Raw genomic sequence first — 576,716 nt, 5'->3', positions numbered from 1 at the left:
CCAGTGAGTTCCGGAGGTATCCCCTGCGCTTTGGGCTAGCGCTTGCTGGCGGAGTCCCTCGAGGGACGGACAGGTCCTTTGTTCTTGGCGAAATTGTTCTTGCGTGGGCCCCCCCTCTTGAGGCCACTGGTCGAGGTTAGCGAGGTCTGGAGGTTGAGCTGGTTCGGGGGGGACGTCACGGTCGGTGGTTTCGGCGGGGGCGACCGGAGGCGGTGGCGCCGGCCATTCGAGTTCCTCTGGGCGGGTGTTGGCACGGGCGGTCATGGACCGGGTGGTGACGCACGCCCAGTCCGGGACGCCCAGCATCCCCAGGTGCTCTTTTCGTTCGACTGCTGCCCATGGAGAGCTTTCCAGGTCATTACCCAGGAGGCAGTCTACGGGGGCATCATCTCGGACCGTCACCTTCAACATGCCGGAGACCCCTCCCCATTCGAAGGGGACGCAGGCCATCCGACACAGACTTTCTGAGTTATCGGCTGAACGTACAGGGCAGAGAATGTTTGGTAAGTATTGTTCGGGGGTCACCAGGTGACAGCGGACGGCTGTTACACTGGCCCCAGTGTCACGAAGGGCTTCCGCCCGGCGTCCATTGATGCCCACCCATTGGCTGTACTTCTGGGTATTAGCGGGTAGGGGGACCCGCGGGACCATGTCTCTCCCCCCTAGGCAGGCGAGAGCCATGGCGGCTGGCTCCCATTCTTGGTGTTCCTGTTCATATTCTTCTTGTTCCTCTGAGATCCGTTCCTCCCCCAGAGCAGCAGCGGCTACTTGGCGGGGTCTTGGGCTCTGGTACTGGGGGCAGTTTGGGTCGTTTGCATAGTGTCCGACTCGTTGACATCGATGGCAGGTAACATTGGCTCGAGGTCCCGGTCGCGCTGGGGTGCTGCCCCGGTTGGACGGGGGGGTGGGGCTGATAGTGGGGGTGACCGGAGCGTTGCTTCTTCCGCGTCCTTGGCCTCCACCTCCTCGGGGACGGTGCTGACCATTGTTGTTCCGGTTCTGTTCGGAGGACCCATTTCGACTCACTCTGGTGATCTCCCACCGGTCAGCTTCGGCTGCGAGCTGCCGGGGATCCGTTAACTTGCTGTCGAGGAGGTGCTGGCGAAGTTCAATGAAGCAATTGTTCGACAGATGCTCCCATACCATAAGATTGAACAGTTGTTCGTAGGTTGTGACCTTGCTTCCTTTGATCCAGCCCTCGAAGGCTCGGCTAAAGTAATTGACATAGTCCACCCAAGTTGTACCTGGGATGCGGGTGCAGTCTCGGAAAATCTGACGGTACATCTCGGGTGTGAGGCCATAGCGGGTGAGGAGTGCCGCTTTCATATGGTCATAGGAGGTCATCTGCTGGTCCGGGAGTTGCAGCAGGGCGTCGCGGCCCTCATTGAGGAATCTCCCCCACAGACCGGCCCCCCAATCGCTTCTATCGATCCGGTGTGCAGTCATAGCGATTTCATAGGCCTTAAACCATTGCTGGATGTCGTCCTCTCGGAAGTATTCTCGAACGACATCCTTGGGGATGTGTACCTTCTTCTCTGTTGCCCCTGGAGTGTGGGGTTGCTCGGGCACCCCTGTTTCTTTATTCTGTTTGCGTAGGTCGATTTCAGCTAATTTCCGTTCATGTTCATATGCCAGTTTCTTTTCCTCGAGCTCCCTTTGTCTCTGTTTCTCCTCTCTTTCTTCTCGGAGACGCAGGTGCTCTAAGTTGATTTTCTGTTCGGCCAACTTTAGTTCAACGTCCATTTTGAGCCGGGCCATTTCCAGCTCGTGTAGTCGGGTTCTTTCTCGTTCCTGGATCTCGCCTGGCGAGAGACCCGTTCTTCGCTCTTCAGGGGCCATGGGGGTTTGTGCTGTGATGTCTTGATCGGGGGTTCCGGCAGCCCCGGTTTCTGCCCAAGATTCCAGGGCCTGCTTAAAGTCATCTTTGGTATTTAGTCCGGTGGTAGCGATACCTAATTCGATACAGAACTGTTTAAGTTCACGATGGCTGTACTCGCCCAATTTCTCCATCTGGAATTTCTCCGTTGATCCGCTTTCTTTAGTTGACATCGTGATTCGCCGTGGGGTGAGCTACTCTCTGTACGGTTTATGCGGTGATTCGGATCCCGTCGCTGGCCACCAATGTTAGACGGACCGGGAGGGTCGGCCGAGGATACGGGGAGAGGTCTCCGGGGAGAGCCGTCTCCAGTGAATCGTACAGACAAGGAACTTCCCCCCCACAGACGGACACCACACAATGATAAAGTTCAACGATACTTTATAGACAATTCTTCAAGTACGGTAGAATGGTACAAGGAGGTCTGGACTCAGGGGTCCCCTCTATTCTGGTCTCTGTTTGGGAAAAGGGTAGCGGGACAGTCTTGTTACCAAAACGATGGAAAATAGCTCTCAATCCTCGAGCTCGGTGGTGTAGATGAACGGGCCGCGGCGGAGCCAGCAGGTCCCGAGATGGATAAGGCAGACGACGGTCCGCGGCAGAGCCAGCAGGTCCCGATGAAGGTGGTGGTTACAAACGGTCCGCGGCTACGCCAGCAGGTCCCGACGATGATGAAGGATAGGGTGGTTCCCAAAGCCGCGGCAGCGCCAGCAGGCAAGACGAGGGTGCACAAGACAGAGCTACGGCAGCGCCAGTAGTCCGTCAAGGATGAGTTCTTCTTTGCGTCTCTCGACTCCAAGATACAACTCCCGTCCTGCTCTGGAGCTGCCCCAGTTATAGGGCTGGTGTGCTTTGATGTCCGGACCCTCGCACTTGGAGGTCGGGAGGTCCGGGATGAGGGGGTTCAGACACCCAGCAGGGGGGTGGAGCCAGCGTCCGGGGAGGCGATGGGCGAGCGGCACTTGGCGGGTGAGAGCCATCGACACCTCCTGCTCCCATTGACTGACCAAGTAGCCCGCTCACCTCCTGGGTGGATGTTGGTGCCGGAATGTCTGAGGCCTGGCCAGGCCCAGGGTTGAGGTCGATCGGGGGCCAGGCGGCCTCGTGGTGGAGTGTCCAAGATGGCGCCCAGGATGGGCGCGCAGGCCGGTAGTGGGTCGGCCTACGGGGTCAACAGGTTCGAGTGTAGGGGTCCCTGCGGGGACGGTGGACGTGCAATGGTGGTGTGTGGTACTTGCGTGGCTGGTTCGGGCCTGGTTGGGCCGGGGGAGAGCGGCCCTTCATGTGGCCTGTCCAACAATTTATTAAATTGAAATTGAATAATCTGAAAAGTTTATAAATGTACTCTTATTACATATTTCTAATTTAATAATCTTGTTGCAAAACTTTTCTTGGATTTTTTATAATTTTTCAAGTTGTTTTTAAACAAACTTTCATTGTTAATACGTTACTGTTTTTTAATTTTAAAATGATTAAAAATAATTAAAATAATACATGATTGCACTATGAAAATAGAATAAATATTCATTATTTATGTTGTATTAATTCATATTTATTTGTATATTTGTAAGTTATGTTTATTTACATTTTAATAATTCAATTAATAATAACATTTGTATTATTTATATTATTGAAATAATTTCTGTTGGATACTCTTCGTCAGCAAGATGGCGGCCGAGCGTTCGGTCGAGTGAGCTGGTGTGTATCGCCTGGATGAATCACCCCCTCTAAGCTTTTCCAGTTGCTAGGGACCCCCCCGCTGTTGGATTCGGGCTAGGCGAGCGGCCCGTGTGTCAATGCTCAGACTTTTGTTGTGTTCTCCGAGCGCTGTATTCGACAGCGCGTTCAGGGTTTGGCGTGCACTGGCTCAGTACTTACCGGCTTTTCCTCACTGCGCTGATCCCCTCTGTGCACACTGTCCTCGGAGGTGTTCCTGCGGTAACATGGCCCGAAACTTACAGCTAAGACAGCAGCTGCAAGGGCTCGATCTGCTGCCATCGCAGCTCGAGCCAACAGCCCAGTGGAATCGACGGAAGCAGCTAAAACCTCGCAGTCACCGCGCGAGGGGGAGAAGCTACCAGAGAGGGAGCCTCGGGCAGTAATCAGGCAGATTCCACGGCGAGCGGTAAGACCAAGCAGACCCTACCGGCATTTTTCAAAAACATGACTGTTAAGACTAAAATACCGGCTGGTTCTGGGTAAAGCAGGCAAGCACTTCTGAGCCCTTCACAATCTTCCAATGGTGTGAATTTAGCAGGAGATGCATTAGTCCTACCGCACTCTTCACGAGATGTTGATGTTTGTCTCATAAATGGGGGGCCTGCGCAGGTGTCTATGGCTGAGCAAGTTCATTCTCCGCAACCGGTGCTCATTACGGAATGCCCAGTGGTGGCTATCCATGAAGATGACTCTGTAAATAGAGCCTCGCAGACTATGTCTAGCCTCCCGGTGAATGGGATTATGGGAGTTGTAGTACAGCAAATGGAGAATAATTCAATCCTGGTGCACCCTCTCCCAGCTGTAAATATTCCTGAGAATAAGGCTATTGCTACTTGTACTGTCAATGGTTGTGGATCTTCCAAGGAGCTTGAAGGGGGGGACACATTTTTTTCTCTATTAGAACACACGTGGTCTTCAATGGATGAAGAGGACGATTAGGACAGGGAGTGGACTGATGATGGTAGTGACGTTGGAGATTGGCGGCTAAATGAAGTCCTCAGCGATGACATCTCACCTCGTGGCCCTCGCACAGTTCCCAAAGCTAATAGCTCAAAAGCTCAGGGTGCTTTAAGAGAGGTCGCAGGAGTATCTGGACTATCATCCTGTGATAGCTCTTTCTCTGCGCAACTCGACCCAGGGGGGAGTGTGTCAATAAAGGGCTTGAACATACCACTTAACCAGGCTGAGTTGCCACCCGGAGAGATTACACTTGCTGTTATCTACCAGACTATCACGGCGCATCGTGAGGAGTCTCGTCAGGAGAATGTTCGTACACAGGGGGTTTGTCGTAGAGTCCAAAACTCTATTCGCAGAGTTGCCAAAACCTGTACGGACATTGCAGCTAGAATTGGAGAGGCAGAGGAGAGGATCTCTAATTTGGAGGCTGCCCTAGCAACGCAGAAGGTCGCAACTGATACGATTGGTTCACAAAAAGATGACATTGTGTGGAAGCTGATCGACCTAGAAAATAGGGCTAGGAGGAACACTCTTAGGATCATAGGGATCCTGGAAGGTCGTGAAGGAGGAGACGCCATGCAATTTGTCGTCAACCTTTTTACTGAGGTATTGCCTAATGTAAAGCAGTGGGATTGGCAGCTTGAGGTGCAACGAGCGAATCGATTTCCTTTCAAGCAGAGACAGAAATCGGGATCATCAGGGGATAAACCTCGAGCAATTTTGATATGCCTTAATAATTTCCTGGCGAGGGAGAAGATTTATGATTTAGCTAGACCTGACAGAAAAAGACTAGGGAAAGATTGTGAGTTTTTCGTCCGGCCAGATTTCTGTCCAGCTACAGTTGAGCAGAGGCGGCAGCTCCGCCAGCTGATTTCTCCATTTCAGTCAAAGGGTGCCTAAGCTTTTTTACTCTTTCCCTCTAAATTGAAAATTATCCATATGGGACAGACTAGATTTTTCCTCTCTGAAATTCAGGCCAAGGAGTTTCTGGGCACTATATAGCTAAGATGGTGGTAGTTCTTTTGTTTCCACGTGGTTTCTTTCACGTTTTCAATCACTATCTTTAGGGGGTCCCAGGATTAGAGGTGGGACGAGTCGATTGCATGGGGTGTCTACCCCTACTTATTCTTTATTATCCTCCTTAGTTGTTTCAGGAAAGGAATCGTCTCTATCCCTTCGTCATAGTTATGAGGGGGTGAGGGGATCCAGGCGAGAACGGGCTACTGGCTCATCCCATCACAAGGACCTAGGTCCTGTTGCCACTTAAGTGGGTTGCAGGGGGTGGGCAGGCAAGGGTGGGGGGTTCTCTAGGGGGAAGGGGTGGGACATAGGAGGAGGCGGGTAGGGTTCACGTTCAATTTGGTTCTGGTGTCTATGGCAGTTGTGGCTTTAAATTTGATCAATGTTGTCTGGGGCAATGATATATCAGCTCATATGGTTAAAAATATGGAAAATGCACAGTGGGCTTACATTTTTTTTAGGTGCTGATGGGGTAGGGTAAACTTACTTTAAGTTCATGGAACATTTGGGGACTCAATGATGCTAAAAAACAAGCATTGTTTTCTAAAATCGTTCATACTATGCAATTAGATGTATTATGTATACAGGAGACTCATATACCCTGGGGGAGGCGTGAGTGTTTGAAGTTGCCTGGATATGACTTAATTGCTTGTTCTAAACAGACGTCTATGATAAGGGGCGTTGCCATCTTATTGAAGCGTGAAGTGGGGGTCTGTACTAAGGTCTGAGAGGACAGGATGGGCAGTTGGATCATAGCTGAAATTCTAGTCGATAACAGACCTGTAGGAACTGGGTTCACCAGATCCCCGGGGGTAGCCTGGCTCGAGCGGGTAGGCACCCGAAGCTTAGGTGTTAAGCGACTACACAGCACACACATCCACTGAGACAATAAGTGCACGCAAAGACTCAGGCCACACCAGTATGCTTGATTCAAATAAATAGTTTTATCTAAGATCAAGATCAGAGCAATCAAGCATCACAGTAATAGTAACTCATTACCTTTCCTTAAGAGCGGATATTCTTCATTGCTCGGCCATAAATACATAAATACGTAAATATTAAATAGTAAATAACTGTAGGCCTGTCATCACTTGGCGATGAACATTTCCTGGCTACAGGAATCAGCAGGACATTACATGAGAGAAAAACATTTCATTGATCAGGGTGAACCCTTGCAGCAACTACTTTGCATAAAACTGATCACCACCTTTTTAAGGGTAAACATCTCATCACAGGCCGGGCAATATCTCCTTAGGTAGGAAAAACCTTTCATTAAGTTTAGAACAGTTAATTAGCAGAGGGAAAAAACCTTCCATTAAGCGAAGGGAACCCAACATCAGGTACAAACATGTGCATTTCATTAAACATAGAAGCTGGGCTCAGGCTTATAGAACATTTCCTTGTGGCCACTAATACCCCTTCACTTAACCAGGCCACAGTAGCAACCTCTACTCCCCAATAAGGGGTTAACTCTTCTGATGGGGTAGTCACTAGAGCCTCCCCGGGGCTCTCCAGTCATTACAGGGCTCAGGCCCAGTCCTACGTACTCAGTGGGCTTCACGGGGGCCAACGGGGCCCAAGACAGTCATCCCCAGGGAAGGGGCAAACTCGGGGCTTCCTCCGGGCCTACCGCCCTCCTCCCAAGGGGGGGTTTTACCTGTTTTCTTCGGCTCCCACAGGAGCCCTTGCGTCGGTGTCCGGCGGGCTGGCAGAGGGGTAGGGCCTCGCTCTCACTCCTGAGCCCCCCTCACGGGTATTATCGGCCTTACCAGGGATCAGGATGATTCGGGGAGGCCCGCGCTGCTCCGGCGCTCTTCCGAGGCCTCCCCCCAGCCCCGATGTGGTTCTGGGCTTCCTTAGTGCGCCTCGCGGGCCCTGGGCCAATCAGGGTGCGGCCCTGTGGGGGTGTGGAGCCGGCCGCCAATGACAGCGCGGCCGGCTAGAGGCTCGATTTCCGGGCCAATGGCGGGCAGAACTGGCGGACACTGAGCCGCCGAGCCAATCTGAGGCTCGCTTGACGGGGGCTCGACCAATCAGTGTGCGGCAGGGGCGTGGCCCGGGACACGGCCGTCGGCCCCTGTCACGGGATGTGGATCGCGGCTTCCAGGCCTAGTCGGGCCTAGTACAGCCTGTCAGTGATTCTGGCGGCCCTCTCCTGTCACCGAGGGCCGCCGCGGGGGCACAGTCAATGGCGCTGGCGCCGCGGTCACGGGATTCAGCTCCCTCCGGCGCCTCAGGTGGTCGCGAGCAGCTCCGGGCTGGGGCGGTGAGTTTTCGCTAGCGCCTCAGCAGGGGCGTCGGCGCTTCGGGGCACAGCGCGCTTTGGGCCGGTCAGCGTTTGAGGCGCCTCAGGTGACACAGCGCTCAAGAGGCAGTTCAGGCAGACAGGCAATTCCGGGGATAGCGCTAGTAGATGAGAGCGCTTGGCAGGCAGTTCAGAGGCTAGCACTGGGGCAATGATAGCGCTTAGCTAGCAGTTCGGGTCAGACAGAGACGCCAAGATGATCAGGCAGGACAGCGCAGGGACCCAGGGACCCAGGTGAAGACAGAGTGGCACAGCCCAGTACCTGGTTGATCCTCAGTAGTCCTTGGGGGCACAGAAAAGGGGGTCTTCTCAGCGCTTGTTGGTTCCTTCGCCCTTGTGAAGTAGGTTCTAGGTTTCTTGAGGAGGGGGGGGTTGTGAGTTGAAGGCGTTCCTCAGCAGGTCACTTCAGGTGGTCCCTGGGTTCCCCTCCCGCCGGGCCAGATCAGTGGGCTCGTTCAGTGTTCCTTGCACAGCTTGGTGGGCAGCGCCTACACCCTGTCACCCCCAGTGGTATAGGTTCCTGACTAGGCCCTACCGCCTAAGTCTCCTGCGTAGGGTCCCCCAGGTCAGTGATGCTCCAATTGACTAGAAAGTTTCCCTCCCTTTTCTTTTATAGTGGCAGTTGGCAGTTGGTGACCACTCCCCTATTCTGGAAGGTTCCAGGAGCTTCCTCACTCTAGCTATGGGCAGGCTGGCAGGCTGGCATTGCTACAATGTTTAGGGGTTCCAGCCAGCTCCTGGCTACTAGAGTGCGTCTAAACAGACCACGCTGCAGTAGCAGGGGTCAGTGGCAGCCATGGTGGGGAAAGAGAGCACCTGCACCTCAGCATCGATTAGCAATGGGAAGGTGCCCAGAGACCTAAGGCCAACAAAAAGAAGGTGGGAAAAATGAGGCAAAGGTGAAAAAAATAGGGAAAGACCACCCAGACAGGTCTAACAAGACCGTTAACTATATGCATGATTTACGGGCCAAACTTAAGATGACCCGGATTTGTTTAAACATTTAAACATAGAATTACCACTTGGCCGTTTCCTCTCTTTATTTGTGGGGACATCAATATCAACTTGCCTAGCAATTTCAACTTGGCAGGTGATCACAAGTACTTTGATAGCAAACCCAGAGTGAGCCTAAAGCTGATGATGGGTTCACATACTACTCTGCCCCTCATAATAAAAAGGTCAGTTTGGACTATTTTTTTTATTTCTGATCAGGTGGCTGATAAAGCTTCTGTCTCCACTCCTCCTAGAATCTTATCGGATCATAATCCGTTGATTGTGGAATGCCCCTGGGCTCGCCTATGCAGAGCCCCTAGGGCTTGGACCATTGAAAGGAAACTCTTGTTGGATGGGGCTTATCAGGCTCATATGAAAAAGTGGTTAGTTGAATTCTTGAAGGTCAATAGGGGAACCGCATCCGATCACATGGTCTGGGATGCTTTAAAGGCTGCAGTTCGCGGTGAGACTAAGAGTTTTTCCTCCTTTCGTTGGAAACAGGACAAGAGTTGGTCAAGAGTCGTATTGAGGAGCTTAGTCTCACAGAACTAGAACTAACATCCCAAATTAAGAATGGCTCTAACATAGAAGAGTGTCAGCAGGAGTCTTTTGGGCAGGACCTTGCTACTAAGTATCTCCATACCGCACAATGATGTTGGAATATGGGGAGAATTCGGGCAGGGTATTGGCCACGAGGCTCCAACAGAAAGATTTGCAGAGTCGTATTGTCAAAATTCTGGATGAAAACGGGGTGGTTCAGGACACTCAGGAGGGAGTTGCCGATGTGTTGCAAAGGTTTTATGCTGCGCTCTATACTGTTGACACCAGGAGCACTCAGTGGGAGTCTGAGATTGGGGATTTTTTATTGGGGTTGGTTACCTCTAAGATCTCTCATGAGCAGAATGAATGGCTATCGGCCCCTATCTCATGGGAGAAGGTTGAGCTAGCTGTAAAAGCCTTAGCCAATAGGAAGGCCTCTGGCCCCGATACCCTGCTCTTGGAGTTTTATAGGACTTTCCTCGTGGAGGTCCGATGGGATCTTTAAAATGTTCTCAGGGCAGCGCAGAGAGGTATTATTTCTGATTCATAGTGCCAGACTACAATTGTTTTGTTTATTTTTTAGATTGGTCTCGGCACGACCACCAAGGGTATCCTGATGCAAGTCTTGGAGCTGAGTTACTTTAAGAAGACCAGGTTTAAGGTGGTCATTGCTATGTTTTTAATTTGGCTGAAAATTCGGTGGAAACTGTTTATTCCCAACGTCAATATTCATACTCCATTCAAAGCCGTTCGACTCCTACCCTCTATCTTCCAGGATCAGACTGTTTTTAGATGGCAGGCACTTGGTATTCATGTTATAGGGGACTTAGTGGGTGCCGGGCAAATACTTTCTTTCTCGTTTTTGAGGGATAAGTTTCAGTTGAACACGCATGATTTTTTTAAATACCTGCAGGTTAGAAGTTTCATTCATAAACGTCTTAGTGAAACCCCCTCAATGTTAGATAAGCTTGTCATATGTGAATTGATTCAAAAGAAAGCCAGAATAGGGACAGTGTATCAACGCTTTCTGTATAGTCTCCCGGATGATCTTGAGGCGCAAAATCTTAAGTGGGAGGGTAAATTTGGCAAGACTAGAGTTGATCTGAGGCCTGCCTTGGAGTTAGCCAGTGAGGTTTTGGTTTCTGGTAGTCTTCGGACTCAAAGTTACATGGCAGTGTTCGACCTTTACTATACGCCTGCAAAAATAGCGAAATGGGGCTGTAGAAAGGGTGATCACTGTACAATTTGTGGGCTGTATGCAGCTGATGCTATTAATATGTTTTATTCTTGCCCGAGCCTGCCTGGCTTCTTGTCCGATGTTGAGCGCTTTATTAACCTTACGGTCAATATTCCGCACCCGCTGTTCTCCGAGCTGGTGATAATGGGTTTCGGAGGCTCATTGGTGGCTTGAAATTCGTGGTACGTTTACGCATTTCTGTTTATAGCCATGTCTATAATTCGGCTGTGTATTACCTCACAATGGTTAAGCCCTGATGCACCTATATTTATTAATTGGAGAGCTAGGTTGCTTGCTATTTATAATCTGGAGTCTTCAGTATTTACATTAAAGGGTAGGCAGAGGCGGAAGTTGGCCTGTAAGATTTGGGCCCTTGTGGAGGAATGGTTAAAATAGCTTGTGTGTGCCCATTACATTTAAGTTGTCTACCTTTAAGTTGTTATAGCTCCATGAACTGTTTCTCTCTGATGTTTTTTTTTTCTGCCCTATCACACTGTTAACTCTGCTGCATTAATTTTCTGCTGTTTCTCGCTGTTTATAAAATTCGATGTATGTACTTGTTTTGATCGTCACGACCGCAATGTCTGATTTAAAAAAAAAAGTGAATACTTAAGTCATTAAAATTATAATAACAATTTCTGTTGTTGGGAGCATACATTCTCAAATGTATTCATTTAAATGTAATAGGGTGTATATTTAATGTATAATTATGCATTGTGTTTTATATGTTTTCAATGATTTTTAAATTTGGATTAAGTATTTATTTTTTGTTATGTTTCAGAAGGTAGGAATATTCATAAATTCTACAAAGATATTATTTTTAAATAGTTAGTGTTTCATTTTAGGGGGCGTGGCCAGCACCATGACTGGCTAGGACGTGACTCTCCGGAGCTCCGGCTAGCTGCCTCGATATCCGTCTTTCATACCGTCCCAAGTCACACCAAATTGACGCAGGAGCTGCCCCTGACCAGTCGGACCCCGAGGTGACCACTTTCCCGCAGAGCCAGCAGCGGATTGCACCACGGCGCCGATTTGAAGGCGAGCCCCCGGGAACCCTGTGGTCGACAAGATGGCGGCTGCCGAGGCGACGGTCCGTGATCGGCGCTGACCTGGGGCCACCCGATCCGCAGGAGTGAGTGGTGCTGTTGTCCGACCCAGATTCAAGTGCCCCTGTGGAGATTTGGGCCGTTTGGGAGCCGCTGGCAGGGTGTTTGGGAGCCCCATCGGGTCCGGCACCCTCCACCTACATGGCGGTGACCGCGGCGCTGAGGAGCTGAGGCCGTTCTGAGGCCGTTCTACAAGCCGCCCCCCACACGGACCAGCGGAGCACGGGGGTGAAGGTGAGGAGTGCCTGGAGGGCCCCGGGAGCAACAGAGACTGTAGGGAGGGCCATCTGATCCCCTCTCTGACCATCGGCGCCTTTACCAACATGGCGCCCGCTACCGCGAAGTAGTGCATGGTGCACCGCGGCTTGGATCCCGGCTGCCGCCCGTCTCTCGACACGCGAACGCCACCGGCGGCAGCACCCCCCCCCCCCGCCTGGCGCCTCCCTTGATGAGACTGGGACCGCTCGGGGGGAGAGTCACCCTGGACCGGTGTGTCCTGCGGGGGGGACGGCGACATCCATAAGGGGCACACCTGGGGACACGGGAGGAGATCGCCCTGTGACCTGTGAGGGGGTCTTCGGAGACTGTCGACATTCTGCCGAGGGGACCCAGCCGATGCGTGACTATATCCCTGGAGCTGCAGATCCGGACAACGCCGGGGGGTGTGGCAGACCCCGGGGGACACCGTTGTGATACGGTCGGTGCCGCGGGCCGCGAGAGTGAGTGACCCGCGTTCCGGCCTGTGACCCCCGGCGGCCCGGACGCTTGGTGGCGGCCCTGCCACACATGGACACTCTCCTGGTGGGACGCTCCGGCGAGGCTGTTCTCCATCGTGCGCCTGCCCACCTTGGCTGACACCTGGCCTGGATACAGGACCTGCCGCTCGTAGCCCCGGGGCCGGGGGGCCAGACTCCTGGAGGCAGCCAACAGAGAAGAGGAGACTGATTGATAGACCTCCCTGACACCGCCCGCCGGGGACCCGGTCTGCGAGACGAGTGAAAGGTGGACGACGGTGTCCTGTGCGACACGCGAAGTGAGGCTCCTACCCCGACACCCTTGGGAAGACGCGGAGTTGGTGGACCATCCTCCGGGTTGTGAGTGGTGCCAGGGGCCTAGGGTGACTCCCCGTTCGCCCAGAGCGCTCAACAAGCTGACCCAGCGAGCCCTGGGGAAGAGAGATCTACCACCAAAAGGGCCCAAACAGGGGACCATGGACAATTTTACTGCCCCGCGTACGGTGGCGGAGGGTCTCCATAACGCGTCAAGCGTGCGCTCGGACACCGAGTTGCTGATGGAGGCCATCCAGGCCTCACGAACAGATATTCAAGAGTCCAGAGCAGCCCTGGAGGTAAAGATAGGAGAAGTGTGCTCGGAGGTGACACTCCTGCGACAGGACTTCCGGAACCTATCCGACAGGGTTACCTCTGCAGAGACACGGATGGGCGAGGCAGAAGACTCAATCACTACCCTCCGCAAGGACATGGCAGAGCTCAAGGCATCCCATCGCCAACTCCTATGGAAGGTCGACGACGCCAAAAATAGAGCGCGACGTAACAACCTCCGCTTTGTTGGATTTAGGGAAGGAATTGAGAAGGCTGATATGGTATCGTTCCTATGCACGTGGCTCCTAGAAACTTTCCCAACGGCGCAATTCTCACCCTGCTTCATTATTGAGAGGGCGTACAGGGCCCTCCTGGCAAAACCTCCGGAGGGGGCAAGACCGCGACCAGTCATAGCGCGTTTTCTTAATTTCGCTGACAGAGACCTTATCCTGAGAGAGGCGAGGAAAATGGGTGAGATTCGTCTAGAAAATGCACATATCATGGTCTTTCTGGACTACAGTTAAGAGGTTCAGAAACAGCGCCGCGCCTTCGACTCCGTGAAGGCGAAACTCAGTGACTTAAGGATCTCATACATGCTCCTCTTCCCAGCGAAACTTAAGGTGATATACAAGGAGCAGTCGCTTTTCTTCACCCACCCGGAAGACGCGTGGCAATGGCTGGAGGAACGCCCGATCCTCAACAGCAAAGAAACTGTTGGCCGGGATCTTCTGGATAGATCCCTACGAAGTACGACCCAATGGGAACTACCGAAGGCACAAAGACTAAAATTAAGGAGGTCTAGGAGGCAAATCCCGACGACACCCTATCAAGGCAGGGGTGCCGGAAATACGCGGAAAGGGCGTTCGGCCTCCCCGACAGATGCTGCCGGGACGGGCTCAAGAATTGTTGACCAACGATCCACTGCTCGCTCAGAAGGCGAAGATGAGGAGGGCCTAAATGGCCGCACGTCTGGAGAGGAAGAAGTGGAAGAAGGAAGTCAATCCGCTCACCCGCTGGTGGAGGAGATTCGAGTGTTGGAACAGGACTTTTCTGGTCAACATAGTGCGCCCGAATCAGAGACTCAAGACTCCAAATCATGAACCGTGGAGATTCGGGCCACTGAGTATGCACTGTGAGGTGGAGATATCCTCACGCTGACACGATCTTTGAATGGTAGTGCACTTGGAAAATGGGAATGGCAGCCCGACAGAGGAGAGCACGCAAGTTGACAAGCTTCCCTGTTCTACACGTTTTACAGTTCTTTGGTTCTTTGAAGGGAGGGTTCAGTGGGTGGGCGACAGGCCTACTCTTACGGAAAGTTATGTCCTGTGTTGGGATGAGACTGGACGGAGAGGGAGGTGGGGAGGGGGGAGGGAGAGGGGAAGTTCAAGTTCCAGTTTATTCAAGTAGGGGAACGGGTGGGAACAGATGGGGAAGGGCGACGACAGATGTTACGATGCAGCAACGCGCACTAAGCCTCCACGTCACCTACACATGCCAAAGTCTAACCTTATACAACCTTCACATCTTCCAGTGGCGGGTACCATAGTAACCCCGCAGGAGGGGGATCGGAGACTGAGCGTCCTGACATGGAATGTCAATGGCCTAGGCTCTAAGATCAAGAGGGGCCTAGTGAACGCCTACATTAAAAGGGTAGCCCCAGACATCACTTTCCTGCAGGAAACACACCTCAAGGGTACTCAGTGTGCCTTCATCGCTAGGGGCCGATACAGGGTCCTGGCCCATGCGGGTTACACATCTGACTCCAGAGGGGTGGCGGTCATTGTTAGAAAGTCCTCACCATTTTGCATCACCCGCACCTGGGTTGACCCACAGGGGACATACGCGGGAGTACAGGGCACCTGGAGTAGATGCACCTATACGCTGATCTCGGTCTATGCACCACCCAAATTACAGTCTCGTACACTCACAGCTCTTGCTAACATACTTTTAGATACTTCAGACACTATACAGGTGGTGGGAGGCGATTTTAACGATGTCTTGAACATAAGGCTCGATAGATCTGGAGCACCAAACCGCACTATTCACTCAGATGTCCAATTTGGGACTTACAGATATATGGCGGTGGCTCCACCCGACTCAGCAAACCTACTCATACTACTCTGGGGCGCACAAGGTGTTCTCGCGTCTCAATTACATTTTCATGTCCCGCCAATATCTGAGGTCAGACGATATTGCGGAATATAGGGCCAGGGGCGTGTCAGATCACTCGCCACTGTATGTGCGGGTAGGACACGACCAGGGCAGGGGTAGGGGTTCCTGGCGACTGGCGGCCTAGGATCTCCATAATACCGCCATACTGAGAGGCATTCGAACAGACATTAAGGTGTATATCGCAGAAAATGAGGGTACGATAGACTTGTGTGTCACCCTTTGGGAAGCCCTAAAGCCAGTACTGCGAGACAGGATAAACTCCAGACTGGGAGAGGAAAGGAGGAGGCTCCAGCCCAAGGTAGCTACCCTAGAACAGGAAGTCCTGGGACGGGAGAGAGACTATCTGGCCCGAAAAGACAGCGAGACTCTCAGACGATTACTTGACGCCCAGAAACAGTATAGGGCACAAGCAACTGACGAGGCGAAGACACAATCCCTTGCCACCCTACACAGGCTATACGATGTGGGAGACAAGTCAGGGAAACTCTTGGCGTGGCTCAGCAAAAAGGAGCGGGCGGCCAGGTGGATAGACAGTATAGACACCGCGGATGGGATTACTGTTAGCACCGACACTGAGATAGCAGAAGCATTTGCCACGTACTATGAAACGTTCTATGCTGCCCGTGATCTTGCGACTCATGAAGAAGCTTTACAATATTTAGACACTATGGTCCTACCGGTGTTGCCCCCTGAGACTCTAGAGGCCCTGGAGGCGGACATAACGTCTGATGACATCACGGACGCCATAGCCAGGCTGAGACTGGGCAAGACCCCAGGCCCGAATGGTTTCCCCGCGGAGTTTTTCAAGCGTGCGTCGGACCTTCTGACCCGCCATCTTAAAGGCCTCTTTATCGGGGCCTTCAAAGAGGGGGAGCTCGCTCCGGTTCTTGCCATGGCCACAATCATCCCCATATATAAGGAGGGCAAACCACGAGAGAACTGTGCCTCATACCGGCCTATCTCCCTACTAAACACGGAGGTAAAACTGCTAGCGACCATATTGGGGGCCCGCTTGAGGGCAGTTATTACAGGCTTAGTTCATTTGGACCAATCAGGCTTCCTACCAGACAGAGCAACTAACCCATAACTGACTGCAGGAAGTGGGGGGGCGAAGCGAACCACATTGGTTCCTCTCCCTGGATGCCGAGAAGGCATTCAACGCGGTGCACTGGCCCTTCCTCTTTGCGGTGCTTCATAAGTTTGGTTTTGGACCCAATTTTATCAAGTGGGTCCAGCTTCTCTACACTGCCCCAAGGGCCAAGGTGAGGGTGAATGAGGAACTATCGCGTGAGTTCCAGATTCAGAGGGGCACTCGGGAGGGCTGCCCCCTGTCTCCCCTCCTCTTTACGCTAACCATCGAGGTGCTCGCAGCCAGGGTCCGGCAAAACAAGGACATTCATGGCTTCATGAGCGAAGACACAGACACGACATCGGAAAAGATATCGCTATATGCGGATGATGTCTTGCCCTACATTACTAAACCGGAGACCACCGTCCCGGAGCTCTTCCGAGAACTGGAGCAATATGGGGGGAAGGCGGGACACAAAATTAACTGGCATAAATCTGTGCTCTACGACCCTGGGGGACGCGACCGGTGGGGGAGGCTGCCGGACAAAACTCTTGACTACCGCGGAAGGTTTCCAATACCTCGGGATCTATGTAACTATGAGTGCGACCCTCTCGTTCCACAGAAATTTGGAACGGATCATAACTAATGCGGTGGCAGATATGGACCGATGGAGACAGCTCCCATTGACACTCCTGGTGTATAAAATGATCATTTTGCCGAAATTTCTCTATGCCCTACAAAACGAATACTACCACAGGATTCATGCGGACCTGCGGTCCTTCCTTTGGTTGGGCAAACAGGCCAGGGTGGCTCTGTCCACGCTTCAGAGACACCAGATCTCGCTCCCCAACCTGGAGGCCTATTATTGGGCTGAACATCTAACACCGATTAACGATTGGCTCCACGCCCCAGCGGACCACCCGACCTACGCCCTGGAGAGAAAAATAATGTCATCAAAAAACTTATTGTGTTACCTCTATGGGAGCCCTGGTAGGGCACACCTCCTCCCGGCTACGTCTATCACACTTGGTGCATGGACAAAGGCCGCGCGACGTATGGGTTGGGATAAGAGGCCAACGAAGCAGACACCGCTGTGGCACTGCCAATGGCTGGCGGAACTTAACAAACTACGGGGTTTCCAAAGGTGGGACGATATTGGCATTTCCACTATAAGAGATGTCATAGCCAAGGGGGAGCTGAAATCTTTTCAAGCTCTTAAGGCAGAGTTTGGACTGCACAATACACAGCAGTTCAAATATATCCAACTACGGCACGCCTGGAGAGCCCAAAATATCACACTCTCAGACATCCCAGAGTATGCACCACTAGAGGGGAGGCTCCTTCAAGAAAAACTCCCGGGAAAGGCGGTCTCCCTGACGTACAAAACATTGACTAATCATATGTTGGGAGATCTGGCAAAACTCAGGGCCACGTGGGAGGCTGAGGTGGGTGAGATGGAAGACCTGGACTGGGAAATAGTGCCGATGCATCCCCGGGAGGTGGCTATCAAGTCAAGACTACGGCTCATTCAATTTAATGTACTACATAGAACTTACTACGACAGACTCCGTCTGAGCAAAATGGGGAAGATAGAGGACTCACGCTGCCTTAGATGCCTCCGGGGAGAGGGTGACTTCTATCATACATTATGGACATGCGACATAATACTAACCTACTGGACACAGATATTTAGGGAATTAGAGGAGGTCCTAGAGGCTCCGATCCCGCAGGATCCCAAGGTGGCACTGTTAGGCATGACTAACGAGATAGACCTGACTCGCCCACTTCTTACATTCCTGGTCCTTGCGCTGGTTGTTGCGAAAAGGGACATCGCAAAGCACTGGGGAGCGCCGGAACCTCCGGATCTGGAGGAGTGGGGAAAGGGGTTAGATCTGTATATGGCAGCCAAGAGGGTAACATATAAGGCAACGGGATGCCCGAAAATGTCCAAATGGCGACACTACCATGGACTGGATGGAGGACTGTGAGGGGGGGCTTCTTGGGGTGGATCATGGGTCGGGACACAGGGACAATTGGGACGCCTATACGAATGGTATGTCGAACCCCACCGACCTTGCAGAGTGCCCTGAGACCCCGGCTACTTATGGCTCAGAAATGTGAAAGACTTGGCTGGCACTAGAGAGACGAGGGAGGAAATAGAAATGCAATTGCTGCTGTTTTTCGCATATGCAATGTTGGGGATAAGAAATTTATGTTTATTGTTTATTAGGGGGGTGGGGAGGGTCCAGCAACAGCATAAAGAAAAGGCGGATTCCCGGAATGCCCATTACATGCTTGCATTTTCATATAAGTTTGTACATATCGCGCTCTCCTGATACTTGCCGCCCAAACTCCGGGATGTGGGCTAAATGGCGTGTATCCCTTTATCGACGGTGAGATGCGCCAACTGCACTGAATAACTGGAATACCTGCTTAATTGCTCATGGCTTCCTGTGAATCTGCAATAAAAATAATTTTAAAAAAAAATGTTTCATTTTAAATATATAGGTTTTTAATTTGGGTTATTGTGTCCTCTAAGTACATTTTATTTTATTTAATACATGAAAAAGTATGTGTGATCACGGAGTATTGATTATATGTAAACTCTTTTGTGTCCAACACTTTCCCTAAAATGGTTTAGGTTGGAGTGGGAATAGTAAATGTAGAATGGGATACAGAAGAAAAGTAGATAATTCTAATGCTATATTTGGGTAGTGTGGGTGAGCGGTTAGGCTTATCAGAGGGTAGTGCTAAGCATTTGTTGTATTGACAGAGGCAATAAATGAGACACACACCCAAGAATAAATCCAAGAACGAATTAGAAAAATAACAATTCTTTCTAAGTGTGTTTTAAAACCAAGAGCGTAGTTCAAAGGTAAGTCTTGTTTTCGATAGAAATATTCACAGGCAAGTAAAACATTCAAACCTGTCCAGTTTTAGGCACAATGCAATCCTATGGGAGAAAAGTAAAAGATGCATAAAGGAAGGTACAGTCGGTTTCAGAGGTTCACCTTCAGGGTTCAGAGTTGTAGTGAGCCAAGCCAAGGTCCAAAGTACTATCAGCAGTTCTTCGGTAACCGCTCAGGTTCTGCTGGGAGCAGGGTGCTGGTGAGGCAAGTAGCTGGCATGCTATGGAGAAAGGGAGCCACCTGGAAAAGGCTGCACCGGGGACTTGCAGACAAGTATGCGAGCTCCCAAACAGTGGCTTAGGTCACAGGGGGTCGTGGAGCAAGGAGGCACAGTTGGTTAATCTGTACCCGGGCCGGCAGGCTTGGCTGCAAAGCGGTTTAGTCAGCTGGGCTGGGTGCGCAAAGATGCACCTTGCGGTCAGGGATAAACAGCTGGTAGGGGCAAAATCAAGGCAGCTGGGCCACTCTTGAAGTGGATCTGAGTGATGGTGATGTACCTTGATGGCTTCTTGGTCCAAGAGCAGTGAGAATGTGGGCTGGACTCTCGATGTTGGTGTTTGGTGCAGGGCGTCCGGTGCCCCAGGGGGTTAGTGCTGCACGGCTCCGGTTAGTCCTGCTGTCTTCACACTCAGTGGAGAGACAGATCTGACTTTCCAGAGCACATGTACCTTCTCATGGTTGTCTGTGGTGTCGGTCGGGCCAGGGAGTTGCAAGGCGGTGGACCGGACTCTGCTTGTTGGTAGATTACAGGGGAGTAGCTCCTCTACTCCAAGGGAGACCGCCGGAGATTGCTGAAGTGCTGTTACGCTACCCAAGGCTTTGGAAGTTATTCAGCTTGCGATTGTTGAGAGATGGCTGGGGATGGCCGGGTTGCACATCGAAGTCCTTCTGTTATACACTTTAGACCTGATTACAAGTATGGCGGTCCTGGGACTGTCGTATCCTAACCACGTTGGCGGTCCGATGGCATCACCATGCCCATTCCTACCTTCCTTTCCGCCGAGCTTTTCATGGCGGGGATACCGCCACACCAAAGTCCACAGGTCTGCTGCAGGTCTCGCCAGGCAGTAACTCTTCTTCATCCTTCTTCTCTTGATATGTCAAATCTGAGTTCTTGGGTTCAGGGGTGCCAACTAATACTCAATTTAGGGGGAAATAAAGGTAGTGACATAAACATATCACTCTCCCAAGGCTCGGTCCCCCCCAGCTGGAAAAGTGCAATCATTAAAGCACTTCTAAAGAAACCCCAACTTGACCCCACAGACATGGCGAACTACCGACCCATTTCACTCCTCCCCTGTATCAGCAAGGTGGCCGAGAAATTGGTCAATGGCCAACTGTCACGGTACTTAGAAGCCAATAACATCCTACGGCAGTCCCAGACGGGTTTCCGCCCAGGTCATGGCACGGACTCCGCCCTCCTCGCCGTCATCGAGGAGGCGAGATGCATCCTGGATTCAGGAGGATCAGTGGCAGTGATCCTCCTGGATTTAAGCGCAGCCTTCGACACAGTTAACCATCGTGTCCTTCTTCATCGGCTAGCTGCGGCAGGGATTGCAAGTTCGGCGCTCAATTGGATAGAGTCTTTCCTCTCAGGGCGCTCGTTCCAGGTGTGGGATGGCAACTTCCACTCTGCCACCCTCCCCCTCACGAGCGGGGTCCCCCAGGGGTCCTCATTAAGCCCAACTTTATTCAATGCTTACATGGCTCCCCTTGAAGATGTGGTCACCCCCTTCGGGATTAAAATAGTAAGCTACGCAGACGACACCCAACTAGTCGTCTCACTTTCCCAACTGGACAAACACCCTGACAATCTACAAAACTGCCTTAAAAATATTCACACCTGGATGTGTGAATCAGCACTAAAATTAAACGGGTCAAAGACCGAGGTCATGCTGCTGGGCAAGCAGTGGTCCACCATCCCTCCGTCGGTTTGGCCAGCCGTCTTCGGGGAAATCCCCACCCCGAAACAGGAAATTAAAACCCTAGGAGTATGGCTAGAGCCCGAGCTGTCGATGAAGTCTCAAGCTACCAAGACAGCGGGGACCTGCTTTGGTCTAATGCACTCCATCCGGAAGATCCTCCCACTACTCCCGCCCCTATCCAGGAAACTCCTAGTCCAGGGCCTGGTGCTCGCACGGCTGGACTATTGCAACATGATATACCTCGGAGCTCCAGAAGCTACCCTGTCCAAACTCCAGCGAACGCAGAATGCAGCCGCCCGGCTACTTTGGAATCTCCCCTCCAGAGTATCAGCCAGGCCAGCAATCCAGGCTCTTCACTGGCTTCCAATCCGCCAAAGGGTCGATTTCAAGACCCTCTGCACTGCGCACAAGCTGCTTAATGGTTCCGGCCCAAATATCCTAAGAGACCTGGTTACTCCTTACAAAGTCCCCAGGTCGCTCCGGTCGGAGAAGGAGAACCTGGCCATTGTCCCTAGATATAAGAAGACACGTACGGGAGGCCGCCGCTTCTCGATCAATGCATCCACGAGATGGAACGCTGTTCCCCGTACCCTTCGACTGGAATCTAATCACTTGATGTTCAGGAAGAAATTGAAAACGATGTTGTTCCCTAAATAAAAAAAATAAAAAAAATCCCCCCCTCTGCCCTCAGGTTCGCCTTCAAGATTACAGCGCGGGGATGCCCTCGGGTCACCAGGCGCTTTACAAATCGCTAAAATAAAATAAAATAAAAATAAGTGACAGTTAGTAGCCAATAAACTACCTACCTTTAGGGTGTCTACACCCTCTATATCACCACTTCTTGCGAGTGGGCCTAACCCTGAGCCTAGAATGCTCATTCCATCCAAAACAAGATGGGGGAACTTGAAAAGTGGGGTCGCGTCAGATGCCCTGCCCGAGGGGTGGTGCTGGCTGACTGTGGGCACACCTCCTAATCTTACTAATTTTCCCACCTGTCTTGCCACCAAAAAGTGGGAGCAGGTCAGGGGGATGGGCATCTCCACTATCTGGAGAGGCTTGGGTCACCTAACAAAGGCGGCAGGGCCTTTAAAGCTTCCCGCCCTGAATGCACATCCTGTGTGGAGGAGGTATGAACACCTCCGCCCAGTGCAGGCTTCGTTCCTGGCCTCTGAGAGCAAAGGCTCTCACCTCCTCAGATGGTCAGAAACCTGTCTAGGGTGGCTGGCTGGTCAAGACCCTAGTAGTCCATAGGGTTTCAGGGGGCCCCTCTGGGGTGATCTCTAGGTGCATCTATCAATAAATCGACCACTAGCATCAGTGTGGGTTTACCAAGACGAGATATTTGGTACCAAACACCTTAGGGTACAGGCGGCGGCGCTGGTGCTATTAGATCTGAGCGCCGCCTTTGACACCGTATCACACCCCATCCTTCTGCGTCGCTTAGAGGAGGCTGGTGTCACCGGCATCGCTCTCCAATAGTTCCGGTCTTTTTTAGCCAATCGGACCTTCAGCGTGACCGTCCCTCCGTACCAGTCCAAATACCATCTGTTGGATCTGGGGGTCCCCCAAGGCTCCTCGCTGAGTCCTACGTTGTTTAATCTATACGTAAGGCCGCTAGCTGAGGTTGTCCGGCAATGGGGTATGACAATGGTGTCATACGCCGATGATACCCAGCTAGCGGTCACGATCAGCGGGGATGCCGCTGTGGATGCACCCAGATTCCAACAAGGACTGCGGGCGGTCGCTGGCTGGATGACGTCCAACTGTCTCCAGTTGAACGCCAGTAAGACCGAGGTCATGATTTTTGGCAAACAACCGGAACTTTGGGGAGGGAGATGGTGGCCAGGGGATCTGGGTCCTACACCTACCCCAGTCTCTGAGCTTAAAAACCTCGGGGTATGGTTGGATCCTTCCCTTACGTTTGCCTGCCATACCAAACGTACGGCGGCCTGTTGTTTTGGCATTCTACGGGGGCTCCGTCCTGTGCTTAAGTTTTTTGATGCCGCCACCAGGCAACTCGTGATCCAAGCCACTGTCATCTCTAGGCTGGATTATGCGAGCTCCCTATTGGTTGGCCTGAACCAGGCAGAAATTGGACGCCTGCAGCGGATCCAGAATGCCACTGCGAGATCGGTGGTGGGCCTACCTAGATCATGCCCTACTTCCAGTACCCTGCGCTCGCTGCACTGGCTCCCGGTGGCTCAGCGGATTCAGTTCAAGGTCCTCTGTGTCGCCTATAAAATACTCAAGGGGTCTCCGGCCATGATTCTGTCCAAACTTCTGGTTCATTACACTCCAGCGCGAGCTTTAAGATCTGCTGATTTAGAACTGGCTGTTGTTCCTCGCTTTAAGCGCAGTAGAGCTGGCGGACGTTCCTTCCAAGTCTGTGCGGCGGTGCTTTGGAACTCCCTCCCCCCGGCGATTCGCGCCTCCAGGGACCTGCTTTCCTTTCGCCGTGCGGTGAAAACTTTCTTGTTCCCTTAGTTTTATTTTACTGTGTGTTGTCACGTTGTGTTGTGCTGCTACCTTGTCACGGCGCCAGGACGCTCCTTCGCTGGAGCATCTGTGCGCCTAATAAAAGCGCATAACATAACATAACATAACACAGGGTACCTGGGAACTCATAATCACGAGTGTCCGGCCCATGTACTCGTCATGGCTTCCCTGTGCACTCATGATATCCAAGGGTGAACTTAGAAAACACAGGGACACATCCACTCATGCAGATATGCCCACACATGGGTATGGGGCACCCAGCCTTTGGGCTGTTAGGCCTGCTGTAGGGGTGACTTACCTAAACCACATGCAGTGTTTTGATGGCTTGGCACAAAGAGGTGTGTGCCGTGTTGGTATCTCATTTTTCTCTGCACCAAGACAGACAGGCTGCAAAGGCAGTTTGCGTGGGCCATCTTCATTTCTAAAGCCCTAGACACATGGGGCACCACTTACTACGGACTTACACGGCTCTTAAAGTGGTGTCATTTGTGAAAAAGTGTACAGTTTTGGGAAAGAGCACTGTACTGGGGACCTGGTTAGCAGGAACACAGTACACTTTCAATCAAAGTTTCACCAGAAACCAGGCAAAACATGGGGGGGGTAACCATGTCAACAAGCATTGGCAATGCCAATAGGTCTCGCCGATGGGAGAACTATTATTGGCTTTGTCATTGGGGCGGGGTGGCTATAGGGGCTAACGAATGCATGTACATAACATGCGTACTGAGGCACTAGACATTTTAATTTACCAATTTAACATGGTGGGCAGCTATGTTAGATCAAGTAATACGAAAAGTAAACATAATGCACACAAATGTGAATAAATGAAGTGAACAGTCCAGCAGAAAGAAAGATGTGTGGGAGGAGTCAGCCCCACACGGAGAAGCCATGCACTGTATATATGTATTAACTTTGGTAATATATATATATATATACGTGCTGCTAGGCTCGACCTAAAAACAAACAGTATTGGTAGAAAGAGAGAGTGGAGGGAGGTGGGGAGAGGCTGAGGCAGACAAGTAGAGACAGAGATGATATAACTTTATATATATATGATTTCTTGCTAGAATTGAACTCCAGTGAGCAATGCATACCTAGCAATGCATTTATTATCTGTCCATATTATACAGAGCAGTGATTTCACTATGAAACAAATAATGCTGACGTGGGCAACAACGCATTCAGAAATCAACAGAGCTTACAAATGAGGGGAAGTCCTACATTTATAATGCTATTATTAAAATTAGTGAATCAATATGAACCAAATAACAGGCTGAAGACATTTTAGCTTCAGTGGGTGAACATCCTATCTCCGAACCCCTTATTTCTAAGCACACTTGTCGGTCCATTAAAGCCGTTACACCAAAATCAAATTGGCTGCCTCATCATACCTGAGGTGTGTGAGGATACAGTATGTCCGCAAAACGTGCAGTCTCGTGAAATGCATGGCATTTAATACATTTAAAAAAATGGAGAGAAAAAAATAAAACCAATACAATTTATAGTGTGGTTTCGATGGAGCGTACTGTTTCCGAGGGACATCGATGTCTCCCCAAACCGTTCATTAGCATGTTTCTAGACACAATTATCCGATTAACAATTCACAATGTCACTTTGTTGGTTCTCGACAACACATTTAAACAAGCGCGGCTGCTAAAGTGAAAGCGACTGCACTGCTGTTCGGTCGGAGTCCCGTTGTTTCCTATGGAAGCTTGTGTTCCGCCCGACCACACAGGCTCATATGGTGAAATGGGGTGTGTGGGTAAAAACCCTGCACCCTGTTGCAGGCACCCCATGGTGTCTGCCACACAGTGCAGGGTTTTATAGAGGGGTCCCTTAAGTACCCCCGCAGCCCCCAAAGTCACCTTCCTACCGACACAAATTCTTTGAGAGCCAGTCAGAACTGATTCGAAATGACCACGCAGTTTACGATCTGACCACGAACATCGTAATCGGTCGTGCGGATTGTAAACTGACCGAATTGGTTAGAAGGGTTCCAATACGGTCGAGGAGAGTCTGACTGTCTGGAGGAGGCTTTCCACCATTGTAATCGGTCCCTTAGTGTTAGATTTCTTGGCTATATTGTATTTCTATGTAGTCAGAGTAGTTTATGTTATTTAATTTATATAGTTGATGTTTAGAAAGATAATTAAAATAATAGTTGGTTGTATATTTGTAATAAATAACATTATTATATACATCTTTTCCTAGAATAAAGATATGTAATATATTTTTCACGTTTTCTTGAATGTATATATTGTTTTACATATTTAACACATATCCGTATATATATATATGTATATGTATATATATGTATATATTTTTATTCTTAAATAAACAATGTAAAATATTATTTTAATAGTGTTGTATGTTGTACATTTATCAGGTTTTAATTCAATTGTTTTACATTTTTAACAGTGAATTTATTTGTTTCATATACATGTTTGTAGCATAATTATTACGTACATTTTTTCAGCATATATTAAATAATTGTATATCTTTATACTATTATTTAATTTATACTTTACAATTTTCTTTACATACATGAACTTTATTTAACATGTTATACATGTTCAATAATTTAAAAATATATAAATAAACATTTTTAACTTATATTCTAATTCATTTCTATGGGAAGAAAGTCTTTTTATTTTTTTGCTTTCATTCCTCTACCTTCTATTTTGTAGTTAATTTGTCTTTTTTTAGTCTATTTACTGGGATCCAAGTCATGGGAAGACCGCCAAGCCCGTGGTGAACGCACCCGCCGCATTACGAGTTGAATCCAGGGCAGGCTGGTGACGTATAGGCGATGTGACTGTGGCGGGTATGTTTGGCTTGTAGGAGAGCCTAAACAGCGTACCACTGCCGTGACAGCGCCTACAGCACATTCGAGCACGGTGTGGCATTCACCATGTCGTACATGTCACATAGCACACCCACAAATGTGCAATATGAGGGGGGCACAACATGTGCCCCCCCCCCCTGCATGCACCCCTACGGGCAGATTTGCCTGGGGGCCCTGTTAGGGCCCTCTTACCTGCATTTCCACCACCGTTTTCATGGCAGGGTCCACTCCGTGATATGGGCGGTTGAAATGCAGGGCGTAATCTACCATCATAAAACGGCGGTCAGACCGCTGCGTTGGTGGCGGTTGGATCACCACTGCGAGTACAGCGACCGTAGTACTCGTAAAAGGCTCTATGCTATACTTTTTGAGGAGTTTCGTAGATTAATATTTATTTTACAGTATGCTTTTGGCTATTATTTATAAGTAATCCACTCCTTTGTTTCTCAAGAGTTTTACTCTAAATTGTAGCGTGTTGTACATTCTTTTGATTTGTTTGCAAATTTTAGGTGCAATTGGGGTTACTGATTGCTCCATTCATAGTTGTTGGTAGCTTTGCTCTGTTTGTAATGCTTCTAACATGTATAGAGCAGGGATTGGGTTCTGCCTAGTGTGGACTCGAAGGCCATGTGCCATTCTTCCACTGCAATGTTTGTTATGGGTTTCTGTGCTAAGGTGCTGTCACAGACATTCCAGCCTGACACTTGGAATTTGAGTTGGCATCTGTGTCTGGTGATTTGTCAAAATAATCCATTAAGGGGATTACTTTGGGCCTAATTATGAATATTGGAAGAACAGTGGCGCATCGGTGCAAATCACTGTGCCCCCGCTTTTCCGAATGTCAAGCCGTCTGCCCGCCAGATTATGACTTTTAACTAGTCTGGCAGGAGAGTGGCGTGGCGGGGCACATGGCGGTGCCTTTGAAATAGTCGCCGCAATGGGACCGTACAACAAGGTTCCTACACAGCATAGACTCGAAAGTCCCTGCCGCGCAGGAACCTATGTTCATGCACACAGGGAGGGGGGGGCACATATTATCCCCTCTGTTTGCATCCACATGCGGTGGAGGCACAGGGGGCCCTGTGAGGCCCACTTTTTTTCCTCTCAACCAGGGTTTTCATGGAGGTGGTACCGCTATGAAAACCCTGCAGGAGAGGAAACCCAAAATACGCTTGGCGGGAGCAAGGTGGTCCCGCCAAGCATATTAGAACCTCACGACCGCAGTGCCACCTCCAGGGAATGGTTGTTCTCTGCGGCGGCGGTCCCATGGTGGTCTAATCCCCCAAGTCATTATCGGGCAGTCAGACCGCCAGTGAGCTAGTGGCTGGACTGCTATGCCACGCAACCATGAGTCTGGCGGTACACTCACCACCAGACTCGTAATCAGGTCCTTTATGTTTGTTTTGTAGAAACGGCTTTCTGTTTGTAAATTGTAGTGGTTAACCTCTGTCACAGGGACATAGACTATTGCTATCATTTGATATTTCAAAGGCAAATTGACTATTTGTAGCATATTCCACACTTAGAACCTTATTACGAGTTCGGCAGTCTGACCGCAGAAGGACTATGTCCACGACTACTAGGAAACCTCTGTGCATGTTGCTATCCGACTGCTGTATTACGAGTTTCCCGAGGGGCCGGCGGTGTGGCTGCAGCAGTCTTGTGGTGGTGGACAATGTATTTCCATATATATTGATGCCTGTGTGTACATTCCAACTGTGTATGTGTTGAACGCACAAATATGCATGATATATGTGGAAAAAAACCACCTACCCATTGTCGGAGTTCAACCCATAGGTGGGCAGTCCCAGTAACGGGTACATGGAACCAAAGCACTTACATGTATTTAGCCAAAGACAGGGTTGTATTCATCAAGGTGAAGATGCTCGTGTGTAGGGGGGGCCTGGAGAAAGGGATCAACTTCGAAATCTGCTGGGAAGAACTGGGAAGGGGTGAGTATGCACCACAAATCCTTCGTTTTCTCTGCGTTGCGCCTCCGTAGCTCCCAATGGAGGCTGCCTTCACCCTACGGTGGTCGGCGGTGTTCCGGTGGTCCATCCACGGTCTCCCCAAAGCAAATCTGCCCAACTCGTAATACGGCGAATGGCTCACTGCTGTCGGACCGCCACCCCTGGAACAACGGTCCATAGACCACGGAACTTGTAATGAGGCCCCTAGTCCAGACTGTTGGATGTGCCTCCATACGCTTTGATCGAAATGGTAGTAACAGCCTTCAATGGCTGTGTGTGGGTGAACTTTTAAAATGGTTTGCGGTATAAAAGTTCATAGTAAGGCCTACTTGGTTCATTTGGTTGCAGGGCATATATGAAAGGGATATTTGAGTTTTGATAGTCGCCATGTTTGGTGTATACGTGAGTGAATGGTTTGGGGTACAATTTGAAGGTCTCATCCATCACCCAGGTTTGACCATGGCTTAGGTGAACATTCCTATCCCTCTCACCAACGCCTTTTTGTTCATGTCCAGATGCTATTGATTCGGCTGGAGTGGGCCGGCAAACAGCCAAGATTCTCATGGGAGGTCCTGACGCTACCATTCGAGCATGGAGAGCTGCATGCCCCTGATATTGAGCTATGCCACTAGTGCGCACATGAGCACTATTGGTTCCACCCTACACTATACCTGCCACACACTGCAGTCGATTCTGGCAATGCATCCCCAGGCCCCCTGGCTACCGTCCTCTGCTCCAAGCCGAAGTCCTGGGAGCCCGATAGATCTGGTGAGATGCACTGTTTGGGCATGAAACTGGCTACGCCAACAAGTTCGAGTGGACTGCCTGTGTGCAGCTAATTTACAGCTGACGCAAAACCCCATGCTCCCACTACCGAGGGTGCCGGGCCCGGCAATAACTGGTGGTTGGGTCTCCCCGAGCTGGGGGACCTCTACCAGTCTGGCACGTTCCTCACTCTGCAATTCCTGCAGTCTTGATCTGATTGGGCCCCGCTTGACACTTTATGATATCACTCCCTTGGCGCCGCCTGTAGAGCCCTGCATCCCACCTTCCCTTGTGAGCCCACGGCCTTACCTGCCCTGGAGAATGTACTGGCTTCTCCCCCTCCTAAACAACTAGTCGCCAGGCTGTACAGGACTATGCAGGACAGGGCGCCGGTGGGCATCGCTGGAGCCCCAACAGCGCTAAGGATGCCTGGCTTCACCTTGGGGGTGCCCAGGAGTGGACATTTCACAGGGAAAAGCCAGGAAGGGTTCCACAGCGGTATGCGTACAGCGCTAGGACACCCCAGTTGGGGTATAAGTGCGCTTTACAAGTACAAATTTCATTCATTCATTCATTCATCTTAAATCTGGCGCCTTAACTTGAGTCCTGCACTAACAGGTGAGCGCTGGAAGTATTGCTGCTCTTAGACAGGCGCATTTTTTCCTAACTACAGATTGCGGTTAATCCACGTCATGTTTCTGCACTGTATCTACCCTGCCCCGGTGGGGGTTTGCAAAATGGCCCAAAGGGCTCACACTTGGTGTACCCGGAGTGGGGGGGGCAGACGCTGGTTCCCTGCATCTGGCATGGAGATGTGACCGGGTGACCCAATTCTGGACCTCCATCTTTGACCGCGTTGATGGTGCGGGGACCGGAGAATCCCTCGAGTACCTCTGGTTGCTTGGTTGGGATATGTAAAGGGTACTCCGGCCGCCTCACGAAACGTATTGCTCTGATGCTGCTTCTGGCTAAGAGGCAGGTGGCGATCCACTGGAGCAGGCACCTGGCACCTCGGGAGAAAGACAGGCTGAGAGACCTGGTCCACTGCCAGGAGATGCTAGAGGAATATGAAGCTCTTAAGCCTGTTCGCTCCCGCCCTCTGGATAATTTGGGCCCTCTCGGGGCCTCATTTATGAGAAATTACGCATCGCTGCGTGAAAGCACTGATGCGTCAGTTCTCAGTGCGCCCTCCTTACGACATTCCTGATGCGTCATATTTAATGTATGACGCATCATGGCGCAAGGAGTTACAAATACGTCAGTATTTCTGACGTATCTGTAAGCGCAAAAGTGATGCATTGCTGGAGTGTGTCACAAAAGTGACGCAACTCCAGCAATGCGTCCTTTCACATGGGGCAAGCCCCATGTGAAAGGGCCTGCGTCAGTCTTACGCCTGCTGTGAGGCAGGCGCAAGATTTTGACGCAACGGTGTCCTAAAAGTGACGCAGTGAAATGTCATAGATTTCACCGCGTCACTTCTACGACCCTTCCTTGCGTCAGAACGCCCCCCTTGCATACATTATACCTGGCGCAGGTATAATGTGGCGCTGGGGTTTACAAACTGACGCATCTACCTAGATGCGTCACTTTGTAAATATGGCGCAACAAGGTGCATTTTTTATGCCACTGGTGCGTCACAAAAAGTGACGCACCGGCGGCGTAAAAGTGACGAAAGGGCTCATAAATGAGGCCCTCAGTGCCTACCTGGTCCTACGGGACAGCTGTGGTAATGAAGTTCCTGCGGTGTCGGAGGCTGGTGAAGACCCTCACTAGCCTCGTATTCGCCCATGTGAGTTCACTATCTAAGGTCACCATGCACGCATGGCGAGTTGATACTTTCACACGCAGAGTTGTGTCACTCATGCGAAACTCCAGCATAATTGTTTTGAACCTTGCTGTACTAACTCTTTTGTTGTATTTTTCCTTTTTCTTGAGCTGTCTGTTCTCAAAAGACTAATAATCACAATAAAAAACAATGTCTTAGTTTTAGTAAGTTATCTGCTGTAGAAAATATTAAGATTTGCCTATCATTGTTTAGGTCGGATGAACCCCTGACTGCCATCACCGCAGGATGGAGACCGACTGACAAGTAGTCGGTGGTCCCACCCTCCATATTACGATGAGACCGCAGTGTAGGCAGTTGGAAATTTGCTTTTTATGATTGCGGCTTGTGCTGTGGGTCTGAAAAGGGCCACAGCACAAGCTGCAGTAGTAAAAGGCCTGTTTTTAAACATCCATGCACTGTGTGTCAGGCATATGGAACATGTATGTTTAGGGGGGCACCACATGTGCCAACCATGGCCACATAGTGGTGGCCCACGGAGGACGGGGGCCCTGTCAGTGGCCCCTAAAGTCCCTTTCCGACAGCCTTTCATTGGAGGTGGGACCGCCATTAAAAGGCTGTGGGAAATGGACATCATAACCCTTACAGCGTTGCCTGCGCAGGCATCGCCTTCATTGTAGGGATTACTGTCCGATCGCTGCCCCAACGTCTCCTTGAGCCTGTCGGATGTGGTGGTCTTTCCCCCACCTGCTGTGGTCTGACCTCTGGCGGTCGGACCGTTGCCCTGGATGTCAGGCGGAACACCAGCGATGACCTGTCGGTGGTGGTCCACCTGACATCCTAATGAGGCCCTATGTGTGATTTTTAGGTGTTCAGGTATTTCAATATCTTGGTATGTTTTAGGTGTGGGAGTTGTATCACTGGGTGCTTTTTTAGTTTGTGCATGCAATTACACTTTTTAAAGTGGGTATAGGTGCTAGTTGGACTGGAATGTGTTTGGGGACTTTAGGGAGTATATCTTTAAGGATTTTGGTTGAGGGCTCGTAGAATCTATTGCTTGTCTCTCTTATATACTGCAATACCTCCATTACTTTTATTTCTGTAACGCTTCGGGCGTGGTTGTGTTCCCTTACATTAATTACAACACCATCTTTTAGAGTGGCCCTCCCATAGCATGCATCAGAGTAACATCAAGTGGGTCATTACTATGGCGGACGGACTTCAGTCCATCTGCCATCGTATCGGATTTGGGACCGGCCGCCTACGAGGCGGCCTACACACCATATGAATTATGATGCGACCGCCACCGTGGTGGTCGCATTACCTATATTTTGTATTGTGGCAGGGATGCGGTCAGCAGCCCCCGCCGCAATACAAAAAATAGGGTGCGGACATATACCTGCCCTAAGTGGCAGGCACCATGCTGTGCCTGCCAATGGTGCAGGGTTATGTAGGGGGGCACCATAGGTCAGCCATTTTGCGGCGGGTTGACTGCCACAGAACAACCGGGGAAAGGATATTATAATTCCTACGGCGGTATGCAATGCAGGGATTAGCAGTTGGTCCGACGGGTGGTCGGATTTGATCCGCCCGTCTGGACTGTGGCGGTCAGTCTTTCCAACCTCCACATGCCCCCGATTCCGAAATTTTCGGACATTAGCGGCCGCAATTTTTGTTGTTGCTGTTGTTCTCTTCGGTTGGCACTGTCGCCCGCACCGACCTGCCGACCTACCCGCACACAGACCTTCATCGGGTTTGCAACCTTTGTCCCTCTCCTGGCCACAACATAGAAAATTGTGAGGCCTGCCGATCTTTTTGATCGAAGGAAACATTGCAGGACCGTCAGGGTGTCGGAGAGCAAGCAGAGGACAGGCCTGTAATTTGTTCCGGGACACAGGACCCCCGCCCGGAAGAGCAGCACGAGGAACACCCCGAGGAACTTCGCCAAGCTCCAACATGGGGGTGCGTAGCGCTTTTCACTTTCTGTTCTTTGAAATAAAAGGCGTGATTTGACTTTGAAACACCGTCGCTTTAATAGACAGCAGGCTGTGGGGTCAGGGCAGAGGCACAGCAAATGACGTTACAGGCACCCCTCTGCAGGGCTTGAAATCTTTTCATAGGGCAGTAACGGGACTTCTCAATTGTGCTGCTATACCATTAATGAGCGCGAACAGATGACGCTTTACAACCAAACTCGTTGTTTACTTTTTTCGACCACAGGGAGACTGAATGATTTGTCCAGAAGCACACTGTATTGAGCCGAGGCCGGCATTCGGGCTTGATGTCCCTTATTCCACTGTCAGCAGCTCGTGGTTCCCCCGGTCCCTAGTTCAACTGAGATGTTGGCAAGATTTGCGGTAAGCGGAAACGGTTTCATCTTATGTAATATTTATAAACCGCATCAAATTCAGGGACATTGGAGACTACTATCATGAAACCTCAGAACATTTGGCCTTTCCTTGCCATAAAAAGTGTTAGCGCCTGAATGAATGATTGAATGAAAATTCGCAGTCAAAGCAGAAGGGTTGCCTTTTTTCACCATTGTGCTCTTACTTTATCCGGATGTGGGTTTATCCCAAAACACTCACCAGCATGTTTACAAATGTGCTCAATAGTCTTACGCAGAAAATAAATAAACGTTTGAAAAATAGGGTGCTCCGATTTCTTAAAGAAATGCGTGATAGTTGGTGGCGGGGTTCGGGCGAAGGAAATGATGATTGGCCAGCGAGCACAGGCTTTAGACAGCGCCAAAGTCAGCGCCTACGAGTACACGGATGCTGACTGAGAAGAGAATTGGCATAGTGTGCCCTGGCAACCGCAGCCCCCTTTCCCATTGCATTGGTATCATCCATCTCTCTCACCATCCATCGACGACGTGCATTAGGCTCTGCAGAATTTAAAGGGCCAGCAGGAGAACAGTAGCCTTGTAATTTAGAGATTGCAGACCACAGAGCAGACAGTCATTGGAAAACACTGATTATTAGTCGGTGTCCCAACCATATAATTCAAGTAGGGCCTGGCTGTACACGGGCTGACTGTTGCTGGCGTATATTATAGCTCATCACCCCCGCCTCCCCCTCTTTCCCACCCCACCGTCAGGGCATAATGGTAGTTCCCGGCAGTGGGTCTGCTAATAGTGACAGGAGATGCCCGTGGCCGGGTTAGACGCAGCCAGCGAGAGCTGATGGCAACATACTCCTCTCTGCCCAAGGCAGACCATCGAAAGAGTGGAAAATGGCCGTGGGGCTGGAGAGGACTGCCAAGCACTTCTACTTTCTGGCCGCAGAGAGGATGAAAGCGGTAAGCGGGTCAAGACTTCGCGGGGAACTGTTAGATGGTCCTCGCAGAGGGGCCTCCTGAGTGGCTAGTGTGGGCGGTGATCCTGTGAAGGGTGCTTGGGACCGAGTCCTGACATTGCAGGTACACGAGCAACCTCTGCTGTGTGACAGAGACAGCACCGTGGCTGGATGCCTCTTACCTTATGTCTCACCCTCCAAACATGAACCCTGGCTGTCCATCACCCCTAGAGCTGGCTCTTTTGGTTCTGGTTCATAGAAACACGTCCTTGCTGCGTTTTGAAATTCATAAAATATGGCCATCAGAAGGTAACATATCTTAGTGCATTAATGCACTTGTTTCAGAAAGGTGAAGGTCACCTGTGGTCACAGGTTCAATTCCCAGTTTGTCTGACACGCATGCTCATTAAAAAAAAGATGACGATCTGAAGGTATGATCTCATTTAGAAGTTGTCATAAGTGCTTTAAATGGGCCTATACTTTCAGGTATTCAGCTACCTGTTATGTTAAGTAGATTTGTACAGTGTACATCGTCTGGGAGGGTATCTTGGAGCTGAGCAGGTGTGATTCTAGCCACACCCAGGGCCTAATGGGACTACTTGAAAAGCAAGGTCTTCATCTTGCGGAATTCCTTGTGGAATCCCTGCTTGTGCCTCTGCTCCCTGCTTGTGCCTCTGTTCCCTGCATGTGATCCGGTTTTTGTGTTGCTCCCCTGCCCCCTCGTTGCTTGTGCTTGCTGGCCTGCCCCCCCCGTTGGTTGCGCTTGCTTGTGATCCATTTCTTTGCCTCTGTGCCCTGCTTGTGATCCGGTTTTTCGTGCCTCTGTTCCCTAGGGCGTTACTGGGTAGAGAGGTGTGTGTGGCTCTTGGTGTGTGTGTGTGGCTCTCGGTGTGTGTGTGTGGCTCTCGGTGTGTGTGTGTGGCTCTCGGTGTGGGTGGCTCTCGGTGTGTGTGGCTCTCGGGGTGTGTGTGGCTCTCGATGTGTGTGTGTGTGTGGCTCTCGGTGTGTGTGTGTGTGGCTCTCGGTGTGTGTGTGTGGCTCTCGGTGTGTGTGTGTGTGGCTCTCGGTGTGTGTGTGTGTGGCTCTCGGTGTGTGTGTGTGTGGCTCTCGGTGTGTGTGTGTGTGTGTATGGCTCTCGGTGTGTGTGTGGCTTTCGGTGTGTGTGTGTGGCTCTCGGTGTATGTATGTGGCTCTGGGTGTGTATTGCTCCCCTGCCCCCTGGCTGTGCTTGATCCCCTGCCCCCTGCCTGTGCTTGCTCCCCTGCCCCCTGCCTGTGCTTGCTCCCCTGCCCCCTGGCTGTGCTTGCTCCCCTGCCCCCTGGTTCTCCTGCCCCCTCGCTGTGTTTGTTCTCCTGCCTCCTGGCTGTGCTTGCTTCCCTGCCCCCTGGCTGTATTTGCTCCCCTGCCCTCTGGTTCTCCTGCCCCCTGGCTGTGCTTGCTCTCCTGCCCCCTCACTGTGCTTGCTCTCCTGTGTGTGTGTATGTGGCTCTGGGTGTGTGTGTGTGTGTGTGTGGCTCTGTGTGGGTGTGGCTCTGTGTGTGTGTGGCTCTGTGTGTGTGTGGCTCTGGCTCTGTGTGTGTGGCTCTGTGTGTGTGTGGCTCTGTGTGTGTGGCTCTGTGTGTGTGGCTCTGTGTGTGTGTGGGGGGGTCTCTGTGTGGATAGCTTTTTTTGTAGGTGTCTCTTTGTGTGGATAACTTTTTTTGTAGGTGGCTATATGTGTGGGTGGCTCTGTCTGTGTGTGGGTGGCTCTGTGTAGGTGGCTCTATGTGAATGACTGTGTGGGTGGCTTTGTGTGGGTGGCTCTATGTGTGTGTGGGTGGCTTTGTGTTTTTTATTTTATTTATTTATTTATTTATGCGTGTTTTTATATAGCACGGACCTTACCCGAAGGCGTCAGAGCGCTTCACAAAAGGAACAGAACTGATACATGAGGAGAACATTACACATGAACAGATTACAAAAGCAGACGTTAAGTTACATGAGGTAAAAGTGACAATTGTGAGTAAACAAAATACACGAGGTAACAAAAAGTGCACAGGATGAAAAAGTGACAAGTGTGCAGGTTACAAGAGAAAACAAAGTACAATTAGAGGTATAATACTGCAAAATATGCTAGACACTCAGGCACAAGAATAAACGTAATGTAGGCAATGGTGGCACTTGTGCAAGTATCAAAAGCAAACAAAATGTGAGAGGTAGCATACTGTGTATTACAAGGGAAAAGTGGTGTGTGCAAGTTACAAAAAAAAAGTACCAAACACAGGTGCAAGGATAAAACAGCAGTGAATGTTAAACACTCCAACCACAAGAACACACTGGGAAGGCACTTCCATAGTCAAGGAGAATAGAATTTTCAGTAAAGGGAGGTCTTCCTTCAGATAATAGAGTGGACGTGGATTACTTTTGGAGGTGTCTTTGGAGGAGGAGAACTTTGAGGTCCATTTTGAAGGCCTGGGAGGAGGCGGTGGTCCGGAGCTGCGGCGGAAGGGAGTTCCAGATTCTCACCGCGTTGCCTGAAAAGGATTGGGCCATCGTTCTTTCCATCTTGAAAGTGGGAGGTTCAAGCAGAAGATTTTCCACATTACGTGATTGTCTAGAGCCTCCAGAGAGTTTCAGTGTATTCGCCAGGTAGCGAGGAGAGGAGGAGTGCAAGGCTTTGTGGGTGATACAAGCAGTCTTGTAGATAGCTCTAGCCTCGATGGGAAGCCAGCGGAAGGTGGATAACATCGGTGTGATGTGATGTGGTCGCTTCTTTTGACCCCATAAATGAAACGAGCTGCTGAATGGAAAACAGATTTAAGGGGGGACAAGTGGGATTTGGGGAGGCCAGTAAGAAGAGAATTGCAGTAGTCCAGTCTGGAGAGGACCAGCGATTGCACCAGGGTTATGAGGTCCTGCTCCGGGAAGAAGCGACGGATTCCCCAAAGAAGGCGCAGGTGGTATCGAGCAGACTTTGCAATGGAATTGATGTGGGGGATTAGATTGAGTTTTTTGTCGAGTATGATACCAAGGGATTTTGCGCTGTCGGCAATGATGGGTTTAGTGTTAAGTAGATTCAACTGATCCATCCATGATTGCACCGGGGGAGGAGAGATTGAGGAGGTGAAGAGGAGGAATTCAGTTTTGGAGGGATTCAGAATCAGTTGATGAGTTGACATCCAGTTTTGAATGGAGTCGAGAGTAGAGCTTAGGAGAGAGAGATCGTGAGTGGAAGCAAGATTTGAGTGTCATCTGCATAGAGATGATAGTGTATCCTGGATTTACTTAGAAGATTTCCTAGTGGTTCTAAATAGAGATTGAACAATGTGGGTGCAAGTATAGAGCCTTGAGGAACACCTACCGCCACAGGAGATGAAAGACTGTTCGCTATTTTGACCATTTGGGATCTATCAGAGAGGAAGGAGGCAAACCATTTAAGCACGGTGCCCTCCATGCTCATTCTCTGTTGAAGAATGTTGAGGAGGGTGTTATGATTGACAGAGTCAAAGGCTGCAGAAAGATCAAGGAGAATTAGAAGACAGGACCCCCCGAGTCGAGTATCCTCATCGCGTCATCAACCACTTGCAGTAGGGCTGTTTCAGTGCTGCAGTTTTGAATGAAGCCGGACTGGAAATTGTCAAGAAGATCATTGTCCTTGATATGACGAGAGAGTTGTTTCGCTACACATCTTTCTGTAATCTTCGCAAGAAAGGGTAAGTTAGTGATGGGGCGGAAATTGTTAAGGTCAGACGCATCAGCAGTTGTTTTTTTAAGCAGCGGGGTGACCTGCCCAGTTTTGAAGGAGACTGGAAGGGAGCCTTGACAGAGAGAGAGGTTGACCAGAGTGGTCCAGTAGGTGAGGGAAAGGGTATAAAAGGCAATGGCAATGGCACTGGGGATGGGGTCCAGATGATGGTTGGAGGGCTTTGTTTCGCAGATGCACTTGAGAAGGGGCATCTTCAGATATGGGGTCAAAGTTCTGCCAAATGGCTGAGGATGTACGCTCCTCTGGAGGGGTAGGATGAGCGACCTGATCCACAAGTAATTTCACTTTTTCATCGAAGAATATAGTGAAATCCGCTGCTCTCTTTGCAGAATCCTTCAACTCGTAGGATGGGGGAGAGCAGTCAGGAATCTTGATGAGATCGAATAGTTTTTTGGGTCTATTTTTGGCTGAGTCCAGGAGGGTTTTGAAGTGCTCCGCTTTCCCAAGGTAGATGTGCTTGTGGTACTTGGATCTTGCGGAGCGAAGCGTGGACAAGTTATCGGTGGAGGGCACTTGCCTCCATTGTTTCTCCAGGAATCTTAGCTGCTTCCTTTCTTCATAGAGGGATTTGTTGAACCAAGGTGCTGAGGGAGTGGGCCTTATCCTTTTGGTTTTGAGTGGAGCGACGTTATTAATTTCAGCTGCAAGAACTGTGAGGCATTGGGAGGTGAGGTCGTCAACAGCTATGTTCGGGTCTAGCTTTGGGAGTGATAGCAAAGCTGATTCACAGAGGGGACCGACATCAATATTTTTGGCATCACGGAACCAGGAGATGGCCTTCTTGGGTTGGCCAAGAGTTATAGAGTGTGAGAGTTGAAGAGAGAATGGGATGAGGAGTTGGTCAGACCAGTCTACATGAATGGGGAAGAGGTAGAAAGCATGCCTGCTTTAGAAATAACAATGTCCAAGATTGAGCCCTTAGAGTGTGTTGATTCTGTGCAGTGTTGGATGAGATCGTTTGCATAGAGGAAGGTGGCCAGGGAGTTTGCGGAAGAGTCTTGTGGTAAGCCCCAGTGGAGATTGATTGGTCACTGATGAAGTCAGTGAGTTCCTCCAAAAACGAGGGGCCACTGCGAGGCAGGCAGTAAATTACATGGAATCTGAGGGGTGAACGGTGGTGCAATTGTAACTCAAGAGAAAGGCATTCAAAGGTGTGGGAAGAGCTGATAGGAAATGCCTTAAGTTGAAGGGAGTTTCTAAAGATGACTGCAACACCTCCCCCCGTGCTGTCAGTTCTGTCATTCCTAAGTATAGAATAGCCTGAAGGTAATAGGAGATCAACAATAGAGTGCGAGGTATCTTTGAACCAGGTCTCTGTGAGTTGTTGCAGAGTTTTTATATAGCGCGAACTAGACCCGAATCGAATCAGGTATCAGAGCGCTTTACATATTTTCCAGTTACGTTACATGAGGACACACTTTCATTTTTAGGCACGGGGAGATTAAGTGATTTGCCCAGAATCACAGGAGGTTTTGGCGTCGTTACCGAGACTCGAACCCAGATCCCCAGGTCCGAGGTCGAGCGCCCTAGAGCATGTGTGTGTGGCTCTGTGTGGGGGTAAATGCAATAGGTCATGCATTTGCGTGCGATTAAGCTATTGGCATTGTAAATGACAATGCCATTTATTTAACGATTAAGCTATTGGCAATGTAAATGACAATGCCATTTAATTATGATTTAGAAAAAAAAAAGTCATGAGCAATGCCAATAGCTCTACCTTTATTAATGCCGAGACCATAGCGTTGTAAATGCTTGTTATGTTATTAAGTCTGAAAGTAGTATAGTTGTATAAAGAATGACAATTCTAAAACGTTTATACATTTGTTATTTATATATAAAAGAATGCAACATCTTTATTTATTTATACACACATGTTTGTTATTTATAGATGTTTCACTCTTTTTTGCATCTTTTCCTTTGGGTGTATTGTAATATGGAGCAGATGCTTTCTTTTCTGTTGGTAGAAAAAAGAGCATCAGTTCTTTTTAAATGTTTGTATTGGTAGTTTGTTGGGGTTGAGGTCATTGGCTTTTGTTTTTTTCTGTTTTAGGGTGAGGTTCTGTTTTATTATAACTTACATCTTTTTTCTGTTTTGTGACCAGCGTTGTTTTTCGGTAGCTTAACCCGGTCTCAATGTTGCAGTATCTTCTTTTAGTAAGTACATGTAAAGAGATAGAAATTGTACAGTATTTTGGTAATGTACAATTTTCATTTAATTAAAAAAAGTTTTAAGTTTAAATATAAGTTGTTTTACATACTATGCAAGCTAGTTGTTGGTATATATTTATATGTACTTCTGTTTTCAGGTTCTGGTCAGGGAATCCGTCAGAATTTCTTCTTCTTGCAGCTTTTGTCATTTTTGTAGTATTAAGTTGATAAAAATATGTGTGCCTTTTATATTGTTGATTTATTTGTTTGTGGGATTTTATTGGTCATATTTGTTTGAATTTATTTTTATTTCTATAAATCTATTAATATATTGTTGTATAAATGTTTGTAATTTATGTAAAGAAAATCAACTAATGTAGTTATGTATTTAGGACTATTTTTATTTGGGGTTATTTGTAATTATCTTAGTGATATAATATATTTTATTTTAATGTCAAAACCAAGTTCTGGAACATTGACAAGAGTCCTTTCCTGGCAGTGGGCACAGCTAATGCCCTTGATGCCTACATCACGGAGACTGAATGGGTTAGCCACTTTGAGAAATGTTTAGGGTTCTTCCGGCCCAGTGTGCATCTTGTGGAGAGGGAGCAGATAAATCAGCCCTGACAGTCTCCGAGGGAGACCTCAGGGTGGGAATAGTTGGGCTGACGTTTAACAAGGCTCCGGGACCAGATGGAATCCCACCCGACCTTTAGCTCTCCAACCTGGAGTTTGGTGGCCCCGGTGCTCACCATTGTTATCAATGCGGCTGTTAGGTCTCGTCCCCCACCCGCATGGGCCATTTCCACCATTGTCCCAATTTTTTTAAAAGGGAACAGAGATAGTACGCACTACTATAGGCCCATCTCTTGTTGGACTCTGTGGTCAAAGTGGTTGGACGGTTTTATTGGATAGGCTAGCCAACTATAATAATATCCTGTCAGAAGACCAATATTGACTGTCAAGACAAAATCAACTACAAATCAAAACTTAAATCATATCAAAAAGCCATCCGCACGGCCCGTGCGGCTTTCTATGCTGACAAAATCAGCTCAAGTCCAAATCCGGCTAAAATAATTTTTAAACTAGTTCAAGAACTTCAGAGTTCTAGGTCACCTTCTCCCAATATTGCATCTGCTGAACAATGTGAACAACTCGCTACATATTTTGTAGAGAAAGTCCAAAATATCTACAAAACCTTTTCCCAGCACCCTTTCCATCCCATCAAACCCACCAATTTCACCTCCAATTTCACCCCTCTTACCCAAATCCCCGATTTATCTGCTGATGACCTAATCAAACTGTGCAGAAAGGTGAAGTCAGGCTCCCCTGCAGATCCTATGAGCACTACCCATTTCATGGACTCACTTGACTTCTTTCTATCCCCCATGATCGACATACTTAACCTCTCTTTTTCTTCTGCTACTGTACCGGCAGCCTGGAAACAGGCATGGGTGTCACCCATTATCAAAAAACCCTCCCTGGACCCATCGAAACCGGAAAACTTCCGACCAATATCCTTACTCCCTTGGCTGTCCAAAATTGCAGAGGCCCACGTTAATGGCATTCTCTCCAAACATGTGGACCTGAATGGCATCCTGGACCCATCCCAAAATGGCTTCAGACCAGGCCACAGCACGGAGTCTGCCCTTTTGGCCACCACCGAATACCTCCGGACGATCTTAGATTCCGGTCAAAGTGCTGCGCTGATCCTTCTTGATCTCAGCGCAGCCTTTGACACGGTATCCCATGGCATTCTTCTTAAGCGTCTGGAGATGACCGGTGTGTCTGGCCTCGCTCTGACCTGGTTCCGCTCCTTCCTTAAGGACAGATCCTTTTGGGTGTCATCCCCTCCTTTTCTTTCCAAACCCCATCCCATAACACAGGGAGTTCCTCAGGGCTCAGCGTTGAGCCCTTCCCTCTTCAACCTATACGTGCAGCCTCTTGCGGAGGTGGCCAAAGAGTGGGGGCTGACGCTGGTATCGTATGCCGACGACACCCAGTTGGTCATCACCCTCACGGAAAGCCCCTCTATTGCGGCCTCAAGGTTCAGAAATGGCCTGGCAGCAGTGGCAAAATGGATGACGGACAATTACCTCCAACTGAACGCCGGGAAAACCGAAGTGCTTCTCCTTGGCAAAAACACTAGCCTTTGGAACGAACACTGGTGGCCGTCATCCCTTAGTCCCATCCCACTCCCTAAACCCCTTGTAAAAAATCTTGGAATTTGGATGGACGCCACACTCAGCTTCCAGACACACACCAAAAAGGTGGCTGCCACCTGCATAGGTCTCTTGAGAAATCTCAGCTCTATACTTGGCTTTTTCGATCCGAAGGTCCGCCAGTTGATTGTCCAAGCAACTATCCTTTCTCGCTTGGACTACGCGAATGTCCACCTCTTGGGCGCAAACAAAACAGAAATTGCTAGACTTCAACGCGTGCAAAACGCGGCGGCGAGAACGCTGGTCGGCCTTCCCCGAAGATGCTCAGCCAGAGCTACCATCCGTAAACTTCACTGGTTGCCCGTTGGCTTCAGAATTCAATTTAAAGCTCTCATTACGATCTTTAAAATCTTCAAACAGGGAAGTCCCACTCTTCTACAAAATCTCATTAGCCCATACGTTCCTGGTCGTGATCTGCGCTCCTCTAACCAGCTCCTTTTGAGTGTTCCCCGTGCAAAGCTTTGCCGCACTGGAGGTCGCTCCTTCAGGGTCCTGGGACCCAAGCTATGGAATGCTCTGCCCCTTCACATCCGTTCCCTAAACAGCCTTCCTGCTTTTCGAAAAGCCATCAAGACCCTCCTATTTCCTTCCGGTTAGCTCTCCATTCCCCCCCCCCCCTTCCTCTTCCTGGTAGGGTCTGTAACTTCTCTCAGCGCCGGGACGCCCCTTTGCTGGGGCAGCTGTTGCGCTTTACCAAACCCAGAATAGAATATGGCTTCCGCCCCAGTCGCTCAATGATAGACCAGTGTCTGAATTTATTCATGATCTTAGATAAGTACACATTTGATGGCCTTGGTACCATCTACCTGGCATTTATGGACCTTTCCTCCTCTTTTGACCTTGCTATCCCTGGGGGTGGACCGGGACATTGTCCTCTTTTTACAAGATCTCCATAATTTTTACAAATGATCACAGGTAGCACTGTTTTTTATGTGCTTAGTTTTTTTTAATCTGCTGTCAGGCTTAGGTCTAGTAGTGACTAATTACTTTGTTTCTTACATATTACTCATGGCACTTTGCACTTTGTAATGTTTCGCTCACTTTTCTGCCTCTCAAATGCTTTTATCAGATGAGATTAACTATCGTCAACCTGAGCGATCCTTTTTTACCCGTACTGTATGTGGGATTTTGGTGTCACTCATACTTTGTTTTTTATATCCAGCCTAGGTCTTTATGTTAATTGGTATGTTCTACTAAGGAATATTTTACTACTTTAAATGTGAGCTTTTATGGTTTTATTACATGAAACCGAATAAAGATTATAAAGAAAGTAATGTCAAAATGTGTTTTTGTTGTATAATGTTTATTTTAATGTTTTGTTTTATGTAAACTAGTTATTTTCATGTTTATTAATGATAATGTCATTATTTTTGTGACTTTATTGTAGTTGACATTGCGTGAGGTGATATTTTTGACTGTGTGAGGCAATATTTTTGACTATTTTTCTGTTTATTTTATTGGTAACAATATGTTTGGGTCTGATATTCTTTTTTTCAATATTAGTATGAAACATTATTTTTAACAGTGATATTTGTGTTCTCCATATTTGTGATTTTATTAGTTAAGCATAGGAAGACAATATTTTTGTTACTGATATTTAATTTCCAATAATTTTGTATGTCTATAATGTCTGCATCGATATTGTGTCTTGAACCTCTGTGATGCTGGCCAATCACTGTGGGTTGAAATTGTGACCTATCTCATTAATATTCATGAGTTAGGCCGAAATGTGACCCACCAGGAATCTGTAATTTGCAAACTGACCCTTTGGTACATAGGTTGGTTCACAAATTACCACACTGGTCACAACCAGTTCTTAGATCTGGTCCTAAATCTAGCCCCTCACTGGCGTTATGCTATACATGAAGGCTCTTTTTAGCAAAGCCCCACCTCCTAAGAAAACCCCAATGGGAAGATTTTGCTTACTTCAAAAATAAGTTATTACATTTGATTAAAGGAATAGGGCGAGGAACGCGCCTAACACCCTATTCGGTGACTGTATTGTGATCCATTTCCAAAGGGCGGGCTTACTGCGAGAGCTGTATGACCTGATAAAATTGGGATATGACAATAATAGCATTATTCCAGCTGTACCCCTACATACTGTCATAGACGGATGTATGACGTTACAACGCATACTTTTACAACGCCTACCTTTACAACGCATTTTTTACACCGCAACATCCATTACAACGCACACCATTACAACGCATGCCAGTACAACAAATTCTTTGAAACTACCTTTACAACACATTCCACTACAACGCATACTACATTTACAACGCATACCATTACAACGCATTACATTACATTGCATGTAAGGTAAGTGTTGGATAGTGTAGGGGTAAAAATTACTATTCTAACTCCAGGGGGTGCAACAGTAGGGTAAGAGTTGGATAGTGTAGGGGTAAAAATTACTATTCTAACTCCAGGAGGTGCAACAGTAGGGTAAGTGTTGGATGGTAATGTTATGCGTTGTAATGGTATGCGTTGTAATGACTGAGTTGTAATGACATGTGTTGTAGTGGTGTGCGTTGTAGTGTCATGCGTTGTAATGACTGCGTTGTAAATGCATGCGTTGTAATGGATTTTGCGTTGTAAAAGTTTCATTGTAATGGTAGTGCGTTGTAAAAGTTGCGTTGTAAAGGTTGTTCACCGTCATAGACGCAGATGCAGAATAGCGATAGACAAAAAATAATTTTTTTTAAGTTACTGAAAATTAGGCAATCCTTATTCCAATTTACTTTAAATAATAGATGTCTCCCCTTTGGTTCCCTGGATTGCCCAGGACTAATATTCCAGTATCATCTGCTTTATAGTTTCTGTGATACACTAGCTATTAACTCACAGACTCAGCAGCACTAGGTATATCCAGGAGTTTTCTTGAAAGTTATGGAAGTATATTTAAGGGACACCGCAGTCCTTTTTATAAAATTCATCAATACTTATTGCATTGACTTTATAGAACAGTGTGAAATGATATTGTTGCAGGAAACCTGCACCATTACAGATTTCTATCTTGATAGATACATTGTATTCACAACAGGGGCGGCTCTAGGCTCATGGTGGCCCTGGGCAGGGAGCGTAGGTTGGGGGCCCCGGAAGAGGGGGTACGGGCGGGGCGGAGCCCCCCGGAGCTCAGGAAGGTGTTTTAATAAAACGTCCAGAAAAGGCGTTAGATGACCAGTAACTGTGGCTGCTCCTACACTTCCGAATTCGTCTCAGAACGATAACATTTAGGAGGAGGAGGGTATTGTGACACACGACGTGGCCAGCAGTGGGTAGGGAAAAAAAGAAGCCAATTAGGAACCAGAAGGAACGCAAGCGCGGAGGCCAGTGAAGAGGGGGGGGGGGGGTCAGGGTGTTTGGAAGTGGAACAGAGCCGGAGGACACCAAATCCCTGCCAGGGGCCGCCACGCAAATATGTATCCATCCTCAGAGGTTTCTTCTGTGAAATTATTCTTACACTGATTTGTTCTTGCTCATCTGTTCCATCCAATTTTCTTCAGTCATCAAACTTCTCTGAGGATTTGTTTTAGAAGGGGGCAGGTCACAAAGGGTCTAACCATGTATAGATTTGACTTTGGATTATAATGTAAAGTTGGGTAAGAAGGATGCCCGACGTTTCCTCCAGCACTGTCCCTTTTTACACTTTTAGGGCTGCTTATGCCGCATTCACAGGAAGGTTTATGTTTCAGGGAAAGCTTTCTATGATGTGTTATTAAGATGGAATCCAATAAGTGGTAATAGCAATTTTCTGTATCATAAGCTATTATTGCTAAACTGCTCTGTCTGATCTTTCTTGATAATATTTTGTCACAGGTGATAATATGAACAGCTTTTTAGATGACAGAGTTATAAGCAACACTTTTGGTGACCAAAAAGCTTTCAGTGACCACAATCCTATAAAGTTTTAGTATCGGCTACTAGATGCTAGTCCTAAAGTAACTATTCCTATTCCACAGGTAGAACCTACTACAGATGGTTGTTGAGTGTAAGGTGGGGTATTCCATAAACTGCAGGATATTTAGGATACCCATAATATTAATGATTGGGAGGAAATTTGAAGGAGTTATTTGACACATAAGTACATTGGGAGGAAATTGGGGGAAGCTTATTTGACATATGAGTACATAGAGAATATTTTACCTGAAGAAGTCCCATATGGGGACGAAACGCATTAGCTGCGTGTTGCTGTCTTTTGTTAATGTAGATGAAGAATAAAGATTGAAACTTCTTTTCAATCAACCGCCTGAGTCTCCTCTATGATTGGAGCTTGAACGCGGATATTACCTGAAGGATATGAACTTTGGGACTTTTGGTTGCCTTAGAATACATGGTTGACTGTTTATGAATAGAGGCAAACAAACGATTTCGGTGCTGCCCCTCATATGGTATTTTGCTTGGAGAGGGATGTTATCTTAATGATGTGTCTAATAGTCCCTCTCTGAACATGTTCACAAGGCTCTGCAAGACCCTGACAGTCTGCCCACCCGCATGGCTGTACCCTATCCCAAGAGGGTCATATATGGTCTCTGTGTCAGCGTCTGCAGCAGCCCCAGCTGTGTGGCTGGTGTCTGTGTGTGAGCACAAAGCTGGTGTGTTTAGTGTTAAAAAATATGCCCTGCACCTCCCTTAACTTTGCAAATTTTTCACTAAAGGTTTCCTGTGTCAACTAGGTTTAAAATGTCTTATGTGTAATTGAGCACAGTGAACTGCTAAAAAGTAAACACAGAGCATTACCTCAGAAGTGAAATGGGAGAGAGGAACAGCATCTATCTAGGAGCTGAATTACATGATGTGAAACCAGGAAACCTGTCATCAACCCAGGTTCCCTCTTAGCCAAGCTGTGTGACCCTGGGCAATTACTTTTTCATTGAGCCTCATTATCCGTTGTCACATATAGGAGACCCTTAAAATACATAATTTCAGGATACGCGCTGTAAAAAATACCAGTCTTCTGTTGCCATTTTAAATTGTCCTCAGGGTGACACCTTTGGGTGCCTGTTTGTCAGCACTGAGGTCAGAGTTTCTGTTCTGAATGTTGCCTCACAGAGGAGTAGAGACAGTCTTCAGCAGACATGCTCTACAAAAGAGAGCGCTTACAGAAGGAGGGAAGGTTTCACAGCTTCGTTTAGAGGCTGCACAAACAAGAAAAGAAAGCGGTTTGCTGGAAAGCTGTCTCTTTTTAACCGGGCGGCTGGTATAGGGAGGTGGGAGGTTCTCTTGTTCTATGGAAGTCTGCTCACTTCTACACAGACCCTGGGCACTGGGGAAAGACAGACTGCGCATGCGCAGGAGCAGGAGCACAGCTTACAGAGAGCTCAGCTGGACACACCCAAATGGTAATCATGACAGGGGAACAAAAGCACCACACTACCCCAGGCCAGAGTCTCTGTTCAGGGCTTGAGCTCTCATTCGCTTTTCTTTATCGCAAATCTATCTTCAGAATAATGTTTGACTTTTGCTAAACATTAAAAAGAGTTTTGGAATCACATTTCTAGATGGTTCCAACTCTGAGACAGCAGTATGAATATTTCATATTGCTTCACAGTGTTTCTCTGTGGGCCAGCCAGCCTTCCTACCGTGAAAAAAGCTTTTGGGGGTTAGTCACTGGAAGGACACGTCAACAATACATGTCCAACTTTTAAATACCATGCATCCTGCCTTGTGGGCTACAAGGCATATTTAGTAAGGAGTGACTTATTGAGATTGAAAAGGAAGGTTAAGATCTGTCGAAAGGGTTTATTTTGACAGGTCGAATTACAGTTTTTACACTTCTACAGGCAGTCTGCACTGGTAGGTCTGCAGCTATGTTTGCACTACAAGTGCACGGATGGCACAATATTTGCCGCAGTCCCAACTAATGACATTTAACATACAGACACTGGGTACATTTTGTACCACATATAAGGGACTTGTAGGCATGTTAACTATACCAATTAGGACTATGTTTGTTCAAGGACATCTAAGGGGGAGCAGATGCATTCTACTGCTGGTGTAGAGCAGGGGAACAGCTCACAGAGTGCTACAGGCAGCAAAAATAAGGCTCAGCAAAAGAGGACAAAATTCAGAGTGACCATACAGAAAAGGGAAATTTCGTAAAAGCACACCTTTGAGTTGTGTTTTGGATCCATGGAACCCCAGCTTTATTGAACAAGAGGTCCATCGAACACCAGTTCTGCTGGGTGTACCATACAATCGATCCATCAAACACCAGTTCTGCTGGGTGTACCATACAAGGGGTCCATCAAATACCTGTTCTGCTGGGTGTACCACACAAGGGGTCAATCGAACACCAGTTCTGCTGATTGTACCATACAAGGGGTCAATAGAACACCAGTTCTGCGGGGTGTACCATACAAGGGGTCCATCAAACACCAGTTCTGCTGGGTGTACCACACAAGGGGTCAATCGAACACCAAACGCTAGATCTGCTGAGTGTAATATACAAGGGGTCCATTGAACGCCAGTTCTGCTGGGTGTACCATACAAGGGGTCCATCGTACACCAGTTCTGCTGATTGTACCATACAAGGGGTCAATCGAACACCAGTTCTGCTGATTGTACCATACAAGGGGTCCATTGAACACCAGTTCTGCTGGGTGTACCATGCAAGGGGTCCATCGAACACCAGTTCTGCTGGGTGTACCATACAAGGGGTCCATCAAACACCAGTTCTGCTGGTTGTACCATACAAGGGGTCCATCGAACATCAGTTCTGCTGGTTGTACCATACAAGGGGTCCATCGAACACCAGTTCTGCTGGGTGTACCATACAAGGGGTCCATCGAACACCAGTTCTGCTGGGTGTACCATACAAGGGGTCCATCGAACACCAGTTCTGCTGGGTGTACCATACAAGGGGTCCATCAAACACCTGTTCTGCTGGGTGTACTATACAAGGGGTCCATCGAACACCATTTCTGCTGGGTGTACCATACAAGGGGTCCATCCAACACCAGTTCTGCTGGGTGTACCATACAAGGGGTCCATCGAACACCAGTTCTGCTGGGTGTACCATACAATCGATCCATCAAACACCAGTTCTGCTGGGTGTACCATACAAGGGGTCCATCGTACACCAGTTCTGCTGATTGTACCATACAAGGGGTCAATCGAACACCAGTTCTGCTGGGTGTACCATACAAGCGGTCAATCGAACATCAGTTCTGCTCATTCTACAATACAAGGGGTCCATCGAATACTGGCTCTGCTCATTCTACTATACAAGGGGTCCATCGAACACCAGTACTGCTGGTTATACCACACAAGGGGTCCATCAAGCACCAGTTCTGCTGGGTGTACCATACAAGGGGCCCATCAAACACCAGTTCTGCTGGGTGTACCATACAAGGGGTCCATCGAACACCAGTTCTGCTGGTTGTACCATACAAGGGGTCCATCGAACACCAGTTCTGCTGGGTGTACCATACAAGGGGTCCATCAAACACCTGTTCTGCTGGGTGTACCATACAAGGGGTCCATCGAACACCAGTTCTGCTGGTTGTACCATACAAGGGTTCCATCGAATACCAAACACCAGTTCTGCTGGGTGTACGAAGCAATGGGTTCATCGAACACCAGTTCTGCTCATTCTACTAAACAAGGAGTCCATCGAACACCGGTTCTGCTGGGTGTACTATACAAGGAGTCCATCAAACACCAGTTCTGCTGGTTGTACCATACAAGCCATCTAACACCGGTTCTGCTGGTTGTACCATACAAGGGGTCCATCGAACACCAGTTCTGCTGGGTGTACCATACAAGGGGTCCATCGAACACCAATTCCGCTGGTTGTACCATACAAAGGGTCCATCGAACACCAGTTCTGCTGGGTGTACCACACAAGGGGTCCATCGAACACCAGTTCTGCTGGGTGTACCATACAAGGGGTCCATCAAACACCAGTTCTGCTGGTTGTACCATACAAGGGATCCATCGAACACCAGTTCTGCTGGGTGTACCATACAAGGGGTCCATCAAACACCAGTTCTGCTGGTTGTACCATACAAGGGATCCATCGAACACCAGTTCTGCTAGTTGTGCCATACTTGGGCTTCATGAGACAATAGGCTGTCTGCTTGCACCCTACAAGGGGTTGAGGAGTACCAGCTCAACAAGGAGCTTGCTCCATGAACGAGGAGTTCATGGAGCAGCAAGCCTGCTGTTTGGGCCATAAAAGGAGTCCATGAAACACAGGGGGTGTTTATTGTGCTCTACAAGCACTTGTATGGAGCATCAGGCCTGCTGGCTGTGGCATCCTTGGGCTTCATGAGACACCAGGCCGTCTGCTTACACCCTACAAGGGTTTAAGGAGTACCAGCTGTGCTGCAAGTACCCAGCAAGGAGTTCAAGGAGCAGCAGGCCAGCTGGTTGAGTCATACAAGGGGTTCTTTAGGCTAGCAGCACTCAAGGGTGCAAGGAACTCTGCTAAATAAACCACACAAGAGTTCCCCTAGTTATAGCATACAAGGTGTTCATGTGAACAGGAGCCTTGTTGGTTTAACCATACAGGGGGTACAAGGAACACACGCTCTGTTGGCTGTACATACAAAGTGGCTCACGCAGGGCCAGATCTGCTGATTGCAGCATACAAGAGGTCCAGTCGCATCAGCCCTGCTGGTTGCACCATAGAAGGGATTGATGGGGGACAAGGTTTTCGGCAAGTACCATATAAGGATTTCAATGACCACCGGCTGCCCTGGTGGTGCCGTACGTCCACAAAAGATAGCCCAGGGCACGTGGATCCTTGGACCAGGCCATGCTGCAGCCAGTGCACACAAAACAGCGGATTACCGCACGCCCCACCTAACATGGAACCCTACTCGTCACTCTGGATGTAACTCTACTAAGCACATTGCTTATTGCACAAGCTCCAGCCTCTTCTTCCTTCACATGGCCCTTGATGATTTTACAACATGCACTTTATTGAGGAGCATAATTGCAGTCCAGGATGAATTGACTCTTTGTTTTCTTTCGAGTGGAGCCAGATAAGAGTATCGCTTATCAGAGATGAATACTGACAATCCTTGCTCAGCAATAGATAAAGGCGGCAGTATCGTGATTGTGTTTCGGTTTAAAGTAAACTGCCAGGTGTTTCGGCCCCTCCCAGGCATTTGACAATGTAGAAGGTACTGTAGAGTAAGACCAGAAGACCTGGTGCTGTATAAACCCAAAGTAGGGTAAGACCAGAAGACCTGGTGCTGTATAAACCCAAAGTAGGGTAAGACCAGAAGACCTGGTGCTGTATAAACCCAAAGTAGGGTAAGACCAGAAGACCTGGTGCTGTATGAACCCCTTGTTTGGTACAACCAGAAGACAAGGTGCTGTAACAACCCCTTGTAGGGTACAGCCAGAAGACCTGGTGCTGTATGAACCCCTTGTAGGGTAAGACCAGAAGACCTGGTGCTGTATGAACCCCTTGTAGGGTACGACCAGAAGACCTGGTGCTGTATGAACCCCTTGTTTGGTACAACCAGAAGACAAGGTGCTGTAACAACCCCTTGTAGGGTACAGCCAGAATACCTGGTGCTGTATGAACTCCTTGTAGGGTACAACCAGAAGACCTGGTGCTGTATGAACTCCTTGTAGGGTACAACAAGAAGACCTTGTTCTGTATAAACCCCTTGTAGGGTACAAGTAGTAGACCTGGTGCTGTATGAACCCCTTGTAGGGTACAGCCAGAAGACCTGGTGCTGTATGAACCCCTTGTAGGGTACAAGTAGTAGAGCTGGTGCTGTATGAACCCCTTGTAGGGTAAAACCAGATGACCTGGTTCTGTATAAACTCCTTGTAGGGTACAAGTAGTAGACCTGGTGCTGTATGAACCCCTTGTAGGGTACAACCAGAAGACCTGGTTCTGTATAAACTCCTTGTAGGGTAAGACCAGAAGGCCTGGTTCTGTATAAACTCCTTGTAGGGTACAAGTAGTAGACCTGGTGCTGTATGAACCCCTTGTAGGGTACAACCAGAAGACCTGGTGCTCTATGAACCCATTGTAGGGTACAGCCAGAAGACCTGGTGCGGTATGAACCCCTTGTAGGGTACAAGTAGTAGACCTGGTGCTGTATGAACCCCTTGTAGGGTACAAGTAGTAGACCTGGTGCTGTATAGACACCTTGTAGGGAAAGACCAGAAGACCTGGTGCTGTATAGACACCTTGTAGGGTACAACCAGAAGACCTGGTGCTGTATGAACCCCTTGTATGGTAAGACCAGAGACCTGGTGCTGTATAGACACCTTGTAGGGTACAACCAGAAGACCTGGTGCTGTATGAACCCCTTGTATGATAAGACCAGAAGACCTGGTTCTGTATAAACTCCTTGTAGGGTACAAGTAGTAGACCTGGTGCTGTATGAACCCCTTGTAGGGTACAGCCAGAAGACCTGGTGCTATATGAACCCCTTGTAGGGTACAACCAGAAGACCTGGTTCTGTATAAACTCCTTGTAGGGTACAAGTAGTAGACCTGGTGCTGTATGAACCCCTTGTATGGTACAACCAGAAGACCTGGTTCTGTATAAACTCCTTGTAGGGTAAGACCAGAAGACCTGGTTATGTATAAACCCCTTGTAGGGTTCAAATATTAGACCTGGTGCTGTATGAACCCCTTGTAGGGTACAGCCAGAAGACCTGGTGCTGTATGAACCCCTTGTAGGGTACAAGTAGTAGACCTGGTGCTGTAGGAACCCCTTGTAGGGTAAAACCAGATTACCTGGTTCTGTATAAACTCCTTGTAGGGTACAAGTAATAGACCTGGTGCTGTATGAACCCCTTGTAGGGTACAACCAGAAGACCTGGTTCTGTATAAACTCCTTGTAGGGTAAGACCAGAAGGCCTGGTTCTGTATAAACTCCTTGTAGGGTACAAGTAGTAGACCTGGTGCTGTATGAACCCCTTGTAGGGTACAACCAGAAGACCTGGTGCTGTATAGACACCTTGTAGGGTAAGACCAGAAGACCTGGTTCTGTATAAACCCCTTGTAGGGTACAGCCAGAAGACCTGGTGCTGTATGAACCCCTTGTAGGGTACAACCAGAAGACCTGGTGCTGTATGAACCCCTTGTAGGGTACAAGTAGTAGACCTGGTGCTGTATGAACCCCTTGTAGGGTACAACCAGAATACCTGGTTCTGTATAAACTCCTTGTAGGGTACAAGTAGTAGACCTGGTGCTGTATGAACCGCTTGTAGGTTACAACCAGAAGACCTGGTTCTGTATAAACTCCTTGTAGGGTACAAGTAGTAGACCTGGTGCTGTATGAACCCCTTGTATGGTAAGACCAGAAGACCTGGTGCTGTATGAACCCCTTGTAGGGTACAAGTAGTAGACCTGGTGCTGTATGAACCCCTTGTAGGGTACAACCAGAAGACCTGGTGCTGTATGAACCCCTTGTAGGGTACAACCAGAAGACCTGGTGCTGTATGAACCCCTTGTAGGGTACAACCAGAAGACCTGGTTCTGTATAAACTCCTTGTAGGGTACAAGTAGTAGACCTGGTGCTGTATGAACCGCATGTAGGTTACAACCAGAAGACCTGGTTCTGTATAAACTCCTTGTAGGGTACAAGTAGTAGACCTGGTGCTGTATGAACCCCTTGTAAGGTACAACCAGAAGACCTGGTTCTGTATAAACTCCTTGTAGGGTACAAGTAGTAGACCTGGTGCTGTATGAACCGCTTGTAGGTTACAACCAGAAGACCTGGTTCTGTATAAACTCCTTGTAGGGTACAAGTAGTAGACCTGGTGCTGTATGAACCCCTTGTATGGTAAGACCAGAAGACCTGGTTCTGTATAAACCGCTTGTGGGGTACAAGTAGTAGACCTGGTGCTGTATGAACCCCTTGTATGATACAACCAGAAGACCTGGTGCCGTATGAACCCCTTGTAGGGTACAGCCAGAAGACCTGGTGCTGTATGAACCCCTTGTAGGGTACAGCCAGAAGACCTGGCGCTGAATGAACCCCTTGTAGGGTACAACCAGAAGACCTGGTGCTGTATGAACCCCTTGTAGGGTACAACCAGAAGACCTGGTTCTGTATAAACCGCTTGTGGGGTACAAATAGTAGACCTGGTGCTGTATGAACCCCTTGTAGGGTACAACCAGAAGACCTGGTGCTGTATGAACCCCTTGTAGGGTACAACCAGAAGACCTGGTTCTGTATAAACCGCTTGTGGGGTAAAAGTAGTAGACCTGGTGCTGTATGAACCCCTTGTAGGGTACAACCAGAAGACCTGGTTCTGTATAAACCCCTTGTAGGGTACAAGTAGTAGACCTGGTGCTGTATGAACCCATTGTAGGGTACAACCAGAAGACCTGGTTCTGTATAAAATCCTTGTAGGGTACACGTAGTAGACCTGGTGCTGTATGAAGCCCTTGTATGGTAAGACCAGAAGACCTGGTGCTGTATAGACACCTTGTAGGGTAAGACCAGAAGACCTGGTGCTGTATAGACACCTTGTATGATACAACCAGAAGACCTGGTGCTGTATGAACCCCTTGTAGGGTACAACCAGAAGACCTGGTGCTGTATAGACACCTTGTAGGGTACAACCAGAAGACCTGGTGCTGTATGACCCCCTTTTATGGTAAGACCAGAAGACCTGGTGCTGTATAGACACCTTGTAGGGTACAACCAGAAGACCTGGTGCTGTATGAACCCCTTGTATGGTAAGACCAGAAGACCTGGTTCTGTATAAACTCCTTGTAGGGTACAAGTAGTAGACCTGGTGCTGTATGAACCCCTTGTAGGGTACAACCAGAAGACCTGGTTCTGTATAAACTCCTTGTAGGGTACAACCAGAAGACCTGGTTCTGTATAAACTCCTTGTAGGGTACAAGTAGTAGACCTGGTGCTGTATGAACCCCTTGTAGGGTACAACCAGAAGACCTGGTTCTGTATAAACTCCTTGTAGGGTAAGACCAGAAGACCTGGTTCTGTATAAACACCTTGTAGGGTACAAATATTAGACCTGGTGTTGTATGAACCCCTTGTAGGGTACAGCCAGAAGACCTGGTGCTGTATGAACCCCTTGTAGGGTACAAGTAGTAGACCTGGTGCTGTATGAACCCCTTGTAGGGTACAACCAGAAGACCTGGTTCTGTATAAACTCCTTGTAGGGTACAGCCAGAAGACCTGGTTCTGTATAAACTCCTTGTAGGGTACAAGTAGTAGACCTGGTGCTGTATGAACCCCTTGTAGGGTACAACCAGAAGACCTGGTTCTCTATAAACTCCTTGTAGGGTAAGACCAGAAGACCTGGTTCTGTATAAACTCCTTGTAGGGTACAAGTAGTAGACCTGGTGCTGTATGAACCCCTTGTAGGGTACAACCAGAAGACCTGGTGCTGTATAGACACCTTGTAGGGTAAGACCAGAAGACCTGGTTCTGTATAAACCCCTTGTAGGGTACAGCCAGAAGACCTGGTGCTGTATGAACCCCGTGTAGGGTACAAGTAGTAGACCTGGTGCTGTATTAACCCCTTTTAGGGTACAACCAGAAGACCTGGTGCTGTATGAACCCCTTGTAGGGTACAGCCAGAAGACCTGGTGCTGTATGAACCCCTTGTAGGGTACAAGTAGTAGACCTGGTGCTGTATGAACCCCTTGTAGGGTACAACCAGAAGACCTGGTTCTGTATAAACTCCTTGTAGGGTACAAGTAGTAGACCTGGTGCTGTATGAACCCCTTGTAGGGTACAACAAGAAGACCTGGTTCTGTATAAACTCCTTGTAGGGTACAAGTAGTAGACCTGGTGCTGTATGAACCCCTTGTAGGGTACAACCAGAAGACCTGGTTCTGTATAAACTCCTTGTAGGGTACAAGTAGTAGACCTGGTGCTGTATGAACCCCTTGTATGGTAAGACCAGAAGACCTGGTTCTGTATAAACCACTTGTGGGGTACAAGTAGTAGACCTGGTGCTGTATGAACCCCTTGTATGATACAACCAGAAGACCTGGTGCTGTATGAACCCCTTGTAGGGTCCAACCAGAAGACCTGGCTCTGTATAAACTCCTTGTAGGGTACAAGTAGTAGACCTGGTGCTGTATGAACCCCTTGTAGGGTACAACCAGAAGACCTGGTTCTGTATAAACTCCTTGTAGGGTAAGACCAGAGGACCTGGTTCTGTATAAACTCCTTGTAGGGTACAAGTAGTAGACCTGGTGCTGTATGAACCTCTTGTATGGTAAGACCAGAAGACCTGGTGCTGTATAGACACCTTGTAGGGTAAGACCAGAAGACCTGGTTCTGTATAAACCCCTTGTAGGGTACAGCAAGAAGACCTGGTGCTGTATGAACCCCTTGTAGGGTACAAGTAGTAGACCTGGTGCTGTATGAACCCCTTGTAGGGTACAACCAGAAGACCTGATGCTGTATGAACCCCTTGTAGGGTACAGCCAGAAGACATGGTGCTGTATAGACACCTTGTAGGGTAAGACCAGAAGACCTGGTGCTGTATAGACACCTTGTAGGGTAAGACCAGAAGACCTGGTGCTGTATGAACCCCTTGTAGGGTACAAGTAGTAGACCTGGTGCTGTATGAACCCCTTGTAGGGTACAACCAGAAGACCTGGTTCTGTATAAACTCCTTGTAGGGTACAAGTATTAGACCTGGTGCTGTATGAACCCCTTGTAGGGTAAGACCAGAAGACCTGGTGCTGTATGAACCCCTTGTAGGGTACACGTAGTAGACCTGGTGCTGTATGAACCCCTTGTAGGGTACAACCAGAAGACCTGGTTCTGTATAAACCGCTTGTGGGGTACAAGTAGTAGACCTGGTGCTGTATGAACCCCTTGTATGATACAACCAGAAGACCTGGTGCTGTATGAACGCCTTGTAGGGTACAGCCAGAAGACCTGGTGCTGTATAGACACCTTGTAGGGTACAACCAGAAGACCTGGTGCTGTATGAACCCCTTGTATGGTACAACCAGAAGACCTGGTTCTGTATAAACCGCTTGTGGGGTACAAGTAGTAGACCTGGTGCTGTATGAACCCCTTGTATGGTACAACCAGAAGACCTGGTTCTGTATAAACCGCTTGTGGGGTACAAGTAGTAGACCTGGTTCTGTATAAACCGCTTGTAGGGTACAGCCAGAAGACCTGGTGCTGTATGAACCCCTTGTAGGGTACAGCCAGAAGACCTGGTGCTGTATAGACACCTTGTAGGGTACAAGTAGTAGACCTGGTGCTGTATGAACCCCTTGTAGGGTACAACCAGAAGACCTGGTGCTGTATGAACCCCTTGTAGGGTAAGACCAGAAGACCTGGTGCTGTATGAACCCCTTGTAGGGTACAACCAGAAGACCTGGTTCTATATAAACTCCTTGTAGGGTACAAGTAGTAGACCTGGTGCTGTATGAACCCCTTGTATGGTAAGACCAGAAGACCTGGTGCTGTATAGACACCTTGTAGGGTAAGACCAGAAGACCTGGTTCTGTATAAACCGCTTGTGGGGTACAAGTAGTAGACCTGGTGCTGTATGAACCCCTTGTATGATACAACCAGAAGACCTGGTGCTGTATGAACCCCTTGTAGGGTACAACAAGAAGACCTGGTTCTGTATAAACTCCTTGTAGGGTACAGCCAGAAGACCTGGTGTTGTATGAACCCCTTGTATGGTAAGACCAGAAGACCTGGTTCTGTATAAACTCCTTGTAGGGTACACGTAGTAGACCTGGTGCTGTATGAACCCCTTGTAGGGTACAACCAGAAGACCTGGTTCTGTATAAACCGCTTGTGGGGTACAAGTAGTAGACCTGGTGCTGTATGAACCCCTTGTATGATACAACCAGAAGACCAGGTGCTGTATGAACCCCTTGTAGGGTACAACCAGAAGACCTGGTGCTGTATGAACCCCTTGTATGATACAACCAGAAGACCTGGTGCTGTATGAACCCCTTGTAGGGTACAGCCAGAAGACCTGGTGCTGTATAGACACCTTGTAGGGTACAAGTAGTAGACCTGGTGCTGTATGAACCCCTTGTAGGGTACAACCAGAAGACCTGGTGCTGTATGAACCCCTTGTAGGGTAAGACCAGAAGACCTGGTGCTGTATGAACCCCTTGTAGGGTACAACCAGAAGACCTGGTTCTATATAAACTCCTTGTAGGGTACAAGCAGTAGACCTGGTGCTGTATGAACCCCTTGTATGGTAAGACCAGAAGACCTGGTGCTGTATAGACACCTTGTAGGGTAAGACCAGAAGACCTGGTTCTGTATAAACCGCTTGTGGGGTACAAGTAGTAGACCTGGTGCTGTATGAACCCCTTGTAGGGTACAACCAGAAGACCTGGTTCTGTATAAACTCCTTGTAGGGTACAAGTAGTAGACCTGGTGCTGTATGAACCCCTTGTAGGGTAAGACCAGAAGACCTGGTGCTGTATGAACCCCTTGTAGGGTACAACCAGAAGACCTGGTGCTGTATGAACCCCTTGTAGGGTACAACAAGAAGACCTGGTTCTGTATAAACTCCTTGTAGGGTAAGACCAGAAGACCTGGTGCTGTATGAACCCCTTGTAGGGTACAACCAGAAGACTTGGTGCTGTATGAACCCCTTGTAGGGTAGAGCCAGAAGACCTGGTGCTGTATGAACCCCTTGTAGGGTACAAGTAGTAGACCTGGTGCTGTATGAACCCCTTGTAGGGTACAACCAGAAGACCTGGTTCTGTATAAACTCCTTGTAGGGTACAAGTAGTAGACCTGGTGCTGTATGAACCCCTTGTAGGGTACAACAAGAAGACCTGGTTCTGTATAAACTCCTTGTAGGGTACAAGTAGTAGACCTGGTGCTGTATGAACCCCTTGTAGGGTACAACCAGAAGACCTGGTTCTGTATAAACTCCTTGTAGGGTACAAGTAGTAGACCTGGTGCTGTATGAACCCCTTGTATGGTAAGACCAGAAGACCTGGTTCTGTATAAACCACTTGTGGGGTACAAGTAGTAGACCTGGTGCTGTATGAACCCCTTGTATGATACAACCAGAAGACCTGGTGCTGTATGAACCCCTTGTAGGGTCCAACCAGAAGACCTGGCTCTGTATAAACTCCTTGTAGGGTACAAGTAGTAGACCTGGTGCTGTATGAACCCCTTGTAGGGTACAACCAGAAGACCTGGTTCTGTATAAACTCCTTGTAGGGTAAGACCAGAGGACCTGGTTCTGTATAAACTCCTTGTAGGGTACAAGTAGTAGACCTGGTGCTGTATGAACCTCTTGTATGGTAAGACCAGAAGACCTGGTGCTGTATAGACACCTTGTAGGGTAAGACCAGAAGACCTGGTTCTGTATAAACCCCTTGTAGGGTACAGCAAGAAGACCTGGTGCTGTATGAACCCCTTGTAGGGTACAAGTAGTAGACCTGGTGCTGTATGAACCCCTTGTAGGGTACAACCAGAAGACCTGATGCTGTATGAACCCCTTGTAGGGTACAGCCAGAAGACATGGTGCTGTATAGACACCTTGTAGGGTAAGACCAGAAGACCTGGTGCTGTATAGACACCTTGTAGGGTAAGACCAGAAGACCTGGTGCTGTATGAACCCCTTGTAGGGTACAAGTAGTAGACCTGGTGCTGTATGAACCCCTTGTAGGGTACAACCAGAAGACCTGGTTCTGTATAAACTCCTTGTAGGGTACAAGTATTAGACCTGGTGCTGTATGAACCCCTTGTAGGGTAAGACCAGAAGACCTGGTGCTGTATGAACCCCTTGTAGGGTACACGTAGTAGACCTGGTGCTGTATGAACCCCTTGTAGGGTACAACCAGAAGACCTGGTTCTGTATAAACCGCTTGTGGGGTACAAGTAGTAGACCTGGTGCTGTATGAACCCCTTGTATGATACAACCAGAAGACCTGGTGCTGTATGAACGCCTTGTAGGGTACAGCCAGAAGACCTGGTGCTGTATAGACACCTTGTAGGGTACAACCAGAAGACCTGGTGCTGTATGAACCCCTTGTATGGTACAACCAGAAGACCTGGTTCTGTATAAACCGCTTGTGGGGTACAAGTAGTAGACCTGGTGCTGTATGAACCCCTTGTATGGTACAACCAGAAGACCTGGTTCTGTATAAACCGCTTGTGGGGTACAAGTAGTAGACCTGGTTCTGTATAAACCGCTTGTAGGGTACAGCCAGAAGACCTGGTGCTGTATGAACCCCTTGTAGGGTACAGCCAGAAGACCTGGTGCTGTATAGACACCTTGTAGGGTACAAGTAGTAGACCTGGTGCTGTATGAACCCCTTGTAGGGTACAACCAGAAGACCTGGTGCTGTATGAACCCCTTGTAGGGTAAGACCAGAAGACCTGGTGCTGTATGAACCCCTTGTAGGGTACAACCAGAAGACCTGGTTCTATATAAACTCCTTGTAGGGTACAAGTAGTAGACCTGGTGCTGTATGAACCCCTTGTATGGTAAGACCAGAAGACCTGGTGCTGTATAGACACCTTGTAGGGTAAGACCAGAAGACCTGGTTCTGTATAAACCGCTTGTGGGGTACAAGTAGTAGACCTGGTGCTGTATGAACCCCTTGTATGATACAACCAGAAGACCTGGTGCTGTATGAACCCCTTGTAGGGTACAACAAGAAGACCTGGTTCTGTATAAACTCCTTGTAGGGTACAGCCAGAAGACCTGGTGTTGTATGAACCCCTTGTATGGTAAGACCAGAAGACCTGGTTCTGTATAAACTCCTTGTAGGGTACACGTAGTAGACCTGGTGCTGTATGAACCCCTTGTAGGGTACAACCAGAAGACCTGGTTCTGTATAAACCGCTTGTGGGGTACAAGTAGTAGACCTGGTGCTGTATGAACCCCTTGTATGATACAACCAGAAGACCAGGTGCTGTATGAACCCCTTGTAGGGTACAACCAGAAGACCTGGTGCTGTATGAACCCCTTGTATGATACAACCAGAAGACCTGGTGCTGTATGAACCCCTTGTAGGGTACAGCCAGAAGACCTGGTGCTGTATAGACACCTTGTAGGGTACAAGTAGTAGACCTGGTGCTGTATGAACCCCTTGTAGGGTACAACCAGAAGACCTGGTGCTGTATGAACCCCTTGTAGGGTAAGACCAGAAGACCTGGTGCTGTATGAACCCCTTGTAGGGTACAACCAGAAGACCTGGTTCTATATAAACTCCTTGTAGGGTACAAGCAGTAGACCTGGTGCTGTATGAACCCCTTGTATGGTAAGACCAGAAGACCTGGTGCTGTATAGACACCTTGTAGGGTAAGACCAGAAGACCTGGTTCTGTATAAACCGCTTGTGGGGTACAAGTAGTAGACCTGGTGCTGTATGAACCCCTTGTAGGGTACAACCAGAAGACCTGGTTCTGTATAAACTCCTTGTAGGGTACAAGTAGTAGACCTGGTGCTGTATGAACCCCTTGTAGGGTAAGACCAGAAGACCTGGTGCTGTATGAACCCCTTGTAGGGTACAACCAGAAGACCTGGTGCTGTATGAACCCCTTGTAGGGTACAACAAGAAGACCTGGTTCTGTATAAACTCCTTGTAGGGTAAGACCAGAAGACCTGGTGCTGTATGAACCCCTTGTAGGGTACAACCAGAAGACTTGGTGCTGTATGAACCCCTTGTAGGGTAGAGCCAGAAGACCTGGTGCTGTATGAACCCCTTGTAGGGTAAGACCAGAAGACCTGGTGCTGTATGAACCCCTTGTAGGGTAAGACCAGAAGACCTGGTGCTGTATGAACCCCTTGTAGGGTACAACCAGAAGACCTGGTGCTGTATGAACCCCTTGTATGATACAACCAGAAGACCTGGCGCTGTATGAACCCCTTGTAGGGTACAGCCAGAAGACCTGGTGCTGTATGAACCCCTTGTAGGGTACAACCAGAAGACCTGGTGCTGTATGAACCCCTTGTAGGGTAAGACCAGAAGACCTGGTGCTGTATGAACCCCTTGTAGGGTAAGACCAGAAGACCTGGTTCTATATAAACTCCTTGTAGGGTACAAGTAGTAGACCTGGTGCTGTATGAACCCCTTGTAGGGTACAACCAGAAGACCTGGTTCTGTATAAACTCCTTGTAGGGTACAAGTAGTAGACCTGGTGCTGTATGAACCCCTTGTAGGGTAAGACCAGAAGACCTGGTGCTGTATGAACCCCTTGTAGGGTACAACCAGAAGACCTGGTGCTGTATGAACCCCTTGTAGGGTACAACAAGAAGACCTGGTTCTGTATAAACTCCTTGTAGGGTAAGACCAGAAGACCTGGTGCTGTATGAACCCCTTGTAGGGTACAACCAGAAGACCTGGTGCTGTATGAACCCCTTGTAGGGTAGAGCCAGAAGACCTGGTGCTGTATGAACCCCTTGTAGGGCAAGACCAGAAGACCTGCTGCTGTATGAACCCCTTGTAGGGTAAGACCAGAAGACCTGGTGCTGTATGAACCCCTTGTAGGGTACAACCAGAAGACCTGGTGCTGTATGAACCCCTTGTATGATACAACCAGAAGACCTGGTGCTGTATGAACCCCTTGTAGGGTACAGCCAGAAGACCTGGTGCTGTATGAACCCCTTGTAGGGTACAACCAGAAGACCTGGTGCTGTATGAACCCCTTGTAGGGTAAGACCAGAAGACCTGGTGCTGTATGAACCCCTTGTAGGGTACAACCAGAAGACCTGGTTCTATATAAACTCCTTGTAGGGTACAAGTAGTAGACCTGGTGCTGTATGAACCCCTTGTATGGTAAGACCAGAAGACCTGCTGCTGTATAGACACCTTGTAGGGTAAGACCAGAAGACCTGGTTCTGTATAAACCGCTTGTGGGGTACAAGTAGTAGACCTGGTGCTGTATGAACTCCTTGTAGGGTACAACCAGAAGACCTGGTTCTGTATAAACTCCTTGTAGGGTACAAGTAGTAGACCTGGTGCTGTAAGAACCCCTTGTAGGGTAAGACCAGAAGACCTGGTGCTGTATGAACCCCTTGTAGGGTACAACCAGAAGACCTGGTGCTGTATGAACCCCTTGTAGGGTAGAGCCAGAAGACCTGGTGCTGTATGAACCCCTTGTAGGGTAAGACCAGAAGACCTGGTGCTGTATGAACCCCTTGTAGGGTACAACCAGAAGACCTGGTTCTGTATAAACCGCTTGTGGGGTACAAGTAGTAGACCTGGTGCTGTATGAACCCCTTGTAGGGTACAACCAGAAAACCTGGTGCTGTATGAACCCCTTGTATAATACAACCAGAAGACCTGGTGCTGTATGAACCCCTTGTAGGGTACAGCCAGAAGACCTGGTGCTGTATAGACACCTTGTAGGGTACAAGTAGTAGACCTGGTGCTGTATTAACCCCTTGTAGGGTAAGACCAGAAGACCTGGTGCTGTATGAACCCCTTGTAGGGTAAGACCAGAAGACCTGGTGCTGTATGAACCCCTTGTAGGGTAAGACCAGAAGACCTGGTGCTGTATGAACCCCTTGTATGATACAACCAGAAGACCACGTGCTGTATGAACCCCTTGTAGGGTACAACCAGAAGACCTGGTGCTGTATGAACCCCTTGTATAATACAACCAGAAGACCTGGTGCTGTATGAACCCCTTGTAGGGTACAGCCAGAAGACCTGGTGCTGTATAGACACCTTGTAGGGTACAAGTAGTAGACCTGGTGCTGTATGAACCCCTTGTAGGGTACAACCAGAAGACCTGGTGCTGTATGAACCCCTTGTAGGGTAAGACCAGAAGACCTGGTGCTGTATGAACCCCTTGTAGGGTAAGACCAGAAGACCTGGTGCTGTATGAACCCCTTGTAGGGTACAACCAGAAGACCTGGTTCTATATAAACTCCTTGTAGGGTACAAGTAGTAGACCTGGTGCTGTATAGACACCTTGTAGGGTAAGACCAGAAGACCTGGTTCTGTATAAACCGCTTGTGGGGTACAAGTAGTAGACCTGGTGCTGTATGAACCCCTTGTAGGGTACAACCAGAAAACCTGGTGCTGTATGAACCCCTTGTATAATACAACCAGAAGACCTGGTGCTGTATGAACCCCTTGTAGGGTACAGCCAGAAGACCTGGTGCTGTATAGACACCTTGTAGGGTACAAGTAGTAGACCTGGTGCTGTATTAACCCCTTGTAGGGTAAGACCAGAAGACCTGGTGCTGTATGAACCCCTTGTAGGGTAAGACCAGAAGACCTGGTGCTGTATGAACCCCTTGTAGGGTAAGACCAGAAGACCTGGTGCTGTATGAACCCCTTGTATGATACAGCCAGAAGACCACGTGCTGTATGAACCCCTTGTAGGGTACAACCAGAAGACCTGGTGCTGTATGAACCCCTTTTATAATACAACCAGAAGACCTGGTGCTGTATGAACCCCTTGTAGGGTACAGCCAGAAGACCTGGTGCTGTATAGACACCTTGTAGGGTACAAGTAGTAGACCTGGTGCTGTATGAACCCCTTGTAGGGTACAACCAGAAGACCTGGTGCTGTATGAACCCCTTGTAGGGTAAGACCAGAAGACCTGGTGCTGTATGAACCCCTTGTAGGGTAAGACCAGAAGACCTGGTGCTGTATGAACCCCTTGTAGGGTACAACCAGAAGACCTGGTTCTATATAAACTCCTTGTAGGGTACAAGTAGTAGACCTGGTGCTGTATAGACACCTTGTAGGGTAAGACCAGAAAACCTGGTGCTGTATGAACCCCTTGTATAATACAACCAGAAGACCTGGTGCTGTATGAACCCCTTGTAGGGTACAGCCAGAAGACCTGGTGCTGTATAGACACCTTGTAGGGTACAAGTAGTAGACCTGGTGCTGTATGAACCCCTTGTAGGGTACAACCAGAAGACCTGGTGCTGTATGAACCCCTTGTAGGGTAGAGCCAGAAGACCTGGTGCTGTATGAACCCCTTGTAGGGTAAGACCAGAAGACCTGGTGCTGTATGAACCCCTTGTAGGGTACAACCAGAAGACCTGGTTCTGTATAAACCGCTTGTGGGGTACAAGTAGTAGACCTGGTGCTGTATGAACCCCTTGTAGGGTACAACCAGAAAACCTGGTGCTGTATGAACCCCTTGTATAATACAACCAGAAGACCTGGTGCTGTATGAACCCCTTGTAGGGTACAGCCAGAAGACCTGGTGCTGTATAGACACCTTGTAGGGTACAAGTAGTAGACCTGGTGCTGTATTAACCCCTTGTAGGGTAAGACCAGAAGACCTGGTGCTGTATGAACCCCTTGTAGGGTAAGACCAGAAGACCTGGTGCTGTATGAACCCCTTGTAGGGTAAGACCAGAAGACCTGGTGCTGTATGAACCCCTTGTATGATACAACCAGAAGACCACGTGCTGTATGAACCCCTTGTAGGGTACAACCAGAAGACCTGGTGCTGTATGAACCCCTTGTATAATACAACCAGAAGACCTGGTGCTGTATGAACCCCTTGTAGGGTACAGCCAGAAGACCTGGTGCTGTATAGACACCTTGTAGGGTACAAGTAGTAGACCTGGTGCTGTATGAACCCCTTGTAGGGTACAACCAGAAGACCTGGTGCTGTATGAACCCCTTGTAGGGTAAGACCAGAAGACCTGGTGCTGTATGAACCCCTTGTAGGGTAAGACCAGAAGACCTGGTGCTGTATGAACCCCTTGTAGGGTACAACCAGAAGACCTGGTTCTATATAAACTCCTTGTAGGGTACAAGTAGTAGACCTGGTGCTGTATAGACACCTTGTAGGGTAAGACCAGAAGACCTGGTTCTGTATAAACCGCTTGTGGGGTACAAGTAGTAGACCTGGTGCTGTATGAACCCCTTGTAGGGTACAACCAGAAGACCTGGTTCTGTATAAACTCCTTGTAGGGTACAAGTAGTAGACCTGGTGCTGTATGAACCCCTTGTAGGGTAAGACCAGAAGACCTGGTGCAGTATGAACCCCTTGTAGGGTACAACCAGAAGACCTGGTGCTGTATGAACCCCTTGTAGGGTACAACAAGAAGACCTGGTTCTGTATAAACTCCTTGTAGGGTAAGACCAGAAGTCCTGGTGCTGTATGAACCCCTTGTAGGGTACAACCAGAAGACCTGGTGCTGTATGAACCCCTTGTAGGGTAGAGCCAGAAGACCTGGTGCTGTATGAACCCCTTGTAGGGTAAGACCAGAAGACCTGGTGCTGTATGAACCTCTTGTAGGGTAAGACCAGAAGACCTGGTGCTGTATGAACCCCTTGTAGGGTACAACCAGAAGACCTGGTGCTGTATGAACCCCTTGTATGATACAACCAGAAGACCTGGTGCTGTATGAACCCCTTGTAGGGTACAGCCAGAAGGCCTGGTGCTGTATGAACCCCTTGTAGGGTACAACCAGAAGACCTGGTGCTGTATGAACCCCTTGTAGGGTAAGACCAGAAGACCTGGTGCTGTATGAACCCCTTGTAGGGTACAACCAGAAGACCTGGTGCTGAATGAACCCCTTGTAGGGTAAGACCAGAAGACCTGGTGCTGTATGAACCCCTTGTAGGTTACAACCAGAAGACCTGGTGCTGTATGAACCCCTTGTATGGTAAGACCAGAAGACCTGGTGCTGTATGAACCCCTTGTAGGGTACAAGTAGTAGACCTGGTGCTGTATAGACACCTTGTAGGGTACAGCCAGAAGACCTGGTGCTGTATGAAACCTGTGTATAGTACAGCCAGAAGACCTGGTGCTGTATGAACCCCTTGTAGGGTACAAGCAGAAGACCAGGTGCTGTATGAACCCCTTGTAGGGTACAAGCAGAAGACCAGGTGCTGTATGAACCCCTTGTAGGGTACAAGCAGAAGACCAGGTGCTGTATGAACCCCTTGTAGGGTACAAGCAGAAGACCTGGTGCTGTATGAACCCCTTGTAGGGTACAAGCAGAAGACCAGGTGCTGTATGAACCCCTTGTAGGGTACAAGCAGAAGACCAGGTGCTGTATGAACCCATTGTAGGGTACAAGCAGAAGACCAGGTGCTGTATGAACCCCTTGTAGGGTACAAGCAGAAGACCTGGTGCTGTATGAACCCCTTGTAGGGTACAAGCAGAAGACCAGGTGCTGTATGAACCCCTTGTAGGGTAGAGCCAGAAGACCTGGTGCTGTATGAACCCCTTGTATGGTAAGACCAGAAGACCTGGTGCTGTATGAACCCCTTGTAGGGTACAAGTAGTAGACCTGGTGCTGTATAGACACCTTGTAGGGTACAGCCAGAAGACCTGGTGCTGTATGAAACCTGTGTATAGTACAGCCAGAAGACCTGGTGCTGTATGAACCCCTTGTAGGGTACAAGCAGAAGACCAGGTGCTGTATGAACCCCTTGTAGGGTACAAGCAGAAGACCAGGTGCTGTATGAACCCCTTGTAGGGTACAAGCAGAAGACCAGGTGCTGTATGAACCCCTTGTAGGGTACAAGCAGAAGACCTGGTGCTGTATGAACCCCTTGTAGGGTACAAGCAGAAGACCAGGTGCTGTATGAACCCCTTGTAGGGTAGAGCCAGAAGACCTGGTGCTGTATGAACCCCTTGTATGGTAAGACCAGAAGACCTGGTGCTGTATGAACCCCTTGTAGGGTACAAGTAGTAGACCTGGTGCTGTATAGACACCTTGTAGGGTACAGCCAGAAGACCTGGTGCTGTATGAAACCTGTGTATAGTACAGCCAGAAGACCTGGTGCTGTATGAACCCCTTGTAGGGTACAAGCAGAAGACCAGGTGCTGTATGAACCCCTTGTAGGGTACAAGCAGAAGACCAGGTGCTGTATGAACCCCTTGTAGGGTACAAGCAGAAGACCAGGTGCTGTATGAACCCCTTGTAGGGTACAAGCAGAAGACCAGGTGCTGTATGAACCCCTTGTAGGGTACAAGCAGAAGACCTGGTGCTGTATGAACCCCTTGTAGGATACAAGCAGAAGACCAGGTGCTGTATGAACCCCTTGTAGGGTACAAGCAGAAGACCAGGTGCTGTATGAACCCCTTGTAGGGTACAAGCAGAAGACCAGGTGCTGTATGAACCCCTTGTAGGGTACAAGCAGAAGACCAGGTGCTGTATGATCCCCTTGTAGGGTACAAGCAGAAGACCTGGTGCTGTATGAACCCCTTGTAGGGTACAAGCAGAAGACCAGGTGCTGTATGAACCCCTTGTAGGGTAGATCCAGAAGACCTGGTGCTGTATGAACCCCTTGTATGGTAAGACCAGAAGACCTGGTGCTGTATGAACCCCTTGTAGGGTACAAGTAGTAGACCTGGTGCTGTATAGACACCTTGTAGGGTACAGCCAGAAGACCTGGTGCTGTATGAAACCTGTGTATAGTAGAGCCAGAAGACCTGGTGCTGTATGAACCCCTTGTAGGGTACAAGCAGAAGACCAGGTGCTGTATGAACCCCTTGTAGGGTACAACCAGAAGACCTGGTGCTGTATGAACCCCTTGTAGGGTACAAGCAGAAGACCAGGTGCTGTATGAACCCCTTGTAGGGTACAAGCAGAAGACCAGGTGCTGTATGAACCCCTTGTAGGGTACAAGCAGAAGACCAGGTGCTGTATGAACCCCTTGTAGGGTACAAGCAGAAGACCTGGTGCTGAATGAACCCCTTGCAGCAGCACACTCAGATCTGCCAGGCTAGAGCTGACCGCAGGGTCTGCCCATTGCGCCCTCCCGTGGGGGCGCATCAGTCCCTCTTTTCTTCAGGATTTAACACTTACCAGTCAATGCATACCAGTGATTTGTTTTAGTTAAGCACAGTGTTGTTTTTCTGACAATACAACTGATGCTTTAACATCCTCAGCCTATGTGCACTATGGCTACCTTGTAACGCCGAGAGAGGGCGCTGCCATCCAACTGGTGGTGAGAGGGAGAGCCATCTTACTCTCTTTGATTGTGGCCTTCTGCCCATCCTGCATGTCAAACCCTAGAGAGGTGAATTCTGGGACATGTTGTGAACATTGACCAAAACTCCCAGCATGCAAAGGGCTGTTGGCTCTAAAGCCAGTGAGAACAGGAGATGTCAAGCATGACGCATGGGGCTTCCTAGCAGCTAGGCTTTCCCCTCTCAAGCACTCCCCTTAGCAGTGCTCTCAGCAAGCAGTGCAGCCACTGCTAGCAGGCTCGCTAGAGCCAGCTGCTGCTACAATCGTGCCAGAAAACCTGTGCGCACACACCCTGTCACACAAATGTAATCAGGTCTCTGCTGAGTTTCATAGCAGCCCTGGCAGCCTTTCAGGACAGTGAGATCTGTAAGGCCCTCAGACACCCCTATCCCAGCAGCCCCCCTGCACTTCACAGTCTGGGGCTTCTTGTTATTCAGTGGCTATTAGAAGCCGGCAAAGTGTGTGAATAAAGTCAGGGTGGCTGAGGGTGTCACACAGAAGGGGGACATTTAGCAGCTGCGGAGGGGGCAACTTTTCAGCAGCTGTGAATGTGAATGGAGATCTAAGCCCCCAGCAGCAGCTCTTCACAGATCTGAGCCCCCAGCAGCAGCTCTTCACTGATCTGAGCCCCCAGCAGCAGCTCTTCACAGATCTGAGCCCCCAGCAGCAGCTCTTCACAGATCTGAGCCCCAGCAGCAGCTCTTCAGGGATCTCACAGGTCGGTGTCCCCAGCAGCAGCTCTTCACGGATCTGAGCCACCAGCAGCTCTTCATAGATCTGAGTCCCCAGCAGCTCTTCCCAGATCTGAGCCCCCAGCAGCAGCTCTTCAGAGATCTGAGCCCCCAGCAGCAGCTCTTCACGGATCTGAGCCCCCAGCAGCAGCTCTTCAGAGATCTGAGCCCCCAGCAGCAGCTCTTCACGGATCTGAGCCCCCAGCAGCAGCTCTTCAGAGATCTGAGCCCCCAGCAGCAGCTCTTCACGGATCTGAGCCCCCAGCAGCTCTTCACAGATCTGAGCCCCAGCAGCAGCTCTTCAGGGATCTGAACCCCCAGCAGCAGCTCCTCACAGGTCGGTACCCCCAGCAGCAGCTCTTCACGGATCTGAGCCACCAGCAGCTCTTCATAGATCTGAGCCCCCAGCAGCTCTTCCCAGATGTGAGCCCCCAGCAGCAGCTCTTCAGAGATCTGAGCCCCCAGCAGCAGCTCTTCACGGATCTGAGCCCCCAGCAGCAGCTCTTCAGAGATCTGAGCCCCCAGCAGCAGCTCTTCTCGGATCTGAGCCCCCAGCAGCTCTTCACAGATCTGAGCCCCAGCAGCAGCTCTTCAGGGATCTGAGCCCCCAGCAGCAGCTCTTCACAGATCTTAGCCTCCAACAGCAGCTCTTCACAGATCTTAGCCTCCAACAGCAGCTCTTCACAGATCTGAGCCCCAGCAGCTCTTCAGAGATCTGAGCCCCCAGCAGCAGCTCTTCACAGTTCTGAGCCCCTAGCAGAAGCTTTTACAGGTCTGAGCCCCCAGCAGCAGCTATTCACATGTCTGAGCCCCCAGCAGCAGCTCCCCACGGTCAGTTCTGAGCCCCCAGCAGCAGCTCTTCACGGATCTAAGCTCCCAGCAGCAGCTCTTCACGGATCTGATCCCCCAGCAGCACCTCTTCACGGATCTGATCCCCCAGCAGCAGCTCTTCACGGATCTGAGCCCCCAGCAGCAGCTCTTCAGGGATCTCACAGGTCGGTGTCCCCAGCAGCAGCTCTTCACGGATCTGAGCCACCAGCAGCTCTTCATAGATCTGAGCCCCCAGCAGCTCTTCCCAGATGTGAGCCCCCAGCAGCAGCTCTTCAGAGATCTGAGCCCCCAGCAGCAGCTCTTCACGGATCTGAGCCCCCAGCAGCAGCTCTTCAGAGATCTGAGCCCCCAGCAGCAGCTCTTCTCGGATCTGAGCCCCCAGCAGCTCTTCACAGATCTGAGCCCCAGCAGCAGCTCTTCAGGGATCTGAGCCCCCAACAGCAGCTCTTCACAGATCTTAGCCTCCAACAGCAGCTCTTCACAGATCTGAGCCCCAGCAGCTCTTCAGAGATCTGAGCCTCCAGCAGCAGCTCTTCACAGTTCTGAGCCCCTAGCAGAAGCTTTTACAGGTCTGAGCCCCCAGCAGCAGCTATTCACATGTCTGAGCCCCCAGCAGCAGCTCCCCACGGTCAGTTCTGAGCCCCCAGCAGCAGCTCTTCACGGATCTAAGCTCCCAGCAGCAGCTCTTCACGGATCTGATCCCCCAGCAGCACCTCTTCACTGATCTGAGCCCCCAGCACCAGCTCTTCACAGATCTGAGACCCCAGCACCAGCTCTTTGCCGATCTGAGCCTCTAGCAGGAGCTCTTTACTAATCCAAGCTCCGGTAGCAGCTCTTCACAGGACTGAGCCCCAAGCAGCACCTCTACGCAGATCTGAGCCCCCAGCAGTAGCTCTTCCCAGATCTGAGCCCCCAGCAGCAGGTCTTCACAGATCTGAGCCCCTAGCAGCTCTTCACAGGTCTGAGCCCCAGCAGAAGCTCTCACAGATCTGAGCCCCCAGCAGCAGCTCTTCACAGGTCTGCGCCCCCAGCAGCAGCTCTTCACAGATCTGAACCCCTAGCAGCAGCTCTTCACAGATCTTAGCCCCTAGCAGCAGTTCTTCGCAGATCTGAACCCCTAGCACCAGTTCTTCGCGGATGTGAGCCCCCAGCAGATTTTCACAGGTCTGAACCCCTAGCAGCTCTTCACAGGTCTGAGCCCCCAGCAGCAGCTCTTCGCTGATCTGAGCCACCAGCAGCAGCTCTTCACAGATCTGAGCCCCCAGCAGCAGCTCTTCACTGATCTGAGCCCCCAGCAGCAGCTCTTCACGGATCTGAGCCCCCAGCAGCAGCTCTTCACAGGTCTGAGTCCCCAGCAGCTCTTCACAGGTCTGAGCCCCCAGCAGCAGCTCTTCACAGATCTGAGCCCCCAGCAGCAGCTCTTCACAGATCTGAGCCCCCAGCAGCAGCCCATACTGCGCCATTATCCCCAAGGTAATGAGACGAACCTGGCCAGTCGCTCATGGGCAGGAGCCCCGTTATAATGGTCAGGCCCATACATTTACTGGCCCAGGGTCGTGCATGTGAGGATCCAGCGACACAGGGAAATCGAGGTGGTGCTGGTGTCATCGCTGGGCACCAGATAGCAGATAATACAAGCAGCTGGAATATTAAAGACGAATCCTCTACAACAACACGCATCAGTGAATCTGAGTGGTAATCAGGTAAGTGGACCCCCCCAGTGAACAATTTCAAGTCACGTAACACCTGTGTGTAGTGCATCATGGGCAAGGACAAGGCGGCCCGTGCTGCATCCACAAACACAATTATCCAACACATAACACTACGAGACCTCACTCAGAGAATCACAAGACAAACATGACTCAATGATGAAGGAGAGGTGGACGGACATGCGGGCCCTCCTGTAAGGACCTAATGGTGGTAATACAAGGCATCACAACAGCATTAGAGCATCAAATACAGACAGTGTTGATAGATTTCAATTTGTTGCAAGCTGATTTATGGAAAGTAGTGGACAAAGTAACGAAGGCGAAGGGCAACATTGCGGAACTACAGGGAGAGGTGGCTACCCTGAATCAGCAAATGCCACTTATATCAACGACCACGAAAGCCCTGTAGAGGCGAGTAGAGGACGCAGAGGGCAGGTCCCGATGCAGCAATATCCGTGTCCTGGGGTTCCCTGAACGGGTGGAGAAAGGATCGGCTGTAAAGTTCCTAGAGACCTGGATCCATACTTAATTTCTCCCTCAGGGTCTATACGAATTCTTTGTCATGGATAGAGAGCATAGGGCACTTGTGCCGCCGCCGGGGGCCCTGCCCTTAACTAGTCCAGATATCTGGACTATTCCAAGCAGGTGCAGGACCTCCGCAATTCCTTCCTTGGGGTTAAGCAGAAGCCGCTGGCTCTCCAGCTCAAGTATATGCTCCTGTGCCAAATCGGCGATGCAGCACGCAATGTAATTAGTTTTATTTATTTATTTCTTTACTCAACTCCGTTTGGCCCAATTCTGGAGTTTACTACCCCCCACCCTGCTCCACCCCCACCCCACCTCGCCGCCCCGCAGCACTCCCTCGAAGAGTCGCAACTGGTAGTTAGCATGCCTTAAGTTATGTGTATTCAGGGAAGACAGAGTGTGTGTGGAGAGTGGAAAGTGCTCCTTCATCCAAGAAAACTCCAGACAGGTAAGTGTCAATGGCTTCATTCCAGCTTCGGAAGAGCGAGAATCCAACTGCAACTACCTGAGCATTCCAGGCCAACATTCCACGAGGCAAGCACTATGGTTACGTAAACACGCTCTAGAATTATGAGGTACCCGAAAACATCTCTCCCTCATACACATCAAACAAAATAAACTATGTACATTACTCCTACCCAGTCAAGCCAAAAAGCCAAGCTCTAATTCTGTCTTGGGTAGATTATAGCAACGCCCTCTACTTAGGCGCCCCAAGCTCAGCTGTCATGAAACTACAGATCGTGCTTACTGGGACCCCCAACCAGTGTTCAGCAAAGCCTGCTCTGTGCGGTCTCCATTGGCTCCTGGTGCAAGAGAGAATCAATTTTATAGTCCTGTGTGTGGCCCCAAGTCTCTGGGAGGAAGTGGACCCCCTATTATCAAAAATCTGACATGCCCTCACAAAGCCAACAGAAGACTACGCTCAGATGAGCGCCACCTAGCAGTAATACCCAAGATCGAGAAGGCCAGAAGCGGGGGCGGCTGTTTTCTTTCAACGCCGCTAAACCTTGGAATGCCCTCCCAATGGACCTCTGTAGAGAATCCAGCCACCTCACATTCCGGAAACATCTGAAGACCTGGCTCTTCCTGTAGAGGCTCACTCCTTCTCTGGTCACTGTCCCAGCGATGGGATGCCTCCGGGTAGCCATGCGCTTTATAAAAACCCTTTTCATTTAATTTCATTTCACTTCATGGTGATAAAGAGATGGAAAGAAGGCAAGGAAATCGAAATAGATAAGGAAATAAAGGTAGAATAGATGTGAGGAAAGACCATCAGGTCAAGCATCCTATATCATCTCAGAACTTCACTGAAGGCCTCCTCTCAGACGCAGACCTCTCTAGAATAGACGGTGTCTCTTTATTCCACCATTTGCCATCATCAAGCAAGACCACAGCTCTCTCACTTTCCTACTCTCTTAAGATGTGAAAACTTGGTAATTATCACAGATAACTTAAGCATAACCAATCACCCACCTTAACCTGTGACCGATGTTTCGGTTTCCTCAGACTGGCATACTTCATTTGTGCCTTGTTACGTTTCTCTCCCACATACCTCCACCTCAAGGAACAATCACAGGGGGTGAACCTTCAAAGTTACTAACTTACCCTGAGCTCAATCCCTTGGTGGCTATGTCAAAGAGCAAATCCCAAAGTGAACGTAAAAAATAAAGACTAACATTTAATAATCAAAATGACAAAAATCCAATAAGAGGACAGGAGGAATGAATTTTTAAAGTTTTAGGTAGGAATAGCTCCAACAATCATAAATTGCTAATGACAGTCAATGGCTGCAGTAGGCTGGGACTAGGCATCACTTGAAGCTGCTCGCAACGGAGCATGGGTTGGGTACACCAATCAGGTTCATCCTGGTCAAAGATTTATCTTCTGACTCGAAGTCCCTATCCACCAATGGTGGGCACTTCTAAAGCCCCCAGCGTCCCTGAGGGTGCACTTAGAGACTCACAAGGTGTCAGGCAGAGGCCAAACAGAAGGGTACAGTCCAAGTCCAGCTGCCACTGGTCAGCTGGGAAGCTGCAGGAAAAAGTCTCTTGTAGCTTGTTGTGTCCCTGTAGCTTTGACATGAGGTCAGCCATATGACCCTTGAAGTCCACCACTTTGTCCTTGGTACAAGTGGGACAGCATTTCCACTCTACGAGGCTCTTCTCAGGACTCAGGCAGCAGGTTGAGTCCCCGTCAGATATTCCACAGGCCCAGGAGTGTTCTGGCGCGGGTGCCTGGAGGTGCCACGTTTATGCCTGGAATGAGCTAGTGGGTGGAAATCACTCCGAGGCATGTACTAACTAATGGGATAAAGGTGTCCGGGGCCAAACCTAACCAATTTGAGCATTTTGAAAATGGAACACTGAATTTTGGCTCTGAGGGCTGTGTGGGGGGGGGGCACTATGGTAATCCCAGCCCCCCCACCCCACCACACATCTAACACTAAAATCAATTTTGAGGCTGTCAATGTATTGCCAATAAACCCAAAGATTAAATTTGGTAAGATAGATAAGGTTTTTCTAGCAACAAGACAGCTTATATGCAATAATTGTTTTAGCATCCTGTTTTCCTGCCTTTCAAGTGTCCCCCCAGTGTTAAATGGAATCCCCAGCAGAGCTGGTAAGCAGGGTGAGACACTTCAGCAGGATTGAACACTTCGACACTGTCAAAGGCAGGCCCACTGTCATTGGAGCCTGCCTGGATGAGGAACAATGGAAGCACTCTTCCTGGGGGTCAGCTAACATCTACATGTGACCGGGGAGACCTCTTTGAAGTTAATCAGAACCCAGGCACAGCCCACTGGCCATCCTGTCCAGGGAACAACACCACCTCCCTGCATCCAGGGAAGCAGGTTTCACACCTATTAAAATATTATCTACTGGTTGGCAGAAGTGGGAGGACAAATGCAAATGGGTGTGCAGGGGCTTTAGGCAGGGAAAAGATAGCTTTCTAAAAGTACCTTTTTCATGATATTTATAAAAATGTAGACTTCACCGTTGACTTGGATTTGAATACCTATTAAAGATAGTTGTTTAAATATTTTTCTAGTTGTTGCCTAACCAAAGTTAGCACTATTAAATGTTATAATGTAACCCAGTGTTTTTCTATAGAACAACTCGCCTGGCTTCAGTGAAAATAGCTTTTGGTTCTTTTTTACTGCAAGGGCATGTTTAATCCTAAATCGTTATATGGCTTACTTTTAAATGCCATGCACCGTGCCATATACAAAATACGGTTTATAGAAGAGCGCCTTTCAAACATTTTAAAAGAAGGTTTTGACCTGTCAAAAGGGGTTATTTTACCAGGGAGGTTGAATATGCAGCTTCACACTTGAACATCCCGGATACAAACCGTAAGCATGCGATCATGTTTGCAATTTCATGGTTGTAGATAGTACAAGGAAAGCATCAAAGTTAAATTAATCTATAAACCGTCCAGTCCTGCTGAAGACTGCAGTGTATCACTACTAGGATCTATTGCTGCTGCTTGCTAGATACAGATAACTTCATAGCCTATGAAGAAATGAGTCTCCATGTTAAAGATACCGCTGCCATCGACGCCCACGAATTAATGACAGATTGCCACATGCTTTAAATTGTCTGAACAGTGATGGGGCCCACCCACTAAGATGAACACTCTACTGATCTCTTATTTGCTTGTTCACTCAATTTCAGACTGCCTTAGGACTCATCTGGTCCAATCACAGGGTGTCTTGTTTACTCAAGCCTCTCCGTCTAAAGACACCTGGACCACAACTGGCCCAACCAGCCCGTCCATGGTCAATGCTTAGTACTCAGCAGTTTGCCTCCATCCTGCAGATCTCTCCACTCAGATAGACAATGTTTGCACCAGTACTGAGAGCCCCTAATACTCATCTTGTCGGCTCTTTCCTGTACGTCTCATCGGGCGGTGCCTTCCACACCCTTGTGTACGGCAGTAACCAGAGCAGCAATAAAGGCAATACTATAACCTGGATTACCCAGCCCTCTGTAAAGCTGCATTATGCAAACACAACAAACAAGGCCAGAACCTGTCATTAAATGATGCAATCTAACAACTGCCTCTGTTCTGTTGCCAGTTGGATGGATTCCAACTCCTTCAAGCTGAGTTCAAGCAAGACAAAGGTCATTGCCTTTATGGATCCTTCAGCCTAAACTTGCAACTGATGGCCAAAGACACTCAGTCCCTCAGCCTCCTGCTCCTTCAGCGAGTAAATTCTCAATCAATCAGGGGTTTATAAAGCGCGCTACTCATCCGTGAGGGTCTCAAGGCGCTGGCGCTGGGGGTGAGGGGTGCAGCTTTGGATCAGTCAAAGAGCCAGGTCTTGAGGCTCTTCCTGAACGTGTGCAGAGTGGGGGAGCATCTGATGTTGACTGGGAGCTTGTCCCAGGCCTTTTCTGCGACATAGGAGAAGTCTCTTCCTCCTGCTCTAGTTCTGCGGATGCCTGGTGTCTCTGCCAGGGCGAGGTCGGTGGAACGGAGGAGGTTCCTTTTGGGTACGTGGAAGGAGACTTTTTCGTTGAGGTATTTGGGCCCGATGTTGTGGAGGGATTTGTAGGCATTTGTAAGTAGCTTTAAGGTTACTCTCTTCTCGATGGGGAGCCAGTGGAGGTCTGGTAGGTGCTGCGTCATGTGCTTTTGTCGTGGGGTTTTGAGGACGGACCACCGGACCGTGAGAGAGCTGCGACATCCCTACACATCGGGAGGCAGTACCTCGGACCCTCGCTGGATCTGCAACACAGGTCCTCAATAAGGTACTGTCCCTCCATCCCACCCCCCAGCCACGAGCAGATCTCGGAGGGCCAAGCCCATGCTCAATGCGCCCCCTAGCTGGCTACATGCAATAATCCGGGTCTTAAACATTATGATTTTGCTGATGATCGGTAAGGCAAGCAGGCTAACCATTATGATTTTGCTGCTGATTGGTTAAGCAAGCAGGTTCCACTACCATTTTGTGCCTGAACAGTTTACATTCATCATGGCAATCCTCATGAGCTAATCAAATGAAGGTCCACTCACTTCACCCCACCACATGGACATAGACAGAGGACTAACAGACACAGCATCAAAGGACCAAGCCCGATCTACCCTCACAGAAACAGAAAGAGGACTTAATCAAGGTAGTTTCTGATGAATAGACAAAGGACTTGGCCTTGATAGTTCAGAGGCATGGAAAGAGTAATAGGACTAATCACCAGAGCTATTCCTTCACTAGACAAACAAGCGGCCATCTTGGAATGACCAATACATTAGGCAATCACCCAGGAGCATAATCACTGATAAGTCAGTCCCCAGAACTACTATACCCCTAATGTGGTGATGTAACAAATAGTGAGGCCTATTATTTCTCATTCGCTCTGATTAGATCCCCTCCCACTCTAACCCGCTAACTATCTGACCTTCTCACCCCCCCTAGCAATTAGAACATATACTATGGAGCCCAAGGGCCAACACACCTACTCCATCAAATACCCTCCTATCTGCTAAAAAAAGGCCGCAAAAGGCTTCAAACATAACTTCCTAAAAGCACACCCAGAAGCCCCAATCTCTGACCCCTATTTCTCAAATAGCACAGGACACAAAACGAATGACATTATATTCTACACCAAAAGAAGAGCGCAATGGCGGAAAGCCTTTCTTACCCTATTCTCAACTGCATCTACTTAGAATACTGCACACAGTACTACACTATCCATCATTCCCTCTCCGTTCTACAACGCAACGGCCACAATTACCATTCATCATAATGGGATCATCCTCATGCAGGCATCAGACCATAACCTTAATCTACTGGATAATATCGTCCCAATCATCAAAGCGAAGGTTACAAGACCCTATCCTACCTCTCCTAATTCTCTGAGGGTCTCCCTACCTGATCCCCCTTCTAGACATTCTCCCTCGTTATCCCATAGCACAAATACACCCACAGGTTCAACTGTCACCCCATTGAATAATACTGATCTGCATTATACATGCTCCCCCCCAGCACCACCACTAATTCTACTATACCCACTTCGCCTCACACTCGCGTCACCTCATCCGTGGCCTTCCCACACACACCTTCACCCCCAACTACCACTCCCCATCTCCACACCCACTTCTTCATCCCCTCTTTGGATAGCTAACCCCCCCACCCCCCCATTAACTCTATTCCAGATTTTACCCCAATCTCTCTGTACACAACTAATCCGGTTATGACCGCAGTCCCACCCGCTCCCTGCAATCTGAATCTCAACATCCACCCCTCCCTTACCCATGGGACTCATCACTGTAAACCCACCACCCGTCGAACCAACACACGTCTTACCCCGGGACACCACACAAGCTACAACACCTCCCCACTTAACTACGGTCCGGACCATCAATATGACAACCCCTACACCTGACCCCAGACTAGACCTCTTCATGATCTGATCCGGCAACAACCCAAGCCCAAAGCGAAACCCATTCAGCAGCCTTGCTCTAGCCCCTCGCTTCAGGTGCCCCCCAAATGGAAAACAGTACCTTACCATAATACTTCATCCCGGCCGACCTGGGAAAGGAGAACACTATCACCAAAGGATCTCACTTCCCTACTTCACTCCTACGAACCTCCATCCCTACCTTGTGGACCTGTGCACTTAGATAATACACAGAAACGGTCCTTAATCCAACCCATCCATCCCGTTGCCTCAAGATGGACAAGACACACTCCCAGAGGTATTGTTGAAAACAACCTCACAAGAGTACCCATCTCCCATGACCAGAACACCACCTCGACCAAGGCCCAGTTAAAATGCATCCTATTAAATTGTAGATCGGCAGCACGTCATGCCACTCACATAGCTGACCTTATTATAACCAACGAACCCGACCTTATAATTTTAACGGAAACCTGGCTAACTGAGTCATCCACGCCCATTCTAGACCTATTAGTTCCCCCAAACTACTACATCACAAGACTAGATAGACCCGATAGGATAAGTGGTGGTATTGCCTGGATTCATAGGAACAACCTCTCTGTGAACCGCTCAAACACCCCGGTGTTCTCTTTCTGTGAATACCTTTGCCTACACATTATTAGAAATAGCAAGCCAATATGCTCACTACACTCTTTCTACCATCCTCCTGGTAACAATCTCACCTTCATCGAACACATGATGGATCTTCCTGGGGGACTTCAACCTCCACTGGAACGATCTTGACGACCCAGAGGTCAATAGCCTCAAAGCTTTCCTGTCCGACCTCAATTTGACCAAAATCTGTGACAGCCCCACTCACGAAAAAGGCTCAAACCTTGATCTAATAATTTCCAAATCAGACTCTACCCAGCTAGAATCAATTCTCCAGTGCGACTGGTCCGACCATCACATTATCACTTTCCATATCAAGGAAGTAGTTAAACTACTCTCTGTCCAACCCACGAGAACAAAAATCTGGAAGAGGAACCTAGAAAACATCAATCCGGTCGATCTCACATCCGCTAGTCACACCCTTGCGCCCCCACCTGATGGATCTAATGATGTTCAGGATTTGACAAATCACTACTTCCACTCTATGAACAGGGTACTTGACACCTTAGCCCCCCTACAATTAAAAAGAGTCACCACAAAGAACTCAAACCCTGGAATGATGGTTGACTAAATGAAGACAAGATCATTGAGAGCATTTGAAAGACAATGAAGAGCCGCCCCATCCACTGCCCACCTCAAATTACTACGAAGCACCAGAAATGCCTACTACAGAAGGATTAGACGATCAAAAGCGGATTACATACGCATACAACTAGACCAAGCTAAGAATCGCCCCAAAAAATTGTTCGAAATAATCAAATCTCAGTCTAAGGGTGTCCACGATTCCCCCCAAGCCAACCTGGATACACTCCCCAAGTGTGAGGATCTTGCCTCCTTTTTCACAACAAAGACTGAAAAACTAAAGACAGACCTACTTAACGAACTATTATCACTTACCAATACACACACAATCTACTCACGGACCACATCGGGGACCCTGCCGAACTGCTCCACAACACTCGACCTCAAGAACAATGCCTCCTGGACCACCTTCAACCTCCACAGCGAAGAAACTATCCTAAACACGCTCAGTACTCTGAATCCTTCAAATCATTTCACAGACCCGCTCCCTGCATCCCACCTAAAGACCTTCTAGCCACTGCTAGTGCCGCTATGGACAAGGATCATAAAGTCCTCCCTCATGCAAGGAGCCGACCCTGACATCCTCAAAGCTGGTCAGGTATCCCCCATCCTTAAGAAAGTATCAGCGGACCCATCAGACCTGAATGACTATCGCCCAATATCCAACATCTCGACCCTTGCCAAACTACTCGAAAAATGTGTCCACACGCAGCTTAGTATCCACATAGACCACTTCAACCTACTCGACCAATTCCAATCAGGATTTCGATCAGGACACAGTACCGAATCAGCCATGACCCACATAATTGATGACGCATTACAAATACTGGATCAAAACAAAGCCTGCTTGATAATCCTCCTTGACCTTTCCTCAACCTTCGATACAGTCAAACACGACAACCTACTGGACCTCCTGAATCATAGAATGGGGCTATCTGGAACAGTATTAAACTGGTTAACTTCTTTCCTCCAAAATAGAACACAAAGGGCCATATGTAGGTAGCCCAATACCGGTCGGTAATTTCGGCCGTTACCGACCGGTATTGGGCATTTGAGATGTAGGGGCCAAATTTAAGGATTCGGTAATTTGCCGAATCGGTAATTTAAGGAATTGGTACATTACCGAATCCTCAAAATACCAATTCGGTAAATTACCGAATCCGTAATGTAGGGAGCACTCAAGTGAGTGCATTTCTGAGTTAAGGATTCGGTATTTACCACCAACTAAAAGTTCGTGGTAAATATCCAAAACCTTTGAAAAAGCAAATTTGTGCTTTTCCAAAAGTGCCATGTGGCAGATATACATGCCCTTATGGCATGTATGTGTGCCATATGTGCACACATGCAAGATTTAAGGGTGCAACAGGGTGTCACTGTGACACCCTGCCACCCTTGAATATGCACCCCCTATTACCGATTCGCTATTTACCAAATCGGTAATAGAGAATGGCTTCCCATTCATTCCTATGGGCCTTCGAATGTTACCGATTGGGTACAATGTGTCCGAATCAATACCTACATACCATTTACCGATTCTGAAATACCGAATTGGTAAAATTTGGTATTTTAGATTCGGTAAATTTGGATTACCTACATATGGCCCAAAGATTCAAGATCAACCAATCATTATCTAACTCCACTCCACCCCTGTCACTTTGGGAGTACCCCAGGGATCTTCCGTCTCCTCAACACTCTTCAATCTGTTTATGGTACCACTCACAGAGCTTCTCAACTCCGTAAATATCCAATATCGCATGTACGCAGACGATACATAACTCTACATTAAGGTCCAATCTCTTGCAGACATCAAGGGCCAGATGTAGGTAATTCTATTTTACCACTTCTTAAATACCGAATCATACCGATTCGGTATTTAAGAAGTGGTAAAATAGAGGGGGGGGTGTAGGTAATACAGACTCGGTAAATACCGAATCGTTAAGATTCGGTATTTACCGATTCTGTAAATACCGATTCGGTATTTTACAGATTCGGTAAATTTACCGATTCGGTAAATTTACCGAATCTGTAAAATGATGCCCCTACATCTCAATCACCAAATACCGGTCGGAAACGGCCGAATTCGGCCGTTACCGACCGGTATTTGGGCTCCTACATCTGGCCCCAAGTCCCTTAACTCAACGCTCCAAGAAACACAGACCTGGCTAGCTAAGAAGCATTTAAAACTAAACACACTAAAAACAGAATTCCTCTTAATCTCCCCTCCCAACTAAACAACGATCATCCGCGAGTGAATGAAGTACTTAACGGCACTCGATGGTCAACCTCTCATTAATGATTCTGCTAAATCTCTAGGAATAACCCTGGATAATAAGCTAAACATGCTGAAGCACATCAGTGCTGCAACAAAAGGAGCACATTTTCAGATAAGTACACTAAGAAAATTGAAACGCTTCATACCCGTAAATGACTTCAAACATGAAGTTTAATCTCTAGTAATTCCCAGTGTTGACTATGGGAGTCTCGCGCTCTGTGGTCTACACAAATCAATGACCGCTCCTCTCAGAGCCTCAATCAATACAGCCGCCAGACTCGTCACAGGCACCAAACGAAACTGCCACATTTCCCCTGACCTTCATGCCCTCAACTGTCTATCTTTTGAGGCCAGAATCCAGTTAAAAATCGCCTGTATGAAACATAAGGCATTACAACACAAAACCCCGAGGTACCTAGCAGAGAAACTAGTACCATCAGGTGGTCACAGGTCTACCAGGAGCTCTAACAACCTTCTACTGAAACCACAACGTTTCTTCAAGAAAGAATATACAATTGTGCCTTCTCAGGAATGGGCCCCAGGATATGGATCGCCTTACCCCCAGAAACGAGACTTAATCCATCTGCGGCCTTTTTTAAAAAAGAAGTGAAATTGATTCTTATGTCCTAATTCACTTGAACTTGTCCTATACACTCCTGTAGTTATGCGCTAATCTCTAATTATTCGCAGTACTGTATTCACATAATTCACTGTATTTATATGTATATGTTTGTATATATGCCATTACCTATATTTGATCTGTAAAGCGCTTTGATGATACCCGCAAGGGTCTTGTTCGCGCTATACAAAACCGCCTAAATAAATAAATGAGTCTGGCTGCGGTGTCCTGGATGGTTAGGAGCTTGTGTAGTAGGGTTTTGTTGATTCCTGCGTAGAGGGCATTACCGTAGTCCAGTCTGCTGATTATGAGTGTGTGAGTGACAGTCTTTCTGTATTCGGGGGGATTCACTTGAAGGTCTTGTGGAGGATGTAGAGGGAGTTGAAGCAGGTGGAGGCGACAGCGTTGGTCTGGCGGGTCATGGTGAAGGAGGAGTCGACAATGGTGCCTAGGTTCTGGGCGTGGTCCATCGGGGTGGGTGGGTTTCCGAGCACAGGGGGCCACCAGGAGCTGTCTGTCATGATCCGCCAGACAGGGGGGATATGGGTCCCGTTTCTCGCCATTCCGACACAAAAAACTACAACTCCCGTCATGCTCGTGGGTGTTCCGCAAGGGACGCACAGGACGTGCGCAACGAGTCTTCAAATGGAGTAGAGAAGACGAAGCCGTCGCCGATAATTCTGATCTTTCCTGGCGAGCGTTTGGAGTGAAACTGATAAGGCGGTAAGAAAGTGGATTCTTCCCTTTTTTCGGGATTCTCTGTTCGTGGTGTCACAAAGACTTCGGTATTCCCGCAATTGCGTGTACCGCACAACTTGCATCGGTTTTCCCCTCGGCTGAATGGAAACATCACGGCTGGGTGTGAGAGCAGCACCCGGCATCCTTGTACTTTTGACTTTGGGTTCTTGGTGGCTGGCGTGCTCGGTGCCAGTGCGCTAACTTCGAATCATTACAAGCTCTGTTCTCTCGGAAGAGGGAAAGACATACCAAGACACTTGTATTCATCAAGCGAGGAGTTGTTATTGTCAGTAACTTGCCTCAAACAACAAAATAGGATTTCTAAAGTGCTTCTCCAAGAGAGCGAGGAAGCAACTTTTCACGCGCACAACAATATTCCACCCACGGTTGTGCGAACTTTAATAACACTAACATGGGGAAGAACCTGGTTTTGGTGTGCTTAATAACACCAGGTTATATGCAAATAGCCTTTTCAGTTGTTCTTTATCCTGCTATTGTTTTCATTTACATGTTCCTTGTTTCATATGTTTTGCATAGGTAGGAGACTCCAAGCGGGGTATAATCAGAGAGAACTAACTCCCCCTTTGAGGAAAGTAATTTGTGCACATTAGGTAGGTGTATCTGGTAGACCTGGGTGAGAACAGTGCTCTATGAGGTAGGGTCTTTTTCTGAAAACGTGTTTGTGCTTTGTCTTCCTTATAGATGGGTGGAGTGCCTGTTACCTCAGCCTTGAGAGTCTACTACTGAATTACGCATAATTTTCTTTCTTTACAGGTATGATCAGGAATTTAAGGTTCATGCCTGGGTGGTAAGAGAGTGTGAAAGAGTGGGAGAACTGGAAGTACCGGAGTAAGGGGGGGGTTTGTTTCAGCCAGTTGTTCTTTGTCGTTTCAGGTCTCCCTCCCTGCTGTTCCCTTCCTTTCCCTCCCCGGTTGGACACCCTTAGTAGTCTGTACATTATCCTTCAGACATTGAGGCGGTTCAGAAGAGGAGTGTAGTAAAGATGAAACGATGTGGGTAATTAGAATACTTTATTCATGAAGTAGAAACCTTCAGATGCCGTCAGCTTGTCATCAAGGAACTCGGCTGCTATGTCAACATTCCATAGCGAGCGCCGAGCTGTCAGAGAGGACTATACCAAGGTGTGGAGGAGGATAGGGGGGAACGGGAAAAAGGGCGAGGGGATCATTCCAAGTTGCAACACATCATCCTCCCTAAGGGAAAGGAAGGGATGGGGGGGGAGAAGAAAAAGGAGAAGGGAGAAACCGGACGGGCCGGGGCGGAGGTAAGAAAGAAAGACTTCCCCCCCCATGGTCCTGATCCACGGTCTTTCGCAGAAGACCCTCAGTGACTCCCAAATACTTTGTGCACACATTGCAGATCACTATCTCATTATGTATTGTTTGTGCCAATGAGGAGAGATCCTAGGTCTATCACTCTTCCTGTCTTGTCTGACCCCTCCATTGATGTCTCCACCCTCCAACCTTCTTGAGCCAGACCTAGATTCTTCCCCCCCTGCGGGCACCACCCGATCATGGCTCCATAATCTACCATCCTCCATGACCACTGTGTTTTTTTTGGCATTCTGATGGTATTGGGGGCATAAAACTTGTCACCCCCTTTTCTTAATCTCTCCGGTTTCCTGACGTAGACATTTTGTCCACGCTGGAATTCTCTCTCCTTAACTCCCCACTTCTTGTCGTACCATTCCTTGTATTTCCATTGATTGGTTTCAATCCTCCTCTTGATCTCTTTGGGATCGGTCTCTTCTATTTGTTTCCTTCCCATCCAATTGGGGGTCAGCTTCGTTCCAGCTTTCCTCCCTCTCAGTAACTCGAATGGCGTGCATCCTGTAGTAGACTTTGGCGTGGTGTGATATGCCCATAGCATGTCTCTTATGGCTTCCTCGATGTTCTCCCCAGCTTGATTGGCCAACTGCATGCACTCTTTCAACATACGGTTTACTCTTTCCACCTTGCCATTAGCTTTGGGGCAATACAGTGGCGTGCGGATATGGGCTATGGAGCAGTCTTTAAGAAATTCCTTCATCTCTTCAGAGATCAGCTGCACCCCATTGTACGTTACCAGTGTTAAAGGAATTCCTTCTTTCGAGAATACCTCTTTCAGGAACTCAATGATCGCCTTTGTGTTCACGTTGTGGACAATCTTGCAGGTTATCCAGCTTGAATAGTAATCCACCAGAACCAGTAGGTACCAATCCTGGGGCCCTTTGCCATGGATGGGTCCGGCTATGTCGAAGCCTAACTTGTCCCATGGAACCTCAGGAACTTCCACCGGTGACAATGGTGCTCGTCTAGTGACTTTAGACTTGTCACTCAAACTGCATGCGTAGCAGTCCCGCACTTTGTCCTCCATCTCACTGTCCATTGCTGGAAACCAGTAGTCCATACGTAGTCTAGCTTTGCTCAAACTTCGGCCCAGGTGTCCTTTGTGCGCTAGTTCCATGATCTGGCTTCTTAAAGCTTCCGGCGGGACCAGTTTCCCGGACTTGAGTATGAAATTTCCTTCAACTGATAGATCATCCCGCACGTTCCAGTACGGTTGGATCTCAATCTCCATATCCTTGCACTTCTTTGGCCATCCTGTGAGTATATGTCTCTTCACCTTCTTCAGTACTTCATCTTGTTCCATCTGGGTCACCCATGCATTCTTTTCCACCGCAGCTAAACTCAACTCCATGATTGAGTCACCCATCAACTCTTCGTCCTCCTCTCCTCCTGCTGGTGCTCTCGATAAAAAATCTGCAACCCTATTTTGTTGCCCTGGAATGTAAGACACTCTGAAATTATAGTCTTGCAGTCCCACAGCCCATTTAGCTATGCGGGGCGTCATGCTTTCCATGTCCTTCTTGGTGAAAAGTGAGACCAGAGGTTTATGGTCCGTCTGTACTTCAAATGGAATACCCCAGATGAAAAACTTGTAGTGACGGATGGCCCAATAGACCGCAAGTGCCTCTTTTTCGATGGTCGAATAGTTTTTTTCTGATGAAGTGAGGGTTCTTGATGCAAAAGCCACGACTTTGACTTTACTCCCCTCTCTTTGCGCCAATGTCACCCCAATTCCTCTGTTGCTGGCATCAGTCGAGATGATGGTGGCTCTATTCGGGTCGAACTTCCCAATAAACGGGGCTTCAATGATTGCCTTCTTTATGCTCTTCATGGACATCTCTTGTTCCTTCCCCCAAGCAAAGACACTGTCTTTTCTGATCAATTCTCTTAGCGGCTGTGACACCATGGCAAAGTCCTTGATGAATTTAGCCATGTATTCAGCAAGCCCTAAGAACGATAGTATGTCCTCTTTGCTATTGGGAGTGGGAGCGTCTCTCACTGCTCTGACCAAGTCGTACTTAGGCTTGATGCCTTCCTCCGATAAGGTGTGTCCAAGGTAGTCCATCGAGCTTACTCCTAGCTTGCACTTGCTAGGTTTGGTGGTGAACCCAACTTCTTTCAACTTCTCCAACACCTTCTTTGCCATCTCATTGTGTTCTCCCTCGCTACCACCATAGATCAGGATGTCATCTTGGAAACAGATCGTGTTCCTGCAGTCTTTCAGCACATGTTGCATGACTCTTTGGAAGGCCGCGGCCGCTGACGCCAAACCAAATGGCATTCGCTGAAATTTGAAGTTGCCAAAAGGGGTGGTGAATGCCGTTAGTATTTGTGAATCAGGATGAAGCTTGATTTGGTAATATGCAGAGGACAGGTCTAAAACACTAAAATACCTGGCCCCCCGGATCGTGCTTAACATTTCACCTATCCTGGGAAGGGGAAACCTGTCCACCAGGATATTTGCATTTAGATCTCTCAGGTCCACACAGAGTCTTATGCTGCTCCCTCCATCTTTTGCCGTGATCACAATTGGGGCCAACCATGCTGAACTCTCAATTTCAGTGATAACTCCTTGACTAACCAACCTTTGAAGTTCCTGCTGGAGGGGCTCTCTCATGCGCAATGGTATCAATCTAGTCTTGTGCACTACGGGTACTGCCCCTTCCTTTAGAATGATCCTGTGCATATAGTTCTTAAATACTCCCAACCTTTCACTAAATACCTCCTTAAACTCCTCGGTGAGGTCCCCCGCTATGCCTACCGGGTTGATAAGTAACACCAGTTCTTTGTTGTTCGGGTCTAGTTTCATCCCCAACTCCTTCTGGTGTTTCCAGCCCAATGGGGTCGAGCCACTAGTGGATACATACACTTTCCCCACTGTGTGCCTGTCCTTAAATGAGATTCTCATTGTCACCATGCCCTCTAAGGGGATTCTTCCTTTGTTGTACCCCTTGGGACTGATATCAGCTTGCATCATTTTGACAGGATGGTTTGCAAATTTATCCTCAAACACACTTTTATCTACCAATGTGTAGGGTGAACATGAATCAGCATACATACTGAACGTTACACCATCAAGTAAAACATCACATTTGGGATAGGTGTCATCATTATTTTCATCCTCATCCCCCACTTGGGAAATATAAGATTTCTCCCCTGCCTCTTCCTGGGGAGACTCCTCTATGGCATGTACCGCTTTGCTGGGAGCCTTACACACCTTGGAGTAGTGCCCCCACCTGTTACACTTCCTACATTGTACATTTCTCGCCGGGCACTTCCAATTGTTGGCCAAGTGATTGGGACTACCACATTTAAAACACACCATAGTACTGGTCTTACTGCGAATCATCTCCTTACTCTTATCCCCTACTTTACAAATGGTTTCTCCCTCAGTGTGGGACTTGTTTTCTGCTCTCTCCTTGTTTGTCCCCTCCTGTGATTTCATTTCTCTCATACATCGCGCGGTGTGTTCTAGGCCCTTAGCTATATTTATGGCTTCCTCTAAGTTAGGGTTCTTGGTGTGTAATTCCTCTTGTGTTTTGGTATCATTTGTGCATCTCACGAGTTGATCTCTAATCAACGAGTCTGTGAGTTGCCCAAATTCACATGTGGCTGATAAACCTCTCAACACTGCTATATAAGCACTCACCCTCTCCTCACTCTTCTGCACCCTCTTAAAAAACTTATGTCTTTCCATCACCACATTTATTTTTTCTTTGAAGTGAGACTCCAACTCCCTTAATGTGCTCTCATAGACATTGATACCTTCCCCAACTTCCTCTTGATCATCCTCCACCAACCTCTCTGTAATATCTTCATAGATTTTCCTCCCATGTGTGCCTAAATTGTGGAGTAGTATGTGTTGTTTCCGTATATTTGAATAATTGCTACCTCCTATGGCAATGAGATACGATTTAAATATACCTTCCCACCTCCTCCAGGGAATAACGGGTTCTCCTAACTCATTCAGGAAAGGTGGAGGCTGACTCATTCCTGCGCCTGCCATTGCCATAAATTACCTTAAAGTTCCTAATTCACCTTTCAAAGGAAAGGAAGAAGAGGGATGAATGGTGAAACTGAAGAGGTGTACTAAGAATAAAGTTTCCTCAGTGAACAAGCTAGTAATACAACATTTTTTTTTCAACAAAAGCACGATATCCTACATTACAAGGTGATTTCAGCAAGACCCAAAGTTGTTTCGAAAGTTCCCTTTCTTTTACCACTGAATGTAGTCAGAGTAACCAATGGAAGTGCAAGCCCCCTCCCCTTGCTGGCGGGAACTTCCTGTGGAGAAGTCTCTTTTGAAGAAGTTCCTGTCAGGACGGAGCTGCTTGAAGAAGGGATGAGCTGCTCTGGTAAATGCGTACTGCTGACTCCTAATTTCCTTCACACTAGAAAAGTTCAGCCTGGATCTCTGATGAAATGCCGTGGCTGCTCGGATTGGGGGAAATTTCGTCGGAGGAACCGCGATTCCTTCGCCTCGGACCCTGCTGGTTATCGCGCTTGCCCTGCGCCACTGTTTATACTAAGGTGAAGTGTCTCCCGAGCGAGCGCAGACAACAGATCTGCGCGTCGCGAGGTGACAGAAGCGCTGCGCGTGTAGAAAGTTTGTCAATGGGTCCGCAATCAGCACCTTTACTCGTCACTCAATTTTGCCAAAATAGCGCCGCAACAGTTCGTTTTTCACTGTTCCCACGACGTCACTCTCCAATAAACTACAGAATACCCCCTGTGCCCGACCTGACACGAGTGAATCTCCTTGCTCACAAAACCTTTGAGCTTGAACGCAGCTCCTCTCATGGACTCGCTTTCACACGAGTTAAACAGCACCCCATTTAAAACACATCATAAGGTTATAGGCCTAGCAACACAGCCCCGAAGAGGTCGGAAGGCAGAGCCTGACAGAATTATCGGCCCAAGAATTCTATCCGCTTCTTGGCTGTGTTGATCCCTAAGATGACGACTCTAGACGATGTGTTGGCAGCGTTAGCGCTGGTCCAGGCGGAATTAACCGCGTCCAATAGAAAAGTGGCCGCATCCCGAGCCGAAAACGCTCAACTAAGAGCACGCTTAGATAGGATGCCTAATGTCCCGGCGGCAGGGGGTGGGGGGAGCAACGGCCGCCACCTCTGTGGTGGTGGAGATGCCCGCTCAAATCCCTTTAGCCCCGCCCGAAAGATTCTATGGGGATAACAAAAAGGTGTAGGTGTTTATAACACAAGTATTAATGCACTTTATGTGCAAACCCAAGATGTTTGCCACTAACCAAGCCAGGGTAGCCTTCCTGATTTCATACTAAGGGGGTGAGGCTGCTCAGTGGGCAGTCCCTGTGGTTCAAAGAGACGACCCCCTTCTCTACGACTGGGACGAGTTCCGTGCAGAATTTGAAAAAACTTTTGACAGAAGAGCGGAAACGTTCACCGCGGATAGAGAGCTGTTGAAACTCAAGCAGGGAGACACAGACTTGGTTACGTATCTGAATCATTTTCGTCGGTTGGTGGCAGAAACCGACTGGCCCGAAGCTAAACAAACCGCCTTGTTCTATCAGGGATTGAACGGAGATCTCAAAGACGTCCTGGCTCAAATCGATCCGCAACCCCGGACGTGTAAGGCCCTTATAGAACTCACCTTAAGGCTAGATCATAGGATGAAGGAACGCAAGGGGGACCACAAGAAAAGAGACTGACCTGTTACGCCATATGAAAGTCCTACTTCAGGAGAGAAGGCTGTTCCTCAATCTGAATCTATGGAGATAGGAGCAGTGAGGGCTTCCCTCACAGCAGGAGAAAAAGACTATCGTCGCAAACAAGGGTTGTGCCTTTACTGTGGGAAAAATGGACATTTCCTTCGGGAATGTCCAGTAAAACCCATACCTGGGAAGATGAGACCTGGACAATCCTCTGCAGTACTCTCCGGAAAGGAGTCGGGAAACTCCAACGCTTGAAGGTGTGCGAGGGGGAACCGTCAAGCAAGTACACTATCCCTTCTGTAAACCCTGACGTGGACCAAGGAAAAACCCATTTATTCTTGACTATGACGCTGATGATGGGTGATAAGGAGAAAGAGGTGCACGCCATGGTGGATTCTGGGGCTACTGGGTGTTTTATGGACCGTATCGAAGCCCAGAGACTGGGAGTGCAACTCCTTAAGAAAGAAAAGCCTGAAATCGTGTTTGCAGTTGACGGGAAAGAACTCGAGGCCGGACCCATCACGCATCACACAGCAGAATATGGGCTCACACACGAAGGTGCTCATCGTGAAATCATGGCATTCAACATAATCCAGGCACCCCAATATGGCATAATCTTGGGTCTTCCGTGGTTGCAAAAACACGAACCGGTGATCCAGTGGAAGAACAGAACGGTACAGTTCTTATCTCCTTATTGCAAGGAGCACTGTCTGCCTGGGCCACACAATCCATCGCAAGCACTGGCCACGGCAGCACGGATAGCGACGGCTGCCGAAAAAGAAGTGTCTCTCCCACTATGCTATCAAGCATATGAAGCAGTATTCAGCGATAAAGAAGCGGAGTCGCTCCCTCCGCATAGGGCATATGATTGCCGTATCGACCTTGTTCCTGGGGCAGTCATACCCAACGGCCGGATATATGCTCTTACGTTACCTGAAAACGAAACCCTCCGGGCTTACTTGGACAAGTATCTTGCATTGGGGTTTATCCGCCCTTCCAGGTCACCGGCAGCTTCGCCACTATTTTTTATCCCGAAGGCGAACGGCAAGAAACGATGTTGCATCGATTATAGGGCGTTGAATACCATCACCGTCAAGAACCAGTATCCATTGCCGTTAATTCCTGTTCTACTGGAGCAAGTGAGATCCGCTGCAATTTACACCAAGTTGGACCTTCGAGGCGCCTATCACCTTGTTCGTATCAGGAAAGGAGACGAGTGGAAGACGGCCTTTAAGACGCGGTATGGGCTCTACGAATACCTGGTCATGCCCTTTGGGCTATGTAACGCCCCAGCCGCGTTCCAATACTTCCTTAATGAAGTATTGAGAGAATACCTTGACCGACACGTCGTTGTGTATATCGACGATATACTCATATATTCCGACTCCACAGAAGAACATGTACACCACGTGCGTTTGGTCCTACACGCTCTGCAAGTGCATCACTTGTACTGCAAAATCACAAAATGTGAGTTCCATGTAACAACGGTGGAGTTCCTAGGAGTGATGCTCACCCCCTCCGGTCAAGTGATGGCAGAAAGGAAGGTTCAAGCGATCAAAGACTGGCCTCGTCCGTGCAACATCAAAGACATTCAGAGCCTATTAGGGTTCGCTAACTTTTACAGGCGTTTTATTCAAGGATTTTCTGGAATGGTGGCTCCTTTGACCCGTCTCACGAGGAAGAATGTGCGTTTCCAGTGGACGGCGGATACACAATGTGCCTTCGACAACTTGAAGGCGGCTTTTTCGACAGCCCCAGTGCTTTCGCATGCCAACCCTGACTTACCATTCATCGTAGAAGCCGATGCTTCTGAAGCCGCTTTGGGAGCAGTACTGTCTCAAGCAGACGATGACACAGGCATGTTGCACCCCATCGCCTACATGTCGAGAAAACTCAGCCCGGCAGAGAACAACTATACCATAGCGGAGAAAGAACTGCTGGCCATCCGCGATGCCTTCTTGGAGTGGAGACATTGGCTGTTGGGGGCGATACATCAAGTCACCGTGTACACGGACCATAGAAATCTTCAATTCCTCCGAGCAGCAAAACATCTAACACCCCGACAGTTGAGGTGGATGTTGTTCTTTGAAGAGTATCGGTTCATAGTGACCTTCAGACCCGGCACACAAAACAGAAAAGCGGATGCTCTAACGAGACAGGAAAATCCTACCCTGCATGCCACAACACCAGTGCGTGCCATCATTGCACCCTCCAAGGTCAGAGGAGTAACCCACACGCAAGACTTCCTAACAAAGGTGAAAATTGGAAGCCAGACGTGTGTGTGGAGAACCTGGCTAAGACACCACCCTGAGTGGAAGTTGAAACAGGAAATCCCGATGCGAGGTGCACAGATTCTTGTCCCTACGATTTCTTTACGCCGAACCGTGTTCTCGTGGTGCCATGACATTCCCTGCGCTGGACACATGGGATTTATAAAGACTCTTGAGAAAGTCTTGAGACAGTTTTGGTGGCCTTCGGTTAGGCCAGATCTACATCAATGGGTTGCAGCATGCACGAAGTGCGCTCAGATGAAGGCGGATCGTCAACAACCACAGGGACTGCTACAACCATTGCCCACTCCGGAGCTTCCATGGGAAAGGTTTTCCGTTGATTTTATAGTGGGACTACCCAAAGATCAGGGGAAAACAGCTATAGTGGTGGTAGTCGATTACTTAACCAAAATGGGGCACTTCATTGCGTGTGCTCAGGTCCCATCGGCGGGCCAGTTGGCACACCTACTCCTTGTGAATTTTGTAAGGCTACACGGGCTCCCGAGGGACATAGTGTCTGATCGAGGAGCGCAATTCACAGCTAGATTTTGGAAAGCTTGGTGTTCTGCACTGCAGATTCAGTCCTCTTTGTCCACCAGTTTTCACCCTCAAACCGACGGACAAACGGAGAGGCTGAATCAAACGCTGAAACAATATCTTAGGTGTTACGTGCAGGAAAACACAGACTCGTGGGTGGATTGGCTCTGGGTGGCGGAAATAGCCTACAACAACTCCCAACATTCCTCTACGTTACATTCCCCGTTCCAGAGCTCTTATGGTTTTCACCCTCGATTCACTCCTATGTTGTCACCTAATGCTTATACCAAGGTGCCTGAAGTCAGGGAGAGGTTATTACGTGTCCGCAAGGTACTCCTGGCCACACGGAAAAACCTGACAAAAGCCAAAGCTCGCTACAAACACCAAGCAGACAAACACCGTAGGCCTGGCCCAGTGTATAGGAAGGGGGACTTGGTTTGGTTGTCCACCTAAAACACCTCATTCAAGAAACATAGCGTGTTCAATCCCCGATTTATAGGGCCATACAGGGTGGTGGGGCATGTGAACCCGGTGACGGTTCGGTTACGTTTGCCTGCTCACTTTAGAATACACCCTGTGTTTCATGTTTCTCTCCTGAAGCCCTCTCGCTGTCCTGTGCGTCGTACCCCCATGCCTGTCTGGGTACAACAGGACCGGGAGTTCGAGGTGCATCGGGTGCTTGATTCCAAGTGGGTGAGGGGTCGCCTGCATTACCTGCTTTCCTGGAAAGGCTATGGTCCGGAGGAGAACTCTTGGGAGCCGGCAGCGGTGGTTCATGCTCCTAAGTTGGTGGCCAGGTTCCATCGTTTATGTCCGGATCGTCCTATGGCCGGTTCCGTCCCTTTGTGAAGGGGGATGTACTGTCATGATCCGCCAGACAGGGGGGATATGGGTCCCGTTTCTCGCCATTCCGACACAAAAAACTACAACTCCCGTCATGCTCGTGGGTGTTCCGCAAGGGACGCACAGGACGTGCGCAACAAGTCTTCAAATGGAATAGAGAAGACGAAGCCGTCGCCGATAATTCTGATCTTTCCTGGCGAGCGTTTGGAGTGAAACTGATAAGGCGGTAAGAAAGCGGATTCTTCCCTTTTTTCGGGATTCTCTGTTCGTGGTGTCACAAAGAGTTCGGTATTCCCGCAATTGCGTGTACCGCACAACTTGCATCGGTTTTCCCCTCGGCTGAAGGGAAACATCACGGCTGGGTGTGAGAGCAACACCCTGCATCCTTGTACTTTTGACTTTGGGTTCTTGGTGGCTGGCGTGCTCGGTGCCAGTGCGCTAACTTCGAATCATTACAAGCTCTGTTCTCTCAGAAGAGGGAAAGACATACCAAGACACTTGTATTCATCAAGCGAGGAGTTGTTATCGTCAGTAACTTGCCTCAAACAACAAAATAGGATTTCTAAAGTGCTTCTCCAAGAGAGCGAGGAAGCAACTTTTCACGCGCACAACAATATTCCACCCACTGTTGTGCAAACTTTAATAACACTAACGTGGGGAATAACCTGGTTTTGGTGTGCTTAATAACACCAGGTTATATGCAAATAGCCTTTTCAGTTGTTCTTTATCCTGCTATTGTTTTCATTTACATGTTCCTTGTTTCATATGTTTTGCATAGGTAGGAGACTCCAAGCGGGGTATAATCAAAGAGAACTAACTCCCCCTTTGAGGAAAGTAATTCGTGCACATTAGGTAGGTGTATCTGGTAGACCTGGGTGAGAACAGTCTCTTTGAGGTAGGGTCTTTTCCTGAAAACGTGTTTGTGCTTTGTCTTCCTTATAGATGGGTGGAGTGCCTGTTACCTCAGCCTTGAGAGTCTACTACTGAATTACGCGTAACTTTCTTTCTTTACAGGTATGATCAGGAATTTAAGGTTCATGCCTGGGTGGTAAGAGAGTGTGAAAGAGTGGGAGAACTGGAAGTACCGGAGTAAGGGGGGGGTTTTGTTTCATCCAGTTGTTCTTTGTCGTTTCAGGTCTCCCTCCCTGCTGTTCCCTTCCTTTCCCTCCCCGGTTGGACACCCTTAGTAGTCTGTACATTATCCTTCAGACATTGAGGCGGTTCAGAAGGGGAGGTTATAGGCCTAGCAACACAGCCCCGAAGAGGTCGGAAGGCAGAGCCTGACACTGTCCCACGCTTTGGGGGAGGGTCTGAGGATAAGGACCTCAGTCTTCTCCGAGTTCAGTTTTAGGCAGCTTTCGCTCATCCAGGCTGCAACAACTTTCATACCTTCTTGAAAGCTAAGTCTGGTGTGTAAGGGGTTCTTCATGAGAGAGAGGATGAGCTGGGTGTCGTCGGCGTAAGATACTATGCTGAGCCCAAGCTGTCTGACGATGGCGGCGAGGGGGGCCATGTAGATGTTGAAGAGGGTGGGGCTGAGTGAGGATCCTTTGGGGTACTCAACGGTTGATCTCTGTAGGTTCGGAGAGGAAGGGGGGAGTCTGATCCTTTGGGTTCTGCCAGAGAGAAAGAAGCGGATCCAGTTGAGGGCGGTTCCTCGTATACCGGCGTCGTGGAGTCTGGCTGTGAGAGTGCGGTGTGAGATGGTGTCGATGGCTGCGGAGAGGTCTAGTAGGATGAAGGCCGCAGTGTGGCCCTGGTTGAGTAGCATGTGGACGTCATCGGTGGCGGCGAGGAGGGCGGTCTCGGTGCTGTGGTTGCTGCGGAATCCGTACTCGAGGAGTTGAAGATGGCATTCTCTTCGATGAAGGTGGTCAGTTGGGCGTTGATGAATCTCTTGGTGAATTCGGCTGTGAAGGGGAGGAGATAGATGGGCCGGTAGATTTTCAAGTCCGTCGGGTCGGCCGAGGGTTTCTTGAAGAGGGGTTTGACCTCTGCCCGCTTCCAGTCATCGGGGAAGATGCCGGATTCGAGGGAGGCGTTGATGGTCCTGCCTAGTTTGGGTGCTCTGGCGGCGGCGGCTCTGTGGTAGATGTGCAGCAGGCAGGGGTCCGTGGGGGCTCCTGAGTGGGTGTTCTTCATGGTCGTGGTGATGTCTTCGGTAGTAGCGGTTTTCCAGTTGATGATGTCGCTGGTTGTCGGTGGTGGGGAGGGGGGTGGTAACCGGAGTCTGTTCATTGAAGTTGTCATAGAGGTCCTTGATTTTCAGGTAGAAGAGTTGAGCTTGTTGCAGAGGTCCTGGGCAGGTGTGACTTCCGGCGCTTCGCTGGGGGGTTTGCTGAACTGCTGTATGACGTAGAAGAGTTGTGTACCATCTTTGATCGGCGCCTGTGTTTCGACGCCCCTATCACCAAACGCGCGCCCACCTGCTGCCTGTTGATGGAAGCCACCACCCCTCTCTCTGCCAGTACCACCAGGACAGCACCCAGAACCACTGGGTGCAGTTGGCTGTTTGTGGGTCTACCTGGTTAATCAATGACTGGGCTAGGGGGTCTCTCTACGCACCAACTCCTCTTTGCTGCACCAAGGACCCGCCAGATGTGCTGCTCCTGGAAAGAGACGAATACCCTCCCCTGATTCACGTCACTCAGTAGCAGGATGTCCAAGAGTTCAGATGAAACTTCAGCTGCAAGATGCGTTGCGCTGACTCCTCCCCATCAAAGTACCTTTGTGGGTCAAAAGTCCACCTGTGCCCATCCCTGTGGCAGAGGGCACTTCAGTTTCAAATGCTGCTTGACTGGTCAGCTGGGTTCACATATAAATCGTGGGGCACCCTTGAAAGGGGAGAGAATAGGATGCTAAGACATTCCTTGTAGATCCACTGTGTGGGGTTGCTGAAGGACTCTGCTGTTGTTCTTCCAGACGTCTGTCTCTGGGTTTACATGTAAACCTTTGGCGCACTCTTGAAAGGGGAGAGAATTGGATGCTAAGACTCTGCTTTTGTCCTACCAGATTCATGTTTTTGGGCTTAATGTTGGTACAGTGGTTGCCTCAAACTGGATTTTAGTGTTAGATGTGGGAGGAAACTACAATTTTCACAGTACACTCTCCATACTCTCCATTCTCCGCCCTTCTGAGCAAAGTCACTTCGGGATCCCCCATCGACTGCTGTCCCCCCAAGATCCAACGCGAGGCCTTCACTGCCTGCCCTGCCCCCCCCCCCTGGCACTCTTAAACAGCTCCCTCACTCTTGGCCTCGTCCCTAGTACTTTTAAGACAGCCGAGGTAGTGCCCATTTTAAAAAAAAACTACAGCCGACCCCACGATCATGAGCAACTTCCGCCCCATCTCCCTCCTCCCCTACCTCAGCAAGGTGCTCGAGTCCCACGTTACCAACATTTTGAGCTCATTTGTTGAGCAGTCTCAATTTCTGGACTCCCAGCAGGCCGGGTTCAGACCCGCCCACTACACAGAGATGGTCATACTCTCTGTTATGGACAAACTGCGCAGGGGAGCCGACTCCAACACCAGTCAGGCTCTGGTGCTCCTGGATCTGTCGGCCGCCTTTGACACGGTCGACCATGCCATCTTGGTCGACCGTGTCAGGCAGGCTGGGATTGGGGGCACTGCCCTTGACTGGGTCCGCTCGTTTCTTACCGGCCGCAAACAAGCGGTCCGGCTATCTCAGTTCTCCGCGGACAGGGTGGGGTTGACTTGCGGTGTGCCGCAGGGTTCTTCTTTATCCCCGCTCCTTTTCAACCTATATCTCACCCCTCTAATCAGCTCCCTCCGAGACAAGAATGTCACCGCTTTCAATTACGCGGATGACATCCAGTTAGTCTTTAATATCGACCCCTCGGACCAGTCAGTCTTTGATTTTCAAGCCACCCTCTGTCACATCAGCAACTGGATGGGGGCAAACCACCTGAAACTCAACCCCGACAAGACCAAACTGATTCTTGTCGGAGGGCCCTCCAATCCTTGGAATTCCAACTTCTGGCCGCTAGTATGGGCCTTCCCCCCCGTCCAGCTGACTCGGCCAAAAGTCTGGGGGTTATCATCAGCAAAGACCTTTTGATGAAACCCCAGATAAATGCCACTGTCTCTTCCTGCTTCTTCCAACTACGCAAAATTCGGAAAATTGCGCGTTTTCTGACAACCGAAGCTCTTACCTTGGCCCTTTTGGCATTAGTCGTCTCCAGAATCGACTATGCCAACTCCCTGTATACAGGCATCCCCAATTACCAACTCAAACGTTTGCAGCTTGTCCAAAACCAAGCGGCACGCCTCATTTTCCATCAGCCGAGGCACCATCACATCCGCCCATTGCTAAATTCCCTGCACTGGCTCCCGGTTTCTGAACGCTGTAAATTTAAGCTGGGTTGCCTTGTCTTTAAATCTCTTGCCGGCCTAGGTCCCACGTTCATCTCCTCCCTCATTCATCCTTATGTCCCCTCCCGTAACCTGCGTTCGGCCCACCTGGCTCTACTCAAAGTCCCTAGAGTCAGGTGTAAGAAATGGGGAGGCCTAGGATTCTCATTCCTGGCCCCATCCCTTTGGAACACCCTTCCCCTGGACATAAGGCTGGCTTCATCCTACACCCACTTTAGATCTCTCCTTAAGACTCGCCTATTTCGCGCAGCATACAATCAAAACTAACAACATCCTTCTCTTCCCTTCTCCTTTGCTCTTTTTTTTCTCCTGCCTCTCCCCCCTTCCAATGCAATCATCTCCCCTGCACTATCCAGGAAGTTGCCTACTGTCCTTTTGACTCAGCGCCAAGAAACTGTACAGTGTATGTTGCGCTTTATAAATACCTTTCACATCACATCACATCACATAGACACACTCAATCCTCAGAGCTCGAGCTTGGTGTGGCCGAAGATTTCTACCATCTTGAAAATGCCCAAAGTGGTTAGTTTTGGCACCTGGAACTTTTGCCCCTTTGGTTCGGATGTGTCCAGGAGTCATTCTCACCCTGTTGGCTAGTGTCAGGCATAAATGTGGCATTTCCAGGCACTCACTTCATAATACTTCCTAAACCCACAGAAGGTCAGAAGTGGACTGAACCCGCTGTTTGTGGCCTACAAGGAGTCAAGGACGGGGCCTGCTCTCTCTTGGACCCATGACAATGAGGAGGCCTCAAAAGGTCATAAAGCTGGCCTCCTTTTCAAGCTACAGGGATACAACAAGCTACAAGAAGCATTGTGGTGCTATTTCTACTTAAAACTTTAACCATTCATATCTCTGGTTCCCCTTATAGTTTTTTCTCATTTCTGTAATTTTATAAAATTGTACTCTATTTTTCTAATTCAATGTGGGATTTTTATTGTTTTGCGTTGTGACTTTACATCTTGCTATAGGTTTTTAACAATAACTGTTGCTTATTGTACCCAGGCGAAACTGTAGTGCATGGCTGTTTACATGTAATGATTTTAAATAATCGGACATGAATAAAAATGATCGATTGAATGCGATGAATCGGAGAGGTCAGGCACACCAACACCAAAATAATGGTCTTCCCTGACTATTCCTGGGAAGTCCAGAAACATCGGCGAACCGTGAACTCGAACTGCTCTTCCCACCGAAACTCCATATTACCATTCAGGGTAAATCATTATTCTTTCAGATGCCGGAGGAGGCATTGACCTGCAGAGAGGAACACCCTCCCCTGAGTCGCAGAAACGAATCAGGTGGGGCCAGGCCTGGACTGGCTGTTGCGGGCACCGGGCAAACCCCCGGTGCGCCGCAAGGGTGGGGGCCGTTTTTGGGCCCTGGGGGCCGTTTTTGTTACAGGGCCGTTTTTGCAAAATCGGCCCTGTAACAAAAACGGCCGAAAACCGGCCCCGGCAAAGAGCTCGGTCGCACCCCCAGGGGGCCGGCCGAGCACTTTGCCAGGGCCGGTTTTTGTTCTCAGTCCGGCCCTGGGTGGGGCCTCCCACTCAGGCACGCATATGGGCACTGGGCCACACCATGGAGAGAGAAAAAGAACCGCTGATCTGGCCCGATGAAGAAGAAACACGTGGATACATTCCCTTGACCAGAACGGCGCCCTGAGGAAGCGGCCTAAACCTCCTATGTAGAAGCCGGACTGCCGCAGACAACGAATAGGAAGAAACAACCCAGGGGCAGAGGATGAACTACCTCAGCCCCATTGGAACGGGAACATTCGGCAGAAACAGACAGCGACCAGGGCCTGACTGGCCATTGCGGGCACAGGGCAATCCCCCAGTGCGCCGCAAGGGTGGGGGCCGGTTTGGGGCCCTTGGGGGACGTTTTTGTTAGAGGGACGTTTTTGCGGCAGAGCTTCAAAATCGGCCCTGTAACAAAATCGGCTGAAAACCGGCCCCGGCAAAGAGCTCGGCGGCACCTACAACCTCCCCCCTGGGGTGCCGGCTGAGCACTTTGCCAGAGACGGTTTTGGTTCCCAGTCCGGCCCTAACAGCGACCACCAACTCTTACAAAAGATCACCTGCATGGAGAAACCAAGTTCAGACTCTGCTGCCCGGGGGCCTCCCCCACCAGACAGTACACGAGGGAGGGAAGGAAGGGTGAGATGCACTCGCCCATCGGACAGTAAGACGGCACAAGGTGCCCGTTGATACTTAATCATCACACCCAGTAGGGGTCTAGTTTTAGTGCTCAGTAAACACTTTTTTCTTTTTTGGGTTTCATCTAAGGAGAGGGTTTGGTGGGATACAGACCTTTCAGGCTTAACCTACAACACAGTTGTCATGTTGACTGTTGGGTAAAAGTGCGTGGGCAGTGGGAGAGAGTGGGGAGGAGAGGGTTGAAGGAGGGACCTGAGATTCAAGGCCAAGCAAGGGGGGAGTGTTCATTGTTTAACCCCTTCTATGCTGATGACGGCCTCTGGCCGTCATGCACTACGGTGGGCGTGTGCTGACGACGGCTGGGGACCGTCATGAACCCGCCCACTCATTAAAAGCGCCGCACAGGCGCAGAATCGCGGCCGCGCCCAAGGGGTTAAGGTTGAGTGAAAAGATAGTGGGATCAAATGCAGAGATGTAAGTCCTCATTTTCAGCACTATGCAGCCACGAGAAACCCAGGGAGCGTCATCACACCCACACGGTGAGGGGGATACTCCCTAATGACATGGAATGTCAACGGCCTCGGACACGCGATCAAAAGGGGGCTGGTTGCCAAATATCTTAGGAGATTGAAACCTGATATAGTCCTTCACCAAGAGACCCACCTCCGGGGCACACAATGCACAAGAGGTGCATACACAAGTCTCGCACATGCCAGATCCTCCTCGTGATCCAGAGGGGTTGTCATTCTCCATCCAAGAAGAAGGTGTCAAGTATTTGGCAGCCCAGAGTATAACAGATGCCTTTGTGAGATATTATGCAGATATCTATAAGTCTAGGAAACTAGCAGATAACTCCCAAATTCGCAACTACTTATGTACCGTTAATACCCCCACCTTCTCCTTAGATAATCGAGAACCCCTAGAAAAAGGGCGTACCCAGCAATAGGTATACAAAAATTGGGCAAAACCCCGGGCCCCAATGGACTGCTGGCAGAATTTTTTAAAGCAAACACCAGACTGTTGAGTCCATCTCTTTTGAAGATGTACCTGGTAGCGCAGGCAGAGGGAACACTCGCATTAGATTTCCATAATGCCACCGTGGTGGTTATTCACATACCAGGGAAACCCGCTACGGACTGTGGGTCTGACCGGCAGATTTTGCTACTAAATGTGGAGAGGAAAATATTGGCCTCTATCCTGGCCACATGGCTGCTGCCGATTACCTCCCTCATCCATCACGACCAGGCCAGATGCATGCCGAAGAGGTCGGCGAGATTTAATCTTCGTCGGCTAGCTAATTGGCTAGACACTGTAAAAGACAGTCGACCCACACATGTTTCTATCCCTTGATGCAGAGAAGGCATTTGATACTGTCCACTGTCCGTTTATGAGGCAAGCCCTACAGAAAACTGGGTTTGGACCTGTAAATGTAAATTGATACTTGTATAGCGCACTACTCACCCGCAAGGGTCTCAAGGCGCTTGTACGAATACTGCTGTGGAACCCATCCTGGCTTTCCCTGTGAGGTGTCCACTCCTGGGCACCCCCAAGGTGGAGGCCAGGCATCCTTAGCGTTGTGGGAGCCGTTGTGGAGGCCGTTGTGGAGATTAAGCAAGCTATTGCCCAGAGTTGCTGAGTGGGACTCCATGATTGGAATAGGCACCGAGGCGAGAATTATCCGAGGCGGGGAATTGAACTCTGGTCCCGGGCCAGACCTCTGCATCAGGGTCTGCCGCTCTAACCATTGAGCCACACGGCTCAAGACCTGTCTTCCTGGCATAGGTAGATGTACTGTGTATGAACCCGCTGGCTAGGGTGCGGGTAAACGGAGTGATGTTGGCAGAATTCCCCGTCGGATAGGACACCAGACAAGGAGGCCTGCTGTTTCCATTGTTATTTATCCTAATATTGGCACCGCTAGCATGCTTGGTCCGAGCACATCCAGATATAGGAGGCTTCAGGGATGACTGGGGGACACTTAGGGATGAACAGATCTCACTCTATGCCGGCGACATCCTCCAATATGTCACCAGCTCCAGCGTGGCACTTCCCATTATATTCATATAGAATTAACTGGGACAAATTGAGCCTGTATCTAAAAGGGGGGTGCCTAGATACACGAGACCCCCCAGACACCTCGGTATAGACAGAGAGTGGTACCTATACCTGGGACTATATGTAAGCACCAATACCACGGTGAGTCTCACCCATAACATCTGGAGGGCTTTGACAGAATCTCACAGACATGTTGAAAGGTGGAGACTGCAACCCCTGCCATTACTAGACTGAACCGTCATGTACAAATGAGTTACAGGCCAAGGGGCGTGACCCAGACACGTCACTAGGACCTGGGTAATGCGCGGTACAGGAAAAACTGGCCCCAGTGAGAACAACGTTAAGAAAAAAACACTGTAACATCACCTGTTAAATTAATTCCAAACAGTTTGCAGTAGATTCAACATATTTATTCATGTGAAACATGGAATCTCATGTTCACAGAGATCACATTAGTTATATACAATTTTAAGAAAAAAGTGCCCCTACGGGAAGGGAAGGGTAAGTGCAGCAATGTGCAAATGTTAGGGTAAGTGATAAAAGGAGGGCAGTAAACAACATATACATCTGAATAATGAAAAAAGCCTCTGACAATAATCCAGTCTATTTTATCACCATAATAATGGGACACATGAGGGACCAATCACTGTTGTCCACAATGGTGAACACAAAATCAAGCCTTCAACGTTTCGACCCTGGGGATGTGTGTAGATAATTGGAGATCTTACAGTAGGGTCTTCATCAGGACCATGTGTGGGGCACCTGTCCTGGAAGTAGGGGTAGCATTCCACCCTTCTAGAGGGAGAAGACATGTAGTTACTATTAAACCCGGTTGAAGTTAAACAGAGCCCCAGCATCACAAAATGGATGCTGCTGCCACAGACACGAGTCTGACCTCCTGCTGCTGGACGAAACTCCAGCAGGGGAGGCTTGGACAATAGGTTTTCTGTCCCAGACAGGCTTGTAGTGTATTGGGGCAGGGAGGGCTGCATTCAGTGAATGCTTTCCAGACACTGCCTGGGGCACACAAGGTGCTCCATGCATAGCCCGGTTCAAACCAGTTGCTGGGGCACTAAGCCCCAGCTCTGGCGCGAAACTAGACAAAGGGAAGGGGGTGTAACCACCCCCTGCCCAGGTCCACCCATAGGAGGGACCTTTTCAGGTAGTCCAGCCCACAAACTTAGTATAAGTATGGGAGCTGTGTCCCTAGGACTTTAGATTACCCTGGACGAATCTTTGAAAGACATATCCTGGACCTTCGACGTTCCATTCTGACTGGAAGACGGAAGACATCTCCCTTGTGGTCAAGGAGTGACCACCCTGTGCAAACCGGCACCAACAGCAACTTTGCTGGTCTGCATTTTTGAGGCTCCCACCATTTCACGAAGAATATGTGACATAGGACACAGACTTCCAGACATCTCTGACCCCGACCCACATCCACAGCAAAGCTGAGACATGTGGCAGACACGAGAGACGTGGGACCGGAACTCCTGGACAACCTGCATTTTGCTACCTGCACTCCTTTCCTGAAGCATCAGTAAGTTGTGCATTGGGGTACAAGAAGCCCCAGAACCGAGCACCATTTGTACTTAAGCTCAGGCTTCCACACTCCACGAATGTCCCTTGGGGCCCGCTCCTGCATTACAGCTTGACGCATCTTCCCGGTTCCTAGTTCGTTGGCTAGTGAGCCCCCTGAAGACTCCACTTTGAAACTAACTCGCTTTTCTCGGTGCTCCAGGCTTGCTCCAGCTTCTCTACAAAGGAGAAGCACCACAGACCTTGCTGGTCTGCACCGAAGCCATTCTCAACATCCTGCATGGGTTGCGTTTGCCAAGGCTTGTTGTGTCCAGTTCGGATACCGACACCGCAGTCAACTAGATCCTTTGTGGGACAGCTCGAATCCAGCTCCTGGTTGTCGTCGACACCTCCTGGTCCTCGTGGCTGAAGAGACAAACTTCAGTTCTTCACCTGAAGTCACCCGACATCGCCTGGTTCCTTCCTGGTCACTGGCTAGTGACCCAGACTCTGTCCCTTTTGCTTTCAGGTTCTTCAGATCTTCGATCCACCCTTGGATCCACCCGGACACTTTTTCTCTGGTCGCCTGCAGCACTTTTTTGCAGCTCTCCATTGAAAACGACGACGAAACCCGACACAAATAGACACCTATGCACCCGGCTTCCCTGGGTGAGGTAACACGAGTACTCCGGTGCTCCCGAGGGTCTGGATTCCCAAAGTGTCCTAGTTTAAAAGTGTTCCATCCTAGTCCATCCGAAAGTGTCCTGAAATTGTATATTTGTAACTTTTACGAACTCCATAGAAAGTCAATGGTAACCCGCGGCTGTGTTTAGGCACAGCACGTGTCTCCCATGGGCCTCCTACTTCCTAACCGTTGGTTGATTAGAGTAACCCCAGCGATTCCACAGGCCCCAGGCCTGCTTTCTAATTCTCTTGTGGTTCTTATACCATTATTTTAGTATATGGTTTGTGAGGCCCCTAGGGCAAAACGTATACTGTGCAACGTATCGTTTATTAATTGTGTGACTTGTATTGTATTTTTACCTCTTACCTCATAAAGAGTGCAGAGGGGTTGTGTTTAGATTAAATACATATATATTTGATATATACCTTGTGTTGTGTCCTTTCATTTGGTATTCAAGGGATTATATATGGTAAAACAGCTGGCTTCACATGCTCTCTGAAGTGTTAGCCTATGACTGCTGGTTCATGCTACCACTAGGATAGCTTTCTATAAGGTTTACTTTACAACCACCATCAATAAGGGTCGATTAGACTGGTGCAAGCTGCCCACTAGAACTAGTAGACATCATATGCCAGGCTAACTTCTCACAGGATCGCACTCCCGTACCTACGATCATATGACCGGGAAGCCCATTCGATTGTCATGAGTGAATGCTGACACCTACCGGTCGACCACTCAACGTATGCCCTGGAAAGGCTTCAACTCTAAACCCATACCTATCTCCACCTTATCTACGTGGGCGGGAGAATTAGATAATTACTGCTGGCGATCCAGAGGATGATAGAGGCTTGGAGGGAGGGGCTGAATGACAAATTAGGTGGGACAAGAGACTCACAAGATAAACCCCTGTGTGGGAGGGAACACGCCAACCAGAACAGGGGAAGCGGCAGGGATTCGGACCGTGGGAAGTATTCGGGTTATCTAGGTTGGCGACCATTTGAAGGAGGGATCCCTGATTTCCTTCAGCTCACTCCAGCATAACTACCAGCTGAGTGACACCAAAAGGTACAAATAATTGCAACTACAGCATGCATGGTGGGTGGTGAGAATAGACACCTCCGACATGCGTGTGGCGGATTGACAACAGTTCTATTTTTGGACCTGTGGAAGATTGACAACAGTTCTGTTTTTGTACCTTTGGCGGATTGACAACAGTTCAGTTTTTGTACCTGTGGCAAATTGACAACAATTCTGTTTTTGTACCTTTGGCGGATTGACAACAGTTCTGCTTTTGTACCTGTGGCGGATTAAAAACAGTTCTGTTTTTCTAACAGTAGCGGTTTGGCACCACTTCTGTTTTTGCACCTGTAGCAGATTGACAGCAGTTCTGTTTTTATACCAGTGGAAGATTGACAAAAGTTCTATTTTTGTAACAGTGGCGGATTGACCCCAGTTCTGTTTTTGCACCTGTGGCGATTGACCACAGTTATGTTTTTATACCTGTGGTAGATTGTCAACAGTTCTGTTTTTGTACCAGTGGCGATTGACCACAGTTATGTTTTTGTACCTGTGGCAGATTGACAACAGTTCTGTTTTTGTACCTGTGGCGATTGACCACAGTTATGTTTTTCTACCAGTAGCGGATTGACAACAGTTCTGTTTTTGTACCTGTGGCGGATTGACAACAGTTCTGTTTTTGTACCTGTGGCGGATTGACAACAGTTCTGTTTTTGTACCTGTGGCGGATTGACACCAGTTCTGTTTTTGCACCTGTGTGACGTATTGACACCAGTTCTGTTTTTGTACCTGTGTGGACGATTAACAACAGTGCTGTTTTTGTACCTGTGTGGACGATTAACAACAGTTCTGTTTTTGTACATGTGGCGGATTGACACCAGTTCTGTTTTTGTACCTGTGTGGACGATTAACAACAGTTCTGTTTTTGTACCTGTGGCGGATTGACACCAGTTCTGTTTTTGTACCTGTGGCGGATTGACACCAGTTCTGTTTTTGTACCTGTGTGGCCGATTAACAACAGTTCTGTTTTTGTACCTGTGGCGGATTGACACCAGTTCTGTTTTTGTACCTGTGGAGGATTGACACCAGTTCTGTTTTTGTACCTGTGGTGGATTGACACCAGTTCTGTTTTTGCACCTGTGGCGATTGACCACAGTTATGTTTTTGGACCTGTGGCAGATTGACAACAGTTCTGTTTTTTTACCTGTGGTGGATTGACCCCAATTCTGTTTTTGTACCTGTGTGGCGGATTAACAACAGTTCTGTTTTTGTACCTGTGGCGGATTGACACCAGTTCTGTTTTTCTACCAGTAGCGGATTGACACCAGTTCTGTTTTTGTACCAGTGGCGGATTGACACCAGTTCTGTTTTTGTACCTGTGTGGCGGATTAACAACCGTTCTGTTTTTGTACCTGTGGTGGATTGACACCAGTTCTATTTTTGTACCTGTGGAAGATTGACAACAGTTCTGTTTTTATACATGTGGTAGATTGATACAAGTTCTGTTTTTGTACCTGTGGCAGATTGACACCAGTTCTGTTTTTGTACCTGTGGCGGATTAACAACAGTTCTGTTTTTGTACCTGTGGCGGATTAAAAACAGTTCTGTTTGAGGACCTGTGGCAGATTGACAACAGTTCTGTTTTTGTACCTGTGGAGGATTGACAACAGTTCTGTTTTTGCACCTGTGGCGGATTGACACTAGTTATGTTTATGAACCTGTAGCAGATTGACAACAGTTCTATTTTTGTACCTGTGGTGGATTGACACCAGTTCTGTTTTTGCACCTGTGGCGATTGACCACAGTTATGTTTTTATACCTGTAGCGATTGACCACAGTTGTTTTTCTACCAGTAGCGGATTGACAACAGTTCTGTTTTTTCTACCAGAAGCGGATTGACACCAGTTCTGTTTTTATACCTGTGGCGGAGTGACACCAGTTCTGTTTTTGTACCTGTGTGGCGGATTAACAACAGTTCTGTTTTTGTACCTGTGGTGGATTGACACCAGTTCTGTTTTTGTACCTGTGGAAGATTTACAACAGTTCTGTTTTTATACATGTGGTAGATTGATACAAGTTCTGTTTTTGTACCTGTGGCAGATTGACAACAGTTCTGTTTTTGTACCTGTGGCGGATTAACAACAGTTCTGTTTTTGGACCTGTGGCGGATTAACAACAGTTCTGTTTTTGGACCTGTGGCAGATTGACAACAGTTCTGTTTTTGGACCTGTCGAAGATTGACAACAGTTCTGTTTTTATACATATGGTAGATTGACAACAGTTCTGGTTTTGTACCTGTGGCGGATTGACACCAGTTCTGTTTTTGTACCTGTGGCGGATTAACAACAGTTCTGTTTTTGTACCTGTGGCGGATTAACAACAGTTCTGTTTTTGGACCTGTGGCAGATTGACACCAGTTCTGTTTTTGTACCTGTGGCGGATTAACAACAGTTCTGTTTTTGTACCTGTGGTGGATTAACAACAGTTCTGTTTTTGGACCTGTGGCAGATTGACAACAGTTCTGTTTTTGTACCTGTGGAGGATTGACAACAGTTCTGTTTTTGTACCTGTGGCGGATTGACACCAGTTATGTTTATGAACCTGTAGCAGATTGACAACAGTTCTATTTTTGTACCTGTGGTGGATTGACACCAGTTCTGTTTTTGTACCTGTGGAAGATTGACAACAGTTCTGTTTTTATACATGTGGTAGATTGATACAAGTTCTGTTTTTGTACCTGTGGCAGATTGACAACAGTTCTGTTTTTGTACCTGTGGCGGATTAACAACAGTTCTGTTTTTGGACCTGTGGCGGATTAACAACAGTTCTGTTTTTGGACCTGTGGCAGATTGACAACAGTTCTGTTTTTGGACCTGTCGAAGATTGACAACAGTTCTGTTTTTATACATATGGTAGATTGACAACAGTTCTGTTTTTGTACCTGGTGCGGATTCAAAACAGTTCTGTTTTTCTAACAGTAGCGGTTTGGCACCACTTCTGTTTTTGCACCTGTGGCAAATTGACCTCAGTTCTGTTTTTGTACCTGTGGTAGATTGACAGCAGTTCTGTTTTTGCACCTTTGGCAGCTGACCACAGTTATGTTTTTGTACACGTGGCCGATTGATAAAAGTTATGTTTTAGTACCTGTGGCGGGTTGATAAAAGTTATGTTTTTATACCTGTGGCGATTGACCACAGTTGTTTTTCTACCAGTAGCGGATTGACAACAGTTCTGTTTTTTCTACCAGAAGCGGATTGACACCAGTTCTGTTTTTATACCTGTGGCGGATTGACACCAGTTCTGTTTTTGTACCTGTGTGGCGGATTAACAACAGTTCTGTTTTTGTACCTGTGGTGGATTGACACCAGTTCTGTTTTTTGCACCTGTGGCGATTGACCACAGTTATGTTTTTGGACCTGTGGCAGATTGACAACAGTTCTGTTTTTTTACCTGTGGTGGATTGACCCCAATTCTGTTTTTGTACCTGTGTGGCGGATTAACAACAGTTCTGTTTTTGTACCTGTGGCGGATTGACACCAGTTCTGTTTTTCTACCAGTAGCGTATTGACACCAGTTCTGTTTTTGTACCTGTGGCGGATTGACACCAGTTCTGTTTTTGTACCTGTGTGGCGGATTAACAACCGTTCTGTTTTTGTACCTGTGGTGGATTGACACCAGTTCTGTTTTTGTACCTGTGGAAGATTGACAACAGTTCTGTTTTTATACATGTGGTAGATTGATACAAGTTCTGTTTTTGTGCCTGTGGCAGATTGACACCAGTTCTGTTTTTGTACCTGTGGCGGATTAACAACAGTTCTGTTTTTGTACCTGTGGCGGATTAACAACAGTTCTGTTTTTGGACCTGTGGCAGATTGACAACAGTTCTGTTTTTGTACCTGTGGAGGATTGACAACAGTTCTGGTTTTGTACCTGTGGCGGATTGACACCAGTTATGTTTATGAACCTGTAGCAGATTGACAACAGTTCTATTTTTGTACCTGTGGTGGATTGACACCAGTTTTGTTTTTGCACCTGTGGCGATTGACCACAGTTATGTTTTTATACCTGTGGCGATTGACCACAGTTGTTTTTCTACCAGTAGCGGATTGACAACAGTTCTGTTTTTTCTACTAGAAGCGGATTGACACCAGTTCTGTTTTTATACCTGTGGCGGATTGACACCAGTTCTGTTTTTGTACCTGTGTGGCGGATTAACAACAGTTCTGTTTTTGTACCTGTGGTGGATTGACACCAGTTCTGTTTTTGTACCTGTGGAAGATTGACAACAGTTCTGTTTTATACATGTGGTAGATTGATGCAAGTTCTGTTTTTGTACCTGTGGCAGATTGACAACAGTTCTGTTTTTGTACCTGTGGCGGATTAACAACAGTTCTGTTTTTGGACCTGTGGCGGATTAACAACAGTTCTGTTTTTGGACCTGTGGCAGATTGACAACAGTTCTGTTTTTATACATATGGTAGATTGACAACAGTTCTGTTTTTGTACCTGTGGCGGATTGACACCAGTTCTGTTTTTGTACCTGTGGCGGATTTACAACAGTTCTGTTTTTGTACCTGTGGCGGATTAACAACAGTTCTGTTTTTGGACCTGTGGCAGATTGACACCAGTTCTGTTTTTGTACCTGTGGCGGATTAACAACAGTTCTGTTTTTGTACCTGTGGCGGATTAACAACAGTTCTGTTTTTGGACCTGTGGCAGATTGACAACAGTTCTGTTTTTGTACCTGTGGAGGATTGACAACAGTTCTGTTTTTGTACCTGTGGCGGATTGACACCAGTTATGTTTATGAACCTGTAGCAGATTGACAACAGTTCTATTTTTGTACCTGTGGTGGATTGACACCAGTTCTGTTTTTGCACCTGTGGCGATTGACCACAGTTATGTTTTTATACCTGTGGCGATTGACCAGAGTTGTTTTTCTACCAGTAGCGGATTGACAACAGTTCTGTTTTTTCTACCAGAAGCGGATTGACACCAGTTCTGTTTTTATACCTGTGGCGGATTGACACCAGTTCTGTTTTTGTACCTGTGTGGCGGATTAACAACAGTTCTGTTTTTGTACCTGTGGTGGATTGACACCAGTTCTGTTTTTGTACCTGAGGAAGATTGACAACAGTTCTGTTTTTATACATGTGGTAGATTGATACAAGTTCTGTTTTTGTACCTGTGGCAGATTGACAACAGTTCTGTTTTTGTACCTGTGGCGGATTAACAACAGTTCTGTTTTTGGACCTGTGGCAGATTGACAACAGTTCTGTTTTTGGACCTGTCGAAGATTGACAACAGTTCTGTTTTTATACATATGGTAGATTGACAACAGTTCTGTTTTTGTACCTGTGGCGGATTGACACCAGTTCTGTTTTTGTACCTGTGGCGGATTAACAACAGTTCTGTTTTTGTACCTGTGGCGGATTAACAACAGTTCTGTTTTTGGACCTGTGGCAGATTGACACCAGTTCTGTTTTTGTACCTGTGGCGGATTAACAACAGTTCTGTTTTTGTACCTGTGGTGGATTAACAACAGTTCTGTTTTTGGACCTGTGGCAGATTGACAACAGTTCTGTTTTTGTACCTGTGGAGGATTGACAACAGTTCTGTTTTTGTACCTGTGGCGGATTGACACCAGTTATGTTTATGAACCTGTAGCAGATTGACAACAGTTCTATTTTTGTACCTGTGGTGGATTGACACCAGTTCTGTTTTTGTACCTGTGGAAGATTGACAACAGTTCTGTTTTTATACATGTGGTAGATTGATACAAGTTCTGTTTTTGTACCTGTGGCAGATTGACAACAGTTCTGTTTTTGTACCTGTGGCGGATTAACAACAGTTCTGTTTTCGGACCTGTGGCGGATTAACAACAGTTCTGTTTTTGGACCTGTGGCAGATTGACAACAGTTCTGTTTTTGGACCTGTCGAAGATTGACAACAGTTCTGTTTTTATACATATGGTAGATTGACAACAGTTCTGTTTTTGTACCTGGTGCGGATTCAAAACAGTTCTGTTTTTCTAACAGTAGCGGTTTGGCACCACTTCTGTTTTTGCACCTGTGGCAAATTGACCTCAGTTCTGTTTTTGTACCTGTGGTAGATTGACAGCAGTTCTGTTTTTGCACCTTTGGCAGCTGACCACAGTTATGTTTTTGTACACGTGGCCGATTGATAAAAGTTATGTTTTAGTACCTGTGGCGGGTTGATAAAAGTTATGTTTTTATACCTGTGGCGATTGACCACAGTTGTTTTTCTACCAGTAGCGGATTGACAACAGTTCTGTTTTTTCTACCAGAAGCGGATTGACACCAGTTCTGTTTTTATACCTGTGGCGGATTGACACCAGTTCTGTTTTTGTACCTGTGTGGCGGATTAACAACAGTTCTGTTTTTGTACCTGTGGTGGATTGACACCAGTTCTGTTTTTTGCACCTGTGGCGATTGACCACAGTTATGTTTTTGGACCTGTGGCAGATTGACAACAGTTCTGTTTTTTTACCTGTGGTGGATTGACCCCAATTCTGTTTTTGTACCTGTGTGGCGGATTAACAACAGTTCTGTTTTTGTACCTGTGGCGGATTGACACCAGTTCTGTTTTTCTACCAGTAGCGTATTGACACCAGTTCTGTTTTTGTACCTGTGGCGGATTGACACCAGTTCTGTTTTTGTACCTGTGTGGCGGATTAACAACCGTTCTGTTTTTGTACCTGTGGTGGATTGACACCAGTTCTGTTTTTGTACCTGTGGAAGATTGACAACAGTTCTGTTTTTATACATGTGGTAGATTGATACAAGTTCTGTTTTTGTGCCTGTGGCAGATTGACACCAGTTCTGTTTTTGTACCTGTGGCGGATTAACAACAGTTCTGTTTTTGTACCTGTGGCGGATTAACAACAGTTCTGTTTTTGGACCTGTGGCAGATTGACAACAGTTCTGTTTTTGTACCTGTGGAGGATTGACAACAGTTCTGGTTTTGTACCTGTGGCGGATTGACACCAGTTATGTTTATGAACCTGTAGCAGATTGACAACAGTTCTATTTTTGTACCTGTGGTGGATTGACACCAGTTTTGTTTTTGCACCTGTGGCGATTGACCACAGTTATGTTTTTATACCTGTGGCGATTGACCACAGTTGTTTTTCTACCAGTAGCGGATTGACAACAGTTCTGTTTTTTCTACCAGAAGCGGATTGACACCAGTTCTGTTTTTATACCTGTGGCGGATTGACACCAGTTCTGTTTTTGTACCTGTGTGGCGGATTAACAACAGTTCTGTTTTTGTACCTGTGGTGGATTGACACCAGTTCTGTTTTTGTACCTGTGGAAGATTGACAACAGTTCTGTTTTATACATGTGGTAGATTGATGCAAGTTCTGTTTTTGTACCTGTGGCAGATTGACAACAGTTCTGTTTTTGTACCTGTGGCGGATTAACAACAGTTCTGTTTTTGGACCTGTGGCGGATTAACAACAGTTCTGTTTTTGGACCTGTGGCAGATTGACAACAGTTCTGTTTTTATACATATGGTAGATTGACAACAGTTCTGTTTTTGTACCTGTGGCGGATTGACACCAGTTCTGTTTTTGTACCTGTGGCGGATTTACAACAGTTCTGTTTTTGTACCTGTGGCGGATTAACAACAGTTCTGTTTTTGGACCTGTGGCAGATTGACACCAGTTCTGTTTTTGTACCTGTGGCGGATTAACAACAGTTCTGTTTTTGTACCTGTGGCGGATTAACAACAGTTCTGTTTTTGGACCTGTGGCAGATTGACAACAGTTCTGTTTTTGTACCTGTGGAGGATTGACAACAGTTCTGTTTTTGTACCTGTGGCGGATTGACACCAGTTATGTTTATGAACCTGTAGCAGATTGACAACAGTTCTATTTTTGTACCTGTGGTGGATTGACACCAGTTCTGTTTTTGCACCTGTGGCGATTGACCACAGTTATGTTTTTATACCTGTGGCGATTGACCAGAGTTGTTTTTCTACCAGTAGCGGATTGACAACAGTTCTGTTTTTTCTACCAGAAGCGGATTGACACCAGTTCTGTTTTTATACCTGTGGCGGATTGACACCAGTTCTGTTTTTGTACCTGTGTGGCGGATTAACAACAGTTCTGTTTTTGTACCTGTGGTGGATTGACACCAGTTCTGTTTTTGTACCTGTGGAAGATTGACAACAGTTCTGTTTTTATACATGTGGTAGATTGATACAAGTTCTGTTTTTGTACCTGTGGCAGATTGACAACAGTTCTGTTTTTGTACCTGTGGCGGATTAACAACAGTTCTGTTTTTGGACCTGTGGCGGATTAACAACAGTTCTGTTTTTGGACCTGTGGCAGATTGACAACAGTTCTGTTTTTGGACCTGTCGAAGATTGACAACAGTTCTGTTTTTATACATATGGTAGATTGACAACAGTTCTGTTTTTGTACCTGGTGCGGATTCAAAACAGTTCTGTTTTTCTAACAGTAGCGGTTTGGCACCACTTCTGTTTTTGCACCTGTGGCAAATTGACCTCAGTTCTGTTTTTGTACCTGTGGTAGATTGACAGCAGTTCTGTTTTTGCACCTTTGGCAGCTGACCACAGTTATGTTTTTGTACACGTGGCCGATTGATAAAAGTTATGTTTTAGTACCTGTGGCGGGTTGATAAAAGTTATGTTTTAGTACCTGTGGCGGATTGACCCCAGTTCTGTTTTTGCACCTGTGTGCCACTCCACCGGACTTCATTGGACCGACCACAGCTGCGTCCACTTCAGCTTCAGAAGAACTACGACCCACCACCACCCGCAACAGTTCCTCGCAGGAGCTGGAACAAGATCACCGCCGACCAGCTCACCACCTCCCTCAGCCAGAACCCTCCCGCCAGCACAACGGACCCCAACGAAGCAGCCGGCAACCTCACACAGTGGATCACCAACTGCGCTGACAACCTCACACCTCTGAAGACCCCTCCCAGCAGACCCGGCAGCAAGAAAGCCTCCTGGTTCACCGACGAACTCAAGAACTCCAAGAAGAACTGCCGTACCCTCGAGAAAGCCTGGAGCAACAACCAGACCACAGACAACATGACTGCCCTCAAGATCGCCACCCGAAAACACCACCAGCTGATCCGCACCACCAAGAAGACAGCATTCAAGGAACGACTGGTCAACAATGCCCACAACAGCAAGGAACTCTTCAGCATCGTCAAAGAGCTCTCCAACCCCGGCGCTGGAAACAACGACATCACTCCCTCGCAAGACCTCTGCGACTCACTCGCCTCGTTCTTTCACAGCAAGAGCGCCGACATTCACAACAGCTTCGGCGCACCAACCACGCACCCCACCACCGAACCAACGCCCCCAAACACCACCCTACGCGCCTGGACCCCGGTCAGCACCGAAGACACCACCCGCATGATGAACACCATTCACTCCGGATCACCAACCGACCCCTGCCCCCACCACGTCTTCAACAAATCCGACTCCATCATCGCACCCCAACTCCGGGATATCATCAACTCCTCCTTCAACACCGCCACCTTCCCGGAGAGCTGGAAGCACGCCGAGCTCAGGGCCCTCCTGAAGAAACCTACAGCAGACCCCACCGACCTCAAGAACTACCGTCCCATCTCGCTCCTCCCTTTTGCTGCCAAGGTCATCGAGAAGACAGTCAACAGACAGCTTGCCGCCTTCCTCGAGACAAACGGATCCCTCGACCACTCGCAGTCCGGCTTCCGAGCCAACCATAGCACCGAGACCGCCCTCATCGCAGCCACAGACGACATCAGATCCCTGCTCGACAACGGGGAAACAGCGGCCCTCATCCTCCTGGACCTCTCCGCAGCATTCGCCATGGTCTGCCACCGCACCCTAGTGCAGCGCCTCAACAACATCGGAATCCAAGAGAAGGCACTGGAGTGGATCATCTCGTTCCTCACCGGAAGAACCCAGAGGGTCTGCCTCCCCCCGTTCAGATCCGAGGCCACCGAAGTCATCTGCGGCATACCACAAGGATCATCACTCAGCCCCACCCTCTTCAATGTCTACATGAGCCCCCTCGCAGCCATCGCACGCCAACACAACCTCAACATCATCTCCTACGCCGACGACACCCAGCTGATCCTCTCCCTCACCAACGACCCTGCCACCGCCAGAACCAGCCTACACGAAGGGATGAAAGACGTCGCCGAGTGGATGAAGAACAGCCGCCTGAAACTGACCTCAGACAAGACGGAAGTCCTCATCCTGGGATCATCGCCCTCCGCCTGGGACGACTCCTGGTGGCCCCCTGCCCTGGGCACCTCTCCCAAGCCAACGGACCACGCACGCAACCTGGGCTTCATCCTGGACTCCTCCCTCTCGATGACCAGACAAGTCAACGCCGTCTCGTCGTCGTGCTTCAACACCCTGCGTATACTCCGAAAGATCTTCCGGTGGATCCCCACCGAAACCAGGAAGACGGTCACCCAGGCACTCGTCACCAGCCAACTGGACTTTGGAAACACCCTCTACACCGGAACCACAGTCAAACTTCAGAAAAGACTCCAACGCATCCAGAACGCCTCCGCACGACTCATCCTGGACATCCCCCGATACAGCCACATCTCCGGACACCTGAGAGACCTGCACTGGCTCCCCGTCAGCAAGAGGATCACGTTCAGACTCCTCACCCATGCACACAAGGCTCTCCACGACCTGGGCCCCAGGTACCTCAACAACCGCCTGACCTTCTACACTCCCACCCGCCAGCTACGATCCACCAGCCTCGCCCTCGCCGCCGTTCCATGTATCCGCAGAGCCACCACCAGAGGAAGGTCCTTCTCCTACCTGGCAGCCAAGACATGGAACTCCCTCCCCATCCACCTCCGGCTGACCCAGGACCATCTATCCTTCAGGAAGCAACTCAAGACCTGGCTCTTCGAGCAGTAGCAGATCCCCCCCCAGCGCCTTGAGACCCTTCCGGGTGAGTAGCGCGCTATACAAATGCTATGATTGATTGATTGATTGATTGATTGATTGATTGTGACGTATTGAAACCAGTTCTCGTTTTGCACCTGTGGCGATTGACCACCGTCATGTTTTTATACCTGTGGTAGATTGACCACAGTTATGTTTTTGTACCTGTGGCATTTGACCACAGTTCTGTTTTTCTACCAGTAGCGTATTGACACAAGTTCTGTTTTTATACCTGTGGTAGATTGACAACAGTTCTGTTTTTTTACCTGTGGTGGATTGACACCAGTTCTGTTTTTGTACCTGTGTGGCGGATTGACACCAATTCTGTTTTTGTACCTGTGTGGCGGATTGACACCAGTTCTGTTTTTGTACCTGTGTGGCGGATTAATAACAGTTCTGTTTTTGTACCTGGATTGACAACAGTTCTATTTTTGTGCCTGTGGAGGATTGACACCAGTTCTGTTTTTGTACCTGTGGCGATTGACCACAGTTATGTTTTTCTACCAGTAGCGGATTGACAACAGTTCTGTTTTTGTACCTGTGGAGTATTGACACCAGTTCTGTTTTTGTACCTGTGACGGATTGACACCAGTTCTGTGTTTGTACCTGTGTGGCGGATTAACAACAGTTCTGTTTTTGTACCTGTGGCGGATTGACACCTGTTCTGTTTTGTACCTGTGGCGGATTGACACCAGTTCCGTTTTTGTACCTGTGGTTGATTGACACCAGTTCTGTTTTTGTACCTATGGAGGATTGACAACAGTTCTCTTTTTTTACCTGTGGCGGATTGTCACCTGTTCTATTTTTGTACCTGTGGAGCATTGACAACAGTTCTGTTTTTGTACCTGTGGAGGATTGACACCAGTTCTGTTTTTGCACCTTTGGCGATTGACCACAGTTATGTTTTTGTACCCGTGGCCGATTGATAAAAGTTATGTTTTGGTACCTGTGGCAGATTGACACCAGTTCTGTTTATGCACCTGTGTGACGTATTGACACCAGTTCTCATTGTGAACCTGTGGTGATTGACCACAGTTATGTTTTTGTACCTGTGGTAGATTAACAACAGTTATGTTTTTCTACCAGTGGCGGATTGACAACAGTTATGTTTTTGTACCTGTGGCTGATTGACACCGGTTCTGTTTCTGTACCTGGATCGACAACAATTCTTTTTTAGTACCTGTCGCAGATTGACAACAGTTCTGTTTTTGTACCTGTGGCGGATTGACACCAGTTCTGTTTTTGTACCTGTGGCGGATTGACACCAGTAATGTTTTTGTTCCTGTGGCGATGACACCAGTTCCCTTTTTGTACCTGTGGTGGATTGACAACAGTTCTGTTTTTGTACATGTCTGGTGGATTGACAGCAGTTCTGTTTTTGTACCTGTGGCGGATTGACACCAGTAATGTTTTTGTTCCTGTGGCGATGACACCAGTTCCCTTTTTGTACCTGTGGTGGATTGACAGCTGTTCTCTTTTTGTACCTGTGGCTGATTGACAACAGTTCTTTTTCTGTACCTGGATCGACAACAATTCTTTTTTAGTACCTGTCGAAGATTGACAACAGTTCTGTTTTTCTACCTGTGGCGGATTTACACCAGTTCTGTTTTTGTACCTGTGGCGGATTGACACCAGTAATGTTTTTGTTCCTGTGGCGATGACACCAGTTCCCTTTTGGTACCTATGGTGGATTGACAACAGTTCTGTTTTTGTACATGTCTGGTGGATTGACACCCGCTTTGTTTTTTTACCTGTGGTGGATTGACAGCTGTTCTATTTTTGTACCTGTGGTGGATTGACAACAGTTCTTTTTAGTACCTGTGGCCACAGGTACTAAAAAAGAAAGACTGTCAATCCACCACAGGTACAAAAACAGAACTGGTGTCAATCCACCATAAGTGTAAAAACAGAACAGCGGTCAATCCGCCACAGGTACAAAAACAGAACTGGTGTCAATCTGCCACTGTTGGAAAAACAGAACTGGTGTCAATCTGCCACTGTTAGAAAAAAAGAACTGGTGTCAATCAGCCACACAGGTACAAAAACAGAACTGGTGTCAATCCACCACAGGTACTAAAAACAGAACAGCTGTAAATCCGCCACAGGTACAAAAAGAGAACTGGTGTCAATCCGCCACTATTAGAAAAAAAGAACTGGTGTCAATCAGCCACACAGGTACAAAAACAGAACTGTTGTCAATCTGCCACAGGTGCAAAAATAGAACTGTTGTCAATCGGCCACTGGTACAAAAACAGAACTGTTGTCAATCTACCACACGTACTAAAAACAGAACAGCTGTCAATCACCACCGGTGCAAAAACAGAACTGTTGTCAATCTGTCACACATACTAAAAACAGAACAGCTGTCAATCGCCACAGGTGCAAAAACAGAACTGTTGTCAATCTGTCACACGTACTAAAAAAAAACAGTTGTCAATCCGCCATACAGGTACAAAAAGAAAACTGGTGTCAATCCGTTACAGGTACAAAAAAAGAACTGGTGTCAATCAGCCACAGGTGTAAAAACAGAACTGGTGTCAATCTACCACAAGTACTAAAAACAGAAGAGCTGTAAATCCGCCACAGGTGCAAAAAGAGAACTGGTGTCAATCCGCCACTATTAGAAAAGAAGAACTGGTGTCAATCAGCCACACAGGTACAAAAACAGAACTTTTGTCACTCTGCCACAGGTGCAAAAATAGAACTGTTGTCAATCTACCACACGTACTAAAAACAGAACAGCTGTCAATCGCCACAGGTGCAAAAACAGAACTGGTGTCAATCTGTCACACGTACTAAAAAAAAACAGTTGTCAATCCACCATACAGGTACAAAAAGAAAACTGGTGTCAATCCGCCGCAGGTACAAAAAAAGAACTGGTGTCAATCAGCCACTGGTGCAAAAACAGAACTGGTGTCGATCCTCCACAGGTACAAACATAGACCCGTTGTCAATCCTCCACAGGTACAAAAATAACACTGTTGTCAATCTGCCACACAGGTACAAAAACAGAACTATTGTTTAATCTGCCACAGGTACAAAAATAACACTGTTGTCAATCTGCCACACAGGTACAAAAACAGAACTGTTGTCAATCTGCCACAGGTGACAAAACTGGTGTCAGTCCGCTACTGTCAGAAAACAGAACTGGTGTCAATCTGCCTCTGTTAGAAAAACAGAACTGTTGTCAATCAGCCACAAGTACTAAAAAAAAAGAACTGTTGTCAATCCTCCACAGGTACTAAAAAAGAACTGTGTTCAATCCGCCAGGGGTACAAAAAAAGAACTTGTGTCAATGCGCCATACAGGTAAAAAAACAGAACTGTTGTAAGTCCGCCACAGGTACAAAATCAGACCTGGTGTCAATACGCAACAGGTGTAAAAACAGAACTGTTGTCAATCCACCAAAGGTACAAAAACAGAACAGCTGTAAATCTGCCACAGGTGCAAAAAGAGAACTGGTGTCAATCCGCCACTATTAGAAAAAAAGAACTGGTGTCAATCAGCCACACAGGTACAAAAACAGAACTGTTGTCAATCTGCAACAGGTGCAAAAATAGAACTGTTGTCAATCGGCCACTGGTACAAAAACAGAACTGTTGTCAATCTACCACACATACTAAAAACAGAACAGCTGTCAATCGCCACAGGTGCAAAAACAGAACTGTTGTCAATCTGTCACACGTACTAAAAAAAAACAGTTGTCAATCCGCCATACAGGTACAAAAAGAAAACTGGTGTCAATCCGTTACAGGTACAAAAAAAGAACTGGTGTCAATCAGCCACAGGTGCAAAAACAGAACTGGTGTCAATCTGCCACTGTTAGAAAACCAGAACTGGTGTCAATCTGCCACTGTTAGAAAAAAAGAACTGGTGTCAATCAGCCACACAGGTACAAAAACAGAACTGGTGTCAATCTGCCACTGTTAGAAAAAAAGAACTGGTGTCAATCGGCCACTGGTACAAAAACAGAACTGTTGTCAATCTACCACACGTACTAAAAACAGAACAGCTGTCAATCGCCACAGGTGCAAAAACAGAACTGTTGTCAATCTGTCACACGTACTAAAAAAAAACAGTTGTCAATCCGCCATACAGGTACAAAAAGAAAACTGGTGTCAATCCGTTACAGGTACAAAAAAAGAACTGGTGTCAATCAGCCACAGGTGCAAAAACAGAACCGGTGTCAATCTGCCACTGTTAGAAAAAAAGAACTGGTGTCAATCAGCCACACAGGTACAAAAACAGAACTGGTGTCAATCCACCACAAGTACTAAAAACAGAACAGCTGTAAATCTGCCACAGGTGCAAAAAGAGAACTGGTGTCAATCCGCCACTATTAGAAAAGAAGAACTGGTGTCAATCAGCCACACAGGTACAAAAACAGAACTTTTGTCAATCTGCCACAGGTGCAAAAATAGAACTGTTGTCAATCTACCACACGTACTAAAAACAGAACAGCTGTCAATCGCCACAGGTGCAAAAACAGAACTGGTGTCAATCTGTCACACGTACTAAAAAAAAACAGTTGTCAATCCACCATACAGGTACAAAAAGAAAACTGGTGTCAATCCGCCGCAGGTACAAAAAAAGAACTGGTGTCAATCAGCCACTGGTGCAAAAACAGAACTGGTGTCAATCCTCCACAGGTACAAACATAGACCCATTGTCAATCCTCCACAGGTACAAAAATAACACTGTTGTCAATCTGCCTCACAGGTACAAAAACAGAACTATTGTTTAATCTGCCACAGGTACAAAAATAACACTGTTGTCAATCTGCCACACAGGTACAAAAACAGAACTGTTGTCAATCTGCCACAGGTGACAAAACTGGTGTCAGTCCGCTACTGTCAGAAAACAGAACTGGTGTCAATCTGCCTCTGTTAGAAAAACAGAACTGTTGTCAATCAGCCACAAGTACTAAAAAAAAAGAACTGTTGTCAATCCTCCACAGGTACTAAAAAAGAACTGTGTTCAATCCGCCAGGGGTACAAAAAAAGAACTTGTGTCAATGCGCCATACAGGTAAAAAAACAGAACTGTTGTAAGTCCGCCACAGGTACAAAATCAGAACTGGTGTCAATATGCAACAGGTGTAAAAACAGAACTTTTGTCAATCCACCAGAGGTACAAAAACAGAACTGGTGTCAATCCACCACAGGTGTAAAAACAGAACTGGTGTCAATCCGCCACAGGTGTAAAAACAGAACTGGTGTCAATCTGCCACTGTTAGAAAAACAGAACTGGTGTCAATCTGCCACTGTTAGAAAAAAAGAACTGGTGTCAATCAGCCACACAGGTACAAAAACAGAACTGGTGTCAATCCACCACAGGTACTAAAAACAGAACAGCTGTAAAGCCACCACAGGTGCAAAAAGAGAACTGGTGTCAATCCACCACTATTAGAAAAAAAGAACTGGTGTCAATCAGCCACACAGGTACAAAAACAGAACTGGTGTCAATCCACCACAGGTACTAAAAACAGAACAGCTGTAAATCCGCCACAGGTGCAAAAAGAGAACTGGTGTCAATCCGCCACTATTAGAAAAAAAGAACTGGTGTCAATCAGCCACACAGGTACAAAAACAGAACTTTTGTCAATCTGCCACAGGTGCAAAAACAGAACTGTTGTCAATCTACCACACGTACTAAAAACAGAACAGCTGTCAATCGCCACAGGTGCAAAAACAGAACTGTTGTCAATCTGTCACACGTACTAAAAAAAACAGTTGTCAATCCGCCATACAGGTACAAAAAGAAAACTGGTGTCAATCCGTTACAGGTACAAAAAAAGAACTGGTGTCAATCAGCCACAGGTGCAAAAACAGAACTGGTGTCAATCTGCCACTGTTAGAAAAAAAGAACTGGTGTCAATCAGCCACACAGGTACAAAAACAGAACTGGTGTCAATCCACCACAAGTACTAAAAACAGAACAGCTGTAAATCCGCCACAGGTGCAAAAAGAGAACTGGTGTCAATCTGTCACACGTACTAAAAAAAAACAGTTGTCAATCCACCATACAGGTACAAAAAGAAAACTGGTGTCAATCCGCCGCAGGTACAAAAAAAGAACTGGTGTCAATCAGCCACTGGTGCAAAAACAGAACTGGTGTCAATCCTCCACAGGTACAAACATAGACCCGTTGTCAATCCTCCACAGGTACAAAAATAACACTGTTGTCAATCTGCCACACAGGTACAAAAACAGAACTGTTGTCAATCTGCCACAGGTGACAAAACTGGTGTCAGTCCGCTACTGTCAGAAAACAGAACTGGTGTCAATCTGCCTCTGTTAGAAAAACAGAACTGTTGTCAATCAGCCACAAGTACTAAAAAAAAAGAACTGTTGTCAATCCTCCACAGGTACAAAAAAAGAACTGTGTTCAATCCGCCAGGGGTACAAAAAAAGAACTTGTGTCAATGCGCCATACAGGTAAAAAAACAGAACTGTTGTAAGTCCGCCACAGGTACAAAATCAGAACTGGTGTCAATACGCAACAGGTGTAAAAACAGAACTGTTGTCAATCCACCAGAGGTACAAAAACAGAACTGGTGTCAATCCACCACAGGTGTAAAAACAGAACTGGTGTCAATCCGCCACAGGTGTAAAAACAGAACTGGTATCAATCCACCACTGTTAGAAAAACAGAACTGTTGTCAATCCGCCACAGGTGTAAAAACAGAACTGTTGTCAACCTCCCCCAGGCACAAAATAGAACTGTTATCAATCCACCACAGGTACTAAAACAGAGCTGTTGTTAATCCACCACAGGTACAAAGACAGAATTGTGGTCAATCCACCACAGGTACAAAAACAGAACTGTTGTCAATCTCCCCGAGGCACAAAACAGAACTGTTATCAATCCACCACATGTACAAAAACAGAACTGTGGTCAATCGCCACAGGTACAAAAACAAAACTGTTGTCAATCTGCCACAGGTGACAAAACTGGTGTCAGTCCGCTACTGTCAGAAGACAGAACTGGTGTCAATCCGCCTCTGTTAGAAAAACAGAACTGTTGTCAATCCGCCGCAACTACTAAAAAAAAAAGAACTGTTGTCAATCCTCCACAGGTACTAAAAAAGAACTCTGGTCAATCCGCCAGAGGTACAAAAACAGAACTGGTGTCAATCCACCACAGGTGTAAAACAGAACTGGTGTCAATACGCAACAGGTGTAAAAACAGAACTGGTGTCAATCCACCACAGGTGTAAAAACAGAACTGGTGTCAATCCACCACAGGTGTAAAAACAGAACTGTTGTCAATCCGCCACAGGTGTAAAAACAGAACTTTGTCAATCCACCACTGTTATAAAAACGGAACTGTTGTCAATCCGCCATAGGTGTAAAAACAGAACTGTTGTCAATCCGCCACAGGTGTAAAAACAGAACTTTTGTCAATCTCCCCCAAGCACAAAACAGAACTGTTGTTAATCCGCCACAGGTTCAAAGACAGAATTGTGGCCAATCCGCCACAGGTACAAAACAGAACTAGTTTCAATCTGCCCCAGGTACAAAAACAGAACTGTTGTCAATCTCCCCCAGGCACAAAACAGAACTGTTGTTAATCCACCACAGGTGTAAAAACAGAACTGTTGTCAATCCGCCACAGGTGCAAAAACAGAACTTTTGTCAATCTCCCCCAAACACAAAACAGAACTGCTGTTAATCCGCCACAGGTACAAAGACAGAATTGTTGTCAATCTGCCACAGGTACAAAAACAGAACTAGTGTCAATCCACCACAGGTACTAAAAACTGTGGTCAATCGCCACAGGTACAAAAACAGAACTGTTGTCAATCCGCCACATGTGTAAAAACAGAACTGGTGTCAAGCCACCACAGGTACAAACACAGAATTGTTGTCAATCTCCCCCAGGTACAAAACAGGACTGTTGTCAATCCACCACAGGTACAAAAACAGAACTGTGGTCAATCGCCACAGGTACAAAAACAGAACTAGTGTCAATCCGCCACAGGTGCAAAAACAGAACTGTTATCAATCCGCCACAGGTGTAAAAACAGAACTGTTATCAATACGCCACAGGTACAAAGACAGAATTGTGGTCAATCCACCACAGGTACAAAAACAGAACTGTTGTCAATCCGCCAAAGGTACAAAAACAGAATTGTTGTCAATCTGCCACAGGTACAAAAACTGAACTGTTGTCAATTCGCCACTGTTAGAAAAACAGAACTGTTATCAATCTGCCCCTGCTAGAAAAACAGAACTGTTGTCAATCCACCACTGTTGGAAAAACAGAACTGTTGTCAATCCGTCACAGGTACTAAAAAATAACTGTTGTCAATTCTCCACAGGTACAAACACAGAACAGCTGTCAATCCGCCACAGGCACAAAAACAAACTGTTGTCAATCCGCCACTGTTAGAAAAACAGAACTGTTATCAATCCGCCACAGGTACAAAAATAGAACTGTTGTCAATCCGCCACTGGTAGAAAAATAGAACTGTGGTCAATCAACACAGGTACAAAAATAGAACAGTTGTCAATCCTTCACAAGTACAAAAACAGAACAGTTGTCAATCTGCCACAAGTACAAAAACAGAACTGGTGTCAATCCGCCACTGTCATAACTGGTGTCAATCCGTCACTGTTTTTAGAAAAACAGAACTGTTGTCAATCCGCTACAGGTACTGAAACAGAACTGTTCTGTAAGAGAGGAATCAATACCGCCGCCGCATATGTAAACATGAAATACTGCTGCCCACATCAGCCATAAGAGAGGAATCAATCCCACCGCCGCAGATGTAAACATGAAATATGGCTGCGACGCATCAGCCATAAGAGAGGAATCAATCCAGCCACCACAGATGTAAACACGAAGTACGGCTGCCCCGCATCAGCCATAAGAGTTGAATCAATCCCGATGCCATAGATGTAAACATGAAGTACGGCTGCCCCGCATCAGCCATAAGAGAGGAATCACTCCAGATGCTGCAGATGTAAACATGAAATACAGCTTCCCTGCATCAGCCATAAGAGAGGAGTCAATCCCGCCTCCGCAGATGTAAACATGAAATATGGCTGCTCCACATCAGCCGTAAGAGAGGAATCAATCCCGCCGCCCCAGATGTAAACATGAAGTACAGCTGCCCTGCATCAGCCATAAGAGAGGAATCAATCCCACATGGCATCAAAGATGCACTTAAATGAGATTCACTGATACAATATAGACGTCAAAAATATCAGTGTTCTAAATATAGAAAAAAAATATAGAATACAAACATATCAACTCCTATACCTAAACAGGTACAAAAATATTGAATCAAAAATCTTGAAGTAAAAAATATGGATGTAAAAAATATTGATTTAAATATATATATATAAAATAAAAAAATATATTAAAATATATTAAACATTATTAATAATTTTAACAAAATAAATAAAAAAAACACCCAAACATAACAATTTATATATATGACCAAGAGCCTGTGTGCTCGAAACGCGTCTTCTTTGTGCCCGAATAAAGAAATTCTGAAAAGTTACCCGGCTGGTGTGGCTTGTCATTCCTTCACGGTGCTGTGCAGGAGGTTCGGGAGAATACATATATATATATATATATATATATATATATTTACTTTAAAATAATTTATAAACTATTATCTTTAACTTATTTAAAAGTTTTAAAATTATATAAAAATAAAATGTATATATAAATATATAAAAAATGTTTGAAATATAATTAAAAAAATTCTAGAATAAATTAAAACATTAAACTATCAAAAAATATTGAAACTTAAATTGCCCAATGCAATAAGTGCAACAGTAGAGAAAGTGTTGGAAAGTAAAATAATTACATTTACTATTTCAACTCCAGGGAGTGTAACAGTAGGGAAAGTGTTGGATAGCAAATATGTAAAAAATTACTATTCCCACTCCAGAGAGTGCAACAGTAGGGAAAGTGTTGGATAGCGGAGGGGTAAAAATTACTATTCCCGCTCCAGTGAGAGCAACAGTAGGGAAAGTGTTGGATACCGAAAGGGAAAAAATTACTATTCCCACTCCAGTAAGTGCAACAGTAGGGAAAGTGTTGGATAGCGGAGGGATAAAAATTACTATTCCCACTCCAGTAAGAGCAACAGTAGGGAAAGTGTTGGATAGAAAACATGTAAAAATTACTCTTCCCACTCCAAAGAGTGCAACAGTAGGCAAAGTGTTGAATATCGGAGGGGTAAAAATTACTATTCCCACTTCAGTGAGAGCAACAGTAGGGAAAGTGTTGGATAGCGGAGCGTAAAAAAATACTATTCCCACTCCAGTAGGTGCAACAGTAGGGAAAGTGTTGGATAGCAGGGGGGTAAAAATGACTCTCCCACTCCGGTAGGTGCAACAGTAGGGAAAGTTTTGGACAGCGGAGGGATACAAATTACTATTCCCAGCTCCAGTAAGAGCAACAGTAGGGAAAGTGTTGGATAGAGAACATGTAAAAAGTACTATTCCCACTCCAAAGAGTGCAACAGTATGGAAAGTGTTGGATATCGGAGGGGTAAAAATTACTATTACCACTTCAGTGAGAGCAATAGTAGGGAAAGTGGTAGAGAGCACAGGGTAAACAAATACTATTCCCACTCCAGTAGGTGCAACAGTAGGGAAAGTGTTGGATAGCGGAAGGGTAAACATTACTATTCCCAATCCAGTGAGTGCAACAGTAGGGAAAGTGCTGGATGGCGCAGGGGTAAAAATTACTATTCCCACTCCAGTGAATGCAACAGTAGGGAAAGTGTTGGATAGCAGAGAAAAAAAAATACTATTCACTATCAAACACTTGACCAAAAAAATTAATACACAACACGACTAACAAAACACTTCAACATTTTTAATTAAATGTATTTACATAATTAACATAATTAATAATCAATTACAAATGTTATGAATAAAAAACTAATACACATTAATTAACTTCACAAACCTTATCACTATATTATCTACAATACACACCTAAATTAAACTATAAAATAATAAAACACAATTAAAACGTATTTTAAAATGTAAAACTATTACTATTGACAGCTAATAATTAAATATTAAAATGTAATTTAATAGCCATCCTTTACACTTTTAAAAGTAAAAACAACACACACACAAATAAACAATTACTCAAAACAAATATCAAATAATCAACATGAATTAACAAATATATATTAATTAATTAAACACAAATTACTTACTACCCTTTACTCCTATAAACACCACAACACACACCTAAAATTAATTGCAAAATGATCATAATTATCTAGCAATTAACTAATTAACAACCAATTATTAATTTACCCATTAAAAATAAGTTACTTGCCACCCTTTACACCTATAAACACCACACCACAACACATACCTAACATTATTTGCACAATTACCATAAATAATTACCAATTCATTAATTAAATGTAATGAACTACCAATTATTAATTAATTATTAATCATTTACTTTACACATTTAACACTATAACACCTAAATTAAACAAATATTAATAAATTAAATCAATACATAATAATAAATACAAATTATTCAATACATATATTATAATTAGAGTACTTCCCACCCTATTCCCCTATAAACCCACAACCCGCTACGGAACTAAAAACGCAAAATTCAAATAAAAATAAATGAATAACTTCAATACAATTAAATTACTTCCCACCCTATTCCTCTATAAACCCACAACCCGCTACGGAACTAAAAGCACAAAATTAAAAAAAAAAAAAAAATGACTACTAAAAATATAACATACATATTAAAAATACAAACAATTCTTATATAAAAAACACACACATCACATACATATAAAATATATACTAATATACATAACAATAATAAAAACGATATTTTTACCAGCTATATTTTTGCAAACGATATTAAAGACTTAGAAATTTTTAAAATTGATATTACTTACCTCAAATCGATATTTTTGACCACGATATTCTTGCTGTCAATAATTCTGACCCACAATATTTATACCTCGATATTTGTGCAACTGGATATTTATGACTCGATATTCTGTCTCTGCACTCTTAAATGAACCTTCTTCTTAAATATCCTGTACCAATATTCCTCTATACCCTCTCTTAGTGGAATCAGCTTATAGCACTCATAGAACATTTGACCCAAATCGGCAGGGCCAGTCCAGCACCGAGGGCTGTTATCATCTGCCTTTCGACCCCAATTGAACAGCTTAGCAGGAATTTAATATAGCCTATATATTGTTTTATAGTGATGAGATTTCAGACATGTAGTCAACAGCACTTTCATGGCGACCTCTATTGACATCTGAAGGTCAAAATCCTGAACCCCCAATTTCTCCGCCCACTTGTCCCCTCGTTGATCTGCATCATCCTCTGCCAGGTTATTCAAGAGTGTATAGGTCACCCAAATATATACCTCAGGACGTAATAGCAAATCGATAAAAGGTATTCTACCCAGCGACAGCAGATCACCTGGCAGCTTCAACATATAATATCTAATCCGCAAAAAAATGGAAAAAGGATCCCTTTTACAAGCCAAAATCCTGCTGCAAATCTGACAAAGAGCTGAGATGGACTTGAATACACAGAGCGCCGTCCGGACGATCCCTGCCTCTTCCCGGCTCCTGCAAGTCCCATCACGAAAAACTGTTGGAAAGAAGGGAGACTGCCGCAGTGGGGTGTAGCGATAAAATGTGGCAATTACCATCACCCTGTTAATCTTGTGCCAAATCTTCCCCACTACCCCAATTACCTTAAATTTCACCTTTTTATAGTAACTGGGCTCAATCTGTCTAAAAAAGCCCCCGCTGCTGCTCACCAAAGACCCAAACAACGCCAAAACCAACCTACACGAAGGAATGAAAGACGTAGCAGAGTGGATGAAGAACAGCCACCTAAAACTGAATTCAGACAAGACGGAAGTCCTCATCCTAGGATCATCCACCTCGGCCTGGGACGACTCATGGTGGCCACTGGCCCTAGGAAGTGCACCCACACCAACGGACCATGCTCGCAACCTGGGATTCATTATAGACTCCTCCCTCTCGATGACCAGACAAGTCAACGCCGTCTCCCCGTCGTCCTTCAACATCCTACGCATGCTACGCAAGATCTTCCGATGGATCCCCACCGAGACCAGGAAGACGGTCACCCAGGCCCTCGTCACCAGCCGACTGGACTACGGAAACACCCTCTACGCCGGAACCACAGCCAAATTGCAGAAAAGACTTCAACGCATTCAGAACGCCTCAGCCAGACTCATCCTAGACATACCCCGCCAGAATCACATATCCGGCCACCTGAGAGACCTTCACTGGCTCCCCGTCAACAAGAGAATCACGTTCCGTCTCCTCACTCACGCACACAAGGCCCTCCACGACCTAGGACCCAGATACCTCAACACTCGCCTGACCTTTTACACCCCCACCCACCAACTACGATCGTCCAACCAAGCCCTTGCCGCGATTCCACCCATCCGAAGAACCACCATGGGAGGAAGATCTTTCTCCTACTTAGCGGCCAAAACCTGGAAACCCCCTCCCCACCCACCTCCGTCTTACACAGAACCACCTCTCCTTCAGAAAACAACTCAAAACTTGGCTGTTTGATAAGTAGCGAACCCCTCTCCCTCAAGCGCCTTGAGACCCTCTGGGTGAGTAGTGCGCTATACAAATTCTTGACTTGACTTGACTTGGCCCAACGCCACCTCGTAGGGTGGGTGGCTTGACAAGCAATGTTTGCTAACCTGGCCTATGGCTATGAATAAAATTCCCACATGCTGCTGCAGTGCGGCCCAATAGTATATCCTAAAACAAGATAGAGCTCACCCCTCCCCAGCCTTTTGGGAGAACCATGTATTTCAGTGCCTGTCTGGCCACATGAAGTCAGTACACATTGAGTCCAATTTTTTGAGCCACTGTCCTTCAAGCTCCAAAGGGAGAGTCCTAACAGATACAAGATTGTAGGCAAGACCAACATTTTCAAAACATTAGACCTGTCAACCAAGGTCTACTGTCATCTGTCAATTCTCCTTAGATCCTGACTGATCTTCCTGAGCAAGGGCTCCATCTTTAATCTGTACTGGAATCCACTTGAGCAGTAATCTTCACTCTCAAATATGTGGCGTTATCTACCCTATGATTATTAACTAAGTCAATATTATTGGTACAAATCAACTGAGTTTCCCCCTATTAATGTGGTACCCTGAGAGTACCCTCAACTCCGCCACAAGATTTTCCACCTCCAAAAGAGCTGTCTGAGGTCAGGTGTTAATAACACAATATCATCCGTGTAACATAATATTTTAGTTTCATGTGCATTCCCCCTGGCTGGTTGCATCTTCTCATTATTTACTATTTTTCTTATTGAGGGGTGATATACAAAGGGAGCAGTGATAGCCCTGCCTTGTGCCCCCCAAAATCTGAATCCTTGTCGATTCTTGACCCATCATTTGAAGTTGAGTATAGGTGTAATATCAGAAAGCCTTAAGAGCCTTCAACGTACCAAACAGAAATCCCTTCTGCTCAAGAACCCTCCAGAGATCACCCCTGCCACTCGATCAAACGCCTTTGCGGAAGAATCATGGCCAAGAGGGTACATGTGTTTGCAGCAATATCAAATAAAGCTATAGCATGTCTTATATGATCTGCTGTCCCCGACCTGGAATGAACCCATGCTGCCAGGGTGAACCTAATCGTCTGATAACCTTCCCCAGACGCACCGCTAAAATATTTGAATATATTTTAGAATCTGCATTAAGTTGGTCGACACCTGTTTCTCTTGGGGTTTTCCTTTCTTCCTAAAAGCAATGATATTAGTCCCTTGCCAGGAGCAAGGTGGACCCCTTCTTTTTGAATCTCTCGGACCACGTCCAACTGGGATTTAGCAAGAACTGAAAAAGATGTTCTATTGAATTCTAGTGGAATTTGATCTGGACCTGCCGCTTTACCTGGGGCCAATTTCTTCAAGACTTCCCCTACCTCCTCTGTTGTGATAACAGTGTCTAGTATCTCTGCTTCCCCATCTTTTAAGATATCGCTCCCCCCGCCAAAAGAAGAATTAACAATTTGCCCTTCGAGGGATGTCTATCTTCGGTATATAGTTTTGTATAATATTCCTCAATGATCCTGACAATGCCATCCGATGTAGTAACCCCTATCCCATCATGCCCCTCAATCACTCCAATCACTCGATCTACCTCGCGATGTTGAGTACGGAAGGTCGGCATCTTCCCAACCGACTCACTCTACTCGTCGCTTCAGATTTATAAGCCTGGCATTTCTTTGCAAGAATTCTTGAATAGTGGTGATTGATCACAGCCTTCTTTATAATCGCCTGCTGATTCTCCTGGTCATCTTGTCCTGCCTGTAACAGGTCCACACGCTGCATTTATGGATCTGTCAGCTCTGTGGTTAATTCCCTGGTCTCTTTCTCCTGCTGCCTGTGAGTATCAGCAACAAAGCTAGTTGTCTCACCTCTCACTGCAGCCTTTCATGAATCCCATGCCACGCCTTTAGTAGCACTATCCACTTTCTCATATACTCTACATATTTCTCATCTAAAAGCAATTTGCTGTCAAATGTCCATTTGCTGACAAACTTACTCTTACCTACTCCCTTGAGCGGCAGGACGAAAGGATTGTGATCTGAAAAGACGTGTGGTAGCCTTCTAACTGCTGCTTTAGCCACCAACCCCACAGACACCAACAAAAAGTCCAAACTGACATATTTCTGATGAGGGAAGGAGAAAAAAGTATAACCTGGGTCAGAGGGGTTCTTCCTTCCCCAAATATCTATTAACCCATGGCTTTCCTTCAGTTGGATCAATGCTCGCATTACCTGTGGCTTTCTCCCCAGATATCCAGCAATTCTCTGGTCCAGCATGCCCGCTTCCAGGATGATATTAAAATCCCCATATACTATCAATTGGATTGGCCTCCCAGCTAGCTCAACTGTCAGTTCCTCCCATATTTTCGCCTCATTCAAAGATTAGCTCTCTCTGACTCACCCGTACACAGACTGTCACAGAGTCAGAGGCTGGAGTATGCTCCTGGTGGTGGCGGCTGGTGCGTTCCGAGGCAGCCGGCATGGAAGACGGGTCAGGTTGCTGGCCTCTGAAATTTTTTGTGAGTGTGGAAGCCCCTGACGAGCATTATTGTCAGGTATCTGTTGGAATCCCATCATTTTAAGGTAGAACGGATGGGGCCTAAGTCAGTCAGCGGGGGAGACGGCAGGAGTAAGTTGTCGACAGACACCCTGACTGTATCAACATCGGCCAGGTCAACCAGAAGGCAACCTGACGTTACGGCATCGAAGCAAGCCAACAGGAGAGGTCAGGTGTGATTGGAGGCAGGAAAAAAGAAGGCTTCAGGGGAGAGAGTAGACCCAGTGATTAAAAGCAAGAAAAAAGGCCTCAATCTGAAGTGGGGTTATGCTCATGTTATGCCACCCCTCATTTGGGAAGTAAAAAGAGACATGGGGTTCTCCCTACTATGAATTCTACAACTTTGGAGTTAATTCATGAAATGATCATAACGCATAGGGAGGAGATGTGCATGGATAATCAAAAAGCCAAATTTGCAACTCGCAGGCTTGAGAATGCAGTGCGGAAAATATTCAAAGTATGCTCTACAGTTGTGGATAAAATAAACAGTGTGCAAATGAGGACCACAACTTTTGAAACAGATATAGGTATAGCTAACAGCTTTACAAAAGAACATGAGTCACTACTGGTGGACAGTCAGTGGAAGATAGAGGATCAAGAAAATTGGCAGAGGAGAAACAATTTAAGGGTTCATGGGATTCCAGAGGGAACGAAGGGGGTGAACACAAGAGCTTTTCTGATTAATCTATTCCAGGGGCCTTTATGGAACTCCATGGATGGGTCTGGTCGCATGTGATGCAGAGGGCTTATTGTTTTCCTATGATTCTAAAACAAGCTTAACAGGACCCGGCAAAACCTAGAGCAATATTCGTTTTTTGGGCAATTTGTTGTTTCATTAGGCAGTTTTAAGAAATCACACCTGGATGCAAAAGGTACAGTGGATGACTGCTCCTTTGTGTGTGCCTGAATTTCTTCTACGCAACAGTAGAACGGAGGTGGTGCCTTAGTCAGTTGATAAACGCTTCCAGGACAAAGTGGCTCAGGCTTTCTTGAGTAATCCTGCAAAGCTTAAAATGAACTGGAATAGCAGGAGTTTGGTATTTACATCAGAGATAAAAGGCAAACAATGTTTTGGAGAGCAAGAGGTTGTAACTGCCACACATAGTGCATTTAGCTGGTGTAGCTTATGGGCGCTACGGTAGAAAAGTGAACTGAGCACTAAAAGTATTGTGTGGGGATGTTTTGCTGACACAAGTAATAAGGGTGATGATTGTATCACAATGTTGACATTATTATGTCTTATGAAATGTGCAAAGTGATTAAATAGAGATGTTCTGCTCTGTTGTTCTCAACCAACTACAAAGGACCCTGCTTGGTCCAGCTGTTTCACAGGGGGGGGGAGTGCGGACGGGGGTGGGGTTCAGAGCAGGGGGGGCTCAACCAACTACAATGGACCATACTTTGTCCGGCTGCTTAATAGGGGGGCTGGGACTAGGACAGGGCAGGGTGGGGGAGAGTGGATGTTAAGAGAGAGAGTATAACCACAATCATGTGCAGTGGAACGGCGATGCAGTTGGGCAGTGCCAGGATTGGTTTCCACAGACCTACTGTTCAGGTTGTGCTGGATTCGATTTTTTATGCCCAGGGATAGACTGAGTCTTTGTACAGTGCATGTCTGTGGGCTGAATGATAGGAACAAAAGGTTAAAAGTGGCAGAAATACCTGGAGTTTGGAGAGCAGATATAATCTGTGAGCAGGAGACTCACATTCCCCGGGCAAAGAGCGATCTCCTTCAGATTATGGGATGTTCCTGGCAGCGTGCACCTCTCAAAGTGTTGCTACTAGGAGGGCAGTAATATTAGTGAACAGAGGTTCGATTGTGGCGAAACCGGAGTTGGTGGATACATTTGGCCGATGGACAGTTGTTGAATGCCAGGTTGAGGCGTTGAGAGTCACTGTATGCTCAATCGAAGGCCCGTTGAGCGTTAGGTGCACAGATTTAGTGCAGTACTTCTGTTAAAGGCAGTGTCAGTTGTAGTGTGAAGTGCAGTGCACAGTGCTCAGTGCAGTGTCAGTTGTAGTGTGAAGTGCAGTGCACAGTGCTCTGTGCAGTGTCAGTTGTAGTGTGAAGTGCAGTGCACAGTGCTCTGTGCAGTGTCAGTTGTAGTGTGAAGTGCAGTGCACAGAGCTCAGTGCAGTGTCAGTTGTAGTGTGAAGTGCAGTGCACAGTGCTCAGTGCAGTGTCAGTTGTAGTGTGAAGTGCAGTGCACAGTGCTCTGTGCAGTGTCAGTTGTAGTGTGAAGTGCAGTGCACAGAGCTCAGTGCAGTGTCAGTTGTAGTGTGAAGTGCAGTGCACAGTGCTCTGTGCAGTGTCAGTGGTAGTGTGAAGTGCAGTGCACAGAGCTCAGTGCAGTGTCAGTTGTAGTGTGAAGTGCAGTGCACAGTGCTCTGTGCAGTGTCAGTTGCAGTGTGAAGTGCAGTGCACAGTGCTCTGTGCAGTGTCAGTTGTAGTGTGCAGTGCAGTGCACAGTGCTCTGTGCAGTGTCAGTTGTAGTGTTAGGAGCACATGTTCAGTGCTGCGCTGCGGTCAGGTGCAGTGTCAGTTCTAGTGCTAGAGGCACATGTTCAGTGCAGCGCTGCTGTCAGGTGCAGAGTCAGTTCTAGTGCTAGACGCACATGTTCAGTGCGGCACGGCTGTTGCTGCAGTGTCAGTTCTAGTGCTAGATGCACATGTTCAGTGCAGCACTGCTGTCAGGTGCAGTGTCAGTTCTAGTGGTAGAGGCACATGTTCAGTGCAGCACTGCTGTCAGGTGCAGTGTCAGTTCTAGTGCTAGATGCATGTACAGTGCTGCGCTGCTGCCAGGTGCAGTGTCAGTTCTGGTGCCAGATGCACATGTTCAGTGCAGCGCTGCTGCCAGGTGCAGTGTCAGTTCTAGTTCTAGATGCACATGTTCAGTGCTGCGCTGCTGCCAGGTGCAGTGTCAGTTCTGGTGCTAGATGCACATGTTCAGTGCAGCGCTGCTGCCAGGTGCAGTGTCAGTTCTAGTGTGAGGTGCACATGTTCCGTGCTGCGCTGCTGTCATGTGCAGTGTCAGTTCTAGTGTGAGGTGCACATGTTCAGTGCCGCGCTGCTGTCAGGTGCAGTGCCAGTTCTAGTGCTAGAGGCACATGTTCAGTGCCGCGCTGCTGTCAGGTGCAGTGCCAGTTCTAGTGCTAGAGGCACATGTTCAGTGCCGCGCTGCTGTCGGGTGCAGTGTCAGTTCTAGTGCTAGATGCACATGTTCAGTGCTGCGCTGCTGTCAGGTGCAGTGTCAGTTCTAGTGCTAGAGGCACATGTTCAGTGCCGTGCTGCTGTCAGGTGCAGTGTCATTTCTAGTGCTAGATGCATGTTCAGTGCAGCGCTGCTGTCAGGTGCAGTGTCAGTTCTAGTGCTAGATGCATGTTCAGTGCAGCGCTGCTGCCAGGTGCAGTGTCAGTTCTAGTGCTAGAGGCACATGTTCAGTGCAGCGCTGCTGTCAGTTGCAGTGTCAGTTCTAGTGCTAGAGGCACATGTTCAGTGCGGCGCTGCTGCCAGGTGCAGTGTCAGTTCTAGTGCTAGAGGCACATGTACAGTGCAGCGCTGCTGTCAGTTGCAGTGTCAGTTCTAGTGCTAGAGGCACATGTTCAGTGCAGCGCTGCTGTCAGTTGGAGTGTCAGTTCTAGTGCTAGATGCACATGTTCAGTGAAGCACGGCTGTCAGGTGCAGTGTCAGTTCTAGTGCTAGATGCACATGTTCAGTGCAGCGCTGCTGTCAGGTGCAGTGTCAGTTCTAGTGCTAGATGCACATGTTCAGTGCCGCGCTGCTGTCAGGTGCCGTGTCAGTTCTAGTGCTAGATGCATGTACAGTGCCGCGCTGCTGTCAGGTGCAGTGTCAGTTCTAGTGCTAGATGCATGTTCAGTGCCGCGCTGCTGTCAGGTGCAGTGTCAGTTCTAGTGCTAGATGCACATGTTCAGTGCAGCGCTGCTGTCAGGTGCAGTGTCAGTTCTAGTGCTAGATGCATGTTCCGTGCTGCGCTGCGGTCAGGTGCAGTGTCAGTTCTAGTGCTAGAGGCACATGTTCAGTGCAGCGCAGCTGTCAGGTGCAGTGTCAGTTCTAGTGCTAGAGGCACATGTTCAGTGCAGCGCAGCTGTCAGGTGCAGTGTCAGTTCTAGTGCTAGGTGCACATGTACAGTGTCGCGCTGCTGTCAGGTGCAGTGCCAGTTCTAGTGCGAGGTGCACATGTTCAGTGCAGCACGGCTGTCAGGTGCAGTGTCAGTTCTAGTGCTAGAGGCACATGTTCAGTGCAGCACGGCTGTCAGGTGCAGTGCCAGTTCTAGTGCTAGAGACACATGTACAGTGTCGCGCTGCTGTCAGGTGCAGTGTCAGTTCTAGTGCGAGGTGCACTTGTTCCGTGCCGTGCTGCTGCCATGTGCAGTGTCAGTTCTAGTGCTAGAGGCACATGTTCAGTGCAGCACGGCTGTCAGGTGCAGTGCCAGTTCTAGTGCTAGATGCACATGTTCAGTGCAGCACGGCTGTCAGGTGCAGTGTCAGTTCTAGTGCTAGATGCATGTACAGTGCCGCGCTGCTGTCGGGTGCAGTGTCAGTTCTAGTGCTAGATGCACATGTTCAGTGCTGCGCTGCGGTCAGGTGCAGTGTCAGTTCTAGTGCTAGAGGCACATGTTCAGTGCAGCGCAGCTGTCAGGTGCAGTGTCAGTTCTAGTGCTAGAGGCACATGTACAGTGTCGCGCTGCTGTCAGGTGCAGTGCCAGTTCTAGTGCGAGGTGCACATGTTCAGTGCAGCACGGCTGTCAGGTGCAGTGTCAGTTCTAGTGCTAGAGGCACATGTTCAGTGCAGCACGGCTGTCAGGTGCAGTGCCAGTTCTAGTGCTAGAGACACATGTACAGTGTCGCGCTGCTGTCAGGTGCAGTGCCAGTTCTAGTGCGAGGTGCACTTGTTCCGTGCCGTGCTGCTGCCATGTGCAGTGTCAGTTCTAGTGCTAGAGGCACATGTTCAGTGCAGCACGGCTGTCAGGTGCAGTGCCAGTTCTAGTGCTAGATGCACATGTTCAGTGCAGCACGGCTGTCAGGTGCAGTGTCAGTTCTAGTGGTAGAGGCACATGTTCAGTGCAGCGCTGCTGTCAGGTGCAGTGCCAGTTCTAGTGCTAGATGCACATGTTCAGTGCAGCACGGCTGTCAGGTGAAGTGTCAGTTCTAGTGCTAGATGCACATGTTCAGTGCAGCGCAGCTGTCAGGTGCAGTGTCAGTTCTAGTGCTAGGTGCACATGTACAGTGTCGCGCTGCTGTCAGGTGCAGTGCCAGTTCTAGTGCGAGGTGCACATGTTCAGTGCAGCACGGCTGTCAGGTGCAGTGTCAGTTCTAGTGCTAGAGGCACATGTTCAGTGCAGCACGGCTGTCAGGTGCAGTGCCAGTTCTAGTGCTAGAGACACATGTACAGTGTCGCGCTGCTGTCAGGTGCAGTGTCAGTTCTAGTGCGAGGTGCACTTGTTCCGTGCCGTGCTGCTGCCATGTGCAGTGTCAGTTCTAGTGCTAGAGGCACATGTTCAGTGCAGCACGGCTGTCAGGTGCAGTGCCAGTTCTAGTGCTAGATGCACATGTTCAGTGCAGCACGGCTGTCAGGTGCAGTGTCAGTTCTAGTGCTAGATGCATGTACAGTGCCGCGCTGCTGTCGGGTGCAGTGTCAGTTCTAGTGCTAGATGCACATGTTCAGTGCTGCGCTGCGGTCAGGTGCAGTGTCAGTTCTAGTGCTAGAGGCACATGTTCAGTGCAGCGCAGCTGTCAGGTGCAGTGTCAGTTCTAGTGCTAGAGGCACATGTACAGTGTCGCGCTGCTGTCAGGTGCAGTGCCAGTTCTAGTGCGAGGTGCACATGTTCAGTGCAGCACGGCTGTCAGGTGCAGTGTCAGTTCTAGTGCTAGAGGCACATGTTCAGTGCAGCACGGCTGTCAGGTGCAGTGCCAGTTCTAGTGCTAGAGACACATGTACAGTGTCGCGCTGCTGTCAGGTGCAGTGCCAGTTCTAGTGCGAGGTGCACTTGTTCCGTGCCGTGCTGCTGCCATGTGCAGTGTCAGTTCTAGTGCTAGAGGCACATGTTCAGTGCAGCACGGCTGTCAGGTGCAGTGCCAGTTCTAGTGCTAGATGCACATGTTCAGTGCAGCACGGCTGTCAGGTGCAGTGTCAGTTCTAGTGGTAGAGGCACATGTTCAGTGCAGCGCTGCTGTCAGGTGCAGTGCCAGTTCTAGTGCTAGATGCACATGTTCAGTGCAGCACTGCTGTCAGGTGAAGTGTCAGTTCTAGTGCTAGGTGCATATGTTCAGTGCAGCGCTGCTGCCAGGTGCAGTGTCAGTTCTAGTTCTAGATGCACATGTTCAGTGCTGCGCTGCTGCCAGGTGCAGTGTCAGTTCTGGTGCTAGATGCACATGTTCAGTGCAGCGCTGCTGCCAGGTGCAGTGTCAGTTCTAGTGTGAGGTGCACATGTTCCGTGCTGCGCTGCTGTCATGTGCAGTGTCAGTTCTAGTGTGAGGTGCACATGTTCAGTGCTGCGCTGCTGTCAGGTGCAGTGTCAGTTCTAGTGCTAGATGCATGTTCCATGCTGCGCTGCTGTCAGGTGCAGTGTCAGTTCTAGTGTGAGGTGCACATGTTCAGTGCAGCGCTGCTGTCAGGTGCAGTGTCAGTTCTAGTGCTAGATGCATGTTCAGTGCAGCGCTGCTGTCAGGTGCAGTGTCAGTTCTAGTGCTAGAGGCACATGTACAGTGCAGCGCTGCTGTCAGGTGCAGTGTCAGTTCTAGTGCTAGATGCAGATGTTTAGTGTCGCGCTGCTGCCAGGTGCAGTGTCAGATCTAGTGCTAGAGGCACATGTTCAGTGCCGCGCTGCTGTCAGGTGCAGTGTCAGTTCTAGTGCTAGAGGCACATGTTCAGTGCAGCGCTGCTGTCAGTTGCAGTGTCAGTTCTAGTGCTAGAGGCACATGTTCAGTGCGGCGCTGCTGCCAGGTGCAGTGTCAGTTCTAGTGCTAGAGGCACATGTTCAGTGCCGCGCTGCTGTCAGGTGCAGTGTCAGTTCTAGTGCTAGAGGCACATGTTCAGTGCAGCGCTGCTGTCAGGTGCAGTGTCAGTTCTAGTGCTAGATGCATGTTCAGTGCAGCGCTGCTGTCAGTTGCAGTGTCAGTTCTAGTGCTAGAGGCACATGTTCAGTGCAGCGCTCCTGTCAGGTGCAGTGTCAGTTCTAGTGCTAGATGCATGTTCAGTGCAGCGCTGCTGTCAGGTGCAGTGTCAGTTCTAGTGCTAGAGGCACATGTTCAGTGCCGCGCTGCTGTCAGGTGCAGTGTCAGTTCTAGTGCTAGATGCACATGTTCAGTGCAGCGCTGCTGTCAGGTGCAGTGTCAGTTCTAGTGCTAGATGCATGTTCAGTGCAGCGCTGCTGTCAGGTGCAGTGTCAGTTCTAGTGCTAGAGGCACATGTTCAGTGCAGCGCTGCTGTCAGGTGCAGTGTCAGTTCTAGTGCTAGATGCATGTTCAGTGCAGCGCTGCTGTCAGGTGCAGTGTCAGTTCTAGTGCTAGAGGCACATGTTCAGTGCCGCGCTGCTGTCAGGTGCAGTGTCAGTTCTAGTGCTAGATGCATGTACAGTGCCGCGCTGCTGTCAGGTGGAGTGTCAGTTCTAGTGCTAGATGCATGTTCAGTGCAGCGCTGCTGTCAGGTGCAGTGTCAGTTCTAGTGCTAGAGGCACATGTACAGTGCCGTGCTGCTGTCAGTTGCAGTGTCAGTTCTAGTGCTAGAGGCACATGTTCAGTGCCGCGCTGCTGTCAGGTGCAGTGTCAGTTCTAGTGCTAGATGCATGTTCAGTGCCGCGCTGCTGTCAGGTGCAGTGTCAGTTCTAGTGCTAGATGCATGTTCAGTGCAGCGCTGCTGTCAGGTGCAGTGTCAGTTCTAGTGCTAGAGGCACATGTACAGTGCCGCGCTGCTGTCAGGTGCAGTGTCAGTTCTAGTGCTAGATGCATGTTCCGTGCTGCGCTGCGGTCAGGTGCAGTGTCAGTTCTAGTGCTAGAGGCACATGTTCAGTGCAGCGCAGCTGTCAGGTGCAGTGTCAGTTCTAGTGCTAGGTGCACATGTACAGTGTCGCGCTGCTGTCAGGTGCAGTGCCAGTTCTAGTGCGAGGTGCACATGTTCAGTGCAGCACGGCTGTCAGGTGCAGTGTCAGTTCTAGTGCTAGATGCATGTTCAGTGCTGCGCTGCGGTCAGGTGCAGTGTCAGTTCTAGTGCTAGAGGCACATGTTCAGTGCACCGCAGCTGTCAGGTGCAGTGTCAGTTCTAGTGCTAGGTGCACATGTACAGTGTCGCGCTGCTGTCAGGTGCAGTGCCAGTTCTAGTGCGAGGTGCACATGTTCAGTGCAGCACGGCTGTCAGGTGCAGTGTCAGTTCTAGTGCTAGAGGCACATGTTCAGTGCAGCACGGCTGTCAGGTGCAGTGCCAGTTCTAGTGCTAGAGACACATGTACAGTGTCGCGCTGCTGTCAGGTGCAGTGTCAGTTCTAGTGCGAGGTGCACTTGTTCCGTGCCATGCTGCTGCCATGTGCAGTGTCAGTTCTAGTGGTAGAGGCACATGTTCAGTGCCGCGCTGCTGTCGGGTGCAGTGTCAGTTCTAGTGCTAGATGCACATGTTCAGTGCTGCGCTGCGGTCAGGTGCAGTGTCAGTTCTAGTGCTAGAGGCACATGTTCAGTGCAGCGCTGCTGTCAGGTGCAGTGTCAGTTCTAGTGCTAGGTGCACATGTACAGTGTCGCGCTGCTGTCAGGTGCAGTGCCAGTTCTAGTGCGAGGTGCACATGTTCAGTGCAGCACGGCTGTCAGGTGCAGTGTCAGTTCTAGTGCTAGAGGCACATGTTCAGTGCAGCACGGCTGTCAGGTGCAGTGCCAGTTCTAGTGCTAGAGACACATGTACAGTGTCGCGCTGCTGTCAGGTGCAGTGTCAGTTCTAGTGCTAGGTGCACTTGTTCCATGCCGTGCTGCTGCCATGTGCAGTGTCAGTTCTAGTGCTAGAGGCACATGTTCAGTGCAGCGCTGCTGCCAGGTGCAGTGTCAGTTCTAGTGCTAGAGGCACATGTTCAGTGCAGCACGGCTGTCAGGTGCAGTGCCAGTTCTAGTGCTAGATGCACATGTTCAGTGCAGCACGACTGTCAGGTGCAGTGTCAGTTCTAGTGCTAGAGGCACATGTACAGTGCCGTGCTGCTGTCAGTTGCAGTGTCAGTTCTAGTTCTAGAGGCACATGTTCAGTGCAGCGCTGCTGTCAGTTGCAGTGGCAGTTCTAGTGCTAGAGGCACATGTACAGTGCCGTGCTGCTGTCAGTTGCAGTGTCAGTTCTAGTGCTAGAGGCACATGTTCAGTGCAGCGCAGCTGTCAGGTGCAGTGTCAGTTCTAGTGCTAGAGGCACATGTACAGTGCCGCGCTGCTGTCGGGTGCAGTGTCAGTTCTAGTGCTAGATGCACATGTTCAGTGCTGCGCTGCGGTCAGGTGCAGTGTCAGTTCTAGTGCTAGAGGCACATGTTCAGTGCAGCGCAGCTGTCAGGTGCAGTGTCAGTTCTAGTGCTAGAGGCACATGTACAGTGTCGCGCTGCTGTCAGGTGCAGTGCCAGTTCTAGTGCGAGGTGCACATGTTCAGTGCAGCACGGCTGTCAGGTGCAGTGTCAGTTCTAGTGCTAGAGGCACATGTTCAGTGCAGCACGGCTGTCAGGTGCAGTGCCAGTTCTAGTGCTAGAGACACATGTACAGTGTCGCGCTGCTGTCAGTTGCAGTGCCAGTTCTAGTGCGAGGTGCACTTGTTCCGTGCCGTGCTGCTGCCATGTGCAGTGTCAGTTCTAGTGCTAGAGGCACATGTTCAGTGCAGCACGGCTGTCAGGTGCAGTGCCAGTTCTAGTGCTAGATGCACATGTTCAGTGCAGCACGGCTGTCAGGTGCAGTGCCAGTTCTAGTGCTAGATGCATGTTCAGTGCAGCACGGCTGTCAGGTGCAGTGCCAGTTCTAGTGCTAGATGCACATGTTCAGTGCAGCACGGCTGTCAGGTGCAGTGTCAGTTCTAGTGGTAGAGGCACATGTTCAGTGCCGCGCTGCTGTTGGGTGCAGTGTCAGTTCTAGTGCTAGATGCACATGTTCAGTGCCGCGCTGCTGTCAGGTGCAGTGCCAGTTCTAGTGCTAGATGCATGTACAGTGCCGCGCTGCTGTCAGGTGCAGTGCCAGTTCTAGTGCTAGATGCACATGTTCAGTGCAGCACGGCTGTCAGGTGCAGTGTCAGTTCTAGTGGTAGAGGCACATGTTCAGTGCCGCGCTGCTGTCGGGTGCAGTGTCAGTTCTAGTGCTAGATGCACATGTTCAGTGCTGCGCTGCGGTCAGGTGCAGTGTCAGTTCTAGTGCTAGAGGCACATGTTCAGTGCAGCGCAGCTGTCAGGTGCAGTGTCAGTTCTAGTGCTAGAGGCACATGTACAGTGTCGCGCTGCTGTCAGGTGCAGTGCCAGTTCTAGTGCGAGGTGCACATGTTCAGTGCAGCACGGCTGTCAGGTGCAGTGTCAGTTCTAGTGCTAGAGGCACATGTTCAGTGCAGCACGGCTGTCAGGTGCAGTGCCAGTTCTAGTGCTAGAGACACATGTACAGTGTCGCGCTGCTGTCAGGTGCAGTGCCAGTTCTAGTGCGAGGTGCACTTGTTCCGTGCCGTGCTGCTGCCATGTGCAGTGTCAGTTCTAGTGCTAGAGGCACATGTTCAGTGCAGCACGGCTGTCAGGTGCAGTGCCAGTTCTAGTGCTAGATGCACATGTTCAGTGCAGCACGGCTGTCAGGTGCAGTGCCAGTTCTAGTGCTAGATGCATGTTCAGTGCAGCACGGCTGTCAGGTGCAGTGCCAGTTCTAGTGCTAGATGCACATGTTCAGTGCAGCACGGCTGTCAGGTGCAGTGTCAGTTCTAGTGGTAGAGGCACATGTTCAGTGCCGCGCTGCTGTTGGGTGCAGTGTCAGTTCTAGTGCTAGATGCACATGTTCAGTGCCGCGCTGCTGTCAGGTGCAGTGCCAGTTCTAGTGCTAGATGCATGTACAGTGCCGCGCTGCTGTCAGGTGCAGTGCCAGTTCTAGTGCTAGATGCACATGTTCAGTGCAGCACGGCTGCCAGGTGCAGTGTCAGTTCTAGTGCTAGAGGCACATGTTCAGTGCCGCGCTGCTGTCAGGTGCAGTGTCATTTCTAGTGCTAGATGCATGTTCAGTGCAGCGCTGCTGCCAGGTGCAGTGTCATTTCTAGTGCTAGAGGCACATGTTCAGTGCCGTGCTGCTGTCAGGTGCAGTGTCAGTTCTAGTGCTAGAGGCACATGTTCAGTGCCGCGCTGCTGCCAGGTGCAGTGTCAGTTCTAGTGCTAGAGGCACATGTTCAGTGCCGCGCTGCTGTCAGGTGCAGTGTCAGTTCTAGTGCTAGAGGCACATGTTCAGTGCCGCGCTGCTGTCAGGTGCAGTGTCAGTTCAAGTGCGAGATGCACATGTTCAGTGCAGCACGGCTGTCAGGTGAAGTGTCAGTTCTAGTGCTAGGTGCACATGTTCAGTGCCGCGCTGCTGCCAGGTGCAGTGTCAGTTCTAGTGCTAGGTGCACATGTTCAGTGCCGCGCTGCTGTCAGGTGCAGTGTCATTTCTAGTGCTAGATGCATGTTCAGTGCCGCGCTGCTGCCAGGTGCAGTGTCAGTTCTAGTGTTAGGTGCACATGTTGATTGCAGTGCTATTGCTAGGTGTAGTGTCAGTTGAAGTGTTCAGTGCACAGGAACAGTGCAGTGTTACATTTTGTTGCGATGTTTTGTACAGTGCAGTCAGTTGTAGTGTTAGGTGCACATGTTTGATGCAATGCTATTGTTAGGTCAGGTGTCAGCTGTAATGTAAGGTGCACAGGTTCAGTGCAGTGCTTCTGTTGGGTGCTACGTTAGCTGTAGTGTTATGTGCAAAGCTCCGTGCAGTGCTTTTATTAGGTATAGTGCCAGCTGTAGTGTTATGTGCACAGTTCAGTGCAGTGCTTTGGTTGGTACAGTGTACAGTGGTGTTAGATGCAGTGTTATATGCACAGTTCAGTGCAGTGCTTAGGTTGGTATAGTGTTCAGTAGTGTTAGATGCAGTGTTAGGTGTACAGGTTGAGTGCAGTGCTACTGTTAGGTGCAGGGTTAGCTGTACTCTTTGGTGCAGATGTTCAGTGCAGTGCTATTGTTAGGTGCAGTGCCAGCTGTAATGTAAGGTGCACAGGTTCAGTGCATTGTTACTATTAGGTGTAGTGTTAGCTGTACTCTTTGGTGTGCATGCTCAGTGCAGTGCTAATGTTAATAGAAGTGCCAATTTACTATTATTTGCCACAGTGTGGTAAATAAATAAATAATACCTCTCTTTTTGAATGCATAAATGAATGACAGATAGCTCAATAAATAAGAGTCAAGATTCGAGGTAGTAGGAGTTTTTGCAGGTTTATTACAGCATAAAGGACAGGAGCGGGACAACCTGCATAGGAATAGGATGGCAGGGCCCAGCAGCTGCTGGGGCTGGATCTGGGATGAGCGCGCTAACATTTAATAACAATACACGATCATATATACTAAAACAGTTGCATTACAATACATACGATAGGCGTAGCAGTGGGTGGAGCAATAGGCGTGACGCGTAGCAGTCGCGAAAGATAAGGGTGAAAGTAGGTGTAACAGAGGCGTATACATAGACATGTGATGCAAACGTAACAGAATATGTCATGAATGGGGTGGAAACCATGGAGGGGGCTACCTAAGGAGCCGGGACCTCTAACCTGATGGTGCGCGCAAACTGGCAATGACGTGTTACTAGGAGAAGCTGGGGGCTATGAGCTCTGTGCTAGGAGCAGAGACTGAAGTCTGGAGAGTCAGGGCGACATGTACCTAAGCAGTATCTAGTATCTGATGTTTAGAGAACATGTTGATATAAACTATAAGTCAGGAGGGGAAAGGCTAACTTGATTCTAAGACTGGAGCATGCATTATTCTACATGTAGTGCGTGATGAAGAATATTAAATGACCATTAAATGCAGTATTTCTCTAAAGTGGAGACGTGAAGGCTAGACAATGACGGAAACTATTGATGCGATTCAGTAGCTTTAGGAATGCAGAGAAGGAGGACTGAACTGATAACTGGAATCATAACATACTCTTGGCAGACTCAGAGGCAGAGCTAGGCTGAGCCGGGCACTGCGAGGCAGGAAGTAAGTGAAGGGTCGAGGATACAGGTGGGGGCTGTATCGCTCCTCAGCGAGGCTTCAGGAGACAGGAGCTGAATCTGGTGTCCAGGCCCTTTTGAGGCCTAGAAACGGGGACTTTACAATGGAATAACGTGCACACTGAGAAACGTGGCAACGTAGCTTTACATAGGCCTGATATTCGTAGTATTCACGAGAACTGGAAACTGACATACTAAAGGTGGACACAACTATAATCGCGTCTTTAATCGAACATGGGGAATAACATATGCATATTAATCATGCACAGATAACATATGATGGATGACACGTAGGGACACAGAACATGGCAAAATTTACTTTTCCACATTCCCTCCTTGTCACTACGTTTCCATCAGGAAACATCAATATTCATGATACCATCTATCATTTCATACAGTATCATTTGCTCGTCTCGAATTTTCTTGGAACGGGTTTTAGAATGGGGCTTGGGACTAGGAATACAAGAGGTAGCACAAATGCCGCAAATCTCAGGGCCACATTGTATACAGAGGCAGCAGCTGAATATGATCGCTACTGCAATACCTAGAAAAGACAAGACTTTCCATCCCCAAGCGGAAATTATATTCCAGAACCAACCGGACCATGTCCAGGTGCCTGGATTTTGGTGTAACAGATGGGCAATTTTATGAAGTCTGGTTATAGCTGAATAAACAGACGGCGCGTTATTTGGAATGAAAATGCAGCAACTAGATCCGATGACTCTACAGGCCCCGCCCCTATCGGCCAATATGACGTCAAGGACGAGACGATTCTGGAGCACGACAATTCTCATAAAGGATTGTTCTTCGGTTAAATTACTTAGAGCAGAAGTAGTCTCAATTACTACTGCTTCAAGGGTTCTGGTTAACCTACGTATCAGTTTACTATTCACAACTGTACCTAAATAGGGGAAGACACCTTTATTGATATCTATATATTGTTCTAGAGCAGTTTCAGTATAATCGACAATCGGGAGGTTTCTCTTGTGTCTAGTATGTAGTAGGTGGGAATTCCTATGGTAGTCGGGTGGGGCTAGAAAAACCGGTGGCAGTAGGAAGGCAATGTAACAGGTTCCCTCCCAATCGAGGGGCAGACGAACATATGCGGTCTGACCACAAATAAAATAAGAATGACGTGAAGCTTTGAAAATAGATTTCCTACTGTCACTATACTTGACAATAGTAGTACAATCACTATGTCCTACGTGTGTAGAACCATTATGTCGGACACATAATTCGCCTTTGACTGGTAGTACTGAAATTGCAGGTAAGTCTGGAGTAGTATCAGACTGAACATTCAGGACCATGAAATTCGAAGAATAATTACCTAAATTATACACTTCATTTTCTAGATCTAACCCTGTTCTGTGGGGAAGACCTTGCTTGTCTGGAAAACATGTACTGTTAAGAAAAGACATATCTGTTGAGGATGACGTTAACGTGGACCATGCTCCACACGAACCATTATGTGAAAAAGGATAAGGAAAGAGTGGCAGAACTCCCTTCGGTGTCTGAAAAGGGGGGAGTCGACCACACACCCAACAATTAGTGGCATTGCTGGTCTGGTGTGAATAATGTAACATGCGGATGAAAGAATTATTTCGCATAGCGAGGCGGTAAGAGAGTTCATGAGGAGGCAGATCACTAAACGTGTGCTCTACTGTAACATTAGAAGACTTATTTACATGAGAGACTGGAAAATACAGATAAAATGCATAACTGGTGCAGGAAATCATAATGCTGAGAAATAATATGAAACTTAGAAAAACGATACATCGGATTGAGTTTTGACTAACTCTCTCACTATGGGGGTCTATTTTATACATGTCAGAAACAGTCTAACCGTTTCACCTAGGGGAGGACTTAGACAATCAAACTGGCTGACTTATTTTACTAGACCGGAGTTTCAACTTATACTCCTGCTGCGGAGTTTTCTCTAACGGGGAGGGTGCAGTATCATTGTTCTTTGCGGGACAGTCCTTAAGAATAGTACTTTGGTAATCCTTCAAATCCTGGGAAATGTTCTTTGAGACGGGTTTCAGTCCATAAAACTTCTTTATATGTGAAAGATGCACCCAGCCTTTGCGTCCCTCCAACTTCACGGCTGTACGGGTGGCCAGGAGGACCTGTCGGGGCTCCTTCCAGCGAGGCTCCAGCGGACTTGAGCGGTCAAAATTTCGCACCAGGACCATGGATCCTGGAACGATTTCATGCGGTGCCACCTCGGTATTGTCTGGAAATGCGGCGGCAACCTGTGAACGACAAGAGTTGAGGGCAGACATCAAGGAAGCTAGGTAATCTGTCAGCATATTACTTGAAACATCGGTAATACTTCGGGGTCTGGGTGTACCCCACATGTTAGGGGGGCGGCCGAAAACGACCTCGTACGGGGACAGACCTGATCTGGAATGTGCAACCATGCGCATATAGAACAAAGCGACTGGCAGAGCTACTAGCCAGTCCACACCTTTCTCTTTACATACTTTGGCGATGCGAATTTTCAGGGTCTGGTTATGTCTCTCTACGAGACCTGCTGCTTCAGGATGGCGTACACAATGGAACTTCCACTGGTACCCTAACAAAAGGGAAACATGCTTCATTAACTCTGAGGAGAATGGCTGGCCGTTATCAGAATATACGACCCTAGGGAGTCCATAACGGGGGAAGAACTCACGAACCAACTGCTTGGCAGTGGTCGCGGCTGTGTAATCTGGGACTGGATATGCTTCTGTCCACCTGGACAAAGCGCATACAACTACAAGGACATACTTGAAACCTCGACATCGCTCCATCTGAATGTAATCCATCTGGAGGACTTCAAAAGGGTGGTCAGGAGGTTGGAATCCACCTTGTTCCACCGGGACACTTTTACCTGGATTAAACTGACAACATATCATACAGGTACGGACTTTCTGCTTGGCTGCAGCTCGTAAATGCTTGTTGAACCAAATGTTCTGGATACTGTCTAACATAGCTTTTTCTCCTAAATGTGCTGGACTATGTGCGGTATTGATAATGACTTGAACCATAGAGTCGGGGAGAAACCAAGTGGCTTTTCCTTTCGTTAACCATCCTTGATCTGTCTGGACCCCTCCTTGTTCGGACCATTTCTTGATTTCTTCGGGAGTAGCATGTAACTGGATATCTATGACATCTTGAGTAGGGTCCTTAACTGTCATACATGTAGTCGGATCTAGGGCGTGTGTCATGTTAACTGGAATGTCTGGGGTCTGAGCTGTAAGCTTGGCTGTGCGATCTGCTAGATCATTACCTTGGGAAATAGTGTCAGTAACCTTCGTATGTGCTTTGCATTTCATGATAGCAATGGATGTCGGTAAATGTATTGCATCTAACAGAGCTTGAATAAGGAGACCATGCTGAATCTTGGTTCCATGAGAAGTCATGAAACCTCTCTCCTGCCAGAGCACTCCAAAGTCGTGTACGACTCCAAATGCGTAGCGTGAATCTGTGTAAACATTAACTTTCCGGTTCTTAGCGTGTATGCAGGCTTGTGTCAGAGCAACTAGCTCTGCTGCTTGAGCGGACAGGGTGTCAATACGGTGTGTCCTAATAACTTCGGTGTCGGTAGTCACTGCATACGCGGCGACTAGTTCTCCTGTACTTGTTCTCATACATGAACCATCCACATAAAGTGTCAGGTCGGGATCTGGTAACGGAATATCTGACAGATCTTGTCTTGGCTTTGTCGTAATATTAACTACTTCCACACAGTCGTGTGTGTCCGGACTTAAAGTAACTGATGGTAACAGTGTAGCAGGGTTCAGGATGTTGCAGCGTCTGATTTCTATGTGTGGCTGGAACAGTGTCAATTCATAACCTGTTAAACGTGCAATTGTCAAGTGCTGAGTTTGTGTTCGGTTTAAAAGAACTTCCACGGAGTGTGGAACTTGTACTGTCAGGGAGTGTCCTAATACTATGGAATCACTTTGTCTGATAGCTAGAGCTGTGGCTGCAACTGACTTGAGGCACGCAGGCAGAGCCTGGGCTACAGGATCTAATGTGCTCGAAAAATAAGCACAAGGCTTGTATTGTCCTGCTTGATCTTGTGTGAGAACAGATAATGCGGTACCTTCACGTTCTGTGACGAAAAGTGTAAAAGGCTTACTGTAGTTTGGTGTAGCTAGAACTGGAGCTTGACATAGGGCTTTCTTTAACTCATTGAAACTGAGTGTATGTTCAGATGTCCAAGGGAGGACAGTCGATACGGCTGTCTCCTGTGTCGTTAACTGTATCAGTGGCTTGGCTAGAAATGCATACTGAGGAATCCATTGTCGGCAGTAAGAAGTGAGGCCGATAAAAGCACGTACCTCCTTCTGGGTCTTGGGCTGAGGAAGACTCGCTATTAACTGGATACGGTCAGGTGTCAACTGCCTACCCCTCTTGGACAGTAAGTGTCCTAAGTATACCACTTGCTGGACACAGAATTGAAGCTTCGAAGGGGACACCTTGTGCCCCATCTCGGCTAGGAAATACAGAACTGTGAGGGATGCTCGCTCGCAAGCACGTTCAGAACGGGCTGTGATCAGTAGATCATCGACATACTGGAGCAGGGCAGTGTCAGTTGGCATGTGAATATTGTCTAGTTGTCTCTTAAGTGCTTGACTGTAAATACTAGGACTTTCTGTGAAACCTTGAGGAGCTCGTGTGAACATATAGCTCCTTCCATTTAAACAAAATCCGAAAAGGAACTGGCTGTCTGGATGAATGGGGACACTAAAAAATGCGTTCTTGAGGTCGATTACAGTAAAGAACGTGGCTTCGGAATCAATGGCTGTCAATAGGGAAGAGATATCTGGGACAACTGGGTACTGGGGAATAATACATTTATTAAGCTCTCGTAGGTCAATCACTAATCGATATACTGGGGGTGCATTTGGATCAGTCCGTTTCATGACTGGAATGATCGGAGAATTGCATACATTGGAGTCAGTTTCTACAACTACTCCTTGAGCGATGAGCTCGTCAATAATTTTGGATAAGGCTGCTACAGCCTCAGGTGGCAATCTGTACTGTCTGATTCGTGGTAACACTACACCTGGCTTGAGAGTCACACGATGGGGTGTGATTTGCATATAACCAACATCAGTTGGACCTTGCGCCCATAGATGCTGCGGAACATTGGACAATCTGGGATCAAAATCTCGTAATACATAGTGACCCTTAAAGTCACGCAGGAACAATCGTATTCCCTCTGGGGAACAGCATATAACTGCACCTAACTCTTTCAGTGTTTTAATGCCTAATAGATTTTCTGGACATGACTTAGTAAGTAACAGATCAGTAGTACGGGACAATGGACCTACTTCTAGAGTAACTGGCTTTGATATTTCATTTACGATAGGCTTTCCTGAAAATCCAAGGGAAACATTTCTTGAGCCTGAGAGCGGAGCCCCTGGAACTTCGGCGTGGCTAATTGTGGTCCTACTTGCCCCTGTATCAATCAAAAACTTTCTGTCTTTCCCTAATACTTGACTGTGAACATAGGGACCTTCTTGATCTACAGGTATCTCGATGAGAGGCAAGCCTACCTCCCTCTCTAGGCTGTTTCATGAATACTGCTGGTACTCTGGATACTCGGACTGTGCATACTGATACATCTGCTGTGTAACATGCTGTGTTGCAGCGATGGGCTGCGGTGCTGTAACTGTCTGTTGTGTATTCTGTGGCTGAGGAGTCTGTGAAACTTGTTCTTGTCTAGGCGGACGTGGTCTTTCTTTAGTCTTACCAGTAGCTATGTTGTGTTTCAGAACTGCACACTCGTTTATAAAATGACCTGGCTGTTTACAATAATTGCAGTTCCCTTTAACGGGAGCTGCAGGATGACTGGCTTGATTCGGACCCCTCTTCTGACTGTCTTGAGGAACAGATTGTGCAACTAGTACTTTCATTTTCGTGTCTTTCATACGTTTTCTCTCGTGTTCTTGCTCTTCTCTAATTCTATTCTGGTGGTATTGGAGCATCTGTAACATCTGGGACGGGGTATTAGCTTGCCAGGTACTTTCGACTTTCAAAACTCGATTCTTAATTTGTTGACTTGAATTCTCGACTAATTTAGTAACAAAAAGGTGAGGGTATGACTCGCTACTGGTCTTGAGGCCACTGTTGATGCTAAAACATTTCTCAAATCTAGAATAAAAATCACTAATGTCTTCGTCTTGTTTCTGTTTACAGGCTGAGATTGCATCCCAGTCTTCCTTTTTCGTTGTTAACAATCTGGGTAAAACTTGAATCAATAATTCAGGTAATTCTTTACATTTCGCTCCAAGACCGGTACCTGGTACTCGTGCCTTATCTTCAGCTTCTAGAACTGCCCAATCGATCTTTTTCTCTCCCACCTCCCATTCTTTTTCCTTGAGCTTTTCATACACCCCTGCGGGCAGCAGAACCTTTAACATTTTAATTATATCTGGGTACGTGTATTCTCCCATACGGAGCATGTCTTTTAATTCTCGATGGAACCCTGCTGGATCTTTATCATGACAGGGGATTAATTTTTTCATCTCTAAGAGTTCCATCTTTGTGATCGGGGTGTAAACAAACACTCGTTCTAGTTCGCCACCCGTTCCTCTAACTGGGTGGACTTCTCGTAACGGATTCTGTCTCTCTATGTAAAATGGTTTATTTTCTGGGGGTGAGACATGAACAAAATGCGGGTTCAAAAACGTTCTATATTTGTGACGCTGTTCTAGAATGACACTAATTAAATCGGTACCTAAACCTTTCCATCTATACTGGAGTAACTCGTTCAGGATATCATGTAACGGGCCTGGATCAGAGTGCTGACCCTCATACAATGTAATGAGGTGCTGAATCATATACATACCCGCCAGTCGTTGCTCGGCTGGGGGCATTTTCAGAAACATTTGTGCCACTATTTCGTCTGGAAAAGTGGTAGAATCAGTAGTCCATCGGACTGCTGATCGGGCTAGTTCTTGTTCATGCATAGTACTTAACTCACTGTAACCGATTCGTGATTTCAGAATGTGATCGGTAGCTTGAAACACTTGTTCTAGAGAACCTTGTTCTGGTGCTGGATGATGGAAAGTTGACTTGTGTTCTAGGCGTAAATGGCGATCTGGAAATCTAGATTTTCCTACATACGCTATTCTGGCGGGATTCTCGTCGTCTACCTCTTCAGTATCAGAGTTACTTTCTTTCTCGCTTACTTGTGCTGCTTTACGCTGTTCGTGTAACTTTATTATTTCTTTACGGATTTTCTTGTACATACTTTCCATAGCACTGATGGTCCTGTGCTTACCCTCGGCTATATTATCACTCCACTTTGTCAGGGTTCTCATTTCGGCTTGATCTTTGGACGGGTAATCTTGTTCTCTTATTAAACAATTAATCAAAAACTTTAGTATCATGAGCTGGATCTCGGCTTTCCTTTGAGACATGACTTCGCCAATGCTTTCTGGATCATCCCCTGTACGGATGAAACGATATATTCTGTCTAGATCTTCTTTCATATTCGGTAGGGTGACTAGATACTCGGCCACCTTTCTTACACGTAATGAATATAAAACCATATTATCCTCGCCTGGGACTGGATCATAGCCGCATTCATTAAGGGCTTTTCTTATTTCTGCTACAGACTGATGTCTGGGCGTACGCTGTGACGCTTGTGCATGTAATTCGGCTGACGTTAAACGCTTGTGTGGCGGCGGGGTTCCTGGAGGACCTCCCCCTGCGGCCCCTAAACTAGAGTCGTCTACTGATGCTCTTCGTCCTGGCAGAGTGGGAAATGGAAATGCAGGTTGGACTTGTATGGCGGGCTGGACCGGGGGGACCGTAACAGGTACTGCAAGGGGTACCCCGGTGTCTGGAGAAACGGGGAGTGCCTGATTTACAGGGACTGGCGGAGCGCGAACAGGATTTGCATATTCTGGGACTGTGTCGTCCAAATAGGACGAAATGAAAATATCAGCTGCGGTCTGTTTGTGACGTAGCTTGGTCGGAACTAATGGTGGCGGGAAATTACTGGATGCCTCCGGGGTCGCTTTTGGCAAGCCCTCGGCAAGAAGAGGATACATACCCTTAATAAGAGCATGCCTCTGTCTGTCTGACTGTTCGGTTTTAACTCGTTCACCAATCTCGATTAATTCCCTTTCTTGGGCTCGTTCCAAGGATTCTCTACTTAGTTCAGATTTTCTGATTTCTTTTTCGGTTCTTTTATGAGATTCTTTGCGCCATAACTCGATGGCATCTTTCTGTGACTGTCTGGCTTTCTTTTTCCATAATGCATCCCATGTGCCTGACACAGGCCATCTATACTTTTCCTCTAACTGTTTGGTATACTCGACCCATAAATCTAGATACAATATGGCGCTTATGCCATGCTTCTGATACATAAAATGACCTGGACTGTCCCTAGGCGGGACAGGAACTGCTGCTTCTAGCAGACCTTTTCTAGTTCTCAACTGACGCAGTTTTGAAAAGAGCGGCATGACTGAACTATAACCTGGACACAATACGATACACAATAAACACGATAACTACTTCACACTCATTCCACGACATCAAGATACATGAAGAACATTCAGAATAACAGTTCGAACAGAATACTACCTGGAATACGGAAAACAGAATACATGAATTTTCTCGAGAACAGAACTGACTAGAACAGAAACTAGATGCACTGCTGAAACAGTACGAAACTTACCGGTCTCATACAGAGACACGTCAGGACCCGCATCCACCGAAGTGGACACTTCGTTTGTGGGACTGTGTACCACCAACCCACGGACCAGAGTCAATTAGATTGACCCTGTCTAGATACTACCCCAGCAACGGTACTCACCGGGCAGTAAGAACGGAAGGCCTCAGACTGGACGGGACTGCTTGGACGCCGGACGGACGAACTTCGGGCTTCTGTTACGGGTGGGCCTCCGGATACCTCGGACCTTGGACTCTCGGCTTGGGCTCTGGTCGGGACTCGCCGCGTTCCTCCACCGTCTCGTCTGGATGCTGGACCGCCTCCTCCGTCTCCTCCGTGGGCCTGAGGGATACTTGAAGCAGAAATATCTGCCGGTGCGCAGAAGAGTTCCGTCACGACGGCAGAGGGTCAGGGGGTCGGCGTGGCTTCACCGACGCGTGGGGAAAGGGCAAGTCCCTGTTCGGGCGCCATTATGTGGTAAATAAATAAATAATACCTCTCTTTTTGAATGCATAAATGAATGACAGATAGCTCAATAAATAAGAGTCAAGATTCGAGGTAGTAGGAGTTTTTGCAGGTTTATTACAGCATAAAGGACAGGAGCGGGACAACCTGCATAGGAATAGGATGGCAGGGCCCAGCAGCTGCTGGGGCTGGATCTGGGATGAGCGCGCTAACATTTAATAACAATACACGATCATATATACTAAAACAGTTGCATTACAATACATACGATAGGCGTAGCAGTGGGTGGAGCAATAGGCGTGACGCGTAGCAGTCGCGAAAGATAAGGGTGAAAGTAGGTGTAACAGAGGCGTATACATAGACATGTGATGCAAACGTAACAGAATATGTCATGAATGGGGTGGAAACCATGGAGGGGGCTACCTAAGGAGCCGGGACCTCTAACCTGATGGTGCGCGCAAACTGGCAATGACGTGTTACTAGGAGAAGCTGGGGGCTATGAGCTCTGTGCTAGGAGCAGAGACTGAAGTCTGGAGAGTCAGGGCGACATGTACCTAAGCAGTATCTAGTATCTGATGTTTAGAGAACATGTTGATATAAACTATAAGTCAGGAGGGGAAAGGCTAACTTGATTCTAAGACTGGAGCATGCATTATTCTACATGTAGTGCGTGATGAAGAATATTAAATGACCATTAAATGCAGTATTTCTCTAAAGTGGAGACGTGAAGGCTAGACAATGACGGAAACTATTGATGCGATTCAGTAGCTTTAGGAATGCAGAGAAGGAGGACTGAACTGATAACTGGAATCATAACATACTCTTGGCAGACTCAGAGGCAGAGCTAGGCTGAGCCGGGCACTGCGAGGCAGGAAGTAAGTGAAGGGTCGAGGATACAGGTGGGGGCTGTATCGCTCCTCAGCGAGGCTTCAGGAGACAGGAGCTGAATCTGGTGTCCAGGCCCTTTTGAGGCCTAGAAACGGGGACTTTACAATGGAATAACGTGCACACTGAGAAACGTGGCAACGTAGCTTTACATAGGCCTGATATTCGTAGTATTCACGAGAACTGGAAACTGACATACTAAAGGTGGACACAACTATAATCGCGTCTTTAATCGAACATGGGGAATAACATATGCATATTAATCATGCACAGATAACATATGATGGATGACACGTAGGGACACAGAACATGGCAAAATTTACTTTTCCACAACAGTACTCAGTAGTGTCAGTTGTAGTGTTAGCTGCAAATGTTCAGAGCAGCACTATTGTTAGGTTCAGTGTCAACGGTAGTGTTAGGTGCCCAGGTTCAGCACAGTGCTATTGTTAGGTGCAGCGTTAGGTGACAAGTTCAGTGCAGTTCTTCTAATAGGTGCAGTGGTGACTGGTGTCAGTTGTAGTGCTAAGTACACAGGTTCAGTGTAGTGCTACTGGTAGGTGCAGTGCTTGGCACCGTGCAGTCAGTTGTTGTCTTATGGGTACAGGTTCAGTGCAGTACTTCTGTTAGGTGCAGTGCTCATTGCTGTCAGTTGTAGTGTTATGTCACAGGTTCCGTACAGTGCTTCTGTTGGTTGTAGTGCTCAGTGCAGTCAGTTGTAGTGTTAAGTCACAGGTTCATTGCATGGTCAGTGGTGTTAGCTATAGTGTTAAGTGCACAAGTTCAATGCAGTCCTACTGGTAGGTGCAGTGCTCAGTACAGTGCAGAGAGTTGTAGCGTCAGGTTGGAGGTTCCATGCAATGCTTCTGTTGGGTGCAGTGCTCAGTGCAGTGCAGTCAGTTGTAGTGTCAGGTCGGAGGTTCCGTGCAGTGCTTCCGTTGGGTGCAGTGCTCAGTGCAGTGCTGGCAGTTGTAGTGTCAGGTCGGAGGTTCCATGCAGTGCTTCCGTTGGCTGCAGTGCTCAGTGCAGTGCCGTCAGTTGTAGTGTCAGGTCGGAGGTTCTGTGCAGTGCTTCCTTTGGGTGCAGTGCTCAGTGCAGTGCCGTCAGTTGTAGTGTCAGGTCAGAGGTTCCATGCAGTGCTTCCATTGGGTGCAGTGCTTCTGTTGCGTGCAGCGCTCATTGCAGTGCCGTCAGTTGTAGTGTCTGGTCGGGGGTTCCGTGCAGTGAATCTGTTGGTGCAGTGCTCAGTGCAGTCAATTGTAGTGTAGGTCACACAGGTTCCGTGCAGGGCTTCTGTTGGGTGCAGTGCTCAGTGCAGTCATTTGAAGTGTCAGGTCGGAGGTTCCGTGCATTGCTTCTGCTGGGTGCATTGCTCAGTGCCGTCAGTTGTAGTGTCAGGTCGGAGGTTCCATGCAGTGCTTCCATTGGGTGCAGTGCGCAGTGCAGTGCAGTCAGTTGTAGAGTTGGTCGAAGGTTCCGTGCAGTGCTTCTGTTTGGTGCAGTGCAGTGCAGTGCTGCCAGTTATAGTGTTAGGTGCACAGGTTCTGTGCAATGCTTCTGTTGGCTGCAGTGCTTAGTGCAGTGCCGTCAGTTGTGGTGTCAGGTAGGAGGTTCCGTGCAGTGCATCTGTTGGTGCAGTGCTCAGTGCAGCCAGTTGTAGTGTTAGATTGCACAGGTTACATGCAGTGCTTCTGTTGGGTGCAGTGCTCAGTGCCGTCAGTGGTAGTGTCAGATCGGAGGTTCCGTGCAGTGCTTCAGTTTGGTGCAGTGTGCAGTGCAGTGCAGTCAGTTGTAGTGTTATGTGCACAGGTTCCGTGCAGTGCTTCTGTAGGCTGCAGTGCAGTGCAGTGCTGTCAGTTATGGTGTTAGGTGCACAGGTTCTGTGCAGTGCTTCCGTTGGGTGCAGTGCTCAGTGCAGTCAGTTGTAGTGTTAAGTCACAGGTTCCATGCAGTGCTTCTGTTGGGTTCAGTGCTCAGTGCAGTCAGTTGTAGTGTCAGGTCAGAGGTACCGCGCAGTGCTTCTATTGGGTGCAGTGCTCAGTGCAGTCAGTTGTAGTGTCAGGTCAGAGGTTCCGTGTAGTGCTTGCGTTGAATGCAGTGCTCAGTGCAATGCAGTGCCATCAGCTGTACTGGCAGGTCGGAGGTTCCGTGCAGTGCTTCTGTTGTGTGCAGTGCTCAGTTCAGTGCAGTGCCGTCAGTCGTAGTGTCAGGTCGGAGGTTCCGTGTAGTGCTTCCGTTGGGTGCAGTGCTCAGTGCAGTGCCGTCAGTGGTAGTGTCAGGTCGGAGGTTCCGTGCAGTGCTTCCGTTGGGTGCAGTGCTCAGTGCAGTGCAGTGCCATCAGTTGTAGTGTCAGGTCGGAGGTTCTGTGCAATGCTTCCGTTGGGTGCAGTGCTCAGTGCAGTGCAGTGCAGTCAGTTGTAGTGTTAGGTGCACAGGTTCCGTGCAGTGCTTCTGTTGGGTGCAGTGCTCAGTGCAGTGTAGTACAGTCGGTTGTAGCGTTAGGTGCACAGGTCCCGTGCAGTTCATCTGTTGGGTGCAGTGCTCAGTGCAGTCAGTTGTAGCATCAGGTTGGAGGTTCCATGCAGTGCTTCCGTTGGGTGCAGTGCAGTCAGGTTCCATGCAGTGCTTCGGTTGGGTGCAGTGCTCAGTGCAGTGCAGTGACATCAGTTGTAGTGTCAGGTCGGAGGTTCCGTGCAGTGATTCCGTTGGGTGCAGTGCTCAATGCAGTGCAGTGACATCAGTTGTAGTGTCATGTCGGAGGTTCCGTGCAGTGCTTCCATTGAGTGCAGTGCTCAGTGCAGTGCAGTGCAGTTAGTTGTAGTGTTAGGTGCACAGGCTCCGTGCAGTGCTACTGTTGGGTGCTGTTAGACGGAGACCTGGAGGGTCGGCCGAGCACAGTGATCGCACAGACAGGTAACTTCCCCCCCACAGATGGACACCACACAAAGCTTATAGTAACACCTTTTATAGGCACTTCGGGTAGTAGAGTGGTACGATACAGGGCGATCAGGACACGATGATCCTCTCAATTCTAGTCTCTAGTAAGGGAAGGGGGTAGCGGGACAGTCTTGGTACCCACGGGTACGGGTGTGTAACGGTGATAGCTCACAATCCTCGAGCTCGGTGTTCGGATGGGTCAGACCGCGGCAGCGCCGGCAGGTCCCGAAGAGGTCGTAGGTGGCACGGGCCGCGGCAGCGCCAGCAGGTCCCAACGAGGATGAAGGTTACAACGGGCCGTGGCAGCGCCAGCAGGTCCCACGAGAATGCAGGTTGCAACGGGCCGCGGCAGCGCCAGCAGGTCCCACGGGGATGAAGGTTACAACGGGCCGCGGCAGCGCCAGCAGGTCCCACGAGGATGAAGGTTGCAGAGGGCCGCGGCAGCGCCAGCAGGCAGGACAATAGTTCACAAGGCAGGGCTGTGGCAGCGCCAACAGTCCGTCAAGGATGAGTTCGTCGCGGTGTCTCTCGACTCCAGGATACAACTGCCTTCCTGTCCTGGGGCGGCCTCAGTTATAGGTCTGGCGCCCTTTGATGTCCGGACCCTCGCTCTTGGAGGTCGGGAGGTCTGGGATGAGGGAGTCCAGACACCCAGCAGGGGGGTGGAGCCAGCGCCCGAGGAGGCTGGGGGTGCTCGGGCACCTGGCGGGGGAGAGCCGTCGACACTTCGTACTCCCATTGACCTGCCAAGTGGGCCGTTCACCTCCTGGGTGGAGGGTGGTGCCGGGATGTCGGGGCCTGGCCAGGCCCAGGGTTGGGGTCGGGCTGAGGCCGCGCGGCCGCGTGGTGCCGTGTCCAAGATGGCGGCTGGGCCGGGCAATGGTGCTGACGGTGGCCCGGGCCCTGTCCTGCGGGGAGGGAGCGAGCCCTTCATGTGGCCTGTCCAACATGCGTCCCCCCCAGCTGAAGGCGGGGAGAGTCACCCATCTTCTTGGGGACTTTCCTCGTCGAGGCGGAAAAAGCGGGACAGGCCATCCGCGTTGGCGTGGTCTTGGCCGGGTCGATGTTCCACAGTGAAGTCCATCCCCTGCAGGGAGATGGACCAACGTAGTAGTTTCGGGTTTTCCCCCCGCATCTGCATGAGCCATTGCAGGGGTCGATGATCGGTCTGGACCCGGAAGTGGGTGCCGAAGAGATAAGGCCGGAGCTTTTTGAGGGCCCACACCACGGCGAAGGCCTCCCTCTCGATGGTGCTCCAGCGTCGTTCTCGGGCCAGGAGCCGTCTGCTGATGAAAGCCACTGGCTGGTCAAGTCCTTCGGGGTTCAGCTGGGAAAGGACTGCCCCAACGCCATGGTCGGAGGCATCTGTTTGGACGATAAATTCCCGACTGTAGTCGGGGGCCTGGAGCACCGGGGCGGAGCACATGGCGGCCTTCAGCTTCTCGAAGGCCGCTTGACAGTCTGGGGTCCAGTTGACCTTCTTTGGTTGGTTTTTGGAGGTGAGTTCCGTGAGGGGCCCTACGATGCTGCCATAGTCCCTCACGAACCGTCGGTAGTAGCCCGTGAGTCCCAAGAAGGCGCGGACCTCGGTCTGGGTGATGGGGGACTGCCACGACTGGATGGCCGCGATCTTGAGTTGCAGAGGGGCCACCAGACCGCTTCCCACCTGGTGCCCGAGATAGGTCACGGACCCCTGGCCAATTTGGCATTTGCTGGCCTTGATCGTGAGGCCAGCTCGTTGGAGGGCCTGTAGCACCTCTCGGAGGTGGTGGAGGTGGTCGGACCAGTGGTGGCTGTACACAGCGATATCGTCCAGGTAGGCGGCGCTGAATCCTTCGAGTCCTGCCAGGACCTGGTTTACTAGCCGCTGAAAGGTTGCTGGAGCATTCTTCATGCCGAATGGCATGACCTTGAAGTGATAGTGGCCATCCGGGGTAGAGAATGCAGATCGTTCTTGGGCCCGGGGTGTGAGACCGATCTGCCAGTAGCCCGCTGTCAGGTCGAAGATGCTGAGGTAGCGGGCAGCTCCCATGCGGTCGATTAGTTCATCTGCTCGGGGGATGGGGTGTGCGTCTGTTCTGGTGACCGCATTCAAGCCCCGGTAGTCGACGCAGAACCGGAGCTCCGGCGTGGCGCCGGGGGCGGCCGCTTTGGGGACCAGTACCACTGGGCTGGCCCAGGGGCTGTCTGAGGGCTCGATGATCCCGAGTGTGAGCATCTTGGCCACCTCCTCTTGGATGCAGGCCCGTACCCGATCTGGTACGCGGTAGGCCCGATGGCGGATAGGGGGACTGTCTCCCGTGTCCACGTCGTGTAAGCACCAGGGGGTGACCCCTGGGGTGAGGGAGAACAGGGTGGAGAACTGTAGCAGGAGGACTCGGCAGCCTTGGCGCTGTTCCAGGGTGAGGGCCTCCGAGAGTCGGACCCCGTCCACGGAGCGGTCCTTCTCCCGTGACCGTAGGAGGTCAGGGAGGGGTTCGGAGTCCTCCTCGGTTCCATTGTCGGTTGCCATCAGGAGGCTGAGTTCGGAGCGTACAAAGTGGGGTTTCAGTCTATTAGCGTGGAGGACCCGGAGAGGGTTTCGGGAAGATTCCATATCGATGAGATAGGTGACAGGGCTCTTGCGCTCGATTACTTTGAAGGGCCCCGTCCATTTGTCTTGCAGGGCGCATGGTTCGGTGGGGGACATTACCCACACTTGTTGACCGGGTTCAAATTCGATGGAGGATGCATTTCTATCGTACCACCTTTTCATGTCCTCCTGACTGGCCTCCAGGTTTGCTTTTGCCATCTCTCCGAACCTTCTGGTCTGGTTGCGGAGGGTTAGGAGGTACTTGAAAACTTCTGGAGGGTTCTTTAGAGGGGGCATTTCCCAGCCTTCTTTGACTAGGCTGAGCGGGCCTCGCACCGGGTGTCCATACAAGAGTTCGAAAGGGCTGAAGCCGAGGGACTTCTGGGGGACTTCTCGGTAGGCAAAGAGAAGGCACGGTAGTAGCACATCCCACTGGCGACGGAGGGGCTCTTCCAACCCCCCAATCATCCCTTTGAGCGTGCGGTTGAACCGCTCAACCAGTCCGTTCCCTTGAGGGTGATAGGGGGTCGTGAATCGGTAGGTGACCCCACACTGTTGCCAGAGGGACTTCATGTATTTTGAGATAAAGTTCGTACCCCTGTCGCTGACGACTTCTCGGGGGAAGCCCACTCGAGAGAAGATCCCCATCAAGGCTCGACCCACTACTGGGGCTGTTATCGTACGAAGGGGGACCGCCTCAGGATAGCGGGTAGCGTGATCCACCAGGACCAGGATGAAGCGATGTCCCTGTGCTGTTCGGGGGTCCAGGGGCCCCACAATGTCTATTCCCACCCTTTCGAACGGGGTGGTCACCACGGGGAATGGTTGTAGGGGTGCCTTGAGTTTGCGGCCGCTCTTCCCACTGGCCTGGCAGGTCGGGCAGGACCGGCAATGGTTGGATACGTCGTTCCTCATTTTGGGCCAAAAAAAGTGAGTCACCAGGCGGTGGTAGGTCTTGTCTTGGCCCAGGTGCCCGGCCAGGGGGACATCGTGGGCTAGGTTCAACAGGAAGTCTCTGAAGTGGAGGGGCACCACCAGCACTCGCCCGGCCCCCAGTTCTGCGATTTTCTGTTCGCTGTACAAGAGATCATTGTCCCAATAAACCCAGTGGGCCCCGGTGGTGTCTCCTTGGCTCTGGGCGAGCGCTTGCTGTCGCAATCCCTCGAGGGAGGGGCAGGTCTTTTGCTCCTGCCGGAATTGTTCCTGGCTGGGCCCCCCTTCTTGACGCCACTGAGCCAGGTCGGGAAGCTCGGGGGGCTGTGTGGACCCCTTTGGGGTGGGGTCCGGGTGGTCGGTCTGGAGGAAGTCTTCTTCTGGAGTGATCGAGGGCGGAGGCGCTGCCCATTCTGGTTCTTCTGGTCTAGGGATGGTGCGGGTGGCCATGGACCGGGTGGTTACGCATGCCCAGTCCGGGAGACCCAACATCCCCAGATGCTCTCTTCTTTCCACAGCGGCCCACGGGGAGCTCTCGAGATCGTTCCCCAGGAGGCAGTCTACGGGGGCATCGTCACGGACAGTTACTTTCAGCATGCCGGACACTCCTCCCCATTCGAAGGGGACGCAGGCCATCCGACACAGGCTCTCCGAGTTGTCTGCCGATCGGACGGGGCAAAGTACGTTTGGTAGGATTTGTTCTGGGGTCACCAGGTGACAGCGGACGGCCGTCACACTGGCCCCGGTGTCACGCAGGGCCTCGGCCTTGCGCCCATTGATGCTCACCCATTGGCTGTACTTCCGAGTGTTGGCGGGCAGGGGAGTCCGCGGGACCATGTCTCTTCCTCCCAGGCATGCCAGGGTCATGGCGGCGGGTTCCCACTCGAACTGCTCCGACTCATAGGTCTCCGTGTCTTCGGAGATTTGTTCTTCTCCCAGGGCGGCGGCCGCCATCTGGCGGGGCCCGGGGACCTGGTTCTTCGGGCAGGTCGGGTCACTGGCATAGTGGCCGACTCGCTGGCATCGATGACACGTCACGTTAGCTCGGAACCCCGGGCGCATCGGGGGGTTTCCCCGGCCTGCTGGAGCCGGGGTGGCGTTAGTGGGTGCGGCCGGGGCGGCGTCTCTGCCCCGGCCCGGGCCTCCTCCTCCTCCTCGGGGACGATGGTGCCCTTGGTTGGTTCTGTTCTGCTCATTCGGCCCACTCCGGGCCACTCGGGTGCTCTCCCACCGGTCAGCCTCGGTGGCGAGCTGCCGGGGTTCAGTCAATTTACTGTCGAGGAGGTGCTGCCTGAGCTCGACAAAGCAGTTGTTGGAGAGGTGCTCCCATACAATGAGATTGAAGAGTTGTTCGTAAGTGGTTACGTTGTTACCCTTGATCCACCCCTCGAAGGCTCGGCTGAAATAGTTCACGTATTCCAACCACGTCGTACCTGGGATCCGGGTGCAGTTGCGGAACCTCTGGCGGTACATTTCGGGTGTAAGTCCATATCGACTGAGGAGGGCGGCCTTCATATGGTCATAGGACGTCATTTGATGGTCCGGAAGCTGCAGCAGGGCATCACGACCCTCGTTGACGAATCTCCCCCATAGACCGGCTCCCCAGTCACTTCGAGCGACCCGGTGGGCGGTCATGGCAATCTCATAGGCTTTGAACCACTGCTGTATGTCGTCGTTCCGGTGATATTCTCGGACCACATCCTTGGGGATGTGGACCTTCTGCTCGGTAGGACCCGGGGAGTGCGGTTGCTCGGGCACCCCTAGGTTTTTGTTCAGTTTGCGTATTTCTATCTCCGCTAGTTTGCACTCGTGCTCGTATGCCAGTCTTTTTTCTTCGAGGTCTCTCTGTCTCTGTTTTTCCTCTCGCTCTTCTCTGAGCCGTAAGTGTTCTAAGTTTATTTTTTGTTCCGCCAGTTTCAATTCTCCGTCTAATCTGAGTCGTGCCAAGTCTAACTCGTGTAATCTATTTTTTTCCCGCTCCTGGATCTCTTCATGGGAGGGGCCTGGTCTCCGTTCCTCCGTCCGGGTGGTGTTGACTTCCAGGGCTGCGGGGTCCCGGGGGGTTGCGGTATTTGTTTCTGTCCAGGCCTCTAGGGCGTTTTTGAAGTCTTCTTTTGTGCTTAGCCCGGTGGTAGCAATGCCTAAGTCCATGCAAAATTGTTTAAGCTCTCGGTGGTTGTATTCTTCCAGCTTTTCCATCTGGAACTTCTCCGCCGATCCGCTCTCTTTGGTCGTCATTGTGGTTTTAGTCGTAGGGTGAGTTACTGTCTGTACGGTACGCGTTGGTTCGGATCGCACCGCTAGCCACCAATGTTAGACGGAGACCTGGAGGGTCGGCCGAGCACAGTGATCGCACAGACAGGTAACTTCCCCCCCACAGATGGACACCACACAAACCTTATAGTAACACCTTTTATAGGCACTTCGGGTAGTAGAGTGGTACGATACAGGGCGATCAGGACACGATGATCCTCTCAATTCTAGTCTCTAGTAAGGGAAGGGGGTAGCGGGACAGTCTTGGTACCCACGGGTACGGGTGTGTAACGGTGATAGCTCACAATCCTCGAGCTCGGTGTTCGGATGGGTCAGACCGCGGCAGCGCCGGCAGGTCCCGAAGAGGTCGTAGGTGGCACGGGCCGCGGCAGCGCCAGCAGGTCCCAACGAGGATGAAGGTTACAACGGGCCGCGGCAGCGCCAGCAGGTCCCACGAGAATGCAGGTTGCAACGGGCCGCGGCAGCGCCAGCAGGTCCCACGGGGATGAAGGTTACAACGGGCCGCGGCTGCGCCAGCAGGTCCCACGAGGATGAAGGTTGCAGAGGGCCGCGGCAGCGCCAGCAGGCAGGACAATAGTTCACAAGGCAGGGCTGTGGCAGCGCCAACAGTCCGTCAAGGATGAGTTCGTCGCGGTGTCTCTCGACTCCAGGATACAACTGCCTTCCTGTCCTGGGGCGGCCTCAGTTATAGGTCTGGCGCCCTTTGATGTCCGGACCCTCGCTCTTGGAGGTCGGGAGGTCTGGGATGAGGGAGTCCAGACACCCAGCAGGGGGGTGGAGCCAGCGCCCGAGGAGGCTGGGGGTGCTCGGCACCTGGCGGGGGAGAGCCGTCGACACTTCGTACTCCCATTGACCTGTCAAGTGGGCCGTTCACCTCCTGGGTGGAGGGTGGTGCCGGGATGTCGGGGCCTGGCCAGGCCCAGGGTTGGGGTCGGGCTGAGGCCGCGCGGCCGCGTGGTGCCGTGTCCAAGATGGCGGCTGGGCCGGGCAATGGTGCTGACGGTGGCCCGGGCCCTGTCCTGCGGGGAGGGAGCGAGCCCTTCATGTGGCCTGTCCAACAGGTGCCATGCTCTGTGCAGTCAGTTGCAGTGTCAGGTCGGAGGTTCCGTGCAGTGCTTCCGTTGGGTGCAGTGCTCAGTGCAGTGCCATCAGTCGTATTGTCAGGTCGGAGGTTCTGTGCAGTGCTTTCGTTGGGTGTAGTGCTCAGTGCAGTGCAGACATTTGTCGAGTTAGGTGCACAGGTTATGTGCAGTGCTTCCGTTGGGTGCAGTGCTCAGTGCAGTGCCGTCAGTGGTAGTGTCAGGTCGGAGGTTCCGTGCAGTGCTTCCGTTGAGTGCAGTGCTCAATGCAATGCAGTGACATAAGTTGTAGTGTCAGGTTGGAGGTTCCGTGCAGTGCTTCCGTTGAGTGCAGTGCTCAGTGCAGTGCAGTGCAGTCAGTTGTAGTGTTAGGTGCACAGGTTCCGTGCAGCGCTTCTGTTGGGTGCCATGCTCAGTGCAGTCAGTTGCAGTGTCAGGTCGGAGGTTCCGTGCAGTGCTTCTGCTGGGTGCAGTGCTCAGTGCAGTCAGTTGTAGTGTCAGGTCGGAGGTTCTGTGCAGTGCTTCCGTTTGGTGTAGTGCTCAGTGCAGTGCAGACATTTGTAGTGTTAGTTGCACAGGTTTTGTGCAGTGCTTCCGTTGGGTGCAGTGCTCAGTGCAGTGCCGTCAGTGGTAGTGTCAGGTCGGAGGTTCCGTGCAGTGCTTCCGTTGGGTGCAGTGCTCAGTGCAGTGCAGTGACATCAGTTGTAGTGTCAGGTCGGAGGTTCTGTGCAGTGCTTCCGTTGGGAGCAGTGCTCAGTGCAGTGCCGTCAGTTGTATTTTCAGGTCGGAGGTTCTGTGCAGTGCTTCCGTTGAGTGCAGTGCTCAGTGCAGTGCAGTCAGTTGTAGTGTTAGGTGCAAAGGTTCCATGCAGTGCTTCTGTTGGGTGTAGTGCTCAGTGCAGTGCCGTCAGTTGTAATTTCAGGTTGGAGGTTCTGTGCAGTGCTTCCGTTGGGTGCAGTGCTCAGTGCAGTGTCGTCAGTTGTATTTTCAGGTTGGAGGTTTTGTGCAGTGCTTCTGTTGGGTGCAGTGCTCAATGCAGTGCAGTCAGTTGTAGTGTTAGGTGCACAGGTTCCGTGCAGTGCTTCTGTTGGGTGTAGTGCAGTGTTCAGTGCAGTGCAGTACAGTCGGTTGTAGTGTTAGGTACACAGGTTCCGTGCAGTGCTTCCGTTGGGTGCAGTGCTCAGCGCAATGCAGTGCCGTCAGTTGTAGTGTCAGGTCAGAGGATCCGTGCAGTGCTTCCGTTGGGTGCAGTGCAGTCAGGTTCCGTGCAGTGCTTCTGTTGGGTGCTGTGCTCAGTGCAGTGCAGTCAGTTGTAGTGTCAGGTAGGAGGCTCCGTGCAGTGCAGTCAAGGTGCATGCTGTGCTTCTGCTGGGTGCTGTGCGCAGTGCAGTGCAGTCAGTTGTAGTGTCAGGTCGGAGGTTCCGTGCAGTGCTTCCATTGGGTGCAGTGCTCAATGCAGTGCAGTGACATCAGTTGTAGTGTCAGGTGGGAGGTTCCGTGCAGTGCTTCCGTTGAGTGCAGTGCTCAGTGCAGTGCAGTCAGTTGTAGTGTTAGGTGCACAGGTTCCGTGCAGTGCTTCTGTTGGGTGCCATGCTGAGTGCAGTCAGTTGCAGTGTCAGGTCGGAGGTTCCGTGCAGTGCTTCTGTTGGGTGCAGTGCTCAGTGCAGTCAGTTGTAGTGTCAGGTCGGAGGTTCCGTGCAGTGCTTCCGTTGGGTGCAGTGCTCAGTGCAGTGCCGTCAGTTGTATTGTCAGGTCGGAGGTTCTGTGCAGTGCTTCTGTTGGGTGTAGTGCTCAGTGCAGTGCAGACATTTGTAGTGTTAGGTGCACAGGTTATGTGCAGTGCTTCTGTTGGGTGCAGTGCTCAGTGCAGTGCCGTCAGTGGTAGTGTCAGGTCGGAGGTTCCGTGCAGTGCTTCCGTTGGGTGCAGTGCTCAGTGCAGTGCAGTGACATCAGTTGTAGTGTCAGGTCGGAGGTTCCGTGCAATGCTTCCGTTGGGTGCAGTGTTCAGTGCAGTGCCGTCAGTTGTATTTTCAGGTCAGAGGTTCTGTGCAGTGCTTCCGTTGAGTGCAGTTCTCAGTGCAGTGCAGTCAGTTGTAGTGTTAGGTGCACAGGTTCCATGCAGTGCTTCTGTTGGGTGTAGTGCAGTGCTCAGTGCAGTGCAGTGCGGTACAGTCGGATGTAGTAATGGGTCCACAGGTTCCGTGCAGTGCTTCCGTTGGGTGCAGTGCTCAGTGCAGTGCAGTGACATCAGTTGTAGTGTCAGGTCGGAGGTTCTGTGCAGTGCTTCCGTTGGGTGCAGTGCTCAGTGCAGTGCCGTCAGTTGTATTTTCAGGTTGGAGGTTCTGTGCAGTGCTTCCGTTGGGTGCAGTGCTCAATGCAGTGCAGTCAGTTGTAGTGTTAGGTGCACAGGTTCCGTGCAGTGCTTCTGTTGGGTGTAGTGAAGTGTTCAGTGCAGTGCAGTACAGTCGGTTGTAGTGTTAGGTGCACAGGTTCCGTGCAGTGCTTCCGTTGGGTGCAGTGCTCAGTGCAGTGCAGTGCCATCAGTTGTAGTGTCAGGTCGGAGGTTCTGTGCAATGCTTCCGTTGAGTGCAGTGCTCAGTGCAGTGCAGTTCAGTCAGTTGTAGTGTTAGGTGCACAGGTTCCGTGCAGTGCTTCTGTTGGGTGCAGTGCTCAGTGCAGTGTAGTACAGTCGGTTGTAGTGTTAGGTGCACAGGTCCCGTGCAGTTCATCTGTTGGGTGCAGTGCTCAGTGCAGTCAGTTGTAGCATCAGGTTGGAGGTTCCATGCAGTGCTTCCGTTGGGTGCAGTGCAGTCAGGTTCCATGCAGTGCTTCGGTTGGGTGCAGTGCTCAGTGCAGTGCAGTGACATCAGTTGTAGTGTCAGGTCGGAGGTTCCGTGCAGTGATTCCGTTGGGTGCAGTGCTCAATGCAGTGCAGTGACATCAGTTGTAGTGTCATGTCGGAGGTTCCTTGCAGTGCTTCCATTGAGTGCAGTGCTCAGTGCAGTGCAGTTAGTTGTAGTGTTAGGTGCACAGGCTCCGTGCAGTGCTTCTGTTGGGTGCCATGCTCTGTGCAGTCAGTTGCAGTGTCAGGTCGGAGGTTCCGTGCAGTGCTTCCGTTGGGTGCAGTGCTCAGTGCAGTGCCATCAGTCGTATTGTCAGGTCGGAGGTTCTGTGCAGTGCTTTCGTTGGGTGTAGTGCTCAGTGCAGTGCAGACATTTGTCGAGTTAGGTGCACAGGTTCCGTGCAGTGCTTCCGTTGGGCTCAGTGCAGTGCAGTGACATCAGTTGTAGTGTCAGGTCGGAGGTTCCGTGCAGTGCTTCCGTTGGGTGCAGTGTTCAGTGCAGTGCCGTCAGTTGTATTTTCAGGTCAGAGATTCTGTGCAGTGCTTCCGTTGAGTGCAGTTCTCAGTGCAGTGCAGTCAGTTGTAGTGTTAGGTGCACAGGTTCCATGCAGTGCTTCTGTTGGGTGTAGTGCAGTGCTCAGTGCAGTGCAGTGCAGTACAGTCGGATGTAGTAATGGGTCCACAGGTTCCGTGCAGTGCTTCCGTTGGGTGCAGTGCTCAGTGCAGTGACATCAGTTGTAGTGTCAGGTCGGAGGTTCTGTGCAGTGCTTCCGTTGGGTGCAGGGCTCAGTGCAGTGCCGTCAGTTGTATTTTCAGGTTGGAGGTTCTGTGCAGTGCTTCCGTTGGCTGCAGTGCTCAGTGCAGTGCAGTCAGTTGTAGTGTTAGGTGCACAGGTTCCGTGCAGTGCTTCCGTTGGGTGCAGTGCTCAGTGCAATGCAGTGCCGTCAGTTGTGGTGTCAGGTCGGAGGTTCCGTGCAGTGCTTCCGTTGGGTGCAGTGCTCAGTGCAGTGCCGACAGTTGTATTTTCAGGTTGGAGGTTCTGTGCAGTGCTTCCGTTGGGTGCAGTGCTCAGTGCAGTGCAGTCAGTTGCAGTGTCAGGTCGGAGGCTCTGTGCAGTGCAGTGCAGTCAGGTTCCGTGCAGTGCTTCTGTTGGGTGCAGTGCTTAGTGCAGTGCAGTGCCGTCAGTTGTAGTGTCAGGTCGGAGGATCCGTGCTGTGCTTCTGCTGGGTGCAGTGCTCAGTGCAGTCAGTTGCAGTGTCAGGTCGGAGGCTCCGTGCAGTGCAGTCAGGTTCCATGCAGTGCTTCTGTTGGGTGCAGTGCTTAGTGCAGTGCAGTGCAGTCAGTTGTAGTGTCAGGTCGGAGGATCCGTGCAGTGCTTCTGCTGGGTGCAGTGCAGTGCACAGGCTCCGTGCAGTGCTTCTGTTCCGTGCAGCGTCCAAACCTCCTCGTCTCCAGTTTCCCTTTGAAGAAGTTTGTCTCCAGCAGTGAAGTCTGGGATCAGACCAAGTGCTGGGGGAGTAGGGGGTGGAGTAAACGGGGTGGAGATTGGGAGCGGACCAAGTGCTGCCGGTGCAGGGGGGGTGGCAGGGGTGGAGGGTGGAGTCGGGGGCGAGGCGGCTGCGCCTCCCCGGATCAGGGTTTTGGAGTCCCCCTCCTGCTGGAGGTGGCACCCCCACCCCCCTTGCAGGGAGTGGTACAGTCCAGAGCTGCTGTGCCTGGAGCGCTGGAGAGTCCGAGGCAGACGGGGGGAGAGGCCTGAGAGTGTCGGGGCAGGAGGAGCGCACAGGCTGGGGAGAGAGTGCACGCACCCCGGGCAGAGAGGCCTGAGAGTGTCGGGGCAGGAGGAGCGCACACAGGCTGGGGAGAGAGTGCACGGACTCCGGGCAGAGAGGCCTGGGAGTGTCGGGGCAGGAGGAGCGCACACAGGCTGGGGAGAGAGTGCACGGACGAGGAGGGCACGGACTCCGGGCAGAGAGGCCTGAGAGTGTCGGGGCAGGAGGAGCGCACAAAGGCTGGGAAGAGAGTGCACGGACTCCGGGCAGAGAGGCCTGAGAGTGTCGGGGCAGGAGGAGCGCACACAGGCTGGGGGGAGAGTGCACGGACTCAGAGGGCACGGACTCAGAGGGCACGGACTCGGGGCAGACACTTCTCGGGGCACTGGGGAGAGTGCCGGGGTGAGACCTGCGTGGGAGGAGAGGAGGGGGCCTGAAGGAGGAGACAAGAGGGGATCGGACTCATCGGAGAGAGGAGTGACGGGCGAGAGTGCAGGGGCGCCTTGAAGCCTCGCTGGGCCACGGGACCTGCACCCCCAGCTCTCCCCGGACCCCCTCTCACCCCACTCCTGGGGACCCCCCCCCCTCCCTCCATGGATCGCTGCTTTGACCATCTTTGGAAACATGTGAACTCCGCGGGGAGCCTCTGACTTCAGGCCCCGCTGGGGTCCGCTGACCTTTGACCTTGGCTTGGATTGACCCCTGTTTGGACGCTGTGACCTCTGTCGGGATCCCGTGGCCTTTGACTTCATTTGGGATCTATCGGAATCTTGTGCCCTGACCTTTGACCCCAGATCTGCTGCTCCTCGAGGGGCCCGGACACCCCCTGCCATGGGGTCACCGGGGCCCCCCCACTGGCTGATGCTGGCCTCGCTGCTGTGGGTGACAGGTGAGCTGGGGTCCTTGCGCCGGGGGAGGGGGGTGACGGGGGGGTGGGGTCTGATTAAAGCCCCCACTGGGAGGGGGGGGGTCTCTTCCAGATTCAACCTCAGTCCTTTCTTGGTTTGTGGGCTCGTCTCCCCTTTACCTGGGGGTGGATCTGATCTGTTATTGGGGTATTTTTGCCTCAGTCTTTGAATGGGGGGGTCTAAGTCTGTGATTTGGGGTTTTAGTTTAAACTTTGGTTCGCCGGGGGGGGGGGGGGGTTAGGGTCATTCTGCTTTTTGTGTATTTTTGCCCCAGCCTTTGATTGGGGGCTCAGTCTCCGCTTTGGGGGTGTAGCCTCAGCTTTGGTCCCCTGGGGGGGGGGGGTCAGGCTCTGCCTGGGGGTGCTTTACTTCGTTGGTGAAAGTTGCCTCCTCGGCCTTTTGGGGGGGTGAGTACCCTCAAACTGTGATGGATAGCTCCACCCTTGGACTAGGGTATAGGGGTTCAAGTCGACCTCAGGGGCGGGGGTCGCTTTACCCTCACTCTGGGGGCGGGGAGGGGGGCTTCCTTTAGGTTTTGGTACTTTTAAGCATAGGGGGCGTTCCTCATGCCCTAGGGTGCCCCCTATTTCCTGGGGGTGACCCGCCATTCCCGGCTCCTTTCTAGCTCGGCGCGTGCCCAGTGGGGTGCGGGGGTGGGGTGGGGGGCTCTTCTGGACTCCCGGGGCCCAGGTTGGGCCCTCCTCAGTCCCAGGCCCCTCGCCCTCTTCTCCCTCGGGTGCCTGAAACTTGTAGATCTGCTCCCAAGCGCAGCTTTCGACTCCTCGAGGCTGCCCTAGAACCTGCCAGCTGGGGGCCCCGGAGGGGTCCTTTGTCCCCGGGTCAGGGACACACAGCGGGTTCCTGCACCTTGAAGTTTCCACCTCCTGCTCTTCCGGCCGCGTGCTCCTGCGGCGGGGGCCTCTCACTTCTTGTTGTATGTGAGGATACGGGGGCCCTGCACCTGTGCAGACCTGACTGGGCCCCCGTGGAGGGCTCCTATGGACACAGAGGGCTCCGGTGCCCTTCTCCAGAGGCACACAGGGGGTCCTGTGCTCTGTGTGTCCTGCTATAGAGGCACACAGGGGGTCCTGTGCACTGTGTCTTCTGCTCTAGAGGCACAAAGGGGGTCCTGTGCCCTGTGTCTCCTGCTCTAGAGGCACACAGAGGGTCCTGTGCCCTGTGTCTCCTGCTCTAGAGGCACACAGGGGGTCCTGTGCCCTGTGTGTCCTGCTCTAGAGGTATCCTGTGCCCTGTGTGTCCTGCTCTAGAGGTATCCTGTGCCCTGTGTGTCCTGCTCTAGAGGTACACAGAGGGTCCTGTGCTCTGTGTGTCCTGCTCTAGAGGTATCCTGTGCCCTGTGTGTCCTGCTATAGAGGTCTCCTGTGCCCTGTGTCTCCTGCTCTAGAGGTATCCTGTGCCCTGTGTCTCCTGCTCTAGAGGCATACAGGGGGTCCTGTGCCCTGTGTCTCCTGCTCTAGAGGTATCCTGTGCCCTGTGTCTCCTGCTCTAGAGGCACACAGGGGGTCCTGTGCCCTGTGTGTCCTGCTCTAGAGGTATCCTGTGCCCTGTGTGTCCTGCTATAGAGGTCTCCTGTGCCCTGTGTCTCCTGCTCTAGAGGTATCCTGTGCCCTGTGTCTCCTGCTCTAGAGGCATACAGGGGGTCCTGTGCCCTGTGTCTCCTGCTCTAGAGGTATCCTGTGCCCTGTGTCTCCTGCTCTAGAGGCACACAGGGGGTCCTGTGCCCTGTGTGTCCTGCTCTAGAGGTATCCTGTGCCCTGTGTGTCCTGCTATAGAGGTCTCCTGTGCCCTGTGTCTCCTGCTCTAGAGGCACACAGGGGGTCCTGTGCCCTGTGTGTCCTGCTATAGAGGTCTCCTGTGCCCTGTGTCTCCTGCTCTAGAGGCACACAGGGGGTCATGTGCCTTGTGAGTCCTGCTCTAGAGGGACACAGGGGGTCCTGTGCCCTGTGTGTCCTGCTCTAGAGGGACACAGGGGGTCCTGTGCCCTGTGTGTCCTGCTCTAGAGGTATCCTGTGCCCTGTGTGTCCTGCTCTAGAGGTATCCTGTGCCCTGTGTGTCCTGCTCTAGAGGTACACAGAGGGTCCTGTGCCCTGTGTGTCCTGCTCTAGAGGGACACAGGGGGTCCTGTGCCCTGTGTGTCCTGCTCTAGAGGGACACAGGGGGTCCTGTGCCCTGTGTGTCCTGCTCTAGAGGTATCCTGTGCCCTGTGTGTCCTGCTCTAGAGGTATCCTGTGCCCTGTGTGTCCTGCTCTAGAGGTACACAGAGGGTCCTGTGCCCTGTGTGTCCTTCTCTAGAGGTCTCCTGTGCCCTGTGTGTCCTGCTCTAGAGGTATCCTGTGCCCTGTGTGTCCTGCTCTAGAGGTACACAGAGGGTCCTGTGCCCTGTGTGTCCTGCTCTAGAGGTACACAGAGGGTCCTGTGCTCTGTGTGTCCTGCTCTAGAGGTATCCTGTGCCCTGTGTGTCCTGCTCTAGAGGTACACAGAGGGTCCTGTGCTCTGTGTGTCCTGCTCTAGAAGCACCCAGGGGGTCCTGTGCCCTGTGTCTCCTGCTCTAGAGGCACACAGGGGGTCCTGTGCCCTGTGTGTCCTTCTCTAGAGGTCTCCTGTGCCCTGTGTCTCCTGCTCTAAAAGTCTCCTGTGCCCTGTGTGTCCTGCTCTAGAGGCATACAGGGGGTCCTGTGCTCTGTGTCTCCTGCTCTAGAAGCACCCAGGGGGTCCTGTGCCCTGTGAGTCCTGATCTAGAGGCACACAGGGGGTCCTGTGCCCTGTGTGTCCTGCTCTAGAGGCACACAGGGGGTCCTGTGCCCTGTGTGTCCTGCTCTAGACGCACACAGAGGGTCCTGTGCCCTGTGTGTCCTGCTCTAGAGGCACACAGGGGCTCCTGTGCTCTGTGTGTCCTGCTCTAGAGGCACACAGAGGGTCCTGTGCTCTGTGTGTCCTGTTCTAGAGGCACACAGGGCGTTTTGTGCCCTGTGTGTCCTGCTCTAGAGGTCTCCTGTGCCCTGTGTGTCCTGCTCTAGAGGCTCACAGAGGGTCCTGTGCTCTGTGTGTCCTGCTCTAGAGGCACACAGAGGGTCCTGTGCTCTGTGTGTCCTGCTCTAGAGGCACACAGGGCGTTTTGTGCCCTGTGTGTCCTGCTCTAGAGGTACACAGAGGGTCCTGTGCTCTGTGTGTCCTGTTCTAGAGGCACACAGGGGGTCCTGTGCTCTGTGTGTCCTGCTCTAGAGGTCTCCTGTGCTCTGTGTCTCCTGCTCTAGAAGCACACAGGGGGCCCTGTGTCTCCTGCTCTAGAGGCATACAGGGGGTCCTGTGCCCTGTGTGTCCTGCTCTAGAGGGACACAGGGGGTCCTGTGCCCTGTGTGTCCTGCTCTAGAGGTCTCCTGTGCCCTGTGTGTCCTGCTCTAGAGGCACACAGGGGGTCCTGTGCCCTGTGTCTCCTGCTCTAGAGGCATACAGGGGGTCCTGTGCCCTGTGTGCCCTGCTCTAGAGGGACACAGGGGGTCCTGTGCCATGTGTGTCCTGCTCTAGAGGTCTCCTGTGCGCTGTGTGTCCTGCTCTAGAGGCACACATAGGGTCCTGTGCCCTGTGTCTTCTGCTCTAGAGGCACACAGGGGGTCCTGTGCCCTGTGTGTCCTGCTGTAGAGGCACACAGAGGGTCTTGTGTCCTGTGTGTCCTGCTCTCGAGGTCTCTTGTGCCCTGTGTGTCCTGCTCTAGAGGCACACATAGGGTCCTGTGCCCTGTGTCTTCTGCTCTAGAGGCACACAGGGGGTCCTGTACCCTGTGTGTCCTGCTCTGGAGGTCTCCTGTGCTCTGGGTCTCCTGCTCTAGAGGTCTCCTGTGCCCTGTGTGTCCTGCTCTAGAGGCACACATAGGGTCCTGTGCCCTGTGTCTTCTGCTCTAGAGGCACACAGGGGGTCCTGTGCTCTGTGTGTCCTGCTCTATAGGCACACAGGGGGTCCTGTGCCCTGTGTCTCCTGCTCTAGAGGCACACAGGGGGTCCTGTGCCCTGTGTGTCCTGCTCTAGAGGCACACAGAGGGTCTTGTGCCCTGTGTGTCCTGCTCTAGAGGTCTCTTGTGCCCTGTGTGTCCTGCTCTAGAGGCACACAGGGGGTCCTGTGCCCTGTGTCTTCTGCTCTAGAGGCACACAGGGGGTCCTGTGCCCTGTGTGTCCTGCTCTAGAGGCACACAGGGGGTCCTGTGCTCTGTGTCTCCTGCTCTAGAAGCACACAGGGGGTCCTGTGCCCTGTGTGTCCTGCTCTAGAAGCACACATAGGGTCCTGTGCTCTGTGTCTCCTGCTCTAGAGGCACAAAGGGGGTCCTGTGCCCTGTGTGTCCTGCTCTAGAGGCACACAGGGGGTCCTGTGCTCTGTGTGTCCTGCTCTAGAGGCACACATAGGGTCCTGTGCACTGTCTCTCCTGCTCTAGAGGCACACAGGGGGTCCTGTGCTCTGTGTGTCCTGCTCTAGAGGTCTCCTGTGCCCTGTGTCTCCTGCTCTAGAGGCACACAGGGGTCCTGTGCCCTGTGTCTCCTGCTCTAGAGGCACACAGGGGGTCCTGTGCCCTGTGTGTCCTTCTCTAGAGGTCTCCTGTGCCCTGTGTCTCCTGCTCTAGAGGCACACAGAGGGTCCTGTGCCCTGTGTCTCCTGCTCTAGAGGCACACAGGGGGTCCTGTGCCCTGTGTGTCCTGCTCTAGAGGCACACAGAGGGTCCTGTGCCCTGTGTGTCCTGCTCTGGAGGCTCACAGAGGGTCCTGTGCCCTGTGTCTCCTGCTCTAGAGGCACACAGGGGGTCCTGTGCCCTGTGTGTCCTGCTCTAGAAGTCTTCTGTGCCCTGTGTGTCCTGCTCTAGAGGCACACCAGTATCTCTTGCTCCAGAGGCACAGAGTTCATGCACCTGTCACAGCTCTCAGGCCTTGCTCTAGAGGCAGAGAGTTCATGCACCTGTTGCAGCTCTCATACCTTGCTCTAGAGCCAGAGAGTTTATGCACCTGTTGCAGCTCTGATGCCCTGCTCTAGAGGCAGAGAGTTCATGCACCTGTCACAGCTCTCACGCCCTGCTCCAGAGGCAGAGTTCATGCACCTGTTGCAGCTCTCATGCCTTGTTCCAGAGGCACAGAGTTCATGCACCTGTCACAGCTCTCAGGCCTTGCTCTAGAGGCAGAGAGTTCATGCACCTGTTGCAGCTCTCATACCTTGCTCTAGAGCCAGAGAGTTTATGCACCTGTTGCAGCTCTGATGCCCTGCTCTAGAGGCAGAGAGTTCATGCACCTGTCACAGCTCTCACGCCCTGCTCCAGAGGCAGAGTGCATGCACCTGTTGCAGCTCTCAGGCCCTGCTCTAGAGGCAGAGAGTTTATGCACCTGTTGCAGCTCTCAGGCCCTGCTCTAGAGGCAGAGAGTTCATGCACCTGTCACAGTTCTCATGTCTTGCTCTAGAGGCAGAGAGTTCATGCACCTGTTGCAGCTCTCATGCCTTTCTCTAGAGGCAGAGTTCATGCACCTGTTGCGGCTCTCACGCCCTGCTGTAGAGGCAGAGAGTTCATGCACCTGTTGCAGCTCTCATGCCCTGCTCTAGAGGCAGAGAGTTCATGCACCTGTTGCAGCTCTCACGCCCTGCTCCAGAGGCAGAGTTCATGCACCTGTCACTGCTCTCAGGCCCTGCTCTAGAGACAGAGAGCTCATGCACCAGTTGCAGCTCTCACGCCCTGCTCTAGAGGCAGAGAGTTCATGCACCTGTCGCTGCTCTCAGGCCCCGCTCTAGAGGCAGAGAGCTCATGCACCAGTTGCAGCTCTCACGCCCTGCTACAGAGGCAGAGTTCATGCACCTGTTGCAGCTCTCACGCCCTGCTCTAGAGCCAGAGAGTTCATGCACCTGTTGCTGCTCTCAAGCCCTGCTCTAGAGGCAGAGAGTTCATGCACCTGTTGCAGCTCTCACGCCCTGCTCTAGAGGCAGAGAGTTCATGCACCTGTTGCATCTCTCACGCCCTGCTCTAGAGGCAGAGAGTTCATGCACCTGTTGCAGCTCTCACGCCATGCTCTAGAGGCAGAGAGTGCATGCACCTGTTGCAGCTCTCACGCCCTGCTCTAGAGGCAGAGTTCATGCACCTGTTACAGCTCTCACGCCCTGCTCTAGAGGCAGAGAGTTCATGCACCTGTTGCAGCTCTCACGCCCTGCTCTAGAGGCAGAGAGTTCATGCACCTGTCGCTGCTCTCAAGCCCTGCTCTAGAGGCAGAGAGTTCATGCACCTGTTGCAGCTCTCATGCCCTGCTCCAGAGGCAGAGAGTTCATGCACCCGTTGCAGCTCTCACGCCCTGCTCTAGAGGCAGAGAGTTCATGCACCTGTCGCTGCTCTCAAGCCCTGCTCTAGAGGCAGAGAGTTCATGCACCTGTTGCAGCTCTCATGCCGTGCTCTAGAGCCAGAGAGTTCATGCACCTGTTGCATCTCTCATGCCTTTCTCTAGAGGCAGAGTTCATGCACCTGTTGCAGCTCTCACGCCCTGCTGTAGAGGCAGAGAGTTCATGCACCTGTTGCAGCTCTCATGCCCTGCTCTAGAGGCAGAGAGTTCATGCACCTGTTGCAGCTCTCACGCCCTGCTCCAGAGGCAGAGTTCATGCACCTGTCACTGCTCTCAGGCCCTGCTCTAGAGGCAGAGAGCTCATGCACCAGTTGCAGCTCGCACGCCATGCTCTAGAGGCAGAGAGTTCATGCACCTGTCGCTGCTCTCAGGCCCTGCTCTAGAGGCAGAGAGCTCATGCACCAGTTGCAGCTCTCACGCCCTGCTCTAGAGGCAGAGAGTTCATGCACCTGTTGCTGCTCTCAAGCCCTGCTCTAGAGGCAGAGAGTTCATGCACCTGTTGCAGCTCTCACGCCCTACTCTAGAGGCAGAGAGTTGATGCACCTGTCACAGCTCTCAAGCCCTGCTCTAGAGGCAGAGAGTTCATGCACCTGTTGCAGCTCTCATGCCGTGCTCTAGAGCCAGAGAGTTCATGCACCTGTCGCTACTCTCAAGCCCTGCTCTAGAGGCAGAGAGTTCATGCACCTGTTGCAGCTCTCACGCCCTACTCTAGAGGCAGAGAGTTGATGCACCTGTCACAGCTCTCATGCCTTGCTCTAGAGGCAGAGAGTTCATGCACCTGTCACAGCTCTCACACCCTGCTCCAGAGGCAGAGTTCATGCACCTGTCATTGCTCTCAGATCCTGCTCTAGAGGCAGAGAGTTCACGCACCTGTTGCAACTCTCACGTCCTGCTCTAGAGGCAGAGAGTTCATGCACCTGTCACAGCTCTCATGCCTTGCTCTAGAGGAAGAGAGTTCATGCACCTGTTGCAGCTCTCACACCCTGCTCCAGAGGCTCAGAGTTCATGCGCCTGTTGCAGCTCTCACGCCCTGCTCTAGAGGCAGAGAGTTCATGCACCTGTTGCAGCTCTCAGATCCTGCTCTAGAGGCAGAGAGTTCATGCACCTGTCACAGCTCTCATGCCTTGCTCTAGAGGCAGAGAGTTCATGCACCTGTTGCAGCTCTCATGCCTTGCTCTAGAGGCAGAGAGTTCATGCGCCTGTTGCAGCTCTCATGCCCTGCTCTAGAGGAAGAGAGCTCATGCACCTGTTGCAGCTCTCACGCCCTGCTCCAGAGGCAGAGTTCATGCACCTGTCACTGCTCTCAGATCCTGCTCTAGAGTAGAGAGTTCATGCACCTGTTGCAGCTCTCAAGCCCTGCTCTAGAGGCAGATAGTTCATGCACCTGTTGCAGCTCTCACGCCCTGCTCCAGAGGCTCAGAGTTCATGCACCTGTTGCAGCTCTCATGCCCTGCTCTAGAGGCAGAGAGTTCATGCACCTGTTGCAGCTCTCACCCCTCTGCTCTAGAGGCAGAGCGTTCATGCACCTGTTGCAGCTCTCATGCCCTGCTCTAGAGGCAGAGAGTTCATGCACCTGTTGCAGCTCTCACGCCCTGCTCCAGAGGCAGAGTTCATGCACCTGTCACTGCTCTCAGATCCTGCTCTAGAGGTAGAGAGTTCATGCACCTGTCACAGCTCTCACGCCTTGCTCCAGAGGCAGAGTTCATGAACCTGTTGCAGCACTCACGCCCTGCTCTAGAGGCAGAGAGTTCATGCACCTGTTGCAGCTCTCACGCCCTGCTCTCGAGGCAGAGAGTTCATGCACCTGTCACAGCTCTCAGGTCCTGCTCTAGAGGCAGAGAGTTCATGCACCTGTTGCAGCTCTCAGATACTGCTCTAGAGGTAGAGAGTTCATGCACCTGTCACAGTTCTCATGCCTTGCTCTAGAGGCAGAGAGTTCATGCACCTGTTGCAGCTCTCATGCCCTGCTCTCGAGGCAGAGAGTTCATGCACCTGTTGCAGCTCTCACGCCCTGCTCTAGAGGCAGAGAGTTCATGCACCTGTTGCAGCTCTCACATACTGCTCTAGAGGTAGAGAGTTCATGCACCTGTCACAGTTCTCATGCCTTGCTCTAGAGGCAGAGAGTTCATGCACCTGTCACTGCTCTCAGATCCTGCTCTCGAGGCAGAGAGTTCATGCACCTGTTGCAGCTCTCACGCCCTGCTCTAGAGGCAGAGAGTTCATGCGCCTGTTGCAGCTCTCATGTCTTGCTCTAGAGGCAGAGTTCATGCACCTGTTGCAGCTCTCAAGCCCTGCTCTAGAGGCAGAGAGTTCATGCACCTGTTGCCGCTCTCACGCCCTGCTCTAGAGGCAGAGAGTTCATGCACCTGTTGCCGCTCTCATGCCTTGCTCTAGAGGCAGAGAGTTCATGCACCTGTTGCAGCTCTCATGCCTTGCTCTAGAGGCAGAGAGTTCATGCACCTGTTGCCGCTCTCATGCCTTGCTCTAGAGGCAGAGAGTTCATGCGCCTGTTGCAGCTCTCATGTCTTGCTCTAGAGGCAGAGTTCATGCACCTGTTGCAGATCTCAAGCCCTGCTCTAGAGGCAGAGAGTTCATGCACCTGTTGCCGCTCTCACGCCCTGCTCTAGAGGCAGAGAGTTCATGCACCTGTTGCCGCTCTCATGCCTTGCTCTAGAGGCAGAGAGTTCATGCACCTGTTGCCGCTCTCATGCCTTGCTCTAGAGGCAGAGAGTTCATGCACCTGTTGCAGCTCTCACGCCCTGCTCTAGAGGCAGAGAGTTCATGCACCTGTAACAGCTCTCAGATCCTGCTCTAGAGGCAGAGAGTTCATGTACCTGTTGCTGCTCTCACGCCCTGCTCTAGAGGCAGAGAGTTCATGCACCTGTTGCTGCTCTCACGCCCTGCTCTAGAGGCAGAGAGTTCATGCACCTGTTGCAGCTCTCATGCCCTGCTCCAGAGGCAGAGAGTTCATGTGCCTGTCGCTGCTCTCAGATCCTGCTCTAGAGGCAGAGAGTTCATGCACCTGTTGCTGCTCTCACGCCCTGCTCTAGAGGCAGAGAGTTCATGCACCTGTTGCTGCTCTCACGCCCTGCTCTAGAGGCAGAGAGTTCATGCACCTGTTGCAGCTCTCATACCTTGCTCTAGAGGCAGAGAGTTCATGCACCTGTTGCTGCTCTCACGCCCTGCTCTAGAGGCAGGGAGTTCATGCACCTTTTGCAGCTCTCACGCCCTGCTCTAGAGGCAGAGAGTTCATGCACCTGTTGCAGCTCTCATACCTTTCTCTAGAGGCAGAGTTCATGCACCTGTTGCTGCTCTCACGCCCTGCTCTAGAGGCAGAGAGTTCATGCACCTATTGCAGCTCTCATACCGTGCTCTAGAGGCAGAGAGTTCATGCACCTGTTGCAGCTCTCACATCCTGCTCTAGAGGCAGAGAGTTCATGCACCTGTTGCTGCTCTCATGCCTTGCTCTAGAGGCCGAGAGTTCATGCACCTGTTGCAGCTCTTATGCCTTGCTCTAGAGGCAGAGTTCATGCACCTGTTGCAGCTCTCAAGCCCTGCTCTAGAGGCAGAGAGTTCATGCACCTGTCACAGCTCTCACACCCTGCTCTAGAGGCAGAGAGTTCATGCACATGTTACAGCTCTCACACCGTGCTCTAGAGCCAGAGAGTACATGCACCTGTTGCAGCTCTCATACCTTGCTCTAGAGGCAGAGAGTACATGCACATGTTGCAGCTCTCATGCCCTGCTCTAGAGGTAGAGAGTTCATGCACCTGTTGCTGCTCTCACGCCCTGCTCTAGAGGCAGAGAGTTCATGCACCTGTTGCTGCTCTCACGCCCTGCTCTAGAGGCAGAGAGTTCAATCACCTGTTGCAGCTCTCATGCCCTGCTCCAGAGGCAGAGAGTTCATGTGCCTGTCGCTGCTCTCAGATCCTGCTCTAGAGGCAGGGAGTTCATGCGCCTGTTGCCGCTCTCATGCCTTGCTCTAGAGGCAGAGAGTACATGCACCTGTTGCAGCTCTCATACCTTGCTCTAGAGGCACAGAGTGCATGCACCTGTTGCAGCTCTCATGCCCTGCTCTAGAGGTAGAGAGTTCATGCACCTGTTGCTGCTCTCACGCCCTGCTCTAGAGGCAGAGAGTTCATGCACCTGTTGCAGCTCTCACGCCCTGCTCTAGAGGCAGAGAGTTCATGCACCTGTTGCAGCTCTCATACCTTGCTCTAGAGGCAGAGAGTACATGCACCTGTTGCAGCTCTCATGCCCTGCTCTAGAGGTAGAGAGTTCATGCACCTGTTGCTGCTCTCACGCCCTGCTCTAGAGGCAGAGAGTTCATGCACCTGTTGCTGCTCTCACGCCCTGCTCTAGAGGCAGAGAGTTCATGCACCTGTTGCAGCTACCATACCTTGCTCTAGAGGTAGAGAGTTCATGCACCTGTTGCAGCTCTCACGCCCTGCTCTAGAGGCAGAGAGTTCATGCGCCTGTTGCAGCTCTCATACCTTGCTCTAGAGGCAGAGAGTTCATGCACCTGTTGCAGCTCTCACGCCTTGCTCTAGAGGCAGAGAGTTCATGCACCTGTCACGGTTCTCACGCCCTGCTCTAGAGGCAGAGAGTTCATGCACCTGTTGCCGCTCTCAAGCCCTGCTCTAGAGGCAGAGAGTTCATGCGCCTGTTGCAGCTCTCATACCTTGCTCTAGAGGCAGAGAGTTCATGCACCTGTTGCAGCTCTCACGCCTTGCTCTAGAGGCAGAGAGTTCATGCACCTGTCACGGTTCTCACGCCCTGCTCTAGAGGCAGAGAGTTCATGCACCTGTTGCAGCTCTCATACCTTGCTCTAGAGGCAGAGAGTTCATGCACCTGTTGCAGTTCTCACGCCCTGCTCTAGAGGGAGAGAGTTCATGCACCTGTTGCCGCTCTCAAGCCCTGCTCTAGAGGCAGAGAGTTCATGCGCCTGTTGCAGCTCTCATACCTTGCTCCAGAGGCAGAGAGTTCATGCACCTGTTGCTGCTCTCACGCCCTGCTCTAGAGGCAGAGAGTTCATGCGCCTGTTGCAGCTCTCATGTCTTGCTCTAGAGGCAGAGTTCATGCACCTGTTGCAGCTCTCAGATCCTGCTCTAGAGGCAGAGAGTTCATGCACCTGTTGCCGCTCTCACTCCCTGCTCTAGAGGCAGAGAGTTCATGCACCTGTTGCCGCTCTCATGCCTTGCTCTAGAGGCAGAGAGTTCATGCACCTGTTGCAGCTCTCACGCCCTGCTCTAGAGGCAGAGAGTTCATGCACCTGTTGCCGCTCTCATGCCTTGCTCTAGAGGCAGAGAGTTCATGCACCTGTTTCTGCTCTCACGCCCTGCTCTAGAGGCAGAGAGTTCATGCACCTGTTGCAGCTCTCATGCCCTACTCTAGAGGCAGAGAGTTGATGCACCTGTCACAGCTCTCACCCCTCTGCTCTAGAGGCAGAGAGTTCATGCACCTGTTTCTGCTCTCACGCCCTGCTATAGAGGCAGAGAGTTCATGCACCTGTTGCAGCTCTCACGCCCTGCTCTAGAGGCAGAGAGTTCATGCACCTGTTGCAGCTCTCATGCCTTTCTCTAGAGGCAGAGTTCATGCACCTGTTGCAGCTCTCAAGCCTTGCTCTAGAGGCAGAGAGTTCATGCACCTGTTGCAGCTCTCATACCTTGCTCTAGAGGCAGAGAGTTCATGCACCTGTTGCTGCTCTCACGTCCTGCTCTAGAGGCAGAGAGTTCATGCACCTGTTGCAGCTCTCATACCTTGCTCTAGAGGCAGAGAGTTCATGCACCTGTTGCTGCTCTCACGCCCTGCTCTAGAGGCGGAGAGTTCATGCACCTGTTGCAGCTCTCATGCACCTGTCACAGCTTTCATGCAGCAGTGCCAGCCCTTCTGCATGGGGATTCGTGCTCCAGTGCCAGCCTCGGCACATGGGTTTGTGCTCCATTGCCAGCCCTTGGCACGGGGGTCATTCAGCAGTGCCTACCCTTGGCACAGGGGTTCACGCAGCGGTACCAGCCCTCGGCATGGGGGTTCACGCAGCGGTACCAGCCCTCGGCACGGGGGTTCATGCTCCAGTGCCAGCTCTGGACACGGGGTTTCATGCAGCAGTGGTAGCCTTGGGGCACTGGGGTTTATGCAGCCGTGCCAGCCCTCGGCACAGGAGTTCACGCAACAGTACCAGCACTTGGCACGGGGATTCACACAGCTGTGCCAGCCTTGGGGCACAGGGTTAATTCAGCAGTGCCAGCCCTCATCATGGGGGTTCATGCAGCGGTGCCAGCCCTCGTCACGGGGGTTCGTGCTCCAGTGCCAGCCCTCATCACGGGGGTTCATGCAGCGGTGCCAAGCCTCGTCACAGGGGTTCATGCAGCGGTGCCAGCCCTCGTCACGGGGGTTCAGGCAGCGGTGCCAAGCCTCGTCACGGGGGTTCATGCAGCGGTGCCAGCCCTCATCACGGGGGTACATGCAGCGGTGCCAGCCCTCGTCACGGGGGTACATGCAGCGGTGCCAGCCCTCGTCACGGGGGTTCATGCAGCGGTGCCAAGCCTCGTCACGGGGGTTCGTGCTCCAGTGCCAGCCCTCATCACGGGGGTTCATGCAGCGGTGCCAACCCTCGGCACGTGGGTTCGTGCTCCAGTGCCAGCCCTCGTCACGGGGTTCATGCTCCAGTGCCATCCCTCGTCACGGGGTTCATGCTCCAGTGCCAGCCATCGTCACGGGGGTTCATGCAGCGGTGCCAAGCCTCGTCACGGGGGTTCATGCAGCGGTGCCAAGCCTCGTCACGGGGGTTCATGCAGCGGTGCCAGCCCTCGTCACGGGGTTCATGCTCCAGTGCCATCCCTCGTCACGGGGTTCATGCTCCAGTGCCAGCCCTCGTCACGGGGGTTCATGCAGCGGTGCCAGCCCTCGTCACGGGGGTTCATGCAGCGGTGCCAGCCCTCGTCACGGGGGTTCATGCAGCGGTGCCAGCCCTCGTCACGGGGGTTCATGCAGCGGTGCCAGCCCTCGTCACGGGGGTTCATGCAGCGGTGCCAAGCCTCGTCACAGGGGTTCATGCAGCGGTGCCAAGCCTCGTCACGGGGGTCATGCTCCAGTGCCAGCCCTCGTCACGGGGGGTTCATGCAGGGGTGCCAGCCCTTGTCACGGGGGTTCGTGCTCCAGTGCCAACCCTCATCACGGGGGTTCATGCAGCGGTGCCAGCCCTCGTCACGGGGGTTCACGCAGCAGCACCAGCCCTCGCCATGGGGGATCACGCAGCAGTGCCAACCTTTGGGCACGGGGTTCATGCAGCCTTGCCAGCCCTCAGCACGGGGGTTCAAGCAGCGGTGCCAGCCTTCGTCACGGGGATACATGCAGCGCGCCAGCCCTCGTCACGGGGGTTCATGCAGCGGTGCCAGCCCTCGTCACGGGGGTTCATGCAGCGGTGCCAGCCCTCGTCACGGGGGTTCATGCAGCGGTGCCAGCCCTCGTCACGGGGGTTCATGCAGCGGTGCCAGCCCTCGTCACGGGGGTTCATGCAGCGGTGCCAAGCCTCGTCACGGGGGTTCATGCAGCGGTGCCAAGCCTCGTCACGGGGGTCATGCAGCGGTGCCAAGCCTCGTCACAGGGGTTCATGCAGCGGTGCCAGCCCTCGGCCCAGGGGTTCAGGCAGCGGTGTCAGCCCTCGTCACGTGGGTTCATGCAGCGGTGCCAGCCCTCGTCACGGGGGTTCATGCAGCGGTGCCAGCCATCGACATGGGGGTTCACTCAACAGTGCCACCCCTCTGCACTGTGGTTCACGCAGCAGTGCCTGCTCTCACACCATGGACTGTATGAGGCACATGGTCACGCACTGAGGAGGATGTACCTTACCTGTGTGTGTAGTAAAAGTGCCAGATGGGGGGGTCATTTCTGATGAAAGGCCACGTGACTCCCTTCGGTGAGTGATGTCTTGCGGTTCACTGATAGAATATCGATGGCAAAAACATCGGTGGTGAAAATATCGAGAGAAAACAAAATAGATAGTAAAAATATCAACTCCCTATACTTAAACAGGTAAGTACAAAAATATTGAATCAAAAATATCGAAGTTAAGAATATAGATGTAAAGACTATCGACTAAAACATATAAATAAAATGATATATGTTAAAAATATAAAATATTAATATTATCTTTAACAAAATAAATTACATTTAATACACATTTTAACTAAATATAAAAATTGAACTTAATTAAAAAAATATACACACAATCATTCACACATATACATATATTTACTTAAAAATAATTTATCAACTATTAGCTTTAATTTTTAAACTTTTAAATTATATAAAAATAAATTCTATTCATATATCAATAATTTTAAATAAAACAATTCTCTAATTAATTGAACCGTTAAACTATTAAAACAAAGTGCATTTCGCAACACAGTAAATACAACAGTAGGGTAAATGTTGGATAGCGAAACAATTCAATTTGCTATTCTAACTGTAATAAGTGCAACAGTAGGGAAACTGTTGGATAGTGGAAGGGTAAAAATTACTATTCCCACTCCAGTGAGTGCAACAGTAGGGAAAGTATTGGATAGCAGAAAAACAAACATTTCTAATACCATTTAAAAAATCTTTAAAATACAAAACAATATTTAAAAAAAAATATACAATTAAATCTATTAAACGTATAAAAAGAATACATATTATAATGTTAATTACATATAAAAAAACTACAAATATGATATAAAAATACATTTATAAACAATGTTTATTTAAAAGGAACAAATATTCACAAACAAATTATTTAAAACATAAATATATTTATTTTATTTCCTACCCTATAACACCACACCAATAAAAATATATCAACATTTAAGAAAAAAAAATATTTCCATAATTAACATAATTAATAATGAATTTAAAATATATTAATACAAAAAGATAATAAACATTCATTAAGTAAACATTTTTTAACACTGCAATATCCACAACACACACCTAAAATTAATTACACAATTACAACTACAAATGTTTAATAATTCATCAATAGAAAATAAACTACTTCCCACCCTTTCCCCATTTACACTTGTAAACACCACAATAGACACCTACAATTAATTACACAATTACCATAATTAATTGCTAATTTAAATTAACAACTAATAAATAATTCATCAATAAAAAAATTACTTTCCACCCTTCACACCATTTACACCTATAAATACCACAAAACACACCTAAAATTAATTACACAATTACCCTAATTAATTACTAATTAGTTAACTTAAATTAATTAACAACGAATTATTAAACCATGTATTAATACATTAATTTACACATTTGACACTATAACATCACAATTAAACAAATATTAATAAATACAAATTATTCAATACATTTTATATAATTATATTACGTCCCGCCCTATTCCCCTATAAACGCACAACCCGTTATTGGAACTAAAAACTAAATTTCAAATAAAAAAATAATAACTACTATAAAAAAATCAATAAAATGTATATACTTAAATTACTTCCCACCCTATTTCACTGTAAACTGACAACCCTGCTACTGAAGTAAAAACTCAAGATTTGATTACATTTTTTTTAATAACTACTATAAGTTATCAATAAAATGTATATAATTAAATTACTTCGGATGAATGACGTTACAACGCATACTTTACATCGCATGCCTTTACAACGCGGTATTTACAACGAATACCTTTACAACGCATAGTGCTTTGGGGCGCTGGATAGTGAATAGTTTAATTTACTATTCCAACTCCAGTCCCCGTGGACACTAGGGAAGGTGTTGGACAGTAAATTAAACGTATTCCCTATCCTAGAGCGCTCCCCCAGCGCAATGCGTTGTAATGGTTTGCGTTGTAAAAGTTGCGTCGTAAAGGCACTGCGTGGTAAAAGTTGCGTTGTAAAGGATGTTTCCCAATTACTTCCCACCCAATTCCCCTATAAACCCGCAACCTGCTTCAGAACTAAAAACGCAAAGTTTAAATAAAAAAATAGCTACTATATAAAAATCAATAACATTTATATAATTACATTACTTTCCACTCTATTCCCCTATAAACCCACAACCTGCTACAGAACTAAAAACGCGAAATTACATTTCAAAAAAAGTATTAACTACTAAAATGTTGACACATATAATAAAAATACAAGCAATTCTTATAAAAAAACATCACACACATATAAAATATATACTAAAATACATAACATTAGCAAAAAATCGATAGTTTTAACAACTATATTTTTACAAATGATATTAAACACTTCGATAATTTTTAAACCGATATTACTTACCTAAAATCGTTATTCATGACCACGAGGATTTTACTGTCAATATTCCTGACCCACGATATTTTTACCACAATATATGTGCAATTTGATATTTTTACCTCGATATTCTGTCTCTGCACCATGTCTTGCCACTGAGAGAGCTTACCACATTCTCACGGTGACTGATGGCGCTGCTGACGAGCGCTATCATGTGGGTGGGGGTACCATGTTACATTCTCTCAGTGAATGACGTATTTTAAGAGATACCGTGATACATTCCTTCAGTAAGTGATCTTGTATCTTAAGAAATAAATTCCCTCAGTGAGTGATGTTGTATCTTAAGAGATACAGTGATATATTCCCTCAGTGAGTGATATTATATCTTAAGATGTACAGAGATACATTCCCTCAGTGAGTGGTCTTGTATTTTAAGAGATAGAGTGATACATTCCCCCACTGAGTTATCTTGTATTTTAAAAGATAGTGAAACATTCCCTCAGGGAGGGATATTGTATCTTAAGAGATAGAGTGATACATTCCCTCAGTGAGCGATGTTATATCTTAAGAGATGCAACGATACATTCCCTCAGTGAGCGGTTATATCTTAAGAGATAGAGTGATACATTCCCTCAGTGAGCGATGTTATATCTTAAGAGATAGAGTGATACATTCCCTCAGTGAGCGATGTTATATCTTAAGAGATAGAGTGATACATTCCCTCAGTGAGCGATGTTATATCTTAAGAGATAGAGTGATACATTCCCTCAGTGAGTGATATTATATCTCAAGAGGTACAGAGATACATTCCCACAGTGAGTGATGTTATATCTTAAGAGATACAGACATACATTCCCTCAGTGAGCGTTGTTATATCTTAAGAGATGCAACGATACATTCCCTCAGTGAGTGATATTATATCTCAAGAGGTACAGAGATACATTCCCACAGTGAGTGATGTTATATCTTAAGAGATACAGACATACATTCCCTCAGTGAGCGTTGTTATATCTTAAGAGATGCAACGATACATTCCCTCAGTGAGTGATATTATATCTCAAGAGGTACAGAGATACATACCCACAGTGAGTGATGTTATATCTTAAGAGATACAGTGATTCATTCCCTCGGTGAGCGATATTATATCTCAAGAGGTACAGAGATACATTCCCTCAGTGAGTGATGTTATATCTTAAGGGGTACAGAGATACATTCCCTCAGTGAGTGATGTTATATCTCAAGAGATAGAGTGATACATTCCCTCAGTGAGTGATGTTGTATCTTAAGAGATACAGTGATATATTCCCTCAGTGAGTGATATTATATCTTAAGATGTACAGAGATACATTCCCTCAGTGAGTGGTCTTGTATTTTAAGAGATAGAGTGATACATTCCCCCACTGAGTTATCTTGTATTTTAAAAGATAGTGAAACATTCCCTCAGGGAGGGATATTGTATCTTAAGAGATACAGCGATACATTCCCTCAGTGAGCGATGTTATATCTTAAGAGATAGAGTGATACATTCCCTCAGTGAGCGATGTTATATCTTAAGAGATGCCACGATACATTCCCTCAGTGAGCGATGTTATATCTTAAGAGATAGAGTGATACATTCCCTCAGTGAGCGATGTTATATCTTAAGAGATAGAGTGATACATTCCCTCAGTGAGCGATGTTATATCTTAAGAGATAGAGTGATACATTCCCTCAGTGAGTGATATTATATCTCAAGAGGTACAGAGATACATTCCCTCAGTGAGTGATGTTATATCTTAAGAGATACAGTGATACATTCCCACAGTGAGTGATGTTATATCTTAAGGGGTACAGGGATACATTCCCTCAGTGAGTGATGTTATATCTTAAGGGGTACAGTGATTCATTCCCTCAGTGAGTGATGTTATATCTTAAGAGATAGAGAGATACATTCCCACAGTGAGTGATATTATATCTCAAGAGATGCAATGATACATTCCCTCAGTGAGTGATGTTATATCTCAAGAGATACAGTGATACATTCCCTTAGTGAGTGATGTTATATCTTAAGGGGTACAGTGATTCATTCCCTCAGTGAGTGATGTTATATCTTAAGAGATAGAGAGATACATTCCCACAGTGAGTGATATTATATCTTAAGATGTACAGAGATACATTCCCTCAGTGAGTGATGTTATATCTTAAGGGGTACAGTGATTCATTCCCTCAGTGAGTGATGTTATATCTTAAGAGATAGAGAGATACATTCCCACAGTGAGTGATATTATATCTCAAGAGGTAGAGTGATACATTCCCACAGTGAGTGATATTATATCTTAAGAGATGCAACGATACATTCCCTCAGTGAGCGATGTTATATCTTAAGAGATACAGTGATACATTTCCACAGTGAGTGATGTTATATCTTAAGAGATAGAGAGATACATTCCCTCAGTGAGTGATGTTATATCTTAAGAGATAGAGAGATACATTCCCTCAGTGAGTGATGTTATATCTTAAGAGATAGAGTGATACATTCCCTCAGTGAGTGATGTTATATCTTAAGAGATAGAGAGATACATTCCCTCAGTGAGTGATGTTATATCTTAAGAGATAGAGAGATACATTCCCTCAGTGAGCGATGTTATATCTTAAGAGATGCAACGATACATTCCCTCAGTGAGCGGTTATATCTTAAGAGATAGAGTGATACATTCCCTCAGTGAGCGATGTTATATCTTAAGAGATAGAGTGATACATTCCCTCAGTGAGCGATGTTATATCTTAAGAGATAGAGTGATACATTCCCTCAGTGAGCGATGTTATATCTTAAGAGATAGAGTGATACATTCCCTCAGTGAGTGATATTATATCTCAAGAGGTACAGAGATACATTCCCACAGTGAGTGATGTTATATCTTAAGAGATACAGTGATTCATTCCCTCGGTGAGCGATATTATATCTCAAGAGGTACAGAGATACATTCCCTCAGTGAGTGATGTTATATCTTAAGGGGTACAGAGATATAACATCACTCACTGAGGGAATGTATCTCTGTACCCCTTAAGATATAACATCACTCACTGAGGGAATGTATCTCAAGAGATAGAGTGATACATTCCCTCAGTGAGTGATGTTGTATCTTAAGAGATACAGTGATATATTCCCTCAGTGAGTGATATTATATCTTAAGATGTACAGAGATACATTCCCTCAGTGAGTGGTCTTGTATTTTAAGAGATAGAGTGATACATTCCCCCACTGAGTTATCTTGTATTTTAAAAGATAGTGAAACATTCCCTCAGGGAGGGATATTGTATCTTAAGAGATACAGCGATACATTCCCTCAGTGAGCGATGTTATATCTTAAGAGATAGAGTGATACATTCCCTCAGTGAGCGATGTTATATCTTAAGAGATGCCACGATACATTCCCTCAGTGAGCGATGTTATATCTTAAGAGATAGAGTGATACATTCCCTCAGTGAGCGATGTTATATCTTAAGAGATAGAGTGATACATTCCCTCAGTGAGCGATGTTATATCTTAAGAGATAGAGTGATACATTCCCTCAGTGAGCGATGTTATATCTTAAGAGATAGAGTGATACATTCCCTCAGTGAGTGATATTATATCTCAAGAGGTACAGAGATACATTCCCTCAGTGAGTGATGTTATATCTTAAGAGATGCAACGATACATTCCCTCAGTGAGTGATATTATATCTCAAGAGGTACAGAGATACATTCCCACAGTGAGTGATGTTATATCTTAAGAGATACAGTGATTCATTCCCTCGGTGAGCGATATTATATCTCAAGAGGTACAGAGATACATTCCCTCAGTGAGCGATGTTATATCTTAAGAGATGCAACGATACATTCCCTCAGTGAGCGATGTTATATCTTAAGAGATAGAGTGATACATTCCCTCAGTGAGCGATGTTATATCTTAAGAGATGCAACGATACATTCCCTCAGTGAGTGATATTATATCTCAAGAGGTACAGAGATACATTCCCACAGTGAGTGATGTTATATCTTAAGGGGTACAGAGATACATTCCCTCAGTGAGTGATGTTATATCTTAAGTGATACAGTGATACATTCCCTCAGTGAGTGATGTTATATCTTAAGGGGTACAGAGATACATTCCCTCAGTGAGTGATGTTATATCTTAAGGGGTACAGTGATACATTCCCTCAGTGAGTGATGTTATATCTTAAGGGGTACAGAGATACATTCCCTCAGTGAGTGATGTTATATCTTTAGTGATACAGTGATACATTCCCTCAGTGAGTGATGTTATATCTTAAGGGGTACAGAGATACATTCCCTCAGTGAGTGATGTTATATCTTAAGTGATACAGTGATACATTCCCTCAGTGAGTGATGTTATATCTTAAGGGGTACAGAGATACATTCCCTCAGTGAGTGATGTTATATCTTAAGGGGTACAGAGATACATTCCCTCAGTGAGTGATGTTGTATCTTAAGAGGTACAGTGATACATTCCCTCAGTGAGTGATGTTATATCTCAAGAGGTACAGAGATACATTCCCTCGGTGAGTGATGTTATATCTTAAGAGATACAGTGATTCATTCCCTCGGTGAGTGATGTTATATCTTAAGTGATAGAGTGATACATTCCCTCAGTGAGTGATGTTATATCTTAAGTGATACAGTGATACATTCCCTCAGTGAGTGATGTTATATCTTAAGGGGTACAGTGATACATTCCCTCAGTGAGTGATGTTGTATCTTAAGAGGTACAGGGATACATTCCCTCAGTGAGTGATGTTATATCTTAAGGGGTACAGTGATTCATTCCCTCAGTGAGTGATGTTATATCTTAAGAGATAGAGAGATACATTCCCACAGTGAGTGATATTATATCTCAAGAGATGCAATGATACATTCCCTCAGTGAGTGATGTTATATCTCAAGAGATACAGAGATACATTCCCACAGTGAGTGATGTTATATCTTAAGAGATACAGTGATACATTCCCTCAGTGAGTGATGTTATATCTTAAGGGGTACAGTGATACATTCCCTCAGTGAGTGATGTTGTATCTTAAGAGGTACAGGGATACATTCCCTCAGTGAGTGATGTTATATCTTAAGGGGTACAGTGATTCATTCCCTCAGTGAGTGATGTTATATCTTAAGAGATAGAGAGATACATTCCCACAGTGAGTGATATTATATCTCAAGAGATGCAATGATACATTCCCTCAGTGAGTGATGTTATATCTCAAGAGATACAGTGATACATTCCCACAGTGAGTGATGTTATATCTTAAGAGATACAGTGATACATTCCCTCAGTGAGTGATGTTATATCTTAAGGGGTACAGTGATACATTCCCTCAGTGAGTGATGTTATATCTTAAGGGGTACAGTGATTCATTCCCTCAGTGAGTGATGTTATATCTTAAGGGGTACAGTGATTCATTCCCTCAGTGAGTGATGTTATATCTTAAGAGATAGAGAGATACATTCCCACAGTGAGTGATATTATATCTCAAGAGGTAGAGTGATACATTCCCACAGTGAGTGATATTATATCTCAAGAGGTAGAGTGATTCATTCCCACAGTGAGTGATATTATATCTCAAGAGGTAGAGTGATACATTCCCACAGTGAGTGATATTATATCTTAAGAGATGCAACGATACATTCCCTCAGTGAGCGATGTTATATCTTAAGAGATACAGTGATACATTTCCACAGTGAGTGATGTTATATCTTAAGAGATAGAGAGATACATTCCCTCAGTGAGTGATGTTATATCTTAAGAGATAGAGAGATACATTCCCTCAGTGAGTGATGTTATATCTTAAGAGATAGAGTGATACATTCCCTCAGTGAGTGATGTTATATCTTAAGAGATAGAGAGATACATTCCCTCAGTGAGTGATGTTATATCTTAAGAGATAGAGAGATACATTCCCACAGTGAGTGATATTATATCTCAAGAGGTAGAGTGATACATTCCCACAGTGAGTGATATTATATCTTAAGAGATACAGTGATACATTCCCACAGTGAGTGATGTTATATCTTAAGAGATACAGTGATACATTTCCACAGTGAGTGATGTTATATCTTAAGAGATAGAGAGATACATTCCCTCAGTGAGTGATGTTATATCTTAAGAGATAGAGAGATACATTCCCTCAGTGAGTGATGTTATATCTTAAGAGATAGAGTGATACATTCCCTCAGTGAGTGATGTTATATCTTAAGAGATGCAATGATACATTCCCTCAGTGAGTGATGTTGTATTTTAAGTGATAGTGATACATTCCCTCAGTGAGTGATATTATATCTTAAGAGATACAGTGATACATTTCCACAGTGAGTGATGTTATATCTTAAGAGATAGAGAGATACATTCCCTCAGTGAGTGATGTTATATCTTAAGAGATAGAGAGATACATTCCCTCAGTGAGTGATGTTATATCTTAAGAGATAGAGTGATACATTCCCTCAGTGAGTGATGTTATATCTTAAGAGATAGAGAGATACATTCCCTCAGTGAGTGATATTATATCTCAAGAGGTAGAGTGATACATTCCCACAGTGAGTGATGTTATATCTTAAGAGATACAGTGATACATTTCCACAGTGAGTGATGTTATATCTTAAGAGATAGAGAGATACATTCCCTCAGTGAGTGGTGTTATATCTTAAGAGATCGAGAGATACATTCCCTCAGTGAGTGATGTTATATCTTAAGAGATAGAGTGATACATTCCCTCAGTGAGTGATGTTATATCTTAAGAGATGCAATGATACATTCCCTCAGTGAGTGATGTATTTTAAGTGATAGTGATACATTCCCTCAGTGAGTGATATTATATCTTAAGAGGTACAGAGATACATTCCCTCAGTGAGTGCTGTTGTATCTTAAGAGGTACAGAGATACATTCCCTCAGTGAGTGATGTTACATCTTAAGAGATAGAGGGGTACTCTCCTTCAGTGAGTGATCCTGTATCTTCAGTTGTGTTGTATTTTAAGATACGACGATGGATTCCCTCGGGGGGGGGGCGGGGGGGGGAGATGTTCCCAGAGCAGCCGCCTCACAGCCCCCAGTGATGTGGTCTTGGGGTGAAGTAAGTGTGTCATCTGAACAAACTAGCGGCGCCTAGAAGCGTTTCGCTTGACACGAGCACTACACTACAGCCTGTCTGCATTGGTAAATATGACGGGGGGTTTCTGGTGGACACTATAGGTGACTGACGGGGGGGGGGAGCATACCCAGACACGCTGTCCCTGGGATCAGCTTTCACACCAGTCCTGGCGCGCTCTTGGCCGTTTTTAGGCGCCATAAAGCGCCTTGGCGCCCCCTGGTCTCCTCGGCGCCTCCTCGTAGACTCGCCGTCGTCAACTTGCTTCAGTCGGATTCTTGCTCCAGCGCCTTCGAACTTCGTACATTTGATTAGACGCTTTGGAATTGCGAGACATTAGGTAATACTGCTGTAAACATCTTGGCTGGTGTCGCACTTTTAAAGTGAGTTTCTTTTCTTTTAATGTGAGTTTCGTTTCTTTTTATGTGAGTTTCTTTTAATGTGTTTTCTTTTCTATTTTAATGTGAGTTTCTTTTGTTATTCTGGCACACACCGGCTTTATCTATGTTGTTAAATTGTATTGTCCATTTGATGTTTTGTGATTTTAGGTTTGTGGTATTGGAATACACTACTCTGATTTACTGTTAGGATTTTCCTGGAATACTTCCGCCCTGGCGTGGTGGACACTACAGCTCTGCACTTCCTGTCCGGGGTCTGGGTGTGGGGCCCGAATGTACTTTACACAGCCCTGGGCTCTGGTGCCTGGGGGTTGTACACACAGCTCCTCTGACCCTGGGGCCCGGATGTACTTTACACAGCACTGGGCTCCGGTGCTCGTGCCTAGCTGCAGTACACACAGCTCCTCTGCCCCTGGGGCCCGGATGTACTTTACGCAGCCCTGGGCTCAGGTGCCTGTGCCTCGCTGCAGTACACACAGCTCCGCTGACCCTGGGGCCCGGATGTACTTTACACAGCCCTGGGCTCAGGTGCTGGTGCCTAGCTGCAGTACACACAGCTCCTCTGACCCTGGGACCCGGATGTACTTTACACAGCCCTGGGCTCTGGTGCCTGGCTGCAGTACACACAGCTCCTCTGACCCTGGGGCCCGGATGTACTATACACAGCCCTGGGCTCAGGTGCTGGTGCCTAGCTGCAGTACACACAGCTCCTCTGACCCTGGGGCCCGGATGTACTTTACACAGCCCTGGGCTCAGGTGCTGGTGCCTAGCTGCAGTACACACAGCTCCTCTGACCCTGGGGCCCGGATGTACTTTACGCAGCCCAGAGCTCCGGTGCTGGTGCCTAGCTGCAGTACACACAGCTCCTCTGACCCTGGGGCCCGGATGTACTTTACACAGCCCTGGGCTCCGGTGCTTGTGCCTAGCTGCAGTACACACAGCTCCTCTGCCCCTGGGGCCCGGATGTACTTTACACAGCACTGGGCTCCGGTGCTCGTGCCTAGCTGCAGTACACACAGCTCCTCTGACCCTGGGGCCCGGATGTACTTTACACAGCCCTGGGCTCAGGTGCTGGTGCCTAGCTGCAGTACACACAGCTCCTCTGACCCTGGGGCCCGGATGTACTTTACACAGCCCTGGGCTCAGGTGCTGGTGCCTAGCTGCAGTACACACAGCTCCTCTGACCCTGGGGCCCGGATGTACTTTACGCAGCCCAGAGCTCCGGTGCTGGTGCCTAGCTGCAGTACACACAGCTCCTCTGACCCTGGGGCCCGGATGTACTTTACACAGCCCTGGGCTCCGGTGCTTGTGCCTAGCTGCAGTACACACAGCTCCTCTGCCCCTGGGGCCCGGATGTACTTTACTCAGCCGGGGGCTCCGGTGCTGGTGCCTAGCTGCAGTACACACAGCTCCTCTGCCCCGGGGCCCGGATGTACTTTACACAGCCCAGGGCTCCGGTGCTGGTGCCTGGCTGCAGTACACACAGCTCCTCTGCCCCTGGGGCCTGGATGTACTTTACACAGCCCAGGGCTCCGGTGCTCGTGCCTAGCTGCAGTACACACAGCTCCTCCGACCCTGGGGCCCGGATGTACTTTACACAGCCCAGGGCTCCGGTGCTCGTGCCTAGCTGCAGTACACACAGCTCCTCTGACCCTGGGGCCCGGATGTACTTTACACAGCCCTGGGCTCCGGTGCTTGTGCCTAGCTGCAGTACACACAGCTCCTCTGCCCCTGGGGCCCGGATGTACTTTACACAGCACTGGGCTCCGGTGCTCGTGCCTAGCTGCAGTACACACAGCTCCTCTGCCCCTGGGGCCCGGATGTACTTTACGCAGCCCTGGGCTCAGGTGCTGGTGCCTAGCTGCAGTACACACAGCTCCTCTGCCCCTGGGGCCCGGATGTACTTTACACAGCCCTGGGCTCAGGTGCTGGTACCTGGGGGTTGTACACACAGCTCCTCTGCCCCTGGGGCCCGGATGTACTTTACACAGCCCAGGGCTCCGGTGCTGGTGCCTCGCTGCAGTACACACAGCTCCTCTGCCCCTGGGGCCCGGATGTACTTTACACAGCCCTGGGCTCTGGTGCTGGTACCTGGGGGTTGTACACACAGCTCCTCTGACCCTGGGGCCCGGATGTACTTTACACAGCCCTGGGCTCTGGTGCTGGTACCTGGGCGTTGTACACACAGCTCCTCTGCCCCTGGGGCCCGGATGTACTTTACACAGCCCTGGGCTCAGGTGCTGGTGCCTGGGGGTTGTACACACAGCTCCTCTGCCCCTGGGGCCCGGATGTACTTTACACAGCCCTGGGCTCAGGTGCTGGTACCTGGGGGTTGTACACACAGCTCCTCTGCCCCTGGGGCCCGGATGTACTTTACACAGCCGGGGGCTCCGGTGCTTGTGCCTGGGGGTTGTACACACAGCTCCTCTGCCCCTGGGGCCCGGATGCACTTTACACAGCCCTGGGCTCAGGTGCTGGTGCCTAGCTGCAGTACACACAGCTCCTCTGACCCTGGGGCCCGGATGTACTTTACGCAGCCCTGGGCTCAGGTGCTGGTGCCTAGCTGCAGTACACACAGCTCCTCTGACCCTGGGGCCCGGATGTACTTTACACAGCCCTGGGCTCTGGTGCCTGGCTGCAGTACACACAGCTCCTCTGACCCTGGGGCCCGGATGTACTTTACACAGCCCTGGGCTCAGGTGCTGGTGCCTAGCTGCAGTACACACAGCTCCTCTGACCCTGGGGCCCGGATGTACTTTACACAGCCCTGGGCTCAGGTGCTGGTGCCTAGCTGCAGTACACACAGCTCCTCTGACCCTGGGGCCCGGATGTACTTTACGCAGCCCAGAGCTCCGGTGCTGGTGCCTAGCTGCAGTACACACAGCTCCTCTGACCCTGGGGCCCGGATGTACTTTACACAGCCCTGGGCTCCGGTGCTGGTGCCTAGCTGCAGTACACACAGCTCCTCTGCCCCTGGGGCCCGGATGTACTTTACACAGCCCTGGGCTCAGGTGCTGGTGCCTAGCTGCAGTACACACAGCTCCTCTGACCCTGGGGCCCGGATGTACTTTACACAGCCCTGGGCTCAGGTGCTGGTGCCTAGCTGCAGTACACACAGCTCCTCTGACCCTGGGGCCCGGATGTACTTTACACAGCCCAGGGCTCCGGTGCTGGTACCTGGGGGTTGTACACACAGCTCCTCTGACCCTGGGGCCCGGATGTACTTTACACAGCCCTGGGCTCCGGTGCTGGTACCTGGGGGTTGTACACACAGCTCCTCTGACCCTGGGGCCCGGATGTACTTTACACAGCCCTGGGCACTTCCTGTAAAGCTATGGCTTGTGATGGCACTTCCTGTAAAGCTGTGGCTTGTGATGCCACTTTCTATTATGTCAATTCCTGTGATGCCATGGTTTGTGATGGCACTTCCTGTAAAGCCATGGTTTGTGATGCCACTTCCTGTAAAGCCATGGTTTGTGATGCCACTTCCTGTAAAGTCGTGGTTTGTGATGGCACTTCCTGTAAAGCTGTGGCTTGTGATGGCACTTCCTGTAAAGCTGTGGCTTGTGATGCCACTTTCTATTATGTCAATTCCTGTGATGCCATGGTTTGTGATGCCACTTCCTGTAAAGCCATGGTTTGTGATGCCACTTCCTGTAAAGCCATGGTTTGTGATGCCACTTCCTGTAAAGCTGTGGCTTGTGATGCCACTTCCTTTAAAGCTGTGACTTGTGATGCTACTTCCTGTAAAGCTGTGGCTTGTGATGCCACTTCCTGTAAAGCCATGGTTTGTGATGCCACTTCCTGTAAAGCCATGGTTTGTGATGCCACTTCCTGTAAAGCTGTGGCTTGTGATGCCACTTCCTGTAAAGCCATGGTTTGTGATGCCACTTCCTGTAAAGCCATGGTTTGTGATGCCACTTCCTGTAAAGTCATGGTTTGTGATGCCACTTCCTGTAAAGTCGTGGTTTGTGATGGCACTTCCTGTAAAGCTATGGCTTGTGATGGCACTTCCTGTAAAGCTGTGGCTTGTGATGCCACTTTCTATTATGTCAATTCCTGTGATGCCATGGTTTGTGATGGCACTTTCTATAAAGCCATGGTTTGTGATGCCACTTCCTGTAAAGCCATGGTTTGTGATGCCACTTCCTGTAAAGTTGTGGTTTGTGATGGCACTTCCTGTAAAGCTGTGGCTTGTGATGCCACTTCCTGTAAAGCTGTGGCTTGTGATGCCACTTCCTGTAAAGCTGTGGTTTGTGATGGCACTTCCTGTAAAGCTGTGGCTTGTGACCGCACTTCCTGTAAAGCTGTGGCTTGTGATGCCACTTCCTGTAAAGCTATGGTTTGTGATGCCACTTCCTGTAAAGTCGTGGTTTGTGATGGCACTTCATGTAAAGCTATGGCTTGTGATGGCACTTCCTGTAAAGCTGTGGCTTGTGATGCCACTTTCTATTATGTCAATTCCTGTGATGCTATGGTTTGTGATGGCACTTCCTGTAAAGCCATGGTTTGTGATGCCACTTCCTGTAAAGCTGTGGCTTGTGATGCCACTTCCTGTAAAGCTGTGACTTGTGACGGCACTTCCTGTAAAGCTGTGGCTTGTGATGGCACTTCCTGTAAAGCTGTGGCTTGTGATGCCACTTCCTGTAAAGCTGTGACTTGTGATGCCACTTTCTATGATGTCAATTCCTGTGATGCCATGTGTGATGTCATGCGCCGTGATGTCACACGCTGTGAAGTCACTTGCATACTGCCTCACTAGGTTAGTCCCCCCACTTCTTTTTATAGGACTTGTTACCTGAGTGAAGGTGCTCTGGTTCCGGATCCCACCCCCCATCCCCCGCCCCCCAATAGCAAGGGCCTTCCAGTGGCAAGGGCCAGGGGCGGGAGTGACCCCTGGGTGGATTCCATCAGTGGGGGAGAGCCCAGCGCTTTCTTTCTCAGGGCTGTGAGCAGCTGTGTGCTCTGAGGCAGCCACTTCCTTACTACAACCCCTCTCGGAGCAGTAGGCGGTCCTCGCCGGTTACCATGGGAACAAGGATGGGATTCTGGCTTTAAGAGATGTTTCTTCTCTTTGTGTAAGATGTACTGCAGATCAGTGTGTGTTTTGGTAGCTGGCGGTGGGGGCTCTCTTTTGTGATGAGAACCACCCGAGCTATTGACTCTCCTACTGCAGGGGTGTCCACTTGGAGCCAGGAGGGCTGACTCCTTGTACAGTGCCAGGATAGCCATAAAAGATACAGCTGCAAACATTGAATTTAGTTTTCTAGTTCTGTGTCTACCCCCAAATTGAAGAATGGCTTTTAGCCATTCTTCAATTTGGGGGGTTTCGTCTGTTGGAGATGAGGAGTACTTCTGTTTTCTCTTGATTTAGTTTTAGTTGGTTAGTTGTGAGCCAGTGTTGAACCTGTTTGAGCGTGACATTTAGTCTATGAATGTCGTCAATGGAGGTGGTTTCCAGATATAGCTGTGTGTCATCCGCATAGAGGTGGAAGGGGATGTTAGAATTCCTGAGTAGTGTGGTAAGGGGTTCCAGGTAGATATTGAAAAGTTGGGGAGAGAGTACTGACCCTTGTGGGACACCTCTATTGACGGGGTGGGGGTCGGACTCAAAGTTTTTAATTGTTATTCTTTGCGAGCGGTTGTGAAGAAAGGAAGAGAACCGTGGAGGACTGTCATTTCAAGACCAGCTCTTTCTTGAAGGACTTTGAGGAGCAGAGTGTGATCGACTGTATCGAAAGCAGCCGATAAGTCTAGGAGGATAAGAAGGCAGCATTGGTCCGAGTCAAGTGACTTGTGTAGAAGATCGTCCATGACATTGAGGATTGCGGCTTCGGTGCCGCAGCCCTTTCTGAAGCCCGATTGATGGGGGTCTAGGAGCTTGATGTTATCCAGGTGTTGGGTCAGCTGCGGGAGTACACATCTTTCTAGGATTTTGGATAGAAGAGGTAAGTTCGATACAGGGCTAAAGTTGTTCATATCCTCAATATCTAGCCCTGTTTTTTTTAGTAGTGGCGTGACTTGGCCTTCTTTGAGGCCGTCCGGTACGATTCCAGAGCTCAGTGAGCTATTAATGATCTTGCACCATAGTGGGGCTAAGATGAGCTTCGGGTCTTTGACCAGGCTCAGGGGAAGCTGATCTAGGGCGTGGGATGAGGATTTAGCGTTGGAGACTAGATTGTCTATCTTTGTTTCCTGCATGGGGATGAAGGAGGACCAGTGTTTTGGGGGATTCATGTAGGCGCTATCCTTAGTTTCCGGTGCCTTGATCTCGGTGGGGGGGAGAGATTGGGGCCAAGAGAGAGATTGATCTTGGCGATTTTGTCATTGAAAAAGAAGGCGAAGGTGTCACATTGTTCTTTGGATGCTGATATTGAGGATGTCGTCGGTTTGGATCCTAATGATATTAAAGAGTTCTTCGGGTTGTTTTTTTTTGCGGTGTCTAAAGCGGAGCAGAAGAAAGCTGTCTTTTTGTTCTTAAAGTGCTTTTTGTAATTCTTGCGGGCTGCCCTGAGTTGATCACGGTGGAGGGAGGAGGGCTTGTTCCTCCAGATTCTTTTGGAGGCTCTAAGATGTCTTTTTTCTTCATTAATGTCGGTGGTGAACCATCACCTGGAGGGGGTGATCCTGGATTTTTTTAGTTTCAGGGGGGCAAGGTGGTCCAGGGTGAGCCTCATATTGGAGTGGTAGAGAGAGGTGAGTTCGGTGGATGAGAGGTGCTCCGTCGGCCCGCGGGATCTGAGCTGTGTTCCTGACACATTTGGGGGGGCCTGTTTGGGGGGTTGAGTTAGGAACGATTGGTTGATGTGGAAAAGAATGACGTGGTGGTCTGACCAGTCTATGGGAATGATATGGTCAATAGTGATTGTGTTGCTTTCGGAAATGATTGCGTCAAGGATCGCTCCTCTGTGGTGTGGTTCTTCTGAACAATGTCGGGTCAAATTATTTTCTAGAAGGAGGCTGTTAAGAGTTTGAATGAGCAGGTGTTTTGTTTCATTCTGTCTTATGTTGAGGTCGACGAGAATTATGCTGTTGGAGTTGCTGAGTGCGCAATAGGCAATCAGGTCGGAGAGGTGTTCCCCGAACTCGTTGGAGTTACCTGGTGGGTGGTACAGGAGATGGCAAAGTGGGGGTCTGTTAGTGCATGACTTGATGCTGGCTGAGAGGCACTCAAAGGAGCTATGCAGGCAGGATGTAATTTCCGTGATCGAGAAGTTATTTTTGTGAATAATTGCTATGCCTCCGCCTCGCTGCTCTTGTCGATTTTTGTTACGCATTGTAAACCGGGAGGGACCAGCACGTCCATGCCGGGGTAAGGCAGGTTGTGTAGCCAGGTCTCTGCGATGAAAGCTATATCGAAGTCACGGGAGAGGATGGCTCCTGCTAGTTCTGTTGCATGTTTCGAGGCCGATCTGCAGTTGATGACCGTGCATTTAATGGGGGGATCTTCTTCATTCCTAATCTTGATGGGTTGGGCTCCAGGTAGGGAGGTTAGGTGAGCTGGGGGTCTAGGGACTCTTGGGGGGGGGTTGTTCCCTTCCAACTCCTGTAATTACTTGGGGGAGGAGTCAGAGGGGGGCATGTGTTAAGCCAAGTAGTGTCGCTTCATGAGGGGGAAGTGTGGATTTTGCTGTTTTCGGTCTGTCTGATCGGATCTCCTTCCCTGGTGTAAGGGTCGATGGTGGTCGTGATCTGAGGGGGACAGAAGGTCCACTGGGGCGGAATTGTACTCCCTCTGGGCTGTGAGGGAATTGGAGGGGCGGCGGAGTGTTGAGTGGGCATTCGCGTCTCAGAGCTGGTGTAATATTTGTCTTTCTCTGTACGTAGTGTAATATGGGTCCTTCTTTAGGCATACTGCCATATGGGTCCTTTTCTAGACCTATAGTAGCATGTGCCCTTTTCTACATTTATTGCAACATGTGCCCTTTTCTACATTTATTGTAACATGTGCCCTTTTCTACATTTATTGTAACATGTGCCCTTTTCTACATTTATTCTAAAATGGGCCCTTTTCTACATTTATTGTAATTTGGGCCCTTCTCTACACTTAATAACATATGGGTCCATCTCTAGAGCTAGTATAATAGATCTAGGGGCCTTTGTGTAGGTTACGCAGCCCGCGCCTCAGATCCGGGGGCCTGCTGTAGTTTACGCAGCCCTGCGCCTCAGATCCGGGGGCCTGCTGTAGTTTACGCAGCCCTGCGCCTCAGATCCGGGGGCCTGTGTAGTTCACGCAGCCCTGCACCTCTCGTCCATGATACTTTGTGTAGTTTACTCCGCCCTGCACCTTCAAGGGCCCTTGCACAGCTCTGCGCCTCAGTTCCAGGGGCCCTTACACAGCTCTGCGCCTCAGTTCCAGGGGCCCTTACACAGCTCTGCGCCTCAGTTCCAGGGGCCCTTGCACAGCTCTGCGCCTCAGTTCCAGGGGCCCTTACACAGCTCTGCGCCTCAGTTCCAGGGGCCCTTGCATAGCTCTGCGCCTCAGTTCCAGGGGCCCTTGCACAGCTCTGCGCCTCAGTTCCAGGGGCCCTTGCACAGCTCTGCGCCTCAGTTCCAGGGGCCCTTACACAGCTCTGCGCCTCAGTTCCAGGGGCCCTTACACAGCTCTGCGCCTCAGTTTCAGAGGCCCTTGCATAGCTCTGCGCCTCAGTTCCAGGGGCCCTTGCACAGCTCTGCACCTCAGGTCTTGGGGCCCTTACACAGCTCTGCGCCTCAGTTCCAGGGGCCCTTACACAGCTCTGCGCCTCAGTTCCAGGGGCCCTTACACAGCTCTGCGCCTCAGTTCCAGGGGCCCTTGCACAGCTCGGCGCCTCAGTTCCAGGGGCCCTTGCACAGCTCTGCGCCTCAGTTCCAGGGGCCCTTACACAGCTCTGCGCCTCAGTTCCAGGGGCCCTTGCACAGCTCTGCGCCTCAGTTCCAGGGGCCCTTGCACAGCTCTGCGCCTCAGTTCCGGGGGCCCTTGCACAGCTCTGCACCTCAGGTCTTGGGGCCCTTACACAGCTCTGCGCCTCAGTTCCAGGGGCCCTTACACAGCTCTGCGCCTCAGTTCCAGGGGCCCTTGCACAGCTCTGCGCCTCAGTTCCAGGGGCCCTTGCACAGCTCTGCGCCTCAGTTCCAGGGGCCCTTGCACAGCTCTGCGCCTCAGTTCCAGGGGCCCTTACACAGCTCTGCGCCTCAGTTCCAGGGGCCCTTGCACAGCTCTGCGCCTCAGTTCCAGGGGCACTTGCACAGCTCTGCACCTCAGTTCCAGGGGCCCTTGCACAGCTCTGCGCCTCAGTTCCAGGGGCCCTTACACAGCTCTGCGCCTCAGTTCCAGGGGCCCTTGCACAGCTCTGCGCCTCAGTTCCAGGGGCCCCCCTTACACAGCTCTGCGCCTCAGTTCCAGGGGCCCTTACACAGCTCTGCGCCTCAGTTCCAGGGGCCCTTGCACAGCTCTGCGCCTCAGTTCCAGGGGCCCTTACACAGCTCTGCGCCTCAGTTCCAGGGGCCCTTGCACAGCTCTGCGCCTCAGTTCCAGGGGCCCTTGCACAGCTCTGCGCCTCAGTTCCAGGGGCCCTTGCACAGCTCTGCGCCTCAGTTCCAGGGGCCCTTGCACAGCTCTGCGCCTCAGTTCCAGGGGCCCTTGCACAGCTCTGCGCCTCAGTTCCAGGGGCCCTTACACAGCTCTGCGCCTCAGTTCCAGGGGCCCTTGCACAGCTCTGCGCCTCAGTTCCAGGGGCACTTGCACAACTCTGCACCTCAGTTCCAGGGGCCCTTGCACAGCTCTGCGCCTCAGTTCCAGGGGCCCTTACACAGCTCTGCGCCTCAGTTCCAGGGGCCCTTGCACAGCTCTGCGCCTCAGTTCCAGGGGCCCCCCTTACACAGCTCTGCGCCTCAGTTCCAGGGGCCCTTACACAGCTCTGCGCCTCAGTTCCAGGGGCCCTTGCACAGCTCTGCGCCTCAGTTCCAGGGGCCCTTGCACAGCTCTGCGCCTCAGTTCCAGGGGCCCTTACACAGCTCTGCGCCTCAGTTCCAGGGGCCCTTGCACAGCTCTGCGCCTCAGTTCCAGGGGCCCTTGCACAGCTCTGCGCCTCAGTTCCAGGGGCCCTTGCACAGCTCTGCGCCTCAGTTCCAGGGGCCCTTGCACAGCTCTGCGCCTCAGTTCCAGGGGCCCTTGCACAGCTCTGCGCCTCAGTTCCAGGGGCCCTTGCACAGCTCTGCGCCTCGGTTCCAGGGGCCCTTACACAGCTCTGCACCTCAGGTCTTGGGGCCCTTACACAGCTCTGCGCCTCAGTTCCAGGGGCCTTTACACAGCTCCGCGCCTCCTGCAGACTCCATCTTGGGAGCAGCAGGCGCCTGTGCGTCCTTCACACGCCCTTCACCTCCCCGGACCCGGGGCTCCCGCATTCTTGGCACGGCCGCGTGTGTGCACTGCACACAGCCCTCCCCGCCCCTCCCCCACCGCAGGTGGCGGCTGGCTCTCACACCCAGCCGCAGAGGTCGGTGTGGGTGTGGCCACCTGGCCTGCAGCAGGCCCGCACCTGGGCCCGCCCGCTCCGAGGCCGCCGCACCTCTGGGTGGGGGAGGGGCGGCTGCTGGCATGTGGGCGCAGCCCCCCCCCGCCCCCCCCCCGCCTTTGAGAGCCTCCTGCCCCCCCACCCCCCAGTCAGGGCTGTAACTGGAGCCCAGGGTGGCCGCCGCACCTGTGGCTTCAAAGGAGAGGCGCTGTGCGCCTGTAACCCACGAGGCCTCTGGGCGCTTTCATGTGCCTGGCGCCCCACCCTGGCCCTCTGGGCGCGGTGCGCCTTGTGAAAGACTTACACACACAGCAGCTGCCGAGGCAGCTCGGTGGGTGGGGCGCTCGCTGCAGCGTGGCCTCATGGATGAGCATGGGAGGCCCTCCCTTGAGTCCTCAGGCGCCCCCCCCCCCCCCCCTCCATCCCTGCTTCAAAGGGCCCTGAAACGCCATCTCCTCAACAACCAACCTCAACTGACCTGAACTCCAACATCCGAGCTGACTCCTCTCTCTCTTGACACTCAAGGATAGTTGGTGACAGAACTGTCTTAACCACCTTGTTTTTCATGCTGTGTTTTCTTATCTCTGGTTTGTTTCCTTACTGCCGGCCTACTATGTAATGTAATGTCCTTCTGTTTTTCACAGTGTGTATGTAAAGCGCTCTAATAGCTACAGGTCAGGCTAGCGCTATATAAAACTTTTAAAATAAATAAACAGATGGGTTTGGCCCTGCTTCCAGCCTCTCTCTGGGAGGCCGGGTGAAGGCCACCCCCCACCCCCCGCCCCCGGACCCCTCGAGCCCCGTGGGGTGCACTTTTTACTCTACGTGTGCATCACCGGGGTACTTAAAGAAAGGGCCATTTCTAAACCAGAGGAACAGCCCGGGGTGGTGGGGGTCGGCTGGTGTTTGTGAGGGGTGGGTGGTGTGTGTTTGTGCGCCTTGCGATCGTGGAGTTATTGTGGGCGCTGTGTAGGAACGGGGCCGGTTCCTGGGGTCTGTAAGGGTGTCCAGTTACAGGTGAGGTGTGTGAGGGCGGTGGTGTGTGCGCCTTGGGGTCTGTGAGGGGGTGTTCAGTTGCGGGGGGGGGGGGCAGGGGCCAGGAAGGCTGGTGGGTGGCTAGTGGATGGCACATGTTTTGTATGTGGTATCTATAGGGGCGAGGCATGAAATGCCCCCTCCCCGGGTTGCACAACACATTGGAGGGGTCTCTCTGCCCCAGCCCTAGCGGTAACAAACGCCCCCTGGCGGGGGGCTGAGGCAGTCAGTGGGGACCGCTGGGATTATGGGGCAGATTTCAGGGGTTCAAATGCGAACAACTACTTGTGCTTGGGGTGAAGGCGCTTGGTGACGTCCTCGCAAGATATGTGAATGACTTCCTGCACCGGACACAGCATCTGAATGACGTTCTTGTCTCACTGTAGTCAGAGAATGACTTCCTGTGTCTACAGATGCAGTCAGAGAATGACTTCCTGTGTCTACAGATGCAGTCAGAGAATGACTTCCTGTGTCTACAGATGCAGTCATAGAATGACTTCCTGTGTCTACAGATACAGTAAGAGAATGACTTCCTGTGTCTACAGATGCAGTCAGAGAATGACTTCCTGTGTCTACAGATGCAGTCAGAGAATGACTTCCTGTGTCTACAGATGCAGTCAGAGAATGACTTCCTGTGTCTACAGATGCAGTCATAGAATGACTTCCTGTGTCTACAGATACAGTAAGAGAATGACTTCCTGTGCCTACAGATGCAGTCAGAGAATGAGTTCCTGTGTCTACAGATGCAGTCAGAGAATGACTTCCTCTGCCTACAGATGCAGTCAGAGAATGAGTTCCTGTGTCTACAGATGCAGCCAGAGAATGACTTCCTGTGTCTACAGAAGCAGCCAGAGAATGACTTCCTGTGTCTACAGATGCAGTCAGAGAATGACTTCCTGTGTCTACAGATGCAGTCAGAGAATGACTTCCTGTGTCTACAGATGCAGTCAGAGAATGACTTCCTGTGTCTATAGATGCAGTCATAGAATGACTTCCTGTGTCTACAGATACAGTAAGAGAATGACTTCCTCTGCCTACAGATGCAGTCAGAGAATGAGTTCCTGTGTCTACAGATGCAGTCAGAGAATGACTTCCTCTGCCTACAGATGCAGTCAGAGAATGAGTTCCTGTGTCTACAGATGCAGCCAGAGAATGACTTCCTGTGTCTACAGAAGCAGCCAGAGAATGACTTCCTGTGTCTACAGATTCAGCCAGAGAATGACTTCCTGTGTCTACAGAAGCAGCCAGAGAATGACTTCCTGTGTCTACAGATGCAGTCAGAGAATGACTTCCTGTGTCTACAGATGCAGTCAGAGAATGACTTCCTGTGTCTATAGATGCAGTCATAGAATGACTTCCTGTGTCTACAGATACAGTAAGAGAATGACTTCCTCTGCCTACAGATGCAGTCAGAGAATGAGTTCCTGTGTCTACAGATGCAGTCAGAGAATGACTTCCTCTGCCTACAGATGCAGTCAGAGAATGAGTTCCTGTGTCTACAGATGCAGCCAGAGAATGACTTCCTGTGTTTACAGAAGCAGCCAGAGAATGAGTTCCTGTGTCTACAGATGCAGCCAGAGAATGACTTCCTGTGTCTACAGAAGCAGCCAGAGAATGACTTCCTGTGTCTACAGATGCAGTCAGAGAATGACTTCCTGTGTCTACAGATGCAGTCAGAGAATGACTTCCTGTGTCTACAGATGCAGTCAGAGAATGACTTCCTGTGTCTATAGATGCAGTCAGAGAATGACTTCCTGTGTCTACAGATGCAGTCAGAGAATGACTTCCTGTGTCTACAGATGCAGTCAGAGAATGACTTCCTGTGTCTACAGATGCAGTCAGAGAATGACTTCCTGTGACTACAGATACAGTAAGAGAATGACTTCCTGTGCCTACAGATGCTGTCAGAGAATGACTTCCTGTGACTACAGATGCAGTCATAGAATGACTTCCTGTGACTACAGATACAGTAAGAGAATGACTTCCTGTGCCTACAGATGCTGTCAGAGAATGACTTCCTGTGACTACAGATGCAGTCATAGAATGACTTCCTGTGACTACAGATACAGTAAGAGAATGACTTCCTGTGCCTACAGATGCTGTCAGAGAATGACTTCCTGTGACTACAGATACAGTCAGTGAATGACGTCCTGTGGCGGTAAATGCAGGGAGTGAATGACTTTCTGTGTCTGTAGATGCAGTCAGAGAATGACTTCCTGTGTCTACAGATGCAGTCATAGAATGACTTCCTGTGACTACAGATACAGTAAGAGAATGACTTCCTGTGTCTACAGATGCAGTCAGAGAATGACTTCCTGTGTCTACAGATGCAGTCAGAGAATGACTTCCTGTGTCTACAGATGCAGTCATAGAATGACTTGCTGTGTCTACAGATACAGTAAGAGAATGACTTCCTGTGCCTACAGATGCAGTTAGAGAATGAGTTCCTGTGTCTACAGATGCAGTCAGAGAATGACTTCCTCTGCCTACAGATGCAGTCAGAGAATGAGTTCCTGTGTCTACAGATGCAGCCAGAGAATGACTTCCTGTGTCTACAGAAGCAGCCAGAGAATGACTTCCTGTGTCTACAGATGCAGTCAGAGAATGACTTCCTGTGTCTACAGATGCAGTCAGAGAATGACTTCCTGTGTCTACAGATGCAGTCAGAGAATGACTTCCTGTGTCTACAGATGCAGTCAGAGAATGACTTCCTGTGTCTACAGATGCAGTCAGAGAATGACTTCCTGTGTCTACAGATGCAGTCATAGAATGACTTCCTGTGTCTACAGATACAGTAAGAGAATGACTTCCTGTGCCTACAGATGCAGTTAGAGAATGAGTTCCTGTGTCTACAGATGCAGTCAGAGAATGACTTCCTCTGCCTACAGATGCAGTCAGAGAATGACTTCCTGTGTCTACAGATGCAGCCAGAGAATGACTTCCTGTGTCTACAGAAGCAGCCAGAGAATGACTTCCTGTGTCTACAGATGCAGTCAGAGAATGACTTCCTGTGTCTACAGATGCAGTCAGAGAATGACTTCCTGTGTCTACAGATGCAGTCAGAGAATGACTTCCTGTGTCTACAGATGCAGTCAGAGAATGACTTCCTGTGTCTATAGATGCAGTCATAGAATGACTTCCTGTGTCTACAGATACAGTAAGAGAATGACTTCCTCTGCCTACAGATGCAGTCAGAGAATGAGTTCCTGTGTCTACAGATGCAGTCAGAGAATGACTTCCTCTGCCTACAGATGCAGTCAGAGAATGAGTTCCTGTGTCTACAGATGCAGCCAGAGAATGACTTCCTGTGTCTACAGAAGCAGCCAGAGAATGACTTCCTGTGTCTACAGATGCAGCCAGAGAATGACTTCCTGTGTCTACAGAAGCAGCCAGAGAATGACTTCCTGTGTCTACAGATGCAGTCAGAGAATGACTTCCTGTGTCTACAGATGCAGTCAGAGAATGACTTCCTGTGTCTATAGATGCAGTCATAGAATGACTTCCTGTGTCTACAGATACAGTAAGAGAATGACTTCCTCTGCCTACAGATGCAGTCAGAGAATGAGTTCCTGTGTCTACAGATGCAGTCAGAGAATGACTTCCTCTGCCTACAGATTCAGTCAGAGAATGAGTTCCTGTGTCTACAGATGCAGCCAGAGAATGACTTCCTGTGTCTACAGAAGCAGCCAGAGAATGATTTCCTGTGTCTACAGATGAAGCCAGAGAATGACTTCCTGTGTCTACAGAAGCAGCCAGAGAATGACTTCCTGTGTCTACAGATGCAGTCAGAGAATGACTTCCTGTGTCTACAGATGCAGTCAGAGAATGCCTTCCTGTGTCTACAGATGCAGTCAGAGAATGACTTCCTGTGTCTACAGATGCAGTCAGAGAATGACTTCCTGTGTCTACAGATGCAGTCAGAGAATGACTTCCTGTGTCTACAGATGCAGTCAGAGAATGCCTTCCTGTGTCTACAGATGCAGTCAGAGAATGACTTCCTGTGTCTACAGATGCAGTCAGAGAATGACTTCCTGTGTCTACAGATGCAGGGAGTGAATGACTTCCGATGTCTATAGATGCAGTCAGAGGATGACTTCCTGTGTCTATAGATGCAGGGAGTGAATGACTTCCGATGTCTATAGATGCAGGCAGAGAATGGCTTCCTGTGTCTATACAATTCACAATTCAGTTTTTATTTGTTATGGAACTCCAACGGAGGTCCTCAAAAACACACCAATACAATAAAAAAGACATATTTTAAATACAATACAAAAAATGATTCTTTAAAAAAATATATATACTAGTAGATTGAAAAGAGGAAAGAAGGAGAGACATACTTTGTATACAGTGCAAAATTCTTCAATTTCCAACTATCAGACAGTACAACATACCAACTAAACTTTAAAAATGTCCTAATAAATAGCCAGAAATGTTTTAAAAAATTGAAATATCCTATGGCAAACCATTTCATTTGGTGGGCACAGGACAAATGTTCGCGCCTCCTGAGCAGAGTGAATATTAAATTTGACAAATGATGATCTTAAAAACATACATCTGCCCCTTTTTCACCCCGAGTGTGCTGGGTATGCTCAGACGTGAGTCCCAGGCTCTCCGCACCACTGGAGTCAAGCTATCCAGGCTGATGAAGGCTGATAGCCAGAAACCGGTCCTTGGATGCTTGATTCCGGTCTGGGAAAGACATGGCTTGGTAGTTCGGGCTGGACTGTTCCCATGAGGCACAGGGTCAGAGCTGCTTTGCATATAGCCAGTGTCTAACCCAGGGTGGTGTGGAGTGCAAAAAAACGATGGATTTAGGCCTAGATCCTTGTACTGGGGTGAATGTATGACATTGTTCTACATTCTGGCCATCAACTGTGTTTTTTGCCCTTTGTAGTTCCGGGCACACAAATAGCACATGATTGAGACCCTGCATTTGTAAATAACACCATCCACAAATTCTCTCCTCTCTTGGAATTTTATCCCATATACCAGTAACTTCTCGTAAAGGCAACAGGTTTGTTCTCAAAAGAAGTGTCAGCCTTCTAATACCATGTGGAAGATTCCATGTTAAATAAGGCTGTGGCCTATTCCCCACAGAACTCCCACAGACCGCCTCATTGCTTAAAACTGTATCTCTTGCCATGCTAATCGAGCGTGCAGACTTCTTTAAAAATAACTTAGGGTGAATCACTATTTAAACTGAGCCCTAATGCAAGGATGCTGTCAGAGAATGACTTCCTGTGACTACAGATGCAGTCATAGAATGACTTCCTGTGACTACAGATACAGTAAGAGAATGACTTCCTGTGCCTACAGATGCTGTCAGAGAATGACTTCCTGTGACTACAGATACAGTCAGTGAATGACGTCCTGTGGCGGTAAATGCAGGGAGTGAATGACTTTCTGTGTCTGTAGATGCAGTCAGAGAATGACTTCCTGTGTCTACAGATGCATAGAATGACTTCCTGTGACTACAGATACAGTAAGAGAATGACTTCCTGTGTCTACAGATGCAGTCAGAGAATGACTTCCTGTGTCTACAGATGCAGTCAGAGAATGACTTCCTGTGTCTACAGATGCAGTCATAGAATGACTTGCTGTGTCTACAGATACAGTAAGAGAATGACTTCCTGTGCCTACAGATGCAGTTAGAGAATGAGTTCCTGTGTCTACAGATGCAGTCAGAGAATGACTTCCTCTGCCTACAGATGCAGTCAGAGAATGAGTTCCTGTGTCTACAGATGCAGCCAGAGAATGACTTCCTGTGTCTACAGAAGCAGCCAGAGAATGACTTCCTGTGTCTACAGATGCAGTCAGAGAATGACTTCCTGTGTCTACAGATGCAGTCAGAGAATGACTTCCTGTGTCTACAGATGCAGTCAGAGAATGACTTCCTGTGTCTACAGATGCAGTCAGAGAATGACTTCCTGTGTCTACAGATGCAGTCAGAGAATGACTTCCTGTGTCTACAGATGCAGTCATAGAATGACTTCCTGTGTCTACAGATACAGTAAGAGAATGACTTCCTGTGCCTACAGATGCAGTTAGAGAATGAGTTCCTGTGTCTACAGATGCAGTCAGAGAATGACTTCCTCTGCCTACAGATGCAGTCAGAGAATGACTTCCTGTGTCTACAGATGCAGCCAGAGAATGACTTCCTGTGTCTACAGAAGCAGCCAGAGAATGACTTCCTGTGTCTACAGATGCAGTCAGAGAATGACTTCCTGTGTCTACAGATGCAGTCAGAGAATGACTTCCTGTGTCTACAGATGCAGTCAGAGAATGACTTCCTGTGTCTATAGATGCAGTCATAGAATGACTTCCTGTGTCTACAGATACAGTAAGAGAATGACTTCCTCTGCCTACAGATGCAGTCAGAGAATGAGTTCCTGTGTCTACAGATGCAGTCAGAGAATGACTTCCTCTGCCTACAGATGCAGTCAGAGAATGAGTTCCTGTGTCTACAGATGCAGCCAGAGTGACTTCCTGTGTCTACAGAAGCAGCCAGAGAATGACTTCCTGTGTCTACAGATGCAGCCAGAGAATGACTTCCTGTGTCTACAGAAGCAGCCAGAGAATGACTTCCTGTGTCTACAGATGCAGTCAGAGAATGACTTCCTGTGTCTACAGATGCAGTCAGAGAATGACTTCCTGTGTCTATAGATGCAGTCATAGAATGACTTCCTGTGTCTACAGATACAGTAAGAGAATGACTTCCTCTGCCTACAGATGCAGTCAGAGAATGAGTTCCTGTGTCTACAGATGCAGTCAGAGAATGACTTCCTCTGCCTACAGATGCAGTCAGAGAATGAGTTCCTGTGTCTACAGATGCAGCCAGAGAATGACTTCCTGTGTCTACAGAAGCAGCCAGAGAATGATTTCCTGTGTCTACAGATGAAGCCAGAGAATGACTTCCTGTGTCTACAGAAGCAGCCAGAGAATGACTTCCTGTGTCTACAGATGCAGTCAGAGAATGACTTCCTGTGTCTACAGATGCAGTCAGAGAATGACTTCCTGTGTCTACAGATGCAGTCAGAGAATGACTTCCTGTGTCTACAGATGCAGTCAGAGAATGACTTCCTGTGCCTACAGATGCTGTCAGAGAATGACTTCCTGTGACTACAGATACAGTCAGTGAATGACGTCCTGTGGCGGTAAATGCAGGGAGTGAATGACTTTCTGTGTCTGTAGATGCAGTCAGAGAATGACTTCCTGTGTCTACAGATGCAGTCATAGAATGACTTCCTGTGACTACAGATACAGTAAGAGAATGACTTCCTGTGTCTACAGATGCAGTCAGAGAATGACTTCCTGTGTCTACAGATGCAGTCAGAGAATGACTTCCTGTGTCTACAGATGCAGTCATAGAATGACTTGCTGTGTCTACAGATACAGTAAGAGAATGACTTCCTGTGCCTACAGATGCAGTTAGAGAATGAGTTCCTGTGTCTACAGATGCAGTCAGAGAATGACTTCCTCTGCCTACAGATGCAGTCAGAGAATGAGTTCCTGTGTCTACAGATGCAGCCAGAGAATGACTTCCTGTGTCTACAGAAGCAGCCAGAGAATGACTTCCTGTGTCTACAGATGCAGTCAGAGAATGACTTCCTGTGTCTACAGATGCAGTCAGAGAATGACTTCCTGTGTCTACAGATGCAGTCATAGAATGACTTCCTGTGTCTACAGATACAGTAAGAGAATGACTTCCTGTGCCTACAGATGCAGTTAGAGAATGAGTTCCTGTGTCTACAGATGCAGTCAGAGAATGACTTCCTCTGCCTACAGATGCAGTCAGAGAATGACTTCCTGTGTCTACAGATGCAGCCAGAGAATGACTTCCTGTGTCTACAGAAGCAGCCAGAGAATGACTTCCTGTGTCTACAGATGCAGTCAGAGAATGACTTCCTGTGTCTACAGATGCAGTCAGAGAATGACTTCCTGTGTCTACAGATGCAGTCAGAGAATGACTTCCTGTGTCTATAGATGCAGTCATAGAATGACTTCCTGTGTCTACAGATACAGTAAGAGAATGACTTCCTCTGCCTACAGATGCAGTCAGAGAATGAGTTCCTGTGTCTACAGATGCAGTCAGAGAATGACTTCCTCTGCCTACAGATGCAGTCAGAGAATGAGTTCCTGTGTCTACAGATGCAGCCAGAGAATGACTTCCTGTGTCTACAGAAGCAGCCAGAGAATGACTTCCTGTGTCTACAGATGCAGCCAGAGAATGACTTCCTGTGTCTACAGAAGCAGCCAGAGAATGACTTCCTGTGTCTACAGATGCAGTCAGAGAATGACTTCCTGTGTCTACAGATGCAGTCAGAGAATGACTTCCTGTGTCTATAGATGCAGTCATAGAATGACTTCCTGTGTCTACAGATACAGTAAGAGAATGACTTCCTCTGCCTACAGATGCAGTCAGAGAATGAGTTCCTGTGTCTACAGATGCAGTCAGAGAATGACTTCCTCTGCCTACAGATGCAGTCAGAGAATGAGTTCCTGTGTCTACAGATGCAGCCAGAGAATGACTTCCTGTGTCTACAGAAGCAGCCAGAGAATGATTTCCTGTGTCTACAGATGAAGCCAGAGAATGACTTCCTGTGTCTACAGAAGCAGCCAGAGAATGACTTCCTGTGTCTACAGATGCAGTCAGAGAATGACTTCCTGTGTCTACAGATGCAGTCAGAGAATGACTTCCTGTGTCTACAGATGCAGTCAGAGAATGACTTCCTGTGTCTATAGATGCAGTCAGAGAATGCCTTCCTGTGTCTACAGATGCAGTCAGAGAATGACTTCCTGTGTCTACAGATGCAGTCAGAGAATGACTTCCTGTGTCTACAGATGCAGTCAGAGAATGACTTCCTGTGTCTACAGATGCAGTCAGAGAATGCCTTCCTGTGTCTACAGATGCAGTCAGAGAATGACTTCCTGTGTCTACAGATGCAGTCAGAGAATGACTTCCTGTGTCTACAGATGCAGGGAGTGAATGACTTCCGATGTCTATAGATGCAGTCAGAGGATGACTTCCTGTGTCTATAGATGCAGGGAGTGAATGACTTCCGATGTCTATAGATGCAGGCAGAGAATGGCTTCCTGTGTCTATACAATTCACAATTCAGTTTTTATTTGTTATGGAACTCCAACGGAGGTCCTCAAAAACACACCAATACAATAAAAAAGACATATTTTAAATACAATACAAAAAATGATTCTTTAAAAAAATATATATACTAGTAGATTGAAAAGAGGAAAGAAGGAGAGACATACTTTGTATACAGTGCAAAATTCTTCAATTTCCAACTATCAGACAGTACAACATACCAACTAAACTTTAAAAATGTCCTAATAAATAGCCAGAAATGTTTTAAAAAATTGAAATATCCTATGGCAAACCATTTCATTTGGTGGGCACAGGACAAATGTTCGCGCCTCCTGAGCAGAGTGAATATTAAATTTGACAAATGATGATCTTAAAAACATACATCTGCCCCTTTTTCACCCCGAGTGGGCTGGGTATGCTCAGACGTGAGTCCCAGGCTCTCCGCACCACTGGAGTCAAGCTATCCAGGCTGATGAAGGCTGATAGCCAGAAACCGGTCCTTGGATGCTTGATTCCGGTCTGGGAAAGACATGGCTTGGTAGTTCGGACTGGACTGTTCCCATGAGGCACAGGGTCAGAGCTGCTTTGCATATAGCCAGTGTCTAACCCAGGGTGGTGTGGAGTGCAAAAAAACGATGGATTTAGGCCCAGATCCTTGTACTGGGGTGAATGTATGACATTGTTCTACATTCTGGCCATCAACTGTGTTTTTTGCCCTTTGTAGTTCCGGGCACACAAATAGCACATGATTGAGACCCTGCATTTGTAAATAACACCATCCACAAATTCTCTCCTCTCTTGGAATTTTATCCCATATACCAGTAACTTCTCGTAAAGGCAACAGGTTTGTTCTCAAAAGAAGTGTCAGCCTTCTAATACCATGTGGAAGATTCCATGTTAAATAAGGCTGTGGCCTATTCCCCACAGAACTCCCACAGACCGCCTCATTGCTTAAAACTGTATCTCTTGCCATGCTAATCGAGCGTGCAGACTTCTTTAAAAATAACTTAGGGTGAATCACTATTTAAACTGAGCCCTAATGCAAGGATGCTGTCAGAGAATGACTTCCTGTGTCTACAGATGCTGTCAGAGAATGACTTCCTGTGTCTACAGATGCAGTCATAGAATGACTTCCTGTGACTACAGATACAGTAAGAGAATGACTTCCTGTGCCTACAGATGCAGCCAGAGAATGACTTCCTGTGTCTACAGAAGCAGCCAGAGAATGACTTCCTGTGTCTATAGATGCAGTCATAGAATGACTTCCTGTGTCTACAGATGCAGTCATAGAATGACTTCCTGTGTCTACAGATACAGTAAGAGAATGACTTCCTGTGCCTACAGATGCAGTTAGAGAATGAGTTCCTGTGTCTACAGATGCAGTCAGAGAATGACTTCCTCTGCCTACAGATGCAGTCAGAGAATGAGTTCCTGTGTCTACAGATGCAGCCAGAGAATGACTTCCTGTGTCTACAGAAGCAGCCAGAGAATGACTTCCTGTGTCTACAGATGCAGTCAGAGAATGACTTCCTGTGTCTACAGATGCAGTCAGAGAATGACTTCCTGTGTCTACAGATGCAGTCAGAGAATGACTTCCTGTGTCTACAGATGCAGTCAGAGAATGACTTCCTGTGTCTACAGATGCAGTCATAGAATGACTTCCTGTGTCTACAGATACAGTAAGAGAATGACTTCCTGTGCCTACAGATGCAGTTAGAGAATGAGTTCCTGTGTCTACAGATGCAGTCAGAGAATGAGTTCCTGTGTCTACAGATGCAGTCAGAGAATGACTTCCTCTGCCTACAGATGCAGTCAGAGAATGAGTTCCTGTGTCTACAGATGCAGCCAGAGAATGACTTCCTGTGTCTACAGATGCAGTCAGAGAATGACTTCCTGTGTCTACAGATGCAGTCAGAGAATGACTTCCTGTGTCTACAGATGCAGTCATAGAATGACTTCCTGTGTCTACAGATACAGTAAGAGAATGACTTCCTGTGCCTACAGATGCAGTTAGAGAATGAGTTCCTGTGTCTACAGATGCAGTCAGAGAATGACTTCCTCTGCCTACAGATGCAGTCAGAGAATGAGTTCCTGTGTCTACAGATGCAGTCAGAGAATGACTTCCTCTGCCTACAGATGCAGTCAGAGAATGACTTCCTGTGTCTACAGATGCAGTCATAGAATGACTTCCTGTGTCTACAGATACAGTAAGAGAATGACTTCCTGTGTCTACAGATGCTGTCAGAGAATGCCTTCCTGTGTCTACAGATGCAGTCATAGAATGACTTCCTGTGACTACAGATACAGTAAGAGAATGACTTCCTGTGCCTACAGATGCAGTCAGAGAATGACTTCCTCTGCCTACAGATGCAGTCAGAGAATGAGTTCCTGTGTCTACAGATGCAGCCAGAGAATGACTTCCTGTGTCTACAGAAGCAGCCAGAGAATGACTTCCTGTGTCTACAGATGCAGTCAGAGAATGACTTCCTGTGTCTACAGATGCTGTCAGAGAATGACTTCCTGTGTCTACAGATGCAGTCATAGAATGACTTCCTGTGACTACAGATACAGTAAGAGAATGACTTCCTGTGCCTACAGATGCAGCCAGAGAATGACTTCCTGTGTCTACAGAAGCAGCCAGAGAATGACTTCCTGTGTCTATAGATGCAGTCAGAGAATGACTTCCTGTGTCTACAGATACAGTAAGAGAATGACTTCCTGTGCCTACAGATGCAGTTAGAGAATGAGTTCCTGTGTCTACAGATGCAGTCAGAGAATGACTTCCTCTGCCTACAGATGCAGTCAGAGAATGAGTTCCTGTGTCTACAGATGCAGCCAGAGAATGACTTCCTGTGGCTACAGAAGCAGCCAGAGAATGACTTCCTGTGTCTACAGATGCAGTCAGAGAATGACTTCCTGTGTCTACAGATGCAGTCAGAGAATGGCTTCCTGTGTCTACAGATGCAGTCAGAGAATGACTTCCTGTGTCTACAGATGCAGTCAGAGAATGACTTCCTGTGTCTATAGATGCAGTCAGAGAATGACTTCCTGTGTCTACAGATGCAGTCATAGAATGACTTCCTGTGTCTACAGATACAGTAAGAGAATGACTTCCTGTGCCTACAGATGCAGTTAGAGAATGAGTTCCTGTGTCTACAGATGCAGTCAGAGAATGACTTCCTCTGCCTACAGATGCAGTCAGAGAATGAGTTCCTGTGTCTACAGATGCAGCCAGAGAATGACTTCCTGTGTCTACAGAAGCAGCCAGAGAATGACTTCCTGTGTCTACAGATGCAGTCAGAGAATGACTTCCTGTGTCTACAGATGCAGTCAGAGAATGACTTCCTGTGTCTACAGATGCAGTCATAGAATGACTTCCTGTGTCTACAGATACAGTAAGAGAATGACTTCCTGTGCCTACAGATGCAGTTAGAGAATGAGTTCCTGTGTCTACAGATGCAGTCAGAGAATGACTTCCTCTGCCTACAGATGCAGTCAGAGAATGAGTTCCTGTGTCTACAGATGCAGTCAGAGAATGACTTCCTCTGCCTACAGATGCAGTCAGAGAATGACTTCCTGTGTCTACAGATGCAGTCATAGAATGACTTCCTGTGTCTACAGATACAGTAAGAGAATGACTTCCTGTGTCTACAGATGCTGTCAGAGAATGCCTTCCTGTGTCTACAGATGCAGTCATAGAATGACTTCCTGTGACTACAGATACAGTAAGAGAATGACTTCCTGTGCCTACAGATGCAGTCAGAGAATGACTTCCTCTGCCTACAGATGCAGTCAGAGAATGAGTTCCTGTGTCTACAGATGCAGCCAGAGAATGACTTCCTGTGTCTACAGAAGCAGCCAGAGAATGACTTCCTGTGTCTACAGATGCAGTCAGAGAATGACTTCCTGTGTCTACAGATGCTGTCAGAGAATGCCTTCCTGTGTCTACAGATGCAGTCATAGAATGACTTCCTGTGACTACAGATACAGTAAGAGAATGACTTCCTGTGCCTACAGATGCAGCCAGAGAATGACTTCCTGTGTCTACAGAAGCAGCCAGAGAATGACTTCCTGTGTCTACAGATGCAGTCAGAGAATGACTTCCTGTGTCTACAGATACAGTAAGAGAATGACTTCCTGTGCCTACAGATGCAGTTAGAGAATGAGTTCCTGTGTCTACAGATGCAGTCAGAGAATGACTTCCTCTGCCTACAGATGCAGTCAGAGAATGAGTTCCTGTGTCTACAGATGCAGCCAGAGAATGACTTCCTGTGTCTACAGAAGCAGCCAGAGAATGACTTCCTGTGTCTACAGATGCAGTCAGAGAATGACTTCCTGTGTCTACAGATGCAGTCAGAGAATGACTTCCTGTGTCTACAGATGCAGTCAGAGAATGACTTCCTGTGTCTATAGATGCAGTCATAGAATGACTTCCTGTGTCTACAGATACAGTAAGAGAATGACTTCCTCTGCCTACAGATGCAGTCAGAGAATGAGTTCCTGTGTCTACAGATGCAGTCAGAGAATGACTTCCTCTGCCTACAGATGCAGTCAGAGAATGAGTTCCTGTGTCTACAGATGCAGCCAGAGAATGACTTCCTGTGTCTACAGAAGCAGCCAGAGAATGACTTCCTGTGTCTATAGATGCAGTCAGAGAATGACTTCCTGTGTCTACAGATGCAGTCAGAGAATGACTTCCTGTGTCTACAGATGCAGTCAGAGAATGACTTCCTGTGTCTATAGATGCAGTCAGAGAATGACTTCCTGTGTCTACAGATGCAGTCAGAGAATGACTTCCTGTGTCTATAGATGCAGTCAGAGAATTACTTCCTGTGTCTATAGATGCAGTCAAAGAATGACTTCCTGTGTCTATAGATACAGTCGGTGAATTACTTCCTGTGTCTATAGAGACAGTCGTGAATGACTTCCTGTGTCTATAGATGCAGTCAGAGAATTACTTCCTGTGTCTATAGATGCAATCAGAGAATTACTTCCTGTGTCTACAGATGCAGTCAGAGAATGACTTCCTGTGTCTATAGATGCAGACAAAGAATGACTTCCTGTGTCTATAGAGGCAGACAGAGAATGACTTCCTGTGTCGGTAAATGTGGTCAGTGCACAACTTCCTGGCTCCGTAGATGTGGTCAGTGCACGACTTCCTAGCTCTGTAGATGTTGTCAGTGCACAACTTCCTAGCTCTGTAGACGTGGTCAGTGCACGACTTCCTGGCTCCGTAGTAGTGGTCAGTGCACAACTTCCTGGCTCCGTAGATGTGGTCAGTGCACAACTTCCTGGCTCCGTAGATGTGGTCAGTGCACAACTTCCTAGCTCTGTAGATGTTGTCAGTGCACGACTTCCTGGTTCTGAAGATGTGGTCAGTGCACGACTTCCTAGCTCTGTAGATGTGGTCAGTGCACGGCTTCCTGGCTCTGTAGATGAGGTCAGTGCTCGACTTCCTGGCTGTGTAGATGTGGTCAGTGCTCGACTTCCTGGCTCTGTAGATGTGGTTAGTGCTCGACTTACTGGCTATGTAGATGTGGTCAGTGCACGACTTCCTGGCTCTGAAGATGTGGTCAGGGCTCGACTTCCTGGCTCGGTAACTGTGGTCAGTGCACGACTTCCTGGCTCGGTAACTGTGGTCAGTGCACAACTTCCTGGCTCTGAAGACGTGGTCAGTGTTTGACTTCCTGGCTCTGTAGATGTGGTCAGTGCATGACTTCCTGGCTCTGTAGATGTGGTCAGTGCATGACTTCCTGGCTCTGTAGATGTGGTCAGTGCACGACTTCCTGGCTCTGTAGACGTGGTCAGTGCATGACTTCCTGGCTCTGTAGATGTGGTCAGTGCACGACTTCCTGGCTCTGTAGACGTGGTCAGTGCACGACTTCCTGGCTCGTAACTGTGGTCAGTGCACAACTTCCTAGCTCGCCTCTGAAGATGTGGTCAGTGCACGACTTCCTGGCTCTGAAGATGTGGTCAGTGCTCAACTTCACTCACTGGAGGTTGCGGGACAGTGTGGTTTATTCACTCACTGGAGGTTGCGGGGACAGTGTGGTTTATTCACTCACTGGAGGTTGTGGGGACAGTGTGGTTTATTAACTCACTGGAGGTTGTGGGGACAGTGTGGTTTATTCACTGACTGGAGGTTGTGGGGACAGTGTGCTTTATTCACTCACTGGAGGTTGTGGGGACAGTGTGCTTTATTCACTCTCTGGAAGTTGCGGGACAGTGTGGTTTATTCACTCACTGGAGGTTGCGGGACAGTGTGGTTTATTCACTCACTGGAGGTTGCGGGGACAGTGTGGTTTATTCACTCTCTGGAGGTTGCGGGAACAGTGTTGTTTAATCACTCACTGAAGGTTGCGGGAACAGTGTTGTTTAATCACTCACAGGAGGTTGTGGGAACAGTGTGGTTTATTCACTCACTGGAGGTTGTGGGGACAGTGTGGTTTATTCACTCACTGGAGGTTCTGGGGACAGTGTGGTTTATTCACTCATTGGAGGTTGAGGGACAGTGTGGTTTATTCACTCACTGGAGGTTGTGGGGACAGTGTGGTTTATTCACTCACTGGAAGTTGCGGGAAAGTGTGGTTTATTCACTCACTGGAGGTTGTGGGGACATTGTGGTTTATTCACTCACTGGAGGTTGCGGGAACAGTGTGGTTTATTCACTCACTGGAGGTTGCGGGAACAGTGTTGTGTAATCACTCACAGGAGGTTGTGGGAACAGTGTGGTTTATTCACTCACTGGAGGTTGTGGGGACAGTGTGCTTTATTCACTCACTGGAAGTTGCGGGAAGTTTTGTTTATTCACTCACTGGAGGTTGCGGGACAGTGTGGTTTATTCACCCACTGGAGGTTGCGGGACAGTGTAGTTTATTCAATCACTGGAGGTTGTGGGGACAATGTGGTTTATTCACTCACTGGAGGTTGCAGACAGTTGTTCATTCACTCACTGGAGGTTGTGGACAGTGTTGTTTATTCACTCACTGGAGGTTGCGGGGACAGTGTGGTTTATTCACCCACTGGAGGTTGTGGGGACAGTGTGCTTTATTCACTCACTGGAAATTGCGGGAAGTGTTGGATATTCACTCACTGGAGGTTGCGGGAACAGTGTGGAGGTTGCTGGAACAGTGTGGTTTATTCACTCACTGGAGGTTGTGTGGACAGTGTGGTTTAATCACTCACAGGAGGTTGCGGGGACAGTGTGCTTTCTTCACTCACTGGAGGTTGTGGGGACAGTGTGCTTTATCCACTTACTGGAGGTTGCGGGAAGTGTTGTTTATTCACTCACTGGAGGTTGCGGGACAGTGTGGTTTATTCACTCACTGGAGGTTGCGGGACAGTGTGGTTTATTCACTCACTGGAGGTTGCGGACAGTTGTTTACTCACTCACTGGAGGTTGCGGGAACAGTGTAGAGGTTGCTAAAACAGTGTGGTTTATTCACTCACTGGAGGTTGTGGGGACAGTGTGCTTTATTCACTCACTGGAAGTTGCGGGAAGTGTTGGATATTCACTCACTGGAGGTTGCGGGAACAGTGTGGAGGTTGCTGGAACAGTGTGGTTTATTCACTCACTGGAGGTTGTGTGGACAGTGTGGTTTAATCACTCACAGGAGGTTGCGGGGACAGTGTGCTTTCTTCACTCACTGGAGGTTGTGGGGACAGTGTGCTTTATCCACTTACTGGAGGTTGCGGGAAGTGTTGTTTATTCACTCACTGGAGGTTGCGGGACAGTGTGGTTTATTCACTCACTGGAGGTTGCGGGACAGTGTGGTTTATTCACTCACTGGAGGTTGCGGACAGTTGTTTATTCACTCACTGGAGGTTGCGGGACAGTGTGGTTTATTCACTCACTGGAGGTTGTGGGGACAGTGTGGTTTAATCACTCACAGGAGGTTGCGGGGACAGTGTGCTTTCTTCACTCACTGGAGGTTGTGGGGACAGTGTACTTTATTCACTCACTGGAGGTTGTGGACAGTGTGCTTTATTCACTCACTGGAGGTTGCGGGACAGTGTGGTTTATTCACTCACTGGAGGTTGCGGGGACAGTGTGGTTTATTCACTCACTGGAGGTTGTGGGGACAGTGTGATTTATTCACTCACTGGAGGGTGCTGGAACAGTGTGGTTTATTCACTCACTGGAGGTTGCTGGAACAGTGTGGTTTATTCACTCACTGGAAGTTGCGGGAAGTGTTGTTTATTCACTCATTGAAGGTTGTGAACAGTTGTTTATTCTCTCACTGGAGGTTGTGGGGACAGTGTGGTTTAATCACTCACTGGAGGTTGTGGGGACAGTGTGCTTTATTCACTCACTGGAGGTTGCGGGAAGTGTTGTTTATTCACTCACTGGAGGCTGCGGGACAGTGTGGTTTATTCACTCACTGGAGGATGCGGGGACAGTGTGGTTTATTCATTCACTGGAGGTTGTGGGGACAGTGTGGTTTATTCACTCACTGGAAGTTGCGGACAGTTGTTTATTCACTCACTGGAGGTTGTGGACAATTGTTTATTCACTCACTGGAGGTTGTGGGGACAGTGTGGTTTATTCACTCACTGGAGGTTGTGGGGACAGTGTGGTTTATTCACTCACTGGAAGTTGTGGACAGTGTGGTTTATTCACTCACTGGAGGTTGTGGGGACAGTGTGGTTTATTCACTCACTGGAGGTTGTGGGGACAGTGTGCTTTATTCACTCACTGGAGGTTGTGGGGACAGTGTGCTTTATTCACTCACTGGAAGTTGCGGGACAGTGTGGTTTATTCACTCACTGGAGGTTGCGGGACAATGGTTTATTCACTCACTGGAGGTTGCGGGGACAGTGTGGTTTATTCACTCACTGGAGGTTGTGGGGACAGTGTGGTTTATTCACTCACTGGAAGTTGCGTGACAGTGTGGTTTATTCACCCACTGGAGGTTGCGGGGACAGTGTGGTTTATTCACTCACTGGAGGTTGTGGGGACAGTGTGGTTTATTCACTCACTGGAAGTTGCGGGACAGTGTGGTTTATTCACTCACTGGAGGTTGTAGGGACAGTGTAGTTTATTCACTCACTGGAAGTTGCGGGACAGTGTTGTTTATTCACTCCCTGGAGGTTGCGGGACAGTGTGGTTTATTCACTCACTGGAGGTTGTGGGGACAGTGTGGTTTATTCACTCACTGGAAGTTGCGGGAAAGTGTGGTTTATTCACTCACTGGAGGTTGTGGGGACAGTGTGGTTTATTCACTCATTGGAGGTTGCGGGAACAGTGTGGTTTATTCACTCACTGGAGGTTGCGGGAACAGTGTTGTTTAATCACTCACAGGTGGTTGTGGGAACAGTGTGGTTTATTCACTCACTGGAGGTTGTGGGGACAGTGTCGTTTATTCACTCACTGGAGGTTGTGGGGACAGTGTGGTATATTCACTCATTGGAGGTTGAGGGACAGTGTGGCTTATTCACTCACTGGAGGTTGTGGGGACAGTGTGGTTTATTCACTCACTGGAAGTTGCGGGAAAGTGTGGTTTATTTACTCACTGGAGGTTGTGGGGACATTGTGGTTTATTCACTCACTGGATGTTGTGGACAGTGTGGTTTATTCACTCACTGGAGGTTGCAGACAGTTGTTTATTCACTCACTGGAGGTTGTGGACAGTGTGGTTTATTCACTCACTGGAGGTTGCGGGACAGTTTGGTTTATTCACTCACTGGAGGTTACGGGAAAGTGTGGTTTATTCACTCACTGGAGGTTGCGGACAGTTGTTTATTCACTCACTGGAGGTTGTGGACAGTGTGCTTTATTCACTCACTGGAGGTTGTGGACAGTTTGCTTTATTCACTCATTGGAGGTTGCGGGGACAGTGTGCTTTATTCACTCACTGGAGGTTGTGGACAGTGTGCTTTATTCACTCACTGGAGGTTGCGGGGACAGTGTGCTTTATTCACTCACTGGAGGTTGTGGACAGTGTGCTTTATTCACTCACTGGAGGTTGCGGGGACAGTGTGGTTTATTCACTCACTGGAGGTTGTGGGGACAGTGTGCTTTATTCACTCACTGGAGGTTGCTGGAAGTGTTGTTTATTCACTCACTGGAGGCTGTGGGACAGTCTGGTTTATTCACTCACTGGAGGTTGCGACAGTTGTTTATTCACTCACAGGAGGTTGTGGACAGTGTGCTTTATTCACTCACTGGAGGTTGAGGGACAGTGTGGTTTATTAACTCCCTGTAGGTTGTGGGGACAGTGTGGTTTATTCACTCACTGGAAGTTGCGGGAAAGTGTGGTTTATTCACTCCATGGAGGTTGTGGGGACAGTGTGGTTTATTCACTCACTGGAGGTTGAGGGAACAGTGTGGTTTATTCACTCACTGGAGGTTGCGGGAACAGTGTTGTTTAATCACTCACAGGAGGTTGTGGGAACAGTGTTGTTTATTCACTCACTGGAGGTTGCGGGGACCGTGTGGTTTATTCACTCACTGGAGGTTGTGGGGACAGTGTGCTTTATTCACTCACTGGAAGTTGCGGGAAGTGTTGGATATTCACTCACTGGAGGTTGCGGGAACAGTGTGGAGGTTGCTGGAACAGTGTGGTTTAATCACTCACAGGAGGTTGCGGGGAGAGTGTGCTTTATTCACTCACTGGAGGTTGTGGAGACAGTGTGCTTTATTCACTCACTGGAGGTTGCGGGAAGTGTGGTTTATTCACTCACTGGAGGTTGCGGGGACAGTGTGGTTTATTCACTCACTGGAGGTTGCGGGGACAGTGTGGTTTATTCACTCACTGGAGGTTGCGGGACAGTGTGGTTTATTCACTCACTGGAGGTTGTGGGGACCGTGTGGTTTATTCACTCACTGGAGGTTGCGGGGACCGTGTGGTTTATTCACTCACTGGAGGTTGTGGGCACAGTGTGCTTTATTCACTCACTGGAAGTTGCGGGAAGTGTTGGATATTCACTCACTGGAGGTTGCGGGAACAGTGTGGAGGTTGCTGGAACAGTGTGGTTTATTCACTCACTGGAGGTTGTGGGGAGAGTGTGGTTTAATCACTCACAGGAGGTTGCGGGGAGAGTGTGCTTTATTCACTCACTGGAGGTTGTGGAGACAGTGTGCTTTATTCACTCACTGGAGGTTGCGGGAAGTGTTGTTTATTCACTCAGTGGAGGTTGTGGGGAGAGTGTGGTTTAATCACTCACAGGAGGTTCCGGGGAGAGTGTGGTTTATTCACTCACTGGAGGTTGTGGAGACAGTGTGCTTTATTCACTCACTGGAGGTTGCGGGAAGTGTTGTTTATTCACTCACTGGAGGTTGTGGGGACAGTGTGGTTTATTCACTCACTGGAGATTGCGGGACAGTGTGGTTTATTCACTCACTGGAGGTTGCGGACAGTTGTTTATTCCCTCACTAAAGGTTGTGGACAGTGTGCTTTATTCACTTACTGGAGGTTGTGGACAGTGTGCTTTATTCACTCACTGGAGGTTGCGGGACAGTGTGCTTTATTCACTCACTGGAGGTTGTGGGGACAGTGTGATTTATTCACTCAATGGAGGGTGCTGGAACAGTGTGGTTTATTCACTCACTGGAGGGTGCTGGAACAGTGTGGTTTATTCACTCACTGGAAGTTGCGGGAAGTGTTGTTTATTCACTCACTGGAGGTTGTGAACAGTTGTTTATTCACTCACTGGAAGTTGCGGGAAGTGTTGTTTATTCTCTCACTGGAGGTTGTGGGGACAGTGTGGTTTAATCACTCACTGGAGGTTGTGGGGACAGTGTGCTTTATTCACTCACTGGAGGTTGCGGGAAGTGTTGTTTATTCACTCACTGGAGGTTGCGGGACAGTGTGGTTTATTCACTCAATGGAGGTTGCGGGGACAGTGTGGTTTATTCACTCACTGGAGGTTGTGGGGACACTGTGGTTTATTCACTCACTGGAGGTTGCGGACAGTTGTTTATTCACTCACTGAAGGTTGTGGACAGTGAACTTTATTCACTCACTGGAGGTTGTGGACAGTGTGCTTTATTCACTCACTGGAGGTTGCGGGACAGTGTGGTTTATTCACTCACTGGAGGTTGCGGGGACAGTGTGGTTTATTCACTCACTGGAGGTTGTGGGGACAGTGTGATTTATTCACTCACTGGAGGGTGCTGGAACAGTGTGGGTTATTCACTCACTGGAGGTTGCTGGAACAGTGTGGTTTATTCACTCACTGGAAGTTGCGGGAAGTGTTGTTTATTCACTCACTGAAGGTTGTGAACAGTTGTTTATTCACTCACTGGAAGTTGCGGGAAGTGTTGTTTATTCTCTCACTGGAGGTTGTGGGGACAGTGTGGTTTAATCACTCACTGGAGGTTGTGGGGACAGTGTGCTTTATTCACTCACTGGAGGTTGCGGGAAGTGTTGTTTATTCACTCACTGGAGGTTGCGGGACAGTGTGGTTTATTCACTCACTGGAGGATGCGGGGACAGTGTGGTTTATTCACTCACTGGAGGTTGTGGGGACAGTGTGGTTTATTCACTCACTGGAAGTTGCGGACAGTTGTTTATTCACTCACTGGAGGTTGTGGACAGTTGTTTATTCACTCACTGGAGGTTGTGGGGACAGTGTGGTATATTCACTCACTGGAGGTTGTGGGGACAGTGTGGTTTATTCACTCACTGGAGGTTGTGGACAGTGTGGTTTATTCACTCACTAGAGGTTGTGGGGACAGTGTGGTTTATTCACTCACTGGAGGTTGTGGGGACAGTGTGCTTTATTCACTCACTGGAGGTTGTGGGGACAGTGTGCTTTATTCACTCACTGGAAGTTGCGGGACAGTGTGGTTTATTCACTCACTGGAGGTTGCGGGACAATGGTTTATTCACTCACTGGAGGTTGTGGGGACAGTGTGGTTTATTCACTCACTGGAAGTTGCGTGACAGTGTGGTTTATTCACCCACTGGAGGTTGCGGGGACAGTGTGGTTTATTCACTCCCTGGAGGTTGTGGGGACAGTGTGGTTTATTCACTCACTGGAAGTTGCGTGACAGTGTGGTTTATTCACTCACTGGAGGTTGTGGGGACAGTGTGCTTTATTCACTCACTGGAGGTTGCTGGAAGTGTTGTTTATTCACTCACTGGAGGCTGTGGGACAGTCTGGTTTATTCACTCACTGGAGGTTGCGACAGTTGTTTATTCACTCCCAGGAGGTTGTGGACAGTGTGCTTTATTCACTCACTGGAGGTTGAGGGACAGTGTGGTTTATTCACTCCCTGTAGGTTGTGGGGACAGTGTGGTTTATTCACTCACTGGAAGTTGCGGGAAAGTGTGGTTTATTCACTCCATGGAGGTTGTGGGGACAGTGTGGTTTATTCACTCACTGGAGGTTGAGGGAACAGTGTGGTTTATTCACTCACTGGAGGTTGCGGGAACAGTGTTGTTTAATCACTCACAGGAGGTTGTGGGAACAGTGTTGTTTATTCACTCACTGGAGGTTGCGGGGACCGTGTGGTTTATTCACTCACTGGAGGTTGTGGGGACAGTGTGCTTTATTCACTCACTGGAAGTTGCGGGAAGTGTTGGATATTCACTCACTGGAGGTTGCGGGAACAGTGTGGAGGTTGCTGGAACAGTGTGGTTTAATCACTCACAGGAGGTTGCGGGGAGAGTGTGCTTTATTCACTCACTGGAGGTTGTGGAGACAGTGTGCTTTATTCACTCACTGGAGGTTGCGGGAAGTGTGGTTTATTCACTCACTGGAGGTTGCGGGGACAGTGTGGTTTATTCACTCACTGGAGGTTGCGGGGACAGTGTGGTTTATTCACTCACTGGAGGTTGCGGGACAGTGTGGTTTATTCACTCACTGGAGGTTGCGGGGACCGTGTGGTTTATTCACTCACTGGAGGTTGCGGGGACCGTGTGGTTTATTCACTCACTGGAGGTTGTGGGCACAGTGTGCTTTATTCACTCACTGGAAGTTGCGGGAAGTGTTGGATATTCACTCACTGGAGGTTGCGGGAACAGTGTGGAGGTTGCTGGAACAGTGTGGTTTATTCACTCACTGGAGGTTGTGGGGAGAGTGTGGTTTAATCACTCACAGGAGGTTGCGGGGAGAGTGTGCTTTATTCACTCACTGGAGGTTGTGGAGACAGTGTGCTTTATTCACTCACTGGAGGTTGCGGGAAGTGTTGTTTATTCACTCAGTGGAGGTTGTGGGGAGAGTGTGGTTTAATCACTCACAGGAGGTTCCGGGGAGAGTGTGGTTTATTCACTCACTGGAGGTTGTGGAGACAGTGTGCTTTATTCACTCACTGGAGGTTGCGGGAAGTGTTGTTTATTCACTCACTGGAGGTTGTGGGGACAGTGTGGTTTATTCACTCACTGGAGATTGCGGGACAGTGTGGTTTATTCACTCACTGGAGGTTGCGGACAGTTGTTTATTCCCTCACTAAAGGTTGTGGACAGTGTGCTTTATTCACTTACTGGAGGTTGTGGACAGTGTGCTTTATTCACTCACTGGAGGTTGCGGGACAGTGTGCTTTATTCACTCACTGGAGGTTGTGGGGACAGTGTGATTTATTCACTCAATGGAGGGTGCTGGAACAGTGTGGTTTATTCACTCACTGGAGGGTGCTGGAACAGTGTGGTTTATTCACTCACTGGAAGTTGCGGGAAGTGTTGTTTATTCACTCACTGGAGGTTGCGGGACAGTGTGGTTTATTCACTCAATGGAGGTTGCGGGGACAGTGTGGTTTATTCACTCACTGGAGGTTGTGGGGACACTGTGGTTTATTCACTCACTGGAGGTTGCGGACAGTTGTTTATTCACTCACTGAAGGTTGTGGACAGTGAACTTTATTCACTCACTGGAGGTTGTGGACAGTGTGCTTTATTCACTCACTGGAGGTTGCGGGACAGTGTGGTTTATTCACTCACTGGAGGTTGCGGGGACAGTGTGGTTTATTCACTCACTGGAGGTTGTGGGGACAGTGTGATTTATTCACTCACTGGAGGGTGCTGGAACAGTGTGGGTTATTCACTCACTGGAGGTTGCTGGAACAGTGTGGTTTATTCACTCACTGGAAGTTGCGGGAAGTGTTGTTTATTCACTCACTGAAGGTTGTGAACAGTTGTTTATTCACTCACTGGAAGTTGCGGGAAGTGTTGTTTATTCTCTCACTGGAGGTTGTGGGGACAGTGTGGTTTAATCACTCACTGGAGGTTGTGGGGACAGTGTGCTTTATTCACTCACTGGAGGTTGCGGGAAGTGTTGTTTATTCACTCACTGGAGGTTGCGGGACAGTGTGGTTTATTCACTCACTGGAGGATGCGGGGACAGTGTGGTTTATTCACTCACTGGAGGTTGTGGGGACAGTGTGGTTTATTCACTCACTGGAAGTTGCGGACAGTTGTTTATTCACTCACTGGAGGTTGTGGACAGTTGTTTATTCACTCACTGGAGGTTGTGGGGACAGTGTGGTTTATTCACTCACTGGAGGTTGTGGGGACAGTGTGGTTTATTCACTCACTGGAGGTTGTGGACAGTGTGGTTTATTCACTCACTGGAGGTTGTGGGGACAGTGTGGTTTATTCACTCACTGGAGGTTGTGGGGACAGTGTGCTTTATTCACTCACTGGAGGTTGTGGGGACAGTGTGCTTTATTCACTCACTGGAAGTTGCGGGACAGTGTGGTTTATTCACTCACTGGAGGTTGCGGGACAATGGTTTATTCACTCACTGGAGGTTGTGGGGACAGTGTGGTTTATTCACTCACTGGAAGTTGCGTGACAGTGTGGTTTATTCACCCACTGGAGGTTGCGGGGACAGTGTGGTTTATTCACTCCCTGGGGGTTGTGGGGACAGTGTGGTTTATTCACTCACTGGAAGTTGCGTGACAGTGTGGTTTATTCACTCACTGGAGGTTGTGGGGACAGTGTGCTTTATTCACTCACTGGAGGTTGCTGGAAGTGTTGTTTATTCACTCACTGGAGGCTGTGGGACAGTCTGGTTTATTCACTCACTGGAGGTTGCGACAGTTGTTTATTCACTCACAGGAGGTTGTGGACAGTGTGCTTTATTCACTCACTGGAGGTTGAGGGACAGTGTGGTTTATTCACTCCCTGTAGGTTGTGGGGACAGTGTGGTTTATTCACTCACTGGAAGTTGCGGGAAAGTGTGGTTTATTCACTCCATGGAGGTTGTGGGGACAGTGTGGTTTATTCACTCACTGGAGGTTGAGGGAACAGTGTGGTTTATTCACTCACTGGAGGTTGCGGGAACAGTGTTGTTTAATCACTCACAGGAGGTTGTGGGAACAGTGTTGTTTATTCACTCACTGGAGGTTGCGGGGACCGTGTGGTTTATTCACTCACTGGAGGTTGTGGGGACAGTGTGCTTTATTCACTCACTGGAAGTTGCGGGAAGTGTTGGATATTCACTCACTGGAGGTTGCGGGAACAGTGTGGAGGTTGCTGGAACAGTGTGGTTTAATCACTCACAGGAGGTTGCGGGGAGAGTGTGCTTTATTCACTCACTGGAGGTTGTGGAGACAGTGTGCTTTATTCACTCACTGGAGGTTGCGGGAAGTGTGGTTTATTCACTCACTGGAGGTTGCGGGGACAGTGTGGTTTATTCACTCACTGGAGGTTGCGGGGACAGTGTGGTTTATTCACTCACTGGAGGTTGCGGGACAGTGTGGTTTATTCACTCACTGGAGGTTGCGGGGACCGTGTGGTTTATTCACTCACTGGAGGTTGCGGGGACCGTGTGGTTTATTCACTCACTGGAGGTTGTGGGCACAGTGTGCTTTATTCACTCACTGGAAGTTGCGGGAAGTGTTGGATATTCACTCACTGGAGGTTGCGGGAACAGTGTGGAGGTTGCTGGAACAGTGTGGTTTATTCACTCACTGGAGGTTGTGGGGAGAGTGTGGTTTAATCACTCACAGGAGGTTGCGGGGAGAGTGTGCTTTATTCACTCACTGGAGGTTGTGGAGACAGTGTGCTTTATTCACTCACTGGAGGTTGCGGGAAGTGTTGTTTATTCACTCAGTGGAGGTTGTGGGGAGAGTGTGGTTTAATCACTCACAGGAGGTTCCGGGGAGAGTGTGGTTTATTCACTCACTGGAGGTTGTGGAGACAGTGTGCTTTATTCACTCACTGGAGGTTGCGGGAAGTGTTGTTTATTCACTCACTGGAGGTTGTGGGGACAGTGTGGTTTATTCACTCACTGGAGATTGCGGGACAGTGTGGTTTATTCACTCACTGGAGGTTGCGGACAGTTGTTTATTCCCTCACTAAAGGTTGTGGACAGTGTGCTTTATTCACTTACTGGAGGTTGTGGACAGTGTGCTTTATTCACTCACTGGAGGTTGCGGGACAGTGTGCTTTATTCACTCACTGGAGGTTGTGGGGACAGTGTGATTTATTCACTCAATGGAGGGTGCTGGAACAGTGTGGTTTATTCACTCACTGGAGGGTGCTGGAACAGTGTGGTTTATTCACTCACTGGAAGTTGCGGGAAGTGTTGTTTATTCACTCACTGGAGGTTGTGAACAGTTGTTTATTCACTCACTGGAAGTTGCGGGAAGTGTTGTTTATTCTCTCACTGGAGGTTGTGGGGACAGTGTGGTTTAATCACTCACTGGAGGTTGTGGGGACAGTGTGCTTTATTCACTCACTGGAGGTTGCGGGAAGTGTTGTTTATTCACTCACTGGAGGTTGCGGGACAGTGTGGTTTATTCACTCAATGGAGGTTACGGGGACAGTGTGGTTTATTCACTCACTGGAGGTTGTGGGGACACTGTGGTTTATTCACTCACTGGAGGTTGCGGACAGTTGTTTATTCACTCACTGAAGGTTGTGGACAGTGAACTTTATTCACTCACTGGAGGTTGTGGACAGTGTGCTTTATTCACTCACTGGAGGTTGCGGGACAGTGTGGTTTATTCACTCACTGGAGGTTGCGGGGACAGTGTGGTTTATTCACTCACTGGAGGTTGTGGGGACAGTGTGATTTATTCACTCACTGGAGGGTGCTGGAACAGTGTGGGTTATTCACTCACTGGAGGTTGCTGGAACAGTGTGGTTTATTCACTCACTGGAAGTTGCGGGAAGTGTTGTTTATTCACTCACTGAAGGTTGTGAACAGTTGTTTATTCACTCACTGGAAGTTGCGGGAAGTGTTGTTTATTCTCTCACTGGAGGTTGTGGGGACAGTGTGGTTTAATCACTCACTGGAGGTTGTGGGGACAGTGTGCTTTATTCACTCACTGGAGGTTGCGGGAAGTGTTGTTTATTCACTCACTGGAGGTTGCGGGACAGTGTGGTTTATTCACTCACTGGAGGATGCGGGGACAGTGTGGTTTATTCACTCACTGGAGGTTGTGGGGACAGTGTGGTTTATTCACTCACTGGAAGTTGCGGACAGTTGTTTATTCACTCACTGGAGGTTGTGGACAGTTGTTTATTCACTCACTGGAGGTTGTGGGGACAGTGTGGTTTATTCACTCACTGGAGGTTGTGGGGACAGTGTGGTTTATTCACTCACTGGAGGTTGTGGACAGTGTTGTTTATTCACTCACTGGAGGTTGTGGGGACAGTGTGGTTTATTCACTCACTGGAGGTTGTGGGGACAGTGTGCTTTATTCACTCACTGGAGGTTGTGGGGACAGTGTGCTTTATTCACTCACTGGAAGTTGCGGGACAGTGTGGTTTATTCACTCACTGGAGGTTGCGGGACAATGGTTTATTCACTCACTGGAGGTTGTGGGGACAGTGTGGTTTATTCACTCACTGGAAGTTGCGTGACAGTGTGGTTTATTCACCCACTGGAGGTTGCGGGGACAGTGTGGTTTATTCACTCCCTGGAGGTTGTGGGGACAGTGTGGTTTATTCACTCACTGGAAGTTGCGTGACAGTGTGGTTTATTCACTCACTGGAGGTTGTGGGGACAGTGTAGTTTATTAACTCACTGGAAGTTGCGGGACAGTGTTGTTTATTCACTCCCTGGAGGTTGCGGGACAGTGTGGTTTATTCACTCACTGGAGGTTGTGGGGACAGTGTGGTTTATTCACTCACTGGAAGTTGCGGGAAAGTGTGGTTTATTCACTCACTGGAGGTTGTGGGGACAGTGTGGTTTATTCACTCATTGGAGGTTGCGGGAACAGTGTGGTTTATTCACTCACTGGAGGTTGCGGGAACAGTGTTGTTTAATCACTCACAGGTGGTTGTGGGAACAGTGTGGTTTATTCACTCACTGAAGGTTGTGGGGACAGTGTGGTTTATTCACTCACTGGAGGTTGTGGGGACAGTGTGGTTTATTCACTCATTGGAGGTTGAGGGACAGTGTGGCTTATTCACTCACTGGAGGTTGTGGGGACAGTGTGGTTTATTCACTCACTGGAAGTTGCGGGAAAGTGTGGTTTATTTACTCACTGGAGGTTGTGGGGACATTGTGGTTTATTCACTCACTGGATGTTGTGGACAGTGTGGTTTATTCACTCACTGGAGGTTGCAGACAGTTGTTTATTCACTCACTGGAGGTTGTGGACAGTGTGGTTTGTTCACTCACTGGAGGTTGTGGACAGTGTGGTTTATTCACTCACTGGAGGCTGCGGGGACAGAGTGGTTTATTCACTCACTGGAGGTTGTGGGGACAGTGTGCTTTATTAACTCACTGGAAATTGCGGGAAGTGTTGTTTACTCACTTACTGGAGGTTGCGGGACAGTGTGGTTTATTCACTCGCTGGAGGTTGCGGGACAGTGTGGTTTATTCACTCACTGGAGGTTGCGGGAAAGTGTGGTTTATTCACTCACTGGAGGTTGCGGACAGTTGTTTATTCACTCACTGGAGGTTGTGGACAGTGTGCTTTATTCACTCACTGGAGGTTGTGGACAGTTTGCTTTATTCACTCGTTGGAGGTTGCGGGGACAGTGTGCTTTATTCATTCACTGGAGGTTGTGGACAGTGTGCTTTATTCACTCACTGGAGGTTGCGGGGACAGTGTGGTTTATTCACTCACTGGAGGTTGTGGACAGTGTGCTTTATTCACTCACTGGAGGTTGCGGGTACAGTGTGGTTTATTCACTCACTGGAGGTTGTGGGGACAGTGTGCTTTATTCACTCACTGGAGGTTGCTGGAAGTGTTGTTTATTCACTCACTGGAGGCTGTGGGACAGTGTGGTTTATTCACTCACTGGAGGTTGCGACAGTTGTTTATTCACTCACAGGAGGTTGTGGACAGTGTGCTTTATTCACTCACTGGAGGTTGAGGGACAGTGTGGTTTATTCACTCCCTGTAGGTTGTGGGGACAGTGTGGTTTATTCACTCACTGGAAGTTGCGGGAAAGTGTGGTTTATTCACTCCATGGAGGTTGTGGGGACAGTGTGGTTTATTCACTCACTGGAGGTTGAGGGAACAGTGTGGTTTATTCACTCACTGGAGGTTGCGGGAACAGTGTTGTTTAATCACTCACAGGAGGTTGTGGGAACAGTGTGGTTTATTCACTCACTGGAGGTTGTGGGGACAGTGTGCTTTATTCACTCACTGAAATTTGCGGGAAGTGTTGTTTATTCACTCACTGGAGGTTGCGGGACAGTGTGGTTTATTCACCCACTGGAGGTTGTGGGACACTGTGGTTTATTCACTCACTGGAGGTTGCGGGACAGTGTGGTTTATTCACTCACTGGAGGTTGCGGACAGTTGTTTATTCACTCACTGGAGGTTGTGAACAGTGTTGTTTATTCACTCACTGGAGGTTGCGGGGACCGTGTGGTTTATTCACTCACTGGAGGTTGTGGGGACAGTGTGCTTTATTCACTCACTGGAAGTTGCGGGAAGTGTTGGATATTCACTCACTGGAGGTTGCGGGAACAGTGTGGAGGTTGCTGGAACAGTGTGGTTTATTCACTCACTGGAGGTTGTGGGGAGAGTGTGGTTTAATCACTCACAGGAGGTTGCGGGGAGAGTGTGCTTTATTCACTCACTGGAGGTTGTGGAGACAGTGTGCTTTATTCACTCACTGGAGGTTGCGGGAAGTGTTGTTTATTCACTCACTGGAGGTTGTGGGGAGAGTGTGGTTTAATCACTCACAGGAGGTTGCGGGGAGAGTGTGGTTTATTCACTCACTGGAGGTTGTGGAGACAGTGTGCTTTATTCACTCACTGGAGGTTGCGGGAAGTGTTGTTTATTCACTCACTGGAGGTTGCGGGACAGTGTGGTTTATTCACTCACTGGAGGTTGTGGGGACAGTGTGATTTATTCACTCACTGGAGGTTGCTGGAACAGTGTGGTTTATTCACTCACTGGAGGTTGCTGGAACAGTGTGGTTTATTCACTCACTGGAAGTTGCGGGAAGTGTTGTTTATTCACTCACTGGAGGTTGTGAACAGTTGTTTATTCACTCACTGGAAGTTGCGGGAAGTGTTGTTTATTCTCTCACTGGAGGTTGTGGGGACAGTGTGGTTTAATCACTCACTGGAGGTTGTGGGGACAGTGTGCTTTATTCACTCACTGGAGGTTGCGGGAAGTGTTGTTTATTCACTCACTGGAGGTTGCGGGACAGTGTGGTTTATTCACTCAATGGAGGTTGCGGGGACAGTGTGGTTTATTCACTCACTGGAGGTTGTGGGGACAGTGTGGTTTATTCACTCACTGGAAGTTGCGGACAGTTGTTTATTCACTCACTGGAGGTTGTGGACAGTTGTTTATTAACTCACTGGAGGTTGTGGACAGTGTGTTTTATTCACTCACTAGAGGTTGTGGGGATATTGTGGTTTATTCACTCACTGGAGGTTGTGGGGACAAAGTGAATTATTCACTCACTGGAGGGTGCTGGAACAGTGTGGTTTATTCACTCACTGGAGGTTGCTGGAACAGTGTGGTTTATTCACTCACTGGAGGTTGCGGGACAGTGTGGTTTATTCACTCACTGGAGGTTGTGGGGACAGTGTGGTTTATTCACTCACTGGAGGTTGCGGGACAGTGTGGTTTATTCACTCACTGGAGGTTGTGGACAATGTGCTTTATTCACTCACTGGAGGTTGCGGGACAGTGTGGTTTATTCACTCACTGGAGGTTGCGGGAACAGTGTTGTTTAATCACTCACAGGAGGTTGTGGGAACAGTGTGGTTTATTCACTCGCTGGAGGTTGTGGTGACAGTGTGGTTTATTCACTCACTGGAGGTTGTGGGGACAGTGTGGTTTATTCACTCACTGGGGGTTGCGGGACAGTGTGGTTTATTCACTCACTGGAGGTTGCGGACAGTTGTTCATTCACTCACTGGAGGTTGTGGAACAGTGTGGTTTATTGACTCACTGGAGGTTGTGGGGACAGTGTGCTTTATTCACTCACTGGAGGTTGCGGGAAGTGTTGTTTATTCACTCACTGGATGTTGCGGGGACAGTGTGGTTTATTCCCTCACTAGAGGTTGCGGGGACAGTGTGGTTTATTGACTCACTGGAGGTTGTGGGGACAGTGTGCTTTATTTACTCACTGGAGGTTGCGCAAAGTGTTGTTTATTCACTCACTGGATGTTGCGGGGACAGTGTGGTTTATTCACTCACTGGAGGTTGTGGGGACAGTGTGGTTTATTCACTCACTGGAAGTTGCTGGAAGTGTTGTTTATTCAGTCACTGGAGGTTGCGGGAAAGTGTGCTTTATTCACTCACTGGAGGTTGCGGGAAGTGTTGTTTATTCACTCACTGGAGGTTGTGGACAATGTGCTTGGAGGTTGTGGACAGTGTGGTTTATTCACTCACTGGAGGTTGTGGACAGTGTGGTTTATTCACTCACTGGAGGTTGCGGGGACAGTGTGGTTTATTCACTCACTGGAGGTTGTGGGGACAGTGTGGTTTATCCACTCACTGGAGGTTGCGGGGACAGTGTGGTTTATTCGCTCACTGGAGGTTGTGGGGACAGTGTGCTTTATTCACTCACTGGAGGTTGCGGTAAGTGTTGTTTAGTCACTCACTGGAGGTTGCGGTACAGTGTGGTTTATTCACTCATTGGAGGTTGCGGGACAGTGTGGTTTATTCACTCACTGGAGGTTGCGGGACAGTGTGGTTTATTCACTCACTGGAGGTTGCGGACAGTTGTTTATTCACTCACTGGAGGTTGTGGACAGTGTGGTTTATTCACTCACTGGAGGTTGCGGACAGTTGTTTATTCACTCACTGGAGGTTGTGGACAGTGTGGTTTGTTCACTCACTGGAGGTTGTGGACAGTGTGGTTTATTCACTCACTGGAGGTTGCCGGGACAGTGTGGTTTATTCACTCACTGGAGGTTGCGGGACAGTGTGGTTTATTCACTCACTGGAGGTTGCGGGACAGTGTGGTTTATTCACTCACTGGAGGTTGCGGACAGTTGTTTATTCACTCACTGGAGGTTGTGGACAGTGTGGTTTATTCACTCACTGGAGGTTGTGGGGACAGTGTGCTTTATTCACTCACTGGAGGTTGTGGGGACAGTGTGATGTATTCACTCACTGGAGGTTGCTGGAACAGTGTTATTCACTCACTGGAGGTTGCGGGACAGTGTGGTTTATTCACTCACTGGAGGTTGCTGGAACAGTGTGGTTTATTCACTCACTGGAGGTTGCGGGACAGTGTGGTTTATTCACTCACTGGAGGTTGTGGGGACAGTGTGATTTATTCACTCACTGGAGGTTGCGGGACAGTGTGCTTTATTCGCTCACTGGAGATTGTGGGGACAGTGTGGTTTATTCACTCACTGGAGATTGCGGGACAGTGTGCTTTATTCACTCACTGGAGGTTGCGGGGACAGTGTGGTTTATTCACTCACTGGAGGTTGCGGGACAGTGTGCTTTATTCACTCACTGGAGGTTGTTTGGACAGTGTGCTTTATTCACTCACTGGAGGTTGTGGACAGTGTGATTTATTCACTCACTGGAGGTTGCGGGACAGTGTCTTTTATTCACTCACTGGAGGTTGTGGGGACAGTGTGGTTTAATCACTCACAGGAGGTTGTGGACAGTGTGATTTATTCACTGACTGGAGGTTGTGGACAGTGTGATTTATTCACTCACTGGAGGTTGCGGGACAGTGTGTTTTATTCACTCACTGGAGGTTGTGGGGACAGTGTGGTTTATTCACTCACTGGAGGTTGTAGGGACAGTGTGCTTTATTCACTCACTGGAAGTTGCAGGGACAGTTTGCTTTATTCACTCTCTAGATGTTGTGGAGACAGTGTGGTTTATTCACTCACTGGAGGTTGTGGGGACAGTGTGCTTTATTCACTCACTGGAAGTTGCAGGGACAGTTTGCTTTATTCACTCTCTAGATGTTGTGGAGACAGTGTGGTTTATTCACTCACTGGAGGTTGTTGGGACAGTGTGCTTTATTCACTCACTGGAGGTTATGGACAGTGTGATTTATTCACTCACTGGAGGTTGCGGGACAGTGTGGTTTATTCACTCACTAGAGGTTGAGGGACAGTTTGGTTTATTCACTCACTGGAGGTTGTGGGGACAGTGTGGTTTATTCACTCACTGGAGGTTGTGGACAGTGTGATTTATTCACTCACTGGAGGTTGCGGGACAGTGTGGTTTATTCACTCACTGGAGGTTGTGGGGACAGTGTGGTTTATTCACTCACTGGAGGTTGTGGACAGTGTGATTTATTCACTCACTGGAGGTTGCGGGACAGTGTGGTTTATTCACTCACTGGAGGTTGCGGGACAGTGTGGTTTATTCACTCACTGGAAGTTGCAGGGACAGTTTGCTTTATTCACTCTCTAGATGTTGTGGAGACAGTGTGGTTTATTCACTCACTGGAAGTTGCAGGGACAGTTTGCTTTATTCACTCTCTAGATGTTGTGGAGACAGTGTGGTTTATTCACTCACTGGAGGTTGTTGGGACAGTGTGCTTTATTCACTCACTGGAGGTTATGGACAGTGTGATTTATTCACTCACTGGAGGTTGCGGGACAGTGTGGTTTATTCACTCACTAGAGGTTGCAGGAACAGTGTGGTTTATTCACTCACTGGAGGTTGTGTACAGTGTGGTTTATTCACTCACTGGAGGTTGTGGACAGTTGTTTATTAACTCACTGGAGGTTGTGGACAGTGTGTTTTATTCACTCACTAGAGGTTGTGGGGATATTGTGGTTTATTCACTCACTGGAGGTTGTGGGGACAAAGTGAATTATTCACTCACTGGAGGGTGCTGGAACAGTGTGGTTTATTCACTCACTGGAGGTTGCTGGAACAGTGTGGTTTATTCACTCACTGGAGGTTGCGGGACAGTGTGGTTTATTCACTCACTGGAGGTTGTGGGGACAGTGTGGTTTATTCACTCACTGGAGGTTGCGGGACAGTGTGGTTTATTTACTCACTGGAGGTTGTGGACAATGTGCTTTATTCACTCACTGGAGGTTGCGGGACAGTGTGGTTTATTCACTCACTGGAGGTTGCGGGAACAGTGTTGTTTAATCACTCACAGGAGGTTGTGGGAACAGTGTGGTTTATTCACTCGCTGGAGGTTGTGGTGACAGTGTGGTTTATTCACTCACTGGAGGTTGTGGGGACAGTGTGGTTTATTCACTCACTGGAGGTTGCGGGACAGTGTAGTTTATTCACTCACTGGAGGTTGCGGACAGTTGTTCATTCACTCACTGGAGGTTGTGGGACAGTGTGGTTTATTGACTCACTGGAGGTTGTGGGGACAGTGTGCTTTATTCACTCACTGGAGGTTGCAGGAAGTGTTGTTTATTCACTCACTGGATGTTGCGGGGACAGTGTGGTTTATTCACTCACTAGAGGTTGCGGGACAGTGTGGTTTATGGACTCACTGGAGGTTGTGGGGACAGTGTGCTTTATTTACTCACTGGAGGTTGCGCAAAGTGTTGTTTATTCACTCACTGGATGTTGCGGGGACAGTGTGGTTTATTCACTCACTGGAGGTTGTGGGGACAGTGTGGTTTATTCACTCACTGGAGGTTGCGGGAACAGTGTTGTTTAATCACTCACAGGAGGTTGTGGTGACAGTGTGGTTTATTCACTCACTGGAGGTTGTGGGGACAGTGTGGTTTATTCACTCACTGGAGGTTGCGGGACAGTGTGGGTTATTCACTCACTGGAGGTTGCGGACAGTTGTTCATTCACTCACTGGAGGTTGTGGGACAGTGTGGTTTATTGACTCACTGGAGGTTGTGGGGACAGTGTGCTTTATTCACTCACTGGAGGTTGCGGGAAGTGTTGTTTATTCACTCACTGGATGTTGCGGGGACAGTGTGGTTTATTCACTCACTGGAGGTTGCGGGGACAGTGTGGTTTATTGACTCACTGGAGGTTGTGGGGACAGTGTGCTTTATTCACTCACTGGAGGTTGCGCAAAGTGTTGTTTATTCACTCACTGGATGTTGCGGGGACAGTGTGGTTTATTCACTCACTGGAGGTTGTGGGGACAGTGTGGTTTATTCACTCACTGGAAGTTGCTGGAAGTGTTGTTTATTCAGTCACTGGAGGTTGCGGGAAAGTGTGCTTTATTCACTCACTGGAGGTTGCGGGAAGTGTTGTTTATTCACTCACTGGAGGTTGTGGACAATGTGCTTGGAGGTTGTGGACAGTGTGGTTTATTCACTCACTGGAGGTTGTGGACAGTGTGGTTTATTCACTCACTGGAGGTTGCGGGGACAGTGTGGTTTATTCACTCACTGGAGGTTGTGGGGACAGTGTGGTTTATCCACTTACTGGAGGTTGCGGGGACAGTGTGGTTTATTCGCTCACTGGAGGTTGTGGGGACAGTGTGCTTTATTCACTCACTGGAGGTTGCGGTAAGTGTTGTTTAGTCACTCACTGGAGGTTGCGGTACAGTGTGGTTTATTCACTCATTGGAGGTTGCGGGACAGTGTGGTTTATTCACTCACTGGAGGTTGCGGGACAGTGTGGTTTATTCACTCACTGGAGGTTGCGGACAGTTGTTTGTTCACTCACTGGAGGTTGTGGACAGTGTGGTTTATTCACTCACTGGAGGTTGCGGACAGTTGTTTATTCACTCACTGGAGGTTGTGGACAGTGTGGTTTGTTCACTCACTGGAGGTTGTGGACAGTGTGGTTTATTCACTCACTGGAGGTTGCCGGGACAGTGTGGTTTATTCACTCACTGGAGGTTGCGGGACAGTGTGGTTTATTCACTCACTGGAGGTTGCGGGACAGTGTGGTTTATTCACTCACTGGAGGTTGTGGGGACAGTGTGGTTTATTCACTCACTGGAGGTTGTGGACAGTGTGATTTATTCACTCACTGGAGGTTGCGGGACAGTGTGGTTTATTCACTCACTGGAGGTTGCGGGACAGTGTGGTTTATTCACTCACTGGAAGTTGCAGGGACAGTTTGCTTTATTCACTCTCTAGATGTTGTGGAGACAGTGTGGTTTATTCACTCACTGGAAGTTGCAGGGACAGTTTGCTTTATTCACTCTCTAGATGTTGTGGAGACAGTGTGGTTTATTCACTCACTGGAGGTTGTTGGGACAGTGTGCTTTATTCACTCACTGGAGGTTATGGACAGTGTGATTTATTCACTCACTGGAGGTTGCGGGACAGTGTGGTTTATTCACTCACTAGAGGTTGCAGGAACAGTGTGGTTTATTCACTCACTGGAGGTTGTGTACAGTGTGGTTTATTCACTCACTGGAGGTTGTGGACAGTTGTTTATTAACTCACTGGAGGTTGTGGACAGTGTGTTTTATTCACTCACTAGAGGTTGTGGGGATATTGTGGTTTATTCACTCACTGGAGGTTGTGGGGACAAAGTGAATTATTCACTCACTGGAGGGTGCTGGAACAGTGTGGTTTATTCACTCACTGGAGGTTGCTGGAACAGTGTGGTTTATTCACTCACTGGAGGTTGCGGGACAGTGTGGTTTATTCACTCACTGGAGGTTGTGGGGACAGTGTGGTTTATTCACTCACTGGAGGTTGCGGGACAGTGTGGTTTATTTACTCACTGGAGGTTGTGGACAATGTGCTTTATTCACTCACTGGAGGTTGCGGGACAGTGTGGTTTATTCACTCACTGGAGGTTGCGGGAACAGTGTTGTTTAATCACTCACAGGAGGTTGTGGGAACAGTGTGGTTTATTCACTCGCTGGAGGTTGTGGTGACAGTGTGGTTTATTCACTCACTGGAGGTTGTGGGGACAGTGTGGTTTATTCACTCACTGGAGGTTGCGGGACAGTGTGGTTTATTCACTCACTGGAGGTTGCGGACAGTTGTTCATTCACTCACTGGAGGTTGTGGGACAGTGTGGTTTATTGACTCACTGGAGGTTGTGGGGACAGTGTGCTTTATTCACTCACTGGAGGTTGCAGGAAGTGTTGTTTATTCACTCACTGGATGTTGCGGGGACAGTGTGGTTTATTCACTCACTAGAGGTTGCGGGGACAGTGTGGTTTATTGACTCACTGGAGGTTGTGGGGACAGTGTGCTTTATTTACTCACTGGAGGTTGCGCAAAGTGTTGTTTATTCACTCACTGGATGTTGCGGGGACAGTGTGGTTTATTCACTCACTGGAGGTTGTGGGGACAGTGTGGTTTATTCACTCACTGGAGGTTGCGGGAACAGTGTTGTTTAATCACTCACAGGAGGTTGTGGTGACAGTGTGGTTTATTCACTCACTGGAGGTTGTGGGGACAGTGTGGTTTATTCACTCACTGGAGGTTGCGGGACATTGTGGGTTATTCACTCACTGGAGGTTGCGGACAGTTGTTCATTCACTCACTGGAGGTTGTGGGACAGTGTGGTTTATTGACTCACTGGAGGTTGTGGGGACAGTGTGCTTTATTCACTCACTGGAGGTTGCGGGAAGTGTTGTTTATTCACTCACTGGATGTTGCGGGGACAGTGTGGTTTATTCACTCACTGGAGGTTGCGGGGACAGTGTGGTTTATTGACTCACTGGAGGTTGTGGGGACAGTGTGCTTTATTCACTCACTGGAGGTTGCGCAAAGTGTTGTTTATTCACTCACTGGATGTTGCGGGGACAGTGTGGTTTATTCACTCACTGGAGGTTGTGGGGACAGTGTGGTTTATTCACTCACTGGAAGTTGCTGGAAGTGTTGTTTATTCAGTCACTGGAGGTTGCGGGAAAGTGTGCTTTATTCACTCACTGGAGGTTGCGGGAAGTGTTGTTTATTCACTCACTGGAGGTTGTGGACAATGTGCTTGGAGGTTGTGGACAGTGTGGTTTATTCACTCACTGGAGGTTGTGGACAGTGTGGTTTATTCACTCACTGGAGGTTGCGGGGACAGTGTGGTTTATTCACTCACTGGAGGTTGTGGGGACAGTGTGGTTTATCCACTTACTGGAGGTTGCGGGGACAGTGTGGTTTATTCGCTCACTGGAGGTTGTGGGGACAGTGTGCTTTATTCACTCACTGGAGGTTGCGGTAAGTGTTGTTTAGTCACTCACTGGAGGTTGCGGTACAGTGTGGTTTATTCACTCATTGGAGGTTGCGGGACAGTGTGGTTTATTCACTCACTGGAGGTTGCGGGACAGTGTGGTTTATTCACTCACTGGAGGTTGCGGACAGTTGTTTGTTCACTCACTGGAGGTTGTGGACAGTGTGGTTTATTCACTCACTGGAGGTTGCGGACAGTTGTTTATTCACTCACTGGAGGTTGTGGACAGTGTGGTTTGTTCACTCACTGGAGGTTGTGGACAGTGTGGTTTATTCACTCACTGGAGGTTGCCGGGACAGTGTGGTTTATTCACTCACTGGAGGTTGCGGGACAGTGTGGTTTATTCACTCACTGGAGGTTGCGGGACAGTGTGGTTTATTCACTCACTGGAGGTTGCGGACAGTTGTTTATTCACTCACTGGAGGTTGTGGACAGTGTGGTTTATTCACTCACTGGAGGTTGTGGGGACAGTGTGCTTTATTCACTCACTGGAGGTTGTGGGGACAGTGTGATGTATTCACTCACTGGAGGTTGCTGGAACAGTGTTATTCACTCACTGGAGGTTGCGGGACAGTGTGGTTTATTCACTCACTGGAGGTTGCTGGAACAGTGTGGTTTATTCACTCACTGGAGGTTGCGGGACAGTGTGGTTTATTCACTCACTGGAGGTTGTGGGGACAGTGTGATTTATTCACTCACTGGAGGTTGCGGGACAGTGTGCTTTATTCGCTCACTGGAGATTGTGGGGACAGTGTGGTTTATTCACTCACTGGAGATTGCGGGACAGTGTGCTTTATTCACTCACTGGAGGTTGCGGGGACAGTGTGGTTTATTCACTCACTGGAGGTTGCGGGACAGTGTGCTTTATTCACTCACTGGAGGTTGTTTGGACAGTGTGCTTTATTCACTCACTGGAGGTTGTGGACAGTGTGATTTATTCACTCACTGGAGGTTGCGGGACAGTGTCTTTTATTCACTCACTGGAGGTTGTGGGGACAGTGTGGTTTAATCACTCACAGGAGGTTGTGGACAGTGTGATTTATTCACTGACTGGAGGTTGTGGACAGTGTGATTTATTCACTCACTGGAGGTTGCGGGACAGTGTGTTTTATTCACTCACTGGAGGTTGTGGGGACAGTGTGGTTTATTCACTCACTGGAGGTTGTAGGGACAGTGTGCTTTATTCACTCACTGGAAGTTGCAGGGACAGTTTGCTTTATTCACTCTCTAGATGTTGTGGAGACAGTGTGGTTTATTCACTCACTGGAGGTTGTGGGGACAGTGTGCTTTATTCACTCACTGGAAGTTGCAGGGACAGTTTGCTTTATTCACTCTCTAGATGTTGTGGAGACAGTGTGGTTTATTCACTCACTGGAGGTTGTTGGGACAGTGTGCTTTATTCACTCACTGGAGGTTATGGACAGTGTGATTTATTCACTCACTGGAGGTTGCGGGACAGTGTGGTTTATTCACTCACTAGAGGTTGCGGGACAGTGTGGTTTATTCACTCACTGGAGGTTGTGGGGACAGTGTGGTTTATTCACTCACTGGAGGTTGTGGACAGTGTGATTTATTCACTCACTGGAGGTTGCGGGACAGTGTGGTTTATTCACTCACTGGAGGTTGTGGGGACAGTGTGGTTTATTCACTCACTGGAGGTTGTGGACAGTGTGATTTATTCACTCACTGGAGGTTGCGGGACAGTGTGGTTTATTCACTCACTGGAGGTTGCGGGACAGTGTGGTTTATTCACTCACTAGAGGTTGCGGGACAGTGTGGTTTATTCACTCACTGGAGGTTGTGGGGACAGGGTGGTTTATTCACTCACTGGAGGTTGCGGGACAGTGTGGTTTATTCACTCACTGGAGGTTGCGGGACAGTGTGGTTTATTCACTCACTAGAGGTTGCGGGACAGTGTGGTTTATTCACTCACTGGAGGTTGTGGGGACAGTGTGGTTTATTCACTCACTGGAGGTTGCGGGACAGTGTGGTTTATTCACTCACTAGAGGTTGCGGGACAGTGTGCTTCATTCACTCACTGGAGGTTGTGGGGACAGTGTGGTTTATTCACTCACTGGAGGTTGTGGACAGTGTGATTTATTCACTCACTAGAGGTTGCGGGACAGTGTGGTTTATTCACTCACTGGAGGTTGTGGGGACAGTGTGGTTTATTCACTCACTGGAGGTTGTGGACAGTGTGATTTATTCACTCACTGGAGGTTGCGGGGACAGTGTGGTTTATTCACTCACTGGAGGTTGCGGAGACAGTGTGGTTTATTCACTCATTGGAGGTTGAGGAACAGTGTGGTTTATTCACTCACTGGAGGTTGCTGGGACAGTGTGGTTTATTCACTCACTGGAGGTTGCAGGAACAGTGTGGTTTATTCACTCACTGGAGGTTGCGGACAGTGTGGTTTATTCACTCACTGGAGGTTGCGGGGACAGTGTGGTTTATTCACTTACTGGAGGTTGCGGGGACAGTGTGGTTTATTCACTCATTGGAGGTTGAGGAACAGTGTGGTTTATTCACTCACTGGAGGTTGCGGGGACAGTGTGGTTTATTCACTCACTGGAGGTTGCGGGGACAGTGTGGTTTATTCACTCATTGGAGGTTGAGGAACAATGTGGTTTATTCACTCACTGGAGGTTGCGGGGACAGTGTGGTTTATTCACTCACTGGAGGTTGTGGGGACAGTGTGGTTTATTCACTCACTGGAGGTTGCAGGAACAGTGTGGTTTATTCACTCACTGGAGGTTGCGGACAGTTGTTTATTCACTCACTGGAGGTTGCGGACAGTTGTTTATTCACTCACTGAAGGTTGTGGGGACAGTGTGGTTTATTCACTCAATGGAGGTTGCGGACAGTGTGGTTTAGTCACTCACTGGAGGTTGCGGGGACAGTGTGGTTTATTCACTCAATGGAGGTTGCAGGAACAGTGTGGTTTATTCACTCACTGGAGGTTGCGGACAGTGTGGTTTATTCACTCACTGGAGGTTGCGGGGACAGTGTGGTTTATTCACTCATTGGAGGTTGAGGAACAGTGTGGTTTATTCACTCACTGGAGGTTGCGGGGACAGTGTGGTTTATTCACTCACTGGAGGTTGCGGGGACAGTGGTTTATTCACTCACTGGAGGTTGCAGGAACAGTGTGGTTTATTCACTCATTGGAGGTTGCGGGGACAGTGTGGTTTGTGTGGTTTATTCACTCACTGGAGGTTGCGGGGACAGTGTGGTTTATTCACTCATTGGAGGTTGAGGAACAGTGTGGTTTATTCACTCACTGGAGGTTGCGGGGACAGTGTGGTTTATTCACTCACTGGAGGTTGCGGGGACAGTGTGGTTTATTCACTCATTGGAGGTTGAGGAACAGTGTGGTTTATTCACTCACTGGAGGTTGCGGGGACAGTGTGGTTTATTCACTCACTGGAGGTTGCAGGAACAGTGTGGTTTATTCACTCACTGGAGGTTGCGGGACAGTGTGATTTATTCACTCACTGGAGGTTGCGGGGACAGTGTGGTTTATTCACTCACTGGAGGTTGCAGGAACAGTGTGGTTTATTCACTCACTGGAGGTTGCGGACAGTTGTTTATTCACTCACTGGAGGTTGTGGGGACAGTGTGGTTTATTCACTCACTGGAGTTTGCGGACAGTGTGGTTTATTCACTCACTGGAGGTTGTGGGGACAGTGTGGTTTATTCACTCACTGGAGGTTGCGGACAGTTGTTTATTCACTCACTGGAGGTTGCGGACAGTGTGGTTTATTCACTCACTGGAGGTTGCGGACAGTGTGGTTTATTCACTCACTGGAGGTTGCGGGGACAGTGTGGTTTATTCACTCACTGGAGGTTGCGGGGACAGTGTGGTTTATTCACTCATTGGAGGTTGAGGAACAGTGTGGTTTATTCACTCACTGGAGGTTGCGGGGACAGTGTGGTTTATTCACTCATTGGAGGTTGAGGAACAGTGTGGTTTATTCACTCACTGGAGGTTGCAGGGACAGTGTGGTTTATTCACTCACTGGAGGTTGCGGGGACAGTGTGGTTTATTCACTCACTGGAGGTTGCGGGACAGTGTGCTTTATTCGCTCACTGGAGATTGTGGGGACAGTGTGGTTTATTCACTCACTGGAGGTTGCGGGGACAGTGTGGTTTATTCACTCACTGGAGGTTGCGGGACAGTGTGCTTTATTCACTCACTGGAGGTTGTGGGGACAGTGTGGTTTATTCACTCACTGGAGGTTGCGGGACAGTGTTGTTTATTCACTCACTGGAGGTTGCGGACAGTTGTTTATTCACTCACTGGAGGTTGCGGGGACAGTGTGGTTTATTCACTCACTGGAGGTTGTGGGGACAGTGTGATGTATTCACTCACTGGAGGTTGCTGGAACAGTGTTATTCACTCACTAGAGGTTGCGGGACAGTGTGGTTTATTCACTCACTGGAGGTTGCGGGACAGTGTGGTTTATTCACTCACTGGAGGTTGCGGACAGTGTGGTTTATTCACTCACTGGAGGTTGCGGGACAGTGTGGTTTATTGACTCACTGGAGGTTGCGGGACAGTGTGGTTTATTCACTCACTGGAGGTTGCGGGACAATGGTTTATTCACTCACTGGAGGTTGCGGGGACAGTGTGGTTTATTCACTCACTGGAGGTTGTGGGGACAGTGTGGTTTATTCACTCACTGGAGGTTGCGGGACAGTGTGGTTTATTCACTCACTGGAGGTTGTGGGGACAGTGTGGTTTATTCAGTCACTGGAGGTTGCGGACAGTTGTTTATTCACTCACTATCGGTTGCGGGACAGTGTGGTTTATTCACTCACTGGAGGTTGTGGGGACAGTGTGATTTATTCACTCACTGGAGGTTGCGGACAGTGTGGTTTATTCACTCACTGGAGGTTGCGGACAGTGTGGTTTATTCACTCACTGGAGGTTGCGGGGACAGTGTGGTTTATTCACTCACTGGAGGTTGCGGGACAGTGTGCTTTATTCGCTCACTGGAGATTGTGGGGACAGTGTGGTTTATTCACTCACTGGAGGTTGCGGGGACAGTGTGGTTTATTCACTCACTGGAGGTTGCGGGACAGTGTGCTTTATTCACTCACTGGAGGTTGTGGGGACAGTGTGGTTTATTCACTCACTGGAGGTTGCGGGACAGTGTTGTTTATTCACTCACTGGAGGTTGCGGACAGTTGTTTATTCACTCACTGGAGGTTGCGGGGACAGTGTGGTTTATTCACTCACTGGAGGTTGTGGGGACAGTGTGATGTATTCACTCACTGGAGGTTGCTGGAACAGTGTTATTCACTCACTGGAGGTTGCGGGACAGTGTGGTTTATTCACTCACTGGAGGTTGCGGGACAGTGTGGTTTATTCACTCACTGGAGGTTGCGGACAGTGTGGTTTATTTACTCACTGGAGGTTGCGGGACAGTGTGGTTTATTCACTCACTGGAGGTTGCGGGACAGTGTGGTTTATTCACTCACTGGAGGTTGCGGGACAATGGTTTATTCACTCACTGGAGGTTGCGGGGACAGTGTGGTTTATTCACTCACTGGAGGTTGTGGGGACAGTGTGGTTTATTCACTCACTGGAGGTTGCGGGACAGTGTGGTTTATTCACTCACTGGAGGTTGTGGGGACAGTGTGGTTTATTCAGTCACTGGAGGTTGCGGACAGTTGTTTATTCACTCACTGGAGGTTGCGGGACAGTGTGGTTTATTCACTCACTGGAGGTTGTGGGGACACTGTGATTTATTCACTCACTGGAGGTTGCGGACAGTGTGGTTTATTCACTCACTGGAGGTTGCGGACAGTGTGGTTTATTCACTCACTGGAGGTTGCGGACAGTGTGGTTTATTCACTCACTGGAGGTTGTGGGGACAGTGTAGTTTATTCACTCACTGGAGGTTGCAGACAGTGTGGTTTATTCACTCACTGGAGGTTGTGGGGACAGTGTGGTTTATTCACTCACTGGAGGTTGCGGGGACAGTGTGGTTTATTCACTCACTGGAGGTTGTGGGGACAGTGTGGTTTATTCACTCACTGGAGGTTGTGGGGACAGTGTGGTTTATTCACTCACTGGAGGTTGCGGGGACAGTGTGGTTTATTCACTCACTGGAGGTTGTGGGGACAGTGTGGTTTATTCACTCACTGGAGGTTGCGGGGACAGTGTGGTTTATTCACTCACTGGAGGTTGCGGGACAGTGTAGTTTATTCACTCACTGGAGATTGTGGGGACAGTGTGGTTTATTCACTCACTGGAGGTTGCGGACAGTTGTTTATTCACTCACTGGAGGTTGCGGGACAGTGTGGTTTATTCACTCACTGGAGGTTGTGGGGACAGTGTGATTTATTCACTCACTGGAGGTTGCGGACAGTGTGGTTTATTCACTCACTGGAGGTTGCGGACAGTGTGGTTTATTCACTCACTGAGGTTGCGGACAGTGTGGTTTATTCACTCACTGGAGGTTGTGGGGACAGTGTGGTTTATTCTCTCACTGGAGGTTGCGGACAGTGTGGTTTATTCACTCACTGGAGGTTGTGGGGACAGTGTGGTTTATTCACTCACTGGAGGTTGCAGGAACAGTGTGGTTTATTCACTCACTGGAGGTTGTGGAGACAGTGTGGTTTATTCACTCACTGGAGGTTGCGGACAGTGTGGTTTATTCACTCACTGGAGGTTGTGGGGACAGTGTGGTTTATTCACTCACTGGAGGTTGCAGGAACAGTGTGGTTTATTCACTCACTGGAGGTTGTGGGGACAGTGTGGTTTATTCACTCACTGGAGGTTGCGGACAGTGTGGTTTATTCACTCACTGGAGGTTGCGGGGACAGTGTGGTTTATTCACTCACTGGAGGTTTCGGGACAGTGTGGTTTATTCACTCACTGGAGGTTGTGGGGACAGTGTGGTTTATTCACTCACTGGAGGTTGCGGGACAGTGGGGATTATTCACTCACTGGAGGTTGCGGGACAGTGTGGTTTATTCACTCACTGGAGGTTGCAGGAACAGTGTGGTTTATTCACTCATTGGAGGTTGTGGGGACAGTGTGGTTTATTCACTCACTGGAGGTTGTGGGGACAGTGTGGTTTATTCACTCACTGGAGGTTGCGGACTGTGTGGTTTATTCACTCACTGGAGGTTGCGGGGACAGTGTGGTTTATTCACTCACTGGAGGTTGCGGGACAGTGTGGTTTATTCACTCACTGGAGATTGTGGGGACAGTGTGGTTTATTCACTCACTGGAGGTTGCGGACAGTTGTTTATTCACTCACTGGAGGTTGTGGTGACAGTGTGCTTTATCGCTCACTGGAGATTGTGGGGACAGTGTGGTTTATTCACTCACTGGAGGTTGTGGGGACAGTGTGGTTTATTCACTCACTGGAGGTTGCGGGACAGTGTGCTTTATTCGCTCACTGGAGATTGTGGGGACAGTGTGGTTTATTCACTCACTGGAGGTTGCGGGGACAGTGTGGTTTATTCACTCACTGGAGGGTGTGGGGACAGTGTGGTTTATTCACTCACTGGAGGTTGCGGACAGTGTGGTTTATTCACTCACTGGAGGTTGCAGGAACAGTGTGGTTTATTCACTCACTGGAGGTTGCGGGGACAGTGTGGTTTATTCACTCACTGGAGGTTGAGGAACAGTGTGGTTTATTCACTCACTGGAGGTTGCGGGACAGTGTGGTTTATTCACTCACTGGAGATTGTGGGGACAGTGTGGTTTATTCACTCACTGGAGGTTGCGGACAGTTGTTTATTCACTCACTGGAGGTTGTGGTGACAGTGTGCTTTATCGCTCACTGGAGATTGTGGGGACAGTGTGGTTTATTCACTCACTGGAGGTTGTGGGGACAGTGTGGTTTATTCACTCACTGGAGGTTGCGGGACAGTGTGCTTTATTCGCTCACTGGAGATTGTGGGGACAGTGTGGTTTATTCACTCACTGGAGGTTGCGGGGACAGTGTGGTTTATTCACTCACTGGAGGTTGTGGGGACAGTGTGGTTTATTCACTCACTGGAGGTTGCGGACAGTGTGGTTTATTCACTCACTGGAGGTTGCAGGAACAGTGTGGTTTATTCACTCACTGGAGGTTGCGGGGACAGTGTGGTTTATTCACTCACTGGAGGTTGAGGAACAGTGTGGTTTATTCACTCACTGGAGGTTGCGGGGACAGTGTGGTTTATTCACTCACTGGAGGTTGTGGGGACAGTGTGGTTTATTCACTCACTGGAGGTTGTGGGGACAGTGTGCTTTATTCACTCACTGGAGGTTGTGGGGACAGTGTGGTTTATTCACTCACTGGAGGTTGCGGGAAGTGTTGTTTATTCACTCACTGGAGGCTGCGGGACAGTGTGGTTTATTCACTCACTGGAGGATGCGGGGACAGTGTGGTTTATTCACTCACTGGAAGTTGCGGACAGTTGTTTATTCACTCACTGGAGGTTGTGAACAGTGTGGTTTATTCACTCACTGGAGGTTGCGGGAAGTGTTGTTTATTCACTCACTGGAGGCTGCGGGACAGTGTGGTTTATTCACTCACTGGAGGATGCGGGGACAGTGTGGTTTATTCACTCACTGGAAGTTGCGGACAGTTGTTTATTCACTCACTGGAGGTTGTGAACAGTGTGGTTTATTCACTCACTGGAGGTTGCGCGAAGTGTGCTTTATTCACTCACTGGAGGTTGTGGGGACAGTGTGGTTTATTCACTCACTGGAGGTTGTGGACAGTGTGGTTTATTCACTCACTGGAAGTTGCGGGAACTTTGGTCTAAGTTTACCTTTGTGAATATTAAATTGTCGTACATTTACTCAAAAGTGTAAGTTCACCTTCCTGACTGGGCCGTAGACTTTATTCGTGTTTCATTTAAGGCAAGAATTGAAATCTCTTCAAATCCAATTATTCAGAACACATTCATTGTTGGTCATAATGTACTTGATACTGTTAACAATCATTGGCAAAGCCAAGAGGCTTGGCTTGCATTGGGCGTGGGTGTGTGTCTGGATTTAGTAAGGGGAACTTCACAGAGAAGGCCCCAGATGCGCACCCCATGTGAAGCAGAGGGTGTAAATTAACATGTTTCACGCTGTGTCCTTAAGCCACGCCTCTTGGAAATAATTTCTAGTTTCACTTCATATGCCACGCCCCTTGAATGACCCGCGCACCTTTGTAATGTAGAGGTACTTGTTAGCCCTGGTGAGCACAGACCCCGCACAGGAGGAGTGCACTGGGGCTCAGCCTGAAGGGCCACAGGGGGCGCTCTGCTCCCCCCCCCCCCTCGCCCCCCAGTCTTGGGAGGGCTGTGAGGGGGCTGTGGGTGGACAGGCCTGGTCAGCGCCAGGGTTCAGGGGGGGGTGGCCAGCACTGCATGGAGACAGGGCCCTCTCTTCCACCCCCACCTCGGAGGCCGGGAGCTGCTGCTGGAGACACAGCTCTGGAGCTGCGCTATATTCAGGGTAAATGACAGAGCTGCGCGCCCGGGTCTTCCCGAAGGAAGTCTTAAATTACACCGAAGCCTGGGGTGTAATCACAGAGCCCAAGATGTGGCTCCTGGCTTGGAAGAGGAGCACCGACCACTGAGAGGCCAGCACTCGGATCCGGTGAGGGGGGCGGGGGCCAAGCCACAGAGAGGCCTCGGAGCCTCCAGCCTCACTCATCTATGCGCTGAAAGGGTGCCAAGATCACACACTCGAGGAGTGCGCTGCTGGGAGGAGGAAGAGAGTGCGTCCTCACTCACTCATGCACTGAAAGGGTGCCAAGATCACACACTCGAGGAGTGCGCTGCTGGGAGGAGGAGGAGAGCGCGTCTCTCACTCATCTATGCACTGAAAGGGCGCCAAGATCACACACTCGAGGAGTGCGCTGCTGGGAGGAGGAAGAGAGTGCTCCTCTCACTCATCTATGCGCTGAAAGGGCGCCAAGATCACACACTCGAGGAGTGCGCTGCTCGGAGGAGGAAGAGCGCGTCTCTCACTCACTCATGCGCTGAAAGTGCGCCAAGATCACACACTCGAGGAGTGCGCTGCTGAGAGGAGGAAGAGCGCGTCTCTCACTCACTCATGCGCTGAAAGGGCGCCAAGATCACACACTCAAGGAGTGCGCTGCTGGGAGGAGGAAGAGAGTGCGCCTCTCACTCACTCATGCGCTGAAAGGGCGCCAAGATCACACACTCGAGGAGTGCGCTGCTGGGAGGAGGAAGAGAGCGCTCCTCTCACTCATTCATGCGCTGAAAGGGCGCCAAGATCACACACTCGAGGAGTGCGCTGCTGAGAGGAGGAAGAGAGTGCTCCTCTCACTCATCTATGCGCTGAAAGGGCGCCAAGATCACACACTCAAGGAGTGCTCTGCTGAGAGGAGGAAGAGAGTGCGCCTCTCACTCACTCATGCGCTGAAAGGGTGCCAAGATCACACACTCAAGGAGTGCGCTGCTGGGAGGAGGAAGGGAGCGCGTCTCTCACTCACTCATGCGCTGAAAGGGCGCCAAGATCACACACTCGAGGAGTGCGCTGCTGAGAGGAGGAAGAGAGCGCGTCTCTCACTCACTCATGCGCTGAAAGGGCGCCAAGATCACACACTCAAGGAGTGCTCTGCTGAGAGGAGGAAGAGAGTGCGCCTCTCACTCACTCATGCGCTGAAAGGGCGCCAAGATCACACACTCGAGGAGTGCGCTGCTGGGAGGAGGAAGAGAGCGCATCTCTCTCTCACTCATGCGCTGAAAGGGTGCCAAGATCACACACTCGAGGAGTGCGCTGCTGGGAGGAGGAAGGGAGCGCGTCTCTCACTCACTCATGCGCTGAAAGGGCGCCAAGATCACACACTCGAGGAGTGCGCTGCTGGGAGGAGGAAGGGAGCGCGTCTCTCACTCACTCATGCGCTGAAAGGGTGCCAAGATCACACACTCGAGGAGTGCGCTGCTCGGAGGAGGAAGAGAGTGCTCCTCTCACTCATTCATGCGCTGAAAGGGCGCCAAGATCACACACTCGAGGAGTGCGCTGCTGGGAGGAGGAAGGGAGCGCGTCTCTCACTCACTCATGCGCTGAAAGGGCGCCAAGATCACACACTCAAGGAGTGCGCTGCTGGGAGGAGGAAGGGAGCGCGTCTCTCACTCACTCATGCGCTGAAAGGGCGCCAAGATCACACACTCGAGGAGTGCGCTGCTGGGAGGAGGAAGAGAGTGCGTCTCTCACTCACTCATGCGCTGAAAGGGCGCCAAGATCACACACTCGAGGAGTGCGCTGCTGGGAGGAGGAAGAGAGTGCTCCTCTCACTCATTCATGCGCTGAAAGGGCGCCAAGATCACACACTCGAGGAGTGCGCTGCTGGGAGGAGGAAGAGAGTGCGTGCGCCTCTCACTCACTCATGCGCTGAAAGGGCGCCAAGATCACACACTCGAGGAGTGCGCTGCTGGGAGGAGGAAGAGAGTGCGCCTCTCACTCACTCATGCGCTGAAAGGGCGCCAAGATCACACACTCGAGGAGTGCGCTGCTGGGAGGAGGAAGGGAGCGCGTCTCTCACTCACTCATGCGCTGAAAGGGCGCCAAGATCACACACTCGAGGAGTGCGCTGCTGGGAGGAGGAAGAGAGTGCTCCTCTCACTCTTCATGCGCTGAAAGGGCGCCAAGATCACACACTCGAGGAGTGCGCTGCTGGGAGGAGGAAGGGAGCGCGTCTCTCACTCACTCATGCGCTGAAAGGGCGCCAAGATCACACACTCGAGGAGTGCGCTGCTGAGAGAAGGAAGAGAGCGCTCCTCTCACTCATTCATGCGCTGAAAGGGCGCCAAGATCACACACTCAAGGAGTGCGCTGCTGGGAGGAGGAAGGGAGCGCGTCTCTCACTCACTCATGCGCTGAAAGGGCGCCAAGATCACACACTCGAGGAGTGCGCTGCTGAGAGGAGGAAGAGAGCGCGTCTCTCACTCACTCATGCGCTGAAAGGGCGCCAAGATCACACACTCAAGGAGTGCTCTGCTGAGAGGAGGAAGAGAGTGCGCCTCTCACTCACTCATGCGCTGAAAGGGCGCCAAGATCACACACTCGAGGAGTGCGCTGCTGGGAGGAGGAAGAGAGCGCATCTCTCTCTCACTCATGCGCTGAAAGGGTGCCAAGATCACACACTCGAGGAGTGCGCTGCTGGGAGGAGGAAGGGAGCGCGTCTCTCACTCACTCATGCGCTGAAAGGGCGCCAAGATCACACACTCGAGGAGTGCGCTGCTGGGAGGAGGAAGGGAGCGCGTCTCTCACTCACTCATGCGCTGAAAGGGTGCCAAGATCACACACTCGAGGAGTGCGCTGCTCGGAGGAGGAAGAGAGTGCTCCTCTCACTCATTCATGCGCTGAAAGGGCGCCAAGATCACACACTCGAGGAGTGCGCTGCTGGGAGGAGGAAGGGAGCGCGTCTCTCACTCACTCATGCGCTGAAAGGGCGCCAAGATCACACACTCAAGGAGTGCGCTGCTGGGAGGAGGAAGGGAGCGCGTCTCTCACTCACTCATGCGCTGAAAGGGCGCCAAGATCACACACTCGAGGAGTGCGCTGCTGGGAGGAGGAAGAGAGTGCGTCTCTCACTCACTCATGCGCTGAAAGGGCGCCAAGATCACACACTCGAGGAGTGCGCTGCTGGGAGGAGGAAGAGAGTGCTCCTCTCACTCATTCATGCGCTGAAAGGGCGCCAAGATCACACACTCGAGGAGTGCGCTGCTGGGAGGAGGAAGAGAGTGCGTGCGCCTCTCACTCACTCATGCGCTGAAAGGGCGCCAAGATCACACACTCGAGGAGTGCGCTGCTGGGAGGAGGAAGAGAGTGCGCCTCTCACTCACTCATGCGCTGAAAGGGCGCCAAGATCACACACTCGAGGAGTGCGCTGCTGGGAGGAGGAAGGGAGCGCGTCTCTCACTCACTCATGCGCTGAAAGGGCGCCAAGATCACACACTCGAGGAGTGCGCTGCTGGGAGGAGGAAGAGAGTGCTCCTCTCACTCATTCATGCGCTGAAAGGGCGCCAAGATCACACACTCGAGGAGTGCGCTGCTGGGAGGAGGAAGGGAGCGCGTCTCTCACTCACTCATGCGCTGAAAGGGCGCCAAGATCACACACTCGAGGAGTGCGCTGCTGGGAGGAGGAAGAGAGTGCTCCTCTCACTCATTCATGCGCTGAAAGGGCGCCAAGATCACACACTCAAGGAGTGCGCTGCTGGGAGGAGGAAGGGAGCGCGTCTCTCACTCACTCATGCGCTGAAAGGGCGCCAAGATCACACACTTGAGGAGTGCGCTGCTGAGAGGAGGAAGAGAGCGCGTCTCTCACTCACTCATGCGCTGAAAGGGCGCCAAGATCACACACTCAAGGAGTGCTCTGCTGAGAGGAGGAAGAGAGTGCATCTCTCACTCACTCATGCGCTGAAAGGGTGCCAAGATCACACACTCGAGGAGTGCGCTGCTGGGAGGAGGAAGGGAGCGCGTCTCTCACTCACTCATGCGCTGAAAGGGCGCCAAGATCACACACTCGAGGAGTGCGCTGCTGGGAGGAGGAAGGGAGCGCGTCTCTCACTCACTCATGCGCTGAAAGGGCGCCAAGATCACACACTCGAGGAGTGCGCTGCTGGGAGGAGGAAGAGAGTGCTCCTCTCACTCATTCATGCGCTGAAAGGGCGCCAAGATCACACACTCGAGGAGTGCGCTGCTGGGAGGAGGAAGGGAGCGCGTCTCTCACTCACTCATGCGCTGAAAGGGCGCCAAGATCACACACTCGAGGAGTGCGCTGCTGGGAGGAGGAAGGGAGCGCGTCTCTCACTCACTCATGCGCTGAAAGGGCGCCAAGATCACACACTCAAGGAGTGCGCTGCTTGGAGGAGGAAGAGAGTGCGTCTCCCACTCACTCATGCGCTGAAAGGGTGCCAAGATCACACACTCGAGGAGTGCGCTGCTGGGAGGAGGAAGAGAGTGCGTCTCCCACTCACTCATGCGCTGAAAGGGCGCCAAGATCACACACTCGAGGAGTGCGCTGCTGGGAGGAGGAAGGGAGCGCGTCTCTCACTCACTCATGCGCTGAAAGGGCGCCAAGATCACACACTCAAGGAGTGCGCTGCTGGGAGGAGGGAGAGAGTGCACTGAGGGCGCCAAGATCACACACTCGAGGAGTGCGCTGCTGGGAGGAGGAAGAGAGTGCGTCTCCCACTCACTCATGCGCTGAAAGGGCGCCAAGATCACACACTCAAGGAGTGCGCTGCTGGGAGGAGGAAGAGAGTGCGTCTCCCACTCACTCATGCGCTGAAAGGGCGCCAAGATCACACACTCGAGGAGTGCGCTGCTCGGAGGAGGAAGAGAGTGCGCCTCTCACTCACTCATGCGCTGAAAGGGCGCCAAGATCACACACTCGAGGAGTGCGCTGCTGGGAGGAGGAAGAGAGTGCTCCTCTCACTCATTCATGCGCTGAAAGGGCGCCAAGATCACACACTCGAGGAGTGCGCTGCTGGGAGGAGGAAGAGAGTGCGTCTCCCACTCACTCATGCGCTGAAAGGGTGCCAAGATCACACACTCGAGGAGTGCGCTGCTGAGAGGAGGAAGAGAGCGCTCCTCTCACTCATTCATGCGCTGAAAGGGCGCCAAGATCACACACTCGAGGAGTGCGCTGCTGGGAGGAGGAAGAGAGTGCGTCTCCCACTCACTCATGCGCTGAAAGGGCGCCAAGATCACACACTCAAGGAGTGCGCTGCTCGGAGGAGGAAGAGAGTGCGCCTCTCACTCACTCATGCGCTGAAAGGGCGCCAAGATCACACACTCGAGGAGTGCGCTGCTCGGAGGAGGAAGAGAGTGCGCCTCTCACTCACTCATGCGCTGAAAGGGCGCCAAGATCACACACTCGAGGAGTGCGCTGCTGGGAGGAGGAAGAGAGTGCTCCTCTCACTCATTCATGCGCTGAAAGGGCGCCAAGATCACACACTCGAGGAGTGCGCTGCTGGGAGGAGGAAGAGAGTGCGTCTCCCACTCACTCATGCGCTGAAAGGGTGCCAAGATCACACACTCGAGGAGTGCGCTGCTGAGAGAAGGAAGAGAGCGCTCCTCTCACTCATTCATGCGCTGAAAGGGCGCCAAGATCACACACTCGAGGAGTGCGCTGCTGGGAGGAGGAAGAGAGTGCGTCTCTCACTCACTCATGCGTTGAAAGGGCGCCAAGATCACACACTCAAGGAGTGCGCTGCTGGGAGGAGGAAGGGAGCGCGTCTCTCACTCACTCATGCGCTGAAAGGGCGCCAAGATCACACACTTGAGGAGTGCGCTGCTGAGAGGAGGAAGAGAGCGCGTCTCTCACTCACTCATGCGCTGAAAGGGCGCCAAGATCACACACTCGAGGTGTGCGCTGCTGGGAGGAGGAAGAGCGCGCGTCTCTCACTCACTCATGCGCTGAAAGGGCGCCAAGATCACACACTCGAGGAGTGCGCTGCTGGGAGGAGGAAGAGAGTGCGTCTCTCACTCACTCATGCACTGAAAGGGCGCCAAGATCACACACTCAAGGAGTGCGCTGCTGGGAGGAGGAAGAGAGTGCGTCTCTCACTCACTCATGCACTGAAAGGGCGCCAAGATCACACACTCAAGGAGTGCGCTGCTGAGAGGAGGAAGAGAGCGCGCCTCTCACTCACTCATGCACTGAAAGGGCGCCAAGATCACACACTCGAGGAGTGCGCTGCTGAGAGGAGGAAGAGAGCGCGCCACTCACTCATGCGCTGAAAGGGCGCCAAGATCACACACTCAAGGAGTGCTCTGCTGAGAGGAGGAAGAGAGTGCATCTCTCACTCACTCATGCGCTGAAAGGGCGCCAAGATCACACACTCGAGGAGTGCGCTGCTGAGAGGAGGAAGAGAGCGCGCCTCTCACTCACTCATGCGCTGAAAGGGCGCCAAGATCACACACTCGAGGAGTGCGCTGCTGGGAGGAGGAAGAGAGTGCGCCTCTCACTCACTCATGCGCTGAAAGGGCGCCAAGATCACACACTCGAGGAGTGCGCTGCTCGGAGGAGGAAGAGAGTGCGCCTCTCACTCACTCATGCGCTCAAAGGGCGCCAAGATCACACACTCGAGGAGTGCGCTGCTGGGAGGAGGAAGAGAGTGCTCCTCTCACTCATTCATGCGCTGAAAGGGCGCCAAGATCACACACTCGAGGAGTGCGCTGCTGGGAGGAGGAAGAGAGTGCGTCTCCCACTCACTCATGCGCTGAAAGGGCGCCAAGATCACACACTCAAGGAGTGCTCTGCTGAGAGGAGGAAGAGAGTGCATCTCTCACTCACTCATGCGCTGAAAGGGCGCCAAGATCACACACTCGAGGAGTGCGCTGCTGGGAGGAGGAAGGGAGCGCGTCTCTCACTCACTCATGCGCTGAAAGGGCGCCAAGTTCACACACTCAAGGAGTGCGCTGCTGGGAGGAGGAAGAGAGTGCGTCTCTCACTCACTCATGCGCTGAAAGGGCGCCAAGATCACACACTCAAGGAGTGTGCTGCTGGGAGGAGGAAGAGAGTGCGTCCAGGCGCCTCATGGCTCTTGGGTGCAGTGTCTACAGTCCAGCCAGGATTGGAAGAGTGTGGTGCGTGGACACATCGTCGGCCGTGGACTATGCATGAGCGTAAAATCCGTCCGCTCGCGGATTTTGCGGATTTTCGGCAAATTCGCAATCCGCGAACTCTCGCGAACTTGCCGAAAATTCGTAAAATCCGTGCGAAGCGGATTTTTTGCTTGGTCGCACTTGCCAACTAGAATACTATACAATTTCGCGGGAGTAAACACTTGCGAACACGTAGATGCGGCGGGCAGCGACAATCTCGCAATTGCGAGATTGCAAAATTTGCAATTTCGCACAAGAAATCCACCAGCAGGCAGCATAAACCTTGAAAATTATGATTTTTATAAGAATAACTCCTCAGGTTGACATTTGCCTGCACTTTTTCTTTGCAAGGAGTCCATTTTGGGGGGGGGTGGGAGGAAGGGAGTGCCCCACAGTCTCCAACTTCCTGTTCCTGTCCAGCAGGCTCCTCCCAGTGCTTTCTTCATGTGCTGGTCACTTTGATTTGGATCTTGACCTGGAAGGATTACTTTTTGTGGATGCTGCTGGATATTTGGATTTTTGCAAAACTGAAAGCACTCAGCAGGTGCAAAAGTTAAATCTTATCATTAGTAACCATTCCCTGTAGTGCTTCCTGAGGGGCCCCTTCAGAGTTCATTTGCCTACTTGCAACTATTCTATGACCCTACTCTGACCCTCACAGCAGGCTCAGAGAATAGCTACAAGTATACAACAAAGGTCCTGTTAAAAAAATTACACTGCAACAGAAAGCAATTACAGACAAAACTGAAAGCACTCAGCAGGTGCAAAAGTTCAATCTTATCATTAGTAACCATTCCCTGTAGTGCTTCCTGAGGGGCCCCTTCAGAGTTCAGTTGCCTACTTGCAACTATTCTATGACCCTGCTCTGACCCTCACAGCAGGCTCAGAGAATAGCTACAAGTAGGCCACAAAGGTCCTGTGAAAAAAAATTGCACTGCAACAGAAAGCAAATTACAGATAAGGAAGCAGGTGCCAGCCAGACTGGAAGTTTAAATTCAGTGACACATTAATCAACCCCAAATTAATTCATGTCAGTTGAAGCAGGGCAGGTGTGCTTGCTTTTTTTCACCCCCATAATCTACAGTGATAAACCAACCAGAGGCAGTGATGTACCAGAGGGTGGCATGGGTGTACCAGAGGGTGGCAGTGGTGAAACAGAGGGTGCTGTGAACCTGTGATGATGAACCAGACGTAGAAACAACATAGTCGCGGCCGTTGCGAGCCGACAAGTAAGTTCGCAATTGCGAACTGGTACACAACCCTCGCGAACTGGCAGAATCCCTTGCGAACACAAAAAAAAAAAATTCGCGAGAGTTCGCGGATTTTGCGGATTGCGAATCCGTAAATACGCAAGTTCGCGGATTGCCAATTCGCAAAATCCGCCCATGCTTACCGTGGACACACTGGAGGCTGGGTTCATGAAGGTAAACTTACACTTCTGTGTAAGTTTACTACTTTTCGGCATTCACAAAGGTGCACTTAGACCAAAAGCCTAACTTTTCTACTAGTAACTTACCTTTGTGAATACCGAAAAGTGGTAAATTTAGACTTTTGATCGAAGTTTACCATTTTGAATTCTAAAAAGTAGTAAAGTTAGACTTTTGGTCTATGTTTAACTTTTTGAATACTGAAAACTGGTAAAGTTACACAAAAGTGTAAGCTGACCTTTGTGAATCGGGCCCACTGTGTGTAAACTTACATACGTGTGGAGATGTGAATGTGTGTCTTGCTCTATGTTTGCATGACACCACTGTGAGTTAAATCTTGTGTGGGACTGCAGTGTGTTGATACATGATTGATGTGTGTGCGTGTGTGCCTGTGTGTGTGTGTGTGTGAGCGCGAGCGTGCCTGTGTGTGTGCCTGTGTGTATGTGGATGTGTGTGTGAGCACGAGCATGCATGCGTGTGTGCCTGTGTGTGTGTGAGCACGAGCGTGCATGGGTGTGTGCCTGTGTGTGTGTGTGACTTGTGGTGGCGCCTTGATTGAACTGTGTGTGAATGCTTGCTTGAGTCTGACTTGGTGACGTGTGTGGTGTTTCAGCGCAGGCGTGGTCGCGGCCTGTGGCTAGTGATGTCAGCCGTGTGGCCCCTTTCACCGGCGCCTCTGGCCCAAGATGCTGTTGCCTCCAATGGGATGAAACTAGCCGGGGGGGGGGGGAGGTCTCCCCTGGTAGCGCCTCGAGGCGTCCGGACTCACTGTCGAGGCGCATCAGATGACCCACAGTGACCCCAGTGTCGGTCACTGCTGTCATTTAAAGGAAGACTTCAGGTCCCCCAAGCTCACCTCCCCCCCCTTCCACCTCCCTAGGAGAGGTGGCCCTGAACTCATAGAAGCGATTGACTCCTACTTCTGGGACATGGTATCAGTGCTGTGGAACTTGTCCCTTCAACAACAGAAACATATTGTTTGGGGACCCCCCCCACCCCACAGTCCACTGCAGCACAGGCCCTTAGACTGACTGTACCCCAGTGGGCCTCAGTGCGCGAGGAGTCAAGTCAAATATACTTGTATTGATTCGCGCTGTGCTTGTGGCGGAACCACTCCGTCACGAGCCGCGGGCGCGCTGTGCTTGTGGCGGAACCACTCCGTCACGAGCCGCGGGCGCGCTGTGCTTGTGGCGGAACCACTCCGTCACGAGCCGAGGGGCGCGCTGTGCTTGTGGCGGAACCACTCCGTCACGAGCCGCGGGCGCGCTGTGCTTGTGGCGGAACCACTCCGTCACGAGCCGCGGGCGCGCTGTGCTTGTGGCGGAACCACTCCGTCACAAGCCGTGGGCGCGCTGTGCTTGTGGCGGAACCACTCTGTCACGAGCCGCGGGCGCGCTGTGCCTGTGGCGGAACCACTCCGTCACGAGCCGCGGGCGCGCTGTGCTTGTGGCGGAACCACTCTGTCACGAGCCGCGGGCGCGCTGTGCCTGTGGCGAAACCACTCCGTCACGAGCCGCGGGCGCGCTGTGCTTGTGGCGGAACCACTCCGTCACGAGCCGCGGGCGCGCTGTGCTTGTGGCGGAGTGGCTCCTGTAGATGTGCCGACGCGTTTCGAATCGAGGGAACCAGTTCCTAGACTCTCATCTACAGGAGAGAACAGCAGCAATCTTTGCGTTGTTTAATTGGTCGCTTCCTAGTGATTCAATTCAGCCCCCCCCTTCCTTTTTTTGACTTTGTCGCTTTAAAAATCTCGGATATTGATTAATTCATTGTTTTCTAAATTGAGAATACATAAAGATAAGTTTTTGTTTGTTTGTATTTAGTATGTATATTTTTTGAATTTTGTCACAGTTTGTATGTTTCACGGTGCAATGTAAATATGTCTATGTAAGATAGGTGTATATAATTGTAAATATTGTTGATTGTATATGTGTTCTTTTTCAAACTTAAATGAAGAAAAAAAGTATATAAAATATAAACGGATATATGGTATAAATGAAAATACCAGGACATACTTTAATTGGTTTTTGGTTAGTCCTAAAGAAATTCTTACAATAAGGAGTGGACTTGGCATTTTTTGTTTGTGTTTAATATTGTAGCATCTTTAATGTTCAGGTCTTCCAAGTCTCACTTTTAGCAGGTGACCGCTAGAGCAACCTATGAGCTTTTTTCTCAGGATTTTGAAGGCAAATAACAGTTGTTTGGTTTTCGTGCCTCCTTGTTCCACGTGTTGCTTAAAGTTGAGCTTGCAATCCAGCTGGAAGCCGAGATATGTACAGGAAGCCACGCGGGCCGGTGATTGCTCGCCCAATTTCCAGAAGAAAGTGTGACTTTTCAATACTTTATTATGTTTGGAGAAACACGTGCTTTTGTCTTTTGATGATTAATCGTGAGTTGGTTCACGGTGGTGTAGGCTCCTAGTTCCCGAATCAATGTCTGCAAGCCAACGTGAGTGTGCGCTCGCTATCTGCATATTGGAGGCACGGTGTCAGTACTTTGCCCAATATTGGGGGGTCAGCTGGAATTAAGTGGCGGCACTTCTCAAAATAAGGAGTGCGTGCCGCTGAGGCACCCAGCCCCCCCTAGGATGCACCTAGCCCCCCCTAGGATGCACCTAGCCCCCCCTCTGATTCACCCAGCCCTCCCCCTCTGATGCACCTAGCCCCCCCCTCTGATGCACCTAGCCCCCCTCGGATGCACCCAGCCCCCCCCCCCCTAATTCACCCAGCCCTCCCCCTCTGATGCACCTAGCCCCCCTCGGATGCACCCAGCCCCCCCCCCCCTAATTCACCCAGCCCTCCCCCTCTGATGCACCTAGCCCCCCCCTCTGATTCACCCAGCCCTCCCCCTCTGATGCACCCAGCCCCCCCCCCCTCTGATGCACCCTGCCCCCCCTCCCCCCCTCTGATGCACTCTGCACCCACCTCTCCGCTTCTCTCCGGGGAGCTTGCTGAGAGGAAGGTGCCTAGAAGCGCCCAGGCCGCAGTGTGTGCTACACTCACCCTTTCCAATGCCCCTGCCAGTAATGCCCCACCCGAGCAGCCCCCCCCCCCAATCACTCCCCTTTACTGCTCGTGAATAGAGGGCGCGTGAGTCACGCGAGAGGCGGAGGCTTCTCAGCGCTGGGATTAAAGAGCTATTTCAGTTCTTAATGAGTGTGTGGGGGAGACTCACCGAAAGGATCATATTATTCATGGTTAATGTCGCCGTTGGCGTGAGTCGTGCGGCTGTCACAGCTGTTAGAAGTCTCAGTGTGAGACCAAAGCACTAGCCTCGGCGGTGGGCGGGGCATCCGGGCAATGGACTCTTCTTATTGGTTACACAGCTCATCAGTCCAATGTATGGACCTCAAGGCTGGTGTTGCGGTCACACTTCCGGGAACTTCCTGTTGACCCTACCCCCCTAGGCCTGACTGGACCCTACACCTGCTGTGCCGCCCTGCGGCTTGGTAGAGTAGGGGCCCTGTCTGTCCCTGCACCCCTGGGCCTCACTGGACCCTACACCCGCTGTGCCGCCCTGATGCTTGGTAGAGTAAGGCCCTGCCTGTGGCTGCACCCTTCACCGGTCGGAACCTACACCCGCCGTGCAGCCATGATGCTTGGTAGTGTAAGGGCCCTGTCCCTGCACCCCTGGGCCTGACTGGACCCTACACCGGCCGCACCCTACTCCTTGCAGTTATTATATGGGCACAGAAGGTTACAGTACCACTGCCAGTCAACAGGGGTCCTTGCCGTTATTAGATGGGCACACAAGGTTACAGTACCACTGCCAGTCAACAGGGGTCAGTGCCGTTATTACATGGGCACAGAAGGTTACAGTACCACTGCCAGTCAACAGGGGTCAGTGCCGTTATTACATGGGCACAGAAGGTTACAGTACCACTGCCAGTCAACAGGGGTCAGTGCCGTTATTACATGGGCTCAGAAGGTTACAGTACCACTGACAGTCAACAGGGGTCAGTGCCGTTATTACATGGGCTCAGAAGGTTACAGTACCACTGACAGTCAACAGGGGTCAGTGCCGTTATTACATGGGCTCAGAAGGTTACAGTACCACTGACAGTCAACAGGGGTCAGTGCCGTTATTACATGGGCTCAGAAGGTTACAGTACCACTGACAGTCAACAGGGGTCAGTGCCGTTATTACATGGGCTCAGAAGGTTTCAGTACCACTGACAGTCAACAGGGGTCCTTGCCGTTATTAGATGGGCACAGAAGGGTACAGTACCACTGCCAGTCAACAGGGGTCAGTGCCGTTATTACATGGGCACAGAAGGTTACAGTACCACTGCCAGTCAACAGGGGTCAGTGCCGTTATTACATGGGCACAGAAGGTTACAGTACCACTGCCAGTCAACAGGGGTCAGTGCCGTTATTACATGGGCTCAGAAGGTTACAGTACCACTGACAGTCAACAGGGGTCAGTGCCGTTATTACATGGGCTCAGAAGGTTACAGTACCACTGACAGTCAACAGGGGTCAGTGCCGTTATTACATGGGCTCAGAAGGTTTCAGTACCACTGACAGTCAACAGGGGTCCTTGCCGTTATTAGATGGGCACAGAAGGGTACAGTACCACTGCCAGTTAACAGGGGTCCTTGCCGTTATTACATGGGCGCAGAAGGATACAGTACCACTGCCAGTTAACAGGGGTCAGTGCCGTTATTACATGGGCGCAGAAGGATACAGTACCACTGCCAGTCAACAGGGGTCCTTGCTGTTATTACATGGGCGCAGAAGGATACAGTACCACTGACAGTTAACAGGGGTCCTTGCCGTTATTAGATGGGCACAGAAGGGTACAGTACCACTGCCAGTTAACAGGGGTCCTTGCCGTTATTACATGGGCACAGAAGGGTACAGTACCACTGCCAGTTAACAGGGGTCCTTGCCGTTATTACATGGGCACAGAAGGTTACAGTACCACTGCCAGTCAACAGGGGTCCTTGCTGTTATTACATGGGCGCAGAAGGATACAGTACCACTGACAGTTAACAGGGGTCCTTGCCGTTATTAGATGGGCACAGAAGGGTACAGTACCACTGCCAGTTAACAGGGGTCCTTGCCGTTATTACATGGGCACAGAAGGTTACAGTACCACTGCCAGTCAACAGGGGTCTGTGCCGTTATTACATGGGCACAGAAGGTTACAGTACCACTGCCAGTTAACAGGGGTCTTTGCGGTTAATACATAGGCGCAGAAGGATACAGTACCACTGCCAGTTAACAGGGGTCAGTGCCGTTATTACATGGGAACACATGGTTACAGTACCGCTGACAGTTAACAGGGGTCTGTGCGGTTATTACATGGGTACACAAGGTTACTGTATCACTTCCAGTTAACAGGGGTCAGTGCCGATATTACATGGAAACACAGGGCTACAGTACCGCAGACAGTTAACAGGGGTCTGTGCGGTTATTACATGGGCTCAGAAGGTTACAGTACCACTGCCAGTTAACAGGGGTCTGTGCGGTTATTACATGGGCACAGAAGGTTACAGTACCACTGCCAGTTAACAGGGGGTCTGTGCGGTTATTACTTGGGCACAGAAGGTTACAGTACCGCTGACAGTTAACAGGGGTCGGTGCGGTTATTACATGGGCTCAGAAGATTACAGTACCTCTGCCAGTTAACAGGGGTCTGTGCGGTTATTACATGGGCGCAGAAGGTTACAGTACCTCTGCCAGTTAACAGGGGTCCTTGCCGTTATTACATGGGCACAGAAGGTTACAGTACCTCTGCCAGTTAACAGGGGTCTGTGCGGTTATTACATGGGCACACAAGGTTACAGTACCACTGCTAGTCAACAGGGGTCTTTGCCGTTATTACATGGGCACACAATGTTACAGTACCACTGACAGTCAACAGGGGTCTTTGCGGTTATTACATGGGCGCAGAAGGATACAGCACCACTGCCAGTTAACAGGGGTCAGTGCCGTTATTACATGGGCACAGAAGGTTACAGTACCACTGACAGTTAACAGGGGTCCTTGCCGTTATTAGATGGGCACAGAAGGGTACAGTACCACTGCCAGTTAACAGGGGTCCTTGCCGTTATTACATGGGCACAGAAGGTTACAGTACCACTGCCAGTCAACAGGGGTCTGTGCCGTTATTACATGGGCACAGAAGGTTACAGTACCACTGCCAGTTAACAGGGGTCTTTGTGGTTATTACATGGGCGCAGAAGAATACAGTACCACTGCCAGTTAACAGGGGTCAGTGCCGTTATTACATGGGAACACAGGGTTACAGTACCGCTGACAGTTAACAGGGGTCTGTGCGGTTATTACATGGGCACACAAGGTTACTGTATCACTGCCAGTTAACAGGGGTCAGTGCCGATATTACATGGAAACACAGGGCTACAGTACCGCAGACAGTTAACAGGGGTCTGTGCGGTTATAAAATGGGCTCAGAAGGTTACAGTACCACTGCCAGTTAACAGGGGTCTGTGCGGTTATTACATGGGCACAGAAGGTTACAGTACCACTGCCAGTTACCAGGGGGTCTGTGCGGTTATTACTTGGGCACAGAAGGTTACAGTACCTCTGCCAGTTAACAGGGGTCTGTGCGGTTATTACATGGGCACAGAAGGTTACAGTACCACTGCCAGTTAACAGGGGGTCTGTGCGGTTATTACTTGGGCACAGAAGGTTACAGTACCGCTGACAGTTAACAGGGGTCTGTGCGGTTATTACATGGGCTCAGAAGGTTACAGTACCTCTGCCAGTTAACAGGGGTCTGTGCGGTTATTACATGGGCGCAGAAGGTTACAGTACCTCTGCCAGTTAACAGGGGTCCTTGCCGTTATTACATGGGCACAGATGGTTACAGTACCTCTGCCAGTTAACAGGGGTCTGTGCGGTTATTACATGGGCACACAAGGTTACAGTACCACTGCTAGTCAACAGGGGTCTTTGCCGTTATTACATGGGCACACAAGGTTACAGTACCACTGCTAGTCAACAGGGGTCTTTGCCGTTATTACATGGGCACACAAGGTTACAGTACCACTGCTAGTCAACAGGGGTCTTTGCCGTTATTACATGGGCACAGAAGGTTACAGTACCACTGCCAGTTAACAGGGGTCTGTGCGGTTATTACATGGGCACACAAGGTTACTGTATCACTGCCAGTTAACAGGGGTCAGTGCCGATATTACATGGAAACACAGGGCTACAGTACCGCAGACAGTTAACAGGGGTCTGTGCGGTTATAAAATGGGCTCAGAAGGTTACAGTACCACTGCCAGTTAACAGGGGTCTGTGCGGTTATTACATGGGCACAGAAGGTTACAGTACCACTGCCAGTTACCAGGGGGTCTGTGCGGTTATTACTTGGGCACAGAAGGTTACAGTACCTCTGCCAGTTAACAGGGGTCTGTGCGGTTATTACATGGGCACAGAAGGTTACAGTACCACTGCCAGTCAACAGGGGTCCTTGCTGTTATTACATGGGCGCAGAAGGTTACAGTACCACTGCCAGTTACCAGGGGGTCTGTGCGGTTATTACTTGGGCACAGAAGGTTACAGTACCTCTGCCAGTTAACAGGGGTCTGTGCGGTTATTACATGGGCACAGAAGGTTACAGTACCACTGCCAGTTAACAGGGGGTCTGTGCGGTTATTACTTGGGCACAGAAGGTTACAGTACCGCTGACAGTTAACAGGGGTCTGTGCGGTTATTACATGGGCTCAGAAGGTTACAGTACCTCTGCCAGTTAACAGGGGTCTGTGCGGTTATTACATGGGCGCAGAAGGTTACAGTACCTCTGCCAGTTAACAGGGGTCCTTGCCGTTATTACATGGGCACAGATGGTTACAGTACCTCTGCCAGTTAACAGGGGTCTGTGCGGTTATTACATGGGCACACAAGGTTACAGTACCACTGCTAGTCAACAGGGGCCTTTGCCGTTATTACATGGGCACACAAGGTTACAGTACCACTGCTAGTCAACAGGGGTCTTTGCCGTTATTACATGGGCACACAAGGTTACAGTACCACTGCTAGTCAACAGGGGTATTTGCCGTTATTACATGGGCACAGAAGGTTACAGTACCACTGCCAGTCAACAGGGGACCTTGCCGTTATTACATGGGTGCTGAAGGTTACAGTACCACTGACAGTCAACAGGGGCCAGTGCCGTTATTACATGGGCACATAAGGGTACAGTACCACTGCAAATTAACAGGAGTCCTTGCAGTTATTACATGGACACTCAAGGTTCCTGTACCAGTTACCAGGGGTCAGTGCAGTTATTATATGGACATACAATGGTTGCTGTACCGGTTAACAGGGGCCCTTGCTTGTCGTATACGGACACATAGGGTTTTAGTACCCGTACTAGGTAACGGGTGTCTTTGCTGTTATTCTACAGACCCTCAGAGTTGAGAGGCCCCTGCTTTGGGTCACCCACCCAGTGTCACCAGTGCTGAAGCCTGCAGTACCACCCTCAGACGAGGGATGGCGCGCCACAGGCTCCTGTCTGCAGACCGTGGCACCCCGAGTCCCGCACTGTAAAACGTGCCAACTCCTCGTCCATAGCGCCTCCGAGCGCCTTGTAGCGCTTGAGCCCTGCTGCCAGCTGCTGGAGGGTGTGTGGGGGGGGGGGGGGGAGAGGGGGGGGGATCGTCCTGCTTCCTGAGACTGGCGTCATCCACCCGGGGGCAGCTCACATTCCCTGCGTGTCTGAGGAGCTTTTCACACCTGTTGCAGTAATGACCCCGCGAGCAGGAGGGGAAGTGATTTGTCACTCAGCGCCCCCCCCCCCTCACCCCACGTGTCTTTTGGGATTGGATTCCCGCTGTGCCCCCGCAGTGAGCCCGGCCACCGTGCAAACAAGAATACGACGTGAGTCACTGGAATCCGTTGCAACAAGTCACCCTGTCTGTCCCTGTCTTTACCTTGCACGAGGCTTCACCCTGTTTGTCTCCTGTCTTTACCTTGCACGAGGCTTCACCCGGTTTGTCTCCTGTCTTTACATTGCACGAGGCTTCACCCTGTCTGTCCCTGTCTTTACCTTGCACGAGGCTTCACCCTGTCTGTCTCCTGTCTTTACATTGCACGAGGCTTCACCCTGTCTGTCCCTGTCTTTACCTTGCACGAGGCTTCACCTGTTTGTCCCTGTCTTTACCTTGCACGAGGCTTCACCCTGTTTGTCCCTGTCTTTACCTTGCACGAGGCTTCGCCCTGTTTGTCCCTGTCTTTACCTTGCACGAGGCTTCGCCCTGTTTGTCCCTGTCTTTACCTTGCACGAGGCTTCGCCCTGTTTGTCCCTGTCTTTACCTTGCACGAGGCTTCACCCTGTCTGTCTCTGTCTTTACCTTGCACGAGGCTTCACCCTGTTTGTCTCCTGTCTTTACCTTGCACGAGGCTTCACCCTGTTTGTCTCCTGTCTTTACCTTGCACGAGGCTTCACCCTGTTTGTCTCCTGTCTTTACCTTGCACGAGGCTTCACCCTGTTTGTCTCCTGTCTTTACCTTGCACGAGGCTTCACCCTGTTTGTCTCCTGTCTTTACCTTGCACGAGGCTTCACCCTGTTTGTCCCTGTCTTTACCTTGCACGAGGCTTCACCCTGTTTGTCCCTGTCTTTACCTTGCACGAGGCTTCACCCTGTTTGTCTCCTGTCTTTAACTTGCACGAGGCTTCACCCTGTTTGTCCCTGTCTTTACCTTGCACGAAACTTCACCCTGTTTGTCTCTGTCTTTACCTTGCACGAGGCTTCACCCTGTCTGTCTCTGTCTTTACCTTGCACGAGGCTTCACCCTGTTTGTCTCCTGTCTTTACCTTGCACGAGGCTTCACCCTGTTTGTCTCCTGTCTTTACCTTGCACGAGGCTTCACCCTGTTTGTCTCCTGTCTTTACCTTGCACGAGGCTTCACCCTGTTTGTCTCCTGTCTTTACCTTGCACGAGGCTTCACCCTGTTTGTCTCCTGTCTTTACCTTGCACGAGGCTTCACCCTGTTTGTCCCTGTCTTTACCTTGCACGAGGCTTCACCCTGTTTGTCCCTGTCTTTACCTTGCGCGAGGCTTCACCCTGTCTTTACCTTGCACGAGGCTCCACCCTGTTTGTCTCCTGTCTTTACCTTGCACGAGGCTTCACCCTGTTTGTCCCTGTCTTTACCTTGCACGAAACTTCACCCTGTTTGTCTCTGTCTTTACCTTGCACGAGGCTTCACCCTGTTTGTTTCCTGTCTTTACCTTGCACGAGGCTTCACCCTGTTTGTCTCCTGTCTTTACCTTGCACGAGGCTTCACCCTGTTTGTCTCCTGTCTTTACCTTGCACGAGGCTTCACCCTGTTTGTCTCCTGTCTTTACCTTGCACGAGGCTTCACCCTGTTTGTCCCTGTCTTTACCTTGCACGAGGCTTCACCCTGTTTGTCCCTGTCTTTACCTTGCGCGAGGCTTCACCCTGTCTTTACCTTGCACGAGGCTCCACCCTGTTTGTCTCCTGTCTTTACCTTGCACGAGGCTTCACCCTGTTTGTCCCTGTCTTTACCTTGCACAAAACTTCACCCTGTTTGTCTCTGTCTTTACCTTGCACGAGGCTTCACCCTGTTTGTCTCCTGTCTTTACCTTGCACGAGGCTTCACCCTGTTTGTCTCTGTCTTTACCTTGCACGAGGCTTCACCCTGTTTGTCCCTGTCTTTACCTTGCATGAGGCTTCACCCTGTTTGTCCCTGTCTTTACCTTGCACGAGGCTTCACCCTGTCTTTACCTTGCACGAGGCTCCACCCTGTTTGTCTCCTGTCTTTACCTTGCACGAGGCTTCACCCTGTTTGTCCCTGTCTTTACCTTGCACGAGGCTTCACCCTGTCTTTACCTTGCACGAGGCTCCACCCTGTTTGTCTCCTGTCTTTACCTTGCACGAGGCTTCACCCTGTTTGTCCCTGTCTTTGCCTTGCACAAGGCTTCACCCTGTCTTTACCTTGCACCAGGCTTCACCCTGTTTGTCCCTGTCTTTACCTTGCACGAGGCTTCACCCTGTCTTTACCTTGCACGTGGCTCCACCCTGTTTGTCTCCTGTCTTTACCTTGCACGAGGCTTCACCCTGTTTGTCCCTGTCTTTACCTTGCACAAAACTTCACCCTGTTTGTCTCTGTCTTTACCTTGCACGAGGCTTCACCCTGTTTGTCTCTGTCTTTACCTTGCACGAGGCTTCACCCTGTCTTTACCTTGCACGAGGCTCCACCCTGTTTGTCTCCTGTCTTTACCTTGCACGAGGCTTCACCCTGTTTGTCCCTGTCTTTACCTTGCACGAGGCTTCACCCTGTCTTTACCTTGCACGAGGCTCCACCCTGTTTGTCTCCTGTCTTTACCTTGCACGAGGCTCCACCCTGTTTGTCTCCTGTCTTTACCTTGCACAAGGCTTCACCCTGTTTGTCCCTGTCTTTACCTTGCATGAGGCTTCACCCTGTTTGTCCCTGTCTTTACCTTGCACGAGGCTTCACCCTGTCTTTACCTTGCACGAGGCTCCACCCTGTTTGTCTCCTGTCTTTACCTTGCACGAGGCTTCACCCTGTTTGTCCCTGTCTTTACCTTGCACGAGGCTTCACCCTGTCTTTACCTTGCACGAGGCTCCACCCTGTTTGTCTCCTGTCTTTACCTTGCACGAGGCTCCACCCTGTTTGTCTCCTGTCTTTACCTTGCACGAGGCTTCACCCTGTTTGTCCCTGTCTTTGCCTTGCACGAGGCTTCACCCTGTTTGTCGTATTCGTCTAATCCCACTATAGCTCCAGCCCCCCCCCCCCCCCTGGTTACTCCATTGTGAGGAAAGCCTGGGATGGAAGCAAGGGGGGCGGGATTGCTATTATTAGCAAAACAGCCATAGCTACCACTTTGCATCCCCTTGGATGATATTGAAGGGGCGTAGTGTTTATGTTTTCAGGCTACCCTGTCTCCCCATCGGTGCCTTGTGGGAGTCCTCTTGTATAGACCCCCAGGGCAGGCAGGAGTGTTTCTGAAGTCCATTGGTGATGTAATTGCTACGGTGGCCACCAGATTCATACACTTTCTCGTCTTAGGGGACTTTAACATACACATGGACCAACAGGACACCCCGGGGACGATCTCCTTGCTAGAATCTTTGGGTCGTTCAACATAGCCCCATGTGTATTTGCCGGATGTACGTCGTTATAACGCATGCTTTTACAATGCATGCCTTTACGACGCAAGTTTTACAACGCAAGTCGTTACAACGACTTGCGTTGTGGGGCGCTGGATAGTGAATAGTTTAATTTACTATTCCAACTCCAGTCCCCCTGGATAGTAGGGAAGGTGTTGGATAGTAAATTAAAACTATTCCCTATCCTAGAGCGCCCCCCAGCGCAAGTCGTTGTAAAAGTTGCGTTGTAATGGTTGCGTCGTAAAGGTACTTCGTTGTAAAAGTTGCATTGTAAACTCTGTTCCCCGTATTTGCCCCCACGCATGAGAAAGGTCATACCCTTGATCAGGTGTTCGCAAACTACATAATTAAGACGGAGCCTCCTACACCCTTACTTTGGTCAGACCATTATCTGGTCAGTTTTTTACCGGCGAAGATACGCGGTATGAAGATGTATTAGTACGCTGCAAGAGCTTATCGAGCCCGGCATTTGCCTGTGATAAGAGGCGCGCCAACAACAGCTAACATTTGAAGGATTTATATGCGGCTAACTATTTTAACCCGTTGGCTGCGTCGAACGTTCAGCTCCAGTGCTGAATGTTTGAAAAACGGGTGGGGCAGCGTCGGCCAACGGACGTAGTGCAAGGTATTGCTCGCAACGACCGTTGGCCAACAGCAGCAGCCAACGGGTTAAGAGCGCCATAGATATAAGAGCATTGATTAATTCCCGGGAATGACAGAATAAGAGAGTCACCCAATTCTTCTGGAGAGTCCGAGGTGTTGTTCCACAGAAAGGTTATTGTACTCCTTCGTGCACCTATATTGAGGCGTGCGCCCTTGTTAATATACAACCGGCTTTGAAGTATTAGACCTTCTTGATTTCAATACAAGCCAGGAGTCAAATAAAGATATACGTATTGAACTTAAGGAAGGAACAGTAGATATTCAAGTCCTGAAGAAGGTGGCATTATCAAGTTGGCCCTACCGAAACGCGTTGACGCTTTATATTTCTGTTAAATTCGAATTGGGACATGAAACACAAAGGTTAGATCTCACTGTCCTGTGCCAAGTTTACAACTATCTTGAATTAACCATTCAAAGGCACAGTTGATTTGCCTTCTCTATAATCCTTCCATGCCATTTTTTAAGATGTAATATATAGATGTTTTGTCCCGTGTAGGATATATGTATTGATATGTCTGTAAATAAAAGCAGAGAAATTCGTGACATCATCAAAAGCTTTTCTTCACCGAGGGCTGCGACTAGGCTTTCTTCCCCTTCTGGCGAGTGGATTGGTAATCTAGCTAACTTTCTCTACACGGAAATTGTAACTATACAATCTTAGTTTGACTGCCTAGGCATGAAAGTTGTGCCGTCCACTCCACAGACCACCTTTCAGTGCCAGGAAGACAGGGTTTCCCTTTCCATCTTCCCACCTATACCTTTAGTGACATCACTGGCAATAATGAAGGGTCAGATATCTGGCTCGCCGGTGGACCCATGCCCAGCCGAGTTTTTGGCATCTTTTGCAGAGATTTTGAATCCCACTGTAAAGTGCGTTTTGAACACGTCCCTCTTTAACCCCTTCTCTGCGGGAGGGTAATTCCCCCGCTGTGCTGGGGTGCGGGGGCGCGCAGCGCCCTGGTGCTGATGACGAGCTCTGCTGTTCTTCAGCCACGGTGCTCGTGTGCTGACGACGCTCGTCACGGCCACGCCTGTTTCCTTAGAACGCTCAGCACAGCAGGGGAATTATCCCCGCGTGTGAGCGTTCTAACGGCCATGACGAGCTCAGCTCGTCATGAGCACACGAGCACCGTGCCTGATGACGACCTGAGCTCGTCATCAGCATGGGAGGGGTTAATGGCCAGGTCCCAGCTGGTTAGAAGAGTGCAAAAATAATTCCATTATTAAAAACCCCTCGGCTGATCATACAGTGATCAGCAATTTCGCAGAGGTGAATAACCTGTTTCACTCTAGTCCGCCTGGCTTCAGGCCGAATCTCAGTACAGAGACGGCACTACTAGAAATATCTGAATCCATCAGAGACCTTGGATGCAGGTGGTGAAGCGGCCCTGGTCCTTTCAGACCTCTCTGCGGCTTTCGACACCGTGTCCCGCGGCCTCCTTCCGCAGAGGCTAAAGGAGTGCGGTTTTGAGGGCACGGTGTTGCAGTGGTTCGCCTCTTCCTTAGAGGGCAGACACCAGGAGGTCTGGTCACCTCCTTTCTCGGCCAGTATACCATCTTTAAGCGTAGATGTGCCGCAGGGCTCTATTTTGAGCCCTGTTCTTTTTAATCTGTACATGGCCCCCCCTGGTTACCCCGGCCGAAGAGAATGAGACCACATTCATATCATATGCTGATGACACTCAACTGCTGTCCAGTTGTAGGAAGGGAGAGGAATTTAATGGGGAGAAAATCAATAAATGCCTGAAAGAAACGTTTGCCTGGTTTAAAGGTAACCATCTGAAATGTAACTCAAACAAGTCCAAAATCATTTTTTCCGGCTCCCGCCACTGGGTGCCTGGAAACAACGGTGGCCTCAAGACACGTCTCCTCCCCAGGCCGCGGTCAGGACTGTAAAGAACCTATTCATTCTCTGTCTTGAGCCTTTTTTAGAACGTATTCGCTCCAATCCTAATATTACTGGCCTTAAGCTCTCCTCTACTGAAACTAAACTCTCTGCTTATGCAGATGATGTCCTGATATATATGTCCGATCCTGAATCTTCCCTTCCACACTTTTTGAATGAGGTGCGTTTGTATTCCTCTATATCAGGCTATAAATTAAATGTATCTAAAACGGAAGTTCTGCCCCTCAATTCGATCTGTTTCCAGTATATGTTTAACAATACGGATTTTACATGGTGTCCTTCCCAAATCAAATACCTGGGTATATGGTTTTCTTCATCCTTAACGAACACCCTTAAATTAACTTTTGACTCACTTATTAAGAAAATTCAATCCCTTCTTCAAATTTGGTCCCCTTTATTCCTTTCCTGGTGGGGCAGACTAGATACAATTAAAATGATGATTACTCCACATGTTCTTTATACTGTTTCCATGCTTCCTTTTAAAATTCCCAAATCCTATTTTTCACGTATTAACACTATTTGTACTAAATTTTTGTGGAACAACAAACACCCTCGAATTGCATTGCACAAGTTAATTCGACCTAAACCTGAGGGTGGCGTTCGATTTCCTGATTTTAAAACATACCTCTCTGCCTTTTTGATTAAACAGTCCTTTTCCTTGGCTTATGACTTCACAGATAACCCTGTACCTAAATGGGTTCTTTAAAAGACTTCTCATTCCAACATACTGTTTTCATGTCAAATTGTTCTTTTCTCTCCAAATATCCCATTTTGAAATACTCCCAATTATTATTACATACTGTTTTTTCTTCTACTTCATCTCCTCTTCAATGTTTTTTATCCTCCATTGTGTGGTACAACAAATTTCTTAGATATAAAGGCAAATCATTCTACTTTAAACACTGGAAGGAGAAGGATATTTGCTTTGTACATCAATTTTTTGATGGTTCATCTCTCCTTTCCTTTTCAGTTATGCAGAATTCATTCCATTTGTCTTTATCGTTTCTTACTGAATATACCATTATAACGTCTGCTATTCAGTCACATTTGTCTTCCCTCTCCCTGCCTGATGCCTTTCCTTCTTGCATCCCTACCACTCCATTATATTCCTTATTTTCTACTCAACAACCAAAGGCTGCCCTTGTTTATTCCATTTTGTTATCTAACGTTTCTGAACGTTCTAAATCAAATGTTGAGACTGCTTGGGAGACTGACCTTGATGCCTCCCTGCCTGTTGCATTGTGGGATCGTATATGGTCCAAACTTTTTAAAGTATCAATTGCTGCACGTATTACTCAATCTTTATTCTTTATTTATCATAGAGTTGTTCTTACCCCGGTTAGTATCCATAAGTTTTCCCAAACTTCCTCATCCTTATGTTGGTCATGCTCCAAGGACACTGGGACTCTTAAACATCAACTATACGAATGTTCATGTGTTTTATCATTTTGGAATGAAGTATGGAATATCTGCATGCCAATGTTTTCTTGTTCTGCCCCTTTATCCTTATTGAATGTTTTTGTAGGTTCTTTATCCGATGACATCGCTATTGTATCTTCTTCTGCTAAGTTATTGGACCTGTTTATTGCTCTTGCATTTAAAGTTATTTTATTGTGTTGGAAAGATAATTCTAAGCTCTCTATACATACCTGGTGGATTTTTATTTGTGATGAACACAGAATTTCTATCTCATCTTCCACCTCTGTCCCCTTGAAAATTAAATCTGATCTACTTTGGCTTCCTTTCTCCACTTATCTTTCTTCCAAATCTCCCGCTTCGTTTCTTACTACTAGTCCCACGTAGTTTATTTCTATCTTCTCTTTCTTTTATTCTCTTCCTTCTTTCTTTTTCTTTTCTCTTACCTCTATCTATTCTCTCTCTTGCTCCCTCTTACTTATGCATTTCTTTATGATTACACATGTCTTGTAATACTTATGCTTATGTACTTTTTCCCAATATTTATGACATGTCTTTTGTATTATCTTTCAAATGATACATAAAAATTTCCTAAACAAAAAAAAAAGGACTGTAAAGAACCTGAGAGTGAAAATGGATGCCACCCTCTCTATGGCATCTCAGGTTCAGTCGGTGGCTGGGATGGATGGATGACGTTACAACGCATACATTTACATTGCGGTACATAACATTGAGTTTTTTACAATGCAAGTCGTTCCAACGACTTGCGTTGGAGGGCGCTGGACTTAGGAATTGTATAATTTACTATTACTACTCCAGTCTACTTACAGTAGGGAAGGTGTTGGATAGTAAATAATACCATTCCTTGTCCTAGAGCGCCATCCTGCGCAAGTCGCTGTAAAAACTTGCGTTGTGAAAACCGCTATGTAATGGCATTGCGATGTAATGCTTGCGTTGTAAACGGTGTTTCCCAGCTGGGATCTGCTTCGGCCTCCTAAAAATGCTACGCAGGTTTTTGTTTTTATTACAGACCTCACATAGACCTCACAACCAGTAGCCCCTCCCCCCCCCTCACCCTCCACTTGTGGTCCCTTGACCTTCGCTTGTCTTTGGCCCTGTAGGCGCTGTGCTGCCTCCTGGCTCTGTAGGCGCTGTGCTGCCTCCTGGCTCTCTAGGCGATGTGCTGCCTCCTGGCTCTGTAGGCGCTGTGCTGCCTCCTGGCCCTCTAGGCGCTGTGCTGCCTCCTGGCTCTGTAGGCCCTGTGTTGCCTCCTGGCTCTGTAGGCGCTGTGCTGCCTCCTGGCTCTGTAGGCACTGTGCTGCCTCCTGGCTCTGTAGGCGCCGTGCTGCCTCCTGGCTCTGTAGGCGCTGTGCTGCCTCCTGGCTCTCTAGGCGATGTGCTGCCTCCTGGCTCTGTAGGCGCTGTGCTGCCTCTGATCCTGTAGGCGCTGTGCTGCATCCTGGCTCGGTATGCGCTGTGCTGCCTCTGACCCTGTAGGTGCTGTGCTGCCTCCTGGCTCTCTAGGCGATGTGCTGCCTCCTGGCTCTGTAGGCGCTGTGCTGCCTCTGATCCTGTAGGCGCTGTGCTGCATCCTGGCTCGGTATGCGCTGTGCTGCCTCTGACCCTGTAGGTGCTGTGCTGCCTCCTGGCTCTGTAGGCGCTGTGCCGCCTCTGACCCTCTAGGCGCTGTGCTGCCTCTGACCCTGTAGGCCCTGTGCTGCCTCTGACCCTGTAGGCCCTGTGCTGCCTCTGATCCTGTAGGCGCTGTGCTGCCTTCTGGCTCGGTATGCGCTGTGCTGCCTCTGACCCTCTAGGCGCTGTGCTGCCTCCTGGCTCTGTAGGCGCTGTGCTGCCTCTGACCCTGTAGGCGCTGTGCTGCCTCCTGGCTCTGTAGGCGCTGTGCTGCCTCCTGGCTCTGTAGGCCCTGTGCTGCCTCTGATCCTGTAGGCGCTGTGCTGCCTCCTGGCTCTGTAGGCGCTGTGCTGTCTCTGACCCTCTAGGCGCTGTGCTGCCTCCTGGCTCTGTAGGCGCTGTGCTGCCTCTGATCCTGTAGGCGCTGTGCTGCCTCCTGGCTCTGTAGGCGCTGTGCTGCCTCTGACCCTCTAGGCGCTGTGCTGCCTCCTGGCTCTGTAGGCGCTGTGCTGCCTCTGACCCTCTAGGCGCTGTGCTGCCTCCTGGCTCTGTAGGGGCTGTGCTGCCTCCTGGCTCTGTAGGCGCTGTGCTGCCTCTGACCCTCTAGGCGCTGTGCTGCCTCCTGGCTCTGTAGGCGTTGTGCTGCCTCTGACTCTCTAGGCGCTGTGCTGCCTCCTGGCTCCTTAGGCGCTGTGCTGCCTCTGACCCTCTAGGCGCTGTGCTGCCTCTGATCGTGTAGGTGCTGTGCTGCCTCCTGGCCCTCTAGGCGCTGTGCTGCCTCCTGGCTCTGTAGGCGCTGTGCTGCCTCCTGGCTCTGAAGGCGCTGTGCTGCCTCCTGGCTCTGTAGGCGCTGTGCTGCCTCTGACCCTGTAGGCCCTGTGCTGCCTCTGATCCTGAAGGCGCTGTGCTGCCTCCTGGCTCTGTAGGCGCTGTGCCACCTCTGACCCTCTAGGCGCTGTGCTGCCTCTGACCATGTAGGCCCTGTGCTGCCTCTGACCCTGTAGGTGCTGTGCTGCCTCCTGGCTCGGTATGCGCTGTGCTGCCTCTGACCCTCTAGGCGCTGTGCTGCCTCCTGGCTCTGTAGGTGCTGTGCTGCCTCTGACCCTGTAGGCCCTGTGCTGCCTCTGATCCTGTAGGCGCTGTGCTGCCTCCTGGCTCTGTAGGCGCTGTGCTGTCTCTGACCCTCTAGGCGCTGTGCTGCCTCCTGGCTCTGTAGGCGCTGTGCTGCCTCTGATCCTGTAGGCGCTGTGCTGCCTCCTGGCTCTGTAGGGGCTGTGCTGCCTCTGACCCGCTAGGCGCTGTGCTGCCTCCTGGCTCTGTAGGCGCTGTGCTGCCTTGCTCTGTAGGCGCTGTGCTGCCTCTGACCCTCTAGGCGCTGTGCTGCCTCCTGGCTCTGTAGGCGCTGTGCTGCCTCCTGGCTCTGTAGGCGCTGTGCTGCCTCTGACCCTCTAGGCGCTGTGCTGCCTCCTGGCTCTGTAGGCGCTGTGCTGCCTCCTGGCTCTGTAGGCGCTGTGCTGCCTCTGACCCTCTAGGCGCTGTGCTGCCTCCTGGCTCTGTAGGCGCTGTGCTGCCTCCTGGCTCTGTAGGCGCTGTGCTGCTTCTGACCCTCTAGGCGCTGTGCTGCCTCCTGGCTCTGTAGGCGCTGTGCTGCCTCCTGGCTCTGTAGGCGCTGTGCTGCCTCTGACCCTCTAGGCGCTGTGCTGCCTCTGACCCTCTAGGCGCTGTGCTGCCTCTGACCCTCTAGGCGCTGTGCTGCCTCTGACCCTGTAGGCGCTGTGCTGCCTCCTGGCTCTGTAGGCGCTGTGCTGCCTCCTGGCCCTCTAGGCGCTGTGCTGCCTCCTGGCTCTGTAGGCCCTGTGTTGCCTCCTGGCTCTGTAGGCGCTGTGCTGCCTCCTGGCTCTGTAGGCACTGTGCTGCCTCCTGGCTCTGTAGGCGCTGTGCTGCCTCCTGGATCTGTAGGCGCTGTGCTGCCTCCTGGCTCTGTAGGCGCTGTGCTGCCTCTTGCCTCTGTAGGCGCTGTGCTGCCTCCTGGCCCTCTAGGCGCTGTGCTGCCTCCTGGCTCTGTAGGCCCTGTGTTGCCTCCTGGCTCTGTAGGCGCTGTGCTGCCTCCTGGCTCTGTAGGCACTGTGCTGCCTCCTGGCTCTGTAGGCGCCGTGCTGCCTCCTGGCTCTGTAGGCGCTGTGCTGCCTCCTGGCTCTGTAGGCGCTGTGCTGCCTCCTGGCTCTGTAGGCGCTGTGCTGCCTCCTGGCTCTGTAGGCGCTGTGCTGCCTCCTGGCTCTGTTGTTGCTACACAGACACTCCCCACACGTGCACTCGTGGTAGTTGTGCTGTTGTGTATTTTCACACACACGAGCGAGGCAGCTAGCCTTGGGGCAGGATGCTGGGTGAGGGGGCAAAGGGGCAAAGGGGCAGACGCCTCCCGCGTCCTGCCCTCTAGACGTGGCCTCTCGGAGGTGAGTGTGGCATCAGCTCCCCGTTCTGCCCAGCCCCCCCCCCCCCCCCCCACTCCCCCACCCCGCCCAGCGCCTCTCCTTTTGAGAGGGCCTCAGAGTGTTGTGCTCTGATATACTGGCCTTGTTGCACACAGTGCTGGGGGTGCAGCGGATGGGAACTCTCTGCCCCTGTACCCCTCTGCCCCACCACCCCTCTGCCCCCCCCCCCACTCACCCTCTCCTATGTGAGTCCTGTGGTGTGTTGTGGTCTTATACTCTGGTCGTGTTGCACATTGTTTGCACCCAGAGCTGCGAGGTGCCTATTCTAGGGGTGCAGAAGGCTGGGAACTCTCTGCCCCCGTACCCCCTCACCCCTTTGCCCCCTCACCCCCTCCTTTGTGGGGTCCTGGCGGTGTGTTGTGGCCCTGCTGTATTTGTGCCTCGCCTCATGGGGCGGTTTTGTTGCCCTGCCCTGTGTTTGCCCACACAGCTGCCAGGCGGCCATTCTCGGGGGGCAGGGGCAGGGGACCCCCCTGCATCCTGTTTTCAGTGCCCTGCTTCCACAACAGCCTTTGAATCCCCCCCTCCCACCGGGCCTTTCTTCCTCCCAGGCCTGCCCCTTCCATGAATGGCCTCTCTTTCTCGGCCCCTCTCCCCCGCCGGGCATTGTGGGAGAATCCTCCTCTGCAGGGGATTGTGGGAACGGGCCCGGCCCTCGGTCCTCACAGGGGCCCACAGAAAGGGACCCCAGGGCTCCGGCGCCGCTCAAAGCCGGGGGGGCCCTGGGGGGCCCGGGCCCATTGAGGCGGCTCGGAGGCGCACAAAGGCTTCGAGGCGCCCGCTGCGCCGCCTCAATGGCCCCCAGGCCCGTCCATCTCGGGGCCCCCGCCGGCCCCAGGCCTGTTTGAAGCCTCAGTTCCCCCCAACAATACACCCCCCCCCCCCCAGGTTTCCACAGCAGCCGTGGTGGAGGGGGGGGGGGGCACCAGTGAGAGGGAGGGAGGGCCAGAGGCATGTGAGAGAGGAGGGAAGGAGGAGAGAGGAGGGAAGGAGGAGAGAGGGGGAAGGAGGAGAGAGGAGGGAAGGGGGAGAGAGGAGGGAAGGAGGAGAGAGGAGGGAAGAAGGAGAGAGGGGGAGGAGGAGAGAGGAGGGAAGGAGGAGAGAGGAGGGAAGGAGGAGAGAGGAGGGAAGGAGGAGAGAGGAGGGAAGAAGGAGAGAGGGGGAGGAGGAGAGAGGAGGGAAGGAGGAGAGAGGAGGGAAGGAGGAGAGAGGAGGAGAGAGGAGGGAAGGAGGAGAGAGGAGGAGAGAGGAAGGAAGGAGGAGAGAGGAGGGGAGGAGGAGAGAGGAGGGAAGGAGGAGAGAGGAGGGAAGGAGGAGAGAGGAGGGAAGAAGGAGAGAGGGGGAGGAGGAGAGAGGAGGGAAGGAGGAGAGAGGAGGGAAGGAGGAGAGAGGAGGAGAGAGGAGGGAAGGAGGAGAGAGGAGGAGAGAGGAAGGAAGGAGGAGAGAGGAGGGGAGGAGGAGAGAGGAGGGAAGGAGGAGAGAGGAGGAGAGAGGAAGGAAGGAGGAGAGAGGAGGGAAGGAGGAGAGAGGAGGGAAGGAGGAGAGAGGAGGGAAGGAGGAGAGAGGAGGAGAGAGGAAGGAAGGAGGAGAGAGGAGGGGAGGAGGAGAGAGGGGAGAAGGAGGAGAGAGGGAAGGAGGAGAGAGGAGAGAGGAGGGAAGGAGGAGAGAGGGGGGAAGGAGGAGAGAGAAGGGAAGGAGAGAGGAGGGAAGGAGGAGAGAGGGGAAGAAGGAGAGAGGAGGGAAGCAGGAGAGAGGAGAAGGGAGTGCAGATATGGGGTGCAGGAGACGGGTCTGGGAAGAGAGAGATGGAGACGAGGTGGGGGCACATAAGCATTAGCAAGTGGGGGGGTGATGGCAGGTGGAGAAGGGTTAGGTCATGGGGTGCGAAAGATCGGGCTGGGAGAGATATGGAGAAGGTGATATAAGAGAGGTGTGGGGTGAGAAGAGAGAAGAGATGAAAGAAGGAGCTGTGAGAGGGAAGAAGAAGATTAAAGGGAGAGGTGTGGGGTGAGAGGAGAGAAGAGATGTATGTATGTATTTTGATTTATATAGCGCACGAATCACCCAGGGGTCTCAAGGCGCTTGCTTAGGGAACCCGTCCTGGTATTCCCCTGTGAGATAACCCCGGCAGGGTATCCGCAAGGTGAAAGTCAGGCATCCCGCCGCGAGGGGCCGTTGTGGAGATTAAGCAAGCTATTGCCCAGAGTCGCAGAGTGTGACCCCGTGAGTCGAGTAGGCACCGGAGCGAGAATTGTCGAGTCCGTGGAATTTTGAGCCCGAGACCCGCCGAGGCGGGGAATCGAACCCTGGTCCATGGCCGATCTCAGCTTCCGGGTCTGCCGCCTCTAACCACTGAGCCACGCTTCTCCACAGCCACGCTTCTCCTGAAAGGAGGAGCTCTGAGGGTGACAGGGAGGAAGAGATGAAATGGAGAGGAGTGGGGTGAGAGGAGAGAAGAGATGAAAGGAGGAGCTCTGAGGGTGACAGGGAGGAAGAGATGAAATGGAGAGGAGTGGGGTGAGAGGAGAGAAGAGATGAAAGGAGGAGCTGTGAGGGTGAGAGGGAAGAAGAGATGAAAGGGAGAGGTGTGGGGTGAGAGGAGATGAAAGGAGGAGCTATGAGAGGGAAGAAGAGATGAAAGGGAGAGGTGTGGGGTGAGAGGAGAGAAGAGATGAGAGGAGGAGCTGTGAGGGTGAGAGGGAAGAAGAGATGAAAGGGAGAGGTGTGGGGTTAGAAGAGGTGAAAGGAAGAGCTGTGAGGCTGAGAGGGAAGAAGAGATGAAAGGGAGAGGTGTAGGGTGAGAGGAGAGTAGAGATGAAAGGAGGAGCTGTGAGGGTGAGAGGGAAGAAGAGATGAAAGGGAGAGGTGTGAGGTGTGGGGCGAGAAGAGAGAAGAGGTGAAAGGAAGAGCTGTGAGGGTGAGAGGGAAGAAGAGATGAAAGGGAGAGGTGTGGGGTGAGAGGAGAGAAGAGATGAAAGGAGTAGCTGTGAGAGGGAAGAAGAGATGAAAGGGAGGGGTGTGGGGTGAGAGGAGAGAAGTGATGAAAGGAGTAGCTGTGAGAGGGAAGAAGAGATGAAAGGGAGAGGTGTAGGGTGAGAGGAGAGTAGAGATGAAAGGAGGAGCTGTGAGGGTGAGAGGGAAGAAGAGATGAAAGGGAGAGGTGTGAGGTGTGGGGCGAGAAGAGAGAAGAGGTGAAAGGAGGAGCTGTGAGGGTGAGAGGGAAGAAGAGATGAAAGGGAGGGGTGTGGGGTGAGAGGAGAGAAGTGATGAAAGGAGTAGCTGTGAGAGGGAAGAAGAGATGAAAGGGAGGGGTGTGGGGTGAGAGGAGAGAAGAGATGAAAGGAGTAGCTGTGAGAGGGAAGAAGAGATGAAAGGGAGGGGTGTGGGGTGAGAGGAGAGAAGAGATGAAAGGGAGGGGTGTGGGGTGAGAGGGAAGAAGAGATGAAAGGGAGAGGTGTGGGGTGAGAGGAGAGAAGAGATGAAAGGAGTAGCTGTGAGAGGGAAGAAGAGATGAAAGGGAGGGGTGTGGGGTGAGAGGAGAGAAGTGATGAAAGGAGTAGCTGTGAGAGGGAAGAAGAGATGAAAGGGAGAGGTGTAGGGTGAGAGGAGAGTAGAGATGAAAGGAGGAGCTGTGAGGGTGAGAGGGAAGAAGAGATGAAAGGGAGAGGTGTGAGGTGTGGGGCGAGAAGAGAGAAGAGGTGAAAGGAGGAGCTGTGAGGGTGAGAGGGAAGAAGAGATGAAAGGGAGGGGTGTGGGGTGAGAGGAGAGAAGTGATGAAAGGAGTAGCTGTGAGAGGGAAGAAGAGATGAAAGGGAGGGGTGTGGGGTGAGAGGAGAGAAGAGATGAAAGGAGTAGCTGTGAGAGGGAAGAAGAGATGAAAGGGAGGGGTGTGGGGTGAGAGGAGAGAAGAGATGAAAGGGAGGGGTGTGGGGTGAGAGGAGAGAAGAGATGAAAGGAGTAGCTGTGAGAGGGAAGAAGAGATGAAAGGGAGGGGTGTGGGGTGAGAGGAGAGAAGAGATGAAAAGGGGCTGTGGGGTGAGAGGAGAGTACTTTTTCTTGCCGTTTTCTTCTGATGGAGAGCTCCTGGTGGGCTCCTGGTGGGCGTCTGGTGGGCTCCTGGTGGGCTCCTGGTGGGAGTCTGGTGGGCTCCTGGTGGGCTCCTGGTGGGCTCCTGGTGGGCTCCTGGTGGGCGCCTGGTGGGCTCCTGATGGGCGTCTGGTGGGCGTCTGGTGGGCGTCTGGTGGGCGTCTGGTGGGCGTCTGGTGGGTGTCTGGTGGGCGTCTGGTGGGCTCCTGGTGGGCTCCTGGTGGGCGTCTGGTGGGCTCCTGGTGGGCTCCTGGTGGGAGTCTGGTGGGCTCCTGGTGGGCTCCTGGTGGGCTCCTGGTGGGCTCCTGGTGGGCGCCTGGTGGGCTCCTGATGGGCGTCTGGTGGGCTCCTGGTGGGCTCCTGGTGGGCGTCTGGTGGGCTCCTGGTGGGCTCCTGGTGGGCGTCTGGTGGGCTCCTGGTGGGCTCCTGGTGGGCTTTGGTGGGCTCCTGGTGGGCTCCTGGTGGGCTCCTGGTGGGCTCCTGGTGGGCGCCTGGTGGGCTCCTGGTGGGCGCCTGGTGGGCGCCTGGTGGCTCCTGGTGGGCTCCTGGTGGGCTCCTGGTGGGCTCCTGGTGGGCTCCTGGTGGGCTCCTGGTGGGCTCCTGGTGGGCGCCTGGTGGGCTCCTGGTGGGCGCCTGGTGGGCGCCTGGTGGGCTCCTGGTGGGCTCCTGGTGGGCTCCTGGTGGGCGCCTGGTGGGCTCCTGGTGGGCTTTGGTGCCCAGATGCCCCTTGTGACATGTGGTGTGCCCGCTTTCCTGCCAGTTAAAACAACTTTGAACTTGTTTTTGTTGTTTGGTTGTTTGTGGAAAGCTGTTCCTGTGGTCCCCCACAGGCTCCGCCCAGATCCTGTGTCTTGCTCTGGTTTCCTGTGGGGGACAGGCTGGTCCAGGACGCGTGCCAGGCGCATGCTGGGGTCACGGGGTGGGTGGGCAGATTAAAACCAGCTTTAAAGGCCTGGCTTCAGCACAGTTTACACGTCCTACGTGCAAAGGCTGACCAGGGCATGGCTGTAACCCCCTCCTCCCCCCCCCCCCCCTGGCTGCAGCCTGAATGCATCAGATCCACATCACTAGGACAAATGGATTTTGCTGTTTGGGGGCTCCCTTCACGGGCAGCAAGGCTGCTTTGGAGGTCACTTGTTACAGTCTGATGCCTTCTAGTGGGGATTAGCAGCGGCTCCCCAAGGCAGCCCCCTCAGGGGCCTTTAGGGCAGCTTGTTAGGCCCCGCCCACTGGACTTCCTGTTTCCTGTCTGATGCCTCGGGAGGCACAGGATGTATGTTCACCTGAAAGCTGCCGGCTACTTCATTTTTTATCTTTTACAACCCCAGTAGGAATGTTTAAAAGGACGCACCACGTTTATTCAATCAATCGATCAGGATTTATGAAGAGCAGCTAATCACCCATGAGGGTCTCAAGGCGCTAGAGTTGATAACAGCTTTTTTTAATGAAAAGAGGAAAGCAAGGAAAAGGCACTCCAAAAACAGGGGGAAAGGAAGGAGAACACAGTGAAAACGAGAGAAAGAAACGCCAGTCCAGGGCTCAGGCATAGTTTGTTGTGTACATTGGCTGCGGAAACCCCCAAGGGTCCCTCCAGGTGGGGTTCAAGGCGCTGCCTTTTCAGCCCCTGTGACCTTCACACCCAGACATCTGCCTGCACTGTGCTAGACAAGGGGCTGCACAATCTTCTATTTTTTAAAGATGTATCTTTATTAATAGTTGTGCATCTTTCATCGTTATAAATCTGGGAAGTTATAAGAAGCAGTAAAAACCCAGGTCACAGAAAGATAAAATATAAAACGATTACACTCGATAACATATCATCATGTAGTATAAAAGAATAAACTGAAAAGAATATATCACATCTTACCCTAAGTTCATATTATATATTCTATGATTCTCTGGAGTTAAGGCGACGGGTGCTGTGCTCTTCGGGGCTGCAAGCACAGCACTATAAGACAAACTTCCATCTATATTTCACCCCAGAAAAAAATCTATAAAGGGGGGTTGGGGGGAAGGGGGGGCTGGGAAGAGGGGGTTAACTGCCCACGATGTCCATTTCACGCGGCGGATCCAGTTCACATGTTTGGTGCACGCCATGCATTAGATACATTAAGAGTGTGGATTTCTAAATTCTTAGGCAGTATATTTAATATTAATTTGGCTGTAGCTCCTCGAGTGATGGCGCTGGGGAGGATCTGGATTTGGGATTGATGGGAGGGGTCCTGGCTGTTCATGGCGATGGCGCGGTCTGGGTCTGCACCCATCATCGAACCCAAGCTTTGCTTCCACTTCTCATTCTGCTTCTCAGGATCATCTGTGCTCGTCTGCATAGCTGCTTATAGATTTCACTAATAGAGTTTTTCTACCCCAAGGAGAAGCTCTACGAGTGATATTCTCTTCAAACCCACCGGCCCCCAGTTTTTTGTTTAAAAAGCTGCGAATTTGCAGATATTTGAAAAACTCCTTTTGATTCAGATTGAATTTAATCCCATGTTCCTCAAATGAAGCCACCGTCGGATCTGGAAAGAGGTCTCAGTCTGCATGACCCCAGCATCCCCCATCCAGCCGAACGAGCACCCCGAAACATTCCGGGGATTGGGGGGTTCTTTGTATCAGGGTGCACCCATTCCACCTCCCGACTCCAAACCTTTTCCTCAGGTCGGCCCAGCTTCTCTAGGCTGCTCCCAGCACCTTGAACCTGGCTTTCTTGTAATATCTGGCTTCTAGCTGCCTTAGCGGGCATCCTTTAGCTACCGATCCCACTGTTGGCTCAAACATTGGTGGTGTTTCCTCTCTATTACTCAAAAGAACCCGCAGATATTGGAGTGCAGAAATAAGTGATAAGCTTTAAAGTTTGGGGGCACCCAGCCCCCCCTTCCTCTGGGTAAGGTCTAAATGTGGTTGCCTTCCTTGTTTTCCAGCAAGACCACACCAATCTGGACGCAAGCGTATCTAATGCTTTAAACCAAACATTATATGTATCAAAAAGAACTAGCTACTTGTGACTTGTATGTGGAACTCTGAAGAGTCATGTCCAGTTGGCACCGGTTGGGCGTCTTCATGAAGCCCTCACCCACCAACCTGGTTGGTGGCATGCTTTTTTTTTTTTTTTGCAGAGTTTTATATAGCGCAAACTAGATCAGGTATCAGCACGCTTCACATATTTTTCCAGTTACGTTACATTTTACGTTTTCCAGTTACTTTCATTTTAGGCACGGGGAGATTAAGTGATTTGCCCAGAATCACAGGAGGTTTTGGCGTCGTTACCGAGACTCGAACCCAGATCCCCAGGTCCGAGGCCGAGCGCCCTAGCCATTAGGCTAACTCCTCTCCCCTATTTCATCATCGGGCCCACCCAGTGACACCGAGTGTGTCCCGGGTGTGCTTCGACACCTGATTACAGCGGAGCAGGTATCTTACTGAGAGTGCAGTGTAGTGAGAATGGTGAAGTGAGATTAAAACGGCTTGGCAGGGGTCACAGTGCCCGAGGGTTAAATTACATTTTAATAAATGGGCTCCTGTCAGCGGTTAAAAACAAGGCAGGGTGGATGTGATGGTGGCGAATTACGACCTCCTTCATCCGGTGTGTCCAGTGCCTTCTGTTAATTCTGGCTTTCCTCAGGACCGTTTATAAGTGTGGGTGCATGTTTAAAATTACATAATTAAGTGAGTGTTGCAGGCTATGTGTCGCACTCACTGAGGTGCTATAGGTGTTAAAGGGGGGATTCCCTCCTCAAGCATACGCTGACGATTGCCCTGCGGTGCTTCCAGGAGTGGGTCGGCAAGGGGATTGACCAACAGTCTCGGTCAGGACCTGCAGGATACCTGTGTGCCGTCCTCGTAAACCAAACATTCCCAGACTCAACTGGAATGGATCTGAAAAGATATTAGATCCTTTTAATCTTAAACTCGAAGCCCATTCAGTCATCGTCCTGCTAAGTTTCAAGGTTTTGAGACTAAAGTCCCAGCCTACGCAGACGATATCTTAGTCGCATCAGTAGATTCAACGTCCACTCTGCTGATGGTGGACCAGGAGGCGATGGAATCTGGGCAAATCTCAGCTACTCCCTCAATCGACAGAAAGCGTATCTGGTAGCGAATCAGTTTGTAGATAGTCAGGATCCAAGGGTGGTGGGACAGGCGGTCGACTTAGGAATAAAGATAGGGGCGAAAGTAGATCAGCGGGTTACGAATACTATTGGACCAATGCTAGCCAAAGCAAAACAAGACATTGAGTGATGGCACAATCTTCATTTGTCTATTGGTGGTCGCAGATTTACTAACCTGTTTTAATATACACCCGCCCCTCAGGTCTACACACCCACTACAGCCCTCACACCCACATGCACCAACTGGCAGGAACAAAAGATCTCCGATAAAGAGCCCCTTCATGGGTGCCCGTCAGACATTGCAGCGCCAGTCTGACGAGGAGCAGAACCCAGACGATGAAGCACGACACCTAGCTTGCTGGGTGTGTAGGGTTATAGGGCCCGATGTAGGTAAATGGCATTTACCGATTGGTAAATAACGAATTTTACCGATTCGGTATTTACAAATCGGTAAATGCAATGTAGGTATATTTACCAAATTTTTTACCGAATCTGTAACATTCGGTAATTACCGAATTGGTATTTACCGATTCGGTAATTGCCATTGATTCCTATGGGCCATGAAGCCCATAGGAACCAATGTCAATTATCGAATCAGTAAATACCGATTCGTTAAAATTACCGAATTTACAAGTGGGACAGGGTATCACTTTGACACCCTGTTGCACCCCTGATTCAGGCTTGTGTGCCATGTATGTGAGGGCATGTATGTGTGTCACATGGCACAGGTGTACATGCACAGATGTGCATGTACACAGAAATTCGTTATTTACCATGAAATAGTATTACATGGTAAATAACGAAGTCTTAGGGGCCTGTGGCACTGTTTCCAGTGCCACCTACATATGGATTGACCCATTCGGTAAAATTACCGATTCGGTATTTTACAGAATCGTAAATTTACCGATTCGGTAAATTTACCGATTCTGTAAAATATATGCCCCCTACATCTCAATCACCAAATACCGGTCGGTAATGGCCGAAATCAGCCGTTACCGACCGGTATTTGGTGACCTACATCTGGCCCTTAGTTCCGAAAGGGGGATTCCCCCCGGACCCCTTTCCCACTTCACGTAGTTTGGTTCATTTATTCTTTTGACTATTATCCTAGGGGAACAGTGTATCATTTTTTGCTTACCTATTGTTGGTCGCAGTAATATTATAAAAATGCTGCTTCTACCAAAGATTTTCTATCTTTTCAGATCCATTCGGCTTGAGTTTGAGAATGTTTGGTTCCAAGTTGTAGATACTTTTGTGTCTAGAGTCTTATGGTTTTACAGGAAAACAAGGAGGGCAACTAAATATTTGACATTACCCAGAGAAGGGGGGGTGGGGGGTTGGGCTCTCCCAAATGTTGACGCTTCTCACTTAGCTGCTGCACTCTAATACAGCTGTAACCTTATACAAAAGGCTGCAGAATCTTTCATTCAAAGAAACCTTATCACTCCACCAGATTGCTTCCCTGCTTGGGGTGGCTCTTTTAAATTAACTTGTAAAAGTTTTTCTCACAGCAGAGGCCGCAGTTTGACTGCTTCATACCCGCACCCCCAAGAAGAACAAGCATTTGCAATGCACGAGGTCTCGCATTACTGATAGTTTGAGGTATTGGCGTTGCACATAATAATGCAACGCCAATGGCTCATGCTTTCAGTAATGTGAGACCAAGTGCACTGCAAATCCTTGCATAGTGAGCAAGGAACCAGCTTTGTATGGCTCAGTGCAGTACCGCAAGCTGCTCCTAGAGGTCCCTAGAGAGCAAGGCACCAGCACTGCATGTCTCAGTGCAGTACCGCAAGCTGCTCCTAGAGGTCCCTAGTGAGCAAGGCACCAGCACTGCATGTCTCGGTGCAGTACCACAAGCTGCTCCTAGAGGTCCCTAGTGAGCAAGGCACCAGCACTGCATGTCTCGGTGCAGTACCACAAGCTGCTCCTAGAGGTCCCTAGTGAGCAAGGCACCAGCACTGCATGTCTAGATGCAGTACCGCAAGCTGCTCCTAGAGGTCCCTAGTGAGCAGGGCACCAGCACTGTATGTCTAGGTGCAGTACCGCAAGCTGCTCCTAGAGGTCCCTAGTGAGCAAGCCACCAGCACTGCATGTCTCGGTGCAGTACCGCAAGCTGCTCCTAGAGGTCCCTAGTGAGCAAGGCACCAGTACTGCATGTCTAGGTGCAGTACCACAAGCTGCTCCTAGAGGTCCCTAGTGAGCAGGGCACCAGCACTGTATGTCTAGGTGCAGTACCGCAAGCTGCTCCTAGAGGTCCCTAGTGAGTAAGGCACCAGCACTGCATGTCTAGGTGCAGTACCACAAGCTGCTCCTAGAGGTCCCTAGTGAGCAAGGCACCAGCACTGCATGTCTAGGTGCAGTACCGCAAGCTGCTCCTAGAGGTCCCTAGTGAGCAAGCCACCAGCACTGCATGTCCCCTAGTGAGCAAGGCACCAGCACTGCATGTCTCAGTGCAGTACCACAAGCTGCTCCTAGAGGTCCCTAGTGAGCAAGACACCAGCACTGCATCTCTAGGTGCAGTACCACAAGCTGCTCCAAGAGGTCCCTAGGGAGCAAGGCACCAGCACTGCTTGTCTCGGTGCAGTACCACAAGCTGCTCCTAGAGGTCCCTAGTGAGCAGGGCACCAGCACTGCATGTCTAGGTGCAGTACCACAAGCTGCTCCTAGAGGTCCCTAGTGAGCAAGACACCAGCACTGCATGTCTAGGTGCAGTACCGCAAGCTGCTCCTAGAGGTCCCTAGTGAGCAAGGCACCAGCATTGTATGTCTAGGTGCAGTACCACAAGCTGCTCCTAGAGGCCCCTAGTGATCCAGGCACCAGCACTGCATGTCTAGGTGCAGTACTGCAAGCTGCTCCTAGAGGTCCCTAGTGAGCAAGGCACCAGCACTGCATGTCCAGGTGCAGTACCGCAAGCTCCTCCTAGAGGTCCCTAGTGAGCAGGGCACCAGCACTGCATGTCTCAGTGGAGTAGCGCAAGCTGCTCCTAGAGGTCCCTAGTGAGCAAGGCACCAGCACTGCATGTCTAGGTGCAGTACCGCAAGCTGCTCCTAGAGGTCCCTAGTGAGCAAGGCACCAGCACTGCATGTCTCGGTGCAGTACCGCAAGCTGCTCCTAGAGGTCCCTAGTGATCCAGGCACCAGCACTGCATGTCTGGGTGCAGTACCACAAGCTGCTCCTAGAGGTCTCTAGTGAGCAAGGCACCAGCACTGCATGTCTCGGTGCAGTACCACAAGCTGCTCCTAAAGGTCCCTAGTGAGCAAGGCACCAGCACTGCTTGTCTAGGTGCAGTACCACAAGCTGTTCCTAGAGGTCCCTAGTGAGCAAGGCACCAGCACTTCATGTCTCGGTGCAGTACCACAAGCTGCTCCTAGAGGTCCCTAGTGAGCAGGGCACCAGCACTGCATGTCTAGGTGAAGTACCACAAGCTGCTCCTAGAGGTCCCTAGTGAGCAAAGCACCAGCACTGCATGTCTAGGTGCAGCACCGCAAGCTGCTCCTAGAGGTCCCTAGTGAGCAAGGCACCAGCACTGCATGTCTAGGTGCAGTACCGCAAGCTGCTCCTAGAGGTCCCTAGTGAGCAAGGCACCAGCACTGCATGTCTAGGTGCAGTACCGCAAGCTGCTCCTAGAGGTCCCTAGTGAGCAAGGCACCAGCACTGCATGTCTAGGTGCAGTACCGCAAGCTGCTCCTAGAGGTCCCTAGTGAGCAAGGCACCAGCACTGCATGTCTATGTGCAGTACCGCAAGCTGCTCCTAGCGGTCCCCAATGAGCAAGGCACCAGCACTGCATGTCTAGGTGCAGTACCGCAAGCTGCTCCTAGAGGTCCCTAGTGAGCAAGGCACCAACACTGCATGTCTAGGTGCAGTACCACAAGCTGCTCCTAGAGGTCCCCAATGAGCAAGGCACCAGCACTGCATGTCTAGGTGCAGTACCGCAAGCAGCTCCTAGAGGTCTCTAGTGAGCAAGGCACAGCACTGCATGTCTAGGTGCAGTACCGCAAGCTGCTCCTAGAGGTCCCTAGTGAGCAAGGCACCAGCACTGCATGTCTAGGTGCAGTACCGCAAGCTGCTCCTAGAGGTCCCTAGTGAGCAAGGCACCAGCACTGCATGTCTCAGTGCAGTACCACAAGCTGCTCCTAAAGGTCCCTAGTGAGCAAGGCACCAGCTCTGCTTGTCTAGGTGCAGTACCACAAGCTGCTCCTAGAGGTCCCTAGGGAGCAAGGCACCAGCACTGCTTGCCTCTGTGCAGTACCGCAAGCTGCTCTAGAGGTCCCGAGTGAGCAAGGCACCAGCACTGCATGTCCAGGTGCAGTACCGCAAGCTGCTCCTAGAGGTCCCGAGTGAGCAAGGCACCAGCTCTGCATGTCTAGGTGCAGTACCACAAGCTGCTCCTAGAGGTCTCTAGTGAGCAAGGCACCAGCACTGCATGTCTAGGTGCAGTACCACAAGCTGCTCCTAGAGGTCTCTAGTGAGCAAGGCACCAGCTCTGCTTGTCTAGGTGCAGTACCCCAAGCTGTTCCTAGAGGTCCCTAGTGAGCAAGGCACCAGCACTGCATGTCTAGGTGCAGTACCGCAAGCTGCTCCTAGAGGTCCCTAGTGAGCAAGGCACCAGCACTGCATGTCTAGGTGCAGTACCGCAAGCTGCTCCTAGAGGTCCCTAGTGAGCAAGCCACCAGCACTGCATGTCTAGGTGCAGTACTGCAAGCTGCTCCTAGAGGTCCCTAGGGAGCAAGGCACCAGCACTGCATGTCTGGGTGAAGTACCGCAAGCTGCTCCTAGAGGTCCCTAGTGAGCAGGGCACCAGCACTGCACGTCTAGGTGCAGTACCACAAGCTGCTCCTAGAGGTCCCTAGTGAGCAAGGCACCAGCACTGCATATCTAGGTGCAGTACCGCAAGCTGCTCCTAGAGGTCCCTAGTGAGCAAGGCACCAGCACTGCATGTCTCGGTGCAGTACCGCAAGCTGCTCCTAGAGGTCCCTAGTGAGCAAGGCACCAGCACTGCATGTCTAGGTGCAGTACCACAAGCTGCTCCTAGAGGTCCCTAGTGAACAAGGCACCAGCACTGCATGTCTTGGTGCAGTACCGCAAGCTGCTCCTAGAGGTCCCTAGTGAGCAAGACACCAGCGCTGCATGTCTAGGTGCAGTACCACAAGCTGCTCCTAGAGGTCCCTAGTGAGCAAGGCACCAGCACTGCATGTCTCGGTGCAGTACCACAAGCTGCTCCTAGAGGTCCCTAGTGAGCGAGGCACCAGCGCTGCATGTCTAGGTGCAGTACCGCAAGCTGCTCCTAGAGGTCCCTAGTGAGCAAGGCACCAGCACTGCAGGTCTAGGTGCAGTACCGCAAGCTGCTCCTAGAGGTCCCGAGTGAGCAAGACACCAGCACTGCATGTCTAGGTGCGGTACCGCAAGCTGCTCCTAGAGGTCCCTAGTGAGCAAGACACCAGCACTGCATGTCTAGGTGCAGTACCGCCAGCTGCTCATAGAGGTCCCTGGTGAGCAAGGCACCAGCACTGCATGTCTAGGTGCAGTACCGCAAGCTGCTCCTAGAGGTCCCTAGTGAGCAAGGCACCAGCACTGCATGTCTAGGTGCAGTACCGCAAGCTGCTCCTAGAGGTCCCTAGTGAGCAAGGCACCAGCACTGCATGTCTAGGTGCAGTACCGCAAGCTGCTCCTAGAGGTCCCTAGTGAACAAGGCACCAGCACTGCATGTCTAGGTGCAGTACCGCAAGCTGCTCCTAGAGTCCCTAGTGAGCAAGACACCAGCACTGCATGTCTAGGTGCGGTACCGCAAGCTGCTCCTAGAGGTCCCTAGTGAGCAAGGCACCAGCACTGCATGTCTAGGTGCAGTACCGCAAGCTGCTCCTAGAGGTCCCTAGTGATCCAGGCACACGCACTGCATGTCTAGGTGCGGTACCGCAAGCTGCTCCTAGAGGTCCCTAGTGAGCGAGGCACCAGCACTGCTTGTCTAGGTGCAGTACCCCAAGCTGCTCCTAGAGGTCCCTAGTGAGCAAGGCACCAGCACTGCATGTCTAGGTGCAGTACCGCAAGCTGCTCCTAGAGGTCCCTAGTGAGCAAGGCACCAGCACTGCATGTCTAGGTGCAGTACCGCAAGCTGCTCCTAGAGGTCCCTAGTGTGCAAGGCACCAGCACTGCATGTCTAGGTGCAGTACCACAAGCTGCTCCTAGAGGTCCCTAGTGAGCAAGGCACCAGCACTGCATGTCTAGGTGCAGTACCGCAAGCTGCTGCTAGAGGTCCCTAGTGAGCAGGGCACCAGCACTGCCAGTACCGCAAGCTGCTCCTAGAGGTCCCTAGTGAGCAAGGCACCAGCACTGCATGTCTAGGTGCAGTACCGCAATCTGCTCCTAGAGGTCCCTAGTGAGCAAGGCACCAGCACTGCATGTCTAGGTGCAGTACCGCAATCTGCTCCTAGAGGTCCCTCGTGAGCAAGGCACCAGCACTGCATGTCTGGGTGCAGTACCACAAGCTGCTCTTAGAGGTCCCTAGTGAGCAAGGCTCCAGCCCTGCATGTCTAGGTGCAGTACCACAAGCTGCTTCTAGAGGTCCCTAGTGAGCAAGGCACCAGCACCGCATGTCTAGGTGCAGTACCACAAGCTGCTCCTAGAGGTCCCTAGTGAGCAAGGCACCAGCACTGCTTGTCTCCGTGCAGTACCACAAGCTGCTCCTAGAGGTCCCTAGTGAGCAAGGCACCAGCACCGCATGTCTAGGTGCAGTACCACAAGCTGCTCCTAGAGGTCCCTAGTGAGCAAGGCACCAGCACTGCATGTCTAGGTGCAGTACTGCAAGCTGCTCCTAGAGGTCTCTAGTGAGCAAGGCACCAACACTGCATGTCTAGGTGCAGTACCACAAGCTGCTCCTAGAGGTCCCTAGTGAGCAAGGCACCAGCACTGCATGTCTAGGTGCAGTACCGCCAGCTGCTCCTAGAGGTCCCAGGTGAGCAAGGCACCAGCACTGCATGTCTCCGTGCAGTACCGCCAGCTGCTCCTAGAGGTCCCAGGTGAGCAAGGCACCAGCACTGCATGTCTCGGTGCAGTACCGCAAGCTGCTCCTAGAGGTCCCTAGTGATCCAGGCACACGCACTGCATGTCTAGGTGCAGTACCGCAAGCTGCTCCTAGAGGTCCCTAGTGAGCAAGGCACCAGCACTGCATGTCTAGGTGCAGTACCACAAGCTGCTCCTAGAGGTCCCTAGTGAGCGAGGCACCAGCACTGCATGTCTGGGTGCAGTACCGCAAGCTGCTCCTAGAGGTCCCTAGTGAGCAAGGCACCAGCACTGCATGTCCAGGTGCAGTACCGCAAGCTGCTCCTAGAGGTCCCTAGTGAGCAAGGCACCAGCACTGCATGTCCAGGTGCAGTACCGCAAGCTGCTCCTAGAGGTCCCTAGTGAGCAAGGCACCAGCACTGCATGTCTAGGTGCAGTACCACAAGCTGCTCCTAGAGGTCCCTAGTGAGCAAGGCACCAGCACTGCATGTCTCGGTGCAGTACCACAAGCTGCTCCTAGAGGTCTCTAATGAGCAACGCACCAGCGCTGAATGTCTTGGTGCAGTACCACAAGCTGCTCCTAGAGGTCCCTAGTGAGCAGGGCACCAGCACTGCATGTCTAGGTGCAGTACCGCAAGCTGCTCCTAGAGGTCCTTAGTGAGCAAGGCACCAGCACTGCATGTCTAGGTGCAGTACCGCAAGCTGCTCCTAGAGGTCCCTAGTGAGCAAGGCACCAGCACTGCATGTCTAGGTGCAGTACCGCAAGCTGCTCCTAGAGGTCCTTAGTGAGCAAGGCACCAGCACTGCATGTCTCAGTGGAGTAGCGCAAGCTGCTCCTAGAGGTCCTTAGTGAGCAAGGCACCAGCACTGCATGTCTAGGTGCAGTACCGCAAGCTGCTCCTAGAGGTCCCTAGTGAGCAAGGCACCAGCACTGCATGTCTCGGTGCAGTACCACAAGCTGCTCCTAGAGGTCCCTAGTGAGCAAGGCACCAGCACTGCATGTCTCGGTGCAGTACCGCAAGCTGCTCCTAGAGGTCCCTAGTGAGCAGGGCACCAGCACTGCTTGTCTAGGTGCAGTACCGCAAATTACTCCTAGAGGCCCCTAGTGAGTAAAGCACCAAGCACTGCATGTCTAGGTGCAGTACGAGGCCCCTAGGGAGCAAGGCACCAGCACTGCATGTCTCGGTGCAGTACCGCAAGCTGCTCCTAGAGGTCCCTAGTGAGCAGGGCACCAGCACTGCATGTCTCAGTGCAGTACTGGAAGCTGCTCATAGAGGTCCCTAGTGAGCAAGGCACCAGCACTGCATGTCTAGGTGCAGTACCGCAAGCTGCTCCTAGAGGTCCCTAGTGAGCGAGGCACCAGCACTGCATGTCTCGGTGCAGTACCGCAAGCTGCTCCTAGAGGTCCCTAGTGAGCAGGGCACCAGCACTGCATGTCTCAGTGCAGTACTGGAAGCTGCTCATAGAGGTCCCTAGTGAGCAAGGCACCAGCTCTGCATGTCTAGATGCAGTACCGCAAGCTACTCCTAGAGGTCCCTAGTGAGCAAGGCACCAGCACTGCATGTCTAGGTGCAGTACCGCAAGCTACTCCTAGAGGTCCCTAGTGAGCAAGGCACCAGCACTGCATGTCTAGGTGCAGTACCGCAAGCTGCTCCTAGAGGTCCCTAGTGAGCAAGGCACCAGCACTGCATGTCTAGGTGCAGTACCGCAAGCTGCTCCTAGAGGTCCCTAGTGTGCAAGGCACCAGCACTGCATGTCTAGGTGCAGTACCACAAGCTGCTCCTAGAGGTCCCTAGTGAGCAAGGCACCAGCACTGCATGTCTAGGTGCAGTACCGCAAGCTGCTGCTAGAGGTCCCTAGTGAGCAGGGCACCAGCACTGCCAGTACCGCAAGCTGCTCCTAGAGGTCCCTAGTGAGCAAGGCACCAGCACTGCATGTCTAGGTGCAGTACCGCAATCTGCTCCTAGAGGTCCCTAGTGAGCAAGGCACCAGCACTGCATGTCTAGGTGCAGTACCGCAATCTGCTCCTAGAGGTCCCTCGTGAGCAAGGCACCAGCACTGCATGTCTGGGTGCAGTACCACAAGCTGCTCTTAGAGGTCCCTAGTGAGCAAGGCTCCAGCCCTGCATGTCTAGGTGCAGTACCACAAGCTGCTTCTAGAGGTCCCTAGTGAGCAAGGCACCAGCACCGCATGTCTAGGTGCAGTACCACAAGCTGCTCCTAGAGGTCCCTAGTGAGCAAGGCACCAGCACTGCTTGTCTCCGTGCAGTACCACAAGCTGCTCCTAGAGGTCCCTAGTGAGCAAGGCACCAGCACCGCATGTCTAGGTGCAGTACCACAAGCTGCTCCTAGAGGTCCCTAGTGAGCAAGGCACCAGCACTGCATGTCTAGGTGCAGTACTGCAAGCTGCTCCTAGAGGTCTCTAGTGAGCAAGGCACCAACACTGCATGTCTAGGTGCAGTACCACAAGCTGCTCCTAGAGGTCCCTAGTGAGCAAGGCACCAGCACTGCATGTCTAGGTGCAGTACCGCCAGCTGCTCCTAGAGGTCCCAGGTGAGCAAGGCACCAGCACTGCATGTCTCCGTGCAGTACCGCCAGCTGCTCCTAGAGGTCCCAGGTGAGCAAGGCACCAGCACTGCATGTCTCGGTGCAGTACCGCAAGCTGCTCCTAGAGGTCCCTAGTGATCCAGGCACACGCACTGCATGTCTAGGTGCAGTACCGCAAGCTGCTCCTAGAGGTCCCTAGTGAGCAAGGCACCAGCACTGCATGTCTAGGTGCAGTACCACAAGCTGCTCCTAGAGGTCCCTAGTGAGCGAGGCACCAGCACTGCATGTCTGGGTGCAGTACCGCAAGCTGCTCCTAGAGGTCCCTAGTGAGCAAGGCACCAGCACTGCATGTCCAGGTGCAGTACCGCAAGCTGCTCCTAGAGGTCCCTAGTGAGCAAGGCACCAGCACTGCATGTCCAGGTGCAGTACCGCAAGCTGCTCCTAGAGGTCCCTAGTGAGCAAGGCACCAGCACTGCATGTCTAGGTGCAGTACCACAAGCTGCTCCTAGAGGTCCCTAGTGAGCAAGGCACCAGCACTGCATGTCTCGGTGCAGTACCACAAGCTGCTCCTAGAGGTCTCTAATGAGCAACGCACCAGCGCTGAATGTCTTGGTGCAGTACCACAAGCTGCTCCTAGAGGTCCCTAGTGAGCAGGGCACCAGCACTGCATGTCTAGGTGCAGTACCGCAAGCTGCTCCTAGAGGTCCTTAGTGAGCAAGGCACCAGCACTGCATGTCTAGGTGCAGTACCGCAAGCTGCTCCTAGAGGTCCCTAGTGAGCAAGGCACCAGCACTGCATGTCTAGGTGCAGTACCGCAAGCTGCTCCTAGAGGTCCTTAGTGAGCAAGGCACCAGCACTGCATGTCTCAGTGGAGTAGCGCAAGCTGCTCCTAGAGGTCCTTAGTGAGCAAGGCACCAGCACTGCATGTCTAGGTGCAGTACCGCAAGCTGCTCCTAGAGGTCCCTAGTGAGCAAGGCACCAGCACTGCATGTCTCGGTGCAGTACCACAAGCTGCTCCTAGAGGTCCCTAGTGAGCAAGGCACCAGCACTGCATGTCTCGGTGCAGTACCGCAAGCTGCTCCTAGAGGTCCCTAGTGAGCAGGGCACCAGCACTGCATGTCTCAGTGCAGTACTGGAAGCTGCTCATAGAGGTCCCTAGTGAGCAAGGCACCAGCACTGCATGTCTAGGTGCAGTACCGCAAGCTGCTCCTAGAGGTCCCTAGTGAGCGAGGCACCAGCACTGCATGTCTCGGTGCAGTACCGCAAGCTGCTCCTAGAGGTCCCTAGTGAGCAGGGCACCAGCACTGCATGTCTCAGTGCAGTACTGGAAGCTGCTCATAGAGGTCCCTAGTGAGCAAGGCACCAGCTCTGCATGTCTAGATGCAGTACCGCAAGCTACTCCTAGAGGTCCCTAGTGAGCAAGGCACCAGCACTGCATGTCTAGGTGCAGTACCGCAAGCTACTCCTAGAGGTCCCTAGTGAGCAAGGCACCAGCACTGCATGTCTCGGTGCAGTACCGCAAGCTGCTGCTAGAGGTCCCTAGTGAGCAGGGCACCAGCACTGCATGTCTCGGTGCAGTACCGCAAGCTGCTCCTAGAGGTCCCTAGTGAGCAGGGCACCAGCACTGCATGTCTCGGTGCAGTACCGCAAGCTGCTCCTAGAGGTCCCTAGTGAGCAGGGCACCAGCACTGCATGTCTCGGTGCAGTACCGCAAGCTGCTCCTAGAGGTCCCTAGTGAGCATCATAACCTTTGAAGATATGGTAAATCCAGCCTACCCATAATGCATTGCATGCATGACACTACCATGAGTACATTCAAATGAAGGGAAATGTATTGAACGTATAATACAAATGTGATGAAAAGCCACCATTCACAAAGGAAAGGGACAGGAGTCAATTAAAAAGTTAGACGGAAAGTGGGCGGAGCTTTATCCACATATACTGAATACAGCACGTCTGGAAGAGACAGCGCAAGCGCTGCTCTAAGCGAGACCTAAAAACCATGATCTTTTTTCCTTTTTTTAAATCACCGTAACCAATTTTACCCGCAGTGAAAAGTGCAAATGCGCTAATCATGGTAAAATACATTTATTTAAGAAGCATGCTCCAAGGTGAATCATCCCTTCAAGTGAGGGTGTGCACGTGACTTACAACAGGTTAAAAAGCGGGAGTTCACATGACTCACAACAGGTTAAAACAAGCATTTGCAATGCAATAGGTCTCGTATTAGGAAAGTTTGAGCTATTGGTATTTTAAATGACACATTTTTTATTTATGTTTTGTTTTTGAAAATAGCGAAATTAATAGCTTTGTCATTTACAATGCCAATAGTTATAACTTTCGCAAATGTGACACCGATAGCATTTGTAATGCAATATGTGTTGTATTTACGTGACTTACATGTATTTATATTACAAATAACAATGGCTTTTAATTTTTCTAATTAATTAATACTTAAATAAAAGTTATTGTAATTTATAATGGCAATAGCTTAAACGTTTGTAATAACTTTTGTGAAGATTATGTTCAGTGTATTTTATTGTGACGAAAATCCAATAACAGAAGTGAAATATTAAATTTTTTTAGTGACATTTGTAATAAAGTTTGAAACATTGAGAGAACATATTTGAACTAGTTGTTGTTGAATAGTTGCACAGATTGATGCTGTGGTGGCGCTGAGTGATGTTGTGATGGCGAACGAGTGATGCTGTGGCCTTCATTGATGCTGTGGTAGCGCATAGTGATGTTGTGGTGCCCTTGAGTGATGCTGTGGTGGTGCTGAGTGATGCTATATGCTATGCTATGTTTTGTTTTGATTTCCTATGTTTTGTTTTGTTATGCTATGTTATGTTTTGCTATCCTATGCTTTTGATTTGTTATGCTATGCTATGCTGTGTTTTGTTATGCTATGCTATGTTTTGTTTTGTTATGCTATGCTATGTTTTGCTATTCTATGCTTTGCTATGCTATGTTGTGTTTTATTAAGCAATGCTGTGTTTTGCTATGCTATGTTGTGTTGTGTTCGGTATGCTATGCTTTGCTATGCTATTATATGTTTTGCTATGCTATGTTTTGTTATGTTTTGTTATGCTATGCTTTGTTGTGTTTGGTATGCTATGCTTTGCTATGCTATTATATGTTTTGCTATGCTATGTTTTGTTGTGTTTTGTTAAGCTATGCTATGTTTTGTTGTGTTTTGCTATGTTTTGTTATGCTGTGTTGTGTTTTGTTATGCTATGTTTTGTTATGCTATGCTATGTTAAGTTTTGCTATCCTATGCTTTGTTTTATTATGATATGCTATGTTAAGTTTTGCTATCCTATGCTTTGATTTGTTATGCTATGCTATGTTTTGTTGTGTTTTGTTATGCTATGTTTTGTTATGTTATGCTATGTTTTGTTATGTTATGCTATGTTTTGTTCTGCTATCCTATGCTTTGATTTGTTATGCTATGCTATGTTTTGTTATGCTATGCTATGCTATGCTTTGTTGTGTTTTGCTATGCTATGTTTTGTTTTGCTATCCTATGCTTTGTTTTGTTATCCTATGCTTTGTTTTGTTATGGTATGTTTTGCTATCCTGTGCTTTTTTGTTGTTATGCTAAGCTGTGTATTGTTAATGTATGCTTTGTTTTGTTATGCTATGCTGGTGAGGGTGTGTGAGGGTGAGTGAGAGTGAGGGTGAGTGAGAATGAGGGTGTGTGAGGGTGAGAGGGTTGTGAGGGGGTGTGAGGGTGAGTGAGGGTGTGTGTGGGTGTGTGAGGGTGAGGGGGTGTGAGGGGGTGTGAGGGTGAGAGGGTGTGAGGGTGAGGGTGTGTGAGGGTGAGTGAGGGTGTGTGAGGATGAGAGGGGGTGTGAGGGGGTGTGAGGGTGAGGGGGTGAGGGGGAGAAATACATGTTTGCAGGGCAGAGAAGGATTTGTAGCAGACCTCTTAATGGGAGAGAAAGAGGCCGAGCATTTGACCGGGTACCAGAGCAGCTGTCCGCCCTCAAACATGCATCTCTGGGGCTGGAAATGCTGCTGTCTCCGATTCAGACGTTCCCTGCAGATCGCCACTGTAATTGCGCATATATTTACTCAAATGGCTGTCCTATTTTAGCTGTTTTCCAAGGGTCAGCTCGCAAATGTAGTCTTTACGAATTACAGTTTAGGAGCCCACACAGCCCCCAATAACTATACAATTTTAACGCATGCCTATGGACATTTTAAATGTTAAAAATAGGGACGATGATGGCTTAAAGGGATACAAGCATATTAAGCCACAGATAAAATAAAGCACGGTCACTTGACACACATAGTAAAAGACCAGGGGAGCTGCCAGCCCAAAAATTGTTAGGGGAATCAAAGTCGGCGACTTGTTATTCACGGAGTCAGCAACCAAGCAGGAATTACAAGGTCACGGTAAATAATGGCCAACTAAAGTGGTGACGAAGCACGAAAAAAAGGATTTAAAATAACACAAGTAAAGTTCCAAAAGACCGCAAAAATGAGAACAAGGGAATGATCCAATGAGACCGCTGGGACGACGTTAGGTGCGGCGGGAGGGGGCGGGGGAGGGTGTGCTACGGAATGAGTCTTCGACTCGTGCTACAAAGGTGAGGTGAGAGGAATGCAATACTGAGGGAAGGCGTGTGCTGCGAACACTATATCCTAAACAGACCCCCCAGGATATAGCGGCATGGATTAGCAAATTTAGCGGCAGAAAAATTTAAATTTAGCGGCACAAATATGGAAATTTAGCGGCAATTTAGCGGCATTTTATTTGGTGGTTTTTCCTACAACAAACACAGATATCTTCTTTTTTTAGTTGTTTAACAACATGAAGCTATGTATTTTTGGTTTATTTACAATGTAGACACTATGTTTGGAGTCTCCAGATCAAAAATACTTTCTAGATCAAGGGAAAAAAGTCGGATCGTTTACATCTTAACTCACCTTAAACCATTTTGTTTTTGGAAGCAGAATATCGGTAGGTATAGAGTTCGACATTTTCATAGAAGTTAAGAGCTTTGCATATTAAGTATGTATTGACTGGTAGTTTTGGGAGTTTCATTAAAGTGATATTAGTACATAAATAATTGCATTAACCATTGACTGTGGTCACTAGAATTGTGTCTGGGCAGGACAGTGGTTTTTTGTATTTAAAAAAAAAGGTGCTAGGGCCCTTCTCAGAAAGCCACTGCAGCTTGCACCGCCCACTGCCACTAAAGCTCTGCCAGTTCCAATATAACTACAAACCATCACACTCTTCCAGGAGTGACAGTGTGTACTATCCCAGGCCACCCAAAGCTAAGAAAATGTCCGGGGCTAGTGGTGGTATAATTTTTTTTAATGTATATTGAATTATAAAATCCTGTTGATGTGCTCACCGTAGAAACAGCTAAACAGTGCCACCACGCGGTTTACTGTCATGTGTGCCATTATTGAGATTTAAGTGCCATTGTCACGCACCAGTGAACACCTGCTCAAATTAAGCACTGCATGGAGGATCAAATTATGTGCAGAACTGACTAAATTATGTAGCAGATAAGACAAATTATGCGGTGCAATGCTGCACAAATTGTGGCAGCATTCCTTCATGATTTTGTTCTTTTTACAAATTAACGTGGTCTGGGCAAAGGTTTGATATCCTGAGTGTCAGTTTAGCATGTAAATACAGCAATTAGCAACTGAAAGGTGACTCGGTAAGTTTAAGAGGCTTGCCACTGCACAGAAACCCTCATGGCAGTGTTTTTAGGTACTTTTGAATCTCTAGCTGAAAAGGGCACTCTCTCAGTATAATTTTAGGTTTGTGAATAGGTGAAAAACAAACCATCAAACAAACATATACATTCATGCTTAACCTATCTATTTAATGAAGGTAGTCAATCCACAACGAGCACAGACCCAACTAAAGCATTTTAACTGCTTGTTAATAAATCCTTTTCAATTTCGTACATTTTATAGTTTCGTTCTTTTTTTATGTTTCCCTCTTTTCAGAGTCGGGGAAGATAAGGCTCCAATAGATTTGTAAAACATCGACTGCCGTGATCGCCCGTGATTAATTATTCCAGCCCTAGGCAGAGGGGTCAAAGAAGGGGTGAACACACAAGCCTCATTAACAAGTGAAAGGTCTTAATGACCTGTGAAGTACTCGGGTGCGGCTGGCAGCTAAAAAACGGACTGTCTGTGTGTCCCCGGGAAGCTGCTGACACACACGAGCGGGGAGGGGCGCGCATGCATTGTTTGTTTTGCTGTCTCACGGTAGAGACACTTTTCTCTAAATTTCGCGGCCAATATGGTTAATATCGCGGCCATCGCGGTAGATTGCCGATTTCGCGATTTTTTCGTGAATCGCGAAATCGCGATAAACTGGAGGGTCTGCCTAAAGGAACCTGGCACTGTGACCAATGTCTGTTCGAAAATAGTTAAAGGAAAGCACGTGTATAACAGCAACAGTACCAACACATTAAACATTTTGATTTTCGTGGTTCGGGCTGTGGTAATGCTCTCCTTGTTAGTGAGGAGGATCAGAAGGCTTGGAGGGGCAGGGGGCGTGCTGGGGGCAGGCGGCGTGACAGCAAAGCTCTTAAGCTGTCAGCATTCGAGGGGGGCCACTGCCGGGAGAAGTGTTTATCCAGCGTGAACTTTGTACTGGCATGCAGCAGGTTAGATTAAAGCCCGAGGGTCGCCGCAGGAAATGGGGTGAACTCTTAAAGGAAAACAAGCAGGGGGCAGGGGAAGAGAGTTCCGCGCGTGATGGAGCCTGGCTAGAGGAGGTCGGTTAAACATGAGATTTACTTTCTCATCCGAAAGAAAGACAGGTGAGGAACACATGATGTGAGGAAACAAACACGGAGGTGTGAAACTTCCGATGTTTGTCCTGAGACGCACACAGCCGTGTGAAGTGCAGTCTGTGCCTTTGAAGCAGATTTACCTTTGAAGCAGATTTACAGTCAAGTGTGCAACCCGAAGCCTGGCTTTCATGTGCATGCGCTTTTTATGTCAATGCGCTTGTGCATTGAGCTTGCTTTTCACGGGCACTGCATGGAATCGCCCGATGGTTAAGCTCTGAATGAGCCCCTATATTCTCGCAAGCTCAATGCGCAAGCGCATTGACAGGCGAGACCTAAAGAGAGGGAGTGCACGCGACTTACAACACTTTAAAAAGAGAGGGAGTTCACGCGACCCACCACAGGTTAAATAGAGAGGGAGTGCGCGTGACTTACAACAGGTTAAAAAGCGGGAGTTCACGCGACTCACAACAAAAATGAGAGGGACTGCACGTGACTTACAACAGGTTAAAAAGAAAGGGAGGCCACGTGACTTACAATAGGTTAAAAAGAGGGGGTGTTGACGTGACTTAGAACAGGTTAAAAAGAGGGGGAGTGCACGTGACTTAGAACAGGTTAAAAAGAGGGGGAGTGCACGTGACTTAGAACAGGTTAAAAAGAGGGGGAGTGCACGTGACTTAGAACAGGTTAAAAAGAGGGGGTGTGCACGTGACTCATAACAGGTTGGCAGTGACGCTCAAACGTTCGTTCCACGTTTACTCTGGTACTTTTATTTATGCGCCCTTCTTCCAGGGGCTGCTTCGGAGCGCTACTCTAGATGTATGAATGCGAGGGTTCCCCCCCCCTTCGAGCCCCCCCCCCCCCCGTCTTACATGTTTTCTGTGCCCCTGAGTTTGTCATTTATTACTCGTTGTAAGGTGGATGTGTGCCCTGACAGCTGTGGATAGCTGGGAGCGGTTTATTACTTGTGTTTTACCCTACACTTTATATTTTTATGTGAATATTTAACATACCCTAGACGGCTGTTTCTTAAACCTCTTTTAAAAGAAATGAACTTTAGGCATGCTGGCGTCGCCCTCCTCTATCTCCAGCCCTTGCCCGGCCCCACACGCTTCTTTGTGTTGTGAACTTTTCAAGAGCTGCTCTAAAGTGAGGCATTCTAGAGGTGACTAAGTATGTAAGTAAAGTGTCTGTACACCCTACGCTACAAGGACCCCGAAGAGTCTGTGTAGGTTTTAACAGGGTCTTTCTGTGCTCTAATTGTGTGAACAGCTGCAGCGCTTGTGTTTTTACAATATATTAGGTTATTTAATTGGTGGCGAAGTGATTCATGTTTACATCGACCATTTGCGAATTGTGCACATGTTTTGTGCCGTCAATAAGTGAACCTCCTGCTGTGGTTTTATTTTCCTTTTAATGTCGCCTCTTTGATGGCTGCGACCCATGCCGAATGCAGATTAGTATGAGTATACCTTGTGTTGTAAGGTGCGTGTGGGCCCCGCAGCCTTGCAGGGGCCCCTGGCCTCTCTCTGCCGCAGGACCCTCCCCGGCCCCCTGGCTTGGTTTGTGCTCTGGTTTCGAGCGCCGAGAAACTCCTCCGGGAGGGATCCGGGCGCTACATCAAATGTCAAATCAAATCTGAATCAAATGTCAAAGCGGAGCCGGTGTTGGGCACACGGTTTGTTTTTGGATTTGTTTAGAGATGTATATAGCGCGAAGTAGACCCTAGACTTCCGGTGTCTGGGCGCTTTCCATAGCACTGGTTGTGTTACACGAGGCACCTTCATGTCTGTGAGGCGCGGGGAGATGAAGTGATTTGCCCAGGATCACAGGGTGTTCAGCGTCGCCGCCGAGGCTCGAATCCGGCTCCCCAGGGTCGAGGTCACCGCTCAAGCCTCTGTGGCCCCGGCTTGAAGTCCCCGTTTGGGGGTTCGGCTTCAGCCGTGGTCAGACCCTTCGGACCCCCGCCTCTACCCCTACCTCCTGCCTGGCACGGTCCCCAGCTGCTGTGCTTGAGCTGGTTCCGGTGGGGGCTGCTGGGGCGGGGGTGGGGGGGGCAGCGCTGCATTCCTGCCTGGCGTGTGTAAGGCGCTATTTCTGCTGCGCTCTATTTATAGGACTGTAGTCAGGAGGGGTCTGACCCCCCCTCACATTCCCTGGCCCTGGGGAGGGGGGGCCTGTCCTCAGGTACCTTCAGCCCAGGGTCACACTCGGGCCAGGTGGTCCCGAGGTGACCCGAGGCACATGGAACCCCCGTGACCCGGAAACACCGGTATGTGTGGACCTGACTCGGACAGACACTAACAGACACGGAGCAAACACACAGGGCCTCATTTATGAGAAGTGACGCATCGCTGCGTGAAAGCACTGCGCCCTCCTTGCGACATGATTGATGCATCATATTTATGGCATGACGCATCATGTTACAAGGAGTTCTGTAGGCGCAAAATGGCACATTGCTGGAGTGTGTCACAAAAGTGATGCCACTCCAGCAATGTGTCCTTTCGGATGGGGCAAGCCCCATGTGAAAGGGCCTGCGTCAGTCTTACGCCTGCTGTGAGGCAGACGTAAGATATTGACGCATTTGTGTCCTAGAAGTGATGCGGTGAAATCTCATAGATTTCACTGCGTCCCTTCTACGAGGCTTTCTTGTGTCGGAACGCCGCCCCCTGCATACATTATACCTGGCGCAGGTATAATGTGGCGCACGGGTTTTACAAAGTGACGCATCTACCTAGATGCGTCACTTTGTAAATATGGTGCATCAAGGCAGTTTTTTTACGCCACTGGTGCATCACAAAAACTGACGCACCGGCGGCGTAAAAGTAACGCACGGCCTCATAAATGAGGCCCACAGTACCTACACACACGGGACCGACACCAGAACTAACAAAAGTGAAACCATTAAGCTCAACACTATCACAAGCAGACACTGAACTGGCACCAAAAGTAACAAAACGGACACAAACAAACACATAACTGACACCAGAACCAACACCAGCACACCAAGAACTGACACCGAACTAACACCACAACATAGAATGGACACAATATCCTGTGTCACCTGTACCAGCCCCACAGGACTGACACCAGAACCCTCAACACGCACAACTCAGAGATGGGCACCGGAACCACCAACACGGGCACGAAAACCAGCACAAACAGAATCGGTGCCACAGCCAACACCGACTGAGCTGCCTCGGAGGCACCAGAGCCGACAGCAGCACAGAGAAACGACAAACAACACCACACCACCCGTGCACTGACAAGAAGCCCGGCAACCACTAACCAGCCAACAGAACAGACATCAGCAGTGACCACAGGTCCCTCAGAACTGACCCCGGTCACATGGAGCAGACACCAGATCACACAAAACAGACACCAGAAAGCACAACAGACACCACTAGCTCCCGCAGAACAGACACCGGGTCACACACACAACAGACACCAGCACTCAAAGAACAGACATCAGCTCACACACAACAGACACCAGAGCACACACAACAAACACCACCAGCTCCTGCAGAACAGACACCAGCTCTCAAAGAACAGACACCAGCTCACACACAACAGATACCAGCTCCCGCAGAACAGACATCAGGTCACACACAACAGGCACCAGCACTCAAAGAACAGTCATCAGCTCACACACAACAGACACCAGCTCCCGCAGAACAGACATCAGGTCACACACAACAGGCACCAGCACTCAAAGAACAGTCATCAGCTCACACACAACAGACACCAGCTCCCGCAGAACAGACACCAGGTCACACACAACAGGCACCACCAGCTCCCGCAGAACAGACACCAGGTCACACACAACAGGCACCACCAGCTCCCGCAGAACAGACGCCAGGTCACACACAACAGACACCAGCACTCAAAGAACAGTCATCAGCTCACACACAACAAACACCAGCTCCCGCAGAACAGACATCAGGTCACACACAACAGACACCACCAGCTCCCGCAGAACAGACACCAGGTCACACACAACAGACACCAGCTCCCGCACAACAGACACCAGCACTCAAAGAACAGTCATCAGCTCACACACAACAAACACCAGCTCCCGCAGAACAGACATCAGGTCACACACAACAGACACCACCAGCTCCCGCAGAACAGACACCAGATCACACACAACAGACACCAGCTCCCGCACAACAGACACCAGCACTCAAAGAACAGTCATCAGCTCACACACAACAAACACCAGCTCCCGCAGAACAGACATCAGGTCACACACAACAGACACCACCAGCTCCCGCAGAACAGACACCAGATCACACACAACAAACACCAGCTCCCGCACAACAGACACCAGATCACACACAACAGACACCACCAGCTCCCGCAGAACAGACACCAGTTCTCAAAGAACAGACATCAGCTCACACACAACAGACACCAGCTCCCGCAGAACAGACACCAGTTCTCAAAGAAGAGACATTACTGACCCGGCCCCCACAGGGGAAGACCACTCATCACACTGAACTGGTTGCATAGACTCCTGCAGAACAGACACCGGCGCTCAGAGTAGAGACAGACTCGCCCCTAGGTCCACACACAGTAGAACTCACCACATCTCCCTTGGGGCAGACGCCTGGGGTCATTGTACAGAGCACAGCAGACCCGGCATTCGCTCAGATAGCGCCCTGGGCGAAACCAGCCCAGGGGGGACCGTGCGCCTTACAAATACATAGGTTATGTTGTGATCCTCCCCTCTGCTCCCCGCCCGGTTCTAGTGGGTGGGCCGGGTGGGCCAGGCCCACCCAAAGATGAGCCTTGGCCTTCTCAGTGAATCTGCCACCCATCTACAACAATAAAAAATGTTCGATAACTGGTGATTTATGATCCTGCTATATGCTATTATGGCAGTTTTTAAATGCAGATAAAGTGAGTTTATGTGGATAGCTCAGTGGGTTACTGCCTTTGTCACAGAGATCCTTGTGTTACTTGCAGTTCAGAAGTTACAATCCCAAGATAGGACAGTGACCTATGAACTGTCATCAAAGTGCTGCACACAAACGTTGCTTTTTTTGTGTTGTGATATAGTTCGAACTTCCCCGGTCAGTCATTATTCTAATGCTGCTAAAAAGAGTTTGTTTGGGCAGTTACACATTTTTATCAGTAAAGCAAACCCCCAACCACTGAGTGCTCTTTAAATCCGGAGTTTGTGCCTCTCCAGACCAAACCCTCGTAAAATATCCCGCCCACCAGCCTTGGTGACGTGATTCCTACACCCTGTAATCCTCATTGGCTTATGCGACATTCCCCGTCGGTTGATTCATGGCCTCTGTATAATGTGTGTGTGATGTAAAGTGCTGTGACACCCTACACTGATATGAGTGGCGCAATATTACTAATGAAGTGCGTATGAGAGAGCGGCTTCGGAGAGATGAGGGGCACTGGTGGAGGGTGGCAGTGAGGGAGTCTGAGGAGGAGGTCATGAGAGGGAGGGGTCATGGAGAGATGAGGGGCACTGGCGGAGGGTGGCAGTGAGGGAGTCTGAGGAGGAGGAGGTCATGAGGGGGAGGGGTCATGGAGAGATGAGGGGCACTGGTGGAGGGTGGTAGTGAGGGAATCAAAGGAGGAGGTCATGAGAGGGAGGGGCTATGGAGAGATGAGGGGCACTGGTGGAGGGTGGCAGTGAGGGAATCAAAGGAGGAGGTCATGAGAGGGAGGGGCTTCGGAGAGATGAGGGGCACTGGTGGAGGGTGGCAGTGAGGGAATCAAAGGAGGAGGTCATGAGGGGGAGGGGCTACAGAGAGATGAGGGGCACTGGTGGAGGGTGGCAGTGAGGGAATCAAAGGAGGAGGTCATGAGAGGGAGGGGTCATGGAGAGATGAGGGGCACTGGTGGAGGGTGGCAGTGAGGGAGTCTGAGGAGGAGGAGGTCATGAGGGGGAGGGGTCATGGAGAGATGAGGGGCACTGGTGGAGGGTGGTAGTGAGGGAATCAAAGGAGGAGGTCATGAGAGGGAGGGGCTTCGGAGAGATGAGGGGCACTGGTGGAGGGTGGTAGTGAGGGAATCAAAGGAGGAGGTCATGAGAGGGAGGGGCTTCGAAGAGATGAGGAGCACTGGTGGAGGGTGGCAGTGAGGGAATCAAAGGAGGAGGTCATGAGAGGGAGGGGCTTCGGAGAGATGAGGGGCACTGGTGGAGGGTGGCAGTGAGGGAATCAAAGGAGGAGGTCATGAGAGGGAGGGGCTTCGGAGAGATGAGGGGCACTGGTGGAGGGTGGCAGTGAGGGAGTCTGAGGAGGAGGTCATGAGAGGGAGGGGTTATGGAGAGATGAGGGGCACGGGAGGAGGGTGGCAGTGAGGGAGTCTGAGGAGGAGGTCATGAGAGGGAGGGGTTATAGAGAGATGAGGGGCACGGGAGGAGGGTGGCAGTGAGGGAGTCTGAGGAGGAGGTCATGAGGGGGAGGGGCTTCGGAGAGATGAGGGGCACTGGTGGAAAGTGGCAGTGAGGGAGTCTGAGGAGGAGGTCATGAGAGGGAGGGGTTATAGAGAGATGAGGGGCACTGGTGGAGGGTGGCAGTGAGGGAGTCTGAGGAGGAGGTCATGAGAGGGAGGGGTTATAGAGAGATGAGGGGCACTGGTGGAGGGTGGCAGTGAGGGAGTCTGAGGAGGAGGTCATGAGAGGGAGGGGTTATAGAGAGATGAGGGGCACGGGAGGAGGGTGGCAGTGAGGGAGTCTGAGGAGGAGGTCATGAGGGGGAGGGGCTCCGGAGAGATGAGGGGCGCTGGTGGAGGGTGGCAGTGAGGGAGTCCGAGGAGGAGGAGGTCATGAGAGGGAGGGGTTGTGGAGAGATGAGGGGCGCTGGTGGAGGGTGGCAGTGAAGGTATCTACGGAGACGCCAAACAAGACTTTTGCATCAGTGATAAAGCCGGCCCTGTCACAGCCTTTCTGTTTTTGATTATTTAATTAACAATCAGGTCATTAGGGCTGCTGTGGAACATACTTTAAAGTACAATCTCATTACATGTGCTGGTATATTCAATGTTTCAAGTTTGGAGGTGATTTTACTAATGTTTTTTTCTGGGAAGAATGAAAGTGGAGCCCGATGGTGGCTGATATGGGGCTGGGGCCCAAGGTCAGCTGTGAGATAAGGTGCACTGGAGAGGAGTAGTGGATATTCAAGACTGTAAGAGAGTGCGTTGCAGAGTCCGGGGTCAGGTGGAGGTAGATATGAAGATGGATTCTCCCTGAAGGCGGCTCAGACAGAGGGAGCCCGAGAAGTGTCACTTGCCTGATACTCCCACCTCAGAAACCTCCTCTTCCCATCAAAGGGACATTAAATGGACACTTTTTGAGAGTGATAAGATTTAGAAAGAGATTTGGAAAAGTGCGTTTTACTGGGCCTTGTAGGACTAAGAAGAGATAAAGGGGGGCCCTGAAGCAGGCCGCCCCAGACATATATGCCACAAATCGAGCCCCAGTGGCCCACCCAAATGCACCCGTGGCCCACCCAAATCAAAGCCCTGGAGCCGGGCCTGCTCTGCTCCCACCTCGCCTCTTCAGGGTGCTGTGTGGGGGTTGGTAGTTAATAGGGTTGAGCGCTGCTGCGCTGCACTTTTCTCTGATAGTGGTGTAAGTGTGACGTGGATATGGGCTGTTGCTGTGCTGGCTGCTGCTAGGGTTATGCTGATCACTGGTGCAAGGACACGCCCCCTGCACCAGGAGGGCGTGCTGGGGTGCTCACGCTCCAGCTATGCCCACTGTGGGGCCCCCCTTTTGTGTTCATGCAGGTGGGTGCCTCAGAGCAGACACTTGTCCCAGCCGCCACTCACCTGCATAGCTCACGCCCCTGTCCACACGTGAGAGCCCGGGGGTGAAGGAAAGGAGGCCAGAGGGAGGCCGAGAGGGGGCTGCAGACGCTGGTGGCATTAGAAGGGGTTTCTTTGGGCGCCCTGGGCCTGGGCACAGGGCGGCCGCCCCACCCCAGCAGCGCCCCCTGCTCTTGAAGGCCAGACTGCATTCATTGTGTAGCGCTTAGAAGCCACTGACTCCTGACCCTGCCTCTCTCTCTCCACAGGTGTGAGCTGCGGCACCGAGTGTGCGTGCGGGCGCAGTCACTTCACGTGCGCCGTGAGCGCCTTCGGCGAGTGCACGTGTATCCCGGCGCAGTGGCAGTGCGACGGCGACAACGACTGCGGCGACCACAGCGACGAGGACGGCTGCAGTAAGTGGGGGTCTGTGGGGGGGGTCTGTGGTGGTTGGGGCTGTGGGGGGTGGGGGGCTGTGGTGGGGGGCAGTGGTGGTTGAGTCTGTGGAGTGTGGTCTGTAGGGGGCGGGTGGTTACCTCCGTCCTGGGTCTGTGGGGTGTGGTGTTTAGGGGAGGGTGGTTACCTCTGTGCTGGGTGTGTGGGGTCTGTGGTTGGGGCTGTGAGGAGTGGGTCTGTGTAGTGTGGTCTGTAGGGGGTGATTACCTCTGTCTTGGGTGTGGGGGGTCTCTGGATGGCGGGTCTGTGGAGGTGGGTCTGTGGAGGGTGGGTCTGTGGAGGGCGGGTCTGTGGAGGGTGGATCTGGAGGTGGGTCTGTGGAGGGCGGGTCTGTGGAGGGTGGGTCTGTGGAGGGCGGGTCTGTGGAGGGCGGGTCTGTGGAGGGCGGGTCTGTGAAGGGCGGGTCTGTGAAGTGCGGGTCTGTGGAGGGCGGGTCTGTGGAGGGTGGGTCTGTGGAGGGCGGGTCTGTGGAGGGCGGGTCTGTGGAGGGCGGGTCTGTGGAGGGCGGGTCTCTGGAGGGCGGGTCTGTGGAGGGCGGGTCTCTGGAGGGCGGGTCTCTGGAGGGCGGGTCTGTGGAGGGCGGGTCTGTGGAGGGCGGGTCTGTGGAGGGCGGGTCTGTGGAGGGTGGGTCTGTGGAGGGCGGGTCTGTGGAGGGCGGGTCTGTGGAGGGCGGGTCTGTGGAGGGCGGGTCTGTGGAGGGCGGGTTGTGGAGGGTGGGTCTGTGGAGGGTGGGTCTGTGGAGGGTGGGTCTGTGGAGGGCGGGTCTGTGGAGGGCGGGTCTCTGGAGGGCGGGTTGTGGAGGGTGGGTCTGTGGAGGGCGGGTCTGTGGAGGGCGGGTGTCTGGAGGGTGGGTCTGTGGAGGTGGGTCTGTGGAGGGCGGGTCTGTGGAGGGTGGGTCTGTGGAGGGCGGGTCTGTGGAGGGTGGGTCTGTGGAGGGCGGGTCTGTGGAGGGTGGATCTGGAGGTGGATCTGGAGGTGGGTCTGTGGAGGGCGGGTCTGGGGAGGGTGGATCTGGGGGTGGATCTGGAGGTGGGTCTGTGGAGGGCGGGTCTGTGGAGGGTGGGTCTGTGGAGGGCGGGTCTGTGGAGGGCGGGTTGTGGAGGGTGGGTCTGTGGAGGGTGGGTCTGTGGAGGGCGGGTCTGTGGAGAGCGGGTCTGTGGAGGGTGGGTCTGTGGAGGGTGGGTCTGTGGAGGGTGGGTCTGTGGAGGGCGGGTCTGTGGAGGGCGGGTCTCTGGAGGGCGGGTTGTGGAGGGTGGGTCTGTGGAGGGTGGGTCTGTGGAGGGCGGGTCTGTGGAGGGCGGGTCTCTCGAGGGCGGGTCTGTGGAGGGCGGGTCTCTGGAGGGCGGGTCTCTGGAGGGCGGGTCTGTGGAGGGCGGGTCTGTGGAGGGCGGGTCTGTGGAGGGCGGGTCTGTGGAGGGTGGGTCTGCGGAGGTGGGTCTGTGGAGGGCGGGTCTGTGGAGGGCGGGTCTGTGGAGGGCGGGTCTGTGGAGGGCGGGTCTGTGGAGGTGGGTCTGTGGAGGGTGGGTCTGTGGAGGTGGGTCTGTGGAGGGCGGGCCTGTGGAGGGTGGGTCTCTGGAGGGCGGGTCTCTGGAGGGCGGGTCTGTGGAGGGCGGGTCTGTGGAGGGCGGGTCTGTGGAGGGCGGGTCTGTGGAGGGCGGGTCTCTGGAGGATGGGTCTGTGGAGGGCGGGTCTGTGGAGGGTGGGTCTGTGGAGGGCGGGTCTCTGGAGGGCGGGTCTGTGGAGGGCGGGTCTATGGAGGGCGGGTCTCTGGAGGGCGGGTCTGTGGAGGGCGGGTCTGTGGAGGGCGGGTCTGTGGAGGGCGGGTCTGTGGAGGGTGGGTCTGTGGAGGGTGGGTCTGTGGAGGGCGGGTCTGTGGAGGGCGGGTCTGTGGAGGGCGGGTCTCTGGAGGATGGGTCTGTGGAGGGCGGGTCTGTGGAGGGCGGGTCTGTGGAGGGCGGGTCTGTGGAGGGCGGGTCTGTGGAGGGTGGGTCTGTGGAGGGTGGGTCTGTGGAGGGCGGGTCTGTGGAGGGCGGGTCTGTGGAGGGCGGGTCTGTGGAGGGTGGGTCTGTGGAGGTAAGTCTGGAAGGGGTGAGTCTGAGAGCCGGGCCTGTGACATAAGTCTGCAAATGTAGGTCTGTGGGGGTGAAATATATAACACCCACTCTCTCCCCCGCCCCCTCTAAAATAACATTTTATAGTTGGGAGTTGAAATTAAATAAACGCTAACGTTTAAAAAAAACAAAAAAAAAAACAACTTTACTGTGCTAGTTATAACTCCCCCCCCCTCCCCCACTGCTTATGACTCACCTATTAAATTACTCATAACATGTCAAATGACATCTAACTATAGCGTCCCTTTCACCCTTGGTTTTTTCCAGCACATTTCTAGGTTTTGAATCCTATTCATATGCCCAACCTGTGCCCACCCCGCCCGCTGCCACCGCCCCACGAACACCCCGCAGCCGGGCACCCCCCCACCACCTCCCCCCTGCCTGGCCCTGCACCCAACTCCGCCGCAGGCACCAAACCCAACCCATACTCTGGGCCTGATTTATGAGGCCAGCAACACTTTCGCACTTCCGATCCGTCACTTTTTGTGACGCATTGAAGGCGTAAAACATGCCTCCTGGTGCGCCCTATTTACAAAGTGACGCATCTAAGCAGATGTGTCACTTTGTAAACCCCGGCGCTACATTATACCTGCGCCAGGTATAATGTATGCAAGGGTGCGTATTGACGCAAGGAAGGGTCGTAGAAGTGGCGCAGTGAAATCTACGAGATTTCACTGCGCCACTTCTAGGACGCAAATGCGTCAATATCTTACGACTGACGCAAGCCCTTTCACATGGGACTTGCCCGTGTGTAATGACCCATCGCCGAAGTTGCATCACTTTTGTGACGCTCCAGCAATGCTCCATTTTTGCGCCTACAGATACGTCAGTAATGCTGACGAATCTGTAACTCCTTGCGACATGATGCGTCATACCGTAAATATGACGCATCAGGTATGTCGCAAGGAGCGCGCACTGAGAAGTGACGCATCGCTCTTTCACGCAGCGATGCGTCCCTTCCATAAATGAGCCTCCTGTCGACTGGGATACTGTGCAGTAGCCCCCGCGGGGTGCGCCTTACTGAAGCTTTTACATTAATCTCCCGGTGGCCCCCACCCCAAGTGCCTTAGGGGGGGCTGGGGGTAGTGTCATGGTGTCTCTATCCTGCCCCCCTATAACCCTTCTGAACAAAGGGCCTCATTTATGAAAGCAGCGATGCGTCACTTCTCAGTGCGCCCTTCTTGCGACATGATGGATGCGTCATATATACAGTATGACGCATCATGGCGCAAGGAGTTACAGGTACGTCAGTATTTCTCACATTTCTGTGGACGCAAAAGTGACGCGTTGCTGGAGTGTGTCACAAAAGTGACGCAACTCCAGCAATGTGTCCTTTCACATGGGGAAAGCCCCATGTAAAAGGGCCTGCGTCAGTCTTACGCCTGCTGTGAGGCAGGCGTAAGAAATTGACGCATTTGCGTCCTAGAAGTGGCACAGTGAAATCTCATAGATTTCACTGCGTCACTTCTACGACCCTTTCCTGCGTCAGACCGCCTTCCTGCATACATTATACCTGGCGCAGGTATAATGTGCCGCAGGGGTTTACAAAATGACGCATCTACCTAGATGCCTCACTTTGTAAATAGGGCGCACCAGGAGGCATGTTTTACGCTGTCAATACGTCACAAAAAGTGACACATCGGAAGTGCAAAACTGTCGCAAGGCCTCATAAATACGACCCAAAATGTTTTTCAGGACACCAGGACCAACTCCCTTAAGTCCTGTAAGTGCACCCACAACATTTTTATCACATTTACAGCCAGCCAATCAGATCAAACTGTTGACCAACGATATCAAAATGGCTGACAGGAGAAAAAGCCAATCAGAAGCCCTATTTTTTTTCTATTAATTTTTGGCACTGCAGGACTCTCCCAGAACCAACCTTCCAGATATACCTAACTTTTTGACCCCTTAATGCCCACCAAACTCTGTTTGAATACACATTTCTCAAACACAGCCGGCCGGCCTCTCGAAGGCGGGGGGGGGGGCGCCTTGGACGCGTCAACCGAAGGCTCGAAGACCCCAATCCCGTGCAGGGGTCTCAGGGCCCCGAGGGAAATGACATGTTGCCGTTTGTGCTCCACCCTCCCTGGTGCAGGGTGTGTTGTGGTCGGTGGTCCCATTCAGAGCCTTGGCCTCTCGTGTGAGGCTGTGAGGCCGCCCTGGCTGCAGTGACCCGGGGCAGGGGCCACGTGTCCAGGTCCCTTCAGTCTGAAGGGGCCCGTGCCAGCGGATGCGAGGGTCCCTCACACCCCAGCTGGGGCAGCCAGGAGGAGCCGGGGGTTTCCATGCACTGGGGCGGGTGGAGGTGCGTGGGGCGCCGCTGCCATCTAGCGGACATTAAGGGAACCTCCGCTTCTCGGCGCCCACAGACACCTGGGTAGAGGAGCCGCCTTTCTAGGGCGTGCGCATGTACCCCCACCCCCTCTTTTAAAGGACCCGGGGGTCAATGAATTGACCTTCTGACAAATAATCCGACATTTACAAGGGAAGAACGGATTCATTCCTCTCGGATGTGTCAATCAAAAGCCAAGTTCACGGGCCAGGTCAATCGAGGAAGGAGAGAGGCCAGGCCAAGTAGGTGCAAGAGAGAGGCCAGACCAAGCGGGGAAGGAGAGGCCAGGCCAAGTAGGGGCAGAAGAGAGGCCAGGTCAAGTAGGGGCAGAAGAGAGGCCAGGCCAAGTAGGGGCATAAGAGAGGCCAGGCCAAGTAGGGGCAGAAGAGAGGCCAGGCCAAGTAATTTATTATTTGAAAGTTTTCTATAGCGCGAACCAGACTCTTGCGAGTGTCAGAGCGCTTTCCATGACAAGCAGAAATATATACAGAATATATTACGATATAGTGGATCACGCAATAAGGAAGTGCTAGATAAGTCTAGAACAAGAAAAGGCAGTGCGATGCTAAAATGCAAAATGGCAAAGATAAACAGAAGGACGCATATAGGCGAAGAAAAGCAAATAATAACGTACAGTGATTAGATAAAGAGTTCACGTGGATTGAGCCATGAGGATCGCTTTCACTTCTCTTTTGAAGGAAGCCGCGGAAGGGTTCATTCTGGTTTCATTGGGCAGAGCGTTCCATATCCTTGGAGCCATACCAGAGAAGGACCGGTTATACGTTTTTTTCTTGGCAAATCGTTGAGGTTTTGGGAGCCGAGTCTTGGCACTCCTGGAAGCTCTGCGGCCCGCCGAGAGCACCAGTTTATGAGCGAGGTATTGTGGGGGGTTGTGGTAGAGGGCCTTGTGTGTCGTATAAATGATTTTAAAATGAATTCTGGCTTCAAACGGTAGCCAGTTGAGGGCTCTCAAGTCTGGGGATATGTGGGCGCTTCTCTTAGAGCCTGTGATGAGTCTCGCCGCTGAGTTTATCGCGGCTCTTAGCAGGGCTGTCGAGGACCTCGGGAGTCCGCATAGTGTTACTGCTCCGTATTCCAAGCGAGGGATAACTGAGGGTTGAACAGCCTGTTTGAAATCGTAGGCGGACAGATAGGGTTTCAGTTTTCGCAGGGTCTTTATGTGGAAGTTGGCTCCCTTTGTTGAGGCGCTGATGTGTTTCAGCATCTTGAGGTTATTGTCCAGCGTTACCCCAAGAGATTTTGCTGAGTCGACTATGAGTGCTGTTCCATTGAGAGCTGTTAGATGCTTCATCCAGTCTGTGATAGTTTGAGTTTTGTTAGGGGGGCCGATTACAAGGAGTTCCGTTTTGAGGGAGTTAAATTTCAAGTGGTTTTCAGTCAGCCATGTTTGGGTTTTTTGTAGTGTGGATTTGAGTGATTTGATGTCTTCCAGATAGAGAATTTTGATGTAGATTTGGGTATCGTCAGCATACATGTGGAATTGTATCTTGGAGCGGCTGAGAAGATCGGTGAGGGGTTCCACGAAAAGGTTGAAAGGGGTGGGAGAGAGGGAGGAGCCTTGAGGAACTCCCAGCGTGACAGACGACGGGAAGGACACGGATTGGTTGACCTTGAATCTTTGGGATCTGTTTTGGAGGAAGGAGGCGAACCAGTTAAATACACTTCCAGATAGACCCATTCTGTGTTTCAAGAGATGCAGCAGGTTGTCATGTTTGACGGTGTCAAATGCTGATGACAGGTCGGGACAGGCTTCATTTTGGTCGAGGATTTTTAGAGCGTCATCTAATACATGTGTCATGGCTGATTCTGTGCTGTGACCTGCTCTGAAACCAGATTGAAATTGGTTCAGCAGGTTGAAACGATCAATGTGACAGTTCAGCTGTATGTTAACGCATTTTTCCAGGAGTTTAGCTAACATAGGGATGTTGGAAATCGGGCGATAGTCATTAGAGTCCGTGGGGTCCTCTGTGGGTTTCTTTAGGATAGGCGAGACCTGCCCCATTTTCAAGGTGTCTGGAATGGATCCTTGCTGAAGGGAAGTGTTAATGATCTTGGTCCAGAGGGGAAGTAAGAGAGGAGTGAAGCCTTTTATGTAGTTAGCCGGGAGATGGTCAGTGAAGTGATTGGATGGTTTCAGCGCGTTAAGCATTTTTAATATGGTATCTTCTCTGTAAATGTTGAAGTGGGACCGTGATGCATTGTTTTTTAGTTTAAATAGTTGGAGATCATTAGCTGGGGCAGCAGCACGGGACAGTGATGGGCTCTCTTTCAGGCCCGAGACGGATATAAGGTCCTTGAGTAGATCAGATTAGATGATTCTGTCTTAGAGGCGAAGAAGGAGGCAAATTCGTCGCAAGAGGGAGTAGCGAGAGGGTTGATGTTAAGGACCTTAGGTAGGCTCTTGGTTTGGGCTTTGACAAGATCGAAGAGTTTTTTGGGGCGGTTCTTGGCTAGGTCAAGTTAAGACCTGAAGAAATCGGTTTTAGATTTTCAGATTTTTCTAAAGTAAGAGTTCCTGGCGGTCCTGAGAAGTTTGAGGAGGTCAGTTGAGGGTGTAGCTCTCCAGCGTCGTTCGATTATTCTAAGAGAGCGTCTGACATCATTTAGCCTCCCATCGTACCATGAAGAAGATCAGTACTATGGTCAGGCGATTTAGTCGATGTTTCTTAAGTAATTTTGCCCGGCGTTAAACGGCTCTAATACCTTATGAAGATTATCAAATAAAGAGGCAGGCGCTGGAGACAGGAAGACAGGAAACACGTTTTATTCCGACGGAGCAGAACACATCAGATCGGACAACAAGGTATCGTCTCGAGGTGCTCTCTTTAGCCTCTCTGAGGCCTGGCCTTTTATACACTGGTTTACGACATGTGACCATTCTTTATTACAATAAAGACATTGTGAAGTAATGAAAAATAACATCCCCGGTATCCCCGTCAGTTCCAGCTCATTCCAACACGTGGCTACAGTAGAGGTCCTCACCCCCCCATACAATAGGAGGGGGCTATCACGCAGCTGAGTGTTTCGCCGATTCCTTTGGAATGTGTGCGCCTGATCGAATCTCAAGGGGTGGGGAGGTCATGATCAATAGTAGCTCCTTTGAAGAGGAGCGAGTGCATACAGTAGTGGGCAATAAACTGTATCCTCAGGCCAAGGGATGACCAGCGGTCCGTGCGTGCAGACAATCGGGCTCAGAGGAAGGGGTCATCAAAGGAGAGGTATTCATTAAAGAAAGGATCAGTGTGGACAATCGAGCGTAAAGGGAGGGTTTATCAAAAGAGGGGTATTCATGGAAGGAAAGGAGGTGTTGGTCAGGCGCGGGGTGTGATTCCCAGAGACAGTCATGCAGAAGGGGAGGTCATGACTTGTGCATGTGAGAGCGGGGGCAGCCAGGGTGCATGGGGGATGCTTGCAGGGTCAGGGAAGTGCGCTGATGATCGATCGTGAACAGGGAGACCATGGTACCTAAAATGGCTGTCGTGTATGTTCATACGTGAGTCTGAGGAATGGGCAAGATGGCGCAGATGATGTTCAGTTCACGAACTAAAATTCCACAGTCCTCCCTTTTAACATGTCTCGCCAGCTTGTCAATTCGGATCTATCCCCATAAGACCACGTATTTCTATCTCATAGAGGGGACTCATGTGTTCAGTTCTAAAGTCCAAAGTCTTAGGGCACATACAGTTAGAAATGAGTGAACACAAAGGTGGCAGACATTGTATACCTAAGCAGCACCCACACAGTACCACGACTGGTATCAGTATAAATGTAAACAACCTCCATCCCCAGTCCTTCAAAGTGTCCCAAAACCAGCTTCCAAGCGACCATCCTTCTTGCTCTTGGTGAACCTCTGAGGATAGTCTGTGGAGGTGTTCAATTGCTTTGTAGACTGAAGGCGAGTTATCTGGCACGTAGGTGCAACAGCTGGAGCCGATGATGCGGCATGCTCCTCCACGGTCGGCCAGAATCACATCTAGAACAAGGCGGTTTTGGAGAGCCACCAGGCGGACTGCCTGGAGCTCAGCCGTGTTGTTAGCGAGGATGCCAGCCGTGATGTTAATGGTTGTTTCTACTGCCTGAGTCAGGTGTCGGATAGCGCGGCTGTTTGCCATTGGTCCCCACAGAGGAACAAGTCCCTTCGCTGCATCCAGGAACTGTGCTCCGGTGGAGTCGGCTTGTCCAACGTCTCCGGCGCGCTTTTGCCGGTGATGGTAGGCTGAGGCCACATACGTGGGAGGAAGAATGAAGGCGATGTAGCACGTACCCCTCCAACCTTTCGGGAGCCAGGTGTAAGCTTTGGTGCCACAAACAAAGTACATATTCGGAGAAGCAACAAAGGAAGGGGGATCAACTGAGACCAATGTTCTGGTGATGCGGCAGGAACTGTGACCCACCAGCTGCGTTCCCTGGCCTTCGAGGCACACGAGTCCTGTGACATTGATGACAGACAGGGCCACGGTCAGGGTGGCAGCCGTTTGCTTCCGTAGGTGGGAGAAGGTGGGTCTGGCTGGATTGTGGAGCACTTGCATTTCGACTCTTTCTTTGGCAGGGATGTTCATAAGGAAGGCGGAACCTGAGGCCACAGGACAAAAGGGGGCAGACGTTCCTCCTGTTTTGTTCAGCCAGAACCCATAGTAGAAGTGTGACACTGTCTGATCAGAAGCGGCGTTGTCCTTGTGGCTCTCCTGCAAGAGGATCAACCAGGCGAGGCAGGAGCCGTGAACTGAGAAAGGAGAAGGGATGAAAGGTATGGAGTGTTCAGTGGCATGCGGGAGCAACCCGCAGATCCAGCAGTTCGTGGCATTAGTAGCAAGGTTGTGCTGGTGCAACAGTTGCACGAAGGAATTGTTCCAGAACTCCTTACGCCTTTCTCGGAGCTGAGGCGAAAGGGAGATCAGGTGATGCTCTTTCATGGTGGTTGGCTGTGCAGTGGTCAGCAATATCTGATGAGCGGGTGTGCTGTCCTCCCAGATCCAGAAGGAAGTCATGAGGAGGAGGCAAAAGAGGAAGAGGATGAAGAAGGCGATTGTCTTTGATTTGTGCAAATTGTCAGTCTTTGGGTTCCTGTAGTGGGTATTTCCGGTTGCGTCCATCATCTTCTTATCTGGCGCTTCCATCATCTTCTTGTCTGGCGCTTCCATCATCTTCAAGGTGCTCGGTAGTGGGCAGAACCACAGACTTTGTTTAGCTTCTCTCCGGGTAACCCTTGGTTGTTTTAGGTCACCGTTCTGAGATTTTAACTTAGTCCGTGGTCTACTTAGCCGAAGCTCCCTCCTTTCGACGCAGGAAATACCCTTCCCGGGATGGCACAGTGGGATCAGAGAATTTTGCAAGTTCAAGTGCCTCGGTATCAGGATAGCAGTTCAACGATGGTCAGTCTTTGTTCAGGAGCTCTTCTTGGGTGTCGACGTTTTTCTGTCGTGGCCAGGGTCGAGGAGATTTTCTTGCAATGGTGGGCGTGCAGCCAGTGCCTTTTTCCCTCCACTCGAAGAGCCGTCCGAGTGGTGATCAGTACTTGCCAGGGGCCCGTCCACCGGGGTTCCAGACTCTTCGCCCGTTGAAAGTTCCGGACTAGAACATAATCTCCCAGTTGGATATCGTGACCGGGGCCCCTGGAAGCATCGGGGATGGCCTGCTGCACCTGTTGATGAATGACAGACAACGTTTTAGTTAATTTGCACAAATAATCTGACAGCAGGACGTCGGGGACGTCGTGAATGGAGGTTGGTTTGGGGGCAGTCCAGAGGTTCATTGGTCGCCCAAACACCACCTCGTAGGGGGTCAAGTGGTGCTTAGTGGGAGTGGAGCGCATCGATAGCAATGCCAGTGGGAGGGCATCTGGCCACTTGAGTCCTGTGGTGGCCACTATTTTTGACAGTTTCAGTTTCAGTGTAGCATTGTGTCGCTCAACTAGGCCAGCGGATTGGGGATGGAAGACCACATGGAACCTTTGCTTTACCCCCAGCCCCTTCAAGATTAGTTGGATGACTTCAGCTGTGAAGTGGGGGCCATTGTCGCTCCATAAAATTCGACAAAGGCCGTAGCGAGGGAAAAACTCTTTTAGTAGTACTTTGGCAGTAGTCATGGCAGTGTTATCACGGGTTGGATAGGCTTCCACCCATTTGCTGAAGGCGCATACAATGACTAGTACATACTTCAAGCCTTGGCATCTCTCCAGCTGGATGTAATCCATCTGAAGGACTTCAAAGGGGTGGTCGGGGGTCCCAAACCCTCCCCGGGGTACCACAGTTCCTTTCCCGGGGTTGTGTTGTAGGCAGATAAGGCACTGCTGGACCAGGCGTTTGGCTGAGTCGGGGATTTTGTTGTTGTGCCAGACTTTGGAAATGAGTTCAATCATGGGGGCAGAACCTATGTGTGCAGGGGAGTGTGCCATAGTCAGTATGGGGATCAAGTATGAATCAGGCAGCAACCACTTGTTTGTGTCTTTTGTCCGCCAGCAGCCTTCGTCGTCCTTTAAACCCACCCGTGCCCACTCAGTCAGTTCGTGAGGTGTGCTGGCCGACTGGATGTCCCTAATCGTTTCCCTAGCGTCAGTCCATTTTTCTGCTTGTGACTTGGTCACATATATGCGTGTCGTCGTCCTATTCTCAGCTGTGGTTCGGGCAGTGATGTCGGCCAGTGCGTTTCCCTGTCCAACTAAGTCCGTCACCTTCTTGTGTGCCTGGCATTTGATCACTGCTAATCGTTCGGGGAGGAGAACTGCTTCAATCAGGGCGGAGACTAGATCTCCGTGGAGAATGGGTGTGCCGTGGGACGTCAGGAATTCCCTTTCCCTCCACAAGAGCCCAAAATGATGAACCACCCCGAAGGCATACTGGCTATCCGTGTAGATGTTCGCTGTGGTTCCTGCTGCTATGATACATGCTCGTGTGAGAGCAATCAGTTCTGCCGCCTGTGCGGATCGTTGCGTGATACGGGCTGTTTCAACTACTGTTCGGGCTGTCGTCACCGCATAGGCAGCTGAGGTGGTGCCGTCTGGGAGTTTGATACAAGAACCGTCTACCCATAGTTCTCCATCAGGGTCTGTAAAAGCAATGTCTCGGAGGTCAATTCTACTCCTGGTCTGTTAGTCCGTGAGGGTCACACAGTCGTGTATAGGGGGCACATCGGGGTCATTTTCAGGCAAGGGCAACAGTGTAGCAGGATTCAAAGTCGTGCATCTCTTAAGAGTGATATGGGGTGCAAGTAGAGTCAATTCGTATCCCGTCAGTCGTGCACTAGTCAGGTGTTGAGCCTTGGTCTGGTTCAAAAGGGTGTCAACTGCGTGGGGTACTAACACCGTGAGAGAGTTTGAAAGTACAATTCCCTCACTCTGACGGATAGAGACAGCAGCGGCGGCTACTGCTCGAAGGCAGGCAGGTAAAGCTCTGGCGACTGGGTCAAGAGTGGCAGAGAAGTAGGCACAAGGGCGTTGTTTGGAGCCGATGGGCTGAGTTAGAACAGACAATGCGCATCCCTCCCTTTCGTGAGTGAAGAGAGAGAAGGGCTTGGAGTAATCTGGCGTTCCTAGGACGGGTGCCGAGCAAAGGGCATCTCGCAACTCCTTAAAGGACGCTTGGCATACGGGGGTCCAAGGGAGTGGGAAGGGAACATCTTTGGCCAACAGGGAAAGTAGGGGTTTTATGACGAGACTGAAATTTGGTAACCATTGTCGGCAAAAAGAGGTAAGGCCCACCAATGAACGGACTTGCTTCTGTGTTTTTGGGATGGGGGTGTCTAGGATGGTTTGGATTCGGTCGGGTGTAAGTTTCCTCCCTTCCTTGGACAGGAGATGGCCTAGATATGTCACTTGAGGTTGACAGAACTGCAGTTTCTTTTTGGAGACTTTGTGGCCATTCTCCGCAAGAAAGTGCAGGAGTTGGATAGTGGCCGTGATTGCAAGTGGAGTGGTGTCGGCCGCCAAAAGGATATCATCGACATATTGGATCAACACCACTCCATCTGGTAGCTGGACGGCGTCCAGCTGTCTTTTGAGGGCCTGGCTGTAAATGCTGGGACTTTCAGTGTAGCCCTGAGGAGCTCTACAAAATCGGTATGAACGGTTTTTTAAGGTGAAGCCGAAGAGATAGCGGCTGTCTGGATGGATGGGGATAGAGAAAAATGCATTCTTGAGATCAATAACGGTGAAGGTGGTGGCAGTGGACGGGATGAGGGTCAGAATGGTGGTGATGTCTGAGACTACGGGGTACTGTGGCACTACCACTTTGTTGACTTCTCGCAGGTCGATGATGAAGCGGTACGCTTTCTCATCTCCCTCACCTTGCTTCTTAACAATGGGTAGGATAGGGCTGTTGCAAACATTACTAACCACTTCCTCTACCACTCCTGCATCTACCAGGGACTGAATAATCGTTACCAATGCCTTCTCCCCTTCGGGCGATATCCGGTACTGTGGGAGTTTCGGGAGTATGGCGTCTGGTCGAACAGTTATGTGCACAGGATCGATCATCATTCGTCCTACATCCGAGTCGTTCCTGGCCCACAGGTACAGGGGTAGGGTGTCGAGCAAGGTTAGGTCAGCATCAGTGATAGAGTACATATGTCGTGCGGGGCAGGATCTGGACATGCTCGGGTTGTCGTACAGGATGACTCGGACTCCATCTGGGGAACACCTAATAGTAGCTCGGAAATGTTTTAGTAGATCAATACCCATAATGGCGTCAGGGGAGTTGGAGGAGAGCAGAAATGTTGTGTCCGTGGGGTTGTTTCCTAGGTCAAAGGAGATAGGTACAGACAGGGGATTAGTGGAGGGCGTTCCATCGAAACCTATCGATGTAATGTGTGAGCCAGACAAGGGTGCCCTTGGAATCAGTCGCTTTGATAATACACTACGTGTCGCTCCAGTGTCTACCAAAAATGGAGACTTTGTACCCAGGACCTTAGCGGTGACGTAAGGACCTTGCTGGTCAACACAGAGCTCGACTGGATCCCTCCCTCGCCCTTGGCAGTCCTATGCAAAGTCGTGAGCATTGTCGCAGCCGGACTGTTGGCACTGATTCTGTCGGGGGCGGTCAAATGTGTTCGGTCTGCCAGGTCGGTTACTGTTGGTGTTGTGGGTGTGCCCTCGTCCCTGCCCTCTTGTCCTGGGGCCATTTGCCATGTCCCTTGTCTCGTTATTCTTAATCGTTTCTCGGAGGACTGGGCATTGAGACTTCCAGTGGCCAAATCCTTTGCAAAACGCACACTGGTTCTCATCGAGGTCTGTTCGTGGAGCGCCGGGTGTGGGTGTGCGGTCTCTAGGGGGTGGATTTCTAGGGGCATTCGACTGGTAGTTTCCCCTATACTGCTCCCTTCCTCTAGTCACTCCCTGTAATTGAGCAATCATCACTCGTTCTTTTAAGTCCTTTTTCTTTCTCTCAGTCGCCCTCTCGTTCTCGTTCTTTTGGTGTTCGTAATACTGAGCCATCTGAAGGATAGCTGCAGGTTTGGAGGCCCCCCAACTACTCTCGCTTGTCTGTAACTTCTGGGAGACCTCTTGTAATAGCCCGTTTACGTAGTTTTGCACGAATAGGTGTTGTCCGGTTGAGGTGGTCATGTCTTGGCGACTGTAGTCGGAGAACACTGTCTCAAATCGGGAGAAATATTCTGATACGTCTTCCTGGGGTTTCTGACGGCAAGCCGTGACTATCGACCAGTCTACCTTTTTCTCTAGGATCAATGTTTTTAGCTTCTGCACTATTTTGTCCGGGAGTTCCAGTATGTCTTTTACAGGTTTCTTACCGGGCTCTCGCTGCCTATCTAGTTCACTGAGTTGATTCCAGGTATGTCTGAACAGATCTGTGTGGTTGGCCTTCCGGATTTGCTTCCACACGTCAGCCGGCAGACATAACCCAAAAAACCAATCAATGTCCGCTAGAGTCATTATGGTTGAGCCCAAGGCAGTACCTAGCTCAGTATAAAATGCTGTCGGGTTCTTTCTTAAATCGGGCAGGGTTTGCCTAAAGGTTAAAATATCTTGCCGATCCCATGGTTGATAAACCCAGTTGTACACAACCCTCCCCTTCGCATCTGCGTGGTTAATATCGTCGTTTGTTCCCTGACCTCTTGGGGGAACCCAGTAGGGGGCGGCTTCTCTGATAGGCATCATCGTGTTGGCTGCTTCTAATGGGGACTCAGCCGTTTCAGAGACTGTGATCTTGACCTCTGGTTTCTGTTCCGCGAGGTGGCGGAAGACCTCAAGCGTTTGCATGAAGAGGTCCGTCACATCGCGCTCAGTCCCATCTCCTACATCGACCTTTCTATATAGAGCCGTCACTTTAGCAGGACCCTTAGTCTGATACCTATCCTCATACGCGTTCAGGGTGTGGAAGCTGAACCGTAAAATGAAATGCCGCCTGTGGCTACCGGCATGTGAATTGTACATATCCATCGTATATTCTTCGCTCTCCTTCCGTTCTACCAGTGTCTTTGATATCTTGTCAATCCCATCCCGCTCATCTTTGCTCAACCTATTTGGTCTGGCCGTTAGCTGCTTGCTAGTCTCGAGTTCATCTGATGTTGTCACCAATGTGGCTGGTGCGAAGGCCGTAAGGGCCGGGGCACTAGCGCTAGGGTCACCCTCGCCCGCACTCAGGACTGGTAGGTGCTGTGCCATTGGCTGGCAGGGGGCATAAGGAGGGGGCATGTAGATGATCGGAGGACCTAGCAGTAACTCGTCGTTTGCCCGTTGTTTGGAGGGCATCTCTGGGTAGAGCGTAGAGGGGGTCCTAACAGGGCATTGGCCTGTCGACCCTGATTCTTGCGTTTGTCTAACTTCCTCTCTCCTTTTTATCTCTTCATCTAGTTCCTTCGCTGCCAGGTGGGCTGCCTTTCGTAATTCTTTCCCTATTTTTGTTTCTTCTCTTTTCCTTCGTTGCTCTGCTTCTTTGCGCCACATGCCGATACTATCGAGCATAGTGGGTGTTGCCTTATTTATTCTAACAGCTGCTTCTAGCGCCTTTATTTTATGATCATCAAAGGAACCTATCAGTGGCCACTGACTTTCGGGGTCCTTTATCGTATATTTATGCCATAACTTACTATAAGCTATAGCGACTAGTCCTTGTTTAGTGAACATGTCCTTATTAGGGGTGCCTTCCAATGGAGCTGGATGGTTCATCTCTAATAAGCGGTCCGGGCTGATCCAACTACTGACCAATGGGGAGAAGATAGGCATGACGGGTTACAACGGGGACAAAAGTCTGCACTACCTATCCTTCACTACTTCGCGAAGACTAGACAGAATATTTCTATTCTACAGTATTCGCAAATAGGGAATACCCAAAGAGAGAACCAATATCGAACAATTAATGTTCGTTCAATCAAACAATCAGTGGCGAGAAAGAAATAGGCACGACGGGTTACAACGGGGGCAAAAGCCTGCGTTACCTATTCTTCACTATCTGCAAAGGAGGACAGAATACTTTTTACCCTTCCCCGTTTGTAGACAGAGAACTCTCAAGAAAAACAATCCTCGAACAAACAATGTTCGGGCAAACAATCAATCAGTGGGGGAGAAAAGATAGGCACGACGGATTACAACGGGGGCAAAAGCCTGCGTTACCTACCCTTCGCTGCATGCAAAGGAAGAGAGAATACTTTTATCCCTCTCAGTTTGCAGACAGAGAATCTCCAAGAGAACCAACAATTCGGAGAGTAATACTAGTATTTTCTAATCAAACAATCAAATATTTCTTAGTTTGTCGTGTTACACGACCTTACCCGGACCGTATGGACAGTTTCTCGTCTTCCGCTTCCAGCGCCCGATCGTCCTTCACTCTCTGTTACTACCGCGGCACTCCTGATGGTTCCCAGTCAGGACCGTAGATCACTCGGGGAGAGGTCTGCTCGGAACCAGTGAAGTTCAGATGATCGGCTGTCAGACGAGGGTCTATCGGACAGGAGCTCTTCCGATCGTTGCAGTCGTTCACTCTGTCGTTGGGACCTCTCCCACTGGATCCACGTGTCGCTGATGGGCCCCACGTTGGGCGCCAATTGAAGAAGATCAGTACTATGGTCAGGCGATTTAGTCGATGTTTCTTAAGTAATTTTGCCCGGCGTTAAACGCCTCTAATACCTTATGAAGATTATCAAATAAAGAGGCAGGCGCTGGAGACAGGAAGACAGGAAACACGTTTTATTCCGACGGAGCAGAACACATCAGATCGGACAACAAGGTATCGTCTCGAGGTGCTCTCTTTAGCCTCTCTGAGGCCTGGCCTTTTATACACTGGTTTACGACATGTGACCATTCTTTATTACAATAAAGACATTGTGAAGTAATGAAAAATGACATCCCCGGTATCCCCGTCAGTTCCGGCTCATTCCATAACGTGGCTACAGTAGAGGTCCTCACCCCCCATACAATAGGAGGGGGCTATCACGCAGCTGAGTGTTTCGCCGATTCCTTTGGAATGTGTGCGCCTTATCGAATCTCAAGGGGTGGGGAGGTCATGATCAATAGTAGCTCCTTTGAAGAGGAGCGAGTGCATACAGTAGTGGGCAATAAACTGTATCCTCAGGCCAAGGGATGACCAGCGGTCCGTGCGTGCAGACAATCGGGCTCAGAGGAAGGGGTCATCAAAGGAGAGGTATTCATTAAAGAAAGGATCAGTGTGGACAATCGAGCGTAGAGGGAGGGTTTATCAAAAGAGGGGTATTCATGGAAGGAAAGGAGGTGTTGGTCAGGCGCGGGGTGTGATTCCCAGAGACAGAGTCATGCAGAAGGGGAGGTCATGACTTGTGCATGTGAGAGCGGGGGCAGCCAGGGTGCATGGGGGATGCTTGCAGGGTCAGGGAAGTGCGCTGATGATCGATCGTGAACAGGGAGACCATGGTACCTAAAATGGCTGTCGTGTATGTTCATACGTGAGTCTGAGGAATGGGCAAGATGGAGCAGATGATGTTCAGTTCACGAACTAAAATTCCACAACCATGGTTGGGAATCTTTAGAGGAGGTTCTCTTCAGTTGCAGTGGGGCAGTTTTGTCTAGGAGGTTCTTCATGGAGTGAAAGTAGTTATTTGTCAGCTCCTGAACATCAGATAGGTCTTCCGGGGGACTAAGAGGGTTTGAGTTATCTAGGGCTGTGAGGTCAGATCTTAAGTTTTTTAAGGTTTCTCTTCCAGATTTTGGTTCTCATGGGTTGAGTAGGGAGTCGAGTAATGGTTTCCGAGATTTGGAATGTAATGATATGATGGTCAGACCAGTCGCAAGGGAGTATCGAGTCTAGCTGGGAGGATTCCGTTTTGGATATTATTCGGTCGAGAGTTGCACCCTTGTCGTGTTTTGGGATGTTACATAGTTGGGTGAGATTGAGGTCTGTGAGGAAGGCTTTGAGGCTGTTTACCCCTGGGTCGTTGTGGTCGTCTCAGTGAAGGTTTAAATCCCTTAAGAAAATTTGCTTCGATTGTTGGTTGTCATTTGAAGCTAGAATGTCCATGAAGTGTTCTATGAAGGTGAGATTATCTCCCGGAGGATGGTAGAAGGCGTTAAGAGAGCAGATTTGGTTGTTGTTGTTGGCGATGTTTAGGCAAAGGTATTCGCACGATGATATTGCAGGGGCATTGGCGTTGGTCGCTGTTAGGTCGATCTGGTGTATGCATGCTATCCCACCGCCAGGCCTGTCAGCTCTGTTGAGTCTGGTAATGTTATAGTTCGGGGGTAGCAAAATGTCCATGATGGGAGTAGCAGTTTCCTTAAGCCAGGTTTCTGTAAGGATCATAATGTCTGGTTTGTTTGAGATAAGTAGGTCTGGAGGCGGACCTGCAGTTTAGGAGGATACAGCTTATCTGTGGTTGGGAGATGGTTGTGGTGGGTTCGGCAGTGATGGGGATTCTAGTGAGGTTATTTTCTACAACGCCTCTGGGATTGAGTCTGGAGGCTCTATGAGTGATGAGCAGAATGGTAGGTACTCTGGGGTCTGTAGGCGCGCTAACTGGACTGACTAAAAGTCCAGCGCTCTGAGGGGGGTGAGGCTGCTCGTAAGAGCGGAGGAGGGCCCCTAGATCTGATTCAGATAGAGGGTTTGACCCCCTGATAGGGCGGGAAGTGGCGTTAGGGAGTGGGATTGTGCTCCAACGTGGAGAGTTGTGGGCTTGGAGATTGTAGGAAGACGATGGATGCGAGTATAGATCTTGGGGGAAGGGAACGGATTGTGTTCCTGTTTAGTGAAACTGGACTTGGTTTGTTGTAAGATAAGGTTGTGACGGGTTCGGATGTCCGATTTGACTTGTTGAAGGGATGATAGTATCAAGTTAAGTTTGGAATCGGACGTGATGGTTTCATTATTAGCAGGGTGGACGGATGGAGTAGACTGAGTAGTGGCTTCTATGGATGCTGGAATGTCCAGAGTGGGGGTCTGGTCAAGTTTGAAGTCAGGCGTGAAAGTTTCAATATTGGAGGGGTGGACAGGGGGAGTAGACTGAGTTGAGGTATCTGTAAATACGGGAGTGTCTAGAGCAGTGGGGGTAAGGGTGGGGCCGAGGAGCCAGAGGGAGGAGCTGAGAGTGGAGGGGAGGGTGATATATGAGGAACGGGTGAGTGGTTCGGGTGGTGACCATGCTGGGATCCAGAGGGGAGTTAGAGCGGGAGTTAAGCTGATGGGAGGAGTTGGTAGAAAAGGGGGAGGTAAGGAGAGAAGGAGGGGGCGAAAGTGTATGTTGAGGGAAGGTAAGATCTAGGGCCCGATGTAGGTAATTCAGATTTACCTACTCTTAAATACCGAATCATACCGATTCGGTAAATCTGAAGCAGGCAGATGTAGGTAAAAAATTACCGAATCTGTACGAGTCGGTATTTACCGAATCGGTAAATACTGAATCGCTATTTCCCATTGATTCCTATGGGCCTTGAAGCCCATAGGAATCAATGGGAAATACCGAATCGGTATTTACTGATTCGGTAAATACCGAATCCTGCAAGGGTGCAGGGGGTGTCACTTTGACACCCTCTAGCACCCCAAGTACAGGCACGTGTGCCATGTGGCACACAGACATGCCCTAAGGGCATGTCTGTGTGTCACATGGCACAGGTGTACATGCACAGATGTGCATGTACACCTGTATTCGGTATTCTACCACCCAATAGGATTGGGTGGTAAAATACCGAATTCTGAAGGCCTGTAGCACTGTAAACAGTGCTACCTACATCTGGAATTTACCGAATCGGTAAAATTACCGATTCGGTATTTTACAGAATCGGTAAGTTTACCGATTAGGTAAATTTACTGAGTGTTTAAAATATTGCCTCCTACATCTCAATCACCAAACACCAGTCGGTAACGGCCGAATTCGGCCGTTACCGACCGGTATTTGGTGACCTACATCGGGCCCCTAGTGTGGAGTTGGCGGGGCTGATGAGTAGGAAGGGGGGAACTGAGAGAAGTGATGGAGGGGTGGAGGTGGTGAATGTGCCGGGTAGGGAGGGAAAGTGGATGGATTGGTAATGTGACTGCGTGAGAGGGTTGTGAGGTGGAGAGGGTTGATAGGTGGGTTGCCGACGAGGTCTGAAGGTGTTGTTGGGGGGGAGGGGTCTGGGAGTTCAGATTGACTACGGGATCAGGATGGGAGATGCGGACATCAGCGTGCAAGGACGGAGAGAAGGGGCGTGTTAGAGTGACTCTCTCTTTAATGAGCGGGAAAATGTGATCGATCAAGTTAAGGTTGTGGTTGTTGGATTGGATTAGGATGACACCGTTATGATAGATGTTCACGGTGGCGGCTGCGTTGAAGAATATGGAGGGGAGGATAGATAAGGCGAAGCCGTGCGCTGTTTTCTTCATGTTAGGGACCTTAAAGAGAGCGAGAGAGGCTTTCCTCCATTGAGCTCTTCTTTTAGTGTAGAAGATAATGTCGTTCTGAATGAGCCCTTTGTCCATTGAGAAGTAAGGGTCAGAGACAGGGGTTTCCGGATGAGACTTTAATAAGTTGTGTTTTTTTGAGAGGCGCGGAGGGCATGTGATGGAGTAGGTGCATTTGCTGGAGCGCTCCATAGTGAGGGTGTCATTGAATCAGGGAGGAAGGGCCGATGAGAGGCAGTTTGGGTAGTCTGGGCAGGGAGTGCTCTCAGAGGGGACCGTTGAACATGGTGAAAAGAGGAGGAGGGGAGACCGGGTAGGGAGGGAAGCAGCCCTAACAGGGGTAGAGTGTGGGTCGAGAGAAGTAGCCCAGGGTGAGGTGAAGGTAACTTTGTATGAAAGGTTGGACAGTCCAAGAGGGCGATATGGAATCACTGGTTAGTGAGGATCTGGAATTGTAGAGGTTTTTTTTGGGGGGGGGGAGTTTTTTTCAGGTGTAGTAGTTCTTTTTCTATTTAGGAGAGATTTGGAGTGGTAGCCCTTTATTCAGAGATACTTGGTTGCGGCAGAAGAGAGGTCAGGCCAAGTAGGGGCAGGAGAGAGGCCAGGCCAAGCAGGCAGAAGGGAGGCCAGGCCAATTAGGGGCAGAAGAGAGGCCAGGCCAAGAGGGAAAGGAGAGAGGCCAGGCCAAGAGGGAAAGGAGAGAGGCCAAGCCAATCAGGGCAGCAGAGAGGACAAGCGGGGAAGCCGAGATGCCAGGCCAAGCAGGAAGGAGAGACCGGGCCAAGGGGGGCAGAAGAGAGGCCAGGCCAAGCGGGGAAGGAGATGCCAGGCCAAGCGGGGCAGAAGAGAGGCCAGACCACATAGGGTCCGGAGAGATGCCAGACCAAGAGGGAAAGGAGAGAGGCCAGGCCAAGTAGAGGCAGGAGAGAGGCCAGGTCAAGCGGGGAAGCCGAGATGCCAGGTCAAGGGGGGCAGGAGAGAGGCCAGGCCAAGCAGTACAAGAGAGGCCAAGCGGTGCAGAAAAGAGGCCAGAAAAGGGGTTTTGGTGAAATTAAATATTTAAGACCCCACAATTTAAGTGGCGAATCCGTGATGTATCCAAGTTTTCTGATTTCCCTTTTCTACAAATAAGTCTGTGACCGGGTATGTACCTATCTTTCCTTATAATAAGAATTCGTTTTTACCTCTTTGTGCATGTTTTATGTACCGCGAACTGCTCTAGAAGGTATTGGAGCGCATTACACGAGCACAAGTTACATTTCGGAAGTATAATTGTTCACAAGCACGGGGAGATTAAGGGGCATATTAGCACAGGCAATATCGCCGCTCTAGCTGCACTTGTTGGAGCTAAAGCGGCGATATTTTTATCGCCCTATCAGCAAGCTGTCACTAACAGCAGTTAGCGACAGCTCTCAGGCGATAGCGACCGGTTTGGGGCCCGCTTTGCATGTCAGCGATATTTATTGCTAATGACATGCAAAGTGGGCGTACCCAAACTTTTAGCGACTGAAAGCAATCGGTAACACAGCTATCATCTATTAGCAAGGCAGGAGAAGCGATATAAAAAGTGGATATAAACGTTGCTAATATCATGTTTTCTCCGCTAACATATCCAGCGATAGGCAGCGGTAACAATAAACGTGCTAAGTGCGTTTTGTGGGAAATATCGCAATTCCTGCTAATATGCCCCTAAGTGACCTGCTCAGGATCACAGGGTGTAGAGCGGACGCCGGGACTTGAACCTACGGCAGTTCTGACGTAACAGAAGCCACGTGAAGGCTCGGCTCCTGGTGGGTTCCAACAGGACCTCGAGCCGAGCCACAGCCAGGCTTTGGGCTCTCCCAGCGCTAGGAGGGAGCGCCTAGATTCCAGCCTCTGGAGCAGTGGCGCTGTGCCAGTCCCTGGTCTGTGCTCCACTATTTGCATCTTGGGGTGGGGGGACTCACCTTGTCCCCCGGGCGTGCCCTGGCAATCCACACTCTCATTTTTCCTTGAGGTGCCCGTTGGATTATTTGCTGCTTAGGTTTATCAGGGAACCACAGGTGTATCACTATTCAACAACCGGTCGTTGCTGGCTCGCACACCTTGGGGCACACTTTCCTTGGCGCTATAAGCGTGTGTATCACGTCTGCATCTTGTTGGAAATGGGATCCCCGGCTGGCCAGGGCTTTCGCCAAAGTCAGTCAGAGACCACCACTCCCAAGTCAGGGCAAGGGAGTTACACGCCAAGATAACCCCTGCTCACCCTCTAGGTAACGTGGCGCGAGCAGCAAGGCTACACTTGGAGGCGATGTAAGTTAAGTATTTGCGCATGCACCCCAGCAACAACACCCAGGACCCACCACAAAGGAAACTCCACACCAGGTTATATAAAAATAGCCTTTGTATTACACCAGAAACACATTAGATAAAACACACTTTACAATGTGCCAGAGGCACGGGCAGAATTTACAGGGGATATTTACAAGACAGGGCCACCTGGACCACTGTCAGGAATCAGAAGTAACACTTTCAGAAATAGCGCTTAGAATGTAAATCACTGTAGCACAAAAATATAACACAACCAGTAATTACTGGTAACCAGGACCTCACTAGCACCACCTGTACTAGGGAGAAAACAACCACCTACATATCACAGTACCTGTAGGGGTGTAAGAACATAACACATGATGCAATGCATAACATTCATTCAGAGGTGTACGAAGGGAAAACACATGATGCATCACAATACATTCAGAGGTGTAGCAATAGAACACAGTTGCGCAAAACTCAGATAAGTCACCACCTGTGACAGTCCCTGTGTCCCAATGTCAGGGCCTAAACGTGGCAGTTGCCCACAAAGTGCTGGGCAGCTGTGTAGCAATTGATGGGGCCAACGTTGGAGCCTCGCAGGCTCTGCCCAACTGACTGTCTCCTGAGCCTCTCTGGGCTCGTGAAACAAATGGCCCCTGAGCCTCTCTGGGCTCCTAACTGAAGATGTGCCCCTTGAGCCTTCTCTCAGGGCTCACAACAAAATGCGCCGTCTCTAGAGCCTCTCCGGGCTCAACAACACAGGTAAGGCCCCCACGAGCCTTTCACTAGGGCTCTCAGTAACAGGGGCCGCCCCTCTGGGGCAGGGGGTCCCTCACGGGGACCCGCGAACACGTGGGGCGCCTTTGGTGGGAGTCCCCCCCTCTGGGGGACTCGAGAATCACTTGAGGCCCCACAGGCCTCTCAGCACAAGTGACTAACTCTGGAGGGGAGGGGCGGGCACTCACCGGTCTTCTGTAGATGCTCCCTCGGTCTGGGGAGTAGCGCGTCTCCTCCGCACGGGAGCTCCCGCTCCTCGGGGGCTCCCTCCACACTTCTCCCTCCCTCTCCGGGGCTCTCCCTCGCTCTTGGGGGCCCCGGGGGGGGGGGGGGAGACCAGACGCCGGCTCTCTCTCCTCACCGGAGCGCGGGGTGGCCTCCCGTCCGCTTCCGGTTGCTTCTCTGTCCTGCCCCGGCCTGCCTGACTTCCGGGTCGCGGCTGTGGGGCGGGACTTCCTGTCGGCCCGCTCTCGGATTCGCCGGCCGGCAGGAGCACTTCCGGGTCGTCGCGGGCAGCGCGGCGGCCCGTCTCCGGCACTTCTAGGCGGGGGCTGAATTTACCGAGGGCTCCCTCGAGGTAAATTTACAAACAGCAGCAAATCACCGGGGCAATGCCGGGTGGGCACCGGCTTTCTTAAATAAATACTCCAATCGAGGTGGGCACTCGATCTGGCAGGCAAAGCGCTCCCAAGCGCTAAGGGTAATTAACACAGCGCTCCCAGCGCTATATGGGAAAATAAAGCGCTTCCAGGCGCCCTCAGGCAGATAAAGCGCTCCCAGCGCTGGCAGACAAAATAAAGCGCTTCTAGGCGCTTCAGGGGAACACAAGTCCAGCAAAAGTACCTCAGAGTAGGCAGGGGGCAAGGCTGGGCCCAGAGCCAGCACACTGGGTCTCCAGGCAGGGAAACAGTCCAAGTGGCGGTCCTCTGGCCCAGCAGCAGCAGCAACAGCCCCCTCAGGATCCTGGAAAAGAACAACTTCTGTGGGGACACAGCCCCATTTTTATACACCATATTCCTTTGTCTGAAGGTGCAGGGTGGGGGCGGAACCAGTCGCAGCTGGTTCTTGAGTACTCTGTTTACCTCAACCACCCTCTCTATTCACTGGCAGGGCTTGGGTCGTTAGACACACCACAGGGGGGCGGAGCCAGCATTGTGTGGGGAAAACCCAGCCCATCCAGGACACAGGTACACTCCTCCCACACATCACTCATGCTAATCTCACACTCACCACCGGGCAGACCCATCCAGAATTCCTGGAGCCTGGCATGCCAGCCAGCTCCAGCCAATCACGCTCCAGCACCCTCACTGCACACATATCTCAATGTCCAGAAGTAGCACTTCCCTTCTAGACACATACATGCCGCATACACCATCTCGCAGCATTCACTCTAACGAGTTCACACATACTAAACTCGAGCCTGTACACCCCACGCATCAGGAACTACCAGGGACACATACATTCCCCATGCATTCCTATGGGCGGGCAGGCCTAGCTCAGCACATGCACTCACAGTGCACACGCACTTTCCACTGGGACACAGTGAAAGTGCGCAGAACCCAAAAATCACCATCACCAGGTCACCATTTCAAGCAAAAAGTCTAGGGGTGAACCTGCCCTAAGGGCCAAAGTCCAACACATCTCTTGCACTCTGGGCTGTACCTGCTCACCAGTGGGGCTCTGTGTCACAGCCAGAGGCCCTCTCTGGCTGTTTGCTGCTTGCTTTCCACACAGTAGGGTTGTTTTCCTCTCTTTTCCTCATATCCCTGCTGAAAGATTACAGAGTGCTGGAATTTTGGGACGATTCCTTTCCTGGTTGAATTCCTGCCCGGAAAGTGTTTTCAGGTCTTTGACGGCGGCTGTACGTCAGATACTTTTTCCCTAGAATGCAGAATACCCCGGGGCTCGCATTAAGACCTACTCTTTTTAATGTTTATATGAGGCCACTTGTAGATATCGTCCATCCCGTTGGAATTTCGATAGTCTCTTACGCAGACGATACTCACCGGGTCTCCTTTACACAGGGCTTTAATTGGGAAAAAGAACTGGTGGTGCTCTAAAAGGGGTGTGACAAATTTCTTAAAGGGGTGTGGCCTATGCAAGTAGGGACGTGGTCTAAATGAAGATAACTTTCTAAAAGTGCTATTTCCAAACTTAGAATTTAAAAACCATCTTCACTAAAGGATGTGTTATTAAATTCTGAGTTCAGGAATACCAGATTCAATATGTCTATCTTGCCGTTATGGGAAGATATGCAGGTAAACATGTTACACAGTATTCCCCATGTTATCCTATGGGCAAGGTAGCCTTTCAATAGTGAAAAACGAAATTGTCAGTATTTCACTATCAAGACATGTTACCCACACTAGTAACACCACACAAAAACCGGGATGTCTGCTCACTCTAAATTTGACCTTTGAGGCCCGAAAATAGAGCCCCCTAGAGCCCCATTTTGAGGCCCCCCCCCAAAAAAAACTGGGTAGGCTCGGACCCCCACAGGCCCCCCCCACTTAAAGCCCTGCCTTTACGCTGGGCCAAAATTCCCTCTCCTCCGCATTAAAATAAATCCGGTTTTGTAAAGCGCGAACTACTAACCCTTACGGGTCTCAAGGCGCTGGGGGCCGTCATGGAAATTAAGTGAGCTATTGCCCAGAGTCACAAGGTGCTGAGCTGAGCTGCCGCCAGAGATCGAACCGCGTACCCTGTGCTCCGAAGTCAGCTGCCCCGGCCGCTGCGCCACGCCTTTCCATACACATTAGACCCCTGCTTTGAAAACGTTGCAGGTTCGATGAACAGCTCTTGTATTAGGCTTAATGGGGATAAAACGGAGCTGATGGTGTTTGGCAACAACCTTCTCCCCGCCATGAGTTTCAGTTGGCCAAGCTCTCCAGGTTCGACACTCACTACGAAAACAGCTATGAAGAGCCTCGGGATGTGGCTGGATAAATCCTTGAACTTCGACTCCCAAGCAGTAAAGCTTCAGCCACATGCTATGGCCCACTCAGGACGCTCCTAACACCTCTGCCTCTCATACCTCCTACCTCGCAGAGGCTGGTGGTCCAGGCTCTTACTCTTTCCCACCTGGACTATGGCGGCTCCAAAGGCCACCATTAGAACCCTGCAGGTGGTACAAACTCCGCTGCCCGGATTCTGTTCAGTTTACCTCGACGCCGGTCTCCCAACAAGCCCTGTGTGCCCTCCATTCGCTCCCGGTGGCAGAGAGGATTGCATTCAAATCACGCTGTATCACCCAAAGGACCTCTGATATCTCGCTCTCTGCTACCCGTTTACCTTCCTGGGAGAACTTTGGGGCAACGGAATCTGGGCTTTTATGGGAATTCGCAAGGGCATATTATCAAGCCCAATATTGCCGCTTTAGCTGCAGTTTCCTGCCGCTAAAGCAGCGATAATTTTAACGCCGTTTCTTGATAATATGCCCATTTGTGAGCTTCCACAGCCCATCTGGCCACAGCACCTAGGATCAGAAAGTCAAAATAAGGAGTGCGCTCTTTTGCCTACAATGCGGGTAAACTTTGCATCACCCTTCCCCACTCTCTGAGATCAGCCAAAAGGGAACTCCCTTTTCGATAAGTACTAGAGGCTTGGCTTGCCCCGTATAGATTCCTCTAATATCCTCTCTCTGGCCTGTGCCGCACCATCAGGGCTGGGATGCCGCAGGGTAGCTGTGTACGTCCTGCATAGAATCGAATAGTGTCCAGTTATTATCACTTTGTTCCGTCCCCCCATCCGGAGTGCCCACATTGGCTCTTCCAGTTCTTTCTTCTATTCCCACTTTAAATCTCACATCTAAGTTTTTAGGGCTCGGACTCCTCTCCAGTGAAACTGGGAGGAGTTTCGAGAACTAATGTTAAAGGAGAAAAAAAAGAAGAAGTATCTCCTAGGGCCTTGGTGAGAGGAATTCCACACATTCCTTAGCGTTTTCTGGCATCTGGTCAGTGATTCGTCTTCCCTGTGCTGTGTATGTAGTAGCCTTGAAGTGATAGGCTGTAAGTAATGTACGCGTGCCCGATGTGGCATTTTGTGTGCGAGAACGAGCATGGCAGAGTGATTAATCTTAATAACGAGCTGTCAGAGTGCCCGTGTAATGCAAGCCAGATGATGCGAACGCGTTCACAGCGGTGAGCGCGTTCAATGTTAAATGACGAGAGGCAGCATGCGAGGCTCACAGAAGATGACTCATACATGCTCGTCCACACTGTAGTTCTTGTTTATTTCGTAGTCGTTTATGTTCTGCCTTAATGCATTGCCATTTAGACCGGCTTTAAAATTATATGAAAGGCCCTCCTCTCCGCCAGTAACAGCTTCCTGTTGTGTTCTCCCTAGTTTTCCGGTACGTTTGTGCTGATTTTATTTTAAAATACCTTTACATTTGTACTTTTGCCACTCACTTCTGTAACTTTGTTTGAAAAGTAAAGCGCTCTTAATAAAGGCCGTGTTCGCAACTCATAAATCACAACGAAAAGTTAAATAAAATACAGATAATGAAGTGCTTCGAAGCCTGCCAGGCGAGCCGTGCTAGCGCTGCCGGTTCTTGTCCGGGCCGGGCGCTGGGACGAGCCTGACAGCTGCCCGTTATTGCAACATGCCTGCAGTTGGCCACCTCAAGGCGCTGTCTGTCCGTCCTCGGCAGGCCATGCCTGCAAGGACGTGCCTTCGAGGCCTGAGGCCGTCCAGTGGCCCGTTTCCTGCAGCACTGCAATGCTAAAGTTGGAATGCGATTTACAATTCTTTATTCATTAATTTATTTATTTATATATTTAATGCCATTTTCTATAGCGCGAATATTACCCGAAGGTGTCAGAGCGCTTTACAAAAGAACCAGTTGCGCTACATAAGGATTTAGGATTCCATGAGTTACATCAAAGATACAAACAGGAAAAAAAATTGCAATTGTACAAGTTGTAAAGTCACTCTATGTATCTCTATATACATATTGTTAAAGTCTCTTATGTAAATAAAGCTGTTTTCAGTCTCCTTGGCGAGAGTGCTCCAGAGCAACCTGTTCCGGACAGGGGTGAGGCAAGCTCCAGGGGGTGAGCCGCTGAGTGAGGCTGTGCCGGTGTGTTCAACAAAGAATGAGGGTGTGCACAGGATCAAACTGTTAATTCAAGAGAGCAGCCAGGATCGGAAGGGAGGTTTCCTGGCCACATACGGCCCGGTGATTCCCCAGCGACTGCTTTGAATTTTTGATTCTTGATGATTCAACACCTCAGCAGCCTGTGCATTCACCAGCAACAGGCCCCTCCAGGATTACAAACCTGCAGTTGGGACTGCCGCCTCCATTGTAGACAGGCAAAAACGCATGAAACACTGCTGTTGAGTGCTGAGTGCTGTGTGCGGTGTGCTGGTGAGTGCTGTGTGCTGGTGAGTGCTGGTGAGTGTGGTGTGCTGGTGAGTGCCGTGTGCTGTTGGGGGCAGAGTGCTGTTGGGGGCAGAGTGCTGTTGGGGGCAGAGTGCTGTGTGCTGTTGAGTGCAGAGTGCAGAATGCTGTTGAGCGCAGAATGCTGTTGAGCGCAGAATGCTGTTGAGCGCAGAATGCTGTTGAGCGCAGAATGCTGTCGAGTGCAGAGTGCTGTTGAGTGCAGAGTGCTGTTGAGTGCAGAGTGCTGTTGAGTGCAGAGTGCAGAATGCTGTTGTGTGCAGAGTGCAGAATGCTGTTGAGTGCAGAATGCTGTTGAGTGCAGAATGCTGTTGAGTGCAGAATGCTGTTGAGTGCAGAGTGCTGATGAGTGCAGAATGCTGTTGAGGGCAGAGTGCTGTTGAGTGCAGAGTGCAGAATGCTGTTGAGGGCAGAGTGCTGTTGAGTGCAGAGTGCTGTTGAGTGCAGAGTGCTGTTGAGTGCAGAGTGCAGAATGCTGTTGAGTGCAGAATGCTGTTGAGTGCAGAGTGCTGTTGAGTGCAGAGTGCAGAATGCTGTTGTGTGCCGAGTGCAGAGTGCTGTTGAGTGCAGAATGCTGTTGAGGGCAGAGTGCTGTTGAGTGCAGAGTGCAGAATGCTGTTGAGTGCAGAATGCTGTTGAGTGCAGAATGCTGTTGAGTGCAGAATGCTGTTGAGTGCAGAATGCTGTTGAGTGCAGAATGCTGTTGAGTGCAGAGTGCTGTTGAGTGCAGAGTGCTGTTGAGTGCAGAGTGCTGTTGAGTGCAGAGTGCTGTTGAGTGCAGAGTGTAGAATGCTGTTGTGTGCAGAGTGCAGAATGCTGTTGAGTGCAGAATGCTGTTGAGTGCAGAATGCTGTTGAGTGCAGAATGCTGTTGAGTGCAGAATGCTGTTGAGTGCAGAATGCTGTTGAGTTGCAGAGTGCTGTTGAGTGCAGAGTGCTGTTGAGTGCAGAGTGCAGAATGCTGTTGAGGGCAGAGTGCAGAATGCTGTTGAGGGCAGAGTGCTGCTGAGGGCAGAGTGCAAAATACTGTTGAGTGCAGAATGCTGTTGAGTGCAGAGTGCTGTTGAGTGCAGAGTGCTGTTGAGGGCAGAGTGCTGTTGAGGGCAGAGTGCTGTTGAGGGCAGAGTGCTGTTGAGGGCAGAGTGCTGTGTGCTGTTGAGGGCAGATTGCTGTTGAGGGCAGAGTGCTGTTGAGTGCTGTGTGCTGTTGAGTGCTGTGTGCTGTTGAGTGCTGTGTGCTGTTGAGTGCTGTGTGCTGTTGAGGACAGAGTGCTGTTGAGGGCAGAGTGCTGTTGAGGGCAGAGTGCTGTGTGCTGTTGAGGGCAGAGTGCAGAATGCTGTTGAGGGCAGAGTGCTGTTGAGTGCAGAGTGCAGAATGCTGTTGAGGGCAGAGTGCTGTTGAGGGCAGAGTGCAAAATACTGTTGAGTGCAGAATGCTGTTGAGTGCAGAGTGCTGTTGAGTGCAGAGTGCTGTTGAGTGCAGAGTGCTGTTGAGGGCAGAGTGCTGTTGAGGGCAGAGTGCTGTTGAGGGCAGAGTGCTGTTGAGGGTAGATTGCTGTTGAGGGCAGAGTGCTGTTGAGTGCTGTGTGCTGTTGAGGAGAGAGTGCTGTTGAGGGCAGAGTGCTGTTGAGGGCAGAGTGCTGTTGAGGGCAGAGTGTTGTGTGCTGTTGAGGGCAGAGTGCTGTGTGCTGTTGAGGGCAGAGTGCTGTTGAGGGCAGAGTGCTGTTGAGGGCAGAATGCTGTTGAGGGGAGAATGCTGTTGAGGGCAGAATGCTGTTGAGTGCAGAATGCTGTTGAGTGCAGAGTGCTGTTGAGTGCTGTGTGCTGTTGAGGGCAGAGTGCAGAATGCTGTTGAGGGCAGAGTGCTGTTGAGTGCAGAGTGCAGAATGCTGTTGAGGGCAGAGTGCAAAATACTGTTGAGTGCAGAATGCTGTTGAGTGCAGAGTGCTGTTGAGTGCAGAGTGCTGTTGAGTGCAGAGTGCTGTTGAGTGCAGAGTGCTGTTGAGTGCAGAGTGCTGTTGAGGGCAGAGTGCTGTTGAGGGCAGAGTGCTGTTGAGGGCAGAGTGCTGTTGAGGGCAGAGTGCTGTTGAGGGCAGAGTGCTGTTGAGGGCAGAGTGCTGTTGAGGGCAGAGTGCTGTTGAGGGCAGAGTGCTGTTGAGGGCAGAGTGCTGTTGAGGGCAGAGTGCTGTTGAGGGCAGAGTGCTGTGTGCTGTTGAGGGCAGATTGCTGTTGAGGGCAGAGTGCTGTTGAGGGCAGAGTGTTGTGTGCTGTTGAGGGCAGAGTGCTGTGTGCTGTTGAGGGCAGAGTGCTGTTGAGGGCAGAGTGCTGTTGAGGGCAGAATGCTGTTGAGTGCAGAATGCTGTTGAGTGCAGAATGCTGTTGAGTGCAGAGTGCTGTTGAGTGCAGAGTGCTGTGTTGTGCCTAGTGAGTGCAGACTAGTGAGTGCAGACTAGTGAGTAGAGTAGTGAGTAGAGTAGTGAGTAGTGAGCGCAGAGTAGAGTAGTGAGTAGAGTAGTGAGTGCAGAGTAGAGTAGTGAGTAGGACATCACAGGCAGCAGCTGTGCAAGCTTCTTACACTCACAAGGAGACCACAGGCAGCTGAGGTGCAATCTTCTCCTACTCACAAGAACGACATCACAGGCAGCAGCGGTGCAAGCTTCTCACACTCACAAGAACGACATCACAGGCAGCAGCAGTGCAAGCTTCTTACACTCACAAGAAGGACATCACAGGCAGCACCAGTGCAAAGTTCTTACACTCACAAGGAGACATGCCAGCAGAGGTGCAAGCTTCTCACACTCACAAGAATGACATCACAGGCAGCAGCAGTGCAAGCTTCTTACACTCACAAGAACGACATCACAGGCAGCAGCAGTGCAAGCTTCTTACACTCACAAGGAGACCACAGCCAGCAGAGGTGCAAGCTTCTCACACTCACAAGAAGGACATCACAGGCAGTAACGGTGCAATATTCTCACACTCACAAGGAGATCACTGGCAGTACACACCACATGAACACACTCCATGACACATAGCAACAATACATTGGCATTTATAATGCCATTAGCTCAAACTCAAATAAATCCGAGCCCGATTGCATTGCTAATGCTTGTTCTTTTTGTAATACCCATCCATCTTTTGCCAACAAGTCCCTCTTTATGTTCTCTGCAGTCACTACTCACCCTCACGTACCCCCCTTCCTCCCAGCACGAGTGCTAATGGCCGCGTGGGACCCTCTTCCGGGGAGCACAAGCCTCACACTATGCTTTGCCAATCCACTAGCCCCATGATGCATGCTTCTTGGCAGGGGGGACGGCGTCCACCCTGTGAAAAGAGTAGGGGGGACGGCGTGTACCCCGACTCAAGCCCTGCCCATGAAGCATGCTTCTTGGCGTGCTTGCATCACACGCAACGTGGGAGCTATCTTCGACATTTCTTTTAACCAATCCCGAGCCTCTCCGCAGTTCGGCTTACCCCTCCCCCACCCCACCCCCAGGCACTGGTGTTGGTGTACCCGGTGAACGTGCCCACCCTCCTTTTCTTAGTGACCCAGCCACACACGTACTCATTCTTCCGGCCACCCAGGAGTGCTTCCTTTCAACGTCAGTGTTCGAGGCCGTTGTGGTATGGAAATGTAGAAGTGCTGGTACTCACTGTCCACAGCTCCTGAAGAGTGCAGCACTCTCGTAAAATGTGACAGTGATGAGCAGTGCAGGTACTCTCTCTTTCAAATGAAAGAAGTGCCGGTGCCCGGTAGCGGACAGTACTTGCCCTGTTGGTTATGATTATCACCCGCTGCTGGCCTGTTCATCTTGAGCTGGCTGTCCCTTTTTAGGTCTCACCTAGGCAGCGCTTAGGCTGTTTCTTTGAGACATGCTGTATTCAGGATATGCAAAAGACATACAACTGATGGACGGAATGCAGAACAAATCAAAACATTCACCACCAGTCAAGAGATCTGGGTTAAATCCATCCTTCTTTTGCTCACCATGTCATTCCAGTTTAAACCCAGCCATATGCAAATCAGTCTTGACCCTGTGGCTCATGGGAACAGCCCAGCCCGAACTTCCAGGCCAGCTCTTCCCTGGACTAGAAACAAGCATCCTAGGACCGGTTTCGGGGTTTCACCCCTCTTCAACCAGGTTAGCTTCAATCCAGTGGCACATTGAGCCCAGGACCCACGTTTGGGCATACCTGGCACACTTAGGGCAAGAAAGCCAAATCCCTTTGGTTTTGCTTTGTGCGCCCTAAGTTGGCAGGGTATGCCCAGACGTGGATCCCTTGCTCACGTTGTCACTGAATTCAAGCTAGCCCGGCTGATTAGCCAGAAACCGGTCCTAGGATGCTTGTTTCCGGTCCAGGGAAGACATGGCTCGGCTTGGCTGGGCTGTTCCCATGAGGCACAGGGTCAGACTGATTTGCATTTGGCCATGTCTGAACTGGGGTGGCGGAGTGAGCTAAAGAACGGTGATGGATTAAACCCAGATCAGTTGACTGGGGGTGAATGCTTGCAATGTTCAACACTCCGTCCACCATCCCCTTTGGTTTTGCTATATTCAGGATATTGGCATAAAGCTCCACCCACTTTCACCCATCTTTTTAATTGGCCCCTGTCCCTGTCCTTTGCAAATGGTGGCATTTCATTGGCCCATGATCTTAATTGGCAACTGTCCCTGTCCTTTGCATATAGTGGCATTTTAATGGTCAATGGGCTTAGTAGTCCCTCCTTACTACCGCGTTGTCTCTTCTTGTAACCTCCCATGGGGACACCCCCTTTTAAATGGGTACTCCCTAAGTTGTAATTACAGCCTTCAGCGACTATTTTCTTAAAGGGCTTCAGACAAGGCACACACTTGGTCCTAAGCTAGGCTGGCAGTGGTTACTTTACTCACTAGCACATCTCACATTTATATTAGAACCTCTATAAATTTCCCTTCATCAGCTCCACAGGGAGCACAACCTAATCCGGAATTTAATATAATAATTCTTTTGTCACATTTCAAAGCTACTAATTGTATATATGTACATAGCTATTTGAATGCACTTGTGGTACTGTCTTGCATGCAATGCATTATGGGTAGGGTGGATTTAACATATCTTCTGCAGGGTGCAGTACCATATGTGGCCAAAAGAGGTCCCTGCAACACGACTAGTTTAAAAACACTGGCATTTATAATGCCAACAACTCCAACTCTAAAATATGTAAGACAAATTGCATTTCCAATTGCATTTCCAATGCAATAGGTCTCCCATTTGTTAAAGTTAGAGCTGTTGGCATTGAAAACATTTGTTTTTAATTTTTGCTTTTTTATACCATTAGCAACAGTGCTATGTAAATATAATAACAATAGTAAAAAACATTGTTATTTTGAACGCCAACAGCTCTAACTTTAACGAATGCGAGACCCGTTACATTGCAAATGCTTGTTTTTCTTGGGATCGCATTGAGGGGAAGGAGGGTGTCTAGGTACATCTTGAGGTTACAGAAACCCCTCCACGCCCAAGGCCGAATAGGACTGTCTACATTTATGAGTGGGCCAGGCCTGGTGACCCTGGCACCCACCTAGTCAAACCAGGGGACTTGTGGGCATTCCTCTCTCTAACCCCCTTGACCAGGTCAGACGCTGCTCCCTGGGGGCAGTGACCAGTCATACCCTTGATCCAGCCATATCTCCAGCCCTTGAGGGGGGCAGGGGCATCTTAAAGGGGCGTCAATGCCCATGAAATCTAGTTTTCCTTCTAAAATAAGGTGAGAAAATGGAATGTAAACAAGAACATTGGGGAGAAGTGACAGAGGATGCTTAATCATAGGCAGAAAGATAATTAAATGAGTTAGCCTCCCTGAACCAGGTTACTACAGGTTTATACGCCTGTTTGCAAAATAAGGGTGATATGCATATATAAATAAGGGTTATATGCAAATATAAATAAGGGTGATATGCATATATAAATACAGTTTATATGCATATTTGCAAAATAAGGTGAGAACATGGAACGTAAATAAGAACATTGGAGGCAGCGAGAGGGAGGGCGTTCAATCATAGGCAGAGAAATAATTGAATGGGCCAGCTTCCCTCAGCCGGGTTACTACCGGTGCCGAAGGACGGGCACTTGGTGCCAGCTGCATGTGTGTCTTGTGCTGTCTTCATGCAAACCCTCTGCGGGAGTCCCCTTCGAGGGCTCTTTTAGTAAATTCCATTTCATTCTGCTCTTCCCATCTTATCCTGCATTGGGGGCAGCTGCTAACTTTCCTTGTGAAGCCCCTCCTTCTCCAGCCCCCTCTAGAGGCCAGGCCATGAGACTCCTCACTGACCCCTCTAAGAGACTGAATCAATCAATCAGGGGTTCATAGAGTGCGCTACTCACCCGTGAGGGTCTCAAGGCACGGGGGGGGGGAGGAGATGATAGTTGCGGAATGGGTGCGAGGTCCCGGCGGTCTGTAGTTGAGGATGCCGCGTAGCGTGGTCCTGGGGCTGGTCTGGATCTGGAAGTGGAGGTGTTCTGTGTTGGAGTGCGGGTCACTCGTGCTAGATGTGGAGAGTCGAAGGGGAGTCTTCCTCCTGGGCAGTTCTTTCTCTGGATCTTGTAGCCGTCGGAGATGGCAGTGGCGATGTCGGGGCCGGAGGTGGCGTTGGTCCAGGTTTCCGTGAAGAAGGCAACGTCGGGCAAGAGGGTGTCGATCAGGTCCCAGATCTCTATGGCGTGTCGGTGCAGGGAGTGCACGTTGAGGAGAATGCATGTCAGGGTTTCGGCGTTGCGTGCATCAGGCGGTGGTTGTGATGGTTTTGTCGATGGTAAAGGATCTGCGGCAGAGTCTGCACGAGAACGGTCCAAGGGTGGTGTTAGGTGAGGATCTTTTGCAGTCGGTGTGTCTTCCGGGGTTGAGTGAGTGGAGTGCGGCGGAGTTGTATCAGCGGGGTCCCGGAGATCCAGGGTTCCTCTCGCTGGCCACGGACGGGCGCAGACGGGCTTGCCTTAGGCGCGCCTTCAGCACGTCAGCGGCATGACCACGCAGCCGTCGGCATCAAGTAGGAGAGGGGGGCGGGACCAGAGGTAGGGTGGCGGGAGCGGGGCTGTGTCAGGGGGCAGGGCCGCCGGGTCAGCAGCGGCAGGAAAGAAGCGAGCAAAATACACCGGGGAAATAAATACATGTAAAACAACACACAATAGTCCAAGCAACGGTGAGGAGTTTACAATAAAAATGGAACTGCAGGCAAAAAGGAGAAAACACCTGAGGCACTGGGACGGGCTGCCGGCATGAACCCTGCTCGTGGAAGGGCTCTGAACCAGAGCGGTGCAACCGTGAGGCAGAGCTGCTGGGGAGTGCTGGCCTGCACCAGAGTAGGCAGGGGCTTCTGCACGGCTCTCTTTGGAGAGCCTGCAGTCTCTTTATAAGACACCGTCTCTGCTAGGCCCTCCACCACCTCTACCAGGCCTTCCGCCACCTCTGCCAGGCCCTCCACCACCTCTCAAACTGCTGATCCCAGCCCGCTGTCACGGGCTGTGGAAGAAACACCTGCCACAACATCAAACATTGGTAATACTAGTTGTACGAACAAGAAAACCTCAAAGACGCGTAAACATGTCCCGTCAGGTGTACAGCCATTAATGCATAATGGGGGCCATATTTGCCTTGATTTCCTCTGTTTGAACACACGGTCGATCCCGGGGACTCCCGGCACTTCTAGGATATGTTAAACCATTGACCCGGGCCTCAGACGAGTCCCCGCCATGATCAATCAATCAATCAATCAGGGAATTGTAATCGCGCTACTCACACGTGAGGGTCTCATGGCACTGAGGGGTGGGGGTGAGGGGGGGTACGGAGTTCTGTTCAGTCAAAGAGCCAGGTCTTGAGGGTCTTCCTGAAGGTGTTCTGGGAGGGGGCGCGTCTGATGTCTGCCGGTAGCTCGTTCCAGGTCTTGGCTGCAATGTGCGAGAATGATCTTCCACCTGCTCTGGCTCTGTGGATTCGCAGGACTTCAGCAAGTGCTAGGTTGGCAGATCGGAGGTTTCTTTTGGGTAAGTGGAAGTTGATTCTGTCGTTGCGGTATTTGGGTCGTCGTTGTGAAGGCATTTGTAGGTGTGAGTGAGGATTTTGGAAGTGACTCTCTTCTCCATGGAGAGCCAGCGGAGGCTTCGCAGGTGTTGGCTGATGTGTTCGTGTCGGGGGATGCCGAGGACGAGTCTGGCCGCGGTGTTCTGTATAGTCTGTAGTTTGCGGAGTAGGGACTTGTTGATGCCGTGTTGTTGGACGATGGCTGCGAGGGGGGCCATGTAGATGTTGAAGAGGGTCGAGCTCAGTAATGACCCCTGTGGGACTCCGCAGGTAGTTTACGTGGGGGCGGAGAGGCATGGAGGTAGTCTGATCCCTTGGCTTCTTCCGGTGAGGAAAGATGGGATCCAATCCAGGGCTGTTCCTTGTATGCCTGCGTCGTGTAGTCTGGCGACTAGAGTGTGGTAAGAGACGGTGTCAAAGGCTGCCGACAGGTCGAGTAGGATGAGGGCTGCGGAATGGCCTTGGTCCAGGAGGGTGCGGATGTCGTCTGTGGTGACGAGTAGGGTGGTCTCGGTGCTGTGGTTATTTCAGAATCCGGATTGGGAAGAGTCTAAGATGGCGTTCTCTTCGATGATGCGTGTCAGTTCCCTGTTGACTATTTTCTCTGTCACTATGGCTACAAAGGGGAAGAGCGAGATGGGCTGGTAGTTCTTGAGGTCGGTGGGGTCTGCCGTGGGTTTCTTGAGCAGCCTGGAAAGGTGGCTGTCTTGAAGGTGGAGTTGATGGTGTGTTGTAGTTCGGGTGCAATGGTGTCTGCGGCTCTGTAATAGATGTGCGGGGGGGAAGGGGTCGGTGGGGGCTCCCGAGTGTATGCCTTTCATGGTCGTGCTGGTGTCAACGATCGTGATCGGTGTCCAGTGGTAGATGGATGGCTGGCTGGTGTTTCTTAGGGGGTGGTCTGTGGCGTCATGAGGGTGGTCAATGAAGTTGCCGTAGAGCGTTTTGATGTTGAGGTGGCAGTATGTTCCTAGTTTGTCGCAGAGGTCTTGGGAAGGGGTGATGTCTGTGGCTTCGCTGCGTGGATTGGTATAATCCATGATGACATTGAACAGTTTCTTGGCGTTGGTGGAGTTGACGAGGATTTTGTTGTGAATGAAGTTCCTCTTGGTGGTTCTGACTCGATTGTGGTAGTTCATCATGGCGTCTTTGTAGGTGGAGTAGTTTTCAGTTGTCTTGGTGTCCCTCCAATTCTTCTCCAGGCGTCTGCAGGTGCGCCTGGCTTCTTGGTGGTCGGTGGTGAACCAGGTGGCTTTCCTGTGGCGCTGTTTGCCGGGGTTGCGGAGTGGGGCCAGCTGGTCTGTGCCGTTGGATATCCAGGTGTGGAATTCTCTTGCTGCGATGTTTGCGTCGTATGTCAGGATGTGGCCCCCTCTGGTGAGGGTGGAGGTCAGTTGCGCGTCGGTAACCTTGCTCCAGTTTCTTCGTGGAGGGCGAAGGCCCGGTTTCGGTGCCTTGGGTTTTCTGACGGTGAAATGTACGCAGTGATAGTCGGTCCATGGCGGTTGCGTCATGTGGCTGAAGTGGACGCTGTTGCCTGCAGCGAAGGTGGGGTCGAGGGTGTGGCCTGCTCTGTGGGTCGGTGTGGTGACGAGTTGGTTGAGTCCGATGTTGGCAAGACTGTCACGGAGGGTGGTGGAGTTGGGGTCGCTGGGGGTGTTGATGTGGAAGTTGAGGTCCCAGATGAGTATGTAGTTCAGTGATGCGATGGCGTGGGGTGCGATGAAGTCGGTGATAGTGGCGGCGAAAGGTGTCCGTGGGCCAGGGGTCTTTAGACAAGGGTTCCTCAGAGTGTGGTCTTAGGGCTGGTCTGGATCTGGAAGTGCAGGTGTTCGGCATGGGGGAATGTTTCGCTGGAGGTGGTGAGGTGGAGGGTGCTCTTGTGTGCGATGGCGAGGCCCCCTCCTGGGCAGTTGGGGCGGTCCTTCATCTGGATCTTGTATCCATCCGGTATGGCAGTGTTGATGTCGGGGCCGGAGGAGGCATTGGTCCAGGTCTCCGTGAAGAAGGCGAGGTCTGGTGAGAGAGAGTCAAGTAGGTTCCAGATTTCCACTGCGTGTTTGTGTACGGAGCGCACATTGAGGAGGATGCATCTGAGGGTGTCTTCGGTGCTGGCGTCGGTGGTGTTGAGGACCGGGGCGGTAGTGAAGGACCGGCGGCAGTGGAGGCAGGAAAACTGTTCGGTGAGGCCTGTTGGCAAACTTTGTGTGTTCCGGGGTTGATTGCGAGGAGGGCGGTGGAGTCGTAGCAGTGGAGGATAGTAGATCCAGGGTTCCTGGCGCTGGTCGCGGTCAGGTCGCGGACGGGCGCAGACGGGCCTGCCTTAGGCGCGCCTTTGGCTCGCAAGCGGCGCATCCGCTCAGCGGCTTCCATTAAGTAGGGGAGGGAAAGAGCAGCTGGGAGGCAGGAAGGGCGGTAAACGGTAAGCGGGAGGTGGGCGGGGCTTGCAATCTGGGGAATTGCAGGGAGAACCAGCAAAATAAACAGGCAACTAACTTAGGCAGAAAAGCAGATCACTCACACAGTGCCATGGCTTTCTTGTTACCAAGCGGCGCATAGCCCTCTTACTGGTAGCAGCAGAACACCCCCACCGATGACTTTGTAAAGCACATGACGTATTGCGATACTACTAGTGAATTGTGCACCTTATTGCAGCCGCCAACCTCCAGGCCTAAGGACATTTAGGCGTCCCTTCGAGCATACCTCTTGACTTTGGACTCTGATGCCTCGGACGACGCCATTGGTCAATGCATCTGTTCTTTGTCCCTATGTCAGCCACGTACCTGCTCATCCAATAGACTACCTGTTCAGGTGTTACGCCTCGTTGCCATGACTGCCCATGAATGTGTCTTCCTGATGCTCCCCCCATTACCCTCCCCTTGACTGCATTTGTGTGTACACTCACAGATTATTCTGTATGTGTCAACTGGGTGCATTGGAAGCCAAATTGTATTTCTAGGATTGATGCAGCATTGTTTATTATTAACCTGAAATAAATAAATACATAGAAAACATTTAAAAATCATGTTCAGTCCTGCCAACAGGTGTAATACTGCTGAGCACTGAGGTAACTCATACTCTGCTGTGCTTGGAAGCCGGCTGCACCCCCTCCCAAGCCTTGTGTTGGGGGTTAGGCTCCTCTACCGTGGCCACTAGGGAGGAGGCTGATGGGAACCTAGCTATCAACTCGGCTTGTGACGACATTGGCGATTTACCACTACCGCCCACAGCGTCCGGCTTAAACCCTGGAGTCCATTTCTTTAAAGACCTCTTCTTGCCTAGTTCTGGATGTTAAGTTGATATTTGACCACAGGGGACTTCGCCACCAGAAGTCCCAAACATGGTTCCATCAGGCAGGAGGCGTCGTTTGCCAGACATTGGGCCCCTAAACCCTTGGAAGAATTCTTCCAGATTTACCCTTAAAGCTGACTGCCCCAGGCCCGTTTGGAGTGGTAAAGCTTGTCTTACCCCAGAGGTGGGAATGAATAACCTCTTACCTCTAACCGGACACACCTACTGTGTGAGGGGCCTCTGCTTGGCTTGAGAAGCGTGTCAACCCTTGAAGGATGGTTGGTTTTGCACTTGGTGTTGGATTACCTGGTGGTTGTGTGTGTCGTAACACATTAAAAGGTTGGGTTGTTTATGGAGGGGCGACGTCTTTGTCCAAGAGCTTAAGATCATTCATAAGTTAGCGCATCCGGTGTGGTGGTGGCGAGTGAGGCTTGGCCGAAGTTCTCCATGTTGGTTGTTTTCTGCATTGAATGGTCTGTATGTGGATGGTTTGCAGTTTGTCTCCACAAGTTTGAGTGGGTGTAGAGGTGTAAACTGTTGTATGGGTGACCTGCGGATTATTCTACGAGAAATGTGCTCCGTAGACTTTAAGTGGAGGTCTGTGGTGTGGCTTATGGGGAGGGTGCTGTTGCATGAGGTGGTCTGTGGTGTCCCTCGTGGTGAGCTGAGTGTCACTTTTTTCTTCCAGTGCTGCCCACCTGCTCTCCTATCGATTTTCACTGCGACAACGGGAAATGCATCCGGCGGTCCTGGCTCTGCGATGGCGATAACGACTGCGGCGACGACTCGGATGAGCAGGAGTGTCGTAAGTTGCAACAGTAACTTACAACTGTGTGGGGGGGGCACTAAGACCTGGGAGGGGAGCAAGAGGGTGAGGCTGCTGTGGGTTTGGGAGGGTTTCTTGACCTTAAGTCAAAGTTATTGTTTTTAGTACTCCTTTGTGGTCTAAACAATATTGCCCATCAAAATTACACAAAAAGAACTCAAAAAAGCACACAACGAAGTGTGTTGGAGCCTCTCCAACATGCAATACTGTGGTAGTGGACCGAGTATATTGTGTACCATATGCTGACACTTCGGGCCCGATTCACAGAACTAACAAGACAAAAACCTAAACTTGCTACCATTTTCGTGTTCACAGAAGGCACTTACTCATTGATAAGTAAGTGTCTTCTGGGAATACCAAAATGAGTAAGTGTACTTACTCATTTTGGTATTCACAGACATGAAAAGGAAACTTATAAAGCGCAAACATTCACCCGAGGGTATCAAGGCGCCAGCTCATCAAACAGAATTAACTGTACGGTACAAGGCCACGTCAGAGGTTAAACAGCCAAGGCACTTACTCATTGATTAGTAAGTGCCTTCTGTAAATATCAAAATGGTAGTAGGTTTAGGATTTTGTCTTAAGTTAGTTCTGTGAATCGGGCGCTTCGTGTTTGAAGAAACCATATTAGTCAGAGAGAGCCCAATACATAGAAATATAGAAATATATGTGAGATGCTGTACTGTGGACTATAACCATGTTGTAAGTCACCAAGGAGCGTAGTAACCATATATAGGCAAGAGGCCAAAGGTAGAGTACCTTTTTCATGGAAATCAAACTTCGATGTGACGTGATATATTCTTATATCATTTAAAGCCGTGGCATAACAAAGGCCCCCGCAGTGCGGGGGGGGCGAGTTCCAGAGGGCCTCCTCACTGCAGGACCCTGGCCTGACAGCTCCTGAGTGAGTCCGGAGGGTCCCTACTTCATGTACTTTACAGGGGACCCCCTCAAATTTCGAAATTTCGTTACGCTACCGATTTGAAAGTATGTTATTGAATATAATCAGTTGGCAAAAAAGCAGCCGTCTGATACATCAGGCGATAACGTGTAGTGTAACTGTCTGACCCCCACTAACTGGATTCCAGAAGTGGAATCTCGCCTGCTAAAACGTCACTACTGCTTTCTAATAGGTTATTACAATGTGATAGTAATTTTCTTATTACAGCTACGTTCCCACTTTAGAATACTCAGTGTTTGCTCCTTAAATAGACCTAGAACGTACTCTCACTTATGAGATAAGTACTTAAATCTGGTGTGTAAGATACTCACCCTATGCGACATGAAATAAGACCAACTTCGTTTAAAAAAATGCAGTATGTAATGCAGGTGTGTGTAAAAAATAATCCAAGTCTTGAGGTGTGACATTTGAAATCTTGCCTTGTGCACAGAAACCACGGTTCATTATGACTTGTATAGTGTGGTCGCTGGCAAGGCAGGTTCCTCAGAGGACCAGGTGTCTAGCCCCCATCTTTTGGTGCAGGCAGGGCTTGTTTACCACCTCTAGGGGGTACTATCTGTTGGTGACCTTGTGCTGTGCTCTTGTGCAGTTGTCGCATTGCTTTCACTTAGAATTGCTTGCAGTGTGCTCTTGTGCAGTTGTCCCATTCTTTTAGCTTAGAATCGCTAGTGGTGTGGTCTTGTGCAGTTGTCGCATTCCTTTAGCTTAGAATCACTTGCGGTGTGCTATTGTGCAGTTGTCGCATTCCTTTCGCTTAGAATCGCTTGCAGTGTGCTCTTGTCGCATTCCTTTAGCTTAGAATCGCTTGCGATGTGCTTTTGTGCAGTTGTCGCATTCCTTTAGCTTAGAATTGCTTGTGGTGTGCTCTCTTGCAGTTGTCGCATTCCTTTCGATTAAAATCGCTTGCGGTGTGCTCTTGTGTAGTTGTTGCATTCCTTTCGCTTAGAATCGCTTGCGTTGTACTCTTGTGCAGTTGTCGTATTCCTGTAGCTTAAATTCACTGGCAGTGAGCTCTTGTGCAGTTGTCGCATTCCTTCACTAAGTATCTCTTGCGGTGTGCTCTTGTGCAGTTGGCGCATTCCTTTCGCTTAGAATCGCTTGCGGTGTGCTCTTCTGCAGTTGGCGCATTCCTTTAGCTTAGAATCGCTTTTGGTGTGCTCTTGTGCAGTTGTCGCATTCCTTTCACTTAAAATCGCTTGCGGTGTGTTCTTGTGCAGTTGTGGCATTCCTGTAGCTTAGAATCGCTTGCGGTGTGCTCTTGTGCAGTAGTCGCATTCCTTTCACTTAGTATCACTTGCGGTGTGTTCTTGTGCAGTTGTCGCATTCCTTTCACTTAGAATCACTTGCGGTGTGCTCTTGTGCAGTTGGCGCATTCCTTTAGCTTAGAATCGCTTGCGGTGTGTTCTTGTGGAAGAGGTGTGGCGCCGCGGCCAGGGCGACTGACGCTGGAATCTGGGGATCACGGTTCGATCCCCGGCTCCGGCGGCAGGTTAGCCCAGCACCATGTGACTCTGGGCAATAGCTCGCTTAATCTTCCCGACGGCCCCCCAGCGCCTAGAGACCCTAACGGGTGATTGTGCGCTTTACAAATGTGGACTTTACTTTACTTTACTTTGTGCAGTTGCGGCATTCCTGTAGCTTAGAATCGCTTGCGGTGTGCTCTTGTGCAGTTGTCGCATTCCTTTCGCTTAGAATCGCTTGCGGTGTGCTCTTGTGCAGTTGTCGTATTCCTGTAGCTTAGAATCACTGGCGGTGTGCTCTTGTGCAGTAGTCGCATTCCTTCACTTAGTATCACTTGCGGTGTGCTCTTGTGCAGTTGTCGCATTCCTTTCACTTAGAATCACTTGCGGTGTGCTCTTGTGCAGTTGGCGCATTCCTTTAGCTTAGAATCGCTTGCGGTGTGTTCTTGTGCAGTTGTCGCATTCCTTTAGCTTAGAATCGCTTGCGGTGTGTTCTTGTGTAGTTGTCGCATTCTTTTAGCTTAGAATCACTTGCGGTGTGCTCTTGTGCAGGTGTCGCATTCCTTTAGCTTAGAATCGCTTGTGGTGTGCTCTTGTGCAGTTGTCGCATTCCTTTAGCTTAGAATCGCTTGCGGTGGGCTCTTCTGCAGCTGTCGCATTCCTTTCACTTAGAATCGCTTGCGGTGGGCTCTTGTGCAGTTGTTGCCTTCCTTTAGCTTAGAATCGCTTGCGGTGTGCTCTTGTGCAGTTGTTGCCTTCCTTTAGCTTACAATCGCTTGTGGTGTGCTCTTGTGCAGTTGTCGCATTCCTTTAGCTTAGAATCACTTGCGATGTGCTCTTGTGCAGTTGTTGCATTCCTGTAGCTTAGAATCGCTTGCAGTGTGCTCTTGTGCAGTTGTCGCATTCCTATAGCTTAGAATCGATTGCGGTGTGTTCTTGTGCAGTTGTCGCATTCCTTTAGCTTAGAATCGCTTGCGGTGTATTCTTGTGCAGTTGTCGCATTCATTTAGCTTAGAATCGCTTGCGTTGTGCTCTTGTGCAGTTGTCGCATTCCTTTAGCTTAGAATCGCTTGCGGTATGTTCTTGTGCAGTTTTCGCATTCCTTTAGCTTAGAATCGGTTGCGGTGTGCTCTTCTGCAGCTGTCGCATTCCTTTCGCTTAGAATCGCTTGCGGTGTGCTCTTGTGCAGTTGTGGCATTCCTGTAGCTTTGAATCGCTTGTGGTGTGCTCTTGTGCAGTTGTCGCATTCCTTTCACTTAGAATCACTTGCGGTGTGCTCTTGTGCAGTTGGCACATTCCTTTAGCTTAGAATCGCTTGCGGTGTGCTCTTCTGCAGCTGTCTCATTCCATTCACTTAGAATCGCTTGCGGTGTGCTCTTGTGCAGTTGTTGCCTTCCTTTAGCTTAGACTCGCTTGTGGTGTGCTCTTGTGCAGTTGTTGCCTTCCTTTAGCTTAGAATCGCTTGCGGTGTGCTCTTCTGCAGCTGTCGCATTCCTTTCGCTTAGAATCGCTTGTGGTGTGCTCTTGTGCAGTTGTCGCATTCCTTTAGCTTAGAATCGCTTGCGGTGTGCTCTTATGCAGTTGTTGCATTCCTTTAGCTTAGAATCGCTTGCAGTGTGCTCTTGTGCAGTTGTCGCATTCCTTTAGCTTAGACTCACTTGCGGTGTGCTCTTGTGCAGTTGTCGCATTCCTGTAGCTTAGAATCGCTTGCAGTGTGCTCTTGTGCAGTTGTCGCATTCCTTTAGCTTAGAATCGCTTGCGGTGTGTTCTTGTGCAGTTGTCGCATTCCTTTAGCTTAGAATCGCTTGCGGTGTGCTCTTCTGCAGCTGTCGCATTCCTTTCGCTTAGAATCGCTTGCGGTGTGCTCTTGTGCAGTTGTCGCATTCCTTTCGCTTAGAATCGCTTGCGGTGTGCTCTTCTGCAGCTGTCGCAATCCTTTCGCTTAGAATCGCTTGCGGTGTGCTCTTGTGCAGTTGTTGCATTCCTTTAGCTTAGAATCGCTTGCAGTGTGCTCTTGTGCAGTTGTCGCATTCCTTTAGCTTAGAATCGCTTGCGATGTGCTCTTGTGCAGTTGTCGCATTCCTTTAGCTTAGAATCGCTTGCGGTGTGCTCTTGTGCAGTTGTCGCATTCCTGTAGCTTAGAATCGCTTGCGGTGTGCTCTTGTGCAGTTGTCGCATTCCTTTCATTTAGAATCGCTTGCGGTGTGCTCTTGTGCAGTTGTCGTATTCCTGTAGCTTAGAATCACTGGCGGTGAGCTCTTGTGCAGTAGTCGCATTCATTCACTTAGAATCACTTGCGGTGTGCTCTTGTGCAGTTGGCGCATTCCTTTAGCTTAGAATCGCTTGTGGTGTGCTCTTGTGCAGTTGGCGCATTCCTTTAGCTTAGAATCGCTTGCGGTGTGTTCTTGTGCAGTTGTCGCATTCCTTTAGCTTAGAATCGCTTGCGATGTGCTCTTGTGCAGTTGTCGCATTCTTTTAGCTTAGAATCGCTTGTGGTGTGCTCTTGTGCAGGTGTCTCATTCCTTTAGCTTAGAATCGCTTGTGTGTGCTCTTGTGCAGTTGTCGCATTCCTTTAGCTTAGAATCACTTGCGGTGTGTTCTTCTGCAGTTGTCGCATTCCTTTAGCTTAGAATCGCTTGCGGTGTGTTCTTGTGCAGTTGTCGCATTCCTTTAGCTTAGAATCGCTTGCGGTGTGCTCTTGTGCAGTTGTCGCATTCTTTTAGCTTAGAATCGCTTGCGGTGTGCTCTTGTGCAGGTGTCGCATTCCTTTAGCTTAGAATCGCTTGTGGTGTGCTCTTGTGCAGTTGTCGCATTCCTTTAGCTTAGAATCGCTTGCGGTGGGCTCTTCTGCAGCTGTCGCATTCCTTTCACTTAGAATCGCTTGCGGTGGGCTCTTGTGCAGTTGTTGCCTTCCTTTAGCTTAGAATCGCTTGCGGTGTGCTCTTGTGCAGTTGTTGCCTTCCTTTAGCTTAGAATCGCTTGTGGTGTGCTCTTGTGCAGTTGTCGCATTCCTTTAGCTTAGAATCACTTGCGGTGTGCTCTTGTGCAGTTGTTGCATTCCTGTAGCTTAGAATCGCTTGCAGTGTGCTCTTGTGCAGTTGTCGCATTCCTTTAGCTTAGAATCGCTTGCGGTGTGCTCTTCTGCAGCTGTCGCATTCCTTTCGCTTAGAATCGCTTGCGGTGTGCTGTTGTGCAGTTGTCGCATTCCTTTCGCTTAGAATCGCTTGCGGTGTGTTCTTCTGCAGCTGTCGCATTCCTTTCGCTTAGAATCGCTTGCGGTGTGCTCTTGTGCAGTTGTTGCATTCCTTTCGCTTAGAATCGCTTGCGGTGTGCTCTTGTGCAGTTGTTGCATTCCTTTAGCTTAGAATCGCTTGCAGTATGCTCTTGAGCAGTTGTCGCATTCCTTTAGCTTAGAATCACTTGCGGTGTGCTCTTGTGCAGTTGTTGCATTCCTATAGCTTAGAATCGCTTGCGGTGTGTTCTTGTGCAGTTGTCGCATTCCTTTAGCTTAGAATCGCTTGCGGTGTGCTCTTCTGCAGCTGTCGCATTCCTTTCGCTTAGAATCGCTTGCGGTGTGCTGTTGTGCAGTTGTCGCATTCCTTTAGCTTAGAATCGCTTGCGGTGTGCTCTTGTGCAGTTGTTGCCTTCCTTTAGCTTAGAATCGCTTGTGGTGTGCTCTTGTGCAGTTGTCGCATTCCTTTAGCTTAGAATCACTTGCGGTGTGCTCTTGTGCAGTTGTTGCATTCCTATAGCTTAGAATCGCTTGCGGTGTGTTCTTGTGCAGTTGTCGCATTCCTTTAGCTTAGAATCGCTTGCGGTGTGCTCTTCTGCAGCTGTCGCATTCCTTTCGCTTAGAATCGCTTGCGGTGTGCTGTTGTGCAGTTGTCGCATTCCTTTCGCTTAGAATCGCTTGCGGTGTGTTCTTCTGCAGCTGTCGCATTCCTTTCGCTTAGAATCGCTTGCGGTGTGCTCTTGTGCAGTTGTTGCATTCCTTTAGCTTAGAATCGCTTGCAGTATGCTCTTGAGCAGTTGTCGCATTCCTTTAGCTTAGAATCGCTTGCGGTGTGCTCTTGTGCAGTTGTCGCATTCCTTTAGCTTAGAATCGCTTGCGGTGTGCTCTTGTGCAGTTGTCGCATTCCTGTAGCTTAGAATCGCTTGCGGTGTGCTCTTGCTCAGTTGTGGTATTCCTGTAGCTTAGAATCACTGGCGGTGTGCTCTTGTGCAGTAGTCACATTCCTTCACTTAGTATCACTTGTGGTGTGCTCTTGTGCAGTTGTCGCATTCCTTTCACTTAGAATCACTTGCGGTGTGCTCTTGTGCAGTTGGCGCATTCCTTTAGCTTAGAATCGCTTGTGGTGTGCTCTTGTGCAGTTGTCGCATTCCTTTAGCTTAGAATCGCTTGCGTTGTATTCTTGTGCAGTTGTCGCATTCATTTAGCTTAGAATCGCTTGCGTTGTGCTCTTGTGCAGTTGTCGCATTCCTTTAGCTTAGAATCGCTTGCGGTATGTTCTTGTGCAGTTTTCGCATTCCTTTAGCTTAGAATCGCTTGCGGTGTGCTCTTCTGCAGCTGTCGCATTCCTTTCGCTTAGAATCGCTTGCGGTGTGCTCTTGTGCAGTTGTGGCATTCCTGTAGCTTAGAATCGCTTGTGGTGTGCTCTTGTGCAGTTGTCGCATTCCTTTCACTTAGAATCACTTGCGGTGTGCTCTTGTGCAGTTGGCGCATTCCTTTAGCTTAGAATCGCTTGTGGTGTGCTCTTTGCAGTTGTCGCATTCCTTTAGCTTAGAATCGCTTGCGGTGTGTTCTTGTGCAGTTGTCGCATTCCTTTAGCTTAGAATCGCTTGCGGTGTGCTCCAGTGCAGTTGTCGCATTCTTTTAGCTTAGAATCGCTTGCGGTGTGCTCTTGTGCAGGTGTCGCATTCCTTTAGCTTAGAATCGCTTGTGGTGTGCTCTTGTGCAGTTGTCGCATTCCTTTAACTTAGAATCGCTTGCGGTGTGTTCTTGTGCAGTTGTCGCATTCCTTTAGCTTAGAATCGCTTACGGTGTGCACTTCTGCAGCTGTCGCATTCCTTTCGCTTAGAATCGCTTGCGGTGTGCTCTTGTGCAGGTGTCGCATTCCTTTAGCTTAGAATCGCTTGTGGTGTGCTCTTGTGCAGTTGTCGCATTCCTTTAGCTTAGAGTCGCTTGCGGTGTGTTCTTGTGCAGTTGTCGCATTCCTTTCGCTTAGAATCGCTTGCGGTGTGCACTTCTGCAGCTGTCGCATTCCTTTCGCTTAGAATCGCTTGCGGTGTGATCTTGTGTAGTTGTTGCATTCCTTTAGCTTAGAATCGCTTGCAGTGTGCTCTTGTGCAGTTGTCGCATTCCTTTAGCTTAGAATCGCTTGTGGTGTGCTCTTGTCGCATTCCTTTAGCTTAGAATCGCTTGTGGTGTGCTCTTGTCGCATTCCTTTAGCTTAGAATCGCTTGCGGTGTGCTCCAGTGCAGTTGTCGCATTCCTGTAGCTTAGAATTCCAAGGCCTCACTCCGCTGTCCGTGGAAACTCGAATTCACTGAGCTTGCAGATGACATGGTATCCAAGTGCCTGGATACCCTCTTGTGTGATTAGTGGGCTATACAAATCAATTAACATAACATATCTGGTACAATCCATAAAGCCTTCCATCTTAGCCTTGAAGGGCCTTGAGGGGCAATCTACACCTGACTGACGGTCAAAAACACACTGGGGTGGATTCCTGGATCCCAGGTGCTTCTTTCTAGCTGGAGAAGAACTAATGATTTAGCAGGTGTTGTGAAATCTGAGGAGGGCAGTATGTTTCCATAATCCTTGGAATGAGTTTTGCCAAATTGGCCTTTTTTCCAATTTTCCAATATATATATATATATATATATATATATATATATATATATATATATATATATATATATATATATATATATATATATATATATATATATATATATATATATATATATATGTTCAAGGCTTGTGTGCTGTAGATACACATGCTTTGCCTGCCATCTACTGGTGGGTCTGGATGTTTGCAAGTTGTTTTTCTTCGAATAAGTCTTTTCTAATCACGAGGTAAGGTGACTCCTCCTTTCGGTGATAGTGCGCATGGGCATCGACATCTCGGCCCTCCCATTCGCCACCCCGCTTCCACCTCCCAGCTGCTCCTCCCTCCCACTGGGCACTTAAGGACTCAGCCAGGCGACGGGGAGCTGTGACCAGCCTGACCTCGTCAGTGCCGGCCGCTCAACCCGCCGCGTGGCTCCTCCTGAGGTCACCCGGTCCCCCTGCCGCCACCACCTGCTCGCTGCCTTGCCTCCGCTGTGCCCCTGACTGCGTCGTGTGTGCTTGCCTCCGCTTGCCCTGTCTGCGTCCGTAGCGTGTCCGTGCTGTGTGTGTGTTCCCCGCTGCCCCCCTGACTCTGTGCCCCGGATTGTCCGCCTTTTTGCCCCCTGCCTTGGTTGTACCGTAGCCCCCAGCCCCCACCCCGCTCCCTGCCGCTGCTCCCCCGCGGCCCCGCCCCCTCAACATCTCGGCCCTCCCATTCGCCACCCCACTCCCACCTCCCAGCTGCTTCTCCCTCCCTCCGCCCCACCCACCACTCTCCATTTATGGCAGAGTTCACGCGTACGCGCATCGTTCACGCGCAGCGGGCGCGCCGATTGTGCGCCGAAGGCGCGCCAAAGGCAAGCCCGTCTGCGCCTGTCCGCACCTGGCCCGAGCCCAGCGCCAGGACCCCTGGCCCCTGCCGATGCAAGACGACCCGTCTGACCTACGACGACGACGCCCTCAACGCACTCAATGCCGGATGGAACCCCGCCTGCTGCCGGGCCACCCCGAAACGCTTCCACGGACCCTTCACCTGCAAAACCTGCAAGTTCACCTGCCTCCGAACCTGCACCGCACCCGCCAAGCCAAACACCAGCAGCAACCACCTGAAGTGCATCCTGCTCAACACCCGCTCCGTCCACAGACACGCCGTGGAACTCTGGAGCCTCCTCGACACAACTTCACCAGACATCGCCTTCCTCACGGAAACCTGGATGAACGTCTCCTCAGCCCCCGACATCGCCATCGCCATCCCGGACGGGTACAAGATCATCAGGAGGGACCGCGTCAACCAGACCGGAGGAGGCATCGCCATCATCCACAAGAACACCATCCGCATCACGACCGACTCCAACAACACCTTCTCCGCCGCCGAGCACCTCCACTTCCAGATACACACCGACCCAAAGACGACCCTCAGAGGCACCCTCGTCTACAGACCCCCGGGACCACGCACACAATTCAGCGAAGACATCAAGGACTTCATCAGCCCGCACGCCCTCCCCTCCGCCGACTACATCCTCCTAGGGGACCTCAACTTCCACCTGGAGAACAACAAGGACCGCAACACCGCCGCCCTGCTGGAAAACCTCGCCAACCTCGGACTCAAGCAACTGGTTAACACCCCCACCCACTACGCCGGCCACACGCTTGATCCCGTCTTCTCTTCCAGCAAGCACATCACCTTCAGCCACGCCACCGGACTCCACTGGACCGACCACAGCTGCGTCCACTTCAGCTTCAGAAGAACCACGACCCACCACCACCCGCAACAGCTCCTCACAGGAGCTGGAGCAAGATCACCGCCGACCTGCTCACCACCTCCCTCAGCCAGAACCCTCCCGCCAGCACAACGGACCCCAACGAAGCAGCCCGCAACTTCACACAGTGGCTGACCGCCTGCGCCGACGACCTCGCACCACTGAAGAACCCTCCCAGCAGACCCAGAAGCAAGAAGGCCTCCTGGTTCACCGGCGAACTCCAGGACTCCAAGAAGAACTGCCGCACCCTCGAGAAAGCCTGGCTCCGCGACCAGACCACAGACAACATGACCGCCCTCAAACAAGCCACCTGCAAGCACCACCAGCTTATCTGCACCACCAAGAAGAAATCACTGAAGGAACGACTGGACAACAACGCCCACGACAGCAAGGAACTCTTCAGCATCGTCAAGGAGTTCTCCAACCCCAGCACCGGCAACAACGACATCACTCCTTCACAAGATCTCTGCGACTCTCTCGCCTCGTTCTTCCACCGCAAGATCGCCGACATCCACAACAGCTTCGGCGCACCATCCACGCACCCAACCGTCGAACCAACGCCCCCCACCTCCACCCTCCGCACCTGGACCACGGTGACCACCGAAGACACAGCCCGCACGATGAACACCATCCACTCCGGATCTCCGACCGACCCCTGCCCCCACCACGTCTTCAACAAGGCCGACTCCACCATCACACCCCAACTCTGGAACATCATCAACTGCTCCTTCAACACCGCCACCTTCCCGGAGAGCTGGAAGCATGCCGAGCTCAGCGCCCTACTGAAGAAACCAACAGCGGACCCCACCGACCTCAAGAACTTCCGCCCCATCTCGCTCCTCCCTTTTCCTGCGAAAGTCATCGAGAAGATCGTCAACAGACAGCTGGCCGCCTTCCTCGAGACGAACAGATCCCTCAACCCCTCGCAGTCCGGTTTCAGAGCCAAACACAGCACCGAGACCGCCCTGATCGCAGCCACCGACGACATCCGAGCCCTGCTCGACAACGGGGAAACAGCGGCCCTCATCCTCCTGGACCTCTCCGCAGCGTTCGACACTGTCTGCCACCGCACCCTAGTCCAACGCCTCAGCAACATCGGCATCCAAGAGAAGGCACTGGAGTGGATCATCTCGTTCCTCGCCGGAAGAACACAGAGAGTTCGCCTTCCCCCGTTTCGATCCAAGGCCACCAAAGTCATCTGCGGCTTACCAAAAGGATCTTCACTCAGCCCCACCCTCTTCAACGTCTACATGAGACCTCTTGCAGCCATCGCACGCCAACACAACCTCAACATCATCTCCTACGCCGACGACACCCAGCTGATCCTCTCCCTCACCAGGGACCCCGACACCGCCAGAACCAGCCGACACGAAGGGATGAAAGACGTCGCCGAGTGGATGAAGAACAGCCGCCTTAAACTGAACTCGGACAAGACGGAAGTCCTCATCCTGGGATCTTCGCCCTCCGCCTGGGACGAGTCCTGGTGGCCTCCCTCCCTGGGCACCGCTCCCAAGCCAACAGACCACGCACGCAACCTGGGCTTCATCCTGGACTCTTCCCTCTCGATGACCAGACAAGTCAACGCCGTCTCCTCATCGTGCTTCAACACCCTACGCATGCTCCGCAAGATCTTCCGATGGATCCTGACCGAAACCAGGAAGACGGTCACCCAGGCACTCGTCACCAGCCGACTGGACTACGGAAACACCCTCTACGCCGGAACCACAGCCAAGCTACAGAGGAGACTCCAACGCATCCAGAACGCCTCCGCCCGACTCATCCTGGACATCCCCCGGCGCAGCCACATCTCCGGCCACCTGAGGGACCTGCACTGGCTCCCCGTCAACAAGAGGATCACGTTCAGGCTCCTCACCCACGCACACAAGTCTCTCCACGACCTGGGCCCCAAGTACCTCAACGACCGACTGACCTTCTACACGCCCACCCGCCAGCTACGATCTACAAGCCTCGCCCTCGCCGCCGTACCACGCATCCGAAGAGCCACCGCCGGAGGCAGATCCTTCTCCTACCTGGCGGCCAAGACATGGAACTCCCTCCCCATCCACCTCCAACTGACCCAGGACCATCTCGCCTTCAGGAAACAACTCAAGACCTGGTTGTTCGAGCAGTAGCGGGCCCCTTCCCCCAAGCGCCTTGAGACCCTCCCGGGTGAGTACCGCGCTATACAAATGCTATGATTGATTGATTGATTGATTGATTGCTAGATAGTTTTCTTTCCATCATCGGATTCAGACCTGTGTTAGGGCACTCCATTTCGAAACCATTAATTAGGATCCCTTCAGTGCGCAATTCAATCTACACTCATCGGTATTGTTTTCGATCACGTCTCCACCTTTTTGTGTCGAAATCTAAGAAAACATTATCTATATAATCAAAAAAACTAAACGCAGCCTTCGGACCTACCTTTTTCCTCGGCTTCTACTTCAAGAACCAGCGTCCAGCCTTCCGCTGATGGAACGGACGCCATTTCAATTCTGTCCCCGATGCCACTCCAAATATAAGCGTAGCGACCAGCATATGGTCTGTAACCTCTCTCTTTCCCTGGAACATAAAGAGGAATGTGGCGGTCGTTACATTCTAAAAAGACTCTGCAGTACCATCGGGTTCAACAAAGAGAAATGCAGCGACAGAGTATCCAGGACACCCCTGATATCTCCGGTAAGGATATCGAGCAGAGGCAGGAAGAAATGGCAGCGGAGGAAGAAGAGGCCTTCTCCCTCCAGGACTCCGATTCTGATTTGGAGATCGAACTCGAGTCCCAAGACTTTCTGGCTGGACAGGGTGCCGTGAGTAGCAAAGCCCCTTTGCCCACCAAACCCACTCCAACAAAACAAAAGGCTATTGAGCCACCACTTCCAAGAGGAGCTGTCAGCACTGAGACTCTGATTCAAACACCCCGCCTTCTGGCATCGCACTAAAACAGCACGGCAAGCCTTCCAGCTCGGGCCCCAGCCTAGATTATACCCCTTCGGTTCCGAAACGTCTTGGATCAAAAGAGAAAAAGCAAAAACAAAAAGACGCTTCCTTACAGTCATCGGGCAGATTTTGGAGAAAATTAAGGAAAAGCTGTGGATGTATTAGCACTTCAAGAAGCTAATGTAGGACAAGCAGTGCTAAAAACACTTTTTCAAACAACTGCAACACCCACTGGTTAGCCACCGGTTTGGGAGAATACTGCTATACAGTCTATGCAAAGCATGTGATCTACAGCTCACATGCTTCGGAATGGATAATGTTGCGTAGCCTGTAAGCATCTGTTCTTGGCATGTAGAGCTGTAGATTCACATGCGTTCTCCCTCCTCCCGGGACACCTATGGTTGTTGCAGTTCTCATTGTTCACATTACATGTGCATGGACATATTTATCCTACACTCACTTACTTCGTTCTCACCCTCCTGCGGGAAAATAATCTAACAATGGAGTCGATGCCCATGCGCACTGTCACCGAAAGGAGGAGACACCTCCCTTGTGACGGGGAAGACGTCTTCGAGAAAAAGAAAGTGCAAACCTCCGGACCCAACACTAGATGGCAGGAGTATGCAAAGCATGTGAATCTACAGCTCTACATGCTAAGAGCAGATGCTTACAGGGTAAGTAACATAATCCTTTTTTACTCGTATATGATAGGAGTAATTGCAATATTTGCATTGCTAATTGTACGCTGACACATGCTTTGAAAAGCTGCTCTGACTGCTCTATGCACAGAGGTATTTGGATAACACTATTGTGCAGGGAGAACGTGCTCAGCCTCCTTCCATGTATTCCTAATTTTGGGTCCCATCTACTCTTCTTCATTGCTGGAAATAAAAAAACACTATATTTTCAATATCCACTCAGATATCCAATGGTTCATGCTTCTGAAACCAGTGGTGGTAAACAAAAAGGAAATATGGAGATTGTGTAGGGGAAATATGGTCTTACCCTCGGCCTCAGCGTGAGTCCGACAGGCTCTTCGTGAGGTCCACACCGAAAATTGAAAGAAAATCCTGCAGGTGCTCCTGAGCCCTTCCACTGGATGGTGGGATAATGCATCGCATGGGACATTTGAACAGTCTCATTATGCGGAAAGGGAGACAAACCGAAGCAGGAGAATGCAAGGACCCAGGTGTAGAGCAGAGGTCTGCACTAGGGGGTGATCGAAGCGTAGAGAATGGCATAGCTTACATTAAGGGGGGGCCTAGGCACAGAGAGTGTCCTGCATTGAGGGGTGATCCATTGAAAGAGAATGGAGTATCCTGCACAAGGGAGGGGGTGCACAGGCTTAGAGTGGAGTATCCTGCACAAGAGGGGGGTGCACAGGCATAGAGTGGAGTATCCTGCACAAGGAAGGGGGTGCACAGGCTTAGAGTGGAGTATCCTGCACAAGAGGGGGGTGCACAGGCATAGAGTGGAGTATCCTGCACAAGAGGGGGTGCACAGGCATAGAGTGGAGTATCCTGCACAAGGAAGGGGGTGCACAGGCTTAGAGTGGAGTATCCTGCACAAGAGGGGGGTGCACAGGCATAGAGTGGAGTATCCTGCACAAGGGAGGGGGAGCACAGGCATAGAGTGGAGTATCCTGCACAAGAGGGGGTGCACAGGCATAGAGTGGAGTATCCTGCACAAGAGGGGGTGCACAGGCATAGAGTGGAGTATCCTGCACAAGGGAGGGGGAGCACAGGCATAGAGTGGAGTATCCTGCACAAGAGGGGGTGCACAGGCATAGAGTGGAGTATCCTGCACAAGAGGGGGTGCACAGGCATAGAGTGGAGTATCCTGCACAAGAGGGGGTGCACAGGCATAGAGTGGAGTATCCTGCACAAGAGGGGGTGCACAGGCATAGAGTGGAGTATCCTGCACAAGGGAGGGGGAGCACAGGCATAGAGTGGAGTATCCTGCACAAGAGGGGGGTGCACAGGCATAGAGTGGAGTATCCTGCACAAGAGGGGGGTGCACAGGCATAGAGTGGAGTATCCTGCACAAGAGGGGGGTGCACAGGCATAGAGTGGAGTATCCTGCACAAGGGAGGGGGAGCACAGGCATAGAGTGGAGTATCCTGCACAAGAGGGGGGTGCAGAGGCATAGAGTGGAGTATCCTGCACAAGAGGGGGGTGCACAGGCATAGAGTGGAGTATCCTGCACAAGGGAGGGGGTGCACAGGCTTAGAGTGGAGTATCCTGCACAAGAGGGGGGTGCACAGGCATAGAGTGGAGTATCCTGCACAAGGGAGGGGGTGCGCAGGCATGGAGTGGAGTATCCTGCACAAGGGGGGGGGGTGCACAGGCATAGAGTGGAGTATCCCGCACAAGGGAGGGGGTGCACAGGCATAGAGTGGAGTATCCTGCACAAGGGAGGGGGTGCACAGGCATAGAGGGGAGTATCCTGCACAAGGGAGGGGGTGCACAGGCATAGAGTGGAGTATCCTGCACAAGGGAGGGGGTGCACAGGCATAGAGTGGAGTATCCTGCACAAGGGAGGGGGGGCACAGGCATAGAGTGGAGTATCCTGCACAAGGGAGGGGGTGCACAGGCATAGAGTGGAGTATCCCGCACAAGGGAGGGGGTGCACAGGCATAGAGTGGAGTATCCCGCACAAGGGAGGGGGTGCACAGGCATAGAGTGGAGTATCCTGCACAAGGGAGGGGGTGCACAGGCATAGAGTGGAGTATCCCGCACAAGGGAGGGGGTGCACAGGCATAGAGTGGAGTATCCCGCACAAGGGAGGGGGTGCACAGGCATAGAGTGGAGTATCCTGCACAAGGGGGGGGGGTGGACAGGCTTAGAGTGGAGTATCCTGCACAAGGGAGGGGGTGCACAGGCATAGAGTGGAGTATCCTGCACAAGGGAGGGGGTGCACAGGCATAGAGTGGAGTATCCTGCATAAGGGAGGGGGGGTGCACAGGCATAGAGTGGAGTATCCCGCACAAGGGAGGGGGTGCACAGGCATAGAGTGGAGTATCCTGCACAAGGGAGGGGGTGCACAGGCATAGAGTGGAGTATCCTGCACAAGGGAGGGGGTGCACAGGCATAGAGTGGAGTATCCTGCACAAGGGAGGGGGTGCACAGGCATAGAGTGGAGTATCCTGCACAAGGGAGGGGGTGCACAGGCATAGAGTGGAGTATCCTGCACAAGGGAGGGGGGGCACAGGCATAGAGTGGAGTATCCTGCACAAGGGGGGGGTGCACAGGCATAGAGTGGAGTATCCCGCACAAGGGAGGGGGTGCACAGGCATAGAGTGGAGTATCCTGCACAAGGGAGGGGGAGCACAGGCATAGAGTGGAGTATCCTGCACAAGAGGGGGGTGCACAGGCTTAGAGTGGAGTATCCTGCACAAGGGAGGGGGGTGCACAGGCATAGAGTGGAGTATCCTGCACAAGGGGGGGGGTGGACAGGCTTAGAGTGGAGTATCCCGCACAAGGGAGGGGGGTGCACAGGCATAGAGTGGAGTATCCTGCACAAGGGAGGGGGTGCACAGGCATAGAGTGGAGTATCCTGCACAAGGGAGGGGGAGCACAGGCATAGAGTGGAGTATCCTGCACAAGGGAGGGGGTGCACAGGCATAGAGTGGAGTATCCTGCACAAGGGAGGGGGGTGCACAGGCATAGAGTGGAGTATCCTGCACAAGAGGGGGTGCACAGGCATAGAGTGGAGTATCCTGCACAAGGGAGGGGGTGCACAGGCATAGAGTGGAGTATCCTGCACAAGAGGGGGGAGCACAGGCATAGAGTGGAGTATCCTGCACAAGGGAGGGGGTGCACAGGCATAGAGTGGAGTATCCTGCACAAGGGAGGGGGAGCACAGGCATAGAGTGGAGTACCCTGCACAAGAGGGGGGTGCACAGGCATAGAGTGGAGTATCCTGCACAAGAGGGGGGTGCACAGGCATAGAGTGGAGTATCCTGCACAAGGGAGGGGGAGCACAGGCATAGAGTGGAGTATCCTGCACAAGAGGGGGGTGCACAGGCATAGAGTGGAGTATCCTGCACAAGAGGGGGGTGCACAGGCATAGAGTGGAGTATCCTGCACAAGGGGGGGGGGGGTGGACAGGCTTAGAGTGGAGTATCCTGCACAAGGGAGGGGGAGCACAGGCATAGAGTGGAGTATCCTGCACAAGGGAGGGGGAGCACAGGCATAGAGTGGAGTATCCTGCACAAGGGAGGGGGAGCACAGGCATAGAGTGGAGTATCCTGCACAAGAGGGGGGTGCACAGGCATAGAGTGGAGTATCCTGCACAAGAGGGGGGTGCACAGGCATAGAGTGGAGTATCCTGCACAAGGGAGGGGGAGCACTGGCATAGAGTGGAGTATCCTGCACAAGAGGGGGGTGCACAGGCATAGAGTGGAGTATCCTGCACAAGGGAGGGGGAGCACAGGCATAGAGTGGAGTATCCTGCACAAGGGAGGGGGTTGCACAGGCATAGAGTGGAGTATCCTGCACAAGAGGGGGAGCACAGGCATAGAGTGGAGTATCCTGCACAAGAGGGGGTGCACAGGCATAGAGTGGAGTATCCTGCACAAGAGGGGGTGCACAGGCATAGAGTGGAGTATCCTGCACAAGAGGGGGTGCACAGGCATAGAGTGGAGTATCCTGCACAAGAGGGGGTGCACAGGCATAGAGTGGAGTATCCTGCACAAGAGGGGGTGCACAGGCATAGAGTGGAGTATCCTGCACAAGGGAGGGGGTGCACAGGCATAGAGTGGAGTATCCTGCACAAGGGAGGGGGAGCACTGGCATAGAGTGGAGTATCCTGCACAAGAGGGGGGTGCACAGGCATAGAGTGGAGTATCCTGCACAAGGGAGGGGGAGCACAGGCATAGAGTGGAGTATCGTGCACAAGGGAGGGGGAGCACAGGCATAGAGTGGAGTATCCTGCACAAGAGGGGGGTGCACAGGCATAGAGTGGAGTATCCTGCACAAGAGGGGGGTGCACAGGCATAGAGTGGAGTATCCTGCACAAGGGGGGGGGGGGGGTGGACAGGCTTAGAGTGGAGTATCCTGCACAAGGGAGGGGGAGCACAGGCATAGAGTGGAGTATCCTGCACAAGGGAGGGGGAGCACAGGCATAGAGTGGAGTATCCTGCACAAGGGAGGGGGAGCACAGGCATAGAGTGGAGTATCCTGCACAAGAGGGGGGTGCACAGGCATAGAGTGGAGTATCCTGCACAAGAGGGGGGTGCACAGGCATAGAGTGGAGTATCCTGCACAAGGGAGGGGGAGCACTGGCATAGAGTGGAGTATCCTGCACAAGAGGGGGGTGCACAGGCATAGAGTGGAGTATCCTGCACAAGGGAGGGGGAGCACAGGCATAGAGTGGAGTATCCTGCACAAGGGAGGGGGTTGCACAGGCATAGAGTGGAGTATCCTGCACAAGAGGGGGGAGCACAGGCATAGAGTGGAGTATCCTGCACAAGAGGGGGTGCACAGGCATAGAGTGGAGTATCCTGCACAAGAGGGGGTGCACATGCATAGAGTGGAGTATCCTGCACAAGAGGGGGTGCACAGGCATAGAGTGGAGTATCCTGCACAAGAGGGGGTGCACAGGCATAGAGTGGAGTATCCTGCACAAGAGGGGGTGCACAGGCATAGAGTGGAGTATCCTGCACAAGAGGGGGTGCACAGGCATAGAGTGGAGTATCCTGCACAATGGAGGGGGGTGCACAGGCATAGAGTGGAGTATACAGCACTAATGTGAGACCCAGACGTAGAGTTGAGTATCCTGCTATAAGAGGGGGGACCCAGGCTTGCAGTAGAGCTGCGGTTCTTAACCTTTTGACTTCTGTGGATCCCCATTGAATCGTTACTGAAATCTAGAGACCCCCACTGAGCCACTATTGGAAGCTCTGGACCCCGGGCCTAAGCGCTTTCTATGATTTGAGCTTCAAAACAGTACTCAAAAGTACAAAGACAAGTTTAACCCAAGCAAATGCTCAAACATTGGAATATTTTGTTTAATTCACAATAAAATACAGAAACGGTTAGGAGATTTTTAAAATGTGCTACATTTGTATATAATTTATTAATTTTATTGTATTAATTTTATTATTTAATTTTGTAACCCAGTCGCAGACCACTTGACAAGGCCTTGCGGAGCCCAGGGCTGCTCAGACCACAGGTTAAGAACCACTGCAGTAGTGTGTGCTGCACTAAAGAGGGACACAAGTGTATCCAGTGGGGTGTGCTGTAGTGTGGGTGGGACACCCAGGCATCGAGCGTAGTGTGCAGCTCTTACCATAACCCTAATAATCAGTAAAACAAATATGCAGCACGGTTCACAGTAACACTTTATAAACACAGCAGCATGGAGACAGCCTCCATGTGGGATTGACTCGTATTAATGTTTGCAAGCACCTCCCGACCTGCACTGAGGATTAAATGACTTACGGTGTAGTGCCATTAACGAAGGCTGTGAAGTGCTCCTATGTAGGACATGTTTTGAGGCAATATTTTACAACACATCAATGGAAGTTTTGAATTTAGGTAATTCAAGAAAGATCTCCTCGAAGAGATTCCAATTCTTGTATCAGTAAGGCTATGAAGCAGAAAGAATTGACCGTAATCGCCTAGTATGATACAGTTCCTCGGAAAGGGCATAAGAACCACAGTAGAGGATTGTCAAAGGATGAACACGTGTTTCCTAGTTTGAGAAGAGAACAGCAGATAGAGGCACCATTATTGCATGTGAACTTCCCCTTTTATTGAGCATTTCCTTTGCCCATTAGCAACAATATATAGAGTCTTGGCTATGGCTGAAGAGATACACTAGGGTATAGCAGTCACTATTGTGCAAAAGAGCACCAATGTGCCAAGCCTCACAGGGTAGCCTCCTGTTTCCACGTTCCCCTTCCATCAAGACAAGAAGTCAGTCAATTGTGAGCTATATATGTGTAATACTTCTACCCAACTTACCTTGCACACCCCTGCATTGATAGTCGAAATATCCAAAACCATTCTGTTCTGGAGTACTACTATCCTCGTGGCTGGAATTGTGTCTGTAGTAACATCCCCCATACCACTCCCCTTAGGCAGATGGGAGTAAGCCTACTGTCCAAATATGAAACACAAACCCTTCCATCCCGTTACCTCTGGAAAAAGAGCTGTTTCCAGCCTTTTCCTTGCATTGGGGCCTGCATGTTCATGTAATCCTTGCAGGTACTGTTTCCATCTGTAAGTTCGGATGCCGAGGGAGTTTTCCAATGTGTTGTAATAAAATCTTAATGACATTACATCCCATAGTTGCATTACCTAGTGACACTTAATCATTTAATGGTGTATGAGCAGCACATTTCACTATGGTAATTTTGATGACAACAACAGAGGATCAAATATCAGTAAATTATGGGCTGTCAGTGTAAACATTAACCTTCATACGTTTTGCAATGCAACAGGCCCTTATTAATGCCAGTAATTCTTCTGTATTAGCACTTTGCACACTTGTCAAACGTTCGCCCTTTATTAATTTGTGTTCAGTACAAATAGCATAACAACTCTTCAAGGTGTCAAAGTGGTCCCGCAAGCAGAAACCATCCACACAGTAATGGCCATCAGCCTCAGAAAAGGGTGTGCCGTGCAGATGAAATGGCACCTTAGTGTGATGTTTGATGGTAACTATACAATCATGAAATACATCATCATTCATTAAGTGACCTTGAACGGTGCAGGACAGTCAGGGCCACTAGAATTATACAACAGAGGAGAACCAAATTATGCTGCAGGGTTGACTAAATTCTGTGTCAAGAGATGGAAAATTGTACAATATAATGGAACACTTTTTGTGATAGTTTTACTTCATATGTTGTTATTTGTACACATGGTAAAAGTGTCTGGAATAGGATTACACTTTATTTGTGCAATTATGACACCCAAACACAGCAACAAGCAACTGGAAGTTGACCAGTCAACCTTTATGAAGAGCCTTCTGGTGTGCAGGAATGCACTACCTTGTTTTTAGTAACTTTTGATCTTTTTGAGATAGAAACAATTGTTGGATGAAATCTGCTGATTATGATGCGCCCTGAGACGCAGCACGAGGCAGGTGTGGAAAAGCTTAACCTATTTACAGGTAAGGCTGAATGTCGTCGGCACTGTCAACACTGTAGGAGCATGAATAAAATCACAACTGGAAACTGGGAGGCTGCTCTGGCTACGGTATCTGACGACAGTATTATTACACACTCTCCCACAGCCAAGAGTTTTCGTGAATAGATTAATGATGCCCTAGACATTGTTGCTCCCTACAAAAACTGTGTCATTGAAGGAATGAAACCTTCGGCCCCGTGGTTCTCGAAAGAGTTCTTGTCCCTTAGGCGGACATGCCGAAGACAGGAACGAAAATAGGGTGGTAGCCCCTGCCCCAGTGAAAAAGAAAAGCAGAAATCTCTTCTGCGGAAATATAAACAAGCTATTTTCCAGGCTAAACCTCGCTTTTCCACTGAAAAGATCAAGTTGGCTGACATTTCCTCTAGCATGCTGTTTAAAGTCATAAAGGAGACTTCTGAGCCACCATGTACACAGTTGCTGAACCCCTCTCAAGAATTCTGCGATAAGGTTGCAGTCTATTTTCAGGACAAGGTCCTTAAGCTTGTTCATGATCTTATCCTCTCTGGAGGTGAGGAAACGGCCGTTGTGGAATTAACTCAGGATACCGGGAAGAATCTCTTCACCACCTTTCCACAGATCATGGTTCGGCAAATGAATGCAACTTTGCTGGGCCTAAAATCGAGGGCGCTACATCGGACCCTTGTGCGCCCTCCATACTCAAATTGTTCCTGACTTAGTGGCCAATTTTCTGTGCAAGGGTTTCAACAACACCACTTCACAAAAAACCTAATGCTGAACCCCTGGATCCGGAAATATTTCACCCAATTCCTCTTCTCCCCGCCACTGCTAAGATCCTGGAGAAATTCATCAATAAAGAACTGATGAAAGACGTTGAATCCCAGGAGATCTTGGATCTCTCTCTGAACGGGTTCCGTACCGGTCACAGAACTGAGTTTGCCCTTATTGCGGCTACTGACTGTATTCGTGTGCAGGTTGATCAAGGGAGGGAGGCGGTTTTAATAATGCTCGATCTATCGGCGACATTCGACACCGTCTCCCCAGTGCGTATGATTCAACGCCTGCGGCAAGTGTGAATCGCTGGAAATGCCTTGCAGCTTCTCCACTCGTTTATGTCAAACAGGACCAACATCGTCAGATGTGGAGGCTTCAGAGTTGAGGCCTTTAGTCTTCCTCGTGGGGTGGTCCAGGGCCTGTCTTTGAGCCCCACTCTTTTCAATCCCTGTGTAACCCCCTTGGGCGATCTGGTGCGGTCCTTCAAATTTCAAGTGCTTTCTTATGCAGACGATACGCAAATTATCATCTCCCTCTCGAATGACCTGCAGTCTGTTGCGGAGAGGTTCAATCGATGTACGTCCAGCATTATCTGCTGGATGAAGGCCAATTCACTGAAGCCCAACGCTGGCAAGACTGAAGTGCAGGTATTCGGCTCACAGAATTCCATCTGGTCAGAATCTTGGTGGCCGGCAGTTTGTGGGCCGCTCACTGTCCCGGTAAGGACAGGAAAAAATCTGGTGGTCCTTTTTAACGATGGTCTGAACTTTGACGCACAGGTTATCCGCAGGGTTAGTACTTGCATTTATATTCTCTTAAAAAGGTTTTGCCTTTTATTCCGCCCGAACTGCACCAGTCAATCATCATCGCTCTCGTCACCTCTCGCTGGACTCTTGCAATGCTCTGTACCTGAACATCAACACGGTCTCCCTTAATAAGCTCCAGGTGGTGCAGTCAGCCAGGAGTAGCATTCGCTCCCTGCATTGGCTCCGCATCAGGGAGTGTATCTCCTTTAACCCGTTCCGTGGCCGACGGGAGCACTCCATCCCTGGTGCTGCGAACAGCCAACGGTCGTCGCCGCCCCGCCCACCTTTTAGAACGCCCTCATGGCGGCGGAATTCCCGCCGCGGTTAAGGCGTTATGGTTCTGAGCATGGTATTTAGGGCCACATCTGAAAACTCTTTTTCAATGGTACACTCCTGGGAGGCCCTTGACGTCCTCCTCCCAGAAAAAACTGGTGACTCCCAGATTTCGCAGGTCCTGTTGGGGTGGCCGCTCCCTTTTAGTAGCGGCCGTCAAGCTATGGAATTCCCTGCCCACCTTTATCTCCGACACAGGCTCTTTTCCTGTCTTTGAAAAACATCTGAAAACCTGGCTTTTTTCACCCTAGTTGGCTGCAGGTGAGTTTCTTTCTTTCTCTTCGTCTGTCTACTCAGCGCCTTGACACCCTCAGGTATAAGTGCGCTCTATAAATAATATTCTATCCTATGAAGCAGATCATGGATTATGTGGCAAATGCGGATAAACCATAATTGTGTGAAAAGCTCTGCGGCCACAGAATTGCACAATTCCAGTGGCCTTGCTAACAATGTAGCAGGGTTGAAGATAGCATAGTTTCTTACAACAGTGTGTGGCTAACACGGTCAAATATCATTTTGTCATCCAGGCATTTGTTAGGCTCTCAGTTTTTGTTAATATTAACAATACTTCATTGGGAACATGTGACATCAATTAGTGCGATGAGAAAATACTCAATGGGGGACAGTTGGTACTGGGGGATATGCTCCAAAAACATTGGGGTACCAGGGGGCAGCCACCGAAGCTAAAGGTGCCGGACCCCCTCCGCTGTTTGTTCGCTGCAAATATTTCACTTACATTAATCAGAAATTCTACATACAGCCTGTGTGATCCTTACCTCTCTACTAATGGAAGCAGACCAGTCTTTAAAGACAATGGGCCTTATCCACAGAACTAACTCAAGACAAAATCCTAAACTTACTACCATTTTGGTATTCACAGAAGGCACTTACTTATTTTGGAATTCACAGAAGGCACTTACTCGTTTCGGTATTCACAGAAGTTAGGACTCCTAACTTTAGGACTCCTAAATGCCTTCTGTGAATACCGAAAGTCTTAAAGTTAGGATTTTTCTCAGTTTAGGAGTAGTAAAGTTAGGACTCCTAACTTCTGTGAATACCGAAATGAGTGAGTGCCTTCTGTGTATACCAAAATGAGTGAGTGCCGTTTGTGAATACCAAAATGAGTGAGTGCCTTTTGTGAATACCAAAATGAGTAAGTGCCTTCTGTGAATACCGAAATGAGTGAGTGCCTTTTGTGAATACCAAAATGAGTGAGTGCATTTTGTGAATACCAAAATGGTAGTAAGTTTAGGATTTTATCTTAAGTTAGTTCTGTGAATCGGGCCCAAAACTTCTAAACTTGTCCTGTGCAAGATCACACTGTGCACTGGCAACGTAATTAGGAGAACATAATAGGAAGGAAAGAAAGTGTTTTCTTTTTGTGTTTATAATGAACTAACTAAGCACCAGGACAGGGTGTTTTCTTTACCACCAGTAAACGTCCAGTGCTAGGGAAGAATGTACATTTTCTAATACTCCTGCTATTTCAAATTAACTCCTCGTTAGTGTGTGCCATTTAGAAGTGCACCACCATTTGGAATATTTACAGACAATAACAACACATACAATCATTTGTTGACCACTTTGCTGCTAAGCCTTTACCTCCTTAGATGCTTCGCCCTTTTTGTTGGGTATTTGGGGTCGTTCGCACCAAGGCCTCTAAAACTGTTCTGCCTTATAAGGTATCCAGGCCAAATTTGTGTCCTTTTTCTCCAACATCCTGGTGTTCAGAGGTACCCACGGTTTGTGGATTCCCCTGGAGGGGACCAAGAGAATAGCCAAGATATAGTTCATTTTTTTCTTAGGGTAGAAATAGGAAAAAACGTGTCATTTTTTTCTAAAAATGTCATCAATAAAAGGTTTGCTGTGCTAAAGTCACCATCTTCCCAGCTTTTTGATTCTTTGCAAAGCTGAATCCAAAACTATTTTTTTACCACCGGTTTGGCATTTTTCATAGAGGTTCCTAATTATTGTGCTTTCAACTTACTTCCAGTTTGTGGTGGAGGCAGCAGTGAAACCCATGGGTGATCCCGGAATGCTATAGAGGTGTGAAGAATAGACAAAATTCAGAATTCAGCTGTGCCCGTCACCTGTGCCCCCCAGCCGTGCCTGTCACCTGTGTCCATCACCTGTACCAGTGCCCCCAGCTGTGCCCGCCACCTGTACCAGTGCCCTCAGCTGTGCCAGTGCCTGTGCCCACCACCTGTGCCTGTGCTCCCAGCTGTGCCCGTCACCTGTACCAGTGCCCCGAGCTGTGCCCATCACCTGTGCCCCCAGCCGTGCCCGTCACCTGTGCCCCCCAGCCATGCCCGCCAGCTGTGCCCATCGCCTGTGCCCCTAGCTGTGCCCGCCACCTGTACCAGTGCCCCCCAGCTGTGTCTGTCGCCTGTGCGCATCACCTATGCCAGTGCCCACCAGCTGTGCCTGTGCCCCCCTGCCGTGCCCGCAACCTGTGCCCCTCACCTGTCCCAGTGCTCCCAGAGCCTGCCACCGTGGTCTGGTGAAAGGGCCCCCCGGCATGGCAGAGCTGTGGTGCTCCTGGCTTCCTGTGGCAGGTGAAAAAGCTGTTCCAGCGGCTGCTGGGGGTCCTTGAAGAGTGGCAGCTCCTGCCCTTCTCAGTAGGGGGCAGTGCTTTTAATGGGGGGGTGGAGGGTGGGTACCAGGTCTTGCCCGCAGCGGGCAGTCCTCCGGGGTAGTGAGTCGTCCACACTTCTCTTTAACAGCCTGTGCCTTCTGTGGTGTTTCTTCATTTCACCCCCTGTTCCTGTGTGAGCCACGCCCCCCTGCTGCCCCCACTCCCCGCTCTAACCCTCTCTCTCCCCCCACAGCGCCCCGGGAGTGCGAGGACGACGAGTTTCCGTGCCAGAACGGATACTGCATCCGCAGCCTGTGGCACTGCGACGGCGACAACGACTGCGGCGACAACAGCGACGAGCAGTGCGGTGAGTGTCACGAAAGGGGTCCCTGGGGGCCACACACCCCATCTCTGAGGGCCCCTGGGAGACAGACACTGCATCTGTGAGGGCCTCTAGGAGGCAGACACTTCGGGCCCGATTCACAGAACTAACTTAAGACAAAATCCTAAACTTACTACCATTTTGGTATTCATAGAAGGCACTTACTCATTTTGGTATTCACAGAAGGCACTTACTCATTTTGTTGTTCACAGAAGTTAGGACTCCTAACTTTAGGACTCCTAAATGCCTTCTGTGAATACCGAAAGTCTTAAAGTTAGGATTTGTCTCATTTTAGTAGTACTAAAGTTAGGAGTCCTAACTCTACTACTCCTAAACTAAGAGAAATCCTAATTTTAAGACTTTTGGTATTCACAGAAGGCATTTAAAGTTAGGAGTCCTTACTTCTGTGAATACCGAAATGTTAGTAAGTTTAGGATTTTGTCTTAAGTTAGTTCTGTGAATCGGGCCCTTCATCTGTGGTGACCAGTGTGGTGAGTGGGCACAAGTGAGGGCCCCTGGGAGGCAGACGCTTCATCTCTGGTGAGCAGTGTGGTGAGTTGGCACAAAGGTAAGTGTCGAGAAGGTGCAGTGGGCAGAGTGTGGGCGCGAGGGGCTCTTGAAGGTAGACACTTCGTCTGTGGTGAGTGGGCACAAGAGCACCAAGGGATGAATGTTTATGGGGGACTCGGGACTGAAGTGTGGTGACTAGCCTATGAGTTGGCACTAGGGACGGGTGAGAGGGTACCGCAGGGGCAGGCTGTGGCGACACTTCACCTGTGTCGAGTGCCTCGAGCGGGTAAGGAGGTGCTCTCAGCTAAAGTGGGTGGAGGTTACTGGGGGCATTGAATCTGCCTCTACTGCAGTCGATGGGTTGGCACGAGGCCTGGGTGGGGAGGCACAGAGTGGGTCGAGGGTCCATGGGAGGCAGAGTCTGTCTGAGGTGCTGGGACCGCAGACAGCGTTGTCCTCCACCAGGAGAGGGCGCTGGTGGGTGGTAAGTTCATGGTACCGTGGCCTTAGACGAGCCTGGCACCGTCTGGGCTCTGTACTAATGTAAGCCCGTAGGTGCTTGGGTGGGAGAGGGGGTCTCTGGGCACACCTGATCTGCCAGTCTGTGGTGGCATGGGTATGAACATTATTTGGTGTCTAAGGGCCGTGCTGATGTGACGTGCTGATGTGACGTGCTGATGTGACGTGGCAGCCTGTAGCAGAGTTCATCCCTCTGCCTTCATGTATGTTTGACATCTAAGTGAATACATATTTTGTTTCTCTCTCTCCCGCTTTTTGTGCCCGCCTGTGTCTTTCTGTGCCCGTATGTGTCTTTCTGTGCCCGTGTGTCTTTCTGTGCCCGCATGTGCCCTCCTGTAACACCCTGTGTCCTCCTGTCTCTCTCCTGTGTGCTCCTTTCTGGGTTCTCATGTACCTCCCTGTGTATCCTGTGTCCCCCTTACCTGTCCTCCTGTGATCTCCTGCCCCCTCCTTCTTGTGCCTGCCTGTGTATTCCTTTATCTCCCTGTACACTCCTGTTTTCCTGTATGTCCCTGTGTGTACTGTGACCTTCCCGTGCCCTCCTGTGCCCTCCCATGCCTACTTCTTTTCCCCTGTATCTATGTGTGCCTGCCTGTGTTTTCCTCCTGTATCTACCTGTATCTCCATGTTTCCTCCTGTGTCTGCCTGTATTCCGCTGTATCTATCTGTGTCCTCCTATGGCTGCTCACCTTGTCTTACTCCCACATATATCCTGCCTCCCCTGTGTGTCTTGCCTACCCCCGTGTGTCGTGTCTACCCCTGTGTGTCCTGCCTCCATCATGTGTCCTGCCTCCCCATGTGTCCTGCCTCTTCCGTGTGTTCCCCCGTGTCCTGCCTCAACATGTGTCCTGACTCCCCCGTGTGTACTGCCTCCCCGTGCGTCCTGTCACTCCGGTGTGTCCTGCCTCCCCTGTGTGTCCTGCCCATGTGTATTCTATGTCCCCTGTGTGTATTCTATGTCCCCGTGTGTTCTGCTTTCCCCATGTGTCCTTTCTCCCCCATGTATCCTGCCTCTCTTGTGTGTCCTGCCTCTCTTGTGTGTCCTGCCTCTCCTGTGTGTCCTCTTCCCTGTTTGTCCTACCTCCCCCATGTATCCTGCCTCTCCTGTGTGTCTTCCTCCCCATGTATCCTGCCTCTCCCGTGTGTCCTGCCTCTCCTGTGTGTCTTCCTCCCTGTGTGTCCTCCTTCCTGTGTGTCTTCCTCCCCGTGTGTCCTTCCTGTGTGTCCTCCCTCCCGTGTGTCCTGCCTCCCCGTGTGTCCTCCCCCGTGTGTCCTCCTCCCCGTGTGTCCTCTTCCCTGTGTGTCCTACCTCTCCCGTGTGTCTTCCTCCCCGTGTGTCCTGCCTCCCCGTGTGCCCTCCTCCCCATTTGTCCTGCCTCTCCTGTGTGTCCTGCCTCTCCCGGGTGTCGTCCTCCCCTTGTGTCCTGCCTCTCCCGTGTGTCGTCCTCCCCTTGTGCCCTGCCTCCCGTGTGTATTCTATGTCCTCCGTGTGTCCTGCTTCCCCCCGGCCAGCAGACACCCGGAAGTGCTCGGAGAAGGAGTTCCAGTGCAGTGATGGGAGCTGCATTGCTGAGCACTGGGCGTGCGATGGAGACACCGACTGCAAGGATGGCTCGGACGAGGAGAGCTGCCGTGAGTGGAGGCTGGCGGGGGCGGGGAGGGGCGGCTGTCCAGTGTTGTGTCAGCAGAACACCACTGACCTCCACTGAGTGACCCATCCTGTACAGGCTCGGCCACCTCACTGACCATCTCCAAGGAGTGGGCTGTCGCATACCTCCATGGAGGTGTGCAGGTGGGCACCTCACTGACCAGACTGTCCATGTCCAGTGAGCGGGCTGTTGCAGACCTCCATGGAGTTACCTCTTGATTGCAGGCAGTCGACTCACTGACCACCTCCAAGGAGCAGGCTGTCGCAGGTTTTGCAGTGTCAATCTTTCTGGATTCACTATGCTGTGCATTATTCAGTCATCTAGTGGTTGGGTCCAGAATTGTAGACTTTTTTCTCTCTTTTTTTTTTCGTGGCCCTGGTTGGCGTCAACATACCACCGTTTGGTGTCCTTCGTGACGTCCGCGTGCTCCCACCTTTGGTCGCCATCTTCAGATTCTTTTTTCCGCCTTTGGGTCTGGATCGTTGCTGAAGAGTTCCAGAGTTTTTGGAAGAGGAATCAAGCAAAATCGAAGAAAATTCGACAAAGAACAGGTTTCAACTACAGGTCAGGTACCCGGAGCGACGAGGGAGAAGTTTTAACGAATAAAACCTCGACGTTCGACGGAGAATGTGCTCGCAGGGTCTCCCTGCGTTTGGGGATAGACAAAACACAATTCAAGTTTTGCACCAATTGCCACCACGAGTACGCCCAGAAGGATCAGCATCCAGTCTGCAACCTCTGCCTGCCGCTCAACATCAGAAGCGAAGACTGCAACGCCTGCTCGGCGTTTACACCCAAGACCTCACAGTAAGGGAGAGGCAGAGAAGGACGAACCACAACATGCAGGGGCAGGGGCCACCTCCATCGCTACGAGACTTGGGACTCTCCAGTGGAGAAGAGAACAACATCGCCGAAGGACCAGAGGACTGAACGGTCATCGAGTTCCATGAGAAGACGTCAAAGGAGGTAAGGGAGTCGTCAACCCCGAAACATCCAAGCGACACTCGAAAGAGTGAAGCAAAAGCCTCAAGCAACACTCATAGAAGTGAAGCTAAGTCCTCGAAGGGTGCTCTGCCGCTGAAACACTTGATGAAGGCAACAGCCTCCAGCGGATCCTTCGAAAAGGACTCCCAATCGGCAAAAACCCTCGAAAAGACGTTAAAGGTTGCCCTGGAGAAGGACACCTCGGCGCCGAGGAAAGAAGGGCCGACATCGTCGTCGACGGCCTCGAAGAGAGGCACTCCAACCATCGATGCTGAACATGCTGCCGAGATAGAGTGGAAGAAGAGGAGGCTCGAGGCCGAAATGGCGAGAATCCTACAGCGGAAAAAGGACTTTGACGAGAAGATGAGCCAATACACCATCCCGCCGAAATCCGCAGTCGAAGTCGAAAGGGACGATGAAGACACGGAATCACCGAAAACGCCCGAACCAATCGAGGAACTGGGAGAAGACGACTACTATTTCAAGGGAGAAGGCGACGAAGATCTGCAATCCTACCGGTAATCAACATCTTTGGAGGCACAAGATATGGAATGGCAAGATCTCGACGCCAAATCGCCGGAAGAAGGCGTAGACACTTACCCTTCGAGGCCCTCACCGCCAGACGACATAGGGATCTACAACATGGTTGTACAGAAGGCTGCACAGACTTATGGATAGAAAATGGAGGAGGAGAAGCCCAAGGCATGTTTCCTCCTGGAAACTCTACTGCCTAGGAGTCAATTCCTGCCCATGCTCCATAGTACTGGACCAGGGAAGAGAGGCCTTTAAGGAGCCAGCAGTATGCAAAGCTGTGACACTTAGATCGGAGAAGTACAAACATTCTTCAAAGGACCCTGTGTACATCCAAGGGTCAGTGCCAGTTGACTCCATAATTGCAGCAACAACTAGGAAGAGGGCTAATGTTCAAACAAATGCCGGACCACCTTCAGAGAAGGAGAGTAGGAGGATGGATCTCACAGGGAGAAAGATGGAGAGAAATGCGGCAATACATTGGCGCATCGCAAATTCTAACGCCCTGAGCAACAGGCACGCATACCAACACTGGGATGAAGTGGGGCAGCTCCTAAAGCATCTACCAGACCAGTACCAACAAAGGGCAGCTCACCTGGTAGAAGAAGGAAAGAACATGGCGAACACATGCCTGAAATCCTCATTGGATGCTGCAGAAACATCGAGCAGGCTAATGATGATAGAAGTGACTGAGAGAAGACACGCATGGCCCAGAATTTCGGGATTCAAGACAGAGGTACAAAGTAACATCTTAAATACACCTTTTAATGGAGAGCAACTGTTCGGCACACCAGTGGACGACAAGTTGACACAGCTCAAGAAGGACAACGAAACAGCAAGGTCCATGAGCGCATTGCAGTTCAGGGAAATGAGAAGAGGCACACCCACAAGGAGGCCAGGTGATAGAAGTGGAGGCAACGTGCCGACCACATCGCACCAAACGTTCCAGCAAGGCTACCAAGGGAACAACCAAGGCCAGCATCAGCAGGGACAGCAGCAGCAAAACTGGCAGAACCAACCCCGGGGACAGTCATTTTGAGGGCGTGGAAACGGACGTGGATAAATGCGAAGGGGAGGACAACAGCCCTCAACCAGGTGACTCCGCCTTGCATCCGGCCCCCACCCTAGCAACACCTCGGGGTGGGCGGAAAGACAAAAAGAAAAAATGCAGCTAAACATTCAATGCCAAACAGTACATCGAACACTCAACACCGGTAGGGGGAAGAATAGGAGACTTCATCCAGGAATGGAGGAAGGTCACATCGGACAAATGGATACTAAACATCATACAGTACGGATACTGTATAGAGTTGGAAAGACAACCTCCAAAGAGAAAACCAAGAAAAAAGGCACACTCAGCAAAGGAGCTCTCGCTCTTGCAGCTAGAGGCGCAGGAATTGCTCGGCAAGGAGCCAATAGAGGTGGTACCGCAGAACCAAAGGTACAAGGGGGTTTACTCAACTTAGTTCCTGGTGCCAAAGGTGGACGAAACGCTAAGACCTATCCTAGATCTAAGGTTCCTCCACAAATTCATAAGGACTTAAAGATTCAAGATGACTTCCCCACAAGAGGCAATACCGCAAATACATCAAGGAGACTTCATGGCTACTATAGATTTAAAGGATGCATACTTGCACATCCCCATCAGCCACAAACACAAGCGCCTGCTCAGGTTTGTGATCAACCAAAGCCACTAGCAGTTCACAGTACTGGCATTCGGCCTGAAATCCGCAAAGGTGTTTACAAAATGCCTAGCAGCTGTCGCAGCACACCTACAAAAGCGAGGGATACACGGATAACCCTATCTCGACGACTAGCTCGTAAAGGCAAGTTCGTACGACCAATGGAGGAGTTGGCCTAACGGCTAGGGCGCTCGACCTCGGACCTGGGGATCTGGGTTCGAGTCTCGGTAACGACGCCAAAACCTCCTGTGATTCTGGGCAAAGCACTTAATCTCCCAGTGCCTAAAATGAAAGTGTGTCCTCATGTAACGTAACTGGTGCTATGTAAAGCGCTCTGATACCTGATTCGGTTCGGGTCTAGTTCGCGCGATATAAAACTCAGCAAAAAAAAAAATGCAAACTGCACATCCAGCAGGTCATACTAACACTGACAGGACTGGGCTTCTCGATTCATTGGGAGAAATTGTCAACAGAGCCTGAGCAAATCAAGATATTCTTAGGGGCAGAGATCGACACCATACAGGCCAAAGTGTTCCCCAACAGGAAGAGAACATTGGCGATACTGAGGGAAACACGTCATTGCCGCAAGGGGCAAGTTCTGACAGTGAGCAAGCAGATGGGAATGATTGCGTCATGCATTCACCTAGTCCACAATATTCGACTACACATGAGGCCAATCCAGGAAAGGATGCAGCAGCAATGGTCACCGGCAACTAGGAGTTGGGAAGATCTAGTGGTTGTCACACACGCAGTGCACCGGGAAATAGCGTGGCACAACAAACAACATATCACAGGGGAAACCATTCACACAACCAACTCCAACAGTGACCTTCACGACGGACGCCTCCCAGCTGGGCTGGAGGCGCATATGCACAAGCTCAAGGTGAGAGGGCTATGGTCGCAACAGGATGCGGTCAAGCGCATCAATTACCTGGTACTAAAAACAGTGTTCCTAGTCCTGAAAGCATTTCAGAAGCAGCTGTATGGAAACAGGGTGTTGATCCAAACAGACAACACCACGACCATGTTCTACATCAACAAGCAGGGAGGAATACAGTCAGTAGCGCTATCGAAGCTAGCACAGGACATATGGGGATGGGCCATCCCACTAAGGATAGACCCACTAGCAATACATCTCCCAGGGAAGGACAGCGTGGAAGCAGACCGACTCAGCAGGCAGATGTCAGCATCCCACAAATGGGAGAGCAACCAACAGGAATTAGAGAGTTTTCCGGAAGTGGGGTACACCGCAAATAGACCTATTTGCAACACACCAAAATGCAAAATCCCAACACTTCGCATCCAGACAACCAGTCCATGGGTCACAAGGGAATGCGCTATGGATAAATTGGTCAAATACATTTGCCTACGCTTTTCCCCCGATTCCACTGATATACAGGGTACTCAGCAACTGCAGGATCAGCAACTTGTCACTGATATTAATAGCGCCTCAGTGGGCCAGACAGTCATGGTTCTCAAAAATTGTGGAGATGGCGCGGGCACCAGCACAGAAATTTACAAAGAGAAGGGACCTGTTAACAATGCAGAATGGAAGGGGAAGGGTGCTACACCCAGAGCCAGAGAGCCTCAGCCTGGCAGCACGGCTCCTGAAGACCTAGAGTTTACACACCTCAAACTACCGGTGAGCACAATGGCAGTGCTCAGGGAGGCAAGAAGGCCTACCACAAGGAAATGCTGCGTAGCAAAGTGGAAGAGATTCTCCGAATGGTGCATTAGGGAAAAATTGCAATGGAAAATCACAAGGGAGTCAACAGCGCTAAAATACTTAACACATCTACTGCAAAGCAAACTAAGCTACACGTCCCTAAGGGTACACTTAGCGGCGATTGTGACTTACACTAGAGGAGAAACAGGGAAAAGTTTCTCCACCTCCCAAGTCGTAAAGAGATTTCTAGATGGGGCGAAGAGGATCGCACATCCAAACAGAATGCCAGCACCAGCATGGAACCTCAACGTAGTGCTGACCCAGTTTATGAAGGCACCATTCGAGCACACGCACTAAGTTACACTGCACATGCTCACACTAAAGACAGCCTTCTTAATACCCATCACATCACTGCGGAGAGTAAGTGAGTTGCAGGCGCTAACACTTCAAGAGCCCTACCTGCACATAAACAGTGATAGGATTGTAATGAGAACAGACCCACACTTCATGCCAAAGGTGGTGTCTCGGTTCCACATCAACCAAACAATCCAAATATCTATTTTTTTCCTAAAACCAGCCACGAGCACACACTGGTCGCCAGGAGGGCGGTGATGCACCACATAGAAAGGACAAAGGAGTGCATAAAGACAAAGCAGCTCTTTGTTTCCTTCGCAAGCAGTTTTTTGGGAGCTGGGCAACTGTTACAAGGAGCAGCTCATGCTCACTCAACAAGGAAGAAAGGAGCTACAATTGCGTTTCCAGCCAACACACCAATTCAAGACATTTGCCAAGAGGCAACATGGTCTTCAGTGCACACGTTCACTAAGCACTACTGTGTGGATATCCAAATGAACAAAGAAGCGCAAGTGGGATAGAAGGTCTTACAACACATATTCAGTAACCAGTGCTCATCTTCCACCCAGCCACCACAATAAGGACAAACCGCTACAAAGTCTATGCACAGCATTGTGAATCTAGAAAGATTCACTCTGCATATCGGTGTAGTTTTGTAGCTTGAAGACTTTCTGGATTCACTAGCGAACCCACCCTCCTCCGCAAGAAAGATGAGACAGGAGGAAAGGGATTAAAGATGAACAAGACTTAGAAAATAAGAGGAAAAACAAGAATAACACAAGATAAGAAAAAAGAATCCGAAGATGGCGACCAAAGGTGGGAGCTTCCGGAGGAAGCACGTCGACGTCACGAAGGACACCAAATGGTGGTCACCTGGGCCACGAAAAAAAAAAAGACTACAATTCTGGACCCAACCACTAGATGGCGGAATAATGAACAGCATAGTGAATCCAGAAAGATTCACTCTGCAAATTGTATAGTTTCTTACCTGTCGGTGAAGTTTTGCAGCTTAAAGACTTTCTGGATTCACTAGCGAACCCACTCTCCTCCGCCAGAAGGATGAGACAGGAGGAAAAAGGGATTAAAGATGAACAAGACTTAGAAAATAAGAGGAAAAACAAGAATAACACAAGATAAGCAAAAAGAATCCGAAGATGGTGACCAAAGGTGGGAGCTTCCGGAGGAAGCAGGACGACGTCACGAAGGACACCAAATGGTGGTCACCTGGGCCACGAAAAAAAAAAAGAGAAAAAAATACTACAATTCCGGACCCAACCACTAGATGGCGGAATAATGAACAGCATAGTGAATCCAGAAAGTCTTCAAGCTGCAAAACTACACTGACAGGTAGGAAAATATACGCCTCCATGGAGTGACCCCTCACATGCAGGCAGTCGACCCACTGACCATCCCCAAGGAGCAGGCTGTCGCAGGCTTCCATGGAGTGACCTCTTGCATGCAGGTGGTTAACTCACTGACCACACTGTCCATGTCCAGGGAGTGGGTTGTCTGAGACCTACACAGAGGGAGCTGTTATTCACAGAGGGAGCTGTTGTTCATATGTGGTCACCTCCCTGACCTCACTGTCCTTGTCCAGGGAGCGGGCTGTCGCTGGCCTCCTCTGAGTGACCCATCCTGTACAGACAGCCACCTCACTGACCATCTCCACGGAGCGTGCTGTCGCAGACCTCCATGGAGTGACCACTTATGTGCAGGCGGTCAACTCACTGACCACACTGTCCATGCCCAGGGAGTGGGTTGTCTCAGACCTACACAGAGGGAGCTGTTATTCACAGAGAGAGCTGTTGCACATAGGCGGTCAGCACATTGACCACATGATCCATGTTCCAAGGGCAGACTGTTTCTCCCTCACTGACCCCACTTTCCATTTCCCTCTCTCCCCAGCATCTGACGTCCCAGCCACGACGTGCAGCCTAGAGGAGTTCCAGTGCGCCTACGGCCGCTGCATCCTGGACATCTACCACTGCGATGGCGACGACGACTGTGGCGACTGGTCTGACGAGTCCGACTGCTGTGAGTACCGGGCGGCATCACCGATGGTCGATCATGGAGAGCTGGGCGTAGTCTGAGTCAGAGGGACTTTAATGGGTTTGAGGGGAAGCCTGTGTGTCTTGTGAGGAGGCTTGTGAGAGTGGCATATGAGGGGGAGCCTGTGTGTCTCGTGAGGGGGCTTGTGTGTGGCTGGTGAGGGTGGCATGTGAGGGGAAGCCTGTGTGTCTTGTGAGTTGGCTCGTGTGTGGCTCGTGAGGGTGGCTCATGTGTGGCTCATTAGAGGTGGCTTGTGTGTCTCGTTAGGGGACTCGTTTGTGGCTGGTGAGGGTGGTTTGTCTGCGGCTGGCCCATGAGGGGGCTCGTGCGTTGGTTGTGAGGGTGGTATGTGAGGGGAAGCCTGTGTGTCTTGTGAGGAGGCTTGTGTGTGGCTCGTGAGGGTGGCATGTGAGGGGGAGCCAGTGTGTCTTGTGAGGAGGCTCGTGTGTGGCTTGTGAATGTGGCATGTGAGGGGGAGCCTGTGTGTCTTGTGTGTGGCTCGTGAGGGTGGCATGTGAGGGGGAGCCAGTGTGTCTTGTGAGGAGGCTCGTGTGTGGCTTGTGAATGTGGCATGTGAGGGGGAGCCTGTGTGGCTTGTGTGTGGCTCGTGAGGGTGGCATGTGAGGGTACGCGTGTGTGTCTTGTGAGGAGGCTTGTGTGTGGCTCGTGAGAGTGGCATGTGAGGGGGAGCCTGTGTGGCTTGTGTGTGAATCGTGAGGGTGGCATGTGAGGGGAAGCGTGTGTGTCTTGTGAGGAGGCTTGTGTGTGGCTCGTGATGGTGGTATGTGAGGGGGAGCCTGTGTGTCTTGTGAGGAGGCTTGGGTGTGGCTCGTGAGGGTGGTATGTGAGGGGGAGCCTGTGTGTCTCGTGAGGAGGCTTGTGTGTGGCTCGTGAGAGTGGCATGTGAGGGGAAGCGTGTGTGTCTTGTGAGGAGGCTCGTGTGTGGCTCGTGAGGGTGGCATGTGAGGGGGAGCCAGTGTGTCTTGTGAGGAGGCTCGTGTGTGGCTTGTGAATGTGGCATGTGAGGGGGAGCCTGTGTGTCTTGTGAGTTGGCTCGTGTGTGGCTCGTGAGGGTGGCATGTGAGGGGAAGTGTGTGTGTCTTGTGAGGAGGCTTGTGTGTGGCTTGTGAGGGTGGTATGTGAGGGGAAGCCTGTGTGTCTCGTGAGGAGGCTTGTGTGTGGCTCGTGAGGGTGGTATGTGAGGGGGAGCCTGTGTGTCTCGTGAGGAGGCTTGTGTGTGGCTCGTGAGGGTGGTATGTGAGGGGGAGCCTGTGTGTCTCGTGAGGAGGCTTGTGTGTGGCTCGTGAGAGTGGCATGTGAGGGGAAGCGTGTGTGTCTTGTGAGGAGGCTTGTGTGTGGCTCGTGAGAGTGGTATGTGAGGGGAAGCCTGTGTGTCTTGTGAGGAGGCTTGTGTGTGGCTTGTGAGGGTGGTATGTGAGGGGAAGCCTGTGTGTCTTGTGAGGAGGCTTGTGTGTGGCTCGTGAGGGTGGCATGTGAGGGGGAGCCTGTGTGTCTTGTGAGGAGGCTTGTGTGTGGCTCGTGAGGGTGGCATGTGAGGGGGAGCCTGTGTGTCTTGTGAGGAGGCTTGTGTGTGGCTCGTGAGGGTGGCATGTGAGGGGGAGCCTGTGTGTCTTGTGACGAAGCTTGTGTGTGGCTCGTGAGGGTCGCTCGTGTGTGGCTCTTAGCGGTGGCTTGAGTGTCTCATGAGGGGGATCCTGTGTGTCTTGTGAGGTGGCACGTGTGTGGCTCCAGAAGGTGGCTTGTGGGTGGCTTATTAGCGGTGGCTTGTGTGTCTAATGAGGGGGCTCATGTATGGCTGGTGAGGGGGCTTGTGTGTTGGCTGTGAGGGTGGCATGTGAGGGGAAGCCTGTGTGTCTTGTGAGGAGGCTTGTGTGTGGCTTGTGAGGGTGGCTGGTGTGTGGCTCATTAGCGGCGGCCTGAGTGTCTCATGAGGGGGCTCGTGTGTGGCTGGTGAGGGTGACTTGTGAGTGGGCTCATATGTTGGCTCGTGATGGGGATCACATGTGGCTCATGATGGGGGTCGCATGTGTCTCATGAGGGGGCTTGTGCGTGGCTGGTGAGGGTGGCATGTGAGGGGGCTCATATGTTGGCTCGTGATGGGGCTCGCATATGGCTGGTGAGGGTGGTCCCTGAGGGCAGCCGGTGTCCTGTTTCTGGTGTTGGAGTCTGGACTGTTCCCATGAGGCACAGGGTCAGACTGATTTGCATATGGCCATGTCTGAACTGGGGTGGCTGAGTGAACTAAAGAATGGTGATGGATTAAACCCAGATCTTTTGACTGGGTGTGAGTGTTTGATTGGTTCAGATGCTCCGTCCATCACCACCCCCTTTTGTACCGCACTGAGGCAAAGGGGCGCATGAAAGTGCTGCCCCGAGGCAAAGGGGCACATGAAAGTGCTGCCCTAAGGCAAAGGGGCACATGAAAGTGCTGCCATGAGGCAAAGGGGCAGCACATGAAAGTGCTGCCCTGAGGCAAAGGGGCACATGAAAGTGCTGCCCCGAGGCAAAGGGGCACATGAAAGTGCTGCCCCGAGGCAAAGGGGCACATGAAAGTGCTGCCCCGAGGCAAAGGGGCACATGAAAGTGCTGCCCCGAGGCAAAGGGGCACATGAAAGTGCTGCCCCGAGGCAAAGGCAAAAAAGAACAAGTGATGGACTGAATGTGGATCAATGTCACACACTCCCCCAGTCAAAAGATCTGGGCCCAAATCCATCGTTTTTTTGCACTCCACACCACCCTGGGTCAGATAATGGCTTTATGCAAATCAGCTCTGACCCTGTTGCCCCATGGGAACAGTCCAGTCCGAACTACAACAGCCATATCTTTCCCAGACCGGAATCAAGCATCCGAGGACCGGACCGGTTTCGAGGTAACACCTCTCTTCAGCCCGGCTAGCTTGACTCCAAGTGGTGTGGAGTGCCTGGGACCCACGTCTGGGCATCCCCAGCGCACTTAGGGCGGCAATTGCAAAAAAGAACAAGTGATGGACTGAATGTGGATCAATGTCACACACTCCCCCAGTCAAAAGATCTGGGCCCAAATCCATCGTTTTTTTGCACTCCACACCACCCTGGGTCAGATAATGGCTTTATGAAAATCAGCTCTGACCCTGTTGCCCCATGGGAACAGTCCAGTCCGAACTACAACAGCCATATCTTTCCCAGACCGGAATCAAGCATCCGAGGACCGGACCGGTTTCGAGGTAACACCTCTCTTCAGCCCGGCTAGCTTGACTCCAAGTGGTGTGGAGTGCCTGGGACCCACGTCTGGGCATCCCCAGCGCACTTAGGGCGGCAATTGCAAAAAAGAACAAGTGATGGACTGAATGTGGATCAATGTCACACACTCCCCCAGTCAAAAGATCTGGGCCCAAATCCATCGTTTTTTTGCACTCCACACCACCCTGGGTCAGATAATGGCTTTATGCTTTACTTTCATGTGCCCCGAGGCAAAGGGGCACATGAAAGTGCTGCCCTGAGGCAAAGGGGCGCATGAAAGTGCGGCACTGAGGCAAAGGGGCGCATGGAAGTGCTGCACTGGGTCAAAGGGGCACATGAAAGTGCTGCCCTGAGGCAAAGGGGCACATGAAAGTGCTGCCCTGAGGCAAAGGGGCACATGAAAGTGCTGCCCTGAGGCAAAGAGCCACATGAAAGTGCTGCTCTGAGGCAAAGGGGCACATGAAAGTGCTGCCCTGAGGCAAAGGGGCACATGAAAGTGCTGCCCTGAGGCAAAGGGGCACATGAAAGTGCTGCCCTGAGGCAAAGGGGCACATGAAAGTGCTGCCCTGAGGCAAAGAGCCACATGAAAGTGCTGCCCTGAGGCAAAGAGCCACATGAAAGTGCTGCTGTGAGGCAAAGGGGCACATGAAAGTGCTGCCCTGAGGCAAAGGGGCACATGAAAGTGCTGCCCTGAGGCAAAGGGGCACATGAAAGTGCTGCCCTGAGGCAAAGGGGCACATGAAAGTGCTGCCCTGAGGCAAAGAGCCACATGAAAGGGCTGCACTGAGGCAAAGGGGCGCATGAAAGTGCGGCACCGAGGCAAAGGGGCGCATGAAAGTGCTGCACCGAGGCAAAGGGGCGCACTGTGAGGCTTTCTGTCCCGTTACTGAGGTAGAGAGTCCCAGAAAGGAGCTGCCTTTGACCCGGAGTATTGAGATTAAGAGGTCCCACAAAGTAGCACTCACCGTCCCTGGGTGTTGAGAGAAGAAGCCGTGAACGGGCTGTCCTGGGACTGCGCTGAGTGGCTGATGCTCTCCTGGGTGTCGAGGCATCAGGCCTGCCTTGGGTCTAGGACCAGGGGCAGCATGGCAAGAGGAGAGGAGGTGGAGAGGGGTTGTGTCACTGCGAGCCAGGTAGGAGACCCTAAAGGGGTAACGGGCCATCCACTGTATTCAAGCAGTGGTACCTATTTGAAAGCTGTGTTGTCAGCTGTGCACAGAGACTGCAAGAGCAGTGGTATCTTGTTAGGTGTGCAATGTGCATGCGGTGAGCAGGGCTAGTATTTGTGTTTTAGACGTGACGAGTAGACGTGAGTCGGGGCAGGGTCACTGCGTGCTGTAGAAGGTACTGGCAGGCTGGCATGGTGCGGAATGGGGATCCGTACCTTTCAATTTTAGAAGGTAGAGGCAAGGAGTGCCAGGTGGGACAGGTGAGGTATCTCTGTGTTAGAATGTGTCAGTAGGCAAGCATTGGTTGAGTCCGGTGCAGTGTGTTTGTATTTTAAATGATAAGCTAGGCATGCACGCCCTGGCCCAGGGGCTGTTTCTGTGCACTAGAGGTACGTGTAGACTGCAAACACTGTCTATGTTTCTGATAGATACTTCTAACCACAGATTCCGCACTTACAGAAAGTTTCCCCGGTGCCAGGCTGGATCTGGAAACTTTTCAGAAATGCTTCTGCACGCCAGCAGGTGTCGCAGTGCCACTCCTCCTTGACCATCCCGCATATAAGCTCCACCCACGCACGCTGACGTTTGTTCCTTTGTGTCTGCCCCTTCAGATGCTTTCCTGGTGTTCTGCATTTCATCTGTCTTTCCAACATCATCTAACATAAAATCCAGTGAGCAAGGGAGCAATGTTTCCTCCTAAAACTACTGGCCTCATACCTTGCCGAGACTGTTGGAAACAGATGCGGGTGACGGATTTCCTCGAACTGTCTCGAGTGCTTGGGCTCGAGGCACCACTCGAAGTTATTCAACAAGTTAGCCCTCATGCAACTCATGCACCGTGGAGAAGTGTGGCTCAATGGTTAGAGCGGCAGACCCTGATGCAGAGGTCTAGCCCGGGACCAGGGTTCAATTCCCGCCTCGGCAGGACTTGGGCTCAATTTTCCCGGACTTGATCATTCTTGCCTCGGTGCCTATTCTAATCATGGGTCCCACTCTGCAACTCTGGGCAGAGCTCTAAAGCCAACAAGGTCACCCACGCATTAAGACAACTTAGCCAGAACCTGACTAGCCCTTCCGTCAGCCCCATCCTGATAGCGCTTAGAGCAAAACTCCTTCCAGCAATCAGCTATGGCCATTTAGCCTTCCGCGGGAAACTGGAGACTCTTCTCAATCTAGCCCAAGCTAAGGCATATAAATCGGTGCTACAAATACCAAAGTCGGCAAGAAAAACTAGGCTAAGACTGGAGCTTGGAGTTGCAAGACCAGACCTGATATGTCAGGGGGAGATTATAAAGCTATATTTAAGAATTTTAAGGGCTCCGGACAACTCTTTAAAAAATCATTTGAGATCTATCTTCGAGTGGCCAGGCTCGGAATGGCACACAAGGCTGGGAATGGCAATACGTGTCTTGAAGATCGATGAAGAATCTATGTCGCGGCAGGACATCCCCCTGAGCGCATGGAAGAAAGCCATCAATAGACAAGTGCGCGAAATTTCCTTCGACCTTGACTACAAATCTCTTCGCCGAAGCCCGCATTTTGTCTCACTAAATGATTCATACAGGGCAGGAACAGCACAACCCTACTTAAGTGAGTCCCTCACAACTCAAACCAGAAGTAAAATTTTATATATGAGGCTGACCATGCTGGGGATAGCTGATTTCAATCCAGTTTGGGCTCGAAAAGGGGATTCCACAACTTGCAGATTGTGCAGTTACAAGAAGGAATCCTGGCTGCACCTTCTCTGTTGCTGCCCTACCCTTAACAATGATCGCCGGCGACTACTGCGCCCAATTTGCCTCAGCAAGAATATAAAGTCTTGCAGCGAAGCATCAGCATTATGTCTATCTAACACCAGCACAATGATCTTGGCAAGACTGGCGAAATTCATCCACCAAATCAGGCTGGCCCTAAAAGCTGTGGGCCACAGCGGACGGGATTCATTCACGCAGCAGCACTGACCATGTCCCATTTGCACGCCCCCTTCCAAGAATGCAACGCACCTAGTAAGATAGTTAATGCACCACTGAGAGTAGCTTTTGAGCTTACCTGCAACAGACCTACTTCAAGGCATATAAGTTGGGGAATGGACAATCATGCGGGACTCAGTCATTTGAACAAAATAATTCATGCAAGCAAATGATGTAACCAATCACAGTCCTGATTTTAGCATTAGCTTTTAACTTTAGCTTTTTAAGTATCTATTCTTTTTATATACAAGAAATTGCCTCATTGTTGATTTTACTGTAATGATTTTAATTAATTATACAGTCAATAAAAGAAATTGTCAAAAAAACTCTGGGCAACAGCCTGCTTAATCTCCACAACGGCTCCCACAATGCTAGGATGCCTGGCCTCCACCTTGGGGGTGCCCAGGAGTGGGCACTTCACTAGGAAAAGCCAGGAAGGGTTCCACAGCGGTATTCGTACAAGCGCCGAGATAGATACCCCAGTTGGGGTCGATTTGTGCGCTATACAAGTACACTACATTTACATTTACATTTAAACTGATAGGTGAACCAGAACCAGGGAGCGAAGTTATACGTCGACGAGCACTAGAAGTCCCGTGCCTTGATGGCATGGTCACACTCCAAGTGGAAGGCAAGGAGCGGCTTCCGTTCCTGCGGTCGTTCAAGTGAGATTCCAGTTTTGCAGTCAAACTCCTTTAATAATGTGATTTTAGGGGTGAAAGGTCCCAATCCCTTACTGGCCGAACATTGAGAGAAAATTCCTGTGCTGGTGCTTGCCCTTTACAGGGGGATAACCCTAACCCCCTAATCTGGATAAGGTTCAACAGGGTTGTAAGAGGAAGGAGATTTTATCTTCTTTTCTAGGAAAAAATTCCAATCAAACCATAGTTCATTTTGTAACGTGTTTATGATGGTGTTGTCATTCTATCCGTAAGATTGAGTGAGATAGCAAAACTGACAGCCAACACGTGTTTTGCAAGACTGATGAATAGAGCTTCCACTCCTGCGGCATTGACGCCCGTTATTTAGAGCATCGAGAAGGACCTTAAATGCTACCTAGACTACGAATCTATCCATTACCCTCAATACGCCCTGAAGAAGCCCCAGGCCGGATGGCCGTGTAAGGGGTGAAACACGTGTTGGCTGTCAGTTTTGCTACCTCACTTCCCCAGATCGACCCAGGGGGCTACAAATTCCTGGGCCATCGGGATGCTGCAACAGATCTAATCCGAAGCCATGTTATGCGAATATTTGGCACTCTTCCGGCTCCATCTGATGTGCCTTCAGACCCCAAGGATCCGTAAGAACTGCCAATCGGGTTATTCCCAGCAGACCTGTATGTGGCACCGACCGACCCCGTAAGGTCTGTCAGGAGCGCCCTACCAGGTCAGACGTCCATCCTGGCACCATGATCTGTGTCAGTCCACCCCTTGTTGATGCCAGCACCGCCGGTGAGGGATCCGATGCCGCTTCTAATGTCTGAATATCAATCGCCTTCAGCACAATCTCGAACGATGTCATACTACAAAATCACAAACGCGCAACCGGTCCCCAAACAGCCCAATTAAATACTGTTTCTCTTCAGGCACAGACTCCCGGCGTCTCTCCGTTGTCTTCTTAGCGCAGGTTCTGATCAAAGTTTGCCACCACTCGGAGGTGATGATGGTGGAGATGGGGAGGTTGTACCCCTGCTCTATCTTCATGGACTTTAACAGGCCCCTGGGCTTCAATACCTCCTCAATACAGAGTTGAATCTGCCATTTGGCCCTCCAACGGGAAAGAATGACTCATTTGCAGGGGCAATTGGACCTGGAGCTGAGGTCCTGAACATACAACTACATTCCAGGGAGGTTAATACAAATGTCATTATGGAAGTCTTGCAGTCTTGGCCAGCCACATCTGAGCCCTGGCTCCTTTTCAATGAGGCCCACAATGTTTGACTTTAATGGGCTCCTGGTTGAACCTCTTTTCTTGCCTGCCCGTGAATAGGCAGGCGTCGCAGCACAAAAAGAGACACAGAAACAAACACAAAGAGAGGCACAAAAAGAGACAGAGAAGAGACTCAAGAGGAGACAACAAAAGGGGCACAAAAAGAGACACAAAAACGAACACAAAAATGAACCACAGAAAGACGCAAAAGGAGGAGTAAAAAGAGACACAAAAAGAAACACAAAAGGAACACAAAAAGAAACACAAAAAGAACCACAAAAGGAGGCACAAAAAAAGACACAAAAAGAAACGCAAAAGGAGGCGTAAAAAGACACAAAAAGAGACAAAAAAGAAACACAAAAAGAAACACAAAAAGAAACACAAAAAGAGACGCAAAAAGAAACACAAAAAGAAACGGAAACACAAAAAGAAACACAAGAAGAGACACAAAAGGAGGCACATAAGAAGGCAGGTGGTCAGACCGATGCCTGGTGACCTGAAATTCCCCACAAAGCCAGCCAGGTGACCCCTAACGCCCCCAGGTAGAGAGTCTAGGAGGATTGAGGGGTTTGTAAAATGAGTGCTCTCTTCAGCCAGCATGACCTTGGGGTCTGTCTGTGCAGGTTGTTCGGCATAGATACTCACACCCCCTGGGACTTGGCTAGCGAGATCTTCCCACAGTCCCTGAACACCTTAGGGCATCACTGGCTCAAACCATTGAAGGTGGTCCTGGTGCGGCCGAATATGTGATTTGTGCCGCCTTGATACTACTGATTGTCCAGGAAGGGGATTTGGCACTAGTGTGGTGCTCTGACACCACGCGTGGATGCACTCCACAGGATTCTCTGGAGACATACAGGCTGCTCTCATGAATACGTCTTTCGATGGCTTATACCTTTTTGGCAACAAAGTCAACTCTGCTTTAAAGAAAATAGGGCCAACGTATGTTCTCTGAGTATCTTCACCCCTGACAAACAATTGCCTCAACAATTCCAGAAATGTAAAGGCTAGTCTAGGAGGCTGCTGTATAGGCTGCAGCAGTCTTTTCGAGGCTGGTGGCGAGGATCAGGCGGACGACATGCAGGCGATCAAGGGCACCAGTCTTCCCAATTCACTTCCCCTATGGCAGCAGTTGTCAAACCCCCTTAACTAGCAATTAATGGTTCACATTCAGCATTTTCTTCCCAGGGCGGTGATTCATAACGTCCAAAAGTGGGTACTCCAAATTGTTCAGCATCGCTGTTTTCTACCTTTCATTTTTGCCCTCCCCACCCCATCAGAGCAAATCTCAGGGGAACATCTGTTTATTCTGCCATCAAAAGGGTTCCAGACTTGGAAATAGGAGAGGGTCACTGGTCTCGCTATTTCCTCATACTAAAGAAAGACTGGGGTCTTCAGCCCATCTTAGATCTTTCTCTTCTGAATGCCTTCTGGAGGAAGGACCAATTCAAAATGCTCACGTTAGCCCAGATTCTGACTGTCCTGAACCTAAGCGACTAGATGGTGTCCATGGGCCCGATTCACAGAACTAACTTAAGACAAAATCCTAAACTTACTAGTTTTGGTATTCACAGAAGGCACTTAGTAGTAGTAAAGTGAGGCTTTTGTCTTTAGTTTGACTTAAGACAGACTTAAGACAGACTTAAGACAGTCTTAAGACAAACTTAAGACACATGTAAGACAAAGGTAAGACAAACGTAAGACAAACGTAAGACAAACTTAAGACAAAATCCTAACTTCTGTGAATACCAAAAGTAGTAAGTTTAGGATTTTGTCCTAAGTTAGTTCTGTGAATCGGGCCCAATGGCCCTGCAGGACGTGTATTGTTATATGCCCATCCTGCAGTGCCACAGCCATTACCCTCGATTCAGAGTTGGGCAGGTGCATTTTCAGTTTGCCAAACTCCACTTTGACATCACCAGCACCCCTCGGGGGTTCACGAAAGTGTTGGTGGTAAGTTGTTAAGACATTATTAGTATGGGGTATATTAATAAAAGACAAATTCAATTGTGAAGGAATGTATTCCTGATTCTGTGTTTTATTTGTTCTTGCAGAATAATACTGGTATAGCCAACACATGTTTCACCCTATAAAGGCATGCATGCCTTTTTCAAGGCTGTGTTCTCCACAAGTAGATTTAATAGCATACATTAGGTATCTTTAGTCACAGAGAAGACAAACGTCTGGAATATAGCTTCCAGTAAACGTCGTTGTTCTCTCTAATCAGTCACTTCATTCCATTTCACAACCTTTTGACTCACGAATGGTGCCCGCACCCGGCACGGGGCATCTTCCAGCCTAAAGGAGAACTTTGGCTTGAACTTTTTGCCAGCATTGAAAACACACAGTTTTGCTTGCTGGAAGGTCAGTTCACCTGTTCGGTCCTGCAGGACATTTTGGTCTGAGTCCAATGCACAGATCCTCCCCTTTGAGTAGATATTGCTTTGGTATCTACTCTAAATCTGCAGTTAGAAGTCTATCGGTTGGACAAGTTACTTATCTTCGGTAACGCTTTTTCTGGTGGATACTTTACCTCACTGCAGATTCTTCAACACCCTCCCCCGTTCTGTTGAATAGCCACTTTTTAACATGTAAAAAGGTCCCAAGTTCCGCAAACTGGTACAGATGATTGCGTCATTCTCCGAGTCGTACAGCATCGAAAGAGTCAAGCAAGAAACTGATGTCAGTGGCATGGGTGGTGCTTATAGGAGACTCTGCTCCAGGGTGGTATGGTCTAGAGCAAGGGTGGCATGGAGCAAGTGCGGCACCTCTTGGCGGCCTCCAGGAGAATTGCTGAATTCTTTCCAGATCCAGTCTGGCACCAGAGGCTTATTCTAGAAGATGAGGAATCTGTGGTTGGAGTATCCACCAGAAAGAGTGTTACAGGAGGTAACCTGTTCTTTGGAAGGTACAAGTCGGCTTGAATGGGATTGTTCGGGCGTAGTTCTGTGTTTTAGAAGGCATGAGTAGGCATGCATGAAGTAGGGGCAGGGTCATTCTCTTTGTTTTAGAATGTTTTAGTAGATATTGGAAGGCATGCATGGTATTCATGCAGTATTTGGGATTTTAAAAGGTACAGATAGGCATGTGCGGTGTTGTCGAAGATGGAGTATTTTTGTATTTTAGAAGGTACAGGTAGACATGCATGGTGTTGATACAGTTTTTTTGTATTTTAGAAGGTATAGATAGACATGTATACTATGGTGCAGTATCTGTTCTAGAAGGTACGTATAGGCACATATGCTGTTGATGCAGATGCACTGGATGCGGGAAAGTGCAGCGTCTCTGTTTCACTGGTACAGGTTTGCATGCATGGGGTGCGGTAAGGTGCAGTATCCACGTGTTTTACAAGGTACAGGTAGGCCTGTGCAGAGTCGTGGCAGGATTGGTTACTTTTTGGTGTACAGGATTTTTAGATGCACTTCTGTTTGGGGGCAAGATGCCCTCCACTATCCTTTTCAATCGAAATTAACAGACTCACATGTTCACTTCTCAAATTCCACATTAAACTATACAAATATACTACCCAAATAACTGAATAACATATCCACTACTCAAATTCTTTCATTTTTTTTTTTTACTATACTAATTTTCAACAGTAATCCTTTATGGGTTCTGGAGTGACGTGCTACTCGCCAGAAAAGCGCTTCAAGTGCTATATGAATGCAAATCTTTCTTCCCCTTTTATCCATCCGCTATCCTTCTCACTCCAAGTAACTGACTAATATCCACCACTCAAATTACTTCATATTTCACCATATTAATTCACCACTAATCCTTTGTAGGCTTCCTGAATAGCGTGCTTCAACAAGCGCTACATAAATACAAACCTTTGTCCTCCTCTATCCTTCTGCTATCATTCCAAATCCAAATAACTGACTAACCTATCCACCACTTAAAATGTACTTGCATGTTTCACTATACTAATTCAACACTAATCCTCTATGGGTCCCGGAGTAGCGTGCTACTCGCCGAAAAAGCGCTTTGGCGCCTCGTCAGGGGTAGTAAGCGCTATATAAATGCAATTACAATACAATACAATTGGATAGGAGACAAATTTATCTTTCAGGGTTTTTGAGGCACTTGACAAGCCTCTATGGCATCAGTAGTGCCAACCCTGTGCTCGGCAGGGCCTCCATGCCAGTGTATCCTGTGTAATTCTTGTCTCTTCTTTTTTACTCTACAGCTTCTCACCCACCTTGTCGTTCCGGAGAATTCATGTGCAACAGTGGGTTGTGCATCAACGCGGGCTGGCGCTGTGATGGTGACTCTGACTGCGATGACCAATCGGATGAAAAGAACTGCAGTAAGTTTTTCATCACTTTCTATCCATGTAACGACGTTTGGCAGACCCCTAATGCTGGCTGCATAACCGCAGGGTGCCCTCAACACAAGCGACAACCAAGTCTGGAGGTTTCAAGGCTGCTGCTGACCTGCTGCTGTACATTGTCTGGCAATCTGTGGGGCGACAGGGATACTGCTGGGAGATGCTACAGTATTGGATCCTTCATAGCTTCACAAACTTTAATTATTCCCCAGCATCAGGCTGGGAACCCTCGGATGTCAATGTTGTAGCTGTGCAACTGGCATTGAAAACAAATGGGAAAACCTCTTTTTGTACTGCCACTCCAGTTCAGACTGATGCTACTGGTTTGTCGACACGGAGAGTGCGCTTAAGCTTGCTAATCAGACCTTTGTGCCTGTGCCCTGACCCTTAAATGTGTATGTTTGAGTGGCTTGTACCTAATTGGCACAAGCTAATATATTTGTAAGTCCCTAGTATACGGTACTAGGGGTACCCAGGGCCTATACGTTAGCGTGACCCTCTCAGGGCGAACAAAGCGATACCAAAGGGGACGATGGATGGAGCGTTTTAGCAAATCAAACACTCGCCTCCAGTCAAATGATCTGGGTTTAATCCATCATCATTCTTTAGCTCCATCATCCCCTTTGATATCGCTTTGTTTGCCCTAAGTTGGCAGGGTATGCCCAGACGTGAGTCCCTTGCTCACTGAGTCACTGGAGTCAAGCTATCCTGGCTGATGACGGCTGATTAGCCAGAAACCGGTCCCAGGATGCTTGTTTCCAGTCAAGGGAAGACATGGCTTGGCAGTTCGGGCTGGACTGTTCCCATGAGGCACAAGGTCAGACTGATTTGCATATGGCCATGTCTGAACTGGAGTGGCGGAGTGGGCTAAAGAATGGTGATGGATTAAACCCAGATCAGTTGACTGGGAGTGAGTGTTTGATTTGCTTAAGCGCTCTGTCCATCATCCCCTTTGGTATCGCTTTCCTCTCAGGGCCTATAGCACGTGTTGTGCCACCCTGAGTGGGGAAAGGTAAAACATGACGCCAACCCTGCCACAGCAACCTGGTACAGCAGTATATAACTGCCAACTTGACTTGCCATTCTAACCAATTGCAAAGCCCAAACTCCCTATTTAAGATGTGTGGGCTACCCTTATAGCAGGGCTAGTGAGCCCTAAGGCAGGGTGTGGCACATTAAAAGGTTGAACATGTGCCTAGCATGTTCCGGAAGTAAAAACCCACAAAATGTTGTTTTTACTGGGAGAGAAATTGGTAGCTCCATTGGCGAGTGCAGAGCTGCATGCTGACACCTCAGCTGTGCTAACTTCTGAATGGGATTACCAAATTTGGTACTTCAATGCATCAAATAACTTGTTACATTAAGCCCGACTTCGTGCGTGAAATTTATTTAACTTGTTGCCACATGCAAATTTCAGAAAGTTGCCACCCTGTCGCCCAGTTTTCTAGTGACCATTTGCTAAGGCGGCCACAAAACAGCTTTTTGCCCGCCTGGGGAGACAGGTCACTGGCTTTCAGGGTAGCTAACAATAGAGGCCTGTAGCTGGAGGAGGTGTTACCTCCTCCTGGCAGGAAGACCTCCTCCTGGCAGGAAGCCACATGAGGTGTTGGCCCAAAAGGCGAGCTTCAAAGGGTGAGCCGCCTTTGAAGGACAAATGGTGGACGCACTAGAGAGAGGCTGCTATCTGTTCTGGTAGAAAGGTCGGTGTTTGGGACTAAGTGGGTGAACCACTGACCAAACCTTTTTACAATGGATGTGTAATTCACAGGTAGCCACACCGCTAGGGCGGGCTACCGAGCTCCACACACCAAAAGGGGTCCAGCCATCTTGGGAGTGGGTAGTATAGAGCCCTCTGGGATAGCTAAATTCCACATTTCACAGGAAGTCGTCGTCATGTGGAAGGGAACCTAGTAGCCCATTGGCTAGTGACAACAACCTCCCCTGAGGGCAAGTTCTGGGCATAAAAGGGGCACAACTGGCACTTAGATCTCACTTGAATGGAGAAGAGGACAGAAGAAGGACTGCTCTGCTGACCCTGGGGATGGCGATGAAGCGGCTGCATCGAAGTTGGACTGCACCCGCTGCTCCTTGTGCTAGTGAAGAGAGGACTGTGCCTGCTGCACCGTGGGCTAGTGAAGAGAGGACTGTGCCTGCTGCACCTTGGGCTAGTGGAGGAAAGGACTGTGCTTGATGCACCTTGGGCTAGTGAAGAGAGGACTGCACCTGCTGCCCCTTGGGCTAGTGGAGGAAAGGAGTGTGCCTCTGGTGTCCGGCTCAAGGAGAAGTCATCCCCGAGCCCAGCTAGAGTCAGTTGGCTGGCTTCCTGTTCGCAGCACAGGGCGGCCAAAGCTGAAGAAGCCTGCCTGGGCGAGTTGCTAGCCCAGATCACCGGGACGTCACTCCTCTCCACACTCCGGTTCAGGAGACAGAGTCCTGGCTCTTAAAAGTTGCACATTTACACGAAATAAGCTCCCTGAGAATTTTGCAATTTATAGAGATATGTGATGTTTCCCACACACCACCAGGTGCCATGCTTCATCACAGGACAGTCCTCGCTCTCCGACACCTCTGTTTGATGGAGAGCGGGCCCGCACCGGGAGTCAGGAAGGGACCAATGTAGCATCCTAAAACAGTTTATTCGCTAGACATGACACTTGGTGATTAAAGTCAATCGTGGAGATTAGGGGAATTACGACTCCATCACCACTTACCGTCAACACGTTTCTGCCTTGTGGCTCAATTGAGTCAGTGGCTTTCATCAGGACGGGCATACAGAATCCTAATGAGGCAACTTGCTTTGCCTCCAAGCCAGAGTGACCTGTGTCTACCTCTTAACTAATCTCGCCTTCCAATACCCCAATGATGCATTTTCTATGCCCATGGAAGAAGGGCTCAAGGACCCCTGTAGTCACACTTTCGTTAAGGTGCGTCCCTTCCGGCGAGCCTAGGTGTGGTTGCTCCTTCCTCATATGTTGTGTTGGGAGGCCAGCTCACCCTTGAGACCCAAGAGCCTCTAGTTTGCTCCTTGGGGTACCTCCCGGGAGAGTGTGTTTATATCTCAAAAGTTGCACTCAAGTCTTTTGGACCCGGGGGAGTCATTGGAGTGCAGTTTGGTCACCCAGAAGGAAATATATTGCCAAAAGAGGGGAACCGCTGATACAGCTTTGCTCGGGGACCTGTAGTCGAGTGGTGACTAAACTTCTGCTGGACTAAAGAGGACTTCCAGGGATGTCGACCCGTGTGGCCAGTGTCACTCCACCAAGACCGTGGACCGAGGAGTGGCTCCCATCAACCACACAGCAGCTTCCGCATCCTGAATTCTCCCAAAGCCTTCTGAAGCAAGCGAGACCAGCAAAATGAAACCAATTACCTCTGACAATAAAAGGAAGAGGAGGAGAGTGAAAAACCCGCCTACCAATGCTAAGTAAGAGAAAGGAGAGTGACGAGTGTGCCGGCCAATGGTAAGGAATGGGTGGGCTCTAAGCCCCTTTTTAGATTTGTTTTATTTTAAGAACAAGAAACTTTCAAGAAACATCTCATTTGGTGTCTCAGGCGAGTCCTAAAAAGAAAGGAACAAGACTACGAAAGACAACACCGAACGCAACCACTAGAAGGTAGAATATTGCAGAGCAAATTAATCCATAAGATTGTTCTAGCTTCACAACTACACCTACCGGTAAGTAACCATTTTGTTTGCACTCACCCAGGATTGCCTGCTTTGGAAATTGCTGAATCTAAGCAAAACATAAGTGTTGTCAGTATATGCCATAGAGTCCAGGCTAAAAGAGCGTTTAAGTAGCAAAGGATCATTTCTTTTCATCGTCTATACCTACGACGCTATACTATCCTAAGTGGCACTTGGTGGTCCAATTTCATTGCATATATTCACAGAGGCCCGTGCAGACTAACCCTGCGATTGCTTTTCACTCCGTATTTGCATGGAGGCCTCGCGACTCATCAATTGATTTCAATCTAATTTTTCTTATTTTTCAGCCACTTCTATGTGTACCACAGACCAGTTCCGCTGTAAATCAGGACGCTGTGTCCGCCTCGCGTGGCGATGTGATGGCGAAGATGACTGCTCAGACAACAGTGATGAGGAAGGCTGTGAGAAGACGGGTAAGCCGGGCGTTACTTCGCTGCATGGGCTCTGGCTCGGAGTCCTTGTCGCCGGCGTGTAGGTCACCTCAAGGGTCCGCCTCGCCTTCTTGGATGCCAGGGCCCCTCCCCGTGGCCCTTTTTGGATGCAAAGTCCCAGTCTTCATGTCCTTTCAATGCAGGGGTTCATCCCCTCTCCCTTCTTGTCTGCAGGTACCAGTCACTGTGGCCCTCCGTGGATGCAGGGGTCTATCCCCATGGCTCTTTTTGACTGCCTGGGGCCAGTATCTAGTGCCCATATAGGATCCTCTTGTCTTGCTTGAGGCAGTTGTTCAGGATCCTCCTTGTCCTTGTCCGCGTAGACCATTTTTCTTGGGTTTTCTTCGTAGGCATGATTCCTTTCTCCAGGACCCTCTGTGGTTACATGAGTAGAGTTTCATGGTTCTCGATAGCACTAACCTGTCTCCAGGGCCTCCTTCCTCAGCATCCAAGGACCATTCCCAGGCACTCTTTGCTGCCTGAGAGCCATTAGGGGGCCCTACTCTGCTATTTGGTGTCCATTCCAAGGCTCTTCTCACATGCGTGTTGTGGCAGCCTCAAGGTATGGAGGTGGAAGGATATGCCTCCCATGATTAATGCCATTTCTTTCTCTCGCAGGACCCCCGCAGTGTGCCCCTGACCAGTTCATGTGCACGAATGGACGCTGCATCGGTCAGAGGAAGCTCTGCAATGGTGTCAACGACTGCACCGATGGCAGTGACGAGAGCCCCCACCAGAACTGTCGTATGTATTCTATCTGAGGGTGGGGGTGAGAAATGTGGGCTACTCGCATCCCTTACTGCTAAGCAGGCAGAGAGAAAGACCCCGGGTGAATTCACACGAAATGGTCCTGGGGGCCAGAGGAACTACTGGCACTATCAAAGATGGCAGAATGATTGAGGGAGGGCTTAGCACAAATTTACTCCACCAGTTATTGGGGTGACAGCATATGGATTTGGGGGACTGTTAAATCCATCTGTACTGGCATTGAGAGTGTAAGGGCACCCCCAGCTGGTGGAGACCCATGCAGATGGAGCGACTGTTACACCCATCAGTGAGTGGGGTTACCTAGAGTGTGCAGAGAGGCTGTTTAGGTCACCAAACATGGCGGAGTGATTGCCCGGGGCACAGGTGCCATTTACACCACCAACCAGTTGTGGGCGGATATGGGGGCTGACAGAGGGAGTGGCAGAGCTTATTGGGGACAAGAGGCTGCCTACTGAAGCAATCCATGGCAAAACAGTTGTGGAGTTTGGGGTGCTGTTTCTGCCACTAGCTGTATGTTTTAATACTACCACATTCCAAGGAGTTCATGTGGGACAGGGTGTACTGGAAGGTTGAGTAAATTATGTGGGAAGAAAAAGCAAATTATGCGGCATAATGTGGCACGTTTTGTAATAATATTACACCATTATTTCGTAATTTCTAAACTTGGTAACACTGTATGGGCGTGGGTTGCACCTCATTAGTACCAGTCTAATACCCAAATATAGCGTTAAGCAAAGAAAGGTAATCAGTCTAGTTTTGTAGAGGGCCTTCCACCATCTCACGACACGTGTCGCTGAATTTTTAGTAACTTTCGAACCTTTTGAACTATAAACACATTTTATTGTTTGTTAAAATCTGCAGATTATGTGGCATATGATTGAATTTTTTGGCAAATGCGGCAAATCTATAATTATGCGAAAATCGCCACGACCGCACAATCACCTAGTTCCAGTGGCCCTGCATATAATTTAGGCCTCTAGTGCTACATAAATTCAATGACCCGAATCCATCTCACTTTTGTATTGCTCTCCTCAGGACCACGGACGGGGCAGGAAAACTGCAACATGGACAATGGTGGTTGTGCTCAGAAGTGCCAAATGTTCCGGGCTGCAGTGCAGTGCACGTGCCATACTGGCTTCCGACTCATGGAAGACGGGCGGTCCTGCTTGGGTGAGGAGCCTGGAATGGACCTAGAGACACCGTAGGAGACAGCATGGAAGACAGAGGGCCTGATTTAGAGCTTGGCAGATGGGTTACTCTGTCCCAGTGGTGACGGATATCCTATCCGCCAAAATATCAATCCGATAGGATATAAAAGGAGTTTAAGGCAGGTGTGCTGTAGATACACATACTTTGCATATTCCGGCATCTAGTGTTTGGCTCAATTGATTACTTGTTGTTTTTTCTCCGAAAAGTTTTCTTTGAGTCACGAGGCTGTGTCACTCCTCGTATTGGTAATACTGTACATGGTCATCGACGCCATCTTCAGATTGGTTTTTTTCCGCCAACATGTTCGAATGTAGGATGTTGCGCTCTTGTACAATTCTCCATTGGAAGCTTATAGCTATCGACGGTATTGTCTCGATCAGCATCTTGTTACCTCCTATACTTAGACTCTACTTAGCGGATTTCGGCTCGTTCCCTCAGCCCAATGGCCGTGCCCAGCCAAGCAAAGCTTCTCCATTTCCAACACTCTCACAGAATTACCTGCTAATGGAAAGCACTTTGTTTAGTTTCTGTCCGAAGTGCCACTCCAAATACCCTCACACCCATCAATATCCTGTTTGTAACTTGTGCCACTTGTCCGAACATTGTCTTCCCTTATCTAGAGCAAACACATTCAATCTTTGCAAACAAAACACTCAAAAGACCCTAAATGTATTACATCAACTAGGGTTTACTGTCAATCTACAAAAATCTCCTCTACAACCAGCTGCTACTCAGCCGTACCTAGGGGCTATGCTCAACACCACTTTAGCATTAGTATACCCAAACACAGAAGGAATACACAACACAATACAATTAATTCAACAGTTTCAAACAGAAACTCATATTCATGCCAAAACATTTCTCAGACTTCTAGGCATGTTGCCATCTTGTATTCACATAGTTCCACATGCCAGACTAAATATGAGACCTCAACAACAATGTCTCTCTCAACAATGGACTCAATCACTAGGTCGACTTCACGATCTAGAGTTGGTAAACAGCCGGACATATCGCTCTCTGCAATGGTGGAATTCACTGAATCTATCGAAAGGATGGCCATTTCAGGACCCTGTTCCCCAAATAGCTCTAACAACAGATGCTTCCCAGATAGGTTGGGGAGCACTTCTCCACAACGTCACTATTCAAGGAGTGTGGACTCCAAACAAAAACATCTCCAATCAGTCACCTAGAGGTGCAAGATGTTCATCTAGCAATGAAAGCCTTTCTAATTCACCGACAGCACAAAGTTGTCCTAATTCGAACAGACAATATGACAACTATGCATTATTTACAAAAACAGGGGGGAATACTCTCTCCAGTTATCTCACATGGCCCAGGAAATATGGAGATTAGCAATGCACCCCAACATTCATCTCCTAGCAGACTACGTCCCAGGGACAAGCAATCATATTGTGGACTCTCTAAGCAGAATGCAGCAAGAGGTCCACGAGTAGGAGATTCACCACAATGTTCTTCAAACATAATTTCAAAAGAGGGTTTTTTTTAAAAAATAGACCTGTTTGCAACAAAAGAAAATGTGAAATGGCCACTTGCACAGGCAGATATTAACACCATCAATCCAAGGGCAATGCTCTGTGGGTGAATTGATCAGGGATATTTGCATACGCGTTCACTACTTCCACTTGTGGTAAGGAAACTCAGACAAACATCTCCCACCATGATACTAATAGCTCCCACGTGGGCTCCACAACCGTGGTTCTCAGCACTGTTAGAGCTATCTCTAGTTCCACACGTGAAGCTTCACCTGAACCCGGACCTTTTCACACAGAACCAAGGGACTCTAAGACATCCCACTCCCAAAGAAATTAATCTTGCGATTTGGCTACTGAAGTCTAGGAGTTGGATACTTATACTTACCTCGAGCCTGTATGAACATTCTTAAAGAGGCTCGTAAACTTGCCACAAGACATCAACCCTCTTCAGGCAAGGGTACAAACCATTATTCTTTATCTATTGCATTTACAAACTGCAGGGTTAGCACACACTTCTATAAAATTACATCATACCCGCAGAACAGGCAACACATCCATCTTTAAAATTCCAGTTATCAGAGCATTTATGGAGGGGCTTAAAAGGGTAATTCCGCCTAGAATTCCACCTGCTCCACCATGGAACTTAAACATTGTCCTAACAAGACTAATGTGTCCTCGTTTTGAACATTACACTGTTTTCAATTACAGTACCATTCATGGAAACCTGCTTTTTTAATTGCTATTACTTAGATGAGACAGTGAAATTCAGGTGCTAACTCTTAAAGAGCCTTCCTTTCAACTACATTGTGTAGTGCTCAGAACTAACCCTAAATTCCTACCAAAAACGGTTACTAATTTTCATATTGATCAATCCATTGATTTACCTGTTTTTTTCTGCAACCAGACGCAGTTGCCGAAAGGGCACTACACACATTAGATGTTAAAAGGACACTAATGTATTATATGGACTGGTCTAAATCATTTAGAAAAACCAAACCATTTTTTGTTGCCTTGTTTCAAAATCAAGCATTTCACAATGGATAGTTAAAGGAAGAGTCGCACAGTATCGTGACTTGAAGAAAACTTCTTGGAACAAAAACAACTTCTACTCATCCGAGGCCAACACAAGTTGGCGGACTCATGTAAGGCATGTGAATCTACAGCACTACATGTCAAGAACAGATGCTTACAGGGTAAGTAACATAATCCTTGTGTTTCGGCAGACGGGATATTATTCGCCTCTGCAACGGAGTCACCCATCCGCCAAGATCTAAATCAGGCGAGAGTGTGGCGGGATTGGGGACCAGGATTATGGGTCTTCCCAAGGCTCATGGATGTCTGCCACGCCTGCCAGGGGTGAAGGATGTCGACTAGGACGTGTAAGCGGGGCATTGAGGATAGTGCCCGCAGGCTGGAAAGAGGGTGGCAGTGTGCGAACAGGAGGTGCAGTTTTTCTTCTTCTTGCATGTAAGAGCTCAATCCGTTGGGGTGGACCATCCTATCATTTTTAAGCGCGTCTCCCTTACTTTTGTGGGAGGAGGGAAGGCTGTGACATGTTTTTGGGGCTAAGCTTGCCTCCCGTTTTGGGATGGAGTTTGTCCCTCTGCAGGGGTGGGGATCTTGTCTTTTCTTTTTGGACTTAGCCTGGCTCCTGTTTTGAGGTGCTGCCTGTCCATTGCTTTGAGGTGTAGTTTGCTTCAGGTCAGATCTTGTCCATGAATTTGGGGATAGAGACTTTATGATGTTGGACAGAGACTGCACTGTACATTGGGCTGGTACTTATGATTTTGGACAGAGACTGCCCTCTTTGATGTTGGCACTGTGGAATCTGCATTCCTGCCCCACAGCTGTGCTGATGTTTGTTGTATAAGTATAACTGTTGCCCATCTCTTCTCAGACATTGATGAGTGTGCGGAGGACGGACACTGCAGCCAGGGGTGCAGTAACACGGACGGGGGCTTCCAGTGCTGGTGCGAGCTGGGCTACGAACTGCGCCCAGACAAGCGCAGCTGCAAAGCTCTGGGTAAGGAACAACAGAAAGGTGCTCCACTCAGGAGCATGGGAGGAGCGCAGGCTTTGCAAGGGTTTATGCAGCTGGTGGACTTGAGGTCCTGTGGTTGGGATGAGCTTCGAATCGGAGGGGACACTGGAGTGAAGAGTCTCTGATCTGTTCTGCTCCCTAAAGCGCAGTTCACAAGGGGTCAAGTCAAAAGCATTTGTAGCGCGCACATATCACATCCAAGAGTCTCATGGCGCGTGCAGAACGGCTCTGACTAGAGGGCTGAAAAAGGCTTAATTCGTAAAAAGCCAGGTCTTCAAAAGCAACTATGTTCAGAGATGACACGGAGGTTAAGGGGCATTTCATTCCATGAGGCGGGTGCAAGGAAGGAAAAAGCGCGACGGCCATTTCTGGATGTTTGTATTCTTAACGGGGTGAGCAAGGATTCATTACTAGATCTTAGTTCTCTTCGAGGCAGATACCATGTTAACTTTGGGGACCAGTATTTTGGACCATTTCCATACATAGGTTTATGGACCAAACATAAGGTTTTAAAGAGGATTCGCTTTTTCACCAGGAACCAGTGCAGGCTCAGACAGGGGGCCGATGGGGATCCGCGCGGTAAGTTGAGGACTAGCCGGGCTGCAGTGTTCTGAAGGACCTGGAGCCTATTTAGATGGTGCTCGTTTATGGCTAGGAGCGCATTCCCGTAGTCCATTCTGTTTATGATTAAGCCCTGAACTAGGGGTTTCCGTGCCTCCACAGGGATCCACTTTAAGACCTTTCTTAAGCTTCGCATTAGCCCAAAGCAGGTGCCAGCGCTGTAATTGATTTGGTTCTTCATGGATAATTTATTATCCATGTAGAATCCTAAGTTCCGCACTGATTCCTTGGGCATTGGACAATTGCCCAGACTGGTTGGCCACCGGTCATGTGTCCAGTGTTCTGCAGCTTTACCAAAGAGCATAATCTCTGATTTGCTGCCGTTTAACTGAAGATGATTAACGCTCATCCATTTCTCCACCTGGATCATGCAATTTTTGAAACGCTGTTTTGTTTCATTGGGATCCGGACCCAGAGTGATTAAAATCTGGGTATCGTCGGCGTAGGACAGCACATCAAAGCCAAAAGCTCCGATCACTCTGGCCAATGGTGTCATATAGACATTAAAAAGCGTGGGACTCAAAATAGAGCCCTGCGGAACACCCATCATAACAGGCCTTTCATCTGCAATGTTTTTGCCAATTTGAACGGCTGTTACCCGATCGGATAAATAGCTGGTGAACCATTTTAGGGCGGTTCCTCTGACACCAACCTCCCAAAGCCGTTGAATTAAAATGCGATGGGAGATGGTGTCAAAGGCCGCAGACAGGTCAAGCAGGACGAGGATGGTTGGTTGGTGATTATCTAAATCCAATCTGATATTGTCAACAACCTCGACCAAAGCCGTCTCCGTACTGTGGGCAGCCCGAAAACCAGATTGGGAATGGTCCAAAAGCCCTTGGTCTTCGAGATGGCTCACAAGTTGTTTATTTACAAAAAATTCGAGCATTTTCCCAAAATATGGGAGTAATGAAATGGGCCGGTAGTTTGAAAGGGTGTTGGGGTCGGCCGAGGGTTTCTTTAATATGGGTCTAATTCTTGCTGCTTTCCATATTGTGGGAAAGTCTGCCTCCGAAAGGGATTTATTAAAGAGACCGGTCAGATATTCCGCCAAAGCCGGCGCTAGTATGAAGAAAAGTTTAGAAGAAACATGATCGGTGGGGGTCCCCGGACTTTATTTTCATCCCGATTGACCTGGTCGCATCATTGTCAAATTTCCCAAATTCACTTAGGATATGTGATGGATTACATGATGGGTCTGCCAAAGCTGCGGGTTGCATTGAAATTTGATAGGGAGGGAGGGAGAGGTGAATGGCAGTTATTTTTTCCTCAAAGAATCCCGAAAGAGCGTCAGTCCACTCTTGGGAGTTGGGTATTGCTGACGGGTTGCTGAAAGTGGTAAACTCTCTTAAAATTTGATACAGCTCTTTTGAGGAATTTTCTGCTTTATTGATTCGCTCCGTAAGAAATGTTTGCTTTGTCGCCCTTATGTCACGCATATAACTGGTATGCAGTACTTTATATGCTCTGTAGTCAACCTGAGCTTTACTTTTCCGCCATTTTTTTTCGGCGCTTCTAGTTAGAGATTTGGTAATTTTTAGTTGTTCGGTAAACCATGGGGCGGATCTGATCTTGCGTTTGGCTTTACTCCAGGGAGCAATTTTATCCAATGTTGTCTCGATGGCTTTATCAAGATGGAGAGCAGCTATACTAGCACTCGTGGTAAAAAAAGTCGAATCAAAATAAAAATGTTTAGAAAACAAGGGTAGTGTAATTTCTTTTAGAGGCCTATTCAATATGAATTCATTTTAAGAGGCCATTTCAATTGTGATGGCAGGAATGGTGAATTTCAAAAGGTGGTGATCCGTCCAGAGCAGTGGACTGGGGGGATCCTCCTTAATGTCGGCGGAGTTTGAAAAAAGGAGGTCGAGGGTGTGGCCAGCCTGATGTGTGGGGCCAGTGACCTTCTGAACCAGACCCAGGGTACTCATGTTGGAGATTAGCTTTTCGGTATCCATGTCCAGCTGTATTTCCGCATGATAATTGAAATCACCTATCGGAAGGAATTTGTCAGAAGACAAAACATATGGGGCAATAATCTCTAGGAGCTTATCTGCAAATTCTCCCTTGGCGCCGGGAGGTCGGTAGAGCGAAGCTCCTTTCCAGACGCCACTTACGAGTCCCTTTATCTTGAACACGATTATTTCAGTACGGTTGAAAACAAGGTTTTCCAGGCTGACCACGTTTACATTGAGGGCGGTTGCAATTAGTAATCCGCCCCCTCTAGAGAGGGGTGTGGTTATACTTTCAGCATAGTGAAAGGTCATGCTGTGTTTGCACATGTCTTGTAGAGCAGCTGGAGTCTGGGAGCCCTTCTTTGAGGAAGTGGATTTTCCCTGCAACTGGAGTCTGTGTTTTTCAAAAACCAGAGCCGGCTGACGATGAAGAGAGCCTATTTCGGATTATGTGGAGCCCCCCAACACCCGGCACCATATTCACACAGAAGACATTTGCAATGCAAACACCGGTGCAAGAGTATAACCTAAAATAAATAAAGGTAACCAGTCATGAGAAACCTGATGAAAGACCACAGCACGAACACCTTGGGAACACTGAGGACAGAGCATACTCCAAATGCTGCCATTTTTCATGTAGCTGGAGGCGCTCAAGTGAGCTCGACCTCTTCCGTGTAACCCTTGAGTGCTAAGGACGAGATGGCCACGTCCTCCATAACATTGGGGCTGTCTGCGCTGAAGACCAGACTACCTTAACCATAGCATTTAAGAGTCTACAAGGGATAAAAGTCCCTGCTTTTGATGATGGTGCCCTGAAATGGCTTGAATAATAGCTTCCCTATGAAAAGCTTTCAGGATTGTCGGGTATGTGTGAGAAAGCCTAGTCTACAACTGCATCATGTAGAACAGAATAGAAAAAACATTCCATAAGGTCAGCAGAGGAGCTTAGAAGAAGGCCAGTGCTGTTTAGTCCCTTGACTCTGGAATCCCTACGCTCTCCGCTACAGGATTTCTTGATGAAAGATTATGAGTAATTCTGATATTATTCCTTTGCTCTGGATCACCTTCGATCACTACAGACGGGTCACCACCAAACCTCCGTGCAAAGTCTAGCACTGAAATGTTTTTATGTCACTATCTTGTAGCGGTGTTTACGTCACCAGTCTTTAATTCTCATGGCTTCTCTCCCTGGTGGGTCAACGAGGGACCCTCTCGAGGACTTCATGGAAATGTTTGGTAATGTTGCCTCTTTGCGTCAATGTGCATCGCTTACTCTTTCCCCCCCAGGGCCAGAGCCAGTTTTGCTCTTCGCCAACCGTATCGACATCCGGCAGGTGCTTCCCCACCGCTCTGAGTACACCCTGTTGCTCAACAACCTGGAGAATGCCATTGCCCTGGACTTCCACCATCGGAACAAGCTCGTGTTCTGGTCGGACGTCACCTTGGACCGCATCATGAGGGCAAACCTGAATGGAAGCAATGTGGAGGAAGTGGTTTCCACGGGACTGGAGAGTCCAGGTGAGTGATGACTATCTGGAACTAAGGGAGGTGGGGTGAGGTGGGTGACTATCCAGAGCTGCGGGAGGTGGGGTGAGGTGGGTGACTATCCGAAGCTGCGGGAGGTGGGGAGAGGTGGGTGACTATCCGAAGCTGCGGGAGGTGGGGAGAGGTGGGTGACTATCCGAAGCTGCGGGAGGTGGGGAAAGGTGGGTGACTATCCGTAGCTGCGGGAGGTGGGGAGAGGTGGGTGACTATCCGAAGCTGCGGGAGGTGGGGAGAGGTGGGTGACTATCCGAAGCTGCGGGGGGTGGGGAGAGGTGGGTGACTATCCGAAGCTGCGGGAGGTGGGGAGAGGTGGGTGACTATCCGAAGCTGCGGGAGGTGGGGAGAGGTGGGTGACTATCCGAAGCTGCGGGAGGTGGGGAGAGGTGGGTGACTATCCGAAGCTGCGGGAGGTGGGGAGAGGTGGGTGACTATCCGAAGCTGCGGGAGGTGGGGAGAGGTGGGTGACTATCCGAAGCTGCGGGAGGTGGGGAGAGGTGGGTGACTATCCGAAGCTGCGGGAGGTGGGGAGAGGTGGGTGACTATCCGAAGCTGCGGGAGGTGGGGAGAGGTGGGTGACTATCCGAAGCTGCGGGAGGTGGGGAGAGGTGGGTGACTATCCGAAGCTGCGGGAGGTGGGGAGAGGTGGGTGACTATCCGAAGCTGCGGGAGGTGGGGAGAGGTGGGTGACTATCCGAAGCTGCGGGAGGTGGGGAGAGGTGGGTGACTATCCGAAGCTGCGGGAGGTGGGGAGAGGTGGGTGACTATCCGAAGCTGCGGGAGGTGGGGAGAGGTGGGTGACTATCCGAAGCTGCGGGAGGTGGGGAGAGGTGGGTGACTATACAGAGATGTGGGAGGTGGGGAGAGGTGGGTGACTATCCGGAGCTGCGGGGGGTGGGGAGAGGTGGGTGACTATACAGAGATGTGGGAGGTGGGGAGAGGTGGGTGACTATCCGGAGCTGCGGGAGGTGGGGAGAGGTGGGTGACTATCCGAAGCTGCGGGAGGTGGGGAGAGGTGGGTGACTATACAGAGATGTGGGAGGTGGGGAGAGGTGGGTGACTATCCGGAGCTGCGGGGGGTGGGGAGAGGTGGGTGACTATACAGAGATGTGGGAGGTGGGGAGAGGTGGGTGACTATCCGAAGCTGCGGGAGGTGGGGAGAGGTGGGTGACTATCCGAAGCTGCGGGGGGTGGGGAGAGGTGGGTGACTATCCGAAGCTGCGGGAGGTGGGGAGAGGTGGGTGACTATCCGAAGCTGCGGGAGGTGGGGAGAGGTGGGTGACTATCCGAAGCTGCGGGAGGTGGGGAGAGGTGGGTGACTATCCGAAGCTGCGGGGGGTGGGGAGAGGTGGGTGACTATCCGAAGCTGCGGGAGGTGGGGAGAGGTGGGTGACTATCCGAAGCTGCGGGGGGTGGGGAGAGGTGGGTGACTATCCGAAGCTGCGGGAGGTGGGGAGAGGTGGGTGACTATCCGAAGCTGCGGGAGGTGGGGAGAGGTGGGTGACTATCCGAAGCTGCGGGGGGTGGGGAGAGGTGGGTGACTATCCGAAGCTGCGGGAGGTGGGGAGAGGTGGGTGACTATCCGAAGCTGCGGGAGGTGGGGAGAGGTGGGTGACTATCCGAAGCTGCGGGAGGTGGGGAGAGGTGGGTGACTATACAGAGATGTGGGAGGTGGGGAGAGGTGGGTGACTATCCGGAGCTGCGGGAGGTGGGGAGAGGTGGGTGACTATCCGAAGCTGCGGGAGGTGGGGAGAGGTGGGTGACTATCCGAAGCTGCGGGAGGTGGGGAGAGGTGGGTGACTATCCGAAGCTGCGGGAGGTGGGGAGAGGTGGGTGACTATCCGAAGCTGCGGGGGGTGGGGAGAGGTGGGTGACTATCCGAAGCTGCGGGAGGTGGGGAGAGGTGGGTGACTATCCGAAGCTGCGGGAGGTGGGGAGAGGTGGGTGACTATCCGAAGCTGCGGGAGGTAGGGAGAGGTGGGTGACTATCCGGAGCTGCAGGAGGTGGGGAGAGGTGGGTGACTATCCGAAGCTGCGGGAGGTGGGGAGAGGTGGGTGACTATCCGAAGCTGTGGGAGGTGGGGAGAGGTGGGTGACTATCCGAAGCTGCGGGAGGTGGGGAGAGGTGGGTGACTATACAGAGATGTGGGAGGTGGGGAGAGGTGGGTGACTATACAGAGATGTGGGAGGTGGGGAGAGGTGGGTGACTATCCGGAGCTGCGGGCGGTGGGGAGAGGTGGGTGACTATCTGAAGCTGCGGCAGGTGGATGACTATCCGGAGCTGCGGGCGGTGGATGACTAACCGGAACTGCGGTATTTGGGGAGAGGTGGGTGACTATACAGAGATGTGGGAGATGGGAAGAGATGGGTGACTATCCAGCGATGTGTGAGGTGGGGAAATGTGGGTGACTATACAGAGCTGCGGGAGGTGGGGTGACTTAGCTTGAGAGGCCAGGTGAATTCTCTCCCCCCTACACCAGATTGGTATTATAATCCCTTCCCCCACAGGGAGTAACAAAGAGAGGGCTAGTCTGTCCGCCACACTTTGTGTCATCTTTCGTATTTAGAGTCCCCCCTCTTGAGATCTAGATGCACTTACTCCCACACAGAAGGGAGATTTGTGTTTGGCAAAACCCTCTATGTGCAGAATAAATGTCAGTGTCCTGAGAAGGTATCTGGGTGATCGCCCTTGTTACAGATTCACTCTAACCCTGTGGTTTTGTCAGTTAGAGTGTCCCTTGCCTTTCTGACTCTATGGTTTTGTTAGTTAGAGTGCCCCCCCCCCTTTTTCGGACTCTATGGTTTTGTCAGTTAGTGTCCCTCGCCTATCTGACTGTATGCTTTTGTCAGTTAGAGTGCCCCTCTCCTTTCTGACTCTATGGTTTTGTCAGTTAGAGTGCCCCTCTCCTTTCTGACTCTATGGTTTTGTCAGTTAGAGTGTCCCTCGCCTTTCTGACTCTATGGTTTTGTCAGTTAGAGTGTCCCTCGCCTTTCTGACTCTATGGTTTTGTCAGTTAGAGTGTCCCTCGCCTATCTGACTCTATGGTTTTGTTAGTTACAGTGTCCCTTGCCTATCTGACTGTATGGTTTTGTCAGTTAGAGTGTCCCTCTCCTTTCTGACTCTATGGTTTTGTCAGTAAGAGTGTCCCTCGCCTTTCTGACTATGGTTATGTCAGTTAGAGTGTCCCTCGCCTATCTGACTCTATGGTTTTGTCAGTTAGAGTGTCCCTCGCCTTTTCTGACTCTATGGTTTTGTCAGTTAGAGTGTCCCTCGCCTTTTCTGACTCTATGGTTTTGTCAGTTAGTGTGTCTCTTGCCTATCTGACTCTATGGTTTTGTCAGTTAGAGTGTCCCTCGCCTTTCTGACTATGGTTATGTCAGTTAGAGTGTCCCTCGCCTATCTGAATCTTTGGTTTTGTCAGTATTTAGTGTGTCTCTCTGTTTTGTTTGCTTGGAGTGCTCCCCGCCTCTCTCTCTCTTTCTGTCTAGTAGTGCCCTAAACTCTTAAAGATTTTGGAGTATAATGTGAGCCCCCATTTCAGAGCACAGTCTCCTGATCATGTCTGGGCTGGGTAATTCACACACCATTTAAGCAGACATGGACGGTCACAATGCCAAAGGATGTGTATATATTTTTAAGACCGAGCAGTAAGCACAGACAAGTGATGTTACAGGGTACACACGTTAACGACTGTCGAGCACTGCTTAGAGGCGGGGAGTAAGGGTAACACAGAGCCCTGACTGCAGGTAGGTGAACAGCTATGAAGGCACCGGGCTTTGGTTTGCCAGCTCCTCCAGATTGGGCATGACCCAACCCAAACATGCATTACTGATTAACTACCAGTCATGGCCCAGTAGCCCATATAAGTACCCTCCACACCCTCTTGACAGCCTCTTTCTTTGCTCTGAACAGTTCATAATAACTTGAACAGCAAATCTGTCCAGCAGTAGTCGAAGAGACTACTCCATCGAGTGTCATCAATTCGCGAGCAGCAGCTCAACCAGCATTAGGAGCACGAAGCGCCAACTCAGGAAACAGCATTTGACCGTTTTCAATCCGTCTTCTGATCAGAGCCTACAAAAGAAATAAGGCACCATAATATCCATATACCCCAGAGGGTTGAAGACGGGTAGGGGAACGAATGAAAGAAGAACAGTCAAATTGTGACATTCCAAATCAATGACTGACATTCTTGGGTGGGATAATCCTCGCCTCCGTATCCTAAATAGAATTGAAATATCTTATTTCAGGACCGGAGGCTCCAAATATGCTAGATTATAGCTTATTGAATATTACTGAAGTAATATCATTCACCGGTTAGTAATAAATTTGCTTGAAAGTAGATCAGATGGCCAGTCGTCCGATTTCATGATACCTTGAATAGGAGAGCCTAACATAAACTGCACCTCGAACAGAATGAGCCCCAAACACCTGAGCATCTATACCAGCCTCTGCCATCACATCCCACCTGGCTGTAGTGCCTGATGACACTGGTTTAAAATCTTTATGTAAAGCAATCAAGAACTGACCAGAGTTATCATTTCTTAATGTCCGAGTACATCCTTTATAAGATTGCAAGCATTTAACCGCACACAGTTTATCATTATTAGGAAACGCATGATACTCAAAAGACTTTGTCCTGACAGTAATAGTAATGGAAGCTCTTTCAGGGGTAAATACTCTACCTGCAATGTCCAGAACTCTCACATCCAACGTCCTTCCACACGTGGAGAGACATAAAAGCATAGAGAGTTTAGCCGACAACTGTTTCCTAGACAAGTGGTCATTATGCAGACACCTTTCAGGAAGGTTTAAGACTAAAGTCACGGCCAATAAAAAGGAATACCTATGCTTGTGAGGATTAGTAACCCTGATGCCTTTAAGAAGCTTTCAGATGACAGGGTGCTTTTCCACCGGCTTATCATTAACTTGCACATGTCCAGCTGAAATATCAGAACAAACATTGTTCACCGACCTGTACGATAAACCCTCTGTTGCTGTCTGAGACAAGGAATTCTCTACGTGAGATATGTCTGCTGCCACGGGATCCACGTCGCGTTCCACACAGCAATCCATCCATCTCCATGCTGAAGAATACTTCTTCATAGTGGAGGGGGCCCAGGCTCGTTTAATGAACTCTGAAGCCGCATCCAAAATTCCTGGCAAACTCCACTGTTTGGGGAAAGCCTCCAAGCCATCTAGGACAGCTGCTGCGATACTACCATTGGATGCAGTCCCCTCTGGGGCCCCTGGGGCATTGTCTGAGACTAAGGAAGAAGGAGTGGAAGATTGCACATCAGCCCCAGAAGGACTGGGAACCAAGGCTGCGCCTTCCACACAGGGGTGACCAGCACCACCTTCGCTACCTGCGGCTTGATCTGAGTTGTTACCCTGGGGATCATTGCCAATGGGGAGAAATGCATAATTCATGACTCTTGTTCAGTCCTGAGAAAAAGCGTGTGTTCCTTTCACTAACCAATCCTGACTCTAACTGAAGTACTCTTACAATGGGTGGTTTAGTCTGGAGGCAAAGAGGTCTGCCATGCAGGGACCCCAAACATTCTGGATCAAACTGAATAGACGAGGATGGAGCTGCCAATCGCTGTGATCTATCTCGGTATCTGGATTTCCAATCCGCCACTTTGTTGGATTGTCCTGGAATGTATTCCGCCACCACAGATATCCTGTGACATAGGCAATAGTGCCAAAAGTCTTTGACTATCTCCACTAGCAGGATGATCTTGTGTCCCTCAACTTGTTGATGTACCTCACCGCAGATATGTTGTCCATCCTGAGGAGGATGCAGCAAGACATCTTCTTGGGGGAGAGAGACCTGATGGCAAAGGACCCCGCCAGCAGCTGCAAGCAATTGAAATGGAGTTCTAACTCTTGGCGAGGCTATCTAGCGCCTGTTGAGACGTCTCCACAATGCGCTCCCCAACCCCAATGTCTTGTGTCTGACTCGTATCACTACTTCTGGCTGAAACCCGAAGATGGCTCTGCCGTTCCACACATCTGCGTGTCGCAGCCACCATCAGAGTTCCTCTCTCACATCTTCTGTCAGGGGTACCTGATCTGTGTAAGCCAAGCCCTTCCTTAAATGCTGGATTTTCAACCTCTGGAGGGCCCTGCAGAGAAGGGGCCCTGGAAATATTGCCCAAATGTAAGAGGTTAGCAGCCCACCAGGTGAGTGATCTCCCGCAGGGAGACTGTCTAACAGCAAAGGACCGATTTGAGTTCCTCTTTTTATGTAACATAACTTGGTCTTGGGGAGCTTCAGCTGAGCTGGCTGTAGAATTCCTGGGGTTTGTGATCGACTCTCACTCTGGGGAGGGACAGAGGATTGGTTTGGTGTTGTTGATGACAAATCCCAATTCCTGTTAAAGAGATATCGTCGCCGGAATGAGACAACGCCTAAAATACTGACAAATGCGGTATACCAACGGCAACTGATTGTGCCGGCAGGGGAATTACAGTTGAGGGAAACGCACCACTAGACGCGGTGGGTAGCTGGTATGATTCCCTTTGGCTACCACCTGTCATCCTTTATGTAAAGGTTGGTGTCCAGTGAGGTGTCTGTCGACCTCGACCCCTGATGAAATTGTCGCAACAGAGTACAGGCAAGGAAAAATGTTGGCACCTGCATAAAATGGTCTGCAACATGCAGTGTTTTTAAATTTTGAATAAGCTTACAAATTTGAATAAAATTGGGACTTGGTACATGTGAGCCTTAACTCAATTTTAATTGGAGGAATACTTTATTCTTGCACTTTACGGGGTCTTTCTTTGATATACACAAATCATCATTTACACCTCTTTCTTTTAAGACTGGACACTTCTTTCTTTCTTTGGTGAGAAAGTCACCAATTGTGAGAAGACGTGGGCACACTGGTGTGAACCTACCAGTATCCCCTGTGAGGGAGCACACGTGAGGTACTTTTTCACCTTCACACATTTTTTTTGCAGATATTTCTTGCTTGTTTATATAAACCTTTTCAGTAGGGAGTACGTCTATATGGAGTTGACTGATAAACATTTGTTTTAATAGAAACATTTGGGCATTTAGGACTAGATTAAGACTGGTGAATGTTTATAAACAGCAGTTGGGTTGAGGTAGTACCCCCCCTCCTCTGGTCCTACAAAGAAAATGAGTGTTTGCCCTCATCAATCAGGTCCTTGTTCTTTAGTGTTAGCGATATCGTCATCTGCAGATTTAGATGTAGAATGACTTACTCCTGGGAGAGTGCCGTCAATGCGCGTACTCCCTATGGTGAGCGATCACCGGCTTCATCACCTCGGTGAAGAGCCATGGTGCAGAAGAAACCCCGAAGGGAAGGCCCAAATATTCCAGCCACCAGTCTCCCCATCATAATTGAAGAAACCGCCAGTGTGGAGGAAACATTGGAATGAATAGTTGGGCATCTTTGAGGTCCAGACGGGCCATCAAGTCCCCTTTCTGGAACAAGTCTGCCAGAAGATGGACGCCCTCCATCTTGAAATGCCTGTAAGTGATGTCATGACTGAGCTCCGGCAGGTTCAGGACCAATCTGCACCCACGCCCTCTCTTTTGAACTAGAAAGATGTTGCTGCAGAAGCGCGCGGGATGAGCGCCGCAATAGGCCCCGGCTCGCTTCTGCAGCGCCTTCTCTTTTGGGATCAAAGTTGACTCTTGTAGGGTAAAACGTAGCGGGTGAGGGGACCCCTTTGCCGGCGTGTCTATTAAACCTCCAGTCAGAAACCCTGAATGGTTTGTATTACCAATGCATCCCGAGTCAAATTATTCCAATTGCGAAGGAAGAATTGTACTCGACCCCCAGTTGAACCTCGGAGGCATTGATCCCCCTTACCTGTGGAATTATTAGACTGGAATCCCGCTCGGGGGCTCCTCTGTGAAAGCAGTCTCTGGAGAATCGCTGTTTGGCCGGTAAGAAAGTCCCCCCTCTCGTGGAGTCCTGCTAGTCTCCTCGGCCACGTCCGTAGCACCCCCGGGAGGGCCTTGGTAATAGAAAAGGCCTTGCGAGCGACCCTGCCTTGGCCAGCCCAAGCAGAAAAAAGGCTAGTTGGAACACCATTTTGGGGTTTTTGGAAAGAGGACTGCGCATAGCCCAAATTGAGGCCAAATTAGCCCAATTGGGGTACTCGTGCGTCCCCGGCTCACTAGCACTGAGCAATAAAGCAGCTAGTCAGAGCTGCGTCAGGTCCTAAACGGACCTTCTAGATCAGGGAAAAAACCTACAAGAAACGGGCTCAATTGAACCAGGGAGATCACACTGTGATAAACCCAGCTATGGAGTGCGCGTACTCCATCCCAGTCGAGAAGGTCGAGACCAGGAAAAACGAGAGACTATTGACGCCGAAACGCAACACATGAACTACTCCATAAAACCGTTATGTTGTATAAGAAAACCACACCATGAAAGTAAACAGATGGAGAAGCAAACATATGGTAATAGATATAAAGGCACTTATCTTGACTGCCGAGCAGCAAAGAAAGAGGCTCTCAAGATGGCGAGGTCTGTACTTATATGAGCTACTGGGCCATGTTTGGTGGTTAATGAGTATCGCATCATGGGATATGTTGTTATATATGTAAAACGTGCTTTCATTGGCTGCTGTTTGTGGCCAGTAAAGGAAGAAAAGCATAATCGGAGCCTTCTGAACTGAAATAGAATCTATCCCTCCCTCTGACCCCTCTTTCTCTCTCACTCAGGGGGTCTCGCCATCGACTGGATACACGACAAGCTCTTCTGGACGGACTCCGGCACTTCCCGCATCGAGGTGGCCAACTTGGATGGTTCACACCGAAAGGTGCTTTTGTGGCAGAACCTGGAGAAGCCGCGTGCCATCGCGCTGCATCCAATGGAGGGGTGAGTGACTCTTACGGGCTCTGTGATAGGACTGTGGTGGGGGTTGAGGATGGACAAGAATAGAAGGTAGCCAATAGCAGGAGCTTCTGAGGCAGGAGAGTGCATGATCTGGGCCAGTGAGTAGAGTCTGAGGCACAAAGTCCTCTATTTCCCTCCATCTTTCTCCGTCTGTGTTCTTTATTTCTCTCTTGGTTCACTGCTCTCTCCTCCTCTCTCCATCTACCCTGCCCTCTGCTCTACCCCTTGGTGTCATTCCCTCCTCCTCTCTCCATCTACCCTGCCCTCTGCTCTACCCCTTGGTGTCATTCACTCCTCCTCTCTCCATCTACCCTGCCCTCTGCTCTACCCCTTGGTGTCATTCACTCCTCCTCTCTCCATCTACCCTGCCCTCTGCTCTACCCCTTGGTATCATTCACTCCTCCTCTCTCCATCTACCCTGCCCTCTGCTCTACCCCTTGGCGTCATTCACTCCTCCTCTCTCCATCTACCCTGCCCTCTGCTCTACCCCTTGGCGTCATTCACTCCTCCTCTCTCCATCTACCCTGCCCTCTGCTCTACCCCTTGGTGTCATTCACTCCTCCTCTCTCCATCTACCCTGCCCTCTGCTCTACCCCTTGGTGTCATTCACTCCTCCTCTCTCCATCTACCCTGCCCTCTGCTCTACCCCTTGTGTCATTCACTCATCCTCTCTCCATCTACCCTGCCCTCTGCTCTACCCCTTGGTGTCATTCACTCCTCCTCTCTCCATCTACCCTGTCCTCTGCTCTACCCCTTGGTGTCATTCACTCCTCCTCTCTCCCTCTACCCTGCCCTCTGCTCTACCCCTTGGTGTCATTCACTCCTCCTCTCTGCCCCCATGCCCTCTGCTCTACCCCTTGGTGTCATTCACTCATCCTCTCTCCCTCTACCCTGCCGTCTGCTCCACCCCTTGGTGTCATTCACTCCTCCTCTCTCCCTCTACCCTGCCCTCTGCTCTACCACTTGGCATCATTCACTCCTCCTCTCTCCATCTACCCTGCCCTCTGCTCTAGCCCTTGGCATCATTCACTCCTCCTCTCTCCATCTACCCTGCCCTCTGCTCTAGCCCTTGGCATCATTCACTCCTCCTCTCTCCATCTACCCTGCCCTCTGCTCTACCCCTTGGCATCATTCACTCCTCCTCTCTCCATCTACCCTGCCCTCTGCTCTACACCTTGGCATCATTCACTCCTCCTCTCTCCATCTACCATGCCCTCTGCTCTACCCCTTGGCATCATTCACTCCTCCTCTCTCCATCTACCCTGCCATATGCTCTACCCCTTGGTGTCATTCACTCCTCCTCTCTGCCCCCATGCCCTCTTCCATACTCTTCTCAGGACCACCACTTCCTTGTGATCCACCCTCTCTGACTGCCATGTCTTGCCCCTCTCTCTAGCACCATCTACTGGACGGACTGGGGTAACACGCCGCGCATTGAGTACTCCAACATGGACGGGTCCAACCGCAAGATCATCGCCGACACCCACCTCTTCTGGCCCAATGGACTGACCATCGACTACGCCGGGCACCGCATGTACTGGGTCGATGCCAAGCACCACGTCATCGAGCGGGCCGACCTCGATGGGCGCAACCGCAAGGCGGTCATCAGCCAAGGTAAACGCCCCCAGTCTGCCAGGTGGTTCCTCAGCACCCCTGAGGTTTTGGGGTTTGGGACTTTGCTGTCCCACTGTGTGACCTGAGCGTGTGTGATTCAGTGCCACCAAAACACAGGGCCTGATTCACAGAACTATCTCCTAAACTTACTACCATTTTGGTATTCACAGAAGGCACTTACTCATTTTGGTATTCACAGAAGGCACTTACTCATTTTGGTATTCACAGAAGTTAGGAGTCCTAACTTTAGGACTCCTAAATGCCTTCTGTGAATACTGAACGTCTTAAAGTTAGGATTTTTCACAGTTTAGGAGTAGTAAAGTTAGGACTCCTAACTTCTGTGAATATCGAAATGAGTAAGTGCCTTCTGTGCCTTCTATGAATACCGAAATGAGTGAGGGCCTTCTGTGAATACCGAAATGAGTAAGTGCCTTCTATGAATACCGAAATGAGTAAGTGCCTTCTGTGAATACTGAAATGAGTAAGTGCCTTCTGTGAATACCAAAATGAGTAAGTGCCTTCTGTGAATACCAAAATGAGTAAGTGCCTTCTGTGAATACCAAAATGAGTAAGTGCCTTCTGTGAATACCAAAACGAGTAAGTGCCTTCTGTGAATACCAAAATGAGTAAGTGCATTATGTGAATACCAAAATGAGTAAGTGCCTTCTGTGAATACCAAAATGAGTAAGTGCCTTCTGTGAATACCAAAATGAGTAAGTGCCTTATGTGAATACCAAAATGAGTAAGTGCCTTCTGTGAATACCGAAATGAGTAAGTACCTTCTGTGAATACCAAAATGAGTAAGTGCCTTGCCTTCTGTGAATACCGAAATGAGTAAGTGCCTCTGTGAATACCGAAATGAGTAAGTGCCTCTGTGAATACCGAAATGAGTAAGTGCCTCTGTGAATACCGAAATGAGTAAGTGCCTTGCCTTCTGTGAATACCGAAATGAGTAAGTGCCTTCTGTGAATACCGAAATGAGTAAGTGCCTTCTGTGAATACCGAAATGAGTAAGTGCCTTCTGTGAATACCGAAATGAGTAAGTGCCTTCTGTGAATACCAAAATGGTAGTAAGTTTAGGATTTTGTCTTAAGTTAGTTCTGTGAATCGGGCCCACAGACTTAACGTGGAACTTTCCTTGACACATCTTCAAGGGTATGAAGCACTGTGTACATGCAATGGAAAACATGTAGATTTTCGTGAAATCTCACTCAAAATAGGACTCTTCCTGCCCCCAAAAGGTTTCCACTTGTCAAACACCTTCAAATCGAATAAAATGGGATTTGTGTAGTGCTGCTTATCACCCGTGAGGGTTTCCAGGAGCTGGGGTGTGGGGGGAGTTAGAGCTGCTAAGGGGTTGTTCGTCTCCAGGTGGGATCCTTAGTGTTCATTGACCCGGTCAGAGAGCTCACTGATGCTATTTTAATCTCAGAGAACGGGGGGGGGGGGTGGGGCTTTGGGGAACACCGCAACCCTGTCTGTCCGGCCCAGTGCTCTGGAAAAGTACAGACAAAAGCCACATATCAATGGCCAGAGCGGAGCGATTACTGTTAAAGATTGCTCTTAGACTTTGCACTCCAATAAAGGGTCCCAGGGGGTGGGGTTCTCAATGTATGGCTCACGCTCCCAGCCCTAGCCTTTGTGTAAAATAAAATGTAAATACGTATTTGTAAAGCGCAAACTACTCACCCTTATGGGTCTCAAGGCGCTAGGGGCCGTCGTGGAAATTAAGTGAGCTATTGCCCGGTGTCACATGGGGTGCTGAGCTGAGCTACCTCCGGAACCGGGGATCGAACGGTGAACCCCGTGCTCCGATGTCAGCTGCCCTGGCCGCTGCGCCACACCTCTCCACCTCTTGTGGAGGTACGTTGGAAGGGCCGAGGGGGTTGGATCTGTGTTTGGGGGATTAATAAGTGTTTATGAGAGCGAGGATGAGACCTGTACATGCTCAGTCATGTTTTTTGCCCCGCAGGCCTCCCCCACCCCTTTGCCATCACCGTGTTTGAGGACAGCCTCTACTGGACCGACTGGCACACCAAGAGCATCAACAGTGCCAACAAGTTCACCGGCAAAAACCAGGAGGTGATTCGGAACAAGCTGCACTTCCCCATGGATATCCACACGCTGCACCCGCAGCGACAGCCTGAAGGTAAGCACATGAAGCATGTCTGAGGCCTGCCCAAGCTGCACGTAACAGCCCCAGAGTGCTGCACCTTTTGAGGCAGCCCCCAGAGTGCTGCACCTGTTGCAGCAGCCCCAGAGTGCTGCACCAGTTGCAGCAGCCCCAGAGTGCTCCACCTGTTGCAGCAGCCCCTGAGTCCCGCACCTGTTGCAACAGCCCCATAGTGCGGCACCTGTTGCAGCAGCTTCCAGAGGGCCGCACCTGTGCAGCAGCCCCAGAGTGCTGCCCCTTTTGAGGCAGCCCCAGAGTGCTGCCCCTGTTGCAACAGCCCCATAGTGCGGCACCTGTTGCAGCAGCCCCCAGAGTGCTACACCTGTTGCAGCAGCCCCCAGAGTGCCGCACCTGTTCCGCAGCCCCAGAGTGCTGCACCTGTTGCGGCAGCCCCAGAGTGCCGCATCGGTTGCGGCAGCCCCAGAGTGCCGCACCTGTTGCGGCAGCCCCAGAGTGCCGCACCTGTTGCGGCAGCCCCAGAGTGCCGCATCGGTTGCGGCAGCCCCAGAGTGCCACACCTGTTGCGGCAGCCCCAGAGTGCTGCACCTGTTGCGGCAGCCCCCAGAGTACCGCACCTGTTGCGGCAGCCCCAGAGTGCCGCACCTGTTGCGGCAGCCCCAGAGTGCCGCACCTGTTGCGGCAGCCCCAGAGTGCCGCACCTGTTGCAGCAGCCCCAGAGTGCCGCACCTGTTGCAGCAGCCCCCAAAATGCCGCACCTATTGAGGCAGCCCCCAGAGTGCCGCACCTGTTGCAGCAGCCCCAGAGTGCCGCACCTATTGAGGCAGCCCCAGATTGCTGCACCTATTGAGGCAGCCCCAGAGTGCTGCACCTATTGAGGCAGCCCCAGAGTGCCGCACCTGTTGCAACAGCCCCCAGAGTGCCGCACCTGTTGCAGCAGCCCCCAGAGTTCCGCACCTATTGAGGCAGCCCCCAGAGTGCCGCACTTATTGAGGCAGCCCCCAGAGTGCTGCACATGTTGCAGCAGCCCCAGAGTGCCGCACCTGTTCCGCAGCCCCAGAGTGCTGCACCTGTTGCGGCAGCCCCAGAGTGCCGCATCGGTTGCGGCAGCCCCAGAGTGCCGCACCTGTTGCGGCAGCCCCAGAGTGCCGCACCTGTTGCGGCAGCCCCAGAGTGCCGCACCTGTTGCGGCAGCCCCAGAGTGCCGCACCTGTTGCGGCAGCCCCAGAGTGCCGCACCTGTTGCGGCAGCCCCAGAGTGCCGCACCTGTTGCGGCAGCCCCAGAGTGCTGCACCTGTTGCGACAGCCCCAGAGTGCCGCATCGGTTGCGGCAGCCCCAGAGTGCCGCACCTGTTGCGGCAGCCCCAGAGTGCTGCACCTGTTGCGGCAGCCCCCAGAGTGCCGCACCTGTTGCGGCAGCCCCAGAGTGCCGCACCTGTTGCGGCAGCCCCAGAGTGCCGCACCTGTTGCGGCAGCCCCAGAGTGCCGCACCTGTTGCAGCAGCCCCCAAAGTGCCGCACCTGTTGCAGCAGCCCCCAAAGTGCCGCACCTATTGAGGCAGACCCCAGAGTGCCGCACCTGTTGCAGCAGCCCCAGAGTGCTGCACCTATTGAGGCAGCCCCAGAGTGCCGCACCTGTTGCAGCAGCCCCCAGAGTGCCGCACCTGTTGCAGCAGCCCCCAGAGTGCCGCACCTGTTGCGACAGCCCCAGAGTGCCGCACCAATTGCGGCAGCCCCAGAGTGCAGCACCTGTTGCAGCAGCTTCCAGAGTGCTGCACCGCACCTATTGCAGCAGCCCCAGAGTGCCGCAACTGTTGCAGCAGCCCCAGAGTGCCGCAACTGTTGCAGCAGCACCTATTGTATTTGAAGAGTACAATGGTTCAGGGTTGTCCTTACTAGGTCCAGAAAGAAAGCCCCTGTGGGGCAAGGTACAATCAATTTAAACTAGACATTTAATCATAATGGGAGCAAGGATGTAGGGAAACCAATTTGGTTTATTTTCCATGGGTTTGCATAGGTATTTCAAAGTATGGTCAGGAGCTCACATAAGTGAAAAGGTGTGTATTGTGACAGAGTGAGGGTGAACTAAAGAACATAACATCACATTGACAACAGAAAGGAACTCCAAATAATTATGTAGAATGAAAGGGGTTCCTGTTGTAGGGGTCGACGACGTTGCGATCTTTTAGTTAGTTAGGATCATCTTCAGGACATATAGTGAGCAATCTGCAACTGAATAAGAGCAAGGTATGGTTATCCTATGTCCCTACATTGGAATTATAAAACAGTGACTTAGTGCTTCCAGTGGAATGTACACACTCAGGCAAGAAATGATGTCACACACTCAAAGAATGAACTTCAGATCAATTGTTTGGATCAAACATATTTCTCTGTTGTATTTCACTCGTAGATATGAGCATGACTTGGTGCAGGTAAATAGAACTGTACTTTTCCAGCCAGATTGGTCAATAAGTAAGCTGGATGAGAATGATTTTTGTTACAGGTTTGTGAAAAGATTCAAATATAGTTGAAATTAATTTTGAATTACTTTTGATTACTTTTTAGAATACTTTTACGATTACTTTTTCTACTCAGTGTGATATGCCTAGATATCACACTGGGATATTTCCTCGATAAAAGGGGAGTAAAACCGTTTTTTATCAAAACACAGATTCTAAGGTTTCCATGCAACACTTAACACTTAGGAGTTTTTCAGAGAAAAATGAAGTTATCGGTTTGCAGGTAAGTAAACAGTCTTGAGGGTTGAGTTTCTGGGGTCAGAACAAGGGTTCACCCAGGGTGAAGTATGCACCGTCAAAGCACCTCCAGCGGCACTAAGACGGCCGGGTGCAGAGTGCTGAGGCCAAATGTTGCCATATGGGTTGGGGGCCTCCGGTTGGAGCCACTTATGAGTAGGCTACAAGGTTGAGGGTGCAAAGCTCCTAGGGTTAAGCTCAGGGCAAAGGGGGGTCCAAGTTAATACACAAGGTGCACCCACCGCGGCACAGGGGCAGCCAGGTGCGGGGTGCTGGTTTGACGTCGGTTACCCTGTTGGTTTCAATGGGGAAACTCCGGTCAGAACAAATTTAAGATAAATGTATAAACCTCGGCACTCTAGATCAATTCAAATGTCAATTCATAAATCTGTTTAGCAAAGACAAATTCAAAATATCGGCAAGAAGTCAATTCAATTCTTGCTGCGCCAATTTTATTATCAAAAATCACCAAATCTTGAATCACAGATTTCAAATTTACAGCATAATAACAATATATTTAGGAATAGACAGCCAGCTTGATGCAACAGTCCTCCTTTTTTGAGCGTTTAACCGACAGCCGACACATGTTTCGTTTCTTTGAAACTTTTTCAAGGCTTCAGTTGTTAAATCCCATAGAAGGGGCCCACAACGTACGTGGGAATGTCCAGATCTCTGATGTACAAGTCATTTTTTCTTGTTGAAATTCTAAATGTGTAAAAGTTCTCTGTTGTAGCGGAAGAACATGTCACATAATGTTTATGTACAGTCCAATAATTGCTATTTAATTGTAAAGCTTCGCCACTTCATGGGCTATAATAGGCCCTTCATTCTTTATGTCCGCTCAAAACGTGGTTCTCCCAAATTGTTCTAGACAAATTGGGAGAACCATGTCAGGAAGGACCTCAAGACCGGGGAACAGCGTTTACAACGCAACTTTTACAACGCAGTACCTTTACCACGCAACTTTTACAACGCAAATCGTTACAACGACTTACGCTGGGGGGCGCTCTAGGATAGGGAATAGTTAATTTACTATCCAAAACCTTCCCTACTATCCACGGGGACTGGAGTTGGAATAGTAAATTAAACTATTCACTATCCAGCACCCCCCAACGCAAGTCGTTGTAATGACTTGCGTTGTGAAAGTTGCGTGGTAATGACATACATCCCTCAAGACCTGGCTCTTTGACTGATCCAGAGCTGCCCCACACTTTATAAACCCCTGATTGATTGGTTGATTGAGCGGCAGGCTCTCGACCCAGGGGTCCAGAAACATGTCTGGTGGGGGCAGCTGGCGAGCAGTCACTCAGCCGGGACACTAGAGTTAGGTCGTTTTTCAGGGGCATCTCTAAGATCACTCCGTGTATTGTTCTGGCTCTTTTAAAAAATAACTGTAAATAGAAGTCCTGTTCATTTTTGAAGATATTGTACTGGTGGGCTATTGAAGATAATAAGTGTTATGTTCGAGGCATGTGGGCTGCTGAATTCATATCTGTGCATAGATCGCCGCCTAGTGTTGGGTCCGGTTGATTGCACATTGTTGTCCTGGAAGAGTCTTCGAAGTATCACGAGATAGGTGGCTCCTCCCCTGGACTACAGTGCGCATGGGCATCCTCTCCATCCTCAAATTCTTTTTTTCCGCCATTGGGTTCGGATGCACTTTCCAGCACTCCAAGTTCGGAATCGAAATAAACTTTTCAAAAAGGCCAAAAGGCCTTCGGATTCGTCGGTATTGTTTTCGATACTGTCATAGTGTATCTGAGCTTCTTAACCCCACTCCTCTTGAAGTACACCATGACTGAGAGTCCTCACTAGGCTGGAAGTCAGTTAATGAAAGGGAGTAGCTTTGCCATCCAGTTGGAATGCAGTAGCTTTAGTGGCTCGAGACACCATTGACTGAGAACAGTACTCTCCAAGGCGCTATCCATTAACCACGGATGCGCATTGCAACAGTGAAAGTCCCTCGCACTAAGGGCCTTGTTCAGATCTCGGCGGACGGGTTACTCCATCACAACAGTGATGGATAGCCCGCCCACAAAAATATAAACTCCTTTATATCCTATGGTATTTGGATATCAGTCATCGTTGGGACAGGTTAACCCATCCGCTAGGATGTAAATCAAGCCCTAAGCTGTTAGCATCAGCATCAATAATAATGTGGTGCCACACCAAAGGGTACTGCAGGGTGAGGCTCGTCGTCACACAGGGGTGACTACATACACACCTCAGAGCTTATGTCCAAAGGTAAGTAAAACTGAAACAGTTTTGAGTAACTCCTGAACTGGAATTGTTGCAATGCACTGGGCTTCAGACTGCAAAACCTTTGTTACAGGTTCGTAATGATCTCTTCTGCTCTGACGCCTTCGACAGGAAGGCGTGTGCTGTTTTTACACTGGCGCTGATGCTTGCTTGTCTTACACCGGGTATTTGTGTCTTTGCTTTTTGAGCAGGGAGGAACCGCTGTGGAAGCAATAATGGCGGTTGCACCCATCTGTGCCTTCCGAGTCTGCGCAATCACACGTGTGCCTGCCCCACTGGCTTCCGCAAGATCAGCAGCCGCGCATGCGCGCAAAGTAAGTTTCTGTCGATACAGCAAATGCCAACAGAACGCCTATCCGCGGGTGATGAGGCGGACTTATCTAGAACTGGCGGAGGGAGACTGGTCTGGGGCTGAAAGAGGGAGCTGGTGGAGGGATCCTGAGCTCAGGCTGGCAGAGGGAGTTGGTGGAGAGAGACTGAGCTCAGATTGGCAGAGGGAGCTGGTGGAGGGAGCCTGAGCTCAGACTGGCAGAGGGAGCTGTTGGAGGGAGGCTGAGCTCAGGCTGGCAGAGGGAGTTGGTGGAGAGAGACTGAGCTCAGACTGGTAGAGGGAGCTGGCAGAGGGAGACTGAGCTCAGGGTGGTAGAGGGAGCTGGCAGAGGGAGACTGAGCTCAGACTGGCAGAGGGAGCTGGTAGATAGAGACTGAGCTCAGGGTGGCAGAGGGAGTTGGTGGAGAGAGACTGAGCTCAGATTGGCAGAGGGAGCTGGCGGAGGGAGCCTGAGCTCAGACTGGCAGAGGGAGCTGGTGGAGGGAGACTGAGCTCAGGCTGGCAGAGGGAGCTGGTGGAGGGAGACTGAGCTCAGACTGGCAGAGGGAGGTGGTGGAGGGAGACTGAGCTCACACTGGCAGAGGGAGCTGTTGGAGGGAGACTGACGTCAGGCTGGCAGAGGGAGCTGGTGGACAGAGACTAAGCACAGGCTGGCAGAGGTATCTGATGTAGAGGGACTGAGCACAGGGTGGCAGAGGGAGCTGGTGGAGGGAGACTGAGGTCAGGCTGGTGGAGAAAGACTGAGCTCAGGCTGGCAGAGAGCTGGTGGAAAGAGACTGAGCTCAGCCTGGTGGAGGAAGACTGGGCTTAGGCAGGCGGAGGGAGCTAATGTAGAGAGACTGAGCGCAGGCTGGCAGAGAGTGCAGATGTAGAGAAACTGAGCGCAGGCTGGCAGAGAGAGCAGAGGTAGAGAGACTGAGCTCAGGCTGGCAGAGAGAGCAGAGGTAGAGAGGCTGAGCTCAGGCTGGCACAGGGTGCTGGTGGGGAGAGACTGCGATCAGGCTGGCAGAGGGAGCTGGTGGGGGAGAATGATCTCAGGCTGGCAGAGGGAGCTGGTGGAGGGAGAATGAGCTCAGGCTGGCAGAGGGAGCTGATGTAGAGGAACTAAGCTCAGGCTCGCAGAGGGACCTGGTGGAGGGAGACTGAGCTCAGGGTGGCAGAAGGAGCTGGTGGAGGGAGACTGAGCTCAGGCTGGCAGAGGGAGCTGGTAGATAGAGACTGAGTTCAGACTGGCAGGGGGAGCTGGTAGAGGGAGACTGAGCTCAGACTGGCAGAGGGAGCTGGTGGAGGGAGACTGAGCTCAGGCTGGCAGAGGAAGACTGAGCTCAGGCTGGCAGAGGGACCTGGGGGAGGGAGGCTGAGCTCAGGCTGGTAGAGGGAGCTAGGGGCGGGTGATTGAGCTCAGGCTGGCAGAGGGTGCTGGTGGAGGGAGACTAAGCTTAGGCTGGCAGAGGGAGCTATTGGAGGGAGGCTGAGGTCAGGGTGGCAGAGGGAGCTGGTGGAGGAAGACTGAGCTCAGGCTGGCCGAGGGCGCTGGTGCAATCAGTTCCATCCACCCATCCACCTTAGTTTGCATTTGACTTTCTTTTAGATCTCTCTGTCCTAGTGTGTATAGTTCTCCCCACCCCCCAGTCTTCCAGCTCGGTTGAGGGTGCCCTCCTCTTCCCTAGACTGACCATGAACTGCTTATGAAGCACTAACCTCTGCCCTCATTCTCCTCCTCATTCCAGTGGGATGTAGAACTAACTACCCCTGCAAATGCCACCCTACCCTCCAAGGAGGAGAGGTGCCTGACCCAACCCCGCGAAGTAAGGCTTAAGGGTGAATGTATAGCCGCCCAAAGTCTCCTGCTGTACCCATAGGGAGCATGGGATTAGCAGGTGGCACTAACTGCCCTCAGAAACTGATTCTGCCCCTAGTGGGGCAAGGCTTTGATGTGTAGTGCTGGCTGCCTCTAAAACCCCTTTATCTACCCTTCTATCGCTATGTAGAGCTATCCCCTAGTACACCCATTTGATAGAGTGAGGCCTCTGTATGAACATGAACCGCCCGAAAGACCCCAATCTACCCCACCTGGTGCAGGTAGTACTGCAGGCAGAGCCTTTCCCCCTGTGCCCATGTGAATGATGCAATTTACTGTTGAACTGTAGAGGAATTAAAAGGAGCCCTTTCGACCTTTGATCAGGTCTTGACAAGTTCCTGCTTTTTGCTCGAAGGACGGACATCCGTCGGATCAGCTTTGACACTGAAGACCTTTCGGATGACGTCATCCCCGTGTCCGACGTGCGCAGCGCTGTGGCTCTGGACTGGGATGCCAAGGAGGACTATGTGTATTGGACCGACATCACCACCGACTCCATTAACAGAGCCCGCTGGGATGGCAGCGGGCAACAGGTAATACCCCCTGTCTCTGCAGGTGCTTTCCTTGGGAGTACTCTGGGAGCACCACTTGGATGCATGCAAGTGCATAAACACACCCCTCCTGTACACCTTACCTTTGTACATCTGACTCCTCGGCCCACCCTGAGCCTGAGTTTGAGGGCTAGCCTAAGGAATACAAGATTTCTACAATGCATACATAATACACTACCAAGCTTTTGAACACTCCTAAACCCATGCAAGCATTTGTGCTCAGGTGTTCTGTGGCTGGAGTTAAGATAGTGAACTACTCCAAATCTGCAAGAGGTGGGATGCACATTTCACTGAATGTAGAAAACTAAAACATGTTGAATTAGTTTAGGGACAATGTTATATATGGTTGTATTGTTTAAGTCTAGCTCGTTGAGTGGCTGTGTTTTTCTGTGTATATTTGCACAGGCAACTGGTTCATGGTGTCAGTCAGTAATGAAGACATGGTTGATTACGTAGGCATAGGCTTTCTGGTTTTAGGTTTAAACCTATAATAACTGATAAAACCCCACTGAAAGGAAAATATCACCGGTGTAAACATATAAACACTGAAAAAACACCGTTACAACCACAAACTAAGTGCCATTCGAAGAAAGGAAACGATGAATGAAAGATTAAATTTTATTTCTTCCTGAAGGAGCCATGTAAGTTTGTTATACAAGGTAGCATCAAGAAAGACTGGCCTAACATTACTTTGATTGAGTTTTGTTGTTTACGGATGTCACAAAAACATTGTCTTTTCTTCCTTCTGCTTTTTTCAGTTTTTTGGTATTTTGTCTAAAGATGCCGTGTTTAGATGCATGTTTTAGGTCTTAATTAGTTATTTTATAAGCTGTAGAGAATCGAAAATATCAAAATCATATTTCATATTTTGGTTACATTTGATTTCACTGATAGGTAAAATGGCTGGTTTCATGAGAATCTTTCCTAATATGTATCATCACATTTACCCACAGACAGAGAATATGTGAAATCCTTTGATACATCAGCCCCCTTTTCTAGTAAGTCAGTATCAATTGTAAGTGAATTGCCAAATACCGCAGGCTTAAAACATTCAATGCAAGGTGTAGTGACAGGTATATGTGAAAAGAATGTTGTCACCAATCAATTGAGATAGTGGTGAAAACATGACACCAGATGTTTAGTAAACATGGAACGCAGTGTCACATGGAATCCTGCTGAAAAAAGTTCCTACCAAGTTCAATAAAGATTGGAGTGATATTGTTTGTATTTGCAGTAATTCAGCTACGTACATGAAAATGTTGCATGGTGGCCGGTCAATATCGATACCTGAGCTAAAGTGCTTCTATGAAAGAGATCCTTGTCACTTGCCAGATGATATGCTGAAAGCATCTTTACAATTTTCAGAGATTATGGATTATGGAGAATGCTATTGAATTTGTAGTCCATTCTGGTGCAGTAAAAATGTATTTGGACCTCATATAACCTGTGCACATGCTGTCTACACACCTGCACTCGTGGTGGAGAAGGCAAGCAATAATTAAAATTAAATTAAAATGCCATAAACAGTGGAAAAACACTGTTTCTGTTGTTTTTAGCGGTGAGAAAATGTGTAACCACTGATAACCACTGTTTTTTTACGGTATTGAAAAAACTGAAAAAAATCCCATCAGAATTTACCAAAACATGAAACTGAAAACAGGAAAGCCTACACCTACTCTGCACACCCTGCATGTATTTTGATTATTCACTGGGGTGGGAAGCTGTTATATATAATACCACAAGCTGTCCAGACTGCTTACCTGTGTGCTTTATATTGGCAAGCATTTTATGGCACATGCCATTTCATTGCTGTTTGTGTGTTTTATGGAAAGGGCACCTCCCTGTGTGTGCTTGTCCTCCTTGTGATTCTAGTCATGTGCTTTCTTGAAATGCCCTTTCCCCTGTCTCTCAGGGTCACACCCCATCCTCTCCTCTGATTCTGTGCTCTGGAAAGGCTCTCCCTTTATCTCCGCCATCAAGGCTCAGTTGTGCATTTGTCTGGGGAATCTCTCACTCTGGACCTATCCTCTTTCTGTCCGCAGCTGTTTGATGTGATTCAGTTCTCTGAAAAGGTCCTCTCCGTGTGTGTGAGCCCTCACACCCCCTCCCTGTGTCTCAATCTTGTGCTTTGCTTTTTTGTCAGGTTGTGGTTGATACCAGCCTCGAGAGCCCCGCTGGACTGGCCATGGACTGGGTCACAAACAAGCTGTACTGGACTGATGCAGGTACAGTGGTGGTGCTACGTACAGATCTCGTTGCGGGGGAGGGTGCCTTATGGATACACTGAGGCTGTTCTCAGGCGAAAGGACACACTGGGGTTTGAATCGGGTAGAGTTGAGAATTCAGGGGATGGGTGGTATGTACACCACAAACTCACACGCTATGTAAGCCCAGTCACCCGAGGACTGAGCAGTTAATGGGATCATCTGTACCTGTGGCTGGTTGTGAGTTGGAAGAATAGTGTACGTTGAAGGTGAACCATAACCGCCTCATCCATGCATACTGGACAGGGATAATAGCTTCCTGGGGCTGGAGTGACCCTACAGGAACGAAGACCCCAGTACAGACCAGGGGCCCTAGGTGCTACCTAATAGAGCATCCTGTGGCCAGACTTGGCACCGTCCAGTCGCAACCAGTAACAGGGTCTGTCTTTTCCATAAATGGGTGGAAGCCTAGATGTCTCTTGTCTTGATTGAAGAATGACTGTGGGGTGTAGTTTGTTATATATTCCAACCTATCTCAGTGAGACATAAGGGGGCTTGCTATTCCTTCCTAATGAATCTCATGCCTCCTTTTTCTACCTCTCAGTTTCCCTTACTTTCCTTCCCTGCTCACACCTCTTTTCTTTTTCCTCTCTCACCTCTCAAACTGTCATGTCCGCTCTTGCAGGTACTGACCGGATAGAGGTTTCGAACGCCGATGGCTCCATGCGGACTGTACTGATCTGGGAGAACCTGGACCGGCCTCGAGACATTGTGGTGGATCCTGTCGGAGGGTGAGGATCATTGTTAAGCATCAGGCAACCTAAACAGGGGCTGTGTGTCACTGCCATGTGGAGATAGAGACATCCCCCCGGATCCCTGAGCTTGTGCTGCTCTTTCAGGTTACCATCCTGTGCTTACTGCAAGGTGCGAGAACATCAAGAGTGAGGCGAGAGACTGACCCTTCGATGACATGAAATCTCTTATTCATTTCACAGGTTCATGTACTGGACGGATTGGGGGGCCAGCCCCAAAATCGAGCGTGCTGGCATGGATGCATCAGGACGCATCGTTGTCATCTCGTCCAATCTGACGTGGCCCAACGGCTTGGCCATTGACTATGAGGCGGAGCGGCTGTACTGGACGGATGCCGGCACTAAAAGCATAGAGTTCTCCAACCTGGATGGATCTGACCGCAGGGTGAGCCCTTTCCACCAGACGCTATACCCTTTTTCCAAATGACTATACCTTTTGTAGAAATGATGGGTTATGGGTGCACGTGCTGCGCATATTTCTGCCATGTAGTGGCGTGTCAGAAATGTGCTCTTTTCAGAATGTAGTTTTTATCTGTGGGTCATTCTTAGAGAATGGGTATAGAAGATGCAAAATAGTTCTTTCTAATGCTGCTCGCATTACAAATGTATTCCATTACTGCCTGGTACCACAGGGCATTGCACTGAACCTGCCTGTGTGCAGTGCATATTTATACCAGCGCTTGGTTAGGGTTCTAGAAGGCAATGCGATTAATCCGAAATTTGGTTGAGAACAATAAAGTTTACATGTTGTGTTAAAAACCTAAAGTTAGGTTTGTAAGTCCTTTGTGCAAAGTTTTTATTTTTAAATTTTTAAGAAAAGGAAACTGAGGAGAAAGTGTGGGTGGCCACTGTGCCCCCAGAAAAATTGTTCCAGCATCAAAGCTTGCAAAGTGTCTCCTGGTTTCAAAACAAAATTGGTGTCCGGTGCTCAAAGGGTTATCTGATAGAGACTTCAAGCTGCTGATTCCTTACCTTAGAATTATCCCCAGGCATCAGACTGGATCCGAAAAATCTACTTGAGCAGGACCCCTGCACGCCAGTAAGGGGAAACGGCCACTACAACGAGGCAGTTTCAACGAAAACCTTAACCACGCATGCATTACAACGCATGCGTGGTTACAACGACAGCCTTTACCACGCATACGTTTACTACGAGGTACGTAGTAAAGGCATGTGTGGTAAAGGGTACAAATAAAAAAGGGGGGTTGGGGGACTTTCCCCCCCAAAAAAACCCACTAACCTTTAGATGAGATGTGCAGGCAATCGGCGTCGCAGAGGAAGGAAACGGCCGTTTCTTTTTTCCTACGTATGACGTCTCCACTGAAAAATACGTGGAGAAGGATAAGCGTGAAAATAGCATTCCGTAGTAACGCATGCGTGGTAAAGGCATGCGTTACAACGGAGTTCGTTGTAAGAACATACAACCGCCAGTAAGTGGCGCAGTTCAGTTATGTGTGGCGTCTTCTGTGCCGGAAGTGACTTGCGCAGTGCCTCAATAGGTGCCACCCAAGCGTGCTGACATCAATTATTTTCTTTTCACACCAGTCAGCTCAGATTCATGAAGAGCTACCAAGAGGACTAAACTTTTTTCAGTATTTTGTCAAAGCTTTTTGAGTTTTTTTTCCTCCAGATGTGGTAGGAAATGCCATCGAAAAAGGCTGGCTATAAGCCCTGGGGCCCCTGTCACCACTCTGTCGGTGTCAGACCCGCACTGTGAGTGCCTCAAGCACAACTTCGATCCGAAGGCCTTATCCAATTGCTGCACCATGAGCCCAAAGGGCTTGAGGGAGCGATCCCTCAAGCTCCTGGCTACTCGATGTGCGACGCTGCGATGTTCCAGATCCTGGTCAAGACGAAGGTCCTGGGAGCAGTTGCTGAGTCCAAGAAGCTCGTCGCACTTGAAGTCGTCCTTTCAGTAGGGTAAGTCCCAATGTAAGAAGAATCACCTGCTCTGCTGGCCGTCCATAACATCGGACAGATGGGTTTTGCAGATTGTCCAAAGGGGCTACTCCCTCCCCTTCTAAACTACCCCTCCTTTATGCTACCCACTTACAACAGGCTTACGGAGGACCACCTATCCCTTCTCTGCCAGGAAATGACCCAGGAAGGAGCCCTAGCGAGAGTGCCGATGCCAGAAGTAAGGTGTGGTTGCTATTCCCTTTACTTTCTGGTGCCCAAAAAGATGGAGGCCTTCGACCTATTCTCAACATGCACTCTCTGAATTTCTTCCTCAAGAAGGAGAAATTCAAGATGCTCATTCTTGCTTAGGTCTTTTCTGCCCTGGACCCGAGAGACTGGATGGGAGTGTTGGACTTTCAAGATTTATATTTCCACATTCCTTTACTGCCTACCCACAGACATTACCTGTGGCTCAAGGTGGGCCACAAGCACTTTCTGTTTGCTGTGCTCCTCTTCGGTCTTACCAGTGCCCCTCAGGTGTTCACCAAGGTGATGGTGGTCATTGCAGTTCATCTGCAGGGATCAGGGGTGTCAGTCTTTCCCCGTCTCAGTGACTGGCTGTTGCAGGCAGGCTCGCCCCGGGCTGTCATCTCCCACCTCCAGACTACGGCCGACCTCCTACATTTGCTGGGGTTCACTCTCAACATGCCAAAGTCACACCTGACTCCCTCTGAGATGTTTCCTTTTATTGGAGCTGTCCTGGGCACGGTGCAGTTTCAGGCCTTTCCTTCCGAATGGCGAGTCCAGGATATTCAAGCTGTGATACTGATGTTTCAGTGTCTATTTGGTATTTCGCTGAAACTGACTCTGAGGCTGCTGGACCTCATGGCTTCCTGTATCCAGCTTGTATTGTGACTCATGGTGGTTGGCATATGCGGGCTCTTGTGTGGGACCTGAAGTTCCAGTGGGCACAGCGTTAGGGGAATCTCTCCAATGTTATGTTATCTTATCAGCTTTTATAGAGCGCATAGCTGCCCCAACATGGTCCAGATCTGGGAGGGAGCTGCAAAGGACCTGCAGTGGTGGCTTGCGAACCGCAATTGGGTCAGTGGCAGACCCCTCTCCCTTCCCCGACCAGATCTGACAGCTCTCCATCTGAATCCATACTCCACATTAACTTGTTGGAGCTCGAGTGATCTGATTGGCATTGAAAGCCTTTTTACCCAGGGAAGGCTGGTGCAGGTGTTTATAGACAACACTACCGCCATGTGCTATTGCAACAAATAGGGTAGTGTGGGGTTTCAGACCCTTTATCAAGGGGCCCTTCATCTCTGGACATGACTGGAACAGCAGGACATATCCCTGGTGGTTCAATATCTGGCGGGCTGTCTGAACCCTAGGGAGGACGAACTCAGGCGCAAATGCCTTGTGGATCACGAACAGCATTATCATCCAGCAGTAGGGAGAGCGTTGGTTAGATCTATTCACTACTGACGAACGTGCAATGTCAGCAGTTCTGCACCCTGGAGTTTCCAAGGCAGCTCTCACTAGGAGACACTTTTCATCGCGAGTGGAGCCCAGGCCTCCTGTTCACCTTTCCGCCTGTACCACTTCTGCCCAGAGTTCTCAAGAAGATCCGGAACGACCAGTCCCAAGTCATCCTTGTGTCTCTGGATTGGGCACAAAGAGTCTGGTATCCCGAGCTGCTCAACATGGCCATCGGTCCTCCAAACACGCTGCCTCTCCGTGAGGCCCTTCTGTCACAGCGGCAGGGGACGGTTCTCCACCCGATCCTGTCAACGCCCTGCCTTCTTGCATGGAGATTGAGCTGGGACCGTTGACAGCTTTCGAGTTTCCTCCCGAAGTCTGTGACATTATCTCAGCAACCAGGTATCCCTCCACCAAGGTGGTTTACACCTGCCATTGGGCAAACTTTGTGGCATGGTGTTCAGAAAGACAGATGAATCGCCTTTCATTCCCTCTTTCTCAGTTTCTCCTGTTCATTCTCTCTCTTGTCCATCAGGGCTCTGCTCTGGACACTCCGAGGGGCTGTCTCTCTGCTATTTCTGCTTTTCTGCAGTTGCCTGATCAGTCTTCCCTCTTCAAATCCCCTATTGTACATGGGTTTCTGAAAGGTTCATGTGAGGAAGGGTCAGGCCCCGAACTCGAGTGCTTACCTCATGTCACCCACTCCGGCCCTCGAATAACACGACTTCACGGCTGGAAGGAGAAAGGCAAACAAAGTGTGTGACTTTTCGTCACAGACTCCCGTGCAGGCACCCTATGAGGGAACCTATCAGATGCCACGGACATCAGAGAAAAGGAAGTCACACAAGAAGGTGTCTTGCTTTGCACTCCCAAATAATAGAAAATTCTGCCCTCCCACACGGAGACACAAACCCGGTGAAGCAATAAAAACACCTGGAAAGGGATTTCACTCATAAAATGAGACACACCAAAAGACTGTTCCCAGAATAAGGCATGGGTTTTTATTAGGCAGCATTGTTGGCGCTGCAGCCCAAGAGACCCCTAGAATTAGAAGAGTCAATGTGATTCACGGGGCGGGGTGGGACAGTATTGACCTGGTTTGACTCTTTCATGCAGGACAGAGCCCAGGAGATATGGCTTCCCCCCTTTTCAGCCCCCATGCCAGGAATAAGGATCAGAGTTCCTCAGGGATCCATTCTCCGCCCTACTCTTTTTAATCTGTACCTGTCCTCCCTGGCACATATAACAGATGCAAATGGTGCAAAGATCATATCCTATGCAGATGATGCACAGCTGATATTCACCTGCAAAAAAGGAGCAGATTTTGACGGGGCTAATATCAGGACCTGTCTCTCTATGGTTTCCCAGTGGCTTAAGGCAAACCAGCTCAAATGCAACTCGGATAAATCTGAGATTGTCTTCTTTGGCCAACCTGCCATCAGTAATTGGAACGCATGGTGGCCAGAAGAATATTCGCCACCGCATACCGAGCAGTCAATCGTAAGAAAGCTCAGAGTTTTGCTGGATAATGCCTGTCCATGAAGTTTCAGGTCCAAGCCCGGGTTGGCACTTGCTTCAGCATCCTGTGCATGTTGAGAAAATGTCTTCCCCTCTTGAAAATTGAGTCTATGAAAATAGTGGTCCAGGTCTTGGTGACATCAAGACTGGACTACGCAAATGTCTTGTATTTGGGTCTTCCCTGCTACCTTGTACAGGGCCTACAAGTGGAACAAAATGCCGCAGCTAGGGCGATTTTCCAACCAAAACCAAGGTCTCCGATGTCCCCCCTCCTTAAACACTTCATTGGCTGAGACTGAAGGAGAGGATCAAATTCAATGCTCTTATTGTCTTCTTTAAAGCCCTCCATGAGATAGGAGCTGGCTACCTTAGCAAGCGAGTCAATCGTAACAACCCGGCTCGATCTGTAAGACCCTCCTCCTCCAACCGTGCTTTTACTCCTAAAGTGCATGTAGCCGGATGAGTGATAAATCATTTGGGTTTTTGGGGGCCCAGGCTGGGAACAGGTTCCAGTCGCCCCACGTTCCATTTCAGATTCTCAGTCTTTAAGAAATATATGAAAATGTGGCTTTTCAAAACTTAGCAGCGTACCACAGCTCCCTCAACCGCTTTCTGGCAGCGCCGGGACACTCTTTTGAGTAGCCGTTTTGCGCCATAACAAATATGTTTCATTCAATCATTAGAAGGATGCAGGAGTAGCAGGTTGTGCATCCTGGAATCTTCATTGATGGTCATAAATGTTTGAATAATTTCCTACTATGCACATTTAAAAGTGTTCTGGGGTCCATGTATGGAGCAGAGAAGTATTATGACATTTATGAGTTCTATGAAGATTCCTCGAAGCAGAACCAGGACTATAAGTCTGTAACCATTCCTTATGATGTGAACAGAAGTAGCTGCCACCTACGGGGAGTGGCAAGGCAGGCAGATGGGCGGTGGGTGCCAGTGCATGCGGGCACATTGCATCAATAAATTTGCCAACATGCATTACATTATCGTTATTTTAAAACGTTAATGTAATGTATGTTGTCAATTAATTACATTCAAAACATTAACATCAATACATTAAAAGAAGAAAAGAAAACGTAATTTGCGGCATGCACCTGCTCCAGTCCGGTGTTCTTCTGTCCTCCAGCGCAGGTCCCAGGCAACTCCACTAGCCAATCCTGGCACTGCTCTCATGCAACATGAGAGCAGCGCCAGGATTGGATCATGCAACATGAGAGCAGCACCAGGATTGGATCATGCAACATGAGAGCAGCACCAGGATTGGATCATGCAACATGAGAGCAGCACCAGGATTGGATCATGCAACATGAGAGCAGCAACAGGATTGGATCATGCAACATGAGAGCAGCACCAGGATTGGATCATGCAACATGAGAGCAGCACCAGGATTGGATGGACCAGGCTCTCTCAGCGCTCCAAAGAACACTGGTGGCCTTTGCTCACCAAGTGCGCATGTCGGGCCGGCCATCGCATGATGGCCGGCCCAAGGGACATGCGCACTCTAAACATAAGTGTGCAGTTTTCCTTCCCCTTCCCACACCTGAGTATTATCCCAAGTAAGTTGGTGTTGTGGGAAGGCTGATGCACTGCCTATAATAGGATGTGATAGTCACCCAGCTGACCAGCCCCGTCTGGGCCATGTGCACCGGATAATGCACCCATGAGTTCCTTTCCTGAGCTGGAGTGAAGTTGAGAAGCTCTCAGATTTCAGAGTTTTCACAATCCAGTACTTCCTGCTCTTTACAAAGAGCAAAATGATTAATTGGGCTGATAATAACTCAGTATTAACACAAGGGTGTATGTCTTACAAGCTAACAATGGTATGTTTTGTTTAAAAGTCTCTTAGTGAATCATAGAAGTAGCAGAAACACAGTAAAGGGGGCAGTAGAAACTTTAATCTGATGTAGTTTCTTTTGAGCAGCAGCCAGTGTGCTGGAAGAGCACAGAGCGCGTGACTCGTGGACCTCGTTGCTTGCAGCAGGTAGACCTATAGCTGTCAATCTCTGGGTCACCTCTTGTGTTGGGGAGGGACATGTGTCGCGAGCCTGGATTGTAGGATTTTCTTGCTTCCTTCGGTTGCTCTCAGGCTTTCTTGCATTTTGCATCTATGGTGTGGTCCAGATTCTGTCTCCAACAGTCTAATATACAATATTATTAGGCAATGATGCTGTGGTACACATGGCTGTGCCGACATCAAGACCGCGCTTATTCATAGCGTGTGCACACATCAGTGGTTGCAGTAGCATGTTTCTCCTCACAGGGTGGTGGAATGGCAAATTATTGAAAAAAAAGCAAACAGGGCGAACAGTCTTGCAGAGGGCGGTCATTTTGTACATCTTTCCTTCTTCCCCTTGATATCCTGCACCTCAGATGGGACTTTGTGTTAATGTTTCTTGTATTTCGTGCTGCCCTCGCAGGTGCTGATCGGAACCAATCTCCCGCACCCCTTTGGGCTGACCCTGTACGAGGACCGTATATACTGGACGGACTGGCAGTCGAAGAGCATTGAGAGCGCGGACAGGAAGACTGGCCTGCAGCGCAGAACCCTGCGCGAGAACCTGGAGAACCTGATGGACATCCATGTCTTCCACCGGCACCGCTCGCCAGGTCTGGGCACCCTCCGCCTCCGCCTGCATGGGCTCTGCTGCTGCTTGTCCTCTCTGGCTGCTCTTCCATTTCCTGCGCCTGCTCCCCATCTCTTTCATGCCCATTCATTGCCTGCAGCTGTCCATCCATCTGATTGCTCCTGTGTCCTCTTTAGCTGCTTCTGTCTCCTCTGCCTGCTTGTTTATTCTCTCTGTCTGCGCTTCCATCTCCTCTTCCTGCTTGTTTATTCTCTCTGTCTGCGCTTCCGTCTACTCTGCCTGCTTTTTAGTCTCTCTAGCTGCTCATTCATCTCCTCTACTTTTTCTGCATCTTCTCTCACTGCTTTCACCTCTCCTGCCTGCTCCTGCATTTCCTACTCTTGTTCCTACATCTTTTGTGTCTGTTCCTGCATCTCCTCTGCCTGCTTCTGCAACCCATCCTCCCGCTTGTGTATACCTGCTCCTGAATCTTCTCTACTTTATGCCTGCATTCTTCTTTTGTCCTTCCTGTCTACTTCTCTGCCTGCTGCTGAGACCCCACTGCCTGATTGTACAATCCGTCTGCTACACCTGTATCTCCTGTGCCAGTCTGCCATCCTCCTTGCACACACGTATCCCCTCTGCATCTTATCTTCACTGCGCCTGCACTCATTTGCATCCCTCCTGCCTACCCCTGCATCTTCTGTGTGTGCTCAGCCTCCCCTTGGGCTGATCCCAGCATGTCATCTTCCTTCAACCTGCATTTGATGCCTACTGCATCCTTTTACGTGTTAGCATCCCCGCCTGGCCATTACTGCACCTACTGAGCCCTACTCCCTGTGTGCCCTGCCTACTCCTACACTCCCTCTGGTTTGCATGCCTTCTAACCAGGTTCCATGGTCATCTGTGATTTGGGCTCCCCATGTGGCCTGTCCCAGCACCCCTCTCCTTGGTTTCTGTGCACTCACTATCCTCCTCCCTGCCCATAGGTTTCTTCTAAGCCCTGCCATATCTCACAGTACCTCTGTGTTTGTCTCCCCTGGCAGTGCCCACGGCGTGTCACATTAATAACGGAGGATGCAGCCACCTGTGCCTTCTGGCTCCTCTGCCCAAAGGCCACAGCTGCACCTGCCCCACTGGAGTCAACCTGCAGGCGGACGGACAGACGTGCTTCCACGGTAAGAAGACTGAAGGTTTGCAAGCGTACACACACATGTACAAGCACACACATACACACACACACACATGCACATGCACACACATGCACAAGCACACACACACACATGTACAAGCACACACACATATGCACACACACACACACTCACATACACACTTGCACACACACACTTGCACACATTCACTCTCTTGCACTCTTCCAACAAGTGCTTAACCCGTAAGACATGATAAGTTGTGCACTACACAAGCGCAGAGCAAAGACATATACCGTAGAGCTCCAAAGAATGCAAAATCCAGGCACGGGTATTGGTATCATCTCACAATCTGATTTAATGCACCAATTATTTTGATACCAGACAGTACCAACCTTAGCCGTCCCATTCAGAAATGAGCAGGACCGGGGTGCCAGGCTGCAACTCTGTACTTGCCAATGCGGCTACTAACCTCTTCACAGCGAAAAACGAGAATTTAGGGGTTTGGCAGACCCTGCCTTACGGCTCGGTAGGCCTGCCATAGGGGTGACTTGCATACATTAAAAAAGGTGGTTTGGGCTGTGCCATCACTTTAAGTGTCAAAGTCAAGTTAGCAGATTTAAACTGCCCTTCCTGTCTGCAGTGGCAGGCTGGGAGCATGTGTCACCTTGTCCCACTCGTGGGGGGTCACAAGTAGTCCTGCAGTCCACAGGAGACACCTCAACCTACAGGGCCCTGATACTAGGAGCCATGTTTTACTGTGTCCCACTCAGAGTGACACAACAAGGGCTGCAGTCCCTGGGGGACACTCTAACTTGTACACCTGTGGGTACCCCAGGTACCATATACAAGGGGCTTACAAGTAAGTTAGGCTATACCAACTGGGGACAAGACAATTAAACATGCACCATTTTAAGGATAAGGGCACATGCACCGCGTCCTGTTAAGCAGGCCTCAGGGAATTTCAGATCCATTACACCAGTGCCTGGTAGTCCAAAGGGGGACAAAAAGTGTGTGTGGAACTAATCTTGCAAAAAGCCATTTTCCTTTAGTTTTGCATTCTTTGGCGGCATGTGTGGGAACCCTTTTCAATCCATGTGTATGGGCCTGTCTTAGGACTGGAGTGAGATGGTTTCCTTGTTCAGGTTGCAGGAAGCCAGCCATGGAAGGGGGTGGGGTTTCTTTAGACTTCTGAGTAAAGAGAATATGACTTCTTCCAATTTTAGGCCCATGGTATGGTTGGAGACGAGAATAACTGCTACATTTTTGGCATCGCTTATAGGTGTAAGTGTGTCTCTCAATCCCTTATGGCAGAGTAAAACTCCAGAACCAAGCACCAGTTCCTTCAAGTTAGCATCTCAGTTTTTAAGTGACCACGTTTGAGGTGTACTCGCGATGAAAATCAGGAGCGCTCTGCATGGAGCCCTGGGGAGATGCCGCTGGCCTGTCTTTGCTCTTCAGTTTTAGGTTGATTGGTTTGATCTGTCCTTGGTTGTAACACGAGAGGCCAAGAGATTTGATTACCCGGGGCAAACAAGCTGAAGTCAGCCACAGGCACTCGTCTTTAAAAGGGCAGTAGCCACTCTTGCTCCAAACGGAGGCAGACTTCCCAGGCCCCCCTGACACTATATCCCAGGTCTGATGTCACCAGAAAGATACGGTAAATGGAGTACGTCAAGACTTGCAGGATTGGTTAGCTGACATAGGGGTGACACCAAGAACTCTTCCCAGGAGAACACTGGCAGGGCGGAGCCGCTTGACTGAATGCAGGGGGCTTTCGCCCCAACAACATCATAAGCCACTTCAGACGTCTGAAGCCTCCATTCGTCGGACGCCTTGACTGCAGCGTTGATTGAGGGGAGCACAGCTCAGAGGGGCAGATCTCAGAGGCATGAGAATGAGTGGGGCAAAATCCAAGAGCAGTGGTTCGGAGGGGTGCAATTCACAGTCACATAGTTCAGAATTCAACAGCTCTGGCACAGGGGCAGAATTTGGAAGTGCATAGTTCAAGGCAGGGACTCTGAGCAGAGTTCTAGAGCAGCAGAGTTCAAGAGAGGTCATTGAAGGGGTGACGTCCATGGGAACGCTTGACTCTAGGACTTCAGAGGGCGCATTTAAGACATTTACAAATCTAGGGCAGAATTGAGGAGCAGCGCTAGTGAGAGCACCATTGAAAGGCAGTAATGCATAATGTACAGTACCTAGGGTCTGCGTTGAGAACAGTAATTCATACCCTCACAGTTGAGGAGAAGTAACAAAGAAAGTGAGTAACACTAGGTGGACTCTTAACGGGACCATGAAGGCAGACACAATTTTTGTTGAGCAGCAGATGCATAACAACACTTCTGATGGAAACCTGTTCCTGCAGAATCATCACCTTGTGAATTCCCCAGGCCACAGATCTGGAACCTTTCCAGAGTCCTTGTGCACTGGTATGTGGTGCCAGCAGAATCCGCGACGATTCTGTCGCACCTCTGGATGAGACAACACAAAGCTGCAAGTGCGATGGGTATGTCGATGCGTGGGCTCCCTGCCCACTGAGCCATAGTACTGAAGCTGCTCTCTGCTTGCGAAGCCCACGTAGACTGAACCAGTCTGGGTTTGCTTGTGTTCCCAGTCAGAACGGATCTACCCTGGCACTTCCGGCTGGATTGTTGGGATTGGACAGGACCAGGGTTGATTGTTTATTGGCTGGTCCTTGTGTAAGGTGGAATGGTGGGCAAAAAACAACGGGCTGGATTGTGGCCGGGAGTGCTGGGAGGTCTCCTAAAACCAGGGGATTGAAATGATGCCGCAGCTATAGGAAGCATACCTTGGTTATGTGTCTTTGGGGCCTTGGCTCTCAACACATCTTGAAGACCTAAGGCAAATTCTCCCTGATGCTTCTAATGGCCAGCGGGGAGAGTAAAGGCTACCTTTGTCTTCAAACACAAGAATCAAGTCCTGTCCTGTTCAAAGTCTTGGGGTGCTCCCTTTCAGTGTCCTTGGGTAAGTCCAAGCCGAAATCAAAATACAAGTCTTGATGCAAACACAAGAAGGCAGAGTGCAACTCACCTCCGTTACATCCGGCCGAATCATGGAGAAGGTGCGCGTTCAGCACTTGAAAGATTTGACTTAGACTAAGATCATCTTGTTCAGACTTGATTTTGAGGTTCGAGCCAATGTGGCCGCAGCTTCCCGGGCTGTTATCCTTTCCTCAGCAAATAAAGAACTCTACGAAGGCAATGCAGACGCTCTGTTTCCCTCTTATCCCTTTGAGTCACATCGAGCAGTTGAGGCCTCCAGTTTAACACCAGCGGTCCCACCTTCTCATCACCCCCCCACCCCCCCCCCAGTACCAACTGATCCATTTCTGACACTGCCCTAGAGGCATACCAGAGCTAGGCCACTCTTTGACACCTTTTTCTAGGGCCCACTGGTTTTGCCAGGCTTGGTGCCAGCTTCTGGTACAGAGGTGTCAGTTTCAGACTCCGTGGAACCATCGTACGTGGAGCCAGACCCCAGTAAGATCTCGGCCTGTGTTGCACCATGAAATAACTAATTGTTGCTTGGAAGGATTCCTCTCCTGCTTCCTTATTTTATAACCAGTACTATCTGATGTTGAAGGCCATTTGTGGTTCTGACTACGATGCGACCCAGGGGCTCGAACGAGTTCCCCACAATGCAGACGATAAGGAGGACAATTTACTACCCCCTCATTATACTGATTCCAAATTCTTTCTTGACCTCCAGAATGCCAGTGGTTTGGTCATGTCTCCTGAAATAGAATTGAATACACCCTTGTGAGAGCCGTACTTTAAGAGAGCACATCCTCTGAGTTGGTCATATCTAGGTCTGCTGAGGTTTTGGATTTACAGCTGCCCACAGTAGAGACTAAGGCAAACTTGATAACTGTGATTTTGCAGCCTCGGCCACCAACTGCGGAGCCCTAACTTCAATTTAACGAAGCTCTGATTCTAGCTATCTGGTCCAAATCATGTTCAGCACCAGCTGTGAGCTGCCCAATTGCTCGGCGCCAGAGGCAATCTACTGTGGACCTTTCCTTCCTGAAGCAATATCTGACGTTGAAGAATCTCATAGTTCAAGCGTCGGTTAGCCTTAATGCTTTCCCTACAGCTTCTCCTGAGAGAATCCAAAAACAATGATGCTGTGGGCAAAAAAGAAAATCCTGCCAGTCTGGCCTTACATTCATTGGACGCTGTTTGCCTCTTGGGCCACCATACTTGCACTGTGGGGCGCGCGAGCAAGATCTTGCCCCTGCCTGAAATATTTCTTTACTCAAACCATACATCATGGCCTGGATGCAGCCAAGTGCACCAAGACAGCCAATCTGGGCTCTGCTGCTGTGCCATTGGCGCCAACATCATTATCAGAAGACATGGGTGAATTGGGGCTATTGGGTTCTCTAGGGACGTCCAGCGTTCAATTAATCAGGGGGTTTGTATAGCACGCTACTCACCCGTGAGGGTCTCAAGGCGCTGGGGGAGGGGAGGGGCGAGCGGCTCCGGGTCAGTCAAAGAGCCAGGTCTTGAGGTCCTTCCTGAATGTGTGCAGGGTTGGGGAGCATCTCATGTTCCCCAGGAGCTTGTTCCAGGTCTTGGCTGCGATGTAGGAGAAAGCTCTCTCGCCGGTTCTGTGTCTGCGGATGCGGGGGACCTCTGCCAGGGCGAGGTCTGCGGAGCGAAGTTTCCTCTTGGTACGTGGAAGGATATTCTCTCGTTGAGGTATTTGGGTCCAATTTTATTGAAGGGTTTGTAGGCGTTCAACGTTTTTGAAGGATTTGCTTTTTGACCGAGCGAGGCTCTTTGGGGGGGAAGGCGGATTTGACTGTGCACCACTTTAAGGATAGCCGGACTATGACTCGCTCTTGGGGACTGCAAAGTTCCACTGTTCCTTCAAACTGTTTAATATAGTTACACTGTCTGCCCATTTTCTCCTCTCCTCGCCTACCTTCCTCCAGTTTGTGGCCAGACATCAGTGGAGCATGCCACCATCCCAGCCAGAGATGTGCAGACGCTGCTGCCAAGGGTGCAAGCAACTGATGGGGTGTCCGAGAGTGGGAGGTGCACAGGATATTACTCCTGATACTCCTTGGTCCCTACGAAGGCCAGGGGACTAAGGCCGATCTTAGATCTCAGAGTTCTGAACACCTTCCTCAGGAGGCACGAGTTCAAAATGTTGACTTTGGCCCAGGACCTGGCGCTCTTCGATCCTGGTGACTAGATGGTGTCTATGGAATTGAAGGACGCGTACTTTCAAGTCATGAGCGCTTCTCCAGCTTATTGTGGGATCAGAGCAGTTCCAGTTAACTGTCCTACTATGTGTCCTTACCTCCACCCCGACGCAGGCCTTTTAAAGGTTGATGGTCCTTTGCATGAAGCTGTGATCTGGCCAGAACGGATCTCCTGAGGCCTTCATTGCACCCAGACAGAGGCTGTGACCACGGCCCTGAGCAGAGGCGTCCGTCCGGTGTTGGACATCTGCTGATCTGCTGGATGGGCGTCTGTCCATACCTTCGCCAGGCACCGCTCCATCGACTCTACGGTCCATATGGACCCACTTGGTCCTGTAGGACGTCCAGGGTAAAGTCCCTGCCTCAGACCCAGCATCCTTGGGGGATGGGGCCAGTACTGCTTTGGCATTGATTAATAGCGGTGCAATCTGAGGAACACGGTTTGCAGAGTGTGCTGGTGTAAATCACGTGCTTCGCACATTTGTGTTGTCTGTTGTTGAGCTTGTATGTTAATTGTTGTGTTTTTCTGACCTAAAGATTTCAGTTTTGAAATGACTCATGGTCCCTCCTCGAAACCCACGATGCTCCAGTTCAAAGACTCCACGTTCGATTGTAGTGTTCCTAATGTTACAGGAAAGTGACATTTCCCCTTCCTATCTTTGGTCATGTCTTTTTCTGGTGGACTCCTCACTGCCATCTTATTTTATGTAGGGTGAACTTCTTGTGAGTTAAAAGTTTTTCCAAGATAAACTTCGCACACTATCAACCTCTTCATTTGTCAGTTGCTTTGATTATGAGGGTGCGACAATTACCCGTTCATCAACTGATGTCAGCACGTAGATGTGGCCCGTATATGAAGCTGCAGGTCGTCACATCTGGATGTGGTATGGAGTTGCCAAAGAGGTTGCCATGGCCACCTATCAACATGCGGGCCCTATTTCAGAAAGCCTCTAGGATCCAGTGTGGCACCTGACGAGGATTACAGAAAAGAGTGATTTGTGGGCCACTGCCCTTGTGCTGGCCGCTGACCTTGGGGCTGGTCACTGACCTTGGGACTGGCCGCTGACTTTGGGGCTGGCCGCTGACCTTGGGACTGGCGGCTGACCTTGGGGCTGGCTGCTGGCCTTGGGGCTGGCCGCTGACTTTGGGGCTGGCTGCTGATCTTGGGGCTGGCCGCTGATCTTGGGGCTGGCCACTGACCTTGGGGCTGGCCGTTGATCTTGGGGCTGGCCGCTGACCTTGGGACTGGCTGCTGACCTTGGGGCTGGCCGCTGGCCTTGGGGCTGGCCGCTGACCTTGGGGCTGGCCGCTGACCTTGGGGCTGGCCGCTGGCCTTGGGGCTGGCCGCTGACCTTGGGGCTGGCTGCTGACCTTGGGGCTGGCCGCTGGCCTTGGGACTGGTGGCTGACCTTGGGGCTGGCCGCTGGCCGCTGACCTCGGGGCTGGCTGCTAACCTCGGGGCTGGCTGCTGACCTTGGGGCTGGCCGCTGACCTCGGGGCTGGCTGCTAACCTCGGGGCTGGCTGCTGACCTCGGGGCTGGCCACTGACCTCGGGGCTGGCTGCTAACCTCGGGGCTGGCTGCTGACCTTGGGGCTGGTCGCTGACCTTGGGGCTGGCCGTTGATCTTGGGGCTGGCCGCTGACCTTGGGGCTGGCTGCTGACCTTGGGGCTGGCCGCTGACCTTGGGGCTGGCTGCTGACCTTGGGGCTGGCCGCTGACCTTGGGGCTGGCCGCTGACCTTGGGGCTGGCCGCTGACCTTGGGGCTGGCGGGACAGGATCAGATCTCTGCCTTGATTCACTTCACCTCTCTGTGACTAACATGAAAATGAGTGGCTTACTCTGGTGCCCATGTGAAGTGTTCTAATGCCCTTGGGATAGGTGTGCACTATATAAAACTGAAAAAATAGTTTAAAAAACTGCATTTACAGTATCCGCCTAGTATTACCTCACATAAGTAACTTGTTCTTTTAAAGCACATAATTCGACAGACAGACAAGCATAATTCAAGCCTAGAGTCCCACCAGATGCGACAGAAGCCTGCTGTGAAGACAATTCATAGGGAGATAGGTCTAGAGCCCAGCTGCATGGCTCAATGCGGAGTGAAAATACTTCCTTGGCTAGTTCGGCCCCTTCAGTTATGTGCCTAAGGGTGAGCCGGTGTCAAGTGATGGATCTGCAGCTGTGAGTCAGGGTCACTGCCCTGGATCCTGCTTCTCTGGGGCATATCAAGAGTTGCAATCAAACTTGAAATTAGGGGTTTCTTTTCCAACAATAAGTTGACACTTGAACAGTCAGGTCGGCTTATAATAAAACTGAAGCTATCTTTGTCTGTCCAGTTTTTAAAGTCTCGCCGCAGGTGAGGAAGCTATTATTCCTTGAACTGTACCACCCCTTCATTTTTGGGCATGTCATCTTCACATCATTGCTTGTGTCTCCTTCTCCTAAAGGCATGAGCCGGTTCCTGGTCTTCGCCAGAAGGACCGACATCCGGTCAGTCTCATTGGATATTCCATACTTTGCTGATGTCGTCATTCCGGTCAACGTCACCATGAAGAACACAATCGCGATCGGTGTGGACCCCGAGGAGGGTGTGTATTTGGCCAGAGTGGTCCTTTTTTGCTCTGAGTCTTGGGGTGTGTGAGTATGAGTGAGAGGCCAGAGATGTGCAGGGTCCACAGCCCCCAGGTTTGATACTCTGCGCCTCCTGCTGGTAGATAGGGGGGGTATCTCAAGAGCATGGCACCGCCTGCTGGCACTGCATGGAACTGCAGGAGCATGCAGCCCGGGGATTTGTAACGCAGCATCACCTCCTGGCAGCGGGTGCGCTTGCAAAAAGAAGAAGAAGCTGTTTGTTCTCCTCACCTTCAGGCTGCAAGAATGTTGTTAAAAAATAATTTTCTAAAAAAATAGAATTAAAAAAAATGTGTAGCTACAAAAACAATAGAACATTGTCATGCCTTATAGGGCAAAGGTACGGGTAGGTGCTGGGAGCAAAGCCAAGGAGGCATTCCCCTTCTAAAGTAGAGAGGTGGAGAATGGGTGGGGGATCAGTAAGGGGTTTTTAGGATTCACAGGATCAGAGGATGGGAGTGTTTAGGGGTAGTAAGAGATTGGTAGGTTTCAGGAATTTGTTGCATGAATGAGTAATTATGGGTCTTAGGGTTCAGGGAAGGGTAGCGTTAAAGCATAATAATGTTTATTTAGTAATAGAGAGGATACCGTCAAATGGTCATAAGGAGGTTTTTAAGGTTCAGCGAAGGGAAGCAATAAGGGGAAGTAAAAGGCTTGTTGGTTCTTGGAAGGGAATGATATTAAGAGGTTTTTAGGTTTCAAGAAAGGGTACGGTTAAGGGGGAGTAAGGTTTCTTTTAGGGTTCATGGCAGGGTAGCATTAAGAAGTGGTAAGGCATTTTCAAGATTTAGGGAACTGTAGCATTAAGGGTTAGTTAGGTGGAGGTGGTTATGTGATTCAGGGAAGGTTGAGTAAAGTGTTAGTTAAGTGCTATTCAACGAGTGTACTCTCCTTCCAAGCCGTGTGCTGGCAAAATGGACATTAGCCCGAGAGTTCTTTGAAGCATAAACACATGCGGCTGGTAGAGTATGGGTCGTGCTTATATTTTTTTTACAATGCTTTAATGTTCCCATAGGAAAGGTGTACTGGGCGGACAGCACCATCCGTAAGATCAGCCGCGCAAACCTCGATGGCTCTCAGAATGAGGACATTATCTCCACAGGTACGTTACCCAGCTTGAGTCACCCTTTGTTGCAGAAACCACAATCCTACCTCTTGAAAGCTCAAGTTTCACGTGGTTGTATGCACAATATTTTGTATAATTAGGTCCAGATCTTCTGATCTCAGTTGTGCGGCATCCCTCCATGGGAGAACCCAGTGCCTGTCTAGAGCTCTTCAGGCATCTTCTGCCTCAGAGCCTGGGAGATCCTCTGGCCATCTCATACCTGGCTCCCTCCTGGTGCGGCTCCTTGTACCCAGCTGTCCGCGAGCCTTGCATCACTCATGTAACAGCCCCTCATTCCGGAATGTCTCCTTACCTTCCAAATCTCACTTATAAGAGTCCAGTCTCCTTGAGAGATGCTGTGTCCTCCATGTCGTCTTTAGTGTCTCTGGTCCTTCAGATGCGTGTACGTGAGTGAACCTCTGTTCCCTGCCCTCCCTAGTAAAGTCCTCTGGCTGTCCTGCATAAGAGTCCTACCTCCTATGTTTCTGAGAGATCCGCTCCTTCATCTCATGGGTCTCAATAAGCGCTTTGTCTTTTCTGTCTCTTCATCCCTTCTAGGCCTGATGACCACAGATGGGCTGGCTGTCGATGCCATTGGCCGCAAGTTGTACTGGACAGACACGGGAACCAATCGCATTGAAGTGGGAAACTTGGATGGGTCAATGCGGAGGGTCCTCGTCTGGGAGAAATTGGATAGTCCGAGGGCTATCGCCTTGTACCACGAAATGGGGTGAGTATGGTGGACTGGGGAGGACTTTGGGGTTTGTGACTTCAAGGGGAACAGAGTTTGGGGATCTCTTTTGCCACATCTGACCTCAACCTCGCTGATGGGACTTTGCAACGGAGACCTTTTTATCTCCAGTATGTGGTGACGGTGTTGGTAGACCTCAAGCCTCCATTTGGCCCCTCCCCCGATGGGACGTCAAGGTCCTGCATCAAGTAGCACAAATACCAGACACAGGGATTGTAGCCTTGGTTTATCCCTAGGGGAACTCAAGGTGTCCATCACTGTAAGGCTCTGACGTGCCAGCGAGAGCTCGAGCGGGAGACTTGGGGCTCTGGTGAAAGTAGGCAAGTGGCGTGAATCCCATGTAGATTCATGTGCTGGCACACTCCTGCTGGGAATGAACACCTCCTCTCTTTTAGTAGATCAGAGGTTTGCTCCTCCCTCTCAGTGGAGTGAATGTCGAGTATTATGGCCTTATAGAGTGACATCGGGACGAGTCAACAGAGTTCTGCCTGAAACTAGCCAGACCATCAATCCACCAAACTCTTTCATAATTGAAGTATTTGTAATTTATTTTGGTGTTAATCCTACCTCGCGGGGAAACCCCACTGCACTGCATTGCACGTCATTGCTGGATTTAAGAAGGGCCATGGTGCTGGACAGCCTTGGGCTTTTTGTCGCACCCCTGTCATACAAATAGCCCACTGCTTCTCTTTACAGACACATTAGGTTTTTGTGATTTCTTGTGGCCTACTTCACAGAGATGAAGTTCTCTGTTCAAGGACTTCTTGTGGGTGATCACAGAGCCTGTCCTTATGATAAAGCGTCATTCAAGATATAGATGGTAGCAGAGGGGACAGAGCCCAAACTAGACTTGGAAAGGCGTTGCCACCCTGAAAGGTTTGTTTGGTTCTTTTCTGGCCGGCCTTTTTTTCTGGCTGTGAAAAGGCCCTCTTCAAATTCCCGGTTTTATGATATTCAGCAGTAGAGGCTTCGCTCTAAACACCTAAAGGGTATCGCCCACACGCAGTCCCTGCCCTGCCAGGCTGGCGGGTGCCTCGTTGTTGGTGGCCGCTTGACAGTAGTTCAGAGGTGTTGAAGCAGAAAATCTCTACTCGGCGTGGTAAAGCTGTGCTGCCATGTATATTTTTTGTTCTGCCCAAAACTTTCCTTCAGTGAACTCAACAACCTGCAAGTCCAGTAGAGCTGTTCCTGCTTTTCTTCAGCTGTGCCATGCTCTGCGAGGAAAGAGTCGCCCAAGGGGATCTCACGCCTGAGGGTGGGTGGCTTCGACCCCCTTATCTCAGGCCTAGAGGTGAGTGGTAGTGGTTGCAGCATGATTATAAACCACGCCCACTTACCTCTTGACCTCCACTGATGTAAGGAGGTAGGTCCAGGTTGTGGAAGATACAAGGGAGGGGGGTGGTGTGTGTGTGTGTGTGTGTGTGTGTCAGTGTCAGGATAGAGGCGAGGCCCTATGCTGGGAGGGCGAGCACCTGTGAGGGAGGCAGGTCCAGGTTGTGAGCGGGGTGGATAATCCCATGTAGTGACACACTGTGGTGTAACCTCTACCGTGTTCCTCAGGTACATGTACTGGTCGGACTGGGGAGAGAATGCCAAACTGGAGCGCTCTGGGATGGACGGATCAGACCGCCAGCTCCTCATCAACAGTAACCTGGGTTGGCCCAATGGTCTGGCTGTGGACAAAGCAGGCGCGCAGCTCCTCTGGGCGGATGCGCACACTGAGGTAAGACGCATGGCGCTATATACAGATGATACATGTGTGTGTGGGCCATTCTCTGCTTGTGGCTATAACGTCACTCTTGGTGCCTTTAGAGTGAATCCAGTGCTCTAAGTGTGCAGATAAGTAAGGTTCCAAATGAAAAGGGAATCATGCCCACATTGGCGAATGGGAAAGCGGGGGTGTTCAGATTTATCTGCTACTTGTGGCCCCCCTTGCATGCTTATAACTGTGCCCTTCCGGGTGCACATTGCGGTGCCTGGCGGTGATGGCAGCAACCTAAAGGGGGATCTGTGATCTAGGTGGGGCTCCTGGGGGGCCAGTGATGGAGTTCAGTGTGTGCTGAAGGAACTTGAGCGATGCCTGATATGTATTGGGCTCCTGGGGGCCAATGACTGAGGGGGTCTCTAGACTTAGCCTCACTCTACTAATCTCTTTCTTTTTGTGTTTGTAACAGCGTATTGAAACTGCGGACTTGAATGGGGGCAACCGCCACACTCTGGTGTCACCTGTCCAGCACCCCTATGGCCTCACCTTGCTCGATTCATACATTTACTGGACCGATTGGCAGACGCGCAGCATTCAAAGGGCAGATAAGAGCACAGGCGGCAACATCATTGTGGTGCGCTCCAACCTGCCGGGACTCATGGACATTCAAGCCGTGGATCGAGGAAGGCCTTTAGGTGAGCCTCCGCCCCTGCAGATCATGTGTGAGCTCTTACTGCCTCTGCCTGTGCATCGCTTTGCACACACTGGGCCCGATTCACAGAACTAACTTACGACAAAATCCTAAACGTACTACTTTTGGTATTCACAGAAGGCATTTAGTAGTCTTAAATTAGGATGTTGTCTTAAGTTAGGATTTGTCTCAAGTTAAACTTAAGTTTAACTTAAGTTTGTCTTAAGTTTAACTTAAGACAAAATCCTAACATACGACAAAATCCTAACTTAGGACAATATCCTAATTTAAGACAACATCCTAACTGAAGACAAAATCCAAATTTAGGACAAAATCCTAATTTAAGACAAAAGCCTAGTTTAGCACAAAATCCTAATTTAGGACAATATCCTAATTTAAGACAACATCCTAACTGAAGTCAAAATCCTAATTTAGGACAAAATCCTAACTTAAGACAAAAGCCTAGCTTAGCACAAAATCCTAATTTCAGACAAAATCCTAATGTAGAACAAAATCCTAAATTAGGACAAAATCCTAAATTAGGACAAAATCCTAATCTAAGACAATATCCTAACTGAAGACACAATCCTAACTGAAGACACAATCCTAATTTAGGACAAAATCCTAATTTAAGACAAAATCCTAATTTAAGACAAAATCCTAATTTAGGACAAAATCCTAATTTAAGACAAAATCCTAATTTAAGACAAAATCCTAATTTAAGACAAAATCCTAATTTAGGACAAAATCCTAATTTAAGACAAAATCCTAACTTAAGACAAAATTCTACCTTAAGACAACTGAAGGCCTTCTGTGAATACCAAAAGTAGTACGTTTAGGATTTTGTCGTAGGTTAGTTCTGTGAATCGGTCCCATTGTTCATAGCCCCCCCACCCCTGCTGTGTGACTGGTGCACCCATGTACATGCCCTTGCATTGCCCAGTCTGACCAATACACCTGTGCAGTGCCCTTGCATGCACTATCCTCTGCATCTTGCTTCCATTCCTATCTCAGCACTTCTACTTTTTGGTTTTGACTTATTTTGCAGGTTAAAGTCTGTGATAGATTCAGAAATGTACCTGATCTTGCTGTCTAGAGGGTTCAAAACACAATATTTTTATGAAACTTTCAAAAACAGATGTTTGCCTGTATCTGACCAGAATGCCGAGTGGGAAGCCTTTTCTTGGTGTCGGTGCAGCGTGTGGCTGCTGCGTAGTTTCTTATGTAAGTAGCACAGTCTGCAACTGATGCCCCAAAGACACAACACTATTGCACACCAATTGCAAATGCAATTGTTGGGTCAAAATTCCCTGTGTTTCGAGCTATGTTTTGTTCTGTGACGTCATTCCCCGTGTTTTCCCTCTCTGAACTCGACAGTTTTCCTTTTTTAGTGTGCTGTCCATTGGCAGACCTTAGATTTGCTGAGAGTGGGTCACGCAAGGATACCCTGAGTCAGGGTTGCTAAGCTCCCCTCGTTCCAGGAAATGAGGTGACTGCACCCCTGTGGGCAGACAACATACTTTCTCTCTCTTTAAAGTCCTGAAATTCACTATACCTGGTGTCACTGGTCTCCTCTTGTTCACTACCTTCAGGTTTTTTTTTACTAATTTATTTTTAAAGTTGTATACATACAATACATGTTTTATCACTGTTACATTTCTCCCACAATACAAATTTTGTTGTGATAATCCTATATACTCCTGCAAAAAGATGGAATTGTAGAGGTAGTAGTTCTCTCCCCTTCACCGATACACCGGCAGCACACAGACTGCTATCAACGGCAGAAGCAGGTTGCTGACTGTTTTCTCTGACCACAGGTCTGACAACATGGTGTACCCATGATCTGCACGCCAGTGACAGTATGCTTGCCAAGGGTGAGATTTACAGGCTGTTTCAACCGGTCAAGGCTGAGATTGTCAAGATGCTGGAGCTCGGGGTGAATGACCCTCCAGTAGTCCTTGACCCAGCCCAGTGTACTGGTGCCCAAACCCAACCCCAAATGGGGGAAACCTTGTTGAGGTTCTGTGTGGACAAGAGGGGCTCACTGCAGTCACTAAGACTGATGCCCACCCCATGCCAAGAGCTGATGAGCTCATCGACACGTCTGGGGTAGCTAAATATCTGAGCACCTTTGCCCTGCAACAGGTTATTGGGAGATTGCCCTCACTCCAAGAGCCAAGGAGAGGTCTGCTTTCTCCACACCTGAGGGCCACTTTCAATTTAAAGTGATTCCCTCCAGGCTGAAGAATGTTCTTGCCACGTATCAGAGCTGGTGAATCGTGTACTGTCAGGATTGGAGAGTTTCCGTGCAGCTTATCTGAATAATATAGCTGTATTTGTCTCCACCTGGGAGGATCACCGGATCCACCACAAGGAAGTGCTTTGAGCCCTGCATCACAACCGGCAGACCAGACTGCAAGTAAGTGCCAGATAGAGCAAAGCTCTGATGCGTATTTGGGCTGCCAGGTTGGCGGAGGCCATGTATAACCTCTCCAGTCCCAGATCCATCCCCAATCTGGCTTGGGAGCCCCCTAGGACCCAGTGCAGGTCAGAGCCTTCTTAGGCCTGACTGGGTTCTATAGAATATTCATAAAGGGTTATGTCACCATAGTGGCACCACTAACTAACTCGATCTCTGAAAAGTAGCCCAGAAAAGCTATCTGGACTGAGCAGTATCAGAAGGCTTTTGCCACCCTCAATGGAGCTCTGTGCTCAGCACCTGTCTTGAAGGCCCTTGACTTCAGCAAAGAGTGTCTTGTCCAGACAGAGGCCTCTGAACATGTGATAGGTGCAGTGTTATCACAAGTGAATGATCTGGGCCAGGATCAGTCAGTTGCCTTCATCAGCAGGCGACTCCTTCCTACGGAACAGCGTTGGAGTGCCATTGAGAGAGAAGCCTTTGCTGTGGTTTGATCCCTAAAGAAGCTCTGGGCCGATTCACAGAACTATCGTAAGACAAAATCCTAAACTTACTACCATTTCGGTATTCACAGAAGGCTCTTACTCATTTTGGTATTCACAGAAGTTAGGAGTCCTATTTTTAGGACTCCTAAATACCTTCTGTGAATTCCAAAAGTCTCAAAGTTAGGATTTTCTCAGTTTAGGAGTCCTAACTTTACTATCAAACCATCCAGCTGCTTTCCAATTTGGGATTCACAGTAAACTACCCCGAGTCAAATCTTCAGCCCTCCCACATACATCAGTATCTAGGGGCCACACTGGACACTACCAGAGCTCTGGCATATCTCAATCCAGCCAGGACAGCCAGTATGCAAACACTAATAAGCAGAGTTCAACCACAGCATTCCCTCCCAGCAAGGGTATTCATGCAGCTCATAGGAATGATGGCCTCTTGCATCTTTATTGTTCTTCGTGCAAGACTTCAGATACGCCCCTTACAGGAATGCCTAGCACGTCAAGTGGAACATGGCTCAAGGACAACTTACAGATCAGGTGTTGGTGGACAGCCGCATACATCACTCTCTGCAATGGTGGGACATGCAAAACCTGTCCAAAGGGCGGTCGTTCCTGGAGCCGGTTCCACATATATTGCTAACAGCTGACGCATCACTCACCGGCTGAGGAGCCCATCTCCTAAACCACACAATTCAAGGCAAATGGACCACTCAACAAAAAGTGCTCCACATCAATCACCTAGAACTAATGGCAATATTTCTCATTAAAATCATTCCAAGTACATCTACAGAACAAGACTGTCCTAGTCCGGACGGACAACATGACAGCCATGTATTACATTCAGAAACATGGAGGCACACATTCTTTGCAGCTGTCCCAGCTCGCACAAAACATTTGGAGATGGGCCATTCCACAAAACATATACCTTCTGGCAGAATATCTTCCAGGAGTTCACAATCAGATTGCGGATCTGCTAAGTCGACAGACACAGCAGGTACACAAATGGGAACTTCATCCCCAAGTTCTTCAACCTTTTTTCCAAATGTGGGGTCAACCGGACATAGATCTGTTCGCCACACACGCAAATACAAAATGCCCAACCTTCGCCGCCAGGTTTTCACACCCGTTGTCCAAAGGCAATGCGATATGGATGAACAGGTCAGGCAGATTTGCGTACGCTTTTCTGCCACTCCCACTGATTCCCCTAGTAGTACGCAAGCTCAGACAGCAGTCTCTCAAGATGATCCTGGTAGCTCCCACATGGGCACGCCAACCGTGGTTCACAACACTACTAGAACTCTCAGTAGTTCCACACCAAAAACTACGCCTCTCCCAAACATTGCTAACGCAGAACCGTGGAGACTTAAGGCACCCGATCCAGGGCAACTGAATCTAGCCATCTGGCTCCTGAAGACCTAGAATTTGGTTACCTTAACCTTCCGCCGGGCTGTATGAACATCATTAAAGAAGGCAGACGCCCTACTACTAGAGCTTGCTATGCAGCCAAATGGAAGAGATTTGTCATCTATTGCAATGACAACAACATTGATCCACTGGATGCTTCAATCCAGGACATCATTTGCTATTTGTTACATTTACAAAGATGTAATCTAGCATTACATACAAAGAACGGTAGTGGTGTTTCCAAAGATTTGGAAAAGACCGCACATACACAAATAACAGTATACTAAGAAACAGTGCTGGAGATGTCAATACAATCTTTCTTTTTTTTTTTTTTTGCTTTCCTGTTCAGAAAGATTTTATTAAGTTTTAAGACAAAATGAAAAAGAACAAATACAATACAAAAAAGAGGAAGGAATTTACAAGCGTAAGCGATCAAATAATCAATATGAAATGCATTAAACCAAAAAACGCAATATTAAAATATAATAATAAAAGAGAATCGCAATTAAAGAGGAAGGGAAAGGAGGAAAGGGAGGGAGAGGGGAAGGAAAGAACATGTCATAGGATCATAAATTCATAAACTACAGAGTTACAGTGAAATTGCAATGTAACAATAGAACATAAGAAATATATAACAATATCATTGCAAAACATATGAATCAATAGGAGACCAAAACGACTGAAATGATTGCGAATTATGAGTAACACCTTTAAGAGATAGCTGCGCACCTCTTCTCGTAAAGGTAATCCATGACCACCAAGCATGGACTGAAAGAGAAGACGCATCTTTCCAACAGAAAGTAATGGATTTTAAGGCAGCTGTGATTAGAAAATTAAACAATTTTGCTGCTGACTCAGAAAGGGGATAAGTTAGGGCAATCGATTTGCAAATTAATAAATTAAAGGAAATATCATCTTGTAAAGGTAAAATTTTCAAAATTACACTCCATACTTCCAACCAAAATTTCATAATAACTGGACAGTCAAATAACATATGGCGAAGTGAACCAGGGCTAGCATTGCAGTGCCAACAAACATCAGAAAGCAATAATTTGGCATGAAATAGACGTGATGGAGTCCACAAAGTGTTAAATAAAATATAGGCATTGGTTTGATAAAGGGGCACTGGGAGCCAGCCGGAGATACTGTCAAGCCATATAGAGGACCAGGAGTCATCTGACAGGGAGATGGAAAGTTCATTGTTCCAGAACGACGAAATAGTCTGAACATTGGAGCCCTTTGAGGTGGAAAGTTTTTTATAAAAAACAGAGACCGCTTTAGGGGACGATGTCGTAGCTGTGAGGTAAATTAATAGGTCATTTGTGGTGGCAGAGGGAATACCATTGGGGAAGGAATCCAAAATAGAGTTACACAAGAATTGATATTTTAAAAGGTCAGTTGCTGGGAGACCAAACTTTAACTGTAGCTGTTCAAAAGGAATAAAGTCATTACCATTAAAGACATCTTTAAGATATAAAATTCATTTGGAAATCCAAGAGGACCAGAAGGTAATGTTTCTGTTCAATTTAAGTAGTGCACTGTGCCATAAAGACAAGTGGACTGTGGAGAGTAGATGTAATTCAAAATTAGAATCTAAATCATTAATTATCAATCTGGAGGACTTAATGATAGAGGAAAGATGAACAACCTTCGCTGTGGATGACATTGACATCAATGAAGGTAAAGAAAACGGCCGTATAATGGATGCTTCAATATCCAACCAAATTGGATGTTTTACCATATGTGAAGTATTAAACCAAAGGGTCCTCTGCTTTAAGATAAAATCTTTATGGTAAAGGTGAAAGTCTGGCAGGGAAAAACCAGCCTGGGCCTTAGGAATTTTTAACTTTTTGTAAGCAATACGAGGGACTTTGTTGGACCAAAGGAATTTAGATAAGAGTGTGTCAATAGTTTTATAAAAACTGAGAGGAAATTGGGTGGGGATCATAGCTAAAGAGTAAAAAACTTTAGGTGCTATATTCATTTTTATAGATTCCATTCGTCCCCACCAAGTGAGATGAAGGGCAGACCACTTGGACGTTTTGTTTTTAATGTAGTCAATTATGAAATCAGAGTTAAGTTTTAATGTAGCTGGCAGCGATGAAGCAAATAGAATACCCAAATACTTAAGTTTGGTGGTTTGCCAAAGAATATCTGTGTTTGGGAGCATCTCTGAGGTACAAAACACATTCAAAGGAAAAAATTCAGTTTTGCTTACATTCAATTTGTAACCTGAAACCATAGAGTATTGAGCAATAATGTCTAATAGGGAAGGAACAGAAGAAAGAGGGTTATTAATAAATAATAAAACATCATCTGCATAGGCTAAAGTTTTAACAGTTACATCATTGATCATAATACCCTGAATGTCATCACAAAGGCGAATATAATTAAGAAAAGGTTCAATACCTAAGAGAAATAACAGTGGAGAAAGGGGACAACCTTGCCTAGTTCCTCTAAAGAGCGGAAATTGACTAGAAATTTGACCATTAATGAACAAACGAGCAGTAGGGGCAAAATATAAAGCGGAAATCATACGAATAAAAGGGGCACCAAAATCAAAGGACAATAAAGTTTTAAATAAAAATTGCCAGTGAATCTTATCAAAAGCTTTTTCTGCATCTAATGCCATCACTCCCGCAGGAGAAGTAAGTTGAGAACTTTGTTCAATAATATGTAGTAGAGTTCTAGTATTATTAGCAGAATATCTATTTTTCATGAAACCAGATTGATCTGGGTGAATAATGGAATGGAGTACAGGAGCTAGTCTAGTAGCTAGGATTTTCGCATAGAGCTTACAATCTTGGTTTATTAGGGAAATGGGGCGATAATTAGAGACCAAGGTAGGATCTTTATCAGGTTTAGGCAGGACAATAATTAAGGCGTCCGTAAAAGAGCCCGAGATAGTACCAGAGGAGCCAAAATGAGAGAAAAGGGTATTCAAATAAGGGAGAAGATGGGATTGAAATTCTTTGTAAAATTCTGCCGGGATACCATCCGGACCTGGGGATTTATTCTTGGGGAGTGACTTAATGGCAAGCAAAATGTCTTCAGATGTAATTGGTGAATCTAGACCTGTTCTATCTGATAAGGAAATATGGGGTAAATTGCACTTATTTAAAAAGGAATCAATTAAAGATTCAGGGCAGGTGTCAGGTTTACTATAAAGGGTAGAATAAAAACGTAAAAATTCTTGCACAATATCATTATGAGAAATAGCCACTTTGCCTTGAGATCCTCGTATTGAGGTAATCTGAGTCTTATCTCTTTTAATTCGTAAGTAATTAGCAAGGAGTTTTCCCGATCTATTGGTATTAAAACGAAATTTAGCATTGGACTTTGAAAGTTGGACTCCTGCTCTGTGACTAAGAATGGCATTAAATTCATAGCGGAGTTTTTGAAGTGTAAGTTTGTACTGGGGGTCATTGGAAGATATAAACAAAAGTTCAAATTTAGCAATTTGCTTTTCCAAATGTTTAATGTTAGCGTTAAATTGTTTGTTCTCATGAGCCATAATAGAAATAGTGGTACCTCTAATGTAGTACTTAAATGCATCCCACCTGGTGACAATTGATGTGGAATCTTCAGGGTTGAATAAAAAATAATCTTTTATAGCCTGTAATAGTTTAGGTTTATGCTTATCCGTAAGAACAATGTTGGAGTTCATACGCCATCTATTTTGTTTAGTAAAAGTAGAAGAGATATTTAAGACAAATGAAATTAAAGCATGGTCTGAAATGTCTATAGTGCCTATAACAGGATTAGTAGCTGACTGAAGTAGGGAAGGTGAAATCAAAAAATAATCAATCCTTGAATGAGAATTATGGGGATTAGAGAAAAAAGAAAACCATTTTTCAGTGGGAAAGTGTAGTCTCCATACATCAGCTAGTTTAGTAGTACGAAGGAAAGATTTAAAAGCATGAAAAACTTTAGGGGGTCTAAACTTGGTAGTAGAAAGTCTATCAAGTAATGGATCAATGATCACATTAAAATCCCCACCAACAATCAAAGGAACTTGTCCCAACTTTAGAACTTCTGTAGATAAGTTAGACCAAAACGAAGGATCATCGGCTGTGGGGCCATAGATATTAAGCAAAAAGAAGGTGGAGTCATGAATTTTAACTTTAACAACAATAAATCTACCTTCCGTATCTGTGAATTTGCTAATAATCTGACAGTGTAATCTCTTTGCAAAGAAAATCGCAACCCCATTTTTCTTACCAAGTGCAGGAGACGAAACAATAGTGTCTACCCACTTTTTGTTCATATACTGTATAATGTTGTCATCAACATGCGTTTCTTGAAGAAAACATATATCAGCTTTAGAAGCCCCCAAGTAATCTAGAATTTTCGTTCGTTTAACTGGATGTCGCAGACCTTTAACATTAAGAGAAACAATTTTAACATCATGTGTAACAGCCATGAAGAAGTAAAATGAGGATGAGGAGAGGAGTTAAAGAAAGAGAAGAGGGAAAACAGCCATGGAAGAAAAGTAACTCTACGTAGAAAGTTAGAAAAGGTAAGGGAAGACACAAAAGGAAAAAACAGAAAAGGAAGAAAAAGGTACAAACAAGGCACATAAATAAGGACACAGAGACGCACACCCGTTCCACAAGCATGGCCAGAGACCGTTGGAGCCCATGAAGAAAGAAGATTTGCCAGGAATGCTCAAATTAAATGCGATCAAGTAATAGGAGCTTGAGTCTCCATTGATGACGAAGCTTGTTGGTCCAGAAAGAGTCTTAAGTCTGCAGGACGATGAAAAGATTTTGAGAAGGAGTCTTTCCAAACTCGCATTGTAGACGGATCAAATAGACCATACTTAAAACCAAGGCTTTTCAGATGCGGACGCATAGAGGAAAATTCCTTGCGAATAGCAACCGTTTCCTTAGCAAAGTCTTGATGGATAAATATTTTGGAGCCATTTACCAGAAGCGAAGGAATGTCTCTGGCAGCTTTCCTTATGAGAACCAAGTGATGGTGACGCAAGACCTTAAAAATCACCTGCCTGGGTTTTGTATGGCGTGGATTCCTGTGTGAGGGAATTCTATGTGCTTTGTCCACCTCAAATTTTTCTGGAAATTTGATATTTAGAAGACCAGGCAGCAAAGATTCCAGGTACAAGCGACAGTCGGAGCCTTCAACTTCTTCAGGCAAATTGAAAATGCGGAGATTATATTGTCTATTACGGTTCTCCAATTCCAATAATTGGGTATGCATTGGTACTATCTGAGCCATCAAAGGAGTAAATGCATCGAGCTTGGTTTTATTGTCCTGAATTTTAATAGTATTGTCAGAAACTTTCATGAACATTGACGCCATATCTTTGCGAACATTTTTCACTTCGTTTGCAATGTTATCAGTATTTATGCGCAGCGCTTTTATTTCTTCCAATATCAGAGTAAGTGAGGGTTCAGAAGTTTCAACTACTTTCGATTTATTTGGGGGAGGAGACACCTGTTGCTTCCTTTTGTTGATAGCAGAATTTTTGTTATCCATCTTGAGGAGAAAAAACAACTTTTTGCGTCAGGAAAATGTAGAAAAACCAATTCCACCTCAAAATTTAATAAATATGAGGGAAAAGGGTATTAAAAGCTCCCAAAGCACTTGAATAAAGGCAGTGCAAGAGTTAATGTGAGCCGTGGGAGTGGCTAGGCCCAAGCCAGGCCCTTTCTTCAGAAATGCACCGCCCCCTGTGCTGAGGCAATCGGCAGAACCGGATCAGAAGCTGGGGAGAGGAGCCAGGAAGCAGACAGAGGGGTCCCGGCACGATGAAATCGCCCAAAATTGACAGCAAAGGTAGGGGGCTGGCATAGGAGGCAAGCGCTATGAAAAATGAGCAAACCGTGAGGAGAAAAATCGTCGTTATTCAGCTCATTAGGCTGATGATGTTACGGAGCTCCGGTGGCGGCGGCCATCTTGTTGACGCACTCGCGCGACTCTTCCTCGACGCGCTCGCGCGACTCTTCCTCGACGCGCTCGCGCGACTCTTCCATCGACGCGCTCGCGCGACTCTTCCCAACACAATCTTTCTAAATATCAAAGACGGAGTGCTACATAGACCAATATCCCCCACTACCAGGAAGGATCAAAATTGTCATACCAGAAGGATTGACAAATATATATTCAGACAAGAAAGGTCAAGGAGAGCACAATCCTCAGGTGCAAGTACTTTTAAGATTAATATGATTAAATAGTCGTAACAGTATTGAATCTAAATACGATCTGTAACTTGTGATGTAGGACAGAACAAATCAATGAGGGTACCATTATCAGGTGGTGTTTGACTCTTCCTTTTCGCTTCACATACCATTGGGGTGACCCGATAGCCTTACATATCATTGAGGTGATCTCGTAGGAATATTATTATGCTTTCTTTACATTTTCTTTGTCCGAATGATGAAAATATTTAACTTATGCTGATTCCGTTTTGAATACTTCAGTTCTTCAACTTATTTGGTTCTCTATTACGCTTGACTCATATGGATACTGTTGAATTTTGTTATTTATTTGGAGTTGATAGTGACTGCCTACCTAAACATCCACTCAGCTACGCTTAACTCATTCGGACATTTTGGATCTTGGCTTATTTTCTCTGGAGCCTCAAGATCATAGCTACACTTGTATGATGTGATGATACGTGCGCCGTATATTCTATCCTTATTAGCCTTGAAAAAGTCCCAGTACTTATTCATAGTACGGACGAAACACGTGTCGGCTGTCGTTTTATCAATTGGAAAATAACTTTTATGGATCAATAAAGAAAAAGATGACATAAATATGAACTTTATTCATTGATTTGTTCTGTCCTACATCACAAGTTACAGATCGTATTTGAATTCAAAACGGTTACGACTATTTAATCATATTAATCTTAAAAGTACTTGCACCTGAGGATTGTGCTCTCCTTGACCTTTCTTGTCTGAATGTAATCTAGCACATTCATCCATACGGTTACATCTAGACGCACTTGCTGCGAATATAGAAAACGGACAACACTGGTCATTATTTAGAGTAGCTGCAATTAAAGCCTTTATGGAGGGCCTTAAAAGAATAATTCCTCCCAGACTACCACCCTCTTTGGTGTGGAATTTAAATATTGTTCTTACCAGGCTCATGGGTCCCCCATTTGAACCTCTACATAAATGTGAACTTCAGTTCCTCACATTGAAAGTAGCTTTCCTTGTCACAATTACCTCTCTTAGAAGAGTGAGTGAGTTACAGGCTTTAACCATACAATAACCATTCTTTCAAATACATCCTAATAAAGTGGTTCTCAGAACAAATCCAAAATTCCTTCCCAAAGTCAACTCTGCATTTCATCTTAACCAATCAGTTGAGTTATCCGTGTTTTTTCAAAACCCAGACTCTGTGGCAGAGAAAGCTCTTCACACACTAGACGTCAAAAGAGCCCTGCTTTATTACATTGACAGGACTAAGCCCTTTCGAAAGACAAAACATTTTTGTAGCCTTCTCCCCACCTCATAAAGGTAACCCCATCTCCAAAGCTGGGATTGCAAGGTGGATAGTAAAATGCATTCAAATATGCTACCAAAAGGCTAAACGTGCATTAACAATTCCCCCTAGAGCACATTCAACACGCAAACTGTTCTTAGGGAACATTCCCTTAGATGACATATGTAATGCCGCAACATGGTCTACACCACACACCTTCACCAAACACTATTGTGTTGACGTGCAGGCTAAGCAACAAGCTTCTGTAGGCCAAGCTGTTCTTAAGACACTTTTTGAAACTGCTGCAGCACATACAAGTGACCACCGCTAGGAGAGACACTGCTGTATAGTCTATGCATAGTGTACAATCTGCAGCTGATATGCCTCGAACGGAAAATGCTACCTACCAGTATGCATCTGTTCTTGGTATTTACAGCTGCAGAGTTGTACACGCCCACCCGCCTCCCCGGGATCTGTATCTGTTCCAGTTTTTATCTTAATTAGATACACTTACATGGACATCTATTCTATTTCCTATAAACTCCATCATTTCCCTTCATGGCGAAAAACAATCTGAAGATGGAGTCGATGCCCATGCGCCCTATCGTCCAAGGGAGGAGTCACCTATCTCGTGACTACAAAAGACTCTTCCAAAACAACAAGAAAGTGCGAGCATCCGATCCCAACACCAGATCGTACAACTCTGCAACTTTACATGCCAAGAACAGATGCATACTGGTAAGTAGCATTTTCCTTTTCCTTTTTACCCTCCCGCTAGCCAACGCTTTCCCTACTGTTGCACTCACTTGAGTGGGAATAGTAATTTTTACCCTCCCGCTATCCAACACTTTCCCTACTGTTGCACTCACTGGAGTAGGAATAGTAATTTTTACTCCTCCGCTATCCAACGCTATCCCTACTGTTGCACTCACTGTGGTGGGAATAGTAATTTTTACCCTCCCGCTAGCCAACGCTTTCCCTACTGTTGCACTCACGGGAGTGGGAATAGTAAATTTTACCCTCCCGCTATCCTACGCTAAAAATATTGAATCTTTTTTTAAATTAATATTAAGTTACTATATATGTATTAAAAAATTGAAATGCATTTTTTTAACTTACGTTATTTAAGTATTTTTAAGTATGTTTTAGTTAATTATATTTATTATTTCATTAATCTTACATTACTTTTAAGACATTTTAAAAATTCGATATTTTAACAAACTATAATATTTCCAACGTATTTTGGATTTGATATTTTTGTACTTAACTGTTTGTAGATAGGAATTCGATATTCTGGAATTCTATATTTTTTCCTTGATATTTTGGCAGGTCGATATTTTGCTCCTCGATATTCTGGCTGTGATCCGATACCAATAAGGGCTCTAGTCACTGAAGGAGCAGTGGTAGTCTTTAGGGGAATTCCTTCAGGATACTAGGTGGCATGATCCACTACTACCAGTATGAATCTGCTCCCGGATGCAGTTGGAAGGTCTAGGGGACCGATAATGCCAATCTTTACCATTTCAAAAAGGACCCCAACCACTGGGAGTGGAATTAAGGGGCCTTTGGGTGGCCACCTGTCTTACCACTGGCTTGACAGGTGACACAGGAGTTACAAAACTACTTCACCTTCTGGGACATACCTGGCCAATAGTAGTGGGTGACTAAACTACTCGTTTTGGCCTGGCCAAGATGCCCAGCTAGGGGGATGTCATGAGCCAATGTGAGCAGGAACTCTATACTTCTGAGGCTCTACACCTGGTAGCTGGTTGGCAGGCACCCAGGCCACATTCAGTCAAAGCACATCAACAGTCTGGCAAAAAGTGGGGGCAACCATGCAAAAACAGGGCACTTTCTCACACACAGTAGATGTCGAAAGACCTCTATGTCCACCTTGACAGGACGAATCATTTCCATGAATTGGATCCGCTCTTTGTGTCCTTTTGCAAAGCCTCAGAGAGGACATCTCGTGTCCGAGGGAGGCACAGCCAGGGGTAGTGTCAGGTGGATTCAGACCCGCTATCATAAAGCAAACAGTTGTATGTGCTCCTCCCAGGGTGCACGCTACCCACAAGAAAGGGGCACTAAGGCTACGTACAGAAATAAGATATTTGCAAGCCAGCCACCTTGTCAACAGCTCACTTGTACAAGTCACTATTGTGTGGACATCTCAGCTTGGTGGGCCAGACAAAGTTAAGGAGCTTTCATCCAGACTTCTGCATTATCCATACAATAGCCATCGCTTCTGGGGGACTTCTGTTTTACAATCTGTGCAAAGCATGAGTTATCTACAGCCGCACGATATGAATAGGAAATGCTGCTCACCCTGTAAGTATCTGTTCGAGGCGTATAGAGGCCACTTCGGAATTACAAACAGGCAATCTTCCTCTACCTCAAAGAGGCCACTTCAGAATTACAATCTGGGAGTCATTCTCTACGTCAAAGATGCCACTTCAGAATTACAATCTGGGAGTCATTCTCTACATCAAAGAGGATGCTTCAGAATTACAATCTGGCAGTCATTCTCTACGTCAAAAATGCCACTTCAGAATTACAATCTGGGAGTCATTCTCTACGTCAAAGATGCCACTTCAGAATTACAATCTGGGAGTCATTCTCTACATCAAAGAGGCCACTTCAGAATTACAATCTGGGAGTCATTCTCTACATCAAAGAGAACGCTTCAGAATTACAATATGGGAGTCATTCTCTACATCAAAGAGGACGCTTCAGAATTACAATCTGGGAGTCATTCTCTACGTCAAAGATGCCACTTCAGAATTACAATCTGGGAGTCATTCTCTACATCAAAGAGGCCGCTTCAGAATTACAATCTGGGAGTCATTCTCTACATCAAAGAGGCTACTTCAGAATTACAATCTGGGAGTCATTCTCCACATCAAAGAGGCCGCTTCAGAATTACAATCTGGGAGTCATTCTCTACATCAAAGAGGCCACTTCAGAATTACAATCTGGGAGTCATTCTCCACATCAAAGAGGACGCTTCAGAATTACAATCTGGGAGTCATTCTCTACATCAAAGAGGACGCTTAAGAATTACAATCTGGGAGTCATTCTCGACGTCAAAGAGGACGCTTCAGAATTACAATCTGGGAGTCATTCTCTACACATTATCAACGGTTCTTGAAATGTTTGAGGTTTTCTGCTTTCCCTAGTGTTCTTTTCAGTGCGCCCGACTCCATATAAGCATTCAAATCTTATGATAGAAATAAACAATTTATAGACAGTGTGGGTGAGGTGCTTCAAGAAGTCAATCTTCCCCTTCTGGGAAAAACAAGCTATCACACAAAGCCCAACTATTAAATACCGGAATTTCGAACAGCACACATCTCTTAAATAAGATTCTCTGTCTGTTCTGGATAAAGTAGGTGAAAGAGGAGTGGTTTGGAAGCTGTCGGCTTACACTGAAGAGCTCGACATCTTGGCTCCCTATAGCTGGAGTTTCATGGATGAAATCAGGGTTGTTGTGGATAGGAGACTCAGGCACGATCTTGTTGGATTGGTCTGCCCTGTTTGATACCGTGCAACATTCTACCCTCAACAGTACACCTGGAAATCTAAATTGATGGCACTGTTTGTGACACTGTTGATGGCTGGTTCTCTTCCTTTCTCTACAGTCACGCATAATCTGTAACACAGCGTCCCTGCCACACACAGGACAGTCCTATTCATTACCGGGTGCACTAGGTACATCCCTGTCTTCACTGTTTAACGTATGTTAGACTCTTAAACCAACTAAAAAGATCATTTGATTACGGAATGATGACCTACTCAGACAATACTCGATTGATTATAAATAGGTCTCCCAGTTTTCTGTTTTTACTGATTTTTACAGATAAATACAGACAGAAAACTATTTATTTTCCTATCTGTATTTATTTTTAAATATGGAAAATAGGTCTTCTTTGGGTGACTTTTTCTACTGTCAATCATGAGTGCCATGTCCGTAAGAGTACAGATTGAGAGGTAGGGGAAATGAAAAAAGACCTTAGATTTCCCAATTAAGTGCAGATCTACAGATAATTATGATATTCTACAATGCAAGTGTTTTCAGATAACGCTATTGCACTGTATACTGCTGAAACCTTTAGGGCATTCAAATGCGAGTATACATTTATTTATCAGTAAAAATAAATGTGGAAAAATACCCATTGAAGCTTCATTTATACAGAAAACACATAATAAAATTGGATACTGACAGTAAAAATTTGCAAAAAATAAATACGGATAAATACAGGCGGAAATGTCGAAAAAATAAATACCATAAAACCGGAAGCCCTAATTATAAATCCTGCTAAGCAGTCAACAATCTCCACCTCCTCTTCTTTTAGGAAGGATTGTTCTTTGGGGTATTGAATAAATTGTATTTTCTTGTGTTTTAAATTAGTCTCTAACCAAACTGATCTACTATTAGGTGTGAAACAAAGATTGCTTTGACACCATACCCACCCTCTAGCCTTCAGCCTCAGAAGCTCTGCTCGCCCCGTGGTGAAGAAAAAATACTTAGGACCTCTGCTGGATGAAGAGCTTTCTCTTAAAATTCAGATCAACTTGGTCTCCTTTTTTTTGCCCACACATGCTGTACCTAGCAGGGAAGTGCTCCCATTTCTGGCTTGGGAGCTTTGCTCAGAAGTTCTTGCCTCTTGTATACTGTCATATTTAAACCACATTTAGTTGTTTATCTGTAACCTTTTATTTTGTGGTATGTGTGTCTGTTCATGCACATGCTATGCATAGGCCACTTCAGAATTACAATATGGGAGTCATTCTCTACGTCAAAGAGGCCACTTCAGAATTACAATCTGGGAGTCATTCTCTACGTCAAAGAGGCCACTTCAGAATTACAATCTGGGGGTCATTCTCTACGTCAAAGAGGCCACTTCAGAATTACAATCTGTGAGTCATTCTCTACGTCAAAGAGGCCACTTCAGAATTACAATCTGGGAGTCATTCTCTACGTCAAAGAGGCCACTTCAGAATTACAATCTGGGAGTCATTCTCTACGTCAAAGAGGCCACTTCAGAATTACAATCTGGGAGTCATTCTCTACGTCAAAGAGACCACTTCAGAATTACAATCTGGGAGTCATTCTCTACGTCAAAGAGGCCGCTTCAGAATTACAATCTGGGAGTCATTCTCTACGTCAAAGAGGCCACCTCGGAATTGTAATCTGGGAGTCATTCTCTACGCCAAAGAGGCCACTTCAGAATTACAATCTGGGAGTCATTCTCTACGTCAAAGAGGCCACTTTAGAATTACAATCTGGGAGTCATTCTCTACGTCAAAGAGGCCACTTCAGAATTACAATCTGGGAGTCATTCTCTACGTCAAAGAGGCCACTTCAGAATTACAATCTGAGGGTCATTCTCTACGTCAAAGAGGCCACTTCAGAATTATAATCTGGGAGTTATTCTCTACGTCAAAGAGGCCGCTTCAGAATTACAATCTGGGAGTCATTCTCTACGTCAAAGAGGCCACTTCAGAATTACAATCTGTGAGTCATTCTCAACGTCAAAGAGGCCGCTTCAGAATTACAATCTGGGAGTCATTCTCTATGTCAAAGAGGCCACTTCAGAATTACAATCTGGGAGTCATTCTCTACGTCAAAGAGGCCGCTTCAGAATTACAATCTGGGAGTCATTCTCTATGTCAAAGAGGCCACTTCAGAATTACAATCTGGGAGTCATTCTCGACGTCAAAGAGGCTGCTTCAGAATTACAATCTGGGAGTCATTCTCTACGTCAAAGAGGTCGCTTCAGAATTACAATCTGGGAGTCATTCTCTACACATAATCAACGGTTCTTGAAATGTTTGAGGTTTTCTGCTTTCCCTAGTGTTCCTTTCTGTGCACTCGACTCCTTATAAGCATTCAAATCGTATGGCAGAAAAAAACTATTTATAGACAGTGTTAGTGAGGTGCTTCAAGAAGTCAATCTTCCCCTTCTGGGAAAAAAATGCTTTCACACAAATCACATTTAGTTGTTTATCTGTAACCTTTTACTTTGTGGTATGTGTGTCTGTTCATGCACATGCTATGCATACTTCCTCAATCTAGTATTGGGCACAGATATGGACTACTTGTTTTTGTTATCTACCAAAGCCGGAAACCAGTGCAGCATGAGAGCTCGGGGCTGTTGCCTCCATTTGGTGAGTAGAAGGGGTGTCAGTACTCACTGTGATCTTCAGTAGACGCTGACCTGGCAGATTCTCTTATGTTTCAACGTCCACCTTGGAGTCCATGCTTTCCAATGCAAAGGCCACCTTGATTTCGGCACCTTGAGCATCCTGTTTCTCAAATCCGACTCCTCTCGCTAAGAGGTCAGGGGTATCTTCTTTCTCCCATCTATGCACCATGAAGGCTGAGGTGGTTCGACGAGTGTGCCAGTTTCGAAGAGTCTTCCTGTTCTGGAATGCAAGACACGCTGAGCAAGAGTCTTCACGATGATCGGGCGACAAGCAAAGGTCACAAGCCTTGTAGTGGACCGACAGGTACTTCATGTGCCAAGTGGGGCAGAACCGAAATGGAGTCCTCTTCATTACGAGGACATTCTCAACTTAAACGACAAGGGCCAAGAGGCTGGTCACCAGCATGGAGTGGAAAAGACATGATGGTGGAGACCCTAAGACGAGCAGGATTGTTTTAAAGAACCGAAGGGGAACGGATGTGAAGCTACAGCGAGAACACCACGAGGCATCGAACCGAAGCTCACATCAACATGTCTGAACCCGACGTCGGAGAAAAACAGTCTAACAATGGAGTCGATGCCCAGTCACAATACTACTAATGAGTGGAATCACTACACCCAGGGGCGGCCTTAGGCATGTGAAAGCTGTGCACCTGCACAGGGCCACCAAACCCCAGGGGCCGCCACTCCAATATATATCCTTAATATAATAATCCTCTGAGGATGGATACATATTTGCGTGGCGGCCCCCGGCTCTGTCCACTTCCAAATACCCCGACCACCCCCTCTTCACTGGCCTCCGTGCCTGCGTTCCTCCGGGGGCCCCCTACCTACGCTCCCTGCCTAGGGGCGCCATGAGCCTAGAGCCTCCCCTGCTAGACCCAATGACCCTAAAATGCTTATTTAAAAAAAAATGCTATGCACATCCAAGCCCAACACTGGATGTCAGAAGAATGCAAAGCATGTGAATCTACAGCACTACACACCACGAATAGATGCTTATAGGGTAAGTAACATTTTCTTTACTGTTGTTAGTTTAGAGCCAAGTTTTCCCTCGAGTGAACACTTGTGGTTTATCACTATCAAGTGAAGACTTGTGCTGTAAAAACTGCCCTTCATGACTCTTTTTATAACAAACTAGCAGTGTATCAACATCAACACATTCTGTCTCTTGAAAGCAGTAAAGAAAAAATGAGTAAAATAATCCATATCATCATCACCATCAAAGTACTTTATTTTGGTGAAAACCATATAAGCATAGAACCAGCATAGAACATTAAGAATTTTTAAAAGAGCCTAAACATTTTCAACATTAAAAAGATGGTGGTGTATATGGCATTAAAATGAGCCCTCTAAGTGATAACAAGTTATAAGGCATTTAAATACCAGAAACTCAGGATTTTGCATGGCCGCTACCGATAAAAATTGGAGCTAAAAGTATTACTAACACATGAACATAACATTTGGTGCGCAAATGCTTTCCAGCCTCTACATGGGGTCATAGAATGCAAATCTTAAATTCATTCTAGTTTTGCAAGCATTACATTAGAAATTAAATAACAAATATATGCAGCTAAAAAATATCTAAAAATGCAAACATAAAAAGTGTGAAGCTGAGTGTCTGAATGACAACGATGAGGGTGGCTTGTGTGTGCAAGAGAAAAGCCTTGGCATGGCCGGGGCATTAGGGATCCCACAGTGGACGTGATGAGACATCTTACAATTAACTCATAATGTTAGACCTAGTAATCCAGCCCTGGTGCAGGTACTTAGCTGCAGCACAAACAATCTTCTGCACACAGCATTCTACCTACAAATAGGGACTATCCTGTATTTCCTTGGATGGTTTTATTGCGTGTCTCGTCTGCTCATAGGCAGACAGGGCAAGCAGAGCCCTAGTCGCGATATCCCTTCCACTTGCTACAAAATAGTGCATATCATACATACCTCCTGTTTTATTTACTTCCATCCACTTGCTACTTTGTCTGGAGCAATAGTCCTCAATCAACATTTAAATATCCACCCAAAAAGAACTCCTATCTCCGCGTGTCTGTGTCCTGGTGTGTTTATGCAGTGCTGGGGATTCATGTTTGTGTTTTTTGCTCTGTGTGTTTGAGAATCTGTATGAAATGTGTTCGGTGTGTGTTAGGCTGCCTATAAATGAGTAGTTCCCTTTGAAACTGAGCATGTTTCCCTTTTGTCTTTGTTAATTATTATTGGGCACCACCAACCACGCCTCCCTATGTCAGTCTTTCTCCATCTTTTCTGCTTCTTTCGTTTCCAAGACCCCCAGGTCTCCTTTCACCTCCTTCATTCTACTTTCTTAATGCCTTGTGTCCTTCGATAGCCGTCTTTCCTCATCTTCCGTCAGACCCGAGCCTTGCGTCCCGCACCTTGGGTGCTATGGGAATCATTTTCTTGAAAGCTCCTCATGTCTTTCCCTTTCTTTTCCAAAGGATTCAACAAGTGTGGCGAGAGGAACGGCGGCTGCTCCCACCTGTGCCTGCCTCGTCCCACCGGCTTCTCCTGTACCTGCCCCACAGGCATCCAGCTGAAAGAGGATGGCAGGACGTGCGATCCGTCTCCAGAGTCCTACCTGCTGTTCTCCAGCCGTGGGTCCATACGCAGGATCTCACTGGACACCAGTGACCACACGGATGTATACGTGCCCGTGCCCGAACTCAACAATGTCATCTCGTTGGACTATGACAGTGTGGATGGGAAGATCTACTACACGGACGTCTTCCTAGATGTGATCAGGTACAGAGTGTCTCCACCACACACCTCCCCCTCTGGCCACTGTGTCTCAAAGATGTGTTCAGTGTCAGCTGAGAAGCTCCTGGGTAATCTGAAAGGGAGGGCACATTAAATTGAAGAATCTAAATTCATGTACTCATAGTTGTCACAAGTTCAGAATCTTAGTTGTCATCACACATTGTTTGTTACCATTATCATCACATTATTATATATGGTGTAAATGTCTTCACATTGTAACACAGTTTGTCCAAATGTCTGAGTTCTGCTGCCAGCACCATCCCAAACTACAGGCCCTGTAGGATGTGGTTTCTTGACTGGGCTCTGACACAAAGATGCATGAACACTTTGGCATCCCCTGCAGCTTCTGTCTTCTCGACTGAGCCTTCGCGGGCTTTTGTGAGCAAATGCAAGGTCCGCTCTCCAGTCTGAGTAGAGCAAGGGAATAGTAGTTCTTCATCATAGGACCTTCAATGATAGTCATAAACACTAAAATAATTCTGCGCCGCCTGCGTGCACCACAGAGCACTTCTTTATACCTACAATCCATCTCAAAGTTCCATAGCGTGCTAATGCCCATCTCCGTTCATGATGATAGAACACCCTGTAATCCACTATCAGAGGCTCAGTTTCTTTTTCTGGGAGATTCAATGACTCTGAATTCAGTCTCAAACCCGCATTGCAGCATTTTGGTCGGAAAGGTGAAAACGTATGAAGAAAGGAAAAAGAGAGTGCAGCCTGGTAGGCTTTCATTGTAAAGAGTGAAAAAGGGTGCTGTCTACCCACAAGAAAGGGGCACTAAGGCTACGTACAGAAATAAGATATTTGCAAGCCAGCCACCTTGTCGACAGCACACTTCACACTTAAGAATCCTTTTAGGTTTGTTCCTTAAATTACAATCCCTTTTCCAGAAGTTCTCTTCTTGTGGCAGGAAGAAGGAAGAGTTTCTTGAAAATCTCTGTTCGGTCAGCACACAGAGGGGATGCAAAAGATGAAAAATGGCGTACAGTCCTCAAAAGCAGCGGGTCTAGAGGAATGGAAGGAAATCTTCTGATCCCAGTGCAGATTAAGAGATTGTAGATCGTAACAACGCAGGGTTCAGACCCTTCGTTGGCCTTACATTGAGTGACAGCAATTGTTTTAAAAATATTTTGTAGAATTGATGTATGTTTTTCTTGTATCATGCTTTTATGATTTAATATTTTTTTTTTCAATTTTTTTTTCTTCAAACCTTTATTAGGAACACGAAACCATACAGTGGCGCATACACAGATTGGTTACAGGAGAAGTAGGCACAATGTCAGGTACACAATAAAGACAGAAAGAAAATTGGAATGCGGGCAGTCTCCAAATCACACAATACAGATCGAATAAAGCAAATTTTTATTTGATTTGATTTGACAGCAGTATCCCCAAAGCCAAAGATATCACTGCCAACGTCAGTCATCTAAACCAAGGACTTTCCAGGCGAAATCTCCATCTTCAAGAGGGAGACAGTTGTCTGGTACAAGGCATCGACAGTTAATACCCCCTCTTCTGTTAGCCACGCCGGTGGGGGGAGCGGTAGTTTTAGAAATGGCAGGGTGGTCTTTACTCACGTAAGACAAATGGGTGATAAATAATATAGATTGTGGTTCTTTTGTACATTTCAGATCCACTCTCACTCCTCTTCCACCATAACCAACTGCACTGCGCTGACGAAGGAAACATCTACCCTGTTAAAAAAGGAGCCATCAGACCTGTTCAGTCGCACCAAAGTGGTGTAGCAAAATACTTGAGATATTTTGTTGTAGTGAAAAAAGGCTTAAGAAAATTATTCAGACACACATTAGATCTCAACTAACAAATCAATCACACAAAAAAGTTTTGAATTGTTGTCCTTCATTAAAATCTACCCGCATTTGAGAGAAAAGGAGTGGATGTGTGCAGTCTGTCCTGGAAAAACGTCATTTCCTCAGGTCTCTCCTCATCCAGCTTCGAAAAACCTTCTATGATCGATGACCTCTTGTATAAACATTGTCCCCGAGCGCAAGGTTGTATACGAGACCCCTTCGATGAATGTTCAGAAGACCAGTGGTCTCAACGGGAAAACAGTTGGTAAGACAGGTTGACTCTAACCAATGCAGCAAGACATTCCTGGCATAGAAGTCCAAAAGGCACAATTTGCTAGTAAGAAGCCCAGGTCAGAAACAATTTTCAACTCAAGTTATTATAACGGACGCTTCCCTTATGGGTTGTGGAGCTCACCTGCAGGATCTAACAATTCAGGAACAGTGGGTGAAAATAGGAAAATCATACCGCATAAATTACATAGATCTCAGATTGGTTCAATAAACTCTAAAAGCCTTTTTCCTGTCTCCAACAGTACCATTGATAATTCACATACAAAGTGACGCTACCACCATGCAAGAGGCAAGACCTCTGTCACTACAGGCACAATCGATTTGGAATTGGGCTCTATACAACAATTTACCCCCTCAGCAATGTCATATTCCAGGGAAGACAAATGTGCAAGCGGACTTCCTCAGCAGATACTCGGAAGAGTTTCAAAAATGAGTATTAGATGACAAGGTTCTAGAAGATATTTTCCAAGAGTGGAGCCTTCCTTGTAACTCATCACAACAAAATAAAATAAAAACATTCATAGAATTTGCATCCAGCATCTGAAAACAGGGATCTCTAGGGAATGCCCTTTTGATTGAATGGTAGAAGCCAATACTCTGTGCATTTTCACAATACCAATAATACCAAAAGTGATTCCAAAGCTTCTCAGATCTTTTTTGAAGATGGTTCTAATAGCTCTAGATTGGCAAAGACAGTGGTGGTCCCAGGACTTATTACAAATGTCCGTAAAACCTCACGTTGCCATACACACCGCACCTGTTAATGTCACTCCCTGCCCCTTTCCATCATTGAGGTCAGACAATCTGGTCTTCTAGTTCTACTATTGGTCTGCATTGTAATCCTAAAAAAAAGCCAAATGTCTATCGACAAGAACACGTTAATCTTTCAACCGTAAAAGATTCTGCATTTGATGTAAGCAGAAAGGGCTCACTCCAATCCAATCAAGTCAAGAGAATGTGATACTCCCTTATTTATTAAACTTGGCTCAATCTAAGCTTCAGTTTCCTCAATAAAAGCGCATCTGGGATCCTTCTCTGCATACAGAAAATCTGCAACACAAATTTATTTTTTCAAAATAACTGTAATAATGCTGTAAAAGACATCTCCCCCCTGCTCCTCCCACTCTGGACTAAAATCATTAACAGCTCTCTTCAACAAGGACTCATTCCAGACCCCCTCAAGGTGGGGCAAGTCACGCTTATACTCAAGAAACCTACAGCTGATCCGTCTGACCTAAACAATTACCGCCCTATCACCAATATCCCCACCTTGGCCAAACTGCTGGAAAAATGCGTACAACTCCAACTGACAAAACACATTGATCAGTTTGACCTCCTCAACCCTCATCAATCAGGCTTCCGAGCGAAACACAGCACGGAAACGGCTATGATGCACATAATTGATGACGCCCTCCAAATCCTTGATCGCAATGATTCCTTCCTCCTCATCCTTCTTGATCTCTCCTCAGCATTCGATACTGTCAAACATGAGAACCTATTGGAGCTGCTAAATACCAGAATGGGTTTATCCGGAACTGTTCTCAAATGGTTCACCTCCTTCCTACATAACCGGTCTCAGAAGTTCAAGATCAACAACGTGTTGTCCTCGTCTGTACCTGTAACATTAGGCGTCCCACAAGGATCTTCCCTATCCCCCACTTTGTTCAACCTAGTCATGGAACCACTTACCACCTTGCTTCAAGCATCTAATGTACACTTCCATATGTACGCCGATGACACCCAACTTTACCTCAAGCTACAATCCCCGGAAGACATCAAACTTCTGAACTCCACACTCAGAAACACCCAATCATGGTTGGCCGATAATCACCTCAAACTAAATGCTCTGAAAACTGAGTTCATTCTGATCTCACCTCCTGCGAAAATTGCCATCACCCAAGTCTGGCTCAATCACCTAACTGCGCTCAATGTCCAACCCACCATCGTGGAATCTGCGAAATCCTTAGGCATCACACTTGACGCCAACCTCAACATGCAGCAGCACATTAGCAAAGCAACTAAAGGAGCTAATTTCCAAATCAACACTTTGAGGAAACTTAAACCCTTCTTCCCAGCTAAGGACTTCCAAACTGCTGTACAAGCCCTAGTCATCCCTCGCATAGACTACGGAATTGTGGCCCTCAGCGGACTCCCCCTTTCAACAACCGCACCCCTACGAGCCTCCTTGAATGCTGCCGCGAGACTCATCACTGGTTCTAGAAAACATTCGCATATATCCCCTGACTTAAAATCCCTGAACTGGCTGCCTTTTGAAGCCAGAATACAGCTGAAAATTGCCGTTATGACACACTCGGCCGTACACCACAAGTCACCCAACTACCTCGCTCAAAAGCTGACTATATCAGGAGGCTCGAGATCCAATAGAAGTACAAAAAATCTACTCCTGAAACCTCGTAGATTCCGGAAGGAAAAAACATACAAACGCTCCTTCTCAGGAATGGCACCCAGGATCTGGAATGCACTCCCTCCTGAAACCAGGCTTATCTCCTCCACTGCACTCTTCAAGAAAGAGGTAAAAGCCATCCTTATGGCCAAGTTCACCTGAACTCGACTGTTGCTGGATCAAAGACTTTCCACCGCTTTTGTATCATTGGTTACCTGATTGTTTATTGGTATTATATTTGTACATGTTTGCTATCCTATTATGCTACTCACTTACTACCGACTACTATATTGTACCCAATATATTGTACCCAATAGTTTGTTTAACCACCCTTTTGCTGCCCCTACCCATGTCTATGTAACCTTTAAGAAAGAGGTAAAAGCCATCCATATGGCCAAGTTCACCTGAACTCTTTTGTTGCTGGTTCAAAGACGTTGCACCGGTCTTGTACTATTGGGTAACTGATTGTTTATTGTTATTAAATCTGTACTTGATTGCTATCCTATTATGTTACTACCTACTATCGACTACTACATTGTACCCAATAGTTTGATTAATCACCATCCTGTTGTCCCTACCCCTTCTTTCTGTAAAGCGCTCTGATATCTGCAAGGATCTTGTTAGCGCTATATAAAACTTTGAATAAATAAATAAATAACTGTAGTCATAGACTTTTTAAAATGACTGAAAAGTCTATCCTCCGAGTCGACATACTTTCCCACCTTGGAAGTTAAATGCGGTGCTTTCTAAAGTAAAGGGTCCTCCAATCAAATGTAGACACAAATCTTCTTTGCAACATTTTTCATGGAAAATCGAATTCTTGATAGCTATTGTATCAGCTAGAAGAGTAAGGGAACTGCAAGCATTATCAACAGTGGAACCATGCACTATATTTCATGACAACAGAGTAGTGATGAGAGCCATCCCTCAATACTGCCCAAAGTAGTTTCAGATTGACTTATTAATCAAACAATTTATCCTCTGTATTTTCCTAATCAACTGCAGAGCATGTCCTCTACTCTTTAGACATTAAAAAGTTGTATGTTTCTATCTAGACAAAACTAAAGGATTGAGAAAGACACCTACATCATTCATTAATTATGGCCCAATAAGACAAAGTATGGCCAGAAATAAACAGTCTGTAGCTAGATTCATAGTTTAATGTCACACACTATGCTATCAGGTAGCAAGCAAACCTTTACAAGATAAACTCAGAGCGCACTCTTCCAGAGGAGAAGCAGCTAGTACAGCTGAATTGATATCCACAGTCGTATTCTCCCAAAAAAAGAAACAGAGCCTCTGATAGGCTATTACAGGGAGTTGTATCATCATGAAACCTACTTTGAAATGATTTGTACATATATTTGAGACGAAGTCCGAGGTGCACGCAAACAGCGCTGATTCATTCTAGTGTTTATGGCTTCAATGAAGAGGCCTGATGCAGAACCAGGATTACAAGTAAGTAACCTCTTCTTCTCTGGATTCCAACAAACTTCGTGCCCACTTCTATCAGCTGATGTTTCTTGGACAAGTATGCGTGTATCTGACACTGTCTGCAGTCCAAGGTTCATGTGAAGCCGGCTTCCTTAATGTTATATGGAGTCGAATAGAATCTCATGCCCCTCTAGGGTGCGTTTGAGCAGGAGTAGAGTAGGATCTCCTGCCCCTCGAAGGCCCATTTGAGCACATCAGCAATTTGATTATCGATTTGATTATCGATTACCCCAACGTCTTCCTGTTTTCCTGTGTCCTACATGAATGGATACTCATGTTTCTGATTAGAGGAGGGTTTATAGGCCGTTTAACAATAAGTATGAGTAGAACATTATGTAATGCCACACAAGTGTCGATGGCCGGCTTCCGTTTCTCTCAGTGACCCCTCATTTTCCTGGGCTGGTTATCAATACCTAGTACCCCTGTGCAGCCCATACGCTTCTGCTAGTTACCGAAGAGCGCTGTCTTCTGTGCCAGTATCCTAATAAACTTCTGTCTTACTTTCTCCCACTCCCCCATTCCCAGGCGTGCCAGCCTGAATGGCAGTAATATGGAGACGGTGATTGGCGAGGGCCTGAAGACTACAGACGGGCTTGCCGTTGACTGGGTCGCCAGAAACCTGTACTGGACTGATACTGGACGCAACACCATCGAAGTGGCACGGCTGGATGGTTCGAGTCGGAAAGTTCTCATTAATAACAGCTTGGATGAACCTCGAGCCATTGCAGTCTTTCCGAGGAAGGGGTGAGTCTGGCAGGTTCAGACATTATTCCGTGTTTCTGGTTGTCTTTTGAAGGAGTATGGACAAGAGGCAGTAGAAATAGTGAGTTACGAGGTACATGGTGGGGTGCAGAAGAGACCATGAGGGACTGAGCATTTATCTGAAGGACTGACAGTGTCATTGCAGGTTGGGTTTGAAGTTAGTGTGTCTTGTGATATTCTTGGGCCTTATTTACCCCCTCTTGTGGTCCCACAGGTACATCTTCTGGACAGACTGGGGGCACATTGCAAAGATTGAGCGAGCTCATCTGGATGGCTCCGATCGCAAGGTGCTCATCAACACGGACCTTGGTTGGCCCAATGGGTTGACTCTGGACTATGACACGCGCAGGTTAGTGAGGGGCCAAGAGTCCGGTGATGAAAGTCTTTGATGTCAATTGGAATGTAATAGCTGTTTCAATGGAGGCAGGGTGGATTTGATGTCAGAGAATAGGGAGGCCATTTCAGACAGGTTTTGTCTACACCGCCCTAGTGTGGGGACTGTGAACACATCCCTTACACGCTTCACCTCTCAGTCACAGTTTAGAAAGTGTGTGGTTTTCTGTCTGTCTTCAGTGTTGGCATCTCCCAAAGATACAGGAGATACTGAATCATCCCCAGACATCAGGCCAAGTGTCAGTGGATGTAGGCGGGGAGTTTTTGTTTCCTTACCATTACACCTGGTATAATTTGCACCACTTGAATCTATGATAACAGTAATTTGTTTTTATGAAGTGCTTGCTAATGTATATCAGGCATTTAAAAACTTATTTTACCAGAATGTGGTTCTGTTACCTAAACCATTGGAACTCAAGTTAACTACCTCAGGATGATGGTTTTTTCAGTGGGTTCCGCTGGGATTCAAATCTGGGACGTGCACGTTGCACACACAGCAGTGAGCACAGGTCTAAGAAAAAGTGCAAAAGACTCTGTGATTAAACCCTCTAGAAAAGGGGCCAGCAGCATGTTCTATCTGTGAAGATAAGATGCACGAAAAGGTTCACATGCATCTTAAAGAATCTCTTCCTTATGATCTTGTAACATCTTGATGGACAGAAAGACTTGAGGGTGGGTTTGAGGGAGTAACTCTTATTAGTGGCTCACCTAGGTTTTAACCTAAAGATTCTGCCCATCCCTTGTCAATTACAGATTAGGAGAGTTAGGCTTAGGAAGAGAAGAAAGGGCCTTGAATACCCTATGCTTCTTGATCTTAGCTTGAATTGACTTGATTAATGGCATAAGACTGCGGGACGGAAAGAAGATAAGAGTGAGAGGAGTGAGGAAAAGGCTGAGCCGAAGGTGTATGCACGCTGCAGGTAGCTTTGCAAGTGTCATACAATCGCCTTGTGCCCAGAAGCAGGAGCTTCTTTCGTTCGCATAAGAGACTGGAAGTGGGTGGGATGCCAGTTAGCACCCTACAGAGACCCTTAAAGAAACAACAATTGCAGATGAAATGTTTAGTGTTGTTTACTTGCGTTCTTCTCATGTGCGCGTGGTCTTTTTGCCCCAGTAGGATCTTCTGGGTGGATGCCCACCTGGATCGCATTGAGAGTGCCGATTTGAACGGGAAGCTGCGGCAGGTGCTGGTCAGCCAGGTGCTGCACCCCTTCGCGCTGACACAGGTAGGTGTTCGAAGGCTTTGCCGTCTGCCCAGAAAGTTCATATCACAAAGCGTCTTAGATGAGGGCACTGGTGTCGGCCATGCACAGGTTTACTTGTCTGCTCCAGACCCTGAGACCTTGTGATAATTCAAAACATGACTTTCCTTGGGTGCTGATGATGTTTTTCTTTGTGCGAGCAGCAAGACCGGTGGGTTTACTGGACTGACTGGCAGACAAAATCCATCCAACGCGTGGACAAGTACTCGGGTCGAAACAAGGAGACTGTCCTGGCCAACGTGGAGGGTCTAATGGATATCATTGTGGTGTCGCCGCAGCGACAGACAGGTACAGCAGCTCTGTGTGCGGGTTGGGGAATGCTCCTTAATTTATACCTGTGCCGTAGATCAGCACTGGCTGGAGGAGCAAGAATCAAAAATACAATAGCTGGAAAATGTGTTGGGTGTTAGGTGTGCAGAGGTGGCTGCACATGGAAAGGTGGGTTGGTGGTGGTTAACTGGTGGCTGACCGTACAGAAGTGAATTGAAAGAAAGGTTGGTAACAAGATTAAGCGTTAAGGTGGTGGATGCAGTAAAGGTGACTTTCCATCCATGCATGCAAACTTTGCAATTTTCTTACTCAAATAAAGCATCTCTCATAAGACTGAAATTAGACTTGGCAGCACTGTTCTAATACAGTTAAGCGTGCCTTTTAAGAATTGTTGGTCCTGTCCTGTTATGTTATCACTTATTCATTGAGCGTATTTACAGCCGTAACCTGTCATGGAACTAAAAGAGAGTAAACCATTCACAGAAAAGGAGTGAGTGAGCAGGTGCAGGGCCGTGAATGGAACAATGTGCCAGGCATTTGCCACCCAGCTGCGACCTAGGTTCTGCATTGCAAATTCCCTGGTGGCTTTTCAGCTGAATTTGAGAAAGATTTCATACCGGCAATTTTCATATCCCAACCATAGACAATATCACTACTTTTGCAGCATAATTGTTTTCTGGAGTCACATAGGGTGCATTATTCTGGGTAGGAGTGAAGAGGGTAGCCCCAACAAGATTGTCACCCACACCCATGTAGTTCCTAAATTCTAATGTAGTTCCTAAATTCTAAAGGAAACATTCGCAGAGAGCGGAACAGACATTCCTAACCCTAAAGGCAACCTTTCAAATAGCCTTCACTTCACTACGTACGGTCAGCCAACTTCAAGCACTCACCATCCTAGAACCATACTTACAAATTCATAAGGACAGAGTGGTCAGGAGCACAAACTCACAGTTCCTCCCCAATGTGATGTCACACTTCCATGTTAACCAGACCATACTACTACCTGCTTTCTTCCAGCAGCCAAAGACACACTCTGAAGAAGCCCGACTCACCCTAGATGTATGCAGAGCGGTCATGTCCGACCGCCATGAAACAAAGTGTCAATACTTTGATCCTTTGCACGAACAACATGGTGACACCGGTAACCAAGGGAACCATCATGTGATGGATGGTTGAGACAGTGCAGACGTGCTTCAAAATAGCAGGAAAGCTGATAGGAGATAAACCGAGGGTGCACTTCACAATTAAAAAGGAAGCAACACTTGCTGTTGTAGCAAACGTTTCCATCAACAACATATGTCTGGCAGCAATATGGTCCTCCATACACTCCTTGAAAAAGCATTACTGAGTGGACATTCAAATACACAGAGAAGCCCGGTTGGGACAAAGGGTATTTAAGCAACTGTTGGAAAAGTGAAGCATATTCCAACCCAGACTTCCTAGGTATACAGAAAGATGTATGCTGCAGAACGAGCACAGTCCTTTAGAATCAACATGTAGGATGAATAGAGTTCTAAAACTCCATAAAGGAAGATTACACACACATCAATAAATGTTCAATTTTATAAAAGCGCAGTGTGGTGACGGGTTAGGCACATCTCTAAATAAAATTGGGTTGGGCTCGGACACTTAGGGCAAGAGGTCTAGACTTAGGTGGCTCTCAGGGCACTTAGAGGGAATCTTAGGTGTGCCACTCTTGCAATTACCAAACACAGGCTTTGCAGTACTTAGAATAAAAGGAAATGCTTAAAGCACCAGGAGATGTTTGAGCCTGCGGGGCTTTTGTTCGCTCCTACAAGGAGGTGTATTGCCATGAAGTGCGCCCTGGTGTTAGGTGGAGGGCCCCGTCTTCTCATAGTGCCTCCTGTGATGTAGTTCTGAACCTGATCTGTCTTCTTCAGGGACCAACGGCTGTGGGGTGAACAATGGCGGCTGCTCCCACCTCTGTTTCGCAAGGACGACAGACTTTGTATGTGCTTGTCCAGATGAGCCCGATGGAAGGCCCTGCTCCACCCGTGAGTTCAACTTTGTTCCTGTCCTGTCCTCCCCCTGCACTACCCATGTGTTCAGCTTTGTTCCCTTACTGTCTTCCCCCTCTGCACTTGTGGCTCCCAGGTCGCGGTTCATGCTTTGCCATTCCTTTCTACCTGCTCCATACCCCGTACGCCTCTGCCAGTCCTACATTGCACCCCTTGCCCTTTTTACAGCCTCTACTGCTCCCTACGTTGTTGTACTACCTGTCTACGTAGCACCCTGTCTCTCCCTATGTCCATTGCGCCCCCTCCACATGCTGAATTCTATACAATCCCTGCCGGCCCGATTCACAGAACTAACTTAAGACAGAATCCTAAACTTACTACCATTTCGATATTCACAGAAGGCACTTAACTCATTTCTGTATTCACAGAAGTCATTTAGGAGTCCTAAAGTTAGGAGTCCTAACTTTACTACTCCTAAACTGAGAAAAATCCTAACTTTAAGACTTTTGGTGTTCACAGAAGGCATTTAGGAGTCCTAAAGTCTAACTTTTGGGATTCACAGAAGGCATTTAGGAGTCCTAACGTTAGGACTCCTAACTTTAGGACTTCTAAATGACTTCTGTGAATACCAAAATGAGAAAGTGCCTTCTGTGAATACCAAAATGGTAGTAAGTTTAGGATTTTGTCTTAAGTTAGTTCTGTGAATCGGGCCCTGCGTGTGCAATGCCTCATGCTATTCCCTGTGCCAACAGTTTCTCCTGCCCTCCACTGACCCGCTGCACATGCTGCTGTTCCAGGATTCTCGTCATCACTCTTGTCTTCTATTTCAGTCCCTGGATTTTCTCCACCTCTGCCTGAAATGACGAGTGCCAGTGGGAGGAGCGTGACCCCGCCTCGTCGGCCACAGACATCCACAACCCGAACTCACACCTCGCTCGAAGCTGCCGCAGGAAAGTATGTGGCTTTTCTCTATTGTGGGTCTGTTTTTTGGTGTCAGGGCACCTTTAATATTACTTCTTTCTGATGGATACTTCTACCTGCGGATTCCTCACTTCTTGAATATCCCAGGTGCCAGACTGGATCCGGAAGCTTCTGACAACATTCGTATGCTGGTAGGGGACGCCGGCTCCATCTCAGCGGCATAAGTAGAGTCACAGTAATGTCACTGGAGCCATGCAGCGGGCACCCAGGTGCCCTGACATCAGTTCTGTTATTCCCGTACCTTTCGACTCTGGTCCGTATCTTCTTTCCTGAGCTTTGATTTAATTAATCTCCAGATTGTTTTCTCAGAGTTAGTGCAGTGCTTTAGGAGCATCTCCTCACCAAAGACATCCGTTTAAGGCCCGTCGCAAGTGCAACATTCAGACTTAGATCACACAACACCATGACGAACGACTGTGGTGCCTGGCTTTGAGGCGCGGTTCATGTGAGGAAATGGGGTGTGTAATATGGTGTGGATGTGCGACCTCACCGTGTAATACACTCACAAACCCCTTTAAGTTTGGTAGGTTTCGTCTGAAAAACCCTCAACTCAACCCTGGGTATCTGTGGCACTGAGCAGCAAGACGTACACAAAGAAACAAGAGTAAAACATTTAAACAACACTAACACAAATGAAGAAGAAATCAACACGACACTCAAGAAATCTGACACCAATTTATAAAACCAGACTGTATTTTTATAACGTTTTAGACACTAGAATGAAAAAGATCCACCGGAGGATTCTGGGGAAATTCATTTTACAAGCAATAATAAATCAAAGTGATTTCAGACAACCGTGAACAATCCTTGGTAAAGTCAACTGATTGGAGACTTAGAAACTTTTTCAAGGAAAACTTTACATAAGTATCAATGAGATAGGTTACAAGTACTTGGAGCAACCAACTCCAACAGAGAGCTAGTCAGCAGGACCAGCTAGGTGCTCAAGAACAGTTACCTTCACAGAAGAAGCAATCCATCGTAGTTCCAGGCACTTTACCCGCACTTCAGTGGATTGCTATGGCGTGCTCGAGATGCAAGAGTTGAAAGTAGAAGCTCTAAAGATAAGAATGCTGTGGATGCAACACGGTTGATGGAGGTCTCCCTGCAGGCATTCCTCAGTCTACGAAGATGGTGTGGCAGTGGTGGTCCTGGTTGCAGGGTCTACGTCTCACAAAGTCCTTTCAAGCCTGGCCGAAGTCCAGTCGTCACTGGACTACCAGTCACCTGTTGTTGCGGTCACAGTCCAATCCTTCCGGAGTTGATAACTCACCTTCTGAGGATCCCAGCAACTTTCCGACAGCACTCCCGCGCTCAGCAAACTCGGGTTCCACTCTGTGCATCTGGTTTAGGTCCTCAGTACTCTATGACAGGGGTGGGAGTGACTTGAAGAATTTGGGCTACCAACTTGCTCGAGCAGGCTTCTTCAGCTGTCGCGTCACTGTGCTGGTAACAGGAGGCCAGTCAGCTGGTCCTCGGTGTTCTCTTGGCTTGACAGGGGTCTGGAGGCAGCTTCTTCTTGAGCAGAGATAGCAGGTACAGTCCCTCTCTTCGCTAGTCACCGGGTGCAGCAGGTGCAGTCCTCGGCGGTGCAGCATCTCTTTGCTGGTCCCTCGATGCAGCACGGCAGTCCTTCTTCAGTCCTTCTTCAAGTCAGTCCAGATATGAGATCTGGGAGCTATGGGGGTCCCCTGTGTTTAAAAAGTGCCCTCATGGCAGGGTGCGGTTGGTAGCCAGTGTGTTACTAGGTTCCCTCCCACCTGGTGACCACTTCCTGTGGAGTGTGGCATCTGGCTACCCAAGGATGCCCCATTCTGCCCACTGTCAAGATGACAAGACCCCTCTCACATCATTTAGACCTCCCTAGCTCACCTCCGGGGTGTGGCTACCTCTAGGCTGCACGCCCCTGGGGAGACCAGTTTGGCAACTGGTTTTGCCTTTCTGCTCCCTGTGCCAGCCTGTCGTCCTGAATAATAGGACAGCCCTCCCCCTGGTGATACACATCTGCCCTTCAAAGGCGGCTTCTCCTTTGAAGCCTGCCTTTTGGGAGTAACATCCAAGAGGCTTACTGCAAGAGGGAGGTGACACCTCCCTGGCCTGCAGTCACTCGTTGTTCTCCTGGCACGTCTCTCCAGGAGGGCAGAAAGCTCTCTCATGGAGAAGGCTCCATGTGTGCCTGGGGAGGCACAGGAGTACAAAAGGCAACAAAGTGGCAGCTTCGTAAAAGCTGCACACTGTAACAAGTTATATTAATAAAGACTTGAGATACAAGTCGGGCTTAATGTAAAAAGTTGTTTTTAAACCTTGGAGTGCTTACTTTGGGTGCTCCGTTCTGGTGTTAGCACAACTGCACGGTTCAGTGTGTAACCCTGTACTCGCAAATTGGGTGCCCAAGTCTTTCCACAGTAAAATCTGCATTTTTGCATGTTTTACTTACAGGACATACAAAGTACATGGTCTGCCGGTGTCATGTGGCACACCCTGCCTTTAGGACTCAGTAGGCCTGCCAGAGGTTGACGTACACAGATGTACAAGAGAAGTGGTGGCCCTGCCATTGCTTTCAATGCTAAGTCAGGCTCGCAGTGCACGGCTGCTCTACCAGTCTGCTGTGGCAGACTGGGGGATTTTTTTTACTTGGGGGACTTTCAGGAGGGCAGAATAACTGCTGCAAGCCCTGGTATACCCACTAATTCACATGCCCTGGGTACCAGGGTACCATTTACTAGGTACTTACAGGTGTAAGTTAGCCATTTCCAATTGGGCACAGTCAATTCGACATACGCTGTAAGGTCGAGGCAATGCCACTGAGGGCTGGTAAGTAGGCCTTAGTGCACTCTCAAGATCAAGAAACCAGCAGAATCAGTCGAAAAAACAGGGGGTGACCATACAAAAAAGATGCATTTCCTTACAGTTCACGATTTTGTGACCTTTACCTGTGGATGAATCCTTGGGCGATTAAAGAGCGGGCGCCAAACTTGTGGTCAGCACAGGTTGAGTTCTAGGTCCAGCTCTAGCTGTACTTGCCTCGCCTTTCGTCATCTTAGTCCTTCATGGAGAAGAGGAGGGAAACATCTCAGGCTCCCCAGGAGGCAGTCGAAGGGTAAAGCCCTTCGTTCTACCCCTTTCGGTCCTTCTCCAGACCCAGATTTAGTGAAGATTGTTCCAGCCCCTGCGCTGCTTCCATCACCGGTGCCTTTGACAGTCTGACGCCGGGCTACCTCAAGTTTCTGGTGTCTGAAGCAGACCCAACCTCCGTCGATGATGGAAATGTTCAGGCCGGCATTGGTCCTTTCTTGAATGCCGTCATGACCTATGATACTATATGGGAACCTGTTCCAGGTTCGCTGACGGGTCCCCCCTCAGTGCAGAGCGTCCCTCTGGCTCCATTGAAACCACCTCCGGCACCATCCGATGGTGATGTTCGAACACAGATCCTTCGCAGCTCCTTTCACCACCAGTGCTGATACACGTCCTGATTTTATCCAATCTACCATCGTCACCTGCGACCCCTCAGGAAGTTCCGCTGACCCTAGTTAACACACTGTGGTCCAGGAGGGAGGCTCCATGTTTACGTGAGGAGGAAAAGTGCAAGGTGGATCGCGCGGCACCCATCGGCTCACTTGAGACACCGTGCATGAAATGTTTGGCACAGATTCTGATTTCTAGCAGCTTTCGGAGTAGGAGCCTTCAGACACAGATGCCAGCCTTTGCGGCCTCCCCAACCATCTGAGATAGGTGATTTGCTAGCCCTACAGAATACAAGTGGGCTAGAAACACTGCCAGATTTAGACATAGGCCTGCCACAGCACTTGACCCCAGCAGAGATTGTGTTTCACACGGTTCTCGAAGAAGGCGGCAGAGGTGCTGGAATCGCCCCTCCCTTAGAAGTTTAGACCAAGCCTTCCCACTGAGGTCCTGCAGATTGCCACCATATCGGCAGGGCCTCTGCTCCCATATAGTGAGGCCATTCTTGAGTCTGGGAAGAAGGAAGGGGCGCAGAGTTTATTATTATTTATTCATTTATTGCACTTGTAAAGCGCGCTATCACCTCGAGAGGCATCCTGGCGCTGACAGTAACAGAGGCGAAGAGGAAGGGCGGTTGGAGGCGGCTGATAGTTAAGGCAAGCGTGGAAAAAGCCAAGTTTTTAGCTGCCTTCTAAAAGCAGGCAGGCAGGTAATCTGCCTAAGTTCCATAGGCAGAGAATGCCAAAGCTTGGCCGCAGCCATAATAAATGATCTGCCTCCAGCTCTAGATCTTTTAAACCTAGGCACAGCCACCACCCTGGCCAGGGAGGAACGCAAGTTACGGGCCGGTACATACCATGAAAACATCCTTTGGAGACAGACCGTGCCCAGCCCATGAAGGGCTTTGAAGGTGAGACACAAGGACTTAAAGGTCACCCTCTCCCTCGCTGGGAGCCAGTGTAGCTGAGCCAGGGCCGTGGCAGAAGAGGATCTCGGAGGCCAACCTAAGGCCAGTTTGGCAGCTGCAGACTGGAGTCTCTGAAGCCTATCCAGCTAAAGTGGCAAGGCGATACAGGGCTGCACCAGGGGATCCAGCCTGTCTTTTGGTGCACCATTCACTAGAGAGCCTTTTGGTTCAGGCTACCTCCACCACTAAGATTATTTCAGGCTAATTCCCTACCCATCCACCAGATAGGGAGTCAACAAAGTTGGGAGGGGTGGGAAAGAAGGTATTTTCTGCAAGTAGTCTAGAGTTGCACTTCCTTGTTGCTGCCTGCCTTTTTGCCCATTACACACATGCCCTATGGGAGATGGCTGCAATGGTTGTGCCCAGCTTCTGTGCCCAACAAAAAGGTCATTTTATGGAGTTTGGCCGCAATGGTCAAGAAGTGCCCTGGCACATAACCGGGGTGAGGATGGTCATGGCAGATTCATTTGGTTGCATTCTACAGGCTCTTCCGATAATGACCAGGTCACACTTATTGCCATGCTGGCTGAAGGCAATCATCTCTTCAAGATCAAAGCAGATGTGCAATTGGAATGCTTTTTAGCTGGATGAGCAATAGTCAGGTTTGTAGGGCTTCACTCTCAGGTGAATGAATTACACCAGTTTTGAATATTCTGCGATTTCACCAAGGGATTTCTATCTATTGGCTGCCCAGACCGTACAACAGCAGCAAAACCCCTTTGTTTGGCAGTCATTTGTCCTCCTCTTCTTCCTCTCCTGCACCATCGGGGAAGTCTCATTAGCTCGCCTCTGAAGGAGCATGCCTGGCCCGTCGGAGAGCGGGTATCCGACAGACCCTTCAGTCAAAGGACCATCTGCAGATGCCGAAGCAGAAGTTGGCCGTCCACTCGCCGAAAAGAGCAGTGGGGTTGGTGCAAGAGCAGGAAATTGTAAAGTGTTGCTACTCTCTGTACTTCCTGGTTCCCAAGGATTCTTCATCCAGTCCGAGGCCTGAGGCTCCTGGACATTTATTTGCACAGAAAAAAGTTCAAGAAAGTGGAAGACTTGATGGTACCATCAACTTGTAGGAGGTAGGCTGGTGTCCCTCAACTTGTTGGAGGTAGAATAGTGTCCCTTGACCTGTAGTAGGTAGGATAGTGTCCTTCGACTCGTAGGAAGTGTACTTCCTCGTACTGATAGTGTAGTCAAACAGTAGGTACCTGCATTTCATGGTAGGTGTCACTCACTACAGTTTGAGGGCCTCTTGTCTAGGTTGACATCAGCCCCTCGAGTCTTCATCCAGGTGATGGTAGTGGTCGTGGCCCCTCTCCGTAGCTAGGGCATCTCGCTATCACATTACCTAAAGAAGACTAGCTCCTCAAATGCCAGTTTGCCGCTGAATGTGTCGCTTCAGGTAACAGCATCTCTACTGTTCTGGTTTGGCTTTTCCATCAACATGCCCACGTCTCACCTAGAGCACTTTTAGCGCCTCCTGCTCAAGGGGCAGTACTGGAAACTATATCGCTCCCAGCCGTCCCTGCTCCACCGAAGATCCAGGAAATGTTTCTCATGATTTGGGTGGGGCTCAGTTTCCAGTCCAGACAGTTCTGCGCCTTATGAGTCGATTGGCTTTTTGGTCAAACTGGTCGCACATTTACAGTGGTACATGAGGGCCTTCCAGAGGTTCCAGCAGCTGGCAATCAGTCGGAAACTCCAGGGACACTGCAGCGGAGATAGGAGAATCTGTCTTAACCTCTATTCTTCTGTCCATCCCCCCTGAACTTGTTTTTGACTTTCTTAATAGGCGCGCCGTTTAAGCCCCTCCATTGATGCCCATTATATTTATTGACCCTCAGGACAGTCTTGCTACTGTGATGTCAGTGAGACGAGTCAGAGGGCTACAGGCACTAAGTGTTCATCCACCGTTCACTTGCTTCATCCCAGGCATGCTTGTCCATAGAACTAAAGGACGTTTCCAAAGTGGTGACACCTTTCCACTTGGGTCAGTCTATCACTCTTCCCACTTTTCATCCTCACCTCATCCATGCTCCGGAAGGGCATTTGCGCTGGCAGGACTCCAGGATGTCACTGGACCGAGGAGGCTGCAGGTATTTATTAAGTAGACCACACCGGTGAGATCAGGTCTGAAGTCCAGTCCTTACACTATATAAAGCGAGAAGGGCAAGCTGCTCCAGAGCCTTGGCCTGCTGGAAAGTGTTGCTCATTAAGATATGCTATACCTTCGGGGAGGAGCTGCTTAAAGAAATTTGGCCCCTTTCCACCACAGAAAAATCTTCCAACGCAGCCTTAGCTAGAGGTGTTCCTATAGTTGGGATTAAAGAGCAGCAATAGGGGCTTTCTTGACACCTTTGCCAAGCACCACGGTTTGGACTCAGAGGTGAGAAGGGAAGGCCATCTCGCTCGCTCTCTCCTCCTCTGACTTTCCTGGACTCTTTATCAGAAGAAAAAGTTACTTACCTTTCGTAACCATCTTTCTGGTGGCTAATCTCTCCTTCTGGAGGTTCCTCCCTGACACCACCCTCCTCCCCGCTCTGAAGGAAAGGCAGAGGGCTGTTAGTAGGGTTCTAAGTTAAATTGCTGCATTGAACTCCTATTATTGCCGATTCCTATTATTGTCTCTCTTTCGAAAGGCGCAATTAAAAATAGACAAAAGCTGATGTCACTGGAGCGAGGTGGCTGCTGTATGCCTCCAGTGAGGTTATTGCGACTCCACTTCTGGCGTCATTGAGTGACATAGAGTGAGAAATGTCCAGATCCACTCTGGCACCAGAGATATTCAAGAGGTGAGTCATTCACAGAGGTGAGTATCCACCAGGAAAATCATTACTGAAGGTAATTAACTGTTTCTTATTTTTACCTGGAGTGAACTTTCAAAACACCTTTTGTGCATATAAAATGTCAAACTTGAAGAAAGATAAAAAAGTACAATCTTGATTTGTGACAAACACATTAAACTATTATAAATATTTTCCTGAAGGAGTCTCTATATCTAAGCAATTCATTTTGACCAAGAGGGTGACTGCCACTTGGCAGCAATTAACTTGAAATTTTAAAAACACTGACTGCAAATCCAATCTCCTGGCATGCTGCAGTCAAGTAGTAGATGAAACATAAAAGATGTACTTTCTGTTCTCTAACAATTTACTCTGAAACGGAATACTCCGCATTTAAGGGAACAAAACCTCATTCGCTGAGATAACTAAGAGCTTGTTGACAACTTATTAGGAGAACTTTGTTTCAAAGAGTAGCGTACCACTGGGTTGCAGTTTGAGGAGACTACATCTTGACTCCAAAATCACCCTGCCATGCTAGCTACCAGTAGCCCAAAGGATTTATTGCCAGAGAAGGCCAAAAATTTAACTTCAGAATCTTTGAATTCCATAACCCTTTAGGACAGTGTATGGATCTGGATGTAGCCGAAGGTCTAACGACCGACATCCCAGTTGCAACCTAATTCTATGCATCATAGCTGATATTTAGACCCCCAAATCCATTAAAAAACCTTTTCTTTTTGCAGTGCAAAGGTCATACACCCTTGTAATGCTATTATCGTGCTGCTGTAACACGTTTGATCTTACCTCTATTTTCCATTATCACAGGATTGAGTGAGAAACCATACGGATCATTCCTTTTCTTGAATTCTGCGTTAACACTGGTGCGACATTGATTTCCGATGCATATCCCAGTAGATGCCCCCGATGAATAGCGGGCTGACATGCTGGAACATATCCGCTGTTTCTAGCTTGATTTCCTCTTTCCCCGATAGCCACCAAAGCATTAGTCTTTTCCTTACCAAACACCAGCACTCAATTTGTTTTGCTGTTGGTTCTTAGATTGTCGAACTGACGACACTCATACAAAGTACGCATCTCTCTGGAGTGGCGCAAGAGGCTCCTAACAATTTGCCTCCTATATGTAGGGCATAGAGTTGGATGATTAAATGTTCCCCAGTGAGTCTCCTAAGAAGAGTTTGAAAGGTGCAGAGAGACAAGGCAGTCCTGCTGAGGGCCAGCGCCAAGTTTGATTTTTGATGTTTGACTACTATCGCTTGAAACTCCCACCTTTGGCCACTTGTCCAAGCAGAGTTGCTGAATTATGGCAAGAAAGCAGGCTGGTATATACCATTCTTTTATTTTTCCCATACCCACTCCTTAACAGAGCTGTGGGAGACCAAGAAGTCAAGTCAAGTCAAGTCATAACATTTATATAGCGCACTACATACCCAGAGGGTTTCAAGGCGCTTAGGAAGGGGAGGAGGATTATTTGTCAAATATCCACGTTTTAAGCTGCTTTCTGAACGCTAGGTGATTCTGGGTGAGGCGAAGGTAATCGGGGAGAGAGTTCCATGTTTTGGCAGCCAGGTATGAGAAGGATCTGCCTCCCATGGTGGTCTTGTTGATGCGAGGTACAGTGGCGAAGGCTTGGCTGGAGGAGCGAAGTTGGCGGGAGGGGGTATAAAAGGACAGTCGAGAGTTGAGGCACTCTGGTCCGATGTCGTAGAGTGATTTGTGTGCGTGGGTAAGCAGTCTAAAAGTGATCCTCTTATTGACGGGTAGCCAGTGGAGGTCTTTAAGGTGACCAGAGATGTGTTCGTTGCGTGGGATGTCTAATATGAGCCTGGCTGAGGCGTTTTGGATTCGTTGTAGTTTCATTCTGGAGTTTTGCGGTAGTACCTGCGTAGAGGGTGTTTCCGTAGTCCAGTCGGCTCGTGACCAGAGCGTGGGTGACTGTTTTCCTTGTTTCGGAGGGGATCCAGCGAAATGTTTTTCTGAGCATGCGAAGAATGTTAAAGCAGGAAGAGGATACGGCGCTGACTTGTCTGTTCATAGAGAGTGAGGAATCCAGGATGACGCCTAGGTTCCGTGCGTGGTCTGTCGGGATGGGTGCTTTTCCGAGGGCTTCCGGCCACCAAGAGTCGTCCCATGCAGAGGGGGATTTACCTAAGATGAGGACTTCTGTTTTGTCTGAGTTCAGTTTCAGACGGCTTTGTTTCATCCATTCAGCGACTTCTTTCATTCCCTCGTGTAGGTTAGTTTTGGCGGTGCTGGGGTCCTTGGTGAGGGATAGGATCAGTTGAGTGTCATCCGCGTAAGAGATGATGTTGAGGTTGTGTTGGCGGGCGATGGCCGCGAGGGGGCTCATGTATACGTTGAAGAGGGTGGGACTGAGTGAGGATCCTTGTGGTACGCCGCAGATGATTTCAGAGGCCTCGGACTTGAATGGTGGGAGGCGAACTCTCTGGGTTCTTCCGGTGAGGAACGAGGTGATCCATTCCAGTGCCTTTCCTTGGATTCCGATATTTCTGAGGCGTTGTAAAAGGGTGCTGTGGCAGACTGTGTCGAAGGCTGCAGAGAGGTCGAGGAGGATGAGGGCGACTGTGTCTCCATTGTCCAGTAGAGTTCGAATGTCGTCTGTTGCTGCGATGAGGGCGGTCTCAGTGCTGTGTTTGGCTCGGAAGCCAGATTGTGAGGGGTCGAGTGATTTGTTGGCTTCGAGGAAGGCGGCGAGCTGGATGTTGACAGCTTTCTCGATGACTTTGGCCGGGAATGGAAGAAGCGAGATGGGGCGGTAGTTTTTGAGTTCGGTGGGGTCTGCTGTTGGTTTTTTCAGAAGGGCGGTGAGTTCAGCGTGTTTCCAGTCTTCTCGGAAGGTAGCGGAGTTGAAGGAGCAGTTGATGACGTCTCGGAGGTGCGGAGCTATGACGGAGTCTGCTTTGTTAAAGATGTGGTGAGGGCATGGGTCTGTGGGGGAACCAGAGTGGATGGAGTTCATCAGGCGGATGGTGTCCTCAGTGGAGATTGGGTTCCAGGCGTTAAGGGTGTTAACGGGGGGAAGAAGTCAAGGAAACAGCAATACAATATCCTCACCTGCTTAGCGGATGTCTTTGTGACATTCCGGGCGCTAAATCGTGACCGGTAGTAGCGCCGCCCGGATGAAAACCTGACTCTTAATCAGAACTAGATGAAGCAGGTCGAAATTAAGTTAGTGACGATCTTAGCTAAAGTATAAAACAAAGGAATGCATCTTTAATGGGCTGTATCCTGGTGAGGGTTTTTCTTTAAATTGGGCTAAACTCCCAGAGGCAAGAACCAGGACCCACTCCATTAACGAGGACCCATTTATAAAACGGAATGGAGTATATTCGTTGTCAACCGCTGCTGAATCTAAAACGACTGCTTACATTGCTGCCCAGACAGGAAGGGGTGCTTCGTGAAAACAAGCTTGGTAGGCGGTGACATTATTTTAAGAGTGCAAGGAATGGTGGCTGGTGAGAACTTTCATACAGCATTCAGCAAACCGCCACGCAGAGCCCTAGAAGTAGAAGAAACAAAAATCCAAGCAAGGGGCAGACTAAAAATAGTCTTTCCTATTTTCAGTTTCTATTTTTTGTGAATTCTGGTAGTTTTTATCAGTGTCTTCCAGAGTTTTCAAAAATTGTAAAAATAAGTGGTTTAGGGTGTTGACTCTTTTTTGCTCAGTAAAAAAAATCATGCCAGTGTTGTTTTTCAGAGCTTACATAGAATTTGGTTTTTATTTCCTTCATTCTCTCATTCCATTGCTCCTAATTCTCTTCTCTCCTTTCCTTGTATTTTCTGTGCGCATTAATTTATCATTTTCTCCCTCACCTCCCTGCATGTCTTATTTCCCATTGCCCAAACTCTGCTTTCCTCAGTCCAGTCCCACACTATGTCCAGCATCCACATAGAAGGGTGCATGTTCTTTGCACCCATTAACCCCTTCGCTGCGGGGCTGTTCCCCCCGCTGTGTTGGGGGGCAGGGGCGCGCACAGCGCCCCGGTGCTCATGACGAGCTGAGCTCGTCATGAGCGACGGCGCTCGGTGCTCCTCGTCATGACCGCGCCCGTTTATTGGAACGCTCAGCACAGCAGGGGAATCAGCCCAGCATGCGAGCGTTCCATTAAACGGGCGCGGTCATAACAAGCTCAGCTCGTCATGAGCACCGGAGCGCCGTGGCTCATGACGAACTGAGCTCATCATGAGCACAGGAGGGGTTAAGATTTGATTCCAGCAGATAAACCATTGGTGAACATTCAACACCCCTTCCTGCTGCCTTCTTCTTCAGACAAAGATAGATGGAAGTAAGATGTTCTGCTTGGAACAGGAGGTGTATAATGCGGGGTGCCTGGCACTCTGTTACTGCTAACCAGCGGCACGCTGCCCACTTCTTCGTTTCAAGATACCAAGAAAGGACTGGGTTAATAAATGTGCTAGTACTTTCTGATTCAGGCATATTTCTGCTCTATGTGGTCACAGAGGAGATGTAAATGTAAATGTATTGCGATTTATATAACGCACGTATCACCCGAAGGCATCAAGGCGCTTGCTTTGGGAACCCGTCCTGGCTTTTCCCGGTGAGATAACCCCTACTGGGTATCCCCAGGGTGAAAGCCAAGCATCCCGCCGCGCGTGGGCCACCGTAGTGGAGATTAAGCAACTATTGCCCAGAGTTGCAGCGTAGGACCCCATGATTAGAATAGGCACCGAGGCGATAATTATCGAGTCCGTGGACATTTTGGGCTCAGTACCCTGCCTCGTCGGGAATTGAACCCTGGTCCCGGGCCAGACCTCTGCATCAGGGTCTGCCGCTCTAATCAGTGAGCCACACTCCTCCACTGCTATGTCTGCTAAGGAATTAATTTGCTGATTATTAGATATACAGTATTTATTGCCAACAAACAATGATATTGTGCTGTTTGCCTTGGGTTGTTTGCTTGTGCAATTCACATCATGAAAGAAGTTTACTTAACATTGTTGGCCCAGGTCTATGGCATTTTGTGTTTACATGAAAACCAGCACAAGGACCGCTTGGAATTCATTTTTACCCGGCATGCAAGCCTTTGTGTATTTTAAAGCAGTCCAGGCGCTGTAGCTCTTCCAGGCATGTGCGCAAATTATCCAAGACTCTTTACCTTTGTGCTCTAAGCAGCCATCCCTGTTTGTTTTCTGTCTTGGGGAAAAGAAAGGACACAGCTCAGTATGATTCCATTACATTCCTCACTGTCATTTTGTACCTGTAATTCTGTCACGTGCTCGGTCTTCTTTCAGAACCTATTGCGCCTAGGTCTGTATCATGAACAAGTTCAAAGGAAGAAAGCAGGATGAGAATGGGTTCAAATACCTACTTTCGATGACGTTGTGCTGTCTCCAGCTCATAACTGGAAACGTCAGAGCAGTGACGGTCTCTTCGTGTTTCTTTCCAATCTGCACTGTCTGCAGTTTACACACAGACTCGTTGATTTTCTGAGTTAAAGTATGCTCTGTAGGCAGCTCAAAGTCAGCAAAGCAGGTGCATGGGCCTTTTCCGAGCCTGTTCTTGGTTGTCGAAGATGAAATAGCCCTGGCCCTCCTGTATGATGGGTTGCAGGTTCTTTAGGAAGGCTTTTCAGACCATCGCCATGTAACTGTGAGAACAAGAGTCTTAGGTGTAGCAATTTATGTCAGGACGTTCATTCTAGAGGGGTCGTTTGCACAGTGATTTTTGCCACAACCTTGATACCTGAGCTTTCGGAAAGCAACGCTCCTTCCCACTGTCAGTGATAAGAGGATACCATTTTGGCAGTGTTTCCTCCCTGGACTGGGACCCTGCTTACAATTCAGCTGCCAATCTGTTGGCCGCTTCACCGCCATGTGCAGTGAACAGTGAGCTGAATCCATATGATGTTCAACATTCTCCCAAAGTAGGCGTGGAAGTAGGTCCAGGGAGTCCTGGAACTTGAGGCTTGTCAAAAGGGCATATAAGCTGGCTTGTCATGACTCAGAAGGGTCATAGCAGGAGCATCCATCGCAGCAAAGTGCTTTGATAGCAGAGGGCACCATAACAGATAAAGTGCAGCAAAATCAAGTGTTTTGTGGTTTCTACTGAATAGCAAATATTCCCTTTGGTGGTGTTTTATCTGTTAGTTGGTTTTAACTGAATACCAGAAACCCTAACTAAAATGATACAATTTCTGCACACAAGCAGGACAATTTGTTGTGAAAAGAGCTAGTCTCCAGTTTTGGAAGCTCTAGAAGCGAGGGTCTAATACTTTGGGCCTATCTCTTTCAAGATGACCTATCGAACTCTCAAAAGAGGAGCCAGAGAGACCAACCAGAAGCCCTCTTCATTCATAAATACAACTACTCAATCAATTGCATGTCAGGCAGATCACTGTATGTGTTCCCTTTGCTGTGGATACCAGTGGCAAAACAGGCAGAGAAAGATAGGGGCTTTTCTCTCAAGCAGGGTAAACCTGCTCTAAACAAAGGTTTAGATTGAACCAGTGTTAAGAGTGGAGAACTGAGAAAGAAGTGCATTTAGGCCGGAGGCCCAACATTGGCAAAACTGAGTCACAGAAAAACGCTTCTTGTGTAGCATGCACATGGGGTCCAAATAGGCCCCACCATCCATCTAGTACCTATGAATCAAACTCATAAGTCTCCAGTCATGATATATCAAAAGACCTCCATTACAAAAGGCCAGCAGGTTGTCTCTCCTCAGGAGTACGGTTAAGAGGCATGTGCCTGTGAGAACTCATTCAGTGCCCCCACCACCAGTCAACGCAGAGCCTCATGTGAAGAGGCAGTTGTCTGTCAGTCAGGGGTATGCCTTCATTGTCTCTGTTGCTGAAGCCCCCACTCGGACGACAAAGATCAAAGGTAAAAAATGTCACACATCCAGTAGACTTGTGTGAATGCTGCATTCACTGGAGTGAAAAACAGAGATAACCGATAAAACGTGTGCAGCCGGACATCACAGCTTTCCCAATCAGTGCAAAGTACTTTTGTCCCAACTTTGAGCAGGCCAGAGAAAATCAAACCCGGCAGGGTGGGAGGTTTGCAAAGCCATGCATGGGATGTCTGCCTCAAAACAAAGACATCCATACACCAACATACTCCTATGAGAAAGAAGATATGTTTAACCACATCCATGCTGGTGACAGAACCACTCCGTCACCAGCCATGGACGCGCTGTGCTGGTGACGGAATGGTTCCGTCACGGCCGGCCGCCGCGCCATGCGTGGCATCAATTTCGCCCCTCCGCAGCGCGTTCTATTAAGTGGGCAGGGCCGTGACAGAACCATTCCGTCACAAGCACAGCACGCCCGTGGCTCGTGATGGAGTGGTTCCGTCATGAGCATGGCGGCGCAGTGCGGCTCCCCCTCACCCCCAGCGTCCCAGCGGAATTACTGCCGCGGCCAAGGGGTTAAAGCTCACGATCAACACAAATCCAAAATATAATTCCAAAAGCCTTTAAATCCATTGAGGAGACAAAGGGCCTGGTTTAGATCTCGGCGGACGGGTTACTCCGTCCCAACGGTGACGGATGTCAACGGATATCCCATCTGCTGAAATATAAATCCCATTATATTCTGTGGGATTTATATTTCGGCGGACGGGATATCCGTCACCGTTGTGATAGTCACCCGTCCGCCAAAATCTAATTCAGACCCAAAGGTGTGTTCCGCTCAATCGTAAAGATTTGGAAGTTGGACAGCATCAGATTAGCTCAGGTACTCTTTACCTTTCTGTAGGGTTCCTAGAGTGCCCTTGGAGTGCATGGTTGAAACGGTGCAGGGTTAATGTTTGACCTGCAAAGGACTCTAGGCGGTGGCGTTTGAGGATCAGGGACGTGCTCTGATCATGGTGAAGCGTAAGCATGAGGCGTTGTAGAGCCGCCTGAATACAGATCCAGTTCTGCGTGTTATTACCTCCCATCGTCTTTAGCAATGTTCTGCGTCATAGAGATAGTTGTAAACATGAATTCTTTAAACGTTCTTGTTAAAGCAGTTTGATGTGATCTCATTACCTTTGGGAAGGTGTGGACTATGTGAAATCATTCAGGAGTTTCAAAAGCTCAAGTAAGCTGTGAACCCATTGTTGTGTGAAGACCATGCGTGCTCTGCCTGGTTACGGTAGTCTGATCCCAGCTGTTCTTGGTAACCCTCCTCAACTCTTGTTGTTCTCTCTGCCTGGGTGACTGGAGGGGCGGATCGAGAGAGGCGAACAGCTTTGGAGGCCTTTTCAAGCCACGTCATGTTTGGAGCCTGGAACAGAGGGCTCTTTCATGAGTGGAAATAATTCAGGACCTGGCCCCCCGCAGATATCCATGCATTTCATCAGTCCACTCCTCCTCTTGTCCTGGTCAAAGTGCGCCTCCACTCTCCTTCGCCTTGCAGACTCTAGGTGCTCCACAAGTCCAGCACGTGTTTTTCGCCTCAGAGCACAAGGTTTGGGTTGGGTTGCTGTGGTGTCAGTGGGATGTGGTGCTGGGAGAAGCAGTACAGACCTCCTCAGCCCTCAAGGGCACAAAGGAATGCTGTGCAGCCCAGATCTCTAAATGCCACTCTGCTTGTCTTACAGCTGTTCAGAGAAGGATGCCAGCCATGGCCTGTGCCCACGACAGAACGGCGCTGTGCCCGCCACCACAGGTAAGGGAAGGGGCCAACAATCATTCAAGAAGTAAGGCTTGGCATTTGGGATCTGTCAGACTGTCGTGGAAAGTCGGGCTCAATGTCCTCACTGTCGTCTCCTTTCCTCTTCTCACAACCTCCGCTTATTCCAGCTTCTTCTTCAGTTTCCACATCACTTGCCCTCCCCCCAGTGTTTTCAGTCTCTCACTTGCTACTGCTCCTTTTGCTTCCTTGCTTATATTGGTACCTCACTAGTCACTCCTTTCTTTCTCGCACATTCTTTTCTTCCTTATGTTCATTCCTGTCACATTTGCCTTTGTCTTCTCCCTCTCGTTGCTATCTCTCTCCAACTCCTTCCCATCAGCACATCTCTCTTTCGCTCTGTTTGTCCCTTCTCCCTTTCCGTCTTGGCTCATCCTCTATTGTTACCTTCTCTCCATCCGCACCTTACCCTCTCCCTTGCTCTTATTCTCTCCCTCTATCTCCCCTTCTCTTTTGCTCTCATTCCTGCACTCCACGCTTCTCTAACATTCATTCCTAAGTTTTACATTCCATCCTCTTCTTTCACTTTTAGTCGACCCCTTGTGGCAGTCTTGTCCTTTGCCCGATCATCTCCTCTTCCTCCTCACATTTCCTCCTTTCTCGCTTTCACTTCCTCTTTTTCCCTTTTGAGTTTATCATTCCCTCCTCATTTGTCCATGTTCCCTTATTTAACCGTAATGGTTCCTGCTATCTCCATCTCATTGCCACCTCTATTTTTTTCATGTTCCCTTCTCTCTTGTTTTTTTTTACCCATGTTCTCTCCAATTCTTGTTCACATACCTCACTGAGTGCTTGTTCCCTCCTCTCCCTTGTACTCCGTCCTCTCCGGCGTGTTGCACCCTCCCTCCCTTGCACTTGTTCCTTCTCTAGCTTCTCTAGTCTGTCTTCCCCTCTCACCCTTCTACTGTTGCCTCTGTCCCTCATAGTTCCTCCTCTGTTCCGCTCTTAACCTGAGCGTGTCCCTCTTTCTCCGCAGCGGATGGCCTTCACATCAGTTACATCATCGGTGGGTTCCTGAGCATCCTTGCCCTGCTCCTGCTGGCCGCAGCTCTGCTTATATACAGGTAACGCTTCACCCAATAGGCTTCCTGCTCTCATACCGATTAACCATTAGTACATGTTTCTCATTCACCAATGTGGCCCCGCATCCTTACACTTCAACCAATAGGTGACCTGATGATATTAACCAATGTGGAGCCATCAACATACATGATATGCCTCTACCAGGGGTGGCCATGTTTCAATAGAGAAATAGGCCCACTGTTGAAGGCCCTGCTGCTACCCTTTTTAGAGATGCACATATGGACACCCTGCTCCATTTCAGGCAGCAAATGACTTCATGTTATGTGGATCCTGGACATGTATAAGTTACAGTTCAGTCACTGGGAGGCCCTTTGATATATGGATCTACCAATGGTAACGTTACTCATATCAGTCAAAGTGAAACTTGTCCTAAACTAATAACCGGTCAGCTGATGGAGTGGGTGCACCAGCTTGTCTAAGGCGACCTATCCTGGGGCTCCATACACACACCAACCTATCCTGGGGCTCCTTATACACACCAACCTATCCTGGGGCTCCTTATACACACCAACCTATCCTTGGGCTCCTTACACACACCAACCTATCCTGGGGCTCCTTACACACACCGACCTATCCTGGGGTCCTTACACACACCAACCTATCCTGGGGTCCTTACACACACCAACCTATCCTGGGGCTCCTTACCCACACCAACCTATCCTGGGGCTCCTTACACACACCAACCTATCCTGGGGCTCCTTACACACACCAACCTATCCTGGGGCTCCATACACACACCAACCTATCCTGGGGCTCCTTACACACACTAACCTATCCTGGGGCTCCTTATACACACCAAGCTATCCTTGGGCTCCTTACACACACCTCTCTATCCTGGGGCTCCTTATACACACCAACCTATTCCGGGGATCCTGACATACACCAACCTATCCTGGGGCTCCTTACACACACCAACCTATCCTGGGGCTCTTGACACACACCAACCTATCCTGGGGCTCCTTACACACACCAACCTATCCTGGGGTCCTTACAAACACCAACCTATCCTGGGGCTCCTTACACACACCAACCTATCCTGGGGTCCTTACAAACACCAACCTATCCTGGGGCTCCTTACACACACTAACCTATCCTGGGGATCCTTACACACACCAACCTATCCTGGGGCTCCTTACACACACCAACCTATTCCGGGGATCCTTACACACACCAACCTATCCTGGGGCTCTTGACACACACCAACCTATCCTGGGGCTCCTTACACACACCAACCTATCCTGGGGTCCTTACAAACACCAACCTATCCTGGGGCTCCTTACACACACCAACCTATCCTGGGGCTCCTTACACACACCAACCTATCCTGGGGCTCCTTACACACACCAACCTATCCTGGGGCTCCTTACACACACCAACCTATTCCGGGGATCCTTGCACACACCAACCTATCCTGGAGCTCCTGACACACACCAACCTATCCTGGGGCTCCTTACACACAAGAACCTATCCTGGGGCTCCTTACACACACCAACCTATCCTGGGGATTCTCAGTGACGCTGCCCTATCGTTGGCTACCTGGGCAGTGTGGTATCATTGTGTGTGTGTGTGCATGCTTGAATGAGATTAGCAGGCCGCCTATCCCATTTGGACGTAAGCAAGAGATTGAATGTCTGGTAAGATCAAAAGAGACCCCGCCCCCATCCACCCTCCTTATTGAAAGAGATGTGGAAGGACCGCCTTGCATGTGCTTGGTGAGGGGTCCCTTGGAGTAGCACAATTCATGCTGTTGCCCTTAGGGGCCCTCTTTAGTACCTCAGGCCCTAGGTACCAGGGTTACCATTTACTATAGACTTACAGAGAGTGCTAAAGGTTTTGCCAATTGGTAGGATCAATTGTACAGTTGTGGGACAGAGCTCTGGCACTGGGGGTCTGGTTAGCAGGAACCCTGTGCACTTCCAGTCAAAATCACATCAGTTACCAGGCAAAAGGTGCGGTGAACATGTCAAAAAGGGCACTTTCCTACACAATCTAATTAGGTGAGACACCCAATCCTGTCAACCATTTAATTGGAATAGAGATTAAGACTTGAACATGCCAGCCCTACCCTGTGGAAATCGCGTGCGCTGAGATCCTGAGCCTAGCATTGGCAGTTTCTTTCGTATCCTCCCTGATATCTGCCCCTGTCAGACAGAGACTTCTCAAAAGGCTCCAGCTTGGTGGGTTAATAGATGGCCCTTGTTCTCTTGCAGACACATCTCTGTGCAGTTCTGAGTTCTTTCCTTTTTCTTCACTGTAGACATAACAAAGCCAAGTTCACAGACCCCGGCATTGGAAACCTGACCTACAGCAACCCGTCGTATCGTACATCAACGCAGGAAGTGAAGATCGAAACTCTTCCGAAACCCATCTCACACAACCAGCTGCGCTACAAAAAAGAGGTGAGTTTGAGGAGTGTTTAATGGGAGTAGAAGTGTGATCCATTTTTCAGGTTATTGTGACCTTTTTACAGGGATGTCGAGAAGGGGGTGGTGGTGGGAGAGGTGCGATCAGTTTCTAAAGCACTAACAGCCAGATTCATCATCAGCATGTTTTGCGAGTCTGTAATAGCGAATAATAAGGAATCGCTATTACAGACTCGCAAAACGGGATTCATGTAGGAATCGCAATATTAATTGCGATTCCTACGGCTTCCTTATTTGCGATTAGCTAATTGCTAATCGCAAATAAGGAATAACTCCCCATTCATTCCTATGGGCCTAAAGGCCCATAGGAATGAATGGGAACACATATCAATGTGCGAATCGCTATTAGCGATTCGCATTTTGATTTTGCTATTTCAATGGTGCAGGGGTGTCCAAAGGACACCCTGTAGCACCCCTGAAAAGCAAATGTAGCCAGATGTTGCGCATACACATGTCCAAAGGACATGTGTGTGTGTAACATGCAACTTAGAAAAATGCACTGAAGTGCAATTTTCTAACTTTTCGCTATTTACCACGAAGTTTCAATTTGTGGTAAATAGCGACCTAAAATTGCGAATTCGCAATGTAAAAATGGTTAATGAATTGCATTTAAGGAATATCAAATAGAGATTCCTTAAATGCAATTCCTCGCAAATGTGCGAATTCTTTATTAGCGAATTTTGCATTTGGGATGATGAATCCCAAATGCAAAAATTGCACTCGCAAAGGGCCAGATTCTCAGAATCTGGCCCTTTGCGAGCGCAATTTCCCTTGATGAATCTACCTGTATAAGCCATGGGAAACTTGAGGCTTTCGTGCAGGAGTTGTTTGTTATGGAAGAGAAACACAGCATTTTTAGGGTACAGAGTGTGATAAAGAATAGTTTATGAGGGCAATTTTTATGGTGCGTGATATGGGACTCCCAATTTTTCCGCATTGACGTAAAAGAACCTTTTTCCACCCGGTGTGATGTGTGACCCATTTTCTCCGATCTAGTGTGTGACTGCCTTCTTCATGCTGATTTATAACCTGCTTTTTGGGCATCTGTCTCTCTTCCTGTTTCCTTCTCGCAGTTCTCTTCCCCCTCTGACAGCCTCTCACCTTTTCTCTTCTGAACCGTGACCGCCCCACGTTCACCTCCTGGGGTCAGGTATATGCTGCAGCATGCGTGCACGTTTGACTGCCACCCTAACAGTGTGACTCTTGAAAAGCTAACATTTGTGATCCTCAATGGTGGAAAACATATAAAAGATAAGAGGTTGGCGATGTCAGGCCTGTTTGTGGGAGGTGATGGGTAAAGAATAGTTCATCGGCACTGGCGGTATGGGTGCTGCAGCACCCCCAAAAAACCCATGCTGGAGTTCCTGGTGAATGTCAGTAATGGGCACATCAAATCTGCCCACGGTGCCTCTGCTCCAAATACGTCTTGGCGTTGTGTCGGTGCTGCACTAAGATGAACAAAAAAGGCCACTCACGACTGTCAGGCTAAACTCGCTGTTCCGAACTATATTATTGCAAAAAGTGCTCATGGTCGGGGTCATGGTGGTCCCGGTCAAAGTCAAGGATGCGCTCCCGAGGCTGCTCCAGTGACCATTGGTCACTGAGGTCCAGGCCTCAGGTCAGTACATGATGTGACACAAAAAATAAAAAAGTCAAGCATGTGTCTCCCTCTTCCCGCCACTTCCAATACTTCGATTTGAACAACACTCCATGCACCTGTGTGCAGCGGAGTTGTCCTCCCCCCACACAGAGGTGATTCTTATGCTAGTTCAGTTTTCCCGATTCCCCAAACTGACAGCGAAGCCACAACAGCTACATCAAGTTACGGTATGCATGGAGGGGGTTTTAGGTGCAGCACCGAATCCCTCTGGAGCGCCTCCTGGACCCAGAGATCAAAAGGGGACGTCCAGTGGGTTCCGTCCTCGACTGAGCCCCTCGACCTTGCACAAAGGTTCGCCCAGGGGTTGATTCCTTCCCAGGGGTCGACAACTCCTACACTGCACAACCTGCAATTACACCCTCTGCACCACGCCCGGCTCCACCTTTAACATCATGACCGATGCCACCGAAACTGGATACACAGAAGTAGTTTTGTCCCATAATACACTGCCCAGGACCCAATATTATGCTAAACTAAACGCTTGTACCCCACAATATGACACAGGGGATACTGATTATGATGCAGACAACCAGCATGAGGATGATGGAAAGATGTTTGATGATCTCCAGGATGCCAGTGGTCTGGACACTTAGCCAGATGTTGGCCTGCCTTCCCTTAGTCCTATGTCCAGTGAAGAGTCCACCTCCTTTGCCACAGTAACGCAAGAGCGGCCAGGGTGTTAGACCTTACTTTGCCCACTCAAGAGGTTAAGAGCTATGTGCTGTGGTCTTCAATCCATCCTCACTCTGCTCCATTCATTCAACATGACTTCTGGGCAGGCATTCGCATGGTGGCGGACCTCTTCAGAGATGTTGAATTCCTATTGCCCGATGACCAGGATGTATTGTTTGAGGTCAAGGACAGCAAGTTTTCATGTGTATTTTGTCCTTGAGACAAGTAGACCCATCCCCCGGCACCACAAACCCTTTAGCTGTCCGTTTACAGTACCACATTATGAATCAGGGAAGGCCAATGTGTGCAGTTAATGGGATATTTGTGTCTAAGTAAATTTAAGCTCGGACTGCACTACTGTCAGTGGTTCCAGTATAACAATTTGTACACACTTTTTCAAAGTTTGATGAGGCTATGTATAATGCTCCCGGAATGCTCTCTGTTTCCGCGGTGAAGTACCCAAGGCAGTCCTCCCTCTGCAATGCCTTTCCACCCCTCTCTCTCCTCCCAGAACACTCAAAAAGATCGCGAGAGACCAGGCCCAAGTCATCCTAGTGGTTCCAGACTTGGCAAGGAGAGTGCATATGTCCTCCAAATCGGCTGCAACTTCGGGAAGACGTCCTACCGCAGCAGACGGGTCGAGTTTTGGTCCCAGTCCTGAACAGTCTACACCTCCATGCATGGCTTTTGATCTTCCTCCCAAATTGGTTGGTGTCATCCTGGCAGCCGGGCATCAATAAACAAAATTGATTTATGCAGGATGCTGCGAGAAGTTTGTTGTCTGGTGCCCTTCCCAAGACTTTGGCCCAGCAAAGTCTTGTTGTGACAACAGTGAAAGGTTACCTCTGCCCTTCCAGCTTCTTTCATTTACCCGACAGCCATCCTTCTTCTGTGATCTATTGTGATGTGTTTTTTCGAAGTGGCAGGTCTATATGTTGCTGCGAACTCCATTTGTCATGCCGCAGTGGGACTTTAATTCGGGGCTCACCTACTTGATGTTCACTCCCTCCAAACTCTGGAACCGGTTCTCTCTTTATCATCTTACCGTTAAGACAGTTTTCTTATCGCCATAACATCAGCCAGGTAGGTGAGCAGACGCCAGTCATTGCCCATTTTTTTCCCATATAGTTCTTTCCTCCCAGAGAAATTGTTCCTCCTGACAAAGACGCCCTTCCTGCCAAAGGTAGTCAAACCCTTCCACAAAGGGGGACCCATCACCCTGTCTGCTTTCTATGCTCCAACTCAACCCTCCGAGGAGGAAGAATAGTTTGTTGCCACTAAATGGGCACTTAGCTTCTATGTGAACCGAACCAGATATTACTGATGGCACGACCAGCTTTTCATCAATTTCTCTTGTGCTTAGGAAGGCAAAGCAGTGCAAAAGAGGGCCATCTCAAGATGTATTGTACTCTGCATTAAGATCTGCTATGGGCTGGCCAAGAAGAAGCCCGCAGAAGGCTTATCCACTCATTCCATCAGATTAAAGGGTGCTACCACTGAGCTGGCGTGCTGTGTGCCAGTCAAGGGCATTTGCCAGGTCGCTATGTTGACCTCCCTCCACGAATTCACGAAGCATTCGTGCTTGAATAGAAAGGTCCGGCGAAACAGACACCTCGCCTGATCTGTCCTGCAGGATTTCCCAATTTGAGCCATTCCATAGACCCACAATCTAGGGATGCATCTGTTCATTAGATGAGGAATCTGCGTTGAGAAGCCTCTGTTAGATGCTTTTTCTGGTAGAGTCTCTCTAACGCCAGCGTCATGTCTGGGGTGGGATGGACCTGATTTCATCTCAAATCTCAAGGCCTCTGTTTGCAAAGTCCTGTAGGGGTCTATTTTATCCCTGCTGCTCTTTAACATCTACACGGCCCCTTGGCTGGGCTGCTGGTCATTCTGTATGTATGCGGATATCACCCAGCTCATTTTCAGTCTGAGTCCCCAGGGACAGCAGGAATATCTCATCCAGCCCTGTCTCTGTCAGACGTTCTCCCTCATTTGCCACTGGGTGCCTAAAAATGTTCTTAAATTGAATCCTGCTAAGACGGACCCTATGATGTTGGGTAAGGCTCCTGGTAGAGTCATCTCTCCAATCATGGCTGTCGATTACAGGGTCAGCACCGACCCCGCTGGCAAGGGTAAAAACCTTCGACCTGATGTGTGTTATATCCTATGGCGCTTGTACGAGGCGTATGGGATATCTGTCACAAATGTGACTGAGTATTCAATCAGCCGAACTCTAATTCAGGCCCTTAGGCATAATAATGAATTCAAACTTGATGATGAACCTGGTAAATGAGCTCTACAAATAAACTATACATACAAACGTACATTTAAAAGATTGTGAATCAGGTGCCACCATGATAATATGCGGGGGTACACTAGCGCTGGGATGCTCTAGGGTTACTACGCGCTCTATAAAACCTTAAAATAAAATAAATAAAATAAATAATTATCTCTTGCCTGCTTCTCACTTGTGACAGGTGAAGCCTGTATTTGGGATCCTCCAGGCAGTCAGAGACTACTGGCTGTGACTTGTAACAAACAATGACAATTAGTAATGGGTTCTTGGGGCCGCATTCCTGCTGCACTCCAGGTAATAGAAAACTTGAGTATACTCCCTTTTAGCATTTGATTCTGAGTAGTTTGGTCCAGCAGTCAATACTTACTCCAAGAGGTGGTGGGTGGGATACCGTTCGATACTATGCAATAGAGCACATGGGTGGCACTCCTGCAGTCGACGCTTACTCATGGAGGCGGTGTTTTTGGACACCGTTCAATACTATGCAATAGAGCACACAGGTGGCACTCCTGCAGTCAACGCTTACTCATGGAGGTGGTGTGTGGGATACCGTTCAATACTATGCAATAGAGCACACAGGTGGCACTTCTGCAGTCAACGCTTACTCATGGAGGTGGTGTGTGGGATACCGTTCGATACTATGCAATAGAGTACAGGTGGCACTCCTGCAGTCGACGCTTAGTCATGGAGGTGGTGTGTGGGATACCATTTGTTACTATGCAATAGAGTACAGGTGGCACTCCTGCAGTCGACGCTTACTCATGGAGGTGGTGTGTGGGATACCACTCGATACTATGCAATAGAGGACACTGGTTGCACTCCTGCAGTTGACGCTTACTCATAGAGGTGGTGTGTGGGATACCGTTTGATACTATGCAATAGAGCACACAGGTGGCACTCCTGCAGTCGACGCTTGCTCATGGAGGTGGTGTGTGGGATACCGTTCGATACTATGCAATAGAGTACAGGTGGCACTCCTGCAGTCGATGCTTACTCATGGAGGTGGTGTGTGGGATACCGTTTGTTACTATGCAATAGAGCACACAGATGGCACTCCTGTAGTCAACTCTTATCCATGGAGTTGGTGTGTTGGATACCGTTCAATACTATGCCATAGAGCACACAGGTGGCACTCCTGCAGTCGACGCTTACTCATGGAGGTTGTGTGTGGGATACCGTTCAATACTATGCAATAGAGGACACTGGTTGCACTCCTGCAGTTGACGCTTACTCATAGAGGTGGTGTGTGGGATACCGTTTGATACTATGCAATAGAGCACACAGGTGGCATTCCTGCAGTCGACGCTTACTCTTGGAGGTGGTGTGTGGGATACCGTTCGATTCAATGCAATAGAGCACACAGATGGCACTCCTGTAGTCAACTCTTATTCATGGAGGTGGTGTGTTGGATACCGTTCAATACTATGCAATAGAGCACACAGGTGGCACTCCTGCAGTCGACACTTACTCATGGAGGTGGTGTGTGGGATACCGTTCGATACTATGCAATAGAGTACAGGTGGCACTCCTGCAGTCGATGCTTACTCATGGAGGTGGTGTGTGGGATACCGTGTTACTATGCAATAGAGCACACAGGTGGCACTCCTGCAGTCAACACTTACTCATGGAGGTGGTGTGTGGGATACCGTTCGATACTATGCAATAGAGTACAGGTGGCACTCCTGCAGTCGATGCTTACTCATGGAGGTGGTGTGTGGGATACCGTTCAATACTATGCAATAGAGGACACTGGTTGCACTCCTGCAGTTGACGCGTACTCATAGTGGTGGTGTGTGGGATACCGTTTGATACTATGCAATAGAGCACACAGGTGGCACTCCTGCAGTCGACGCTTACTCATGGAGGTGGTGTGTGGGATACCGTTCTATACTATGCAATAGAGTACAGGTGGCACTCCTGCAGTCGACGCTTATTCATGGAGGTGGTGGGTGGGATACCGTTCGATACTATGCAATAGAGCACACAGGTGGCACTCCTGCAGTCGACGCTTACTCATGGAGGTGGTGTGTGGGATACTGTCGGATATTATGCAATAGAGCACACAGGTGGAACTTCTGCAGTCGACGCTTACTTATAGAGGTGGTGTGTGGGATACCATTCGATACTATGCAATAGAGCACACAGGTGGCACTTCTGCAGTCGACGCTTACTCATGGAGGTGGTGTGTGGGATACCGTTCGATACTATGCAATAGAGTACAGGTGGCACTCCTGCAGTCTACGCTTAGTCATGGAGGTGGTGTGTGGGATACCATTTGTTACTATGCAATAGAGTACAGGTGGCACTCCTGCAGTCGACGCTTACTCATGGAGGTGGTGTGTGGGATACCATTCGATACTATGCAATAGAGGACACTGGTTGCACTCCTGCAGTTGACGCTTACTCATAGAGGTGGTGTGTGGGATACCGTTCGATACTATGCAATAGAGCACACAGGTGGCACTCCTCCAGTCGACGCTTACTCATGGAGGTGGTGTGTGGGATACCGTGTTACTATGCAATAGCGCACACAGGTGACACTCCTGCAGTCGACGCTTACTCATGGAGGTGGTGTGTGGGATACCATTTGATACTATGCAATAGAGCACACAGGTGACACTCCTGCAGTCGACGCTTACTCATGGAGGTGGTGTTTGGGATACCGTTCTATACTATGCAATAGAGCACACAGGTGGCACTCCTGCAGTCGATGCTTACTCATGGAGGTGGTGTGTGGGATACCGTGTTACTATGCAATAGCGCACACAGGTGACACTCCTGCAGTCGACGCTTACTCATGGAGGTGGTGTGTGGGATGCTGTTCGATACTATGCAATAGAGCACACAGGTGGCACTCCTGCAGTCGACGCTTACTCATGGAGGTGGTGTGTGGGATACCGTGTTACTATGCAATAGCGCACACAGGTGACACTCCTGCAGTCGACGCTTACTCATGGAGGTGGTGTTTGGGATACCGTTCGATTCTATGCAATAGAGCACACAGGTGGCACTCCTGCAGTCGACGCTTACTCATGGAGGTGGTGTGTGGGATACCGTGTTACTATGCAATAGCGCACACAGGTGACACTCCTGCAGTCGACGCTTACTCATGGAGGTGGTGTTTGGGATACCGTTCGATTCTATGCAATAGAGCACACAGGTGGCACTCCTGCAGTCGACGCTTACTCATGGAGGTGGTGTGTGGGATACCGTGTTACTATGCAATAGCGCACACAGGTGACACTCCTGCAGTCGACGCTTACTCATGGAGGTGGTGTTTGGGATACCGTGTTACTATGCAATAGCGCACACTGGTGACACTCCTGCAGTCGACGCTTACTCATGGAGGTGGTGTTTGGGATACCGTGTTACTATGAAATAGAGCACACAGGTGGCACTCCTCCAGTCGACGCTTACTCCAGAAGGTGGTGTGTGGCATACCGTTCAATACTATGCAATAGAGCACACAGGTGGCAATACTGCAGTTGAGGCTTACCCCAGGGGCTGGTATGTAGTGTGACTTCAGATACTCTGGACCGGGTACACCGTGGGGGGATCCAGCAGTGGATTCTTCCCCTGGTAGGTGGTGTGCAGTTAGATACTTGGCAATAGTGTGCACAGGTGATAGCACGCCGGGCCAGATTTATATCTTGGAAGATGGGTTACTCCATCACAACCGTGAAAGTTTATCCCTTCCGCTGAAATATAAATACCATTATATACTATGGGATTAATATTTGACGGACGGGCTATCCGTCACCGTTGTGACGGAGTCACCCGTCCGCCAAGATCTAAATCAGCCTCTTAATTTGAATGTCCTGTCAGCAATTTATTCAATAAAAGAAAAATACTTCAGTGTAAGTAAGTAGGATGTTCCTCATGTTAAATAGAGATAAACAACAAAACCTAGAAGTGCTCAGCACCTACTGTGCAAGGGAATTAACCCGAAAACAGCTTGATAGAAACTTTGCACTAAATGCCATATTTTAGTGCAACACTGGGCCCTTGGGTCAGTTTTCTCTCGTGAGGGGTGCTCCACTCTGGGAAGTGTAGAGGTGTTCGGGTCTCTGATCTCAGCCTGCACTCGGGTGGTGACTCCGAGTGGGAGGACCAGATCAACTACTGAACATCTGTTGGGCCCGGTACGCACAGATTGCATGTCGTGTTTTTGCCCAGGAATGTGTGTGATGCACCCAATCGGATGCCCAAAAACCCACCACCCAAAGAAAAGTAGAATCCATGTCTTGGGGACTTTACATGTGTCTTTTGGTATCAGAAATGTAACAAGGGGGGCCCCTGAGGGCCAGGGGGCGCAGTATCTGTAGTCCATGTGCACTCTAGCTGTTTGGGCCCTCGTGATGAGTGGTCAGTAATGGAACTCACTACTTCTCTGCCCTGAAATTACCATTACTGGGGGTCTCAGTAGTATTTGGGGGCAAACTGGTGGAGCAGCCATAAAAAAGGGGACTTTAATACATTATGAGTGGCCCATTAAAAGGGCCATTATTTCTCTGCCCCTGAATGACCATTACCAGGGGTCTCAGTGGATACTGTAATTATCGATGGGGGCAGAATATATCTTCCCATTGACCAGGCGTGGTCAGGCAGGTGCTCCGCACCCGCTGATTTTCCAGGGACACCTCCATTATGAGAGAAGGCAGCATAGATCCCAGCGCGGGCAGCTTGTGACCTGGTCATGGGACCCTCCTCGTCTGTGGCAGGGGAAAGGCAGCTGGGCCCGCTTCATCTGCCTGGAACCCAGCCCCGATATGTCACGACAGTAATGCCAGAGTGACTGCAGTGGGTGAAAAACAGCGCGACGACCAAGGACAGGCAGGGCAACCAAGAGCCGTTCTAACTCAGCCTCAGTGAAGCAACTCTGCCCTTCTTAGGAGCCTTGCATGTCTGATTCTGGTTTTCAAATCAACATATTGATCATTAACTGTGAAAGAGTTAAGCAGCACTAGACTATCCTAATCTTGTTTTTGCATTCTCATCTCTTAGGCCGCGTCCGAAAACATCTACACGAAAGAGAAGATTCGCATCGTGGAGGGCATCTGCCTGCTGTCGGATGGCGACTCGGAGTGGGATGACCTGAAGCAGATCAAGCCATCACGCGGCAGCATCCTGCGCGACCATGTGTGCATCAAGACGGACACTGTGTCCATCCAAGCTAGCACAGGCTCCCTGGACAACACCGAGACAGAGCAGCTGCTGCAAGAGGAGCAGTCTGAGAGCAGCAGCGTCAGCCTGGTCCCCACGCCTGACCGGCGCAGCTCGCTGCCCGACACTGGCTGGAAGCAGCAGGAGCCCAGGCCGGCCACGGAGAGCGAGGTCTGAGCACCCCTACCTGCCACAAACTGTCGGAGATGACCAAATTGGACCTTGGTATCTGAACTCTCCAAGCAAGGCATCAGGCTGCATTCCAGAGAGGGGGAGGTGACTGTCCCAGCACAAACTCACTCTGATCTGGTGTGGACGAGATGCTTCACAAATGCTCTTTCTGGTTGAGGACTCCTGCTGAAAACTGGATGCCGTTGCAAATTTGTCGCTCTCCCACAGCATACCATTATTTATCAGGCCGCTTTCTGGCCTGGAGTGGACCTGTCCACTATGCTCAACCTTGGGTGGTTCACAAGCTCTTGCAGGCTTTAAGGATGTTCTGGCATTTCTTCCAGGGACGCTGGTCAGATCTGGACATTAGGGCAGCCACAGTTTGCAACAAAACTGCAAAGCTCAAATTTCATTAGACTGATTCCGTGTTCAAGAAAAATGAAATGAAAAACTAATCGTAACCATGGACAGGGGATTAAAGGTACTGGGGAAGCAAGGAAGAGAAGTAAGGCTGGGAGCATTAGTGGGGTTCCGCCTTTGATAGAATTCCACCAGGTTATTTCAGTGCACTCAGTCTGTATAGACACATTGCTTGGGGTGTTCCTGTGTACCTCATTGCACCTGTGAACAGTAACTGGATTGAGTGGTAAGTGAGGTTGGCGGGGGTCCATTTAAGACTCAGACTGGCCTGGCTCTCATCGATGGTGTGGGCATGCCAGGTCAGGTTGAGCCTTCGATGGTTCTGGTGCTCGGTCCACTCGGGCATGTGGTGACTGGCACTGGGTCGTTGAAATCCTCCTGAGACGAGGTCAAAACAAGATTTGTGGGGTATAGAATGATCATTTCACTAAGGCAAGCTGGTCTTGGAGTGTCAGATGCTGGGTTAGATTAGCTTCATTAATGAATTGTAACATTCCTGGCACTGCATCAGGTTGAGATAGTCATAGTCCAGCTACTAGATTCTATTAATCTTCAGAAGAGGTAGTGTATCAGGTTTAAAACTGGTTCCTGTGCCCGAGACTCTGCTCCTCCATCCCACAGCACCTGCATCTGCTCTTGGGGACGTCCGCCTTTCATCCTTTGAGCCTGGGTCAGCGGAGAGTTAGTCGGACAGAGTAACATTCCTCCACCTGCTCGATAGGAAGCTGCTGTCTCCGGATGCTTTGCTAATGGTGGCGGTGAGCACTTGTGTGCCAATGTTGGACTGGACAGTAGCTGATGTGCAAGAGGGAAGAGCATAGGCACCCTTCTGTTTAAGAAAAACATCACTATTTTAAGACATGCCTTCAAGTCCTCCCCTCTTTGCATGATGGAGCAGAAGCAAAGTGTTGTAATAACAGTGTGCCTGGCTGCAGCTTGGAGGAGAGCCACCAGCCCTCACTCTCCATCAAAATGCTCCTAACTCTTCTACACACCCTTGTTATGGACATTGGAAGTGTCGGGTCAGGACACTGCTTGTGGGTAATTGCTATGTTGCAAGCGTTGATGGAGTGCTTTCTCGGCTGGTAAGCCGAGGCCCACATGGGAGCTGATGGATGGGGAATTCTAATTTTGTACTAAGTCTAAAAGATTTGCAAGCCCTTTATGAGTTTATTTGTAATATTTTAACAATATCCCCCTGTGGGAGATCTCGGGGTTTTTATTTAACCACTATGTTCAGTGTTCTAGGGATCTGATAACTTAATATAAAGTTTGCTTTTCTTAAACGTTGTCTGTTTTCTGTCTTGGAGAAAAGGATGAGTCCTGCAGCAGTGAGAGAACAGATTATATAGTGGGGAGAGAGGATTCCGGACTCCATAGGACAGTCTCTTGCGCAGTAAATACTGCGTGGCTGTGCACAGTCTACAAGAAAATGATATGCCTTACACTACTGGGAGCTTCCAACGGATACTTCCTACTGCAAATTCCTTATCTTTTGAATCACCCAGGTGCTAGACTGCATCAAAAACATTTTAGTTTGAGGCATGTGTGCTGTAGATTCACATGCTTTGCATACTCCTGCCATCTAGTGTTGGGTCTGGATGTTTGCAAGTAGATTTTCTTCAAATAAGTCTTTTCCAGTCACAAGGTAAGGTGACTCCTCTTTTCGGTGATAGTGCGCATGGGATTCGACTACATTGTTAGATTGTTTTCTTTCTGCCATCAGGTTCGGATGTGGTTTGCTGAAATCCAGTTCAAGACCGTTCGTCGGGATCCTTTTGGTTCACAACCCACTGTACTCGAGTCGGTATTGTTCGAATGCTTTTTCCCATCCTTCGCCTGTCGAAAATCAGAAACCTTTGACAGTTGGATTGACAAAACTCCTATTGCGGCTTCCAGACCTAGCCCGTTTCTTTCACTTCCACTCGAGAAACCAACATCGAGTAATCTACCAATGGAACAGACTCCATTCTATTCTACCTTTGGAGCCACTCCAAATATCCATGCACCAACCTTCAAAAAGTCTGTAACTTGTGACTTTCTCCAGGGCTCAAGGAAAAAGACTGCTACGCCGGTCGCTCAGTTCACTCGAAAAAGACCCTCCGAGACCGTCAGACTCGATGGAAAGAAATGCAGCGGCAAAACATCGAAGAGACCCCGATATCTTCACAGAAGAAATCGAACAGGAAGAAATGGAAGCGTCTGAAGTGGAGGAGGAAGAGGCTGTATCCGTCCAATATTCAGATTTCAAGCTGGAGATAGAACTGGAGTCCCAGGACGTTCCATCTGGTCAAGGTGCCGTGAGTACCCAAGCCCCTTCACCCACAAAACCCGTTTCCATCAAGCATAAGGCTTCCAGGCCACCACTGCCATCCGGCCATGGTAGGCACTGAGACTCTGCTTTGAGCGCCCGCCCTCCTGCTCGGCACCGAAAGCGCACATCAGCCTACCGGCTCGGGCTAGAGTAGAGATACAGCACTCTAAAGAGAGTTCAGTACCTAAAGCTTCGGTCCCGGAAGACAAATTCAGCTCAGTATCCGAAAGTTTTCGGCACTGAAACCGAAAGATACCCTTCAAAAGCCTCCGGAGCCAGTTCTGGAAACCCTGCAACAAAATCTGCATCCAAAACAGAAGAAACTGCATATAAATTCAGACACAAACATATTACAGCAAAACCAGTGATACCATCCTCCAAAAGAAAGCTAGACACTGGACATAAAATCCCTCCTAAAAACAAGGAGGACATGGCTACTAGTCCTCTGTTGCTCATACCCCTCCACCCTCTTCACGAGTACCTATGATACCACCTTCAGAAGTGCAGATCCTCTGGACATCACACCACAGGGCTCTCCAGGTGCTGATTCTGATACAGGGGATGGGGATGACCCTTATGGAGAACCATCATCAGATCCATGGGATGATTACAATATGCAGACTCCTACAAATGCAGACCCAGATCTATATCCTGCTAAACCTTCCCCTCCTGATGACAGCACCTCATACCAGGAGTTAATTGCCAGGGCAGCTACATTCCATGGAGTTACTTTATACAAGAAATCTCTGAAAGAAGATTACCTATGTTAAAACATATGATGAGGCATGCTGAGGATATTTCTAAAGATCCAGTGAGGGCACGTATTATAACACCCAGGGTGGATAAAAAATATAACCCCCTCACCCCGCCCCCTCTATCTGACCCAATTTTCTATCAAGGGCCAGATTCCTTAGTTGTGTCCAATGCTGGTGAAAGAGCAAATTCACAAATTACAGGGGATGCACCACCTCCAGACAAAGAGTGCAAGCTAATAGATGCCCCTGGTAAAAGAGTGGCTGCACAATCAGCCAACCAATGGCGCATATCCAGTACACAAGGTCTTTTGGCTACGTACGTCAGGGCCCACTGGGACAAAATGACTCCAATACCTCCAACAGGAGCACAGAAAGAGGGCAGGAACTAGTACAGGTGGGAAACTCATTTCCAGTTCCTCTATTAGGTGTGTGTTAGACAACACTGATACTGCAGCCAAAGGAGTTAACACCAGTATTCTCCCAAGAAGACACGCATGGTTACGAATCTCTGGGTTCAAACCAGAGGTACAACAAACAGTACCTAATGCTCCCTTCAACAAGGAACATCTTTTTGGTCCTCAAGTTGATGAATCACCTGAAAAAATGAAGACAGAGAAGTAGCAAAATCTATAGGGGCTCTACAGTCACCCTCTAACAGAGGCTCCTTTCGACGCTTATTTTATAGGGGAGGCTCCAAGTGTACCACCACCGATGCCAACACATCTTCCTATAAACCACAGACTCAATCCTCCCCTCTAGAGGTTTTTACAAAGGCGGTTACAGAGGGAACAACTTTAAAGGCAGAGGTAGAGGGACCTCAATACGTACCTCTCCATCTCCCAACAAACAGTGACTTTATAACCATTCCCCGATCATCATAGACCTGTCGGGGGAATACTACATCAATTTCTTCCCATTTGGCAGTATATAACATCAGACAGATGGGTGTTGGACATTATCCTACATGGTTATTGCCTGGAGCTCAGCACCAATCCTCCCAGTCGGTATTCCACTTCATGTTCACAAACTCTCTCTAGAGCACCAACAACTGCTCAAACAAGAAGTACAAGCTCTTCTAACAAAAGGAGCTGTAGAACCAGTTCTAGTAAAACACCAAGGGTCAGGGCTTTATTCACTTTACTTCCTAATCCCAAAAAAAGATGGTTCTCTATGACCAATATTACATCTCAGACCTCTAAATGTATACATAGTGTCAGAACACTTCCATATGGTCACACTTCAACAGTGCTTCCCCTCTTAAAACAAAACAACTTTATGTCAACACTGGACTGAAAGGACACATAGTCTCACATTCCCATTCACCCAGCACATCGCAAATATATCAGATTCGTCATAACAGGAAAACACGATCAATTCAAAGTGCTCCCATTCAGAGTCACTACTGCACCCAGAGTATTTACAACATGTCTAGCAGTAGTAGCAGCTCAGTTAAGAAGACAACAAAATTCATGGCTTCCCATATTTAGACGATTGGTTCATCAATGCCAGCACACACCACAAGTGTTTAAAACACACTCAGATTACAATAAATCTCCTTCACCAATTGGAATTCACAATCAATGTGCAAAAATCCCATGTTCACCCCTCACAGCTGCAGCCCTATTTGGGAGCTATCCCAAACACTCAAACAGGTTTAGCCTATCCCTATGCAGCACAAATTCACAAATTTCAAACACTGCTACTACATTTCCAAAGCAACAAATATCTAACAGTGAGAACTTTCATGCAACTTTTAGGGATGAAGGCATCATGCATCGCCATAGTACCTCATGCAGGATTAAACATGCGTCCTCTACAGGAATGCTTAGCACGTCAATTGAATCAATCACAGGGTCAACTAAAAGATCTGGTGTTGGTGGCCAGCCACACTCATCGCTCTCTGCAGTGGTGGAACACACAAAACTTATCAAAAGGGTGGTCTTTTATTAACCCTGTTCCACAGGTCCTGCTCACAGCGGACGCATCCCTTACAGGATGGGGTGCCCATCTACAGCATCTAACAGTTCGGGGTCTATGGGACACCATACACAAGAGTCTCCACATCAAATACCTAGAGCTTCTAGCTGTTCATCTAGCGCTAAAAGCATTTCTACTTCACCTGATAGGGAAGGTTGTCGTAGTCTGGACATACAATGTAACAGCTATGTACTATGTACAAAAACAGTGTGGGGGAGACTCGGCAGTTATCACGTCTCTCTCAGACCCTTAGGCACTGGGAAATACATTACAAGATCCAACTGCTAGCAGAACATCTTCCAGGGACGGACAACGAATTTGCCGACCTCCTCAGCAGGATGCAGCAACATGGGACTGGGAACTCCACCCCCAAGTTCTCCTCCCATACTTCCACAAATGGGGGTTTCCACAGATAGATCTTTTCGCAACTACAGAAAACTCAAAATGCCCAAACTTCATCCTCAGCCTCACACACCCTCAATCCAAAGGCAATGCCCTATGGATGAATCGGTCAGGGATTTTGCTTACACTTTTCCGCCTCTCCCTCTTCTTCCAATTCTGTTTCGGAGGCTCAGACAAACATCCCTCACCCCTAGTTCTAGTGGCTCCAACATGGTTCTCGTCAACTTTGGCTCACCACATTTCTAGAACTCTCAGTAGTTCCACATCAGAAGCTTCACTTCACCTCAAACCTTCGTACTCAGAACCAGGGAGAAATCAGACATCCAAACCCCAAGGAGCTCAAGCTAGCTATCTGGCTCCTGGAGTCATAGAGTTTGAATACCTAAATCTACCACCAAATTGTATGACAATTCTTAAAGAAGCAAGAAAGCCTCCCACTAGAGCATGCTATGCATCAAAGTGGAAAAGGTTTGTTATATATTGTAATAACCAAACCATTGACCCATTAGATGCTTCTATACAACAAATCATTTGTTATCTATTGAATCTACACCGTGCAGGCCTTGCCTACACATCCTTATGCCTACACCTTGCAGCGGGAGCTGCATGGCTTCAAAACAGACATCACTTCTCTCTATTCAGAGTACCGATAATCAAAGCCTTTATGGAAGGCCTTAAAAGAGTGATATCACCAAAGGTTCCACCTGCATGGAACCTTAATATTGTTCTAACAAGACCTTTGGGTCCACCTTTTGAACCACTGCACAATTGTCCACAGCATTTCCTGTCTTGTCAGTTTGCGATCTTGATTGCTATCACTTCACTAAGATGTGCCAATGAGCTACAGGCACTAACCTTGGAAGAACCATATTAACCAATCAGTCGAGATACAGTATTTCTTCCCTCAACCTGATTCGGTAGCAGAGGGAGCGTTACAAACATTGATGTCAAAAGAGCATTATTGTATTTTAGTGATAAAGTAAAAGATTTTCGTAAAACAACTGTTTGTTGCCTTTCCTCCGCCTCCAAAAAAAAACCTATCTCTAAATCTGGAATTTCTAGATGGATTGCTAAATGTATCCAAGCATGCAATATAAAAGTCAAAAGAACTTTATCTATACCTCCTAGAGCACATTCAACTCGTAAAATAGGAGCATCTGTGGCCTTTTTAGGTAACATTCCCTTAGCTGACATATGTAATGCAGCAACATGGTCTACACCGCACACATTTACCAAACACTATTGTGTGGATGTACTGGCATGTCAATAAGCTAATGTAGGGCAAGCAGTGCTAAAAACACTTTTTCTAACAATTGCAACGCACACTGGTTAACCACTGCTTAGGTAGAATACTGCTATACAGTCTATGCAAAGCATGTGTATCTACAGCACACATGCCTCGAACGGATCTATTCTTACCCTGTAAGCATCTGATTGTGGCATGTATAGCTGAAGAGTCACATGCACCCTCCCTCCTCGCCGGACACCTGTGGTTGTTGTAGTTCCTATTATTCACATTACATATGCATGGAACTCTCTATGCTACACTCACTCACTTCATTCTCATCCTCTTGAGTCGATGCCCATGCACACTATCACCGAAAGGAGGAGTCACCTTACCTCATGACTGTAAAAGACTTCTTTAAAGAAAAACAACTTGCAAACATTCAGACCCAAAACTAGATGGCAGAAGTATGCAAAGCATGTGGATCTATAGTTATACATGCCAAGAACAGATGCTTACTGGGTAAGTAATATTATCTTTTTTTAGCACTTGCAGGAAGTGACACCACAGAATCTTATGTAGGCTCCACTCCCGTCTTCTGACATCAGTTCCTTTCTTTCCATGTCCTTTAAGCAGATCGGAAGCTACACTCCCAACTTTTTTGGTGCCTTACGATTCCCAAAATTCTTTTTGAAGACTGTCTGCTACAGCAATGTCTCTCCCTACAAGCTTCATGCCATGCGGTGCTGCAGGAAGCTGTCGGTCATGGACCAGAATGACTTCTCTCGGTGGCATAAGGTTTCTGGCATGACCTAAAGTCCTGACGGAAGTGCTCCTTGATGCAAAGGTGAACCTGTATGTCGCCGTCAACAAGAAACAAGGCAGATCACGCTCAAAGCCTCAGATGAGCCCCTCCTCTGTCTCTGGCTGGTTCCCGCTCCAGGTCCTCATGTTGTTGTCACCGTCCTCACGAAAGCTGAAGACAAAAGCAGACCGAATGGGATTCCTCTCTCAATTTAGAGCCCATTCCTAATCTGGTTCTAGATAGCCCAGAGTTTCCTGGCCTGTCGTCAACCCTCCAGCGATGGTACCCATGCTCCAACTCCTCTGGAGGATTCTGGGGCACCTTCGGACCGCATGGATCCTCCAGGACCCCAGTGGAACTTCAACCAGGAGGGCCTATTCAACTGCTTACTTGATTCGTTGGGTCCACGCTGGGGGCACTGGCCGATACATCAACACCTGTGCCGTAGGCCATGCTGGTCCCAACCACTCCGGCCTCGGCTCCAGTGGTACTGACAATTCCAGATCTGAACCAGATGCCGGTTTTGGATGCAGAGCCGTCTTCAGTCCAATCTTGACAAATGACTCATGAGATAAAGCAAAGCCCCTTGTCTGGAAGATTTCCAAGGCAATGGCAGTACCTTCACACAAATACCACCACAGGCTTGTACCTTATTTGGACTGAATTCAGACCCTTCCATGGTCTTCAAAACAAAACATTCTGCCTGACCATGGTCGCCCAATTTAGTCTCCCCTCATTGTAGCGATGATGGCTTAGATAGAATTGCAAAATGTTAGTGGCCCGAAAGCTTCCCCCGAGACAGAATTGGCCTCCCACTGTTGCAGCCCCACCCACCACCTCCACAGAGGAGAGTGTCTCTTTTGCAGTAGTAGTCCACATTGCTGCAGTAATGCTAGATGAGCAGTTTCCCAAGGATTAGACCAACGTGTATCTTCTCTCTGAGGTCTTGCTGACTGGCCTGTATCTTCCGAGCCCTTACTGCCTTTTAATGAGGCTCTGACATGGTCTTTGATGGTGACCCGGCCTAAACTTTGCTCAGCCATGCCTATGAATTGCCCTATAGCGATGTGCCATAAGCTTTCTGTGACCCAACATTTCTGACCCAGGAGAGTTTGGAGGTCCAGTATGCCCACCAGCAAGCACAGTCCTATGCCAGAGCAGGAGGGCAAAGCGCATTGGCCCATTTTGGCCCAATTTAAAATGTTCTTCCCTGTTAGTTTGGTATTTATATCTCCAAACGCAGTCTGTCGAATAGGCTGGGATATGGACAGTGTGACATTTCCAGCGTTGTGAGGAATTCAGGAATACTTTCGCACAGGCAATCCATGATTGTCAGTATGCAGCCATCTACGTGTAGAGAGCTGGTCTGCACATGACCGATTACTTTCCTGGGTCATACGAAGGTCATTAGTGTAATGATCCGATGATGTTTGGCGATATGCCTTTTGATAGGTCCAGGCTTTTGGAAGGAAAGGCAGACGCTGCCCTGGAGGTTTTCAAAGAAAGTCATGTTTTGGCCCATTACATGGACTTGTTGTCAAGTTTGGAAATACAGCGGTATTCCTGAGGCTTTGATTATCATTAGAAGCAACCCTCGCAGCCTGTGAAACACTGCATTTATCACCTACCCTGGAGCCACATGTTGGTTCAGCAGCAGAGACAGAATTCTTGTCTTCCTCGTCCCCTGCACCACTGCAACTAAACAGCGGATTCCCCTTCTCCACCATTGGATCTTTCATAGATTCACATGCTTGAACACTTCCCCGTCGTCAGAACCCCTGGTGACATTATCAACAGCAGAACAAACACGCCTTAACATGAACATTCATTGCAACTTTTCTAAACTATCCTCATCATTACAATGATCTGAACTTCAGCCAATCAGAACCCACCACACCGAGCCGTTCCCCTGGTGATGCTTCAAACTGTCAGACGTTATTTACTTAAGACGTGTAAATGTTGTGAAAAAGAAAATGTATGTAGAGGATCCTTATACAAAATGTTTGCACTGCCTGCGCCCAGAGCACAAGCCGGTGGAGGGCAGTGTCTGCCAGACAATGTCAACTAAAATACTGAAAGATCATGAGAGGTGGCTGGCACTGATCATTTAAATTATTTTTTTTTTAACGGTGGAATTGTAAAAAGAAAAACAAAACTCAGGACACAGTTCCTGAGCCCAAGAAGGTACATAACTGAATTATAAGGACAAACTAATAGACAAAATGCTACACGTGTCCTCTTAAAGATTTTACATCAATTCACTACATAGTTGATAAATAAAGGAATAAACAAAGCAGAGAAAAACAGATAGTACTATTCTTTTGATAGTGGTCCAAAATATGTATACTACAACATACATGAAACACACAACAAGCACTCCTGTAAAAAAATGTGTATGTCAACAGGTGACCCTGCACTCTCGGCAAAATAAAGACATACAGATGATATGATGCTTATTCAACAGCGTACACGATCACAAGGCATAACAAAATAATAAGAGTGTTGAAAAGTTATAATAAAGTAATAAGTATTTCTGTTACCTTGGATGGATGGCCATCCTGTGAATGTTGTCACAATAGGCCTCAGACCCATGGCAGACATATTCAAACCTTGTTGGCCATTGCTGGGTATGTAGTGCCAGTACTAGGTAAAGAGAACTGTGTTTCCCTTCCCTTGATGCCCCTTGAAGTGCGAATGAGGTTGATATGTTTACAGCCAGTAGTTATTGTCGCAGATATTGTTTTTGTAAAGCGCTTTCACCCACCCCCTGGGTCTTTTATGTGCATTTAAAAAAAACGCTGAAATATAAAAGTTGCACAGATAGACACACACAAACCTGCAAGCACAAAAACATAGAAACATGCCAGCACAGACAGACATGCTCACATTTGGAACACATCCACCTGCAGCTGCATACACTGATAGATGCAACTACACAAGCATCCATATACACACTCATGCACACATATGTAAGCAAGTAGAAGCACATACAAACACAGATACACAAATGCACATAGAAAAGCATATTGCAAACATGCACACAGCACTACCAAGAGCAGATACATTTACACACACACGCATGCAGATTTACAAGCACACACAAACACAGGCACTCCTACATACCCATGCAAATGTGCACACTCAGCCACACAAGCATGCAGGCTTGCACGAGCATATATACACGCACACACTCTTGGGTCTATTGTCTCACCCCTGTGAGGTGGCTTCAATGAAATGCTCTGTTGGTTCTGAATTGCTGCTGGTGTGGGCCTGTGCAGGTGCTGAGCTGGGGCTGCACTGGTGGTGGTGCAGTAATGTGGAGGTATTGCTGTGCTAATGCTGAGTTGATGTTGCGCTGGTGGCGGTGGTGCACTGATGAGGAGGTGGTACTGTGCTGATGGTAATATTGTTATGTGGTGTTACGGTGTTTAGGTGGTGCTGACTGATGCAGAGGTGCTGCTTAGTGATGCTGTGGTGGTGCTGAGTGATGTGATACTGTGGTGGTAGTGAATGATACTTAGGTGGTGCTGAGTGATGTTGAGGTGGTACTGAGTGATACTTTGGTGGTGCTGTGTTTGTGTTTAAGTGGTGCTTAGTATTGAAAGTTTGGTGCTGCGCTGGTGCTGAGGTGATGCTGCACTGGTGTCGATGTGGTGATGTGTTAATGCTGAACTGGTGCTGCATTGGGGATTATTTGCTGCTGAGGTGGTGCTGCGCTGGTTCTGAGTTGGTGCTATGCTAATTCCGTGGTGGGGTGAGTTGGTACCGGCAGATACTGGCTTAAATTAAGCCGACAGCAGGGGCCTACATTACGCCGCTGTGTTAAGCTGTGGGAGCGAACCTTTTCAGAGGCCCACCGGGGCAGGGGTTCTCCCTTCTTTGTCCTCAGGTCCTTGGACTAACAAAATAGAGATTGGCATGGAAGCTGTAATATTAAACAAATATTTGATTATCAACACTCATGAGTGGGGACTGCATCTATACAGAACCCTCAGGCAATGTATGACGCAGTACATGGAATACAGAGACTATGGTGCTTATATACACCTCTTACTTCAGAGTAAGCATGGAGAATCAGAAAGAGGCGGTACAAGTATACTAGCGCTGGGATGCTCACGGGTTACTACGCGCTCTACAAAAACCTTAAATAAATAAATATACACAACAATAGCTATTCACAAATATGGACAAGTAGAAAATACTTAGTCAACAGAGTGGGAGGAATAACGAAACTGCTTGCATCAGTTGAAATAGTCTGACAGTTACACTTAAGACAGGTGCGATCTAACAGCTACAAGCCTCTCTGAGCATGCGCAAGGCTCTGGCTCAGTACTGAAGGAGTTAACTATGTTGATGACTCAGGCGAAATACAAGGGCAGGCAACAGTGAAGACAGGAGAAGCACGTGGCAAGCAGGTGGCTAACTAAAATGGCTGCTAAAACCAAAATGGCTTCAGCTCATGCTAACAGCGATCTCTGCTATTTTCCACAAAGCTGGGGAAAGTTAAGTGTATGCCGACCTAGAGAGTGTACCCTGGCGCCACCATGGGTGTAGAAAGGAGTAACACACGTGCAGAAATGTGTCCATCTGAATGGTTTCTAAGTACGTACGTGTATGACATTCAGCTTTGCCACAACGTTTTTTGCTATCACAAGCCTTTTGTTTGCTACATTTTTAGCAGACCTTTAAATGGTACAGTTTTACATAATGTGTTTATTTTTGGTGCGCAGCGTTCCTTCCTTTGACATCATCCACCCTGGGGGCGTTGGTTATAATTAAAGGAAAAAGCGGGTCGGAAAGTCGAGAACGGGAAGTAAGAAGCAGCGTAGACTGAAAGAAAGGGAAAGATGGGAGGACAGAGTGTGAAGGGGGCATGGGGCCGAGAGAAGGAACGGGCTCAGAGAGGAGAAGGCGTTGAAAGGGACGATGCAACAGGGAGAAGCAGTTTGCACAATATCACAATGTTTGTTAGAAAGGAGTAACACACTTGCAGAAATGTGTCCTCTCTGAATGGTTTCTAATGTTTTAAAACTAACCATCTCACAATAGCCGAAACCTGCATCAAACTCGCGCAGGGAGAGCGATTGAAGTGTGGGGAGCCACGAAAACAATTGCGTCGCCTCCCGTCTCAACCGGCTCCTAGAAGAGGCACAAAGGAGTCAGGGGAGGGAAGGAAGGGGTAGAGGAGGAGGCTTTTCCATGTGCGGTCGTGTAAAGCAGACCATAAACAACCTTTGAAATATAACACTCAACAGATGGCACACTGCACGCCGTTGCTCGTATCTGCAAGGGGGATGCCATAGGCGTCAACATTTTAAGAAAAGGTGGGACAAAAAGCCGCCTTTGACCAATTGCGTGCTGTCATTTTTGAAAGCCACACGCAAAGGCCAATGAAATGTCACTACCACGCACAAGCTTGCTCGAAGTCCAGAGTGATTCCAAGAGGTCACCTCCTAGACAGCCCATGCCCACTGCTCTAGGCTCGACCTAAATAGAAGCTGGAAGAAAAATAAGCAATGAAAACAGGCATTAAACCCAAAGGTCTGATAAAAGAAATAAGTACTGAGGGAGTGGAGCCAATATTGGACACAATACCAGTGTCTCCTGTGCCTTTCAAACCACCACTTAAGATATTACAGGCCACCTCACCAGTTCAGGACACCTCACCAGTACAGGACACCCCACCAGTACAGGACACCCCACCAGTACAGGACACCTCACCAGTACACGACACCTCACCAGTACATGACACCTCACCAGTACAGGACGGAAAACGACCTTTACAACGAGGTCAAAACACCACAATACAATGACTTGCACTGGAAGGCACTCTAGACTAATGAATAGTGTGATGTAAATGATCACATTGTATTGTCATACATCCGTACAGGACACCTTACCAGTACAGGACACCTCACCAGTAGAGGACACCTCACCAGTAGAGGACACCTCACCAGTACCGGACACCCCACCAGTACCGGACACCCCACCAGTACCGGACACCTCACCAGTACCGGACACCTCACCAGTACCGGACACCTCACCAGTACAGGACACCTCACCGGTACAGGACACTTCACCAGTACATCTTACTAACATGATGTGGAATAAATGGCAGAGCAACTAAGCTTCCCAGATCCTTTTGTGAGTATCTTGCAAAGTCTTAGTTTTCCCTTAGCATTCTGGTACTTGTAGTGTTGATTTAATGACATAAACAGCAGTACAAAGAGCAAATAAGAAACCTAGACTGGATGAGCAATTTACACATGAACCTTGGAGACTTCAGAGCTCTGGAGAAGAACAGAGAGAAACTAGAGATCTCTCCTAACCTAGCACAGAGCCTCACAGTAGACATCTTGATACGATAGGAATCCAAACGTGATTTCAGGTGCCCCAAGCAACTACTGTTGGAGATGGTGGTACCCACACTGTAATAGAAAGTGGGAGGATACAGAGATGAGGAGCACTCATCATTGCTGAGTTACTGGATCAGATACCAGCACCAATCAAATGCCAAGGGTTCCATCTGTCATGCTATTTCATGTGCCCACCAACCAGGAACATGTTGGACACTTCCTCTCTCTCTACCAAGGGGAGGAGCTGCTTTCACTTACCAGTGTCATTGGTGAACTCAAGATTGTACATTAGCAGGGCGTGGTTTGCAGCCGCGGAAGATGGCCGCTTGCTAAGAGAACTGCGATAGCGGTTGGCGATTACGCTCACAATCCGACATCATATGAACCTAATTGGGGCGCCGGTCGGTGCCAGTCTGTACCGCAGTGTGGTGGCGTGCAGGCGAAACAGGTGGTGGCTGCCCTGCAGTGATGGAGCCAGCGAAAACTGTGTATGGAGCTGCCCGGCCGGACGGAGCCAAGATGGCGCCAGCCGGAGATCAGTAAGCGGGGTCCACCAATTCCCCGTGATCGCGGCTGCTGGAGGAGATCCTGAGGTGCGTGGACCATGGGAGAATCAGTGAGTCCGAGTCTGGGGCAGAGCAGGCGGAGGCAGCACGCTGAGAAGTGAAACGCGGTGAGGGCCGCGCGGCCTGTCAACGAGAGGCAGTCCCACGAGGTGGCGGCAGTGCTTACCAGCGAGCCCTGGACATCCGGCAGCGTGGGGGTTGTGCACAGTACCGGAGGAAGGGAGATGATACATTCCGAGGAGACACTGTGATTTAACCTTGTGCCTGCACCCTATGATCGCAGCTGCTGGAGGAGATCCTGAGGTGAGGGGACCCTGGGAGAGGCCAGGAGTCCGAGTCTGGGGCGGGGCACATGGAGGCAGCATGTTTGGAAGCGGAAAGCAGTAAGGGCTGCACGGCCCGACTACGAGAGGTGGCTCCATGAGGCGGCGGCAGTGATTGCCAGCGGGCCCTGGCCATTCGGCCGCGTGGGTGCCGTGCCCGGAGGGGCTGGCTGCCCGGCAGTTGGGAACTGTGTCGTTTTGCAACGCGGCAAAGTCCTGGGTGGTAAATCACAGTGTTACGTGTGGCAGTGAAGAGTGTGCCCTGTGAAGCGACTCACCTGCCCGTGTGAGCGCTCACGAAGTACGGTTTGCCCAACAATACCCTTAGGTGGACACCTGAGGCAGAGGAAAGCTACATTCCAGAGAGACGCCGTGACTTTATCTTGCACTTCCGGTCTGCTCCAGGTGATCTGCCACACGTGGACGATCACTGCAGGGCATGGACCTTTGAGGGAGGTGACAACAAGGTACAGGGGCCTACTACTTTGCACATCTAGGCTGAACTTCACAGGGGGGCTGCATACCCCAAGCCATGGGCCATGCTAGAACGCCTGGCCCTGGTCAGTCCAACCAGATAGACAAGTACACAGAAGCCATGGGGCGGGAAGAAGGTGCGATGGGAGGGGGCCTGCAGGAGGACCCTGAGGACGGCAGCCCAGAGCCCTCCTTGAGAGACCTCATGAAAGCTATCAGGGAGCTCCGGGGGACTCTGCAGCCAAAACTAGATTCGGTAACAGAGGAAGTTAACCTGATGCGAGCGGACCTCAGGAAGATGTCGGTGAAAGTGGCAGTGGCAGAAACGGGCATTGGGAACCTCGAGTCCAAATCTACGACTCGAAGAAGAGGTCGCCGCCCTCACCAAAAATCAAAAGGACATCTAATCCAGGCTGGAGGACCAGGAGGGACCGGCCAGGCACAACAACATTCGCATGGTGGGGGTTCCGGAGGGAATGGAGGGGCCGTCCAAGGACTGGTTCATAGAAGACCTGATACTGAACCACCTGAAACCCAAACGTCTATCGAATTTCCTCTCAGTTGAGCGGGCGCACCGAGCGTTGGGTGGCAAGCCCATACCCAGGGCCCCTCAGCACACCATCATCGCCCGCATCCTGAATTTGAGAGCTCGGGACGCTATCCTGCAGGCTGCACGGGTCCATGGCGATCTTCAACTTGAAAATGCCACAGTTCGCTTTTTTCCTGATTTCAGGCTCTGTGTTTAACGCCAGAGACGCTCCTTTGATGGTGTGAAGAAGGCCCTCAGGGAACAGGGTGTGAAATCTATGATGTTGTTCCCTGCTCGACTCAAAATCCTTGACGGGAGTAAGGCGTACTTCTTTGAGGCACCAGAAGAGGCCAGTGACTGGTTGGAGTGCTGGCGTACTGTGGGTAGAAAAGGTGGTCCGCACAGTTCTGAGCCACATCAAAAAGGATGAGATGCTGAGAGCAAAAGAGAGACAATTGTCAGGCAGCCAGAGACAAGAACAGCGAGTAGTTAAGTGATTTGAGGCTGGCCTGGATCTTGGGTTGTTAATGGTTCGCATTTTGGGAGACTGGTTGGCCTCCTCTGTACGGGTGGGGGATAAAAACATTAAGAGTTCTTGGACACATGGGAGCCGGACTTCCTCGCACCATATTACAATAATGTGCTGCATGCTATGGTGGTTTGACTCATCTGGCAGTATGTGAGGGTGGAGTGCCCAGGGGGATTGACATTGGGGATGCTCCATTACAGTTTGCAGTGTGGGCGGGACATTCGTCAGTGATGTATATTTCTTCGGATGACTGCATGTTCATGGTTCCTCACAAATGTTGGTTTTTGGTTTCCTGGGGCGACAGGCACTCTGCAAGTTTGAGTGGTGGGAGGTTGGGTCCCACCGAGCAGGGAGGCAGGGAGGGGGGAGTTGGGAGGGGGTTTTCTTTCGTTTAAGGGATTGGGGGGTTCGCTCGAGACCAGGATAGACGTATAGCTACAGGAAATCAGCCTAGCGACACATCAGGTCTGGTGACTATCCGAGGGTTGTGGGTTTCTATGGGGAAAATGGGTGATCCAGCTAGTATAACAGTCTGGACGTGGAACGTGATAGGGCTTGGTAACAAAATTAAACGTACACTGGTATTGCAACACCTTAAAAGACATTCGCCGGATGTGATTTTACTCCCGGAGTTGCACCTGCGTGGAAATAGGTGCAGGGCCCTAGATCGCTTTGGTTATCAAATGGTGGCTCACTCAGGGTTCACTTCTGGTTTGCGGGGTGGTTATTTTAGTCCGCAACACCCTACCCATATTTATGTCTAATGAGTGGACAGATGACGCGGGCTGCTTAGTGCCAGCCGTGGGTAAATGGGAGGGTCGCGTCATAGTGTTCTGCTCCTGCTATATACCTCCGGGCCGCCACTCCTCGACTCTACAAAAATTGGGCTCCTTCCTGGTGGGTCTTCCCCCTGGGGTTCTCCTGCTGGGGGGGGAAACACGAACGCTGTCATGAGCGCAGACCTCGACCGCTTTAACACACAGATGGACAGCAGGGGGAGCGGGGGTTATAAGGCTTGGCCACGGCACTGGGACTCAGTGACCTGTGGCGCACACACCACCCCACACTTAGGCAATATACGATCTACTCCGCCCAACACAGGTCCTTTTCAAGGATCGACCACTTATTCACCCGAACTGACCAGGTGAGGGACTTCGCTGAGTCCCAGATCATGGCTCAGCGGATCTCTTATCACTCCCCAGTTAACATCATTCTTAGAGGCACGGTGATCAATAGGGCTGTATTCCCAAGGATAGATCCCTGGCGTCTCCGAGAACCGAATATCGAGGGAAAACTCCGGGAAAGCTCCCGGCTTTACTTTAAAGAAAAACAGGGCTCGGTGGAGTCCCAAATAACGCTATGGGAGGCATACAAAACGGTGCTCAGAGGGCAGGCTCAGGCATTGATAGGGGCTCAGAAAAAGGAAGAATCGCTACAGATCAGGCAGCTAGAGAGTGACATTGAGCTACTGGAACGTAATGTTGAAACCGCCTCCTCGGTGGACCTTCGCCATAGACTGACGCTAAAACAGAGGGAACTTAGGGCCCTGGCCGAGGGAGAGGCACGGGCCTATGCTTTAGCCACCCAGCACCGGATCTACGATGCAGGAGATAAGGTCTTGAAACTGTTGGCGTGGCTGGAACGTCGCGACAAGAAGCGTTCATGGGTATCTGAGGTAAGAGATGTGTCGGGGTCCCTCCTATCAACCAGCACGGGCATAGCGGAAGCCTTTGGAACCCATTTTGAGAGAGTGTATTCCCCGGTATGTACTAGGACCAAAGCCAACTGTGCGGAGTTCCTACGGGATTTTGCAATGCCCACGTTGTCCACCGACCAAAGTGACCAACTTGAGGCAGACTTTACGCGGGAGGAGATGGGAAGCGCCCTCAACTCCCTCCAGTCCGGGAAAGCACCTGGGCCTAATGGCTCCCAGTGGAAATATACAAAAGACAGGCGGCCATCATTCTTACCCCTCTTCTTCAGATGTATTCAGAAGCGCACAAGGCCGGCATGCCCCCCTCAGATCAAAGAGAGGCCACGATTGTAGTCATCCACAAAGCAGGAAAGCTGGAGGATCAGTGCTCTTCATACCATGCCATATCACTCATAAACGTGGAAGCCAAGGTCCTGGCCAAGGCTCTTGCAGACAGGTTGGTGTCCATTATTTCAGACCTGGTGCATGTTGACCAATCAGAGTGGAGTGGTGTGGCTCACTGGTTAGAGGCGGCAGACCCGGAAGCAGAGGACGGCCCGGGACCAGGGTTCAATTCCCGACGCGGCAGGGTCGTGAACCAGGGTCAGCGGACGCGATAATTCTCGCCTCGGTGCCTAATCTAACCAGGGATCACACTCGGCAACTCTGGGCATTACCTTGCCTCATCTTCACAATGGCCCCCCACAAACGCCGGGGATGCCTGGTTTCACCTTGGAAATACCCAGGAGGGAACATCTCACAGGGAAAGCCAGGACGGGTTCCCCAGCAGTCTATAGTGCCAGGACGCCTCCGGGTAGCAGTGCGCTTTACAAGACACACACATTTACATTTACGCCCCATCGGAGCACCCGCCACAACCTGAGGTGATTATATGGGGTACTTTACATGACCAAAGATGTCGGGAATACTCCGACGGAGTTGATGGAGTTAGAAGCCGCAATGGCATTTGACAGTATCGAGTGGCCCTACCTATTCATGGTGCTACAGAAGATGGGCTTTGGCCCGATCTTTTTTTTGTAGCTGGGTGCGCCTCCTGTACGAGCAGCCTACGGCTCGGATGAGGGTCAATGGCGCTGTGTCTTAGGAGGGGTACTAGGCAGGGCTGCCCCCTGTCTCCCCTCCTCTTTGCCTTGGTTCTGGAGCCGCTGGCTCATTGGATTAGAAGGGACCCGGCGATATGGGGCCTGGCGATGATGGATGAGTGGGAAGAGCGCATCTCCCTCTACGCCGATGATATTGTTTTATATCTAGCGAGGCCATACCACTCGATAGCGCAGGTGTTGCACCACTTTGAGATGTTCGGCAGCTATTCTGGCTACTCCATCAATTGGGCAAAGTCAGTGATCTTCCCCCTGTCGGGTTCCCCTCCTCGGATCCTCAATCGGTGCCTGGCCTCTGTGGCGACAGACAGTTTCAAATACTTAGGCATCTATGTCACAAGGGACAAGGAAAAGTTCTTCAACAAGAACCTCGAGCCCCAACTGGCTCACCTGGGGGCAGACGTATGCCAATGGCGATCCCTTCCACTCTCCTATATGGGCAGCGCGGCATTATTCAAAATGATCATCCTGTCCCTCCGGGAGTATTCAAACGTATATCACAGGCGGTACGAACGTTGCTGTGGGATGGTGGCTCCCCGAGAATCGCGTTACATAAGCTTACTAGAGGAGTATATGACGGCAGTCTGGTGCTCCAGGACATCAGACTATATTATTGGGCTTCGCAGCTCCAGGTGGTCAATGACTGGGTGTACTCGGACGGTTCTGAACCTGAATACAGGGTGGATAGGATGGTCATGCCAGGGGGCAACTGTGAACGTCTCCTCTATACCCGGAGGTCTCGGGTGGGGTGGCCTGACCACACCAGAGTGGTGCTGCAGGGTTGGAGGGAGGCAAACAAACTCCTAGGTTGAGCTGACAGACTGACAGGGAGGACCCCTCTGTGGTTAGGCGACCAACTGTGTTAACAGGCCTCAAGGGGTGGAAGTTAATTGGCATCGAATATTTGAGTGATGTCTGGAAGGGCGACGCTCCTCGCTCCTTTGAATACCTTCAAAAGGAATATAGCCTCCACGCGTCGCAAAGATACCACCACATACGTCTCCTTCATGACCTACGCTCCTACATACATAGTGGTATGTCGATCCCGGAATACTCCCCCATGAAGGATAGACTACTCCTCGACCCCATAGTAGAGAAGCCCACGTCTACCATCTACCGGAAACTCATAAATAACATACCAGACCCTTTGATAACTCTTAGGGCAGCGTGGGTCAGGGATCTTGGCAGCCTCGATGACGAGGACTGGCAGGATACTATTCAGAGTCCACGCGAAATAGCAATCCGCTCAAGGTTTAGATTGGTGCAGTTAATGATCTTCCACCATACTTATTATCCTCGCACACACTTATGTGCATGGGGCAGGAGTCAATTGGCCCTCTGTGCAAGGGGCTGTCAACAAGAGGGCACCTTTTATCATATACTGTGGGAGTGCCCGGAGGTCATTCCCTTCTGGACCAGAGTCACTGACACCATGTCTGAAAGTGGTGGGCGTAGCGGTTCCGCAGGAGCCAAAGTGGCTATTGTTAATGATCAAAGGGGTCTCCGACTGGTCCAGACACGTGGAGATTTGGCTCGCATTGGCAGCGGGGTGGCGAAACAAAACATTACCAGATGGTGGGGGTCACAGGCACCTTCGCAATGGGAGGAGTGGAGGTGGGATGTTGATTGGTGCCAAAGGGCAGAAGAAACTGTATATAGGAGCAGAGGATGTGCCAAGAAATGGAGGAAAATTTGGGGGCCTGGGTTGACATACAGGGGGACAGAGGTCGCTCAGGAGGAGTAATGATGATTGTTGGTCACCACGCATGTGTCTTCATACGCTTTAAATTGTTACTTCCTATGCTATTTCCTGAAATGCTTTACAGATATCGTCTGATGTTGTTTGGTCTCATGAGCAATGTTAATAAAAAGAATTAAAAAAAAAAGATAATACATTAGCGACGAGCAGGACAGCCCCATGTGTCGTCTCCATGCCCCCTGGAACGCTACGCAGTTTGTTGGACTTCTGTTAAATGCCAGAGTGTCTGGAAATCTTGGGACTGTGGTGTACCAGCAGTCTAATCTGAGATTAGGAGTGGTTTGGATCACAGAAGATTGCTCTTCCAGCACCTGGGCTGTTGACTCTACAGGCTGCACTGCTGCCTGTGGCACTTACACTTGTCAAGAGAGACTGCAGTAAGGGAGAGGTAGAGGAGTGAGTGTGTAAGAAAGGTGTGTCTGTATGCGAAAAAGTGCGAGGCAAACTAAAAGCAAAAAAGTGTGTATGAGAGTATGAAAGAATGAAAAGCAGTAGTGTGTGTGAGAATTGTGTATACAAGTGACACAGAATGTGTTTGAAAGAGCATGAAAAGGGAATACAAATGTGTGACAGGGTGTTTGGACAAAATATCAAGTTGGAAATATCAGGTGTAGAAATGTTGTACAGAAAAATATTGTGATGTAGAAATAACGTCAACAATATCATGGCAGTAAATATCGTTTTCAATAGAACACATATATATATTTTTAACTATCTTTATGTGTGTTAGTTTATATATTATTTTGGAGGTTATTTTTGTGTAATTGTTAATAATATTTTAAAATATAGTTTATAATGTTAAGTGATTTAGGGCCTGATTACGATCTTGGCAGACAGGGTTACTCCGTCACAAACAAGACAGGTATCCCATCCGCTAAAATACAATTCTATTATATCCTATGGAACGTGTAATACCACGGACAGAATATCCTTTATGTTTGTGTCCGAGTATCCCATCCGCCAAGTTTGTATTCAGGCTCTTAAATATAATAGTAATTTATATTGTCGTAGCGCGTTGCTAGCTTTGTAGGGTGGAAAGTTAATTAAGTATAATTAAATAATAATTAATCAATAATCTATCATTGATTATTTAATTAGTTATTAATTATGTAAATTGACTAATATTAAATGGGTGAATAATTATTAATTCATTGATTAATGAATATATATTAATTGATGGATATGTAATTAGCTATTCATTATGTTAATTGTGTTACATTAATTTATTTTAATTATATATTAAGTGTGGGCTGCTAGGTTTGTGGGGTATAGTGTGGTAAGTTTATTAAGTAATATAAAATGGCTAATTTGTTTTACTTGATGATTAATAATTAAATTAGGTAATAATTCTGTTACTTGTTTTTCATATAAATATACATTTGGGGTTAATAAATAAAGTTTATATTAGGAGTTTTATATTTGTATTAAATGAATAGGGTTATGTTTCATATATATTATGTGTTTCAAGTGTAGTACGTTCCCTGCTGTGCATTGGCTGGAGTGGGAATAGTAAATTTTACTCCTTTGAACTCCACTGCTTCTCCTACTGTTGCACAGACTGGAGTGGGAATAGTAAATGTTACCACTCCGAACTCCAGCGCTTTCTCTACTGTTGCCCAGACTTAAGTAAATTGACCAGTTGTACCCCTCTGTAGTCCTACGATTTCCCTACTATTGCACAGGCTGCTGTGGGAATAGCAAATGTTACCCCTCCGGAGTCCAACGCTTTTCCTTGTGTTGCAAAGACTGGAGTAGGAGTAGTAAATATTATCCTCCAGAGTCCAACACTTTCCTACTGCTGCACAGACTGGAGTAGGAATAGTACATTTTACCCCTCCAGAGTCTAATGCTTTCCTTACTGTTATACAGGCTGTTTTGGGAAAAGTGAATTTAACTCCACAAAGATAGATTCATCCTTACTTGAAAACTGAAAACGGAAATTGGTATCCAAATCTTTAATTTCTGCCTAACGCGTTTCTATGGCAACTTAAAATTCCGGCTGTCCTGTCGGAGAAGGCTGCAACACTTGTAAAGCATTGGAGAGGCCGCAGGTTTGGAACTTTTCAAATACAAAATGCAGGACTGTTGAGGAAAATGAAAATAAAGTGTGCAATATGATATCTGGAGGCCCACTGGAGGGTTATCATTTTGATGAAATAATTTTTTAGTTGATGCAGACCCCACGAGAGGGGAAGAATTGCCTGTAAGATACTACGGGCCCGATTCACAGAACTAACTTAAGACAAAATCCTAAACTTACTACTTTTGGTGTTCACAGAAGTTAGGATTTTGTCTTAAGTTTGTCTTAAGACAGACTTAAGACAGACTTAAGACAAACTTAAGACAAAATCCTAACTTAAGTCTGTCTTAAGTCTGTCTGAATTTTGTCTTAAGACAAATTTAAGACAAAATCCTAACTTTTGTGAATACCAAAGGTAGTACGTTTAGGATTTTGTCTTAAGTTAGTTCTGTGAATCGGTCCCAACGTGTCCTAGCATGCATGACAAGTAACACTCACCGGGGAGGCCCACCAGGGGGAGATACAGTGATTGACATGCATGAAGAGAGATGGTTCTCTCAGCATTTCTGCAAAGACTTTGCAAAGCCTGTGAACAAAGAGTGAACTGTTCCAAAACGAGTTAGGTAGAAATTAAAGATTTGGATACCAATTTCCGGTTTCAGTTTGAAATATGTCTGCAGTCGAGTGCGCCTTCAAGTATAGATAAATCTATGGCAACACATATATATATATATATATATTATTCATTTTAATATGGAAAACATTTCCAAGTGTCGTTTTAATTCTATTTCTTTATTCGAGTGCTTGTGGATACACGATTTGTTGTTTTTCCGTCTGGTGCATACATCAGTGTTCGAAAGATTATGAGGGCCCTGGGGGGGCTGATATTTAAAGAAAATGTATGGCAGAAACCTTCGCGGGAGTGTACTCAACAACTTCCCAAAGTTTCATTGCGATCGGATGAATGGTGTTTTAATTCTATTTATTTATTGGAGTGCTTGTGAATACACGATTTGTTGTTTTTCCGTCTGGTGCGTCCATCAGTATTCGAAAGATTATGAGGGCCCTGGGGGGCGAGATATTTAAAAAACATTTATGGCAGAAACCTTCGTGGGAGTGTACTCAAAAACTTCCCAAAGTTTCATGCCGATCGGATGAATGGTGTTTTAATTCTATTTATTTATTCGAGTGCTTGTGGATACACGATTTGTTGTTTTTCCGTATGGTGCGTACATCAGTATTCCAAAGATTATGAGGGCGCTGGGGGGCCGATATTTAAAAAACATTTATGGCAGAAACCTTCGCGGGAGTGTACTCAACAACTTCCCAAAGTTTCATGGCGATCGGATGAATGGTGTAGTAATGCATATGCCAGAAACCTTCCCGGGAGTGTACTCAACAACTTCCCAAAGTTTCATGGTGATCGTATGAATGGTGTAGTAATGCATATGCCAGAAACCTTCGCGGGAGTGTACTCAACAACTACCCAAAGTTTTATGGCGATCGAATGAATGGTGTAGTAAGGCATAAAGGACAAACAGACAGACAGACATACATTCGTTCTTTATATATATATATATATATATATATATATATATCCCAATCAGCAAAAAGCACTCCTTCCAGGAACCGGATACCCTAGGGAGGTGGAGCGTTAGCCGGTGGAGCAACCGGCAATCAATCCCAAGAAAAATGCCGCAATACAATGCTCTAGGCCGCTAGACAGCCGAAACGCGGCACTCTTGGATTTATGATGGAATAAATCTATTTAACCCACACCCCTGCGTGTGGTTCCTGAGAGCGCACGTACTGCAGCATTTTTCTTGATATATATATATATATATAAAAAACATTTTAATATGTTTTTAAACGATAGTGTAAAACGATATTTTTTTTCTATATTTTTGGACTTACCATTATAAGTATAGGGAAACAATATTTTTGTAATTGACATTTTTGACTCAATATTTATGTCCTATATTGTTGGAATCGATGTCCTGTCAGAGATCCGTGTGAGAGGGTGTGTATGAAGGGTGTACGTGAAAGAGGCTGTATTTTGACATGCGTGAGTATACGAGTTTTTACCAGTCCATCTCTTCCGTTTCCAGACCAGCCAAGTTCTAGTCTTTATGTATTAGTCAGGAGTCATTACCTCAGCAGCATTGATTGTAAATGAGACGGTTGCAGCAGCATTTCAGACTCCAGAAACCTCGAAACCTGGGCACAGAAAGTGCATTTTTCTTTTCTTGGGCAGGAAATGTTGTTGACTGTTGAGAAATTGTTGAAATTTGATGTCAATTTCATTAACAAAATATCTTCAGCTTTGTGAGCAAATGATGAAGCAAGTTTACCTTAGTGGAGTCAAATTTGTTTTAAAAATGAGCTCTTATGAAGATAACACCAGTTTTATTAATCAGGAAGGTCCATAATGAATGGTGGAAAATGGAAAAAAATTCCTTTGATGCCATAAATCGAGGCCAACGGTTGGCAGCAGAAAGTGGACAGATGCCCGAAGAGTAGAGTTGTCAGTCAACTTATAAAGTATCTTTTTTTTAAACTCTGCCCCTAAAAATTGGCAACATGGACAAATGCAATAGTAAGTATTAATTGGGATGTTTGCATTTATTTAATTCAGAAATTCGGTGGCTCTCAACTACTAGCACCATCTATGGGGTTGGTAAAGCGCTTTCGGGATGTTTTAGTTAGCACTTGTAGCCCCATCGAGCCCAAATATTGACTTTGTGTGTGTCTGAACATAGGGCATCAACCATACTTATTGTCTGGTAGAATTGCTCGGATGATTCTCTCTTGTCCACTTCTCATATGAAATTCTTACAATACATGCTAGATTTCTTACATTCAAAGCTTGAATGTTAAAGCCTAGCACCGCCAACATGTCCCACCCTTATTCCAGGCCCAAACTCCACTCTTAGTCCACGGCTCCATTTGATGAGCCCCTGCACTCATTGTTTGCCATTTAAAGCACTTCTCATGGGTATGGTGAATGCACTGAACGTAGGCGACATTGCTCATGGACCTGGTAGAAGCAATGGATGTAAGGCACCGTGCTCATGGGTATTGTATACGCACTGGATGAAGGGCACAGTGCTCACCGGTATGGGAGGGAGACTAAATGTAGGGCGCTAATGCTCATGGGTATGTTACGGGCACTTAACGTGGGGCACAGTGCCCACGGGTAAGGTAAATGTGCTGAATGTCGGTCACATTGCTCATGGGCATGGTAGGGGCACTGAATGTATGCACAGTTGTCATGGGTATTGTAATTGTGCAGTGTTCATGGGCAGTGAATGGGGGGCACAGGGGCCATGTGTAAGTAGGTACAGGGTCACTGAGTAAATAAACTGGTGTATGGGATGCAGCGATTGAAATAGATAGGATCCAAGGGGCACGACATGTCCATATTTTTTTATTTTGACAAATACAGTTCCCCTACTAATTGTTGAAAGACAACTGTCCTGTGATGGTTACTTCTGACAGCTGAAAGGCTTGCGCTGAATGGTAAAGCAGGGAGTGTCCTGTGCTGTGAATCCGAGGGAGGGGCAGACAGCTAATCACCCCTTCTTACCAGGGTGTCTACTTGCCTAAAAGAAATGTAAATGTGCACAACTGGTCAATCTGCAAACGTAAAATGTGCTTGAAAGCCGGTATTAGCTTTAATTAATGGAATCACTTGAAGCTTCCTGAGGACATGATTACGAGTTTGGCGGTGTGAGAGCCAAACTCCACTGCCGACCGCCTGCTGGATTACAAGTTGTAATCCGGGAGGGCTGTCTTGCAGAGGCTGGCCCACGGCGTTGCCTTTCAAAGACTCGTAGGAGAATCTTAGATAGGCAGCACGTTACAGCATGGCATGGACTGTAAAGTCCATGCTGTGCAGGAAGTGGGGGGTGCAGAAAGACAGGAGGGCTCACTATGTGCCCCATGCATGCACCCAGGTGCACTGAGGCCCTGTAGGGTCCCCCAAATATTTTCTCACCGCCACCCTTTTCATGGCAGGATCACCGCAATGAAAAGGGGGTGTTAGACCTGGCACCATTGGCGTGGGTCTCCCTTCCATTTTTGCTGTTGCCTCATGTGTTTTTGCTGGTATTAGATGCTTTGGGCAATGTGCCACTGCTATTCTGTGCCACAGTGCCAGTGCTCCCTATTGTAAATTGATGTATGGATTAGTGATTCCATGTTTGCCTATTTTGGCTTACTTGTCAGACCCTAGTCTAGTGCACTGAGTGTGCCAGGGCATGTAATCCAAATGCTGCTGGTGGGCCTGCAGCACTGGTTGTGCCACCCACAGAAGCAGCCTTGTAAAATGTGTCTTAGGTCTGCCATTGCAGAGCCTGCGTGCAGTCTGGGCAAGTGCACCCACTTGCCAGTCCCTAAACCTTCCCTTTTCTTCATATTAGTCACCCCTATGGTAGGCCCAAGGGCAGTGTGCATTGTAAGTATAAGGTAGGACAAGCCCTGATGTGTGTGGCATGTCCTAATAGTGAATTACAGCCATTTTTGTTTTTCAGTATTGTAAGGCTAACTGTTCTCCATAGGCCAGAATGGGCTGTTAGAATTGTTACACTTTATAATCCTAACAGGTTCAGAGAACATGGTAGAAATTCGAGTTTAGTATACCTTAACTCAGAATAATAAAATACATCTTTTAGTAAAGTTTATTTTAATATTCTGTGTTTGCAAATACCACTTTTAGAAAGTAGGTATTTGCTTGTCTAACCATTCAAACCTGCCTCTGCTAGTTTGTGTATTCCTATGTCTGGTTTCTGTGAGTGACAGGGCTGGGGAATTCCAGGAGACAGGCTGAGTCACCCAGTGGTGAATAGAGAGATCTGCATCTAGATGGGAGGGAGGAGTGCACCTGAACTCTGAATAGGGTTGTGCCTGCCTTCCACAATGCTGGCTCCACCCCCTGGGGAGCGGCTGATGTCTCTGCCCTGCATACTGAAAGAAGAGAAGGAGTCCTGTCAACAAAGTGCTCCAGGACTGTACTTGCCTTCCACAATGCTGGCTCCAACCCCTGTGGGGCGTCTGATGTTTCTGCTCTGCACTGTGAAAGGAAAGGAGAGGTCTGGTAAACAGAGTGCTTCAGAACTGGTTTGTATTGGGCAAAGGCCCCTCTCCCCTCAGAGAACAAAGGATTTTGGGGTATAAATATTGGGACCCTGCACCCAAGAAATTAGATCACTTTTGGACTACAAGAAGAAACCTTTACTGAGGAAAGGAACCTGAAGAAACTGAGGAGAGACTATTCCCAAGCTGAAGTGCTGCTTGGGGGATTGGCCTGCAGTGGTTGCCTTACTGCCAAAGGAAGGAGAAAGGAACTTTGTGTACTTTGCTTTCAACTTGTGAAAGATCTCCAAGGGCTTCGAAAAGAGCTTGCCTCCTGCTGAAGTCTCAGGGACAACAGACTTCACCTCCCAGCTCCTCAGAGTTCTTTGGGAAGTACCTACTGCTGTTTTGGGCCTTCTGAGGAACTGCGTGTCGCAAGGAGCTGGAAGCGCGACTCAACGAGCAGATGGGTGTCACTGTCGCTGTGCCTGCCGTCGCAACTCCGGAGAAAGGAGGGTGTCGCCGCTGGAACTGTCGCACTGCACCACATCGGAGAAAAGCGTGCCGCAACGAAGAGGAAGCGTGTCGCCGTCGCAACTCCGAAGAAGGAGGGTGTCGCCGCTGGAGCTGTCGCACTGCACCGCATCGATCAAGAGCATCTCGCATCCCCGAGAAGCACGATGCCGTCAGAGCTGCTGCCGTCACATTTTGAATGTCGCCGCTGTAGTTATTGCATCGAGCGGAAGCTTCACGCATTGTGGGAGAAGAGCGTCGCCGCTGGAGCTGCTGCCATCGCATCTTGGATGTCGCCGCTGTAGTCCACGCATCAGACCGAGAACTTCTCGCATCCCCGAGAAGCGTGCCACATCTGGAAGATCTTCACGTCTTTATTTCTTTGTATCTGAACTGTGCCGCATTTCCCATCGCTGCGACATTGCTTGTCGTGGAATCGCAACGCAACTTAATGTACATTGACGCAGAGTGTTGCATCTAAGAACTGAACTGAACTACGCTTAAATCTACCATCTTAAAGTAATCATAGTGTGTATTTTTGTCGTTTATGGTCTTGTGGTAACTCTATATAAAGTCTACTTTTTTTTTTATATAAAACCTGTGTGGTGTCCATTTGTAGTGTTGTCGCTGGGTTACTGTATGTGGTCACAACTGCTTAACTTACGCCTCTGAAATAAGCCTTGACTGCTCGCGCCACGCAACTTGGAGGGTGAGCAGGGGTTATTTTAGGTGTGTAATCCCCTTGTCTTGACTCGAGGAGAGGGTCCCTACTTGTCACAAGTATCTACCTGTGCCAACTAGAGACCCCCAAATCTAACAGGGGGCAGTGAGGAAACTCATAATATGCTTGGCGGCACCACGGAGCATTTTGTGGCCCTAGACCACCACAGCCAAGGATTGCAGTGCCTGGCAGATGGGGCAGTTCTCTGGAGGTCCGACCACCATACTTGTCATACGGCAGTCGGACTGCTGGCATGGCGGTCCCCAATTGTCACAGCAACTCCACCTCGAATTTGGCGGTCCCATGAACCACCAAACTTGTATTCAGGCCCTAATTGTTCTTGTGTGGTATTGAAAGGCAGGTAACATCTGAGGTGTAAAGTGTTTGCTTTTAAAAGACAGTAATAAAGAAAATTGTACTACAGACAGTCTGAGTATTACTAAAATCTATTTGTTGAAAGCATTTTTTTATCTTAAACCTTTTTGTGCATTTTGTAGTGTCCTAACTGATACTGTGTGTAAGCAAGTTTAAAATAATGACTTACGTATTCAGTGTTTTCTGTTACAGACTGACCTCGTAGCACTAAGCATACACTTCACTATTATTTTATATGTAGTTACCTGAAGGTGAAGAGCGAAAAAATTTACAGAATTTATATTGTTTTTTTTTGTCATGCCTTTGACCCCGCCCCTGTGCTCACTCAACCTACTCTCATTGCGCACAGCATCATAGTTCTATGCCTAACCAGAGGCTTCAGATTATGCTTCTCTTCCTTTACTGCAAAAACATAACAGCCAATGACATTGCAGTAAACGTTTCAGTAAACCACAAACTGTCCCATGACATCATCACTATCCACCAATCATGGCCTGGGAAGGCCTAAAAGACCTGCTGTCTTAATTGTCCATCTCTTTTTTTGGTTCTACACCAGCCATAAGATAGTTGTTTGTTTCTACTGTTCGTCATTTCAGTATTGGTAATGCCGAATTTAAGTTTTTACTGAAATTCACAGTAATATGACAGTGCTCTGCTTTTAAGGTCGATTTACTGACTCGATCACCACTGTGGCAAGTGAGAGTGATTGGAGCATCCGAGCTACACTCTGGTTGCTGACGCAACTTAATTTCATGCAGATTTCCATTTTATACATTTTGTCAACATTTTCCCTGCCTTTTTAACTCCATCCGCGCTGATGACGAGCTCTGCTCGTCATGAGGCTTACCTGCAGTGCGCTCATGACGAGCTAGCGGGATTCCGCAAACTGCTGCGCACAGCGGGAAAAGCCGCCGCAGCGATGCGGTTAAGAGACCACCGTCTCTGCATAGCAGGCATGGAATGGGAGCAAGGAGCTGAGGACGCGCCAGCGCTTGATTCTCGTGCACGCAGTCCTCTTTCTATAGCGGGTGCCTGATTCTGTATCTTGAGTATGTTACTTCTTGTGGTACTAAAGTTTTTTTCTACGCGTTTTTCTTTTACTCGATTTCCAGATGCTTCCGTGTCGGCCGCCCGATGACTCAAGATACAGAATCGTAGTCATAAGACTACCCTATTTTTTGAGGATATCTATTAGTACGCCTGCTTGTTACTAGTTACTTGAGATGTCTTCCCCTAATTGAGAAACCAAAGAAAACAACCTGGAATACAGAGTTACATCCAACTGGTGATCCGGATGGACTCTGGGTGTGGAACTCAAGATGATTTTTTCTAAATCTGTATTTTGAACAAATACTGCCTTATATATTCTTTGTCCCATGGTAACTGAAAGTTTGGGTATCTGGAAAGGTCCTGAGGAAGGTGGTCCCAACATCTTGATTCCACCGAAACACGCGTCGACCTTGTTTTGAGCATCGCGCCCTGTATTTTGGTTTCATTCGTGGCAGGGGCTCTTTCTATTTTGTCATCTATTGTACTCAACTATGTACAGATACTGGATGTATGTAGTTGGTGTGTAAGTGGATGAGTTGGAGTAATTGGAGTATGATTGTATTTATTAAATTTAATCCAGGGGTATTGATTGTGTGTGTCTCTTTCTAAAACAAATTGGTTTTGGTTATTTTTTTTTATATAACTTTTTGGATTTGAACAATCACTGATTAAAAGAAATGTATTTATGACTTTGCAAATTGTGATGTACTATGTATAACGTGTTTTTAAAAAATATAAAGAAAATAATCATCCAAAAAAAAAGAAAAGAACGTTTTGATAAAATAAAATAATAATGAGATGATCATAGTTGTCACTGTTGTGTTCAGATGTCTGTTTAAATGTATATGAACAATGTTCGAGGAGAATAAATAACGGGCTATGAGGGAAATATACAGAGCGAAACTGCATACAGAATGACCTCACCCCTCCCTTCCTGAGAAGGTTGCTGACACACCTGAGATCGACCAGACTATGGCGGTTTCTAAGAAAAAGTATTCCAAAAATCCCAAAAAGGCATTGATCATGACTGGCAAGGACGAGGAGGTTCTGGGTTAACCCGGTCCACTAACCAATATCCTGAAGATGGCAGTTCAGCCTAAGGAGATCAAAGAGAATCTAATGGGCTGGGCCTAACAAGCAATATGATTGTTGGGCAATTTCAACTGTGCGATCTCATCAGAGAGATGTCGCTCCATTTTTATGCACATCGATTCCAAATTAGCAGAACTAGCACCTTCAGAGGCAGGCCTTTGGCTAAGGGGCAACTGTTCGGAGATCATTTTGTGAAGGATTTGGGTACATTGTGGCCACTTTCTCAACTTTAGACAAGGCACGGTCATCCCTTAAGAAGGTCTTACCAATCCCCTTTTTATCAGGACCAGGTGCAATAGCAGCAGAGCGGCAGGCCGAGGATTCAGTCAGGCATCATACAGAGGTTTACCATCCTAGAAGGGATTTGAATAAGGTCCCGAATCAAGGTGCATTCTACCTTCCCTACAATGCCAGGGTCGATGATGTTTCAAATAAGCAAATTATAGAGGTGGTGCAGCTGGGAATGTAGACTCCTCATACTCAGGTCCCCATAATTTCTCCTTCAAAGGTGATCTGGGGGGCAAAGTGCATAGTTTCCGCTTAAGTTGGTGCCAGGTTATGAACGACCCATGTGTATTGGAGACGGTGCAGGGCTTCAAACTGGAGTTCTATGGGACGAAAAACAGCTCGGGATGCCTCCTCCCCTCAGAGGCAATCGTACTGACTCACCTTCACCCTAGGGGTTTTGTCAGCACAATCTTTCTGGTGCAGAAGAAAGGGGGTGGTTGCAGATTGGTTCGCAACCTCAAACAATTTAATGCTTGGGTGATCTATTTTCACTTCAAGATGGAAGGCATTCATTTGATGAGGGTTCTGTTTTAAAAACTGATTGGTTATTCAAGCTTGACCTGAAAGACACATATCTGACTGTACCTATTTTTATTTTACCACAGAGGTGTTTTCTCCCGTTCCACTGGGACCGGCACTGATATGAATTTGCCACCCTCCCCTGTGGGCTCTCTTCGGCCCCTTGGTGCTTCACCAAATTAATGAGACCATGGTTGGAGTCTCTCAGAGTAAGAGGGGTATGATTAATAATTTACCTAGATGATCTGAAAATAATAGCCCAAGATTGGGAAGAAGTTCTGCTCCATTTATACTTGAGGATTCAGTTGTTTCAGGACTTGGGTTTCATCATTAATGTTCCAAAATCTTCAAGAAGGAGCTGAGGCGAGCTCTCTCCTCTTTGACGGTCTCTTTGAGGACCCTGGCCAGGATTTGGGGCTCGACGCGTCTTCTGTTGAGGCGATCTTTCCCGGTTCACTCCATTACCAGGCCCTTCAACGCCTGTAGATCCTCCCTCTATGGAGGGGTTTATCCTATTTGAAACTGATCTCCCTTTCAGGGGAGGCCAAAGTAGAAATGACTTGGTAGCTGGAAAATATGTAGGAAGCTGGCTCTGTATATACTTTATCAAAAAGAGATATAGTGTGCACAGAGTCCAGGGAGTCTACATGGGTATAGCAGAGGATAAAGTAGATAATACCTTACTCTCAAGTTAGTGCTAGCGGGGCTGAGTAGTTTGGCTTATCAGGAGTAGTGCGAATGCATTTGGTGTACATACACATTCAAGGCAGGAATGCATACTCAATGACTAACTCCAGGCCGATGTTTTTTAAAAATATTACTTTAGTTACTTTTATTTCTAGGACGCAAGTTGAACTCAGTTACATGCAAGTAGACTTTTTAACTGCAATATTTTCAAGTTATTACTGGCAAAAGGGTTTGTATAGCATCAAACAAAATTTTACATGTGCATGACATACTTTTCAATGTAAAGAAACATACTTTGTATTCAGGATCATACTTAGTACAATACATTGAGATACCAATGCAATCCTAGGGGAGGAACGTCAAGTGAGTAACTTACAGGTCAGTAAACGGTTTTGAGATTCAGTCTCCAGGGATTTTGGTCAACACTGGGCAAGGGTCGGACCAAGGTAGGTACTGCACCATCAGCGGCACTAGGGCGGTCGGGTACAGAGGTCACCTGACAAATGTTATCCTATGGAGGCTGGGGGCACCTCGAAGAGGCACCGGTTGCAGGTAAGTACCTGCGGGTCTGAGACACAGGTGATGGGGATTGAGGTCAGCACTGTATGGTCCACCAAATAGCACTGAGACTGCTCCACCAGCGGAACAGGGGCGGCCGGTGCAGAGTGCAAAGGAGACGTTGGGTGCCCTTTGAAAACCAATGGAGATCCTAGGTTGGAGAAAATGGCTGCAGGCTTGGTTCTGAAGGCTGGCTGAAGGAATCTCATGACTGGAGAGCTAAGATGGATAGTGGGGAGGTGCTGGTACATTGTCGGTTTGGCACACCAAGGCATGGAGGCTGTGGGTGCAGGGGTGTCTTTAGGTGTCAGATTTTTCTCACCAGATCCGGTTGCGGTACCCTTCAGATGAGGCTGCAGGCGTCGAGGGGGAGGTCAGGAAAGGTCATCCAATAGTGGATCCCATGTCAGGATCACCAGTGAGACTTCACAGAGTCAGTGTGCCACCTGGACTCGGGCCGTGGGCATTGGGTGCAGAGTGGTACAAGTGTTGTGGTTCTGCCTAGATCCTGAGTCCTTGTCTTGGTTTCTTGCTGGACAAATCTGGTGTCGACAGGAGTAAGGCTCTTTGTTGAGGACAGCACAGGTCCTCAGGGTTCTTGGAAGTTCCTGACTGCGGGCCAGGCCGGTTACTTGGAGCATGGTCTCTGGAGGAGGGGACAGGCCGGCAGGGGCAAAGTCAGTAATCATCGTCTCCTCCACTGCTGCACAGCTATTCGGTCCGTCTTCTTCGTATGTCGTCAAATCTGAGGAACCAGGTTCAGGGGAGTCCTTAAATAATAAATGGTGACTACACCTTTTGGGTGACTCCTCCCTTTGGCGAGAGGGGCACATCCCTGTTCCTATCGGGCCAAATCCACAATTCAGGATGGAGAATTTCTAAGAGAGGGATTCACCTCAGCTCCTAGCGATCTTAGGGGTGTGCCAGGCTAAGGTGGACACCCCTACTCTACTTTTTAGGTCTCGTCTAAGGCATTGCTTTAGCAATGCTTTGGCCGAGATATTAAGTAGGGGTCTCAGAAATGCTCCCAAAGGCAGATTGCCTACAGTACATGTGTGTGGGCTCGTGCATATCGCACACCATTTGGTTTGCTTGCAGCCAGCATCAGACTTCAAACACTTTAGAGGAATCCGCTTTGGCGATCCTATTCACTCCAAATACCACTCAATGCCACATAGTTACACACCAGATAATTACACTGCACTCAATGCAACATACACTCCAAATACCACTGAGTGCTACATAATTACACGCCACTCAATAACACTGTACTCCATGCAACATACACTCCAAAAAGCACTCAGTGCCACATAATTACACAACAAATAATTACACTCTACTGAATGCAAAAGGCGATCCTACTAACGAAAATTAACAAGTTGTTGTCACAAAGCTTCACAGGAAAGACCAGCAACACCATATGGACAGCAGGCAGCCACAACACATCATCCCCACTACACTTTTCCTACAATTTTTTTGTCGCTTTCCAGCCGCTCGACTGGCTTCCAAGAAAATCAAGATTCCCAAGTGAACTGCAGTCTTATTTATTATTCAAAAAAAAAAAAAGATAGAAACATATCTTGGAAATTGCAATGGGAATAATTTGAGTTTTAGTAACCTTATTTCTTCTTCCATTCGGTTGCGCTTCCTGTCCTCTTCTGTTCCATTGTTGCCTTCTCCCCAACTCTGCCCTCTTTGTTCTCCCGGATTTTCTATTGAATCTCCTCCACCCATCCTATCTCTTTCTCTTATTCTTCCCCTCTACCTATTCAGATTACTTCTCTCCTTCTTTTCCCCCTCCTTATTCTGTTCTTTATCTGCATCTCAATCCATTCTTCCTTCTTTGCCCTCTCTTCACTTTCACCCTGTCCATTTTGTCCTGCCTCTTCATTCTGCCCCAATGCCCCTATTCTGTACACTGTTCTCCTACAACTACATCACGGAACTAAGTGCAACCAAACACCAATAAAACCTCACACACAAAAGCATGTCAAGGACTGCCTCTGGGAAGTTTCACCTGATGTGTATAACTGAGAGCATGTACATATTGTTTCTGTGTGTCTGCGAGCCTTCACCAGTGTATGTGTATTTGAATGTGTGTATGCGTGACACTACTTTAGTCCACACACTGTGCCCTCACACTACTTTAGGCCACACACACTGTGCCCTCACACTACTTTAGGCCACACACACTGCACCCTCACACTACTTTAGGCCACACACACTGCGCCCTCACATACTCTGCACCCTCACACACTCTGCACCCTCACACACTCTGCACCCTCACACACAATTCAACTCTACTGAATCCAACACTCCACACAATACCACTCAGTGCCAAATAATTATATGCTACATAATTACACTGCGCTCAACGCAACATACACTCCAAATACCACTCAGTGCCACATAATTACACACCACATAATTACACTCTACTGAATGCAACACACTCCACACAATACCACTCAGTGCCACATCATTATATGCTACATAATTACAATGCAACATACACTCCAAACAATGCCACTCAATGCCACATAATTACACTCCACATGATTACTCTGCACTCAATGCAACATACACTCCAAATACCACTCAGTGCCACATGATTACTCCACATAAATTACAATGCACTCCATGCAACGTACACTCCAAATACCACTCAGTGCCACAGTTACACGCCACATAATTACACTGCACTCAATGCAACATACACTCCAAATACAAATCAGTGCCACATAATTACACACCACATAATTACACTGCACTCAGTGCAACAAACACTCCAAATACCACTCAGTGCCACATGATTACACTCTACTGAATGCAACACACACTCCACACAATACCACTCAGTGCCACATAATTATATGCTACATATTTACACTGCACTCAATGCAACATACACTCCAAACAATACCACTCAGTGCCACATAATTACACTACTGAATACAACATACACTCCAGACAATACCACTCAGTTCCACATAATTATATGCTACATATTTACACTGTGCTCAACGCAACATACTCCAAATACTACTCAGTGCCACATAATTAAACGCCACATAATTACACTGCACTCAATGCAACATACACTCCAAATACCACTCAGTGCCACATAATTACACGCCACATAATTACACTGCACTCAATGCAACATACTCTCCAAACAATACCGCTCAGTGCCACATAATTACACTCTACTGAATACAACATACACTCCAGACAATACCACTCAGTTCCACATAATTATATGCTACATATTTACACTGCGCTCAACGCAACATACACTCCAAATACCACTCAGTGCCACATAATTACAATGCACTCAATGCGGCATACACTCCTAATACCACTCAGTGCCACATAATTACAAGCCAAATAATTACACTGCACTCAATGAAACATACACTTCAAATACCACTCATTGCCACATAATTACACGCCACATAATTACACTGCACTCAAAGCAACATACACTCCAAATACCACTAAGTGCCACATAATTAAACGCCACATAATTACACTGCACTCAATGCAACATACACTCCAAATACCACTCAGTGCCACATAATTACACTGCACTCTATGCAACATACACTCCAAATACCACTCAGTGCCACATAATTACACTGCACTCAATGCAACATACACTTCAAATACCACTCTGTGCCACATAATTACACGCCATATAATTACACTGCACTCAAAGCAACATACAATCCAAATACCACTCAGTGACACATAATTACATACCACATAATTACACTGCACTCAATGCAACATACACTCCAAATACCACTCATTGCCACATAATTACACTGAACTCAACACAACATACGCTCCAAATACCACTCAGTGCCACATAATTACAAGCCACATAATTACACTGCGCTCAACGCAACATATACTCCAAATACCACTCAGTGCAACATAATTACATGCCACATAATTACACTGCACTCAATGCAACATACACTCCAAATACCACTCAGTGCCACATAATTACACGCCACATAATTACACTCTACTGAATACAACATACACTCCACACAATACTACTCAGTGCCACATAATTATATGCTACATAATTACACTGAGTTCAACGCAACATACACTCCAAATACCACTCAGTGCCACATAATTTCACACCACATAATTGCACTGTACTGAATGCAACACACACTCCACACAATACCACTCAGTGCCACATAATTATATGCTACATAATTACAATGCAACATACACTCCAAACAATAACACTCAGTTCCACATAATTACACGCCACACAATTACACTCTACTGAATACAACATATACTCCTCATACCACTCAGTGCCACATAATTATATGCTACAAAATTACACTGCGCTCAATGCAACATACACTCCAAATACCACTCAGTGCCACATAATTACACTGCACTCAATGCAACATACACTCCAAATACCACTCAGTGCCACAAAATTACACGCCACATCATTACACTGCACTCAATGCAACATACACTCCAAATACCACTCAGTGCCACATAATTACACTGCACTCAATGCAACATACACTCCAAATACCACTCAGTGCCTCATAATTACACTGCACTCAATGCAACATTCACTCAAAATACCACTCAGTGCCACATAGTTACACACCAGATAATTACACTGCACTCAATGCAACATACACTCCAAATACCACTCAGTGCTACTGTGACGGGCTCGAGAGAGATCGTCAATAAGCGGGTCTTGGTTTTAACTGGTTGTATTATATTGTATAGATGATCAGTACACGTTTTCCTTAAAGGCACAGTTCGACGTGGAGATCGACTTCTACTGGACCTCCTATGGCGACGTTTGGGTGGGTCGAGTCGGCGAAAGCCTTCTGGACTCCGTCGGGGCGTTACTTCCTCTGTGTCCGTCTTGACTCTCGGTTTAAACAGACAAAAATAATGTCTCGTGAGAGTGGTGCTCTTAGTTATACAAGTGGAGGGGAAAAGGTGTGAGGACGCAGTAACCCGTTTAGCACTCTTTGGTATAAGATACTAAGTGTGAGGGGTAGTGCTCAGGGAAAGGTAAACCGGGACAGGGAGATACCAAGTTTAAACAGTGGAACCGCCCTTACGTCCCACCCAGCTCCGGATTGAATTGCGTACCTGGGATAGCCACACACCTCCGCTGGGTGTGTGGCCGGGCGACTCGTGAAGACGTTGGCCTCCTGGCTTCTCCTCCGTCCCAGACGCCGTAGCTCCTCCGCTCTCTCTCTCCTGCGCAGCTTCTGTCTCCTCTTCAGTACTGTTCCGCTCCTCGATAGTCTTCCTCTGCAACTCTTCTTCTCTCCGGGTGAACAAGCACACCTGGCTCTGGCGTTCTTCCGTATAAGACGTCTCCGCCTCATCGTACAGACCCGCCCATTCCTCCGCTGTCTCAGAATTAAAGGGCCAGTGTATCTCTTCGTTCTCCTGTATGCTGGTTCCGGTATTGCCGTGCTGTGAAGGGTAGAAGAGGGGTGTTGAAGGTGGAAAAACCTCCTGTAATGTCCCGTGAACATGAACAGGAGTATCTTGCAAGTCTACTCTGTTACAGCTACATAATTACAAGCCACATAATAACACTGTACTCCATGCAACATACACTCCAAAAACCACTCAGTGCCACATAATTACACACCACATAATTACACTCTACTGAATGCAACACACACTCCACACAATTCCACTCAGTGCCACATAATTATATGCTACGTAAAACAATGCACTCAATGCAACATACACTCCACACAATACCACTCAGTACTGTGAATTTTAAAAATACAAACTGGGGGGGCACTACCAACCAGAATATAAGATCCTTAATTATTGCCCGGCGATGTCGCCTCTTGAACCCACAAAGAAGTTAAACTATTGAAGAGGCAGGCGCTGGAGACTGGAAGGCAGGAAACAAGGTTTTTATTCGCTCCGGAGGAGAACACAACGAAAACGGACAGAAGGTATCGTTCTGAGGTGCTCTAACTGCATCCCTGAGGCCTGGCCTCTTATATCCACATTTATGACTTTATTGCAGATTACACATACATGTTTAAAGCTTTGATGTATGGAAAAGACATTCTCGGAACTCCCCTTTGGGCCTGTTCCCACACACATTTACAGTTGAAGTCCCCACCCTAGTCACAACAGGTGATGAGCATCGCGCAGCTGGATAATCCGCCGAGTCACGGAATGTGGGGAGTTTGATCGGATCTCATGGGGTGGGGGCTTTGATCAACCCGGGGATTCTTTGATGGGGGAAGCTTTCTATAGTACGGGGAGGGGCAAGGATGGTATCGGCAGAGCTGGGTGTCGACTTGGGAACGGGGAGGACAAAACGGGCACACGGGGAAAAAGGGGTTTGCATCTAAGGGCCGGAGATCATGAAAGGAAAGCAGGGAGGCGTCGTGCTGGGAACAGGATGAGGGCCTGGGGCAGAGCAGCGCCGGAGAGGGGTTTATGACTCAAGGCAGGTGCAAGCAGGGGGGTGGTCAGCGTGCGGGCTTAGCGAAGGCAAAGGGCTATGTCAGGGGCTTGCGGCATGCAAAAGGGTTTGTTCTGATCGGGGCATCTTAAAATGGCGGGCGCGCACGACAAAAGTGTGGCATCAGGGAAGAGGCAAGATGGCGCAGATAATGTTCACCAAAACGCACTAATTTTCCACAGTCCTCCCTTTAACATATTCAAGACATCTTGCCGGTTCATTTTCTATTCGGTTCTACTGTGGTGGGCATGAGAAAGAAAACGGTAGGAACCCTAGATGGAAAAGAGTTGTAAACAATACATTTTGAGGTTTCTAGGGTTTTTTTTTAGGAGGTGCACCTATTTGATAAAGCAGGAAAGTCATAGGAATGAAATACAAAAACGGCGAGCAGCAAGTACATATCATAACGTGAACTGGCAGGTTAATACATGTTTCAGATTCGGATTGGAGCAGGATCAATACAATGGCGGCTGGGAGAGAAATGAGGCGTAGCAAAACGGTGGTTGAGGATGTCGAATGTTCGAAGTTTTATGAGTTCTCATTGTTCTTTGTGGTCTTTCGTTGGCGCTGTTGAGCACCGGCGGTGGAGCTACAAGTCCAGCTCTGTTCTAAGTTCTGCGTTGCAGGGCACGACCCTTTCCTCGCGTTTCTGGTCAGAAAGGTCCTTTTCGCCCTGTGTCCTTTGAGGTAATTGTCAGAAAGTTCCGATGGAAGAAGAGCGTTCAAAACAGTCCATAGGGTAGGTCAGAGGAAAAAGGGGGATGGAGCAAGGCCAAATTGGGAACAAACTAGGGGAACGAGAGACTTCAAATGGGCGGGCGTGCGACGGAATTCAGAGAGCGGGGACTTGTCGAAAGGCACTGGACGTCGAGCAGGGGCATCAGGTCGACCCTTTCTTTTCATGCTGCCGAAAACAGTGCCTCGTCCTGCAGCTCCTTTCAGTCGTGGTCTCGCCTTGGCTAATGTCGCAGGTGTCCCTTAGTCTGCAGTCGGGCCTCGTGCTCCCACATCCGGTCCTTCTCTCCTCCAACAGCAGTACCCTTAAACAAGTTTGAAAAGACAGTCTTTAGAAAATTTGCAGATGAAGATAATCAAAAAGTCTATTTCTCTCCCAGCTCCAGGCAAAGAATGAAAATGTCCGTTATATTTAACGTTCACAACTGGCATATGAATGACCGGTGGCGGACCTGTTGGATTTACTATGACTTTCCTTCATAATCATTTATTACAGGCGTGACAGTTCATCTGATGGTAACCCACCTTCGGGAGACAAATCTGGCAAAGATATGCCGTTCTCTAGAGTTTCACATTTACAAAAGGGTACAGTGAGTCGTCAACATGGTACTACACAGGTATTTTGCTGAGAGACGAACATGGCTAAACATTTCCTTTCTATCGGTGCATCCTGTTTTTCAACTACTGCGGGGTTCATTTTGATGATTTCTTTACCTTGGTCTAGTCTGTTAACCTTGTAAAACATCATTCTGGGTCCTACGTAACCTTTTACAGCCCGGTTACTTAACTAGGAAGGACAGGGGTTTTTATGGGAAACAACCAGGGACATAGACAGGGGAGGTAACGGGGGTGATCGTTTTTCTGGTTTGGGTATTGCGACGATTCGGGGAGGGGAGGGTCGCGCATTCTGAGGTCCTTGTTTTATACTATAGGAGCCGTTGACATGTAGTTCCCTTATTTCGGGCCAGATTAGGGAACCTCTGTCGTCTTACCTGTCCTTTCCCTTATGGCCCAACCTGGGTTCATTGACTTCTAGCGGAAAAGGAGAGGTAATGACGCGGCCTCCGGGTGATTGTATTAAGGACGAGCGTTTGTGCAAATACTGACGGTATTTGAAGCCAATTAGGTGGTGTGCTAGGGGTGGCAATCTGCCAATTTCGGGGCTAACCACTCGGAAGAGTGGTAGTGGAAAAAATAGAGAGAGAGAGAGAGAGAGAGTGAGAGAGAGAGAGAGAGAGAGAGAGAGAGAGAGAGAGAGAGAGAGAGAGAGAGAGTGCAACGGCAGGCTAAATAGTACACGTGCAACAGAGAGGGTGGCAGTGTATTCAAGAAAGGCTATTCAGTGCATTACACAGTAAAGGGTATTCACGAGTCCGCGTTAGAATCTTGTAATCATGCAGTTTGAGCATTAGACAGGGTAGAGGGGACGTGCTTTGAGAAAAGGAAAGAAGACAAAGGAGGTACCATTTTGTCGCACTTTCTCGCATTCTCGGTCCTTTGACCAGTTGGGTCAACGCCTCAGTCACACACACACATTCCCTCACAGTTTCGCATCATACGTGACGTGGGTTCATTCGTCCGGTCTGGTTTAAGGGTGATCACTTTTTATCAGGTTGTGCTAATTTTTCGGGTTTGTTCGATACGTGAGTAGTTTGCAGGCGTGCTTAGACACCACCCTGCGGCGCTAGTCCGTTTCGTGTATTTAGACATGGCAAGGTCTCAGATCTTCGCCACACCTTGGCTGTAATCTCTGATGTAACCTGCAGAGGGAGGAAAAAAAAAGGGGGGGGGGGTGGGGGAGACAGCATTCGCGCGCATTCAAATACATGGATTCATAAGTCCTTTACTTACCTCTTACTCGTCTTTCCTCCTTGGGACAGGGTCCCCGGGGATATAGTTTTCGGAGTCGGGGGGGGGTAGTGTGTTCATGTAGGGCGTGTGCGGGGAAACATAAAAAGGAAACCAGAGGTGCCTAGTGCGAGGTATCTAGTCAAAGGATATATCTCACTATCGGGATCCTTAAACCTCTTTCAACGCCGTGGCGTTCTAAAGTTCTTCGGTTCTTGGGTCCCTGCTACTTTGGAACGTTGTACTTTACAATATTTACATTATTTCATTTCACCCTCCTTTTACATTCCCTCATTTACACCATTCGTTTTACCCATCCTTGGAAGTCACGGTCTTCCTCTACGCGAGAGTTCATGAGTCAGTCGCGTACTTTTAAGACGGAGTGTCGTGTTGTCGATCCGATCCGTCCTCCAGGGCTGGGCAACCATCTTCCTTTAACCTTAAAGAGAGAGCAGAGTAGGGTGCACAGAAAAAGAACTTTCCTACCCATCCCATATTGTTTTAAAATAAAGCATGCAATACCCGTCCATAGTTTCAAAGACTTTATTTTGCAAATTCATTTCAGCATATGGATTAGGAGGGTGTGGTCGTATTTGGTCGGTCGTGGCAATGGCTAAAGTGCGTACAGTGGGGGGTGTCGTTTGCAACAATAAAAACATCGGAAAGTTTTACTCATTCATTTGTAAGAGACTAAAACGTCTATTAATTGGCTGGGGGTTCGGGGGCATATATTTTCATAATTTAGAAGCATAATCATAACAGTTGTAATCAGATTTCCTATATGCATACCGTACGTGTGCATCGTAAATGAGGTTTACATCAGTTATAAAAATATAATACATTGTACATTCGTAATCAACATTTGTAACGGGGATCTTTTCACACTATTCGTCGAGTGAGTTCTCTTCGTCTTTTCTAGCCAAGTGTACAAAGGATCATATAAAATCTCAGAACATCAAGTTTATATTAGTGCGAAGGAACACCACGAGGTGTTCGTAAGTTCCGATCGACACCAGCGCCATTTTGGGCGGGGCCGGCACAGTCCGGAAGCAGCATCAGGGGGAAATGTTTCCATTACTGGCAGTTTGGACCAGAGTCCTTTTCGGCAGTTCTAGAATTCACGCTAACAGAAGGTGTGGCAATGTCATGTTTGTTTCGTTGGCGATCAAGGCAGCCGTCCCTTACCGGAAACCTGCAAAGGCCGAAGGTTCCGCCGGGGACCTTTGTATGATCTTCAAGGCTGCGGAGATGCTGTCGGAGATGGGGGCTCGTGCTCCATGGGACAAATGTTCGAGTTGTATGGCTGGCCAAAGTTACTCTAGTGGCCGGGGCCCGCCTTCCAGCGGATCCAGACGCCATTTTGAGGCCCTACAGGGGCCACTCTCGTCGAGTTTGCAAGAATGGAAGAGACCCTTCGGAGTGAAAGGAAGAGGTCCCTGTTTTGTGAGAGCGGGACGTTCAGCTGGGGTGCAGCTGTGATGCCCCCACCTGGGGGGCGAGGGAGACTCGTTCACATCGTCTCCTTCTCCCGGTGCACTCCATGCCGCTCCTTTTCATCGCCCCGCATGAAGGCCTCTCCACATCCGGTGTTCCCCAAGCGCCACCATTGTACGTTCGGTGCTGCGCAAATACTGGGGTGCCACCATTGTACGTTCGGTGCTGCGCAAGTACTGGGGTGCCACCATGGTGTGTCCGGTGCTGTGGAAGTATGGGCACCATCGCCTGACTGGGGGTGTTCGGCGTCGGGCTGGGGGCTGGGAAACCTCCTACCGGTGGAGGTGGGAGAGGCTCGTCCGCGTCGCCTCTCCCTCCCAGCCCAACTTGGACAAATTGTTGTGGAGGTACGTGCAGGACATCCCGCCGTCCAGGACTGCTGCGGCTGTGACGGAAGAGAAAAGGAAGAGGTGCCTCGCTCTCCTCTTGGACATGTGGCGGGACTACCTTAGTCTTTCCAGGCCCGTTGCGGCCGGCCAAGGAGACATGTGGCGGGACTACCTGCAAATGCCCAGGCTGCGGGCTCCTGCCTCTCCTCCGGCTCCCCCATACGTTAAGATTTCCTGACCAAGAGTTGGCGGCGGGGCTCGCCTTATATGGGTTGCCGTTGGTTGGGCGTAGCCGTAACCCTGCCCTACTTTGGAAGGTTCCAGAATGGGGGGGGGGGCGAATGTTCTGTTTGACTTTCATTTTCTACAGTTTATCGTTATTATTCCTTGTTTGTTGTGTTAAATTAAAAGTTCAAGTTTATTAATGGTCTACGGATTTTGTTTTACCATTTCTTTCTTTCCAGGTTGCTTTGATGCTAGGTTTCTGCTAACAGAGGTCGAGTAACACGGAAACACGTGTAGAGGGATGACGCAGATTTGTACATTACATACACACAAACTCAGACGGGGGACAGTACAAGTACGACATACAAAGACCCAAGACAAATATAAAAACAGTTATTGGTCATAATTATCTCTTTCCGTCTGTGAATTTTAAACGAGGCTGGGTTCCCGTCTTGACATTGCCCGACCTAGGAGAACTTGAGCACGCCGCTGAGATTTTCCTGGCGAAATCTGTGCCATCGGGCATAATCAAACGTGGTGGTTCTGTCTGGTCTGTCTATGTAAGTCGGGTTCTTCTCTGTCTCACGCCTTTTCTCGTACTGTCGGTCTGTCGTTCTTGTCGGCCCTTTGCCTTTACTCACGCTCAGTAGAGTCGGGCATTGGGCTTTCCAGTGTCCGACATACCTACAAAAAGCGCATTGGTCTGACCCTAAGTCTGGTCGTCCTTTGCATAGTGTCGGGGGATAAGTTGTGGGTAGCGGTGTCCTGGGGTTGTCCTGTCGGTATATTTCCCTACTTGGTTTATCCTCGTCTTTTCTCTGTCGTTTCGTAGCCTCTCTGCGCCACATACCGAGACTGTCGAGCATAATTGGCGTTGTCTTATTATTTCGAAAGGCTATTTCTAACGTTTCTATTTTATCAAGGTCAAAGGATCCTGCCAGTGGCCACTGTTTGTCTTGGCTATCTTCGGTATACCTGTGCCATAATTTATTATAAGCTATGGTGACTAACCCATAGTTTATGAACATGTCCTTATTAGGGGTGCCTTCTAGTGGAGCTATATGGTCCACCTCTAACACCCGGTCCGGGCTAAACAGGCTATTTATCAGTGGGGAGAAGACAGACATGACGGCTCGTAACGAGGGACTAAAAAGTCAGCACTGCCTATCTTATCACTAGGTGCAAAGACTAGACAGAATATTTCTATTCTACGTTGTTTGCAGGTAGTGAATACCTCATGGATCAAAAAAAAATATAAAACCAAACGACCAATAAATAACAATGGGGAGAATGAGTAGGTCCGCAAAGATCTGCGTTACCTACCCTTTTCACTATCTGCAAAAAGGGTGGTCTCTTCCCTGCTTGCAGACAGGGAATCTCCAGGAAACAATAGTTTTGTGAACAACAGTTCAGTTTCAAGCAATTATTGAGTGGGGGAGAAAAAGAACAAGCACGGCTGCTACCCTACCTATCCTCCACTGCTTGCAAAGGGAGAGAGAGCCTGTTGCTTCTCCGTTTGCAGACAGTGAATCTCTAAATAAAAATAAACAAAGCAATACTAGTATTTTGAACAATCAAGGAATCAAAACAAATTTCGATTTGTCGTGGCAACACGACCTTACCCGGACCATGTGGACAGTTTCTTGTCTTCCGAATCCAGCGCCCGATCGTCCTCTTTTTCTCTTATTTCTCACGGCACTCCTGATGGTTCCCAGTCAGGACCGTAGATCACTCGAGAGAGGTCTGTTCGGAACTAGTGAAGTTCGGATGATCGGCTGCCAGACGAGGGTCTATTGGGCAAGAGCTCTCCCGATCGTTGCAGTCGTTCACTCTGTCGTCGGGACCTCTCCCACTGGATCCACGAGTCGCTGATGGGCCCCACGCTTGGGACGCCAATTGTGAATTTTAAAAATACAAACTGGGGGGGCACTACCAACCAGAATATAAGATCCTTAATTATTGCCCGGCGATGTCGCCTCTTGAACCCACAAAGAAGTTAAACTATTGAAGAGGCAGGCGCTGGAGACTGGAAGGCAGGAAACAAGGTTTTTATTCGCTCCGGAGGAGAACACAACGAAAACGGACAGAAGGTATCGTTCTGAGGTGCTCTAACTGCATCCCTGAGGCCTGGCCTCTTATATCCACATTTATGACTTTATTGCAGATTACACATACATGTTTAAAGCTTTGATGTATGGAAAAGACATTCTCGGAACTCCCCTTTGGGCCTGTTCCCACACACATTTACAGTTGAAGTCCCCACCCTAGTCACAACAGGTGATGAGCATCGCGCAGCTGGATAATCCGCCGAGTCACGGAATGTGGGGAGTTTGATCGGATCTCATGGGGTGGGGGCTTTGATCAACCCGGGGATTCTTTGATGGGGGAAGCTTTCTATTGTACGGGGAGGGGCAAGGATGGTATCGGCAGAGCTGGGTGTCGACTTGGGAACGGGGAGGACAAAACGGGCACACGGGGAAAAAGGGGTTTGCATCTAAGGGCCGGAGATCATGAAAGGAAAGCAGGGAGGCGTCGTGCTGGGAACAGGATGAGGGCCTGGGGCAGAGCAGCGCCGGAGAGGGGTTTATGACTCAAGGCAGGTGCAAGCAGGGGGGTGGTCAGCGTGCGGGCTTAGCGAAGGCAAAGGGCTATGTCAGGGGCTTGCGGCATGCAAAAGGGTTTGTTCTGATCGGGGCATCTTAAAATGGCGGGCGCGCACGACAAAAGTGTGGCATCAGGGAAGAGGCAAGATGGCGCAGATAATGTTCACCAAAACGCACTAATTTTCCACAGTACCACATAATTATATGCTACATAATTACACTGCACTCAATGCAACATACACACCAAATACCACTCAGTGCCACATAGTAAATGCCACATAATTACACTCTATCTATCGAATCACCACAGCATCACTCAGCACCACCTCAGCATCACTCAGGGTTACCACAACATCACTATGCGCTACTACAGCATCACTGAACTCCACAGCATCACTCGTCGCAACCACAACATCACTCAGCGCCACCACAGCATCAATCTGTGCAACCATTCAACAACTTGTACAAATATGTTCTCTCAATGTTTCAAGCTTTATTACAAACGTCACAAAAATATGTTAATATTTCACTTCTGTTCTCGGATTTTCGTCACAATAAAATACACTGAACATAATCTTCACAAAAGTTATTTACAAAAGTTTAAGCTATTGCCATTATAAATTGCAATAACTTTTATTTAAGTATTAATTAAAAGCAATTATTTGTAATATCAATACATCTAAGTCACGTAAATACAACACATATTGCATTACAAATGCTATAGGTGTCACATTTGCCAAAGTTAAACGTATTGGCATTGTAAATGACAAAGCTATTAATTTAGTTATTTTCAAAACCAACACTTTAATAAAAAATGTGTCATTTATGATACTCTAACTCTAAGTTAACTTTCCTAATGCCAGACCTATTGCATTGCAAATGCTTGTTTTAATAGCTATCGCGTCAAATAATTTTCATTTCTACTAAGGATACGGAGGCGAGGATTATCCCACCCACATGTATCTTATTGTATTTTATTAATGTTTATTTCATGTAATTGTTACGTTCAAGTGCACTTTTGTTTGTAAGATAATGCCTACCCTTGTGTATATAGGAAAATGTTTGGGTGCTATTAAGATATGAGACAGGGGGAGAAGGAGGAATCAGAGACTAGGTGTCATGCCTGTCGGACTCAGGGTAGCATTACACTCAGGAAGAATTAAGGCATCATTCAATTTTGTTTTCGATGTTTTGTTCCGTTTATCTTAGTGACGCACAGGCGTGGTTGGCAATGGTTGGCAGAACAGAACTCACGGGCGTTGACGCATGCGTACTAGCAGCGCATGCGCGACAGTGTAGTGCTCCCAGCCTTAAGCCCGCCCCTAACCTTCAGGAAACGCTTCGCGTTTAGCCAGAGTTTGACCCTTGTCGTTCCGGGTCGGTGGTGGCGTCCGAGGAGCTAGTGGTTCGTGTTGGCGGCTTCTTGGCGTCCGGTGTTTGTGAGTTTTGAGTATTCGTGAGTTTTAGGAGCGTCTTGCTTCTACTAGTCTGTATTGTTCTAGTTTTCTGTGTATGTCAAATATTACCGCTGTGCTCATTTAACAGTGTTTGGCATCTATTGGATTTACTCTTGAATAGTCGGTTCAGGAGCCTTTTTACCACGTGATATTAGTGGTGTTTATGATTTGGTATTAACCTAAGATACGCATTAGGTTGGATAATCTATTGAGACGTTCTCAAGTAGTAGAACTGCTGAGTAGCACAGTAAGAGGAGAATAGCTTATCCGTATAGTTTACACAATATTTATCGTGTTACTCCATATTTAGGTCACGGCTACAGTGGATAGACCATAACAAGTCAGATATCCAATGTCCCAGAAATACTTCCTTCTTTTCCTTATCAGTTTTCTCCACATTTCATAAGGTAAATACACCATTCATCACACTCCATATCTTGGGAAAACAAGGGAGGGGATAAGTCTCACTTATTGTTCTTGTGTTTTACTGCAGTGCCATCACCAGAGGAGAGTACATCATCTGAGTGAAGAGGAGTGTGGAGCGCCACTTTCTTTCCCTTTCTTACCCTTGTTTTGTTCCCCTGTGTTCCCCTTGGTTACTTGTCGGGTGTTAGTGCTTATTCCTGGCGCCCGGGGA

The 576,716-nt window shown here is 49.3% G+C and overlaps 2 protein-coding genes across 9 annotated transcripts; both read left to right on the top strand.

The window, feature by feature from the left end:
• The first annotated feature begins 171,547 nt into the window (after positions 1-171,547).
• On the top strand, positions 171,548-528,442 carry LRP4 (LDL receptor related protein 4). 8 transcript variants are annotated; one of them, XM_078684438.1, is made up of 39 exons: positions 172,273-172,469; positions 317,457-317,603; positions 358,411-358,527; positions 384,358-384,471; positions 387,028-387,147; positions 394,287-394,415; positions 406,924-407,043; positions 411,058-411,183; positions 411,820-411,945; positions 413,005-413,139; positions 416,569-416,694; positions 420,576-420,806; positions 429,542-429,698; positions 431,113-431,330; positions 433,303-433,479; positions 438,664-438,789; positions 440,992-441,200; positions 443,362-443,443; positions 444,108-444,213; positions 444,418-444,619; positions 451,566-451,755; positions 452,759-452,890; positions 460,543-460,683; positions 461,742-461,828; positions 462,390-462,561; positions 464,143-464,305; positions 464,757-464,982; positions 485,416-485,719; positions 492,260-492,478; positions 492,711-492,845; positions 494,004-494,115; positions 494,295-494,439; positions 496,326-496,439; positions 497,234-497,357; positions 513,174-513,241; positions 514,242-514,329; positions 516,606-516,747; positions 517,845-517,921; positions 526,407-526,544. In XM_078684438.1, the coding sequence occupies exons 1-38, from the start codon at positions 172,412-172,414 to the stop codon at positions 517,884-517,886; spliced, it is 5,430 nt and encodes a 1,809-aa protein (XP_078540564.1). In that variant the 5' UTR covers positions 172,273-172,411; the 3' UTR covers positions 517,887-517,921; positions 526,407-526,544. The 8 variants fall into 8 exon arrangements, with proteins under 8 accessions (XP_078540561.1, XP_078540564.1, XP_078540562.1 ...); XM_078684435.1 differs by lacking the exon at positions 517,845-517,921 and having other exon boundaries at positions 171,548-172,469; positions 438,667-438,789; positions 494,007-494,115; positions 526,407-528,442; XM_078684436.1 differs by lacking the exon at positions 517,845-517,921 and having other exon boundaries at positions 387,031-387,147; positions 438,667-438,789; positions 526,407-528,442.
• Positions 184,263-187,720, top strand: LOC144826376 (uncharacterized). The gene is made up of 3 exons (XM_078684704.1): positions 184,263-185,628; positions 185,695-186,318; positions 186,383-187,720. The coding sequence occupies exons 1-3, from the start codon at positions 185,555-185,557 to the stop codon at positions 186,675-186,677; spliced, it is 993 nt and encodes a 330-aa protein (XP_078540830.1). The 5' UTR covers positions 184,263-185,554; the 3' UTR covers positions 186,678-187,720.
• Positions 528,443-576,716: the final 48,274 nt, after the last annotated feature.

This window comes from Lissotriton helveticus, chromosome 3_2 (genome assembly GCF_964261635.1).
Source record: "Lissotriton helveticus chromosome 3_2, aLisHel1.1, whole genome shotgun sequence".
In the NCBI taxonomy this organism is placed as follows: domain Eukaryota; kingdom Metazoa; phylum Chordata; class Amphibia; order Caudata; family Salamandridae; genus Lissotriton; species Lissotriton helveticus.
This window is presented reverse-complemented; position numbering and strand designations above follow the sequence as displayed.

Coding starts and splice junctions, on each gene's coding strand:
- LRP4 (XM_078684431.1), top strand. CDS start 172,412: ATGGGGTCACCGGGGCCCCCCCACTGGCTGATGCTGGCCTCGCTGCTG. Junction 387,148..394,286: donor CTCGGACGAGGAGAGCTGCC/GTGAGTGGAGGC, acceptor CTCTCTCCCCAG/CATCTGACGTCCCAGCCACG. Junction 411,946..413,004: donor GAGCCCCCACCAGAACTGTC/GTATGTATTCTA, acceptor TGCTCTCCTCAG/GACCACGGACGGGGCAGGAA.
- LOC144826376 (XM_078684704.1), top strand. CDS start 185,555: ATGCTCCAGTGCCAGCCATCGTCACGGGGGTTCATGCAGCGGTGCCAA. Junction 185,629..185,694: donor TCACGGGGGTTCATGCAGCG/GTGCCAAGCCTC, acceptor TTCATGCTCCAG/TGCCATCCCTCGTCACGGGG. Junction 186,319..186,382: donor TCACGGGGGTTCATGCAGCG/GTGCCAGCCCTC, acceptor GGGTTCATGCAG/CGGTGCCAAGCCTCGTCACG.